We start from the raw sequence: 576716 nt of genomic DNA on the forward strand, positions 1-576716 counted from the left end.
GTAGCGAAATGCAGGAAGATCTGCAGCGGATAGGCACTTGGTGCAGGGAGTGGCAACTGACCCTTAACATAGACAAATGTAATGTATTGCGAATACATAGAAAGAAGGATCCTTTATTGTATGATCATATGATAGCGGAACAAACACTGGTAGCAGTTACTTCTGTAAAATATCTGGGAGTATGCGTGCGGAACGATTTGAAGTGGAATGATCAAATAAAATTAATTGTTGGCAAGGCGGGTACCAGGTTGAGATTCATTGGGAGAGTGCTTAGAAAATGTAGTCCATCAACAAAGGAGGTAGCTTACAAAACACTCGTTCGACCTATACTTGAGTATTGCTCATCAGTGTGGGATCCGTACCAGATCGGTCTGACGGAGGAGATAGAGAAGATCCAAAGAAGAGCGGCGCGTTTCGTCACAGGGTTATTTGGCAACCGTGATAGTGTTACGGAGATGTTTAATAAACTCAAGTGGCAGACTCTGCAAGAGAGGCGCTCTGCATCGCGGTGTAGCTTGCTCGCCAGGTTTCGAGAGGGTGCGTTTCTGGATGAGGTATCGAATATATTGCTTCCCCCTACTTATACCTCCCGAGGAGATCACGAATGTAAAATTAGAGAGATTAGAGCGCACACGGAGGCTTTCAGACAGTCGTTCTTCCCGCGAACCATACGCGACTGGAACAGGAAAGGGAGGTAATGACAGTGGCACGTAAAGTGGCTTGCGAAGTATAAATGTAGATGTAGATGTATGCCGTCGCGTTCTCTTGTGTGCATAAGAAGATGTCTACACTTACTTTAAACACAGCAGTGTCTATGGCACTTGATATACAAACATAGAGGTTACAACGGTTGCTGCCTCCTCGATTTTAGTAAAAAGACGCGTACGGATTTTTTTCGGCTGTAATACGCTTTTTATATCTTGTCGAAATGCTTCCCAGTATTCCCACAACTGTCACATAGTCTTTAGCGCAGACGAACTTGAATATCCAACCCACTAGCACTACACCCTAGAAGCTGCTGCGCCAACTATCACATCCCAATACTTTGCAGCGTCGCCACCCAAAATACACATATAAATCATGGTAAATAGGAGACTTTTTAGGATTTTGGCAGGGTAATGAATCAGAAACCAGCGTGCTCTGTGGAGTATTGGATACCAATTACTCTCAGCCATGGACAGAACGGGCAAATTGTTGGACGATTGCCAGACTGCCAAGTTTCAATTAGATGAGTAGAAATACTGATGACAATAAGCAAAACTCCCTTCAAAATGAAGAAGACGAAATTTACTGTATTTTGATGACAATAGTTTTTAAAAGGCAAGAATATACGGAACGCAGAATAATAGGTTTCCAGAGCAATGACGAAATAAGCCTTCCTGCTCATCTTTAATTACACTATGCTTAGTATAGTAACTGCATTATATCGGATTTCGACTAGAGTATGTATCAACCAAGACAGGCAGTGCACATGTGCGAACTCATCCCTCTTTAGTTGCCTGACAGTGCACTATGTGATCTACGTTATGTATACGCTACCTGATCAAAGGCATGTAGTGGATTGCAATACTGGGCAGGTAGAGGACAGTAATACTGGGTAGGTAGAGGACAGTAATACTGGGTGTCTCAATTAAATGGCAGACCATGTTTAAAAAATGAAATCGCTACTGGCACAGAATTTGCGATCGTTGATCTGTTTCATAGTTCAGCCTGATAGTTGTTCAGAGACACGCTTATGTAATTCCTGGATTGGCATATCATCTCAGCAGTGAACAGGTTGCATGGAAATACAGCAACATAGTTCTTGCGAAACTCGGCTGGGTAATTTTAGGGAATGCGAGTTCGAGGTAGGCTGCGTGATAATTCTACCACCAACATTTTATATCTCCCATAGAAGCCACAGAAATAAAAAGAGAGATTAGAGAGGCTGCATACACTCTCTACTCCACTGATCAATATGCGTACAGGGCACAAAAGCCTCTAAAATCTGTACTAACAACCATTCACCGTGTACCATGATCTGTGGAATGTGTGAGACAAAAACTGGATTTTGTAGTTCGAGGCCGTTTAACAGTATTACACACAGCGGTAAGTAAATATTTAGAGGTGTAATATAGACGTGCTACTCAAGAGTGAACTAGCTTTATCATATTTAGGGTATAGTAGCATGTCTCTCATCCCTCTGTTGCAAGAATCTAGATGTAATTTCTTAAGTAGGGACCTACTTAAATCTATTCAATACATTGCCTCATTTTCTTAAGATATAGGGTATAGCTGTATTTGTGGGAGCAGCAACATTTCATCGTGTTTGCTTTCTTAAGATTTATGGAATAAAACGCTGCACAACGTTCACCACGTAGTCTGTGGCATAATCAGATGGTAATCACACACCCAACGCTGCAATATTGTTATTTAAACAGCTGTGTGACAAACTGCACTTAAAGAAGCAATGTATTTAATAGGGAACGGTTTAAATACATTCAACACATTGGTTCTTATTCCTAACACCTGTGGAATAACATTGTTTGTGGGGAAACAATCCATTCAGTAATACCTATAGTTGATGGCATTGTGGAAAATAATATATTAAAGCGATATATACCGCAAAATCCCATTCTGTTAACGACGTTTGTAATGACTGTGATCTGTGATTAGATCTCTGTTACGATATGTTTGAATTATGACAATCAACCTAAGTATTTTGTATGCACACAATTACTCTACACCTCCAAAATACCTACGTAAAGTGGAAATTTAGTGACATATTGATTAAAGTATCAGTCCCGATGTCTTTTTAATGTGAGGTGTAACTCCTAAGTGAATATTACGCCCCACCTAGGTGAATTTGACAGCCTCAAACATCTTACTTTCTTTAATTGCGATGCTGAGAACGTGAATGGAGAGAACATACTAGGGCTGTTTCACCTAAAACTGCTTTTTCTTTTTCTGCACTTAAGAAGATAGTCAACCACCTGACCCAGCTTTCCATTTAGATCCACCTTACGCAGCATCTCCTTACAATCTTTAGGTGTGCTCGGAGACGTAGTTACTCGATGTTATGGGTGCAGGTGTGCCGTGCGGATTTTTGGGGTCACTGGGCTGTGTTCTGGACTATGTAGCACATATATAAAACGTGTACTGTAGAGTGTCTTTTACTTAGCAGAGTAATGCATTCCCCACTTCATTAATTACAGTACATTGCCACACTATCACTGATTCCTTTGCCTATGAAAGCAAAAACGACTCACTTTTTAAAAGAAACGACATGACGCTCATTTATTTTTTAAGAAAATCATTTTTTTTTTTCACTACAGTGTGCTCTCCATACAACGCACAGCCCATTTTGCAATGAGTGTTATTTTACAACATTTCCCCAAGCTTTTAGATCCGATTATTAACATGGAGAAGTTTGGAGTCAATCGCCGCTATTCTGTTTGTGAGACGCTCGCTAAACCCGCTGGGCAGAACAGGTGATAAGGATTGTGGAAAGGGCCAAGTAAGGTGTCGGTCAGTTTCACCCCAAAATTGTAATTTGTTGTAATTTAATAACACATTTACAACCAAAGCGGCACATAGCCGAACTTATGCAACTACGAGTTTCAAACTCCACATCTTTCATGGCTGAAGGCCTCCAAACAAGAAATCTTAAAAATCAACAAGGTAAATTTCAAGTGACTGAAGACACGCAGTTACAATTACAGTTAAAAATTATATATAACAGCAAGGCTGAAAGCCTCAAGGCAAAAGTGGATAGACGAACATAAACAAGATGCAATACAAATGGCTGAAGGCCCACAATAAAACTTTCAAGATTTTAAAATAAATTACCATAACCTTTCAAATGCAGAAGGCGGCAATGTTTTTGCTTAAGGGTAATTTTAAGAATAAGGCTTTAAGCGGCTGAAGGCCCACAATTGATTTTCCAAAATTCAAAAATACTATAAACCTTTAAGGGCAGAAAGCCGCCATGTTTCAGCTTGAAAGCTAATTTCAAGAATAAAGTTCCAAGCAGCTGAAGGCCCACAATTAGTGTTTCAAAATTTTAAAAAAATATAACCATAAGCCATAAGTTTTAAGTAGCTGAAACCGCACTAAAAGAAAAGACAACACAACGGCCATAATCTTTCAGCAAATATCCACTTTCTGGAATTCAAAACTTACTTATACACGGGTGAAGACCTTTAATTTACATAAAACACAATTAAACCAAGAATTTCTTAAGTTATTGGTTATGATAGATTATAAACAGACAATTAAACACTGGTGAGAAAGACAGTAAAGACAACGGCACTCAGAAGCCTCCAGGGGGCGGTCTGCCCTCGTTCACTTAGGTGAGACAGGCGGTGAGCCAAACTACATTTGATCCGTCGGAACCCAACCAAGGGACAGCCACAGACCGATCGACAAAACGACTTGCTTGCCACCAATCAGTATACGAGAACTCAAACACAAAATGTTACGAACGTAATTATCCAAAATCAAATAAGTACATGTATTAAGATGTCAAAACTACACTCCATGTTGGACAGCGACAACAGGTGAGGAAAGGACACTGCCTGAAATTACGTTAGTGGTCAGGGCAGGTAACCGGAACACTAACGGCCACAAGGCAGCTAAATTTCATCCAGTGTTGCTCACAGGAAAACCTCCCCAACAGCAATAACCGAAATGAACCACACAACATGAATGGACGTGGCTTGGGTAGTTACAACACCACTCAACTTTGACGTCCTGGGTCGGTGAGCCACGAAGTTCGTAGCGATTGGACAGCTCCACACAAGCTCCGACACTGCACAGGGACCGCCAGCAGACCCAGCCGACTGCACCACGCGGAGATATCCTCCCTGGTCCGCAGTAGCCGACCGACTGCCCACAGAATGCCGACAACATCTAAAATAGTCGTCAGTGGAAATAACGCCAACTACACACATAACCTGACAAACACTTACACGAAGACCTGAACGATACCCAACAGTAACTAAGAACGCACGAAGACAAACCGGGAGTCAATGCACAGACACACACAGCCAACTCATGAACGATCGGCGAGCCAAAACGCGTCGTCCGGTAGGGCGACCGACCGCCGATCCACCAAGACCATGGCCTGGCTCAAGTGATGCGTGGTGGCAATGGTCGGGCGAGCCATGTCGACACAGACCTCACAGCTCCAACCCGGCTGCACTAGTGCTGTATTGCAACTCCCCGACTAGCAGGTCCAGACTGCGCTCCAGACATGTTCCAACTGACTGGCAGCCCGAACTCACGACCCGAACTGGCTTACGACAGACATTGACCGGGAAGTAATAGCAGTCGAGCAAAGATACTATTAGAGGGGATATATTGATATGCGCTGTTAGCGCCGCTAACGGTCAGGCAAAGCAGCAACTCAGTGACACCAGTAATTTAAATTAACATAGTGAGGTGGAAGTACGTTAAAAACAGGGTGAAAAATATATGATGGCGGGAACATGAGCCTCGCACGGCTCAGTTTTCTTACCATTAATCGAGAACACAATCAGAAATGCTAAAAGAATTTATTATACATATAAATTTTGGCACAAATATGGAGGAAAGAAACGTTGTATATTTATTAAATCATTGATATGCATCTGGCGTGAGGTAAACTGTAAAAGTATCATTTATCAATACAAAAAATGCCTAGCAAAACCTTGGAGTTATAAATAACAGCTTAAAACCACATGCTTTACGGAGGAAGAGATAGATCGGGGCATTTAATAAGGTCGATAAGATGTGCATCATACATGTGTCTTTCACAGGCATAATATTACTCTGCACCCCAAAACATGTACTTAGGGACGAAATTTAGTGGCGTATATTTATTAAAATGTCTAATATTTATTAAAATATCTAATATGAGATCTCACGCCCAAGCGAATATCAAGTCTCACCCAAGCTTATGTATGCAACAACCTAAGTACAAAACAAGGTAATGCCAGCCAACTGCTAAAGATGGAAGTTACCCCTGCATGGAGACACCATAATGTATCAATGATATTGATATAAGTTTCATCAGGAGTAAGACGAGTTTTTCGACAAAATAATTCATAAAAATAGCTCCTTCACTGCTGAGCCCGCAGCTTGCATAAGGTCATAATACATCTCCTTCATAGGTTTACAAAATTAGCTGCAGATAGTATATTTCTTGTTGTTTTCACATAGGTTCATGACAAGCTTATTTCGACATTTGTGACTTGTAAACGTAATGCATCAGTGGAGTGATCTGTCGTTTGACGACTGTCAAAAAATTACACGCAATTTCTATAGAAGATAAATAAGTGACCTATACTAACAACGTAGTAAATAAAAAAATTAAGTTCCAATATGTTTTATGGACGTCACTCCATCTAGATGAACACTTGAAAATGGCACAAATGCCGAAACAAACTTGCTGGAACAATAAAACTATTTGCAGCTAATTTTGTAAGACTATAAAAAAGATGCCATATTATATCAGAAAAATGTTGGATTCAAGGTGTTTGCTACATTAGGGAACATCGAACGATTAAATCTGCTTTTTGTCCGATATACACCGCAGACCACTATACATCACAGAGGGTGGTTAGTATAGAGTTTAGAGGTTTTTCTGCCCTATTATGCATACTGAGCAGTGGAATAGTGACTGTATGCCGGTTCTCCAATTTCTCTTATTTTATTCCCATGGCTTCTATGTAAATTAGACAATGATGGCGGTAGAATTATGGGGGTAGAATTATCGCGTTGATCACGTAGGCCGATGTGAGGATCAATGAACTATACTTGACGGGATGTATCTGGAACATCTTAGGTGATTAGAAGGTTAGTAGACAGGAATACAATTAAATACTTAGCTTTAATTCAGCATCAGCGGTGAACGCCGATCTTGACTTTGTACAATGATATTTACAAGTGCAGTTATAAAATGAACTGCGAATACTTCTTTAGTGTCTCTGTTAATACATTTCGATCAAAAGAATGTTGAATTAGAATAATTTGGGAGCGTTCTATTCTACGACTAGTGTTGTATCTATGAATTCTACGATAGTGGAACTTAAACAAAGGGAAACCATTATACAGTGGAAGTACCTTGCCAGAATCCTAAAACGTCTCCCATTTACAATTATCTACATGTGGGGTTTTGATGGTGGCGTTCCAAACTAATTGAATGTGGATGGTTGGAATGTCAGCTCCTAGACTAATGTGCAAGTGGGTTGGGTGCCCAAATTCGTCTCTGTGAGACACGACATCAAGGTAAATATATCAGATTACATTAGAAGGGCCATCTGACGGCGATAGGAATACTGGGAATCATTTCGATGAAATATAAGAATCATATTACAGCCAAAAAATTCAGTGTGGTTCTGTGCATTAAAAACGAGGTGGCAGCGCTACTTGTTACATCCAAACTCGTATGTCAACCGATATAAACCCTACTGTATTTAAACCATGTGTGGATATCCTCTTTACGCACACAACAGAAAGCAGCAGTGTACACAGCTTTTTGTGTTAGGCTGATGGAATATGAATAGTGCCTCATTTCTGGAAGTATTACAGTTATAAAATTGTTAGCGTTGAAGACTGCTTACACATGATGTCCCCTGCACAGAGTGTTTGGCAGCGATTAGGCAAATAGTGTAAAGCGATATAATGGATTGTCTGTCTATATACCCAGTAATTGTCTGCCTATATGCCCAGTGCCAACATGTATGAAGGGGGGATTTTATTTCTGTTATTTCAGACATCTCAGATGCAAAGTGTCTGCTGTCATGACCACAGAAACATATATTCGAGTGCCCGGTACGACAGTGGCTGTGTCGGTGGTAGTGGCGTTGCCAATGGTGACTCTGCCACAACTACTGGGGAATGCAAGTATGTTACACAGGGTCTACTGCTAGAGTATTTGTTCATTTTAAATGAAGTGCTGCACTCTTCCATTCGAACACAGCAGTGATCTGTGTTTGAGGCTACACCAGTGAGTCACACAGTTCTCAAACTTGGGATAAGTGGATTTTTTTACACACCCACTGCTCTGCTGACGTCACAGTGTGTTGACAACTGTATTTAACATACTGATAATGTGAGAACGACTTCATTACAATTTTCTAAAAATTTGAATATGTCAGTAATTGTTAAATATCTTTTAGTACACCATCCTCAAGAATCTACTGCATAAATAATGCATTTTGATAATTATTAAATGTAGGATATTGTTATATTTGTTTAAATAATGTGCTGTGGTAATTTTTAAATATTAAGTCTTGTATGTGTGTGTCTTTGGATGAAGATTTAGGAAAACATTCCTAAAAAATGTAACAAATAGCTACAAAATTCTAACAAATTGTCCTAAAACTGTAACACATTGTCTCAAAACTGCAAAAAGCACTGTGCTGGCAGATGTATGGTGTATGACCATAGCATCAGAGTGTCTTATGTCATTTTTGCGTTATAAATCATACTAATTACGATGAGAATGACGTAAATATAGATACAGCCATAGGTTGGTAGTGCTCATAGATTTCATTCGGAATAACATACTGGATCATAAACTATAGAATAAAGTCCCATAATTTTTCACACATACACTGTACTATCAAAGTGTCTGACGTCTTTTTTGGGTCATAAATCAGAGCAATAAAGATAATTGAGCACAGTCCAATATTTACACATCACCCATTGACTTAGAGGAATATAAAATAAATGTTTGTGAAATCTTATGTGAGTTAACTGCTAAGGTCATCGGTCCCTTTTCTTACACACTACTTAACCTAAAATATCCTAAAGACAAACACACACACCCATGCCCGAGGGAGGACTCAAACCTCTGCCAGGACCAGCCACACAGGCCAGAGGAAAATAGGAAGAGGTTAGTTGAGTGGGCAGAGTTTAGGAAGCAAGTTGGAAGAAGGCCAACATATAAACATTTGGTACTTAAATAAATAATCGATAAGGTCATAATTTGCACTAGCATAAACATAACAGTGATGTGATTGTTTGCATTAGGAAGAGCATATGTGCACAGATTGCTTACATTTGGGTCAATGCCAAGTTTTGCCATTGTTTGCATAAGGAGAATGACGGACCCTCAGAATGCAGACATAGATGGGTGAAAAGTTGCTGAAATATATCTGGTTTCCCTACTGGCAGGGCTTATTTGAGAACATCTCCCCAATAAGGGACATATCATTTCGTCACATAAGGGACATATCTGTTGCCTTTCCTTAGGCTCTTGCTAAGAGTCATCAAAATAAATCAAATTATAGTGATCATAAAAATGAGTTGATTTGAAGGGAGTTACTGAGATCTTTAAGAGAATTAATCTGGAAGCAGAAATAACTAGATATATTGTATTGTTCTATCTTTAATGAAAATGTCATATTACTCAACTGAGCGGAAGAATGAAAATATAAAAGTTCTGATTTTTAGTTTAATAATTCTTTAATGTACAAGTTATTTCATTTTACACTGGGTAAAATGAGCTAGAAAGAAGTTTTACTTAATTATATTGACAAGTTAAATATATGACGTTGTTTATCTGAGTGAGTTGTATGTTACATGTCAAGAAAACTCACTAGTAAGTAGTAAAATTTAAGAACATTTTCCATGAAAGTAGTCGAAAATTCATAAACATGATCAAAATTTTACAACTGAAAAAGAAAACATAAATTTGTGTGCAATTAGAAACAAATGTCTCTGCTAATTAAATTGTGTGTTATTCTTACAGCTGTTGTTAAGTATATGTAGACCTACAACTATTGATGTAGTTGTAGAACCAGAAGAGGGAATTATACAGTTTTGTGAAAATTTATGAGATGATCTGGGGGTGTTTGAAATAATTCGGCACCTACTGCACAGACGAAAACAGTACTGCGTCAAATTGTGAGGATAACAGATAGAATCCTACTACCGACAGGTATGAGTTATAGTAAACAGGAATATGTAAGGCGCTGAAATAATATTTCTTATTGAGGTACCCCTTGGGTAAAATTTCAGCGCAATTAGATGTCAAACTTTGTTGAAAAGAAAATTTTAAATTTGAATTATATCTATCCTGATCATGACAATATTTAATACTGAAGTTAGTGGAACGTTTTTGGTTGTATTATCATACAGAAAGTGTGGAAAACAGGAGAACATGTGAACCAGACGGTATTAATATCGAACTTTTGTGATTTTAGATTATGACACTTATTTAATTAATGTTGACACTAGTATAAAATGTCAAACTCATGGTACAGATTTTTTAAAAAGGTCAGAGAAAAAAACAACAGAAATTATTGATGAATTAGCCTCTGAAACTCAGCCTATAAAGTATTTGCAAAAGTAACTAACAATGATATAAAACCATAACAGACACTTTCCTATTCATCGAATGAATTGGAATCTGGAGAGGCTATATTATCACAAAAGGAATTTTAGAGAAACGACGAGAATTCAGTTTAGAGACAAATACAGATTTTATTGACTTGAGAAAGCTTTCGGCAGTTTAAACAGAAAGAAATTTAAAGAAAAAGATGCCTTACTAAATCTATATTAATCTTATACAAAAACACAAAAGTAGTAATTAAAGTTGGCAGAAATAAAACTGAGGAAATCACTACCGATAAGGCACTTAAATGAGGGCTGTTGCGTGTCACCAACTTTATGTAATGTCTATATAAATGATATGATTAAGAACTGGAGACAGAAAGTAAATTCTGGTGTACAGACTAATAAAAAATGTTTAGATCCTTATGTGTGAAGGTGAGTTACGAAAAGCGGTATATAAACTACGTCAGTACGGAAAAAGGGAATATAATCTTCTTATATAAATAAAGAAAACTAAAATCGTGGCCCATGATGGGAAATAACCTACCCACTCAAAAATAATAATAGATAATACCCCACTTGAGCAGGTCTATAGCTTTAATTTTTCAGGTTACAGCGTAAGCTATGATATGGACAAGAATATAGAAGATAGCATTAACAAACATCAATCAACTGCCGGAAAGACAAATAAAACACTGCAAAATCAAATACAGAAGGAAACAAAACTATAATTTTATAAAACCGTGACTACACCTGTATTACTGTATGAAAGTAAGTTATGGACCCCTAAAAACGCGATAAAACTAAACTACATGCGGTAGAAATTAGATTACCCATGAAAGAGAGTGTTGTTACCAGGGAAGACCAAATAAGAAATTGAGGCCATTAAGATCCAACTAGGCATCTTTACTGTTAATGAAAAGATTGAAGAAAATAAAACATTATGGAAAAGTCACCTAAGAAGAATGAATGTAGAGAGAATTCCACATCACGCCATGCTTTACCAGCCATTCCGATACATCCTGTGCACAAATTCTGCTCTAGGCTGCAGGGCCATACGAAGGCCACGGCAAGATAGGCCCCCATCAAGGGCGCAGGCACAGAGGAGGTGCAAAAAGTGATTAGTTTACAAAATAAGCAGGAGAAGTATGTGAGTTTTCATATCTCTCGTGTTCCCATCTCCTGCCTGCGAGAAGATGCCTTAACCACGGTCCAAGACTGTGGATGCTCGATATTGTCACAGTACCATTTCGTCCCGGTGCCATAATAAAGAAATGACTGCTAGAGGTGTCCAATGGATTATGTGTCAACAGTGAGATTGATTGATACAGCTTCGTCTGCACAGATAGCTCATGCCAAGCAATGGAGTATTTGCTGCTATTTCGCTAGCTATTGTAGAATATCAAAGGTTGGGGAAAGAGAGATGAAGGAAAACGCTATTTGACAGATAGCACCCGATTTTTTCCGTTTTCTGCAGACTGGGGTCAGAAGTGAAATTGTTTAAACTAGAGTGGTTCAAAGTATTTGATAAAATAGTAAGAGAAATGGGAAACAGGTCTGGCGTGTAACACACTATTTCATCTCACTTTAATTTACTGTCAGGGACGCCTGAAATGAGACCTCCTGTAGCAGAACTTGGTGATAAATATACCAGAAACATCGGCATAGATGGGATAGGTAAAAAAAATAGTGGCTTTCAAATTCCAATGTAAACAGATACGACGCTCCATCTGGACATTCTGAAGTGCTTTTCCCCCTCGAAATTTGGGTTACAAGATGATTATCCAAACATAAAAATTATTTTGAGGCTATCCAAGATAATTCCAGTGGCTGTAGCATCTTGTCAACGCGGTTTCAAAAATTAACGAGTAAGGTCGAGTATAGGTTAAGTTGACGATCAAATTCAGTTATCTAGTCAATAGAAAACAGTACAGCTACTAAATTTGACTTCAGTGCCATAACCAAGTGTTTACTTTGTGCAAAGCAAGGAAATTAAAAGCAAAATTATATTAAAAACTCAGTTGTTGGAAAGAGATATGTTCTGAAAACTTAGTTATAGTCCGTTTTATTTTAACCAGCTTAGCGCCCACTGCTTTGCTCACATAGACTGCATTTTCTACACAGATTATGTTTTTGTTTTTCTTTAATCGAATTTTTATGTTGTTCACAAAGTGTAACGTCTTCTGAACTTTTCACGCCAATTAAGACCATACAAGCGTAGTCTTTTCAGAACGTATTTCTAATCAAAAAGCGATTCTAGAAGCTGGAGTCAGAGGTCTTTTTTAATTCTGCCTTTTGATTCCTTGTGGCAGTATTTCCATAGAAAGTTTCATCCCCAAATACATATTTCTTTAGTGGTCAAATACCAATTTATTATAACGAAATATTTTCATAAAAATATCCATCCTTTATTTCACCCCCTTAGACACTGAATTCCAAAAAACACTGAAACATGTATTTTTGTAACTTTCTGACATGTCAAATATAAATTCTCAGAGATTTAGTTACAAAAATGCTTTCCTAATGAAATATTTTCATAAAACATTTTCATCCCCTATTTCTCCCCCTTAGGAGTTTCCAAAAAAAACTTCGAAACGCATTTTTCTTTATATTTCGGACTGAGAAACCACACACCAGTTTTGTAGTCCTGTCTCCAAAATAGGATCAATGGTGACATATTTCCAAAAGAACTTTTCATCTCCTACTTCACCCCTTTAGGAGTGGAATGTCGAACAACCACTGTGAGTGTGTGGTTGCTATACTGTCATTCTGCGCAACAGATTAATCTGAGATGTCCCCTTTACCCTCTGGCTCCTGCAAGATGTAATTTTCACCCCCAAACTACTACAGATCAGACAGACGCTCCTAACGTTCTAAAGAGAAATGCCTGAAAAACTTTCAGCAATAAGTATCTTCTGGAGTCGTCCGCTGTAAGGAAATGACACAAAAATTCACAAAATTTCTTACGTAACTAGTGGGATACTTGGGTACTGGAGTAGTGCTAGTTAGTGTAAGAAAAACATGAAGCTAGCGAAAATTATTATTTATTTTGCAAAAATTCTGAGAAATCACAATGGCACTTTTAGTTATGAACTGAACAAGTTATTTCTGGGTTCTTTTTGGGTTGTGAAGTTACCTCTTAAGGATAGAATTCGCAAATGAAATTTCTATACACAGTTTAAGATTGTTATTGACTTGGTAGAATGGCTGAGAGCCGCGCCTACTCAACTTGAATAATTATCCGTTAGAATGTTGCAAGGTACGGTCGAGGCTGTCGCATGTGAAATGCAGTGAAGTGTACTGTTGTGGACGAAATACGAGGCTCGCAAGAGCTGTAGTGCACAATACCGTAAGCTGTGATGACTGCTGTCTGCGCCGCTCGCTGCTGACAAATAAGATAACTCTCGTTCTATCTGGATTGACCTTCACGAATCAAACTCTCTCTACGCCTTGATGAAGTCAAGGACTCCTATTCGCCCCTAGTCCATTGGCGTGGTACACCGGTCAGATAACCAGTCCACCGCAATGCCACTCAAAAATTCGCTCGCAGGCATTTAACTATAACTCTGTCCATTCACACCACACAATAAGTGTGGCGGCCAACACAGTGAACAACGCTTAATCGCAAGGACTCAGTATAGTGTCGCACTCCGATTCACTCTCAACAGAGGTGCTCTCCCAGTGAAGTACTGAGGAGAGACTTGTTCCTCGCTCTTTGAGTACACGTACGAGTGCACACGCTCTCGTTATGTGTTCTCGCTCCAAGAGCGACAAGGGAACGGCCCCTCTCCATGCCAGACGTGAAGGGGTGTATCTTTCGGTCTCTTCCATTACTACTTCAGCTCAAGGTGTGAGGAATATCGTCTGCCAATCAGCATTGCTCTTCTAAAACGGGAGAATGACGTTTCGTTTAAAGCGACCAATCCAAAAATCTGTAGCATCGGCATTTGGCGTTTGCTGTCTCCCTGTGAAAACCTCTGAAACTGCATGCTATGTTTGTAAAGAATGCATCGGCTGGGCGCTCCCACACAGTGTAGCAGAATTTGCTTTTAAGCCGAACACGGGGTCGTTCTCCCTTTCACACGGGCAAAGCTGTCAGCTCTACGGGCGGTCACCGGCTGATGTAGATAGCTTGACTCGTCCTCTGAAGGGACCGGCCCCCTGGCATGTGGATTGCCTCTCCTGAACTAAAAGCCCCTGTGACCGTCGTGTCTTGAATGTGTGTGTGTACGCCAGCATCGAGTATTTCAATCTCGGTGCGCACTTGCGATTTACTAGTTATTTGCATATCGTTTACATGAATTCATACAACATTGACCTTATATTATCATGTTTGGGTTCGAATGAAGCGTCTTGATGTGCAGAATATGATTGTGAGGGCGGAATATGTAAGCAATGAAGGTCAGGAGACCACGACATCTTACACCACTTACTAAACAACGCCTACAGTTGTAAGGTGGCTATAATTTCGCACCTTACAAGCACTCATCTACATACTTTGCCGTGATTTATAACCGGAATTACGTATCATTTGGTATGTTGTACATCGTATATATGAATATTTAAAGGAGACTGACATTTTCACGTACACCTTGTAAATAACTGTTAACGCTTATCGCATGAAGAGTGTCTTTATTATCAAAACGGCGTAAAGAATGATAGTAGAAGAGGGTGGAATGCCAATGGAAATCAAACGGAAGCCGTAACCCAAGCCCTGGCTGGAAAAGCCTGCACAGGTGTGCTGGTCCTGCTTCACACAGGAAGTGCTGGGCACCTGAGCGCGGAAGCACAATACAGCGGCGGCCAGCCGGTTTGTAGTGGGGCCAGAAGGATAACCGGATAATACTTCAGGAACTCTGAAAATCTTGGACGCAGCAGAGAGGAACGAGGAAGCGCTACCTCAGAAATCGCAGGTTGGGTTATTTCCGAGGATTTTTACTCTGAGAAGTGTACTATTGTTGAGAATAGGTATTTCCTTGCAAACTTTCCGCTCTGGACGACAAAAGACTAAAATATGGTTGGTCGGCGTTTGGAAGAATCTGTAGAGAGGGAGAATATTCCGTTGTTTCGAGAATATGATTCACCTTCTGAGTTACGAGGGAGGTGAGCCGAGCTTTGCTGGGAAGCCAGTGGTGGAGAGAAGAGGTCTTCCGTTTTGAGCGCCTGAGTTTGACGGTCGCTCAGTATCAGCTTTTGTTGGTACAGATGGACTTTCTGTCTTTGCTCTCAGGAGATTTTATAGATAGAACGGTTAGGCACTGTACTATTGCGATCTTATACGATCCTATACTTCGCCTCCGGGTAGGCAGTCGTCGTTGAGTACGCAGAGTTCAGTGATTGAGAGCACTTTTTCTGCCTACGTTGAGACGTTACCTGAACTCTGTCCTTGTGGCTGGGAGTTTGCGTTTCGCGTCTGTGGAACACAGAGAGGAGAAGACAGAGTATACTAATGTACAGACGGCGTGTAATGGGTATAACTGCAGATATATGTACCTTAATATGTAGACACATCAGTGTGTTGTTTTTTATTCCCTGCGTTGAACAGTCCTTGTATGAACATGCCATAAACTTTACGACTTGCTGTTTTATGCACAGTCGCACTGCACCAGTAAGTGCACTATGCCCCTCAGAATGGAATATCCGTTTTGCGGCCAAGTCTTCTCACATCAACAGCTGACCTACTGCGCAGGGGAAAACAAGCTTTAATGGCTTGCTCTTGCCACATTTAATTGGTGGTAGTAATCACCCTAAAACATACAATTTGTAATGGTTATAATTATTAGTCTACAAATGACATAAATACTGATGTAATGTTGTTCAGTATACCGTCCTCAAGTCACCAATAGCAATATCTGCCCTTTCTTGCGTTACACCCCGAATGTATACTTTCCATTATAGAGCGCATCAGCACATTTGTGAACACAACTCGAAACAAGTCAAAGTGTTTCAAATGTGAAGATGCTGCATTTCTACAATTACACAGGCGTTAGTATTTCAAAGAAGACACAAAGCTGTTATATTATTAATTACACGTAGATATCATTTTTAAACAAATTTGTCAAATATGGCCATATGGCATCAAAGGGTAGCGCTCATCATCATCATCATCATCATTTGCGTGGGCCTTTGTCCCACTTCAGCGCAGGCTCGACCTTGTTGCTATGGATTTGGCGATGTTAGTGTCAGAGAGTGGCAGGATGCCCTTCCCGTCGCCATCTCTGACCATCCGGAACGGAATTTGCGTACCTCAGCTGTCTGCATCTAGTGTAAGCCATGAAAGAGTGCGAACGTTTTCAAATGTTTGCGAGACGTGTAACGGAGGCGGGACGTGGGGACCGGCCCAGTGTTCACCTAGTGGGATGTGGAAAACTAATGGTTGGGCTATTAAATATTTGTTACGAAAAAAATGAAGCTTTCAAGAGGGAGGTGCGCAGCTTTGGCACTTCTACCAAGGGCGCAGGATCACCTCTGTAAGCCGGCCGCTGTGGTCGAGCGGTTCTAGGCGCTTCAATCCGGAACCACGCGGCTGTTATGGTCGCAGGTTCGAATCCTGCCTCGGTTATGGATGTGTCCTTAGGTTGGTTAGGTTCAAGTAGTTCTAAGTCTAGGGGACTGATAACCTCATATGTTGTCCCGTAGTGCTTAGAGCCATTTGACCATCACCTAGGTAAGCCTGTACTCTGGCACCCCTTTCAGTTTGGCCCCCCACGCGGCCACTTGTGTCGCTTGGGCCTTATACTGGCCCTGCATGCGTCGGAGTAAGGGTTTGTGACGTTTGCAGGCTTTCTCGCAGTACGCGAGATTTTATGAGGTGACGTAGTGGCGTAGCTACTGGTTTATTCGCGGAACGTCCGACCGGCCGCCTCGAAGGCCGAGACTACTGTTGTTCGGTCTCCCCGAGCTAGAGGGTGGGGGTGGACCAGGGCACCGCCGACGCGGAGTCTAGGCGGAGGCGGCAGTCGTCGCTGCAACAGCACCAGCGGCAGTCGGCACCCGGTAGCACGCACCAGCGTCCAGACAACACAGGTAGGAGCGCGGAGCGACGGCTTTCTAATGACGCCTGTCCGTACTGCTGCAGATAACTTCAGTGCAGCCAGTTCCGTAGGAAATATTACTTGACGACTCCTGGGCTATAAAAGCGCGTGCCGTTGACCGTTTAGAGTTCGACAGGTCTCATTTCTCGTGAGACTGCCAGCTACACTTATCGATTGAAAAGTCACTCTCTACTCCTCGCAGAAATGCATGCAGACTTCGGGTTGTAAGTTCTCTCGCTCTGCTTGAAATAGTAAACAATGCTTGTGGCTTCTCAGTCGCTTCGGGAGCACACACCTTACCAGAAATCTCTGATGCTCCCCGTAGTAGTTGAAAGATATTCGATTTGGTCTATAATGTTTCCAACAAATTTCTCGATGGGTTATTGAACATTTTAAAACTAGTCTCTAGTGGTCGTCACAAAATAATGCATGCGGCTGTTCGAGGTCCCAGGAGGATTGGTCAATATTCAGCGATATGATAGGAACGGTCATTTGAAGCAAAAAGCTTCATATGGACCTATGCTCTATTTCGGGTGATTTCCAAAATAGAACACATTTAATGCCACTTTTTCGCGGTTTTCTTGAATAAGTTGAAAACCGCTGCTTTTAGCGGAAACCTGTCGCAGTATAGTATTAAACTACATTAAATGCCCTACAAAACTGGCCCTTTTATTTTTTTCTTCAGAACTGTTTGCGCGATGCCAGCGACAGAATACTGAAAAACTTGCTCGACGTGGAAGCGCTGTACCTTAGGTAGTTTTTGTGGGCCAATTTGAGCTTGTTTCCCGACCATAAGTATCCAATATCAAACCTAGACGTACTCTCGGTATCCTCTACACTACTGTGGTGCCTTGTAAACAATGACAAGGTACCGCGCAATACAGAAAATAGATAATGATGTACATTAAATGTCTTCTAACTCGGAAACTATTCTTAACAGGGCGTATGTCCATATGATTTTTTTTATTTCAAATGATGTCCCCGTCATATCCTTGGACACCCCGTGAAAAGATCTCGCAGCGCTAGAGAAATGAAGTGAAATACGACAAGTCCTGAAGTAGTCGTGTTTTGGTACAGGGACTCGCAACTGAATCTAAAAATAAATGAACGTAAGGTAGTATGTATAAACAGGAGGAAATTTCCGAGATTACGTTATTACACGATTGCCGAACAATCATTGAAAGCAGTGATATTCATTAAACATCTAGGAGTATGAGTACGTAGCGATCTAAAGTGAAATAATCACATAAAATTAATCGTAGGAAAGGCAGATGTCACACTCACATTCGCTGGAATAATCCTCGGGAAGTGTAATCCATCTACGAAGGAGGCAGCTTACAGAACCCTCGTTCACCCGATACTTAAGCAACGCTCGTCAATCTAGGACCCTTAGCAGATAGAACTGCTGAAAGCATAGAGAAGATCCAAAGAAGAGCAGAGCGTACCGCAGTAGGTTCCTTTAGCAAGTGCGAGAGTATCTTAGATGTTTTCATCCAACTCCAGTGATAAATGCTCAAGAGAGGCTTTGTGCACACGCTGTGGTTTATTGTTAAATTCCGAGAGCGTACGTTTCTGGAAGAATCAAGCAATACATTGCTTCCTCCTATGTATGTTCCGCTATCACAAGACGAATGTAAAATTAGAGCTCACAATCATTCTTCTCACACGCAATTCCCGACTGGAACAGGTTCAAATGGTTCTGAGCACTATGGGACTTAACATCTATGGTCATCAGTCCCCTAGAACTTAGAACTACTTAAACCTAACTAACCTAAGGACATCACACAACACCCAGTCATCACGAGGCAGAGAAAATCCCTGACCCCGCCGGGAATCGAACCCGGGAACCCGGGCGTGGGAAGCGAGAACGCTACCGCACGACCACGAGCTGTGGACCGACTGGAACAGGAACAGGAAATCGGAGGAGTGTGGTGCACAAAGTACCCTCCGCCACACGCCACAAGATGGCTTCCAGAATATAGATATAAGTTAGATGTACATGTACAGCTTGTTAATGCAGTACTAAGAGAATACCTGAACACAAGTGTACGTGCGTGTGGTACAGAATATGTGTCCTGCTTCTGCAGAGTATGTTTTCTATCGTGCTACGGTACTTGCTACTGGTGCACCTCTTCGCTCTTAGAATTCGACTCCGACAACGGCAGAACACTGTCTTGTTTACGAAATATTATAAAAATTCTCCTGATACACAGCACTAACACAGAACTGGTGTTCAGAATGTTGACCGTCGTGAACAAATTCCGCTGTAGAGAGGCATAGCTGTGAATTTTTTAAATATATTTGAAAAAAAATGTTGAACTTCAAAAGCTCCAGGAGCTGATAAGATAATTATTTAGTTACTGCCTGTTTCGATCGTCTTCATGTATCACAAATAAAAATCATCCTAGATCACTGCTGCCCAGGATTGAGAAAAAACCTGGGTATTTAAAAAAATCAACCCAGTAGGTAAAATTAAGTTTTACGGGTTTTATCGTTTTTTGCGGATTTTTTTCGTACTAACGATTAAATACTTCAGTCAATTCTTATGATTAATTTATTCAAAACACTAGCCCATTCTTACAACTACTACATTAGTGCTGCTTTTCTTGACGTATGGGTACTACACTCATCGCGAGTATGTTCTCCCGCCGCGGGAGAATTAACAAATAATGTAGGAGAGAAACGTCTCGAGAAATTTCTGCATGCTTCCAAAAAAGAGTAAATTGTACTTTACAGTCACTCCACATCACGCTTAAGTTTCTTTTTTGGAACCGTAAATAATATTAAACTGTGTTTCTTATATTGCAAGAAAACTTAAAACACAATATTAATAAAATAAATTCTTAAGACAGCCTTCAATAAACATCGTGGGTTTTTTAATTTGTGCAACGCTAACTATGTAACGATTTGCACGTTAACTCAATTTTCATGATTAAATATAACTGATTTTTGGCTTTTTTAAAGCTTCTTTTTTCTTGTCAGGACAAATTACTACAACCCTACTGCTGCCAGTAGTAATATACAACACACAGTCAATCGTAACAGGTACTGACACAGTTAATCTGTCTTCATCTACTGTAATGACCAGGTTTAGCCTTTTCGTAAGTCCTGTTCTCTATGTTTTGGCGAAAGCTCAATTGATACAACTGATTTCTGTTTGGAAATAATAATAATAATAATTTGTATGTGTGAGAAATGCGGAGTTGCGTCATGGCTCGGAGTTCAGGATTAACTGTTGGTCCCTTGAAAGCGGCTGGACAAGTAAGAGCAAATGTCGAAGTCAGGTATCTTTAATTGAATGAATCGTTTATTGTCTTCTCCTAACATTGTACCTGGCTTTTTCCTTGCTATGGACAATGTCTGTTGGCGTTCTTGCTAAAAAAGGGTTTGTTGTCGTTGTTGTGGTCTTCAGTCCAGAGACTGCTGCAGCTCTCCATGCTACTCTATCCTGTGCAAGCTTCTTCATCTCTGAGTAACTACTGCAACCTACATCCTTCTGAATCTGCTTAGTGTATTCACCTTTTGGTCTTCTTCTACTATTTTTACCCTCCACGATACCCTCCAATACTAAATTAGTAATCCCTTGATGCTTCAGAACGTGTCCTACCAACCGGTCCCTTCTTTTAGTTAGGTTGTGCCAAAATTTCCTCTTCTCCCCAATTCTATTCAGTGCCTCCTCATTACTTACGTGATCTACCCATCTTCAGCATTCTTCTGTAGCACCCAATTTCGAAAGCTTCTATTCTATTCTTGTGTAAACTATTTATCGTCTATGTTTCACTTCCATACATGGCTACATTCCATACAAATACTCATAAAAGACTTCCTGACAAATCTATACTCGATGTTAACAAATTTCTCTTCTTCAGAAACGCTTTCCTTGCCATTGCCAGTCTACATTTTATATCCTCTCTACTTCGACCATCATCAGTTGTTTTGCTTCCCAAATAGCAAAACTCATCTACTACTTTAAGTGTCTCATTTCCTAATCTAATCCCCTGACTTCATTCGACTACATTCCATTATCCTCGTTTTGCTTTTGTTGATGTTCATCTTATATCCCCCTAATAAAGGGTTTATTAGACACTTATTCTTGTCTATTACTTTATGCTTAACACGAGGTTATTTGTTTCCGAACACGTTAATTCAGCGATTGTAAATGCGAGCGAATAAACGTCTTCAATTGTGTTTCTTAAAAAGTCTGGTGCAACATTTCGCCACCTTTAGGCCGAAACTATCTAAGAGTTCTACTATAGAGCTTCAGCATCTTTGGGAAATTTCTGCTGCTGGAGCAAAGGGAGTGAGAAGGCAGAATTTTAACCAGCGGTTTCTCGGGTGCTAGTTTCGTGGCGAGGTCATTACGCTTTCTCATTAAACAACCCGCTGTGAGTTCTAACAGCTGAGTGCTAAATGAACCGAAGAAAACTTGTTCACAACCGGGACTGTCGAACGTTATCAGTGCTTTCGTTAAACTACATACATGGAACAATGGCGCCTTTACTTTGCCTCGTCATTTCAAAGAGTCTGTCTTTCCTAAGTTCTGTTAATGTGTGTTCATACATGGAGCTAGCAAAAGTCATCGATCAGTGATGTGCACATATACAGATGGTGGTAGTATCGCATACACAAGGAATAAAAGGGCAATGCACTGGTGGAGCTGTCATTCAGTTTCAGCTAGAGGCGTGGGACATTCCATTTCGGAAATCGTTAGGGAATTCAGTACTCCGAGATCTACAGTGTCAGGAGTGTACCGAGAATACCAAACTTCAGGCATTACCTCTGACCACGGACAATGCCCGAGAGCAGTGGCATTTATGTAGAATTGTCAGTGCTAACAGACAAGCAATACTGCGTGAAATTTATGGCGGACGTACGACGAATGTATCCTTTGGGACAATGCTGCTAAATTTGGCGTTTATGGGCTATGGCAGCAGACGATCGCCGCGAGTGCTTTGCTAACAGCACGACGTCGCCTGCAGCGCGTCTCCTGGACTCGTGACCATACCGCTAGACGACTGGAAAACCGTGGCTTTGTCAGATGAGTCCGCATCTCAGCTGGTAAGAACTGATGGTAGCTCAGAATGTGGTACAGCACCACGAAGCCATGCACCCAAGTTGTCAGCAAGACAATGAAAGCTGGTGGTGGCTCCATAGTGGTGCGGCTGTGTTTACATGGAATGGACTGGGTGCTCTGCTCCAACTGAACCGATGGTTGACTGGAAATGTTTACGTACGGCTTCTTGGAGACCATTTGCAGTCATTCATAGACTTCATGTTATGGATAACAATGTGCCAAGTCACCGGGCCATAATTGTTGGCGATTAGTTTGAAGAACATTGTGGACAATTCGAGCGAATGATTTGGCTCCCAGATCTCCAGACATGAATCCCATCGAACATTTATGAAACATAATAGAGAGGTCAGTTCGTGCACAAAACCCTGCACCTTCAACACTTTCGCATTCATGGACGGCTATAGAGGTAGCATGGCTCAGTATTTCTCGGGGACTTCCGATTTGTTGAGCCCATGCGATGTCGAGTTGCCAATACGCCGGGCAAAAGATGGTCTGGCACGATATTACGCGGTTAAAAAAAATGTATCAAATGGTTCTGAGCACTATGGGACTTAACATCTGAAGTCATCAGTCCCCTGGAACTACCTAAACCTAACGAACCTAAGGACATCACACACATCCATGTGCGAGGCAGGATTAGAACCTGCGACCGTAGCAGTCGCGCTGTTCCGTACTGAAGCGCCTAGAACCGTTCAGCCACTACGGCCGGCTTATTACGAGGTATCTCATGAGTTTTATCACCTCAGTGAAGATTTTACCTTATTTGAATGTAAATGAAATCGACAGAAATCGTTAAGGCCTTGTGAACGTCGTTGTCTGTGTTATATCTTTTGTTGTTGACAAAAGTACTGGAATTACAATGAAATGATCGTATGGCACAGTTGGCCTGTAGGTCCCATTCGGACTCGGGCGCCAAGTGCAAGTCTTATTTTCGTCGACACCATGTTGGGCGACTTGCGGCCGATGATGACGATGAAATAATGATGAGAACAATACAACATCTAGTCCCCGAGCCGGGAATTGAACCCGGGCCCAGTACATGGGAGGCAAGCACGTTACCACCCAGCTAAGCAGGCGGACAGTTCCAAGAAAGAATTGGCAAAAGGAAACGGGTTAGTGTCTTAGGCTACAGCGAAGTCCACGGTTGGATTCTCGCTGAGCACCAGTAGTTTTTATGCTTTGAAAACGTCTGGAACGGCATCCTGTCAACGACGTGAGGCCAAATAATAAGCAACGAAACTGAGACGCATGTCACATATTTCAGGCCGTGAGACATTTGCGTTTAGGTAACGTAGGACAACAACAAAAGAGTCACAGGTATCTTGAAAGTGGGAGCGTTAGTAAATCACTGCTATACTTAACCGGAAGTTGGCACTTAGTATCGCTCATTTATTAAAGTCAACAAACATCGAATATAATGGAAAAAACTAAAGGAAATGCCTCAGTCATTTACGAGAAAAGCGTCAACCCTGTAAAATGTAAATCGCATGTTTTGTTTACAGTTGAATGATTGAGGAAAACAGACTTGGCATACGTCCGAGTTCTTGGTAATGTGTATAGCAGAGCAATGCCATCCCTACTGCAGCCGCCACAAACCACTGTCCACACTCTCTTCTTGTTGTTGTGGTAGTGTTGGTCGTCAGTTTGAAGACTAGATATAGCTCTCCATGCTACTCTGTCCTCTGTAAGCCTCTCCGAATAATTACTTCAACCTGCATCCTTTTGAAACTGCTTACTGTATTTATTACTTGGTCTCCCTTTGCAATTTTTAACCTCCACACTTCCCTCCAATAATAAATTGGTGATTCTTTAATGTCTCAGAACGCGTTCTTCTGTAGCACCAGATTTCAAAAGCTTCCATTCTCTTCATGTCTGAACAGTTTGTCGTCCACGTTTCACTTCACGTCATGGCTACACTGTAAATACATTCAGAAAAGTTCTTAAAGTTTTTCTAACACTTAAACCTTTAAGTAGGTTCGATGTTAACAAATGTCTCTTCTCCAGAAATGCTTTTCTTGCCATTGCCAGTCTACATTTTATATCCTCTCTAGTTCGTCTACCATCTGTTATTTTACTGTTCAAGCAGCAAAATTTATTCTCATTCTTCTATAAGCGTCCTGATTTCTTCTTTTGTCTTCATTGTGATCGTTTACGATTTGCGTTGCAAATGGGGTTACAGTTCTTTAATTCCTTCTCTAGGGAATATTCTCTGATTAAAATAAAATAACTAAAGCATGACGTTATTATCTATTAAATCAATCACGAATTTCTACAAAAGTTTTGCATTTGTGTGTGCGTGTGTGGGCTTAGGTATAAGTAGAACAGAAAATAAAAAATAATCCTTATGGAATTAAAAAAAGCATCGAATTAAATAAAAATAAACAGTGACCCAGCTGGGTATTACAGAGACTGCTCTGCGATATTCGCCCCATAGCTTCCACTTATTGCTTATTTCTCACCCAGTGCAAAGTCCCAAGCGACTGCAAGGAAACACAGGAGACTCCCGTATATAGAAAGGTCAAAAAAGAGACACGCAAAATTATATACCAATATCCTTAATATAGTTAATATCGTTTTGCTGCATAGTTCTTGAACGCATTCTGACTTCGGCTGTAATGAATTTGCTTGAGACGGAAAAGCTTCTATCCATAAATCAGCACTGATGTAGAAAAATCGCTTGTGAGAAACTTAGCTTGCCCTCTTCTCACATGAGCTCCTGCGATCCATGGAGGCAGGGCAACAGGCAGACTCATTATTCCTAGACTTCTGGACGGCGTCCGGCACGAAGTTCCACTGCAGACAGTTAACAAAAATCTCAGTATACGGACTAAATTCCCAGTTGTTTGATAAGCTCAAAGACTTCTTAAGTAATAAACCCGGTACACTGTTAGAGACGAGGATATCGTCAGGAGTGCCAAAGAGAAGTGTGATAGAACTGGTCTTGTTCTGAGTGTATATAGGAGGATGCAAAACGTCTTAAGAGAGAATTTCTAGTTGATGTGATGAATGTCACCTTGCTCTAAATGTACAAAAATGTAAGTTAAAGCAGATGAAAAGGGAAAGCAGTTCTGCAATGTTAGAATACAACATTAGTAGTGTGCCGCTTAACACAGTGGCGTCGATTAAATATCTAGGCGTAACGTCGCAGAGCGATATGAAATAGAACGAGCACGCAAGGTCGGTAGCAGGAAAGGCGAATGGTCGATTTCGGTTTCTTGGGAGAGTCTTAATAAAGTGTAGCTCATATAAAAAGGAGGCTGCGTATATGAATCCCTTCTTGAGCGTCGCTCTAATGTTTGGGATCCCCACCAGATCGCTTTAAAGGAAGAATCAAAGAAATTCAAAGGCTTGCTGTTAAGTTTGTTACCGGCTGATCCGATCAGTATGCAGGTATTACGGAGTTGCTTCGTGAACTCAAATGAAAATTCTTGACGGGAAAACGACATTCTTTTCCGGTAACACACTGTACAGAAAATTTAGAGAATCGGCATTTGAAGCTGACTGCTGAACGGTTCTACTGCTGCAAACGTACATTTCACGTAATGACCACGAGGATAAGGTAAGAGAAATTAGGGCTCGTACTGAGGCATATAGATAGTTTGTCCCTCGCTCTGTTTGCTAGTGGGACAGGAAAGGCCGGATAGTTTAGAGTCTCAGCAACCAATATGTACAGGAAACTGGTGTCTCTCAGTGATTGATTCTGAGCGTAACGCTGTTCGCTATCGGCACCAATGGTATCGTAAATGCAGTGGGCCCACAGTCTCTTTGTGGATAATCTTTGCCTGTACGCCGCTGAGAGCCAACTTTAGTGGGATGTTTGCAGAGTACATGACTGGGCCCTGAATCACGGCTATCAATTTCCTCCAGCAAAATCACGAGTTGTCCTTTTTTGCCAACTCCGGACTGTGCATCCAACCCAGATATTTATCTTGGTGACCAGTTACTTGAAGTCGCCGAAACTTTTCAATTGTTAGGTATTTTATTTGACAACAAGGTAACTTGTCTGTCATATGTCCGCCGTCTCAAGGCAACTTGCATGAAGAAGCTGAATGCTCTCCGTTTTCTTAGTAACCCCTCGTGGGGCGCTGACCGCATAGTTCTGAGATTTTACAAAGCGCTGATTTTATCCCTCTTGGACTATGGATGTATTGGTTATGGGTCGGTAGCACTGTCGCACTGAGCTTGCTGGACCTTGTTCACCACAGTGGCGTACGGTTGGCAATGGCCGCCTTCCGTACGAGGCCTCCTGGCGGAACCGTTGTCCCACGGCTGCATGTTAGACGACAGCAGCTTCTGTAAAATTACCCAGTCACAATCTGTCAGATGCCCACTCACCCGCGTCACTCAACTCCGTTGCACAACCAACAATTCAGACTGTCTGAGCGTCGCCCAAAACTGACTAGACAAGCTGGCATTCGACTCGATGCTCTACTGAAGGACCTTCAACAGTTCTTTAGTCTGTGGTCGTAAGTTCCCTCTCGACAACCCCGTGATCTGTACCCTGCCCTGTGACACGGATGGTCCGCTTTAGTGGCTCCAAAAAGGATGCTGATATTACCCTTCTCCGACATCTGTTTCGTTCGATCCTCCACGATTATTCCAATTCGGTACGCATCTGCACGGACGTATCGAAAGTCAACGACAGGGTTGGTTATGCTTTTGCTCACGCTAGGAGACACGAGAAGCACACTCTGCCGAATTCCTGCAGCATACACACTGCAGAACTGGTTGCCATATCTCAGGCTTTGCGGTATGTCAAATTCCTGGCCACGACGAATTTTCTGATCTGTATCGAATCCCTGAGATGCTTAAAGGCCTTATCCCTGTGCTATCCCAAAAATCTTTTGGTCACCAATATTCAGGATCTACTAGTTGTCCTCTAGAGCTCTGGAGAGACAGTGACCTCAATCTGGACACCAAGCGACATAGGCATTCCAGGAAATGATCTCGCTGACCGTCTAGCTAAAGACGCAACTACAAGAGATCAATCTGACGTCAGAATACCAGGCACACACTTACGATTACAAGTCTGACACAATATTTTGAGGCTCTGGGAACTGGAATGGCAGGCTACTACGACCCAAAAAAGTAGAGATCGATAAAAGGGTCCACTAAGGTGTGGCATACATCATTATAAGCCCCTCGGAAAGATACCACTGTGTTGCGTCGACTACGCGTCGGCCACAAAAGACTCACCCACGCATTCCTTCTACGTCGAGAGGATCCTCCTCGCCGCGGTAGTCTAATGACGATTGCGTACGTTCCTGTTGAGTGCGTCCTGCTGGCCGATCTGTGGCACGTCCTCAGCTTGTCTACCTGAGTACGTCAGATGATTCCGGATAGTGAGACGGCCACTACCAAAGCGTTCATTTCCAGAGAGAGACCGAATTTCAACGTAAACTATAATACTCCACCACTTTCTGTGTTAGGTAGGGTTGTGGCGGGTGGGAGGGGGGTGGGGAAATAAAGGAGTATGGCTATCAATTTTCTCCAGTAAAATCACGAGTTCTTTTTTTCCAACTCCGGACTGTGCATCCAACTTGGTGACCAGTTACTTGAAGTCGCTGAAACTTTCAGTTCTTAGGTATATTTGACAACAAGGTACCGCCCATACGAAGGCAGATTACTTTCTTCCCATCTCACCTTGTTGTGCCTTTAGTCCCTCTTGAGCTAGATGCTGCCTGGGTTATCGCTATTTCTTTTACCTATCGTGTTACAACTACTGTCACGCCCTTTTTCAAACTCTTTGACTTACCTATATAGCTGGAGCAGCCAAGTCCTGACTCTTTTCGCTTTTTACGTTGTCACGTGTTTCTCTCACGAAATGGAGGGACTGATGACCCAGTAGTTTAGTCCCTTAAAACATATAATCATCATCATCAACAACAGGAAAGGCAATGGTGTTAGAGGTACAACGTGGCCCCCGCCATCCACTGAATGGTGACTTGCGGATTATGTATATAGGTGCAGAGAGGCAGCTCGTTCGAGTGTGCACACCTTTCAAATCAAAATTTGCTCTTGAGTAACATTCAGCACCGTGTTGCTCTACCCATTTCACTGCAACGTGTTTGATTCCTCCTTTCCAGGTTAATCGTCTCCGCAGTCTTCTACGACGAACGTCAGGCGTGAGATAAACCGTGCCAGCGTCGGTGAAGAGAAACGAAAGCCACGGTCCAGGTTGCAATTTCGGTGTTCCATAGCCTACAGTTTTCGTGCACCATATTTGTGGTGAGGGAGTACAAAAGGGGGGGGGGCGGAGGAGGGATTGTACCGACGTTTGCAGTGCACGCCTAGAGGCCAAATTGATCGTGTGGAGACAGTTTGCTTACCACATCCCCTGCTGCCACCAAACAGGCAGCGTCATGTTCTGTTGCATTGCCTTCGGGGTACTTACGAGCCTTAATCTGTAGTCAAGAAGTTATCAGCTGCTGTTGCTGAACGCGAGGGACTACTGCGAAGCGGACCTGCAACGTCTTGTGTCTCACGATGGCGGGGGAGTGTTCGAAAAATATCCTTGTGGTGTAGGTTAATTCGGTGGGCAACATTCTGCGCTGACGAACTGTCTAAGCTTTAAATGGCATTTCGAGGCACTTTGGCAATCTGGACAATGTACGCCAACAGTACAGAACTGGACTGAGCATGCTGTTTTAGTTTTACCTCCGTTACGTGGTTATTTTCTACCGTCAAAATGGCATTGAGAAAAGGGTTCCGACCAAAAAACACAAACTAAGTCATGAGTAACCTGATAAACTTTTTTTGTGAAGCACAACGATCACGTAGATGGATACACAAGTAGATTTACAGGATGTTTAGCTATTGTGGGTACAAATGAAATGAGAGAATAGAGGATAATGAAACACGCAAATCCATAAAACTGCATGTATAGGATAATTATTGAACAATATGAAATAAAATCGTTATAACTTCTGAACGATTTGTGTTAGGACGTTCAATCTGCGCGGTTGGTTTCAGAGCATTATGGGAATTAGTATGCGCATGCGCATTGCTTTAGCGACGAAGCCGATTTTCATTTGGTTGGGTTCGTCGATAAGCAAAATTGGCGCATTTGGGGGACTGAGAATATACATTTCGGGTGACTGTGTGATATGCAATATCCAGTCACGGAATAATAGGTGCGACGTTCCTTGATGGCACGGTGACTATCGAACGGTGCGTGAAGGTTTTGGAAGTGGATTTCATCCGCCATTGTCCAAAGTGACCCTTATTTCGACAAGATGTGGTTCATATAAGACGGAACTCGACTCCAACGAAACAGTAGAGTGTTTGATGTCCTGGAGAAGCCCTTTTGGGGACTACATTCTGGCTATGGGGTACCTGGATTGGGCGTCATATTCTCCGGATCTGATCACATACGACTCCTTTTTGTGGGGCTATATTAGAGATATAAAGAAATAAATAATGGTGAGTGAGGACGGGGGAGGATGGGTCTAAGAATCAGAAACCTTCCCATGAGGTAGGATTGATAATGTGGAGAGAGGAGATAAAGTGATGGACAGGCAGAGAGGGGGTAGAAGGAGATGAACAAACAAATGCAGGAGAAGGATGAAGCGATGGGCAGAATGAGGAGGAGGGGGAAATGGACAGAGAAAGGGAAGAGGGAGAGATGGGCATAGAAAGGAAAGCTATGGACAGAGGGACGGGAATTCGTTGTGGTTGGTTGTCAACGCATTCGGAACACGCCAGGGATTTTTGAAGATCTACAATTGTACATGTGTTTTCCTCAAATTCATTTCTGACGTTCGGGTATTTTGGAACTCTGCTATAAAGTGTTCCTGTACTCACTCGTAATAAGTCGTATTGGGGAAACCATTGCTTTCCGAACCTATGATTATTAGGATTATTCGCTTGTTTCATTGTTCGTTAATTGCCGCTTTCGTTTTTACCTGTAATAATGAAACACCTTGTAAGGATAGACATACTCTTTGTTCCATAGATCCATAGTAAAGAGATCCTCAAGGCTGGACACCATGTAAAAATATCATAAGAAGTACATAATACATATCTGCAAATGAAGAAATGCACTAATGTTTTTCTACGGATAGCGAAATGGTCTTCAAGAGGTGGAATAAGTAAATACAAAAAGGAATATATTTTCGTTTAAAAATTAATACTAAATTTGTCACGTACATATAAAATTATATGAACTGCGATGCATAACACAATTTTACAACACTTAATACTGATCACGTTACTGGACTGAGTACATGCAGAGGTCAGATTTTACGTAACGAGCCCACATTATTTCATATTATTATGTGCGTAAAATCGTTTTTCTGACAAATTCATTAGTGGAGCGGAAGCTGTCCAGCAATAGATCCTTGCAGTTTCTATTGAACTGTACTTTACTTGGAGCTATATTTTTTATGGCTACTGGCGAGTTACTGAGAGTATTTCTTACTGAACAATGGATATTTTCCTTTGATTAGAATATTCTAATTTCTAAGTGATGCTATGACCAGAGCTATTGGATTGGAAAAGAGATACAATATTTATGATAAAAATAATTAAGGAATGCATTTACCGGAAGCAATAGTTAGCGCTTCCACTTTGTTGAGCAGGCCTCTGCAGGGTGTTATAGAATTCACACTACAAATAACTCGGATTACGCGTTATTTTGACACAAACTTCAGCTTGACTTATTGTTACCTCAAAATATGACGCTTATAGCACTATGGAATGAAAATAAACAAAGTATGCCAGATTTTTATATTTTTATATTGCTAATACTGAATCCAGCCCCATTGCATATAAAGATTTGTTCACGTGTTCAGAAGGTAACAAATTTTATACTGCATATAATGTGTCTTTTCCAATTTTAGTGACAAAGAACTAGCTAGAAACAACTTCTTGAAGTCCTTCAATATGTCATGAACAGTTCTTTCTAAAACTGCAATCGATTGGCTGTTATCTTAACGTTAGTCTCGTCTGTAAACAAAACAGACTTAGCGTGAGCTAATGTTATGAAAGGAAGATCATTACTACACATAAAAAGTCATAGCCTTAAGACAGAAACCTATAGCATGCTACATGTAATTGGTTCCAACTTAGATGATGATTTATAGCTTAATAAAGGGCTGTTTCCAGTTGGAATTCTTGGTTTCATGTTAAACAGACTGACTTGAAATATTTCCTGTGACAACATAATATTCTAATTTACTTAAAAAAATATCGGGATTTGAGCAATTAACGCCTTTAACAGATCACAGAATGTACTATTAATCTGTAGTTTACTGTCGAATGTGTTAACAACATTCCTGTTGTATGTGTAATAATCTTCTCAATATCAGAACCAGTAAGAAATTCAAACTATGACTATAACAATTATTATATAACATATATTATGTGTAGTCAGATAGTTAATAAGCTATTTGTGCGTTACCTTTCCTAAAGTTTTCAGGAATGCTGGCATAAGACAGACTAGAAAGAAGTTCAGTGGTATTCGTGTAGCTCCTTCCCTATTCAGAGGCTTAACTACAGCGTATTTAAGCCAATTGGGAAATTTTATAATGGTATCCGGCTCGTTATACAAATAACATGTTACTAAATTTCAGCAGAGTACTCCGTAATTAACTTATTGAATATTTTATCATAACCACCAGAACTTCCTTCTGACATAATGAGAGTGATATTCATAGTACATAAATTATTTTTAATGGTTGGTCTCAGGTATTCCATGACGGCGATTACTGAGCCTGTGACAAACGTAATATACAAGTTCAAATTTTTCGACGCTGCACGTGTCAGTTAGTACTATTGTATTTTCCCTTAGAGCCGTCTGCTCTCCAGCATCTATGGTTCTACGAGTTTACTCCTTCACTGTATTACAAGCTGTCTTTATTTCATAGCCCGATGTGGCTATCTTCTTCTCATAATGCGTTGATCTGCTACGTCTGGATTATTATCTTAAACATTTTGCTGCAAACCTTGTAATGAGCGATAGCAGCAAATAAGAGCTTGCTTTAACAGATGTTCCAGTTTACGTTTCTTTCAGAATTACGTATTTTCTCTTAAGTGGCAATAAATTAACAGTCCTTCATGGATGTGATGTAAATTCTGTCCGCGTGGAAAATTACTGAGCGAAACACTGCGAGAATCTTCCCGGAACTGAAGAAGCGCGTCGTCGTTCTAATCCACCGTTATGTCTAGGATCCTGTGCTGTTGTGAATGGAGTACATCGGACAACTGGCGGGCAGCAGGCTTCGCCTCCGGTGCGCTCGTCCTGAGTTCCAGTGCTTCAAGTCCTCCATCACGAGCATTTGCATTACAAAATCTTGTTCCGTTATTTTCGCCGAGGTTTTCTGTAGCCACTGCTTAGAAGACAGAACTTACAGATCTTTTGAGGGATCTTTTCGGTTGGGAATAGGTACACAGCCACCGTTATTGCTATAATAACGTATTTTGGAGGTATCAGATGCGATCGTTAGAATTGGTGGTCCGTTTCTTCCTTTAAAAAATCAGTATCATGTACTCACAACTAGCTTCATTATTTTCTCGTTTTACTGATAATCAAGCAGCATAGACATGCTTGCGATGTGTTCAACGCGACTCACTGGCAAGTTAGTGGCAACTATTGGAAGTAAGAACGGGAGCAGATGCATGAATAAACTTTGTTCTGCTCTCCTTATTTTTAAACGTGAGTAGTATTTTCACAACTGATGTAACTCTCTGCTGGAGACTGTTCATAAGGTCTTATTTAGCTTGAAACAAGGAAATGAACAGCTAGTACGTATGGACATAGTTGAATAATAATATTATGAACAGCTCTCGTTCACACGTTCCACATATAGCAACTTTTACAGAAATAATTAAGAAACTATGGGTTCTGCTTTCATTTTTCTCTTGTTCTTCCTGTCCTTTACCGATCTACTCATCTCTACACTCCTTCTCCACATCCTAGTGCCATGAAAACTAATAACTAATTCCTCAGAACATTCTTACATCTACATTTATATGGATACTCCAAATGCCACCATACGGTGGGTGGTGGAGGGTAACCTGTACCACTACTTGCCGTTTCCCTTCCTGTTCCACTAACAAATAGAGCGGAGGAAAAACGACTGTCTGTACGTCTCCGTATGAGCCATAATTTCCCGTATTTTATCTTCGTGGTCCTTACGCGCAATGCACGTTGGCGGCAGTAGAATCATTTGGGAGTCAGCTTCAAATGCCGATTCTCTAAACTTTCTCGATAGAGTTCCTCGAAAAGAAAGTCGCCTTCTCTCCAGAGAATCCCATTTGAGTTCCCGAACCTACCGGTAAGAAATATAGCAGCCCGCCTTTGAATTGCTTCGTTGTCCTATCTCAGTCCGACGTGGCACGTATCCCAAACACTCGAGCAGTACTTACGAATAGGTCTCACCAGCGTCCTACAAGCGGTGTCCTTTAGAGGTGAACAACTCTTTCCTAAAGTTTTCCCAATAAACCGAAGTCGACCATTCGCCTTCCGTACCACAGTTCTCACATGCTCCTTCCACCTCATATCGCTTTGCAGGGTTACTCCTAGACATTTAAACGGCTTGACTGTGCCAAGCAGGACACTAGTAATACTGTATCCGAACAGTACATGTTTGACCTTCCTACTCATCCGCATTAACTTACATTTTTCCACATTTAGGGCTAGCTCCCATTCATCACATCAACTGGAATTATGTCTAAGTCGTCTTGTATCTTCCTACAGTCACTCAACTTCGATGCCTCACCGTACACCACGGCATGATCAGCAAACAATCGGAGTTTGCTGCACACCCTGTCCGCCAAACCATTTATATATAGAGAGAGCAGCAGCGGTCCTATCACTCTTCCTTGGAGCACTCCTGAGGGAACCCTTGTCTCTGATCAACACTCGCCGTCGAGGACAGCATACTGGGTTCTATTATTTAATAAGTATTCGAGCCATATATCTGTGTTCCCTATACTCGTACCTCCGTTAACAGACTGCAAAGAGGCACCGTGTGAAATGCTTTCCGGAAAACACTCACATCAGCCAACACCTTTTGCTATAAAGACGACTTGGTAAGCTTCTTCCCCATCAGTGCTGGCGAAGCGAGGAAAGAAAAGCTGTTCTGCTGATGCAATTGACATAACGTCGAACACGATGAGGATTGTGTATGTGATTTCAGAAAAATAGTTAATAATCCCTTACACATATGGAACGACAGTAAACCTCATTTGCTTAATAGATATGCATTTTTCTAGTTTTTTATGTCTTACTTGAGATAACACCAGAGACTAACCGCATCACCAGGTGGAAGAGCAAGTTACCACTTGATATCCCTGTAAAGGAAGAGTTAGCTCCAGGAAATGACTTGCCCTACCCTATTTGGAGATCGCTCAATCGTTTTAGGGTGGGCGTTCCTCTTTGCAAGAACAACATGCGAAAATGAGTATTCTTCCAGCTGACGGAGATATACCCTGCGAGTGCGGAACAACACAAGACCCGGACCACCTGCTAATTTGCCCTCAACTTGAACAACCCTGCACAACACAGGACCTGATCGAGGCAAACAACAAGGCCATCGGAGTTGCTACATCCTGGAAATTTTGACCGGACACGGAAATGAATGAATGTCTTACTTTTCCGTACGTGACTTACTTTGGGTACTATGTGAGATGAATCATAACTACCTCTCTTCACAGTGATCCTTAAAGGAAAAACAACAAGAGAGGAACCAAAATCATGTAAAAAAAGTAACATTTTCTTTGGTACACGATGAAAGTGATCAAAATGCCAACTTCTCACTAATCACCACTGTGTGTGGTCTACACGGCGACTAACACCACGAGGAGAACCTGCATCGTATTGATGCGTGTGGTGTGTGTTAATGCGATAATGTTGTATGGACTGATATAAAACGAAGGAAAGGGGAAGAACGCCGGCACACGGTCTGTTTCTCTCGAGTATCACCAAAGGGCCTCAGACCTTAACGATCCTTACATTGTTCACACCGTGATCAACTGCATCACATGTTATCACTCCATAATACAGCCTGTTCAGGATGGAATTTGGAACAGGATATAAAATGTTCTAGTATCCTTGAGAATGACTGAGAGGTTGTCTGTCGAAATATAAGCTAGTGTTAATGATTCTATCAGGTCGCACTCTCGTACATTATTTGAACTCGATTATATTTGACGTATAACAATAGCACACTAACTATTCGCCGCCTCGTATTCTCTCGTTGCTTAAATTCAGCTTGTACACTATCCAGTCACATTAATGTGATCACCTGTCAGGAGCCCGAATGGCTGGCTACCTTTTGCAGCACGTCCTGCTGTAAGACGTGCAGGATGAGCGTTAGTGATGTTCTGGTAGGTACCAACAGGGATGTGGGCCCATGGAGATTCCAGTGCCGTGGCCAGATGCGCTAGGTTTGACGATTGGGGATCCGTAGTACGTACAGCCCGATCAGGATGGTCCTACAGATTCTCGATCTAAATCCTGAGAGCTTGGCGGCCAGAGGAGTCTGCAAACTCATCCTGGTTCTCTTCGAACCACGCACGTACACTCCAATCTGTGTGACACGTTGCATTGTCCTGCTAGAAGATTCCATTGTACCAAGGAAAAGTAAGCTGTATGTAGGGATGGACACGGTCCCCAAGGATAAATGGACTCTTCTATTGATACATTGTGCCTTCCAGATGGACAAGATCACCCAGGGAATGCTGAAGACCATAATGCTCCCTCCTATGGCCTGAACCCTTCCGACGATTGTTGCAGGATGTTTGCTTTCAGACGTTTCTTACTGTACACGTCAATGGCCATCTGTCAGATGAACATGTAATTTATCCGAAAAGGGCACCTGTCGCCACTCAGTGGACGTCCGTTTGCAGCACTGGTGTGCAAATTTCAGGCTTCGTCGCTGATGAACAGAACTCAGCATGGGTAAGTTAAACAAGTGCCTGCTGCAGAGGCCCATGTTCAGAAATGTTCACTGAACGGTCATTGAGGAGACACTATCGGTTTCATTTCGGCGCCAGTTGTCAAAAGTTGCACGTCTATTCGCCCGTATACATCTCCGCAGCCGTCGTTCATCCTTGTCGTATCTGACTCACATTCGCGTTCGAACCAGTTTTGGTAGCGCCGTTTTGCCATACACGGTATACTTTAACTCACACGCAGACAGTTTATAAACCTAGCCATTTCGGAAATGCTTCCAACCTTGGCCCGAAAGCCACTGATTATGCCCTTTTAAACGTCGGATAAATCACTCCGTTTCCACATTACGACAACTACTGCACTGTTTTCCGCTCCCGCTCGCCGACACGCTTCATATAACCTTCACTGCTAGTGTTGCCATTTGCTGTCTTTGAGTTGTGGCGTCGCACATGGGCGGTGGCCACATTAATGTGACTGGATACTGTAATTGCTTCTAGCACTAGGATTCGGCAATGCTAGCTCTAACAGCGAGCCGCCACTTCAGTGCTGTTACACGCCCGCGTTCACTGAAACTGCGATACACTGCGACACTGTTGTTCATGACCCCTCTCCACGTGACGCCAAGTTCTCTTTTGAAGCAGAGTTCATGCTTCATTTCAGTATCTGATTTTTCAGTCTTATGGATATTTTTTGTGAAGCGTCTTAAATAGTGCCTGTTTCGAATCAGTTTAGTCTCTTTCAAGAATTCATTTTTCCAGACTGTTTTATGTAAGGGATGGTCGTCCCCTAGGTGTTGACTCACCGCGTTGTACTTCGATGAACCAGAACATTACAACCATAACCAGCCTTGAGACTGGATGACATCGAGAGGCGCTACGAGCTTGTGACACGATACAGTAGGTATGTAAGTTCAACAGAAACACATGGGCATTAGTCTAGCGACGATACGGGCCGCTAATGTAGAAAAATCCATGATTGTCATGGTCCAGTGCCAGGGAACGGGCATCTCGGAAGCTGCGAAGCGGGTCAGCTGCTCACGTGCTGCTGTCGTCAGCGGAAAGTGTTTGAGGGCGGTGAAAGCACGACAAAGTGCTGGACGACCACGCCTCATCACAGAACATGGTCGGAGGCTTACCCACTCTGTAAATCAGGTCTGTGGCAGATCTGACGACAACATATATTACTGGTGCATACTCGAGTGTTTCAGTGCGCACCATTCAGCAAATATTGTTGAGCATGTGGCTACACAGCAGACGATCCCTACATGTTGCAGAACTGGCCCAACGAATTCGTCAGTTACGAGTACAGTGGTCACGGGATCATCGAGATTGTAGCGTGGGTCAATGAAGCGAAATCGTGTCGGTCGGATGAATCACATTTGTGTTACAACAAGCCGATTGTCGTATCGCAGTAGAAAAATCATCTGGGCTTTCATGTGACCTGAGGTGGTAATCAAAGACACCATGACAGCTGAGGATCACTCGAACATTATTACGCACCACTGCATCCTTTTATACTTGATGTCTTCCCCGACAACGAGCCGGCCGGAGTGGCCGAGCGGTTCTAGCGCTACAGTCTGGAACCGCGCGACCGCAACGGTCGCAGGTTCGAATCCTGCCTCGGGTATGGATGTGTGTGATGTCTTTAGGTTTAAGTAGTTCTAAGTTCTAGGGGATTGATGACCTCAGAAGTTGAGTCCCATAATGCTCAGAGCCATTTGAACCATTTTGAACCCGACGACGGTGGCATTCGCCAGCAGAATAACTGTTCTTGTCACAAGGTCAGAATCCTGCTACATTGGTTTCAGGAGCGTGAGAGTAAACTCATATTGAGGTCTGGGCCACCAGACTTTTTCTGAACAGAACACGCTGGAACACATTCGGGACCTCATCGAGCATCAGATCGGCGCCTGCACACCACCGGCCCATAATTTGCGCGACTTACACGCGCACATTTGGAGCCACGTACTTCCGGAAACTTCAGAAGATTTGTCCAATTCATGCCACGCAGAATCGGTGGCGTATTGCGACCGAAGGAGTACCATCACGCTATTAAACAGTTGGTCATAATGTTTTGTCTCATCAATGGATTGACCTCATTCGTATGATAATGGAACACACCCATATTTGGAAAATTTTCTGATTCTGTCTGGTGTCTTTGAGGTTATCATCCTTACCTTATCGATGTAGCCCCCTGACCATTCCATCTTGCTCGATCATAAGCGGATACCATCTGTGGTTGGTCCCAGAGGGGGTAAGAAAGGAAGGAAGATAAGGGACCGTCGCCAATCAGCGTCCTTCTCAGTGGAGATGGAGCACACGCACTGATTGGTAAGAATGGGAAAGGAAAACCATATCGGAAACCATCCCGGCAGTTTAAGATACCTTGAAAAACCTAAATCTGCATGTCAGGGCGGGAATTTGAATGGGAGCATTTTCGGATAGGACTGACGGAGAATATAGAACAAGTTCAAAGAAGGACAGCTCGTTTTTTACTGTCGCGAAATAGGGGAGAGAGACATTTTTGACGTTGAGGATGGTGATGAATGCTACGCCGAAGAAAAATCAAGATACGTCCATGGGATTTTTTGACCTAGAAAAAGCGTTCTACAGCGTAAAATGGTGCAAGACGTTCGAAATTATAAGAAAAATAGGGGTAAGTTAGGGTAAGACAGGTAATATATAATATGTACAAGAACCAAGAGAGAACAATAAGCCTGGAAGACCGAGAAAGAAGTGTTCGGATTAAAAAGGGTGTAAGACGGGGATGTAGTCTTTCACCCCTACTGTTCAATCCATTCATCGAAGAAGCAATGGCGGAAATAAACGAGAGGTTCAATACTGGTATAAAAATTAAGGTTGAATGATAAAATTCGCTGATGATATTTCTATCCTCAATGAAAGACAAGGGCAATTACAAGACCTGTTAAACGGAATGAACAGTCTACTGAATGCAGAATGTGGACTGAGAGCAAATCGAAGAAAAGCTAAAGTGATGAGAGATAGCAGAAATGATAACATCGAGAAACTTACCATTAAAATTAATGGTGACGAAGTGCATGAGGTTAAGTAATTCTGCTATCTAGGCAGCAAAATAACCCTTGACGGGCGGCGTAGACTGGCATTGGCAAAAAGGATATTCTTGGCCAGGAGAAGTCTGCTGGTCTCAAACATGCATAGTGAGTCATGGACTGTGGGAAAATTGGAAGAGAAGAGAATCAAGGCATTGGAGGTGTGATGCTACAGAAAACTGTTCAAATTAGGTGGACTGGTGAGGTAAGGAATGAGGAGTTTACCGCAGGACAGGCGAGGAAAGGAATATATGGGAAAAAAAACTGACAAGAAGGAGGTTGCGTTGGGTTGTTTGGGGGAGGGGACCAGATAGCGAGGTCATCGGTCTCATCGGATTTGGGAAGGACGGGTAAGGAAGTCGGCCGTGCCCTTTCAAAGGAACCATCCGGGAATTTGCCTGGAGCGATTTAGGGAAATCACGGAAAACCTAAATCAGAACGGCCGGACGCACGATTGAACCGTCGTCCTCCCGAATGCGAATCCAGTGTGCTAGCCACTCCGCCACCTCGCTATGTCAAGAAGAAGGGACGGGATGATAGGATATCTGTTACGACATCACGGAATACTTTCCACGGTACTAGAGGTTGCTATAGAGGGTAAAAGCTGAAGAGGAAGACAGAGACTGGAATACATCCAACAAATAATTTAAGAAATAGGTTTCTAGTGCTACTCTCCGTGGCGCAGTGGCAATCATTAAAACAAAGGCTTTTTTGTTGCGACGAGAACTTTTCAAGAAATTTCAAACTTCAGCTTTCTCCCTCGAATGCGAAAATATTTAGTTAACACACATCTACATCGGGAGAAATATCATCGTAGTAAAATAAGAGAAATCAGAGCTCGTTTTTCGCGCACCCTGATCTAGAGTGGAACGATAGGGAAATAGTGTGAATGTGGTTCGATGAACACTCTGCCAGACACTTGTGACTTTCAGAGTAATCATGTACATGTAGATGTAAGTGTACTGTTTTTCCGAATATGAGCCCAGTGTCTTACCTCTGCGCCTCTGTGTGGGTAGGGAACTATTGAGTTGCACTTCTCAACAGACTGTCTCGTATAACAAAATTTATAACGCGAATAAATTAGTGAGACCGGTTATGAAGGAGAACCGATGCCTTTTCATTGTCCAGGACCAACTTCTGAATTCCTTACCGATGCACAAAATTCGCTCTGCACAGCGATAATCTTCACATGTTTCTTCAGTGATTGTGGAATGTGATTATGAATCTATCTTATCAGCTTTCAGATTTTCCTTTTATGAGTCCGTAAGTCAGTTGCTCCTCACTTTACAAAACTTCACTTTAGTTTTGGACAGGTCGTGAGTCAACCTAGATAACAAATACGGTAAGCGTACCGCCCACGAAATGAAGTTTGAGTAGGTCGAGTTTATAGTGGGGTGTAATTCGCTACATTTTGATGAGTCTCAGTTCTTTGATTCCTGATACAACGATTCACCTTCCACGCTCTGAAAAATTGATCACTTAAACGGTAGAAGTACAAACAGGGATTTCACAAAAATATATAAAAACACAGCGAGAAATGCATGCCTGAACATAAATACATATTTTAAACCTTTGTTTGTTGGGGTTCCACAGCATCAACGTGTTTTAAGAATGAAAATCTGGTCCAAGTAGGCTATACTTTTTTTTATATACACAAAACTCCAACCAGTCACTATTTTGAATAGCTATTTATTATTCCATCAACCGGTTTTCGAACCTTTCAGGTTCATCTTCAGATGGTTTTCTGGAAGTTACATCACTATTTCTAGTATAATGCTGGGTGCTGGCTCTATGACAAGAAGATGGAACATGCTTAAATGTATCGCCATTAGTACTATCTGTCGATATGGATGTCAAATTTCAGTTTTGTACTTACTGTGACAGTATGGGCGGATTTTTTCTGCTAGAGTCTATCTGTCTGCTTGCATTTTGACGGCGAGTTGGTACATCACTTCACACACTCTTACATTACTGTATGCATTTACACTGTGATAGCGAAACTTTGCCAGTATGTGCTATACGACTGTTGCTTGTTACAAAGACCTTGACAAAAAGATGTGACATAGTCCTCCTTTGCTCAGAGATGTTACTCGTTTTTGTTTGCATGAATTAAAGTCGATATATGGGCAAATACTTTAATCAGATTGGCGTTAACGTGAGCTCAAAATAAAATAAATAAATCAATGAATTACTACAAGAACAAACTTCAAGTGATCTGATGTCTTATTTCTATTCGCATATTAACGTATAATACAGTCAATTTATGAGGAAATACTTTAACCAAGATTCCCAGGAATAAAATAATTCAGAATGATAGTATTTGCTGTCTGATGCAGCTGTTTGTGTGCCCATGAATTTTATATTTTAATTTAAAACAATAGTAAAACTTGAAATGATCTGCTGACTTATTCTGTTCTGACTTTAATACGATCTGGAATATTAGTAAGTGTAGATTTTGTTTATTTTAGCTAAATGTAATATGTATAAAGGTTATAGCACTTGTAATGAACTAAATGTATTTGTATGACCATATACATTGTTTTTAAAACAAAGAACAAAAATTCAAATGAACTGTTGACTTATTTCTGTTCTTATATTAACGTGACCTGGAATATTAGTTGAAACGGATTATGTTTATTTCAGTTAGAGACGATATGTACAGAAGTTATGCTATTTACATTGAACTGCAGCTGTTCATATGACCACGAGCTTTACATTTAAAACAAAATTTAAATTGCTGACTTATTTCTCTTCCTGCATTAAAGTGATCTGGATTATTAGTAAAGGCAGTTACTTTCAGTTAGGGGTAAGATGTATAAAAATACTGATTTATGTTAACTAGAGGGCTTCGACATTTAGAAATATAGTAAAGATTTTTTTCTGTGGTAGTATACTTACATTGACACCTATGTAGTTAGGATGTAAAAAGAGGGATAGGGCGGTTAGGGGAGCAGGAGGGCTTCGGGGAGAGAGGGTTTAGGGGAGGGGGGGTTGGAAGGAGGTGTAGGGTTGGTTCATTGATTAGTTATTTTGAATTAGGAAGTCTTCGCAGTTCTGAAGGAAAAATTTGTTTCTCAGTTCAGTTTGGTCATCGAGTGAGAGCTGCTGTATTTGTGAAACTTCCTGGCAGATTAAAACTGTGTGCCAGACCGAGATTCGAAATCGGTACGTTTGCCTTTCGTGGGCAAGTGCTCTAACTCAATTCCTAACGTTTCGTCCAATACTACGTTGGACATCCTCAGAGGTATGGCTGGTCCTGTTGAGTCCTGCCTTGAGTCGGCAGGACTCAACAGGACCAGCCATACCTCTGAGGATGTCCAACGTAGTATTGGACGAAACGTTAGGAATAGAAGTATTCCATGGACCACGACCATATAACCCGGAAGAATGATCAGCAGTACCATGCGGTCGTGAATGGTATGCTCTACCTCAGTCGGTAGAGCACTTGCCCGCAGTTGACCCTCTGAGGTAGAGCACTTGTCTGCGAAAGGCAAAGGTCCCGAGTTCGAGTCTAGGTCCGGACACAGTTTTAATCTGCCAGGAAGTTTCATATCAGTGCAAACTCCGCTGCAGAGTGAAAATCTAATTCTGCTGTATTTGTGTTGATAATGATTTCAATTTCTTCAAGAAGGTCAAGCATCATGCCTTTGTTGGCAAACTGGAGTAGTTGGAAGTTTTGGTCTATGTTGTTTGCAGAATGATTGTGTTCGGCAAGATGTGGGGTAAAGCAGGACTTGTTCAGGTTGTTAAGATGGAGTGCATCTCTGTGTTCTTTAAATCTTGTTGTGGACCTTCTACCAATTTGTCCAATGTAGAAGTTTCGGCATGAGTTGCAAATGAGCTTGTATACATCTGACTTTTAATATTGTCGTATTTGGTGCTGTGTATGATTTTATTGTTCTAGGCGCTCAGTCCGGATGTGACGTAGCATGTGAAAGTTGCTGAATTGGTCGGGTTACTCCTGTAACTTAAATATCAGATCTGAAGATGGTTCTGAATGAACCGAAACCGGTCATATGAATAATAAAAAAATTGCAATCAAGACGGATTTAAAGTAACAGCTCAGTCTGGAGCCGCGCGACTGCCACGGTCGCAGGTTCGAATCCTGCCTCGGGCATGGATGTGTGTGATGTCCTTAGGTTAGTTAGGTTTAAGTAGTTCTAAGTTCTAGGGGACTGATGACCATAGATGTTAAGTCCCATAGTGCTCAGAGCCATTTGAGCCATTTTATGATTTTATTTTGTATTTTGTTTTTGATGAAGAAGATTATTTTTATGTTGTGTGTCTCGAAGAGGTTGGCAGTTTGGTGAGAAATCTTCCCTAGGATGGATGGCTCTGAGCACTATGGGACTTAACTTCTAAGGTCATAAGTCCCCTAGAACTTAGAACTACTTAAACCTAACTAATCTAAGGACATCACACACATCCATGCCTGAGGCAGGATTCGAACCTGCGACCGTAGCAGCAGCGCGGTTCCAGACTGAAGCGCCTAGAACCGCTCGGTCACAACAGCCGGCTCTTCCCTTGGAAACCCAGGCTTATAAATGTAGTCTTGTTGTTTGTTGGTTCATTTAATACATTAAAGCATTTTCCATCCTCTTGTCACACAGCCAGCACCCAGCTTTATGCTAGAAATAGTGACGTAACTTCCGGAAAACCATCCGAAGATGAACTTACGGTTCATGGAATAATAAATAACTCTTCAAAGAAGTGACTGGTTGCAGTTTTATGTATTTACATTCAATTAAGCGTCACGGGTTCTAAAATATCCGTAATGAATAAGCTTAATCTGTATTCTTTTTATTATTCGTGCAACTGTCTAATTTCAACCGCGTTTCATTTTCAAGCTGGAAGCTTAAGATATGTCACTGAAATTGACCCGTGGTTGAAACTGTCCTATTGCACGGAAAATAAAAAGGAATACAGATTACTTGGACCATATTTTCATTCCCAAAATAAATGACGATTCTAGCGAAGCCTGTAGGTTGCGCTGTTGTATTTGATCACTAACGGCGCCTGTGCTATGTCCTACATTGCAAGTGTCTAACGTGGCTGGAGCAATGTTCTGTGTAAGCATGAGTGGCTTATGTCGGAGCTAAGAGAAGTCGAAAATGGGCAAACTGTTGGTGTTCGTATGGTAGGTGCCTCTGGGTAACCAAGCCAGCCGAAGTGTTTCGTGTTTCAAGAGCCCTCGTATCGAAGATTTATACCGCATACAGGGAAAGCGAAGAGATATCATCGGCGAAGTCACATCGCGGAAGGAAGTACGTGTTGGGTTATCACGACGGAGAATCATTGAGGGGGTTTGTGACTAAAAATAAGTGGACAAAATCTGCAAAACTCACTGCAGAAATGAATGTGGCACTCGCGGACTACGTCAGCACCAAAACAACACGAAGGGCGCTCCATAAGCAGGGAACTGCAGGCGGGCTAGAATTCCAAAACTACTCATCAGTGGTGGAAATGCCCGTAACATAAAAACCGGCGACGAACCATAGAACTTGGACTATCTAGCAATAGAAGAAAGTCAGTTGGTCGGATGAGTTTTATTTCACACTGTTTCCAACTTATGGACGAGTTTACGTCCGAAGAATGATGATTTAACCATTCATAGCTTACTCCACTTTTATCGTGTGAACTCTGCAAGGTCGCATTAATGCCAACTATAACGTGATTATATTGGCTGCTGAGGTCCATCCCATGGCAGGGTGTTTGTTACCTGATGTTGATTCTGCTTTCCAAGACGACGGGGCGCCTTACACAGTTTGCATCGTCCAGGACTGATTCCGTGAGCACGAGGATGAATTATCACATCTTCCGTGGCCGCCACAGTCACCAGATCCGAATGGTATTGAACCTTTGTCGCTTACTTTGGAGAGAACGGTGCGTCAGCTTCATCCACGTCCACCGTCATTATCTGAACTTGCCGTTATTTTGCATGAAGGATAGTATTACATCGCCTTGAAAGCCACACAGAGCCCGCATTTATTCATTCTTAGACAACTAGAAGCTGTGTTTAATTTCAACGGTTTTCCTACACGGTATTAGGCATGCCTCCGTGTTGTTTTTCTTGTGTTTATATATTTGTCCACCCCTGTACTTGCTCCACGCTGTAGAAAGTTGTTTCACAAGATCAGTTAACCACCAAATCAAAAATCTACTGTTTGCGGGTGTAATTTCCTAATTTGTTTCATCTCCGTTTTACTTAGCATAAGTCACGTTTCTCTGATAGAGGTCATTGCAAAATTATTTAGCAAGGTGTCTGTACGGCGCGAAAAGTGAGAACTGATTCTAAACAATAAAAAGTGAGAAGCCATCCGCATGAGCACTAAAATGAATCCGTTAAATTTCGATTACACTATAAAAAGCATAAATCTAAAGACTGTCAACTCAGCTGAACACCTAGGGATTACAGTCACAAACATCTTAGCTTGGAAGCATCACATAGAAAATGCTATGGGAAGGAAAACCGAAGACTGTATTTTGTTGACAGATGGAATAGATCTACTGATGAGACTGCCTACAATACGCTTATCCGTCGTCTTCTTAAATACTGCTGCGCCATAGGGGATCCTTGCCAGAAAGAATTCACAGCGGATGTCAAAATAGTTCAAAGAAAAACTGTTCGTTTAGTACTGTCGCAAAATAGGGGAAAGATTGACTGATATGATACGCGGGTGTGGTGTAGCAATAATTAAAACAATGGCGTTTTTTGTTGCGGCGAAATACTTTCACGAAATTTCAATCACCGCCTCTATCCCCCGAATGCGAAATTAAGTTGTTGGCCCCCACCTACAGGGGGAGAAATGACCACAGAAATAAGATAAGAGAACTCAGGGTGCGCAAGGATATATTTAAGTGATCATTTTTCACACGAGCTGTTCGAGAGTGGAACGGTAGAGGAAAAGTCTGAAACTGGTTTGATGAACCATCTCCCAAGCACTTACGTGTGACTTACAGAGCATTTATGTAGACGTAGTGACTTCTTTATATCTTAGATCCCCCGTGGTTTACTTTCGAAAGAAATTTCCCTCCAATACGTCTGTTAAAAACATATCGTCTTCGGATGAAAGTTCAAAAAGTTTTCTTTTCGTTATAGTTGCAACTAGGACCAATTTGGATAAATTATCTTCGGTTACAGAATTTTTGTAAATACGAGTTGCGGCCACAACGGTATGCTAAATATCTTTCCAATAATCTTTCCATTGTTCTGTACCGTATGTGCAGGAAATATACTAGTGCCTACCTTGTTAAATACAATGACATAGCTAAGAAAGGAACATGAACTATTTCCTTACATCGATTAATATCTACATTTAGAAATTTTGATCAAATCCAAGTTATTTAAAATCATGGCCCAGTTGATGTCAAACATATAGGTCTCTTGTAAACAAGATCCTAGATGTGGTGTCGCACTGACACATGTTCCCCTATCCCTTTTGTTATGCAGCTGTGTTTCATTCACTGTAGTACATAGCTCACTCTCTCTTTTCAAAGTCGTTGAGTTACATTTAAATAATTTGGGTCGAAAATGTCGCGAAATTACAAAAGAAGAGAGTAATCAGCATCGGGTTGTTTCAAAAAGGAAAGACATATCAAGAAATCGTCGTAACCATTGGCAGACCTACCAACACAGAGATGACAAATATATACGGGTTTAATCAAAACAAAACTTGCGAAGACCAGTCAGGAAGTGTCTCTGTTTCAAAGCCTCTAGTGCCTACAGTCTGGAAGGTACGTTATTGTTGGCAACATTGACGCTAGGCAGAAAAGTATGAGAAGAGCCACTTTGCTCGCAGCGGCGTCTTGTGGCTAATCGGTTGCGACACAGCGTTACGCGCCTCGGAGCGGTAATTCTGCGCAGCCGGCGGCTGCGCCCCTTTCCCTCTCGGCTCTGCTGACGAAAGTGACGCTGACTCAACGCGCCATCTCACCTTGTCGTTCCCTGTGCTACACCTGTTCAGAGCGGGTAGTGGAGCCCTGCATGGCCAATAGTCATAGTAAGGGGCGCTCGGCTATGTGCGAGCACCGACCTACGACGTACGATTATTGCAAAAAGTATTTGTATGATTTGTGAGTTTATGTGTAAAGGCGTGCAGATAGTGGAAAATTGTCAGAATGAAGTACAACGGGAACTTGGACGTGTTTATTAATCGGTGAAAAGCACAGAAAGAAACACACATTTCTATTTACATAAACATAGTTACACATTCGAAAGTAAATATACGAGGGTGAGTCAAATGAAAACCTTAAATATTTTTTAAATATTATTTATTGTGCAGAAGTGGTACAAAGCTGTATTACTTTTCAACATAATCCCCCCCACGCTCAATGCAAGTCCTCTAGCGCTTACAAAGTGCATAAATTCCTTTAGAAAAAAATTCTTGTGGTAGCCCGCGCAACCACTCATGCACTGCGTGGCGTACCTCATCATCAGAACGGAACTTCTTTCCTCCCATTGCGTCTTTGAGTGGTCCAGACATATGGAAATCACTTGGGGCAAGGTCTAGTCAGTGTGGTGGATGAGGAAGACACTCAAAATGCAGGTCTGTGATTGTTGCAACTGTTGTACGGGCAGTGTGGAGCCTTGCATTGTCATGTTCCAAAAGGACACCTGCTGACAACAATCCACGTCGCTTTGATTTTATTGCAGGTCGCAGATGATTTTTTTGGAGATCTGTGTATGATGCACTGGCAACAGTGGTCCCTCTAGGCATGTAATGCTCCAAAATGACACCTTTTTCGTCCCAAAAGAGAGTCAGAATAACCTTCCCTACTGATGGTTCTGTTCGAAACTTCTTTGGTTTTGGTGTCATTCGTTGACGGTTGGTGAAAGTGAACCCAGGTTTCGTCCCCAGTAACGATTCTTGCAAGGAAGCCATCACCGTCTCGTTCAATGCGCCGAAGAACTTTTTCACAAGCATCAACACGTCGTTCTCTCATTTCAGGAGTCAACTGCCGTGGCACCCATCTTGCGGACACTTTGTGAAACTGGAGGACATCATGCACAATGTGGTGTACTGACGCATGACTAATCTGTAAACATGCTGCAATGTCATTCAGTGTCACTCGGCGGTTTTCCTTCACTATGGCTTCAACTGCTGTAATGTTCTGTGGAGTCACAACTCGTTGTGCCTGACCCGGACGAGGAGCATCTTCCACTGAAGTCACACAATTTGCGAACTTCCTACTCCATTCGTAGACTTGCTGCTGTGACAAACATGCATCACCGTACTGAACCTTCATTCGTCGATGAATTTCAATAGGTTTCACACCTTCACTATACAAAAATCGAATAACAGAACGCTGTTCTTCCCTGGTGCAAGTCGCAAGTGGGGCGGCCATCTTTCTGCGGATATTGCGACAGTATGTGTGCATCTGCAGTATGCTGCCACCTACAAGCCATTCTGCACGCTGTTTGTAGCACGATTACCAACTTACAGGATAACGGCGCGAAATTTCGATTTGTTATTACAAATTTAAAGTTTTCATTTGACTCACCCTCGTAGTCAATTCAGGGTGCAAAATAAGTATTCGCCTGTAATAATGAAAATGACACTGTGAACATAGGATGTTACGGTTAGTACTTAGTAGGCCTTCCTTTCCACTTTATGATCTCTTGCGTTTTCCTTGGCACGGATTTCACCAGAGGTTCGGGTGTCTGCATTGTACTTTTACGCCATTTCTCTAGTAGAGCTTTTTTAGATCATTCCTTTTCGCTATCTGATGATCCCTCATATTTTTGACGGGTGTATTCCATAAATTCTCTATTGAATTAATGTTTGGGGATTGCGGTGGTGGCGGCTTCCAGCGGGAGTGTTATACAACAGCCACAGCCTTACATCTAGAGCTATATGTATTGGATCATTAACTGTGGTAAAAAATAGTATACCTGGAAAGGCGACGTCGATTTTGATATAATGACAGCGTATGCCACCTGGGGGATAGTAGATGTAGTGATAACAGTTTCAGTGTCGTCCGCCAAGATACAGCGTAGTGGCATAGCTACCAGAGCGCCGCCAGTGTCTACCTTTTACTAGTAAATGCTTACAGTCAGAAGACTGAGTGTGGTGCATCCGTGTGAAGCAAGCAGGCAGCCATCGCACAGAGACGCAGTCGTGCTTCCTACAGCCAATGGAGAGAGTTTGAAAGGAGTCCAGTTGTCGCCTTCCATGTAGCGGGGTGGTCCTGTTGGAGAATAGCCACACAAGATGGACGTGCTGCGTCAGTTGTGAAACGACGATGGTATCAGTGGACACGCGAACATTCTCACAGCCGTAGACGTGGTTCTGGACGTCTACGCAACACAGACGCACGCCATGATCGTCTTATTGTTAGTGCGGCAGTGGCAGATCGTACAGCAGCCACATCACATATAAGAGAGCTTGTGAGCCCAGACGTCATCAACACGAACTATTGTGCAGTGATTATTAGTAATGGGACTACGGGCACGCACATGTCTAGTCCGCCTTCCATTCACGCAACAGCATCGACGTGCACGATTCGACACCGTCAGAGGATCGTTTACAAGATGAAATGGCTCACCGTGGTCTTCAGCAATGAAAGCAGATTCTACCTGTAGGCAAGTGATATTTGTATGACGTAGACCTGGTGAGTGCTGTCTCTTAGAGGGCATTCACTCAAGACACACTATCCCCAGACCAGGTCTTACGGTTGGGGGAGCGATAAGCTCCGGCTCTCGTGCACCTTTGGTGTTTCTGGAGGGGACGATAACCAGTGCTCGGTAAGTGCAGAATGTTGTTAGACCCTGTTCTTGTAACAGGAATGCGACATGTTGTTTCAACACGCCGGCCGGGGTGTCCGAGCGGTTCTAGGCGCTGAAGCCTGGAACCGCGCGACCACTACCGTCGCAGGTTCGAATCCTGCTTCGGGCATGGATGTGTGTGATGCCCTTAGGTTAGTTAGGTTTAAGTAGTTCTAAGTTCTAGGGGACTGATGACCTCAGAAGTTAAGTCCCATAGTGCTCAGAGCCATTTGAACCATTTTTTGTTGTTCCAACAGGATAACACTCGCCCATACACTCTCCGTAATGCTCAACGTGCTCTGCAAGACATGAAGCACGATCTCCGAACATGTCTCTGTTCGAGCACATGTGGGATATAATGGGACGAGAAGTCACTTCTGCGACTTGTCAACCAACAACTCTCACAGAACTACATGAACAGGTCGAGCAGGCACAGCATAACGTATTCCAGGACAGTATTCTCTATCTGCACAATTGACTGGCTCCAGAGTCAGCGTTTATACAAACGCCCATAAAGGTTACATAATGTTCTAATACGGGTGTGTCAGTATGGGTCGATACCTGGTACTATAGAACCGCTTGTGCTATTGATCTGTAAATGTAATCATTTCATGTACTCCATACACCCTGTTGCAACAATAAATCTTGAGTGAACTGGAATCCTCTAAAAGGGTGTATTAACTTTTTTCTGGCAGTGTATGGTCCCCAGAAAGATTCATATTATTCACACTTCTGGATGTATGTGCTATTAGGATGTTTCTGTAAACTTTGTGGCCCATAACTCGATCAATAAAACACAAATTCTCCACGTCATTTGCACTCACGCAGCCACACATAACTATCAAATCTCCTCCATGTTTAACTGAGGCTGTTATATTTCTCTCTTCAAGTTCACAATTCCTTTTTCTCCTCGCTCTTATTCGATATTTGACTTAAACAGCTCAAATTGACTCTCGTCAGTAAATACAACCGTCCTCCAGAAATCAAACACATCAGATTTATGTTCTCTTGCAAATGCAACTCGCTCTTTTCTGTTGGTTTCACTGATGTATGGTTTTCTACGGGCTGTTCGGCCTCCAAATCCAGCTTCATAAAGTACGTTTCTTATAGTCTGTGCTAAACAGATTTCCCTGTATGCATTTCAATTCCAGTAACGAGTTTTGGAGCGCTTACGTTTGGATTTTTGTTGCCTTCTCTAAGCAGCTGTCGTTCTTACATCTCGAGTAGATCTGTAGGGCGACGACTTCTTGACCTGTTTTCGCACGTTTTGTTTTGATTCTAGCTGTCTATAACAATCTTCACTGTATTGGTAGGCCTGCCATTGGTTTCGGCGGCTTATTGACATGATTTTCCTTTTTTGAAATAACCTGATACTGATTCGTCTCATCTTTTTTAGTTTCGCGACGTTTTCGACCCACATTACTTAAATGTGACTCAGCGGCTTTGAAAACAGAGAGGGAACTATCTACTACAGTGAACGAAATACAGCTGCATAATAAGAGGGAGAGGGATGTGTGTGTGTCTGTCAGCGCGGCACCATACCTGGATTCTTGTTTACAAGGTGAAGAGACGTGCATGTTTGACATCAACTGGGCCATGATTCTAAATAACTCGCATTGGATCAAAAATTAAACAACATATGAGCCCAGTTTCATTTCTAAATGTAGATATTAACCGACGTAAGAAAATAGTCCTCCGAGTGGTTCTAGGCGCTTCAGTCTGGAACCGCGCGAGTTCGAATTCTGCCTTGGAATTGGATGTGTGTGATGTCTTTAGGTTAGTTAGGTTAAAGTAGTTCTAAGTTCTAGGGGACTGATGACCTCAGATGTTAAGTCCCATGGTGCTCAGAGCCATTTGAACCAAAATAGTCCTTGTTCGTTTCTGAGCTATGTTTTTATGAGTGTACTTATTATAATCTATGCGCTGTGGTCGAACGAGAGCCTTTTGGAATCACTGTATTTAATGTCGTAGGTACTAGTATCCGAGAAACGGGAGTATATTTCCTGAAAATGACGGTACAGAATAATGGAAAGATTAAAGACAAGACACTTACCACACAACCGTGTCCGCAACTCGCATTTAAGAAAGTTGTGTGACCGAAGATAACTCATACATGGCCGGTCCTAATTGAATTATCCAATACTGAAAACAAAACTTTTTGACCTTTCATTGCGAGACAATATGTTTTTAACAGACTTATTGGAGGAAATTTTTTTTCGAAAGTAAACCACGAGGATTCCAAGAAAAAGAGAAGGCAGCTACGTCTATATAAACACACTGTAAGATACGAGTAAGTCTTAGTAGATGGTTCATCAAACCAATTTCAGACTATTCCTCTTGTGTTCCACTCTCAAGCAACACTTGTGAAAAATGAACACTTAAATATTTCCATGTGAGTCCTAACTTCTCTTGTTTTATTTCTATGGCCGATTCTCTCCATGTAGGTCGGGGTCAACAAATTAATTTCGTATCCGGGGGAGAAAGATGGTGATTGAAATTTGGTGAAAGGATTTAGCCGCAACGAAAAACGCCTTTGTTTTAGTTACGGCTACACCATACCTGCGTATCATGTTAATCGATCCTTCCCCATTTTGCGACAATACTATGAACTTTTTTGATGTTCTCCGTGAATCCCCTACCGCACAGCAGTGTTTAGAAGATGACGAACAAGCATATTGCAGGCAGTAGGCAGTCTCTTTAGTAGATATATATTCCATCTTTTAAGTATTCTGATCAATAAAATACTGTTTTTGGTTCTCATTCCCCGTAAAATTTTCTGTGTGATACTTCGAAGCTAAGATGTTTGTGACTGTAGTCCCTAGGTGTTCAGTTGAGTTGACAGTCTTTAGATTTATGCTTTTCATCGTGTAACCGAAGTTTCACGGGTCATTTTAGTGCTCATGCGGATGGACTCACACTTTTTATTGTTTAGAGTCATTTGTCATTTTTCGCGCCGTACAGTCATCTTGCTAAATGATTTTACATATTGGTTTTGATCTTCTGATGATCTTACATCATCTATAAAGAATCTAAGAGGGCTGCTGACATTGTGTCCTAAATCCTTTATATACCGGTATATTAGGCAGAATGTCTATAACACTTCCCTTGGGAACGTCAGATACCACTTTTGTTTTACTCGACGACTTTCCGCCAATTACTACGAACTGTCACCTTTCTGGCAGGTTATCATGAATCCAGTCCCGCAACTGCGACGCTACATCATACAAGTAGGCAGGCAATTTAATCTCCGCATGTGGAGAAAGGTGTCAAAAGCCTTGCGATTACGTGTGTACCACGAGGAGATATTTTCTGAATCTGTGCTGACTAATAGACAATTTTCCTTGGATATTCACAATGTTCAAACACAGTACATGTACCAAAATCCTACTTTCTTTCAACAAGTCCTCTAAGTCATATTTAATCTCCATCGAATTTTTTGTTGATGAAATCCTGACTACGCGACACTTACTAATTCCTATGCACGAAGCTGTGCGTGATAGGGAATTTGAGAACTGAAAACTGTTCAAGAATGTGGGAGTTCGTATCTGGTCTTAGGTTGGGGCGTCACCATCTCTCGACGTCAGTGAAACGGGTGTGTAATTCAGTGGATTACTTCTTTTTTTTCTTTCTTGTTACTACCGAAAATTTATCGCAAGTAATTAAGTACCAAAATTAACTGTAATAAAGAGAACCACACAAAAAAGGAGAGTATGATTGCAGAGACAAGGCGTAGCTTCTAGAAGATGATGATGAATCAAAGATAGTCAGAAAAAAGTGAAAGAAAATTTTGGATGAAATTTCCTGAAGACAGCAAATAGAAAAATTATCGAAACTTTGCTTCATGACATTGTCATTTGCGTTATCGGAAAGGATTTCATCAACAAAAAATTCGATGGAGATTAAATATGACTTAGAGGACTTGTTGAAAGAAATGGACATCATTTAAAGGATATTGCGCAGTGATAAACAAAGCAAATACCAAAGAGATGAAAAGTAGAGGAAATGAGAATAATGTTTTGTTTAACACTAAACTGGCAACGACGACACAGTGAAAGAATTCTTATATCTTGAAAGGAAGATTACGCAGGATGACCAAGGGAAGGTCTCAGAAGTAGTCTACCACCTGGAGGAGAAAAAGGAACTGCAAACACTTGACCTTTCGTGGCAGTGAAAATTGTTAGTATTTTTCCTACTGCACGACACTTAACACAGATTGCGTCAACGCATGGTTTGTTGTATCCACGTCAAAAGGTGGCTTGTTCTTTACTGCGGCTAAAATCGGAAGGCATTGCTCTGCAGATAATTTCATTGTATGTCTTCTCATCATGGAGAGGAAACAGATGGATCTACGCTCTATTTTATGTCTTGTTTTTCTACTTTCATTGCATTGGCACTGTTTTGGACAATTGTCCTGCAGCGTGGACTTCATGTAAACTATTTTGGGGGGTTTCTTTGAATTACTATGGCCCCAGCTTCAACTATTTCTATTGATATACTATCAGCTACAGATGCGCTTCTCTTCTTCGTAGACCGAATGGGTTAATAAAGACCATATGACACAGTGTACTGAAACTTGTTTCCTTCATTAGAAACTACGTCATTGTAGATGCTGTGCTATGACGTAGTTTCTAATGAAGGAAACGACTTTCAGTACACTGTTGCGTAGTTTACATTTTCGCTGAATTGGTCCCAGATGAAGGAGTCGTAATGCAGAGAAAATTACAATTCAGTATTCCTTCATTTATTAATCCATTTTACGCGTTTCGGCATTAACCATCGTCAGAATCCTGGTTCAGATAAAAATCAGAGGATTATGTAGTTAAGTGGTTGACTTGCAACGAACATGAGCAGACTGGTTTTTATCTGAACCAGGCTTCTGATAATGGCTAACGCCAAAACGAGTAAAATGGATTAATAAATGAAGGAATACTGGATTGTTGTTTTCTCTGCATTACAATTTCTTCATCTGCGACCAATTCAGCGAACTGCAGACTAAGCAAATTACTCATCACGGTCGCCTTTGTCCTGGGTGCCTTTATGGCATCCATTTGTTACTCTAACATAGTTCAGGATACGAATCAGAAACACCAATTATTTTACTGTTTAGGTTTATTGTGGCTGCAATCTACAGAAGATACTGAAACATTTTTTGTTTCTCTGTATAACAGGCAATAGAAGAACTATTCGCTCACAACCTGACTACGCGACACTTACTAATTCCTATGCACGAAGCTGTGCGTGATAGGGAATTTGAGAACTGAAAACTGTTCAAGAATGTGGGAGTTCGTATCTGGTCTTAGGTTGGGGCGTCACCATCTCTCGAACGCGTCACAGTTCCGCGCTACGTGCCGCAAGATCTGCTGAATCACGGGGCAAGCAAGTCGGCCAGCGGCCCTTGTGAAGTCACCATTGCTGTTACGCATCCTTCAAGCGCTGTACTGAGCTAGCGTATTCTCGTGGCGGGAGAATAAGGCCTTTGAAGAGCAGTCGCTCAGGACCAAGCAGACTGGCACCGACGGTTTCGTTCCACTCCTCGGTACGAAGTACTTTGGTAAATATAGGATTGGTGCGCGGTCGACACTTATAATTCTGTACTCCGCAAGCCACAATGTATCGAAAGTGCACTACGAACACCGCTTTCTTTCGTCCAGTTTATGTTTGTATCGCTCGTGCTACCTGGGAAGATAGATTATCGGTAAGCCTCCTTAAGATCTCGAATTTCTGTAATTTTACATTCCCGGCGTTTTCGCGATACGTAAACCGTCCATCCAAGATCTTCCGAGACTGGGTTTACTCCTGTCGTATAAGCGATGTCAGCGCAATAACTACGGTGGCAAATTCAACGAACAACTAGAAAAAAACGACAGATGCGCATTCCACCTGCCGGATGTGAGCAGCCTGTGCTGAGTAATGAACGTGCTCTGCAGTGGGCCAACACTGTTGTGTCACAAATTGCAGTGGGGCAACATCTCTGAATCAAGTGTTCAAGGCACTCTCCAAACTTTTTTGAGAAAGAGGAAAGCGTATGCAGTTATCAACACGACCTACCACAAAACGACCAAGTGCAGAAATTCACATAAAGGGCCAGTGCTTTGACGACATAACCGATATTCAAGCGAGTGTGACGCGCGAGTTGAATAAAATCTCAAAGAAGGACTTTTCAGGTAGTTTCACATGTTTTTATGAAAGTTATTTACGTTGTACTCAAGTTTCAAGCTGGGGAGCGGGACGCAATGTAGAATACCTGAAGCATTAAAACCAATGTCTTAACTCTTCTCTATTTCTTGTTAACACAGTCTCAAAATATGTTTGGGCTGATGGGGAATCTAGGCTGAAGCAGGATGTTACAATTTTAACGGAGAACTTGTCTGTGATGCAGATCTCCTGTAATTGGAAGAATATGTCCGCGAGGTTTTTAGCCTTACTAATCGCGCTATTATCATTTTGATCCTCTGTGGTTTCTCTGTTAATCCTACCTGGCGAGGTTACAACACTGTGGAGCAATACTCGAGTATCTGTCGAACGTTTAAATCGCTCGTACGGATACTCACAGATATTAAATGGATGCGGCTGTTTTTAGTGACTCTTGACAAGCTTCTAATGAAACAATAAACAGTCTTCCGCCTGTTTATGGAAAATACGTCACATCTGTTTATGTTGAGGGTCAACTGCCAATCCCTAGACGAAGCGTCGTCCCTCGGTAGGTCTTCCTGCATTTCGATCTAGTTTTCTACAGTGGCAGCTTCTCTATTTACAATAGCACCAAGCGCTGATAGCATAATTTTATTCATTTATCCAAAACCTTCAAGAAATAGAGGAACACTGCATCAATATGAACGACAGTATGTAGCATTTTGGTTTGACTGCTGCAGCGGAATTTTCAGTTTCCCCCTTGGCAATCGTAATTTTTTTGCTCTTTCATTGTGAACTAAATCTCAAATTCTTTATGCATGGTATTGTAACACTGTATCATAGCAAATTAGCAGAACCTGTAGCTTATGTGGGTGCATAATAGAGAACGGAGAATTCTCATTCCTCTCTTCTGTCCATCTCATTCATTTTCAAAGGCTTGTGCTAATAGATCATTAGACTGGCTATTATTGTGCATACAGCCACTGAACCTGTCAACGTCCTTCATGCCTTCGGCGATGGGCAAACAGCGCTGACACCATGATTCTGCTGAACTGAAGAGAGATGTGCCGACCAAAAAATGCCACACCACAGTACTAAATGAATAGCCGTGCTGTACCGGGCACTTTCGAGAATGGTCGAGCAAAGTCGACGCAGGTCGCGCTTCGCTCCGCACGAGGCCTGCATACTCAGCCCGCGCGAAGTATGGCGCGCCGTGGCTGTGCCTGTTTTAGAATATTTCATGCCAACGAAATCAGGAAAGAAATAATAGCTATTAGTTTTTAATTTATTTATTTATTGTTCCGTGGGACCAAATTAAGGAGAAGTCTCCATGGTCATGGAACGAGTCAATACATGAAATTATAACACGATATTAGAAACAGATAAAATGAAATATAAAAAAAACATATTCAGGTGACAAGTCGTAAGTTTAAATAAAGAAAATCAACAATGTAACACTGGAATTTGCTTAATTTTTTTAGCTCTTCCAGGTGCTCCTCGACAGAATAGGAGTGAGCCATGAGGAAACTCTTCAGTTTGGACTTAAAAGAGTTTGGGCTACTGCTAAGACTTTTGAGTTCTTGTGATAGCTTATTGGGAATGGATGCAGCAGAATACTGCACTCCTTTCTGCACATGAGTCAAGGAAGTGCATTCCACATGCAGATTGGATTTCTGCCTAGTATTAACTGAGTGAAAGCTGCTAACTCTTGGGAATAGGCTAATATTGCTGAAAACAAACGACATTAAAGAAAATATATACTGTGAGGGCAATGTCAGAATTCCCAGACTATTGAATAGGGGTCGACAAGAGGTTCTCGAACTTACACCACATATAGCTCGAACAGCCCGTTTTTGAGCCAAAAATACCCTTTTTGAATCAGAAGAATTACCCCAAAAAATAATACCATACGACATAAGCGTATGAAAATATGCGAAGTAGACTACTTTTCGTGTTGAAGTGTCACTTTATCAGATACTGTTCTAATGGTAAATAAAGCAGCATTTAGTTTCTGAACAAGATCCTGGACATGGGCTTTCCACAACAGCTTACTATCTATCCGAACGCCTAGGAACTTGAACTGTTCCGTCTCGCTTATAATATGCCCATTCTGTCTGATCAAAATATCGGTTCTTGTTGAATTGTGAGTTAGAAACTGTAAAAACTGAGTCTTACTGTGATTTAGCATCAAATTATTTTCCACAAGCCACGAACTTATTTCAAGAACTACATTCTTTGATACTGTTTCAATATTACACACAAGATCCTTCACTATCAAGCTGGTGTCATCAGCTAACAGAAATATTTTTGAATCACCTGTAATACTAGAAGGCATATCATCTATATAAATAAGAAACAGCAGTGGCCCCAGCCCCGACCCTTGGGGAACGCCCCACTTAATATTCTACATGTCGCATATACTCATTACAATTTCCATTTCTAGGAGTAGCAAGGACATGTTACACCCACAGCATTGTTATACAAAACTGAGTCATGTGAAAACGAAATTTTCTTGAAATTCCTCCAGATGTTTTTGAGTTACGCTTTTATGTCACTCCTTTTCACCTTCACCCTCTGCCCTGGGTGCGCTAGGGGTATCTTACTGTGACAGCAATTTTATTCCGAACAACAAGCGATACGTTTGTCACGTTTCGTAGAAAATACTTCAGGTTTTATATAGACACACGCATATGACGCTGTCTTGCGCTCTCCTCGCTCCCCCCTCCCTCTCTGCAAAGTAGCAAAACTTCTTTGTGACTGTCACCATCAAACCTAACGACCACGAAAACTGTGGATTCAATACTTGAATCTATCGTTGCTGAATATTTTTACAAGGCTTATCTTCTCACAACCATCCTCACCCCTTGGGAGTAGTAGGGGGATATTACCTCAACAGCATTTTTATACAACTACAGAGTCATGTATGTACAAAATTTTGCTGAAATTGCTACGTACGTCTTGAGTTACGCTTCGATGTCATCCCATTTTCACCCTCATCCCAGTGGTTTTTATCCCTCACAGTGCATCTTTTCAGATAGTAAAAAATGTATGTATGAAGTTTGATTGAATTCATCCAGTGTTTTAGAAGGGGGCGTAGCATGACAGACATATATACATAAAATGGTTTTTATAAATGTATAGTCATAGTATTATTGATAGCCTAACGAAACAGTAAGATCAATGCTGTCTATTTTGCTATTTACTTACAGATATTAAGCAGCTTTTACGAATACAAGATAATTCAATAGGTTGCGCTTAACTGAAGAATATGATGGAAGAGTTGAAATACCACAACTTTGCAACGTGAACTTTGGTCTTAGAAGTAGGCCCTAACCCTGAGACAGCGGAAGCTTTGGATTGTCAAGAATAACAAGGATAATTAATGTGCACGTGACGTAAAATCGGCAAAGATAATGTTGTGTTCTGTGTACGTACATCTGCTTTTGTGGACCTGTCAAAACCCTCGTGTACTTGATACCAGTTCCCGACGAAGAAACACACCTCGCCAATATACTTGCAGCGTCTGCTGAGATTCGCGCAATGCCTGATGTACTTGTTAGAGTGCACCAGAGTCCTTATTCCTGACAGTCCAAAGATTTCACTGGGTCAAGATTACTTCCAAGACCATAAGTTTATATTCCAAAGTTGTATTTCGACTTCTCTGTCAGTGCCTTGTGTTTGTGTGCATCCTTTTGAATCAACCCGCAAAATACAAGAAAAGTGAAGTTATTAAGTGTCTTGAAGTTCCTTATAGGAACAGAGTGCAGATTTCGACAAAATGCGAAAAATGATGTATTTAAACAAAGCAGAGACTATAAGCCAAAGATAAGTATCGTACTGACAAAAGAAATTGCAACGGAAGATAAATTTGAATAGTTCAACGCAAATGCATTGATTCTGTCGACTTTTATTACATAAAAAAGCATTCGTATGAGAGAAATATTACAAATGGTACTTGAATCAAAATGGTGTGGAGCTGACAATTACATAGACACAATCAATCATATTCGTGCCAACTTAAAACATTGAAAAAGCATCAGTTCTGTAGATTTTTGCTACACCTGCAGCTCACTGCATTTCTAAAATTCTATGCAACAAACTACTTCTAGATTGCACTACTTATAGATTGATATTCAGTGTAAACGAACAATTGCAGAAGCTTCCGTTTTGCAAGATTTCTACGACTCTGTGTTAATTTGCCTCCACACCTCAAACATTTTGTAAATTATAAACATTATTCACTGCTGAGGGATAAAATCAGTTTTTAGTGAACGTTGAACTTTACGTTTCCCCTATAATTCCAACTGATTCTCAGTTTTTTCTTCTTGTTGTTTAATCTTGAATGTCACTGGCGCCAAGATTTTGTAGCGGTTCATGGCTTTCTGCGAAGAAAATGAACAAAATGTCATAGAAGTTTGGTACTAGACACAAAAGGAAAAGGAGAAGAAACATTTATCCCAAGGTCTCCACATATACGGACACACGTTCTTTTATTTTTCAAAACAATGTAGGACCCAATGACAGAATTACACGATGAACTGAAACACATTATTTAAATATATAGAAACTTAGTAGTTTATTTCTTCACACTAAAAATAACCATACAGCATGGAGCTAGTGCTCCTGCTTTGCTTCATGTTTTCCTTTGTATGCTATTACACGACAATTAGTTGTCCATTTTCATTACGTTATCTGGTCTGATCTTATGAAGGTCTGTACGATTGCTGCCTTTGGTCTGATGACTGTAAGGGTATGATGAAAGTAAGGGTAACTTCTGCTTGAAATAATAACTATTGTAAAGATTCTGCAAACCTTATTTAAATCAGTTCCAATTGTATACTGTCCTGCAGTACCTAAAGTTAAACGTGGCCAGTGTAATTGTACTAGCTGAAGCTAGTGTGGTTTTCGCAGCGGTGTTAAATTAGTTCCAGCTTTAATAGTCATTATTCGTATCTTTAGTTTAATAGAACCCGAACATAGTTTATTTGCTTACGAAGCCGATGTTTTATTAGGTTACGTGGTGTAGATCACTTTTAATAGTTATGTTTTGAACGCAGCCACTAAAGCCGAAACTACACAGTAACTTTGGTTTGAGCAGAAATAAGTCTGCTTTCTAAAGAGAGAATTTAATTAATAATAATCTGGGTGAGAAACAAATTATAGCGTGCAGTCTCTGCCTATAATTCAAGGAAGCGCGGATACATTGTTTAACGGTGGCTCACATTTCTCGCTGTTGCGGCGAGTTTACAGATAATGCTCATGAAATAATTAATACAACCCAGAGAAGAAAGGACAGATAATATCCTTGCTTTGAAATAAATTATATTTGAGGTCATTTATGTATGTTTATGGTGGCCCCTAAACAACACTTTTGGGCATAGCAGCTATTGAGAACTCGGGTCTGACGGAGACCGAAAATATTTTTGTTAAGGGGCAGACCGTAGCAGTTAGAAAGTCTCGATATCGTGGACGGCAGAAATGTTCAGGAATTGTCGCAGTTAAAGTGTATCAAGTGTTAGTCTATGGTTAGGGCGGAAACGTGTATCGCATGCACAGTAGTGAAGACAGCATGTAGCCTACTTATTTACGAATTTTGCAGCGGTTTCTGCAACTTGTGTGATGATAAAAATACAACGTCCCTATATAAAAGGGCTTCTTGCAGTGGTGACGAGTGAACCAACAAACGTGAGCAGCAACGCACTGACTCGCACCCATCTGTTTTGACCGCTGAGTCTCCGAGCTCAACGAAACTGTAACCTGTAAAACTCGCCTGCCTAGCATTTCCCTGTGAGAGATCCTCCGACTCTGTGCTCCTTCTGGCAAACACATTCGTATACTTTGAATTAGATTATAAGCCAGGGAAGAGGTTTGTTGCCCAGTAAATAAGTACCAGAGTCCTCTGGTAGGTTATGTTGTTGGTATACATAAATATTATTTTGTATCAAGCCGATGTGTGCGCAACAACAGAATTCAAGGAAGCTTCACGGGAGCCACTGATTCAGACTAATCGTCTTCTCAACGTGCTCTCCACGAACTCCCGAAACGTATGGGAAAAATAAACTCATTTAACATAATCTGTTAAAATATTCTACCGCGCAGGAATTTACTCATTAAATTCCAGGCTATTGAAGTACTGCTTGTCATCGTTCAACAAAAGCTTCTGTACTCTAATCATGTTTCCACAGTCATTCATGGCCATAAGGCTATGGGCGATTGTTTAAAAAGTACCGAAAAGTTGCGCAGCAAGATACCAAGCATAGGCCCACGTACCTGTGTAGTACCGAGCAGTGATGCAATGGCACGGCATACGTTTTGTTCATCATTATCTAATTACGTTTAACGCTGGAGCCGTTTCCATAAAAACCTAACATTTGTTCAACATTTAAAGTCTTCTCCTTCACGATTTTGCATACGTCACTTGGCAAAATTAATTACACTACAGCCGCGACGTGGTCTGTTCTCGTTCATCCTTCGTCACAATCTTCCCTAAACAAGGACATCTATCCCTACAATTAAACTCTTCCCTGTCTGTGACGTCAGACACGTAAGTTTTCTTAGGTAATGTAAGTTTTGACGAACAATTATTCTCACACGGATTAACTATTACGAGAATTTTACTAACAACATTTACCTTCCAAACAGTAAAGTTAATGACGCAGAATTTCGTGTCTCCCCACTTACTGCACATGGACGAGTCCGTTCTTCCGCACCCAAGGGATATTCCTTCACTGAAATTGCATCTTACTTTTCGTTTTACACATACGCTAACCTCCTAGAAGGTTTGATAAGTCACCCACACCAGCATTGCCACTGTTCCCCAAGTCGATTTTCCTCGCGCCCTCCGGAGCAATGCCAAACGTGGCTACGTAGTTCATCTTTGAACTATGAAGCTTAGCTATCTTTCAACCTGCACAGAAATCAAACCATACAGTTTACAGTGTGATTCAACAGCCACTACCTGTGAGTTTCATGCAATCGGTGACGCCTTGAAATACACTACTTGCCATTAAAACTGCTACACTACGAAGATGACGTGCTACAGACGCGAAATTTAACCGACAGGAAGAAGATGCAGTGATATGCAAATGATTAGCTTTTCAGAGCATTCACACAAGGTTGGCGCCGGTGGCGACACCTACAACGTGGAACGGTTCCAACCGATTTCTCATACACAAGCAGCAGTTGACCGGCGTTGCCTGGTGAAACGTTGTTGTGATGCCTCGTGTAAGGAGGAGAAATGAGTACCATCACGTTTCCGACTTTGATAAAGGTCGGATTGTAGCCTATCGCGATAGCGGTTTACAGTATCGCGGCACTGCTGCTCACGTTGGTCGAGATCCAACGACTGTTGGCAGAATATGGAATCGATGGGTTCAGGAGGGTAATACGGAACGCCGTGCTGGATCCCAACGGCCTCGTATCACTAGCAGTCGAGATGACAGTCATCTTATCCGCATGGCTGTAACGGATTGTCCAGCCACGACTCGATCCCTGCGTCAACAGATGTGGACGTTTGCAAGACAACAACAATCTGCACGAACAGTTCGACGACGTTTGCAGCAGCATGGACTATCAGCTCGGAGATCATGGCTGCACTTACCCTTGATGGTGCATCACAGACAGGAGCTCCTGTGATGGTGTACTCGACGACGAACCTGGGTGCACGAATGGCATAACGTCATTTTTTTCGGATGAATCCAGGTTCTGTTTACAGCATCATGATGGTCGCACCCGTGTTTGGCGACGTCGCGGTGAACGCACATTGGAAGCGTGTATTCGTCATCGCCATACTGGCGTGATGGTATGGGGTGCCATTGGTTACACGTCTCGGTCACCTCTTGTTCGCATTGACGACACTTTGATCAGTGCACATTACATTTCAGATGTGTTACGAACCGTCGATTTACCCTTCATTCGATCCATGCTAAACCCTATATTTCAGCAGGATAATGCACGGCCGCATGTTACAAGTCCTGTATCGGCCTTTCTGGATACTGTTCGATTGCTGCCCTGGCTAGCACATTCTCCAGAACTCTCTCCAATTGAAAACGTCTGGTCAATGGTGGCCGAGCAACTGGCTCGTCACAATACGCCAGTCACTACTCTTGATGAGCTGTGGTATCGTGTTGAAGCTACATGGGCAGATGTACCTGTACACGCCATCCAAGCTGTGTTTGACTCAATGCCCAGGCGTATCAAGGTCGTTATTACGGTCAGAGGTGGTTGTTCTGGGTACTGATTTCTCAGGATCTATGCACCCAATCTGCGTGAAAATGGTATCACATGTCAGTTCTAGTATAATATATTTGTCCAATGAATACCCGTTTATCATTTGCATTTCTTCTTGGTGTAGCAATTTTAATGGCCAGTAGTGTCCTTTGTACAAGATTTTTTCAGGACTTCTTTTGTAGAAAATTTGGTGTAGTTAAATTTTGTACTGGGATATGTTTTCGCTGGAAGCCACAGTTTTAAGTTATTCAAGAAACACATGCTTGAAGGTCACTTTTCTGCGTATTTCCTTAACAATTCTAATGCTACGGCCTCTAGCGAAAACTTATCCCAGTACAAAATTTAACTACATTAAATTTGTTGTAGGACTAATAGTTTGCGCGTAACAAGCTAGAGAGCACGTAACGGGTTGCATAAAACCCATAGGTAAGGGCGGCTGAACCACTCTGCATAATCGAAAGTATCCGGACACCCATATGTATCGCGGAATTGACTCACGAGAGGCGGACCCGCCACTATGAAAAGAGTTGGGGAGTGTTGTGTTATCAGTAGAGAAGCATTAACTTGAGAAAAGATCAGCCAGTAGAGACAGAGGAATATTCTGCACATTCATCAGACCCGTTGCAATAGTCAAGCAGCTCCTCATAAGCCGCACATTATATAGTCAATGTCAGGCGGCGCTTGAGTTGGTATAAAGATGGACGCAACTGGTCAATGGGACTGAAACGAGGAATTGCAGTACTGAACCACGCCACACTCTGTGGAAATACGATGGAGGGGTTTGGGTTTGACGAGTACCTGGAGAATTGTACCTGCCATCGCTTGTAGCATCACTTGTTAAGTATCGCTGGCCGGTGTGGCCGAGCGGTTCTAGGCGCGTCAGTCTGGAACCGCGCGACCGCTACGATCGCAGGTTCGCATCCTGCCTCGGGCATGGATGTGTGTGATGTCCTTAGGTTAGTTAGGCTTAAGTAGTTCTAAGTTCTAGGGGACTGATAACCTCAGATGTTAAGTCCCATAGTGCTCAGAGCCATTTGAACCATTTTTGTTAAGTATCGAGAAGGTGGTATTATGGTGTGGAAATGCTTCTCATGGTTGCATCTACATCTGCGTAGATATTCCGCAAGCCACGGTACGATGCGTGGTGGAGCGTACCCTGTACCACTACTAGCCACTTCCTTTCCTGTTCCACTCTCAAACAAAGCGAAGGAGAAACGGCTTTTTCTATGCCTCCATATGAACCCTAATTTCTCGCATATTATCTTCGCGGTCCTTATACGCAATGTACATTGGTGGCAGTAGAAACGTTTTCTCAATAGTATTTCTCGAAAATAACGACGCCTTCCTTCCAGTAATTTCCATTTGAGTTCGCGAAGCATCCCCGTAACACTTACGTCTTGTTCGAACCTACTGATAACAAGTCAGGGAGCCCCACTCTGAACTGCTTCGATGTGCTCCCTAAATCCAACCTGGTACGGATCCCAAACACTCGAGCAGTACTCAAGAATAGGTCGCACCAGCTTCCTACATGCAGTCTCCTGTATAGGTGAACTACTCTTTCCTGAAATTCTCCCAATAAACCGAAGTCGACCATTCAACTCCTCTCCTCATATGCTCGTTCCATCTCATATCGCTTTGCAACGTTACGCCTAGATATTTAAATGACTATGTCAAGCAGGACACTAGTAATACTGTATCCGAACATTACAGGTTTGATCTCCCTACTCATCAGCATTAACTTACAATTTTTCCACATTTAGGGCTAGCTGTCATTCATCATACAACTGGAAATTTTGTCTAAGTCGTCTTGTATCTTTCTGCCAACCCCGTCCGCCAAATCCTTTACGTATGCAGAGAACACCAGCGGTCCTGTCCCACTTACTTGGAACACTCCTGGCGATGGTCTTGTTTTCGCTCTTAAAAAAAAGTCAAATGCGAAAGGACATGAATACATTTTAGAGCATTGTGACTTCGTAAACTAGAGCAACAGTTTGGCGGCGATGGTTGTATCAAAATGACAGTATGTCCTGTCATAGAGCAACATCAATGAGGCAGGGCTTTGTTGTGAATAACATTCCTGAAATAGGCTCCCCTACTCAGCATACTCGGCCTGAAACGAATGCAACACCCTTAGGATGTATTAGAGGCCTTCGATTCAGACCTCAGTGTCCAACATCTCTATCTTGTACGGTTTTGTATTTTGAGGAAGAATGGACTACCATTCCTTCGCAGACAGACATTTCGTAGAAACTGTCCTCAGTAGAATTCAAGTCATCATAAAGGGAAAGGATGGAGACACCTCATACCAGTTTCCATTAACAGCTGCCCGGATACTTACGGTTCATAAATAATTACTGTTAATTTACAGCCTACACAGCCGTAACAACAGGGTGGAAACAGAACCAAAGAATACCGAATGCAAGCTTGATGGCGATGAATAAAGATGTTATTACTGCCATCAAAAACAACTACCGTGAGTGACAATAACGGGTTTGTTTCCAAACAAGACACACAGGGTACAAAATTAACATTACACTGCTGTGCCGGTATTTGTGGGGTGAGAAATCAAAGAAAATGGATTACTCTGCAACAAGCTACCGTCCAAGGTCCCCTTATACGCTCCTGGAAATGGAAAAAAGAACACATTGACACCGGTGTGTCAGACCCACCATACTTGCTCCGGACACTGCGAGAGGGCTGTACAAGCAATGATCACACGCACGGCACAGCAGACACACCAGGAACCGCGGTGTTGGCCGTCGAATGGCGCTAGCTGCGCAGCATTTGTGCACCGCCGCCGTCAGTGTCAGCCAGTTTGCCGTGGCATACGGAGCTCCATCGCAGTCTTTAACACTGCTAGCATGCCGCGACAGCGTGGACGTGAACCGTATGTGCAGTTGATGGACTTTGAGCGAGGGCGTATAGTGGGCATGCGGGAGGCCGGGTGGACGTACCGCCGAATTGCTCAACACGTGGGGCGTGAGGTCTCCACAGTACATCGATGTTGTCGCCAGTGGTCGGCGGAAGGTGCACGTGCCCGTCGACCTGGGACCGGACCGCAGCGACGCACGGATGCACGCCAAGACCGTAGGATCCTACGCAGTGCCGTAGGGGACCGCACCGCCACTTCCCAGCAAATTAGGGACACTGTTGCTCCTGGGGTATCGGCGAGGACCATTCGCAACCGTCTCCATGAAGCTGGGCTACGGTCCCGCACACCGTTAGGACGTCTTCCGCTCACGCCCCAACATCGTGCAGCCCGCCTCCAGTGGTGTCGCGACAGGCGTGAATGGAGGGACGAATGGAGACGTGTCGTCTTCAGCGATGAGAGTCGCTTCTGCCTTGGTGCCAATGATGGTCGTATGCGTGTTTGGCGCCGTGCAGGTGAGCGCCACAATCAAGACTGCATACGACCGAGGCACACAGGGCCAACACCCGGCATCATGGTGTGGGGAGCGATCTCCTACACTGGCCGTACACCACTGGTGATCGTCGAGGGGACACTGAATAGTGCACGGTACATCCAAACCGTCATCGAACCCATAGTTCTACCATTCCTAGACCGGCAAGGGAACTTGCTGTTCCAACAGGACAATGCACGTCCGCATGTATCCCGTGCCACCCAACGTGCTCTAGAAGGTGTACGTCAACTACCCTGGCCAGCAAGATCTACGGATCTGTCCCCCATTGAGCATGTTTGGGACTGGATGAAGCGTCGTCTCACGCGGTCTGCACGTCCAGCACGAACGCTGGTCCAACTGAGGCGCCAGGTGGAAATGGCATGGCAAGCCGTTCCACAGGACTACATCCAGCATCTCTACGATCGTCTCCATGGGAGAATAGCAGCCTGCATTGCTGCGAAAGGTGGATATACACTGTACTAGTGCCGACATTGTGCATGCTCTGTTGCCTGTGTCTATGTGCCTGTGGTTCTGTCAGTGTGATCATGTGATGTATCTGACCCCAGGAATGTGTCAATAAAGTTTCCCCTTCCTGGGACAATGAATTCACGGTGTTCTTATTTCAATTTCCAGGAGTGTACTAAAACACTCACGAAGTATCCCTGAACAACCTCCAAAATTTTATCGGTGGATTTCGGGTGCTCCTTCTGAAGCACGACTTCATTGTCGCAATGACCATTGGCGAAGATGGCAGTTAGTGTTATTCGGTTGGCGTATCGGCAGTCAAGTCGCTGGTGCCCCCCCTCCCCCCCCCCCCCATTTTTCTTTTTTGATGATACGAGCAAAGGTTTGTGGTAAAATTTCCCACTACAATGTTAGCTAAGTTTACATGGTACCTCTGGTGGCCATAGAAGAACGTGTGATTGTGGGTTGGTTGAAACTGGCTGTATTTAACTTTTCCACAAGCAATGATGTATTTTTTCCTCAATGATTATGGTACTATTAGTAGTACTTGGGGATCTCAACTGCAACCTTCTGCAACCTAATATACTGTCCAGTCACATTAACGTGCCCACCTGTCGCAGGCCTGTATAATCGCATTTTGCTGCGAGACGTGTAGTAAGAGTGTCGTGAGGTTCCGGAAGGTATTGACAGGGATGTGGAGTCATGCCGACTCCAGCGACGTGGCCAGCTGTGCTGGGGCGAACAGCCCGATCGAGATGGTCCCGCAGAGTTTCGATTGGGTTGAAATCTAGGGAGTTTGGTGGTCTGGCGAGCAAGGTAAACTCACCCTGGTGCTCTTCGAACCACGCATATACACTACAGACAAATGGTTCAAATAGCTCTGAGCACTATGGGACTTAAAATCTGAGTTCATCAGTCCCCTAGAACTTAGAACTACGTAAACCCAACTAACCTAAGGACAGCACACACATCCATGCCCTAGGCAGGATTTAAACCTGCGACCGTAGCGGTCGCGCGGTTCCAGACTGAAGCTCTTAGGACCGCTCGGCCACATCGGCCGGCCACTACAAACATTGCGACACGTTGCACTGTCCTGCTGGAAGATGCCACTATGCCAAGAGAAAGCAGACTGCATGTAGGACATGGGCACCAGGATACGTGCATACTTGTGTTGACCCATCGTGTCTTCCATAATGACGTGAACACCCAGGGAATGCCACGAAAATATTTCCCAGACCATAAAGTTACCTCCTCCCGGCCTGGACGCTTCTGGCGATGGAGCATAAAACATTATTCATCTGGAAAAGAAAAAGCCCTTCGTCTTCTATGAAAAGCAGTCAGCATGGGTGCATGAACCAACTCCTGCTGTGGAGGCCTGTACGCAGCAATATTTGCCCAACGGTCATTGAGGAGACGCTATTGGTAGCCTCTTGGTTCATCTGGGTTAGTTACTCAACAGCTTCGCGTCTATTGGCCAATACACATCTCCGCAGCCATCGTTCACCCCTGTCATCTATGGCCGTAGTGCACCACCTTTGCCTCGGTGCGTTTTGGATATCGCAATTTTGTCATGCACGGTATACTTCGATCACGACTAAACGCAAACAGTTTACAAAGCTAGCCGTTTCGGAAATGCTTCCACGCTTAGGTCGAAAGCCAGTGATCGCGCCTACGTCAGATAAATCGCTCAGTTTCCGATTTACGACAACGACTGCACTGTTCTCGCGTCCCCCTGATACGCTCTATATACTCTCCTATGCTAGTGCTGCCACCTGTCGTCTGTGAATGGTTATTGGACGTTGAGGTTGAGCATAGGTGGTGGCCGCATACATGTAACTGGACCGTGTGACTTCGAGGATGCCTGCGTGGCAGTGATTCTAACCGATCGACACGTTGAACGTCAATTTCAGGTTGACATTAAACGCCCCATCATACGCTGTGTAACTGAACATAAACACAAGCCTACTCTACCACTGGCACGTCGTTCAAGCTCTGCCGCGACGGATTGCTGCTATGTTAAAGGTGAAAGTGGGACATGAAGGTAGCTGGCTAATTAGGAAGGTGGTTATAATACGTGTAATACACACTGTAATGCGACTAAGCTAGGTATGCCCTGTGGCATTGCGACTTGCAAGCAGAACGTGCGATCGCTACACGTGTACTTTCTCTTCTCGCCTACGTACCGAGGCTAGTATGAAATTTTGGGAGCGAATGAGACCACTCACAGATGTAAAACGAGACGTTAGTTGGAAGGCCCGTTACGGGAAGAGAGGCGCGAACATCGGCTCCAGCCGGGCGGAACCGATTCGGGACGCGCGGAAGTAAATTGCAGGGCCGAACCAGAGGCTCTGCGTTCTCTGGTGAAAGCCAGCACGTGCACGCACCTTAACGGAATAGCTTAGCTCTTTTACTTACCTCCAAAATCAAGATTATGCATCCCTCGTCACAATTAAGCCTTATCGATCACGCAGAAAAGTAAGATAAAGACCAATGTGACGATTTACATGTCTTCCTTTGGGGTTCAGCTATTGAGCAGCTTTTTTACTAATCTATATGATTAGACATTTAATCTACATGTCCATCTACGATGGAACTTCTGTCTCATTACGGCTGAATGTTTTACGGTCGACGCCATTTGGAGCGAGGGGTGGGGGTGGGGGGGGTGGGGGGGGGGGAGCAAGGTATAAACGATGGAATATGTTGAATAATTACTAGGAAGAACACAAAAAGTCTTACTTGTGTTGTTACTGTTAGCAGCAACTTTTCTCGGTGAACTTTCTCCGTGACTCTTGTCGTGCGGACTTTCCCACAGACATTCTTGGTGATTGGAGGCGTCTCCGCATCTTGAAGACTAAGAGATAGATATCTGATTCTCGAACATGTCGTGCGATACACAGGGGATGGATAAAAATATGGAAACGCCGCAAGAAATCCATGCTTGTACATAATTACAAATACTAGCCAAGCCTGTACGTTGCACAGTTGTTGTATTTGACCAACAGCACGTGTGAAATATTCTCAATACGTAACAAGTGCCAGTCGTAGTCAGAACAATGCTCTATCTAGTTGTGAGTGCATTATGTCGGATCTCTGAGCATTCGAACGTGGGCAAGTTGGTTCTCGTATGCTGTGTGCTTCCGTAACCGAGGTGGCTGAAATGTTTGCTGTTTCAAGAGGTGCAGTATATTTGATTTATATCGCATACAGGGAAAACGGGAAAATATCATCCGGTAAGTCACAACCCGGACGAAAGTATGTGCTGAGTGATAGAAAATGGAAAAGCACTATGGGACTTACACTACTGGCCATTGAAATTGCTACACCACGAAGATCACGTGCTACAGACGCGAAATTTAACCGACAGGTAGAAGATGCTGTGATATGCAAATGATTAGCTTTTCAGAGCATTCACACGAGGTTGGCGCCGGTGGCGACACCTCAACGTGCTGACATGAGAAAATTTTCCAACCGATTTTTTATACACAACTAGCAGTTGACCAGCGTTGCCTGGTGAAACGTTGTGATGCCTCGTGTAAGGGTGAGAAATGCGTACCATCACGTTTCCGACTTTGGTAAAGGTCGGATTGTAGCCTGTCGCAATTGCGGTTTATCGCATCGCGACATTGCTGCTCGCGTTGGTCGAGATCCAATGACTGTTAGCAGAATATGGAATCGGTGGGTTCAGGAGGGTAATACGGAACGCCGTGCTGGATCCCAACGGCCTCGTATCACTAGCAGTCCAGATGACAGTCATCTTATCCGCATGGCTGTAACGGATCGTGCAGCCACGTTTCGACCCCTGAGTCAACAGATGGGGACGTTTGCAAGACAACAACCATCTGCACGAACAGTTCGACGATGTTTGCAGCAGCATGGACTATCAGCTCGGAGGCCATGGCTGCCGTTACCCTTGACGCTGCATCACAGACAGGAGCGCCTGCGATGGTGTACTCAACGACGAACCTGGGTGCACGAATGGCAAAACGTCATTTTTTCTGATGAATCCAGGTTCTTTTTATAGCATCATGATGGTCGCAGCCGTGTTTGGCGACATCGCGGTGAACGCACACTGGAAGCGTGTATTCGTCATCGCCGTACCGGCGTATCACCCGGCGTGATAGTATGGAGTACCATTGGTTACACGTCTCGGTCACCTCTTGTTCGCATTGACGGCACCTTGATAAGTGGACGTTACATTTCAGATGTATTACGACCCGTGGCTCTACCCTTCATTCGATTCCTGAGAAACCCTACATTTCAGCAAGATAATGCACGACCGCATGTTGCAAGTCCTGTACGGGCCTTTCTGAATACAGAAAATGTTCGACTGCTGCCCTGGCCAGGTCTCTCACCAACTGAAAACGTCTGATCAATGATGGCCGAGCAACTGGCTCGTCACAATACGCCAGTCACTACTCTTGATGAACTGTGGTATCGTGTTGAAGCTGAATGAGCAGCTGTACCTGTACACGCCATCCAAGCTCTGTTTGACTCAATGCCCAGGCGTATCAAGGCCGTTATTACGGCCAGAGGTAGTTGTTCTGGGTACTGATTTCTCAGGACCTATGCACCCAAATTGCGTGAAAATGTAATCACATGTCAATTCTAGTATAATATATTTGTCCAATGAATACCCGTTTATCATCTGCATTTCTTCTTGGTGTAGCAATTTTAATGGCCAGTAGTGTAACATCTGAGGGCATCAGTACGCTAGACTTAGAACTACTTAAACCTAACTAACCTAAAGACATCACACACATCCATGCCCGAGGCAGGATTCGAACCTGCGACCCTAGCAACAGTGCAGTTCCGGACTGAAGCGCCTAGAACCGTTCGACCATAGCGGCCGGCTGAGTGATAGAAACGGACGGTATATTGTGTCACATCCTGGTATTCCATGGGGCCCATGGCTACTCTGCAAGGTCTCGCTACTGTCAAGGTTTATGTGACCATATTGCTGATCAGGTCCACCCCACTGAGCAGTGTTTGTTCACCAGTGATGAAGCTGTGTTCCTAAATGACAGGGCCGCTGTTCACACGGTTCGCATAGTCCAGGACAGGTTTTGTGATCACGAAGATGAATCGTTGCCTTTCCCCAGGCCACAAAAGTCACCAGATCCCAATATTATTGAGCCTTTGTGATCTTCTTTGGCGAGAAGGACTCGTGATCGCTATTCATCTCCATCATCGTTACATAAACTTGCTAAAATTTTGCAGGAAGAAAAATTGCAGAACCTGTATTTATCCATCCCGAGACGACTGGAAGCCGTTATGGATGCCAAATGTTTTCCTACGCTGTATTAGACATCTACATCTACAACTACATGGTTACTCTGCAATTCACACTTAAGTGCCTTTCAAAGTGTTCATCGAACCATTTTCATACTACTTCCCTACCATTCAACTTTTGAATGGCGTGTGGGAAAAAGGAACACCTAAATCTTTCCGTTCGAGCTCTGATTTCTCTTATTTTATTATGATGATCATTTTTCCGTACGTAGGTGGGTGTCAACAAAACATTTTCGCATTCGGAAGAGAAAGTTGGTGATCGAAATTCCGTAAATAGATCTCGCCGCAAAGAAAACCGCCTTTGTTTCAGTGAATGCCACCCAAATTCGCGTATCATGTCAGCGACATTCTCACTCCTATTGCGCTATAACACGAAACGGGCTGCCCTTCTTTGCACATTTTCGATATCCTCCGTCAATCCTACCTGGTAAGGATCCCACACCGCGCAGCAATATTCCAGCAGAGGACGGACAAGTGTAATGTAGGCTGTCTCTTTAGTGGGTTTGTCGCATCTTCTAAGTGTTCTACCAACAAAGCGCAGTCTTTGTTTCGCCTTCCCCACAATATTATCTATGTGGACTTTCCAATTTAAATTGTTCGTAATTGAAATTCCTAGGTATTTAGTCGAATTGACAGCCCTTAGATTTGTGCGATTTATGGTATAGCCAAAATTTATCGGATTTCTTTTAGTACCCATGTGCATGACGTCGCACTTTTCTTTGTTTAGTGCCAATTGCCACTTTTCGCATCATACAGAAATTCTCTCTAGATCATTTTGTAATTGGGACTGATAGTCTGATGATTTTACTAGACGGTAAATTACGGCATCATCTGCAAACACTCTAAGGTGCCTACTCAGATTATCACCTAGACCATTTATATAAATCAGAAACAGCAGAGGACCTATGACACTATCTTGCGGAACACCAGATATCACTTATGTTCTACTCGATGATTTACCGCCTATCACTACGAATTGTGACCTCTCTGAGAGGAAATCACGAATCCAGTCACATAATTGAGACGATACTCCATATGCACGCAATTTGATTAATAGTCGCTTGTGAGGAACTGTATCAAAAGCCTTCTGGAAATCTAGGAATATGGAATCCATCTGAGATCCCTTGTCGACAGCACTCATTACTTCATGGGAATAAAGAGCTAGCTGTGTTGCACAAGAACGATATTTCCTGAATCCGTGTTGGTTATGTGTCAATAAGTCATTTTCTTCAAGGTGATTCATAGTGTTCGAGTACAGTATATGCTCAAAAATCCTATTGCAAATTGAGGTTAGTGATACGGGTCTGTTATTCAATGGGTTACTCCTATTTCCTTTCTTGAATATTTGTGTGACTTGTGCTACTTTCCAGTCTTTAGGAACAGACCATCCGTCAAGTGAGCGGTTGTATATGATTGCTAAGAAAGGCGCTATTGTGTCTACATACTCTGAAAGGAACCTGATTGGTGTACCATCTGGACCGGAGGACTTGCCTTTCTTAAGTGATTCGAGTTGTTTCGCAACACCTAAGACATCTACCTTTATGTCACTCACGCTAACAGCTGTAATGACATGGTAATGTTTTGTGGTTTTGGTGTTTCTATGTTTTTGTCGACCCCCAGCCGGCCGAAGTGGCCGTGCGGTTAAAGGCGCTGCAGTCTGGAACCGCGAGACCGCTACGGTCGCAGGTTCGAATCCTGCCTCGGGCATGGATGTTTGTGGTGTCCTTAGGGTAGTTAGGTTTAACTGGTTCTAAGTTCTAGGGGACTAATGACCTCGGCAGTTGAGTCCCATAGTGCTCAGAGCCATTTGAACCATTTTTTTGTCGACCCCCAGAATGTATACAAAATGAACTGAAACCTCACCAACAAAATTTCGTAGTTTGTTCAGGAATATTTTCAGAGTATTTTGACGTGGTCTCCAGTGTCTGGTTGCGGAATAATAGTGTAATTATGATTGATTCGTTGATTTTATCCATGATGGATACCAGGTCGCAGTCGTTAAAATCATTGTTAAAATGTAGGCTCAACCGTATTTCATAGAGCAAAAGCACTAAAACTGATGCGTTTGGAAGGAGCAAGCCTTCAACATCAAAATTATTATACAAGAATCTTGTAACAGTGGTGAAGATAAAGATATAAATACAGATATTTAAAATTCGTGGTTACTCCTCTATAATCGTGTATTCCTAAAATGTGACCGAGCGAGGTGACGCAGTGGTTAGAACACTGAACTCGCATTCGGGAGGACGACGGTTCAATCCCGCGTTTGGCCATCCTGATTTAGGTTTTCCGTGATTTCCCTAAATCGCTCCAGGCAAATGCAGGGATGGTTCCTTTGAAAGGGCACGGCCGACCTCCTTCCCCATCCTTCCCTAATCCGATGAGACCGATGACCTCGCAGTTTGGTCTCTTTCCCAAATCAACCCAACTAAAACGTGCTTCCACATCATTCGTCCAATCCACAAAATAAACTAAAATGCAGGCCGTATCAGCAGCCTCACAGCATGATGCACAGCCTGTATACCTCTAAGAAGAGACATCCGGAATGCAAGCACTTAAGTAGTGGGGCTGTTTACTTTGTGTGCGTAAACAAGAAATGAAGGAAAAACCGATAATCAAAGCTAAGGTACACCCTTATGAAGATGCTTGGGAGTTCGAATCTCGTCACGAACAAAATGTGAACAGTATTGCTATATTTAAAGTAGCTAATCAAAGACTGATATTATAACATAACCGTGAAGTTTTGGAAAACTAGTTTGCGTCTGCTGTAATCTTTCCATTTCGTGTATTTTCGTATCATAGTCTATAACTGTTCCAATGGATCCAGTTTTCTACCAATATCCCCTATATGCGAAATTGTGGGTCTCCTGTTCCCAACAAAATGTGGTTAGCTTAATAGATGTGCATGGCTACAGTTGAATTTTCGAAATTATTAAGTTGAAAGTTGTCCTTATGTTCTTTATACTTGAACGATCTACTAGTCTGACCTATGTCTTTTGTTAGCTACTTTATTTACAGTAATATCATATTTTATCAGTGGATGAATGACCTGCAGGCGCATTTTACGAAGACACTATTACAAATAACTTTTGCTTATGTGAAAATACCACAATATTCGTGAAAAGGCATGTAATACGCATTCATCGAACTTACAACACGTCTAGAGATGCAAAGGTACTGTGATGTGGTCGAGGGGACGGATTAGCATACATTCCTTGTGGTGCACTTCCACTGCATTTAGTGAACCCATAGACGAAATACATGTCGCTCAATTAATCAGTAAACCTTTCTATATTGTTTTGTATCACTCTTAACGTACAAATTAAACTGCCGTAAAAATAAACCGGAGTCAGAAACGAGCAGTAGGTACTGAACGCAAGCTCGAAAACGAAGAATGCAGAAGGTAATACTTTTAGTACCGTGAGTGAATAGGACAAGTTTGCTTCCAAAGAAAACATGCATCGCTTACCAAATGGATCAAATGGCTCTGAGCACTATGGGACTTAACTGCTGTGGTCATCAATCCCCTAGAACTTAGAGCTACTTAAACCTAACTAAGGACATCACACATATCCATGCCCGAGGCAGGATTCGAACATACGACCGTAGCGGTCGCGCGGATCCAGGCTGTAGAGCTTAGAACCGCTCGGCCACTCCGGCCGGCCATCGCTTACCGTCGACATTTGTTCCACTGTCTAATACTGATAAAAAGAGAAATAAGTGTAACAAATAAAACAAGGTGCAGTGCAATTACATTGTAACAAACTATCCGCGAGCACGGGTCCATTGTTAAAAAAAAAACTCAGAAAATATCCTTCAGTCGGCGTACAAGGTGTTTAACACTCGCGGTAATGATATGCTATGGTTCATGATTGCCTTATAAAAAATTGGTCTGTGGGGTGGAATTACGCGAGCTTGCGAGTTACAAGTGGTTGAAGTCTTCCATTTCGAGTGGGATTTTTAAATTTGAGGTAAAGTTGTGTGGGACCAAGCTGCTGAGGTCATCGGCCCCTAGGCTTACACACTAATTAAACTAGTTAAACTAACTTACGCCAAGGACAACACACACACCCATGCCCGAGGGAGCACTCGAACTTCCTACGGGGGGAGCCGCGCGAACCGTGACAAGGCGTCCAAGACGTCGCGGCTACCTCGCGCGGCCGAGTGAGATTGTTTTGCAACACGACGTGGGGAGGATGCATCCGTGGTCTTCTGTCGTCCTGCTTATTGATGTTATATGGCGACGGGCATGTTCGTGGTCAAAAAAAAAAAAAAAAAAAAAAATATATATATATATATATATATAATGGTTGCAATGGAGGCTTAAATTCTGTTTCTGTCTCTCATCTGTTTTGATCTCAGTTTCCAGGTAGTTCGTCGAAGTCAGTGAGCTGGAAACGGATGGGTAATTCACGAACGACCATTGACCCAGAGTAACTGGATCCCATTGTTTCTCAAGGCAGTCTTGTAACTTTGCATTTGTACTTCAAAGATGAATTGATTTGTTTTATTCTAATTTTGGTGGTGGAGTTTTCCCGTGGTGTCTTCAAAACCGTTATTATAGTAGCGCCTTTTTAATCATAAGTCTAGTATGGGCGGAATAGGATTCCACCAAAGTTGTATTGAGTTGTGACAGCTAAAGACACTCATAACCGTGTTCAGTATTTTTTAAAATTTAAATTATATAGATAGTGCCGTATACCGCTCTCTTACAGCATATCTCACGAAACAGGCGTCAAACGAAAAAACTGTAAAGAACGAAACTTGTCTAGCTTGAAGGGGGAAACCAGATGGCGCTATGGTTGGCCCGCTAGATGGCGCTGCCATAGGTCAAACGGGTATAACTGCGTTTTTATTACATATTCGTGTAGTACGTAAAGAAATATGAATGTTTTAGTTGGACCACTTTTTTCGCTTTGTGATAGATGGCGTTGCAATAGTCACAATCGTATAAGTAAGTGGTGTCACGTAACATTCCGCCAGTGCGGACGGCATTTGCTTCGTGATACATTACCCGTGTTAAAATGGACCGTTTACTAATTGCGGAAAAGGTCGATATCGTGTTGATGTATGGCCATTGTGATCAAAATGCCCAACGGGCGTGAGCTATGTATGCTGCTCGGTATCCTGGACGACATCATCCAAGTGTCCGCACTGTTCGCCGGATAGTTACGTTATTTAAGGAAACAGAAAGTGTTCAGCCACACGTGAAACGTCAACCACGACCTGCAACAAATGATGATGGCCAAGTAGGTGTTGTAGCTGCCGTCGCGGCTAATCCGCACATCAGTAGCAGGCAAATTGCGCGAGAATCGGGAATCTCAAACACGTCGGTGTTGAGAATGCTACATCAACATCGATTGCACCCGTACCATATTTCGATGCACCAGGAATTGCATGGCGACGACTTTGAACGTCGTGTAAAGTTCTGCCACTGGGCACAAGAGGAATTACGGGGCGATAACAGATTTTTTGTACGTGTTCTATTTAGCGACGAAGCGTCATTCACCAACAGCTGTAACGTAAACTGGCACAATATGCACTATTGGGCAACGGAAAACCCACGATGGCTACGACAAGTGGAACATCAGCGACCTTGGCGGGTTAATGTATGATGCGGCATTATGGGAGAAAGGATAATTGGCCCTCGTTTCATCGATGGCAACCTAAATGGTGCAATGTATGCTGATTTTCTACGTAATGTTCTACCGATGTTACTACAAGATATTTCACTGCATGACGGAATGGCGATGTACTTCCAACATGATGAATGTCCTGCACATAGCTCGCGTGCGGTTGAAGCGGTATTGAATAGCATATTTCATGACAGGTGGATTGGTTGCCGAAGCACCGTACTATGGCCCGCACGTTCACCGGATCTGACGTCCCCGGATTTCTTTCTGTGGGGAAAGTTGAAGGATATTTGCTATCGTGATCCACCGACAACACCTGACAACATGCATCGGCACATTGTCAATGCATGTGCGAACATTACGGAAGGCGAACTACTCGCTGTTGAGAGGAATGTCGTTGCACGTATAGCCAAATGCATTGAGGTTGACGGACATCATTTTGAGCATTTATTGCATTAATGTGGCGTTTACAGGTAATCACGCTGAAACAGCATGCGTTCTCAGAAATGATAAGTTCACATTGGAACAACCGAAATAAAATGTTCAAACGTGCCTACGTTCTGTATTTTAATTTAAAAAACCTACCTGTTACCAACTGTTCGTCTAAAATTGTGAGCCATATGTCTGTGACTATTACACCGCCATCTATCAAAAAGCGAAAAAAGTGGTCCAACTAAAACATTCATATTTCTTTACGTACTAGACGAATATGTAATAAAAATGGGGGTACCTATTTAAAAAAAAGCAGTTGATATCCGTTTGACGTATAGCAGCGCCATCTAGCGGGCCAACCATAGCGCCATCTGGTTTCCCCCTTCAAGCTAGACGAGTTTCGTTCTTTGTAGTTTTTTCGTTTGATGCTTATTTCGTTAGATATTTGGCCCGGTTACTATCAATGGACCACCCTGTATATATAGATAGTGTGGTCTGTCTGAAGTTTCGGATGAGATTATGTCGAAAACTATACGTCGGGTAAAAATAGTGGGTAAGATAAGTTCGTAAACTTAAAGGCGCTTCTTGACAACGGAGATGCCTTTGTCCAGTCATTAGGAGAGCTTCATTTCTCCGGCGTAAACGACACAATGTTGCTAGAAGAGGAGCAAATTCTTTCGCAAAGTCTATGTTGAAGAACCACGAGAACTTTACAGCACTTCATAGACGCTTACGTGTCTGTCATAGCTCCCAGCTTGAGAGACAGACCAATAATTGTGGCTCCAGACCGACCGAGCCGTCGGCAAGCAGACTCGTTAAGCTATCGGTTACGAACCCTACTGCAGATACCGCAGGGGCAATGGAAGCGGGGAGGCGGCCTCGTGACCAGCGCAGGGAAACAAAAAAGCTGTATTCTGCGTTTCACCGAGACGACCTCGCCGTTATCTGTAGCTTTCCTGCTGGAAGCACCTGCCACTGTTCGCAGTCCGCCTCTGCGTAAAGTTTCGTTACCACTACTGCGTAAGTTACAAGGGACAAATGTAGAATGAAAGCCGAGGTTATCTATATAGGTGGCAACCACTAGTTGTTACGCTCTGTGTGCACAAGCCGCAGATTTCCTTATCTCTATATGACTGGCGAAATGAAACTTTGCTGTGGAAATGTAATTACGCACTTACAGAAGCCTGTAAGCTTAATGATGTTCTCACCTATACATTTTAAATTCGTGTCTGATTAAATTTTGTTCCGACAAATATAGATATATTTTAATGTCTGAGAACAGTAAGCACAACATATTTATAGTTAGCTTCTATTTCGTTGGACACTGAACTTCGCTGTAGGCAGATCATATGCAGTTTCCTTTACAATTGCGGGTTCTCCTAACTTTCGAGCGCTCGAAGAGGAACTTGTGATTTTAGGTTCTCTTACACGTTAATCCTTCTATTTCTTACGTTTTCAACAAACACGATGGTTATTTCCTTTTCATTGCAACATGTTACATTTACGCACAGAACTTGCCATTACACATCTAACAAATCTGTCGCCAGAAATGAAATGTTTGGAGGTACATGTGCTCGGCAAACATGACGTAATAGTCAGAGACAAAGAAGAAATATACATTGAATGTTTTAACGTGTCATTTACATTTTAAATTTTTGGATGATCACCACTAAAATTCAAATTTGTGAAAAATGATTTTATAAATAAAAATAACCTTTTAGAACATTACAATTTTACAATATCAAGAAACAATAAACTTGTTACATGGCTGCTATGGATGTGACAGAGCCACACGCATCAGCGTCATTTTATCAGAAGTAACTTCATAGAGGAAAATACAAAGATAAATTGCATCGCAAGCTACAGAAATGAGAGAAAGAAATTACAGAATAAAATACCCAGTATCTTGTAGCGATAAGGATTGAATTGACCTGCATCCAACGGAGAAAAATCCTATACCCTTAATACCATTATACGCTGGCATGTTGCTGCTTTATCAGACATGTAGTGAAGAAAATTATGAAATCTACAGAAATATAGAAAGTGCATCGTTTGGATGGAATCGCATCGTACGCTGAACACTATGGTTCTTGTGCTAACGAATAGGGACACAGGTACACTCAGAAGACATTCCGAGCTGGGAATAGTTAAATTTATATATTTGGTTTTTACTGGCACTGATGCCCATATCATGAAGTCAGCACCATACTACACGGCTGATACGTGGAATGACAAAAATGAAATTCGTGTATGAACATAGTAGCTAATTAAAGATCGTTAGAAACAGCATGGTAACTGATAACAAATACCATTTATTACTGTAGAAAGTTTAAGAGAAAAAGCTAAAGAATACAACAAATATACTAGTAGCTGGTAAAAAATCATTAAATACATCATGGTAAGTGATAGAAAATACAATTATTGTAGATTATTGAAGAGGAGAAGGTAGAGAATTCAACAAATACACTAATTCATTGTGAAGTAATATTGCGACATAATCTTTTGTTTATACAAAGATATAAGGTAAAAATTAAACATTATGTAAATACTATCTTCTGACAGTCCAAGGGCTTTTGCAGAAGCTCTTCGTGGGAATACATTCGACTACATGCGCAGGTTACAATATCTTAAATGTACTTGATGATTCTTTACGTTGTCTTATTTTCGAAAGTGACAAAAGTGATTCTATTCGTGAAAAATTAATGTTTCAAGGCGATTATAGTATTGCACAAAGTAACTTGTCCATCGCAACGTCGTTTATACGAAAACAGGTGATTAGAATCACCTTGTGATGTGCAGTTTCATTATCAAATACAGGATTTTCTGACGGCTTTTCAATTGACGAAGAAGCATATACTTATGATGGGCATTAGGTGCCGTCTACGGCACGCCCAGCCCATAAACCACTGTCGTCTAGGGGAAACAGGTTGCAGCACGGGTGCCCTCTGGATCATCGCACTTTTCCCACTCGTCTTTCCTCGCATTATATACCATCGCTTTAAGTTCACGGACGTAGTCCGATGGGTTGAAATCGCTCTTAAGCAGATATCCACTGGGTGTTGCCTCCTTCGCGAAGAGATCCACATACTCTTTTTGATGGAATGGAATCCAGAGGAAGTTCGCTGAAGCTGCACACTGCTGTAACTCAACGATCTTTTGCAGAAGAATGGTTCCCAGACTGATGCCTTATTTCTTCACTAACGGAAGGCGTTCGACACCGTTCCACACTGTCGATTTATGAGCAAAATATGAACATACGCAATATCAGATCTGCGCTGTGGGTGGAGGGTTACCCGCAAAAGATATTGGTGTGCAAAGTTTAAGGAAGAAAGTAATATAGTCAGGATGTGTCACTCCCAAGTAACACAGCTTGATGATACTCGGCCCACACACAGAAAGAACTGCTACAGTATAGTACAGAGGTAACTAAAAGTAATACGCAATGACGCGAACAGAAATGACACTTTTATTCATAGATAATACGAGAGTAAGTCAATAATTATCCGCAATTTAGTTATATTTTTGTTTATTTCGGTAGTACTGTCGTTTCACGCCGAAAAAAATGGCTCTGAGCACTATGGGACTTAACATCTGAGGTCGTCAGTCCCCTAGAACTTAGAACTACTTAAACCTAACTAACCTAAGGACATCACACACATCCATACCCGAGGCAGGATTCGAACCTGCGGCTGTAGCGGTCGCGCGCTTCCAGACTGAAGCGCCTAGAACCGCTCGGCCACCCCGTCCGGCTTTTTACGTTGATGACGCATACTTTGTTTATTTGTTGTTTTCAGTTTTCAAGGTGCTAGGTAAATTTCGTTATAGTTGCCGTGCTGTTAATCATGGCTGCTCCCCTGTCTATTTGTACCATAAAAGAGCAACGTTCAGTGATCCGTTTTTTGTGGTCAGAAGGCGTAGCAGGAACCGAAATTGATATAAGACTTTCGGTACAGTACAGTGTTTGGTATAACGGAGTATCTACGAATGGACTGAAAAATTCCGAAATGGTCCCACAAGTGTTACGCACGATGATGGAGCCGGACGACCGTTTACCGGCACAGATGAAGATACCATTGAGCGTTCACGTCAAATGATTCTCTTAGACAGACGATTAACTATTGACGAAGTGGCACATCGTCTGCAAATTAATCACGGTTCTGCCTACGAAATCAGCCACAACAGACTTGGGTTTCAAAATGTTTGTGCAAGATGGGTCCCAAAACAACTCACACAGTTACATAAACAAACGCGCTTGGACATCTGCAAAAAAAAAAAAAAAAAATTGGATCTCTATGGTAACGAAGGATATAACTTCTTAGGCAGGATCATTACTGATGACGAAAAATGGATCCATCATTACGAATCGGAGAGTAAACGGCAGAGTATGGAATGGAAACATCCAAATTCGCCGTGCAAGAAAAAGTTAAAGACCCAACCGCCTGCAGGAAAACTGATACTTGCGGTTTTTTGGAACGCACAAGGTCCAGTACTGGAACGTTATGGGGAAAGGGGCACAACAATAAACAGTGTACGTTACAGTGAGATGCTTACTGCCCGGTTAAAGCTTGCAATTCGAAGCAAACGCCGAGGTCAAAAGGTGTTGTGTTGTTGCACGACAATGCCCGTCCGCTTACTGCTGCCCACACTGCTGAAACGCTCCAGGAAGTCAAATTTGAAGTACTGGATCATCCTCCATATAGTCTCGATCTTGCTCCTTCTGACTATCACTTGCTTGGACCACTCAAACAGGCATTAAGGGGCCGTCGATTTGCCTCGGAAAGAAGCGGTGCATTCCTGCTCGCAGTTCAACCGAGAACCTTCTTTTATGAGGGCGTCAGAAAGCTTGTAGAACACTGAGCCAAGTGCATTGAAGCGCAAGGAGACTATGTCGAAAAATGATATTTTTATAAGTTTCCTATTTAATTAAAATAAAATTTTATAACTACTTTGCGGATAATAATTGACTTACCCTCGTAATTATACTGAAGTCACCGCTATTCATGACATAACAAAAACGGCGCAATATGTTTGATGGCTATGTACAACAATGCATGCTATGGAACATGCTGCCAGACTGTCCACGAAGTTGGTAAGGACTTCTTACGTTATGCGTTCCATTCCTCCAGCAGAGCGGTCGGTGCATGTGGATGTGCCGCAGAACTTCTCCCCAGCGCATTCCACACTTTCTCTCTGGGACTTAAGTCGCGGGAACGGGCAGGTCAGTCCATTCACCGAATATGCGATTGTTCCAAGAGATCCCCCACCTGCGCTGTTCGACTGGATCTCAGACTGTCATCCATAAAAAATAAACTAAATGCCGAATGCGCGTCTGAGAAGACGTGCATGGGAAAGAACCATGCTGTCAAAATGACGTTGACTGGTGAATGAACCGTGTTCAAAGTTTTGAAGGTCAGTACGCTCATGCTAAATTGTGCTTCTCCGCACAATAGAAGCCACGAGAACATTCGAAAATGCTGGAAGTACCCGCATATGGCGAAAAGTAGGAACACACAGTGCACCAAGGAACGCCGTCAATCACGATCGTTTCGGTGGACCAGATGTTGTGGTGTGGGGAGGTATAATGGTGCATGGGTGTACTGACCACCAAATCTTAGAACATGGTGCATTCACTAGGCGACGTGACTGCGACACTGCATTCCTTCTCCATGAGCATCTTTTCAGAGGCGCATTCAGCCCTGACTTCATTTTTATGCATAACAAAAGAACGACCGCGTCGGAGAGCGCAGCTGGAGGAGCTCATGGGACGAGAGAATCTACATCCACATATATACTCCGCTAGCCACTAAGCGGTGTGTGGCGGAGGGCGCCATTCGCGCCAAAGTCATATTTCCTTCCCTCTGTTCCACTCGCGGATCGCGCGAGGGAGAAACGACTGTCTGAACGCCTCAGTACGAGCTCTTATTTCCCTTATCTTTGAATCGTGATCATTGCGCGATTTGAAAGTTGGTGGTAAATATATATGGACTACATCCTCGGTGAAGATCGGATTTCGGAATTTAGTGAGCAGCCCCTTCTGTTTAGTGCGCCGTCTATTTTCAAACTTTCTATGAGATTTGTAACGCTCTCGCGATGGCTAAATGTACCAGTCACGAATCTTGCCGCTCTTCTTTGGACCTTCTCAATCTCCTGAATCAGAACCAACTGGTAAGGGTCCCATACAGACGAACGATACTCCAAGACTGGACGAACTAACGTATTGTAAGCTATTTCCTTTGTTGAAGGACTGCATCGCTTCAGGATTCTACCAATAAACCGCAATCTAGAGTTCGCCTTACCCGTTACTTGTGTAATCTGATCATTCGATTTGAGATCACTTCGAATAGTCACACCCAGATACTTGACGGACGTTACCGCTTCCAAAGACGGGGCATTTCTTTTGTACTCGTACATTAATGGGAATTTTCGCCTTGTTATACGCAGTATGTTACATTTACTAATATTGAGAGGTAACTGCCAGTCATTACACCGCGCATTTATTTTCTGCAAATCCTCATTGATTTGTTCACAACTTTCGTGTGATACTACTTTCCTGTAGACTACAGCATCATTAGCAAACAGTCTATGGCCGCTGTCAATACCATCAACCACATCGTTAATGTAAATCGTAAAAAGCAGAGGACCTACTACGCTGCCCTGGGGCACACCTGAAGTTACGCTTGTTTCTGTTGAAGTCACCACGTTCAGGACGACATAATGCTCCCTGTCTGTCAGAAAATTTTCTGTTCAACCGCATATGTCATCGGATAGACCGTAACGCGCACTTTTTGTAGCAAGCGACAGTGCGGAACCGAGCCGAACGCCTTTCGAAAGTCGAGAAATATGGCATCAACCTGGGAGCCGGTATCTAGAGCCTGTTGTATGTCATGCACAAAGAGGGCCAGTTGTGTCTCGCATGACCGCTGTTTCCTGTAACCGTGCTGGTTTCTGCAGATGAGCTTCTCAGAGTCTAGAAAGGTCATTATGTCTGAACACAAAATATGTTTCATGATTCTACAACAAATCGATGTCAGTGAAATTGGCCGGTAATTATGTGCATCCGATTTTCTACCCTTTTTATAGATTGCTATGACCTGGACCTTCTTCCAGTCCCGTGGTACTTTCCGCCGTTCCAATGATCTCTGATAGATGACGTATAAGAATGGTGCTATATTTGTAGCATAGTCAACATAAAACTTACGGGGATACCGCCTGGGGCAGATGCCTTCCTGGCGCCTAAGGATCTTAACTGTTTTACAATCCCAGATACACTAAACACTGTGTCAGCCATCCATTCGTTAAAGCAAATGGACTTTCCAGCCAGTCCCGCGCCTTAAATTCCATCAAGCACATGCCTGACGCCTTGGAGAGACGTATTGTAGCACATGCCCCAACGAAAAACAAGCATTTGTCAACCGCGGTGGGGGGAAGTCAAACGTCCTACCATAAAAACTCCTTACCCACCTTGTGGACACAATGCAGAGCATGCATTCCAGTTCGTAGTGATCACACAACATATTAAGAACGATTTCCTGCCTTTTGTGGTCTCCAGTAGACCATAATAATTCACGGTGACTTGAGTGTCATTATTGTCTATGAATAAAAGTACCATTTCTGTTCTTCTAATTGCGTATTTATTTCAATTATCTTCCGTATTGCACTACAGCAGTTCTTTCTGTGTATGGTCCACGTTTCATCAAGCTACGTTGCTTGTGAGAGACACATGATGCGAAAGTTCATCCTTAAGTTTTGCACCAGTGTAGACCATGACATGTCGTTCTTAACGGAGAGAAACCTCGAGGCTTAATTGTAGCTTCGGGTGTACCACTTGTAGCTCTCACGCAAAAGTTGGTACCACACGACGGCACCTCAAGTAAAGAAAGTCGCTGGCAGAAGCAACAGTGAATCGGAGACGTCGACCTAAACACTTTCCCAAGTGTTTACTTACGCAGCCGCACTCTCAAAGTTATTAATGTCAGAGTGCAGTGTCGCTCAGTACAGTCCATGTTACCAGCCCCTTATCTACGTAATCAGCGTCCACTTTTAATAATCGATAACGACGACAGTAGCTTGTTAGCACAGATCCGGCTGGATGCGAATAGAATAGTTATCCAGAACTTTATATCCAGTTACTGACAACTGTACTCAGATGTGAAACAATATTTCAACAATGACGATGCGCTAAATGTTACTAGTATTATGTAATCGGCGTGGACACTGATTTCCTCCAAAGTCAAGTATTTATCATGCTCCAGTTTTAGTAAGTTACTGATAATGTGTCTGTGTTGTAGTATCTGCTTCACTTCCTGCTGACGTACTCATTAGTTGCTACAATACACAAAAAAAATGGTTCGAATGGCTCTGAGCACTATGGGACTTAACATCTATGTTCATCAGTCCCCTAGAACTTAGAACTACTTAAACCTAACTAACCTAAGGACATCACACAACACCCAGCCATCACGAGGCAGAGAAAATCCCTGACTCCGCCGGGAATCGAACTCGGGAACCCGGGCGGGGGAAGTGTACAATACACCACGTAACAAGTGTGTGTTATAGGGCCATTACTATCAAAAATATATAAGTAACCTAGAGGATAACTTTAGAATTCTTGTATAAGGCTTGTTGTGGTTGATTCTGTTTTTATTCATTGGCTTTTGGTTTCATAATCGTAACCATAATCTACACCTGTTAACAACTGTCTGTTTTGACTGTTAGCTATGTACAACATTTAAATGCATTGACAGCAAAAGAGGTACAACTTTTATAAAATTTATACGTATATAGTACGATTATCTACGAACAAAAATTAAATTAAATTCATTTACTACAAAAAAAGTATTATTTTTAAAAAAACTTTGTATTCGATTTGTCTTTTGATATATTGGGTAATCGCCATTTGTCCCCCAGGCAGAGTGATTCTTCACTTTGGCTCTGCTCCTTCGGAGTGGCTATTCTCGCATGAAGTTTCGTGTTGCCGGTCTCCCCTAACTCATAAAAATGGGACCTTGCCCTACTTGCAGGACCTAATTTTTTTCATAACTAATTATATGGACACTCTTAATTCCTTGATAGCTGAGAGTATGAATTTATACACCGTAATGTCTGTTATTCCCAACAGAGTGCCGGCCGGGGTGGCCGAGAAGTTCTAGGCGCTTCAGTCTGGAACCGCGCGACCGCTACGGTCGCAGGTTGGAATCCTGTCTCGGGCATGGATGTGTGTGCTGTCCTTAGGTTAGTTAGGTTTAAGTAGTTCTAAGTTCTAGGGGACTGATGACCTCAGAAGTTAAGTCCCAAAGTGCTTAGAGCCATTTGAACCATTTTGAACCCAACAGAGTGGTAACACAATGGTGGCGTCAGCTGACATAATGTCTCTTCGGGACAGTTTCACATATTTTGGTTCATATCTCATTGTTCTCCAGAAGTACAAACAGGGTTGTCGAGATGTCCGAGGAAATGCAATTTTTTTTCTTTTCTTTTAAACGACCGTGAGAGGATTTCATTCATGCAATAGTTGTATGAAATTCTTTTAACACTATTTGCTGCACATACGCGTACTTATGAGTTGTCGTGATCACAGGATGTACAGCTCTATGACGTTTCCCTTTGCCGTTGCTTCTTCCTCGGTTGATGGTACTGAATACAGAAAAATCTCATTGGTAGAAAACTGTGGCAAAATACGCAGGAAGACTTGCAGGGGAATGACGCTTAGCGTAGGCATTGGCAGTTAACCAACATATGAACTGTTGTAACGTACTGAGGATAAATAGTTGGGAAGAGCTGATTTTGTATGAATATAGTCACAGATTTAAAATTTATAAACATGAGTGCAGAACGATTTAAAGTGGAACGGCGGCATGGAAGTAATCGCAGGGAAGACAAGATTCCAAACAGATTCATTGGAAGAATCCTCATGAACGGAAGTACATCGACAAAGCTTCCAAAACTATCATTCCACCGATACTTGAATACTGCGCCTCATTTTCGTATCATTGTCTTCCACAAAACATTATCTATGTGATCGTTTCAACTTCAGTTGTACTGAGTTGAACTGATAGCCTTTAGAGTTGTCTGATTTACAATGTAAGCGAAATTTAACAGATTCTTTTAGTACTCATGATGATGACCATACACTTTTCATTATTTACGGTCAATTGCCTCTTTTCGCATCGTACAGGTTTCCTGTCTAAATCATTTTGTAAGTGTTTTTGATCTTCTGATTACTTTAGTAGACAGTAAATGAGAGCACTGTCTGCAAACAATCTAAGAAGTCTGCTCAGATTGTTTCTTAAATCGCTTATATAAATTAGGGAAAGCAGAAAGCCTATGACACTTCCTTGGTGAACGCCTAATATCACTTCTGTTTCAAATGATTACATTTCGTCAACGACATCGAGACGATGCGCCATAAGCACGCAATTTCATTAGAAGCCGCTTGAGCAATCAGGTATCGGACACAATCCGCTGTCACGGTGAAATGGTGCTGTTGTTGCTGCAGTTGGTGTGAGAGAGTTTAAAGAGTGACACCTCGCCGCCGCTGTGTGATCGTGCTGAGAGTAAGCAAGCACCCACTAGCGACAACACGGGCCTTTGCGTTTCTTCTCGCTTCCCGCAACTGTAACGCCGTGATAACAAATACGTACTACATTCAAGAGAGAAAGCCATCTGGCCCACTTCCAGAGCTACATTCCCGCCAACAGACAGCTCACACGGAGACATCGTTCTCCTTCTTATAACGATCCTGATTCGTTTTGTTACTCATCAACTAATTCCACTTAAAAAGCCCTTCCTTACCGCACATCTAAAAATGAATAGTGATAAACTATGTACTGATACGAGTCTAACTCCAAGACTTGAGTATTGCATTCTTAAATATGTATTTCTTCAAGCAAACAGTGTTCTTTACAGTTATGGTTCAAATGGCTCTGAGCGCTATGGGACCTAAGTGCTGAGGTCATCAGTCCCCTAGCACTTAGAACTACTTAAACCTAACCAACCTAAGGACATCACACACATCCATGCCCGAGGCAAAATTCGAACCTGCGACCGTGGCAGTCGCGCGGTTCCAGTCTTTAGCGCCTAGAACCGCTCGGCCACCTCGGCCGGCTTTACAGTTATAAAAAGACATACAGAGCTACATAAGGCGTTTAAAAAGAAGTACTCCATATACTGAGAGCTGGTAGTTTGGAGCAAGGCAAGAAAAAAATCGTTCAGTAAACATGGACTCTAAAACGCATACCTTAAGAGCAATGAATACTTGCTTATCTTCCCAACTGTGAAACACATGCCTTCTGCTGCAAGATATGCTGTTACGAACGACCTACGGAATGAAATAAACAAGTGAATAAGCATATGTGAGGACATTATTCTTTAACGTGAAACAGCACAGCTAATGTAATCTACTTGCTACTGCATACAACCTCTACTTCTGAGCCGTCGCTAAAGCAAGCCCTCAGTATGGTGTCGATTCATAGTAAGGCACTCTTCTGTCCAGTGTCTAGGGAACCATATACTCTCTGGAAAACTCCAGGTTGGTCACGAGTGCACTGGAAGTCGTTCATGACGCGTTCTTACAGTGTTTCTACACCATATTGGCCAATGCACTGAACCCCCTGTCCAATCTATTGTCCATTAAATGCCTGAGCGAGGTGTTCTCGGACATTTCGGAGACAGTGGGCTGGTGCTACATCATCCATCAACCACACCTCCAACAGCTGTTAGCATGGTACCTCCACTAGCAGGACAGGCGATTCATTTGTTTACTGCATTCTGTAGGTAATTCGGAAGGCAAACAACTTGCGGTAGAAGTGAAATGTTATACAGTACCGAAGATGAACAGGTGCACATACTGCATTTTAGAGCCCATATATTTTCGATATTTTAGTCTTTTTTGGTCCTTACCACCACCTTTCAAAATATGGAATGCATTTTTGATCACATTGTATATTTTTTATTCTCTCGTCCTTTTTATATATGTTTTCGTAAGTTGGCCAAATATTAGTCTCTAAATACTATCAGCATGATGTCGACATACTCCCGCGGCCAGCAAGATGCCTAGACCTTATCCATTGTGACATGTGTTCGACTGACTCGAACGTCATATCTGTCCCAGTGCCAGTGTCCAGGATATAAAGAACCAGCTACGTCAGTTGTGAGCCAGCTTGGTGCAGGAGAGGGTGCAACAGTTTCATGACCCCCTTACTGCATGCATCCATGTCACATGGAGTGCAACACCATACAAGAAAGTGGCCTCATACTGCCAAGTCCTTTGTAAATTTAACTGGGTTTTGTAATCACTGAAACAACATCACAAACGCTACATCTACATCTACATACATACACCGCAATCCACCATACGGTGCGTGGCGGAGGGTACCTCGTACCACAACTAGCATCTTCTCTCCCTGTTCCACTCCCAAACAGAACGAGGGAAAAATGACTGCCTATATGCCTCTGTACGAGCCCTAATCTCTCTTATCTTATCTTTGTTGTCTTTCCGCGAAATATAAGTTGGCGGCAGTAAAATTGTACTGCAGTCAGCCTCAAATGCTGGTTCTCTAAATTTCCTCAGTAGCGCTTCACGAAAAGAACGCATCCTTTCCTCCAGAGACTCTCACCCGATTTCCTGAAGCATTTCCGTAACACTCGCGTGATGATCAAACTTACCAGTAACAAATCTAGCAGCCCGCCTCTGAATTGCTCTCAAAGGACGCAGTTTATTTCGTTTCCTCTCCCCTCTTTTTTTTTTATCATGTAGTATATACAGAAGATAGTCCCGTCGTATGGTATCCTTCTGCCTGTTGACACAGCAGGTGTTGCGCAATGTGGCTGCAACTTCGGCTCACTCATCCTTCATCTTCATTCTCAAAGAATCACGAAAGCGTTCGAACGCACCTGTCTGCCCTCGGAATTTGTCCGTAACTAATGGCCGCGCTGTCGACGGGATTTTCTCACATGCACGAACCAAACGCCTCTGTAGCGTGTCACAGTGCCGGTGGACCCGGAACACAGAAACGCTTGGGAGTGTCCCCCATAGCCAGAAATCTGTGAGATTAATGTCAGCCGAATGGCCAGACGATGCTACTGGACCCGCTCTACCCAATAATTGTTCGTAAAACCTTCGTACTGGGTGCTCTCGTGGAAGGGTATAAAATAAGACGGTTCCCTGTCATACATAAATCACATCCCTAGTCTTTCTGCAAAGTCAGCATTTTCGAGTAGCGCAGGTAATTTGTCGCTCCTGTTAATTTATCCACCAAGGAGTACGGTATGGACAAAAAACTCAGCCACACACAATTGCTGTCCAACTTTCACATACGGTGTTTGTTGTCACTCTGAGTACATTTTTACTGCACGCATGGATTACTGGATGGCTTAGTGCGATCAACCAACAGTTTAAGTTGCCTTGCACAGAGATCATACATTTTTGCCTTAAAAATGACAAGAGTTTGATATGCCGATATATTGCCAGTTGTCGAAGACGTTACTCGGATGTATTCCCGTAAGTTATTTGAACTTCTTATAGTCTAAGAGCAACTCAAGTTTGAAATGTTTCAACTATTCGTGGATCAAAGGTACATGGCCGGGCGTTCAATTGTTTTATTGTGATGCTTAACTCTGTTGCCGGCCGGAGTGGCCGAGCGGTTCTAGGCGCTACAGTCTGGAACCGCGCTACTGCTACTGTCGCAGGTTCGAATCCTGCCTCGGGCATGGAGGTGTGTGATGTTCTTAGGTAAGTTAGGTTTAAGTAGTTCTAAGTTCTAGGAGACTGATAACCTCAGAAGTTAAGTCCCATAGTACTCAGAGCCATTTGAATCATTTTTTGCTTAACTCTGTTCATAATGGTCAAAAAAATTTCCTTAGCTGATTCACGGTGTTTTTTCCACTGTTCAAGTGCTTTGTCTAATCGTTTTTCCAGTGTATATTTTTGATGACAATAAATTTGGGTGATGATATACTTGGTTTTAAAGTGAACGTCTAGCGAAGAAGATCGGCCATGTCATTTTCAGCGGTCATGCGTTAAGCGAATACGAAAAAACAGGATATTAGGATGAGACATTACTTTGAACAACTTACAGGATGAAGCAGCTAAGACAGGCCACCCCAAATACATCTAGAACGAATAAATTATGTCGAGGTGCGATTTTCGCCAAGCTATAGCTGACAATGTGGAGAATTTTTTTACGATCGCAAGTAATGTTTATCGTTTATGGTCGCCAAATTTGGACGTCGAATATATTTAATGAGCCTACATACTTTTTTGTGACATTTGAAAGAAGTTCCTAAGAAAACTACAGCAAGATAACATGTTGAAACTTGATGAAATAGGTGATAGCGCCCTAACCACTGCCCCGCAGTCAGGAGAAGATGTTGCAGAAACATCTGCCCTATAATACCAAATGTAAGCAAACACTTAACTAGGTATGCTTCTTGTATTTATCCATGCTCTTGAAGCCCATCAATCCGTGTTCTGCTGATGTAGCAATCAAGTAACTTGCTCATAAGGCTAATTAAATATTCACAGTGTATATGACAACCGAAAAAATGAATATATGCTTTGTCGAATATCGCCAAACTGTAAAGCAGAGAAGCGGTTATTTGCTGAAGAGTATCCAGATCGTGCCAAGCACTTATGATCTGTCTTTGAAAATATTATTAAAAAAGAGTTCTAGAAACTGTAAGTGTGGAGAATAAAATACGCCAAGGAGAAAGAAGAGCGCCTGACGAAACAAATGAAGTTAACATTTTAGCAGCAGTAACACACAATGCAAATGAAACTAAGAGTCATCTTAGCAGCACGAGAAGGATCAATGAAATGAGTCTTCTATGAACACCACATTTAATCGCACTTCGTCCTCGTCACGTTTCTCTGCACCTACAACTTCGCAGTGATGACTTCCAAAATTGGTTACGTTTCTCAGAATTTTATCTACGAAAAATGCAGACTGATGCGCGAATCAATGCAAAATTTTGATAAGGAAGATGCATTATTTGCAAATCATGGGTAAGTCATTGATCCCTGTTGCATTGATGGACATCCAAATAACCTCAAGCATCTCGAGTTCCTAAGATAAGTTGCTGCCGCAATTATTGGAAAACGCCTCACTGGACGTAAGGCGATCAGTGTGGTACCAACATCACGGATATCCCTCCTATTCCACGTATGTAGTGACACCTACATCTACATCAATACCCCGCAAGCCAGCTGACTGTGTGTGACAGAGGGTACTTCTGGTGCCACTAGCTGAACCCCTTTCCTCTTCCACTCGCCAATGACAAGTAAGCCTCTGTATTAGCTCTAATTTCTGTAATTTTCTCAACGTGGTGATTTCGCGAGATGTATGTGGGAGTAAGTCAAGTGTTATCCTCCTCTTCCCGGAAAGTACTCTCTCGAAATTTCAATAGTAAATCTCTCCGTAATGCACAGCATATAATTTGTAACATCTGCCTCTGAAGTTTGTTGAGCATATCTGTAACTCTGTCTCACCGACTAAACGATCCCGTGACGAAACGCGGCGCTCTTCTCCATCTGTTCTATCGGTTCTACCTGTTAAGGTTCCCAGACTGATGAACAATACCCAAGAACTGGTCGAACGAGCCCCTTGTAATCTACTTCTTCCGTCGATGAGCAACATTTTCTTGAGATTATTTCTATGAATCTCAGTCTAGGATCTGCTTTTCCTACTATTTATTTTATGTGGTCATTTTACCTAAGATATATCTGTTTGGTTACTCTTAGACATTTTATTGTTGTATGCTGTTTCCAGCAATTTGACAACAACAGTGTTCTTGTACAGTAGTGGATTTCTTTCCTATGTATGAGCAATATGTTACGTTTGTTTAGGTTCAGCGTCAGCTGCCAGAACCTGCACTATGCATCGATCTCCCGTAGCTCATTTTGCAAATCGATGCTGTCTTCTGGCGTTGCTGTTTTCGTATGGACAACGGTGTAATCTACGAGTGATCATAAAGAACTTCCGACGTTTTATACTACGTCGTTTATATACACTGTAAACAGTAACGGTCCTATCACAGTTCCTCCGAGTGCTCTGGAAATTACCTTTACATGTGTGGATTTTGTTCCGTTAAGATCGACATGTTGAGTTATATCTCCAAGGAACTCTTGAACCAGTCCAAATCTGGGCAGATACTCGCTGGGTTCGTATTTTTTTCACTAAACGGTGACTTGGGATTGTAATAAATGTCTTCTTGAAGTCAAGGAATATGGCATCGCCAGCCGCTGTGGCCGAGCGGTTCTAGGCGCTTCAGTCCGGAACCGCGCTGCTGCTACGGTCACAGGTTCGAATCCTGCCTCGGGTATGGATGTGTGCGATGTCCTTAGGTTAGTCAGGTTTAAGTAATTCTAAGTCTAGGGGACTGATTACCTCAGATGTTGAGTCCCATAGTGTTTAGAGCCATTTCTTAAACATGGTATCAACCTGAGCGCCTTTGTGTACAGTGTTAAGAATCCCACGAAGGAAGAGAGCGAACTGACTTTCGCAAGATCTCTATTTACGGAATCTATGTAGATTTTTATAGTCGAGATTTTCGTTCTCCATAAACGACGTAATTCTTGAGAACAAAATATATTTCATAATTCTACAACAGATTGACGTCAACGACGTCGCAAAATCCTTCCTCAAAACAAAAATGACCTGCGCTTTCTTCCTATCGCTTGGTACCCTTCGTTGCTCCAGTGAACTGCGACACACTAGTGCTGGAAGAGAGGCAAATTCTTTCGCATAATCTTTGTAGAAACTTATAGGTATCTCATCTGGTCCCGATGCCTTGCCACTACTAAGCGATTGTAGTTGCTTTTCTATTCCGCGATCGGTCATATCAGAACATGCCAGTTCGTCGTTCGTTCGGTGACTGAAAGGAGGTACAGTGTTATCGTCTAGCGTGGTGAAAGATCGACTTCAATATTCCGCCCTTCTCCCTGTTATCTTCCGTTTTGGTACCACTATGGTCGCTGAGTGACTGGATAGACGATTACAGGTAGGAACGAAGCTTAAAAGTTCTGCGATTAACATGGAAACAAAAGAAGCAGAACGTATTAAATGATACACAAGGACAAATACACGTGAAGTTAAAGTTTTTGATCGCCCCCAGTTCGTCGTTGGGTTGCTGGTAGTAGTAATATTGACATCTTCATTACCACGTCTTTGGTAAGGTACATCACTCATCCATTACTGGCAGTTAACAAAATGAAAGCTAAGCCTGTGCCTGGACTTCCCCTACAACTGGCAAACGAAAACACCAAATAAAAGAGTAGCAAAGAAGTGAAATAGTCTGTCAGACAGCAAGAGACGGTAAATCGTGGAAGAGAAGCGCAGAATGAAGCGTGCCGACGCATTCGTTTCACAAGCGCCGCTATGCGATTATGAAAATGGCGCTAAGGCTTTTAGGTTTCAGGGCCGCCTGATTGACGCAATTTGACGAGAGCCGTCATTTAGCGGGCGCCCAGCACCCGTCGGCTACTCTCTCAGCACGCCGTTTCTCAAGAGCCAACAGCAGCCCGCTCGTACGCTAAGAGACGCGAATGTGTAACGCAGAGAGGAAAGTGTATCATTAGTCACTGCCAGTGTTGATGGTACATCACCAAGGAGAAAGCTCCTCTGCCGTTTCTACCGTCTGGCTAGTCAGCAGTCTCGTATGCCACCACCTACTTCAGGTTCCCCAATCCCCACGATATACAAGTTTTTCCGAACATTTATTGTCAAAATGAAACTAGCAGAAAAAAATGCAAGTCCACGAAGGAGTGTGTACAGTGGAACCTGGGTATAATAGGCGGTACAGTCACATTAACGTGACCGCCGCCTATGTTCGACGTCATCGTGCAATAACGGCTCACAGACGGCACGTGGAAATACTAGCAGTGGAGGGCAAATAAAGAGTGTAGGGGGGATGCGGCAAACAGTGCATTCGTTGTCAAAATGTGGAACGGGTCGACCTATCTGACCTCCAAACGGAAATGATCAATGGAAACGGCTAAGTTTGTTTACTGTTCGTGCTGCATGGCAAAATGGCTGTATCCAAAACCGGTGCCGAGGAATTGCGGTGTGTTATGGGCCATAGATGACAGGAATGAATGATGGCTGCGGAGATGTGTAAAGGCGAATACACGTGGAGCTGTTGAACAGCTGACCGCGCTGATGAACCAAGGGGCTACCAACAGTGTCTTTTCACCGACCATTCACTGAATCTACAAGCGTACAAACGTACCGTCATTTGACCATCGCACAGAGTCCCGTATGGATGACATAGTAATAAGCGTCCCTGGCGAGAAAAAACTGAAAGAGTTGAAAACAAATAAGTCGCCTGATCCGGATAGATTACCAGTTCAGTTTTACAAAGAGTACTCCACGTCATTCGCCCCTTACTTAGTTTGCATTTATCCCGAATTTTTCGACTAGCGAAAGGTTCCAAGCGACTGTAAAAAAGCGCAGGGGTAAAAGAACGAACCTGCAGGATTACAAACCAATATACTTAACATAGTATTGACGATATTCTCTGAATAGTAAATTCTGACTAGGGGCGATGCGTATGCCTATGATTTTTTAAAGTTGTTTACCTGATGATGCGGCTTAAAGCTGCGAAATAGGTCGTGTTTTAATAAACAATTTTACCAGCTGTAAGCGGAGTTCTTCCTAACATCATGCCTTAACATCGGTTTGCTGCCGAATTCTTCAGCATATTCTGAATTCGAATATAATAAATTTCCTAAGAGACCGAAATGCTCATGTCCATGAATCAGCACTGCATTAGAAAGCATCACTCGTGCGAAACCCAACTTACTCTTTTCTCACATGATATACTGCGAACTATGGATGAAGAGCGAAAGGCTGAGTCCATATTTCTAGATTTCCGAAAAGTATTCGACACGGTACACCACTGCAGACTGTTAACGATGGTACGTGCATACGGAATATGCTACCTCATACGTAACTGGCTCGAAGACGTCTTAAGTAATAGAATCCAGTATGTCGTCCTCAACAGTGAGAGTTCATAAGAGACAGGGGTAACATCAGGGTTGCTCCAGGGAAGTGTGATGGGATCGTTGCTGTTTCCTATACACATAAATGATCTGGCAGACAGTGTGTGCAGTAATCTGCTGTTGTTTGCTGGTGATACTGTGATGTACAGCGAGGTGTCGAAGATAAGTGACTGTAGATTGATACAAGGTGACCTAGAAAAAAATTTTAGTTGGTGTATTGATTGGCAGGTGGCTTTTAATATACAAAAATGTAAATTAATGCGGATGAGTAGGAAAACCAACTGGTCGTATACATTATTAGTGATCTGCTTGACACAGTCCCGTTGTTTAAATATCTGGAAGAGATATGAAATGGAACGAGGTTGTGAGGATTGTGGTAGGGTACGCGAATGGTCGACTTCAGTTGGGAGAGTTTGAGGAAAGTGTGGTGCATCTGTAAATGGGACCGCGTGTAGGACACTAGAGCGACCTGTTCTTGAGTATTGCTCGGGTGTTTGGGATGCGCACCAGGTCGGATTGAAAGAAGACATCGAAGCAATTCAGAGGCGGGCTGCCATATTTATTAAGACGCAAGTGTTACGGATGTGCTTCGGGAGTTCAAGTGGGAATCCCTGGAGAGAAGAAACATTCATTTCGAAGAACACTACCGAGAAAGTTTAGAGAACCGGCATTTGAAGAACGATCCTACTGCCACCGGCATACTTTTCGCGTAAGGACCACGAAGATAAGATACGAGAAATTAGGGCTCATACGGAGGCATATAGAGAGTTGTGCTTTCCTCGCTGTGTCTGAGAGCGGAACAGGAAAGGAAACGACAAGTTGTGGTACAGGGTACCCTCCTCTACGCTTGCGGAGTATGTATATATATCGCCTCCCGAGCAGGCGCCTGGTTCATACACCCATTCTGACTGCTGTTCATCGATGACGAAGGCTGGAGTTTGCACGCCAGTACCGAAACTGAACGTCCACTGAGTGGTGACAGGTGCCCATTTCAGATAGATGAGTCACGTTTTATGCAGTAACGTCTGAAAGCGGAAAGCCTGCAACTGTCGTTGGAGGGTTACTGGCTGAAGGAGGAGTGTTATGATCTGTGGAACTGGCATTTCCCGTGTGGTCTCGGCCTTCTGGAAGGCACAATCGATCAACACATGTATGCATCTATACTTGGAAACGATGTCCAGCGCCACATGCATTTTGTTTTTCTTCAGCTGATAGCATCCATCAGCGGGACACTGGAATGTGTCACGGAGCTCACAGTAGCACCTACATCAGTTTACCGTACTTCCTTGGTCAGCAAACTCCCTGGATTTAAACTCAATAGAGAACTGTGGGACCACATCGGTGGGACTGTTCGCGCCTTGGATCCTCAAACCAGAAACCCAGTGCAGCTGGGCACAGCACTGGAGTCGACATGCTCCACATGCCACTCGATACCTTCCCGAATATCAGTGATTCTCTACCTGCACATCTGCGCTGCAAATGGTGGTTATTCAGGCTTTTGACAAGTGGTCAAAAAAATGGCTCTGCTGAGGTCATCAGTCCCCTAGAACTTAGAACTATTTAAACCTAACTAACCTAAGGACATCACACACATCCATGCCCGTGGCAGGATTCGAACCTGCGACCGTAGCGGTCGCGCAGTTCCAGACTGTAGCGCCTAGAACCGCTGGGCCACCCTGGCCGGCTTGACAAGTGGTCACACTAACGTGACAGGACAGTTTATGTGCATATTAAAGGATGTATTATCAGTTATTCGTTTGTCCCTGTCTTCGGCCCACAGATGGCGTTGAAGAGGTCTGCCTGTGCGCCCTCTGTTTTGACTCTGCAAGCAGTAACTATGCAGAGTTTAGACATGATACAGTCATGTCCGAATGACGAGTACGTACTCCTGTTGAACAACTTTAACCATTTGAACAGGGTCGCATTGTGGGCCTGTTCGGAGCTGGATGAACGTATCGGCCGATTGCTGCACATTTTGAGCACTGTGTATCGGTGGTGCATCTGTGCTTTCAGCAGTGATCTGTGGACCATCCCGCAGCCGTAGATCTGGTTCTAAAAGTATGATTAGTAGGACGCACTTCACTATTGTCGCGTTGTGCAACCACCTGTGGACATCCGAACATCATCCAGGCAAAAAATATCAGGCACATATTGCACCTGCTGGGGCACCAATGAGCAGTGGAAACCGTCTGCTTGCAGCAGGACTAAGACCACGTGTGGATCTAGCCAGGCTACTACTGACACCACGACACCAACAATCATGGTTACTCTGGTGTGGGCCATCATGTACCAAAAGACCAGATTCGGAACGTCCGAGTAGTACAGACGCACATCTAGATTGACTCACTGTGTTGTCTTCAGTGACGAGAGTAGGCTCAGACTGTTAAGTGAGTGCTGGACGTACACGAATACAGTGTAGATCTGGTGAGTGGACTTTTCTACAGTGTATTTGCCCATGACACACAGGCCCAGATCCAGGCTTCATGGTATGAGGGACCATCAGTTCCAATTCTCCGTCACATTTGATGTTCCTGCAGGGTAAATTAACCAGTGCCCGCTACATTCCACTGGTTGTTATCCCCATGTTGCTGCCGGTTATCCGACAAGAACGCGCTGGGCTTTTTCAGCAGGACAATGAACACATACGGCTGCTGTGATGAAAGTCGAAGATCATCTGATCTGTCGCCAACTGAACACGTATGGAACTTATTTATTCTTTAGAGCTTGCAAGAATCATTGCCGAATTGCGACGAAATGTGCAAGATGCTTGGAATAATCTGTCACAGGAAGCTATAGGACACCTGCACGAACGTCTGCATGCGAGAATACACTCCTGCGTTGTAGACAGGGGGTTCGGGGGGGGGGGGGGGGGGTACACTGTTTGTTGGTGCTATTATTGGAGCCACCTGTTCTGTGACAAGTGTGTTCCTCGATCGTTATGTACAGTGAAAGGTGGCTACACTGAGTCACAGCGCCAGAGATTGCGCCAAAGATTATTATTCCGCCGCCTCTACTGGGCGCAGTACTAGTTCAGAGGATGTCGAGTGCAGTTATTGTTCTGTTGGGCGAGAGAGTAGATGCTGTTCGGTTGGTGTAATGTATAGATGGAAGACGTTGCAATAATCACAGTGTATTTGAGAAAGGAGATGGGCTTTTGATTTATGATGCTGGTGTAATGGACAATTTTCGTCAATATATAATGAGGTAAAAAGGTATTACAGTTTTCTTTAATGACAATGCCTCTTGCTCACAGGTACAGTCAACAAAGCATCTGGCTCGTGATCATTTATTAGACTTGTAATTCTGGTTTCTATGTGCAATTACAGTATTTCTGGTTTTTCAATTAGTTCATCGTAAATGGTGTTTAAAATATTTTGTCGTATTGAGAAAGAACCGAGCCAGATACATGTACGTTGAGTCACACTACCACATACAGAACAGTTACACTTATGCTTTGTTGTTTAGTAGCTTTTATAGTTACAGGGCACTTAATTAATCAATTGTGTTAATGGAAATTCCTTGACATTCTTTATTTTTACTTTATGCAGTCAGATTGCGTGCTAATAATAGTCAGGGCCAACCGGTTACGAGACTTCGTAACCGCTCACATAGCTACTAAAATTATTGCATTTATTCATTAATATTAGTCTTTTCCTTTTTAATTAAGCCCCCTTGTAACAGGCACGTGTCTGTAAACTTCTTATGTTTCATAACAACTGCCTGTCGCATCAACGTCGGCGGCGCTTGTGAGTCCCCTCTTTTGTTTTTACCCCGCCCGCCTGTGACGGAATACACACGCACATAAGTAATCTATTTTCTCGCTTTTCGCTCCTGTAAATCAACTTTGCCGTCCCATTCCTTTAGAAGGCGTGCTGTTCGCATGCTGGAGCCGCTCTTTCTGCGGGTCCCCGTTATCGGCTGGAATACTTCAAGGCGTTAGGTGGGTAGTGAGCTGTAGCGTCGTGCAAGCACAGGCCCCGTTAGATGTTACGATTTCCCCCTCCTTCCCATCTTGCAGTTTTCGTGTTTCATGTACGATTTACAGTGTGATTCCGTAAAGATGTCAGCCGGCTGGAGTGGCCGAGCGGATCTAGGCGCTGCAGCCTGGACCCACGGTCGCAGGTTCGAATCCTGCCTCGGGCATGGATGTGTGTGATGTCCTTAGGTTAGTTAGGTTTAAGTAGTTCTAAGTTCTAGGGGACTGATGACCTTAGACGTTAAGTCCCATAGTGCTCAGAGCCATTTTTTTTTTCGTAATGATGTTACAAACTTTCAGGGATGATGGAGAAGGGTGCATGTATCAGCCTTGAATAAGAGAGCGGTCCGGAAATGGCCGAGTCGGAAGTTATTAGCAAAAATCTTTCTAATACCTCTGACAGCGGAATACATGTACCGATACTATTGTTACTAAGATTTTAGGGTAGGCAACTTTCAGAGGCTGCAGTATGGATGAAAACAAGTAAACATGTATAGTAAACAAGGGCTCTAAAGTGCATACGCACTTTAGGAGCTACCAGTGCTTGTTCATTTTCGATACTGTGAAACACATCTCTTGTTGTGCAAAGTCTTTGGTTTCCGTTTTTTTGGAGGAGTCAGTATGGACTAAAATAAGAAAAAAAGTTCTGTAAATAAGGGATTTAAAATACAAAACTTAAGAAGCATGAACACTAGTTCATTTTCGCTAGTGTGAAACACATCTCTTCTCCTAAACAAGTGCCCATAGCCCTTACGGTATGCACTTTACAACCCAACTTTACTTTATAATTTTTGCTTGTTTTGATCTATACTACCATCTTTGAAGTTTGCCTACCCTGCACTCTTAGCAAGAACAGTACCGGTTTATGTATTCCACTGTCAGAGGTATCAGAACGATTTTTGCTTATAACTTTTGACTCGATTGTTTACGTACCATGGTTCCCTGCATCAAATTTGTACATTTATTCTTCTCCATCATTCCTGAAGCTTTGTGATATCATCATGAAATTATCCTCTATGTGCACAAGATGCATCAAAATACTCTTTATCAATGAAATACAAATGAATAAAAAACACTTCTCGATTATCTAATACATGTTTTTGAGTTTTTCTCCTTTTTTAATTTAATGACTGTCGGAACATGCCTATACAGCCATCTCAATACTGGAAATGTTGTACTGCAGTTTGCTGTATACATTAAGTTGTATCCTGTTACGAAGTTACGTAGGATTAATAAAGGACAGAGTCGGACATAAAACAAATTTTACGCCCACAGTATCCCGAAACGAATAGACAAGACGTAAATGTAACACAGGATATGTAGAGGTAGAATGCTATGAAAATGCTACTCGTAAAAGAAATGATAGAGCGTTGTTGGTAGACATTTGAGATATTCCCAATGGATTCATTTTAATGATTATGTATCTAAATTAAAAATAAAATGTTCTTTTGTATATCCTATAAGAACTTTTTCGAAATCTGGGGATAGAGAATTTAATATTTGTGCAGGTCTGTAAGTACCGTCTAGACAAAACATGAGAACAATATACAAGAACCGGATTTGGATATTACAGATGCACCAGTATTCACGCATACACGTAGGAGGTGCATAGTGACACACACTTATAGCATTTACAGGCTCAGCGTCCCATATCGTGTTGAGTAGCACGTGCGAATATAGTCCGTTAAGTGTGCTTTGGTCTTCCCCTGGATGTCTTATTATCAAGAGCATTAGATTAGCAGCGCAGGGAGCTACATTGGGATGTTGGCGTTGTTGACGAACTCGTACAGTATTTTATACTTCCCGTATCGCTGGATGCGAACAAGTTTTTGGGGCTACTTGGGAACAAATGATTTCCGAGGACATTGTAGAAATATATGGGTTGGATCTTCTTCCTCTGTGCGAGAGGGGCGCGTAAGTTGTTCCGATAGAGATGTTTATTGAACTTTCAGTTTCAGCCGTGCTATAGCTGTCGTGAAGCTCCTCGATGATTGTGTCTGGAATCGTGGACTGAATTAGTGTGTACTGACAGTCTTAAATTTTGGATGTTGCAGACCATTCCTCTTGACAATCCAATGACAGAGTTTTGAGTTTAGCTCCCAGTTTTAGGTTTTGTGATGAAAAATGCGTTAAATACGGGGAAGTGCGTTTAATTGTGGCGCGAGCGTGAACATTACGCCACGCTACAAGTCAACCTGTTACTACAACCTTTATTTGGCATTCACATTCGTTGGGCTCGCCAACTCTCAAAAAAATTATCACCTTTCAACCTAACCTAGAGGTCGGGCTCCGCTACCGTTTAGTCTGTCACCGCTGGGAGAGGGGGGTGGGGGGGGGCAAGGAGGGGGGGGTCTGACGTCACACTCCAGCTAACAGCCAAGGCCATCTGTGCATCAGGTACCTCTACCCCCTCTTTCATCGTTCCTATCCTCTGCCACGGTATCGTCGGGCAGTAGTCTCTTCAACGTGACGTAATGACGCACAAACATCGCTACTCTCGTGCATTCATTCCGTAAATCTTTTATGCCCCCCGTTCCTGCTGCCTGTCACTCTATGTTTCCAGAAGGTCGAACAGTATCTGCGAAAAATTTGAAAATCTTTCATATCCTCATCTCTGGAGCAGTAATTTTCCACCCTTATTTGAATCAACGGTTGTTGGGTTTTCCTTGTGATTTTCACATTCCTGCCAGAAATTGAACACGATTTCAGACTCTGCTTTTCAGTTCATTTTCCCTTCTAAATGATAATGGCTTACCTCTGTTCTGGTTTACGGCACTGCTTACGATTCGCAAAAGCACATGTGCGAGTTTACTATGATATTCTGTTTAGGCCTTCAGTGGATCACGAAGTTCTTAATTTTTGCGAGTTTCCTTCTTAGCCCAGTACTCTTTCAACCTGGCGCTATGGGCGCTGTTGAAATGTAACTTTAGTTCCCGGACGCAATTTCACTGCTGTTAGCGACTGGACAGAATCTGATGCTCTACTCAGTATTCGGTACTGATCACTGCCGTTAATGTCGTTGTCGTCGAGTTTTAGTCATTTAAGTCCTTTGTTAACTAGTCTTGTCCACTTGACGTAGGTGCCTCTAGAAACAGTGGTGCAAATGCTTGACGTGAGTGTCCAGTTGTCCATCGTGTCTCCAAAACAGCAGAAGATTTCATTGCTGTTATAATGCGCTTTACATGCAGGTGAGCTCCTAGTTTCTGAAGCTATATTCACCATTTTCTTTGATGGAGCTCACGATTTTTCTCAAATTCTTTCCATCTCGACTTGTCCTTTCTGACAATGTTCAGGTATTATGCGGCTTACAGTACTGAAGGTCACTCCACGGTGTTGTAGTGTCAGAATTTTAAATTTAGGGAAACGGATTTAGATTTGTTAATATTCTTACGTAGGTGTTAGGCTTTCTCCACTTTGGTGCAGCCATTGATCAAGGTCAGATCGAGGTTATCCATTGTCTGAGGTATTTGAAATACTTACCTCTTCTGTATTAATGTGTCACTGAAGGGGGATATTGTCAGGTGAATCAACACGCAAATAGTTTGATACTTAGCTCAGGTCCTCCTAGTGCCCAAAAAGATAGGAACGGCTATACAGCAAGCGATACACTGATCAGCAGAACATTATGACCACCTACCTAATAGCCGGTACGCCCACCTTTGGCACGGATAACAGCGGCGACGCGTCGTGGCGTGGAAGCAATGAGGCCTTGGTAGGTCGCTGGGGGCAGTTGGTACCACATCTACACAAACAGGTCACCTAATTCCCGCAAATTCCAGGGAGGGGGACAGTGAGATCTGACTCCATGTTCGATCACATTCCAGATGTGTTTGACTGGGTTCAGATCTGGCGAGTGAGGAGGCCAGCACATCAACTGGAACTCTCCACAATGTTCCGAGATCCACTCCATCACACTCCTGGCCTTGTGACATTGTGCATTGCCTTGCTGAAAAATGCCACTGCCGTCGGGAAACATGGTGGACACGAAGGGGTGTACATGGTCTGCAACCAGTGTAGGATACTCCTTGGCCGCATGGTGCCTTGTACGAGCTCCACCGGCCCCATGGATGCCAACATGCCAACGTGAACGTTCCCCAGAGCGTTATGGAACCGCCGCCAGCTTGTCTCCGTTCCGCAGTACAGGTATCAAGGAGGTGTTCTCCCTCCCACCCCCCCCCCCCACCCCCCAACCCACCTTCCCATCCCCTACTCCCCCCACTCCCACCAGCATGATGACGAAGGTATCGTGGTTAATGAGACCATGCAACGCTCTTCCACTGCACCAAAGTTCAGAGGCGATGCTCACGTGTCCATTTCAGTCGTAGTTGCCGACGTCGTGTTGTACATACATAGGTCGTTGGCTGCGGAGACCCATCTTTAGGAATGTTCGGTGCACTACGTGTCAGACATACTTGTTCTCTGCCCAGCATTAAAATCTGTTGATAGTTCCTTCACAGTTCGCCGCCTGTCCTGTTTTAGCAGTACGCCCAGCCTACGACTTCCGCCATCTGTAATGAGGTGTGGCCATCCAATCCCACGACGTCTTAACGTGGTTTCAACTTGTTTGGCCACGTATTGAAGACACTCACCACACCACCCCTCGAACATCCGCCAAGTAGTACAGTTTCCGAAATGCTGGTACCGAGCCTCTGGACCATCACAATCTGCCCTCGGTCAAACTGACAAGGGGAGGCAAAGGCGGAATCACGGATTTACTTCAAACTTTTTACACCTTTAGTAGGACATTAAAGCAACATAATGTGAAAGTAGTAAGGTGCACTACTCTGGAAATTCCGAGAAAATCACAAGAGAAGTTTCACGTGTCTGTAATATAACTGGTGCGTCTGTGCGTGGGTACTGGACGTTAGAGTTCATCGTGGTCAAGTGGTTAGCGTTTGGCCGTGACAAGACGAGCGTATATCAGGCGACTGTTTGAATCCCATTCAAACCTTCACTTTTGTAGTACAAGTGATATTCACCTACACTATTAGTTTTTGTTACATTCGCGACGTCTCACCGCCAAGCAGAGTAACTGCCAATGGAACCTGCCTCTGTGTCTGCAGCTCGAAGCGTCGAGGTGCAAAATGGTTACAGGTACCTTACCAGACAGCATGTATAGGGGATTTCGCAAATCACGATAGGTATACGTTTTCAGGAAAACTCAATACGTTTCTTCATGTACTTGTCGATAGTTACAAATGTGCTTATTCTAACAATTAAATTGAATTAAAAGTACTAAGCAGTCAAATAACGTGAAATTCATTAAAACTCCACGCAAATACACGTGATTTTTTTTACATTATATTATCCCTCGAATGTCATAGAAATGAAATTATATGACCAGTGATGAGAAAGATATACATTAAAAAGTATGTGTGAGCAGGAGTCGAAGCGTCGTCTCACACATGTTAGTTTTCCGTAGATCTAAGGCTAACCACTTGATCATCACAGACTCTAACATCCGGCATCTATGCGCAGATACATCAGTTACATAATAGACTCTTAAAATTTCTCTTGCTATTTTCTCGGAATTGTCAGATTAGTGCACATTATGTTGTTTTAATGGCCAACTAAAGGTATACAAAGTTTCAAGTAAATCTGTGATCCCAACGTAGTGCCTTGCACTTGTCGGATAGATCTCGCGGCTTCCCCGTTCTACGCATGGACAGCGCGCTCACTGATACTACAGGGTGATCAAAAAGTCAGTATAAATTTGAAAACTGAATAAATCACGGAATAATGTAGATAGATAGGTACAAATTGACACACATGCTTGGAATGACGTGGGGTTTTATTAGAATACAAAAGTTCAAAAATGTGCGACAGATAGCGCTTCATCTGATCAGAATAGCAATAATTAGCATAACAAAGTAAGACAAAGCAAAGACGATGTTCTTTACAGGAAATGCTCAATACGTCCACCTTCATTCCTCAACAATACCTGTAGTCGAGGAATAATATTGTGAACAGCACTGTAAAGCATGTCCGGAGTTATGGTGAGGCATTGGCGTCGGATGTTGTCTTTCAGCATCCCTAGAGATGTCGGTCGATCATGATACACTTGCGACTTCAGGTAACCCCAAAGTCAATAATCGCACGGACTGAGGTATGGGGACCTGGGAGCCCAAGCATGACGGAAGTGGCGGCTCAGCAGACGATCAGCACCAAACGACGCGAGCAAGAGACCTCTCACGCGTGTAGCAATATGGGGTCGAGCGCCATCCTGCATAAACATCGTACGTTCCAGCAGGTGTTTATCAGCCAGGCTGGGAATGATGCGATTCTGTAACATATCAGCGTACCTCTCACCCGTCACGGAAGCAGTTACTAACGTTTTGCTGTGCATCGCCATCTGTAGGACATTTTGTGAACTTTGTCTTTTTTTTTGGTTCTAATAAAACCCCATGTCATTCCAAGCATTTGTGTCAATTTTACCTCTCTATCTACATTATTCCGTGGTTTATTAAGTTTTCAAATTTCTACTGACTTTTTGATCACCCTGTACATGCACCGTGCAGGTGTCCGACTAGCAAGTGATGCTGCGATCGCCCGTGCGGGCTTATATCGATAGTAGATCGGTGGTCACAATGTCCTGGCTGATCAGAGTATACTGGTTTATATGGAGGAGTGAAGTTTTTAAGATTTCTCTGCAAACCTGTACCCTCATCTTGTGTGAGGGTGGACTGAGACTAATGGACTTGCACGCAAAATTTGCGTGCATACTCGTCAACAGAATTAGGCGTGTAATACAAAAGAGGCCACACCCACCAACTCCTCTACTGTTTCCTAAATATTGCACGACATCACAGCTAACGTCGGTAAATAATAAGAATACACTACACTCATTAAACTTCATCCGAAATTATTATCTCAACATAGGGTACGTACCAATGGACGTCGCGGGCCGGTGTGCCTGAGCGGTTCTAGGAACTTCAGTCCGGAACCGCTCTGGTGCTGCGGTCGCAGGTTCGAATCATGCTTCGGGAATGGATGTGTGTGATGTCCTTAGGTTAGTTTGGTTTAAGTAGTTCTAAGTCTAGGGGACTTATGACCTCAGGTATTAAGTCGGATAGTGCTTAGAGCCATTTGAACTATTTGAACCAATGGACGTCCTAAAAGAAGGAAAAGTTCCTAAAATGTGCACAGCTCTCAAAGGAATCCCAGCTTCTAATAAATGGGAACTAAGATTACCTCAGCACAACTGGAAAATCGTCTGGAAAATTTGGAGATGAAAATAATACCAGAAGGCGCCAGACTGACTTGGTACAAAGTGGTAAACCGGACAATAGTGCCCAACTCCAAATTTTACTCCATCCAGTTAAAACCGTCGGCCGAAATTATAATTTGAATGACATAATTGAACATTGTTTTCCGTGCCCAAAATTTGTGGTGATATGGGACACAACAAGGGACATGATTCGACTGATCAATAAAACGGATATAAGCAATATGCAGGCCCCTAGCAACATGGTATCCGAATGGAAACAGTTTCCCCACAGGAAAGTGACACGCAACAACATGGATCATGGGACGCATAATTCATACAATTTCTGGACTTAAATTAATGAACAACCTACAGTATCAGGCTTATTTGTGGGATGAACACGTGAAAGTAACTCGTAATCCAGAATATTATACATACCAGAATTTTTTCAAGATTCCAATATGTAAAGCTTATGATAATATTTTGATACAAAACCCTGCGTAAAAAATCCTGTAATGTGGATTTAATGTAAGTATCGCCTAACAAATAACTCAATGGACAATTTCTAGCAGATTTCCATATTGAAGACTGAAATGTGAATGTGCTGTAGAGTATATAATTATTGATAAAATAAGTATATTACTGTTATTCTCTGTTATGTGCTGTCGTTATGTAAAAATGTTAAATGATAAAGAAACATTTTGAAAAAAGGAAAAAAAGCGTTTCTGATGTTTATAACGAACTCTGTGTTGTTGATGGAGATCTACTACCTAACTTTACCTCCTAAGTTGTTGGTGGAGGAGAGTTGATACAGTATGTAGCTTCTCCTAGATTGCTAAATCTGTACGAGTTTGTATTTATCTGTTACTGTTTAAAGATAGAAAAATTGTTCCAACAGTCAGTGTTGGTAGCAATTTGAGTAATTATTTTACTGTTATCAGTGTTCACTTTGCATGCTCATAGTTTTCCGATGAGCATACATAAAATTACGTTCACACTGAGGCTGTATGATTCACTGCGTTCTTCCAACATTCCACAAGTGGTAAAACTGGGAAGGAGGATAATGTGAAAGTGAGAATTTCGATCCAAAAGTGAAAGGGATAGTACGGATATGCGGACAGGGTCATATTTTCTCGGCCTTGTACGCAGATGTAATTGATAATAAAGGATATTTTATTTTTATCGTGTTGGTACACGTTGCAAATATCGTATATCAACTGTCAACTTGATCGATGGCATAGTTTAGTTGACGAAGACCTTTCATTCAAATAGGTGGACTGGAAAATCGTTCTGTCATAAAATGTTTGCTTTTCCACTGTTTATCACCGACGAAAATATGCTCGAAGTACGTGAAACTTCATAAAGCGTCTTCCCCTCGCTTTCAATAGTTAAAAAATGTGTGGCTGGTCTCGAACGTGTACGACTTCTCTTCAAGATGATGCGTGTCAAGGACTCCCAAAAACTATAAATACACACCCATAGATAATAAGAACTGTGTGGTATTGGATGATTAAAGCTGTATGTAGCAGCCGACGGCAGGGACGTATGAGAAGAAACGACCGAACATTATTTCTTGAACAACAATGAAATCATCTTATTTCGTACAGTTTTAGACATGTACTGTTTTCAGTCACAATTGTACTTGGAATGATCTCTAATAAGAGACGAGGAATCTTAAAAACGATCAAGATAACTGCGACCCTACTAAAGTCGAACTTACTTTCATATACAACAAAAATTGGTTCATATGAACTTGGAATTTAGACCACGAAAAACAGTAAAATATCAGGAAAATCTTTTGGTGGCACTTTATGCCTAACTGGTTCCATAGTCGTTTGTTTCTGTCTCGTATCTTAGTGATCCTGCTCACACGCACTCTTTAGCGCCAGTGCCCTATCCCTGTGTGGAGGGCTGGCATACAGTACTACAAAGGCAATTCGCAGCTGTAAAGTACTTTCGCTAGTGCGTCCGCTACTTTCCCCAGAGGAACGCGTGTGCCGACCTCGCTACGAGGGCGAAAGCGCGGGATTCCGGCAGCATGCGCCACGTCTCAGAGATAAGAATTTGCATTCCGCCTCTCCACGCAAATACTGCTGAGCGAGTTGTTCAAATGTCGAAAGATTTCGAAACTTCCATCCGCTTCGAAAACGAATCTCTGCTGCCCGCAAAAAAAAAGAACCACCCAAAAGGGGGAGAGGAAACGGAATGAAACTTCACGGGCTGATGTTATTTCAGTGATTACAAACTCGAGTAAAATTCATAAAGAACTTGGCAGTATGAGCCAGCTCAGCACCATAACGTTACACCTCCTCTGCTTAGGATGAATGCAGTGATTGGATTGGAAAGCGGACCATAAACCCTCTGTATCTTCTCCCCAGGCAACGTAGTCCAAAATTGCTGAATGTAATCCTTGATATCCTTCTCACTGTGACGGAGTTGACGTCCAATCTGCTCGGACACATGTTTTATCGGGAACAGACAGAGAAATTGTGGTGTCACCGCCAGACACCACACTTGCTAGGTGGTAGCCTTTAAATCGGCCTCGGTCCGTTAGTATACGTCGGACCCGCGTGTCGCCACTGTCAGGGATTGCAGACCGAGCGCCGTCACACGGCAGGTCTAGTCTAGAGAGACACCCTAGCACTCGCCCCAGTTGTACAGCCGACTTTGCTAGCGTTGGTTCACTGCCTACATACGCTCTCATTTACAGAGACGACAGTTTAGGATAGCCTTCAGCTACGTCATTTGCTACGACCTAGCAAGGCGCCATAGTCAGTTACTATAATTCGAATAATGTACCGTCAAGAGCGCCGTTCATCATTAATGGATTAAAGTTCAGTATCAAACTAATTGCGTCCGCTTTCTGAATTCTCATTCATTGTCTTGTTCCAGACCTCACGTCAGTATAGTTCTTCCCCCCTCACGCCAGCCTGCGTGAGCTAAAACGCGTACATTTCGGCCTCCACTCGTAACACGGTGTTGGCTCTTCTGCTAACACAAAAGAAATCTTGTTGGTCAAAGAAGTCCTCAACATCACGCACAGCGTTCATAGATACACAAGTCATGTGTAAACGAGCATTTCTATTGCTAAATGGCACAACGATACTATTGAAGAAATCATGAGGCCGCAGGATGTCCGTGATGTATCGTTTTGCCGTCAACCGTTCCCTCTCAATCGTTATCAGCCGTAACCCGAAGTCTTACTCACTCTTCCCACTCCGTGAAGCCAGGAGCCTCTCCAAAACGTTGGAGGAATAGGAACTGTTCCGAAGTCAACACGCCGAAAAAGATCATTCGGAATCGTGCAGAATCATGATTCATCGCTGAACACAATGCGACTCATGCATCAGCAATCCATACTTCCTGATCATGGCACTTCTCCAGACGCAACCATTTGTTTTTTTTAGTGTTTTAGAGTAGATGTGAAGAAGGGCTACGTTGTGCTCGGTGATCCTCCCTTGTGGTATTCAGATGACCAACCGGAAGCTTAATGAAGAGTATGGCTGCCCTCGCATTGCGATGCAGTCCAACACTGGGCCACTATCATAGCCGAATGCCCCATAAATCTGGACATTGCACAATTTGACCAGCCGACCTAATGGAGACCTGCAGTGAGACCCCTTTAAAACTCTGGCAGTTCCTGATAACACTGTATCACACGTGTACACGGCGTCTCCGTGTCCTTGACAGTGACCACTCAGCTCTTCATTCTCTTTCTATACCCTATCAGTACTGGTAACAAAACTAAGCACGAAGAACACTAATGTACTCTAATGGCCGTTCTACTTGTCATAGAACGTTGCAACTCTAGTCATTAACATACTTGCCAATGGTGCGGATGAGGAGCAGATTAGTGTGCAACGTCCCTTCGACAACGAAGTCATTAGAGACGAAGCACAAGCTCGGATTAGCGCAGGATGGGGAAGGAAATCGGCCGTGTCCTTTCAAAGAAGCTATTTGGGCAAATCACGGAAAACCTAAATAAGATGACTGGACGCGGGTTTGAACCGTCGTCCTCCAGAATACGAGCCCAGTGTGCTAATCACAGCGCCATCTTGCTCTGTGTGTGCATAGTTTCATTAACATCTGACCATGCTTTCTGGGTGTTTTACTTTTTTTGTCATGAAGAGTACATATTTCCTTTCATTGCCATCTCTTAACTAGATTGTATGAAGCTGTGCTAGAAACTAATAATTCCGAATTTTTTATATGAAAAATCTGAAAGCTTTTTTTAAGTAATATCATCTCCCTCCCATCGAGGGACCAATTTGTTGATAACGTCACTGTAGAATATTCGTTGACGGAGCCGTAACGGCCCCTCTGCTTGCAAGTCTTCACCACTACTCAAATGGACTGCTCAAAGGTTTTCTTCGAGATCTGGAAACATATGGAAGTCGCATAGGGCCGTGTCGGGACTACACTATGTGATCAAAAGTATCCGGACAACCTCAAAGGCATTATTTTTCATATCAGGTGCATTTTGCTGCCACCTACTGCCAGGTACTCCATATGAACGACCTCAGTAGTCATTAGACATCATGAGAGAGCAGAATGCGGCGCTCCGCAGAACTCACGGACTTCAAACGTGGTCAGGTGATTGGGTGTCGCTTGTGTCAGACGTCTGTACGCCAGATTTCCACACTCCTAAACATCTCTAAGTCCACTGTTTCCAATGTGATAGTGAAGTGGAAACGTGAAGGGACACATACAGCACAAAAGCGTTCAGGCCGACCTCGTCTGTTGACTGACAGAGACTGCCGACAGTTGAAGAGGGTATAATGTGTAATAGGCAGGCATCTATCCAGACCATTACACAGGAATTCCAAACTGCATCAGGATCCACTGCAAGTACTATGACAGTTACGTGGGAGGTGAGAAAACTTGGATTTCATGGTCGAGAGGCTGTTCATAAGCCACACATGACGCCCGTAAATGCCAAACGACGCCTCGCTTGGTGTAAGGAGCGTAAACATTGGACGATTGAACAGTCGAAAAACGTTTGTGGAGTGAATCACGATACATAATGTGGCGATCCGATGGCAGGGTGTGGGTATGGCGAATGCGCCGTGAACATCATCTGCCAGCGTGTGTAGTGCCAACAGTAAAATTCGGAGGTGGTGGTGTTATGGTGTGGTCGTGTATTTTATGGAAGGGGCTTGCACTCCTTGTTATTTAGCGTGGAACTATCACAGCACAGGCCTAAATTGATGTTTTAGCACCTTCTTGCTTCCCACTGTTGAAGAGCAATTCGGGGACACAATCGAGCACCCGTTCATAATGCACGGCCTGTGGCGGAATGGTTGGACGACAATAACATCCCTGTAATGGACTGGCCTGCACCGTGACCTGACCTGAATCCTATAGAACACCTTTGGGATTTTTGGAAGACCGTGCCAGGCCTCACCGAAAGACATCGACACCTCAGTGCAGCACTCCGTAAAGAATGGGCTGCCATTCTCCAAGAAACCTTCCAGCACCTGATTTAACGTATGCATGTGAGAGTGGAAGCTGTCATCAAGGCTAAGGGTGGGCCAACATCATATTCCAGCATTACCGATGGAGGGCGCCACTAACTTGTAAGTCATTTTCAGTCAGGTGTTCGGATACTTTTGATCACATTGTGTATATGGAGGATGATCGATGACAGTGAACCCAAGGCGAGGGATTGTTACAGATGTGACAGTGCTCGTGTGTGGTCCGGCAAAGTCATGCTTAAGATGAGAGGGCTCGATGTATGGATGAACTAATTCGTGCTTTCCGTTTACAGAGGGTCTCTCATACACCGACATAGTAAAGTTACTCATCACCACGCTACACGCAACAATTCGGAGTCCTCTAGCGGCAGACGGGATCAGGAGATCCAGTACACTATTTCTAGCTTAATATATACGTGATTGCACTGGTATTCTTAAAAAAAAAAAAAAAAAACAACAGTGCCTACTTACATCTTTTAACAATTAATCCTATTAATAAGAACTTAATATGCGGAACAGTTACATTAATGTGACCACCGCCTATGTTCTACGTCAGCCTGCAACAATGACTCATAGACGATAGGTGGCAGCACTAGCAGTGGAGGTATGTGAAGCGTTTGGGGGAGACGCGGACAGCAGTGCAGTCGTTGTCGTTACGCGGAAATGGAGCGATTTACCTGACGTCATAAAGGGCATAATCGTTCGCTCTCGGGCCAAGGGTGGAAGTATTCCTGAAACGGCGAAGTCTGTAAGCTGTTCGTGTGCCGCCGTGGTTAAAATATTCCTTGCATGGCAAAACGGCGCTATCCAAAACTGGCGCCTAGGCAACACTGCTGCACTGCGGGTCGTAGATGACAGTGATGAACGATGGCTGCGGACGTGTTTACGGCCGAATAGACGTCCAACTGTTGAGCATATGACTTCACTGATGAACCCCAGATAGAATCTTCCAGACAAAAACGCCATACGACGATTTCATTTTCAAATCCTACGGATAGGGGAGAAATCCCCGTATCCTCTAGTATAGAATGCTAATTGAAATGATTGGTTTTAGTACAAGTACTTAGTTACGTATTAAGTGTCCATTATATCGGTATGTTCTTCGTCATGTTGCAAACATATTTCCATACGCCTCGATGTTCTTCTCGACATATTTTTGAGCATGTCCGGTTTATAGTGCGATATCCGTTCTCAAGAACATTGTGCACTTCTTTGTTTGTGTCATAACGCCGAGCACATACACGTCCATTATTGACTCCCCATAATAAGTCGTTAAGTGTGATGAGGTCAGAACCTCTCGGTGGCCATGTCAAGAGAGCTACTGTTGCTGATGGACCAAGACCTATCCTCGGTCCTGGAAAGTGTCCGTTTAGGAACTAGCGCACTGCAAGAGCATGGTGAAGAGCCGCTCCTTCTTGCTGCAGCCATGTGCATTCTGTGACGCTCCGGTTCTCAAGCAGAGGTATTAAACACGTATGTGATGATGATGATGAGGTTACATACTCCTTGACAGAGCGTAGGGGACGATGCGGGAGACGCGGACCGCCGTACTAGGCAAGGTCCTAACGGAGGTGGTTTGCCATTGCCTTCCTTCGACAATAACGGGGATGAATGATGATGATGAGGACGACACAACAACACCCAGTCATCTCGGGGCGGGTGAAAATCCCTGACTCCGCCGGGAATCGAACCCGGGACCCCGTGCTCGGAAAGCGAGAACGCTACCGCGAGACCATAAGCTGCGGACAAACACGTTTGTAACACGTTTAAATAATTTGCGCCATTCACATCTCTACAAGAAGTACGGTCAAAGCAAACGTTCTGATGTCATCGTTGCCCATATCATCACATGAGGAGGGTTCCTTTCTAATTTGATCGGAAAACGAGAATTCTCTTTGGACCAACCGCAAAAATGACTCTGAGCACTATGGGACTCAACATCTGAGGTCATCAGTCCCCTAGAACTTAGAACTACTTAAACCTAACTAACCTACGGACATCACACACATCCATGCCCGAGGCAGGATTCGAACCTGCGACCGTAGCGGTCGCGCGGTTCCAAACTGTAGCGCCTAGAACCCCTCGCCACACCGGCCGGCTGACCAATCGCAAGCTGCGATAAATGGCATATTCCTCTGAAAACATAACCTTGGCACGGTTCACTGTATTTGGAGATTGAGTTAACAAAGCATGGCATGCTAAAACGCGCCCATTCTGGTCTGTGTCCGATAACTCATTTACGAACGTCGGTCGAAAAGGTCTCATCCTAATATATTTTGTCATGTGATCTCGCGTTATTGTCCTCGGCATGTCGTTTTCCAAAACACGTTTATGTGACGATTTCGTAGGAAATTTTTGTGGTAAGTTCCTATGGGACCAAACTGCTAAGGTCATCGGTCCCTAGGCTTACACACTACTTAATATAACTTAAACTAAATTACGCTAACGACACCACACACACCCATGCCCGAGGGAGGACTCGAACCTCCGACGGGGGCAGCCGCGCGAGCCATGACAATGCGCCTTAGACGGCATGTCATTTCATAGGAGATTGTTCAATCGAAGCAGAGACTCCGGCACATGTTCCCTTCCTGTTGTGTCTTCTTTCTTCCATTCTGCGGCCTGTCTTTAGTACTGCCAAAAGCAAAAGCAGGTCTTTACCAATCCAGATGACTTTGGCTGTGGAGCCATACTAAATCTTTCGTGGAATGCTCCCACAATCAATCTCATTGTCCGTTCAAAAAAATGTTCAAATGTGTGTGAAATCTTATGAGACTTAACTGCTAAGGTCATCAGTCCCTAAGCTTACACACTACTTAACCTAAATTATCCTAAGGACAAACACACACACACCCCTGCCCGAGGGAGGACTCGAACCTCCGCCGGGACCAGCCGCACAGTCTATGACTGCAGCGCCTTAGACCGTTCGGCTAATCACGCGCGGCATTGTCCGTTCTGTTTGTCGTTCCTCGATAATGTAGCTATGACCGCTCGCATCTTCCAGCTCGACTACGGCTGTTACTGCAAAAACATGTAAGCATGAATTCCAACAATTGTTTCCAACAATCGATTAGAAGTAACACAGCTACCAACGCTGTATAATAACATTACATGCTACACTGGTGTTACGGTGGTAGGGTAATTCTTGCCCAGTACTTTTCACAAATTCTTACTGATCGCTTCCGCTGTTTACTTTAGGTGCAGTGGACCACGAGACAGTGAAGATATGTAAAAACAAGCAAACACTCTGGTATTTAGATTAACACAATGAGAGATCCTTTTAAGGACATATAATGCTGAACTAAGCTTCTTGTTTAATTCATCTACATTCGCATCTACGTTATAGTCACATGGTTGAGCTCTCGGGTGTTAATGAACTTGGACAAAATAAGTGCTTTTCAACAAAGCTTAGATTGATTATTAAGACGGGTGTCGTTCCAGCGATATGAAAAATCAGTCGAGTCAGCAGTACTTGATTTTCTTTCGTTGACAAACGTTTCAACAGAAAACTCCACAATGTGGCTTTCGTTTTGCTATTGGCGTAATCAATAAGCGTTCTGCAGCGTTAATAAATGATAATAAATCATCATATTTTGGTCAAGTCCTGCGAATGTAGCTTACTACGACGTAACTGAAGATTTTGCCCGTACTAGTGTGTTTTATGGGTAGTTCTTGGTATAACAGGGGGGAAGTCTAGCACAACTAACTATTTAAGGTCAGCTACGACGACGGAAACTGGTAGTGCAGTCTACTTTCATCTCTTTGCAGACAATACTGCCCGTGGGGTATCCGTGTTATCCTGAACTTCAGGTTATTCTTTGTCTTGTCACTTCGCACATGCCCGTGATTGTCAACAATATTACGCTCATACATGAGTCATACAAAACTGTATTAGTTATAAACATAAAACAATAACTTAAATTGTCCAAAGTAACGGGCAGAAAGATCAAGTAGCTAAATATGGATCGCCTTGCTACGTGCAGACATCTACATCAGAATCTACATGAATCCTCTGCAGCTCACACGTAAGCGTTTAGCAGAGTCTTCACAGATTACGTTCACATTATTTTTTTATCATTTCAACTACAGGACGTTAAACGCCCGTTCTTTCTTTTTTTTGACATTCCACCCTCGATTAGGACGTGGAATAAATGAAGACCTATCTTCCTACGCGTGGTCTCATTTCCTTCAGGATGGTCATTTCTCCTTATGTAGGCGGGGGCGACAAAGCATTTTGGCATTTGGAAGGGAAAATAGCTGGTTCTCATGTCGTGGAAAAATCTTACCGCAACGAAAAACGTCTTTGTTACAGTTTTTTCCACTTACATCCTTGAAACTCTCTTACCTATTTAGTGGTAATTGAAAACTAACTACCCTCCTTTGAACTTTTTCTATGTTCACCGTAAGTCCTGTCTGGTAAGGATCCCATAACGTGTAGCTATGCTCCAGATAAACACGGACAAGTGTACTGTATGCCGTCTCATAGGTTTCTTGCGTCTTCTAATTTATTTTTTTTCCGTCTCATAGGTTTCTTGCGTCTTCTAATTTTTTTTAATTTTTTTTATTTATTTATTTATTTTTTTTTTTTTTTTTTGCAAATAGCTCTGTGATTTGTCTGCTCGCCTTCTCCTCCTCACGCCTCCAATACTTCCCTATGATTGTTCCATTTCAATCTGTAATCTCCAGATATTTAATCGAATCGACAACGTTTAAATTTGTATGCTTCATCATGCAACCAAAATTTAAAAGAATATATTTGGCGGTCTTTTGAACGGCCTCAGACTTTTTATTGTGCAGGGTCAATTAGCACTTTTCTCACTACGCAGACATCTTGGCTAAATTGTTTCATAATGCCTTTGCATTTTCTGATGATCGTACTGGAATGTAAATGACAGCAACATTTCCAAACATTTTAAGACGGATTATCTCCTAAATCGTTTAAATAGACTAAGAACGAAAGAGGGACAACGAGCGATTCATGGAGAACCTCGCTTTTCGCTAAATCAGTTACTACGACCTGTGACATTTCAGACTGGAAAGAGCAAATCCAATAACTCAGCTGAGACAATATTTCATAGGCACACGATTTCATTAGATAAGGCTTGTGCCAAAACAAAAACGTAAAGAGGAAAACAACGGATAATACCATGAGTAGCGGAATAAAAGCTGCCTGCACTTTCAGTGGCACGTTTGGACAAACGATACGACAGTGGCAGGCAGCGACTCGTTTCTTGTGGACACCTGTCTATCGCTCTTAGTTTTTGTCGCCCTCGGGAGAGAATATGTCACATAATATTCACGTTTTCTTACTGAATGGCAGAAAAAGAAAGGAAACCAATCTCCCCAATACTGTGAACCTGCGTTTCTGCCTCTTATCACTGAGCTCTGTGGCTGACCTTCGGCTACACTGAGGACGGTAATGGTAACTTCAACAAGCTGACACGGAAGCGCCCACCTTGTTTACTACCCGTTCGCTCACTTCCTGATACTAATCGCTTTCGGATGGGTTCGCTCCGCATTCTCCTGATACGGACGTCAAAACCGGAGGGGCGCCGTATTCCGGGACTAATTTCTCCCACTTGCAGGTGTGGACCGTGCACTGTGCCGCGTGGACATCTCTTCACTCCGCGACCGCCCTGGATGCTGAGCGCCTCGAGCTCTGGCAGACCAACACTGTTTAGAAACGTGAGTACACACAGTTACTGTGATTCCACTACCTTTTCAGCAAACTCTGCTAAAATACGGACCATCACGCCGGTATTTGCACCCTTGACGATATTTGTTATATGGATTTTATATGGACTGTAGTGTAGGAAATGTTTCTGTGTCTTTTAAAGTTTCATCTCCTAATGCTGAAGACGTCATTAGTGGCTGTACGGTCAGGTAATAGTTTTAAACTTAAACAAGTTTATACCGTTTGCACACACGCACGCAATGATGTGGTCGTGAAATCGTGGTTCAAATGGTTCTGAGCACTATGGGACTTAACATCTGAGGTCATCAGTCCCCTAGAACTTAGAACTACTTAAACCTAACTAACCTAAGGACATCACACACATACATGCCCGAGGCAGGATACGAACCTGCGACCCTAGCGGTAGCGCAGTTCCAGACTGAAGCGCCTAGAACCGCTCGGCCACACCGGCCGCCGTGTAAGGACACCACACATCCATGCCCGAGGTAGGATTCGAACCTGCGACCGTAGCGGTCCCGTGGTTCCAGACTGTAGCGCCTACAACCGCTCGGCCACCTTGGCCGGCGGCAGTTTGTAATTATGTTAGCCACCATTGTAGGTAGGATGTTTAGGTTTTTTAATTGGTAACGCCACGTAGCGCTGTACATGAAAACCACTGGCTGTGCTGTGTGCAGTCTGGAGCATTGTTGTAATATTTGCTATTGTAGTGTTGGGCAGTTGGATGTTAGCAGTGCGTAGCGTTGCGCAGTTGGAGGTGAGCCGCCAGCAGTGGTGGATGTGGGGAGAGAGATGGCGGAGTTTTGAGAGCGGATGATCTGGACGTGTGTCCATCAGAGAGAGTAAATTTGTAATACTGGATATCATGAACTGATATATATATATAATGACTTTTGAACACTATTAAGGTAAATACATTGTTTGTTCTCTATCAAAATCTTTCATTTGCTAACTATGCCTATCAGTAGTTATTGCCTTCAGTAGTTAGAATCTTTTATTTAGCTGGCATGGCAGTGATGGCGCTCGCTGTATTGCAGTAGTTCCAGTAACGAAGATTTTTGTGATGTAAGTGATTCATGAAAGTTATAGGTTATTGTTAGTCAGGGCCATTCTTTTGTAGGGATTTTTGAAAGTCAGATTGCGTTGCGCTAAAAATCTTGTGTGTCAGTTTAAGCACAGTCATTTATAATTTTTCTAAGGGGACGTTTCAGCATGGTATTCCTACATCTAAAGCTACACTTTGCAAACCAATGTGAAGTGCACGGCAGAGGGTATGTATGTATGTATGTATTAAACCGGGGACCTATAAACGACGGAGAGGCTTCGCCCCGTCGTAGTCCTTAGTGGTTCACAACCCCACAAGCCACAGCATTCCACCCACCCCACCACTGCCCCACACCGAACCCAGGGTTATTGTTCGGTTCGCACCCAGTGGACCCCTCCGGGTAACGTCTCATACCAGACGAGTGTAATCCCAAATGTTTGCGTGGTAGAATAATTATGTTGTACGCGTAAGTGGATACGGTGTTTGCGCAGCAGTCGCCGACACAGTGTAACTGAGGCGGAATAAGGGGAACCAGCCCGCATTCGCCGAGACAGATGGAAAACCGCCTTAAAAACCATCCACAGGCTGGCCGGCACACCGGACCTCGACATTAATACGCCGGGCGGATACGTGCTGGGCACCGGCACGCCTTCCCGCTCGGGAAGCAGCACGTGAGATCGATTAGCCGGGCGGGCACGGCGGAGGGTAATTCTCAGTGTAGAAGTCCTTCTAGTTCCATTCGAGCATAGAGAGCTGGAAGAATGATAATTTAAATGCCTCTGCGTGCGCTGTAATTAAATATAATCTTGGCTTCGTTGTACCTACGGGAGCAATACATAGAATATTGTACTGCATTTCTGCCAGGGACATCCAATAATTAAAGAGACAAATTAAAGTAGAAAAAAAACTGTATTTTTACAAAAGGTGACTTTAGCTACTTCACAGCATAATCCCCACGAATATTAATACACCTCTCCCAACGATGCACTATTTTTTATGCCTTATGCAAAGAAGTCTTTGTCTCATTGTTTGAGCCACTTTGCTACAAATTCTTTGACTTCTTTGTTGTTGCTAAACTTTTCCCGACATAATGCCCTCGTGAGTGGATCAAACAAGTGAAAATCTGAGGGAGCGAAATCTGGTCTATAGGGATGAGGCCACATTTGTAAATGGTTTGCTGGGTCAGCTGGACAGTGTGGGGGCGAGCATAGTCGTGTAGCAATATCACGCCTTTTCCTTGACATCCTGGGACGTTTTCCTCTCATTACTGGCTTTACTTTGTTCATCAGCATGTCTGAGTAGTAGGAACTGTTTATTGTACGCTAATATTCCAAATAATCACAAATGACGACACCTTCGGCATCCCAAAAGACGCTAAACGTTGCTTTTCCCGCTTGCGTTCTAAATTTCTTTTGGACAGGTGAGCTACTGTGTTTCAAAAAATGGCTCAAATGGCTGTAAGCACTATGGGGGTTTAACATCTGAGGTCATCAGTCCCCTAGACTTAGAACTACTTAAACCTAACTAACCTGAGGACATCACACACATCCATGCCCGAGGCAGGTTTCGAACCTGCGACCGTAGCAGCAACGCGGTTCCGGACTGAAGCGCCTAGAGCTGCTATGCCAAAGCGGCCGGCTACTGTGTTTCCATTCTATGATTTCTCTCTTGGGCTCTGATTCAAAATGGTAACCCAGGTTCCATCACACGGTAAAATCTTGTTAAGAAAAGGGTCACCCTTCCTTCCAAAGCTTTCTTTCAAATCTGTACACACTCTGAGTCTTGTTCCTCTGTGTTGCTGTGTTAACTCTTCCGCGACCCACTTTTGTATTTGTTTGGCTCTTCTTGATCTTGTTACTGATGACGTTATGAACTGTGGAAACATATACTGCAACTGTTATTGACATATATTCCACTGCAGAACGTCGATCTTCACGAATAATGTCGTCAATTCGCGTTTCAAGCGAAGGAGTTGACACACTTCAACTGCTCGTCTGCATTGAGCTTCTTCTTTCTTCTTGTAGACAAATTAAAGGGCTTGTCTGGAACCAAAGCATCATAGGGAACCTTCGCTAGTAGTTGCTCGTCAGTCACTGAGGTTCAGCCGTTTTTGAACAGCTCTATCCAGTTAAAAAAATTACTCGGCAGAGTATAGATACTTGGCGACTATCCTCAAGCGTCTGCCAGTTAAGGATTTTGAGAACGTCCATGCCGATCTCCACTGAGTGAGAAAAACCTGTCACCATATCCATTGTTTTTCTTTGTATATGCTCATGCCCCGATTTTCCTCTTTGGAATCGTTTCCCACCTAGTTAAGCAATATTCGAGGATGAGATGCGCGACTTGTTTATAAGCAATCGGCTTTGCAGACATTGTAATTTTCCCAGTATCTTACCACCTACTTCACCTATATGATCACTATATTTTCTGTTCCTGTCATACCTAGACATTCGTATGAGATGAGTGATTCCAGCTAACTCATTGATATTATAATTATAGGATATTACCTTTTCTCGTTCTGTGAGCTGCACAGTCTGAATATTTGATGCAAGTTTCCAATTTTTGCACCACTTTGGAATATTCTCAACGTCTGACTGAATATTTGTGCAGCTTTTGCCAGGCAGAACTTCATTATAGAGAACGATCAGGTTATTAATATACATCAAGTACTATCGAGCGAGGCGGTGCAATGGTTAGCCCACTGAAATCGCATTCGGGAGGACAACGGTTCAAATCCGCGTCCGGCCATCCTGATTTAGGTTTTCTGTGATTTCCCTAAATCGCTTCAGGGAAATGCCGTGACGGTCCCTTAGAAAGAGCACGGCCAACTTCCTTCTCCATCCTTCCCTAATCCGATGGAACCAACGACCTCGTTCTTTGGTCCTCTATCCCGATTCAACCAACCACAACAAGAAGAGTTTTTGTCCAATTTTCAAACGTGTGCGACGTACAGTTCCTTGTTGACTGTTATCTTAAATAACAGAGTCCACACGTTTCATAGAAATGATGTTCGCACACACACACACACACACACACACACACACACACACACACACACACACACACGCACGCACGCACGCACGCACGCACACACACACAAACGCGCGCTCGCACGCGCGGTGTTCATATTTTTGTTTGAGACAACATCGCCCCATTGACAAACTAACGATAGCTCTAATCATTTTCGAGCAGTTTCTGGGAGATTTCCCTTGGAAATAGGTAAATGACAGAATTATAAATCTGCTCCCAAATATTGTGATATTGGAACCCTACTTCTCTGTCTCCAGCAGTGATGGTATTGTACCAAGAGAGAAATTAAAAAATAGTTCCAATCATCCGATTTCGACCAAAGTTTTCGAAAGGTTTCCCTTGGTTATAACACGAAGTCCAGAATTCGAAATGTCCCTCCAAACATTCCCAATTGGAACCTCTCTTCTCTACTCCCAGCTAAGGTAACACTGCCGCAGGAACAAGTTAGTAATAGTTTAAGACACCCGCTTTTCATACGTTTTCTCTTGGCTGCATGCCAAATGCTAGATTTCGAAATTTCACCCAAAAATTCCGGTCGAGAGCACCACTTCTCTACTTCCGGCACAGAACATTGTCACAGAAACATTTTAAAAATGCCCCCAGTCATCCTGTTCCAACCAAGGTTTTCAAGAGGTTTCCCCTGGCTGTATGGCACATAACTAGAGCTCTTCTCCCAAATAATCCCAGCTGGGAATTCCTGGAATGGCACTCTATATCGGGCAAATCGCAAATGGCCAGCGTCTGCCACTTAGACAATGAAAGGCTTAAGAAATTCGTAAAATTGTATGAAAATGAATACCGTCTAGTTAGAAAATATTTTAAGTAGAAGGAGCTGGCTTACAAGTCAAATACTATTCGAGTTGAGGGAAGTTCAGGTGGAATAATAATTCAAGAACAGTCTTAATCGCATTTATTATTGTTATAATACCGCCGTTATGTAGACAGGAGTGACACCACCAGCAGTGGTGCAAACGCCCAGAAGATGACCCCTACGTCGGGTTGAAACCGGTTGGCGGTATTATAACAATAATAAATGCGATTAAGACTGTTCTTGATTTACTGATTAATCATACTAATCGCTGCTTCTCTCCACAACCATGTTGTCCAAAAGTTCAGGTGAAATCAGCATTAGCACTCACGATCTTTTATCGCTGTGTTAGTAAATACAAACATATTCGTATCGACACTGTAGTTTTGGTACATTCTGGACTTTCGATTGAGGTGTCTTCCAACGGTAAAATTCATGGCAATTGGGTAGAAATCCATCACTTCCAAATTCGTGAGGCGATTGAGGTGCCAGATATGTCCTATAGAAGGATAAAGAATAAAGTTTGATTCTGCTCTGTTGAAATATTCACGTGGGAGAATATTTCAGAATTGGATTTAGAAAAAATAAAAAATAATTAGAAGGAAGTTTTGGTTTCGTTCTTTGACTGCAGGGAATCATAGGTACATCGTAGCACCTCGGATGCAAAGCTGCAGCAAAAGCACAAGAAGGAAAACTGCCCCGAATGTTCTCAGTAGATGAGAGTATGAACATTGTGTCAGTCTGTTCTTTTGTAGGTAGTTACGAAATCAATAAGCTAATCTATGCTCCCACAAACGTACAGTCTCAGCAGTGCAAGTCTACAGAGAGGCTAAATGTAGCAGGTGCTTCCTGAAAAGTACTGTATCCAAACTGTTGTCGTAGTGCGATTGTGGATGGAAACTGGAATCCGCTTTGTGACGCGGTACACAGTTTATTTCACTAGGACAGTACCAAGGGATCATATCTTCAATTTTCAAAATATGTATTCCTTTCAACATCACACACAATTTTTTGTTAATTTGTTGTTCCAAGACTATTCCTAAAATTCAAGCAAGTTCTCACGCTGATCCCAACGTTCACTGCCTAAAAGTGAAACTGGATTTAACTTTGTGATTTCCCCTTTCATATCTAGGATTCCCCCAACCTCAACATTATCGAACGTCCGTGATTAAATTTATATAAGAGATACATTGTTGGTGCTCCTCCATATCATTGCTAACGGAAATCAGTGCAACATGTGGCACTGTTGATCAGTTCCGACGCGTTTTATGTGCACGTAGACATACTTGAGGTAAGCACTACAAGTGCAGGAATACACATTTGCTCAATAGTTATAAATACGCAGGGACTTCAGGAAGCAATATAAAAGTTTTCTGGGCATGGTACCACATCATAATGCAAGAAAACTACACTCGAGATACCAACGTTTCGGCTACGGTAGCAGGACCTTCTTCTGAGCCTGGGTCTGGGTCACCGGTAGACCCACTGCTACCGTAGCCAAAACGTTGGTATCTCCATTGTAGTTTTCTTGCATTATGACGCATACCACACCCAGAAGACTTAATGTTAACTGACTCTGGCCACGGAAGCCTACGCTATTACGTTCAGAAAAAATGACAAACACGTCATCCCATTTTAAGATCATAGCTTTAACAGGGGTGGTGCACTGTCAAAAGAGAGTTCACGTTCCGAGTTTCCTGCAGAGACAGTTCTGCTGCGCTACCGTTAACGGTTGCGTCATAGTGTGTGTGCGAAATGGCGCCGCAATTGGAGACGTATTCCAAATGTGAAGTACGCAGGATAGTACGAATCCTGTGGACCAAGCGTCTAAAATTGTACACAGATTAATCACGAAAGTCTGGCGATATGTGGACTAAATGCAATGTCGATTCGAGCAGTAGTGAAATGGCGCCAACAAATGACATGGGATCCGGCTGTCCATATCCTGTGATTTTCGCAAGCTGATAGAATGTCTAGGGGGGGGGGGGGGGGAGAGATTTTCCAATAGTGGGGACGTTCACCCAGTGGTACTCGAATTACTCAGAGACCAAGGTGCAGGTTTGGGTCGTCGAGGATTGAACGATTGCTAGCGCGTTCCGATCGTTGTTTACTCAGACTTGGTGATTATGTTGAACAGTGTCATGTATCTGTGTCACTTTGACGTGTAGTGCAGCATCCGGTAAAAGTTACTTGGACTACCATAATAATGTTTACTTTCTTTTTGAAGTCTTGCTGTTTACCTTTATGCTGGACTGTGGAGTCTAATATAACAAGTCCAAGGGGTTACTGTTTGAAAATTACTGGTTTTGATCACAACTCATAAAATCAAACTACACTTGAAAACCTGGTTCGTAAGGGACCTCAGAACGAACTCGACTTCTGACTAAAGCTGTTCAATTATGTAATCTTATATGCAAGAGACATTCCAAGCAACATTGTTCTTGGTTGATGTTCAGATTTGAACGTGCATAAAAATATTACAGTTTTGAACGATACTCTCCAAAATTCAGTTATTGTGGGGGTTGTATCACTGTGTACAGTAATTTGATTGTACCGAATGTACGAGATGGGAAGAATACAAATGACACTTAAAAATAAAAAAAACACTAATTTTCAAATTTAAAATTGTCAAAAGTATTTGCTTTTCAGTGTTATTCCCTTGCAATATATGTATAAACGTTGCGTCTTGGATTAAAAAATGAATCCATTTTTTAATGTGGCTGTATGAATTAATTCACTATTAATTAAAATGTAGCCTCTTATATTTCAAATAGATGCCGTTAGCTACATAATTTATTGCCGAGATGTAGGCCTCTGCCGGCCGGAGTGGCCGAGCGGTTCTAGGCGCTTCAGTCCCGAACCGCGCGACCGCTACGGTCGCAGGTTCGAATCCTGCCTTGGGCATGGATGTTGGTCATGTCCTTAGGTTAGTTAGGTTTAAGTAGTTCTAAGTTCTAGGGGACTGATGACCTCAGCTGTTAAATCCCATAGTGCTCAGAGCCATTTGAACCATTTTTTTGTAGGCCTCTATTCCCTGGCAAATATTATTCTCTAAGCCAAACCAGTCGAAATGGTAAAGGGATTTCCATTATTTCCGTTTACGCGCACGCTACACGTCAGTTCAAGCCATATGACGCATTTTGACCAGAAAGACTGACCACTACAGTACTCTCTTCTCTCTCTCTGTCTTACGTGCGCTTGCACACGTGCGCGCGCGCCCACACACTGTCAAGGGCGCAATGCTGCCGACGTCCCAACTGGACTTCCACTTTCACTCCGCTCTCATAAACCACATACAGGACTGGTTCCACATCCGGAAAGCTACGCTGTTGCTGTTGTTCCCCTCTCCCGCACTCAATGAACCTACGTCACGGCACATAAGCCGTTGAAGAAGCATTCGCGATTGTGGCGACTTTCTGTCTGTATAATACTTTTTCTCTTTAGGGAACGTCAGTGGTACACTACTGTATATTACAGCTCTTCAGTCGAGAGCATTTATAATGATGAACAAGGATAGAATTAAACATTTAAAACAATACCAACATATTTTTTAATTTATTGAAAAGTCCGTTGGGCATCGACGATGTTAAAAAACTGTTTGCGATTTATTAAAAACAAATACTGATGATACTCCATACAATAAATCCAAGGCAATTCATTACACTGCACAGATACCTCGAACAGAACACCATCTCCACGCCAATTAACTTGGGTTCTGAAAACATGGGTCATGCTAAATCCGACTCGTGCTTTTTTCTTACGACATCCTGAAAGCCATGCATCAAGCCAGTACTTCTTGACTTCCACAAAGCATATGATCGTTTTCAGACCAATGTTTACTAAGAAAAGAACTATGATGTTGGTAATCGGACAGAACTTATGAGTGGATTCAAGAGGACGCAGGACATTATGCTGGATGGAGAATCATCAACAAAAGTGGCAGTAACTTCAGGCGTTCCCCAGGAATGGTTACTGTGACCTTGTTGTTAATATTGTATGTTAATGATATGGCATACAATATAAACAGTAACCTCAGATGATGCAATTACCTGCGATGAAGTACCATCTGAAACCAAAGCTACGCAAATGTCCAGTCACACTTTGATAAGATTTGAAAGTGGTGCGAAGACTGGTAGTTTGCCTCAAATGAACTGAAGTGTAAAACTGTGCCCTGTGAAAAATGCTGGATTGGCTACAATATCAGTGAGTCAGAACTGGAATCAGTCAACTCACATAAATGGCTGGATGCAATAATAATGAGACAGAATGATCATACACGCTCGGTTGTTGGTGAAGCAGGCGGCAAACTTCGGTTCATTGGTAGGATACCGAGAAAACGCAGTCAGTCTACATAGGAGACTGTTTACAAAACACGCGTGCATCCCATGCTAGGATACTGCTCGACTGTATGGTATCCTTACCAAGTAGGACTGTCGGAGGTATTGGTAGTGGGGTAGCACGAATGGTCATAGGTTTGTTTCGCTCGCGGGAAAGCGTCCCGGAAGTTGTGGAAAACCTGAATTGGAAAATACTTGAAGGTGGAAGCGAAACATCGTGCGAAAGCCTTGTTACATGGTTTTAAGAACCGATATAGAGTGCTGAATCTAGAAATATACTTAGCCCCTATGTATCGCTCGCATAGAAACAATTAGGATAAGACTGCATTAATTACAGAGCGCTTAGAGACAGTTACGAGGATGCAGTCTTTCTTTCCAAGATCCATACTGAAGTAAAAGTGGAACAGACCATACAGGCAGTATATGCACATGCAGTCGGCCATGCTCTTTGCAGTGGTTTATAAAGTAGGCCATGTCGATGTGGATGGCGTCAAAAGACATACTGACGAAACTTTACATTGCGTGTCAGAAGGCTGAGTGAGACTGGGAAAAAAATATGAAAACACCACAAGAAAAGCGTGCTTGAATATCAAAGCAAATGCTATCCACGCCTGCAGGTTGCGCTGCTGTATTTGGCCACGAACGACACCTTTGCAATTCCTCAATACGTTGCGCGTGTCAGTCGCGGTCAGAAAGGTATTCTGTGTAACTGTGTGTGCTCTGTCGGAGTTAAGTGAAGTCTAAGGTGGGCAAATTTTTGGTGCTCGTATGGTAGGTATTTCCGTGACCAAGGCATTGAAAGAGTTTGCTGTTTCAAGAGGCACGGTATCGAAGATTCATATGGCATAAAGGGAAAACGGAAAAACATCATCTGGTGCGTCACAATGTGTGTTCAGTGACTGTGGTTGTCGGTCATTAAAGAGAAGACAGCTGCGGAAGTCACAGCAGAACTGATTCTCGGACCCTGTCAGCACAAAAACAAGACGAAGGGAAGCTTATACGAGGCGTGTTTTTTTAAGTAACTGCCGTTTTGAAATGTAAAAAAATACGTGCTAAGATATCTCAATAATTTTATTTTTACATGAAAGCCTGTACCTTAATATACGCACTGACGCCATTACAGTCTGATTCTTCCTTGTTTACGTTGCGTACTGAGTGTTTAAGATACCTCCGATAATCGTGAGTCCCGCCGACTGTGAAGTACAGGCTGTTATAAGATTTCTTAGTGCTAAAGGCCTAAAAGAGATCGATATTCATCGTGAGATCTGTGCAGTTTACGAAGAAAACATTTTGAGTAATGGAATGGTAAGAAAGTGGGTGAAAGCATTTAAAGATGGCCGCACAAATGTGCATGATGAACAACGAAGTGGGCGTCCTTCGGTCGTTAATGAAAGTTTGGTGCAGGAAGTGGACAATAAAGTGAGAGAAAACAGACGCTTTACGATTTCGTCCTTGCGGGATGACTTTCCTAATGTTTCTCGTAGTGTTTTGTGTGGAATTGTGACCGAGCACTTGAATTACCGAAAATTGTGCGCACGTTGGGTAGCGAAAATATTGACGGATGTGCACAAAACCAAACGTTTAGACAGTGTATTGATTTTCCTTGAGCGGTACCACAACGACGGTGATGATTTCTTAAGCCAAATTGTTACGGCCGATGAAACATGGGTGGAATACGTCACACCGGAATCAAAGCAACAGTCCATGGAAGTTGAGCAAGGGCATCGTTATGCTGCAAGGCAATGCCCGCCCGCATGTGGCGAATCAGACCAAAGATCTCATCACATCTTTTCGATGGGAAACGCTAGATCATCCTCCGTACAGCCTAGATCTTGCGCCCAGTGACTACCATCTGTTCCTGCACTTGAAGAAACACCTGGGAGGGCAGCGTCTTCAAGACGATGACGAAGTCAAAACAGTGGTGATGCAGTGGTTAACAAGCCAGGCGGCAGACGTCTTTGAGGAGGGTATTCAAAAACTGGTACAACGTTATGACAGGTGCCTCAGTATTGACGGAAATTACGTAGAAAAGTAGATTAACGTACAAACTTTGATGTAAAAATAAAATTAGTGAGATATCTTAGCACGTCTTTTTTTAATTTCAAAACTGTATTTACTTAAAAACTCGCCTCGTAAACAGGGAATTGCAGGGTGAGCTGCAATTCCAAAGCCACTCGTGAGCGATGCAAATATGCCCACAACAGCAATACGTGGTGCGGAAGCCATAAGAACGGAAGAATGTCATTTGGCTGGATGTGTGTTGCTTCACACTGTTTCCAAATTCTGGCCGAGTTTACGTCCCAAGAATCATACATGGCGGGGGCTTCGGTGAGCATTTTGGGACAACATATCGTGATATTCCATTGGCTCCATGGTGACGGTGAAAGGTCGCATCACTACCAAGGATTATGTGACCATTTCGGCTGATCATGTCACAACGTTTGTTCCCCAATGGTGATGCTGCATTCCAAGACTACAGGGTCCCTGTCCACAAAGCTCTCATTGTCCAGGACTGGTTTTGTGAGCACGAGGATGAATTGTCGCATCTCCGATGGGCACCACAGTCACCGGATTCTGATATTATTGAGGTTCTGTGGTTTACTTTGGAGCGAAGGCTGAGTGATCGCTGTCCATCTCTATCATCGTTACCTCAACTGGTCACTGTGTTGCATGAAGGATGGTATAAGAATCCCTTTAAAACCATACAGAGCCCGTGTTTATCCATTCCGAGAGACTGGAAATTGATATCGATGTCAACTTCAGACATAAAATAAAGTTTTGCAACATCCCCGTTCACAGAACTCCTGAAGATAGACGTTGACTGTGGATAATGTATCAGACACAGTTCCTTTGACTGCTCAGAGACGTCACTAAACCCGCCCAAAGATGCAGACAACCGTGCTTGAGCACCGCCTAATAGACAGAGGGGGATCCGACAGCCGATCACTTCCAGTCATTTCACCAGGAAATATATAATACATATATAATATATATATATTACGTATATAATATATTATACATATAATATATATATAAATGACCTAGTGTCGGAAGTTCCATGCGGCTTTTCGTGGATGATGCTGTAGTATACAGAGCAGTTGCAGTATTAGAAAATTGTAGCGAAATGCAGGAAGATCTGCAGCGGATAGGCACTTGGTGCAGGGAGTTGCAACTGACCCTTGACATAGACAAATGTAATGTATTGCGAATACATAGAAAAAGGGATCCTTTATTGTATGATTATATGATAGCGGAACAAACACTGGTAGCAGTTACTTCTGTAAAATATCTGGGAGTATGCGTGCGGAACGATTTGAAGTGGAATGATCACATAAAATTAATTGTTGGTAAGGCGGGTACCAGGTTGAGATTCGTTGGGAGAGTCCTTAGAAAATGTAGTCTATCAACAAAGGAGGTGGCCTCCAAAACACTCGTTCGACCTATACTTGAGTATTGCTCATCAGTGTGGGATCCGTACCAGATCGGGTTGATGGAGGAGATAGAGAAGATCCAAAGAAGAGCGGCGCGTTTCGTCACAGGATTATATGGTAACCGTGATAGCGTTACGGAAATGTTTAGCAAATTCAAGTGGCAGACTCTGCAAGAGAGGCGCTCTGCATCGCGGTGTAGCTTGCTGTCCAGGTTTCGAGAGGGTGCGTTTCTGGATGAGGTATCCAATATAGTGCTTTCACGTTCGTATGCCTCCCGAGGAGATCACGAATGTAAAATTAGAGAGATTCGAGCGCGCACGGAGGCTTTCAGACAGTCGTTCTTCCCGCGAACCATACGCGACTGGAACAGGAAAGGGAGGTAATGACAGTGGCACGTAAACTGCCCTCCGCCACACACCGTTGGGTGGTTTGCGGAGTATAAATGTAGATGTAGATGTAGATGTAAGTACACGGCTCATGTTGTCTGTAGTTCAACCATGCCTACATGGTCAATACCGCGGTTCTATCACGTCCGCATTGTTACTTTGTGCCAGGAAGGGCTCTCAACACGGGAAGTATCGAGGCCCCTCGGAGTGAACCAAACAGATGTTGTTCAGACATGGAGGAGATACAGAGAGACAGGAACTGTCGATGACATGCCTCGCTCAGGCCGCCCAAGGGCTACTACTGTAATGGATGAACTCTGACAACAGCGCCACCATGTTAAGTAATGCTTTTCGTGCCGCCACAGGACGTCGTGTTAGGACTCAAACTGTGCGCAATACGCTGCATGATGCGCAACTTCACTCTCAACGTCAATGGCGATGTCCATCTTCGCAACCACGACACCATGCAGCGCGATACAGATGAGCCCAAAAGCATGCTTCGGATTGGCATCACGTTCTCTTCACCAATGTGTGTCGCATATACCTTCAATCAGACAATCGTCGGAGACGTGTTTGGAGGCAACCCGGTCACGCTGAACACCTTAGACACACCGTCCAGCGAGTGCAGCAAAATGGAGGTCCACTGCTGTTTTGCGGTGGCATTACGTGGGGCCGACGTACGCTGCTGGTGGTCATGGAAGGCGCCGTAACGGCTGTACGATACTTGAATGCCCTCCTCCGACCGATAGTGCAACCATATCGGCAGCATACTGGTGAAGCATTCGTATTTATGGACGACAATTCGCCCCCCCCCCCTCCTCCGCCGCCCACCCATCGTGAACACCTTGTGAATGACTTCCTTCATGATAACGACATCGCTCGGCTATAGTGGTCAGCATGTTCTCCAGACATGAACACTATCGAACATGCCTGGGATAGATTGAAAAGGGCGACGTGACCCACCAACCATTCTGAGGAGTGGGGCAATCTGGACCAACAATGCCTTGATGAAGTTGTGGATAGTTTGCCAAGACGAATACAGACATGCATCAGTGCAAGAGGATGTGCTACTGGGTATTAGGTACCGGTGTTCACTTCACTGCCATCTGGACCACCACCTCTGAAGATCTCGCTGTATGGTGGTACAAAATGCAATGTGTGGTTTTCATGAGCAATAAAAAGGGCGGAAATGATGTTCATGTTTGTTCCAATTTTCTGTACAGATTCCGGAACTCTCGGAACCGAGGTGATGAAGAACTTTTTTTGATTTGTGTAGTTTCCTACACCGTCTCTGGCATGGTAATGCATTGTGTTCTCACATTTTTGCCTGCCTTCTATAACTAGATTTATATCAATTTAGTTGCTGGGGCGGTATGTTGCGATAAGTTATGTGAGAAATTTTGTAGCAGGAGACATGAGAATTGGGACAGAAACAATTTGAATAGAGAACTGACCATGGTATACGAAATGGAAAGAAAAGGACGCAATGATAAAGAAGAAGGGAACTCTGGGGAGCATCTTGAGGGTGTGTAGATGAAGTGTGGTTGGGATGTTTTGGTATTGGCTGGGCAGCATGGGAGGACTGGTAGATAGTGAAGAAATGATAGGTGTATTGAAGTCATATTTGTCGAATGTTTGGGATTATGGTGAGATGTTTATTTGAGGTGGAAAAGGAGGCAAATTTCATAAGTTGTAGGTACCTGGTAAAGATATCTAGTAAACAAAACGGAGCGTGTAGCGTTAAAGGACCTGGAGGGACTGATAAAAGCTGGATGGAGCGGAAACCAGGCGACATAGGCACAGGAGAGGATGGCTTGTGTACACACTGTCAACTAAAATTTGCACCAGGGCGGAACTTTGTGGAAAACTGAGAGCAATTGTTAGACATGGGAGCTATAACAAAGGAACTGATAAACTGTTGTTAGTCGAGATTATGTAGTGTACATGTTGCAGAATAATTAGGATAATATTGATTCAAGAGGCAGACCTTCATTCGGTGGTAGATCTTTGTGTTTATTAGCCAGTTACCTCTCAGACATTAATTTGTCAACCTTCTGCAAAATTTTCCGATAAATATAGGAAGCAAGACTTTTCCGAGTGTTTTTTCAGTGTCTACTTATACTGAAAGACCGCTTTTTTTTACATCGACAAATTCCATTAACGTGTCTCTATTTTTATTGACTATTGCTACCATTATCGAGTGCAGCATCATAACTACTTCTCTAGTACCTTTACCTTTTCTAAAACCAAACTGATCTTCATCCGGTAAGTCCTAAATACGAAAGAAAATTTGGGTGTTGTTCTGAATTCGCGAAATCGGCGAATGGGTAGCGGATTCTTTTCGTGGGTAGAAGGCCTGTCCAGCAGGATATCAGCAGGTGATATCACCAGTTCAGAGTTTCATTGACGAACGTTTAGTAATCTTTAACAGACAGTAGCAGATCAGCAGTTGCGAGTTCTGAGTCCAGTATGAAGAGATTTGACACATGCTGACGTTATTACAGTGATGAATCAAATCATTGTGCCCATCTACATCTACATCTACATGGTTACTCTGCAATTCACACTTAAGTGCCTGGCAGAGGGTTCATCTAACCATTTTCATACTACTTCTCTGCCATTCCACTCTCGAATGGCGCGTGGGAAAAAGGAACACCTAAATCTTTCCGTTCGAGCTCTGATTTCTCTTATTTTATTATGATGATCATTTATCCCTAGGTAGGTGGGTGTTAACAAAACGTTTTCACATTCGGAAGATAAAGTTGGTGATTGAAATTTCGTAAATAGATCTCGCCGCAAAGAAAACCACCTTTGTTTCAGTGGCTGCCAGCCCAACTAGCGTATCATATCAGTGACAGTCTCATCCCTATTGCGAGATAACACGAAACGGGCTGCCCTCCTTTGCACTTTTTCGATGTCCTCCGTCAATCCTACCAGGTAAGGATCCCACACCGCGCAGCAATATTCCGGCAGAGGACGGACAAGAGCAATGTAGGCTTTCTCTTTAGTGGGTTTGTCGCATCTTCTAAGTGTTCTACAACAAAGCCCACCTGTTCAATAGTGCGTTCGTCCACCTCTGCAACGCTATTCATCACTGATTCTGAGCGACATGGATTCCTCGAGCCCCTTTTAAGTTTCGAGAAGTATATGGCGCCAGATGTTTACGCAGAGATCACGCAATTCCAGAAAGTTACAGACCGTAGATTGCTGGCGACCGACAGGGTCCCGGATGTGTTCCAACGTGATCACATCAGGCGAATTTTGTGGCCGAGACATCAGCAAAAATTCAGTATATGCTCCTCAAACCACGGTTCTGCCCTTGTGACAATGATACACATATCAAAAAAAAAAGTTTTGCATCACCCCGGTTCCCAGAACTCCTGAAGACAGACGTTGATTGTGGATATTGTACCACAGACACAGTCCCTTTAACTGTTCAGAGATGTCACTAAACCTCTCAAAGATGTAAACAACCATGCATGAGCAGCGCCTAATAGACAGAGTAGGTCCGACAGCCGATCAGTTCCAATCATTCCACCAGGAAGGAGGTACATGGCTCGTGTTGTCTGTAGTTCAACCTTGCCTAGACGGTCCGATGGCGTCCGCATTGTTACTTTGTGCCAGGAAGGGCTCACAACAAGGGAAGTGTCCAGGTGTCTCGGAATGAACCAAAGCGATGTTGTTCAAACATGGAGGAGGTACAGAGAGAAAGGACCCGTCGACAACATGCCTCACTCAGGCCGCCCAAGAGATACTACTGCAGTGGATGACCGCTACCTACGGATTATGGCTCGGAGGAACCCTGACAGCAATGCCACCATGTTGAATAATGCTTTTCGTGCAGCCACAGGACGTCGTGTTACGACTCAGACTGTGCGCAGCAGGCTGCATGATGAGCAACTTGATTCAAGACGTCCATGGCGAGGTCCATCTTTGCAACCATAACACCATGCAGCGCGGTACAGATGGGCCCAACAACATGCCGAATGGACCGCTCAGGATTGGCATCACGATCTCTTCACCCATGAGTGTCTCATATGCCTTCAACCAGACAATCTTCAGAGATGTGTTTGCAGGCAACCCGGTCGGGCTGAACGCCTTCGACACACTGTCCAGTGAGTGCAGCAAGGTGGAGGTTCACTGTTGTTTTGGGGCGGCATTACGTAGAGCCGTCGAAAACATGCCTCGCTCAGGCCGCCCAAGTGCTACTACTGCAGTGGATGACCGCTACCTACGGATTATGGCTCGGAGGAACCTGATAGTGCAACCATATCGGCAGTATAATGGAGAGGCGTTCGTCTTCATGGACGACAATTCACGCCTCAATCGTTGCACATTTTTTGAATGACTTCCTTCACGATAACGACATTGCTCGACTAGAGTGGCCAGCATGTTCTCAAGACAAGAAACTCTACCGAACATGCCTGGGGTAGGGACTGTGTCTGTGGTACAATATCCACAGTCAACGTCTGTCTAGACCCACCAACCACTCTGAGGGATCGACGTCGAATCGCCGTTGAGGAGTGGGACAATCTGGACCAACAGTGCCTTGATGAACTTGTGGATAGTATGCCACGACGAACACAGGCATGCATCAATGCAAGAGGACGTGCTATTGGTATTAGATGTACCTATGTGTGTAGCAATCTGGACCACTACCTGTGAAGGTGGTACAACATGCAATGTGTGGTTTTCATGAGCAAAAGAAAGGGCGGAAATGATGTTTATGTTGATCTGTATTCCAGTTTTCTGTACAGGTTACGGAACTCTCTATAGTGATGCGAAACTTTTTTTGATGTGTGTAGTTACTCTGCTGTAACACACCATCTTCGTGGGGAAGACACCAAGCTATTCGCCCTAATGTCGGAATTTCTATATGCGAACATGGACTGGCGTGGCGAGATACATGGTTTTTCTGACTTGGCGAGACATTTTAATTGGTCCATGGTCTAATCTCGATGACCCCGTGCCTAGATGTCGGTCTACCAATCTGACCTTTGTAGAGGCAGCTTTTTAAAAGTAGATTTCCTTACTTGCATCTCGTATTCTCGCTGGAACACTTCCCCATTCGTTTCTGCTCTGCTTACATACTTTCTTTGACTCGCCACCTGCACTCCGCACCGCCAGGCAGCATTCAATCACTTGGTGACCAGTCTGCCCAAGTTTGGCTGCAGTAACGAAAGTCGTTGGTTACAGCCTAATATCCTGTCGGACCTCCTTTTGCTCGGCGTAGAGCAGCAACGCAATGTGGCATGGACTCAACAAGTCGTTGGATGTCCTCTGCGTAAGTACTGAACCATGCCGCCTCCATAGCCATCAATAATTCCGAAAATGTTGTCCGTGTAGGATTTTGGGTACGAACTGACCTCTCTATTATGTATCATATATGTGCAATAGGATTCATGCCAAACGATCTGGGGGCCTAATCATTCATTCGAATTGTTCAGAATGTTCTTCAAACCAATCGCGAACAGTTGTGGTCCGGTGACATGGCGCATTGTCATACATAAAAACGGTATTGTTGTTTGGGAACATGAAATCTGTGAATGGCTGCAAGTGGTCTCCAAGTAGCGGAACATACGATACGACCCAGTTCATTCCATGTAAACACACTCACACCATTATGGAGCCACCGTCAAATTGCACAGCGCCTTGTTGACAATTTGAGTCCATGACTTCGTGGGGTATGTGCCTCTCGCGAACCCTACCATCAACTCTTACCAACTGAAATCGGCACTCATCTGACCAGGCCATATTTTTCTAGTCGTCTAGGATCCAACCTGTAACATTCTCGGGAGTACAAATGAGTGGGGTACTTTAAACTGACTTCTCGTTTCGTGACCGTGCGCCCTGTCCACACCACGTACCTGATAATCCCGCGGCGGTCGTATTGTCCTGCTCCACACTGCTGTTGGCTTGCCTGAAATTATCTATCGAAATATGCATGTGGTTTTAGGGGAGCCACTCAACGTTAAAACACAACACTGTCCTATGTCTGGTATGAACATCTATATTCTGAGACGATATGGAAACCACAGGTTGCACTATTTACACTCTAAATCGTAAATGTTTATCCCAATTAACAATCTTGACGATTAACACTCCAAAAAGATCATTCGGACGAGCGTACGCGTAACCGACACGACGCGGGTGATTGTTGATGATGCGGAAGCCGAATGATCGAACGAAACTTCTTACGCTCGTCACACATACAGATATCTGGTAATAGTCCTCCTTGTCATTAGTAATAATTTTTCAGTTTTCAGTTGTCACTTGTACGAGCGTGCGCGTAACTGCCGCAGCGTGGCCTATTGTTGATGATGCGGAACGCGAAGATCGAACGCACGTTCTCACGCTCGCTACAAATCACTGGCACTTGATTGCACCCTTTTGTGGTAAACAGTATTACTGATTCACATTTGTTCGTTCTTGGAGGCCGAACACGGCACGGATGATCGATGCTATGCGACACGCAACGAGAGGATACATAAATACGTTATTAACGCCACTGCTCATTTTCAATTACTTCTTGACGCACTTTCCTCTGAACCATTTCCATATGTCATCACTTTAATGTAATAGCACTTGTAGCAACACTTCAACCTAAATACTAACAATGCTTCTACATGCAGAGCTACACACTACACAATATAACAGTTTCGTGTCCCGTGCTCGACTCTCTACAGACGCGGCTGTCCGCAAAGATACTCCACAACTAAGCCAGCGATATTGACAATACGCTTACAAACCGCGGCGCTGCAAGAGATGTCCTGTTAGCAAAAGTGTCAGTCGTCTGCTGCCATAGCCCATCAACGGCGTATTTCGCCACACTGTCCTAATGGATACGCTCGTCGCACATCCCACATTGATTTATGCTCTTATTTCACGCAGTGTCACTTGTCTGTTAGCACTGACAGCTCCATACGAGCGCAGCTGCTCTCGGTCGTTAAGTGAAGGCCGTCGGTTACTGCGTTGTCCGAGACGAGGGGTAATGTCTAAAATTCTTGGCACAGTCATGACACTGTGGATCTCGGAATATTGAATCCCATAACGATCTCCGAAATTGAATGTGCCATACATCTACCTCCAACTAACATTTCACCATCAAAGTCTGTTAATTCTTGTCGTGCTGCGGTAATCACCTTGGAAGCCTTTTGCACATAAATCACCTGAGTACGAATGATAGCTGTGCCAATCCACTGCCCATTTATATCTTGCGTACGCCGTACTATCGCCAAATGTGCGTATCGCCATCCCATCACTTTTGTCGCTTCAGTGTAAAACGCTGCAAATTCAAGAAAACTTTACTTCTATTTGTTAGAATATTTTACTTTGCTGATATTGCTGAAGACATTGGAAAAGGGTCAGTTCGTCTTAAAGATTGTTGCCATGCTATGTTACCATTCCAGCTATTGTTTCTTGGGAATTATCTGTGAGTGCAATCGGATTGATGTGACAGAGATCTGACTTTCTAAACTAGTCTAGCTGGTTAAAGCGGAGCAGGCGGCACTGATCAAAAACTATTCAACTAATATATCACTGTTCGGATTTCAGATGGGTTCTTCAGTTCACAGTGCTTTCGTTGGCAGTGGTGCAGTTACTTTACACAGTGGGACTGCGTGTGTTGCAAAGACTTTCTACCCGTGGATCGCAGCACGAACGCACTTTCTTAACATCGAGCTGTTAAAAAAACGACAAGCGTATTGTTACGTAATAACCTTTTCACATTCATCAACTCACCAGGCGACTTTTCTTTTGGCCTTTACACTGAAAGGTTTATTTTCTGGTATTGCCCCGCACCTGCACGAGTGATGCAACACGTGAAACAATTTTAGCCCGTTTCATAAACACTGTTCGATGTTTTGAATTCAGTTTCAAAATTACGTTTAGAATTTTTTCCAGTTTTCTTTACGGATCCAGCACACGAATTCTAGTATTATTGAAACAATGCCATCGGAAACCTGTTGCGGTGTAACTGAGTGCTCTGTGATGTTTTACAAAGTAGGCTGTTTACGCTGTGTCTTAACCAGAGACAAAGTTCGTATAACATCTCTTACCGGAAAGAGACAAGTGTTCAGATCGCACATAACTTCTCGTAATAAAGTGTCGAGTGCTATTGACAAGGGATTTCAGATCGATTCCGTATTTCTGGATTTCCTGAAGGCTTTTGACACTGCACCACACAAGCGGCTCGTAGCGAAATTGCGTGCTTATGAAATATCGTCTCAGTTATATGACTGATTTGTGATTTCCTGTCAGAGAGACTACAGTTCGTAGTAATTGACGGAAAGTCATTGAGTAAAACAGAAGTGATTTGTGGCGTTCGCCAACGTAGTGTTAATAGGCCCTTTGCTGTTTCTTATCTATATAAATGATTTTGGAGACAATCTGAGCTGCCGCCTTCGGTTGTTTGCAGATGACGCTGTCGTTTATCGGCTAATAAAGTCATCAGAAGATCGAAACAAACTGCAAAACAATTTAGAAAAGATATTTGAATGGTGCGAAAAGTGGCAGTTGACCCTAAACAACGAAAAGTGTGATGTCACCCACATGAGTGCTAAAACGAACGCGTTAAACTTCGGTTATACGATAAATCAGTCTAATCTAAAAGCCGTAATTCAACTAAATACCTAGGTGTTACAATTACGAACAACTTATATTGGAAGGAACACATAGAAAATGTTGTGGGGAAGGCTAACCAAAGACTGCGTTTTATTGGCAGGACACTTAGAAAATGTAACAGACCTACTAAGGAGACCGCCTACACTACGCTTGTCCGTCCTCTTTCAGAATACTGCTGCGCGGTGTGGGATCCTTACCAGATAGGACTGACGGAGTACATCGAAAAAGTTAAAGGAAAGGCAGCACGTTTTGTATTATCGCGAAATATGGGAGAGAATGTCACAGAAGTGATACAGGATTTGGGCTGGACATCATTAAAAGAAAGGTATTTTTCGTTGCGACGGAATCTTCTTGCGAAATTCCAATCACCAACGTTTTCCTCCGAATGCGAAAATATTTTGTTGACACCGACCTACATAGGGAGGAACGATCACCACGATAAAATAAGGGATATTAGAGCTCGTACGGAAATATATAGGTATTCATTCTTTCCGCGCACTATACGAGATTGGAAAAATAGAGAATTGTGAAGGTGGTTCGATGAACCCTCTGCCAGGCACTTGGATGTGATTTGCAGAGTATCCATGTAGATGTAGATGTGGATGTAATCGTTTATTTCGTTTCAGTTTTTTGGAAACTGCCACTCATGTGTACATAATATTACAGTTTTTCTTTTCTTTGAAAGTGTCCAGAATATTGTTGGCAGCGAGTTCGAGCTCTTGAATGAGCTACTTTTGCTACTGTTGCTAGAACTCTGATCTTACACTGCATGAGGAAGGGACAGTCAAATAAAAACAAGACAGATGGAAAAAGGTAAGTAAACTGTTTATTACTTCAAAAGTAATCCCCATAACTCTTAACACATTTTTCGCACTGTGAGAGAAGAGGGTCAGTCCCTTGATGGAAAAAATTTTGCGGTTGCCTATGGAACTATGACTTTAGGCATGCCCCTCGTCATTCGAAGAAAAAGCCGACGGTCACGAATGTCTTTCTTCAGGGCCCCAAAGCTTTAGAGATCGACTGCAGAGAGATCGGAACTGTATGGAGATTGTGAGCGGGTTCACATGTTGCCAAGATTGTTCGAATACCCTGCAGAAGTTTCTCTGGGAAGCCCTTACACATACTCCATACAGTTCCACGCTCTGCCCATCTAATTTACATATTTTTGGAGTCATGTTGTTAGAACCTACCGGTAACAAATCTAGCAGCCCGCCTCTGAAATGCTTCGATGTCTTCCTTCAATCCGACGTGGAACAAATCCCAAACGCTCGAGCAATACTCAAGAACAGGTCGCACCAGCGTCCTATATACAGCCTCCTTTACGGGTGAACCACTCATTCCTAAAATTCTCCCAATAAGCCGAAGGTGACCACAGTTCTCACATTCTCTGTCCGTCTCATATCGCTTTGCAACGTTATGCCCAGATATTTAAACTACGTGACTGTGTCAAGCAGGACACTAGTAATACTGTCTCCGAACATTACAGGTTTTATCTTTCTACTCACCCGCGTCAACTTACGTTTCTCCATACTTAGGGATAGCTAGCATCCATTCATCACACCAACTGGAAATTTTGCCTAAGTCTACTTGTATCTTCCCTCAGTCGCTTAACTTCGACACATTACCGTACACCATTGTATCATCAAAAAACAGCCGCAGATTGCTCCCCATCCTGTCAGCTAAATCATTTACGTATGTGGAGAACAACAGCGATCCTGTCACACGCCCCTGGGGGCACTCCTGACGATATCCTTGTCTCTGATGAACACTCGCCGTCGAGGACAACAGATTGGGTTCTATTATTTAAGAAGTCTTTGAGCCAGTCACACATCTTTGATCTTATTCCATACGCTCGTACCTTCGTTAACAGCCTTCAGTGGGGCACTGTATCACGTGCTTACCGGAAATCTAGAAACATGGTATCTGCCTGTTGCTCTCCATCCATAGTTCTCAGTGAGAAAAGGGCAAGCTGAGTTTCGCACGAGCGTTGCTTTCTAAAACCATGCTGGGTCGTGGACGTAGCTTCTCAGTCTCAAAAAGGTTTATTATATTCGAACTGAGAATATGTTCAAGAATTCTGCAGCAAACAGAAGTTAAGGATATTGGTCTGTAATTATGCGGGTCGGGTCTTTTGCCCTTCTTATACAGGGTGAGTCACCTAACGTTACCGCTGGATATATTTCGTAAACCACATCAAATACTGACGAACCGATTCCACAGACCGAACGTGAGGAGAGGGGCTAGTGTAATTGTTTAATACAAACCATACAAAAATGCACGGAAGTATGTTTTTTAACACAAACCTACGTTTTTTGTAAATGGAAACACGTTAGTTTTGTTAGCACATCTGAACATATAAACAAATACGTAATCAGTGCCGTTTGTTGCATTGTAAAATGTTAATAACATCCGGAGATGTTGTAACCTAAAGTTGACGCTTGAAACCTCCGACGTTCAGTTGCGTGTTGTAACAAACACGGGCCACGGTCGGCTAGCAGCATCTGCAGGGATATGTTTACGATGACGACCGTGTTTACGAGTGTGGCTGCAGTGCACTGTTGTGGTTTGGTCTAGCTGTCGCAGTGTCCGCATGTAGCGCTTGCTGCTATTGTTATTCTGCATTCGTCTCCGCACGCAGACCAACTGTAGTACACCGTGTTACCAGACGTCTTTGATAGTGTAGTGTTGTAGGAACTGTGACCATGGTGTATTCAAACTCTGAAAAGGCGGAAATGATACTCATCTATGGCGAGTGTCGACGAAATGCAGCTGAAGCCTGCAGGGTGTATGCAGAACGGTACCCGGACAGAGAGCATCCAACGTGCCGCACATTGCAAAACATCTACCGCCAACTGTATGCAACAGGTATGGTCGTAGCACACAAACGGGTCCATAACAGGCCCGTCACAGGAGAAGCGGGTGCAGTTGGTGCGTTAGCTGCTGTTGCCATGAACCGACACATGAGTACACGGGACATTGCGAGAGCCGGTGGACTGAGTCAAAGTAGTGCCATGCGCATACTGCATCGTCACCGCTTTCACCCGTTTCATGTGTCGCTACATCAGCACTTACATGGCGATGCAATTCTGTCAATGGGCATTAACAGAGAATGCGTTGTAGTTCTACCTGTTTACCGATGAAGCGGGTTTCACAAACCACGGGGCAGTGAATCTACGGAACATGCATTACTGGTCCGTGGACAATCCTCGCTGGCTCAGACATGTAGAACGTCAGCGACCGTGGACTGTAAATGTATGGTGCGGAATCATTGGCAACCACCTCATTGGTCCTCACTTCATTGCAGTGGCCCAAACAGCTGCAACATACATCGCGTTTCTACAGAATGATCTGCCAACGTTGCTCGAAAATGTCCCACTGGAAACGCGTCGACATATGTGGTATGAGCATGATGGTGCACCTGCACATTCCGCAATTAACACTAGGCTGACCCTTGACAGGATGTTCGACGGGCGTTTCATAGGACGTGGAGGATGCATGAATTGGCCAGCCGTTCTCCTGATCTTACACCTCTGGACTTCCTTCTGTGGGGTACGTTAAAGGAGAATGTGTACCGTGATGTGCCTACAACCCCAGATGATATGAAACAACGTATTGTGGCAGCCTGCGGCGACATTACACCAGATGTACTGCGGCGTGTACGACATTCATTACGCCAGAGATTCGAATTGTGTGCATCAAATGATGGCCACCACATTGAACATCTATTGGCCCGACATGTCGGGACAAACTCTATTCCACTCCGTAACTGAAAACGGAAACCACGTGTGTACGTGTACCTCACCCCTCATGGTATTGTACATGTGCGTCAGTGAAAAAGACCAATAAAAAGGTGTTAGCATGTGGACGTAATGTGCTGTTCCAGTCTCTTCTGTACCTAAGATCCATCACCGTTCCCTTTGGATCCCTATGTAATTCGGTGGTCTCCGATACAAACGATCGAACAGCGGAGGAGTGGTACTCAAGCGTCAACTTAGGTTACAATATCTCCGGATGTAATTAACATTTTACAATGCAACAAACGGCACTGATTACGTATTTGTTTATATGTTCAGATGTGCTAACAAAACTAACGGGGTTCCATTTAAAAAAAACGTAGGTTTGTGTTAAAAACATACTTCCGTGCATTTTTTTATGGTTTGTATCAACCAATTACACTAGCCCCTCTCCTCACGTTCGGTCTGTGGAATCGATTCGTCAGTATTTGATGTGGTTTACGAAATATATCCAGCGGTAACGTTAGGTGACTCACGCTGTATATTGGAGTCACCTGCGCTGTTTTCCAGTCGCTTGGGACTTTATACTGGGCCAGAGTTTCATGATAAATGTAATCTAGGTAAGGGGCCAATGCCGTAGCGTACTCTTTGTAAAATCGAAGTGGGATTCCACCCGGATCTGGTGATTTATTTGCTTTCAAATCTCTCAGTTATTTGTCTACACCAAGGATGCATATTACTATGTCGTCCATTCGTGAGTCTGTCCGATGGTCAAATGACGGTATATTTGTACAATTCTCGTATGAGAACGATTTCTTGAACGTAAAATTTAAAACTTCAGCTTTCGTTTTGCTATCTTCAACTGCCACATCAGACTGGTCAACAAGGGACTGAATAGAAGCCATAGACCCACTCAGCGAACTTAAGTAGGACCAGAATTTTCTCGAGTTCTCTGCCAGACCTTTTGCTAAAATGTGTGCCGGTGGTAGTTGTACGCTTCTTTTCACAGACGCACGAATCTCTCCTAACCTTCGCTAGTCGTCATTTATGCGTTCTCTTCTGAACCTAGAGTGCAACAGCCTCTGCTTCCTCAGCATCCTCCGAAATGACGAAAGTCAAATGCTGGTCCCCTTTCGTACGCCTGAGAACTTTCAAACACGGATACGCCTATCGTGACGTTGTTTGCAGGATCGGGACTCATCTGAAAAGACGTTGAGGATGGCAATCTTGTGCCTAATATTGATGCTGGACTCACCCCGCTGGAGCGTCCCTCCCTGTCGCCGTGTCAAAGGAAGCTGTAGAAATCGTCGTGCTGAAAGTCCTTGTTGTTACATACGTGGTTAGACTGCTCATATGGATACTCGTATGGTTCAAATAAGCCTATTTCCTCACTGACCTTATTGACGTGTGCGTGTGATCCTACATAGCTGACCCCATAGATCCCATATGCTCCTGACACTTGTCCATTCCCAACCATCGCGGGCAACAATATCTTAGAACAACAAACCACAGTCTCGATAGGCCAAGATCTTGTCGCTCCCGACTTCCGATACGTGTAGTCGTTCCTCGTTTTTACACGAGACACACCACGATCTTTTAACAACAAATCAGCATTCAAATGAAATTTAGGATTGAGAAATTCTCTGTTTACAAAAAATGGTTCAAATGGCTCTGAGCACTATGGGACTTAATATCTTAGGTCATCAGTCCCCTAGAACTTAGAACTACTTAAACCTAACTAACCTAAGGACCTCACACAAATCCATGCCCGAGGCAGGATTCGAACCTGCGACCGTAGCAGTCCCGCGGTTCCGGACTGCAGCGCCTAGAACCGCACGGCCACCGCGGCCGGCCTCTGTTTACACCTAGGTGACGAAAGTCATGGGATACCTCCTAATACCGTATCGGTTCGCCTTTCGCCCAGCGTAGTGCAACAGTTCGACGTTGCATCGACTCAAGTGGAAGTCCCCTGCAGAAATACTGAGCCATGCTGCCTCCGTACTCGTCCATAATTGCGAAACTCTTGCCGCTGCACAATTTTGTGCTGAAAGCGACCTCTTGATTATATCCCATAAATGTTCAATAGGATTCGTATCGGGCAATCTGGGTCGCCAGATCATTCTCTCAAATTGTCCAGAATGTTCTCCAAATATGTTGCGAACAATTGTGACCCAGTGACGTGGTGCATTGACATCCATAAAAGTTCCATCGTTTGAGAACAGAAAGTGCATGAATGGCTCCAAATGATCTCTAGGCAGCCGAATACAACCATTTCCAACTTCATGATCGGTTCATTTGGACCAGAGCTGTTCATGCAAACACACCCCACACCATTATGGATCCCGCACAACGCCTTGTTGACAACTTGGATCCATGGCTTTGTGAGATCTGCGCCACATTCGAATCCTGTCATCAGCACTGACCAACTGTACTCATCTGAGCAGGCCACGGTTGTTCAGTCATCTAGGGTCCGATTTGGTCGCGAGCCCAGAAGAGGCGCCGCAGGCGATGTTGTGCTGTTAGCAAAGGCAATCGCGTCGGTCGGCTGCTGGCATAGCCCATTAACGTCAAATTTCGCCTGACTGTCTTAATGGATAAGTTCGTTGTAGATCCCACATTGGTTTGTGTGGTTATTTCGCACAGTGTTGCTTGTCTGTTAGCACTGGCAGTTTTATGCAGACGCCGCTGCTCTCGGGCGTGAAGTGAAGGCTATCGGTCCCTGATTTACGCTTGGAGAGAGGTTATGCTTGAAATGTGGTGTTCTCAGCACACTCTTGACACTGTGGCTCTCTCAATATTGAATTCGCTAATGATTTTAGAAATGGAAAGTCCCATGCGTCTTTCTCCAACTACCATTCGGCGTCGAAAGTCTGTCGTGCGGCTATAATCACTTCGGATACCTTTTCACATGAATCACCTAAGTACAAATCGCAGCTCTACCGATGCACTGCCCTTTTATACCTTGTGTATGCGATACTACCGCCATCTGTAAATGCGCATATCGCTATCCCATAGTTTTATGTCACCTTAGTATAATCCACGCTTTTATATAGAATTTAGGTCATGTACTCCTGCGGTTGTGTTGAAATACTAGTATTTTGCGTATCGTCATGTGAATATATTTTATACCAAATTTAGTTTTTAGCATTTAGTTTTTGTCTTGAAGGTGTTACGATTTGAATGGCCAATAGTGTAGTAGTTTCTGAGGAGTAAATGGGTACAATTTGCCTAAAACTCACTCCGTCAACATGTAACTCAAGCGTAACTAAGCAAACAATGGAAAATCGAGGATGGAATAATGACAATATTCTGGAAAGGATAGGTTGATACTCACTATATCGTGGTGATGTTGAGTCGCTGACAGATACAACAAAAAGACTGTGAGGTCATCTGTCCCCTAGACTTAGAACTACTTAAACCTAACTAACTTAAGAACATCACACACACCCATGCCCGAGGCAGGATTCGAACCTGCGACCGTAGCAGCAGCGCGGTTCCGGACTGAAGCGCCTGGAACCGCTTGGCCACAGAGCCGGCTAACTGTTAAACGCGTTTGGCCAAGAAGGCCTTTATCGGAATTAACCCATAGACACAAACACGCTCACGCAAACGTAACTAATACACCAGAGTCTCTGGCTGCCAAGGCCAGACTCAACATCTCCATTATACGGTGAGTAGCAATATATTCTTTTCATAATATTAACATGAGTAAGTTTTACACGTTGTGATGACTTTTGAAGAAGTCAAATTTCTTCTTCAGCACAGAGCTGCCTTGAACTTTTCTACATCGGAAAACTCTGAATCCCTCGCAACTGGTTCTCTCACAGCATAGTCGCTTTTCCATCACAGTCGTCCAACGTGCAGCAACATCTCTCCGTACATCCAGATTTATGTCGCTCAAGATGGCATTATTCGGATGCTTCTCGTGTCGTATGAGGAACACTTACGACACTGCGTTTCCTTATGATCGCAAATTTCAATTGCAGTATCTGGCAGCTCTCCTGCATACACTTATAATAATGTGGCATTTTATTGGATGTCACAGCTAGAGGAGAAGTCTATCTCATTTATGGATGTTACACTTACAAGAGGCTTTTCCCTGAGTCATTTCCCATTTCGTCTTCTGTTGAAAGTTAACAGTTTGGAATTAGGTCATTCCTAACAGTTCCCACTAATCTCCTTGAGAAGACAAGTGTGTGTTTAGAAATGAGGACGTGTTGTGGCTGTCACAATATATAGCTTTCGCTTAAGATTCATATACTTTGGAACACTTATTGTTTTAAATGTTTTGTCGCACACACATCTATTCATCTACTGACAGATTTTACTTAAGTGATATTGTAGAAAATTGATTCTTTGGTGGACGAATTTTTTGAAATTTATCACAATTTACATGCTTTAAGCGAAATTTTCTGACAGTTCTCACTGAAATTCAAAAGCTTCCTCAGTTTCACAAATTTATTTACTGACGCTAAAAACTGTTAGGTTTCAATACAACGTAGTGTTTCTTTCTATTATGACTGACGATATAAAACAAAGTTCTATGAATTTGAGATGATATTCTAGAGATAGTATTATAGGGCTCTGTTGGATGTCCTGTTGAACACTAGTACATTACTGGCTGTTCTGCTATGTTATTCGATAACTATTCTCTAACAATGTACCTGAAGAACTGTAACGGTGTTTCCCGACTATGTGCTACATGTGACAAAATGAGGTTTCCATTGAATATTTCATTACTGACTGGAATATAAACGCTGCGGAGCTACCAAATTACATGATACACATACAACTGTTTACTTGACGTCCAATATTGGGTGATTATGTATCAAATGGTCTAGCTTCTTCACACGATTGTCACAAATTTTATTCAAATTCTTGTGTGCTATAACAGTCGTGAGCGTTAGTCGCCTTTGAGATGTTAGTTAGGAGGCGACATAACCCCGTCATCAACACTCACTGAGTTTGAACGTGATCGTGTAATAACGTTACAAGAAGTTGTGTAAGTTGTATGTTCCTTCTGCGATACTGCAGGTGGACTTGGCAGGAATGTAGCCACTGTACATCATTGCTGTCAGTGGAGATCACGAGAATGTACGGTCGTAAGATGACCAGGCTTCAGATGTCCATGTGGCACTACCGAGAGGGAAGGCTATCGTGTTCAGCGTATGGCTCTTGCGCATCGTACTGCATCTGCAGCAGCAATTTGAGCACTGTTGGCACCACAGTGACACAAAAAAGTTTTTCGAATCGGTTATTGCAAAGACAGCTTCGAACCAGACGCCCTGCAGCATGCATTCTACTGCCACCAAACCGCCGCCATTTGCAACTTCAGCGGTGCCAAGCGAGAGCCCATTGGAGGGCGAGGTCCGATGAAAGAAGGTTCTGCCTCGGTGCCCGTATTGGGCGTCTTTTGTTTAGGATGCCAGTTGAGGGCCTGCAACCAACCTGTCTGGGTGCTAGACACACTGGACCTAGACTGCCCGGAGTATTGGTCTGGGCAGCGATTTAGAATGACAGCAAGATCACTTTCGTGGCTACCCCAACCACCCTGACTGAAAAATTGTGCGTCAGTCTGGTGATATGACATGTTGCACTGCCATTCATGAACAGCATTCCAGCAGATGTTTTCCAGCAGGATAACACTCGCCCACATACCGCTGTTGTAACTCAACATGCTCTATAGAATGTGATTATGTAGGCTTTCCCGGCGTAATAAGTCTTGAGTCTCTTTGGGTTTGCTGCCGGATCCTAAAATCAACTTGACTCGATATTTCGGCGATCCAACTGGTCGCCATCTTCAGGAAATGCTGCTTCTGCTGATGAGTCCCGCTGAGAACTGACGCCAGGTTGCAAATCGACGTCCTATATAGGCCGCCGTTCAGTACACGGCGCATGCGCCGCCCACCGCGGTTTCTGCCTTCCAAGACAGGGAGGTGGCGCCGCCCTTAGTGAAACACTGCTAGCAACGTTATATCACAATCAAGGCCACACCGAAGAACGTTCAGTTTTGATGTGAGATAATACAGGATTCCACGTCTTGCTAAGAGGAAACCCATTGTCTCTGTTGATTAAATTATCAGCCAACCTAATTTCAATCGCCCCTTTATAGGCACTGTTCCAAAAACCGGAAATGTTGGCAACTACCACAGTTTCATCAAATTTTATACTGTGTCCTCATTTAGGCAGTGTTATGCCTAAATGAGTGACACAGTATAAAATTTGTGGTAGTTGCCAACATTTCCGGTTTTTGGAGCAGTGTCTATAAAGGGGCGATTGAAATTAGGTTGGCTGATAATTTAATCAAGAGAGACAATGGGTTTCCTCTTAGCAAGACGTGGAATCCTGTATTATATCGCATCAAAACTGAACGTTCTTCGGTGCGGCCTTGATTGCGATATATCACTGCTAGCAGTGTTTCACTAAAGGGCGGCGCCACCTCCCTGTTTTGCCGGCCGCGGTGGTCTCGCGGTTCTAGGCGCGCAGTCCGGAACCGCGCTGCTGCTACGGTCGCAGGTTCGAATCCTGCCTCGGGCATGGATGTGTGTGATGTCCTTAGGTTAGTTAGGTTTAATTAGTTCTAAGTTCTAGGGGACTGATAACCTCAGAAGTTAAGTCCCATAGTGCTCAGAGCCATTTTTTGAACCTCCCTGTTTTGGAAGGCAGAAACCGTGATGGGCGGAGCATGCGTCTTGTACTGAACGGCGGCCTATATAGGACGTAGACTTGCAGCCTGGCGACAGTTCTCAGCTGGACTCATCAGCAGAAGCAGCATTTCCTGAAGATGGCGACCAGTTGGATCGCCGAAATATCGAGTCAAGTTGATTTTAGGATCCGGCAGCAAACCCGGAGAACTTTCAATGCTCTATAGAATGTTAACATGTTGCCTTGGCCTCCACGATCGCCAGATCTGTCTCCGACCTATCACATAAGGGACGTCATCGGATGACAACTCTAACGTCATCCACAAACAGCATTAAACGTCCCCGTACTGACCGACCAAATGCAACAGACATGCAAGTCCATCCCATATTTAAATACTATGAAAGGCAGATAAGGTAAAGTTCCACGTTTTGGACCTAGAGGGGCCAATCGGGTGCGACCGACAGCCGTGTCATCCTCCATCAGTGACGTCACTACTGCATGTGTATGAAGAGCCATATGGTCAGCAAACCGCTCTCCCGGTCGTCGTCAGGTTTCAAGGACCTGGAAACTGCTACCACTCGATTAAGTAGCTTCCCAGTTGTCCTCACGAGGCTGAGTGCGCCACATTTCAGTCCTCCCGCAAAAAAAAAAGTTGCTGTCAGTACCGGGAAGCGAACCCGTGTCCTCTGCATAGCAATCAGCAGCGCTGAACATTCAGCTTCGTCGTCGAACATCTAAATACTGTAGAAAAAAAGTGATATTATAATCTCTACAACGAAAAGTAAAGTGATGATCACAAAACGTTTTGCCGGCAGAAGTGGCCGTGCGGTTAAAGGCGCTGCAGTCTGGAACCGCAAGACCGCTACGGTCGCAGGTTCGAATCCTGCCTCGGGCATGGATGTTTGTGATGTCCTTAGGTTAGTTAGGTTTAACTAGTTCTAAGTTCTAGGGGACTAATGACCTCAGCAGTTGAGTCACATAATGCTCAGAGCCATTTGAACCATTTTGAACAAAAGGTTTTCAACAATTATGCAATCACGTTCTGTAATATTAACATGTCTGTCTATTGTAATTTAACTTTAACACCCTGGAATATTTAGCTTTTCTAGTAAGACACGTTTCGTCATGAAATTACAGATGAAATACTTAATTTCTGAATGGACAGGCTGGATATATACCATTGTGAAATAGGAACAACAATACGATAACTGCAACAGATTTCGTAGGCACATGAGTTTGCAACAGACAGGGCGACGTGAAGAGAATTTAAATGAGGGTGAAGGTTTGAGGCAGTGATGCGACTGGCACCGCTAGCCAACCTTGCCGGTGAGGCAACTGCAGCTCCTGCCAAATTATCTGCCGCTGGTCTGGAGAGTGAAAGTTTAGGCGGAAACTGCCGAGAAGCAGCTGGAGGACGGGCCACGAGAAACGCCTGCGGATCGTGTACTCCAGGCCATAGGTTAGCAGTCCGTGCACAGGTACAGTGTATGGTGCAAAAGGTTGACATTTATTTCACTGAAGGCTCCTCGGCCTGCAACAGGGTTACTCTTTATACTACTGTTCAAAAGCTGAGCATAACTGTGAAAAGATAAAAACTGGAACTTCCACCAGTCAGAACATTATGACCACCTACCTACTATCGACATAAAGTCGTCCAGGTGAGAGCAGAGTCACCTGGCGAAGAATGTCTGCTAATCAGATATACGCATGGTGCATGTAGTAATAGTGAGCGTGCTGTCCGTGTGTAGAATGGGAAAGGCGCGCGATCTGTCTATGTCTAACCGAGCATTTTGGAAACTGCACATTTGTAGGGTGTTCGAGGAGAGCTGTGGAGAGTGTCTTCATTATGTGGTGTAACCAAGTTGAAACCACGTCCAGACGTCGTGGGGTTGGGTGGCCACCACTCATTAACAGATGTGGGACGTCGTAGGCTGGGCAGACTGCTAAAACAGGACAGGCAGCGAACTATGGCGGAACTAACATCAGACTTTAATGCTGGGCAGAGAACAAGTGCGTCGGAACACACAGTTCACCGAACACTCCTAACGATGGGCCTCCGCAAACGACGACCCATACTCGCCAATGTTAACACCACGACATCGTCAAATACGACTGAAATGGGCACGCGACTGTCGGCACTGGACGTTGACACAGTTGCAGAGCGTCCCATGGTCTCATTAATCCGCCGATGGGAGGGTGCGAATCTGTCGTCTTCCATGGAAACAGCTCCTTGGCACCTGTGCTGTGGGGCGGAGACAAACTGGCGGCGGTTCCATTATGCTCTGGGAAACATTCACGTTGGCATGTTGCCATCCATGGGTCCAGTGGAGCTCGTGCAAGACACCTTGACTGCCAAGAAGTATCGTACACTAGATGCAGACCACGTGCATTCCTTCATGACGATCAGGTTTCCCGACGATTCTGGCATTTTTCAACATGTCACAAGGGTTGGAGTGTGGTGGAGTGGTTCGAAGAACACAGTGGACAGTTCCAGTTGAAGTGCTGACCTCCCAGACGGCCAGATATGAACCCAATCAAACGCATCTGGAATGTGATCGAACGTGAAGTGAGAGCTTATCGCCCCTCTTCCAGGAATTTACGGGAATTTGGTGACTTGTGTGTTCAGATGTGGTGTCATCTCCCTCCAGCGACCTACAAAGACGTCATTGTTACCACGCCACGATGCATCACCTCCGTGCCAAAGATGGACATACAGGTTATTAGGTAGGCGTATGATAATGTTCTGGCTTATGAGTGTAAAAGACCAGGCACACGATTCAAAGACAACGAAAAGTAGTGCGATAGATTCAAAAATTTTCAGTTGTGACTGTTCTGTGTTTGAGAGTATAGTGTCTCTGTGAAACTTATAACAGAGAGTGTTTCACTTAAATTGTAAACGCTGTGCAATGCAAGAGCACATGCCGTCAATGCGTGTACGACGATTTCGCGAAGTAAGATCTTATTTACAAAAACACATAGTAATACTGTAGTAGACGCACTGACCGTGTACTCTCCTTCAGTAAATAGCCGCAGTGCGTTTCTTTGGTTGTTAGGTCTCTGAAATACGATCGCAGTATGTTGTTCACATACCAAAGCTATAGTTTGGTAAAAAAGATTAGTCTAATATTTCATGTTACACTACGTTAGAGAAATATACACACACGAAAAGAAAGTTTTGCATCACCTCAGTTCAGAGAGTTTCGTATCCTGAACAGAAAATTGGAATACAGATCAATATGAACATCATTTCCACTCTTTGTATAGCTCATGAAAACCAGACATTGCATTTTGTACCACCATACAGCGAGACCTTCAGAGGTGGTGTTCCAGATTGCTGTGCACACCGGTACCTCTAATACCCAGTAGCACGTCCTCCTGCATTGGTGCTTACCTGTATTCCTCGTGGCATACTATGGTTCAAATGGCTCTGAGCACTATGCGACTTAACTTCTGAGGTCATCAGTCGCCTAGAACTAATTAAACCTAAATAACCTAAGGACATCACACACATCCATGCCCGAGCCAGGATTCGAACCTGCGACCATACGGCCGCTCGGTTCCAGACTGTAGCGCCTAGAACCGCACTGCCACTCCGGCCGGCGTGGCATACTATCCACAAGTTCATCAAGGCACTGTTGGTCCATATTGTCCCACTCCTCAATCTCGATTCGGCGTAGATCCCCCAGAATGGTGTTTGGTCACGTCGTCCATAAACAGCCCTTTTCAATCTCTCAGGCATGTTCGATAGAGTTAATGTCTGGAGAACATGCTGGCCACGCTAGTCGAGCGATGTCGGTATCCTGAAGGAAGTCATTCACAAGATGTGTACGATGGGGGGCGGGAGAAGGGGGGGGGGGGCGAAATGTCGTCCATGAAGACGAATGCCTCGCCAGTATGCTGCCGATATGATTGCACTGTCGGTCGGAGGATGGCATTCACGTATCGTACAGCCGTTACGGCACCTTCCATGACAACCAGCGGCGTAAACCGGCCCCACATAATGCCACCTCAAAACAGCAGCAAACCTCCAACTTGCTGCACTCGCTGGACAGTGTGTCGAAGGCGTTCAGCACGACCGGGTTGCCTGCAGACACGTCTCTGACGATTGTCTGGTTAAAGGCGCATGAGACACTCATTGGTGAAGAGAACGTGATGCCAATCCTGAGCGGTGCATTCAGCATTTTGTTGGGCACATCTGTACCGCGCTGCATGGTGTCGTGGCTGCAAAGATAGACCTCGCCATGCTCGTCAGGAGTGAAATTGCGCATCATGCAGCCTATTGCGGCACCTAGCCCCCTCTGTTCGTGCTAGAGACCCAGGAATCTGGCACTCAGGTAGACGCCATATTCCTTGACTTCAATAAGCCACGACGTCCTGTGGCTGCACGAAAAGCATTATTCAACATGGTGGCGTTGATGTTAGGCTTCCTCCAAGGCATAATCCGTAGTTAGCGGCCATCAACTGCAGTAGTATCCCTTTAGCGGCTTGAGCGAGGCATGTAATAGACAGTTCCTGTCCCTCTGTATCTCATCCATGTCCGAACAACAGCTCTTTGGTGCACTCCTGGACACGCCTGGACGCTTTCCCTGTTGAGATCCCTTCCTGGTACAAAGTAACAATGCGGACGCGAGCGAACCGCGGTATTGACCGTCTAGGCATGGTTAAACTACAGACACTAGCCGTGTACATCCTTCCTGGTGGAATGACTGGAAGTGATCGGCTGTCGGACCTACTCCGTCTAATAGGGGCTGTTCAAGCATGGTTGTTCGGGCGGGTTTAGTGACATCTCTGAACAGTGAAATGGACTGTGTCTGTGATACAATATCCTCAGTCAACGTCCATCTTCAGGAGTTCTGTGAACCGGGGAGCTGCAAAACTTTTTTGATGTGGGTACTTTTAACGTCTGAACATTTCTCTCCATTAGAATGAGACACCACGTTCAGTTTGCTTGAAACTCTACTACTAGTCCCACAGCTGGTCTATTATTCCATACGCTCGTGTGCTCTTCACTAGGCGACAGGGAAGTGCCTTGTTGAAGTCAAGGAATATGGCGTCAACCTGAGTGCCAGTATCTACTGCTTCCAGGGTCTCAAGCACAAACAGAGGGGGCTAGGTGCCCCAATCGATGTTTTCGGAACCCAGGTAGATTCCTACAGAGGAGCTTTTCGGTCTCCAGAAACTAATACTCGGGCATAAAACGTGTTCCTAAATTATACAACAGATCAGCGTCGGATACACTGGCCTATATTTTGTGAGTCTGTTCGACGACCCTTCTTATGAATGACCTGCACCTTTTTTCAGTCACTTTAAACGCTTTTCTCGTCTAGCGACTTACCGTACCCTGCTGCCAGAAGAGGACGTTTTCATCTGATCATTATATCCAGATATGGTAACGTGTCATGTTTTTTCACTTCCATCGGAAACCGAATATTCGGAGCGAGTTCAAATGCTGGAGAAACATAAATAGTGTTTCTATTCCATAGAGTCATACCTCAACATACCGCCAGAAGCAGGAAGGAATCTGAACCCCGACCCTTCCGAGAGCGGGTCACGCAGAGTGGGCTCGATGGTTACCGCAATGGACTCGTACATGGGAGAGTGGTGCTTCATCTGGTATAATGCCAGGAGGCCTTCTTTGATACCCATACGGTCGATATCCTACCCCATGTTTCCCAATACGAGCATGTGATGTGTCTGGAATGACCACGTAGTCGACGACACCTCATATCGAAATCTTTCTTCTTTTCTTTCTTCTAAATGTGAGTACAGTGTCTTAACCACGGCGCCTCCTCAATACTGGTAGCTAATGCGTGATAGTGACCCCACGTCGCATTGATATGCTGTTAGGAGAGTTGCACTTACTTCCAGAGACGCTGAACGGAACGCATATGTTGCAGCGAACACGGAGATGGAGCACATATGATGGAGGGTTAGTCTTATCGTTGATTCCAGTAACTGGACTACAGGACTGGTGTTAAGTGAATTTGGAAGCCACCGGAATCGATGTGCCCTCGGAGGCATTTCTCCACTGGCATCACACGCCTTTGGTTAGATGTTTACTCGTATTTAAATATTACCTCATGGATTGACTGATTCTAAGTGCTTATGGCCTGTGGTAGCAGTAGCGTCCGTGCTTCGTGCATTTTTGCAGGAGACATATCACCCATTACACTGAATATTCATAGGCATCACTTGGTAAATCGCTTACAACTTAATGTCGACACATAAAAGTCTGTACTAGTGACCCCATATCGCACAAATGAAACTCAGATAGATGTTGAAACGTAATTGAGAGAAACTACAGGAAAATCATACTGACGGTTTCTTTTAACTAGGGCGATTTTCTATTTTATATGTTTTTATGACGAATGCATTTCATATCTAGTTACTTTTGCCTGCTTTTTCGATTTTGTATGTCTTTATGATAGATGGGTTACATATCTAACTACTTTTGCGTAAATTTCTGTTACTTTTATTTCATTTTACCTGCGTGCAAGATAAGACTACATTGCTTCCTCTATTGATTTCTAATAGATTGGTTTCTTGTTTTTATAGACAATCTGATGATGCGCCAAAAGGATGAAACGCGTTATTGATATTAAATAACTTTGCAGCCAAGGCTGGTTTTATTCCGAAATGATATTCAGACTTGAATTTTCTTCCTGAATAAGATTCAGCGTTTTCACCATTGCGGCGTTCCTCTCGGTAGGAATCTCATAAAGCTGATTCCAGCCATTGTCACGCTCACGGAGCAGTGTAAAAAGCATGACTCGCTGAGAAAACGATTTTCCAGCCGTCAGCCTTCCAACTACTATTTTCGTTGAGCCAAGTAATTCGTGTTCTGTAAAGCACGTGTCTTTCGCTATGAAAACAAAGTGTTGAGTCCAGGATGTGATCACAGCCACAGCCTACTTTTTGAATAAACATCATCGGAAATATCAGCAGAAGACTTCTGGCATAAGGACTCACCCTTCTCTGCCGACATCCTTTTCAAGGAGGATAGAAGAGCGGACAGATGTACAGAGCACCCTCTTGTCTTGGGATAGGAAGTTGCCTCTAGCGGAAGTATCAACAACGATCAACAGTATGAAGATGCAAAAGGTAATGCAAACCATTGTACAGAAGGAAATTCAGCTTGTAACTCTCTAAGTTTCATGAAGTTCCTCCATTAGCAAAAAGATTCTGGATTAGCTCCCCATTCGTATTTCGTGAAGAGAACTGTCCATGTAGAGAAAGGAATTGAAAAATCAACAAAAGGGTAACTAACATCCTACAGGTAAGACTGTGGAATGCCAGAAGGTTGAATGATGCAGGGCCGATAGAAAATCTGAAATGGGAACCGCAATGACTGAATTTAGATATACACTGAAGAGCCAAAGAAACTGGTACACCTGCCTAATATCGTGCAGAGCCCCCACCAGCACGCTGAAGTGCCGCAACACGACGTGCCATGGACTCGACTAATGTCTGAAGTAGTGCTGGAAGGAAATGACACCGTGAATCCTGCAGGGATGTTCACAAATTAGTAAGAGTACGAGGGGGTGCAGATCTCTTTTGAACAACACGTTGCAAGGCATATGCTCAATAACGTTCATGTCTGGGGAGTTTGGTGGTCAGCGGAAGTGTTTAAACTCAGAAGAGTTTTCCTGGAGCCACTTTGTAGCAATTTTGGACGTGTGGGGTGTCGCATTGTCCCGCTGGAATTGCTCAAGTCCGTCGTAACGCACAATGGACATAAATGGATGCAGGTAATCAGACAGGATGCTTACGTACGTCTCACCTGTCAGAGTCGTGTCTAGACGTATCTGGGGTCCCATATCACTCTATCAGCTTGAACAGTCCCCTGCTGATATGCAGGGTCCATGGATTCATGAGGTTGTCTCCAAACCCGTCCGCTCGATACAATTTGAAACGAGACTCGTCAGACTAGGCAACATGTTTAGTCATCAGCAGTCCAATGTCGGTGTTGACAGGTCCAGGCGAAGCGTAAAGCTTTGTGTCGTGCAGTCATCAAGGGCGTACACGAGTGGGTCTTCGGCTAAGAAAGCCTATATTGATGATGTTTCAAATGGTTCAAATGGCTCTGAGCACTTTGGGACTTAACATCTGAGGTCATCAGTCCCCTAGAACTTAGAACTACTCAAATCTAACTAACCTAAGGACATAACACACATCCCTGTCCGAGGCAGGATTCGAACCTGCGACCGTAGCAGTCACGCGGTTCCGGACTGAAGATGATGTTTCGTTGAATGGTTCGCACGCTGACACTTGTTGATGGACCAGTATTGAAATCTGCAGCAATTTGCGGAAGGGTTGCACTTCTGTCACGTTGAACGATTCTCTTCAGTCATCGTTGGCCCCTTTCTTGCAGGATCTCTCTCCGGTCACAGCGGTGTCGAAGGTTTGATGTTTTACCGGATTCTTGATATCCACGGTAGACCCGTGACATTGTTGTACGGGAAAAGCCCCCCTTCATCACTACCTCGGACATGCTGTGTCCCAACGCTTGTGCGTCCACTATAACACCACGTTCAAACTCACTTAAATATTGATAACCTGCCGTTGCAGCAGCAGTAACCGATTTAACTACTGCGCCAAAAGCGTGTTGTCTTATATAGGCGTTGCGGACCTCAGCGCCGTATTCTGCCTGTTTACACTGTATTTGAATACGCATGCCTATACCAGTTTCTTCGGTGCTTCAGTGTAGTAGGGATCAGTAAGTGAAACGGAAAGAAGACAATGATTTCTTGTTAAACGAATATCAGGTAACTGCAACAGCATCGTAAATTGGTACAATGGGAGTAGGTTTCATTATGAGAAGGAAGAATGGACAAGACTATGGCACTGTGAACAGTTCAGCGATAGAGCTACTCTCAACAGAATTGAAACCAAAGCAACATCAAGAATAGTTCTGGTATACCTGACAATATTATAAGATGACGATGTAGAGGCAGAATAAGACAGAACTGAACAGGTGGTTCAGTATGTAAATCTAATACTTATAGAAGGGGGGGGGGGAGGTTGGGGATACGGAAAGGAAGACCGATTTACTGGATGATACGTGCTACATAATAACATATGAAGAGGAGACACATTTCTTGAATCCTGCAATAAATTTTACTTAGTAATAGCAAACACATTATTCAAAGAGGTTGTTGAAGAAGAGCAGACATCTTTAAAATGCACAATCACAGGTGTTCGACTGACAAATATAGGGAAAAGGACGTTAACTGATAGGAAATAATGGGTAACAGAAGAATTTCGTGAATTTATCTACGAAAGAAAGAGATAGAAAAATATTTAAAAAATAAAGTAATACAGCAACAAAAGCGGTAAAAGAAATTAACGCTATTAGTGTGAGATCTGATTTCTCTTCTTTATCACCCCGGTAATTTCTCCTTATGTGGATGGGACTCAACAAAATATTTTCACATTCGGAGGAGAAAGTTGGTGAAGTTCGTGAAAAGCTCTCGCCGCAATGAAAAGGGCGTTTGTTTTAAGGTTTGCACCCCAACTTGTTTGTCATGTCGGTGACACTCTCTTCACTATTTCACGACAACACAAAACGAGCTTCCGTTAGTTGAACTTTTTCAACGTCTTCCGTCAATCCTACCTCGAACGGATCCCCTCTATGGTGAGCAGTAGTCCAGACGAGGGTGGGCAAGCGTAGCGTAAGGAGTCACTTTAATAACAAATCTGTTGCATCTTCTAAGTGTTCTACCAATAAAACACAGTCTTTGGTTCACCGTCCCCACAACATTTTCTGTGTGATGATTTCAGCTAAAGTTGTAATTGTAATGCCTAGATATTTAATCAAATCTATAACCTATAAGTTTGTGTGATTTATCGTGTACCCGAAATTTATCTGAATTTGTTTAGTACTTGTATGGAGGACTCACATTTTTTGTTATTTAGGGTAAAGTGCCACTTTCCACACCATGAAGCTATCTTGTGTAAAGCGTTTTGTAATTTGTACTGATCTTCTGACGACCTAATTAGATGGTAGACGGCAGCATCATCTGCAAACAGTTGTTCAGATCGTCTCCAAAAACGTATATGTGGTTTAAATGGCTCTGAGCACTATGGGACTCAACATCTGAGGTCATCAGTCCCCCCACCAACCTAAGGACATCACACACATCCATGCCCGAGGCAGGATTCGAATCCGCGACGATAGCGGTCGCGCGGTTCCAGACTGTAGCCCCTAGAACGGCTCGGCCACACCGGCCGGCAAAAACGTTTATAGGTACAGAGGAAGAACAGCAAAAAACGTAAACCACTTTTTTGGGGAACTCCAGATATCATTTCTGTTCCACTCGATGGCTTCGCATCAGTTACTATGAATCGTGACCCTTCTGGCAGGAAATCACGAATACAGTCGCAGAACTGAGACGATACTCCACAGGCACGCAATTTGATTAGAAGAAGCTTATGAGGAACGGTGTGAAAAGGCTTCTAGAAATTCATAAATATGGAATCAACCTGAGTTCCCCTGTCGATAGCATTCATTACTACGTGTGAAAGAAGAGCCAGTTGCATTTCACAAGAACTATATTTTCGAATCCGTGTTGCCTGTATGTCAATAAACGGTTTTCTTTCGGGGAATTTCATGATGTTCGAATCTAGTAAATATTCCACATTCCTACTGCAAATCGATACCTGTGATATCCATACATATTACAAAAATGGATGTATGTACTTACGTGTGTGTGTACGTTCCATGTCTCCAAAACCACTGGACCGATTTCAACCAAACTTGGTACACATATCCCTTCTTATCAGCCAACAATAGCTGTTCGGGTAATAACCCCCTACCTAAGTGAGGAGATGCGACGTCATAAACAATGAGATGCGCGAAAAACTGCCGCATCATGCATGAAATTTTTATACATTTGTCCTTTACTGTTGAAAAGTAAAACTGCCCCAGCGGTACACTTCGATTTTGATTAGGTTTGTAGTAACGCGTAGAGCAGAATAAAAGACAGATACTGTTTATATGTCCCAGTACGCCCGTTAAGGGGGTGAAACACGTCCTTGAAAAAAAAATATGAGTTTAATATTTCTGAATGAATACATCGAACCGTTAACAGATATAAAAAGAAACTTCAGATAAAAGTTGTATTGTTTTTAATGTACGCTACAACAGTGCACCCAGATTTGTCGGAAAAGTATTTTTTTTTCGAAATGCCCTCCTCTCCACACTATTTTGTTTTTAGTTTCGACATTTGACTAATAACAAAACGTGTAGCATCGTTAATACCAAGCCAACCGCTGTGGCCGAGCGGTTCTAGGCGCTTCAGTCCGGAACTGCGTTGCTGCTGCCGTCGCAGGTTCGAATCCTGCCTCGAGCATGGATGTCTGTGATATCCTTAGGTTAGTTACGTTTAACTAGTTCTAAGTCTATGGGACTGATGACCTTAGATGTTGAGTCCCATAGTGCTTAGAGCCATTTGAACCATTTCCTTAATACCAAATTCAATCGCATATGATGATGTGGTATTCCAGACGCATTTGTCGTAAATAAGCTAGAAATATCTCTGTATCGCTGTATGCTCGCACGCTGTGTGTCTGTTTCGATGGCAATTGTCATGTTGGGTTGTTTGATAAGTCTTTCCTAAATAAATATATTACAAATGTATATTCTGCACATATTCTTCTATATACATGCATTTTTTTTTAATTTTATGAAATATAAAATATCTTGCGTCATATTTGTGTTTTCTTTTTACGTTTGGTGCATTTTTTTATTGCAAGTTGCGACCTACCCAGACTTAATTATGTTATATTTGGAACTGTTTGTACATTACTGTTGTCACATTATTCTAAATCTGTACAACAATGATAAGGGAGTAGAACTGTTCAGTTAAAGGAAAAACCGCTGAATGCTCTCTGATATAATGATATTTCTAGTTTATTTCTGACAAATGCGTCTATGGAACACCACTTGATATATACTATTGAACTGGGTATTAAATATACACAATGTTTTGCTGTTAGCCAACTGCCGAAGTGAAAAACAAAATAGTGTGGGAGAGGGGATTAAAAAAAAATGACTTGTTCGACAAACCTGGATGTACTATTATAACGTACATTAAAAACCATAGAACTTTTATTTGAAGATTTTTTTTCCAGTTTCATTGAGAAATATTAAACGCACTTTCTTTAATGGGGTCTTTGACCCCTAAGCAGCCATATGGGGACGTATAAAAAAATTGTGTCTTATTTTGCTCTACACTACAACATATATAAAGCTCATCAACATCGAAGAATGTCCCTTGGGCGGATTTACTTGTAAGGCACTCCTACAATCGTGTCAACTTAAGGAAAGGCAGAGATTTTGACAGCTTTCAACTGCGAAGCGCAAGCGGTTGTTGGCGAAAACAGTAGAGTCGTTTCCAAAAGCGCGTTGCAGACACGCAAAGCGTCCGCGTCCAGTCTACAGAAACTATCAAAAAATGGCTCTGAGCGCTATGAGACGTAACATCTATGGTCATCAGTCCCCTAGAACTTAGAACTACTTAAACCTAACTAACCTAAGGACATCACACAACACCCAGTCTTCACACAGAAACTATCCGGGACAGTCTCACACCGAGTCTACTGCACGAGTACATATAACGTTTCGTTTGTAATAGAAAATTGGCAAAATGAATACCCTGGCAGTGTCTGGTTTGTCAGCTAGTGAGTCTATAAGTCGACAGATTACTTTTATTTCTCTTCTTGTGTATTAGTGTGACCCCTACAACTTTCCAGTCTTTAGGAAAGGATATAGAGAAAGCTTTTGACAACGTTGACTGGAATACTCTCTTTCAAATTCTAAAGATGGCAGGGGTAAAATACAGGGAGCGAAAGGCTATTTACAATTTGTACAGAAACCAGATGGCAGTTATAAGAGTCGAGGGACATGAAAGGGAAGCAGTGGTTGGGAAGGGAGTAAGACAGGGTTGTAGCCTCTCCCCGATGTTGTTCAATCTGTATATTGAGCAAGCAGTAAAGGAAACAAAAGAAAAATTCGGAGTAGGTATTAAAATTCATGGAGAAGAAATAAAAACTTTGAGGTTCGCCGATGACATTGTAATTCTGTCAGAGACAGCAAAGGACTTGGAAGAGCAGTTGAATGGAATGGACAGTGTCTTGAAAGGAGGATATAAGATGAACATCAACAAAAGCAAAACAAGGATAATGGAATGTAGTCTAATTAAGTCGGGTGATGCTGAGGGAATTAGATTAGGAAATGAGGCACTTAAAGTAGTAAAGGAGTTTTGCTATTTGGGGAGCAAAATAACTGATGATGGTCGAAATAGAGAGGATATAAAATGTAGGCTGGCAATGGCAAGGAAAGCGTTTCTGAAGAAGAGAAATTTGTTAACATCCAGTATTGATTTAAGTGTCAGGAAGTCATTTCTGAAAGTATTCGTATGGAGTGTAGCCATGTATGGAAGTGAAACATGGACGATAAATAGTTTGGACAAGAAGAGAATACAAGCTTTCGAAATGTGGTGCTACAGAAGAATGCTGAAGATTAGATGGGTAGATCACATAACTAATGAGGAAGTATTGAATAGGGTTGGGGAGAAGTTTGTGGCACAACTTGACCAGAAGAAGGTATCGGTTGGTAGAACATGTTCTGAGGCATCAAGGGATCACCAATTTAGTATTGGAGGGCAGCGTGGAGGGTAAAAATCGTAGGGGGAGACCAAGAGATGAATACACTAAGCAGATTCAGAAGGATGTAGGTTACAGTAGGTACTGGGAGATGAAAAAACTTGCACAGGATAGAGTAGCATGGAGAGCTGCATCAAACCAGTCTCAGGACTGAAGACCACAACAACAACATACACTGATGAGCCAAAACGTCATGACCACCTGTTTAATAGCTTTTTCGTCCGTCTTTGGAACGAAATACATCACTGATTCTGCGTATCAGGGATCCGACAGTTTATTGGTAGGTTTGTGGGGGTATGCGGCAATATATGTTTACCCACAGTTAATGTAATTCGTGTACATAACGGGCCGCTGATTTGCGTACGCGGTGAATGCGCCCGATAGTAACCCAGATGGGTTTCAAAGGATTTACGTCAGATGAATTTGGTCGCCGAGAGTTCACTATATTGCTCCTCAAACCACTGTAGTCGGAAATTTGTGGTAAGACCTTATGGGACCAAACTGCTGAAGTCACCGATCCCTAAGCTTACACACTACTTAACCTAGCTTAAAATTACTTACGCTTAGGACAACACACACACACACACACACACACACACACACACACACACACACACACACACACACACACCCATGCCCGAGGGAGGACTCGAACCTCTGGCGGGAGTAGCAGTGCGAACCGCGCAGGACGGACTAGACCACGCGGCTACCCAGCGCCGCACACTGTAACACGCTTCTGGCTTGGAGTCAAGTAAATTATACTGCTTATGTGTTGCATCCCTGACGGGGAAGACATCAAGCATGAAAGGATGCAGGTGGCTCACAGCTATCAGTGTGTCTTCGATTACTATCTCAGGTTCCATGCAAGCGCAGGAGAACGTCTCCCATAGCATAATATTGCTCCTGTCATCCTACGTTCGTGGCATGCTGGACGTTTCGAGCCGCCGTTCACCTCGATAACGACGTTTATGGAGACGACCAGCGATCTAGTGTAGGAAAAATGTCATTCACTCGGAGAGTCGACGCGTTACCACAGATCGACGGTCGAATCCCGATGGTCCCGTGCCCAATGCAATCGCAACTGTCGATGTCGTTGGGTCAACAGGTGAACATGTCAGGGATGGTCTGCTGCGGAACTCCATGTTCAACAATGTACGCTGAAGGGTGTGTTCTCCGAAACACTTGTGCATGCACCAGCATTGTGCTCTTTCGGCAGAGATGCCACACATTACAATCTACCCTACTTTCCAGAGCAGACGAGCCTCCGAACCCCACGTTCTGTGAAAAGTTGTGGACGTCCAACCATTTAACTCCTAGTTGTAGCTTCTCTGTCCTTCTACCTCTCTCCGTAGATGCTCACGACAGTAGCACGTGAACATTCGACCAGCTTCATCGTTTTCGAGATACTCGTTCACAGACTCTGAGTAATAATAATCTGCCTTTTGTCAACGTCGCTTATCTCATTGCATACCTCGACTTAAATTCCATATCTTCACAAGGGTGATACCCCGTCCGTGTCTGATCCGCTTACATATTTTTGTCACTGCGTCACGTGCCCAAAGCTCCACCAGGGAACATCCAACGTCGCGGTGCGCAGTGATCATAATTTTCTGGCTTATCAGTGTTAATCACTCTTCAGTTGAAGCTTCCAGGCTAAGAGGCCGTGGTCGATGTGTAAAATTTCCACCTAATGTTTTGTCTCCATCTGCGGGAGACATCTTCTGAGGTCGTCCGGCTACTGCAGTAGCTGGACGACCCCAGAAGATGTCTCCCGCAGATGGAGATGAAACGTTAGGCGGAAATTTTATACATCGACCACGGACTCTCAGCCCAGAAGTTTCACCTGAAGACAACACTGGCCGTGAAAGCCAACATTGTATGATTAGTGTTAATCACTGATGCGTGATGACTGGGTGTTGTGTGATGTCCTTAGGTTAGTTAGGTTTAAGTAGTTCTAAGTTCTAGGGGACTGATGACCATAGATGTTAAGTCCCATAGTGCTCAGAGCCATTTGAACCATTTGAATCACTGATGGCGAATACCAGAGTGGTTCCTTAAACATGCTCTCAATGCCTCACTACTCCGTTCCGAAATGAGGCTGTGCTCCGCGCCTAATGACGGGGGCCAGCCTCGTCAGAGCTCACCGCTGCCCTGAGTAGTGCAGTGTGGGACGCGTGGCTTGGTGCACGCAGCCACGCGTCGACGCTCACTTCTGCCGTAACCGTTCGCTCTCTTTGCAGAGGCGCTCCCGGAATCGCAGCTAGCAGCAAACCTCTCGTCTCGCCAGTGCCTAGTCGTCCTAGCGGTGCTGCTCCAGCATCACAGCGGACCGTTTCTTGTAAGTACACCACACACCACTACTCATGGTCTTCACATGTTCGTCTGCGAAACGGTATTCAAATGGCTCTGAGCACTATGGGACTCAACTGCTGAGGTCATTAGTCCCCTAGAACTTGGAACTAGTTAAACCTAACTAACCTAAGGACATCACAAACATCCATGCCCGAGGCAGGATTCGAACCTGCGACCGTTGCAGTCGCGCGGTTCCGGACTGAGCGCCTTAACCGCGAGACCACCGCGACCGGCGGGCGTGAGTCGTGCTTGGGTAGTTCAGTTGGTAGAGCACTTGCCCGCAAAAGGCAAAGGTCCCGACTTCGAGTCTCGGTCCGGCACACAATTTTAATCTGCCAGGAAGTTTCATATCAGCGTACACTCCGCTGCAGAGTGAAAATCTCATTCTTGATGATTTTTGTTGCTTTCCAAAACTATTCGGTACGTGGTGTGTCTCTGGTCCTTACATATCACCCGAAAGTAAATTATTCATTGTAAATTATCACCCATTATCAGTTCTTCACTTTCATTTGGTTTGCGAATACCCTGATTTAACAAGTGTTTGAACTGCGTCTTCATTTGCACTTTGTGAGACGCACAGATTGCATGCACCAGGAGCGGGGTTAAATTCCCAGATAGGTCTTAGAGATAGAGAGGTTTGTCGTGCTTTTCGTAAACGGGTTGCCGAAAATGCTGTGTTCCGCTTGTATAGCTTACAGATTAGAGCGTTAGCTTTCGAGACAAGCTGGTGAACGAGGTCTGGTTCTAGTCCGAGCGGCAGACTGAGGGCCTTTGTTTATAGACAGTTTTGAAAAAAATTTGGAAAGTTGTGGTAAGGTCTTATGGGGCCAAACTGCTGAGGTCATCGGTCCCAAAGCTTACGCACTACTTAGTCTAACTTAAACTAACTTGCGCTATGGACAACACACACACCCATGCCCGAGGGAGGACTCGAACCTCCGACGGTGGCAGCCGCGCGGACCGTGACAAGGTGCCTCAGACCGCACGGCTACCCTGCGTGGCGGAACAGTTTTCCAAGGTCCTTTACATAAAGCCTTTGCTGGAGCCCAGTTAAAACACGATAACCCACAGACCAAAGTTTATACGATTCACAAACAGATTGCACACAAGGCTTTCGTCCGTATGAGTGTGAGTCTAAGTGACATGTACATATGCAGACTGAAGCGACGAATGAAAATTCGAACCGTGTCTCCCGCTCACTATGCAGACGTGCTAACCACTACGTCACCCTGACACAGTGCCACTCGGGATTAGCCGAGCGGTCTAGGGCGCTGCGGTCATAGACGGTGCAGGTCGTCCGGGTGGAGGTTCTACATCTACATCTACATCTACATCTACATTTATACTCCACAAGCCACCCAACGGTGTGTGGCGGAGGGCACTTTACGTGCCACTGTCATTACCTCCCTTTCTTGTTCCAGTCGCGTATGGTTCGCGGGAAGAACGACTGTCTGAAAGCCTCCGTGCGCGCTCTAATCTCTCTAATTTTACATTCGTGATCTCCTCGGGAGGTATGAGTAGGGGGAAGCAATATATTCGATACCTCATCCAGAAATGCACCCTCTCGAAACCTGGCGAGCAAGCTACACTGCGATGCAGAGCGCCTCTCTTGCAGAGTCTGCCACTTGAGTTTGTTAAACATCTCCGTAACGCTATCACGGTTACCAAATAACCCTGTGACGAAACGCGCCGCTCTTCTTTGGATCTTCTCTATCTCCTCCGCCAACCCGATCTGGTACAGATCCCACACTGATGAGCAATACTCAAGTATAGGTCGAACGAGTGTTTTGTAAGCCACCTCCTTTGTTGATGGACTACATTTTCTAAGGACTCTCCCAATGAATCTCAACCTGGTACCCGCCCTACCAACAATTAATTTTATATGATCATTCCACTTCAAATCGTTCCGCACGCATACTCCCATATATTTTACAGAAGTAATTGCTACCAGTGTTTGTTCCGCTATCATATAATCATACAATAAAGGATCCTTCTTTCTATGTATTCGCAATACATTACATTTGTCTATGTTAAGGGTCAGTTGCCACTCCCTGCACCAAGTGCCTATCCGCTGCAGATCTTCCTGCATTTCGCTACAATTTTCTAATGCTGCAACTTCTCTGTATACTACAGCATCATCCGCGAAAAGCCGCATGGAACTTCCGACACTATCTACTAGGTCATTTATATATATTGTGAAAAGCAATGGTCCCATAACACTCCCCTGTGTTACTTTAACGTCTGTAGACGTCTCTCCATTGATAACAACATGCTGTGTTCTGTTTGCTACAAACTCTTCAATCCAGCCTCACAGCTGGTCTGATATTCCGTAGGCTCTTACTTTGTTTATCAGGCGACAGTGCGGAACTGTATCGAACGCCTTCCGGAAGTCAAGAAAAATAGCATCTCCCTGGGAGCCTGTATCTAATAATTTCTGTGTCTCATGAACAAATAAAGCGAGTTGGGTCTCACACGATCGCTGTTTCCGGAATCCATGTTGATTCCTACGTAGTAGATTCTGGGTTTCCAAAAACAACATGATACTCGAGCAAAAAACATGTTCTAAAATTCTAAAACAGATCGACGTAAGAGATATAGGTCTATAGTTTTGCGCATCTGCTCGACGACCCTTCTTGAAGACTGGGACTACCTGTGCTCTTTTCCAATCATTTGGAACCTTCCGTTCCTCTAGAGACTTGCGGTACACGGCTGTTAGAAGGGGGGCAAGTTCTACACAGAGTACGCGCTGTGTAGAATCGAATTGGTATCCCGGCAGGTCCAGTGGACTTTCCTCTGTTGAGTGATTCTAGTTGCTTTTCTATTCCTTGGACACTTATTTCGATGTCAGCCATTTCATCGTTTGTGCGAGGATTTAGAGAAGGAACTGCAGTGCGGTCTTCCTCTGTGAAACAGCTTTGGAAAAAGGTGTTTAGTATTTCAGCTTTACGCGTGTCATCCTCTGTTTCAATGCCATCATCATCCCGGAGTGTCTGGATATGCTGTTTCGAGCCACTTACTGATTTAACGTAAGACCAGAACTTCCTAGGATTTTCTGTCTTTGCTTTCGCAGTAGTTTCCTAACTTTGTTGTTGTACCACGGTGGGTTTTTCCCGTCTCTCACAGTTTTACTCGGCACGTACCTGTCTAAAACGCATTTTACGATTGCCTTGAACTTTTCCATAAGCACTCAACATTGTCAGTGCCGGAACAGAAATTTTCGTTTTGATCTGTTAGGTAGTCTGAAATCTGCCTTCTATTACTCTTGCTAAACAGATAAACCTTCCTCCCTTTTTTATATTCCTATTAACTTCCATATTCAGGGATGCTGCAACGGCCTTATGATCACTGATTCCCTGTTCTGCACTTACAGAGTCGAAAAGTTCAGGTCTGTTTGTTATCAGTAGGTCCAAGATGTTATCTCCACGAATCGGTTCTCTGTTTAATTGCTCGAGGTGATTTTCGGATAGTGCACTCAGTATAATGTCACTCGATGCTCTGTCCCTACCACCCGTCCTAAACATCTGAGTGTCCCAGTCTATATCTGGTAAATTGAAATCTCCACCTAAGACTATAACATGCTGAGAAAATTTATGTGAAATGTATTCCAAATTTTCTCTCAGTTGTTCTGCCACTAATGCTGCTGAGTCGGGAGGTCGGTAAAAGGAGCCAATAATTAACCTAGCTCGGTTGTTGAGTGTAACCTCCACCCATAATAATTCACAGGAACTATCCACTTCTACTTCACTACAGGATAAACTACTACTAACAGCGACGAACACTCCACCACCGGTTGCATGCAATCTATCCTTTCTAAACACCGTCTGTACCTTTGTAAAAATTTCGGCAGAATTTATCTCTGGCTTCAGCCAGTTTCCTGTACCTATAACGATTTCAGCTTCGGTGCTTTCTATCAGCGCTTGAAGTTCCGGTACTTTACCAACGCAGCTTCGACAGTTTACAATTACAATACCGATTGCTGCTTGGTCCCAGCATGTCCTGACTTTGCCCCGCACCCGTTGAGGCTGTTGAACTTTCTGTACTTGCCCAAGGCCATCTAACCTAAAAAACCGCCCAGCCCACGCCACACAACCCCTGCTAACCGTGCAGACGCTTGTTGCGTGTAGTGGACTCCTGACCTATCCAGCGGAACCCGAAACCCCACCACCCTATGGCGCAAGTCAAGGAATCTGCAGCCCACACGCTCGCAGAACCGTCTCAGCCTCTGATTCAGACCCTCCACTCGGCTCTGTACCAAAGGTCCGCAGTCAGTCCTGTCGACGATGCTGCAGATGGTGAGCTCTGCTTTCATCCCGCTAGCGAGACTGGCAGTCTTCACCACATCAGAAAGCCGCCGGAAACCAGACAGGATTTCCTCCGATCCATAGCGACACACATCATTGGTGCCGACATGAGCGACCACCTGCAGATGGGTGCACCCTGTACCCTTCATGGCATACGGAAGGACCCTTTCCACATCTGGGATGACTCCCCCCGGTATGCACACGGAGTGCACATTGGTATTCTTCCCCTCTCTTGCTGCCATATCCCTATGGGGACCCATTACGTGCCTGACGTTGGAGCTCCCAACTACCAGTAAGCCCACCCTCTGCGACCCCCCGGATCTTGCAAACTGAGGGGCAACCTCTGGAACAGGACAAGCAGCCATGTCAGGCCGAAGATCAGTATCAGCCTGAGACAGAGCCTGAAACCGGTTCGTCAGACAAACTGGAGAGGCCTTCCGTTCAGCCCTCCGGAATGTCTTTCGCCCCCTGACACACCTTGAGACGACCTCCCACTCTACCACAGGTGAGGGATCAGCCTCAATGCGGGCAGTATCCCGGGCAACCACAGTCGTAGTTCGATCGGGGGATGCGTGGGACGAGCTGGCCGTCCCCGACAAACCCCCATCCGGACCCCCACAGTGATGCCCATTTGCAACAGCCTCAAGCTGTGTGACCGAAGCCAACACTGCCTGAAGCTGGGAACGAAGGGATGCCAACTCAGCCTGCATCCGAACACAGCAGTTGCGGTCCCCATCCATGCTAAAAACTGTTGTGCAAAGAACGTCTGAACTAATCTACAGAGAGCGCAAAAATCGACACAAAATTTAACGGTTATTAAAATACAAGATTGCCTAGTAAATGCAGTAATGCTGCTACTTGCGCACTGCTGATACACTGCTCGGCGGCGGAAGGAGACTACGCGATTTTACACTATTCAGGTACTAAAACGCGATGCTACAACTCTCAAATACTATAATACGCCCTAAATTTATGAATTAAACAATGCAAGTACCAAAAACACGCAAAGAAATTAAGAATTAAACTATGTAACAAATGAGTGAGCTAGGAGTGTACGACTTGCTGCTCCAGCTGCTTATCCAACGGCGGCAGGGAGTCCTCCCTCGGGTATGGGTGTGAGTGTTTTTCCTTAGGATAATTTAGGCTAAGTAGCGTGTAAGCTTAGGGACTGATGACCTTAGCAGTTAAGTCCCATAAGACTTCATACACATTTGAACATTTTTTCACCCTGGCACAGTGACTTTGTACAACAGCACAGACTACCCTAGCACACCTCTCTCCTCAATCCAAATTTCAACGCACGCCTCAGCCCACTTTGTATTCCCCATAAACTTGAACTGCGTTGCAGAGGCTCTCCCTGTATTGGAATAGCATCTCAGCATCGAACGAGACGCGGACTCCCGCTTAAGACACAGACATAGATGCCTTAATCAAACGAAACGATGTGGTTCCATAGAGAGCTGGAGAGCCCGGTTCGAATCCTGGCCTTGGTGAAAATTTTCATTCGCCGCTTCAGTCAGATTTTTGAAACTTGATAGATTTCTGGAACCACACAGTGTCATTTGATTAAAGCGTTTGTTCCTGGGACTCAGGCAGGGTCCCCGTTTCGTTCCTAGTTAAGGTGCTATTCCAACACAGTTGGAGAGTCTCTGCAATGCTATTCGAGTTTGGGGGAATACCAAGTGGGGTGCTAATTGGAATTTGGATTGAGGGAGGCAGGCGTGCTAGGGTAATCCGTTCAGTTATGCAAAGCCACTATGCCATTGTAGCATGTGCCTAGTGAACAGGAGACTCAGGTTCGAATCCCAGCCTTAGTACAAATTTTCATTTGTGACTTCAGTCTGCATTTATACGTCTTAGATGCTTGAAACTTGAAAAGGCCTGTGGAACCACATGATGTCATTTGACCCAAAACGTGGCGTTTAGGCAGTTTTCCTCCTCGTTAAGGCAAAATCTGGGCTGTTCCCCAATTTCCGACTCAGAAAACGTGATACAGAAACACCTCGGATACTATAAGACGCAAAACAAAGTTTACGTAATTCTCAGACAGATGGCGCTCTCAATTTCTTTCTCTTAGCTTATTCCTCTACTGTGGCGACAGGAATAGCATACGGCAACCAAGTTTGAAAGTCTTGTTGTTTCAAAAGTATTCGTGATTGAAGGTAGTAACTTGAGGTGAATTTTAACTTAAGCAACGAAAGTAAAACTCCATCTTGGCGCCAGTTGTAAGCCGCCAGTTCATTTGGTTGCTAGCAGATTTATCCGTGCTGCAGCTAGCCGGCTCGTTCGTCCATTGCTCAGAGATATGATGGTAACACAATATCAGGTGTTTTTCGTTCTCAGTTTCAACAGGTAAAATTGTGAATTGTGGTTTAATAGAGGACACTCCATTGCACCTCGTGCAGGGCAAGGAGCGTAACGCCATTGGCCAACAATTTTGCCTGATCTTATGCTATCTGATTTTGTTTTGTGTTTGTGAAAAAACTTCGTTTATGTAGCTATCCTTGTAACAACTTTGGCTGTAGTGTATCTCCGCACACCAAGATCAGTAACTGCAGTAACTCCAGATACGTGGGACGAGTTTGGCTACCACGCACATGTTTTTCGGTTGTACGGTGGAGCCCTCATTCAACATTTGTGAAAGTTTAATGAGAAGTTTGATTCCAGCGGCAACTGAAAAAGTACTCCAAGGCTGAATGTGCATGCATTTAAAAGTTATTATCTTGTACTATCGGATGGTTCTTTAGATAATAAAAACTTTATAGTCCTATGTCTAACTTATAATTTACTTCAAGTTTCTATCTTCATTCGAGTAGAAGACATAATCTTGTGAAACTAGATGATGAATCTTTCAGAAAGACACAGTAAAATAATTTTTTCAGCTGAGGAAAACGGTAGCGGCGTACATCAGATTCCACGCTAGGAAAGAGATTATTGCAAATGCGAGGTTGATTCATTTGAAAACGATGCTCTGGTAGTCCTTTCTCATCCTTGTCCTACGCGCGATTGTGTTTCGATTCTAATTACCCCTAAGTCGAAGGGATGTTAAGTTATAATTTACCCTGCTCACAGTTTCGATTGGGTAGGCCGTAAATGCATCATTTACTGTTGGCATATGACTCATTCAAACATTAGATATGCTTGCTATTTGCCCATCTTCTTGTCTCGCACATTCAAGCAATATTTACAAGCTCCTCGTTCTAAAGCACTGTGTGGAAACTTCGACATCCACAGAATTTTCGCAGTTAAATATGCACTCCGTAAGATACCTCTGTGTTGTCAGAGGAGATCTTAATAATTTTAATGCCAATGACAAAGTACGGAAAAGCGAAAGGAGCATGTAATCGGGATGGGAAATAGCAGAATAATGAAAAGAGTTGACGACTGTAAGCCAGTGAGCGGAAAGTTATTAGAAGATCGAGAAAACATATAGAAACCTAGGAGGCTGAAATGACTCATATGGGCACAAATTACTTGAAAGAGAAGAAGAAGAGAAGGAAGCAGCTAAACACATGACTAGCTTTTGAGAAAATGTTCGTCCATAATTATCACTAATTGCCACATGTTTCATCTCCACGGTTACGCTGGCATGTTTCACATCCGTCAGTGAATCGCCAGAAGTCTGTTCCGCTATTTTCACTGCAGGGAAATGAGTTCCCTTTGTTTATGCATATCGTATTTATTTTCGTCACGTGATCTCCGTTTGGGTCCGTTTCTGTTTAGTGAATAACACATGGACATTATTCATAGAGATATTAGAGTACTCGTAACACGAGACTGTACAGCTTTTTGATGCAAAGAACGTGCTGTTGTCACGAGAAACGGCGGCCTTGCTGACGCCTGGAGAACACTTGTGCATTCTGCAGCTTCTCAAGGTCCCTGATGCGGTGAAAAGGCACTTCCTTGCTGCCGACGCTCGCAGCCAAGGCATGACTAACAGGTGTAAGCAGGCCACGCAACAATACAAAACACAAACAACACAGGCTGTAGTAGTAGTTTAGCTTTAAATGAAACATTTTCACGTGTACATTGTTTCGCTGTAGACTCCGCTAATTCAATTTCTGTTCCGTTCAATTTATTGCTGTCAACCCCTTGCACACGTCATCTATATACAGGGTGTTACAAAAAGGTGCGGCCAAACTTTCAGGAAACATTCCTCACACACAAATAAAGAAAAGATGTTATGTGGACATGTGTCCGGAAACGCTTAATTTCCATGATAGAGCTCATTTTAGTTTCGTCAGTATGTACTGTACTTCCTCGTTTCACCTCCAGTTGGCCCAATTGAAGGAAGGCAATGTTGACTTCGGTGCTTGTGTTGACATGCGACTCATTGCTCTACAGTACTAGCATCAAGCACATCAGTACGTAGCATCAACAGGTTAGTGTTCATCACGAACGTGGTTCTGCATTCAGTGCAATGTTTACAAATGCGGAGTTGGCAGCTGCCCATTTGATGTATGGATTAGCACAGGGCAATAGCCGTGGCGCGGTACGTTTGTATCGAGACATTTCCGGAACGATGGTGTCCCGACAGGAAGACGTTCGAAGCAATTGATCGGCGTCTTAGGGAGAGTACGTAGCATCAACAGGTTAGAGTTCATCACGAACGTGGTTTTGCAGTCAGTGCAATCTTTAGAAATGCGGAGTTGGCAGATGCTCATTTGATGTATGGATTAGCACGGGGCAATAACCGTGGCGCGGTACGTTTGTATCGAGACATATTTCCAGAACGAAGGTGTCCCGACAGGAAGACGTTCGAAGCAATTGATCGGTGTCTTAGGGAGCACGGAACATTCCAGCCTATGACTCGCGACTGGGGAGACCTAGAACGACGAGGACACCTGCAATGGACGAGGCAATTCTTCGTGCAGTTGACGATAACCCTAATGTCAGTGTCAGAGAAGTTGCTGCTGTACAAGGTAACGTTGACCACGTCACTGTATGGAGAGTGCTACGGGAGAACCAGTTCTTTCCGTACCATGTACAGCGTGTGCAGGCACTATCAGCAGCTGATTGGCATCCACGGGTAGACTTCTGCGAATGGTTCATCCAGCAATGTGTCAATCCTCATTTCAGTGCAAATGTTCTCTTTACGGATGAGGCTTCATTCCAACGTGATCAAATTGTAAATTTTCACGATCAACATGTGTGGGCTGACGAGAATCCGCACGCAATTGTGCAATCACGTCATCAACACACAGATTTTCTGTGAACATTTGGGCAGGCATTGTTGGTGATGTCTTGATTGGGCCCCATGTTCTTCCACCTACACTGAATGGAGCACGTTATCATGATTTCATACGGGATACTCTACCTGTGCTGCTAGAACATCTGCCTTTACAAGTACGACACAACATGGGGTTCATGCACGATGGAGCTCCTGCACATTTCAGTCGAAGTGTTCGTACGCTTCTCAACAACAGATTCGGTGACCGATGGATTGGTAGAGGCGGACCAATTCCATGGCCTCCACGCTCTCCTGACCTCAACCCTCTTGACTTTCATTTATGGGGTCATTTGAAAGCTCTTGTCTACCCAACCCCGGTACCAAATGTGGAGGCTCTTCGTGCTCGTATTGTGGACGGCTGGGATACAATACGCCATTCTCCAGGGCTGCACCAGCGCATCAGGGATTCCATGCGACGGAGGGTTGATGCATGTATCCTCGCTAACGGAGGACATTTTGAACATTTCCTGTAACAAAGTGTTTGGAGTCACGCTGGTACGTTCTGTCGCTGTGTGTTTCCATTACATGATTAATGTGATTTGAAGATAGGTAATAAAATGAGCTCTAACATGGAAAGTAAGTGTTTCCGGACACATGTCCACATAACATATTTTCTTCCTTTGTGTGTGAGGAATGTTTCCTGAAAGTTTGGCCGTACCTTTTTGTAACACCCTGTATAGAATGTCTAACACATGCCACACGTTGAGCCATCTTCATAGTACAGTCCGTTCCTTCACCTAAGACACTGTGCGACACAAAATAAAGCTACAAGATGCAGTACTAGTCAAAACCACAAGAAATGTTTCTGTAATTATGTGTTCCAGACACCAATACCGCTTGAGATATGGGCCCATCCGTCCTCTCGTTCCCAACTGTTTTTCTACCTAAGTTCGTCCTCCTGTGGGAACCTCTGAGTAGCGAACGGAGTATAATGGACAGGGACTGAGGGTAGGTGGCCCTCGATGGGAGAATGGATTGGCCGTGACGCGTGCCGAGGTAGTCCGTGCAATTACAATAACACTGTGTCCCGGATGGTGCAGTGGTTACCGCACCTACCTAATAAGCAGGAGATCTCGGGTTCGAATCTTGGTCCGGTACACATTTTCGCTCGTCGCCGCTGATTCCACTTAATTTCCCGCTGCAGTTTACAGCAATGATCCTCCTTTAATTTTGACGTATAATGTTACGGAGAAGTAGACACTATAGGCAGAGCCGCAAGTGGTTAACACTCATCCTGACACATCCTTCAGTTCTTCGCAGTGAATCATTGATTCTTTCAAATATATGTGACTCCAGTCAGACTGCACATAGTCGATGGATTGGGGATACGCTTGCGCCTACAAATGTCCCCATAGCCACAAATCCAACGGATTCAGATTGAACGGGAAGGCCTTTCTACCGCACCTCCTCGACCAATTCATTGCTCATGAAGCATTGAGGTGAGGTATTGTCGCACGGGACGGTGCCCCTCCGTGCAGATACCTCAAATCCGTCACCGAAAATACCTACCCATACACTTGTAACGTCCCCTTAGAAAAATTAATGAATTACTGTGCTGATAAACATCTTATGTTATTCGATTTTCAAACATCTGAGCAAAACTGAACGTACTTAGACATTCACTAAAGCGACACACAATATTTTTAGCGAAACGCAATCTGACTTTCAGTAATCAAAAAAATGGTTCAAATGGCTCTGAGCACTATGGGACTCAACATCTGAGGTCATCAGTCCCCTAGAACTTAGAACTACTTAAACCTAACTAACCTAAGGACATCACACACATCCATGCCCGAGGCAGAATTCGAACCTGCGACCGTAGCGGTCCCGCGGTTCCAGACTGAAGGCGCGGTCTATTGCCCGACGAATTTGTAGCAGTTCTGAAGCGAATGCCGTGAAGTGTTTCCTTCACTTTAGAAATCGGGTTGAACTCACGAGGGATTAAGTCAGGGGAGTGCAGTAGGTGGTATAGCACTTAGCAGCCCTGTCAGTAACAGCTTGCACTGTACGTGCTTGAGCATTGTCCTGCAAAATGATGGTCATGTCCTACAGGAAGTGTCATCACTTCGGTCTCTATGCTGTTTATTTTTGGAACACAACCTACGACCAGCTTAAAAGTGATGACACTTTCTGCAGGACCTGACCATCATTTTGCAGGACAATTCCCAAGCACGTCCAATGCAAGCTGTTACTGATTTGTTTGTTGGCAACTTCTTTATTCTGGATAGGGCACCTACAGTGTTGAGCTGTCTGATTACTCGGATCACCTCACTGGAAGCTTCATCAATTGTATCAAAACGTTTTCCACGGAGTTGTTCCTTTAATTCTGGAAACAAATCAGATTCAGTTGGGCTCATATCAGGAAGATTATTCCATACATATATATGGATCATTTCTATCACTAGTAGGGCAATATGCGGTCGTGCATTGTCGTGCAAAACGAGGACACCAGTTTCAGGCAAGTCGGGCCTTCTTTTTTCGGATGCAAAATATTTTGCCCGGGGGAACGTCTGTAACAGGCGCGTACTACAAACGGTCCTGTACCGTACTATACCCTATTTGCAAGGAAAATCTGCGCACTCCATTGAGATTCTTTCACTAGTCTTCGTTATTGAGCATTGTACAGTGCAGCTATAGCTTCATACAACTGACATGAAGTTCGTACTGGGTTCTAGACGGAATGCAAAATGACTTATCATGCGTAAACTACTTCTTATGGCAGTCGAATTCGACTGCAGGTGGAAGCTAAGGACGGCGCACCAACAAACCATCCGGACATGGATGCTAACGACCAGACCACCGGTGAAGTGATGAACTTAGTTTAAATACATAAAGACAGCTCGCGCAGTAGCTCATAACACCAAGATATTTCCAGACATCGCACCTGCCATGGACCCAATAACGAATGGCGTTGCCATAACTCACCACACGGTTGTCAGGAACTAAAACCAAACAACGACACGCTCGCACACGGACCTTGTTGGATAACGCAGTGCTTGTAGATTAATCTTCCTGATCGTTCATATGGCTGTCATCCTCTCTCCGTTTTTCCCAACAGTTTACCTTCTCACTGAACTGTTTCCTGTCTATTACTTCCACTGGCCCTTTCTGAGCTCTATCGAGGTCGTTTGTACTCCTTAGCTCCATGGTATATTCTTTAATTTTCGTATATGCATCGTAATTTTGTGTGTAAGTCTCACTGTTGGGAGTATTTCAACATGTCCATAAAATTTTAGTCTTCGTTCTCTAATGTCTGCTGCCACGTTTGATAACTTCTCTGTTACTTTGCGGGATTTCAATCTTTATCCCTCCTCCGTTCTTTCTTTTTTTCTGGGCCAGGAATTTTCCTCATAATCCTCAAGGATGTTTTCCAGAATGTCTTTTATGTTGAGAATTAAAGTTTCGCACCGGGTTTGATCGCCGTGTTGTAGTTTCTAATCCAAGGCATGTGTGTATGGAGATGGACTTCGTGTTGCCGATGTTATGCGTTCTCTATAGAGTTTCTGTAATCGAATTGTCTGAGTCTCTTTTCTAGCTCCGTTGGTTATAAAACCTAACGGAAATACCTGAAGTGACTGACACTCTTGATTTGTCCGTATTTTGCATTCGATTTATGAAAGTTAATATTAGTGCAAATAATTCAATTTTTACAAAAAAGATTTGTACGCCAGCTTTTTCATCTCATTTTTTGAGGACTCCTGTCTCTTTGATTGTTGAGATTTCACTGTCCGCAAATATCGCTCATTCGTCTGCGAAAGGTAATCAACTGACTTTAATGGTCATTTTTAGTCAGTTTAAGTCGAGTAGGCTTTCAGTGGTTTTGGTTTTCTTATTCTTTTTCCTATTCTCTAATGACTTACCTAAGGTGAGATTGAAGGGCAGTGGTGACAGTCCACCACCCTGTAGGACACTGGTCTTAATTGGAAAGGGCTCTGTTATTTTTCTCACGTTCTTACTTTTGACTTCGAGTCAGTGAGTGTTAGCTTGATGAGGTTATATATATATATATATATATATATATATATATATATATATATATATATATATATATATAGAGAGAGAGAGAGAGAGAGAGAGAGAGAGTAATTAACTCTCTTTTGCTGCAAGTATATATAATAATGAAGCTATTGTGTCTCCCACCTCTGCTGTTCATTCAAATAACCTGAATCAACAGTTCCCTAAGTATATGTGTGTAAGTATATAAACTCATATTCTAATCACTAGTTAGCTAACCTTTATTGATCATTCTCTTTTTTATGAGTCCTGTCACAATATTAATTTTTTTCTCTTTAATCTACGCAATATGCTGCGCATGATTTATTAATTACTAAATTGTGTTACATTTCACTCAGTTAATAAGTTAAGCTTTAAGTTATTCACCGATCTAACTCTAGTAGAAATACAGTGGTTACCATGCATTTTAATACAAAAAACATTGAAATATTCAAACAAAAATGAGTAAAATGTAAATCTTATGCCTGAAAAGGACTAAGGCACTCCGCCAGACAATCGACTCATCCCCTTCTAGGGAGGACTAGCTGGAGAAGCGTGGGGTTGGGGAGCGATCTTGAATCATGCCTGGATAGCTCAGTCGGTAAGAACATAACCCGCAGGGTTTCTGGTTGGAGTTCCGGTTGAGCACAGGGTTATAACGTGCCAAGACGTTTTATGGCATCATACATCCTGCTGCAGAATGGAAGATTCATTCTGAGTTCCAAATTAGCGGACACCAGCGAAATTTTAAGTTCATAACGGTACTGGGAGTTACCAATGTTTTCAGTGCAAATTTACGCGCTACAACGTGATCTGAATGTTCTAAGTAATACCTGCAACTCCCATGATCTGACACTTACGGCGTAACACCACGACATGTGTGTGACTGCATAAGTCAGCTTCCAGAATTTCGTCACCTACGGTCGTGAAGCAGTCATCAGCCTTTGCTAGAGGTCGTTGATAGAGGCGCCATTAGCGCCGTGTCCACCTCCCGGCTCGTGCCACTCAGCACGGAGCAGCCGCAGCCGTCCCTGTAAGCTGCCGTCGCGCAATACCCGCGGGCCACTTTAGCGACGATACCGACAGGCGGGTGACGACACCTGTCCCCTATCAGCCAGCTTTCCCCTGTCTGCGCGCCGGCCAGAGATAATGCGACGAGAGAAACTCTCGCGACCTTAGGCACTCGCCGCAGTCAGTTCAGGGAATTGGATGGAGCTGGTTAAGAGATTCCCATTGTTTCCCAAAACAGTCGGCTTCTGTTGTATACCGAATAAATGTTTTAACCGTAATGTACTGTAGACGCACCGAACAAACAACCGTGCCCAGGACTTTGAAGAAATCACTGGTCACACCTGTTTACAAGAGGTTGAGGTTGTTGTGGAGGAGGAGGCCAGACTGCGAGGTCATCGGTCTCATCGGATTAGGGAAGGACGGGGAAGAAAGTCGGCCGTGCCCTTTCAAAGGAACCATCCCGGCATTTGCCTGGAGCGATTTAGCGAAATAACAGAAAACCTAAATCAAGATGGCCGGACGCGGGATTGAACCGTCGTCCTCCCGAATGCGAGTCCGTTTACAAGAAGGACACCAGAAGTGATCCCCAAAACTACCGTCGAACATCCTTGACATACATGCGTTGCAAAAGCTTAGAAATTCTGAGCACAAACGTAATGAGGTATATCGAACAAAATGATCCCTTCACACCAACCAGCATGGATGTCCAAAACATCCATCTTGTGAAAACCAATTCACACTTCTTTCACATGGCATTCTGACAGCCACGTATCAAGGCTGTCAGATAGGTGCAGGTTTTCTCTATTTCTCTAGAGCATTTGACTCAGTGCCAGACCTACGCTGGTCATTAAAAGAATACTCGTGTGCTCTATAAAGTGAAATTTGTCACTGCATTTAGCGTTTATTGGTAGGGAGCACGCAGCATGTCATCTTGGATGGAGAGTCGTGGACAGATGTAGAAGTAACTTTGGATGTGGCCGAGGGAGGTCTGTTGAGACCCTTACTGATCATATATTAATGACCATGTGTCTCACACAGTAGACGTCCAATTGCGATGCTGGCGTCCAAATTCCATCCTTCGTCACTGATGAACAATAGGCAACATGGGTGCATGAACCAAGCTGCTTGCTGCGGAACCCTATACATAGCAACGTTCGCTAAAAGGTCATTGACGAGACACTGTTGTTAGCCTCTTGGTTCATCTAGGCGGTCAGTTGCTCAACACTTGCACTTCTTTTCGCCCATATACATCTCCACAGCCATCGTTCAACCCTGTTACCATGGTCCGTTGTGCACCAGCGTTGTTTTGGCGCCGGTTTTTGATAGCACTATTTTGCCAAGCACGATAGACACTACCCTCAATAAGTTTGGAAACACCTAGTAATTATAGACAACGGAAACGAAATACAGTATAAAAATGCATTTTGTTGTTTTCCAAATGTTTATTAAACTCAAATAATACACAGGAAGTTGTAACAACTAAATTTTCGATTCCTCAAAATAGACACACTTTGCTTTCATCACTGTCTTGCACACTCTCGTCATGCGCTGCGTCAGTTTTCCCAAGGTTTCAGTTGGAATTAATCTCCATTCTTGCTGCAGGACCTCCCACAATTGTGAGACAGTCATAATTTCCCGTTTTCGAATCCTGTTGTCCAATTCATCCCATAGCAGCTCGATTGGCTTACAATCAGGGGATTGGGGCGGCCATTCCACGTTTTTCAATATTTTACGAACCTCTATAGAGACTTCTCATAGTTCTGAAACTAGCGAGGCGTATGTTTCGGGTCGTTGTCTTGCTGCAAGACAAACCCTTTCCCAATCAGACGCAAACCAGATACATTAGCATGTCGCTGGAGAATGGCATGATAATCCTGTTGGTTAATTTTTCCATCTAATCTCCGACTTTATTCCCTACAAAGGATCCCCATATAATCACAGAACCCCCTCCATGCTTTACAGTTGTAATTACGCACTGAGGATTCAAGCGTTCATGGGGTAAATGGCGTACAAGTTGACGGTGTTTACTTCCAAATATTTCGAACTTGGATTCATCAGTGAATAGGACTCTTTCGCAATTCCCCGCTGTCCAATGTTGGTGTGTCTTAGCCCACTGAAGCCTTATCTTCTTGTTAACAGGTCGCAAACCCGCATCTCGTGGTCGTGCGGTAGCGTTCTCGCTTCCCACGCCCGGGTTCCCGGGTTCGATTCCCGGCGGGGTTAGGGATTTTCTCTGCCTCGTGATGGCTGGGTGCTGTGTGATGTCCTTAGGTTAGTTAGGTTTAAGTAGTTCTAAGTTCTAGGGGACTGATGACCATAGATGTTAAGTCCCATAGTGCTCAGAGCCATTTGAACCATTTTTGAACAGGTCGCAACAGTGGTTTCCTTGTTGCTACATAACCTCGGAGGTTGCCAGGCGTCTTCTCACTGTTGTCTCACTCACCGGTGTATCCCTCCTTGAATTTAGTTCAGCAGTCAATTCACGGCCAGTTTTTAATCTGGTACGTTTATTGGTCACTACTAAATACTTTTCCTGGCGTTCTGATATTTTCTTGGGTGCTCCTGAGCGAGGACGATCTCCACAGGAGCCTGTTCCTCGACGCAGGTGTATGGTTTTGACAACTCCGCTGATGGAAATCATCAGTTTCTTTGCTATTTGTCGGACACTATTGCCTTTTTGGTGTAAAGTGATTATCATTACCCATGATTCATAAGGAATCTGGCACTTTGGGGCCATTTTCACTTACTTTCGCGGCGTGATATACCTTTATGCAAACGCAACTACAAGTGAAGATAAATGTAAACAACATACCTCTCCATAGCAATGCGGTCTACTCGCGCCACCTGGCGTGTTTAGTAGAGCTGCTTGGACAGGTAACGTCGGTTTACATAAAACGGAGCAATGGTACACTACTGGACACTAAAATAGCTACACCAAGAAGAAATGCAGATGATAAACGGGTATTCGTTGGACAAATATATTATACTAGAACTGACATGTGATTACATTTTCACGCAATTTGGGTGCATAGATCCTGAGAAATCAGTACCCAGAACAACCACCTCTGGCCGAAATAACGGCCTTGATACGCCTGGGCATTGAGTCAAACAGAGCTTGGATGGCGTGTACAGGTACAGCTGCCCATGCAACTTCAACGCGATACCACAGTTCATGAAGAGTAGTGTATTGAGCCAGTTGCTCGTCCACCATTAACCAGATGTTTTCAATTGGTGAGAGATCTGGAGAATATGCTGGCCAGGGCAGCAGTCGAAGCTTTTCCGCATCCAGAAAGGCCCGTACCGGACCTGCAGCATGCGGTCGTGCATTATCCTGCTGAAATGTAGGGTTTCGCAGGGATCGAATGAAGGGTAGAGCCACGGGTCGTAACACATCTGAAATGTAACGTCCAATGTTCAAAGTGCCGCCAATGCGAACAAGGGGTGACCGAGACGTGTAACCAATGGCACCCCATACTATCACACCGGGTGATACGCCAGTATGGCGATGACGAATACACGCTTCCAATGTGCGTTCACCGCGATGTCGCCAAACACGCATGCGACCATCATGATGCTGAAAATAGAACCTGGATTAATCCGAAAAAATGACGTTTTGCCATTCGTGCACCAAGGTTCGTCGTTGAGTACACCATCACAGGCGCTCCTGTCTGTGATGCAGCGTCAAGGGTAAGCGCAGCCATGGTCTCCGAGCTGATAGTCCATGCTGCTGCAAACGTCGTCGAACTGTTCGTGCAGATGGTTGTTGTCTTGGAAACGTCCCCATCTGTTGACTGAGGGATTGAGATGTGGCTGCACGATCCGTTACAACCATGCGGATAAGATGCCTGTCATCTCGACTGCTAGTGATACGAGGCCGTTGGGATCCAGCACGGCGTTCCGTATTACCCTCCTGAACCCACTGATTCCATATTCTGCTAACAGTCATTGGATCTCGACCAGCACGAACCGCAATGTCGCGATACGATAAACCACAGTCGCGATGGGCTACAATCCTACCTTCATCAAAGTCGGAAACGTGATGGTACGCATTTCTCCTCCTTACACGAGGCATCACAACAACGTTTCACCAGGCAACGCCGGTCAACTGCTGTTTGTGTATGAGAAATCGGTTGGAAACTTTCCTCATGTCAGCACGTTGTAGGTGTCGCCACCGGCGCCAACCTTGTGCGAATGCTCTGAAAAGCTAATCATTTTCATATCACAGCATCTTCTTCCTGTCGGTTAAATTTCGCGTCTGTAGCACGTCATCTTCGTGGAGTAGCAATTTTAATGGCCAGTAGTGTAGTATGTTCCAATATGTATGTACATGTACAAAATTAAGTGTACAATACTGGACGTGTCATTATTAACCGTTATTTGAGCTTGCTACTCCAAGAACTCACATGGACCATTTCCATCTTGCTCTGTTGTAATACGGAGCATGGTGTTTCCAAACCTATGGAGGGCAGTGTACATCAATTACAGCACCACGCCAACAGTTTACAAACTTAGCTATATCGGAAATGCTTTCACTCTTGGTCCGAAAAAATTGATCATGCCCTTTTGGACGTCAGACGTCTCGCACCGTTTACGCATTAAACAATGCTAGTGCTACCATCTGCCACCTGTGACTGGTTATTGCACATTGACGTCGAACATGGGCGGCAGTAACATTAATGCGACTGAGCCGTATATGACGATAGATTATTAGCGTACATTTCCACCAACTCAGCGCGGATTGTCGTAGCGATGATCCGCTTCAGAAGACGGAAACGAGTTGCGGCATGACGCTGCAGTTTATCAGAGGGCTACGCCATTTTGTTTTTGGGTCTTCTAACGGCGTGCTGCGGAACTGTGGAGCCGTAATTTCACTGTTTACGAGGACTGCAAACATTTACCGGTAAACAAACAAAAAATTATTACGTAAATTTATACCCTCGAGGTGGTGGTTAAAACTTTATGTCCACCTCTCGTACACGATCCGTGAGCTGCATGGCTATAATTTTCGAGGTTGGAGCCGCCCTGCTACTAGGTCGGTGCCCTTACGCCAGCCGAATGACGTCCGCAGAAACTGTGCAGACCCGAGCAGTACGTCGGTTTTTCCCCGAGTTTCGACACGCGCTGCGTTAATGAGTCGAACTCCACGGGACGCTGTGCTCAGGTCCGCCCATCTGCTTCGTAATAACGGTGCGGAGGCCGGCGCCAGAACCTCGGCCCGCCCAGCATCGCAATGGCGAAGGCCGGATAAGCGCTGACGCTCCGCGGCCCTTGCCACGGGGTCTGGGACAGATCAAAGCGTTCACCACAGAGAAACAGGTTACACTACTGGCCATTAAAATTGCTACTCCACGAAGATGACGTGCTACAGACGCGATATTTAACCGACAGGAAGAAGATGCTGTGATATGCAAATGATTAGCTTTTCAGAGCATTCACACAAGGTTGGCGCCGGTGGCGACACCTACAACGTGCTGACATGAGGAAAGTTTCCAACCGATTTCTCATACACAAACAGCAGTTGCCTGGTGAAACGTTGTTGTGATGCCTCGTGTAAGGAGGAGAAATGCGTACCGTCACGTTTCCGACTTTGATAAAGGTCGGATTGTAGCCTATCGCGATTCCGGTTTATCGTATAACAACATCGCGTTGGTCGAGATCCAATGACTGTTAGCAGAATATGGAATCGGTGGGTTCAGGAGGGTAATACGGGACGCCCTGCTGGATCCCAACGGCCTCGTATCACTAGCAGTCGAGATGACAGGCATCTTATCCGCATGGCTGTAACGGATCGTGCAGCCACGTCTCGATGCCTGAGACGACAGATGGGGACGTTTGCAAGACAACAAGCATCTGCACGAACAGTTCGGCGACGTTTGCAGCAGCATTGGAGTATCATCTCAGAGACCATGGCTGCAGTTACCGTTGATGCTGAATCACAGACAGGAACGCCTGCGATGGTGTACTCAACGACGAACCTGGGTGCACGAATGCAAAAACGTCATTTTTTCGGATGAATCCAGTTTCTGTTTACAGCATCATGATGGTCCCATCCGTGTTTGACGACAACGCGGTGAACGCATATTGGAAGCGTGTATTCGTCGTCGCCATACTAGCGTACCACCCGGCGTGATGGTATGGGGTGCCATTGGTTACACGTCTCGGTCACCTCTTGTTCGCATTGACGGCACTTTGAACAGTGGACGTTACATTTCAGATGTGTTGCGACCCGTGGCTGTACCCTTCATTCGATCCCTGGGAAACCTTACATTTCAGGAGGATAATGCACGACCGCATGTTACAGGTCCTGTACGGGCCTTTCTGTATACAGAAATTTTCGACTGCTGCCCTGGCCGCACATTCTCCAGATCTCTCACCAATTGAAAACGCCCTGTCAATGGCGGCCGAGCCACTGGCTCGTCACAATACGCCAGTCACTACTCTTGATGAACTGTGGTATCGTGTTGAAGCTGCATGGGCAGCTGTACCTGTACACGTCATCGAAGCTCTGTTTGACTCAATGCCCAGACGTATCAAGGCCGTTATTACGGCCAGAGGTGGTTGTTCTGGGTACTGATTTCTCAGGATCTGTGCACTGCATTGCGTGAAAATGTAATCACATGTCAGTTCTAGTATAATATATTTGTCCAATGAATACACGTTTATCATCTGCATTTCTTCTTGGTGTAGCAATTTTAATGGCCAGTAGTGTATGAGCGTGGGTTGCTGCTTAGGTGCGCATTCGTAAGTGTTAAAAAATGTGCTAGAGATCTGATATCGACTTCGTGGCATTTCAGTTTTCCGTGACACTTTTGACATTTTCTATTGTTCCTGTTAGATCTCTGGACACGAAATGGAAACTAAATTGCCTAAGACACGCGAAAGGTTGTCCATTTTGGAGATGTGCCGTGTATGGCGCCTGACTATTGCGTCCATATATAGCGTGTTGTGGGAATGTAAACACGACATCTGAACCGTCTCTTAGGTGTGTAGTGAAGTGGCAGCAGGTCGACAGTTAACTGACCTCGAACCTGGCATGATAATCGGTGGAGGAGGCATGAGTCGAAGAATATCGAAAATTACACACAGAATTTGAGGTAAACGCTGGTATAGCTAACCAAAACTCCGTCAACAACAGCAACGGGTATGCGCCGCCTCCTCCTCTCCCTTGTGCACCACCTGTCTTTTCAAATATCTTTATCATATTCTTCAGCTCATTTATTGACAGGCGGCCTTTCGCAGCTGTTTCTATCGGCGATATTCCCGCACCACTGTAAACACTAGCTACATCACAAACCAAACATGATAGAATTGTGTGTGTGTGTGTGTGTGTGTGTGTGTGTGTGTGTGTGTGTGTGTGTGTGTGTGTGTGTTATCTTTCCGCAGTTTCTCTGCAAACTGAGGTCTTAAATTCCTTTGCACAGCGCTTACTTGCTGCAATTATGCCTTCAAAACGGCAGTATTTGCTTCTGCTGAAATATTAGCAGTTGTCGACGACGTCACTGGGTTGCATTCTCGTAAGTTATTTGAACACTGTATACGCCAGGTGAAACTCAGGTCTCATACCTACTACTATGCTTCAGCATCAAGCGATGTGTACAGCCCACACCGCAGCACCCGGAACGCTGTCAGTTTAATTATAACCACCCCTTACACCTACAGCCGTTGTGTTATATTTTCAAGTTGGGGGTGGAGGAGTATAACATTTTATCTAGTTGTGACAGCAATTGTTCAGTCATCCAATCCTATGCAGGTTAGCACATTTGCTGACATGCACCAATATGTAGCTCAGCTGATACGTGACAGACAACTCGTTAATGCCTGTGCATGTGCACATACATCTACTAAATCTCTCTAGAATATTTATATCTAAAATGATCTCTCGCCACCTGTTCCCAAGCTCCAATGTGTGTTGTTCGATATATGAAATACTCACAAAATTTTGTCTTTCGAATTTATGAATCGCTTCTTTTGTGGGTGTCTTTCAAGTGATGAAATGTTTTTCCATTTGTGGAAATGATTATGCAACTATCTCAAGCTTCAAACAATCACAGCTGAAGAAATGAATTAAAATTTGTACTGCACTCAGGACTCGAACCCGGGTTTTCTTGTTGAGTAGGCAGATATGCTGACCATTACACCACCACAGCACTATGGTCAACAAAGCTGCACGAACTACCCAAGTCAAATACCCTCCCCAACACAAACTCCAATTCACACCTCATATTGTCAATATTACCAGGGCTCTCAGACATTGGAATAGCCCTCAGCATTGGACGTAATGGGAAAGTGCTGTACTACATGTGATCGTATAGATCTTAAATTAAAAATTTCCGTGAGTAAGAAGACCCAGGTTCGAGTCCCACCCGCAGCACAAATTTTAATTCAATTCTGCAGATTCCAATTCATCGTAGATGAATTAGAGACTTAAATGTCTCAGAGAAAATTTAATTTAAGATCTATACGACCACATGTAGTACAGCACTTCCCCATTATGTCCAATGATAGGGTGCTATCCCAATGTCGGAGAGCCCTGGTAATAGTGACAATATAAGGGGAGATGTGAATTGGAGTTTGTGTTGGGGAGGGTATTTGACTTGGGTAGTTCGTGCAGGTCTGTTGACATGCATACCTGCCTAGTAAGCAATAAGACCCAGGTTTGAGCCCCAGCTGCAGCACAAATTTTAATTCACTTCTTCAGCTTCCAATGTTATCGTAGATAAATTAGAGACTTAAATGTCTCAGGGAAAATTTAATTTAAGAATAATCAAAGTTTCTCGCGTTTGTCCTCCAGTGACTATTATTTAAAAAAAAATGGCTCTGAGCACTATGGGACTTAACATCTGTGTTCATCAGTCCCCTAGAACTTAGAACTACTTAAACATAACTAACCTAAGGACATCACAAACATCCATGCCCGAGGCAGGATTCGAACCTGCGACCGTAGCAGTCGCGCGGTTCCGGACTGAGCGCCTAGAACCGCTAGACCACCGCGGCCGGCCGCTATTATTTCATTATCACGTGAAGTACTGCCCATCACTCCCATGCCAGTGAGAAAAATAATTGCTCTACCAATTTATTCAGATTATTCCAACAGACGTAGCTGATATGTGCTGACGATTTGTTGGAGACATCTTCCAACATTTAACATCAAGTTCATTTTCGTCTCTCCATGCCTGTACATTCCCATGCTGATATGCAATTCATCATCTCTCAGTGTTGATCCAACAAGTTTACTTATTGCAGGCTTAACGATATTGGTATAGTCGTAGCCCCTGTTGGAATTTATTGGCCTGCAGGAGATGTAGTGTCGTCCATAAACGTAGGTAGCCCTGAGAATTTTATCGTCGTTTTGAAGATCGCGTGTTATGTAACTCTCTTTATTGGGCTTAATTTTAAACAATAGCTTATGCACTCTCTCATTCCTGGGTGTCTTACATTGTGAATTATTAAACCATCTCTATAGACATCTACCGGTGAAACACCAATCATCCACACTCTTGTTATGAACCAGTCTCTGTAACAGTTGAGAATCGGGTTTACATGCTTTTCCTATATAGACTCAGCTTCGGAACCGTTTTTCTAGCATCGACAGCTTCTTGTGGATATTGATTTAGTGGTAAGTGCAAAACATATGGATGTTGACCTCAAGGGCATCACCAACAGATAGCGGATTTAATTTCGTATTTTAACATTTTGCTAGGAAAAAACTTAAATTACAACCATCTCCATAGATAAATCGATAATCTATATTTGAGTGGGAAAAAATGTAAAATGGCTCGATTCTTAGTATGTACTACAGTTTTTCGCTGTTCCGACTAAAACACACAGAATTTTGATGTAATAGTGTTGTCTGCGATTTTCGAAGCGGGTAGCGGGTGGGATATTAACATATGGTACTTCAAATAATGTTCAAGAAACGATAGGTACAACAATTGGCAACATTTTTTAGAATTTTCTCAGTAATGGTTCACTTAATGAACCAGCAACTGTAGCTATTATCAAGTTCTGACTAACGTAGGTTACTTCCACTTTCACAAACACAGAGTGTGTGTTATGTATGTGACAAAATCTGATGGCGTCATAACAAGTGCATGAAATTGTTTACCATGTTTTCATTGAAACTCAGAAGTATGTTGTAATCTAATCTGTGTTGTATTTTAGTCAACATAATGCACTAAAAATAGTTTATCAGTAACAACAACAGGTGTTAATTTGCATAATTAATTCTCTATATTGTTAATACATTATTTACAAATATTCACGCCAGTGCTCACTGCTCTGTTGGAAAATCCACTCAATGCGATCAAATGTCTCATAACTGCCTCCATTTTTAATGAGACATATTTCTGTTAAAGAAAAAATCTATTTGAAAACGAGAGTTAGTTAGAATGCTAATGGCAACAAAACTGTGAACTCTTGAAACTTCAACTCATCACTCAGTATGCGAATTGTGTGTATGCATAACCTCTTCGTTCTCCCTCTATCACTCAGTTTGCAAGAACATACAGTACGTGCTCCAGACTAGCAGATGGACTGCAGTCAGAACGAAATATGGAAGCAGCATGTTTACGTGGTGCTGTTCATATCACAGCTTATCCCCACCCACCCACAACAACGAATCCACCTTGGAGTAATAAGAAATGATGACAAGGAAATTTGAAAACCTATCACGTGCAGATGTAATCCTCTCCTTAGCTGCTTAGCTGACTGGAAAATTCCATTGTGCAGTACGCACACTCTGCATCTCGTTACTAACTGGAAGGCGTTTCTTGCTGTGTCTGCATGAAATGTGAATTGATTCAATGAAATCTGTCTGCACACTTCTTCACATCCCAACTGAATCGTCTCGAATGAGACAGCATTTCTGAAGACCTTGTCGGCCCAGTGTTAGATAGCGCTCACGCCTCTAAAGACCATGCTTGCTCAGCATTACATAGTGCTCCAAGTAGAACTAGCCTTAAGGGAATAATGCTGCAGTTAATTTTACGATACAAACGTCTTAGAAAACTTCCACACGTTCACACTCTCACATCATGATGTTTGCCACAGCTCCCACTGGTAATTCTCAAAACCAGTAGTCATTGTCACAAAGCTAGTTAATGTTTCTCGATTTTCACTTGTTATTGCTATAAACTATATTTGAAAGTATAGAAAAATATCAAAACCTATCGAAAAGAAACGGAAACATCGAAAGAGCAGGAATTTTGTTACAAGTTTCTAAACATAATTGATGCGTGAAGTTATACAGCTCACAGGTGATGAGGCAAATGCTTCTCGCCTGTACCTTTAGTCAACTTAGTGAAACGCAACACAGTTGTGGATTGTGTCAACTATTCACTTACATGTACAATTGCAAATTTCAACAAGTCTCAGCTTTTAAGAAAAGTTGCTGAGGAAGCAGGAAGACAGATAGTGGGAGAAAGGCAATCACTAGCGGTAGTTAAGTTACTGATGTTGTTGCTGGCAGAGTTACACTACTGGCCATTAAAATTGCTTCACCAAGAAGAAATGCAGATGATAAACGGGTATTCATTGGACAAATATATTACACTAAAACTGACATGTGATTACATTTTCACGCAATTTGGGTGCATAGATCCTGAGATATCAGCACCCAGAACAACCACCTCTGGCCGTAATAACGGCCTTGGTACGCCTAGGCATTGAGTCGAACAGAGCTTGGATGGCGTGTACAGGTACAGCTGCACATGCAATTTCACCACGATACCACAGTTCATCAAGAGTAGTGACTGGCGTATTGCGACGAGCCAGTTGGTCGGCCACCATTGACCAGACGTTTCGAATTGGTGAGAGATCTGGAGAATATGCTGGCCAGGGCAGCAGTCGAACATTTTCTGTATCCAGAATGGCCCGTACAGGACCTGCAACATGCGGTCGTCAAATGTAGGATTTCTCACGGATCGAATGAAGGGTAGAATGGTTCTGAGCACTATGGGACTCAACATCTGAGGTCATCAGTAATGAAGGGTAGAGCCACGGGTCGTAACACATCTGAAATGTAACGTCCACTCTTCAAAGTGCCATCAATGCGAACAAGAGGTGACCGAGACGTGTAACTAATGGCACCCCATAGCATCACGACGGGTGATACGCCAGTATGGCGATGACGAATAGACGCTTCCAATGTGCGTTCACCGCGATGTCGCCAAACAAGGATGCAAACACAGAAACTGGATTCATCCGAAAAAATGACGTTTTGCCATTCGTGCACCCAGGTTCGTCGATGAGTACACCATCGCAGGCGCTCCTGTCTGTGATGCAGTGTCAAGGGTAACCGCAGCCATGGTCTCCGAGCTGATAGTCCATGCTGTTGCAAACATCGTCGAACTGTTTTTGCAAACGTCCCTATCTGTTGACTGAGGGATCGAGACGTGGCTGCACGATCCGTTACAGCCATGCGGATAAGATGCCTGTCATCTCGACTGCTAGTGATACGAGGCCGCTTGGACCCAGCACGGCGTTCGGTATTAGCTTCCTGAACCCACCGAGTCCATATTCTGATAACACTCATTGGATCTCGACCAACGCGAGCAGCAATGTCGCGATACGATAAACCGCAATCGCGATAGGCTACAATCCGACCTTTATCAAAGTCGGAAACGTGATGGTACGCATTTCTCCTCCTTATACGAGGCATCACAACAACGTTTCACCAGGCAACGCCGGTCAACTACTGTTTGTGTATGAGAAATCGGTTGGAAACTTTCCTCATGTCAGCACGATGTAGGTGTCGCCACCTGCACCAACCTTGTGTGAATGCTCTGAAAAGCATATTTTTCCTGTCGGTTAAATTTCGCGTCTGTAGCTCGTTATCTTCGTGGTGTAGCAATTTTAATGGCCAGTAGTGTATTTTTGCTGTGTGTGTGTGTGTGTGTGTGTGTGTGTGCATGTGTGTGTGTGTGTGTGTGTGTGTGTGTGTGTGTGTGTGTGTGTCATCGAGAGTTCATGAGTGTATACGAGGGGCGTTCAATAAATAATGCAACGCATTTTCTTTTCGCGGCCAGTTTCGGTTGAAGAAATGTTGGATTTGTTGTGGAACATAGTGAAATATTCCCGTTCAGCCCCGACAGTTTCATGAAGTTCCGATGGATAGTTGTGCTATACGTAGCCTTCAAAGTGGTGTCTTTAACGGAGCTGCTTTCCAGGCAGAGAGCTTTCGCTGAGTTTCTTTTGGCTGAAAAGCAGAGCATCGCAGACATTCATAGGTGCTTTCAGAATGTCTACAGAGACCAGGCAGTGAACAAAAGCACGATGTGTCATTGGACAAGATGTCTGTCAACAAGGCAACAAGGTTGCACAATCCTATCCGATCACCCGCGTGCAGGCCGGCCGCACATAGCTATGACTCCTGTAGTGTTGGAACGTGCGGACACTCTCACTCGAAGGTCATCGACGGATAACAGTCGAACAGATAACAATGGAACACCTCGCTGCCAAACTAGACGTCTCTGCTGGTACTGCTGACACACTCGTCCACGAGTTGGGGTACTCAGAGCTGTGTGCCCGCTGGATTGCTCGCCGCCCAACAAAAGACCACAAAGAACAACGAAGGGCCATCTGTGCGGAAATTACTTGCGCGTTACAAGGCTGATCATGACAATTTTCTTATCGAACATCATCACAAGCGATGAAACATGGGTTCATCGATTCGAACAGGAAACAAAACGCAATTCACCGGAGTGGTGCCACACCGCGTCTCCTCCGAAGAAAAAGTTCGAAACCCGAAGCCGCACCCTCAGATGGTAGGGCCACTTCAACGTGTTCATTGCCACAAAAATGCAAACGAACTTTTCCTTCTTCATGACAACGGAAGGCATCTCACAAATCTGCGCACCTGACACAAGCTCTCAAAACTTCATTGGACTGTTCTTCCTCATCCGCACTGCAGCCCGGATCTCACACTTTCCGACTTCTATCTGTTTGCCCCAATGAACGACGCAAATCCGCGCGAAGCAGTACGCGGATGGTGGGGAGATAATTGACGCAACAAGGCGGTGGCTCCTACGTGGACGAGTAGGACATATAGACCGTTCTAGTAATGTGACTTAAGGCCGTCGCTGTGAAGGAAAATTATATTGAAAAATACGATTTTGTAGTGAAAAGAGGGAGAATAATATGGTGTAATGGAATCCTGAATAAAACCACCCTGCTTTCAGAAAAAATATCTGTTGCATTACATATTGAACGCTGCTCGAGTATACACAACTCATTTCAGCTTCAGAACGTAAGCGTAAAGAATGTTTACTGCCAATAATCTCAGTTCTTAAATCTTCTGTACTAGAATGTTACTATAGCTTAAGAGAATCTTTTTCTTCTTGTAGCTACGGAACATGATCACGAAATTCTGGAATACTGTGACATCTTCATTTGCAAGCTGTTGATCAACAAAAGCTCTCTACAGATCGTTCAGTAGTATATAATTATAAATAACGAGTAAAGCATTTGGAGAAGGGCATTAAAATCAGAGATGGTACTTTTGAAAGGATTTTCTTGGATTCTGTTTTCAAACGAATAATATGAACTCGCGTAACAGTCAGTAATGCTTGTTTTAATGATCCTAAACATTTTCTTGATGCACATCTTTCAGTTTTCGCCACTAGAACACGCGAGTTCATTTGGCAGCTTAAGATAAATGTTTCAATTTGTAAATTTCTAGCTCTCAAGTCAGGTGAGCTTAGGAGATATAATGAACAGCAACAATGCATCTCTATCGTTGATTTATTATATCAGCGAAAGGTATTCAAGCCATGTTAAAGAAGGGCTAGTAACAACACTGGAAACTTTCCAGGTTTGCTATTCCGGCTGGGCATTAAAATAAATTTTGAAATTTTCTGTTAACATGAATATGAATAAAGTATTTTACCCAGGAACACAAAGAATATTGCCAAAAGTAATTGCGAAAAAACATGCCATGATAAATGTTGATTCAAAGAACGATAATTATTGCTGCAAATGGTCAATTATAATTGGTCTGTCCCCAGCAAACAACACTGCAAGCTTCGTCTTCAGTTATCGCCTATATTGAGATGATTAAACCTTCCAAATATTTCACTTCCCAGCGATCTGAATCAGGTGGAATTAGTTGAGGGAAACGTCGGAAATGTATCCGTTAATGTGTTTTGTGTTCGGGTACTCTGAGCACGAGTGTTTGGTTGTAGGAGAGAGTTGGGTTGTTTTGGGGGAAGAGACCAAACTGCAAGGTCATCGGTCTCATCGGATTAGGGAAGGACGTGGAAGGAAGTCAGCCGTGCCCTTTCAAAGGAACCATCCCGGGATTTGCCTGAAGCGATTTATGGAAATCACGGAAAACCTAAATCAGGATGGCCGGACGTGTGATTGAACCGTCGTCCTCCCGAATGCGAGTCCAGTGTGCTAGCCACCGCTCCATCTCGCTCGGTGTAGGAGCGAAAAAAGAATAAGAAAGAAATGAGTTTTAAAGTGTGTATCGCAGCATATTCACGAGAAACGTCTGGATTTCTTCGCTGGCAGTCAAAAATAGCGAATTGGCTGCGTATTTAGCTATTCTGAGCAATTCAGACGAGTCATCAGCGTCATGCCCAAAGCAAAGAAAACAGTACATAAAATCTGACAATTGTAGCAAACAATTAAAGCTACTATTAGTCAGTCATAAAGTATACGCGGTTATTGAATGTTCGTTAGAACTGAGTGCTACTGACATAGTTCATGTTCATAATCCATGTTATATTTATTTCTGCGTACTGTGATCACTGTGATGAATATTCAGGTTGGTTCAAATGGCTCTGAGCACTATGGGACTTAACAGCTGTGGTCATCAGTCCCCTAGAACTTAGAACTACTTAAACCTAACTAACCTAAGGACATCACACACATCCATGCCCGAGGCAGGATTCGAACCTGCGACCGTAGCAGTCGCGCGGTTCCGGACTGCGCGCCTAGAACCGCGAGACCACCGCGGCCGACTGAATATTCAGAGTTTCAGCTGTATCGAGGTGCTGACTCTATGGAATAGTTCAACAAACAGCTGTATCTGATTGCTGTCCGCATAAAAAATTACTTGTTGGAAAGCAAGCAGATTATTATTAGCGTCAGGAAGGAAAAAACTTTTCGAACAGCAGGGACTTCCAAATTTTCCACATCTGCAAGGAATACGTAAAGCAAACTGATTTAAAGCGCAGAGACCATTGTTGTTTAACTGATATATTTCGAGGAGCTCCAGACGCTAGAAATTTAAAGTAATATCTGAAGTCATTTTATTCTAAACAAAATTCAACGAATATTATCCCTTCCGTTGAGCTACCTGAATGAAACCGAATATCGATATTAATGCTGAGAAATATATGAATGCGCAAAAAGAATTTGGAACGAATTTCCTTAAACTTAAGAATATCAGTGTTTTTACCAAAACTATGCATAACGTGCAAAAAATGAGTGGTGTGAAGCTAGCAACTAGTTGGGAAGATAGGCATGGAGCTGCTGCTCTGATTGCAAGATCGAATTTCAGGTGCAGTGTTGTATTTAAGGATAATTTGGTTGCTATTGTGTTAACTAAACTTAACATTATATTCAACAACCCCATAGCTGTCAGACTGGCTGTTTTAGATATTTCTTTAATGCTTGTTGCAGATTTCCGTTCTGGGTATATGTTGAAGAAATGTGAGGCAAAAAATTATAAAATGTGTTACACAGATATGAATAGCTTAATGTGGCATGTAACTACAGTATCTCAAATATTTATGATGATTTTACAAGTTATGTTGATATGTGGCTGGACTCCTGGGGTTGTCCTGATAGTAACGTATACGAAATAACTTGCGCCAATAAAGGGAACATAGTTTAATGAATTATTAGGGGACAATACTGCAGAATTCATGGGAGTGAGAGGAAGAAGGTAGTCTGTTGTAATAGAAACACAACGCGTAAAACGTAGAGCGTAAGGTGAGAAACACTCATCAGATGATGAGTTAAGCAGTGATGATTGCCCAGAATGTCATAAACTATTGTTGTCGGTGTTGGTTTGATGTCGATTCTGATACGAATAACCCTGTCAGTGAACTGTCCACAGTAACTAACTCTCTGCCATACTTTTCTATTCATAACACTCCCGTCATACTATGCTGCTGTTGATATTACACTACTACACTCGTCTGACCAGAAATCCTTGTTTTCTTTCCATTTCGCTTCATTGACTCCCACTATATCTAGACTGATCCTTATCATTTCCCTTTTCAGATTTTCTTCCTTTCCTACCACGTTCAAGCTTCCGACATTACACGCCCCTACTCGTGGAACGTTATTAGATTATTCCATCTTTTTCTCATGGTCACCTCCCCCTTGGCAGTCCCCTCCCGGAGATCTGAATGGGGGACTAGTCCGGAATCTTTTGTCAATGGAGAGAGCATCATGACACTTTTTCAATTACGGGCCACATGTCTTGTGGATACATGTAATGTGTTTTTAATGCAGTGGTTTCCATTGCCTTCTGCATTCTCACGCCGTTAAACATTGGTGATTACTCCTTCTTTTAGCGTCAGTTTCCCACCCCACATCTGTCCTATTCTCTGCCCTCTTTGACAATTCCGTTGGAAGAACGAAGGTGACTTCTTACATTGGAAATCTTCTGCCACCATTGCTGACGATTTTCATTCAAAACTGAAGCTGTGGTGAGGTTCGAATGCGGAAACCAGAACGTTTTGATTAGTAGCCAAAGACACTACCCCTACATCATAGATACGAACCACAGTTAGACATGTATGTTAACCAAATCCATAAAAGTGACATGCAAGTTTCATCCATTAAACTAATTAACTGTGCGCGAAATTATGAAAGTACTAGGATTATCAGATGTCAAGTCAGAATGGTTACGTGATTACCATGAATGATGTTTATTAAAAATCTCAGTATTGTGTTGACCGTTAGGAAAAGCTTTTTCTGTTCAGATTTTGCCCGTGTTCCACGCTGTTGAGGAGGGAGACATATGCCTCCGTGTCCTAGCGTTGGCGCCGAGTGGGGAGGAACGACCTTCATGCTGTAAAACTCCGTGGCCCTGAGTAAAGACGTAAAAGAGATAAGTCAGAGTAGCCTCGCCGTAAGGTTGGCATTGCGGTCTATGTTTTTAGCCATAGAAGCACACTGCCTAGGTTAAAAGAAAAGGAGCCACAGACACCGCGTTCCGTTTCATTAGTTTGCAGGTGCTCGTTCGTTCTTTGGTAGCGTGGACAATGGCGCAGCAGTCGGCGTCATAATAAATAAGGCACTGACCTCCATTACTCTGGAGTCAACAGACAGAGTCTGACCTGATTCACGCGGCAAGAATATGGTACCGACAAAGACTAGAGTTGGGACCTCGCTTGCACACCGTCCACGCCAGCTACGTGCTGAAGCTAAAGCCGTCGGCACACGGACCGTGCTGTCGAACGTCAACGTTGAGCGTGCCGAGTTCAACGTGCTGCAGAACGCTCAGAAATGATGCGATTTGTGCATACGGTACGTGGGTCCCAGTGTGGTATAGGCGATCGCAACGCACTCCAGCGGCAGTTGTGAGATATTCCTAGTTCGTAAATCACACTATTTACTAAACGGGCGCTCGTAAAATTCCGAAGTTAGCTCTATTAAAACGCACATTTCCTCCATTGTCCATATGGTAGTCACGTTGTTTGATATGTAATATACAGAAATAATATCCATGTACATATTTTAAGACAAAAAGGAAAGTACATGTCCAATCAATAAGCACACAGGCTTATAAAAGTTCCATTACAAACAGTTCGATACAAATTTGCAATAGTTCTACACACAAGAAAAAACATTATTTCATCATTCCCACATTTCAGTAAAATCCTAAGGTCATTCTTACCTGATCACTGTTGCTACCCAGTAACAGAATCTTTACAACATGTGAATTAATGAAACTTAAAGAAAAAGGAGCAAAATATCTTTATACAAGTAGCGCAAGCTGTCCTGTAGATTAAGCCAATCGAACAAACTCACTCCTAAAACAAAGGTGAACTTGTATTTACATAACAACAAATATTATGGTTCAAATGGCTCTGAGTACTATGGGAGTTAACATTTGAGGTTATCAGTCCCCTAGAACTTAGAACTACTTAAACCTAACTAACCTAAGGACATCACACATATCCATGCCCGATGCAGGATTCGAACCTGCGACCGTAGCGCACGCGAGGTTCCAGACTGAGCAAATATTATGGTATAGACATATATTGAACTAATAATAAAGCATTAGAAACTATTACAAACGCGACCGCGCGGTCTAGGGCGTTTTGTCATGGTCCGCGCGGCTCCCCCCGTCGGTGGTTCGAATCCTCCCTCGGGCATGGGTTTATGTGTGTTGTCTTTAGCATCACTTAGTTTAAGTTAGATTAAGTAGTGTGTAAGCTTAGGGACCGATGACCTAAGCAGTTTGGTCCCACAAGATCTTACCAGAAATTTAATTTTCTTTTTATTGAAAACGCGAATGTTATGAAAGAAGATTAAGATTGGCGAGACGCGAACCACCACCACCACAGCACACGTCACATTGAGAACCGGTCACGCTATCCACCATGCTACACCTACGAAATATTGATGACTGCTAATACTACAATGTTCCCACTTGCCAGAAGGATTAATAGTAGCTATGTTAATAATTGAAGTTTATTATAACAAATTGAATCAAGAACAATGCGTTTTTGGTGGATTCTCAGTGTCGTAGCCTTCAGATGGCATACTTTCATAATACGCAAGTTACAGTAATTATTTTGCCACGAATGTGATGTTTCTCATTATTTTATTGCAACGAATCACACAGTTAACAACGGGTTCTCGAGTGATTCTCAATTTGCTGGTGCTCAGAAACGACATATATATACACACATAGGCTTGAACTGAATGACAATATGGCGGCTCCCGACTTAGGTGGCGTTGTGCCATCTCATTGGTCAATGCTCAGACGCAAGCTCAAAATATCTGACATGCTAGATATTGCTCTGCACTTTCGGAAAGACACCCGAATGTGCTATTCCATGCTCTGACGTCAGAAACTCGGCTCGCTCAACGCTCAACGTTCTGATTCACGGTCTGTGTGGCAACGACGTAAGTTGGTAAGCGCTACTGCCTCTACTGCCCCGTGCAACGAATAAGACGTCCATGGTTAATTACCGACTTACATTCTGGCTCCGTATAGTTTTTCCCAGAGTGCATTTGAAATTTGAATCATTTTCTTTATTTCCTACGCAATCATGGCAGTTACTTTGTCTACTGCTATACTGTCGTCCCGTTCTAACAGGCTAAGCTGGCGTAAGCGAACTTGTTTTTTCAATACTTTTCGGATTAAATCTATTCCCCTATGTAACAGTCCTATCTGAGCTCATAGTCCCACATTGTAGACGTGTGGTTGCTATGACGGAATGGTCAACTCAAATATTGTTTTTACTTGAAGAAGATACCTGCATTTCGTAAAAATTCACCCTACTGTTTCGTGCCTGTAATCATCAGGCAAAATGCGGAAGAAACATTTGCACTACGACCAGAAGTCCGATGCTGCGAAGGTCATAATGACAGGATGTAAGGGAAACCTTATCTGTTAATAGGGAAGGAAGCGACTGTTATTATACATGTCACATTATACATGTTTATTATTCCACCAGTAGGATTTCGTCAATTCTTTTATCAGATTACCATAAAATTGAAAAAAAGACCAAGCCCTATGTGTTACAATACCTGCGTGTTTTACGTCGCTTACCAGGCTGCTTAGAGTGACGTGGAAGTGTGAATTTTCGCCACTTCACGGATCTGACCACGCCAAAAATCATGGTAATATTACGCCTAGCGTACAAATATAATGATTTTTCTTGAGCTAGGTCATGCACAGTCGTAAACGAGTCCACTGACACGCTTCGACTCAGTCTCATGATTATGTGGAACTGCGAACATGGCAATGGTCTTCCATCCTTGCAGAATGCCGCTTTTTTTCATCTTATTACCGTTGATGCAGTTCCTGTGCAAGTCAGTTGACCGCCTCTAGTTCCGAGGGAGCCATTTCAGTAACAGCAACAGAACAGGTATAGAAGCAGATGCCCGTTTAATAGCAGCAGAAGGAACATTTCTTAGCCCGCATCTCGTGGTCGTGCGGTAGCGTTCTCGCTTCCCACGCCCGGGTTCCCGGGTTCGATTCCCGGCGGGGTCAGGGATTTTCTCTGCCTCGTGATGGCTGGGTGTTGTGTGCTGTCCTTAGGTTAGTTAGGTTTAAGTAGTTCTAAGTTCTAGGGGACTGATGACCATAGATGTTAAGTCCCATAGTGCTCAGAGCCTTTTGAACATTTCTTAGTTGTATCAGTATCTTAAAGAAAACATCTATTAATACTAATTTCAAAATTCACCTTTATGAATCAACTGTTGTACCGGCAACATTATATGGGTGTGAAGCATTAATAGTTGAAAAGAATGATAAAGAGAAAATTTAATATTCGAGAGGAAAATACTAAGGAAAAATTTTGGACCTGCAATTGATGGAAATAACATGGGATGAAGGATAAGTAAAAATAAAGAACTGATAGTTGTTCAGACATCGAAACATCGTCGAAACATTAAACAAGAGACGGCTGTTCCGGGCTGGTCATATATGAAGACTGTCAAAGAACAGACTACCTGTAATTCTGCAAATGACCCCCCAGGCTGCGACTAACAAAGCCATGTCTCCGCAATATCCTTTCTTATAGGAGTGCTAATCCTGAAAGTTTCGCAGGAGTACTTCTGTGAGGTTTGGAAGGTAGGAGATGAGGTACAGGCGGAAGTAAAACTATGAGCACAGTCGTGATTCGTACTCGGGTAACTCGGCTCCCAGAGCACTTGGCCGCAAAAGCCCAATCTGCCATACAGTTTTAATCTGCCAGGAATTTTTACCTACAATAGCATTCTGCAGGACAGCAGGTAGAACGAGAGAAAGACGTAGACCCAGAATTAGGTGGTGAGATAACATCTAGATGTCCATTGATCAATGGACAAAAAGTCCACTAGATAGAGAGTGAAAGTGAGCGTATTGTCAGTAAGGCCCTTTCCACTTGCAAAGAAACAGTAAAATTTCATTTAATACCACTGCACGATCGTAACAGAAGTGCTGTTTTCACGTGATGACTTTCGTTTCTGAGCCCAGTGTTAGTGGATGGAATTGCACTGGCCTTTCCAATACAGCATTTCGAAATGAATGGATTATCGTCCGCCAACTCATACGGTGTCGGCAATTTCTCTCAGTGACTCATCAGCGCCTGTCCTTCTGACGACTGCACACACTGAAAGTTCCAGCAAATCACGCTGATGAGTCAGTCCAGAAGGCAGTGGGGTGGCGAGTGCCGTTCTGCGATCAAGGTGAAGCGCTCGGCTCTGGCAAGGTAAAAGGGCGCAGCATCTGCTGAAAACCTGGCAACCCAGCGGGTTGCTGGAGCATAGTGGCACCATATTGTAAAAGAGATGTTGGCAGGTAGGGCCTACTCTATTCGTTCCACTGAGTCATCGAATATTGCCTTCAGAAAGATTTTTGGGTGAGATGAAAAGTGACTAGATAGTCCTATGGAAAGGAGGAAGTTGTGCAGAGTACCATAGAAGATACTGTGCAGGCCATGGTGATGCTCTTTGCTAGAGTCATGAATGCCTCCAGCCAGGGTCTGCTATCCGTCACTAGCTAGTAATAGCTGAAAGCAGCAGTTGGCTCTTTAGTTGTAGGATCGACATGCAAAGGCTAGCTATAGAGTTCTAACCACCAATTCGAAAGAATGAAGTTAAGGGTATTAATTTCATTCCTTTACTTGTAGGCACATGTTTGCAGCTCATTTCGGCATTATCATTGTGCTGTACCATTTCGTTTTGGCACCTCTAGCCTCGTGTTACGGTACTGTGGCAGGGGGATTTCAGTGTGTACGGTGGCTGCAGACACCTGCAAATAAAGAAATAATGAATTACGAAACTTTATTTTTTCGAGTTGACGATTAAAACTTTGTGACTACACATAGTTACCTATGACCCCTTTTCTCAATCTGGGGACTGGATAAGGCATTGCCTGAGGTATGTCACACGTCGCTAGGTCACGACAAAATGCAATACAGCATGATGCGACTCCTCACTACAAGTGCTAAGGAAATTCTGCTCGTTTCTTGAATTTCCTGACTCTTCAAAGAAGCTATTTAAATCCCTCTTGGATAGGCCCAGTACCTACACAGTATTCCCCTTACCAGCTTTGCAGAGGATAGTCAACAGCGTGTTTGTCTGGAGCTTAAAATTAAGAGAGCGTCTTAGTCGCTTTCAGTGTGTGTTCAGCAGATGTCATTATACTCTGACTTCTCTGGATGGGCACCAAGCAATAGATATTTTCTGTGTCCTTAAGAAAGCTCTATGATATAGTCTGAGACATAATATTCTTCGGCAGTTCCACCAATGGCTTTCGAGGATGCCTGCAAGTTCTTTTTTCTGATTTTTCCTCACAGTACGTAATTTTGGATATAAAGTCTTTCATTTATCCGGTCTTCCCTCTACCCATGTTGTTTTAGACAGAAAGTCGGTTACTTCACACGAATTCTTAAGCAAATTTAAGTACAGACCGGTTCTCTACGCTAGCTGACAACGAGACAAATGTTGTTTAATCTTGTAAACTATCAGGACTGTAGCCTAAGTTCGTCCCTTATTTCTTTGACACAAGCGCTAAATACGAGATGTCGAGCGCCTAAACAGCTTTCATCGTCAACAAAAAGACGTGAATGTCACCATTTATTGAGGACTTCCACATCCTTTTACTTCCTAATCCAGATTACATCCCAAATATTGTACCATAGGATATCTTCATTTACCCTAAAAAGAAAGATACCATATGTGGGCATCATTCGAGTGCCTGGAAGCCGCTACGTCTGCCTACGAAATGTTCAACACCTTCCAGACGAAATACACAACAGTTAGGCTGTTGCAACAAAGCATGTCATTTATAGGAAGCCCTTGGGCTCAGTTGTTTCCTCAAAACTTTGAGAACAGAGCGTCTTTCAGTATTTCGCCATGTAACAAAGTACAGTACATTTGCAGACCATACCATAAATTGCATAAAAACTTAGTTTTTTTAAAAAACTGCAATAAACCTATCTACACCCCATTGCATCAAGAACGTTAACAAAACGGATATGCTTTATTAAATCGGAAAATCAGTTTAAGCCGGTTAGGCTCATCGAACCACAATAAATGTAAAACTACTTGGGCTGCACTAGAATTTATACCGTTGCCTTAAAACATAAGATATCTTCCATCGACGATCGTCAAGCGAAAGCAGTGCAAACTGGATACTGTTGGACACTAGGGGAGGCGCCACGAGATGGATATAAATGTCCACATGGTAACAACCTTTGGAAGACACAGAACTATGCAGGTGGTAGTCTACTTTTATATTTTGGCCTCAATAGCTGAGTGGTTAGCGTGGCAGAATGCCATGCAAGGGGCCCAGATTCAAATCCCAGCTGCGTCGGAGATTTTATTCGTTCGTGGACTGGGTGTTGTGTTGTCTTCATCATCATATCAGTCTCATCGACAGGCAGGTCGCCGAAGTGGTGTCAACTAAAATCACCCGCACGAGGCGACCGGTCTACCCGACAGGAGGCCCTAGCCACACGACATTTCATTTCACCAGTGAAATATAGGGTGTTTCAAAAAGAATATCTGTATTCCGAACACATGTATTTATTAATCGGTAAGACAAACAACTTTGAAATTTGGGACACATATTTACGAATCTTTCAAGATTAGATTACAGATATCCAAAACGTCCTCAAGCACCGACACGAACCGTAACACATCGATACTCGAATTCCTCTCATACTCAGGTAAGCATGTCCATCATCATCGCTGATATTATGGCAGCACAGATCCGGTTCTTAAACTCTTCTTGGTTCTGTGGTAGTGCCATAAACGTTGTCCTCCATGAAACCCCACAGGAAGAAGTCACAAAGTGTCATATCCAGTGACCGTGGACGACGAGTCCAACGACTCAATAGAGTTTCATTCAGACATTAACGTACTTGGCGACTCCAGTGAAGGGAGTTGAAAAATGTTGAAAAATTAAGTTGTCCTCGTTCAGCCCCTGAAACAACCAGTTTTCCAAATTAGTAGGATACTGCTGACCGTTGTCCATATAATCATGAAAAAAGAATGGACAGTAAACAGATGAGTGGCATATTGCAGAAAAGACACTGGGTTTGGATGAATCTCGCACATGTTCAGTGTGTGCATGTGGATTCTGTAAGCCCCAAATTCGAACATTGTGTTTGTTTACTTTTCTATTAAACTGGAAAGACGCTTCTTCATTGAACATGTTATGTTGTGCGAAAGTGTTATCATTGTTAATAACATTCTGAAGCTCGCCAGAGAATGTCACAGGTTTGTGTTTGTCGTCATGACGTAGAGCCTCTAACAGCTGCAACTTGTACAGCTTCATAACAAACCGATGTCTCAAAACACTCCAGACTGTTGCCGTTGACAGTTGTAACTTCCAACTGACATGACAATTGATTTTGCATGAAAACGGTTTAAATTCGTGCAACGTTTTTGTCAGAAACAAGAGGGCGACTTTTCAAAAATGGTTCAAATGGCTCTGAGCACTATGGGACTTAACAGCTGTGGTCATCAGTCCCCTAGAACTTAGAACTACTTAAACCTAACTAACCTAAGGACATCACACACATCCATGCCCGAGGCAGGATTCGAACCTGCGACCGTAGCAGTCGCGCGGTTCCGGACTGCGCGCCTAGAACCGCGAGACCACCGCGGCCGGCAGGGCGACTTTTTCCTTTAAACACACGTCCTGTGTCTACAAACTGTCGATACCCTCTGCCAATCTTCCATCCATTCGGAGGATGGTTTGGTACCTCAATATGACACATCTTTGCACTGTAATCACGGAATTACACTTCGCAAACTCGAGAACACAAAATGATTTCTTCTGCGGAGTAGCCATTTTGCAACATTTGAAAGTAACCAAGCAAACAGAAGACGACAAAGACCCAGCGGCAACGAATATAAACTAGACAGTGTACTCGTTCCTCCAAAAACCGAGCACCGGCGCAGCGATCGATAGTTCTGGCAACATAATACTTTGCAATACGTATACTCTTTTTGAAACACCCTATGTTTGCAACATACGGTATAAGTCGCAGTGTACCTAGAAACCACAGGTGTGAAGCGTTTCATCTTCTTCTGACGTATGTCGTCATGTTTGCGAGTGTCTTTGGAAGGTGTGCGCTTTGTTTGGAGCTGACTGCGTCTTTACGCATCCATCAAACACCGAACGCGGAAAAGGAGTGCCACGAGACAACTGACGTCTGACTGTGTAATCACCTCCGGTTTGCCAAGTACGTCCTCGTTTCCAACTCAGTGCGAAGAGGTAGACAAAAAAACTTATTTTTAAAGAGTTAAAACAGGACAGATTGAATGGCGGCATGCAACATTGCAGTAAAAGGAAAACTGCTTTGTTTATTATTTGGGAACGGTAAAGTACTCGTAGATCGTCTACCCAACTAGTGTGGCACTGAAACATTCATTGACCAGTGAGGTCGGATAGACCGTCAGAGACAGGCACCTCGTGTTCCTGCTGCTAATAAGGCGAGTACACCGTTCGGTTGTTATATATTTTTACGAGCTTCCAACAGGAGCGACTTATTTACGGCTACCTGTGTAGTTACTATATTATTTTTGTAATTTCTTGCGTGTTTGAGTGCATAATAGGCTCAATATTTTATTTTAATAACAGCGTAGCGTACAGTACTGCCGCTGTTATCGACCCTCATGTCATATAGGCTTTTGTTTGTTTTGGTTCGTGCAGCTCAGTGTCATTTAGACAGTGGGTGAAAAAGCACTTCCAATTCCTGCTGTTAATAAGCCGACTACACCGTTAGTTTGTTACATATTTTTACGAGATTCAAATAGGAGCGACTGCAGCAATGGATAGGAACTGTGGTTGCTGTGTACAGATGTGAGCTGAGTTGGCGACCCTTCACTCACGGCTCCAGGCTGTGTTGGCTTCCGTCACACAGCTTAAGGCTGCTACCAAGGTGCATCACTGTGGGGGGTTGGATGTGGGGATACAAGAAATGTCAGGCACGTCCTACATGTCCCCCAATCGGTCCACTGCTGTGGCTGCCCCGGGTACTGCCTGCACTGAGGTTGACCCCCCACTTGTGGTCGAGTGGGAGATCATTCCGAAGTCTGGCAGGCAGCAAAAATTTTTCCAAGGGGCCGATAGTAGGACCTCCCCAGTTCGTTTGATGAATAGGTTTCGGGCATTACTTGTGGCTGACGACGTCTCTTATTCAGATGCAGTCGTCCACCCTGTTCCAGGGGAAGCTCCTCGGCCCACAAGGTCTGGGCATTCACAGAGGGTGGGTTTTCTGGTAGTTGGATGCTCCAGCATTAGGCGCATAATGGGGCCCCTTAGGAACATGGCTGCCGAGCTGCCGAGGAGGGGAAGGAAGCCAGTGTGCACTCCGTGTGCATACTGGGGGGGGAGTCATACTGGATATGGAAAGGGTGCTTCCGGATGCCATGAAGAGTACAGGGTGGAGCCAACTGCAGTGGTGGCTCATTTCGGTACCAGTGACGTGTGTCGCTTTGGTTCGGAGGAGATTCTCTCTGGTTTCGGGCGATTAGCGGAAATAGTAAAGACTGTCAGTCATACTTGCGAGACTGAAGTAGAACTGACCATCTGCAGCATCGTCGATAGAACCGACTATGGTCCTTTGGTGCAGAGCCGAGTGGAGAGTCTGAATCAGAGGCTCAGACGGTTCTGTGACCATGTACGCTGCATATTCCATGACTTGCGCTATTGGGTGGTGTGTTTCAAATGGTTCAAATGGCTCTGAGCACTATGGGACTTAACATCTGAGGTCATCAGTCCCCTAGAACTTAGAACTACTTAAACCTAACTAACCTAAGGACATCACACACATCCATGCCCGAGGCAGGATTCGAACCTGCGACCGTAACGGTCGCGCGGTTCCAGACTGAAGTGCCTAGAACCTCTCGGCCACACCGGCCGGCAGGTTATGTGTTTCCCGGTTCCACTTAAAAGGCCAGATGTCCACTACACACAAGCGGCTATACGGATAGTGGGGGCTGTGTGGAAGGGACTGGTCGGTTTTTTAGGTTAGAGAGTCTCAGGGAACCACAGAAAGGGCGTCCGTCTAAAAGGGGGCAGGTAAAACACAGTAAGTCAGTTGTAGAAACGATCAGTATTGTAGTTGTAAATTATCATAGCTGTGTTGGGAAAGAACCAGAGCTCCAAGCCGTAATAGAAGGCACTGAAGCTCGAATAGTTATAGGTACAGAAAGCTGGATAAAGCTGGAAATAAGTTCAACCGAATTTTTTTCAAACGATCTAACAGTGTTCAGAAAGGGTAGATTAAATACAGTTGGTGGTGACGTATTTATTTCTGCCAGAAGTAGTTTGCCTTGTGGTGACATTGAAGTATATAGTTCCTGTGAAATAGTATGGGTAGAGGTTATACTTGACAATCGGACTAAACTATTAATTGGATCGTTTTACCGACCACCAACTCAGAAGATATAATTGCTGAACAGTTCAAAGAAAGCTTGAGTCTGGTTTCAAATAGGTACCCCACTCGTACAGTTATAGTCGGTGGTGACTTCAATCTACCCTCGATATGCTGGAAAAATTATGCGTTTAAAGCCGACGGCAGGCATAAAACGTCATCCGAAACTGTACTGAATGCTTCCTCAGAAAATTATTTTGTACAATTAGTTCATGAGCCCACTCGAAGCGTAAATGGTTGCAAACCATACTTGACCTCTTAGCAACAAATAATTCTGGACAAATAGTGAGTATCGCGACGAATACAGGGATTAGCGACCACGAGGCAGTTGCTGCTAGACTGAATACTGTAACACTTACAACCAAAAGAAACGCAAAGTATATCTACTTAATAAAGCTGATAAAAATGCTCTTAGAGCCGTTTTAAGAGACAGTCTTCACTCCTTCCGATCTGGCCATGTAAGCGTAGAAAAGTTGTGGAATGATTTCAAAGGGATAGTATCAACAGAAATTGAGAGGTATATACCACATAAATTACTAAGTGATGGTATTGATCCCTCATGATACACAAAACAGATCAGATCGCTGTTGCAGAAGGAGCGAAAAAAGCATGCCAAATTTAAAAGAATGCAAAATCCCCAACACTGGCAAAGTTTTACAGAAGTTCGAAATATAGCGCGTACTTCAATGCGAAATGCTTTTAATAATTTCCATAACGAAACTCTGTCTCGAAATCTGGCAGAAAACCCAGAGAGATTCTGGTCATACATAAAGCACACCAATGGCAAGACGCAATCAACACCTTCAAAATTGGAAATTTGTGGTAAGTTACTATGGGACCAAACTGCTGAGGTCATCGCTTCCTAGGCTTGCACACTACTTAATCTAACTTAAGCTAAGGACAACACACACACACCCATGCCCGAGGGAGGACTCGAACCTCGGACGGGGGGAGCCGCGCGAACCGTGGCAAGGCGCCATAGACCGCACGGCTACCCCGCGCGACCAATACCTTCACTGTGCGATAACAACGGTGAAGTCCTCACTCGGGCATGGGTATGTGTGTTGTTCTTTGCGTAAGCTAGTTTAAGTTAGATTAAGTAGTGTGTAAGCCTAGGGACCGATGACCTCAGCAGTTTGGTCCCACGAATTTCTAATTTTTTTCATTCGATGTCGATAACAGTTACCGTAAAGCCTAACATAAAATGTTCACATTGCCCTCATCTCTTAAATGTTTATTAGTTTATTAGTTTACTAAAGCAGAGTTATTAAACACGGTTTTCCGGAACTCCTTCATCACAGAAGACGAAGTAAATATTCCTGAATTCCAATCAGAAACAACTGCTAAGATGAGAAACACAGGAGTAAATGGCTCTGAGCACTATGGGACTTAACATCTATGGTCATCAGTCCCCTAGAACTTAGAACTACTTAAACCTAACTAACCTAAGGACATCACACAACACCCAGCCATCACGAGGCACATAGGAGTAGATATCCTCAGTGTCGCAAAGCAGCTTAAATCACTAAAGAAAGGCAAGGCGTCGGGTCCAGATTGTATACCAGTCAGGTTCCTCTCAGAGTACGCTGATACAACAGCTCCATATTTAGCAGCGTAAATCACTTAAGAAAGGCAAGGCGTCGGGTCCAGATTGTATACCAGTCAGGTTCCTCTCAGAGTACGCTGATACAACAGCTCGCTTACAGAAAGATCCGTACCTACCATCAGCTCTTACCAACTGAAATGTCCGCCCCCGGTAGCTGAGTGGTCAGCGCGACGGAATGTCAATCCTAAGGGCCCGGGTTCGTTTCCCGGCTGGGTCGGAGATTTTCTCCGCTCAGGGACTGGGTGTTGTGTTGTTCTAATCATCATCATTTCATCCCCATCGACTCGCAAATCGCCGAAATGGCGTCCAATCGAAAGACTTGTACCCGGCGAACGGTCTACCCGACGGGAGGCCCTAGTCACACGACAAATAATACCAACTGAAATCGAAACTCATGTAACCGGGCGACTATTGTCCAGTCGTGTAGGGTCCAACCGACATGTTGACGACCCCATAGAGCCACTGCAAGCCATTTCGTGCTATCAGCACAACCACTCGCGTCAGTCTTCTGCTCCCATAGGCCATTAACGCCACGTTTCGCCGGACTGTCCGTTCGTCACACGTTCCACACTGATATCTGCGGTTACTTCAGGCAGAATTACTTGTCTGTTAGCACTGACAACTCTACGCAAACTCCGCTGCTCTCGGTCGTTAAATGACGGCCGTTGCCCATCGCGATATCCGTGTTGCGAGGTAATGCCTAAAATTTCCCATCCTCGGCACACTCTTGTGACTGTAGATCTCGGAATGTTGAATTCCCCAACGATTTTCGAAATGGAATGTCCTGAGTCTCTAGCTCCAACTACCATTCCGTTTTCAAAGCCTGGTAATGCCTGTCGTGTGGCTATATTCGCGTCGGACACCTTTTCACGTGAATCACCTAAGTACAAATAACAGCTTTGCTAATGCAATGCCCTTTCATACCTTGAGTAGACGATACTATCGCCATCTGTATAACTGCATATCGCTAGCCCATGAACTTTGTCACCTCAGTGTAAAGTTTTAGAGTTACACAGCAAACAAATTGTTGCGCTTAGATCCGGCCGCGGTGGTCTAGCGGTTCTAGGCGCTCAGTTCGGAACCGCGCGACTGCTACGGTCGCAGGTTCGAATCCTGCCTCGGGCATGGATGTGTGTGATGTCCTTAGGTTAGTTAGGTTTAAGTAGTTCTAAGTTCTAGGGGACTTATGACCACAGATGTTAAGTCCCATAGCGCTCAGAGCCATTTGAACCATTTTGTTGCGCTTAGAAAATGACTCAGACTTTACTGAATTTTAAATCGAAAACTAATAAACATTTAAGATATAACTTTATGGTAGTTGTTTCTTTTACAGTAATTGACACATCTAAAAATCATTAACGATTTTAAAAAGTAAACTATTTTTCTCTTTCTAGGCCAACGTGAAAATTTTATGTTAGGCTTTACCGTGACTGTTATCGACATCGAATTAAAAAAAATGGGAAATTTGTGAGACCAAACTGCTGTGGTCATCGGTCCCTAATTGCAGAGCTTCATTGTAGCGTAGTTAGTAGATGCAATACATTCTGGAACAGAATGTAAACTGACGAACTGCCTATTGGCTTCTGTCTCGGGTTCTTCGGCCGACGTTCATCTAATGATTTTTCTGACGTTTCGCCAGCACGAGTGGCTGGCATTGTCAAAGCTTCACCCTCCATTGCCGGTGGTGAACTGGAGCCGAGCTCGCGGCCGCAGACTATATGTACCTGGCGCGCTAACGTCCGAGGGCTTCTCCGCGGTCATTTCCGGTGCGGTTCTCCTCTTGCTACCTGCGACGGTCGTTCGCTGCAGTACGGGAAGCCAGGATGCGTTTACCTTAAGGCCTTCCTCTTTCTTGTTGAAACTGTTCGCGTGTTTTTGTATTTCTACAGCTTCTCTAAACAAGCGCGTGTGATAGTGCCTTTCTGCCATACATTCCCAGAGTGACGGACAGAATCGGCCGTATATTGCGCAAACATGGCGTAAAGACAATTTTCAAACCGACAAGGAAGATCAAAGAGTGTCTTAGATCGGCGAAGGAGAAAAGAGACCCACTTGCAATGTCGGGAATATACCGTATACCATGCAATTGCGGAAAATTTTATGTCGGAATGACTGGACGATCCATTAACACCAGGATCAAAGAGCATAAGCGACACTGCAGGTTGGGGCAGGTGGAGAAATCGGCCGTGGCAGAGCACGCACTGAATGTGACCGACCACGTAATAAAATTCGCCGACACGGAAGTTCTTGGCTCAAATGGCTCTGAGCACTATGGGACTCAACATCTTAGGTCATAAGTCCCCTAGAACTTAGAACTACTTAAACCTAACTAACCTAAGGACATCACACACACCCATGCCCGAGGCAGGATTCGAACCTGCGACCGTAGCAGTCCCGCGGTTCCGGACTGCACGGAAGTTCTGGCTGTAGAGAAGCACTATCACACGCGCTTGTTTAGAGAAGCTGTAGAAATACAAAAACACGTGAACAGTTTCAACAAGAAAGAGGAAAGCCTTAAGGTAAACGGATCCTGGCTTCCCGTACTGCAGCGAACGACCGTCGCCGGTAGCAAGAGGAGAACCGCACCGGAAATGACCGCGGAGAAGCCCTCGGACGTTGGCGCGCCAGGTACATATAGTCTGCGGCCGCGAGCTCGGCTCCAGTTCACCACCGGCAATGGAGGGTGAAGCTTTGACAATGCCAGCCACTCGTGCTGGCGAAACGTCAGAAAAATCATTAGATGAACGTCGGCCGAAGAACCCGAGACAGAAGCCAATAGGCAGTTTGTCAACAAGTGGCCACCAAAGCCTTAACAATTTTGTAGAATATAAACTGGCAGAGGGCTCGCGTTTTTTCCGTATTCGCATTTTCTAAATGATTGTGGGAGTTTCGTATGAAAGTTATAGGTATAATTTCTGTAATATTTACTGTTATGTAAATTTAAGCCAGGAGTGAGTGTTAGTGAGTTTGTTCGATTTGGTGAAGTTTTACAAGCTGATGTCACTACTGACAGGACATATATCTTTCCTTTTTGTCTTATTATATGTCCACGGATATTGAAGTTTTTGTTTATACATACCACAGACAGAACAACATAGCTAGCATATGAACAAGAGGTTAAATGTGCATTTTAATAGAGCTAACACAGAAATTTCACGATTGTCCGTTTTCGTGAACAAACTGGATGGTTTGCAAGCCAAGTATAGCCGACAACTGCCACTGGAGAGTGCTGAGAGCTTACAATCACGTTAACCTACTCGTCCATGTATCGCCGGCGCTGCGTCTCGTGACGTCGGATATCCCATCCACGTGCACAATGGCTGCCTCGTCACATGTAACGACAGCTTAAACAGAGACATTTGCGGCCTTCCACTGATATCTTTGTAAATCCATACCTCTGTCACTTTTTGTTCAATCTCACTGACGTTTTGCACACTTATATAGAGATCCAATATGCTTTAAATAATTTTTACAGAAATGTTAATAAAAATTTAACGCTGTGAGAGAATTTTGAATTTTTTGTTACATTGTTATTTTAAGGTACAGTTTTTCATTATTTCGAGGCAAATTTGGCAATTTTTTCCTATGGTAAAGTAATCTACACTAATAAATGTACAATTACATGCAGTAACATTTTGGTAAATTATTTCTATTGTTTTTTGTAATATTTTGGATTTGAAAATTTTTATGGACAAATTTTCCCTATATTATCAACCATGAAACTGTTTATAATGGATAGATTTGTTCTATTTAAATATTGCTTCCACGTACAAGAATAGGTGTACCAAATTTCATCGAAATCCTTCCAATAGTTTCTCATATATGTGTTCCTGAAAGAGGGAACCTTAAGTTGCAGAAAAGTCGTTTTAAAGTTTGGATGAAACGTTTTAAAAATTTTTAACTAATACCTTAGCTAAAACTGGTCATATCCGTATTCCAGTTCTTCCTCATCATCCTCTGCAGCACTTTTAGCTCCTCTGTTCCTTTTCCTAGAAATTTTACATACATTCTGTACTTAAGTCTCCGTCTTCGCAATTCGTTGCTCATCGATGATCCGCAGTATCTGCTCAGTAAAGACTCCAGGTGTAAAGCCCAACTTGCTGAGGATGTGAAGTCTTGCATCATTAGAAATGCTGCAGCTTCCTAAGCAAATTTGAAACAAACACAGGCTTTGGACATCTCTACCAAATAAGAGCATTGTAATATTCATTTGGATTCTGTGTTTTGTCATGCTGGCATTTTTCTAGCAGTTGCTGTGAAACCAGTGCTCAAAAAGTTGTTTTAATGGTCATCGCAACGTCATAAGGAAGGTTATTTTTACGGCTGTGAGATTCCCCAATTTCCTTGCTTTTCAGAAATTTTCGCCATTCATTAGAACATAGGCCATGTTGAGGTGTAGTGTCTGTCGACAAAGTAATGTAACCAAGTATCACTTACTGCCTTCCTCGTATTATCCAAACTTTGTTAGTCTGTTTTTACCTCCCAGTGTCTCCCCATCCTCTAATAGCTTGCCTTTATTATCTGCAACAAGTCTTCTAAGTCATCCACTCATCCGCTTCTGAATATGGCCTAGTCTTTTCTATAGGGCTGGCTTTCAACTACATTTTTGAAAGCGCTAGAGTCTCCATCTCCTAGATAATGTGTGTATCTTACTCCATACTTTCGCAAATACCTACGGAAAATGAGTTTCCTACCAGCACCTTCTATCCCACACTGGAGGCTACATAATTCTTGTTACAAACAGCTTTGTGATGTTCTTGCCATTCTGTTTTTTTACCTGTATCATTATATTTCTTGTGCAAGGAAGGTGCAGAACAATATTAAGACATCACCTATTAAGTCTACCATTTTTCCAGTGTTGACACTAATGACTGTTGAAACTCCATGCAGTGTAGTATGACCGCTCTTCATGCAGGAACTGTCGCAGTAAAGTGCTATATCTTTGATATCAATATCATTACAATTTCCTTGAATTGTCTCATGGACTGCCAGTTTCGTACTGTCTCCACTTACTTCTACAACTGCACTGAGGAGAGTAGTGTTCATTGCAATAAATTTTGTGGGAGGACCAAGCATGTTGATAATACCACATAAACGGTTTCCACCGTCTCTTCCAATCCCTATACTCTTAGTCCATAAGCGACTCTCATATTGGCTTCATACATTCTGTTAATGGCCTTCGATGTCCCAGCATCACAGTTTTGACATAAAATATGCAACGTGCAAACCAAACGTTTTCTCATCATACACCAAATTCACATTTCCTCCACAAAAATATCACTTTAAGGCTTTTCTAAATGCCTCAGCCACCAACTACAGATCCAGAATAGTGAAAGCCATATTTCTGTCGTGATTTGTTTCTTCTGACACCATAGCCTTCCCAAGTTTTAGTTTAGATGGACTTGGAGGCAAGCTAATGTTTGCATCTGCAGGTCCAACTCTAACCTCAATGTTAGGTTTTCGCTTTATTGGAAATATGGGACTAATTATATTTTTTAAATACCTTACTACAACTAGGCATTCTAAGAAACGATCAATATATTCAACTTTGCAGAAAGAATGACACAATAAATTCAACTTCACTCAAATTTCACTAAACACCAAAAAATTTGTTTACAAAGCTCCACAGCCTTTCGTGAACAAACTGGATGGTTTGCAAGCCAAGTACAGTCGACAACTGCCACTGGAGAGTGCTGAGAGCTTACAATCACGTTAGATACTTTCAAATAAGCAATTAAAAATTTTGTGATTTTTTCGTGATTTCTGGCACCGTTAAGGATCCCAGACTGATGAGCATTACTCAGGAACCGGTCGAACATGCCTTTTGTAGGCCACTTCTTTCGGGGATGAACTAAGACTCTAGCAGCGGCGCCGTGTGTGGGTTGCAGGCAGCTGAGGGGCCGATGTGCGTCGCGGGAGAGGACCGTCGGACGCCGGCGGGGCGCGTGGCCGACTGGTACGCGGGCCGCGGCGTGCTCGTGACCGGCGCCACCGGCTTCCTGGGCAAGGCCATCGTCGAGAAGCTGCTGCGCTCGTGCCCGGACGTCGGCACCGTCTACCTGCTGGTGCGCCACAAGCGCGGCCTCGACCCGCGCAAGAGGGCCGACGCCTACGCCTCCAGCGTGGTGAGTTAGCCCCGGCGAGCTCAAACTACTGCCGTTAGAAAACGTGTATGCCCAAAAAGGGTCTAGTGTCATCCGCTGAATTGTTCTTGTTGTGTTAGCAGAAGAACCAACACCGTGTTACGAGAGGAGGCCGAAATGCACGCGTTTTAGCTCATGCAGGCTGGCGTGAGGAGGGAAGAACTATACTGACGTGAGGTCTGGAACATGACAAGGAATTAGAATTCAGAAAGCGGACGTAATTAGTTTGATACTTAACTTTAATCCATTAATGATGAACGTCGCTCTTGACGGTACATGAGTCACAATATTATCTGTTCAGAAGACATAGTAACTGAATATGGCGCCTTGCTCGGTCGTAGCAAATGACGCAGCTGAAGGCTATGCTAAACTGTCGTCTCTGCAAATGAGAGCGTTTGTAGTCAGTGAACCATCGCTAGCAAAGTCGGCTGCACAACTGGGGCGAGTGCTAGGGAGTCTCTCTAGACTAGACCTGCCGTGTGGCGGCGTTCGGTCTGCAATCACTGATAGTGGCGAGACGCGGGTTCGACGTATAATAACGGACTGCGGCCGATTTAAAGGCTACCACCTAGCAAGTGTGGTGTCTGGCGGTGACACCACACTTCTCTCAAAGGCACATGTGTTTTGTTTCTCTGCGCTAACAAGACACCATCGTCAAAATGGTCCAAATGGCTCTAAGCAGTATGGGACTTAACATCTGAGGTCATCAGCCCCTAGACTTAGAACTACTTAAACCTAACTAATCTAAGGACATCACACACATCCATGCCTGAGGCAGGATTCGAACCTGCAGCCGTAGCAGCAGCGCGGTTTTTGACTGAAGAGCCTGGAACCGCTCGGCCACAGCGGCCGGCAGACCATCGTCAACTTGACCTTATATTCTAAGGGAAAAATGGCACACTTCCGAGAAACCAACCCCAGAAATTGATCCCGCCAGAAAATTTGTGCCATAATTCTGACCAGATTGAAAAACGCTTCTTTCGTAACACGGAAAAGGCGAGTAGGTTAGGGGTGTAAAAGAAAGGAACTAAACTTTCGACTCATCTGGATGCTTCAAAGACATTTAAATCAAAACATTTTGACATATTCTCGCCTTTTTACTTGTTAGTATCAGCAGTGGCGACTGCTGTGTAAGAGCACGTGAACACCCTAACTTTCGACACCTTGTGGATTTGCAGGTTATTTTTCTTTGAATGCCATTAAATGTAATATAGATGCTGCAATTGTAAGTAGGCTGTTTAGGTTTTTATATTGGTAACGCCACGTAGCGCTCTGTATGAAAATCACTGGCTGTGTTGTGTGCAGTCTGTGGCTGGTTAGCATTGTCGGAATTCGCTATTGTAGTGTAGGGCAGTTGGATGTGAACAGCGCGTAGCGTTGCGCAGTTGGAGTTGAGCCGCCAGCAGTGGTGGATGTGGGGAGAGAGATGACGGAGTTTTGAGAGCGGATGATCTGAACGTGTGTCCATCAGAGACAGTAAATTTGTAAGACTGGATGTCATGAACTGATATATATATATATATATATATATATATATATATATATATATATATATATGATGACGTTTGAATATTATTAAGGTAAATACATTGTTTGTTCTCTATCAAAATCTTTCATTTGCTAACTATGCCTATCAGCAGTTAGTGCCTTCAGTAGTTAGAATCTTTAATGTAGTTGGCAGTATTGGTGCTTGCTGTATTGCAATAGTTCGAGTAACGAAGATTTTTGAGGTAAGTGATTCATGACAGGTATAGGTTATTGTTAGTCAGGGCCATTCTTTTGTAGGGAATATTGAAAGTCAGATTGCGTTGCGCTAAAAATATTGTTTGTCAGTTTAGTGATGATCAGAATAAGTAAAGAGAGAAATGTCTGAGTGCAGCACAATCTTTCATAAATTTTTCTAGGGGGATGTTTCACAATCTGAAAGATACGGCACATCTACCTCGCTGCTGAACATCTAGACTCCGTGAAATTCGGCATCAGGGTCGGGAGCACACCTTCAGTCGTGCACGCTTTAAGGAGCTTTTGCGCATGCGCAACTCACGTGACGTAATTGCCTTATTGGCCAAATACATGCGGATTTGATAATCAACGTGCACGGTTCGTGATGTGCACAACTAACCCTTGTCACTCAGAAGTTTACATCAGTGCCACCAGGAGGCAGCACACTGCGGCAGACTTTTCTCCCTGTTCACTCGGCATAAATCCTGCTAGACGATAGCATACACATCAGGTATGCTAATTCACTGTATTGTTGTAAAGTTAGATCGGGAATTACTATATGCTAAAGTTCTAGTGACAGTAAACCTATTTCGTGGGTTTCTGAATGAGTTACAGTATATTAAGTAATCCATTTGAGGCGCTCAGAATCATAAGCACATCACCGTCGATTAAGAGACTGTATCATTTATTCACGCTTCTGAAATCTGTTGATCTTATGGTGAGTCAGGTTTGTCTGTGCTGTAGACCCACACAGTATATACCAAAATTGACGAAAAGCTCTACCAATGTCTTCTCTGGTATTCACTTAAATGTCGGATCGACGGCGGCGTACTTTAGGGCCTTATGAATCTCAGCGCCTCATTTGTATTCTAATCAAGTGACCATGTTAATAGACATTACTACTTGATTTTAATCATTTCTACAAACGGCACTTTGTGTTTGGAGTTGGTTATTTATTGTGCAGGAATCGGATTTAGTGTACAGCTTAAACATGAACTATGTTGAATCTGTTTTAAATGCTAACAGAAAAGTCAAGGTGTGAGGGCGGGCTGTGAAAATAGTTCAAATGGCTCTGAGCACTATGGGACTTAACATCTGTGGTCATCAGTCCCTTAGAACTTAGAACTAGTTAAAACTAACTAAGCTAAGGACATCACAGACATCCATGCCCGAGACAGGATTCGAACCTGCGGCAGCAGCGGTCGCGCGGTTCCAGACTGAAGCGCCTAGAACCGCTCGGCCACTGCGGCCGGCACGGGTCGTGCTTCGGTATATCAATCAGTAGAGCACTTACCCGCGAAAGGCAAAAGTCCCGAGTTCGAGTGTCGGTCCGGCACACGGCTTTACTCTGCCACGAAGTTTCATATCAGCGCACACTCCACTGCAGAGTGAAAATCTCATCCTGTGAATAGAAAAGTAAATTACCAGGAAAGTTAACCGCAAAGGAACTAGGCCTCGGAGAACAGATCCTGTGACTGAAACAGTGACGAAATCACATAAGCGTGGCTACTCGCGAACATTTAAGAAGGAAGCATACAGTTAGCAGAAGTTGTATTAATGCAGCGTAAAAATATCTGATTTTCAGCCCTGAAATAAATTCGTGACCTAGTACATCTGTTAGGGGTATTGTACATTTGTCCGAAAAAAATGGAAAAGCCCAAAATTCCCACTTACACAAAAGTGCGAAATGGAGAGTTGCAAAACTTAGGCGTTATTTCGTTATTGTCCTAAACTATACTTAATTATGTACAAAACAACAGAATTCCACAAAAACAATTCTTGCTTTTGTCGGATAAGCTATTTTTCTGTTGTGATTATTACTGGCAGCGGCTGTAGTTGCATACACTTCTTGATATGCATGACTACTATACAGCAGATGCTTTTACTTTCATACTCTCAAATTTTTTTTAATCTAAAAATTTGTGAACGCCCAGAATGTATGCTCACGAGCCGCCACTGAGTATTAGTACTTATGTAATGTAATTTAATGCAACGTGTCAAGTGAAGTAACGGCAGTGATGTCGTATAACATGACATATGCGATCATGTCAGGCAAAATGGCATTTGTGAAGTGCAATATGACACAACTTGTCATTAAAGTGTAAGATGCATTACCCACACTCCGGGATAATTCCTATTATCTCTGATACTTCCTACTGCAGATCCATGCCACTCTCGACACACAAAATTTTGTCTATGTTTCCTTACACCCCTCACCATACGTGAAACAAGCGGTGGGTTTGTAGGAGAAACGGTCCTCTCGGGGAAAGAATCAATCCCCCTCCCACCGTCGGCCGGTGTGGCCGAGCGGTTCTAGACGCTTTAGTCTGGAACCGCGCGACCGCTGCGGTCGCAGGTTTGAATCCTGCCTCGGGCATGGATGTGTGTGATGTCCTTAGGTTAGTTAGGTTTAAGCAGTTCTAAGTTCTAGGGGACTGATGACCTGAGATGTTAAGTCCCATAGTGCTCAGAGCCATTTGAACCCCTCCCACCCGCCACCCTCACATAGAAATCAAAAAATGTTTTGGCATCCTGCAAGCAACAAATCCATCCCAAAAATTTTATCCCCTCGTAAAAACTTTTCGGCTATAACACGTATGATCTTTACACATTATATATCGTTTACTATGGCTGGCGAAACTTCTGGATTTTGGTACGAGATCAGGGACTTTAGCCTATAAATTGCAAGATGAAGGCGTGCCCACACCTTGCAGCTAAGAGAGTTCACTGCGCTGGGGGAGTAGGGTTAACTCGTAAAAAAGCGCAAATATGTCAAGATGTTTTGATTTAAATGTCTTTGAAGCTGCCAGGTAAGTCAAAAAGGTAGTTTCCTTCTTTTGCATCCCTAACTCTACCGAGGACATACTCGCATTTTTTGTGCTATGAGAGGATACATTTTTAATCTGATCCCAACTTTTGCTCTTCCTAAGGAGTCAAACTGCTGAGGTCATCGGTCTCTCGACTTACACACTACTTGAACTATCTTATGCTTAGAACAACACACACACTCATGCCCGAGGGAGGATTCGAACCTCCGGCGGAAGAGGCCGCGCAAGCCGTGACATGGCGCCTCTAACCCCGCTGTTATAGTTTTTTTTCTTTTCTTATTGACTTTCGAAGCATGTTGCTTATATTGTGGCAACGGATGCGTCTTTCACAAAACAACAGGACGACCATTAATTACATGTATTTATCTACCTTCTTACAAAATTTGAACTGATTCGCACAAGTTTGTATAATAGAAGTGGCGCGCGGAAAAAAAACTCACAAAGAACACGTTTTTTGCACGTAAATTCCAAGTGAAGCTAGATTTTTGAAAGCGAGTTTTCAATTTTGGCGTAAGAAGGCTTTTTTATTTATTTGGTTAACTATAAATCGTTACAGCGTATTCGGTTCACGTGGAATCAAATTTCACGTGTTAAATTTAGATCGGCTTTAAACTATCGCATCTCTATAACGGATAAAATTGTTGGATAAGAAAAATTTCGCTCTGATTTTATCAATTTATCTGCATTTGTGCAAAATTTGAACCGGTGTGTGACGGAGGGCACTTTACGTGCCACTATCATTACCTCCCTTTCCTGTTCCTGTTGCGTATGGTTCGCGGGAAGAACGACTGCCGGAAAGCCTCCGAATGCGCGCTCGAATCTCTCTAATTTTACGTTCGTGACCTCCTCGGGAGGTATAAGTAAGGGGAAGCAATATATTCGATACCTCATTCAGAAACGCACCCTCTCGAAATCTGGACAGCAAGCTACACCGCGATGCAGAGCGCCTCTCTTTCAGAGTCTGCCACTTGAGTTTGCTAAACAGCTCCGTAACGCTATCATGCTTCTCAAATAACCCTGTGACGAAACGCGCCGTTCTTCTTTGGATCTTCTCTATCCCCTCTGTCAACCCGACCTGGTACGGATCCCACACTGATGCGCAATACTCAAGTATAGGTCGAACGAGTGTTTTGTAAGCCACCTCCTTTGTTGATGGACTACATTTTCTAAGGACTCTCCCAATGAATCTCAACCTGGCAACCGCTTACCAACAATTAATTTTATATGATCATTCCACTTCAAATCGTTCCGCACGCATACTCCCAGATATTTTACAGAAGTAACTGCTACCAGTGTTTGTTCCGCTATCATATAATCATACAATAAAGGATCCTTCTTTCTATGTATTCGCAATACATTACATTTGTCTATGTTAAGGGTCAGTTGCCACTCCCAGCACCAAGTGCCTATCAGCTGCAGATCTTTCTGCATTTCGCTGCAATTTTCTAATGCTGCAACTTCTCTGTATACTACAGAGCATCATCCGCGAAAAGCCGCATAGAACTTCCGACACTATCTACTAGGTCATTTATATATATTGTGAAAAACAATGGTCCCGCAACACTCCCCTGTCGCACGCCAGAGGTTACTTTAACGTCTGTAGACGTCTCTCCATTCTACAATCTATGTATGTTACACGGGAATCGTAAATAAACCATCCAGTAATGTAACGTTTCGTGTCTCCCAGGGTCCTTAGGAAGCTAAATAATCACAACGTGGAGTAATTTTTTAGTGCCGTCGATTTTTATGGCACTACATACACCCCCTATTGTAAAAACTATGTTACAGATCAATATAACCGTTAGTATTCGCAGTCATCCGATATCGGATTCAAAAATGTCGCTTGCTGGCCGCTTGGGACGCTGCCATCGCTGGGAGTACAAAAATGAGATTGAGTGTCGTGATTGTTATGTTAAGACTTATCGAAAGTGACCTGGTGGTCTCTCTGATTGTGCAGGTGTTCTCACAGCTACGCGCGCAGCGGCCGGACTTCGCACGCCACCTATCCGTGGTGGCCGGCGACCTGAGTGCGCCGGACTTCCAGCTGGCGGAAGAGGACCTGGCAGCCCTTCGTCGTGACGTCAGCGTCGTTTTCCACTGCGCCGCCAGCGTCCGCTTCGACGACAGCCTGCGAGTCGCCGTCGTCACCAATGTTGTGGGCACCAAGCGCGCCCTGCAGCTGGCCGAGCAGCTGCCGCACTTGCAGGTCAGAGACCAACCGGACGGAAGTGCTGTCGCTAACCAGAAGCTATGCTGTACACACACTCCAACTCTGTGGGTTCCCAAATCCAGTTTTCCGTAGACGGATTTCCCAGTAGCCCATCTGGTTCATCACATAAACATTGTACCAGACTTAATTAACCCTCTTGAAATAAGACAGTCTCGGTTGCAAAATCTTTTTTATTTACAGGTAATGACGCGTTTCACTCTTTTGGGGCATCATCATATGGCCTAGCGGTGAAAAATAACAATGTTGAGACATATTCAGATTAAAAAGGGAAAATGGAGTAAATAAAAAAAACACAAGCGTTTAAAGTTCCAGGCTGTGCAGCCGCCTCTGCGATTAACCATAACTATGACCTTACGTTGAAATTAATGTGGAAAACCAACACTGGTTCATTAATGTCCACACATGCCATTAAGGAGAGGTTTACTATCTTTGACCCGAAAAAGCATGTTTTCTGAGAATTTTTTTCTCGAGATGTGTTACAGATATCAATGTCAAAATTGGTCAAAATGTTTATTGATATTTCCTCTACAACGAATTTTTTCGAGCAGGAATATCGAAGAGCAAAGGCGGAAGTGCCGTCTGAACGAAAAAAAATTTCGATGTAGACCTCCACACGCGGTATGTCACAGGTCAGCTGGTTCGTCTGAAATCAAAACTGAGTTGACGTTAGCAAAGTATATAAGTTTCTTTAGGAGTTGTACCTCGCTTAAGAAATTTGGACCATAGGAAACAAAATGGCGGCCATTTGAAAAAAAGGGGTTTTTTTCATCGATTTTTCAACTTCGTCGGCCAAGTAAAAATATTTATAGTTGATGGATCGGAATAAAAGTAGTACAACTTCTAGACAATTTAGTTAGCTTCTTCAGAAACAAAGAATCATGCCAACCGGTTCAGTAGATTTGAAGTTACCATATCGCGCGATAAAAAAAAGTCATTTCGAGAAAAACGAGTTTGAAATTTTGACTACATACAAATGCAGTATTATGCAACTTACATTCAATCTGCTATTCCGGGTCCATAAACTAGTCCTTCCTCTTTCTCATAGAGGGCGTTCTGCTGGATCTGAGCCATACTGCGCTGCTCCAGAGCCGCTCGTACGACCGGTGACAAGCGATTTTCGGCCGCTTGAATCCGGTGGTCGTTCGAATGCTCGGCGAACTGCGTCGAATAGAGTCCCAGGGTGACGTCCATCGTTGTCATGGTCTTGAGAATTGCTGAATACCCTTCACTGAAGCTGCTCACTGCCAGGAAAGTCGCAATCTCCACTGTCTTCGCAGCGGAATGCAAATGCTTGAGGGCTCTTCCAAACACACGCGTTCAAACTTTCATTTGAATTTTGTGTGTTTCCTCCCAAGCACCGGCACAATAACTCGTCCTCCGAAAGAATAAAACTGGTGAGTGAAAAAGGCCGATTTCAGGCAGGTACATTTTTTTAGTTCAACTGCAAATAACGAACATTTCCGTTCCGGATTCGGAAAAACCGTTTCAGGGGTGGATTCTAAACACAATTTTAAAAAAAAATCGATTTTTTGAACCAAAACATAGTAAACCTCCCCTTAAGATAAGATCTTATAAAGAACAATCGCCTTTCGTCATGGGATGAATAAAAGCATTACGGAACCTGGAACCGTGATTACATCGCCAGGTACAGCTACAGTGTCTGCTGGACAGGAAAACTATGGCAAACCAAGAAAATTTAAGAAATCATACGCAGCACGTAGTCAACTGTGTTCCGACGTGTACAGCATGGAGTGTTGCGTACAGCTGACAAATAGCAGATAATGCGGTCGAGAATAGGATGTCAGCCCTCAAAGCCGGCCACACAAAGACGTAGATGCAAGATTATACGACCATAGTAGCAGATATTAAAGGTAGATAGCGTTGGCCAACCAACGTACTTCCAAAAAACAATTGCATAACTAAAGTACAAGTTCGGAAGACAAATTAGATAAAGCAATGAATTATCAGCTTTGAATTTCATGCAAGAATATTAATAAAATAGGAGCAAAAACACGAAATTAGTATGGGTGAAAAGGTATCTATAAAGTGTAAAATTTTTAAAACCTTTCAAGCAGTAATACTTGAAATGACTCTAAAACATTAGTCATCGACCGATAAAATCAGTTAAAAGATAAGGAATAAAAAAGGTATCGTCACTTTCGCAATAAAAGCTATTGGTAGGTTGAAATAGTGGGTACTATATCACAATAACACTGGTTTCTGCTAACCAATTCATCGTTCATTTTCATCGAATGGAACTAAAAACTCTAAACGACTGACTAAACAGGATGAATTCGGGAAGCATTCTGGTTGCTGCCATCTGGAGAAATGCTTCAAGGCTAAGTACCTTGTTTTGGCGTAGCCAAAGTTTCTAAAGGCTGCGCATGAATGCACTTTGAAAAGGCGACATTCATTTTGACCTTTTGTAATATCTTCTAAACAAAAGGAATGTGTAATTTAAAAAAAAGATTGCTTTTTATCTTTAAAATGTCCAAAATAGGAAGTGGAAGACAAAGATTTGCTCCTGACTTCAACAATGAAAACACATCAATCTTCAAAGTAGATTCATTATCCTACAAAATTACTGTTTCTTTGCTTAAGCGCCAGTGAACCTCCCCAGACTCAGGTACATTGTTTTGATATAATTCGCCCATACCATGTACCAAAAGGAGTAAAAAGTTGTTCAGTTTTCCTTTAAACCATAGAGGTTTTGGATTATATTTCTATTTGAAAGTTTAAGTTGACCTACTTGCCTTTAATGGTCTAGTAAATTTGAGGGCCAAATTAAAATTGTTTTTAACAGTTTTCCGAAAAACAAATGTTACTGTATTCAAAAGCTTCGACGATTGGTTGTTAAGAGAATACTGTTGGCGTAGGTCTGATGCAACATAAATGTGTTTTATGTTCTTGTTCTAATTTTACTGATCAAAATTTTGCCGGCTTCGGTAGCCGTGCGGTTCTAGGCGCTTCAGTCCGGAACCGCGTGACTACTACGGTCGCAGGTTCGAATCCTGCCTCGGGCATGGATGTGTGTGATGTGCTTAGGTTAGTTAGGTTTAAGTAGTTCCAAGTTCTAGGGGACTGATGACCTCAGATGTTAAGTCCCATAGTGCTCAGAGTCATTTGATAAAAATTTTGGTTGTTTCCAGGTGTTCTTACATATATCAACGTCTTTCTGCCACTGTGACAACTCTATTCTTGAGGAGAAACTGTATCCAGCGAGAGCAGACCCAGAAAAGATAATAGATATTGTCTCATGGATGGACGATGACCAGTTAGCAGCGATAACGCCCAAGTATGTAACAACAAAAGCTCTGATTGCAGGAAAGTTTTGCTTGAGCAAAGCCTTTCAGAAAAATGTGCAGGACCCATACAAATTAAAATTGTAAATCACGTTGCTCTCTAACTGTTTGATTCAATCAACTTCATTCTTCCCTGCTTTATACCTTGAAACTGTCTGTATCTCTAATCTCTTAAGCAGGTGTTATAAATAAATTATTTCTCATTTTGGTTATTAATCGATAGATCGCCAATTTCAAATGTTTCATTGTTGTGGTAGATGAATAAAAATAATCCAAATCACCTGCAAAAAGATTTCACCAGGTAAACAAAAGATAGGAAGAAAAAGTGACACGTTATTGTGATAAGTCACAATGGTTACAAAGAAGCAGAAATCAAAAGACATTACATTAAAAGCAATGAACTGCATACACATAATGATAAGAGTCATTGCAATAACGAGTTACAAATAAAAATTTAAAATCATCTGACGGGATTCGAATGCACAACCGTCTGTATGTTGCCAACGCCCCTTCACCACTTTGCTATCTCACTACCCTTTCCAGTGCTATTATTTTTAAGACACTAGTGTATCATGTGGAATTTCGGAATACGGTGCTGTTTCGTCGATTACTTGCAAACGAGAGCCCAACGAGGTGAACGGCAGGTTCGATCCTCAGTGTAACCCAGTGATTTCCGTGTTTTCTTTTCCGGCAATTCAAACGAAGAGCTCGTTTGGCTTCACTGCCTCTGGCAAGTTGCTTGAATTTGAGCATGCGACAACCTGATTGGCGAACTTCAATGTTAAGTAACTCGGAACTAGTGCAACACATCGATTTTTTTCTTAACCATTATTTCTATGCACAATTTCCTCTATAACATCCTTACAAGCTGTTCAGACAGTTTCTGACGATCCTGTAAGGCCCCCTCCAGTTCACTTAGTCATCAGTGCCATGCCGCTGTTCACATGTATGTTTTATTTGCCCGGTTGTAGGTCGCAACATGTCAGTGTTGGTATTTCATGAGACACTGCACTTGAAGTGGTAGCTGAGATAGACGATGTAGTACATTATAGAAAGGTTCAGCTCACTCACATTCAATGAATTTATCACTGGTTCGGTAGGCAATTATGTTTGATGGGAAACAACAGACCAAAACAGTGTCAGTGTTTTCGCCACCAGCAGCAATCACAACACCAGTAACAATCCTCTTAACGCCTAAATAGTAAGAGGTTTTTGTGGCAGTACTCTTAAACTAATGGGTTGGGTGACAACATACAGTGTATTGTCAAAACAACTGTCACAAACATGCGGGTGTTGCTGATGTGATGTGTTTTGATGGCGACCAGTAACTGAATCTGTGACTGGGAAAGGTTACATGTGTGCCAAATTTAGTGTGTATAAACAATTATTTGGCAAATATTGCTGTACGGTAAATGGCTTTGATGGACAAAAGATCAGCAAAGTCTGTACACTTTAAAAAAGTAATAAATGATTTAATATAGTTTTAAAATTTACAGCATGTGTAATTTTCCTATCACAAATATTATTATACTTTTTCCTTTGTGAACAGATGTATTCCAATCATATGAATTTGCTAGACAGTTGCTAGACTTAACACACTCCAGAGATCTTCAACTGCAGTGTGATAGGAGATATCTACTTCAATGCTCCAGTTGTAGGGGAAAAAAATTTCGAGGATTTTTTTTCTGTTTTCAACTTGCATGTTAAAAACCTTAATTAACTGATAGAGCCTCTCTCTCTCTCTCTAACATAGTGTATGTCTGAGGTTCATCTGTAATGAGTCAAAAGTTATGCTTTAAACTGCTGTCTGTACAGAATGGAAATATGTCTGCAGTCTTCTCTTGAATCAGAGCTGTGTATTTTTCCAAGTCTTTGTGTTTCTTGCTATATGCAGTAGTTTCATAGATGATAGTTGTCATGATACAGATGCAATAGTTACTGCAGGGGATTTAAGTAACATCGAAATTTCTTCATGCATTCTGAAAACAGTATTACAGGACAACCTCTTTCATTCACCAACAGAGATATACACATTATCTGTACAGCACACATACATGGGCTGCATAGCCCGACCCATAAAATAAGTGTGATTATTGAAAAGTACCACTAAGTCTCATGCACCTAAATATTTAGTACCTTAGAAATAAGCTTAATATATTACAGGTTTTTGTAAATGAACACGCACCTCACGCATTACTGTTAACTGAGCGTGGGTTAAAATCTGATGAAATTATTTATTGTAAACTAGAAGGTTACTTCTTTGCAAACATATATTGTAGACAGCAACATAATGGTGATGGTGAGGCAGATTATGTTAATGAAAATCTCTACCCCTCCCTCCTACACATCACTCACAGTTGTATCATGAGGATAAGATCAGAATAATTACTGCACGAACAGAGGCATTCAAACAATCATTCTTCCCGCACTCCATACATGAATGGAACAGGAAGAAACCCTAGTAACTGGTACAATGCTACGTATTCTCTGCCATGCACATCACAGTGGCTTGCAGAGTATAGATGCAGATGAAAGATGTAGATGTCTAAGGAAATAAACTATTTAGATCAAGAAGAAAAGTTATAGGCACTGAACCCTACACCAAAGGGTGCAGAAAGAGTATGATAAAATATACAGCTATTGGGATTTATTATCTGCTCACATCAACAAAAGTTTTGCATTACCTCGTTTCTGAGAGTTTGGAAACCTGTGCAGGAAACTGGAATAGAGATCAACATAAACATCATTTCTGCCCTTTTTATTGCTCATGAGAACCACACCTTGCATGTTGTACCACCATACAGTGAGACCTTCAGAGGTGGTGGTCCAGATTGCTGCACACACCGGTACCTCTAATATCCAGTAGCACTTCCTCTTGCATTGATGCATGCCTGTATTCGTCGTGTCATACTATCCACAAATTCATCAAGGCACTGTTGGTCCAGATTGTTCCACTCCTTAACAGCAATGCAATGTAGAGCCCTCAGAGTGGTTAGTGGGTCACATTGTCCATAAACAGCACTTTTCAATTTATCCCAGGCATGTTCAATAAGGTTCATGTCTGGAAAACATGTTGGCCACTCTAGTTGAGTGATGTTGTTATCCTGAAGGAAGTCATTCACAAGATGTGCATGATGGGGGCATGAATTGCCATTCATGAAGATGAGTGCCTTGCCAATATGCTGCCGATATGGTTTGCACTGTTGGTCGTAGGATAGCATTCACGTATTGTACAGCCATTATGGTGTCTTCCATGACCACCAGCAGCGTACATCAGCCCCAAATAATGCCACCCCAAAACATCAGGGAACCTCCACCTTGCCTCACTTGCTGGACAGTGTGTCCAAGGAGTTCAGCCTGATCGGGTTGCCTCCAAACAAGTCTCCGATGATTGTCTGGTTGAAGGCATATGTAACACTTATCAGTGATCAGTGAGGAGAAGATGATGCCAATCCTGAGGGGTCCATTTGGCATGTTGTTGGGCCCATCTGTACCATGCTGCATGGTGTTGTGTTTGCAAAGATGGACCTCACCACAGATGTTGGAAGAGGATTTGCATATCATGCAGCCTATTGCACACAGTTTGATTCATAGCACAAGTCCTGTGGCTGCACGAAAAGCGTTATTCACATGGTGGCATTGCTGTCAGTGTTCCATAGGTAGCGGTCATCCACTGCAGTAGTAGCCCTTGGGTGGCCGGAGCGAGGTATATCATCGACAGTTCCTGTCTCACTGTATCTCCTCCATGTCTGAACAACATTGCCTTGGTTTACTCTGAGACACCTGAACACTTCCCTTGTTGAGAGCCCTTCCTGGCACGGATTTGTTGGTAAGGCCATTAGGAGGGATTCCACGAACCAAGCAACAACACCTTACCATGAAATTACCCATCTCTGGTTGCCACCCCTCCTTCCACAATAACCTCCACCTGTTCAGATTCTGCCAATCCTTGGCCCTCACCAACATAGTCCTGCAAAACCATACCAACCAAGCCCAATCCTCCTTGCAGTATCTTCTCTCCATCTGCAAAATTCTCCTGCTATGTAATCCCAAATTCCTGGAACCCATAATACACATTGAAACTCTTGCCCTGCAGGAACTTGAGCAACATGCACTCACTGCCTCGAAAAGCTCTCCATCCCGCTCACTTCCTATTCCCGTCTTGGAGTACCACTGTCCACCATTTCTACAACAACCTCCAAACCTCCTCCATGCCCCCTCATAGCTGAGAACCCCTGTCTCACTGACCTAGTACACTTACCCCACCCTCCAAAACTCCCTCCCACCACCACACAGAACCCAGAACCTACACAGACTCACAACACAGTTACGAACCTTTCCTCCAGAAGCCTTAGTCCTACAGAAATATCAGTCCTTTCCAAAGGCATCACCTTTTGCCCCACTCCCAAATTTAACCATGCAGGACTAGTTAAAGACCTTCTCTCCTTCTCCTGGTCCCTATAGTGGAAACACTTTCTTGTCACCAACCCAACCAATCAGACTCATCCAAAGACCAATATTGAACCTTGCCTAACTCAGTTCACTCCTCTATCCAACCGTGATCCACCCCCACTGCCTCCAAACCATCGCCTATTAACTTTCCAGAATTTCTTAACCTCGAACCTTGCCTCACCATCATTCCCCAAACCCCTCAACATGCAAACTAACCTTACATCTGCAGAAAGAACTGCAGGCCACCATCTAAAAACTGATCCTGACCTAATAAACCTACCTGCACACAAAGGGTCCACCACCTTTGTTTTGAGCCACAAGGATTATGTGGCAGAAGGATTCCATCTGCTGTCAGATACTTCCATCTTCAAGCCATGCCACAGTGAGCCCATTCCAGTAATCCAGCAGGATCTCCAGTCACTACTAAAATAGTTAGACCCATCCCAGAACCTCTCCCCAGAGCCTTACTTACCCCTACCACTCCCCGCACTCCCACCTTCTACATGCTTCTTGAAGTCTGTAAACCCAACCACCCAGGACGCCCCATTGTGACCGATTACTGTGCCCCCACTGAGAGAATCTCTGCTGTCATTGACCAACACCTTCAACTTATTACCCGGAACCTATCCTCATATATAAAAGATACCAACCATTTCCTTGACCGACTCTCCACAGTTCCTGTCCCTTTACCACTCGGTGCCCTGCTTGTCACTATTGATGCCACCTCCCTGTACACTAATATTCATAATGCCCATGGACTTACTGCTATTGAACACTAACTTTCCAGATGCCCTATGGATTCCAAACCAACAACCTCCTTCCTAGTCTCCATGACCAACTATATCCTCACCCACAAATTACTCCTCCTTTGAAGGTATTACCGACAAACAAATCCACAGTACGGCTATGGGCACCTGCATGGCACCATCCTATGCTAACCTATTCATGGGCCATCTAGAGGAATACTTCCTAAAATCCCAGAATCCTATACCCCTCACCTGATTCAGATTCATTGATGACATCATTGCTATCTGGATTGAAGGTGAGGACACCTTATTCACACTCCTCCAGAACCTCAACTTCTCCCCCATTTGCTTCAGCTGATCCTACTCAACCCAACAAGCCACCTTCCTAGATGTTGACCTCCACCCCAAAGATGGCTACATCAGTAGCTCCGTCAATATCAAACCCACTAACCACCAGCAATACCTCCAGTTCGACAGCTGCCACCCATTCCATACCAAGAAGTCCCTTCCGTACAGCCTAGCCACCTGTGGTCATCACATCTGCAGTGATGAGCAATTCCTCTCAGAATATACCAAGGGTCTCACTGAAGCCTTCACTGACTGTAATTATCCTCCCGTCCTTGTACAAAAACAAATCCCCTGTTCCTTATCTTTCCAGTCTACCACCACCTCCCAAAGTCCCACAGTCTGCTCACAGAGGAGCATTCTCCTCATAACTCAGTACCATCTGGGACTGGAGCAATTGAATTACATTCTCTGCCAGGGTTTCAATTACCTCTCGTCATGCTCTGAAATGAGAAATGTCATGCCCACTATCCTTCCCAAGCCTCCTACCGTGGTATTCTGCTGTCCACTGAACCTACACATTATACTTGTCCACCCTTACACAACCCCCTGTACCTCATGGCTCATATCCCTGTAATAGACCTAGATGCAAGACCTGACCCATACACCCTCCTTCCACCACCTACTCCAGTTCGGTCACTAACATCACCTATCCCATCAAAGGTGGGGCTATCTGTGAAACCAGTCATGTGATTTACAAGCTAAGCTGCAACCTCTGTGCTGCATTCTATGTAGGCATGACAACCAACAAGCTGTCTGTCTGCATGAATGGCCACCAACAAACTGTGGCCAAAAAACAAGTGGACCACCCTGTTGCTGAACACACTGCCAAACATGATATCCTTCATCTCAGTGACTGCTTCACAGCCTGTGCCATATGGATCCTTTTGACCAACACCAGCTTTTCTGAATTGTGCAGGTGGGAACTTTCCCTGCAATACATCCTACATTCCCGTAACCCTTCTGGCCTCAACCTTCTTTAGTCACTGTTCACGCCCATCCAGCCCCCTCCCTGTTACCATTCCAGCACTACACAGCCATCATTTCACCGCCACACCGTCTTTTAATTTCTTTTCATTTCTCTGCTTTCCGCTACTTACACCCCCCCCCCCCCCTCCCCACCTTCTCTCCTGCCCTCCATCTAAACTGCAACACTTCACTGTCTGCCACTCCCACCATACTATCTCTCCCCTTCCCCACCCCAGCTTCCTCCTTACCCCCACCCAGTCGCCACTCCCATCATGCACTGGTGCTGCTGCTTGCAGTGTGGTTTTAGTTCTCTGAGACTGCTGACATGTGTGCAAGTTGCATTTGCGAGTGTGTGTGTGTGCTTGTGTGTATGTGTCTCTACAGCTGACAAAGGCCTTAATGGCCGAAAGCTATAATTGTGTGAATATTTTTGTTTTGCCTATTGCGACTCAGCATCTCCGCTATATGGTGAGTAGCAGCTTTCCTTCTCTGGAATTGTTACATTGCATCCTGGATTTTCCATTATTTGATTTATACATATGTGCACACATTAAAGGGTTAAGCAGTATACCCTTATACGTATACCTGTGCTACAAAATTGTTATTATTTATGCTTTCTTATATCTGATATGAACTTCAACTTTAGGTATCTTTTGTTGCTTTCTGGATGACAAAGTTGGTAGGAGAATGTGCCAAAACTGCATGGTTTCATCAAACTCCAGGCACCTGTGTGTGTGCTCCAAGTGCATCCCATTAAAAGCCAAACTACCTTCTACATGCTGCTTTGTGTAGCATTTCTTCCTCTGTTTAGGTGGCTGTTCTTGCCACTCTTACTCCCACTGTCTCCTTTCTTCTTCCTCATAATGTCCTTTTGATGAATGTTCATTATGTTGCACTTATGAAATGTTAATGACATTTGGACACAATTCAAACTTTCCATGATATGAACTTATTATGTTTTGAAACACATTTTTTGCACTATAAGATGTGTGCAATTCTGACTCAAGATTGTTACTTGCAAGCCACACATTTCAGTCACTTTTAATTCACAATTCACTTCCTACACAGTACTTGGTGAGTAACTGCATCTTCTTTACTACCCATTACACAGGTTTTTCAATAGCATTCGCTCCACACAAGGCATGGAATGTGCAAGAATACCACATGATACAAATCCCCATAAAACTTTCTTACTTTAGCCATGAGCCCATAGAAAGCAGTGTAGGAGAAACAGTAAAAATGGTCATACCTTCCTTCTCATGACTATTTATGTAAAGTTAACCCTTTCTTGGATTACGTTAATGAATTGGCAAATAAGGCTTCTTCCTATCTGGCCCCATAACCCCCTCATTGACGTAATCCATCAAAGCAGTTCTGGAAGCATCATGGATTTGTTTGGAGATGCAAGCATGCAACCTGTGTGTCTATTGTAGCTTATCTATTTGAACTTTACTATGCCAAAAGCAGATATTAACACTTAATACTTAGTAAATGAAAGCGCTGGCAGGTCGATAGACACACAAACACACACACAAAATTCAAGCTTTCGCAACAAACTGTTGCCTCATCAGGAAAGAGGGAAGGAGAGGGAAAGACGAAAGGATGTGGGTTTTAAGGGAGAGGGTAAGGAGTCATTCCAATCCCGGGAGCGGAAAGACTTACCTTTTGGGGAAAAAAGGACAGGTATACACTCGCACACACACCCACACATGTACAGACACAAGCAGTCTGCTTGTGTCTGTATATGTGTGGATGGATATGTGTGTGTGTGCGAGTGTATACCTGTCCTTTTTTCCCCCTAAGGTAAGTCTTTCCGCTCCCGGGATTGGAATGACTCCTTACCCTCTCCCTTAAAACCCACATCCTTTCGTCTTTCCCTCTCCTTCCCTCTTTCCTGATGAGGCAACAGTTTGTTGCGAAAGCTTGAATTTTGTGTGTGTGTTTGTGTTCGTTTGTGTGTCTATCGACCTGCCAGCACTTTCGTTCGGTAAGTCACATCATCTTTGTTTTTAGATACATTTTCCCCACATGGAATGTTTCCCTCTATTATATTAATACTTAGTAATATATACATGATTCCCCTGCATATGGACTATCAAGCAAGATTGTTTCTCATGGCTCACAAACGTCTCCTCACTGCAATGATTCACAACAGTGCTATATGGTCCATCCATTACCAGTACGTTCATGGGAAATAGCTTATTTGGTGTTGTTGTATACTGCAGCATTGTTTAAGGCAATATTACTTCTATGAGCTCCAGCATCCCAATAAAATGTAATTATAGAAACTAAAATGTTGTCAAAATAATAATCCTCATACCTATCACCACAGCTAAGATCACTCAGGCATGTGTCTGTGGTGATGCTTGATTAGCATGTTGCTAATTTGAATACTGATAGTGGAATAACTTTTCACCATGGGTATTTTACCAGCAAGGGGAGGACAGGAGGTGTTGTAAAGTTTTGAGCTCCAGATATTTCACCAATGTTGTGGATAAAATTCCAAACTTCTACATGATGTCTCATGAAGTGAGAGTATGACACTCTTGATGGTAATACATCAGTTAAATGGGGTCATTTAAGCTCAGTGGCCCATTGGAGCTATTGGAGAGGAGAAGGCTACATGCCAGCATTAGATTCCATCCTTTCTATTCTCTCTCATTATCATATAACATTCACACCACACTTTGTACACACCCATTACAATCACACTCAACAGATGTACTTGAGATTCACCTCTCACACATCACATAAAGAGGGACATTACATGCAGAGGAAGAAAACGAGTTTACAGTTAAGTGGCTGAATAATCCTTCAAGAGTCTCCTACTCAACAATGCCACGTGACTCTAACAGGCCTCTGTAGTAGCACATCTACATCTACATTTATACTCCGCAAGCCACCCAACGGTGTGTTTCATGATTGTCAGTATGTATTAATTAATATGTTAGGTCTACCAGAATGGAGATCACATTTAGTGATTCCCTAGCACTATAATATGGATAACACCAAAACTGTACATGTGTAAGTCCAGTACAATCTCTGCAACAAAATGGCAGAATTTGTAGACACTTACAATAGCAATCCATTCTAACCCTTTTAGTTATCTGAATCAGTGAATTGAAATAGAAAACAAGCTGTTGTGTCACCACACCAAGTCAACACTTATAAGCTACCAAATGCATTACCTGAAATCGTACAAAATTTGTATAATGTTCTGTTTGGAGACTTCAGGTCATACAATATGTATGGATCAGAAACTGATTGCCTTTATCACTTTATATCATTTTAACAATAGTGCCATTGTTGTTGAGTACATAATTCTCATCTCTGCCACCAGACAATGTTTTGTAAAACATACAGGATATGTATCTCTTAAACTGTTGATTGTCACTATGTGATTCCCTCTTACCAATTGATTTGCCCTCATTTCTTCCAGCATGGAACAGCCAGTTTTAAATACTATTGATTATTACTAGCATGTAATGTGCAGTTTTCAGTTGTGCTCATTTATTATTTTATTCCTGCAGGTTAGTGGGTGATCTTCCAAATACTTATGCCTTATCCAAGAATCTTGCTGAACAGTTGGTTGCAAATTATGCACAGAAGCTGCCTATTGTAATCGCCAGGCCATCCATAGGTAAGCACAAGCCATTATTTTATGAAGTGCTAGTTCTAAAATCACTTTCTTTAACAGAACTGTCTGTAAGGAAAAATACAATATAAAAGAGAACTGTGAGAATTCAGTATAAATTATATGCAAGTTTAGTGTGTAATTAGCCTTCTGCAATAAAGGGCACTGGACTGTAACATGTAAGATGGTGGTGTGTAACGTAACTACATTGGTGCATGAAAAACAGCATGCTGTAATCAAATTACAGATTCAAAGAGTTCATCCACACATGGAACACTCACTCTTCCAGCATGGCAGTTCCAGATCGCATAAGACCGCTATGCCCTGTTCATTGTCATCAGTTGTCCCCCATACAGTCCTTATTTGCTCCCTCTAATTTTCATCTGTTTCCAAAACTTGAAGAAAACCTTTTAGGGCTACACTTTGATTGTGATGAAGTGATGCAAGCAGAGGTGAGGTTGTGTGGCTTGTCAACAAAGTCAAATGTTCTGCAGTGATGGTCTCAAGAAACTGGTCTTTCGTTGGGAGAAATGTGTTCATTGCCAGAGTGACTGTTGAGAAAAATATATCTATATACATTAAGAATAAAAATATAAATGTTAATAACCTTTGTTTTATTTAAAAACTTCAAGAGTTTTCACATGAAAAATTTGATGCATTACTTTATAGCATGGCGTAGTATATCTGAGTTGCCATGTATGTTTGGGAACAGCTAGTTCTTTGAAACTGAAAATAGTATTTTCGAAAGAGAGGGAAAACTAGGCGCAGACATACTCAGGTATATTTGACAGAACAGTAAAAGACGTTAATCAAAGCAAGTCACCTGGAGTAGACGACACTCCCTCAGATTTATTGAGACTATTGGGGGAACATACCATGACAAAAATATTCCACCTGGTAAATGGGAAATGGAGGCGATATATTTGATCCAGTAGACAAAAAACTCAAATCCACTGAAATAGAAATCAAAGCTGCATTTGAGATTGTTTGGGCAATATTCAGTATCGGGGGTGAGCATAAAATGATAATTGGATCCATCTGTCACCCATCAGACTCATCTTCTGATGTAACCAAAAACTTCAGAGAAATCCTCAGTTCACTTGTATGTGAGTTCCCCAATCACATTGTAATCATCAGTGGAGACTTTAATCCACCAACAATTAATTGGGAAAATTAAGTTTTGTTTGTGATGGGTATTATAAGACATCCTGTGAAAATTTACTAAATGCCTTCTCTGAAAATTACCTAGAACAGATAGTTAGGAGCCCTACTTGTAAGGGAAATATATTGGATCTAATGGCAACAAATAGAGCTGACTTCTTTGAGGTCCTTGGGGATGTCTACATTGAAACTGGTATCAATGACCATGACATGGTTGTGGTGACAATGAGTACCAAAATACAAAGGACTACTGAAACAATCAGAAAGATTTATATATATCCAGTAAACTAGATGAAAAATCAGTAGTGTCATATCTCAATGAGGAACTTGAAACTTTCAGCACAGTGCAGGAGCATGTAGAGGAACTTTGGCTCAAGTTTAAAAGAATAGTTGACCATGCACTGGATAGATATGTACCCAATAGAATAGTTAATAATGGGAGGGAACCTCTATGATATACAGTCACTGTAAAGAAACTTCTAAAGAAACAGAGACTACTGCATAATAGGTGTAAATCAAAGCATAGGGCTAAAGATAAGGCGCGCTGAATGAAACACATTTGTCTGTCAAGAAAGCCATGTGTGGTGCCTTCAATAACTACGATAGCAGAATATTGTCAAATGACATTTCACAAAGTCAAAGGAAATTCTTGTCATATGTAAAGGCTGTTAGTAGTACCAAAGGTAGTGTTCATCCCTAGCAAATAAGACAAGAACTGAAACTGAGGGTAGCACTGCAAAATATGAAATGCTTAACATCATTTTAAAATGTTCCTTGAAAACGGAAAACTTAGGAGAATTACCACTGAAAAGATGCATGTAATAAATGTTAGCATCAGTGGTGTTCAGCAACAGCTGAAATCATTAAAACTGAACAAAGCTCCAGGCCCTGATGGAATCTCTGTCAGATCATGTACTGAATTTGTGGCTGAGTTAGCCCATCTTCTCACTGCAATCTATCCTAGACCCCTTGAAGAAAAGGCTGTGCCCAATTCTTGGAAAAAAGCACAGGTCACACCCGTCTACAAAAAGGATAGAAGAAATGATCCAGAAAATTACCATCCAAGATCCTTGACATTGATTTGTTGTAGACTCTTAGAACATATTCCTAGCTCAAACATAATGAAATATCTTGAACGGAATGACCTCCTCAATACCAACCAGCATGATTTTTGAAAACATCAGTCATGTGAAACAAAACTTGCACTTTTAACATGACATACTGAAAGCTCTGCATCTAGGCAACCAGGTAGATGCAATGTTTCTTGATTTCTGAAAAGCATTTGACTCAGTACCACAACTTTTCTTACTGTCAAAAATATGGTCATAGGGGGTGTCAAGTGAAATTTGTTACTGGACTGAGGACTTTTGGCAGGGAGGAAACTACATGTTATGTTGGACACAGAGTCATTATCAGATAAAGAAATAACTTTGGGTATGCCCCAAAGAAGTGTTTTGGAACCCTTGTTGTTCATGTTGTATGTTAATGACCTTGCAGACAATATTATGAGCAAAATCAGGCCTTTTCAGATGATTCAGTTATCTATAATGAAGTACTATCTAATAGAAACTGTATAAGTATTCAATCAGATCTTGATAAGATATCAACACGATGCAGAGATTGGCAACTTGCTCTAAATGTTGAGAAATGTAGAATTTTGCATTTCACAAAATGAAAAAAATGTAGTATCCTGTGATTATAATATCAATGAGTCACTGTTGGAATCTGCCAACTCATACAAATACATGTGTGTAACACTTTTTATGGATATGAAATGGAATGGTCACATTGGTTCAGTCATGGGAAAAGCAGGTGGTAGTCTTTGGTTTATTGGTAGATTACTGGGGAAGTGCAATCAGTATAAAAAGGAGATGGCTTACAGATCACTCATGCGACGTGTTCTAGAATATTGGTCAAGTGTCCACAACCCGTACCACATAGAACTAACAGGGGGTACTGAATGTGTACAGGGAAGGGCAGAATGAGTGATCACAGGTTTGTTTAATCCATGGGAGAGTGCCACAGATATACTGAAGGAACTGATATGGTAGACTCTTGAAGACAGACGTAAACTATCTCGAGAAAGTCTATTAACAAAGTTTCAAGAAGCAGTTTTAAATGATTACTCTAAGGACATACTACAGCCTCCTATGTATCACTCGCACATGGATCATGAGGATAAGATTAGGATAATTATGCATTCACAGTGGCATTCAATCATTCTTTTCATGCTCCATTTGTGACTAGAACAGGAATAAACCCTAATAATCATTCTTCTCATGCTCCATATGTGAATAGAATATGAATAAACCCTAATAACTGGTACAGTGGGATGTGCCCTTTGACATGCACCTCATGGTAGTTTACAGAGTATAAATGTAGATGTACATGTATGCAACATACTGGCTGGTTATAACTCACAGAGGTTCAGTGTAGGCTGTAATTAATGTATGGCAGCAAAACTTGATAGATTTGCTAGAACGTTAATGCAAAAATTGATTTACACTGGAAAAAGTTAGTCCAATATTGGCCCTGAGTGCAAATCTGGCCTGAACAAAATCTCAACAATGCCTCCAGTGCTTATATTGAACAAACTGTGTAAGTGGTAGTTAATAATAAAATCAATATTATGCCTTTCTCACTTGCTTGATCTTTTCTGCCCATATTCCATTCCTAATCCATTACATAACGGAAGCATTTCTATGTGTGTTTCCTGCATTCATAGCACCAGATTTGCACCTGATGGCCAACATTGGAACAATTTTTTTCCAGCATAAATTGGTTCCACATTAACACATTATCATATCTACAAAGTTTTACTGCCATATATTAATTACAGCCCACATTGGACTGCCATGAGTAGCTGCACTCTAATTGTAACCACCTAGTACATGAGGCAGGCAAAGCCCCTCAAACTTAAAGAAAAATGAAGTAATACCATTTCCAAACAAGGCTGGCGCCTTTTAGTGCAGTTTGGTAAGGTCATGTTGCAAAATATTAATATGAAATATCAAAGCAGTAATCCAAAACAGGTAAAGTTGGCTACCAGTAAGGTCAGTTTGCACTTCAGAGAAATATGTGAACTTGTGACTCAATATTCATCCTAAGATTTATCTTAAAAGATAGATTGAGCAAAGGCAAACCTGCATTTATAGAATTTGTAAATTCAGAGAAAATGTTTAACAGTGTTGACTGGAATATACTCTTTGAAGTTCTGAAGGCAACAGTTATAAAATACAGGTCAACTGTAAGTTGTATTGAAATCAGACTACAGTTATAAAAGCAAAAGGGTATGAAAGTCAAGCATTGGTTGAGAAGGGGGTGAGATAAGAGTTGATACCATTGGTATGCTGTTGTTCAGTACAGTACCATACATTAAACTATTTCAGATAGCTGTATCTATTTTCTTAATTATGTATTTAGTGACAGAGGTAGTGAGGTATTGTAGTTAGTAATTTTACCAATATGTCATCAACTACACTACTGGCCATTAAAATTGCTACACCATGAAGATGACATGCTACAGACATAAGATTTAACTGACAGGAAGAAGATGCTGTGATGTGCAAATGATCAGATTTTTACAGCATTCAGACAAAGTTGGCGCCGGTGGCGACACCTACAATGTGCTGACATGAGGAACGTTTCCAACCGATTTCTCATACACAAACAGCAGCTGACAGGCGTTGCCTGGCGAAAAGTTGTTGTGATACCTCATGTAAGGAGGAGAAATGCCTACCATCATGTTTCCGACTTTGATAAAGGTCGGATTGCGGTTTATCGTATCGCGACATTGCTGTTTGCGTTGGTCGAGATTCAATGACTGGAGACTCGGAGACCATGGCTGCGCTTACCCCTGATGCTGCATCACAGACAGGAGCACATGCGATGGTGTACGCAATGACGAACCTGGGTGCACTAATGACAAAAAGTCCTTTTTTCGGATGAATCCAGGTTCTGTTTGCAGCATCACGATGGTCGCATCCATGTTTGGCGACATCGCGGTGAATGCACATTGGAAGCGTGTATTCGTCATCACCATACTGGTGTATCGCCCGGTGTGATGGTATGGGGTGCCATTGGTTACACATCTCGGTCAAATGGTTCGAATGGCTCTGAGCACTATGGGACTCAACTGCTGTGGTCACAAATCCCCTATAACTTAGAACTACTTAAACCTAACTAACCTAAGGACATCACACACATCCATGCCCGAGGCAGGATTCGAACCTGCGACCGTAGCGGTCGTGCGGTTCCAGACTGTAGCGCCTTTAACCGACACGTCTCGGTCACCTCTTGTTCGCATTGACAGCACTTTGAACAGTGGACGTTATATTTCAGATGTGTTACGACCCGTGGCACTACCCTTCATTCGATCCCTGTGAAACCCTACATTTCAACAGGATAATGCACAACCGCATGTTGCAGGTCCGGTACGGGCCTTTCTGGATACAGATGTTCAACTGCAGGCCTGGCCAGCACATTCTCCAGATCTCTCACCAATTGAAAACGTCTGGTGAATTGTGGCCTAGCAACTGGCTCGTCACATTACGCCAGTCCTAATTCTTTATGAACTGTGGTATCATGTTAAAGATTCATGGGCAGCTGTACCTGTACATGCCATCCAAGCTCTGTTTGTCTCAAAGCCCAGGCGTATCAAGGCTGTTATTACGGCAATTACGACAAGAGGTGGTTGTTCTGGGTACCGATTTCTCAGGATCTATGCACCCAAATTGCGTGAAAATGTAATCACATGTCAGTTCTAGTATAATATATTTGTCCAATGAATACCCGTTTATCATCTGCATTTCTTCTTGGTGCAGCAATTTTAATGGCCAGTAGTGTATTATCTTCCAAGAGCAGTAAATACCCTTTAGCTGAAACTTTATCTGAAACTCTTTGTCACATCTTGTTATAGTTTAAGAAGAATACAATTTAGCTTTCTGGCTAATTATGTAGTTCACATCTAAGCATGTGATAGGTCCAAAGAGTTAAGGTTAATAATTTTTTGATAAAAGAAAGATAATGAGCAGCTCATGCAAAACTACTATCAGTACTGTCTACTTTTTTTTCCCCTCAAGATTGAAATGCCCATCATTCAGCAACTCTGTTTTTTTTCTGACAGTTTCCTCCTGAGCAGTGTGTACTTGGAGCATGATGTAGTTGGCTCTTTTGCTTTGAGAATTTTCTCATAAACATACTTTTTGCACCATTAACCATTTCCATACCTTGAACGGGTATTTTTTTATCTTCAGTATCACTTTTCTGTTCAAATGGAGAGGAATATTAGTAATTTCTTGTTTACCAGTTATTGGCAAATTGAGACCGAATTGATTCTTGTTTTTACAGAAGTCACTACATCATCTGCACTGCACATTTGACAATGCTTACATTGGCTGAATGTAATACTGACACTTGTTCAGAGCAGGTCTCTTCTGTGTACCTTATTCTAGCACCATTAGTGTAACTGATTTATTATTACTGTTATTATTATTACTATTATTAATATTAGTAGTAGTAGTAGTAGTAGTAGTAGAAGGAGGAGGAGGAGGAAAAGAAGTTATAGCAAAAGTTGTGCTGATGATTATACTACTGAATACTACATCCTTGAAATTGGCATTAAGCAAATCCACAATATTTTGACCATGTTAACTTCTGAAATTTTCAGTTACCAATGCATTTAGTCATAAAAATATTTAAATGCTGTATTACTTGGGTTCTTTACTGAATTTTTTTAGAATCAAGTATGTAGACAATGGTTTTCTTTTCAACAGTAATATCATCCTGGAAGGAACCTATGCCAGGATGGGCAGATAATACAAATGGACCAGTTGGTCTGTTAATAGCAGCAGGTAAAGGTGTTCTGAGGACAGTGCTTGGACATCCTGGAATTTATGCAGATGTAGTACCTGTAGACTGCACAGCAAATGCCATAATTGCCCTGGCATGGCATCTTGGAGAAAACAGGTTGGTGCAATAATAACTATTAAATTCAGTTATTTATTTCATTAGTTTTACTTTTTTCATTTTCATTTTATATTGCATAAAATCAAGAATCATCATTTCACTTTCAGTGATGAATTCTGTTGAAATAAAGTGAGTTTTGTTGTTTCTGTTTCTTTACTTTTATTTAAACTTGACCTCTGTGCCAATTACACATGATTATAGACTAGGCCACTATATATCCAGACATTCTAAAATTAAAATGATGATAACAGTAGTAGTACTAGTAGTAGCATATATTTCAAAAAATTGATAACATATTCAGAGCCTATGAATATGAAATGTTTCTAAATCGTATGATAACATACCTACAGCAGTAAAGACAGTTGTTCATAAAACTACCCTTCAAGGCCTATTACGAGCAAGCTGCAGCAGATAAAAAGTATAGTATTGCTATAAAACAGATAGAAGAAAAGTGTGACTCTTAACAAATGTGATAAGAGTGATAAAGTAACAAATGCAATGTGGTAAACAGATTTGCAATTTGAGACCAGTGATGTGGTGGGTGAAAACTGAAGTTATCTTTTTCGTAATACATGTCCTTAGCTAAAAAAGACCATAGAATTGAATCTTAGAGATGGAGTACAAATAAAAAAAATATGGCATGCTATTCTTTAGAACTGCACACATGGTCTAAAAATACTGTGAAGGCACTAATATCACTGGTGCTACAAAGAATGAAACTTACAACATAACACATTTACTTCATATTACAAAGGTATAAGGACAAGGAATATAAAAAGTATTGGCAACAGCCTATCCATAGGCATACAATGTAACATTTGAGACAATCCTGTCTAGTGCATACATATAGCAAAAGGATGTATATTTTCTTAAATATCTTGTTGTAATAATTACGGTAATGCAAAGTTAGATAACACGACTTATTATTGTTGATTAAATATAGAATATTAACAATTATTAATCGATATATTCTTGATAGTGTTAACTACACACTTACTGAACTACCAAATCAAAGGCATGACAACAATACAAGAATCTGTACAGGGCTATTACAAAATATTGAAGCGATTTCATAAATTCACTGTAGCTCCATTCATTGACATATGGTCACGACACACTACAGATACGTAGAAAAACTCATAAAGTTTTGTTCGGCTGAAGCCGCACTTCAGGTTTCTGCCGCCAGAGCGCTCGAGAGCGCAGTGAGACAAAATGGCGACAGGAGCCGAGAAAGCGTATGTCGTGCTTGAAATGCACTCACATCAGTCAGTCATAACAGTGCAACGACACTTCAGGACGAAGTTCAACAAAGATCCACCAACTGCTAACTCCATTCGGTAATGGTATGTGCAGATTAAAGCTTCTGGATGCCTCTGTAAGGGGAAATCAATGGGTTGGCCTTCAGTGAGCGAAAAAACGGTTGAACACGTGTGGGCAAGTTTCACGCGTAGCCCGTGGAAGTCGACGAATAAAGCAAGCAGGGAGCTAAACGTACCACAGGATGGTGCTCCACCGCACTTCCATCATGATGTTCGGCATTTCTTAAACAGGTGATTGGAAAACTGATGGATCGGTCGTGGTGGAGATCATGATCAGCAATTCATGTCATGGCCTCCACGCTCTCCCGACTTGACCCCATGCAATTTCCTTCTGTGGGGTAATGTGAAAGATTCAGTGTTTAAACCTCCTCTACCAAGAAACGTGCCAGAACTGCGAGCTCACATCAACGATGCTTTCGAACTCATTGATGTGGACATGCTGCGCGGAGTGTGGGAGGAACTTGATTATCGGGTTGATGTCTGCCGACTCACTAAAGGGGCACATAGCGAACATTTGTGAATGGCTAAAAAAACTTTTTGAGTTTTTGTATGTGTGTGCAAAGCATTGTGAAAATATCTCAAATAATAAAGTTATTGTAGAGCTGTGAAATCGTTTCAATCATTTGTAATAACCCTGTACTTCTGTGCTCTTGCCACAAAATAGATGAGCAGAAACTAACAAAGCATAAGTATATGACAATTAAAATATGTAACAAATTATCTAAGCATGCCTCAAGCATGCCAATCAAAGTACATAAGGAAAAGTTAAGCTACTTCTTGTGAACTAGCCCATTCTATTCATTAGTAGAATTTTTAGAAATGTCTAATATGAACTTAAATATGTAAAAATGTATTTTATAAAATTAATAGGTTAAGTGAACTGATGAGGTCTGTTGCATGTAATAATGCTGAATGATGAATAAAGAATCTGAATCAGAAATGCGTGACTATTTATGCCAATGAACAGGATAATCACATCAATTTAAGTTGACATCAATAAGACCTCAGGTTGCAAGTTCCACTCTTAAGTATGAGTGGCAGTGTGACAGGAATATTGCCACATTTAGTAGTAACAGAAATGTATTCTACAAATACAGACATACTGCCTAGAGAACTGTGGTCACAGGTACTGAAATCAATTCTATTAGGATAACCATTATTGTTGATATGATTATCAGTTTCAATCTGGCAGGCATCTTCAACCCAAAACAAGCAATTGAACAAATCAGTTAGGTGATCCATACATAGTTTATATACAGTATCGCCCACTTAAATGTTTGAGTGCAGGTATCTCTGGAACAACAACAGATATTGAAAAGTTAATTTTGTTAGTATCAATGAAGGCAGAGGGTCATGAAATTAAATATCATGAGACATCCTAAAATGTAAGCAAATATTATTTTTCACCTAAACTTATGTTTTTTTAAATGGATAAATTTGTTATGCTATGAATTATACGAAAAATCACAAAAAGAATGATGTTAGTTGCATTGCAATACTTCAGTTACATCCTGAGAAAATTCAAAGTGAAGTTGACACTTGAAATAAAAGAAATGTGCTGCTGCTGCACATTCCCGCGACAATTGCTGTACTTATTGCTATTTACTGGAAACAATACAAATGTCCATTTACACACAATGAAAAATAAGGAAAGGGTTTACTCTATTGTGCTTTATTAATCTTGACCACAGTATTAGAATGGATATAACACTAACACAATTCCAAATATCAGTGACAAGAGCTAACATAAGTAATGGATAGCCAAAGATCTAAGAGAAGGATAAATGCTAGTTGTACATAGTTCTACATCAATTACATAATGGAACATGACACATACAGAATATGCCACAGGACATTTTTAATGATTACACTACAATTAAACCTTTGCACATGGTGAACTGATAAAATAAATGTACAACAGTACCTGTGAAACACAGAATGTATGTTGGTATGCAATTGTATTTCTCACAGCAGAAACACTACAACATATGTTTGAAGAGACCACTATTTACTCGGCAACTCCGCTGAGCATGCACCAAGACTGGTCGGCTCACTGCTGTCAGTGTTGCAGGTGTTACTGCAGCATACACAGTGCCAATACTGGCTTTCATGTTATTCGTTGTTGCTGAAACTTCTGATACATCAAATTTTTCGCCTGTCCTCAGACAAAAAGGCTCATGGGATGAGGTTTGGTGCCCACACTGGAAGTCTTTGGACAGGGCTGCCCCATCCTACCCATTGATTTGGGTATTGCTGGTTTAGTAGACTGACCAGTACCATTCTGTAGTGTGTACACAGGTAAACAGCATGTGCAAGACTGAAGTCATTAAGCATATATCCATGTTTGTGGCAGGAAATCCTATTAATACTTTTGGCCTTCATGATAATAGTAAAAGAAAAATTACATCCATCTATAATGGCAATTATGAGCAACGTGGGATTCATGCTTGCATCTCAGGATCTGGAATAGAGGCATGTTTCTTTTACTTCATGTGTTTTGTAGTTTCCCGGAATGTAATTGACATTTTACTATGCAACCAATGCCAATATTTTTGTGATTTTTCACTTTACTAAATGAGTAAGAAATAATATGGGCTGTCCATTAAAAAAAGAAAAAAAAGACATAAGTTTGTATTGTAAGTAATATTTGATTACTTTTTAGAATGTTTCATAGTATTTACTTTCAAGAGCCCCTGCCGTACATTCATACCCACAAAAGTTGTTTTTCAGTATCTATTGTTGTCCCAGAGATATTTCTGCTGAAACGTTTAAGAGAACCACTCTGTATATTATGAAAATTCTCAATGGGCTATTTGTCTATTTTGAAAGAACATGGTATGTTAAGCAACAGAATAAATCAAGAATTTGGATAAAGCCTGAAGATAAAATTTGTGACAGAATGGACTATACAAGAAAATGGAAAACATTCATGGTTCTGTTAGAGATAATTTCAATAGCAATGTAATCTATTTCTGGGCTACAGAACAGACAGTATACTGATCTGTGATCAAAAGTTACTGAAATGTAAAATAGCTTATACTAAGGTGTTTTATGGCTTTCTACGTAAAAAAATATGGCTCAGAAAGTAATGTGGCAGTGGTATCTTTTACTGAGTACAAACATTTCATCTTGGAAATTTTGTTTTTTGTCTCATATAGGAGCTAATTTGGTGATATCAAGTACCAAAATGTGGAACAACTAGAGCTACTTGATGTTTTGAAGACATCAAGAATCCAGTCAAGAATATTTGTTGTATAAACAATGAAATGGATTTATTAACCTTTGCATAATCACAAGCACATAGAATGGACCTTGAATTTGAAAATATCATGTTAACATTACACTGGGTGATTCAAAAAGAAACAGCAGTTTTCAGTTGTTTATTACAGACAAACTACATAAAAGATCTATTGGGTAAAGTAAACTGCAATAATGCAAGAATTTGGGGGTCACAAAATCATGGTGTAATCACTGAAAATGAAACAGACACAAAAACCGAGTGTTGTTTGTACTGTTCGTATTCACAAAGGTTTAAGGACCTTTTTTGTGGAGAGAACTGATGGGAATGTTATACCTGGACATGCTGCAAAATCGGTTGTTTCCTCAACTTCATGAAGATTCCACTGATTTCATTTCTATACATGATGGCACTCCACCTCACATTCACCTTGAGCTGCAGTTTTATCTTAACAATACCATCTCACAATGATGGATTGGAAGAGATGAACAACAAAATATTGTTCACTGCTTCTGGCCTTCCAGGTCAACAGACATCACACCATGTGATTTTTTCTATGGGTGTACATAAAAGACAGACTTTTTGTCTTACCTATGGCAACCACTCTTCAAAAGCTGAGAAATTGAATTGCTGAAGCTGTCAGTTCAATAAACAAGGACTTGTTGATTCAAGTGTGGAATGGAATGGACTACCTTCCTAGCCTCCCAAAACCTCAAACCTCTTGTCTGGTTCATGTTCACTGACGATATCTTCATGATCAAAACCTAAGGTCAAGACACCCTGTCCTCATTCCTGCACAGCCTGAACACCTTCTCTTACATGCACTTCACTTGGTACTTCTCAGCCTGATATGTCACCTTATAGAGTTCGACTTTGACTTCCACCCCCTTGATGGTTCCACCAATACTTCTGTCCTTATCAAGCCCACTAACCATCAACAGTAGTGGCATTTTAACAGCTGGTCCTCCGTTCCACACCACAAAATTGCTCCCATTTAGGAATGGCTGGTGTATCTGCAGTGACAAGAATTGCCTTACTAGTTCACAAACAGTTTTTCCATCCCATATACTCATACATACCTGCTCCTCTCACCATCCCAAGAACTCACTGCAAAGGAGCATCCCCCCATCACCAAGTATCTGCCAGTGGTAAATGGAACCATGCCCTTTGCCAGAGCTTTGAATATTTATCATTATGCTCAGAAATGAGGGAAATCCTACCCATGATCATTCTCACCCCTCCTAAAGTGGTATTCCAACACCAATTCAACTCACACAATATCCTGGTCCGTCAATATGCTGTTCTGACTCACATGGGTCGTTTCCCTGTGGGACATTTAGATGCAAGACCCGTCTGATTCACCAATTCATCACATCCTACTCTAGTTCTATAACAGGCTTACCCTACTGCATCAGAGGCAGTGCCGCCTGTGAAAGCAGCTAGGTCATATACCAGCTATGCTGCAATTTCTGCACTGCATTGTGAGTGGGCAAGACGACTGACCAGCTGTCCATCAGAATGAAGTGCCAGAAGTAGCCATGAGCAGACAAAACACACTGCTGAACATTGAAAATGGCATATTCAAGTTCAGTGGCTACTTCACAACCCATGCCAGTGGGTCCTTCCTCCCAGTACCGGCTTTTCTCAACTACACAGATGGTAGTTATGCTTGGAACACATCCCCAAAACCCTCCTAACCTCTGTCTCCATTAACCTATAGCACCCATGCCCTCTACCTAAAAGTGTTCTTCCGCTGTTCTGTAATCTCTTCCAAATTGATGCCTCCACATCATCATCGTCCTGCACCCATGCTCACTTATTCTGCTACCCCCGTGTCGCATTCCTATCCTGTGCAGTTGCTGTCTCTCTCCTCTGTTCCTATCCCACACACCTGCCGCTTCCCTTCAATCTATCAGCTACACTTTCCAAACTCATCATCCCATTTCCCACTCCTTTCTCCCTCTACCCATTCTACCCAACACTAACCCTATCCCCAGTTTACTTGGTGAACTGCAGTCTAAGCATTGTGGGTTTAGCTGGCACAATGTAGCTGTGCATGTGTGTGTTGGGGGGGGGGGGGGAGGGGCATGTATATGTGTACTCTAGCTTGTTAAAGGATTCCTACAAAACCTAGCAAAGTTTACATTCTTTTGTGTGTATTCATCGGCAAATCAATGGCTCTATTATTCGATGAGCTGTCTCCTTCACTTGTACATTATTTACATTCTGCCAGGAATTTCCATGATTCATTGGATGTTCTACAAATACAGAGAACAGCAAAATTAACAGTTTCAAAACTAATGCAAAAAACTGTGACGGTACTATTATATTATTTCAAAATTCTAGTGTGACCCGGATGGTGACAGATTGTTCAGAAAATCATTTCTGCTTTATTGAACTTATATTATAGTCATACATTCTGTTATCAGGTAAAACAATGCCATTAAATGCAGTATAAATGAATAAATTTGATACTATATTGCCTACACCTTTAACTAAATGTAATTTGTAAGTTAAAGTATTTTAATCCTTGAGCAGGCACACCATTTTTCATAACATGAGCGGCCACACAGCATACTTTCTACACATATAAAGAATAGCTCTCTATGTTACCAGGGTATGAGCAAAATCACAGTTTAATCTTAGTTTAATTAAACAATGACAAAATAAATTTACATAGTATGAATTAAAGTGCTGTTTCATTAAACAATACTGAAATAAATTTCATTATATAAGTCTGTGGCCACGGACAGGTGTTACACCACACTAATGACCCTCTTAAAACATCAAACAGCACAGTTGCATCAGATCCCACCCAACCACTTATTTGATTACTAATTACCTCATAGATAGCTGCCTCATTACAGGATTGTGCTGCTAGCTTGTAATATGTGTCATTTTGCACATACTATAAAATTTTTTCTCATCTAGTTAACTGTTTGTTTTATTACTGCTGCTCACTTGGACACATGACAACACAATTTATCACTGTGTTAACTGAAGCAATAATAAAGGAATAGTTTTGGGCTCAAAAGGGAAACAACAATGGTACAGTGCAAAACAATTTTATTGGGTTGCACACTTTATACATAGGTGCTTGAACATCTGATGCCCATTCATCAAAGTTGAGATCACTTGCTCAGACATGCCAGTACTGATGATAAGAAGTACAAAATAGATGTTAAAATGTCAAGTGTGTCCACTTCTAAACCTAAAGAGAAATGTATTTTTACATAAATGGTAGCTGAAGGGATGCACTGTATACAGATTTTACATTATCACTCAGTATTAGAAGAGTCAGCACAGAAAATATGACAGTACATTTCTTTGAATAGAAAATTAGATATAGAGTTTTCAGAAAGATTATTTACATTTCTGGGATTGATTATTCCAATCTCACACGCTTTTAAGCATTCTTTCTTCCCATGCTCCAGACATGAATATAATAGGTAGAAACTTTAATTAAAACATGAACCAATGGGAAGTACCTTTTACTGCCCAAGTCACAGTGGTTTGCAGAGTACCTGTGTAGATGTAGATAAGTGATCACTTCATCAACAAAGATATGCTACATGTATAAGGTTACAGATAATGGATTTATGGAATATTGATGAAAATGTTTGTAAGTTTCATGCAGGATGTACACAGTTTAGATACACCACTAAATTTTCTGCAGTTATTTGAAGGAACAAAATTGCAATAGAATTTTTAAAATTCATAGTCTCTGAGAAAAAGGGTATTTTTCTGATTATGTAGACATAATTTTAATGAAATATTGCAATCTTTTTGTGATCTGTTAGTTCTTGGTTTGACACTATTACTGTCAATACAAATGGGTTATAATAAAAAAACATAAATGATCATTAACAATAGGCAGATTCAAAAATAAACAAAGTAAGTAATCCTCAATTATGTACAGATTGAGCAGAACATTTTGCATAAGTAAAATATGCCACACGATGCTGAAAACAGGAATCTGTTGGACCATAACAGTTCTGTGCTCCAATACCAGTGTTTTCTATCCAAGTATTATAGCAACCCTACTTGTAAAGAGGTGCTTCCCTTTCCAGCTGGCCCTGGTGATCACTGATTCATGCCACATGACCCCATATGGTGCCAGGGGATGCATTTGCTGCATAAAATGCTGTTCTCTATGCAAGTATGTTGGACTACCATGCCATTGGTGATATAATGTTATAAATATGTCTCATTATAACCACTGTTGAAATAAAAGCACTCTTATCAACGTCAGTGACCTATAATTTATCATTTCTTGGTATTAGACAATATTTATTTAATAGTAGTTTTATTTATGTGTAATTCGAGGTTTGAAGAAATTAGTAGATTGTTACACACCTATTATAAGCCTGTTCAGTTATTATCATGACTTCAAAAAATTGTCAAACTACTAAATGTCTACCACAAATTCTTCTCTTTCTTGCTGTATGGTTAATGAACATCTATCTAGCTATAATGATGCACTGAAATTATTTTCTGTTACAGGCCAAAAAGCCCTTATGTTTGCAATATTACAAATGGACGAGATAACCCTGTAACATGGGGTGGTGTTTTGGAAATCCTGAGATCAATTATACTAAAAGAAATTCCTCTTGAAGGAGGCATTTGGTATCCAGTTGGGGATATGACATCATCACCATTCCTGCACAAGCTTCGCCATATCTTCTTCCACATGATACCAGCTTACATCATTGACTTTTTTGTGTTTCTAGCTGGCAAGAAACCTTTGTACGTATACCAGATAACACACACTCATTTATAACAAAGAGACTATTTTTTATTTCCTACAACATTCAGAGTAAAAATAGCAATTCATCATATTAATTTTCTATAACATTTGATAAGTTTTATTCTTGACACACTACAGTTAGTCATAAACATTTATGGCAGTCACTGCTTTTATTCTTCAGTATTTTGATTGTGTTATTTTAAAATATGATGTTACTAAAAAATAACTCTATTTCACACAGAAAAACGATTATCTGATTAATAGATATTGGTATACTAGAATAAGATGAATAAAGGGATCACCAAAGCAATATTTTTCACATTAATAATGGTTTAGTCACACACTATAAATTTTGTATACTGCATATGATGAAACTTTCCGATCATATACCTATGAACAGATTATCTTGTGCAGAAGTTGTAACATTTTGTATAGCGTTTTGTATGTAAAATGTAATTCTGAAAACATTCAAAGACATGTGGTTAGTCAACTTGAAAGATAATGTTCACTTGTTCTCAAAAGTTATCAAAGTGTGTTGGCTATAATGGAGATCAAAGCAGACAGAATCCATTCATGTCTCATACTTCCTCGGGTCATAGCAGTCAGAAGATCCAATAAACATACTGGACAATGCATTGGATAATGTGAGTTGTACATATATGTAAAATGTCCTTCTAGAAGAGCATACTGCCCTGACATTGTATGAATGGACTGCCCTGACATTGTACAAATGGTAACAGAAAGGGGTGGATGATGACTTGGATGTAGCTCTCACTGTTCGGTATTCTCCCAGAAAACATCACAGGTGTATGATCATTGTAAGCTGTACCTCCAGTACTTGAGCAGTTTGCCCTCTTATAATTCTGGTATTTGCCACTATCTTGTCAATGCTGCATCCATTAATGATCATTACTGTATATAATGCAGGAGTTGACCCAGACACAAATTTGTGCCATTCATCTCTTGAGTAGTGTCTGTTGCTGCACCATAGGAGGTGACTTCCACAGTGATGAGGTGAGAGCGAAAGTTGAATATATGGTAACCTTTTTCAGTGCCAAACTGTCAATAAATGGTTTCTGATTTTTCTAGCTGAAGCCCCAGGTGGAATATTGACCCTCATTTCTAAGTCAGTGACTATTCAGTGAGCAATGGCTGATTGGCAGTCCAGGCATGATTCATGTCACTTGTAATATGCAATCAGAATGGCAACTCTATATATCTTTCTAGGACTACTAGGAGCAATACAGATACTTCGTTGACATATCATATTCAATATTTGCACAGTTCTTCAGATTAGATTAGTTTTTCGTTCCATAGATCTGAGCTGAGGAGATCCTTGTGGATGTGGAACATGTAATTTTTTTTTTTTTTTTAAGCTGAAATAACAATACTAATAGTATGAATATATACAATGCATCATTTGTTTCTATTAAAAAATTTGTCAATTGAGTAGAAGGAGTTGGCCACTAGTAAGTCTTTCAGGCCCCTTTTAAACTGATCTTTATTTGTAACTCAATTTTTTATGTTTACTGGCAGATTATTGAAGATGTGTGTTCCTGAGTAGTGGACCCCTTTTTGAACTAAAGTAAGTGCTTTTAAGTCCTTGTGCAGATCATTTTTGTTCCTGGTATTGTATGTATGAACTGAGCTGTTTGTTGGAAAAAGAGATATATTATTTAGGACAAATTTCATTAATGAGTAAATATACTGAGAGGTAGTAGTTAGTATACCCAGTTCTTTGAAGAGGTTTCTACAGGATGTCCGTGAATTTACTCCACAAATAATACGTATTACATGCTTTTGGACTCTGAAAACTTTTGTTTGACTTGAAGAGTTACCCCAAAATATTATACCATATGACATTATGGAATGAAAGTAGGCAAAGTATGGAAGCTTTTTCATTTTTATGTCACCTATGTCTGCTAACACTCGAATTGCAAATACAGATTTGTTAAGGTGTTTCTGCAGTTCTGTGGTGTGCTCTTCCCAACTGAATTTATTATCAAGTTGTAATCCCAGGAATTTAAGACCGTCAACCTCTTCTATCTGTTCTTCTTCATACTTTATGCACATGCTGGGTGGAAACCTCTTACAGGTTCTGAATTGCGTATAGTGAGTCTTTTCGAAGTTTAATGTCAGTGAGTTGGCTTTAAACCATTTATTAATATCCATGAAAATATCATTAGCAGATCTTTCTAGAACTACACTTGACATACTATTTATTGCAATACTTGTGCCATCTGCAAACAAAACGAACTCTGCTTCTGGCAGTGTAACTCATGAGAGATCATTAATGTACACAAGAAAAAGCAATTCCCCTAAGATGGATCCTTGTGGGACACCACATGTAATTTCTTCCCATTCTGATGATGACTGATGACTTAATTCACTAGTCCCTTGCACTGACACCCTTTGTTTCCTGTTAGTGAGGTATGACTTGAACCATTTTGCAGCACTGCCTGTGACACCATAGAATTCTAATTTACTTAAAAGGATGTTGTGGTTCAGACAATCAAATGCCTTTGACAAATCACAGAAAATACCTGCTGCTTGTAATTTGTTATTTAATGAATTAAGTACATTTTCACTGTAGGTGTAAATAGCCTTCTCGATATCAGAACCCTTCAGAAATCCAAACTGTGTTCTTGATAATATGTTATTTGTGGTCAAATGGTTGAGCAGCTGCCTGTACATAACTTTTTCTAAAATTTTTGAGAATGCTGGCAAAAGTGAAATCGGTTTGTAGTTTGATGGTATCTCTTTATCCCCTTTCTTGAATAGAGGCTTAACATCTGCATATTTTAGCCAGTCAGGAAATGTCCCAGTTATAATTGACTGGTTACGCAAGTAACTTAGAATTGTACTAAACTCACAAGAACATGCCTTAATTAACTTTGTTGATATTTCATCGTACCCACTAGAATGCTTTGTTTTTAAAGATTTTATTGTGGAAGTTATTTCTTTTGGTGAAGTGTGTGATATATTCATGTACTTGAAGCCATTTGTGAAGGCTAGTTTCAGATATTCAAGGGCATTATTTACTGATCCTGAAAGTCCCATTCTATCAGTAATGGATATAAAGTACTTGTTAAATAGATTTGCCACACTATGCCCATCAGTTACTAATGTGTCATCTACCCTAGTGCTATTTGCTCCTGTTCCTTTCTGGTTCTACCAGTCTGCTCTTTCACTATATCCCATATTGTTTTTATTTTGTTCCCTGACATTACTATCTTCTTCTCGTAGTGCATTTGTTTAGACGTCTGAATTACTTTTTTTTAATGTTTTACAGTATTCCTTGTATTTAGCTAAATCATCAGCATTGGAGCTATTCTTTGTCGACAGATACATTTTCCTTTTTGTCTTACAGGAAATCTTTATTCCTTGTGTAATCCATGGTTTTATTATAGACTTCTGTTTAATTTGAGTAACTTTTAGAGGAAAACAGTTTTCAAACATGGTACTGACATTGTTCATGAATGTGTTATATTTTTCAATCATGTCATGAGCACTATAAACATCTTTCCAGTTCATATCTTTGAGCAGTTTTCTGAAACTCTCAATTTTTGGTTGATTGACTACTCTCCTGTACTCAGATTTAGCAGTCTTGATAATCTGCTTAGAATTTACATCTAAAACAAGGAGCTGCATGTCATGATCGGATAGTCCATTTATAACAGGTTTTATGATATGATTTTGTTCCTTTGATATGTCTATAAAAATGTTATCAATGGCTGTCCTTGAAGATTTAGTGATCCTAGTTGGAAAGTTTACAGTGTGAGTTAGATTGAAAGACAACATTACTAACTGCAGTGAATGTTTACTGGAAGATTGCATTAGAAAATCTGTATTAAAGTCACCAGCCATCAAAATTTCTTTGTTTCTTCCTGTTAAATAACCCAAAAGAGTTTCTAGATGATCTAAGAATAGATTATAATTTCCTGCAGGTGCTCGGTAAATAGTTATTATTATATAGGATCTGTTATGGAACTCTACTTCTGTTGCACATGCTTCTAGATGCTGCTCTAAACAGAATTTATTAATGTCAATGTTCTTGAATTTATGGCAGTTTTTGATAAATGTGGCAAGTCCTCCTCCATCCATATCTACTCTGCAGAAGTAGGAAGCTAGCTTAAATCCTGAAATGTCTAAGATATCTATATCAGTGGTCACTTGATGTTCAGAGAGGCAGATTATGTCAATTTGGTTAGATGAATTCAGTTCATCGATACAAATGAGTAGTTCATCAACTTAATTTCTAAGTCCCGGAATGTTCTGGTGTAATAAACATAACTGATACTGCATACTAATGGGATTGTAACTGCTTTGGCGAAGATGAACTGGCAGTGTCTGATTACTTTCTGTTAAACACTGTTTAAATGGAGGCTGTATGATAAAATCTGACTCCTGTTCATTTGTTTTCTCAAACTGAGTGTATCTGCCAATCTCTCTTAAAACTTGCTTTCTTTCCCCCTTCCCTATCCTAAAAAAGGCATCCCTCTGACACCTGTGACCACTGGTATTTTACCACTTGTGCCAGTGTCCCCCCTTAAGTTTTCTGCAATCAACCTAGACAGTTTTCCCTTCTCTTTCCTATTCAGGTGAAGGCCATGCCTAGTGTAGTCCCACCTATCGATAGCATCCACAGGAATCAAACCAATATGGGACCCTATATCCGTCCTAAGCAGCCCCTCCAACTCCAAGTTCACCCTCCCTACGGAAGAGTTCAAATGAGGCCGATCATGGCGTCTCAACACAGACACAAATCCCACACTCATATGCTTCGTTGCTGATGCTATCTTCAACAGGTCACTCTCTATGGAATATTCAGAGTCTCTGTCAATGCTATTTCCCGGACCACCCACTATAACCACGGCATCCTCCTTTGTGAAATCCTTGCATAAAGCACCTACATCCTCTGGTACCTGACCCAGATCTGCACTAGGCTTGAAAAATTTTGTGACCTGGTACTCTGGACCTAGATTTTCCTGCAGTAGTTGGCCAACACCTCTACCATGGGAACTACCTAACAACAGAACTTTCTTTCTCTTTACAAATTTCCCTACCTTTTTCAAGTCCTTGAAAGCTTGTTGTGCCCTTTCTACAGCTTCAGCTACATGAGGCTCATCCTATTCTGACTGAGGCAACAGGTCAAATCTATTTTCAACATTTATGACAAAGCTGTCTGATGCTCTCCTTTGCCTGTTCCCCCTATTACCTGTTGCCACTTCCCACCTCTGTTCACCCTTCTCCCTCTTTAACCTGTCCAGATCCTCCCTTGCCTTGTCTAGGTCAGCTTGAAGAGCTGCAATTTTCCCTTCCTGTTCCAGTATTTTCCTATCTCTACTGCAGATCCTACAATACCACTGGTGAGCCTCATTTATGTCCCCATTTCCCACGCCACTACATTCGCCCCAATGAAAGAAACTACAGCACCCATCACACCATACCCCGGAACTAACGATCCTACGGCATGTCACACACTTCTCACTCATGTTAGAAACAGAAATCGTATAAGCTGATTTAAGTAGTGACTAAAACGTAAACAAAGGACCCTAGAAACTATTCAGGCAGATATAAATAAATTGAAAGAGTACTGAATAAAAACACTGGTGATTACATATAACTCACTGTTTACTTACGATACGCGCGCGTGAAATTAAGCCTAAAATCCGTGCTATAGGCGCGAGAAAGAAAATAAACTTCTTACCCCGTTTAATCTTCTTCAACACTTCACTAACACTTCCACTAATGTAACAACACTTATATTATATTTATACCAACTGGAAGCGTTTATCTATAAGTTTAATTCACTGCTTACTTATGATTCGTGCGCGTGAAATTAGGCCTAGGATTCGTGCTACAGGCGCGTGAAGAAAAATACGCTTCTTACCCTGTTTAATCTTATTTTATACTTCACTAACACTTCCACTAATTCAACAACACTTATATTTATAACACCTGTACACGTTTAAAAATAGCTTAATAACAACGCTTTTTATAATTATTTAGTGCAGCAAATACTCGAAGATTGGTCACTGCTGAGTTGTTATTACAATATACAGAAATACCATGTATCGTCCCTGAGAACCACATCACAGATTCACAGAAATTCATTTAATTGATACAATGGTGACTGTCAGTGCTGTTTTAGCATGTCTATAATATCTACTAACCAAGTAAAAAGCTGAAAGCAAGGGTTCATAATTTAGAAAATCAAGTAGTTGTTATGGTCTCAGTGTTATCATCTCAGAACGTTTCCCAGTTGGCTCACAGCATGGGACTTGAATCATTGCCTTTACTGTGCTGTATCAGTGCCTCATTTTGTATGAATTTTCATGGCTACAGAGGTCTTACTTTAATTTTGTACTAATATACATATTTAAATTACATCCCACAGTAACAACATAAAGGGAAAGGCAAGGTTTTTTAAATGGAAAGAACTGAGTTTTTGTTAGTAGTTGCAAGAGAATGAAGATACAGTTGAAATGACATAGATCCTAAATAAAAATAAGCTGGAAGCCATAAGATTTTTAAGTCTTTACTGATTAGTGACACCTGTAACAACATGCAGAGCAAAGTTGCAAGATAAGACATATTAAAAATCATTACAACATATGATTGTTTGATAATGAAAATTCCAGGACAGAAGTAGTTAATAAAAATTCAGGAAGGCAGTCACTCATCTGCCAATGAATGATTTGCCACATAGCAAACTAGCTTTCAATGTCCGGTTTTGTTTCCTCTATTGCTGTAGACTCTACAGGGTGAAAAGTATGAGAATTATTTAAACTGGTGGCGGCCGTATTGTTAGAGGCCGTATTATGATCTTCAATTGTTAGAGGGTGTATTACGTTCTTCAGTTGTAGGCAACTGCTGTCCACCACTGTAGTAGTGCATTGTCTCTGTTTACTAATGGAGCGGTACACCTGGAGTGAGTACACTGATATGGTTGGTGTGTACTACGTAGCGCATCACAACGGATGAGCTGCACAGCGGGTTTATCAACAACAATATCCTAATCGCCGTATCCCGCATCATATGACCTTTGCTGCTGTGTACCAATGTCTGCGTGAGACCGGGTCACTTAGCAGATTACCGGGACAGGGACGTCGTCGTTCTTTAAGAACTCTGCAATTTGAGGAAGCTGTCTTGCAGCATGTGGAGCGGGATCCTTCAATCAGCACTCGTGCAATTGCACGTAACATGGGGACGAATCAGACGAATGTAAGAACAGTCCTTTGAGAGCAATTGTTACGTCCATTTCACTTACAGCATGTCCACAACCTGGAACCAGTTGATTATCCACCCAGAACACAGTTTTCGCAGTGGTACCTAGAAAAGTGTGAAATGCATTCTACATTTCCATCCTCTGTGTTGTTTACTGATGAAGCAACGTTCGAGTATGATGGAGTCTTCAACATGGACAATTCACATGTTTGTAGTGAGGATAACCCATATGCCACAGTTACTAGCACTCATCAAGTGCGGTTCTTCATTAATGTGTGGTTCGGTGTAGTTGGGGACTGTTTAATTGGGCCGTATCCGCTACCTAGGCCATTAAATGGCAGGCACTATTACAATTTTCTCGCCAGAGCATTGCCAGAATTGCTGGAAGAAGTCCTGCTCCCTAAAAGACAACGCATGTGGTTCCAATATAACGGGGCACTGGCACACTTCAGTCGTCTTGTGCGTTGATTCCTGGACCGACAGTTCCCAGAAACGTGGATTGGCAGAGGTGGCCCTGTACCATGGCCTGCTCGATCCCCAGATATGTCCCCTCTGGACTTTTTGTGTGGAGAGAGATGCGCAACCTTGTTTACGCAACTCTTCTTGCATCAGAAGAGGATCTGGTTGCCCGGCTAGTAGCAGCAGCAGGAAGAATTCAGGATACTTCTGGGGTTTTTCCCTGTGTCAGACAGAACATGATATGACAGTGTAACCTTTGTTTACGTGTCAATGAAGGCATTTTTGAAAATCTACTGTAATTAAAATTGGGTTGTGGTGTTGATGTGTTGTCTCTTGGTGATAAAAAAATGGAAAAGTGTTTTTTGGTTTAATTAATTTGCCGCCAGAGAAATTTTCCTCTGCCGGTTTAAATACTCATAAGAAAAAATGGCATTAGAGAAAAATATTTGTTTTGATGTCCCCTACAACCTCCCAGAGTTTGTCGGTTTAAATACTTTTCACCCTGTATGTGTGATTTAGTAACTTGGGTATGATGATAGAATTTTATAGATCTCTGATAATGAGGAACTTGGCTTAACAGCTCAAATTACCAAGACTAGAGAAACCTCTAAAAATAACCTCATACTCAAGGACAATTGCACTCTGACTGAATGAATGGCTGTTGACACAGACTGTCAGGATTTGGCCCCTCATTACTAAATAATACTGACAATGAAGAATATACAATTGCAATTGTCCCTTCTCCATGTAGGAGCTGATTGGACAATTGTCTGTGGTTAATGACACACCATTAGGCCATGTTGTGGTATGCTACAGGGTAACTAGAAAAATCTTCTGTGCACTATTCAGCCTAATCTGGAACGTTTGACATTTTTCCAACCCATGGAGGAGTGTAATCCCACTGCCCCTCCTGAAACCAGAAAAGAACCATTTAGACCCAATTGTTACTGTAGTGTTGCCCTCACTAACTGTGGAGAAAAGACTTTGGCTTGAATGGTGAGTCACCATCTTGCCTGGCTTCTCAAACCCAAAATCCTATTTAGTCACTGTCAGTGTGGGTTCAGGATATATCATTCCACCTGTGATGCCTGACACTCCTGGAAATGGCTTTCCTACATTGACATTGTGTGTAGATTTAAGTGTCAGGAAGTCCTTTCTGAAAATATTTGTGTGGAGTGTAGCCAAGCATGTAAGTGAAACATGGGTGATAAACAGAAGAGAATAGAAGCTTTTGAAATACCGTGCTACAGAAGAATGCTGAAGATTAGATGGGTAGATCATGTAACTAATGAGAAAGTACTGAATAAAATTGAAGAGAGAAAAATTTGTGGTACAACCTGACTAGAAGAAGGGATTGGTTGGTAGGACAGATTCTGAGGCATCAAGGGATCACCAATTTAACACAGGAGGAAAGCATAGGGGGCAAAAATCATGGAGGGAAGCCAAGAGATGAATGCAGTAAGCAGATTCAGAAGGATTTAGGTTGCAGTAGTTACTCAGAGATGAAGAGGCTTGCACAGGATAGAGTAGTGTGGAGAGCTACATCAAACCAGTCTTTGGACTAAAGACCACAACAACATCAAACACTGGCATCAACTATTAGGTGCATTTTTTGTAACAGAAGGTCTGTGATATAACTGTGAGAAATAATGTCCTCAGACACAACTGTCAACTGGGCTTCATTTCACTATCACTAACAAAAACATTTAAAGCTCTGCTATATCAAAAAATAGTCACACCATTCACCACTAATAGTGTGTTCACCGCAAAGGCCACCATAAAATACTGAAATCCATGATTGCCCCTAGTCAAACTGTATACCTCAAATAAATCCATCAGCGAATTGCTTAGCATGCTCTAAGACATGACTCAAAAGGCTTGGGTATATGCTTCCAGTTTAGAACATAGTAACTGAATGCTACTATTAATTCATCCAAGCATTTGTTTTAGCAGAAATGTATTTCCTTGCTATTGTTCCTTGAAACTGGCTGATTGCACACTTGCTAAGTAAACATTTGTGGCAAAAAATAGGGAATAAAGCAACAACATTTGTTAAGCACATGTTATAAAATAGTACCTAGTGGTACACTCTGAGGTGTGGCACTTGATGTCCTAAACATAACGCAATGGTATCTCTAATACATTTGCTGTCACTCTATGATATTGTTACTATAACTGATAATAGTGATTAAGACACACTATACAGGACAATTATTCCAAAAATAGCTGCTAATAAGTCAGAAGGTAGTCTTAAAACTCTGGGCAGAGTGGGCTGCAGGGACTGAACGGAACTGTCTAACAGCTGGTTCAGGATTCTCTAAGTGTTTGTGTCACATGGATGTACACAACACACTTAAGGAAGTTGCATAGAGGCAGGAAGAGGTTTGTGTTTGTGTGCGCCATCTGGAAGCTGATGTATGAAATTGCGAACTGCCAAGCATGTACTTATGCCACTGTGGTGGTGGCCCCTGACAGTATCTGTTGTATACATCTTACTTGCTACACAACAATATATCACACTCTACATTTGGATCCTCTTGTACAGCACTATTTTCTCTTGAAAAATGGAATTTGCTTTCCATTATATCTTCTTATTCTGCAAATATCCTGTTTTCAACACAAATCAGCCACTCCTTTGAGAAATTTTATTTTTATGTACTTATTTTCCTCCTCCCACTTTCGTTTGACCCATTTGCTATGCTTTATTGGTATTATTATTTTAATTCCTGATTTTGTTTGTTTCTCACAAAGATTCTCCATTCTGTTCTTTATCATTTTCAAACTGAAGCTGGAAATGTGCTTACTAATGTACCATCTTTTACATTCCTGTTTTCTAACAACTTATGTTTCATTCTCGAGATTCTCTTCAGTCTCGTGTCTTCCAGAAGCTTATTTGATGTGTAATACAAAAAATCCTGTCAGTTTCTTTTTATTTTTATCTGAGTCAAGACGTTTAATATTGGAAAACATATGAGTGAGGATTGGATAGTAACACACAATAATTTTAGGGTAACAAAATAAAACAAATCACAAATGAATCTATATTATATCTTGTACCTATTTTTCTTCATTGTCACCAACATTCCCAACACACTTCTTCCATCATGGTACCTGTTTCTATATGCCCTGTTTGTAGAAGACCATTTGGTTGGAGTATAGCTATCTGCAGACTGCTGATTTCACTTTTGTATCTGTCACAAACCATTGGATAACCAGGAATTCCTTCATGGGACCAAACAGATGAAAGTCTGATGATGCAAGGTCTTGACAGTATGCTGGATGCTGGAGCACTCTCACCCAAATTTGGCAATTTTTTCATGAACAGAAACAGCAATATGAAAGAGACTACTTCCATGAAGAAATTTGACACCATCAGCATTAATGTTGTGATATTTGTCACGAAGGACACGACACAATTTAACCAAAGTTTAAATGTAAGCTGCAGCATTCACAGTGGTTCCAAGTTCAGAAAAGTCCACCAGTAACAAACTATGCATGTCACAGAACACTGCCACAAACACTTTCCTAGCAGATTGAGTCACTTCAAACATTTTTCGTACTGGGAAATCAGCATATTTACACTCCATAGATACTTGCTTGGTTTCAGCCATGACTCATTACTAGTGATGATTCCTTTCATAAAGGTATGTTCTTCTTTGGCATTATATATTAAGTGAGCCAAGCTTGTCATCATTTGCTGGCCCTTGTAGTTGTCTGTCAGTTTCTTAGGTACCCACCAAGCGCTACCATTACAAAATTTCAATGCATTACAAACAATAATATACACTACACCAAAGGAAATGTTGAATTACTGTGATAAGGTCCACAGTTGCCCATGCCAATCGTTCAAAATTGCCTCCTCAATGGCTCAGACATTCTGTCACATTGCAGCTGTTACTCACTGCCTGAATGTGGCAAATAACTAAGGTTCACACAGCACTCTTGGTGGAATGTACACTACCTGGAGACACTGCTATGGCCCATAGAGTCATCTCCATACATGCCACACATGCCCCCATGAATTTCACTAGGTTTATGCCCTTTGGCCCACTTTTTAATGCTCTTCACAAGTTCATGACAGTAGGATGTGCGCCACCATTTTGTAATTCAGGCTTCTCTCACTAGAGTTGGACATGAAAGCTAAATATCCTCTGTAACATAAACTTCAAACTGTATCATCATGAAATTTCAACATTCCAGCTGCAATACCAGGGGTGAAAAAGATTATTGTGTATTACTTTCTGATCCCCCCTCATATCTTTCTTTTAAACCTCGAAAAAAGTTTGATGTGGTCACATAATATAAGCTTTAAGATTTTTATCAACATTACGAATGTTCAATATTTTTCTCTTGATATTAGCAAAGTGATGTTACTAAACATGCTCACTATTTTTTAAAGTGACACCTCCATCTTCATCATATGTTGCAGAAACAAGAAACTTTCATTTTTCTAGGTGGGCCTACAAAATATTAATTTTTAAGTGTTCTAGTCACTCTATTATTAAAGGAATGATCAAAATGGACTTATCAGTACATGCCATCACAACATTAGACTCCAGTTCAGTAAGCCATGGAATCCACTAATATTAGTGTTAAAATGTATTTGCTTTAAGCTCATCTGTATTATATGCTACCCAGTGAGATACTGTTTGACTTTTCTACCTGAATAGGGTTGCATGTTTAATATCAGAAAAAGTTAACTTGACAATACAAAGTTAGGGAGTTCATAACTGTTTCCATAATTTTTGATGAATGCAGAGCAGTTATTTAGCTAAGCATTAAAACATCATCTCGATCTCTTCATGTATATATGCTTACATATGTTACTTAAAGCTTTATATCTAAAAACAAAGATGATGTGACTTACCAAACAAAAGCGCTGGCAGGTCAATAGACACACAAACAAACACAAACATACACACAAAATTCAAGCTTTCGCAACCAATGGTTGCTTCATCAGGAAAGAGGGAAGGAGAGGGAGAGACGAAAGGATGTGGGTTTTAAGGGAGTCATTCCAATCCCGGGAGCGGAAAGACTTACCTTAGGGGGAAAAAGGACAGTATATACAGACAAATGTTTGCCTGTGCCTGCACACGTGCGGACGGATACGTGTGCGTGCACGCAAGTGTATACCTGTCCCTCCCTTAAAACCCACATCCTTTCGTCTCTCCCTCTCCTTCCCTCTTTCCTGATGAAGCAACCGTTGGTTGCGAAAGCTTGAATTTTGTGTGTATGTTTGTGTTTGTTTGTGTTTCTATCGACCTGCCAGTGCTTTTGTTTGGTAAGTCACATCATCTTTGTTTTTAGATATATTTTTCCCACGTGGAATGTTTCCCTATATTATATTCATATCATTACTTAAAGCTTTATTTGACAAATTTCAAAAGTTTAATACAGGATGATAATTTTGGTAATTAAAAGTGACATTCCATGTCTTTCTTCTGTTAGTGAAGGTTAACACTATGAAACTTCAAAACTGTATGCTTTTTGTCTAACAGTCTTCACAAATTCTGTCACTGTTTTATTTGTCTCACAATATTTGATTTGAATATTTACTAATGACTGAAACATTTTTGCAGCTTGGTTAATGTACAGAATCGTTTGCAAGTGGGTCAAGGAATGCTGAGTTACTACATGGTGCATGAATGGTTATTTTACAATGATAGGCTTCATGCACTAGCTGACTCTATGGTTCCTGAAGATCGTGAAACATTTTACACTGATATAAAACCAATTGATTGGTTTGATTTTTGCAGAAAAGCAATTACTGGCGCAAAATTATATATCCTGAAGGAAGACATAGAAAATTTGCCCAATGCTCAACGGCACATGAGAAAGTAGGTATTTATATTACAGCCTGGCAATGGAAAATCTGGAATGAAATAATGATATAACTATTTGGATAAATTGATACTCATCACATAAAAGAGACACTGATCAGCAGACAGGTGCAATTAATAGTGGACTATTAGACATTAGTGATCATGAAGCCCTTCATCAGACAGTAAAACACACTCACAAATACCTACATGCACAGCTCACACAAACTTGACCACTATCATCTCCTGACAGTATGACCCAAATCAAATTAGAGCCAGAGCTAGCTACAAGAACATCTAGGAGGATGATAAATATTCCTCTAATTATGCACTACATACCTAGTGTTGAACAGTATCTTAACATAACTCATTGAACTTTAATTAACTTAAAATATATTTGATGAAGTATTTTAATTTTACTATATGCCATTATGTATCATGAACATCAGTATGAAAAAGAGCCTTCAGGGTTGCAGAATGAGCCAGTGATACAGCAGCAAAAGAAATAATAACAGATTGTTTCTATAATGAGCTTTTGATAATTATTATATACTGTATGTTTTAAATCATTAACGTTGCATTCACACATTCTTATACACTGCCTATAGAAAAAAGGTGAAGCAACTACAAGGCAAGGAGGAAATGAAATGAAATTTCACAAGTTGAGAGGCTACATGATGTTTTTCAATCATTAAAAAATAAATCCAAATACACAAAGAATTTGGCACCATGAACCCACTTATCAATATGACATTGTACCTCCTCTGGCCAGGATTCATGCACTGATTATTTTTGGGAAAAGTGTCAAAAAGCAACTGTACAATCTCCTTAGGCAAGATGGTCCACAACTGTTGTAACTTGTCCTTAATATCCCAGATACTGGCACTGGGATGGATGTCCAAGCTAGTCCCACACATGTTCTGTTGTGGAGAGATCTGAGTTTTTTACTGGCCACAGGTATACTTCAACATCATGCAGATAGTTCATAGAGATACGTTGTCACACATGAGAATGTAGGGTGTCTGTGATGTACCCTTTTGCCACTGAAGTTCCCCCAATCACTAGCAGCTATAATCTGAAGCCATCCCTAATGGCTCTCCACACCATTATGCCAAAGGTAACACCACTGTGTCTCTCAAAAACAGTAGAAGGACTGGATCTCTTCCCAAGTCACTGCCATACTCACCAAAAATCATCATCCAAGATAGTGCAGAACCATGCTTCGTTGCTAAACACAATGTGATACCATTCATGGGCAGTCCATGCCCCTTAGTCACTGCACTAATCCAAATGCAGTCATTTGTGTTGTGGTGTTAACCTATACATGGGACAGTAACTTTAAAGTCTGGCTGCTGTGTGGTCAATTGTGCAGAATGACACAGGATATTGTGGGTTGATCATTATTTGTTCTAGGAGACAGTTGTTGGTGTGAAGGGGTTACAAAGTTTTTGGTGCACATTGTGGCAATCCTCTCTTGTGGCAGTCAGACATGGTTAACCATAAGCTTTTTTATTAATATGCCTGCCCTCATGTTTCCATGCTGCCCAGCATTAAGCCACAATCACATCTGAATGCCCCACAAATGTGGAATCTGCATGATTCAAACAGCTGGCCAAATGGCCCCTTCAGACTCTGTCAGGTGCTGATAAAGCAGTTGCATGTGAGTACACAGCATCTCTGTGTCTTGCACAGCCTAACCTCCCTCATTGCTCTATTGGCTACAACACTTAAAGCATTAAAACGTTATAAACTTTGCAAAAATATACTTTGCTTATAAGATTCATATTAGAATGAGAAGTGCAGGTAAAGCTACAAAATTAATGGTTTTTACGTAACTTGAAGTGCTCATTTGCAGTAAGATGAATTAGTTACTGGATTTCTGTCTGGTGGAGTAATTCTTCATCTTCTGAGAGGAAATCAGGTTTATTTTGAGATGTGTGCAATGAAATATTATAAAATTTGCAGGCAACTTTCTTTCCACTTCAACTTTTAGTAAATGTTATAAATTCTTCTTCTTCCAGCCGTAAAAATTTAGCATGTTTTAACTAATGCAAACTGATAAGTTCTGCACACTACAAGACAATTCTTTCAACTCAAATCTTCATAACAACAACTTACAACAACTTACACAATCACTAAAAGTGGCTACAATTACATGTCAGTTTCTTTTTTTACATTCAGAGGAGCTTACATTTGATTAAGTGTTCATGTAAAAAAAGTCTTTTAAGATTGTTTTCAAAACAATTACTCAAACATTAAATACAATCATAATAACTGTAAATACCAGTAACTAAATGAAATTACTATTTTGAAATAACATTGAAAATATAAAAATAATTATGTTTCCTGATAGCTGATAATTTTTTTTGTTAAATTGATATTTTCTGTTCATAAATATGTAAGACAACTGTGTTAATGTTTCTAAAATGAAACTAAAAGCAAAATTACAATTTATATTCTCTTGGATCATATTGAATATTTAACAGTGTATTTTATTCTACAATACATGATGAAATAAGGTGCACTGAGCAGTTTCATTATGTAGTCCAGCAAGAATTTTGTAAGCATGAAAATGTGAGCAAAAGATTGACAGCAAAATAATGGAACCGCCCAAAGCTTAATTTTGAAAAAAAAAGAAAATGTAGAAATAATTAAATTTTTAAAAAACAATTTTCTGAAAGCTCAAATATGCAAGCTATATGTAAGTGACATGTCAACAATAATATTTACTTAACAAAAATTACGTTATTGAACTGAAACATTGTCCATTATTTTTTTGTGCATAAGTTAACATAATTAAGGTCTTTCCTACAAAGAACATAGCAATGTTTATATTTGTAAACTTCACAGTTATCAGTTGAACCTATGTGAAAGAAAAAAAAGAAAAGAAAAAAATAGTCACACATTTGCTACACTAGTTTTGTGCAAGAAAATCAAATCACTCTAATTATGTGGCATTTCATAACAGTGCAATGCAAAACTAACAAAATGATTATTAATCAGTTGCAGAAGTAAAATTCTAATAGTGTACAAAATAGTATTATAACATTCCATAACAATATTTTTAGCATCATTAGTAGATTGAATAGTGTCTCAGTGCACAATACTTCAATTGTCTTTCATGTGTGTATGAGTTTAATAACAAGTAAAATTAAGTTCATGATCATTTTTGGTAATTATTTATGCTTTGCTGTCTTTGTTTTATGCTCATAGTGATTGTTTACTGTCATTTTCAAACCTGACATCACTTTAGTTTTATTTCATCCCTTCTGTGTCCTAAGTAACATATCATTAGATTCTCTGCAGTGTATTAGTCCCTTTTTTCACCTTTTCTTGTTAAAACATTTCTTTGCATGAACGTTGGTGACTTCAGCAGACATGCATAAGTAAATAGAATACAGGTTTAAACACTTAGGTTTGACTCATTATTTGGGAAAAATAGACCAATAAAACTTTCTCTTATTGAGTTATTTAGGCAAAAAAGAAGAGATCAAAGACAAAGATGCAATTATCACAAATGTTTGTATAAAATTATTGAACAATCAACATACGAGTCAAAAAGTGCAAGAATTAAACTAGTATCTAGACACATACAAAGCATATACAAAGACATATTATTAAAATTTGAGGTTGAAAATTTTTGTGTTATCATCATAAACAAATTATAAAATGAAAAACTTCCTGGCAGATTAATTTCATATCAGTGCACACTCCGCTGCAGAGTGAAAATCTCATTCTATAAAATGAAAGCTAAACTGACAATTCTTGAAAGAGCACATAACCCCCATCACTTCTTCTCAAAAATATGGTACAAATTACAGTAAAACATAAAAAAATTGGGGAATTGCCATTGGCAATATACTTGCATGTCCATTTTGTTACATGATAGATATTCTATTATTCATGAAATATTAGCTTTGCTTGGAAAGAAGAGTCCATTCAAATCTGTGTAACTTTGTGATTCTATAACTAATTATATACAAAAGAAATACCATAGCCAGCACCATAAACACAAGAGTAAAGTATACTAATTTGGACACTGCTTCAAGGGAAGTGATATGTCTCATAGCATGTGGATAGATAGATGGAGAGAAAATCTGGTACCTTTGGAGGAATTCAGCAAAAATTATACCTCAAGAGAATAATAAAGAAAACAGTGATAGGGAAAGAGGGTAATAACACGAAAGGAGAGGACTCAAAACGTATAACTGAGTAGCATCCAATGGCAACCGCCCACTAATGTAATTTTACAATGCAGGTTGGCAGAATGGATGATTGTGGTCATGCACCTACAGTAGCATAAGGGAACCTTATCACTGAGAAACTTGCCAAAACCTCAGTTCTGCATGCCAAGGAAAATGTAAAAATTGAACATATGAATGGGCATATACATATGGAAAAAGAATACGAACGTGGAACTTGGTACATGTGTACAAATGATAAAAGATCAGCAAATCATTTAGTGATGGTACTAAAAGCTGACTTAAAATACAACAGGCCAGCTGCTATGGCCGAGCAGTTCTAGGTGCTTCAGTCTGGAGCCGCGCGACCACTGTGGCTGGAGGTTTGAAGCCTGCCTCGGGCATGCATGTGTGTGATGTGCATAGGTTAGATAGGTTTAAGTAGTTCTAAGTTCTAGGGGACTGATGACCTCAGATGTTAAGTCCCATAGTGCTCAGAGCCGTTTGAACCATCAAAATACAACATATTGCAAAAATGTTTCAATTACTGACAAAGACTAACAAACAATAGATGAAGCCACATACGAAAAATGCATACATTGGTATCATTGTTCTTTCAAATAGAAGAGTATACTCATTATCCTTTCAAATAGAAGAGTGTACAGATAGAAAAGGGATCACATTAATAGATTTAAACATAGAGAAGTAGAATGTAACACAGAAAATGAAGAAGGACACTGTGGTACAATAGTTCAAGATGATGTGCACTTCAACACATGACATAGTAAGAGTGTCTGTTCCTCTCTGAGAATTCCATATACATTGTTAAATGAAGTTCACATAATGGAGTGTGTGTGTGTGTGTGTGTGTGTGTGTGTGTGTTTGAGAGAGAGAGAGAGAGAGAGAGAGAGAGTTCGAGTTCCTAAATTTAGTAGCAGACAGAAAAATTATTTATTATCTGTCACTCTTCCTTAGAGTAAGACAGAAAGCAGTAAGGTATTACAAATAAATACAAATACAAATGTTTTATTCCACCATTGAACACATTTACATGCAATTGCTTTCATCAATGTAAACATAATAATAATAACAATAATAATAATAATAATATAAACTTCAACATGACAAATGATATTAACTATAACATTATAATACAAGATGGATACAATACATATTTGTGTAAATGTCAATAACAACGAGAAGTTTCCTAATAGATCAATTACAAGATAAATGAACTACATAGTTCAGTGAATGACAAATAAATAATCAAACTGATTTCTGCTAGTGATGTGAAGATTCTTATAGATAATGAAATTAACCTCAAACTGAAATCAAATTTCTTTGTGATATTTTTCATTGAGAGAGTATTTTGCATTTGCAAACTGAGAGCTATTGAGGTTACAATTATGGTCCATACAACACACAAAAAACCTGCTAATCTAAAGGCTTTGTGATATGATTTGCATAACATGATGAAAACAGAAAAAAAGAAGAAAAATATGTCTGCTTAACTGATAAGTCATAAAGGATAGTCCAGTCCAGTAACAGTTTTTCCTAATCCTCTTCCAACAAATTTTACGGCATGTATTAAATACCCAGCATGCCAGTGACATAAATGTAATCTAATTTTGCTTGTTGTTTTCCATTTATATTTCATTCCTCACTTGAGAAGTCTACAGTATTCTGCCACGTAGAATGAATGTTGTGCAGTGAGTAGGAAGAAATCACTTATTCTGTGATTAAATATAAATTTTTTGGACTGTTTATAGAAGGTGGTGAACAGACTGAAGAAATTATACAGTCCTGATTAGCTATGTCATAACATAGGAATGACCATAAGGTTTGAAGTAAAAACAAGGTGGATTTTCTAATCCATCCTTGAGTACACCTGTTCTCCCAGAACACAATGCTGTGCAAGCTATGCAAGAGAGCCTTTATAGGACACAGCATGTAAGAAAGAAAACCGGGTTTTTAAAATTTTCAAGCAGGACCTAGCATGTACAATGAAAACTGATTTTCAATGAATCTGCAAAAGGCAGGGAAGGTATGTAAGTCATAATCTGGCAGACAGAATGAAAGATTCATTGTCACTGATAGAACTGAAAAAGAATGATGAGAGAGTGAATAATGAATTTATGGCTGAACAACATAATGTCATAAGTCAGTATAAGAATCTTTGTATGGGTAGATGGGTAAACATCATAAATGACAACTGTATAATTCAAAATAAAATGGATCAAAATGATAATTAAGGCTGTAATATGATGATACTGACCTCTGTTAGAGAATAAATACAATGAAAACACTAACTAGAGAATATGTATTGTCCATTGATAACTGACATCATTTGGTGTATTAATCAGTTAATTTCCAGTCATTTTTGCTTATGTTATTTGGAGGAAGACCAATTTTAGGCATTACAACAGATCCGTTCCATTAAGAGAAAGATGCTTCTTGATCATAACTATGATCACGCTTCATTACGATCCTGCTTTCCACCCCCGGTAGCTGAGGGGTCAGTGCGACAGAATGTCAATCGTAAGGGCCCGCGTTCGATTCCCCGCTGGGTTGGAGATTTTCTCCGCTCAGGGACTGGGTGTTGTGTTGTCCTAATCATCATCATTTCATCCATATCGATGCACAAGTCACTGAAGTGGTGTCAAATTGAAAGACTTGCACCCGGCGAACAGTCGACCAGACGGGAGGCCCTTGTCACATGACATTTTTTATTTTAATTATGATCCTGCTATTATGGATCACATTGGGATCACTATATATATGAAGGTGGTCATACAGTCTGGAACTACCCACCTTGCAAATGATGTCTGCAATTGTGACTTCAAATCAATTAAGATTAATAACTGGAGCATATTTGGTATTTATAGATGTATCTAACTTCAATAAAATATATCAATAAGTTTCTGTAATAGGAATCTGCAGATTTGTTATTTTCATTTTAGTTTTTTTATCCATTAGAAAAACAAAAAAATATTACAATAATCATATAATTTAGGGGAAGGTGTTGTACCTTGAGGATTGTGTACCTATGAACACATGTTTCATGGTCAGTGATTCAATCTAATGGCTACTTTTAGAATTATATTTTTTAGCATTGTTTCACAATATTTTTTCCTGTATTCTTTTTGGGTTACTGGCCCATTTGCTAGTGCACAATGCTGTCATTCACCAATATTAAACTTTGCCAAACAAGTCTAAAGAAGTGTTTCATTCAGTTAATACAATACACAATGTTTCACCAAGCACCCTCAGTAGAATCACTTAAAATGACTGGAATTTTTTCACATTTTTAAAACCTTACTTTTCATGAGTAAATTTTATAATTTCTAGAAAAAAAGTGAGTGGTATCATTTGAAAATGGAATAAAAAAATTTATTTAATTTCTGTTCTGAGGTGGACAAGGGGCAAATGTTTAAAAAGTGTTCCAACATACAACATCCTCATATAGTACATTATTGTATTTCACTTCTTTTGAGCTGTTTCAGTTTGTGTTATTTGAGGTTGCATAAGATTAAACTAAATTATTCACTCTTAAGTATATTCATGATAAACACTGTTTTAGTTGTATTTGGAAATGCTGTATTTTACAGATAATATATTTCTCTTTCTAGGTTATACTGGTTACATCATATAGTGTTGGCAATATTCTATGGCCTCCTCATCTGGTCCTTGTACACATGGTCAGAACCTATACTGGCGACGCTGGAATTTGTGATGGGACACATTGTAACACTTTTCAACAATGTTCCTGTTGTTAGGGTACTTGCAGATGACATTTCTGTGTCTCCAGATGATTTAATTTATGACACATCTCATATGGTCCAAGATTGAAAAAACCTCTGTTAGCAATGTTATAGGTTATTGTTCTATAATACAACTATGAATGGAAGAACAAATGAAGAAATGTTCTGTTTAAGATTTTTTATAAGCTATAGCTTTACATGAAGAGTGTATGGTTCCCATGAACTTAACTCATTGAATTTTCTTATTTATACAAATAATTTGAACTTTTAAAACTCTATGTGAAGAGGGATTATAAGAAACTGTTTTAACCATTCTCATGAAACTGTATTTCATTGTGCTGTAACTGTTGCTTCAAAGGAGGAAGCAGACACATTAGGAACAAGATACTTTTGTGATTCAAATACATGTTGTCTCATGAGAATGAGGAATCTCAGGAACGAGACTGTCATTGTGAAGCCATGATGAAGTTCAAGTTAGTGTGAAACAGTGTATTAATGAGAAGCTCAGGAAACATCAGAAGGCACACATTAATCATCAAGAAAGATGTGTAGTTTTCTGACTACAGAAGTTTTTATGTTATTCCATGTGGCTAAAATATTTTAAATGCCATGTTGAAAGGAAATAACAGATTTGCTGAAGAATATTAAAAATAACTTCTTTTAAAATATAAATGGAAAGTATAGAGTGGAATAAGATTGATGATTGATTGATGTGGCAGACCTATATTCATATTAAAATGAAAATGATAAACTTGTTAACAGGCATAAAAGAGTGAATATGAAAACTCTTCTTCTACGTAGAACATATAAAAGGATTGTGTGTACAGAAAATCTCACACTTACGATGACTGTTCATTGATCATCAGTTCATTCTTAATGTGGGTCATGGTCTGTTCCATCCATCAATATTTTCCAAAGGGAAATTTTCTAATTTTAATCTTCTTTAATTCATATCAGTTTGTGGCAAATAAGTATTAAAAGGAACATGTGATACTCATTACATTCCATTTTTTGACATATGAGCTACTAACAAAAAGGGGTAGTAATTTTATTTTTATTTTTGCATTAAAATGTTTATGTTTACGAATTTGTTAGTAGCCATTCTGTTTCGCATCTATTAAGAAACAGTGCTGTATCTAGTGTTCTATCAAATGAATGTTCAAATTTTGTAAGTTTTCAAAAAGTCTGTTCATCTCTGGTTTTATAAGTACCTGTAAAAACACTGGAATATAAGAGAAAATTTCTAAAAATTATCACTTTTTAGTTTATATGTTTTGTATTTCATACCAAGCTCAGCTTCAGAGTTCTACTAGTTTATTATATAAACTTTTGTTATCAACAATAGGAAACATCAGAATAGGAACTGATCTGTAGTCATACAATAGAAACAAGTTCCCATAATTTATATGTTTATAATGTTTACTTTCTTTCTTGAAAAAATGTTCATAATATTTATAAAATGTTTTTGTATTAATACATGGAAGTACAACTTTCAACTTTATTGTTTGCTTAATTGTTTTTCCCATAGTACAACCAATCTGTGATGACCATCACCCACCAGTAATTGCTACTTGCCAAGTGCAGAGTAAATTGTCTTTGGACTCGGTGTTCTTTGGATAGGGTGTGCTTTTGTCTCTGGTGGAGATGTTTGAACTATTATTATCTGTAATGTTTCTCCTATGTCTGGTGTAATTATACGGCCATAATGAAAGTGCCTGATCGTAATCAGTTTTAATTTTCTGTACACAGTGAGACCCTATAGCTAGAAAACTCAGAAGTTTAAATCTCAAACCAAAATTTCAAATAATTAAATGTATCTGAGTAAGTACTGACAGTCAAATGATTACTCAATTTTCTCATATTGTTGGAGACATTTATAACACTAAACCATATGTGAGACTAATAAGATCTGAAACTTCCTGGCAGATTAAAACTGTGTGCCCGACCGAGACTCGAACTCGGGGCCTTTGCCTTTCACGGGCAAGTGCTCTACCATCTGAGCTACCGAAGCACGACTCACGCCCGGTACTCACAGCTTTACTTCTGCCAGTAGCTCGCCTCCTACCTTCCAAACTTTACAGAAGCTCTCCTGCAAAACTTGCAGAACTAGCACTCCTGAAAGAAAGGATTTTTGAGGATGTGATGAATTGAAGAGGTTAGCTAGGCAATGTCTGGTCACTATGAGGTGTTGAAAAGGTGGTTCACAGTGTGGATAGGTAATGATGGGTAATGGTATCCCAAGGTGAGAGTAGGATGTCAACAGATTGGAGAATTTGTGGAGGTGGTGTCTGGAACATTTCTCTAGGTGTCGGACTGCAAGGATATCTAGTTCAGAGATGCATGTGGTAAGGATTACACATATCTTGTGGAGGGAGTAGAGGTGATTCTAGGATGCCTGTGGCAAGAAAAGGCTTTTCTGCAGTGCCAGATATGTGAGAGTAGAGACTGGTGGAATCCGAAAAGATAAAGGCCATTGTGAAAGGTAGAGTGGGATCCAGAGAAGGGGATTTTTATGGCTAGGCCACTGGTAGGGGGGAGGATTCCATGATTTAGACAGCATTTAAGGACTGAAATTTGGCCTGTTTTAGCTGGGAAAAGGGATACGTTTGTGAGCTGGTGCAGAAGGATGGAGCAGGAATCCATTAGAGTAGGGATGAAATGACACAGGAAATGATATTGGAAATGAGCAAGTTATCCTGATTTACAAACACTTTTCCTTTGGAGGGAAGGTATAGACACAAATTTGGCCACCTGCATGGCACCTACATATACCAACATGTTTATGGGCCAACTGGGGGAAACCTTCCTACCCTCCCAGAATTTCCAATATCTTTGTTGATGATATCTTCATGATCTAGTTTCAGGGCCAAGACACCCTATCCATATTCCTTCACAGCCTCAACACCTTTTCTCATATCCACTTCACCTTGTCTTCTTCTACTCAACATGGGTGGATGTTGACCTTCACCTCTCTGATGGCTCTGTCCACACCTCCTTCTGCATTAAAGCCACTAATCACCAAGAGTACCTGCATTTAGGCAGCTGGCACACTTTTCACACCAAAAAAAATCCCTCACATACAGCCTAGCCACTGAGGATGATGTATTCCCTTGCCCATTACAATGAAGATCTTCACAGATGGGAAATACACAGCAAACCTAGTCCACAAACATACTTACACTGCCATATAATCACACTCTCCCAATCCTCCCACCACCCACAAGAATCACTTACAAAGGAGTACCCATCTCATCACCTAATACCATCATGGACTGGAACAACTGAAACACATCATTCACCAGGGCTTTGATTATATCTCATTCTGTACTGAAGTGAGGGACATCCTACCAAAATCCTTCCCACCCCTCCCACAGAGGTGTTTTGTCACCCAATCAACCTACACAGCATCCTGGCCCACCCCTATGCCATTCCCATTACCAGTCCTTTGCCACTAGTATCATACCACTGTACTAGCTCGTGGTCTAGGGGCAGCGTCTTTGATTCATAATCAAAAACGTCTTCGGTCCCGGGTTCGATCCCTGCCACTGCCTAAATTTTGATAAATAATCAGCATTGGCGGCCGAAGACTTCCGGCATAAGAAGTCAGCCTCATTCTGCCAACAGCCTTGTCAAAGAGGGCGGAGGAGCGGATAGAGGTTCAGGGCACTCTCTTGTCCTAGGGGTGGGAAATTGCCCCTAAAGGTGAAAGAATCAGCAATGATCAATGACATGAGGATGCAGAAGGCAATGGAAACCACTGCATTAAAGACACATATAATGTGTATCCACAGGACATGTGGCCTGTAATTGAAGAAGTGTCATGATGATCTCTCCATTGGCAAAAGATTCCGGAATAGTCCCCCATTCGGATCTCCGGGAGGGGACTGCCAAAGGGGAGGTCACCATGAGAAAAAGATTGAATGATCAACGACAGGATAACGTTCTGTGAGTCGGGGCATGGAATGTCAGAAGCTTGAACGTGGTAGGGAAACTAGAAAATCTGAAAAGGGAAATGTAAAGGCTCAATCTAGATATAGTAGGGGTCAGTGAAGTGAAGTGGAAGGAAGACAAGGATTTCTGGTCAGATGAGTATCGGGTAATATCAATAGCAGCAGAAAATGGTGTAACAGGTGTAGGATTCGTTATGAATAGGAAGGTAGGGCAGAGGGTGTGTTACTGTGAACAGTTCAGTGACCGGGTTGTTCTAATCAGAATCGACAGCAGACCAACACCGACAATGATAGTTCAGGTATACATGCTGACATCGCAAGCTGAAGATGAACAGATAGAGAAAGTGTATGAGGATATTGAAAGGGTAATGCAGTATGTTAAGGGGGACAAAAATCTAATAGTCATGGGCGACTGCAATGCAGATGTAGGGGAAGGAGTAGAAGAAAAGGTTACGGGAGAATATGGGCTTGGGACAAGGAATGAAAGAGGAGAAAGTCTAATTGAGTTCTGTATCAAGTTTCAGCTAGTAATAGTGAATACCCTGTTCAAGAATCACAAGAGGAGGAGGTATACTTGGAAAAGGCCGGGAGATACGCAAAGATTTCAATTAGATTACATCATGATCAGATAGAGATTCCGAAATCAGATACTGGATTTTAAGGCGTTCCCAGGAGCAGATATAGACTCAGATCACAATATAGTAGTGATGAAGAGTAGGCTGAAGTTCAAGACATTAGTCAGGAAGAATTAATATGCAAAGAAGTGGGATACGGAAGTACTAAGGAATGATGAGATACGTTTGAAGTTCTCTAACGCTATAGATACAGCAATAAGGAATAGCGCAGTAGGCAGTACAGTTGAAGAGGAATGGACATCTGTAAAAAGGGCCATCACAGAAGCTGGGAAGGAAAACATAGGTACAAAGAAGGTAGCTGCGAAGAAACCATGGGTAACAGAATAAATACTTCAGTTGATTGATGAAAGGAGGAAGTACAAACATGTTCCGGGAAAATCAGGAATACAGAAATACAAGTCACTGAGGAATGAAATAAATAGGAAGTGCAGGGAAGCTAAGACGAAATGGCTGCAGGAAAAATGTGAAGACATCGAAAAAGATATGATTGTCAGAAGGACAGACTCAGCATACAGGAAAGTTAAAACAACCTTTGGTGACATTAAAAGCAACGGTGGTAACATTAAGAGTGCAACGGGAATTCCACTGTTAAATGCAGAGGAGAGAGCAGATAGGTGGAAAGAATACATTGAAAGCCTCTATGAGGGTGAAGATTTGTCTGATGTGATAGAAGAAGAAACAGGAGTCGATTTAGAAGAGATAAGGGATCCAGTGTTAGAATCGGAATTTAAAAGAGCTTTGGAGGACTTATGGTCAAATAAGGCAGAAGGGATAGATAACATTCCATCAGAATTCCTAAAATCATTGGGGGAAGTGGCAACAAAATGACTATTCACGTTGGTGTGTAGAATATATGAGTCTGGCGACATACCACCTGACTTTCAGAAAAGCATCATCCACACAATTCCGAAGACGGCAAGAGCTGACAAGTGCGAGAATTATCGCACAATCAGCTTAACAGCTCATGCATCGAAGCTGCTTACAAGAATAATATACAGAAGAATGGAAAAGAAAATTGAGAATGCGCTAGGTGATGATCAGTTTGGCTTTAGGAAAAGTAAAGGGACGAGAGAGGCAATTCTGACGTTACGGCTAATAATGGAAGCAAGGCTAAAGAAAAATCATGACACTTCCATAGGATTTGTCGACCTGGAAAAAGCGTTCGACAATATAAAATGGTGCAAGCTGTTCGAGATTCTGAAAAAAGTAGGGGTAAGCTATAGGGAGAGACGAGTCATATACAGTATGTACAACAACCAAGAGGGAATAATAAGAGTGGACGGTCAAGAACGAAGTGCTCATGTTAAGAAAGGTGTAAGACAAGGCTGTAGCCTTTCACCCCTACTCTTCAATCTGTACATTGAGGAAGCAATGATGGAAATAAAAGAAAGGTTTAGGAGTGGAATTAAAATACAAGGTGAAAGGATATCAATGATACGATTCGCTGATGACATTGCTATCCTGAATGAAAGTGAAGAAGAATTAAATGATCTGCTGAATGGAATGAACAGTCTAATGAGTACACAGTATGGTTTGAGAGTAAATCGGAGAAAGATGAAGGTAATGAGAAGTAGTAGAAATGAGAACAGCGAGAAACTTAACATCAGGATTGATGGTCATGAAGTTAATGAAGTTAAGGAATTCTGTTACCTAGACAGTAAAATAACCAATGACGGACGGAGCAAGGAGGACATCAAAAGCAGACTCACTATGGCAAAAAAGGCATTTCTGGCCAAGAGAAGTCTACTAATATCAAATACCAGCCTTAATTTGAGGAAGAAATTTCTGAGGTTGTACGTCTGGAGTACAGCATTGTATGGTAGTGAAACATGTACTGTGGGAAAACCGGAACAGAAGAGAATCGAAGCATTTGAGATGTGGTGCTATAGACGAATGTTGAAAATTAGGTGGACTGATAAGGTAAGGAATGAGGAGGTTCTACGCAGAATCGGAGAGAAAAGGAATATGTGGAAAACACTGATAAGGAGAAGGGACAGGATGATAGGACATCTGCTAAGACATGAGGGAATGACTTCCATGGTACTAGAGGGAGCTGTAGAGGGCAAAAACTGTAGAGGAAGACAGAGATTGGAATACGTCAAGCAAATAATTGAGGACGTAGGTTGCAAGTGCTACGCTGAGATGAAGAGGTTAACACAGGAAAGGAATTCATGGTGGGCCGCATCAAACCAGTCAGTAGACTGATGAAAAAAAAAAAATAATCATACCACTGTTTCAGTTATAGGTGCAAGACCTGCCTAACCTATCTACCCCGTGTCTCCCAGTCCAGTCCTGCCACAGGCTTATCTTACCCAATCAGATGCAAGACCACCTATGAAAGCAGTTATGTTGTGTAGCAAATCCACTGTAAACACTGCACAGTTTTTTATGTCAGTATGACTATCCACTAGCTGTCCACTAGAATGATTGGTCACCACAAAACAGTAGCCAGGAACAGAATTGAACACACAGTTTCACAACATTCAGCTGAGCATGGCATGCTCAACTTCAGCAGCTGCTTCACAACCTGGGCCATCTGTATCCTTCCCTCCACCACCAGCTTCTGTCAACTGTACAGATGAGAGCTATACTTAACAATGCATCCTTTGCACCCTTAATCATCCTGGCCTTAATCTCGGGTCTCCCACTGTCCCTGTAACCCCTTCCTCCATGTTGTCACCTAATCCCTGTTCATATCACCCTATTGCCTTTACCACGTGCCACTCCCCACCTGCCCCTACAACCAAGCATTACATGTCTAGCCCATACACCGGCCAACACTCCCTTACACATTCCTAGCCAGCAAACAGAACATCTTCCTCCAAGCCACTACTCCAGTCTCTCTCCTTCCCTCCTGCCTTTCTCTCCCTCTAACCACCCCACCTGACACTAACCACACAACAACTAGTTCCCTGCTGAAATACAGCATTGGCACTGTGTGTGTGTGTGTGTGTGTGTGTGTGTGTGTGTGCGCGCGCGCGCGCGTTTCTCTGTGTATATTTTACTCTCTCCCATCAAAGAATAACTCCGTAAGCTAGCATGCTTTCTTTCGTATGTGTGTGGATGTTGACAGCTTGACACTTCTCTTTCTCAATGAGTAGTCTCCTTTAATCCAAAAGTATTTCCTTTTCTGTGGTAGAATAGTTCTGCTCTGCTTTATATAACTGTCTTGATGCATATGCCACCAGATTCTCTTTGCCATTTTCATTTTAGCACAGAATATATCCAATTGCCAGATTTCTCATATCATACAATGAAATAAATTTCTTTCTGAAATCTTGAAACATTTATACTAGTCTTATCATTAATGACTGTTCCAAGGCCCAAAATGCAGTTTCACAATTAGCTTACCACTAAAATTTCACTCCTTTTTTTAAATAACTGTTTCAATAGTTCACCAATTGCACAAAATCCATTAACAATTTTCTTATTACAATTACAAAGTCAGAAAAGCAACTGAATCTGTTTTGTTATCCTTTGTGGCACAAAATCATGGACTGCTTAAATCAGGTATGGAACAGTTGTAACACCCTCCTGACCAATTACATCACCCAGATAATTACACCTATGTTCCTGTGAAGTGACACTTATTCACAATGAGTGACAACCTCATGCTACATGTAGTAGAAGTAGTAGCAGTAGTAGTTTTACTCATCCATAGATCTCTTTTTACAAGGATATAGGACATGTCAAAGTATTTATAAGTTTAGATCAATTTACAATAAGCTAATTTGTATACACATATATTATTTACAGACTTCTAGTTACAGACAATCATTAGATTTACTCCTGGTATACAATACTTTTTTTTTACAAATAACTTATTAAATAATGTACTGCCACACTTTTCACTCATATCTCACTATCAGTCACTGCACACACTATACACACATTGTTTCATAACACTTCACTCACTACACACACACACACACACACACACACACACACACACACACACACATGTTAGTATATTGTGCTACGCATAGCTTGAGGGTAAGTATTTCTAGAAAGGAAAAAAGAAGGAAAAACATAAAGTGAAGGTGTTATGAGGAATGTTGGATGTTTTGTAATCATTAATATTATTTATTTGTATAACATTTTTTTATCAAACCCCTACTCTGTTTTATGTGAGTAATCCTTCATGTATAAAATGTATTGCATAACAGGTACTTTTTAGCTGCCTGTGTTTTTGAAATCTCTTTAATCTCTTTTAGTAATTTATTGTACAGTTTTATTCCTTTGTAGAAAATGCTGTTTTGAGTTTTATGTTTATTTTTTCTTGGTAAATGTAAGTTGAGTCTATCTCTTGTTACATGGTCATGGACAGAGCTGTTTGTGCAGCAATTACCAACATTGTTTTTGATGTGTACAACTGACTGGTAAATGTATTCACGTGGATCAGTTAAAATCCCCAGTGTTTTGAACAGGTCTTTACAATGAGCTCGACTAGTATTTTTGGTTATTATTCTTATTGCTCTTTTCTGGAGTTTGAGAATTGTGTCCATATTTATTGCATTTGTTCCTCAAAAAAGAATGCCATAGCTAAGTATTGAGTGTACATATGAATAATATGTAACTAAAAGATACTGCATGTTACACACTGATGACAGAATTCTAAGGGCATAACATGCAGATGACATTCTGTTTACGAGTACCTTTGTGTGTTCACACCACTTCAACTGAGAATAAATATTCATTTCTAGAAATTTTACATTTGTTACATAGTCTATAGAGGTGCCATCTACATTTAATTCAACATTGTCATTTTTCCTCTTCAAGCTGAAATTCATGGCATAAGTTTACTTTATGTTCAATGTCACTTTATTGCTTATTGGCCAATCATAGACTTCCTTGAGAGTTTCATTTGCTTTCTCAGCAAGGAGTTCTCTTGTTTTCTCAGTGACTATAATATCGCTGTCACAAGTGAAGAGAATTTTTTCATTGTGAGTAACACTACTGGGAAAGTCATTGATGTATATCAGGAACAGCATTGCTCCTAATATGCTACCTTGTGGAACCCCTATATTAATGTATTTTGATTCTGATAAGTGTTTTACTAAATGTTTAGATCTATTTGAAGTATGTATTATCTCTACTCTTTGTACTCTATCTGTTAGGTATGATTCATTCATTCATTCATTCATTCATTCATTCATTCATTCATTGAGCATCCATTTTATCATATACAATGATATAGGAGTAGTCATATTACGTTATATGAATTTGTAATTATACAATAAATTAATAACATAGGCCTACATTGGTAAAACATATATAAATATATATCTCATGTGGCATATAGTAGATAATAACAAAACAAACAATAATTAATTATTTATAGTGCATATATTTGTTTTTCAGATATGACTTATCATTATCATTGACCACTCTAGTAGAGAATAACAGAACAAACAATAATTAATTAATAATAGTGTGTACAGGCAGACTATTTTCATACATTTGTTTAAATATGAATTATAATTATCATTGACCACTATGTCACTATATTCTGAAAATCAACATCTGGCAACACTTCCATGTACTCCTGAAAGTTCCCTGCTGTAATGCTGAAACCAAGTGATCTTGATCCCAACAATGCCACATCATTTCCATCCACTCCATATAACTTATATCATGCAGTCCTCAATCTGCTCCTATCTAGAAGGTCAGGACTGACTACTGACACATGAGCCCCTGTTCAAATGGCTCTGAGCACTATGCGAATTCTGAGGTCATCAGTCACCTAGAACTTAGAACTAATTAAACCTAACTAACCTAAGGACATCACACACATCCATGCCCAAGGCAGGATTCGAACCTGTGACCGTAGCGGTCGCTCGGTTCCAGACTGTAGCGCCTAGAACCGCACGGACACTCCGGCCGGCTGAGCCCCTGTGTCCACCAAAAATCTATATACAGTTCCGCTTACTATGGCAACCAAACAAGTCTCCATCATTGCAAAGGCTTTTGCAGTATTCCATTTTACTGGGCACACCGTCCAATGATGAGCAATTTCCAATGGAAATTAGAAATGCTTGTTCTGATGCTGTCCATTATGCTTTTTTTTTTTGTGACAACCACAGACATGATGACTTATTACCCCACATTCAGAATACAGGGGTTCCCAGTGTTGCTTCTTAATGTGGCCTGTGCATTCACATCTATAACTCTGTATCACGGAGGAAAAAATATTGTCCCCATGACACAATGTCAACTTCTTCAAGTTATGTAGCCACTATATAATAGCAGAAATTAAGACTTTTGGGTTTTCCACTTACAGCTTTCTTGACATATCACCTTTAATACTTACCCAACTACATGTTCTAAGCTTCCTGCAAAATGATTTTATCTGCTTCCACATTTTGCATTAATTCATGGATATCTATGCTGGCCTTCTGAATTCTTCCTGCAGATGCTTCTACAATTTATTGTGTTTTGCTGTAGACCATTAAGTCACTCTGTGAAAAACATTGCACTGCTATTGTGGCATCGCTGATAGAGAAACACCATTTCAAATTCTTCAAAAAGTCTGACTTGCTCATTCCCATATGGTACATAACATATGGTTTAGCTTCACTAACCAATCATAGCTTGGTCATATTCAAAGATCTTTCATCTAACTAATTTCCTAACTTTACAGCAGCCTTCAGATCACTAACCCTCTGTTGCTTTATCGACAAACAGAGTCATCAGGTTAGCCATAACAGAATCAGTCAAAGTAATGGGTATGGGAAATAATGCTTTAGTTTCTCTTTTTTTTTTTTGGCATCTTGTCTATGCCCATTTATGGTTTGCTGATCATCTACTTCTCTATGCAACAGGTTGTTACAGTTTTGTAATTCAGTTATTTGATTCTGTTGGACTTCATTCACATCCCTTGTAGTCACTGCTCAGGTTTCTCCCATTTATGTAACCACCATCCAACAATAAAATAGCAAAAATTGCACACCAACATAAGCAGCTATGGCACATAGTATACCACTCCTTGCACTGTGCAATGGCTCAAAGAGGTTCAGAGTACCAATGCACTTCATGGCCATCACTTCTATTTCGCTACATACAGCTGACACTGCCTGCATACATAACAACTCATGTCCAGCCAAGCTACTATACGAGCACCTCGGTGGTTACAATTAAACCTCTCTACAATTATCTCTAAACTGAGACAGATTTGAAGGCTCCTTTGACTTAACAAATTGTGCTTTCAAGTTTCTGTGACAGTGAGGATGCCCTAGCAAGGCTGCAAACAAAATAATCAAAAAGGCCAACACAAAAAAGTGCCCTTCACTAGCATATAATCATATATTGCTGACGTGCAAGCTGCTTAAGTCATGCTGCCAAACCAGGCTGAACTCCTGGTACAGGAACAATGCCAGTGCAAGACGACTTTTCATACTGGATACTATGAGGTCAGACTTGACAATTTCTGACAGCATGTCTAATACCTGTGGTACTGGATGCTATATGGGTGATGATGGTAGGTTGTCATGGCCAGAACTTAGATTGTCCACCAACCCTGGGCACATGTAGTAGTGGCTCGGTATGAGATGGCCTGTCTAGTACCTGAAGGTCCTGATGAATTATCTTTCATGAAGTAAACATTTATCACTCAATGATACACAACTGTCTTGATTCATGGGATGTTTGCAGTGGTGGTGTGGTAGTGATGGTATATGCCATGCCGAAATGCACTGATGTTATGGTGTGATGTGCTATTTCAGCCATCATGGCAGAGGGAGCACCAGAATCAGTGCCCAACAACATAATGGAGTTGCTGGCTATGCCATATTGGCATTGTTGTATACATTTCACTTGGTTGATGGCAGCTCAGCAAAGTGTGTAACCAGGGAACTCTTGATCACACCATAGACAGCACCCCAGAAGGCACCCAACAACTCTGCACCAAATGCATGTAGTCATGCTGAGCTACACTATAGCCTCCAAACAGGAAAAAGTCTGGCAGCATTGAAGCCTGCCTATAGGAACAGAGGTGGGCAGCAGCAGCACAATGATGGATGATGGTCTGCCTCTGGACCCACTGTTTAGGCCATGAGAAGGCCTGCTGGATGTTCCCCAGCAGTCTTGACTCAAATGGTGGTGCTGCAGGTCACGGTGGCTATGTTCCCTATGTGGGACTTGCTGTTTCATCAGAAACTGTAGAGGGCTAGCTGAGCAGGAGATAGACTGTCATACATCCAATCTCCAGGCTGGATGGCTACGGACTGAATAAGTACTCCATCAGAGCAAATATAACCCTTAACACAATATTACATTAATGTGTGCGTATTACATAGCAAACCTGTACACATGATTATAATTATTGTTTTAGCATAACAGAAGTGACAATTACATAAGCAAAATCTACACACAACATTTTATATTCATTACTATTAAAACTTTTACTGTGTAATACAACAATAATATAAATGTTATGCAAAATAAAAATCCTATTGCTTTGATAGTGGTTCAAGCTCAAATCTTTCTATACACTAATCTTACAAATTGAAAACATATAAATTATTTGAGTGAGGCTGGGAAGAATAACATACATAGTACAACACTTGACAAATTTGAAGGCTAATGGTTAGCAATTGTGGTACTTTTAATTTAATGGAATTCACCACAAGCAGGGCTACTAAGTGCAGGTTCTGTATTGCCTCACCATGAAGCAACAAATTTTATGAACCATCAGTGGCATAATGTGAGGGGAGACTTTGAGACTTAGTCTCCCCTGTATTTGTGCTTAAAAAAGATGCAATAGTAATTCATAAAAAATATAAACAACTTTCTACTTAGAGCACTAAATGTGCGAAGTCATCAGTTTTGTAACCAGCGCTGCCGCACCCTCAGTATTGGTGCTATTGCCTGCTTGAGACTCGACTACTCTCAGTCTCTGCCTCCCTTCCCTTACCTGGCTGTGTGCACCTGCACTTTAATAGAATTCTCGGCTCTCCTCTACTTCCCTTCTTCTACGATGGCCAGTGCACTGTACTTGTTAGCAGGTATTGAGATTAGTCTCTGCCGCTTTTATGTTGGCTTTTAACGCGGAAGTGAACAGTCATGTGGTTTGTGTTCATAGTGATTCTTGTGTGATTTTAGTGCATATTTTCAGTGTGTCGCCAACATGAGTGAGCCAGCAACTAAACACATTATAGAATTTTTATTAAAAACACCTGTTTCTACATTAATGTATGAAAAAAGGTGCGGATTGAAGGACAAACGACCTACTCCTATACTCAGTGTAGTTTTAAGTGAAGCCAAACAAAAACGCCCCCCTCAGGAGACACCGCCTCAACAAAACACTGTCCCTGTGGGGGAGGGGGTTTGTGTGAACCAATGAAGTGGAGGGCTATGCTGGCAGTGGTGTAACTACCAGCAGGGCCTCCCAAGCCGGACAGGTCTCCATAGAGGATCCAGACAAAGTGTGTCTCACAATGTCCTGTCTAGTGTCCTGTCCTGTCCTTTACTGTCATATCCTATTCTGTTCTATCACATCCTATACACTCCCTTCCTTTCCTTTTTCTCCCTGTGACTGTGTGGCAACAGACACAGTCCCCTAATGTGGACGACGGAAGATCCTTGGAAACCAGGACAATGTTGATGCACATAGGCCTCATTGCGAAGGGATGGATAGAGTTCTGTAGTTGGGGTGAAGACAAGCTATCTAAGGGGTAATGCCCTGATATAAAACCTTGGCAGGTGTCCAGTCCATGAGGTGGCAGCCCCACCGGGACACTCTTGGGCTGTGGGCTGATAACCCGCACCACCAAAAAACACATATCACAGAAACTAAAAGGACAAACAGCCAGATGGATCTTAAGGATATGACCCTTGGCCTGAAAAGGAAAACCTGTATTCTTTTTTGGAATGTAAGGACGTTGAGAGAGGCAGGGAGGCTAAGACAGGTCTAAAAAGAGAAGACCAAGGGGTACATGGAAGAGGACAGTGTAAAGGGAAGCAAAAAGAGTTGGCAAGACCTGGGCAGAATTGAGCCAAATGGCCAGAGACAGAGACAGATAGCGAGTTCTCCTGGATGTCCTACGCGCCCATAGGGGCCAAAGGAATTAAGTCAAGTAAGTCACGTCAAACAAAAATGCACTTTTCAGACAGCCTGGTACGAAAAGTATGCTTGACTGCAAATGCAGTTAATAACAGATTATATTGTTATATATGTCTTCTGTTTGGTAGTGAAAAGGAATGATGCAATGAGGGCATTTGTACAATAAAGAACTTTGACAGGAAAGCACAAAAGCATCAGATATCAAAACGTCATCTGCAGAACAAAGAATCATTTCAGTTATTGAGCAAAAGTAGAATTGAGTACGCCCTTTCTGAAGCCGCTCGTCTGACAGCAATGAAATACAACGAACAAGGTGCATCCAGCAGGAGATTATTGGTTTGTCTTATTCAGGCAGCTGTATTTCTTTGTAAACAAGAACTAGCCTTTCACGGCCATCGAGAAGACGAATCCTCCAGCAACAATCTGGAATTGTTGGATTTACTAGCTCAAGGAGAGCAGTTAATCCGAGACCATCTGTCATCGTCTTCAACCTTTAAAGGAACTTTTCCAGATATACAGAATGATGTAATAGAAATGATAACTCTGGCAGTTAATGAGAAAATAAAATCTGAAATTCAGAAATGTAATTTCATTTCGATTCAGGCTGATGAAACATTAGACGTGTCATGCAAGAGCCAAATGAGTATAATATACGGGTATTGTACTGCAGACAGAATTGAGGAAAGATTCGTTGTGTTTTACGATGTTTCTGGAGATGAAACTGCTAAAGGTTTGTCAAACATTATTCATGCAGTATTGAAAGAATGGAATGTGGAAGGAAAAGTGGTTACTCAAACATATGATGGAGTTTCAGTAATGGCGGGCAGAGAAAGAGGACTACAACAATTGGTGAAGCAGTTCTGTCCCTATGCGCTGTTTATTCATTGTTACGCACACCAACTGAATTTGGTAGGGGAAGGTGGGGGAATTACACGCATGTGGGTAATCCCACGCAGGCTGATTTACGCAGTTGAATGGCGCAAGCTGTTCCCAGTTAGTGCTACACCCCGCCGGCAGGAGTAATAAATACTATGCAGCTTACGCCAGCCATTTTCCAGTGTAATTGTTGGAGCAGTGAAGTATTGTTTATCTTTGGCGTGTCTCATGTAATTTTGGTCAGCTGTATTTTGCAAGGTAAGTGCTTCTATAAGTTGCTTTAATGTAATTCTTGCGTATCAACTTCTAACCCTAGATGAAACCTTTAATTTAATTGCAGATTTGTCCCGCTGTTTGTATTAGGTATCGAGTTATGCTTAGGTGAGTCATCGAACTTTCAGTGGGGTAACGCCACGCAACTGTTGAAGTGCGTGGTATTCCCCTTGCAGGTTATATTTTCAATACTAACGAAGTTTTTTTTAAATTTCAGATGGGTAGATATTATAAAAGAAAAACCCAGAAAGCAAAATGGACGCAAGAGGAACTTTGTAAGGCTCTTGATGCCATCAAATCTGGAAGAAAAATAAAAGAAGTATCAAGAGCTTTTGGGATTCATGAAGCTATTCTGCGAACGAGAATGAACGTTAAAAATATGAAGGGTCCAAAATTTATTTTCGACAGAACAGCAAAATGAGATTAGGGATCATGTTTTTACAATGACGAAGCTGTTCTATGACATTACATGCATCCAGATGTGAAAGATCGCATTTGAGTATGCAGAGGCTAATAACATTGCAAACAATTTTGATAAGTCATCTAGGTTAGCTGGAAAGGATTGGCTGGATCTATTTTTAAAAAGAAACCAAGTATCAGCATGAGAAAACCTGAAGCAACTAGCATTAACAGAAAACAGGCATTTAATGAAGAAGAGGTTAATGCATATTTTAAAAACTTAGAACATTTCTTTGAAAAATATAAATTTAAAGAGGGGCGAGTGTTCAACGTCGATGAAATGGGCATAAATACTGTACAAAAGCCCGAGAGAATTTTGGCTCCTAAAGGTGTTAAACAAATAGGTGAGGCCACGTCTTGGGAAAGGGGGAAAACGTGACTGTGATATGTTGTTTCAGTGCTGCTGGTACCTACATCCCCTCTACGTTTATCTTCCCTAGGAAGAGGATGTCAAATCTCTTAAGTAAAGGTGGACCAGTTGGAGCAATACATGGTTGTTCCGTCAATGGCTGGTCCAATGAGTCATTATTTTTCGAATGGATCCAACATTTTCAGAACAATGTAAAGTCAACTATTGATGACCCTGTGCTGCTGATTTTAGATAATCACAGCAGCCACATTTCACTTGATATTTTTGAATTATGTAAGAAAACATTCTATTGTCATGGTAACCATACCTCCACACACTTCTCACAAGCTTCAACCACTAGATGTTACATTCTTTTCTTCTTTGAAATCAGCCTTCGATCGTGAATGTGGCATGTATATGAAGTAACAGGTGTATCAAAAAATTACACCGTATGAGTTAGCAGAACTTTTTAATGAGGCATATATTAAGGTCGCTACCATGGACAAAGGGCAGTCAGGGTTTAAGGCATGTGGGATTTGTCCTTTGAATCCAAACAAATTTCAGCATGACGACTTACAACAATGGGAGGTCTTCAGAGATGTTGTCCTTGAAGATGAAGAGGTTTCGAATGCAACAAATGAAAATGAAGTGGTTGTATCTACAAATGAGCCACATATCCCCAAAAGGAGTCACGAACAGATTCCTGGATCTTCAGCAGAAGATGTTCCACTCCTAGTAGGCCTAGCAGAGGTCACAACAGCATCAACTAAAAGTGCATATGTCAAGCACGTTAGTGTATTTGACATATCTCCTGTTCTAAAACAAAAAGAAGTTCTTCCTAAGACGAAACAAGCTGAGGGAAAGCCTAAGAGAATGTCAGTGATCCTTACAGAAACTCCAGAGAAGAATAAACTGCTAACGGAGTTATTAATAAAGAAACAAAAAGAAGCCATGAAAAAGAAAGCTGAAGGAAACAAGGAAAGAAATCTTAAGGATGAAGCAGATAAGCGCAGAAATCTGCAACTTAAAAAAGTCTCGAAGAAGAAACAGACATTATATAAGAAGAAACACCACCAAGAAGGTGAAAGTGGTAGCAAGGATGAGCTAAATCTGGACTTGCAGAACATTTGTGATGACGATGAAATGGATGATATTGATCCATTAGCGATTTCAGAAGATGTCTGTTTGGTTTGTGAAGAATTTGGGAAAGATGGAGAACTATGATGCCAATGTATTTCTTATAGTAGATGGAGTCATGAAGAATGTAGTGGATGGAACACTCCAAAAGGTTACTAGTGCGATCTTTGCTGTATGAGAAAATGAACTCTTTTCACATCAATAAAAATGTAAAAATCGAAAATTATTAGAGATGTTTGTAGAATTACATTATTTCGTTCTTAAATATACCGTTTACTATTTGTAGTAACTAATAAGCAAATAAAAATAGCAAGTATTGTACATTTTTATGGTTTGTTTGTTTTACGTCTTATTACCCAGTACTTTGCGTGTCATTACCCTCAGGGGTGGGGAATACCACGCATTTGCAATTTTTTTTATTTTAATTTTCAAAATTAAAGTACTGTTTATAACTATTTACAGACAATTGGAATATGTGGAGAAATGCCCATTGTATGGTATGTACTTATTTTCGTAGGTTTTAATGACGTAAAGAATGGTTCACATCGATTTTTCCTTAGGTGCGTGTATTTGCCCCACTCTCCCCTACTCTTACATGCCTCCAAAATCATACGACAAGTAGGCCTACGCATGTTTGTAAGTGAGCTTACTGTATTCCATTTGTTTTTCAGCAAATAATCAAAACGAACTGTTTTGCTAACTGAGAAAGGATTTAAACTGCCATATGCAAGCAACACTCGCTGGAACTTTCGTTCCAGGGCAGTTTCAACAACATCTAGTCATTTCTCAGGGCTATATAGTGTTTTTAATTATATATTTGACGATACAGACTCTCAGTGGGACCCAGAATATTTGAGCTGTGGTGTGGGAATGAAACAACGGATGGATGATCCTACGTTTGTCTACTTGCTTTGCTTCTACCGAGGGTGCTTTGTTTATGTTGATCATCTCTTTAATGTTCTTCACTCAAAATCTGTCAGTATAACTGCTTGCCTCGACGAAATAAGAACTGTTTAGAGAAATTAAGAACGGAAACATTCATTGATGAATGCATTAAATGCAGCTTGTGTTTGAATGGCAACTTATCATTCTGTGACAGTCAAAAGATACCTCTCAGGGCACTAACTTACGACATACTGGATTTGCAAATTGTTCAGATGGAAAGAAGGTTTCAAGACTTTCCCCAAATTCAGTTTGTTGAACTTTTGAATGATAAGTGTTTCCTGAACTATCAAAAAGAATTCCCAAAGTTGAAACTGCTTCATTTATCAGAACAGTACCCTTTTTTCAAACAAGAACAACTTGAAAATGAACTGTGTATCATATATGATGATGAGAAAAAACACTTAGTTCCAAGAATGCTCTTAATGTACCTTGTCAACAATGATTTAGAGTCCGTTTATGAAGAAACAAGGAAGTTCCCGAGTTTGGTTTTGACCCTACCCACAACTGCAGCAAGCAGTGAACAAAGCATGAGTACTTTTAAACGAGTGAAGAATTATTTAAGGAATTCAGTGTCCAACATCCAGCTGTCGTGTTTGTTGAGCACGTTAGCAATAGAAGAGACACTACTTGGAGAGCTATCCAGTGATCAGATCTTTGAAGACGGAGTTATAGGCTTATTTGTGGAAAGAAAAGACAGGCACATTGCACTTGTGTGCAAGAAAATATAAGTGCTTCTTCTCTTGCTGCTGGAGTTCTACAAATCTGTCATCATTTCTTGAACAAGTTAGTTATTATTATTATTATTATTAGTGGCTGTGGTAGTGGTAGTAGTAGTAGTAGTTGTTGTTTTATTTGATTCATTTTGTTTCATTTGTTTAAATTATTGTTTATTGTACTATTATGTCTCCCTATAATAACTGCAGAGTCTCCCCTACCTTTACAACTGCACTACGCCACTGTGAACCATGTGCTAAGTTTAGTTTCATATAGATTTAAATAACCTGGGAAAGTTCCTTTTCCATTAACCTCTCACCAGGGATTTTGCTGTAGAATAAATACTACAGTGACTTCCCTTGCACTTTACTGCCTCAGTGCAGACGAAAGCATACCATTTCACAATAATCCTGATAATTAAACAAGAGATAATTGAATAATTGAATCATATACAACGATTTAGTTGAATCGAGGAAGAGAGTTTTTAACGTCAATTAGATCTCTCACAAATCTCACAACAGAAGCATCTTCCTTTCCTTCCTCCCTAAAGTCACAGAACAAAGAATTAACTCACATCACAGATAACCCTGAGCGCAATATGCTCCTAAATACGCTTTGCAACTGACATTATCTCTAGTGCATAGTGAATATGAAAAATACCAACAGGAGCAGAAATCTTAAAACATCTCTATAGCTCTGCTGTCTTTCTTCATGCAAGACTTTTAGTTTTTATGAAAATAATTTTTAGAAAAAAAGAAAGAAAATGGTTCTTGTATGTATTACATAAATTACTAAGAATGTCATATCTCGTGTTTCACTTTCACTGAATAAGTGAATACTTCATAATGTTAAATAATACATATTAAATCATTTTGGTTAAAATGAATAATTGGTTATCCTTGTAGAATATTTCATAAATGTTTAGTTTTTATAGACAATGTAATTTAAAATCAAATTTGGTGATGAAATCACTTTTACAATCTAACTACAGAATTCAAAATTAATGATGCATAAAAATTTTGAGTTTGCAGCTTTTTAGAATGTCATACACTAGGATTGGTAGCTTACAGTGGCTTTTTACTTCTACTGGCCCAAGATTGGCTGATAGAATTAATTTACACAAAGGTTACGAGCTATGTGGGGGAAAAAAACAATTCAAGATAACAGATAGTGAAAGGCTTGTGCATGAAGCAATAGACAGCATCCCCATTCAGCGCATGCAAGCTGAAAAGTTTCAGAAATAAAACTTTTCCAGGGAGGTGAAGATAGATAAAAGCCTTGAACGTATAATCCAAGATTTACAATCAGATAGTTCAGACATGAACTCAGATAGCAGACTGTATTACGATGTAGACTTTGAAACAAAGTTATTATGCGATTATGACGCTACCCGGTCGGATACTCGAGAACTGTTCAAATTCAAAAGTTATTATCTTCCTTGGTTTTAAAGACTCGTGGTTTAAAAACGTTTTAGTCAACATATCAACTGAGTACACTGTACATGAGCATTTTCTAGCTTTTATTGATGAGGAATATGTAGCCTGTGAAGCATTCAGACTATAATGTTCAACACATTGCCCAAGGAGAAGTTAAGCTTTTCCCAGCCTGTTGTATTACTTGCGAGAATGTGGCTAGATAAATTCGTAAAAAAATCCAGTATTTCGACACGTAAACCCATGTTATTTTCATGGCAGGAATTGGAAAATGCCTTAAAATGAAAGGAAGGGTTAGCTGTCGAGATATCGGTGGTTTTCGACGTTATCGGTCAGCTTTCCGTCGACTCATTCACAGAAGGTGGATAATTGTGTTTGTCCAGTGTAATGTTGAACTAGTTAGTTTAAACTCATAATGCCTGTTGACACTGAAAAATATGAGAATATACTGACAGTTTTTGCGATACCATATTCCACTAGCGTTTGGTACCAGTAGCTCTTTTTTACACATACTGATTTACACTGAACTGCAGCGAAACACACCCCTGTATGTGCATTACAGACATTAAAAAAATTATATGGAGTAGAACCAGTTGTCAAACAAATATAATGATTTAGGTTTGAATTTGAAGTTCATTTTGTTATGTGTTACATTCTTAGTTATAATATAGTACAAATCGCAATAAATGGCAATTGTTGCAATTATTTTCGAAGATTTTATTGTTAGACAATCGTCGTTTCGAGAAAAATTGTATTTGACGTCTTCACAAAGCTGTATCAACTGTTCTCGCCTTCCAACGTCAAGACAGACAATTGCTGTGGAGCAGTGGATACAACCTCAAGACTCACAAGTAAGATTTCTCTCATGTAGAAGACTGATCGAAATCGGTTTTAAAAGGTGTTATTCCCTCATAGATCTGAACGTATAATACGATGTACCAAAGACAAATGAACCTGATTGTTGTCCGCAGCAACACTGTTCAGCAACAGGGGCTTTGTTTCCCTGTTCTGTGCCACCACGCATGCGCAAACCTCATCCCCTCCACGCTTCCCTATTGGTCCGCCCCTATGCGCATAAGCGCCGTCTTGCATGAAGTGGGCTACAGCGCCACTTTTATGTGACTGACGCGAAACTGGAATGGACGTTATCCTCGAGATGTAGAAACACGCCTACCAACTTTCGTTCATGTCGCTCAGCTCCTTCTTGGTGTTCCTACATTTTTTCCGTCAGTGTACTTAAAGACAGATATTGTGCACACTGAGTTGGCAGCAGTCGCGTAGTAGTTCAGTGATCAATTCCTTTTGCTATGCATGTGCAATATCTTACATTTATTTCTGTTCGGGGTCAACAGCCACAGCCTGCACCATTCATTAATCCTCTGCAGGTCATTCCACAAATCGAGTCTGTCATCTGGCGTTGCTGCTTTCTTATAGACATCTGCATCATCGGCAAGCAGTCTTAAAGAGATTCCAACGCTTTATACTTGATCCTTTATATACATTGTAAACAGTAACACTCCTTGGGGTACCTACTCTGGAAATTACCTTTACTTGTCGATACTGCTCCGTTAAAAGCGACGTGTTGAGTTCTGTGTGCAAGGAGTTCTTGACTCCTGTCATAAATCTGGTCCAGTACTCGGTAAGCTTGTATTTTTTTCACTAAACAGCAGTGCGGGACAGTGTCAAAGGCCTTCCTGAAGTCAAGGAACATGATAGGAACCTGAGCGCCGTTGTCTACAGCACTATGAATCTCATGGAGGGACAGAGCGAGCTGAGTTTCGCAAGATCTCTTGTCTGCGGTCTTTCCACAAACACCCTCAGCCACACTGAAGTTTCAGTCCTATTCAAAGGGCTCACCTTCAGTCCTACACCTAAATTTAACCATGCTGGACTTGTCAAAGACATACTCTCTTTCACCCGATCCATTCAATGGAAACACTTTCTTGCTGCCAATCCCTCCAACGAAAACCAACCTAATTCCAACTCTGAACTCTGCCTCTCCCAGTTCATATCGTCATCCAACTGTGATCCTGCCCCCCTCCCACTTAACCACCCACAGTCACCTTCCAGGAATTCCTTACCTCCAACTTAGCCTCACTGTCCTTCCTCAGGCCCCTTCCTCAGAACACTAGCCTTTCAGCAGAAGAAAGAATAGCCATGCACAATCTCAAAACAAATCCTGACCTAATTGCCATACGTGCAGGCAAAAATTCCACCACTGTTGTTATGAATTGCAGTGACTACCTGGTGGAAGGCCTACGCCAATTACCTGACTCCTCTGCCCATAAACTCTACCAGAGTGATCCCATACCAGAAGTCCAGCACAACCCCCAATCCCTGCTTAAAGCCTTAGGTTTTTCCAAGAATCTCTCCCATGAATCCATTTCCCTTCTCACCCTCATGACACCCAGCACACCCACCTTTTACATGTGCCCCAAAATACAAATATGCAGCAATGCTGGGCACCCCATTGTGGCTGGTTATTTTGCCCACACTGATAGATTTTGGCGCTCGTTACTAACAACTGATTGCTCATAACCTAGCCTCCCACATCGAAGACAGCAACCAAATCCTTTCAGCAATTCTCCACCATCCCCAGACCTTTACCTCCTGGATCTCTACTCGTCACTAGTGACGCCATCTCCCTACACACCAACATCCCTCATGCCCATGGTCTTACTGCTATTGAACACTAAACATCCTTCAGACTCCAAACCCACTGCTATGTAGCACTGCTATGGTCACCTGCATGGCATCCTCCTATGCCAACCTACCTATATGCCGTCTAGAGGAGAGAATTACAATATCTGCTGGAGGTAATGAGCAGTCTAATAAGTGCAGAATATGGACTGAGAGAAAATCGAAGAAAGACGAAAATAATGAGAAGTAGGAGAAATTAGAACAGCGAGAAACTTAACATCATGAAATTACCTGTGACGGACAGAGCAAGGAGGACATCAAAAACAGACTAGCACTGACGAAAAGGCCTTAGGTCTGCAGCTCGTCGTCGTGCGGTAGCGTTCTCGCTTCCCGCGCCCTGGTTCCCGGGTTCGATTCCCGGCGGGGTCAGGGATTTTCTCTGCCTCGTGATGACTGGGTGTTGTGTGCTGTCCTTAGGTTAGTTAGGTTTAAGTAGTTCTAAGTTCTAGGGGACTGATGACCATAGATGTTAAGTCCCATAGTGCTCAGAGCCATTTGAACCATTTGAAAAGGCCTTAATTTGAGGAAGAAATTTCTAAGAATATACGTTTGGAGCACAGCATTGTGTGGTACCTGTAGTGAAACACGGACTGTGGGAAAACCGAAACAGAAGAGAATCAACGCATTTGAGATGTGGTGCTACAGGCGAATCCTGAAAATTAGGTGGACTGATAAAGTAAGGAATGAGGAGGTTCTGCGCAGAATTGGAGAGAGGAATATGTGGAAAACACTTACAAGAAGAGGGGACAGGATGATTGGACATCTGTTAAGACATCAGGCACTGACTTCCATGGTACTAGAGGGAGCTGTAGAGGGCAAAAACTGTAGAGGAAGACAAAGATTGAAATGCATCCAAAAAGTAATTGAGGATGTAGGTTGCAAGTACCTCTGTGATGAAAAAGTTGGCACAGGAGAGGAATTCGTAGTGCTTTGTATCAAACTAGTCGGAAGACTGATGACTCATATAAAAAAAGAGGAGACCTTCCTAGCCTCCCGAAGTGTCAAACCACTAGTCTGATTCATGTTCATTCACGATACCTTCATGTTCTGGACTCAGGGCCAAGACACCCTATCTTCATTCCTTCACAATCTCAACACCTTCTCTCCCATGCACATCACCTGGTCCTTCTCACCTTTCTGGAAGCCGACCTAATCCTCTCTAATGGCTCTATCTGCAGTCTGTCCACATTAAACCCACCAACCACCAACAGTACCTGCATTTCAACAGCTGCCATCCCTTTCAAACCAAAAAATTCATCCCATGCAACCTGGTCACTTGGGCGTAATGTCTGGAGAGCAGGGTGGCCAGGGTGTTGGACCGTTCCTTCCAATCCACCCACCTGGACATTACTCCCCTCTCCAGACATTACGCCCCTTGGCTTTTTTTTCTGGGGCTATATCAGGAACAGAGTCTTCGTCACACCAGTTGCTGACGTCGACGAACTGAAGGCTAGGATACAAGCTGCTGTGGGTACTGTGACAGAACACATGTTACGAAACACCTGAAGGGAACTGGAATACCGCCTCGACCTTCTCCGAGATACCAAGGGAGCACACGTTGAGGTTTACTAACCTATGTAATGGCATCAAATGTAAATTATTATGTCAACGTTTATTCTGTAATAAATTGTTATAATCAAGAAAAGACTTTGTGCTCACCGTGTACGATACCTGTAGTGCTCACCCTGTACCTATGAAAGTTCTCATTATGATATTTTTTCTCTATTGCACTATGTTCCAGTATTAATATTGTAATGATCACGCATGTTCAGTCGTGGGTGAAGCAAGTGGTAGACTTCGGTTTATTGATAAAATACTGGGGAAGTGCAGTCAATCTACAAAGGAGATTGCTTACAAATCACTCGTGCGACCTGTTCTTGAATAATGCTCAAGTGTGTGGGACCCGTACCAGATAGGCCTAGCAGGACATATTGAACATGTACCGAGAAGGGCAGCACGAATAGTTATTTGTTTAATCTTTAGGAGAGTGTCACAGAGACACTGAAGGAACTGAAACGGAAGACTCTTTAAGATAGACGTAAACTACCTCGAGAAAGTTTATTAATAAAGCTCCAAGAACCTGCTTTAAACGATTACTCTAGGAATATATTACAGCCTCCAATGTGTCGCTCACATAGGGGTCGAAAAGATAAGATTGGAATAACTACTGCACGCACAGAGACATTCAAACAACCATTTTTCCCACGTTCAATGCGTGAATGGAACAGAAAGAAGCCCTAATAACACAATCGGACGTATCCTCTGACATGCACCTCACATGGTTTTCAGAGTATAGATGTAGATGTAGATGTAGATGCAATTTATGCTTAAGGTTAGACAATGATAAGTATTGTAAGTGTTCGTATCGTGAACCCCTTTAGTACTGGCAATATGAGACTCCAAAAAAACTTGGAAATCTGTGGTAAGCTCTGTGGGACCAAGCTGCTGAAGTCATCGGTCCCTAGGCTCACACACTACTTAATCTAACTTAAACTAACTTACGCTAAGGACAACAGACACAACCATGCCCGAGGGCGGACTCGGGCGTAGGAGGAAACGTAAAAGAAAAAAAAATGGTTCAAATGGCTCTGAGCACTATGGGACTTAACTTCTAAGGTCATCAGTCACGTAGAACTTAGAACTACTTAAACCTAACTAACCTAAGGACATCACACACATCCATGCCCGAGGCAGGATTCGAACCTGCGACCGAGACTGTAGCGCCTTTAACCGCTTGGCCATCCCGGCCGGCCGTAAAAGAAAAACTTGGGATAAACGAGACGTTGTAAGAGCTTTACAGGCACTATCAGAGAAAAGAATGAGTCTAAAAAAGTGAGAAAAATCATTTCTTGTGCCTAGAGCAACTCTACAAAGGCTGTTTAGTCTTAACTTGTCTGTGGAAGAAGCAGTTAGTTGAAAAAACGGAAGGAAGCCAATTTTTGTATGCTAATCTGGAAGACGAAATTGTTAAATATTTAATTATAATGGAATAAATTTTGTGGCCTCATAAGAGACGATGTGCGGCTTTTGGCTTTCCAGTTATGCAAGAAAAATGGAGTCTCACATCCATTCAGTCATGAAGTTGCAGGACGGGCTTGGTTAGACCATCTCATGAACCACCACAGAAGTGTTCTGTCTATCCTAAAACCTTCAGAAATTTAACATTTTCGTGCTAATGGTTTCACTAAGGGAACTGTAAAAGCATTCTGGAGGCTAAGTCTGATAAACGTAAGTATCCAACCGATCATATTTTGAATGTGGATTGAACAGGCATATCCATCGTGCATAGCAAGGTTCCTCGAGTGTTTGGTATCAGAGGCGGACGGCAGGTTGGCGCTTTTAGTGCTGCTGGCAGAGGGAATCTCATTACTGTTGTATGAGTACCGGAGTATCATTTATCCCACCACTTATAATTTTCCCTAAGAAAAGCATGGCAGAGATTTTAATGAAAGGGGCCCCACCTGGTGCCATTGGAAGACGCTATCCGTCTGGATGAATCCAAGGAAATCTGTTTACAGACTGGTTCAAACACTTTATTAAGAAGACCAAACTCACAGCAGAAGATCTTGTCCTCCTAATTATTGACGGACATAACATACACACAGAAAATGTTACTGTTGTTGATAATCACATTACCATCATAAGCCTTCCCTCTCATTCAACCCAGAAAATACATCTACATCTACATCTACATCTACATTTATACTCCGCAAGCCACCCAACGATGTGGGGCGGAGGGCACTTTATGTGCCACTGTCGTTACCTCCCTTTCCTGTTCCAACTCTTGGACAAGATATTTATGGGCCCATTGAAACTCTACTGTAGTGAAACTATTCGATATTGGATGTGCCGTAATGACAGACCACTTGGGTCACACGACGTTGCAGAACTATTTGGCAAGGCGTACCTAAAGAGTAAAACTGGAATAATTGCTGCTAGTGGTCTCAGAGTGACAGGAATTTGCCCCTGCGACAGACTATTTTTTGGTGAAGCCGATTTTGCTTTCTCTGGGCGCAACATGACACAGTTATATCTACAAAGTCTTCAACACAACAGCGGAATGTTTTCTCCAAATGATGTAACTGCCACTGATTTTTTGAAGAGGTGAAATCTACGAATTCTACCGTTGGCACCACAAATAATTCCAATCAGAATATTTTGCCATATGCTAGGAATATGGCTGGTCCCTCCGGACTTTCTACATCAGTGGAACCTAAAAAAGCTGTTGCAACTGGAAACATTTGGTTCATTCGGAAACCCAAGCAAAAACTGACAAACAAAGGTCCTAAGTCTGTAGAAGCGCCTTAATAACATCATCTCCATATAAACTGGCGTTAGTTAATGCAGAATAGAAGAGAGCAGAGAAAGAATGTAAGAAGAAATTCAAAGAAGAAAGACAGAAAAGGAAACAAACTTATGTGAGAAAGTGTAGGTAGGAGTGTGCAAGAGGAAGGATGTCACACGCAACAAGTGAAGAACAAGAAATGAAAAAAAAGGCTCCCATGAAGCCCTGCAAGGAAAAATTTCTTCTGTCCTCCAAAGATTCTGATGATGAGTCATGCCATTGAAACACACATTCGGGTGAGTCCGATTCTGAAATTTCATTTGGTGTTAGCAAGCCTATCAGTGACGTCACTGCTTGTCTCTTTTGTGATGCGATGCATACGGCGAACTGTGTGTGCAATGTGTGTATGTTCTGTGAAATGTGGGCCCGCAAAGAGTGTGCTGGTTGTGAGACTGATATTTATATGTGTGTTTTTTGTAAATAGATCAAATATTATTCGAAATATTGGAGCCATATGAATCTTGATAAACATGATTTCTTAAATAAATTTAAATATGGAGCGATCTCCCAGCAGAATTCCATATTGTACACTCTTATATTTCATTTAATAAAACTGTCTTTCTTTTTAATTCTTGTTTAATATTTTAAATTTATTCCATGGACCTCAAATTATTGGTACAAATTTTTTTCGCAGATTGTGGAAGTTTTCATAAAACAAATTATATTTTTTGTCCCATGCATCATCCCTGAAAGCAAGTAAGTCAAAGACATGTGCTAGTATGTGCACAGGAACTGTTAAGTAGATAGTAAATAAATTGTGGCAGCAGGTATGAAAAATCGAAGTGGAGGCCCATTATACGACTTCCACCGTTAAAGTGAATTTTTCTCCTGAACTCTAGTGGAACAGAGGTTAAATAGTAGTTAGGCAGCCAGCCGGAGTAGCCGAGCGGTTCTAGGCGCTACAGTCTGGAACCGCGCGACCGCTACGGTCGCAGGCTCGAATCCTGCCTCGGGCATGGATGTGTGTGATGTTCTTAGGTTAGTTAGGTTTAAGTAGTTCTAAGTTCTAGAGGACTGATGACCTCAGAAGTTAACTCCCATAGTGCTCAGAGTCATTTGAACCATTTTTGAGCAGTTAGGCTTCTACCATTCTGTAGAAGAGCCCACAAGTTGTCTGCTTCGCTTTTTACTTTTCAGTTCGTCATTACACGTTTTGACAATAGAAAAAGTTTTTACATTGTGCTACATTTTTCGTTATATCTCGTAGATATTGACGGGTATGCCTTTGAGGTACTCTTATATCAGTTATGTAATAGTAAGGGTTCAAATGGCTCTGGGCACTATGGGACTTAACATCTGAGGTCATCAGTCCCCTAGAGCTTAGAACTACTTAAACCTAACTAACCTAAGGACACCACACACATCCAAGCCCGAGGCAGGATTCGAACCTGCGACCGTAGCGGTCTCGCGGTTCCAGACTGAAGCGCCTAGAACCGCTCGGCCACACTGGCCGGCTGTAATAGTAAGGTTTAAGATTAACGTTTATGACTAAACGGTTTCATTTATCTTGTTAGCAAAATTAGGCTGTAGTTGTGTAAAGTGGAGCATCTCCAGTCGATTAAGCCGGACCCCTTTCTTTTGATGTATAATGTGTGCCTGTAATAGTACGCACTCTTGTTCTATTAGAATTCTGTTGCAGATTTGAAGAGGATAATGGGGAAGGTTGATCAAAGCAAGTGGAGTCTTCCTAAAATGGTGAAAGCCGTTCAGAGAAATATGGGTTTGAAGATGACCAGTGAACAGTTTCATACTCCAAAAAACAACACTTATGAGGCTGTCTAAGATGTTGCATGGTACACCACTGGAAGCAGCAAAAATAAAATAGGCAGCTTGAAGTAAAGATCTTGAAGAAGAGCTGGTTTACTATAGGCTTCTTACGGAAACTTTGATTCTCGGGGCCTACTCATAATGCCTTGCGAAAACTGATCGTTTAATTAGCAGAGAGAGAGATAACATTCAACACACTTTCAAAGACGAAATTGCTAGTGAAAAGTGGGTTAGTCTTTTAGTTGAAAGTCACAAAACCAAACTGTCAGAAAGAAAGTCTTTATGAACATTCTATAGCAGGGATCTTGGGTTCAGCAAAGAACCCACAGAGTAATTCTCCAGCATTCTAGAAGATATTATATTATACCTACTTTGAAACTATATTATATTTTCTCTAATTCAATGTCATTTTTAAAAATTTTGTTTAGTACTATTTTGCTTGTTTTTAGAAGGGGTCCAATTTTGGTAACAGTTTTTCAAACTCGCTAAGTGCAAGGTTTTGGAAAATAATTTTTTTGATAATAACTTTGAATGATATTTTCTAAGAGCACAATCTAAATGGTGCACAACGTTATAAAGTAAATATTTCACATTTTTAAAACATAATTTTTTGCTATTTTCTGTTTTAAAAAAATCAAAAACAACATGAGGTTTCAGTTTTGGGCAGTTCCTTTGTTTTATTGTGTATTAAGATACCTAGAATGTATAGAGAAACCAAAGTTTCAAGTGCTGGGGCTCAAATTTAAAATCATTATGAAAGAAGAAACCCTTTTTCCGGTTGATATTGACCCGGAATAAAACGGGTTAAGGACGATGTTTGACATCAGTAGACTTGGTTTGGGCAGGAATGCCCTCTTTGCCATAGCTACTCTGACTTTATGTCCTTGCTTCAATCGTCATGTATTACGTTGCTTGCAACGTAGCAGAAACCCTGTACTTCATCTACTTTATGGCCCCAGTGTGGACCAGTTGCTTATCTCATATCTGATGCTCCTCACTGCTTACGTCTTTATTTGGCTCAGTCCAAACCCATGATGTGTGCTCATTAGACCATTCCATTTAACATGTCCCGCAATTCTTCACCACTGTCATTAAACAGTACCGTCATTGATATTCTTTCACCCTGAATTTGAATCCTATTCCTAAAAACTTACTTTTATTCCTATATTTACTGCTTCGACGTAAAGATTGAACAATAGTGGTGAAAGATTGCATCCCTGCTCCACATCGTTTCTAAGCCGAGCACTTCCATCTTGGCCTCCCATTCCCCCTTGGTTCATTCGTCTTTCTCTGGTCACTAATCTTTCCCTATAACTCATACCTACCTGTCTGAGAATTTCCAATATCTTACTCCGTTTTACACAGTCGAACGCTTTCCCTGCCTCGACACACCCTATGAACGTGTCCTGATTTTTCTTAAATCTTGCGTTAGTTTTTAAGGTGGGTGTAACACATCATAAACCATGCTGGGCAACATGCACGGGTCTAGCTGAAGAGCGTTTTGCACAAAGTCTATTGGGGCCCTTGTTCAACAATCTACGTCCAATGGCTGCTGCTGCTGATAACGCTGATGACAGGGGAAATAAGGGCAATGTAAATACTTACAGGGAGCGTCATTTACTGCATTAAATAAGGTTTGATAATTTTTTTACAGCAATTTTTTGGTTACAAACATACGGGACAATTGCTCTACTGAAAGCTCTGATTATTAAACGCACCTACGGTAGCTATGAAAGCACCTGTGACAGCCTTCACGCAAACAGTGACGTGGCAGGCGAGTAGAGGACGACTGCTGCGTCAGGTACAATGTAAACACTTCGCAGAAACTGTTCTTTTATGCCACAGCTTTCTGTGTAACTCCAGGTTGTGCTTCGGACAGGGTCTGCAAACAAGCTGTCAGTTGTATGACAGCCTGCTTGTCCTCTTCGAAGTGACCTTAAGGAGGCGGCTGTGCTAGGCTTCAGCGCTCAGCGGACATCGAGGCCATTGCAAAGGAAGAAACAATAGAGTCCAACGTCCCGTCGGTGACAAGGACATTAGATAAGGAGCACAAGCTCAGATTAGGGAAGGATTCGGCGGTTTATTTTCGAAGGAACCATCTCAGAATCCAGCTTTAAGTGGGGACGTTGATGAAAAACACTCACTGTTTCAAAAATGCACCAAATCCACAGTTTTGGAGATATGACAATGAAATTTTGTACCACGCTTTACATGAAAGTAACACCTTTACATATAAAATCCTTTGATTATATATATTCAACTTTTTTGAATGAAATTTGTTTTTATTATTTTCAAAAAATAATGCATGTTTCTTTTTCTCAGAAAGTAATCAAGAGATTTCTACAAAAATTTCTCTGTTTCCTCTCTTTATATGTTGTAAGCTTCTCTAATGAGGTTTCTGGAATAGGTCAAAAAGGAGAATTTTCATAATTTTTTAATTATAATTCCCCAAGTACAATTTTAAATTCATGCAAAATTCCAAACACTTTGCCCCATATCTCAGCTTGCAATCAGAATTTCAAAATTTGCTTTTGAGACAATGTTTATTAGGTTTACAGAAACACGTGTACAAAATTTCATAATTCTAGCATTCATAGAATCTGAGGAAAAGGAACATAAACTTCAAAAAACAAACTTTTCAGGAAACACAATTTAATGTTCAACCTAACTTTTTCCCTTATGTCACTTCTTCAGAAGGCACCACATTTGTACTCTGGGTCGTCTTTCCCCTCAAGGCTTCTCTTCTGGTTTCTTGTTGTCTGTCTTCTTTCCTTTACCAGTCTTCAACTGACTTGTCAGCTGCAGAGACGCGCTGTAAATTTCTTTTTCTCAGGATGTCTTGAGTAAAATTTCCTATCTTGAAGCCCATTCTTTCTAATACCTTCATCCTCCCGACGTTCCCATCATTAAATACAATAACTGCGTCATAAGTTGCAATTCTGACAACTTTATCAGATGCAAATGTGTTTTTAGGGCATCGTTTCCATATGAGTGAATTCTTAGAGACTCATTTGGATTTTGGGTTTTGACATGAACATACTTTTTGAGAAATGCAGAATCGGCCAGAAACCTGTAAGTGAGCTTTCTAGATGCATCCCGCACACGTTTGGTTGAAAGTAATACACAGAATCGTTGTTAACTAAGTTGGTATTGAAGTGTTTCTTCAAAACGTGAGCGTGGCAGGGAGGCCACGTCACACTTTTAATTAATTTTCAGGCACTTCGGATGCGATTTCAACATTGAAACTTTGAGAACTTATTGTCCATGGGTTATACTAAGAAAATAAAAAGTAAATCGAAAATTGACATTTTTGGTCAATTTCATCAACGGCCCCCCTTAAGCGGATTTAGGGAAATCTTAATCCATATGGTTGGGCGAGCATTCGAATCACAACCCACCAGTATAAGAGTCCCGTGGCTGTCCCCTGGAAGAGCAGACAAACCGAAGGGGACATTGTCCTTGGAACAATGACGCAATTCGACTAATGGCATTTAACGGAACCACCCACAAAATGCAGCAGAATGACTTTATGGTATTTCCTGGTATGTAATGAGAGAACATTGATTAAGGAAGACATACAAATCGTATTCAGAGTGAGGCGGCTACAACCGACCACTCCAAATATAGAGGGTGGTCAGAGGCAGTCTGAAAAGTTTGTAAGGGTGTTGCAAGGGAGATTATGCTGAGAAATAATTGTAAAAATAATTCGATATGTTGCATCGTTTCCGAGTTATTTTCGTCTACATCTACATACATACTTGCGAAGTGAGCAAGAGAAAAATGACTGTCTAAAAGCCACCGTACGAGCCCTAATTTATCGCACGTTATCGTTACGCGAAATGTACGTCGGCGATAGTAGAATCATCTTGCAGTCGGCATGAAGTGACGGTTCTCTATATTTGCGCTATAGTGCCTTGTGGAAAGAGCATCGTCTTCCCTCTAGGGCTTCCGTTTTGAGTTCACGTAGTATTTCCGTAATAGTTACGTGCGGATCGAACCTACCGGTAACAAATCTAACAGCCCGCCTCTGAATTGCTTCGAAGTCTTCCTGTAATCTGACCTGGTGGGGACCACAAAAAATGGTTCAAATGTCTCTAAGCACTAAGCACTAAGTCCCCTAGACTTAGAACTACTTAAATCCAACTAACCTAAGGACATCACATACATCCATGCCTGAGGCAGGATTCGAAACTGCGACTGTGGCAGCATAACGGTTCTGGACTGAAGCGCCTAGAACCGCTCGGACACAGCGACGCCGTCTCTTTCATGGATGTGCTACGCTTTCCGAAAATTTCCCCAATAAAACAATGTCGAACACTCGCCTGACCTACAACCAACCTGACGTGCTTATTCCATTTCATATCGCTTTACAACGTTACTCCTAGATATTTAATCGAAGTGACTGTGTCAAGCTGCATCCTACTAATGCTGTATTTGAACATTACAGGACCATTATTACTGCACAGCCGCATTACCTTACATCTTAATACATTTGCAGCAAGCTCACATTCATCAGGTAAACCAGAAATTTTGTGCAAATCATCTTGTGTACTCTTACAGACATTCAAAGACGACACCTTCCCGCGCACCACAGCATCACCAGCAAACAGCCGTAAATTGCAAGTCACCCTGTCAGCCATATCACTTACGTACACAGAAAATAAAAGCGGTCCTATCACGCTTGCCTGGAGAACTCCTGACCATACCCTTGTCTCTGATGAAGAATCGCCGCCAAGGACTATATACTGAGTTCTGTTACTTAAAAAGTCTTTGACCCACTTACATATCTGGCAACCTGAACCTTATGTTCGGACCTTCGTCAAGGAACAGCAGTGGGGCACTATGCTAAATGCTTTTCAGAAATATACAAATATGGAATCTGCCTGTTGCCCTCCATCCATGGTTTGTAGGATATCGTGTGAGAAAAGGGCAAGCTGAGTTTCCCACGAGCGATGCTTTCTAAATCCGTGCTGGTTTGTAGACAGAACCTTTCTTTATTTCAGGGTAATTTATTATGGTTCAAAAGTGGTTCAAATGGCTCTGAGCACTATGGGACTTAACTTCTGAGGTCACCAGTCTCCTAGAACTAAGAACTACTTAAACCTAACTAACCTAAGGACATCACATATATCCATGCCCGAGGCAGGATTCGAACCTGCGACCGTAGCGGTCGTGCGGTTCCAGACTGTAGCGCCTAGAACCGCTCGGCCACGCCGAAATTTATTATGTTCCATCTCAGAATGTGTTCAAGAATTCTGCAGGAAAACAATGTTAAGGATGTTGGTACGTAATTATGTGGATCTGTTCTTTTATCTTTCTTATGTACAGGAGTCACCTGTCCTCTTTTCCATTTGCTTGGGACTTTGAGCTGGCGAGAGATTCGTGATAATTGCGAGCCAAGTAAGGGGCCAATACCACAGAGAACTGCCTGTAAAACCAATCTGGAATCCCATCTGGACCTGAGGTCTTATTGGTTTTCAAATCTTTCAGTTGCTTCTCTACGCCACAGATGCCAGTTTCTATGTCCTCGATGCAGGAGTCCGTATGGCAGTCTACCGAAAGTGTGTTTGTACGATCCTCTTGTGTGAATGTTTCTTTAAACGTGAAATTTAAACTTCAGTTTTCCTTTTGCTTTGTTCTGTTGCCACCACAGACTGGTCGACGAATCACTGGACAGAAGCCTTCGACCCGCTTAGTGATTTTGTGACCAGAATTCTCACGGGTTCTTGACAAGATCTTTTGGGTGGGAGTTGTATACTTCGAGCATTGCTCTTCTTACGGACGCACGGATTTCTACTACTTTTGTCTGTCAACATGTATGTGTTCCCTGAACCCAGAGTGCAACTATCTTTTTCTTCGACAGTTTCTGAATTTGATTAATAATGCACGTAGGGTCCTTTCCATCCTTAATCCATTTACTTGGCACACAAGCCTCCAGAGCGCGATTTACAATCAATTTAAAATTTGTCCGTAATCTGTATACGTCCATCGTACTGGTGCTAAATGCCTCGGTGGGATGCTAGCAACTGCTTACCTGCTTTCTCTAGCATAAACACTCTTCTGGCTTTCTTGAGTGATTGTTTGACTTTGCTGACCATCGTCGCTATGATGACATGAAGATCACTTATCTCTGTTACTATACTGACTCTTGCAATCAGGCCAGACCAGTTTTGTCGCTACAAGATCTAAAATATTTCCAGTACGTGTAGCTTGTATAACTAGTTGTGCAAGGCAGTTTTTAGAAAATGTATTCAGAAGTACTTCACAAGACTGCCTGTCCGTACTACCAGCAGTGAATCCACAGACGTTCCAGTTTGTACTCAGTAGGTTAAAGTCACCTCAAACTAACATTACATGATATGGGTATTTCCGCAATACCGACCGTAGACTTTCCTTGAATGACTCTACAATTGTCACAGTGGAATTGAGTAGCTGGTAAAAAATCCAACAATGGACTTCATTTCACCTGTACCTGTTATATACATCTAGATAACTTCACTGTCACACTTAAATTCAAACTCAAAATAGAGACAATATTTTTGTCAACTGCAGTGAACACTCTCCCTCCTATGGCGTCTCATCTGTCTTTCAGATTCATGTTTCACGAATCGCTAAATATCTCAGAGCTTCCTACTTTGGGTTTCAGCCAGCTCTCGGTCCCGATAATAGTTTGAGCCCGAGAAATTTCCTGAAGGGCAGAGGGCGGAGTACACACTGTTCAGTGCGCAGCCAAGGGTACCCAGTACCACTACTAGTCATTTCCTTTCCTGTTCCACTCGCAAATAGAGTGTGGAAAAAAACGATTATCTATAAGCATCTGTACGACCTGTAATTCCTCTTACCTACCTCTGTGATGCTTAAACGAGCCGGCATGGGTGGACGAGCGGTTCTAGGCGTCACAGTCTGGAACCGCGCGACTACTACGGTCGCAGGTTCGAATCCTGCCTCGGGCATGGATGTGTGTGATGTCCTTAGGTTAGTTAGGTCTAAGTAGTTCTAAGTTCTATGGGACTGATGACCTCAGAAGTTAAGTCCCATAGTGCTCAGAGCCATTTGAACCATTTTTTTGAGCTTAAACAAAATGTATGTTGGTGGCTGGAATTGTTATGCATTGAGCTTCACAAACCAGTTCTGTAAACTTTCTCAACAGTGCTCATCGAAAAGAATGTCAACGTCACCTTCCCTACGTGGGTTCCCGTTTGAGTTCCCAAAACATCTCCATAATACTTGTCTTTTGTTTGAACCTATTAGTAACAAATCTCGTTGCCAGACTGTGAATTGTTTCGATGCCTTTCTTCAATTCGGGCTGGTGGGGATCCGAAACACTCTAGGCATACTCAAGAATGTGTCACACTTGTGTTCTGTATGTGACCTCCTTTAGAGATGAACCAAAATAGAGTTCGGCTTCTCTACCACAATCCTCACACGCTCGTTCCATTTCATACCGTTTTGAAGTGTTACGCCTAGATATTTAATCGCTGTGACTGTACCAAGGTGCACACTACTAATGCTGTATTCGTACACTGCGGAGCTTGTTTTTTCCCAATCATCTGCATTAACTCACATTTTCCACTTTTAGAGCTAGCTGTCGTTGATCATACTATTTATAAATTATGCACGGACTTTCATTTTTCCACATTTAGAGCTAGCTGCCTTTCATTACACCAACTAGAAATTTAGTATCCAAGTTAGCTAATCAAGTTCTTGTGTACAAAAGTTCAAGCAACCCGCCAGAGACGCTATCGCCAAACGCGTTCTTCATTCGGTTTTTCCAGACTGAACAACTGCGGCTTTTACTCACCTGCTTTAAACTGACCACTTCCAAAAAAGGCACTTTTTAAATGGTAACGAGCTTTTAGGCAACAGTAGCTTTTGTTCACCTAGTTTAATTTGATCATTACCGAAAAACGCACGTTTTAACTGGCAACGAGCATTTCGATAGCTATAGCTTTTGCTAGTGGTAACTCACAAAACCATAAATGTCAGTGCATTGCTACATTTTATTGCGTGGAAGTGCTTGAATTGGCACGTGCGACAACCTGATTCGCTGTTAAATAACTTGGAAATAGCGCAATATATAGAATTTTTTTCTTAACAATCAGCTCTCAGGACAACTTCCACTGCAACACACTTAACGTTTATCAGACTGTTTGTAATGGCTCTGTATTCGTTAACTACTAAATACGAGAGGACTACAGAATGCAAATTACACAGTGCCATGGCAGGCCAAGTAGCTTTTATTGAATGCTGCATTCGCTACAAAATGACCCAGATACATGACACAATTTTTCAACATATGAAGTGATTCACGTTATAATACGTCCAACTTTTTTCTCATTAACTAATCAGACGAAAACTATGAAGCTTGTGTCACTTCTCGACATAATTTCCCTGCAGCCGTACACATTTTTCACACCTTCGATGCCACGCTTCCATGGCAGCTGTGACGGTTCGTTTATAATTCTGGTCAGAGCACTTCGAAATCGCTGATGCGACCACAGAGACTGTCTCTCATCGCTGGAAACATCAAAAAGTCGCTAGAAATCAGGCCAGGTGAGTAGGGAGGATGAGAAATCATTTCGGGAGCTGTCATGAAAAAACTGCAACATCATCTCCACGCGATGAGCTGGTGCTTCGTCTTGGTAAAAGAGCACACAGCCTTTTCCAGCCGTTTTTCACTCAATGCTGAAAGGAGTTTGTTCTTCCAAACATCCTTGTAGGATTCACCCTATCACCATAGTGTCCTTTGCAACGCAGTGAGTAAGGTCACACAACATGGCCACCATCAGTTTTTCGGCACAGGAGTTTACCGGAATTCTTTTTGGTAACGATGAGTGTGTGTCCTTCCATTTAGCTGACTTTTCAAGATTGAAAAGTGGCATCCATTGTCACAATCGATGAAAAGAAACTCTCTTTCATGTCGCCTTTGCGAATCAGTATTGGCTGGCAATATGCCACACACGCAGCCTTGTGGTCGTCCCACAGCATTCGTGGCACCCACCTGGAGAACACTTTTCGCATTTTGAGGGTCCCAAGCAGGATGGCGTGCACAGATACCATCGAAATGTCAACTTTAGAAGTGGCGTGTTCCACAATTGTTCGATGATCTTTCGAAACAACTTTATTGGCTCTCTCAATCATGTCGTTAGACTGCCTGATGTGAGGTCGAAGCTGTGTTGGCTTGTTGTCACACAACGTTCTGCATTCTTTCAACTGTCGCACCCACGAACGCACATTACGCACACCCGTGACACCATCACCACGTACACACATCAAAAAAAGTTTTGCATCAACCCGGTTCCCAGAACTCCTGAAGACAGACGTTGACTGTGGATGTTGTATCACAGACACAGTCCCTTTGACTGTTCAGAGATGTCACTAAACCCGCCAAAAAGATGTAAAAAACCATGCTGAGCAGCACCTATTAGACGGAGGGGGTCCGACAGCCGATCAGTTCCAGTCATTCCAACAAGAAGGAGATACACGGCTCGTGTTATCTGTAGTTCCTGCCTAGACGGTCAATACAGCGGTTTGATCGCGACCACATTGCTACTTTGTGCCAGGAAGGACTGTCGACAAGGGAAGTGTCCAGGCGTTTCGGAGTGAACCAAAGCGACGTTGTTCGGATATGGAGGAGATACAGAGAGACAGGAACTGTCGATGGCATGTCTCGCTCAGGCCGCCCAAGGGCTACTACTGCAGTGGATGACCGCTACCCACGGATTATGGCTCGGAGGAACCGTGACAGCAACGCCATCATGTTGAGTAACGCTTTTCGTGCAGCCACAGGACGTCTTGTTACGACTCAAACTGTGCGCAATAGGCTGCATGATGCGCAACTTCACTCCAGACGTCCATGGCGAGGTCCATCATTGCAACCAAGACACCATGCAGCACGGTACAAATTTGCCCAACAATGTGTGGAATGGACCGCTCAGGATTGGTAGTACGTTCTCTTCACCGATGAGTGACGCATATGCCTTCAACCAGACAATCATCGGAGACGTGTTTGGAGGCGATCCGGTCAGGCTTAGACACACTGTCCAGCGACTGCAGCAAGGTGCAGGTTCCCTGCTGTTTTGGGGTGGCATTATACGCAGCTGGTGGTCATGGAAGGCGCCGTAATGGCTGTGCGATACGTGAATGCCATCCTCCGACCGATAGTGCAACCATATCGCCAGCATATTGGCGGGGCATTCGTCTTCATGGACGACAATTCGCATCCCCATCGTGCACATCTTGTGAATGACTTCCTTCAGGATAACGGCATCGCTCTCCTAGAGTGGCCAGCATGTTCTCCAGACATGAACCCTATCGAATATGCCCGGGATGGATTGAAAAGGGCCGTTTATGGAGGGCGTGACCCACCAACCACTCTGAGAGATCTACGCCGAATCGCCGTCCAGGTGTGGGACAACCTGGACCAACAGTGCCTTGATAAACTTGTGGATAGTATACCTCGACGAATACAGGCATGCACCAATGCAAGGGGCTGTGCTACTGGGTATTAGAGGTACCCTTGTGTACAGCAATGTGGATCACCACCTCTGAGGATCTCGGTGTATGGTAGTACAACATGCAATGTGTGGTTTTCATGAGCAATAAAAATGGCTGAAATTATGTTTATGTTGATCTCTATTCCAGTTTTCTATACAGGTTCCGGAACTCTCGGAACCGAGACGATAAAAACTTTTTATGATGTGTGTATGTCACTCAACTGGCGATCAGTTACAGTCACATCACACAAATGGAGATAAAGAATGATTACACTTTATTCTTATAATGAATACGCCACCATTTTAACTATCAAAAACAGTCCTCACTCTCACCGCTGCCACTAGGGCTGTGTGTGCCGTACATTGCTGCTATCTGCGTCATGCATGCACAACAAGTGAACTCGTATTTTCAAACAAACCGCATGTTTCTCTGTGTTTCCAGTCCTGCGACAGAAGTCGGAGGTGTTATAACTTGAATGTACTTCGTAATTAGCAAGTATCTGTGCAACTCATGACGTAATTGCGTGGAAGACTTATAATATAATTGAACAGGCTAACAAGGATTACGGTGGTACGTATCTATCCGGTTGATACGTGATTCCTTAATCGTAGCACACTTACACACCATATCTTAAATACCATAAAAGAGGAAGCGGGATTGAATTATGGTTGGTAGTCACAATTTATAATTAAGACAGTTTATTGACATTACCCCTTTAAAAAAATGACAATTACAAATTGTGGGCCACACACTAAATGAAACTTTGGAAATACAGTTAGAAACCCAACGCACTCAGTACTCTAACAAACAATTCCAAATTAAGAAAACAGGGTTACTGACAAATTTTAGAACTTCAGACTCCCATATAGGACTTCTCTCAAAATAGATATAATGAAAAAATTACAGGTAAAGGGTGACTTAATAACACTTGAACACTAGTGCCAAGCTAGGATGTAATTACATAACATGATAGAATCATTTACATAAAAAAACTGCAAGAGAGACACCGATCTTAAAAAAATAAATGTTTAGGTGCTCAGACGTGTTAACAAAAAATTACTAGAAAAAGCTGCTCAAGGAACTCAGCAGATGCTAAGCAGTTTAGGGTTTAGCCAGTTGCCAGTCCCTAATATTTAAGAAAACAAGTTCATATACAAAAGGTTACGTACAATATGTATATCTACCAGCTTAACTCGTCTTGACGGAAGGAAGATAAATACTAAACATTGGAAGGGGATATGTGAAGAACTCCGGTACTGACCAGGTTCTTAAACACTGCCAGGCCTAGACCTCGGATGACTATCTGACACTGATTTCTTGATATTCTTTTCCAACCTCGTCAGAACCTCTTAAAGAGAAGTGGTTACTGATACTGGGCGCAGTGACCATTTCTTGTGAAACGTCCCCTTAGAAAAATTAATGAATTACTATGCTGATAGACCTCTTACATTCTTTGATTTTCAAACAGCTGAGCAGAACTGAACGTACTCAGACATTACTCTCTTTACTTATTCTGATCAACACTAAACTGACACAATATTTTTAGCCCAACGCAATCTGACTTTTAATAATCCCTACAAAAGAATGGCCCTGACTAACATTAACCTATCTTTCATGAATCACTTACCACACAATAATCTTCGTTTCTCGAACTACTGCAATACAGCGAGTGCCACTACTGACAGCTAAATAAAAGATTCAAACTACTGAAGGCACTAACTACTGATAGGCATAGTTAGCAAATGAAAGATTTTGACAGAGAACAAACAATGTATTTACCTTAATAGTGTTCAACAGTCATAATATATATAGCAGTTCATGGTATCCAGTCTTACAAATTTACTGTCTCTGATGGACACACGTCATCCGCTCTCAAAACTCCGTCATCTCACCCCACATCCACCACTGCTGGCGGCTCACCTCCAACTGCGCAACGCTACGCGCTGTTAACAGCCAACTGCCCAACACTCCAATAGCAAATTCCAACAATGCAAACTATTCACAGACTGCACACAACACAGTCAGTGATTTTCATATAGAGCGCTACATGGCGTTACCAATATAAAAACCTAAACACCCTACTTACACTCGATATGGATACACATAGCCGATCAAAATGACTGCCCGGAAAGGCCAGCTATACACTGCACAGGCAACTGGGTTTGTTTTAATATAGAGAAAGCGTCCAGGATCTGGTGGGGCGCACTTTGACTGTGAGCCACTAACTCGCTGATGCATATATTCTAAGACCATTAGACTTTCTGTGCGCTAATAAAGTGAGGAGAGCCAGTTATTAATCAGAAGCAGACTGTTGGCTATGTGGAGGTCCTATTGCCAATGAACACCTATTGTTAATGCACACTTTTGAGTAGCTATGACCAAATTTCACCAAATTATTGAGGAAATCGAGAAGAGACAGTGGGTTTATTTAGTACCCGGACACCATAAAAAATTCTGTAAAGTCCAGAATAGTATGACGGATCACTAGGAGAATTTCTGGGTGATATGACATGGCAGGTGACTGGTGATATGAAGAGTGGCTGGATGCAGATCAACGTGAGAAATATGACGTACATGATGATGGAACACACCACTAAGAGGGAACAACAGGGAGTTTCACAATTGTCGCTTCACATGTGTGAGAATGATTTGACATTGCATATGGGTTATTATGCGGCAGGTGGTAACGAGAAAATGTGCTATACTAAACTTGTCGGCCAAGTTCAACAAACCGCGAGAGTTCCTCAAACCAGGGATGAATTGTGTCGCTACGAGAGTATTGCCACCACAAGCTCATAGGAAAAACTTTGGAGCGCCAAGGGAATGGCTGGTTTCACTGGGTTCTCGAATTCAAAAACATTACTAGTATCTTTCAGTGTTCATTCAACCATTCTGGCTCTGCTAGAAACAATGATACAATACACCGCCCTAACCAAGCCACGTATATTTTGAGTGTATTTTTCGATCTTAAAAAAATCTGTAACACTATTTGGAGACATAATATTCCTGGCGAGTCCATCAATGATGCTTCTGAGATTATATGGCCCATCCCATCACACAGGTATTTTTTATATTGAGTGGGAAACGACTGTGTCTCTTAAGGAAGCATCTTCAGCGTTGCCACATCAATCATCACAGACAATAGCGTAACTACTGCGGTGGGGACTTTTCTGTATTTTATGCTTCCGACAAACCTGCTAACTCTGCCCGTCAGTACCAACCTAAAATGCAGGTGTTGGAGGAATCAGTGGTGTGAACAGTCAATTCTGCATTAAGAAGCTTGTTTGCGGCAAGCTCCACTTCAGAGTCCATTTTCAGACATCTGCATGGCAAAAGAGGGACATCGTGCTCGGTATGAAAGATTTACTGATGACCTTGAGCCTTAATTGGGTAGAATGCTTTACCACTACGACTGAGGAACGTAAAATTGGCGACACTCAATATGAGAAATGGCTCTAAGCACTGTGGAACTTAACATCTGAGGTCATCATTCCCCTAGACTTAGAACTACTTAAACCTAACTAACCTAAGGACATAACACACATCTATGCCCGAGGCAGGATTCGAACCTGCGACCGTAGCAGCAGCGCGGTTCCAGGCTGAAGTGCCTAGAACCGCTGGGCCACAGCGGCCGGCCAATATGAGAACAATGTTGCTTTGTTTCTTCGGCGCGTAGACGATACATATATTTTTGTTCCTCAAGGTGCGAGAGTTAACATGATAAAGCTATTACAGGAGGTGCTGCAGAAGAAAAAAATGTGGTCAGTGTTAAACAATACTGCACTTATTTACGTGAAAATGTCAACTATATATTGTTTATTTACATCGAACAGAAAATTTAACAGTATTTGTCGGTCTCGAAATAAAACCAATTTTTTCTCCTACCATCATACTGGGTACGCCAAGTGGAACAAATGCATAAGGTCAAATGGGCCTGGACCCATATTCCTTGCAGTCGAAATGTCATCAAAAATGAAGTCCACATCCATACTTCACTCACGCTTGTCACAAGCCGCCGCAGTGGTAGTTTGCACCCGGTGTCGGCGTTCATGTTATCATTGTATTTGAAATGTTGTACTCTGTGCGTTGTTGCCAGATTTTTTATGATTTTTACACTCGTGTATCACGACATAGTCAGAAAAATGTTTTTATGTAGAATATCGCTTCAGCCGTGATGATAAAACAGTCTACCAATCAAGGCTCAGTGTCATGAATTGGCGTACATCTTTCGTGCTCAGAACGATGTCACTTTCTCAACACTTTATTTCCAAACTTTGAGACACGCACTTGGAATCTAATGTAAGTGTTATCACATACACTTGGAACGTGACATTATTATAAGATCGTTCGGATAACTATTACATGAAATGTAGACCACAGGAGCCAGGCTGCAACATTTACACACTTACATAAATTTTATAATGTTCTTATTTAATTTATCTGGTCATTTTAAAACTCAGTTTATTACACTGCTCCATATTTTGTCATTAATTTCATTTCAGTTTTATAGAGAGCAAATACATCTCTGTTCTGGGTGAACTGCTACTAATCGACACTTAAATATAAATACCAAACAATTCTCATTTTGTAGTTTTAGAATATTCTTCAGAAGAATTCTTTTGCATTTATGTAAAGAACTTATGTACATGTTAAGAGAATTTTGCAGCCAATTATTTTTATGATATAAGTGCTTTTGTAAAAAAAAAAAAAAAACAAAAAACAAAAAACAAAAAAAAACATTGTTTGCGAACATATTTTGTAAATTTCGGTACTAAAAATCGAAGAACCAAACAATATTTATTATTCCAGCATAAATAGAACAAATTATTGTTTAATACTCTGCTACCAGTTTATGAATGCCAGCTGATTTTGACTGCATTCCTTAAATTTGTTCTGCGCAATAATGGATGACATGATGACATCATCTGCAATTACTGGAACGATGTATAAGCAGTGGTGAATCAGTTTCTGCTTGAAACCTGTACGAGTTGAAGCAATGAATATGTAATTGTAAAAGTGAAACTTGGTGTCAACCTGATTACTTAAAATGCATCTTGGCATTCACAGTCGTTAGCTACGCAGTGAAGAGCTCAGGAAGTTGCAGCAAACGTGGTGCAGCAGATACTCTCATATCTTTCATAGCTAATGCAGAGTCGGCGTTCCCCAAAAAACGAAGATGAGTGTTCTCTACTAACTTCTACACTCACAAAAATAGTGCATCAACTCGAGAGGAATCGGGATTGCACCTCGTTGGGCCGGTTTTTTTCGCACACCTCTTCAAAAAAAGACTGAATCACTTGTGCGAGGTACTTCGTCTCTTTTATGGAAACGTGGGTAACCTACTGAGTAGCCCTTTAGTTCGAATACACTGACGGAAAAAAATCGTAACACTAAAAAATGAAATGAAATGAGCGTTTGGCGTCATTGGCCAGGAGGCCCCTTACGGGGCAGGTCCGGCCGCCTTGGTGCAGGTCTTATTACATTCGATGCCACATAAGGCGACCTGCACGCCGGATAGGGATGAAATGATGATGAATACAACACAACACTCGCTCCCTGACCGGAGAAAATCCGCGACCCAGCTGAGAATCGAACCCAGACCCCTTGGGGCGGCAGTCCGTCACGCTGACCATTCAGCTATTTGTATTTTATTTATTTATTTATATTTTTTTGAGCTTTGAGAGATGAAATAGTGAAGGGAGCAGAGGATCAAGTAGGTAAAAACACAAGGGCTAGTAGAAATCCTTGGGTAACAGAAGAAATATTGAATTTAATTGATGAATGGAGAAAATATAAAAATGCAGTAAATGAAGCAGGCAAAAAGGAATACAAACGTCTCAAAAATGAGATCGACAGGAAGTGCAAAATGGCTAAGCAGGGGTGGCTAGAGGGCAAATGTAAGGATGTAGAGGCTTATCTCACTAGGGGCAAGATAGATACTGCCTACAGGAAAATTAGAGAGACCTTTGGAGAAAAGAGAACCACTTGTATGAATATCAAGAGCTCAGATGGAAACCCAGTTCTAAGCAAAGAAGGGAAAGCAGAAAGGTGGAAGGAGTATATAGAGGGTCTATACAAGGGCGATGTACTTGAAGACAATATTATGGAAATGGAAGAGGATGTAGATGAAGATGAAATGGGAGATATGATACTCCGTGAAGAGATTGACAGAGCACTGAAAGACCTGAGTCGAAACAATGCCCCGGGAGTAGACAACATTCCATTAGAACTACTGACAGCCTTGGGAGAGCCAGTCCTGACAAAATTGTACAATCTGGTGAGCAAGATGTATGAGACAGGCGAAATACCTTCAGACTTCAAGAAGAATATAATAATTCCAATTCCAAATTACCGAACAATCAGTTTAATAAGTCACGGATACAAAATACTAACGCGTATTCTTTACAGACGAATGGAAAAACTGGTAGAAGCCGACCTCGGGGAAGATCAGTTTGGATTCCGTAGAAATGTTGGAACACGTGAGGCAATACTGACCCTACGACTTATCTTAGAAAGTAGATTAAGGAAAGGCAAACCTACGTTTCTAGCATTCGAAGACTTAGAAAAAGCTTTTGACAATGTTGACTGGAATACTCTTTCTCAAATTCTGAAGGTGGCAGGGGTAAAATACAGGGAGCAAAAGGCTATTTACAATTTGTACAGAAACCAGATGGCAGTTATAAGAGTCGAGGGACACGATAGGGAAGCAGTGATTGGGAAGGGAGTGAGACAGGGTTGTAGCCTCTACCCGATGTTATTCAATCTATATATTGAGCAAGCAGTGAAGGAAACAAAAGAAAAATTCGGAGTAGGTATTAAAATCCATGAAGAAGAAATAAAAACTTTGAGGTTCGCCGATGACATTGTAATTCTGTCAGAGACAGCAAAAGGACTTGGAAGAGCAATTGATCGGAATGGACAGTGTCTTGAAAGGAGGATATAAGATGAACATCAACAAAAGAAGCTTGCACAGGATACAGTAGCATGCAGAGCTGCATCAAACCAGTCTCAGGACTGAAGACCACAACAACAACAACAACATTTTTTTTTGCATTTTTGTTCGTTGTTGATCGTTGTGTTTGATCGTTGCGGACGTCACCTGACAACCGTTCTAGCTTGTTTGTTGATCCTTCCACTCAGTTTTTTTTTTTTTTATTACAGAGGCCAACCAGCTCTCTGACCGAACACGCTGAGCTACCGTGCCGGCAGCTATCAGGGCGGACCACTAAAAAATAATTAATGTAGAGTTCTCAAATTTTGGGAATACGTTTGTCTAGGTAACATAGTTAAGTGATTAACATTGCAAGATCACAGGTTAATGCAAGCACGAGATAAGCCATTGCAAGTGCGAAATGTTAGAACACTAATAAGCGGGACAACCGTCACAATGTTGAGTGCAAGCCTGCAAACTTGCTCTCATTGTGTTGTACAGGTGCCAGATGTTAGTTTGTGGGATGGAGTTACATGGCTGTTGTAATTGGTAGATCAATACAGTGACGGTAAATGCTGTTTGTTGATGACGCTAGAGCTGTCTTCCGACGATGTCCCATATGTGCTCGACTGGAGACAGATCTGGTGATCGAGTAGGCCAAGGAAAAATGTCGACACTGTGTAGAGCATTTTGGATTAAAACAGCAAAATTTGGCCGAACGTTATCTTGCTGGAAAACACCTCCTGGAACGCTGCTCATGAATGGCAGTACAACAGTTCGAATCACCAGATTGATGTACGAATCTGTAGTCATGGTGCTGGGATAACTACGAGAGGGCTGCTGCTGTCGTGCGAAATCGCATCTGGACAATAGTTCCAGGTATAGGTCCAGTATATCTAGCACACAGATAGGTTGAGTGCAGGTTCTCAGCTGGACTCTTTCTAACCAACACTTGGCCATTACTGGTCCAAAGGCAGCACCAGCTTTCATCAGAAAACACAACAGATTTCCATCTTGCGTTCTAATACGCTCTCGCTTGACACCACTGAAGTCACAAATTGTGGTGGTTTTGGGTCAGTCTAATGGTTGTTACAGGCCTTCTGGCTCGTAGAAGTCATCGAAGCAACCTATTTGTTACAGTACGTTGTGTGACAATGGTGCCAACTCCTGCTCAAATTGCTGTTGCAGGTACAGTACGATGAGAGCCGTACTCCGAATACGGTGGTTTTCAGTCTCGGTAGTACCATGTGGCCATCGAGAGCCCGGTCTTTTTGCAACCGTATATTCTCATGACCACCGTTGCCAGAAATCATGTATAGTGGCTATATTCCTGCCAAGTCTTTCTGCAGTATCCCGGAAGGAAGATCCAGCTCTTCATAGCTAGACTTGTTCACACTCGGTGAGGTGTTGATAATGGCATCTTCGTCACCTTAAAGGCATTTTGGACTAACATCAGCTCACCACGTCCAACCTCAAAGGTAACTAAAGCTCATGACCGTTACAGCGAGTATTTAAAGCAACCCTGATTTGTACCCTTATAGTGGCGCTACTAGCACCACTCTTATGCGAGTGGCGCGAAATTTGAACAATCATTTTTCAGATGTAGGAACTTATGTTTATGTCGCAGAACTCGTTCTTGGTGTTATGACTTTTTTTTCGCTTACATACGGGATCTCTATGAGAGCCACCTGTAGGCCCTCGAACGAAAATGGCGTGTACACTTGTGCCGCAATGGTCGCTCTAATGTAGCTGTAGACTGTAGTCGTGGGAAAACAGACGTTTCCTTAACGAATTTCATGATAATTGGTTGTAATAAAATATCTCTGGGAACGCTGTTCTCACCCAACTAAAGCACTGCTGTTAAGTCGAAAACACAGAGTTCCAATCGCGAGTGCAGAGTTCGCAATATTCAGTCATCACTTAAGAAACTTCATCCCTCCTCCTCAAAACGAGGCATGAGAAGTGGCGCTATGTCTATTCTTGCTTCTTGCTAATATTAAAACTATTTACGGCTGTCACGTTCATCGGTAAAGAAACATAGTAGTCACACATTCATCAATTAAATGTTGAAAATGTTCAAATGTGTGTGAATTACTAAGAGACCAAACTGCATAGGTCATCGGTCCGTAGACTTACACACTATTTAAACTAACTTATGCTAAGAACAACACATACACCCATGCCAGAGGGAGGACTCGAACCTCCGGCGGGAGGGGGCGCGCAATCCGTGACATGACGCCTCAAGCCGCGCGGCCACTCCGCGCGGCATTCATCAGTTATGAAGTATCAATGAGATTCATTAAAAGTTTAACGTCCATTCTCAAGCCCAGTACAGAAAGAATATAATAAAGTGCGTTTTAATGATAAGCGCAAGTTGGAAATGTTAGTTTGTCTCAAATCGAGGATACTACGATTTCAGAGGCAACCACCCTACATTCCACGTCTTGCTACCAGACGAATTAATTGTCATTAGCGATGTGTGGAGCAAAAATTTGTGAATCTATGATTAGGATTTAAACCAGAATTACTCCATTACACATCTTTCTCTGAGATGATTTAATCGTTAGTGATGTACGTTGTCAAATTTTATGTCAGAGTGATTGGAATTCAAACTAAATAATCAGGAAGGAAGAAGTACACCTACACCAAAGACCCGATACCAAGGTCACGTTTTGCGCAAGTTGAGGAATTCTCTGTGTGGAGTAACCACCGAACTGAAGGAGGAAGAAGGCTTAGCTGGAAACGACACTTCACAAGGCAGAGCCGGGTGGGGATGTCCGCTCGTCTCACATCAAATATTTGAGCTCTTAACTGGCCTCTCTCGGATCCTTTTTGCTCTCAACACATGTCCCACCGGTCTCTTCATGTCCGTCAGTCTGTAAAGGTCTCCCAAAATTCCTTCACAGCCGTCAAATTATTGCTATCAGACTACACCGTCACTCGATCTTCATCATCTAGTTACTACAGAGTGGCTCAAATTGATGTTGGAAAGTATTTGTCTACTGTGATTTAATCACATGGCACATATAATTCTCCCTGTAATATTGTCATGGCTCTGAAAATTCTATAGCTCGCTGACCAATATCGAGGTTCATATTGTACGAGTAGAATGGATGCAAGCAATATTTGTTTATCTTTATTTATCGTAAAGATGTTTTACGCAAATTCTGGACGTAACGTTATGGTGACACATACATTTGACAACAACTCATTTGGTTCGACACCAAATCAGCCTGAATGACATTTTCACTCTGCAGCGGTGTGTGCGCTGATATGAAACTTCCTGGCAGATTAAAACTGTGTGCCGGACCGAGAAGTTTCATAACAGCGCACACGCCGCTGTAGAGTGAAAATCTCATTCTGGAAACATCCCCCAGGCTGTGGCTAAGCCATGTCTCCGCAATATCATTTCTTTCAGGAGTGCTAGTTCTGCAGGGTTCGCAGGAGAGCTTCTGTAAAGTTTGGAAGGTAGGAGACGAGATAAAGCTGTGAGGACGGGGCGTTAGTCGTGCTTGGGTAGCTCGGTTGGTAGAGCACTTGCTCGCGAAAGGCAAAGGTCCCGAGTTCGAGTCTCGGTCCGGCACACAGTTTTAATCTGCCAGGAAGTTTCACCAAATCAGCCCGGCAGCTGCTCTAGCATGTGGTGGTAGGCAACCCTTTCCACAACCCTTGGGTGGGGTTCGCCTACCTTCAGGCGCTAGAGCAGCCACCAGGCCGAATTGCTATCGAAGTTTCTGATAAGTGCATTTGTAACATGCTCAAAAAAAGTTGCGTGGGTGGCGCCAAGGGTGTGGCCGAACTTGTGGGTCTTACAGGGACACTTTGCCGTTTTATTCGTGCACGGTAGTATTGTGTGATCAAGCCACAGCAGGACAGAAACAAGGAGGGCTGTAAAAACATAAGGACCCTTTGCTGCTTCGGATCACGTTCAGGTTTCGTTGAATGGTTTTGAACGGTCCCTAGTGGTTCCATGTTGTATACGAGAGCAAAAGCTGGGGTCGCGTTGCTCTGGTAAGTTGCTCGATCACGTTCAATGTGGATGCAGACCCACAATATCTTTAGAGAATGCTTGAAATGTCAAAGGGTGTCAGCCGTGTACAAGGTTGTCAAGACCATCTTCCTGTTGTTCATCGCAGTGCAAACTGCCATTTTCAACTACAAAATGTGTAGGGATTAACGCCCCAGGGTAAGGGGGTGGTTTCAGTGACTCCGTTAACGCCACTCCCCGAAGCACTTTCGTGTCGTTTCTGAGTAGCGATATGTCTGAAACGTTTTCCTCGGCCACACATAAGAAAAACTCGTGATTTAAAGGTTAGGCGTCGCGGTTCTGACCCCAATTGCAGAGATATCGAAGGAAGGGGTAAAACGTTGGTAGGAATGGTTGTGACAACCTTCTCATAGTGTGACACCTCGACGGTGGCGTTTGCCAGGATTTCAGTGAAATTTTATGCCACTGTGACACCATTAACCGACCTTACAGTTCACATGCACTTCTGAGATGTGGCCTTTTTTTCTCATGTGTCGATACCTTGTTGTTTGCAGCGTCGCCGAATCCGAGGATGACGTCGAAGGTCGGTATGGTTTGCGCCATTACAGAGGATGGTTGAGGCATCTTTGAGCAAAATTTCAAACTTATGTGTCCCAGTGGGAGACATTTACGGGTTTAATAAAAAGTTATCCCTTAATTTTGTTGCTCGATGTAGTAACGACCGCTAGGCAGTTTCAGGCTTCAAGAGGTAAAACCACTTACGACTGTATTAGAGTGAAAGAGGACTTACACATGCAACGTCTTGTAGCTGACGCTACTCAGAAAAAGGAAGGCCATGATACTGTCAACAGACTCCACATAAAAGTCGAATAGACGAACCCAGGGAACGAGTAAGTAGCCCGATAGCTGAGCCTGGCTCCGTAACGGAACTGTGAAGGAAGTGCAGGAGTAATGCGTTCTGGTTTGTCGCTAAGGAGTCTGATGGCAGCAGAGACCTGACAGCATGACTGATCTGCTACAGAACATATAGAAAAACCAGAAAAAATAGATAAAATCCAATAACAATAAAGTGCGAGTGTCCTTCTCAGTGTCCTATGTAGAAAAATGAGTGTAGTGATAGAAGATAATATGACGCATAATTATGCTCAGACGATTAACGATCAAAAGTTATCAATAGTAGTCGTAGTAGTGGTATTAAGTTTCAGTACCAGAAAATTTAGAGCTCTATTTCTGTGACCCAAATGAGCAAGCGATTGAGAGTGGAGAAAGATGCCACTGGAAATGCTGAAAGAATAAGTATTAGCACTAAACAGATATGAAAAAAGTTAATGAACATTGTAAACATAGTTTAAGACTCAGTAAAGATGAAAACACACTACTAAGACTCTCATAATGATATAATTAATGTAATTTGTTATGTAACTATCCGTAGTTGTTATTAAGAATTTATTTTAGAATGAATAAATAACGAAATGTATGTTATTCATCTCCAGAATGAAAACAGCAAAATTGTTTGGCGCTAAGTCGTGAGAAATATGTTATGAGTTCTGTTAACGAGAGCCGAATATTGAATCAAATACACACGTTTGTTTAAGGCTCTCAATTGTTACAGCCATATACTTTGAAACAGGCTGAAATATTCATTTCTTCTGGTCGAAGAAAGCATCAACAGAATAAATAATATACAGTATGTTTGTTTACACCGCTAGTTAATATATGCTCTGGTCGTGCGGTAGCGTTCTCGCTTCCCACGCCCGGGTTCCCGGGTTCGATTCCCGGCGGGGTCAGGGATTTTCTCTGCCTCGTGATGGCTGGGTGTTGTGTGCTGTCCTTAGGTTAGTTAGGTTTAAGTAGTTCTAAGTTCTAGGGGACTTATGACCACAGCAGTTGAGTCCCATAGTGCTCAGAGCCATGTGAACCATTTTTGAATATATGCTCTGCCGAAAGCTACTCAGCATCATGCCACCCAGAGTATAAGCATCAAGTACTACTTTATTCTTCCATGAAAGTGTCTTTCTTAAGGTTCTTCAGATGTATAATTACTACACTCAAGGAAATATATACTGCTCTGTTTTCATTTGAATGCTAAAGTTGTAAATGGACACATTCTGAGAGAGGTGTGCAAAATTTATCCAAACTGTTTCTCTTCTCACGACAACTGTTTCCGTATCTATGATTCTTACAACGTACGCGATCATATTGCCGAAGTTTTGCACTGTACCACTCACTGCTCTTGGCTACAAGATATTCTGGAAAATAACGAAACGTAAATAAGTAAAATTTATTAGCATGTAACGTAAGATAAACAAAACAATCAGAATGAAATATTCGAATTTGTATTAACTCTATTTCCTTTTGTGTTCTCTGGTCTTCATTTATTCACGAAACTGCTGTAGAATGGAATGATAATCTCTGTCTGTACTCACTTGCGGCACTTGGCATCCATTGTGCTGAATGCGTACGTTCTCTGAATACTTTCGGTTATGTGACAACATTTATGACCACAGCAATCTTTGAGTATACTCATAGTTACTAGTTCTATTTAATTATCTTTACGAACTTTTTTTGCCGTCCGGAGCTCAATGCTTCTTTTCACAAAACTTCGCAAGAGCAACACCAAAGAATGTTTAATTATCACATCACAGACTCTACATAAAACACCAAAATTTTCACACTGCTACTCAATAAACAAAGTTGCAGATCTCGACTCTAATACCCAGTGGTAAAAATATATGATAGTCTATTCACAGATATAAAATATCTAGTAAACAGTACACTGTTTTTAATGAGTTCTCGAACAGAAATAAGTATTTAGCTATGTACCATCTAACAATTTCGATATAATGGGTATGAATGGGTATGCATATATCTTCTACGAATACCAAGTTACACCTATTACAAATCCTTAGAGACCACAGCGTTTACGAGAGATTAGCCCTAATTTTCATCACTTTCTTCAGTAATTACGTTCAGAAAGTAACTTCAAACATTCTATTCACTCAGTTCTTAATGTTCCCGTTGAAAAAATATCTCTTGAACATTCAAAGCAGAACCACCATCGTGTATAATATCATGTTTCAGGAATGAAGTCACGAGGGCGGGTTATATGCCGTGCTTTTATACACTCATGCTCATAAATTACGGATAATTGCAGAATATGGTGCCACACAATGTGGCACTACACAAAACTGGCGCTAATAGCATAGGCTCATAGGGAACACACACGACACAGATCTGTAAGTCCATGGTATTGGTGAGAAGTTGAGAAAACTGTCCCGAAACACATGTGCTACAAAGCGCCACTGTTTCCTGCGCATGTACCCCGACATCAATATGGGATATGATCACCATGCACACGCACACAGACCGCACAACGGGTTGGCGTACTCTGGATCAGGTGGTCGAACAGCTGCTGGGGTACAGCCTCCCATTCTTGCACCAGTGCCTGTCGGAGCTCCTGAAGTGTCGTAGGAGTTTGAAGACGTGCAGCAGCGATACGTCGACCGAGAGTATCACAGACCTGCTCGATGGGGTTTGGTCTGGAGAACAGGCAGACCACTCCATTCACCTGATATCTTCTGTTTCAAGGTACTCCTCCACGATGGCAGCTCGGTGGGGTTGTGCATTATCATCCATCAGGAGGAAGGTGGGACCCACTGCACCCCTCAAAAGGCGGACATACTGGTGCAAAATGACGTCCCGATACAACTGACCTGTTACAGTTCCTCTGTCAAAGACATGCAGGGGTGTGCGTGCAGCAATCATAATCCCACTCCACACCTTCAAACCACGACCCTCCCTTTCAAGGACATTAGGGGATTAGTTTCTGGTTTCTGGTTCACGCCAGATGAAAACCGGGCGAGAATCACTGTTCAGACTATACTTGGACTCGTCCGTGAACTTAACCTGGGACCACTGTTCCAATGACCATGTACTGTGTTCTTGACACCAGGCTTTATGGGCTCTCCTGTGACCAGGGGTCAGGGGAATGCACCTTGAAGGTCTCCGGGCGAATAAACCACGTCTGTTCAGTCGTCTGTAGACTGTGTGTCTGGAGACGACTGTTCCAGTGGCTGCGGTAAGGTCCCGAGCAAGGCTACCTGCAGTACTCCGTGGCCGTCTGCGGGCACTGATGGTAAGATATCGGTCTTCTTGTGGTTTTATACACTATGGACGTCCCTTACTGTAGCGCCTGGACACCTTTCCTGTCTACTGGAATCGTTGCCATAATCTTGATATTACACTTTGTGGCATACGGAGGGCCCGTGCTACGACCTGCTGTGTTTGACCAGCCTCCAGTCGCCCTAGTATTCTATCCCTCATGACGTCATCAACATGTATTCTTTGAACCGTTTTTAACACACAGTCACCATTAACACATCTGAAAACGTCTGCACACTTACTTGTTGCACCGTACTCTGACGTGCACCAACACACCTCCGCGTATGTGGACTGCTGCCTGCGCCACCGTGCGAGGTGATTTAAACCCGCAAACAGCCCACCAGAGCGTTGTTTCGCCATGTATCAGCATTATCCTTAATTTATGTGCATGAGTGTAGTTCAGTCGGTAGACCATTTACCCGCGAAAGACAAAGGTCTCAAGTTGCGGTTCAGCAGACAGTTTTAATATGCCAGGAAGTTTCAGTATTATTGTTTACAAAAGACTGAATGTCGAAAGCGTGCTGTAACTGCTACTGCCAGTTAGCATTTAATTTGACTCATCCCACATCCCTGTAAGTTCTTTCTCATGATGGAAAGTAAGAAAGAGAATGTGTGAATATGTGAATGAAAATGAATGGAAACTTCCATTAACTCTTTCTAAATTGGAATAACCAGGTAAAATAAACTGTAGGAAAAGCAGAAGCAAGGTTGAGAAGCATTGGAAGTATATTAAGAAAATGCAATTCATCCACGAAAGAAGTGGTTAACAAGTATTATTGAGTATTGCTCAACAGTTTGGGACCTTTCCTACTTTGAGTTAATAGGACAGATAGACAGAATCCAACTAAGAGCGGCGCATTTCATCACAAGTTCATTTGGTCAGCGCGAGAACTTAACGGAGATGCCCAAAAAACTCCAGTGGGAGACGCTACAAGAAAGGCGCTCTGCGCCAAGGAGACGTTTCTATTGAAATTCCGAAAGGGTACGTTCCAGGACAAGTCGGAAACATATTGCTTCCTCCCTCATATGTCTAGCGAAATTGAGTACTTCACGAAAAGCAGAGTAAACAGAACTCTTACTGAGGTTTACCGACAATCGTCCTTCCCGTGGAAAGTCGGCAAAACGGCCGGGAGAAAGGTGTGCTGACCACATGATTCTCCATACTGCACCAAGTGACGCCGAATGACAGAGGATGACAGTGAGGTTGGTCGACGTCCCTTGGGTCTTCAGGGCCTGGATGGGGAGCTAAGAAAAAAGCCTTCCCACTTGCCCTTTACGAAGGGAGCAGGGAAGAGAGGAAATTATAGGGTCACACACTGTAAGATAGTTATAGTACCAGGAAAAATGCAACGCATTTTTTTTTTCAACAGTTCTTTTTTGAGTATAATGAGAATTACACACACGAAAGAATGGTGTTTCATCTACACCCTGTTTTTCCACGTAATCTCTGTCCTGTTCTATGGCCTTCCTCTAGCGCGAAACAAGGACGTGTACGCCCTGTCAGTACCAATCCTTGTCCTGGTGGTGGAGCCAGTGTTCCACTGTGTGAATCACCTCCTTATCGTCCTCAAAATGTCTTCCACAAATGGCATCCTTTAATGACCCAAACAAGTGGAAGTCCGAGGGAGCTAGGTCAGGGCTGTACGGTGGATGGGTAACACTGTGCAAACCTGGTTTTCGATGTGTTCAACAGTGTTCAGACTTGTATGGGGGCCGAGTGTTATCGTGTTGCAGCAAAACATCTCGTTGCTTGCTGTGGCACCGAAGTCTTCGGAGGTGCGTCTTGAGTTTTGTTAATGTGTTGACGTATGCTTCTGGATTAAGGAACCACCTCTTGGCATCACATCAATGAGAATCACACCTTCACAGTCCCAGAAAACGGTGATCATGACCTTACCGGCGGATGCAGTTGCTTTGATTTTTTTCTTCTATGGGGAGTGGGAATGGCGTCTTTCCATCGACTGTCTTTTTGTTTCGGGCTCAAAATGGTGAACCCAGGTTTCATCACCTGTCGCAATCCGGTACAAGAAGGCCTGCCCATCAGCCTCAAAACCTTGCAACAAATCAAGCACTCCGTCTTCGGGCCACGAGTGGCCTACCGGGACGATCCGACCACCGTGTCATCCACATAGAGGATGTGGATAGGAGGGGCGTGGGGTCAGCACACCGCTCTCCCGGTCGTTATGATGGTATTCTTGACCGAAGCCGCTACTATTCGGTCGAGTAGCTCCTCAATTGGCATCACGAGGCTGAGTGCACCCCGAAAAATCGCAACAGCGCATGGCGGCCTGGATGGTCACCCATCCAAGTGCCGACCACGCCCGACAGCGCTTAACTTCGGTGATCTCACGGGAATCGGTGTAGCCACTGCGGCAAGGCCGTTGCCCGCAACAACTCAAGACAAATGTTTTTTCTGTGCGACTTTTGATGCCCCGTTAGACACCACGGGACCCATCATGCACACAGTTTTGATTACCGAAGAGTGCGGATACCTGCATCTCGCTCTCCGCTGCAAATCATGGAGCTCCGCCCAACCGCCTTCTGATGACCTCACCCTTCGTGCCTAGCGACTAACTCTACTTCTGTCGACTGCAGATGCTTCATAAACTTCGCACAATAGCTTGTGAATATTCCCCACAGTTTCTTTCTCTGTAGTGAGAAATTCAACGACAGCACGTTGTTTGAAACATACATCACTTACAGGAGCCATTTTCAAACTATCCATCGGCAACTTGGAGCGCTTACTCACGAGACTTCAAATAACACCTGCGTAACATTGATTTCGGCTGAGAAAAAAAAAAAGTGGTGCAATTCTTTCTGGGCAACCCTCGTAGTATAGGTGTGTATGTAGTAACAACAAGTAATTGTGATTCTTGAATTTATCTCGAGGTAAAGAGTATTCCACGGAGTTTCGGGCTCGCAGCCAGATGACGTCGACTGCTTTCCACGATATTTAGGATGACAACCATTCAGACAACTTCAGCTGTATGTTTTGCACTGAAGACTGCTAGTTCGTAATGCTAAATTTATATAAAAAATAGGTGCCGGAACGTATGCCCAGAGGAAGCCGTTACGTCAACGACCTCTGTCGTGTTCAGCTCCCTTTTCAAATATTGCTCCTTCTATGGCGTGAAGGCGCTTGTGTAATGGTAACACTTTGCAATCGCGCTCTCTGTCGGAAAGCTTGCTTGCGAAGTAAAAATTCGAATGTCAAATTAATAAAATTAACTGTCACTAGACTTGTCATCTGTGATAAAATGTTTTCTTTCTGAAGATCTTGAATAAATTACAGGGTACCACGCCTAATCCAGTGGAAGCTTAATAACTGAATCTTAGTAGGAACTTGCCGAGGCCAAGATCTTCGTGGCAGAGTGACCCTAGAATGTCCTGTGGATTCCTGGAATTCAGTTATAAGGAATCGGTGCAAATAGATTTGGCAGAAGATATTATTAATCGTGATGGCGGCTTTCAACTGAATAAAGCATGGGACCCTGTCATTTCTTTAACATCTTCAGAAAGAAAACATTTTATGACAAACGACACATCTAGCGACAGTTAAGTTCATTAATTCGCCATATGAATTTTAATTCCACTAGTCCGCTTTCCAACAGGGAGAACACATTTTACTCGTAGCATTACCACGGCGCATGCGCCTGTGTGCCATTTATGAAGCAATATTCGAAAAGTGCGCTAAACTCGACAGAGATGGCTTATGTAGTAGCTGTTTTTAGTCGTGCATCTCCGCGAAAATTATTGATATATAGAGTTAGCATTGTGAACTGGCAGTGCAAAGCACACACCTGGAGACGGCTGAACGGTTGTCGACAAAATATCGTGGCAAGAAGTCAACGTCATCCGGAAGAGACCCCCAAAACTTCATGGAACAAGTAACATGATTGTATCGATGCACGAGTAAGTAATGAACTGTTGAAAAGCGAAGTATCTCCTAAAACTGTCGTTTCAGATTCAGTTTAACTTTTCTTGTTTTACCTCTTGATCACAGTTTCGATATTACAAATACTTCGGTTCACCATCTGTTTTGGTTTAAACAGTGCCAGTTCCAAGCTGCTCAGGCCCTGTAGCAGCGGTGAACTGCGGGGCCCGAGTTCTGAACCTACTTACATACTCTGAAAACTGCAGTGAAGTGCATGGCAGAGGGTACTTAGCATGGTATCACACGTTATGGGGACCGAGCGAGGTGGCGCAGTGGTTAGACACTGGACTCGCATTCGGGAGGCCGACGGTCCAATCCCGCGTCCGGCCATCCTGATTTAGGTTTTCCGTGATTTCCCTAAATCGCTCCAGGCAAATGCCGGGATGGTTCCTTTCAAAGGGCACGGCCGACTTCCTTCCCCGTCCTTCCCTAATCCGATGAGACCGATGACCCCGCTGTCTGGTCTCCTTCCCCAAACAACCAACCAACCAACACGTTATGGTTTCTTCCCGGTCCAAACGCGTATGGAGCGCGGGATTAATGACTTTTCAGATACCTCTGTGCTCGCTGTAATTAATATAATTTTGTCTACGCAGTCTCTACGCGTGTGATGCACAAGAGACTGAAGAATCTACATCTGTACTGATACTTCGCAAGCCAACGCTTTGGTGCGTGGCGTAGGGTTTCCCGTACCATTACTAGTCATTTCCTTTCCTGTTGCGCTCGCAAACAGAGGAAGAGAAAAACTATACGTCTCCGTATGAGCCCTGATTTCTCATACCTTATCTTGTGGTCCTTACGCTAAATGTATGTTGGCGGTAGTAAAATCGTTCTGCAGTCAGCGTCAAACGCTGGTTATCCAAATTTCCTCAATAGTGATCCTCGGAAAGATCGTCGCCTTCCATCGAGGGACACCCATTTGAGTTCCCGAAGCATCTCCGTAACATATGCATGTTGTTCGAACCTAGCGATAACAAACATAGCAGCCCATTCTGAATTGCTTCGATGACCTCTTTCAATCCGATTTGCTACGGATCCTAAACACTCGAGCAGTACTCAAGAATGGGTCGCACTAGAGCCCTAAATGGTCTCCTTTACGGGTAAACCACACTTTCACAAAATTTTCTCAATAAATCGAAGTTGACCATTCGCCTTCCCTACAACAATCTTGATAAGGTCGTTCCATTTCATATCGCTTTGCAACGTTACGCCCAGATATTTAAACGACGTGACTGTGCCAAGCAGGACACTACTAAAGCCGTACCCAAACATTATTGGTTTGTTTCTCCTAGTCTTCCGCATTAACATACGTTTTTCAACATTTGGAGCTAGCTTCCATTCATCACACCGATTTCCGTCAGATCACCGTGGTTAAGAGCTGTCGGGCTGGGTTAGCACTTGGATGGGTGACCATCCGGTCTGCCGAGCCCTGTTGACAAACGGGGTGCACTCAGCCCTTGTGAGACAAAGTGAGGAACTCTACTTGACTGAGATGTAGCGGTTCCTGTCTCGGAAACTGACATACGGCCGGGAGAGTGGTGTGCTGACCACATGCCCCTCCATATCCGCTTCCAGTGACGCCTGTGGCCTGAGGATGACACGGCGGTCGGTCGATCCCGGTGAGCCTTCATTGCCTGTTCTGGAGGAATTTAGTTTTAATTTAGTTTCCATTCATCACACAAACTAGAAATTTTGTCTAATTATCTTGCATACTCTTTCAGTTACTCAAATTCGACACTCCCCGCACACCACAGCATCATTAAAAAACAGCTGCAGATTACTGCCCACCCTGTCAGACAAATCATTTATGTATACAGAAAATAATAGCGACCCTGTCACACTTCCCTGGGGCACTCGTAACGGTACCCCTATCTCTAATGAAGACTCCATGTCGAGAACAACAAAATGGGTTGTGTTAGTTAAGATATCTTCGAGCCACGAGTCACTCACATATCTGGGAACCTATTGTGTATGCTGGTACCCTCGTTAACAGTCTGCAATGGGGCATCGGGTCAAATGATTTTCGGCAATCTGGGACTATGGAATTTTCCTGTAGCCCATCACCCACAGTTCGTAGAATATCGTGTGAGGAAAGTGCAAGATGAGTTTTGCACGGGAGGTTATTTTTAAAACCATGCTGATTCGTAGACATAAGCTTCTCGGTCTCAAGGAAATTATTATATTCGAACTTAGAATATGTTCAAGGATTGTGACGCAAACCGATTTTAAGGATACTGGTCTGTAACTTCGCAGGTCCGTTATTTTACCACTGTTATATACAGGAGCCACATGCATGTTTTTCGAGTCAATTGGGACATTGCGCTGAGCGAGAGATTCACGATAAATGTAATCTAAGCAAGGGGCCAGTGCCGTAGAGTACTCTTTGTGAAACCGAATTTGGATTCCATCCTGATCTGGCGACTCATTTGTTTTCAACTTTTTCAGTTGTTTCCCTAAGCTAGGGATAGTTATTACTACGTCATCCATACGGAAGTCTGTTCGTACATCAAACGAAAGAATGTCTCCAGGTTCTTCACTTAATTTTGGTTTCTGAAATATTGTAAGCAGACTTTCGTGGGATATTTTGCGTCTATATTTAAGTGTCTGCCAATTCAGGCTTTTCAACATTTGCGTAACGCCATCTCGTGGATCAGGCAAACCTGTGACTACGGATGCTACGCTTCTTTATATACACTGATCAGCTATGATACGATGTCTGGTTGATGCCATATTTCACAACTTTAGAAAGGCGTTCGACTCAGTTCCGCACTGTCGCTTGCTCCAAAAAGTGCGCGCTTACGGTTTATCCGATGACATATGCGGATGAATAGAAAGTTTTCTAACAAACAGGGAGCATTATGTCGTCCTGAACGGGGTGACTTCAACAGAAACAAGCGTAACTTCAGGTGTGCCCCAGGGCAGCGTAATAGGTCCTCTGCTTTTTACTATCTACATAAACGATGTGGTTGATGGTATTGACAGCGGCCTTAGACTGTTTGCCGATGATGATGTAGTCTACAGGAAAGTAGTATCACACGAAAGTCGTTAACAAATCAATGAGGATTTGCAGAAAATAAATGCGTGGCGGTCCGCAGCTCGTGGTCGTGCCGTAGCGTTCTCGCTTCCTACGCCCGGGTTCGATTCCCGGCGGCGTCAGTGATTTTCTCTGCCTCGTGATGACTGGATGTTGTGTGATTTCCTTAGGTTAGTTAGGTTTAAGTAGTTCTAAGTTCTAGGGGACTGATGACCATAGATGTTAAGTCCCATAGTGCTCAGAGCCATTTGAACCATCTGAAATGCGTGGTGTAATGATTGGCAGTTATCTCTCAATATTAATAAGTGTAACCTACTGCGTATAACAAGGCGAAAATCTCCATTAATGTACGGGTACAAAATAAATGTCCAGTCTTTGCAAGCGGTAACGTCCGTCAAGTATCTAGGTGTGACTATTCGAAATGATCTCAAATGGAATGATCAGATTACACAAGTAACGGGTAAGGCGAACTCTAGATTGCGGCTTATTGGTAGAATCCTGAAGCGATACAGTCCTTCAACAAAGGAAATTAATTACAATACGTTAGTTCGTCCAGTCTTAGAATATTGTTCGTCTGCATGGGACCCTTACCAACCAGTTTGGTCTGATTCAAGAGATAGAGAAGGTCCAAAGAAGAGCGGCAAGATTAGTTACTGGTACATTTAGCCATCGCGAGAGAGTTACAAATCTCATAGAAAGTTTGAAGTGGGACACACTTGCAGATAGACGGCGCGCTAAACGGAAGGGGTTGCTCACTGAATTTCGAAATCCGATCTTCACCGAGGATGTAGAGCATATATTATTACCACCAACTTTCAAATCGCGCAATGATCACCATGCAAAGATAATGGAAATTAGAGCTCGTACTGAGGCATTCAGACAGTCGTTTTTCGCTCGCGCCATCCGCGAGTGGAACAAATAGGGGGAAATATGACTTTGGCGCGAATTGTGCCCTCCGCCACACACTGCTTGGTGGGTAGCGGAGTATATATGTAGATGTAGAATATTATAACCAAAGGCCTACTATCGATATAAACCAATCCAGGCGATAGCAGCGTCATCTGGCGAGGAATGACTGCTGCCGCGTGGGATTAGCCGAGCGGTCCGGGGCGCTTCAATCATGGATTGTGCGGATAGTCCCGGCGAAGGTTCGAGTCCTCCCTCGGGCATGGGTGTCTGTGGATGGGAGACCAGCTGGCAGCAGCTCCACTATGATCTGGGGAACATTCACATGGGCATCCACGCGTACAGCGGAGTTCGTGCAAGTGACCATGACGGTTGAGGAGTATCATACACTGGTAGCAGATGACGTACATCGCTTCATGATGACCATGTTCCCCAACGGCAGTGGCGATTTTCAACAAGGCCAGGAGTGTGATGGAATGGTTGGAGGAACTCAGTGGCGAGTGGCTATTGATACGCTGCCCCCCAACTTGCCTGATATGAACCCGACCGAACACATTTGGAATGTGATTGAACGTGGCGTCACAGCTCATCGCCTTCCTCCTCGGAATTTGCGGGAACTGAGTGACTTATGTGTGCTTGCCGGCCGCGGTGGCCGAGCGGTTCTAGGCACTTCAGTCACGAACCGTGCGACTGCTACGGTCGCAGGTTCGAATCCTGCCTCTGGCATGGATGTGTGTGATGCCCTTAGGTTAGTTCGGTTTAAGTCGTTCTAAGTTCTAGGGGACTGATGACCTCAGATGTTAAGCCCCATAGTGCTCAGAGCCATTTGAACCATTTGGACTTGTGTGTGCAGATGTGGTGACAACTCCATCCAGCGACCTACCAAGGCCTCATTGCGTCCATGCCACGTCGCCTCGCCGCTGTTATTCGTGCCAGAGATGGACATACCGGCTATTAGATAAGTGGTCATAATGTTCTGGCTGATCAGTGTATGTTCAGTATTCTCTGTTAGTCCTGTCTGGTATGGAGCCCACACTCTTGAGCACTATTGAAAGGTGGTAACTACAAGTGATTTTTAAGCAATCTCTTTTGTACACTGGTCGTATTTTCCCAGTAACCTATGAAGTGTTTCGACGTTCGAAGCTGTTCCACTACAGGTTAAGCCCCATCGTGGTATATGGTGATGTAAATTGTGTCATTTATTTCAGTCAAAATAAATAATTTTATTACATTAAGAGTGTTTCGCAAAATACTACAAAATGTTTATTGTGTTTGATTCATGTTCAACATGGAGCCTTGGCATCAGCGAATGGGTCTTCTGGTGCAGACGTTGGCGTGCCGGACAAAGTTATTGCCGTCCTGACACCATTCCTCGCAAGAAGATGCTGTCAGCTTTTCTTACATACCGTTGAGAATTGTTAAAAAATGAAAAAAAAGATGAATATGATCTATCTTGTAATAATCTCATATGAATTCATGATCTGACAAGCTTGCTGGCAGCCCTTTGTGAAATAACGTAACAATTTTATTACGTGGCAGTAGTATGAATACTGTGAAAGTGCAGTAAATCTTTGTGAAGCGTTGAACATCAATGTGTTATTGCAAGATGAATTATTATTGAAGACCTTTTCATCATAAATCTTGGCAAGTTATGTACTGAAGAAACAATTCTTGGAACATTGGTAAATCAGAAGCAAAAATATATATGTTGCTATTACGACGAAAAATTTACAAAGACAGAGGATCAAGTAGGTAAAAACACGAGGGCTACTAGAAATCCTTGGGTAACAGAAGAAATATTGAATTTAATTGATGAAAGGAGAAAATATAAAAATGCAGTAAATGAAGCAGGCAAAAAGGAATACAAACGTCTCAAAATGAGATCGACAGGAAGTGCAAAATGGCTAAGCAAGGATGGCTAGAGGACAAATGTAAGGATGTAAAGGCTTATCTCACTAGGGGTAGGATAGATACTGCCTACAGGAAAATTAAAGAGACCTTTGGAGAAAGGAGAAACACTTGTATGAATATCAAGAGCTCAGATGAAAACCCAGTTCTCAGCAAAGGAACAAAGCAGAAAAGTGGAAGGAGTATATAGAGGGTCTATACAAGGGCGATGTACTTGAGGACAATATTACGGAAATGGAAGAGGATGTAGATGAAGATGAAATGGGAGATATGATACTGCGTGAAGAGTTTGACAGAGCACTGAAAGAGCTAAGTCGAAACAAGGCCCCGGGAGTAGACAACATTCCATTGGAACTACTGACGGCCTTGGGAGAGCCAGTCCTGACAAAACTCTATCATCTGGTGAGCAAGACATATGAGACAGGCGAAATACCCTCAGACTTAAAGAAGAATGTAATAATTCCAATCCCAAAGAAAGAAGGTGTTGACAGATGTGAAAATTAGCGAACCATCAGTTTAATAAGTCACGGCTGCAAAATACTAACGCGAATTCTTTACAGACGAATGGAAAAACTAGTAGAAGCCGACCTCAGGGAAGATCAGTTTGGATTCCGTAGAAATATCGGAACACGTGAGGCAATACTGACCCTACGACTTGGTTTAGAAAATAGATTAAGGGAAGGCAAACCTACGTTTCTAGCATTTGTAGACTTAGAGAAAGCTTTTGACCATGTTGACAGGAACACTTTTTTTCAAATTCTGAAGGTGGCAGGGGTAAAATACGGGGAGTGAAAGGCTATTTACAATTTGTACATAAACCAGATGGCAGTTATAAGAGTCGGGGGGCATTAAAGGGAAGCAGTGGTTGGGAAGGGAGTGAGACAGAGTTGTAACCTCTCCCCGATGTTATTCAATCTGTATATTGAGCAAGCAGTGAAGGAAACAAAAGAAAAATTCGGAGTAGGTATTAAAATCCATGGAGAAGAAATAAAAACTTTGAGGTTCGCCGATGACATTGTAATTCTGTCAGAGACAGCAAAGGACTTGGAAGGGCAGTTGAACGGAATGGACAGTATATTGAAAGGAGGATATAAGATGAACAGCAACAAAAGCAAAACGAGGATAATGGAATGTAGTCGACTTAAGTCGGGTGATGCTGAGGGAATTAGATTAGGAAATGAGACACTTAAATTAGTAAAGGAGTTTTGCTATTTGGGGAGCAAACTTACTGATGATGGTCGAAGTAGAGTGGATATAAGATGTAGACTGGCAATGGCAAGGAAAGCGTTTCTGAAGAAGAGAAATTTGTTAACATCGAGTATAGATTTAAGTGTCAGGAAGTCGTTTCTGAAAGTATTGATATGGAGTGTAGCCATGTATGGAAGTGAAACTTGGGCGATAAATAGTTTGGACGAGAAGAGAATAGAAGCTTTCGAAATGTGGTGCTACAGAAGAATGCTGAAGATGGGCAGATCACATAACTAATGAGGAGGTATTGACTAGGATTGCGGAGAAGAGAAGTTTATAGCACAACTTGACTAGAAGAAGGGATCGGTTGGTAGAATATGTTTTGAGGCATCAAGGGATCACCAATTTAGTATTGGAGGGCAGCGTGGAGGGTAAAAATCGTAGAGAGAGACCAAGAGATGAATACACTAAGCAGATTCAGAAGGATGTAGGTTGCAGAAAGTACTGGGAGATGAAGAAGCTTGCACAGGATAGAGTAGCATGGAGAGCAGCATCAAACCAGTCTCAGGACTGAAGACCACAACAACAACAACAGTGATCTCTGCTCTTAGTAACTGAATACAGCAGATTTGATGCTTTTGGAGATAAGAAGATCTAGGAGCTATCTGTTATTCAAAATATTTGAATAATTACCAGAAAGTGATATGTGATGAAAATTATTTAAAGCTGAATCGCTGTTAGCTTTTCATTTAAATAACCAATTGAAATTCAGAGATAACTTCGAGTAGCAGCGTTCCACTCATTTTGTATTTCTGGATTCATAGCAATGCAGTTTTACGTGAGCTTGACTGAAAATTTTTAATTACAAAAATAAGCGGATATAGCGAGCCTTATTCTTTATAATACTAACCTTCAGCCTACATATTTCTTTGCATAAAAGGTGATATGCTGGCCCATTGAAGAGGTAAGAAAATTATGAAGATAATTTACGCGCAAGATGAAACGTAATATGTCCTCTCAGATAAGAGCAGTGGAGTATTATACCTGCCAATGAACTGAAGTCTGCCACCCGTCTTACGTTCGGCTGCGCCTGTATGATCATTCTATTTCATATCCTTACTGTTTGTTACACCCATGTATTTTGGTGAGAAGTGTTCAAAAGCAAGTTCTGGTCGGTCGTGAAACGGAAACCACAGATATGTTGGGCAGTGTCTCCAGTATGCCCGTCGATTGTGCCACGTTGCACTTTGCAATTCTGAGCGCACAGTGAGCACGTGAAGATGCATAGAAAATAGTGTCTTCCGCTAAGTATGGGCGTCCGCCGACAGATTTCGCCTGTTTTCACGTAATCCCATATAATGTAACTGTAATTTGTTTCCTTCTTCATCACAATTCGCCGCCGTAGACTGCAGAGGCAATGAAGACGCTCCTGCAGCTTTTTCGATGGAAAGTGTTTGATCATCCACAATACAGCCCGAAAGTGACTCCCTCTGATTTTTACCTCTGTTCACTGGAACTGCTGGCTACGATGACAACATTTTGGCTCACAGAACGAGCTGCAGACTGAAATATAACAACCAGTTCTTCATATGATGCCAAGAAGTAATTTAGCTTGTCTTTCACACAACACTAAAGCTAATTCATTTTGCTTAATTAACTTTTATATCATAAGGTAGGAAAACTGTAGTTAATTTCATTTTCTGAACACCGAAATATGATTTTCAATAAGATCATGTCAAAGTATTGGTCAATATTACATCTGTCCATTGCTAGGAACATGAATAATCAACCATCTGATTACAACCAGAACAATTAAGTTACAAACAATCAAATAGTGAAAGATGCATCAAAAATACTGTTTTTGTAATGTTTGAAACGTTTAACAACTATGAATAACATAATATCAAATTACTATGCAATTGCTAATCATAACAAAGCCTAATTACTCAGCAATTACTGAAACTCTTGAAACGAAAGCTTATTGACTATGAAACGAAATCTTATTATCAATGCGGTTATCTGGACTAGTGTAGTATTTATTCAAAAACTTTTCACACCAAAAAATAATGTACGTATATATTAAATCATAAACATGTTAGAACGGTTTGGGATGGAATAGTTTCTGTGTAATTAACAAAAATGTGATCAGTGGTGTTTATTCAAAGCATTTCGACGATATTTCTTTAAAAGCTGAAGGATTGTGCTTGATTTTTTAGAACATTCTAGGCATTTTATTTGTAACTACCGAATGATGTTATTTTTAGTAACTGCTGCTAACTTTTGTAACGGTAATCACCCAGTTTACTGTATGTAAAAATGTACTGATTGTTATAAAAGGTGTATAAAGAGTGTGAGATTGGGGGGGGGGGGGGGGGGGGACGAGGGACTGCCAGTAGGATGTAAGATCTTGACGAGGACTCTGTGACGTAATAAATAAACTTCCAGTTACTTTCTTTTTGGAACGTCATTATTTTATCTCCAGTGTTACAGTTACTCCACAAGATTAGCGTAGAGAACTGACTCAGAGAACAGGCGGCTGCCTTCTATTATGAAGGTACTGGAAAGGTGGTATAACACCACGGAAAGTGTCAAGTCGGAGCGGAAACTACGTAAAGAAGTAGCTGGAAAGGGTAGCAAACTGTTGCAAATAAAACATTTCTTATTTTCACTGGCGTTCGATTTCGCGACCGATCGCAACTCACTTTCTGGACAACCCTCGTATGAGTTGCTGAGTCTAATAGCGAATCATTGATAATATACTCGTAGGCTACTACCCATGTTTTCTAAATCTATTATTTTACTGCTATGTGCTATGTGAAAAGAACGTAGAATAAAGTTTTATTTAACTAAATATAAAACTAACAGATGTTACGCACTCCGATTTTTGAACCGTTATCTCATAAAGTAATAAGTATTAGTCAGGAAATGAAACGAATTGTCACACTTAACTTTTATTGGTTTTGAGCCGTGGCGAGCTGGCGCCAGAGTTATTTTGTTCATGTATCGTTGAGATCGATTGTGGTTGAGAAAAGCTATCTTTGCCTTACGCGTGTCTTATCTTGCGGCTTCGCAGGCGAAGTGAGTTGGTTGTGTCTCGATGGGTAATCCTGGAGATCTCGTGACATTCGCGGGGAGACGAGTGTCAACGGCTGCCGAATAAGCGTGATGACCGTTACGCGTTGTGGTGTGAAATTGGTTGGCGTTTTTCCGACATGGGCAGCTTCGAGATACAAGTTCAGTGATTGAAGGGAAGCTGTGAAGCTGTGGAACCCGCTCCCTCGTATTGTGCACCTGATATGGAGTAAGTCGTAACTGTTTGTTCACCGACTCACTCAGAGATTTTAAACTTTATTATTATGGTGATACTTCCATAGTCGAACCTCAAGACGGTGTGGAAGGGTTCAGTTGGCCTAGTTAAATGGTGGCCGTTATTTGGAAATTTTCTCAGTTTTACTAGTGATTTGTGTCTCTTGCAATCAAATGATTTTATGTTGCCTGCACTCTATTAATACAGTTGTTCATGTGTAAGTGAGTGAAAGGTTCTACCGAGTGTTTCTGTGTTTCAGAGTTTTTGGAATGTCTTCGTGATTTGGGCAGAAACTTTTGGTTGTGCCAGCGTCTTGGCGGGGAGTGAAATGTCATCCGAGGTCTAGGCCCGGCAGTGCTTCACAACCTGGCCACTACCGGAGTTGTTCACATATCGCCTTCCAAAGTTTAGTATTTATCTTCCTTTCTGTCAGGGTGGGTTAAGCTGGTAGATATATATATTGTATGTAATCTTTGTATATGAACTTGTTTTCTTAAATATTAGGGACTGGCAACTGGCTAAACCTTAACTGCATAGTGGGTGCTGAGTTCCTTGAGCAGCTTTTTCTAGTAATTTTTTTATTAACACGTCTGAGCACGTGAACATTTATTTTTTAAATATCAGTGTTTCTGTTGTAGTTTTTTTATGTAAGTGGTTCTCTCATGTTATGTACCGGCAAACGGCATTTTAGTTTGGCACTAGTGTTCAAGTGTTATTAAGTCACCCTTTACCTGTAATTGTTTTCATTATATCTATTTTGAGGGAAGTCCTACGTGGGTGTTTGAAGTCCTCAAGTTGTTAGTAACCCTGTTTTCTTGATTTGGAATTGTTTGTTAGAGTACTGAGTACGTTGGATTTCTAACTGTATTTGCAAAACTTTATGTAGTGGCTCCTCCACAATTTGTAATTGTCAATTTTTTTAAAAAGGGCTAATGTCAATAAACTGTCTTAATTATAAATTGTGACTACCAACCATGATTCCATCCTGCTTCCTCTTTTATGGTATTTAAGATATGGTGTGTAAGTGTGGCACGATTAAGGAGTCATGTATCAAGTTTAATTTGTACAGCATTGGAAAAACCACCGTTTAAAAAGAATAAATAAGTAAATGTCTCTACGTTTTTTGTGGCTCTTCCAAATAAGGAAATGGCTAAAGCATATTAAGTCTGTCATATCGCAGAATCAAGTATTGTCTCGATTCGAGCCCAGGTCTTTCCTGACCAGTTCTGCTAACGAGCCTCAATGTGGCATTCGTGCAGTTCAGCCCCCCCCCCTCCCCCCCCCCCTACCGCCTCCCATCCCACACACACACACACACACACACACACACACACACACACACGCACACACACACACACACACACACACTCACCCCTCACTTCCCTTTCTCTAGGCTCTGGTGTGGTAGATAAGCAGCCGGCCGCTGTGGTCGAACGGTTCTAGGCGCTTCAGTCCGGAACCGCGCTGTTGCTACGGCCGCAGGTTCGAATACAGCCTCGGGAATGTATGTGTGTGATGTCCTTAGGCTAGGTTTAAGTAGTTCTAAGTCTAGGGGACTGATGACCTCAGATGTTAAGTCCCATAGTGCTTAGAGCCGTTTGAACCATTTTGGTAGATAAGCGTACGCCTCAGTTACACTTTTCACAACCAGGAAGAACACGAAAAAATTAGAACACGAATATATAGTTCACAGATACACTGATAAGCCAAAACATTGTGGCCACTGCCCACACTGAATGCTGCCTGGTGGCGTTGTAGGTGCGTGACATGGTAAGGAAAGTATTCTCCATTATTCATAAATATTTTCAGGTTTCAGAAGACGAATGCTTTCCAGGGTTTCAGAAGACGACTGCTCGACACGAAAAGGCCTCAGGGGGTGATATATATGGCATAAATGAAACGACATCTTTCCTTGGTACATCGATTCCCTTACATTTTACGGTCGAAAACGATGGTCTGCTGTGCGTCGAACAACAGGAAGACGTTCTTGGCTATCTTTCATGTTGCTGACGTCTCAACCCTTCTCTAAGGACTTTGTGGGTACCTAACCCCACTGAGCATGATTTCACCTCTGTGGAGTGCGGTGCGATCGCAATTTTTGCTCTGATGTACAGGGTGAAACCACTGTCGACCGTTCAAAACCATTCAACTATATTTGAACGTGATCCGAAGCAGCAAAATGTGCTTACGCTTTTTCGGGGTTTCTGTTTCATTCCCTCCCGAGACGTGATCATGGAGGGATGCGATATTGAGATATGTGTGAATACAGTGGCCAAGGTTCCCTTTAAGACACCCCAGTTGGGCAATACCCTCGGTTTTACGTTTCCCTTTACAGGGAAAACATGGAAAGTGGCTCTAAGCGTCTGCAGGTAGGCAACCACTTAACATGCCTCCAATGCCAGATGCCTGCTTGCAGATGCATAGGACTACTTTGCAGATTTTCTCTATAAAGGAACTTTCCTAAAGTTCTTTGTAGTCTGCTCCCTTCAACCCCCACAAACCAACCAACCTAAAGTGCTCAATAAATGTGGCCAGTTGCTGAACTGCGGGGCCTTTTAGGGATCCTTTCGACGGAGTTGCGGTGAAATTTGTTGCTAATGTAACATTATTAACCCAAGTTCTTCTGAGCTGTGGCCTTACCTTCACGTGTGTCGACACCTTGCTCTTCGAAACGTCGTCGAGCCCGAGGATGACGTCGCAGGGCGCCACGGTTTTCCACCATCCTTTCTCATATCAATTTCGTATCCCTCTGTGATCATGCCACAGAAGGGCGTGAAACAGTAGGGCTGAAAAAGCATCAGCACCATTTGCTGCTTTAGTTCTCGTTCCAGCTTGGTTGAATGGTTTTGACGGGCCCTAGTGTTTCCACCCTGTGCACCGGAGCAAAAATTGAGGTCGTGCTGCATTCCAAAGGGGTGAGTTTTCGTTCAGTGGGATTGCAGCCCCGTGATGTCCTTCGATAAGAATTCAATTAGCGTTTAGGTGTCAACAATCAAAGGTTGTCAATAACGTCCTTCTGTTGCTCATCCCACTGCGAAATGCCGTCTTCGGCTGGGAAATGTGTGGGAATCTACGTCGAAAAGAATGGGGTGGTACTGTATCATTGACGCTCTTTATGCTACCTCCTAATGCCTTTTCGTGTCGATTCTGAGGGCGGTGTGCCTGAAATGTTTTCCTCGGCCACCAATAAGAAATCAGCGTTGTTTCAATGCTCGTCGTCGCGTTTCTGATCTACATTGGGGAGGAGGCAAAAAATGGGGGGGAAATGTGGAAAAGAGGGGCTGTGACGACCTTTCCATCATGTGACAGGTCATTGGTGGCTTAGGGCTGAACAGGGATGAAATTTGGTGTCATTGTGGCATCATTAACCCACTTCAGACGTCACATCAACTCTTCAGCACTGGCCTTTTCTTCGCGTGTCTCAACACCTTACAGTCTGAGTTCATCAAGCCCGAGGACGACGTTGCAGCGTGCAACTCTTTTCCACCATTACAGGGGAAGGTGTAGGCACCTCTGAGCCAAATTTCAAACCAATGGGATACAATTACCGGGTTTCAAATAAGTGCAATTTAAGTCCGTTGTACAATTTATTCGGAACCATCCTAGAATTTTCAACAAAAAAAAGTTCAAATGTGTGTGAAATCTTACTGGATTTAACTGCTAAGGTCATCAGTCCTTAAGCTTACACGCTACTTAACCTAAATTATCCTAAGGAGAAACACACACACCCATGCCAGAGGGAGGACTCGAACCTCCGCCGGGACCACCCGCACAGTCCATGACTGCAGCGCCTTAGACCGCTCGACTTATCCCGCGCGGCCTGGAATTTTCCAGAATTAGTTTAGGGAAACCACGGAAATCCTGAATCGAGATGGCTGAATGAACATTTGAGCTCCCACTCTCCCAAATGCAAGACCACTCTGTTTAAAATAGTGCTACCTCATTCACTTTATTCCTAGTGTAAAATACTGTTGAACAAGTAAGTTATTTAAAAATGATAAAGTTTAAAGCGAGACTGTACATTCATTTCGCTCTTTCCGCACTGCACACACTACACACACTATACACACATTGTTTCATAATGCTATACATAAACCACATACAATGTCAGCTGATGTCGGGGTTATTTTGGTCACAGCAACTTTACCTTTGTTAGCACGAAACTCTATAACGAGTGACATGTCGAGAAAGAGAATAATGTGCTAGAATTATACATTGCAGAGCTTTGGGAGTAAGATTTTCTAGAAAAAAAAAGGAAGAACAAACAGAGTGCGGAGGTATTACGAGGGATATTAGACGTTTTATTATTGTTATTATTATTTCTGTTACTTTTTACCAAATCGTTACTCTGTATTATCTAAGTAATCCTTAAGTGTATAGAATGTTTGGGTAGAAAGGTATTTTTAATGCCTTTTTAAATAAGTTTGTTTTAGCAATTTCTTTAATCTCCTTTTGTAATTCATTCAAAAGTTCTATTCCTTGATAAAAATACTGTTTTGAGTTTTATGTTCATTCTTTCTAGTAGATGTAAGTTCAGACTAGATCTTGTTCGATGGCCATGGACAGAGCTTTGGTGCAGTAATTATCAATGTTATTTTTGATGTGTACAAGTGATTGGTAAATGTATTTAAACAGACCACTTAAAATACCCAGTGTTTTGAATAGGTCCTTACAATGAGTTTGACAATTGCTTTTGGTTGTTATTCCTGTAGCCCTCTTCGGAAGTTTGAAAATTATGTTCAAACTTTGTGCATTTTGTTCCCCACGAAAGAATGCCATAATTAAGAACTGAATGTACTTAAGAATAGTATGTAACTGAAAGACACTGTTTGTTACACACAGATGACAGAACCATCAAGGCATAACATGCTGATGACATTTTGTTTGTAAGTACTTTTGTGGGTTCACACCACTTCACCTAAGAATAAATATTCATTCCTAGAAATATTACATTTGTTACATAGCCTGTAGCGGTGCCATGTACGGTTTGACAGTGTCATTTTCCCTCTTCTGACTGAAATTCATGGCATTTGTTTTCTTTATGTTCAATGTCACTTTATTCTCTATTGACCAGTAGTAAACTTTCTTGAGGGTTTCATTAACTTCCTTTGCATCGAGACCTCTCGTTCCCTCAGTGAATACACTATCGCTGTCATCAGCAATAAGAATATTTCTCCCATGACTAATGCTACTGGGAAAGTCATTTATGTTTATCAGGAACTGTATTGGTCCAAAAATGCTAATTTCAGGAACTCTGATATTAATGTATTTTGGTTCTGACAAGTTTTTTACTAAAACTTTCTATCCTATCTGCTAGGTATGATCTGAACTAGTCTTTAGCTACACCCCCCCCCCCTCCTTATTCCTAATGCTTCTAGCCAATTTGATAGAATCTTATGGTCAACAGTGTCAAAAGCCTTAAAAAGATCTGAAAATTACACCTGTCACACTGTCATGTTTGCCAAGAGCATTGGGTACCACTTTTATGAATTCTGCTATGACCGATTCTGTAGTTGTACCACTTCGAAAACCAAATTGTGGTTCACTTAGAAGGTTGTATTTGTTCAAGTAACTCATTAATCTGTCTTTCATAATTGATGCTTTTATTTTTGAGAATGGTGACAGCACAGAAATGGGCTAGTAATTTTTTGTATCTTCTGCTTTACTTTTCTTCAGCAGTACAATTTTGGTTGTTTTAAGTTATCTGCAAATATGCCTGATTTGAAGTTTCTGTTTGTGATGTGCGCAAATGAACAAAACATCTGATCAGTCTTCTCAAGCCCAGGGTGTTAAACAGACATTCTATATAAATATGAACCTGGCCCTGTAAGGCAGCTAATATTAGGTGCAGATCATAACAAAAATAATTAGAAATGCTGCTGTCACATAACTAGAATGCATGAATTAATAAAAATGACAGTTTGGGATCTATTCTAGAAAGACAAAACAGCTATTCCCTTTTTCATTCTACACATAATTTGTCACTGTGCTTTCAGGGTCATGTGATACACAACAATCATGTTCAATTACTTCCAACACTCAATAACAAAATATTTAACTCTTGGACATATTTAATTGGCAATTACTAAATTCGTTATCTCTACATATGAAAAATTTTATCACAGGAAAGAATGACTAAAAATCTTCATCATCTAACTTATGTCTATGATGGCGTAGCTGGTCAATGCACTGAGTTGGTGGAGAATAATTTTGCTTTTTAAACCAATGAAAAACTCTCATGTACTCAATGTGAGGGTAGGCTAGTATCTTAGCTTTTGATATTCAGTGGTCAAAGTGTACAAAAGTTGGAGTGAGCAAAATCTCGTCTCAGCATTTACTGTGCCCTAATGTGTGAAGGTACTTTACCACGCGGGATCTGCACGGCGTTGTTACCGTGCTGGATCTGAAATTCTAATTCCCTACTCTGGTCCTGAATAAATTCACTCACTCTCCTCGATATTTTCCACACACTTATGTGGTTTGCCACGAGACGAGAGAGATTTCTTCTGAAAATTTAGTTCTCAAAATCCTTTTATGTAGTGGGGATCTCCCCACTGTGTCGCGTTTGCATCGCCCAGTAAGGCTTTAGCCAATTGCCGTCTCATTAGAGGTGAATTTTATTTTTCTTGCCGGGTTACCACCTAGCCCTGTTAAAGCCATCCTGCCACTTACCCTCGGTCCTGGCCGTATTTAAATTAATAGGAGAAATGTATTCTTCTGGCCTTATTCCTTTCTCCGCTGAAGCTCGCCGTTCTCTTGTTAAGTGGGGTTTTCCCATGCCAACCACCTGCTCAGTTCGTCTCCAAATTGCGTTTCACTTTAACTTAGTTATGCATGCCCCTGTCCTTATATTGGCAGATATTGTTTTGTTAGTTTTCTGAACATGAGATTAATGCAGTTGCTTTTTGTTTATATAATATACTTATTATTTTCTGAGGATCTCAAACTTTATCGTACTGTCGTTATGGATCATGCTCATGTGGGGTCCGTAATATCTGGATGCCTTACACGTTTATTATTTTTGTTAAGATACTCATTGTAGACACCACTTATCTACATCTATATCTATACTCAGCAAACCACTGTGGTGTGCATGCCAGAGGGTATGTCCCATTGTAGCAGTTATTAGGGTTTCTCCTCATTCCATTCACATCCGGGTTGCAGGAAGAATATTTCTTTAAATACCTCTGTGCATGCTACAATTAATATAATTTTGCTTTCATGATCTCTATGGCAGCTATAGGTAATGGGTTGTGTACTCCTGGGGTTGTTATTTAAAGCCTACTGTTGAGACTTTATAAGCAGTCTTTCTCGGGATAGTTCACGTCTGTCTTAAGGAGTCTGCCAGTTCAGTTCTTCAGCATCTCTGTGACTGTCTCCAGGAAGTGAAACAAACTTGTGATCATTTGTGCTGCCTTTCTCTGTATATGTTCAATATACCCTATTATTCCTACTTGGTGCGGGTCCCTCAGAATATTCTAGGATGGGTCGCATGAGTGTTTTGTAAGTAATCACATTTGTAGACTTATTTTATTTCCCCAGTATTCTATAAACTATCAATAAACTGAAGTCTACCACCAACTTTACCTCCACTTAGCCTACGTCATCATTACACCTTGTATCTGTACAAAGTGTTACACCCAGCTATTTGTATGAGTTGACCGATTCCAATTGTGACTCGCTGATATTGTAGATATAGGACGATACATTTTTTTCGTTTTGTGAAGTGCCCAGTTTTACGTTTCTGAATATTCAAAGCAGTTTGCCAGTCTTTGCACCACTTTAAAATCTTGTTAAGAACTGATTGAAAATATATGCAGCTCCTTTCAGACACTACTTCATTAAAGATAACTGCATCATCTGCAAAAAGTCCTAGGTTACTATTAATATAGCCCGCAAGGCCGTTAATATACAACAGGAGCAACGAGGGTCCCAACACATTTCCCTGGAGCACACACGAAATTATTTCTAGATTTGACGATAACTGTACATCCAAGATAACATGCTACCAAAAAATTTTCAATCCAGGCACAAATTTCGCTTAGTACCACATATAATCGCACTTCCGACAGTGAGCGTATGTGTGGTACCGAGTCAAATGATTTCCGGAAATCAAGACATACTGGCAAATGCAGGAGATTGATTTTATTATTAACTGTCACTTAGATAGTTTGTTTAATATGAACAATGGGGACATCGACGAGATGCTGCATCCGTAAAAAGACGTGATCAGCAATTTCTCCCAGCAGTTCCAGAGAAATCTGAGCAACGTGTTCTTGTATACTGGCCACCACATCAGGCCGAGATGGAACATGTCCCTGGTAAACGCGTTCTTTGAGACATCCCCAGAGCCAAAAGTCACATACATTCAGATCAGATGATCTTGCAGACCACGAATCTAGAAACCTCTGGAGATAGTCTCAATGATGTGCGGACGTCAGGGTACATCTGGCAGGTCATATGGGTGTATTATCTTCAAAGAAGAATTGACAGAGAATAAAAGCGCTTGTGAATCCACACCACACAGCCACGACTAGTGCCAACGCCTCTTCGTGCACAAAACACGATTTAACAGTAAGCAAAATTCTGCAGTTCTTTGTATTGAATGCATCCTGCAGTGTAAAATGTTATATTCGACTGAATATAACCGTGCCATCTGTTTTCAATTTCGATACGTGCCAGAAACCGAAGGGCAAATTCAGAACGTTTCTTTGGATGAAGAGGTTTCAGTTGCTGCACTGTCTGGATCAGGCGCGGCTCGTGGTTTCTATACGGGGGAAGGCTGTGGCATTTATTGATCAGAGCCAACATAGACCTCGGGTTACGCTACAGATTAGTCTGACGTAAACAACTAAGAATTCAGGGGGAGGTGGTGAGCAGATCACGCTCTACCCATAATTTTACGTACTGTATCTTCTATAATCAGGTATTAAATATCATTAGAAGCTAACTTCGTGTTAAAATCTGTGGTTAGTGTTTTTATACGTCATTATTGCATTTTCTGACACTTTGCAGCAAATCATAGGAAAAGACGCGTTTCGGAGAGATCTTTAATGCGGGTCTGGAAGCACCCAGTTCTTTCACTTTCATCCTATGGCCGTGTTCCAAGTTTTTACCTATTAATTTGCACACTGGATTCATATTGCGCTTGTTTCACACTCGCGGTATGTTGCAGGTATTCACCAGCAAGTAAAACTCACTAAAATCCTGCAAAATATACTCCGAAAAAGAAACTTGCTAATATCACACGGTATCAACAAAAGCAGTCAGCATCAGCAAGCAAGGAAGGTAAAGTAATGGGACAAATTTCGCGCGTTTTGTCCTCTAACCACTTTTGAAACTCTCGCTAGATGGCAGTACTGGTATGTTACTGTAGTGTAGTGCACTCTGGCGGGATATTTGCAAACTTATTCTAAATGTGGATAAAATAGCCAATAGCAGAAACAAAACAACTATGTAAAACATTATCAAAACAATAATACTAAATGTCGATTAATGACGCATCGAAGCGTAATAGAGATATGCAGAGACAGAGATTGGATAGCGAAGTTTCGGCCACTCTACATTCCTTTATTACATAGATAGTGGAACCTGAAAAGTGTGTGGTGGTTGGTATGACACCCTTAGGCTGCAAGCTCTGAGCCTTCGGGTCGCCCATAAAGAGCAGTACTTTGTAGAAGCCACGCCCCCAAACCGCTACTACATGCAGCTTACGGACGTTTCAAGGCGCAGCCTAAACACTACTAACCATTCGGAAAACATCTATCGATACAAACAGTTCCAAAAACGTTGACCGTCGTTATTTTAATCGGAACGGGAAATATGCGAAATTCGTCCTGATAATTTAAATTATGTAATACGTTCTTGCGAAATTTACTTTAACATATATTTTGGGGCGGCTCTGCCTCAGAGCCTTTAATTACGAGCCGCGCCTGGTCTGGATGTTGTACGGGTACCAGTGTAATATAGACTGCAAAACTTTCCGTACCGCTAACCATGGGATGGACAATCCTCGTGACACTGCACAAGTCCTGGCGCTACACGGGGCACGTGCTGCATTGTCAGTTACAGCAACAGCAATCTCGTCAATAACTTCCACCGGGACAGGACGCCTTACTCTCCAGGTGCCACACCAAGCTCACCCGCGTTTTCGAATTTCATTATCACCTTCTCTAAACAATTAAATAACATCAGACATGTCAGTCGGCGACACTGTATCAATGCTGCACTGTAATCGATGCCGCTGCAAAAAACAGTTTCACTATCAGGGTACGGTCTCTCTTCTCGTCCGACTTACTGTTCACTCACTTTATGGCTTGTCAAACGAAAGTTTGGATGTCATACCGTCATACACCCCCCCATGAACCATGGACCTTGCCGTTGGTGGGGAGGCTTGCGTGCCTCATCGATACAGATAGCCGTACCGTAGGTGCAACCACAACGGAGGGGTATCTGTTGAGAGGCCAGACAAACGTGTGGTTCCTGAAGAGGGGCAGCAGCCTTTTCAGTAGTTGCAAGGGCAACAGTCTGGATGATTGACTGATCTGGCCTTGTAACAATAACCAAAACGGCCTTGCTGTGCTGGTACTGCGAACGGCTGAAAGCAAGGGGAAACTACAGCCGTAATTTTTCCCGAGGGCATGCAGCTTTACTGTATGATTACATGATGATGGCGTCCTCTTGGGTAAAATATTCCGGAGGTAAAATAGTCCCCCATTCGGATCTCCGGGCGGGGACTACTCAGGAGGATGTCGTTATCAGGAGAAAGAAAACTGGCGTTCTACGGATCGGAGCGTGGAATGTCAGATCCCTTAATCGGGCAGGTAGGTTAGAAAATTTAAAAAGGGAAATGGATAGGTTGAAGTTAGATATAGTGGGAATTAGTGAAGTTCGGTGGCAGGAGGAACAAGACTTCTGGTCAGGTGACTACAGGGTTATAAACACAAAATCAAATAGGGGTAATGCAGGAGTAGGTTTAATAATGAATAGGAAAATAGGAATGCGGGTAAGCTACTACAAACAGCATAGTGAACGCATTATTGTGGCCAAGATAGACACGAAGCCCACACCTACTACAGTAGTACAAATTTATATGCCAACTAGCTCTGCAGATGACGAAGAAATTGAAGAAATGTATGATGAAATAAAAGAAATTATTCAGATTGTGAAGGGAGACGAAAATTTAATAGTCATGGGTGACTGGAATTCGAGTGTAGGAAAAGGGAGAGAAGGAAACATAGTAGGTGAATATGGATTGGGGGACAGAAATGAAAGAGGAAGCCGCCCGGTAGAATTTTGCACAGAGCACAACATAATCATAACTAACACTTGGTTTAAGAATCATGAAAGAAGGTTGTATACATGGAAGAACCCTGGAGATACTAAAAGGTATCAGATAGATTATATAATGGTAAGACAGAGATTTAGGAACCAGGTTTTAAATTGTAAGACATTTCCAGGGGCAGATGTGGACTCTGACCACAATCTATTGGTTATGACCTGTAGATTAAAACTGAAGAAACTGCAAAAAGGTGGGAATTTAAGGAGATGGGACCTGGATAAACTAAAAGAACCAGAGGTTGTACAGAGATTCAGGGAGAGCATAAGGGAGCAATTGACAGGAATGGGGGAAATAAATACAGTAGAAGAAGAATGGGTAGCTTTGAGGGATGAAGTAGTGAAGGCAGCAGAGGATCAAGTAGGTAAAAAGACGAGGGCTAGTAGAAATCCTTGGGTAACACAAGAAATATTGAATTTAATTGATGAAAGGAGAAAATATAAAAATGCAGTAAGTGAAACAGGCAAAAAGGAATACAAACGTCTCAAAAATGAGATCGACAGGAAGTGCAAAATGGCTAAGCAGGGATGGCTAGAGGACAAATGTAAGGATGTAGAGGCCTATCTCACTAGGGGTAAGATAGACACCGCCTACAGGAAAATTAAAGAGACCTTTGGAGGTAAGAGAACCACTTGTATGAATATCAAGAGCTCAGATGGAAACCCAGTTCTAAGCAAAGAAGGGAAAGCAGAAAGGTGGAAGGAGTATATAGAGGGTCTATACAAGGGCGATGTACTTGAGGACAATATTATGGAAATGGAGGAGGATGTAGATGAAGATGAAATGGGAGATACGATACTGCGTGAAGAGTTTGACAGAGCACTGAAAGACCTGAGTCGAAACAAGGCCCCTGGAGTAGACAATATTCCATTGGAACTACTGACGGCCGTGGGAGAGCCAGTCCTGACAAAACTCTACCATCTGGTGAGCAAGATGTATGAAACAGGCGAAATACCCTCAGACTTCAAGAAGAATATAATAATTCCAATCCCAAAGAAAGCAGGTGTTGACAGATGTGAAAATTACCGAACTATCAGCTTAATAAGTCACAGCTGCAAAATACTAACACGAATTCTTTACAGACGAATGGAAAAACTAGTAGAAGCCAACCTCGGGGAAGATCAGTTTGGATTCCGTAGAAACACTGGAACACGTGAGGCAATACTGACCTTACGACTTATCTTAGAAGAAAGATTAAGGAAAGGCAAACCTACGTTTCTAGCATTTGTAGACTTAGAGAAAGCTTTTGACAATGTTGACTGGAATACTCTCTTTCAAATTCTAAAGGTGGCAGGGGTAAAATACAGGGAGCGAAAGGCTATTTACAATTTGTACAGAAACCAGACGGCAGTTATAAGAGTCGAGGGACATGAAAGGGAAGCAGTGGTTGGGAAGGGAGTAAGACAGGGTTGTAGCCTCTCCCCGATGTTGTTCAATCTGTATATTGAGCAAGCAGTAAAGGAAACAAAAGAAAAATTCGGGGTAGGTATTAAAATTCATGGAGAAGAAATAAAAACTTTGAGGTTCGCCGATGATATTGTAATTCTGTCAGAGACAGCAAAGGACTTGGAAGAGCAGTTGAATGGAATGGACAGTGTCTTGAAAGGAGGATATAAGATGAACATCAACAAAAGCAAAACAAGGATAATGGAATGTAGTCTAATTAAGTCCGGTGATGCTGAGGGAATTAGATTAGGAAATGAGGCACTTAAAGTAGTAAAGGAGTTTTGCTATTTGGGGAGCAAAATAACTGATGATGGTCGAAGTAGAGAGGATATAAAATGTAGGCTGGCAATGGCCAGGAAAGCGTTTCTGAAGAAGAGAAATTTGTTAACATCGAGTATTGATTTAAGTGTCAGGAAGTCATTTCTGAAAGTATTCGTATGGAGTGTAGCCATGTATGGAAGTGAAACATGGACGATAAATAGTTTGGACAAGAAGAGAATAGAAGCTTTCGAAATGTGGTGCTACAGAAGAATGCTGAAGATTAGATGGGTAGATCACATAACTAATGAGGAGGTATTGAATAGGATTGGGGAGGAGAGAAGTTTGTGGCACAACTTGACCAGAAGAAGGGATCGGTTGGTAGGACATGTTCTGAGGCATCAAGGGATCACCAATTTAGTATTGGAGGGCAGCGTGGAGGCTAAAAATCGTAGAGGGAGACCAAGAGATGAATACACTAAGCAGATTCAGAAGGATGTAGGTTGCAGTAGGTACTGGGAGATGAAAAAGCTTGCACAGGATAGAGTAGCATGGAGAGCTGCATCAAACCAGTCTCAGGACTGAAGACCACAACAACAAACACCGTCATACAAACAAGGCATAGCGCCAGATTTGAACCTCATGGCCACAGTTGTAACAACTTTTTTTTTTTCCAGCGTACAATGGTTCCACTGAGAAGCATTAGCATATCCACCAAGTTTTCCTGTCGTATGAGAAGATGACATGTTGAAAACATTAATCACCAAACTAAGAAGAGCCTAAAGGAAACTGATAACGATTTGCAAGAGATACTCAAATGGGAAGATGATATTAATATTTTGTCAGATACAAATAAATTTCTCATAAGTAATGCAAGTTTATTCTTGGATGAGGCTTCCAGGAGAGCATCGGTGGGTACATGTTATATAACTAATCATTATAATCCCTTTTTTTTAGGTATCTCATGAGAGATGTTATCACATAGATCAATCATTTTTTAACTGCTTCATTGCCTTCATCATGTTCTTTTTTCTTCTTCTTTTTCACATTACTGGCATTATTATTATTATTATTATAATTATTATTATCATTTCTTTCTTTTCTCATACGTTATGTCTGGTCAAAAATGGAAAGTGACGCGGACCTTGATCAAGCGTGACTTCCTTTTAACTGTACGGTATACGTTATATTGCATTTAGGAACTTTCTGGTAATTGAATATGTATCAATAATTACGGATTTCTTTAGTTGTATATATAAGTTTGGATGTAGCTGTATTGCATTGATGTACTGGTGGATATTGTGTGGTATGACTCCTGTAGTTGATAGTATAATTGGTATAATGTCAACTTTATCCTGATGCCACATGTCCTTGACTTCCTCAGCCAGTTGGATGTATTTTTCAATTTTTTCTCCTGTTTTCTTTTGTATATTTGTTGTATTGGGTATGGATATTTCGATTAGTTGTGTTAATTTCTTCTTTTTATTTGTGAGTATGATGTCAGGTTTGTTATGTGGTGTTGTTTTATCTGTTGTAATGGTTCTGTTCCAGTATAATTGGTGTTCATCATTCTCCAGTATATTTTGTGGTGCATACTTGTATGTGGGAACGTGTTGTTTTATAAGTTTATGTTGTAAGGCAAGCTGTTGATGTGTTATGTTTGCTACATTGTCATGTCTTCTGGGCTATTCTGTATTTGCTAGTATTGTACACCCGCTTGTGATGTGATCTATTGTTTCTATTTGTTGTGTGCAAAGTCTGCATTTATCTGTTGTGGTATTGGGATCTTTAATAATATGCTTACTGTAATATCTGGTGTTTATTGTTTGATCCTGTATTGCAATCATGAATCCTTCCGTCTCACTGTATATATTGCCTTTTCTTAGCCATGTGTTGGATGCGTCTTGATCGATGTGTGGCTATGTTAGATGATACGGGTGCTTGCCATGTAGTGTTTTCTTTTTCCAATTTACTTTCTTCGTATCTGTTGATGTTATGAGATCTAAAGGGTTGTAGCCGATGTATTTATATGAGTGATTGCTTTGTGTATTTTGCTAGTTTCTGCTCGTTCTAGAAAGAATTTTCTTAAATTGTCTACCTGTCCACAATGTAGGTTTTTTATGTCGATAAATCCCCTTCCTCCTTCCTTTCTGCTTAATGTGAATCTTTCAGTTGCTGAATGTATGTGATGTATTCTATATTTGTGGCATTGTGATCGTGTAAGTGTATTGAGTGCTTCTAGGTCTGTGTTACTCCATTTCACTACTCCAAATGAGTAGGTCAGTATTGGTACAGCATAAGTATTTATAGCTTTTGTCTTGTTTATTGCTGTCAATTCTGTTTTCAGTATGTTTGTTAGTCTTTGTCTATATATTTCTTTTAGTTCTTCTTTAATATTTGTATTATCTATTCCTATTTTTTGTCTGTATCCTAGATATTTATAGGCATCTGTTTTTTCCATCGCTTCTATGCAGTCGCTGTGGTTATCCAATATGTAATCTTCTTGTTTAGTGTGTTTTCCCTTATTATTATAATAATTATTATTATTATTATCAATGTATATAAAAGGGCGACAAACAGTGCAGTCACACTTCATGTAAAGAAAAGAAGCACTATGAACGACTACCACAAAAAAGAAAAACCCAGATTATAATAAACTTAAAATTAATAATGAATCCATACATTGTGGGAAAATCACAGAATTTGTTGGAATGCGTGTTGACTGTCAAAGCGGGAAGAGGATGTAGAAATACTTAGTAACAGAATCTCTACATCATACTACACTCTCCGAATTCTTACATCAGTGAATGTGATATTACATGTATCAGATCAGTACATTTTGCTTATAATCATTCTGTCATTAGTTATGTAATAGTTTTTTGGGGAATGAATAGGAAAAATATCTAACAAGCTGTATTCAGACTGCAGAAAAGTGCACTACATATAATAACCAAGAGTGGCAGCAAGTCTCACTGTCTTGAACTTTTTGAAATGCTGTATATCTTCACTGTGACTTGGGAATATATTTTTATCAGAATATTATGTATGTAAAAAATATTGACTGCTATGTTAAAAATTGTTTAATACTTGACTATGAAACAAGAAACAGCTACAATTTGAACCTGGACAGAAAAAAATAAAGCTAAAACTCAGCAGAGTTGATTATACAATGCCATCAAATTATATAATGAATTACCACAACATATAAAAGGCATAGATACAATCTGCTCTTTTGAAACAAAACTAAAAAATTTGTAAAAAATTATGTGGTAATGTTGTACCTGAATTAAGAAAAGTTACAATATTTAAGAAGTTCTGTAGGGAACAAAATGGTAAGTGCCAAAACAGGAGTTTGAAGATACAGAGGAGTAAAGGTCCTCAGCTCTGGTCTCGCAGTAGCATTCTTGCCTCCCGAGCACGGGGTCCTCAGTTCGATTCCCGGCGGGGTCTGAGATTTTCACCTGCCTCGAGATGACTGGGTGTTGTGTCGTCTTCATAATCATCATTCATCCCCATTACGGTCGGAGGAATGCAATGGCAAACCACCTCCACTAAGACCTTGCCTAGTACGGCGGTGCGGGTCTCCCGCATCGTTCCCCTATGCTCTGTCAAGGAGCATGGGACTTCATCATCATCGTCATGAGAATTACAGCTCACAGTGGACTTTCGTGAGTAGTTGTAGTTTAATTACAACCACCTGGTATGTGTCATTTTTCTGTACGTCTTATAGTTTTTACGCAGTCGTCTTCTGAAATCTTGTAGATGCTTATGAATAATCTTGTGGAAGTGGAGCAGAGAAGAATGTGGACGCTTAATAGTGACGACGAAGCCTGCAAATGGGGAAGTCCAGTGATATAAACTTCAACAAAGCGCAGGCTGTTACTGCCAGGCGGAGGTGAATTAGCACCTCGGAAACGACGAAGCTGGTCGGCTGCTCGCATGATATGGAAAGTGGTTGAGGTGCGGTGAAACCACGAGTAGGTGGCAAGGTTTTGCACACTCCTCGCCTCATCGTAGAACGTGGAGGTCGGAGGCTTGTCCGCTCTGTAAACCAGAATAGACTGATGTCTGTGGCAGATTTGACGAAAGACAACACTGCTGGTGCACACCATAACGCGCATGTCGTTGAACATGGGACTCCGCAACAGGCCACCCCTATGTGCTCCCATGATGAGCTAACTACACTGTCAATTACGGCTGCGGTAGGAACGTGTTCATCGAGACTGGACCGTAGTTATCGTCTGGTTGTTACACCATTCTCTTAATGTTGACAGCGATATACAACATGAACAGCAAGGATTCCATAATACTTCCCTGGGACGGGCCTGAAGTTAGTTCTACATCTCTCCGTGATTCTCTATTCAAATTAGCAGGCTCCGCCCTCCCTACCAAGAAATCATCAGTCCAGTTACAGATTTTGTTTTATGTCGCAGATGATCGTAACTCGGTCAATAAGCGTTGGCGTGGTACTGGAGCAAATGTTCTCTCGAAGTCAGTACGTAGTAAATCCACCAGATCGCCCTGATTCATGGCTTTCAGGATGCTATGTGAGAGAAATGTGAGCTAGGTTTCGCATGGTAAATGTTTTCGGACAGTCTACTGTTTCTCATCTCGTCGAGTCGGGTGTACTGCCGGTAGTCTGCGTCTTCCAGACACAACTCGGCGTCTTCATTAGTCGTAGGAAACACCTGATGAAGATGCCGAATTACAACATCGAAATATTGTGTTGGGAAGACGTAGACCACCGGTAGTACCCCCGATTCGTCGGGATGACACCGAATCGCCGGGAAAGTCTAAGAAATTAGTTTACTGTTTGATACAGAGGAGATATGCTATTCTGATATCTCGTTATGATTGAGCTCAAAATAAGTTGTAAGATTTTATAATAGATGGATCTTAATGATAACGGAATATAGTGATGTGGATCACTTCTGCTAGCCTTCTTGTAGTCTGTTGTGACATGTGCTTTCTTGAACCGACTGCACAATGTTACTTGTTCACGCGTTCTATATGTGTTAACGTTAAGAGAGAGGCAAATTTAGCTGCAAATTCCATATAGAATCTAACTGGGATTCGACAGAGGCTTGAGAATTGTTCTGTTTTCACGATTTCAGCTGTTTCTCAGACCACTGACACTTAAATCTACGAAGGAGCTTATTATGGCAGGTCAAGCACCTTTCATTGACTGACATATTAGTCTTCAAAGTGACATCGGTATACGCCACTACTTTTAGTTTCCAGACAACGATCGGAAGTTTGTACCTGCCGTTCAATCTGCTCCATGGTCACTGAGGCATATGAGACCCGCTGTGTGGACTTCAGATATGGTTCAAATGGCTCTAAGCACTATGGGACTTAACTTCTGAGGTCATCGGTCCCCTAGAACTTAGAACTATTTAAACCTAACCCAGGGACATCACACACATCCATGCCCGAGGCAGGATTCGAACCTGCGGCCGCAGCGGTCGCGCGGTTCCAGACTGTAGCGCCTAGAACCGCTCGGCCAGTTGCGGCCGGCTGTGTGCACTTCCTCAGCGTTGGAAAATCATTTTCTCCACAGATACCGAAAATATGCGAATTGTGTGCTGCAAGATTTTCCTTCGTTCCCCATCAGCATCACACACGCATGTGCGGCCTTGGTCAAATTGTTGGCACCATTCCACTACGGCTGGACGTGACATCACATTTGGTTCATACACAGCCGTAACTTCACAGAGAATCTGTTTGTAGTTTTATCGTGTACCTTACAAAAATCGTACTGTGACGTGAGCTTCAACTTTGGTAGTCGCGCCATTTGACTCCCTCACTGTGATGCACCTGTTATCCACACCGCAGCAGAACTGTGTCCGCAGGGGAGCTGGATCATTCACTCTCTTCTGACAACAAGTCACTCTTAGCGTGGGTCGAGACGTGTAACTTAATTTCTGAAGTTGCTACTTATATCACTTACCTCTGCACTGGTGCGATATTTAAACTAGATCTGTCTTGGTGGATAGGATTCTGTAGAGGCTTCAGGCCTTGTTTAGTTTTAACGATTTCAGCTGCTTCTCGGCACCACTGACACTAACATCTTCGAGGAGACTTAGTATGGCATGTTAAGAAAGTTTCATTGACTGATGGACTAGTCTTCAAAGTGTCTTCGATACATGCCACTATTTTTAACATAGTTACCAAGCCTCTGTAAAGAACGATCGAAAAATGGACTTCGACCTTTCTGATTTTGCTTTGGAACCCTCTGTTTGACGTCCATGGCACCCATGAGTGTCTGGGTATCAACTTTCGTGCTACTGATAGCCTTCTCATACTAGAAGAACTTACTTGGGTCTTTTGAGGGATCTTTCCGTAAAGATTTGCTTGTAATCGTTTAAAGCTCCAAGCAATGTACGTTTGACAGCCAAACGTGTTTCATTCCGCATCTCTCGGTCCATAGCCCTCTGCTTTTACAAAGAATATGTAGTAATCAATCGCTGTTTCTTTAGAAGACTCTCCACTGGTGTCTGATAAGGTGAAAGCGGAACCGGCTAAATTTACACATCGAAACTAAAGCTTACATTGGTGCCAGTTGTAAGCTACCTGTTCAAGTGGTTGCTTGTAGGGGCCTTCCCACTCAGTCTTTCATTACCTAGAGAACGTCGACGCGAGGGGAAGATAACACAGCCACAGTCTCGGTTTCAACAGCTGCAGTTTAGTCATAAATAATACTCGTGATTTTAAAGTGAACTATCTCACTAAAACATCAGCCATATGGGGCATTATGTCACTTGCATTGCACCATTAGCCTTCAAGATCCCATACTCTTGGAGTAAACGTTACTTTGTGGGTGTTTTTTGATGATTTCGTTTGTGTCTACCCTTCCAAAGGTTTTTCGCAGACAACGGCGCTGCACAGCAAGAGCAATGGACGCAGTAACTCCAGAGATGCTAGCAAAAGTAAACGACTGACGGTTACAATGTCTATGTTTACACAGAGTATGAAAGGTGTAAGTGCAGATATTTCTATTGCTCACTTAGAATGGTGTGCTGAACAACATACATCAGTATTTACTTCATTTACAGACAAATATGTATAGCTATTAGGAGTAGTATGTTTTTAGGTTGGTTAGTATCTCCTTCTAAATGTGGCAAGAGCAAGGCGTTAACGCTTATTTTCTCCTGGGCAGCATGTCAGGTGTTGAATTGTGGACACGTGGACGCAAGACGGTTAGTCTATGCTGACAGGTGTAGTCCACGTAGTGGTGCAGTTATGACCATACAGAAAACATCAAGCTATAAAGTTTGTTACGTCTTTGTGGGTAGAATATTCAACACAGAGAAGAAAAAACCAACAAACTGATGTGTGTATATAGTAAGGTACCACATATAAAAATATTTGCGCTTATAAGCCATACCCAGCGCAGTGACTGTATCTTCAGATTACAATGTCCTTCGGACATGGATGCATGTCTGAAGGAACAGACACTGTTCTGATGATTACAGCTGTGGGAAATATTACGAAATTTATTTGAATTTTTCGAATGCGGATTGAGGTCAGCTGCTTGTGACAAATTAAAATTTTTGAGGGACCGAGACTCGAACCCGAATTTCATGCTTATGGCGAGCAGTCGCCTTAGCATGCATGCATGCTTCCGGAGAACACTGTAATCCGAAGATACTGACACTTTATAAACACAGACTTTGTAATCATTAATGATGTATCGATTCCTTCATGGGCTAAAATAACTTTATAATTAATGTAACGGTATTCCCTCTAAAACTCACAAAATAATTGTCTCTCTGTACTAGTGTAAAAGGCGTTTCAGTTGCATAAGTGAATATATGATCTTTTTCCAAACATGGGACATCTTCATAATGTTACGATGTATCATACCATCTTTGACATATGTTTGTAAGCACTTTGTACGTATCGAAACACGTGTTGCGTGTTAGAAATCTATTCTGTGACAAATCTGAAGTGTTCAGTGAGAAGAATTTATGTGTGCAACGATAAGAATGTAGTGGGAATTTATTCACATCTGTTGGACGAAGCCGGCCAGTGTGGCCGTGCGGTTCTAGGCGCTTCAGTCTGGAACCGCGTGACCGCTACGATCGCAGGTTCGAATCCTACCTCGGGCATGGATATGTGTGATGTCCTTAGGTTAGTTAGATTTAAGTAGTTCTAAGTTCTAGGGGACTGATGACCTGGGATGTTAAGTCCCATAGTGCTCAGATCCATTTGAACCATTTTGTTGGACGAATTTTATGAAAACAAACATTCCAAACCGACATTTCACGTAAGTCACATTCAATGAAAATCTGCAACGCAACCACCTGTGTAGCGTGCTTATAATTATGTATTATTTATATTTTAGGACAACTGAGCTGTAAAAAAACGCACCGCATGTTGTAATGAAAACATGAAACCGTCTGAAGAAGAATCGTAACGATTCGTAACCGGTAACGGTACCCTTTGACTAAAGGAACTGAAAATAAATTTGTGGCTGGTTGCTGTCTCAACACCATCAACATTTGTCTTCAAATAATAGCCACGGTCTCCAACCATGTCATCATATGACAAAATTGCAACGATAAAGTATTTGTCTCTCCCATTCCGGGAATCACGTAATGTGCAATAGTAATGCTGTGGACTCCTTCACATATGGAAGTTCGGGTCGGTACTGGGGGCGTGCTCAGATAACGGAAGACTTTAAGGCGAAAGTTCGTGATAAGCGGGAAATACCGGTTCTAGTCCGGAATCCAGGAAAAATTTTCATCTGTCGCAAACAGTTGACTTCAATTCGGATTCGCAAAGTACGAATCAGTTTCGTCGCCAAAGTAGGGGATGAGTATGGGTATCGTGTGGCCGTTTGTCATTTGTCCGGTTGAGCGCCCATTCGAGATTTGTACATGAAAACTTTGATCCTAAACGTTGTCGTAAAAGCTTCCCAAAGGTTGTATGCGTATGCATGTAAGAGGTAATTTCCTATGAAATCGGATGGATCTTTCGAAAACAGAAACTTTGTAGTCCTATACCTCAGTTAAAATTTACCCCACTTTTCTATCTTCGTTCATATGGAAGATACTGTCTTGTGATATCGCATGAATCTTTGTGAAACATCCTCTAATTCATGATCAGTAGTCAATTAGGAGGTGAGAATACGTTAAGATGGACTTTTAATTGACACTGACATCTGAAAAACGTCATGTTACCGCCTTGAGCTGCTGGTAAAGTATTGCAGTTTCAATCATCTAACCACCATTAGGTTCATAAAAGTATTCATATCATCATATCAAGCGAAATATAAAATCGTTAGCGTCAGGTGATAAAACCATAATACATTGTTATGATATCGTAATATGATATTCATGATTTTATCACCTGACGATAACGGTTTTATATTTCACGTAAGATGATTCTGTAAATATTTTTATGAACCTGATAGTCAGACAACTGAAACTGGATGTATAAATAAAATATTTTACCAGCAGCTCATGGCGGTAATACGTTTTCAAATGTATGAGGGATGTGACCTCCAGAAAATACATTGAGGCCGACATCATCACAGGCGGATGCAACTTAAAGTCATGATTACCAGCCAGTCTCTTCGAGTCATCTTCACATATTACCATTTTCTTCTTCCTATCTCCTGAAGTCGCACACACAACTTCTGTTACGTTATTGTCTAGGTGGTTTCTTATCACTGAGTTCAATCGGGTACATTCCTTAGATAACATCAGCCTGATAATATCCCGGGCAATCTCGCAACAATCACTACGACAGTTACGTAAAAATTTGTAGATCTGTCAATGAAATATTGTGTTTCATAAGTAAAATAAGACTTATTTTTCGATGAGGTCTACTTTTAAATCTTTGTACTTCGTAAAATTTAAATTTAATACACTCCATCCCAGAACTGCGATTTTCTTAACGGCAATATAACACCTACCTGCACCTACGGCTGACATAACTTTTTCATTGTGCTGAAAATATTTTACAGTCACAAATTTCTTTGCACACTGTGTGACAGAAAGGGTTAAGCACCCAGAGGACATAGTCGGACTTCAGTGCAACTTCGTACAGTTACACATCATCGGCGAGTATGTAAATGATTAGAACTGTAATTCCCTGTGACAGGTAAAACGGCCACCAAAGTGCATTAGTGTTGTCTGTGTTTAGTATTGTTACCAGAATTGGTACGATATGTAACGTAAACGACCCCCCTCAGATGCTGGGTGATCACTGTAAGACAGCGTCATCATCTCCTGACGGAGTTTGAAAAGGGCCACATTGTGGCTCGTAATTCAGCTAGCTGGTTGAATCGTGCAATATTGAATTATGGAGCATTCGGATGTGACAGTGGCTCGATGTTGGACTGCATGGTAGCTTGAGGGCAGGTATACTCTTTTTCAAGATTCCAGTCGACGACGTATGACTACCACAAGGGACGATCGCCGCATTTGCACCAAGGACATCGTAACTCCTTTGCATCTATGCCTGTCAACCGAGAACAAGTAATGGAGCCCCTCCGACATTCTGTGTCATCCCGAAACGTTGGTCCTGGACTAGCAGCAACCGGACGAGGAAATTACGGTACCAAAAACTCTGGCGTTAACACCATTACACAAACGGCTGCGGTTGGCGTGGTGTCATGATCGGGAAGCATGGACTGCTGATGAAAGGCATCACGTTGTATTCGGCGATGATTCGCGCTTCTGCATTGCCCCGGATGACCGTCGCTGATCGAGCATTGCAGCAACCTGGGGCGAGGCCCCATTCTTCTATTGTTGTGAAGAGAGACAGCGGGGTTACTGCTGGAGTCAAGATGTGGGGAGCCACTGAGTATAACTTCGGGTCAAGGATGGTAGTGACTGAGGGAACTCCGACAACACAACAGTAAGTAACGACATCTTGCGTGTTCATGTGTTACCTCTCATGGACAGTATAGTGGTACAATTTTTCAAGACGACAATGCTTGTCCACAAATAACAGGTGTCTCAATGGACTGTCTGCATAAGGTTGAGGTAACGCCATGACTAGCAAGGTCTTCAGATCTGTCCCCGATAGGACATCTCTGGGAGCAGCGAGGATGTCAACTCCATTCCAGTGCTAGCATCAGGGATGTTAAGAACTAGTGACGAGAGTTGTAGGCCAGCTTTGCTCAGATGAGGGTACAATGTCTTTATGACACCTTTAACAAAACCAGCGTATGCATCCAATCCAGAGGGAGTGATAAGTGAGCTCACACTGCCAAATCTTTTGTATATTTGATTCGATTTTGTAAACCATGGAATAACTTCAGGTACCCTCTCAACCCGTGATTTCGTTTCCTGCTCCTCTTTGGGTGGGTTACTTCTTTTTGGCAGGTTGTGTATATTCTCCCACGAAGCATTAAATCGATGCACAAAGTCAACTCAGTTCTTTTTAAACAGGCTCAAACAATGTTGGGAAGTACGTTTTAGCCTTTGCTTTTGGTCAAAATTCAACAAAATCAATACCTATCCTACGCAAAGCCTTTCGGTATTAGCACCTATTTCATACGCCTTTGAACATCGGTCGTCCACTGACACGTTGTCGATTGTACCAGAACACCCTTTACAGTGATCATCTTCATGAGAGGTCCGATACGTATGAGTTCAACCAGCTCTTCCTTAATTGTTAAAAAAGACGGGACTATTGCAAAAACCGAGTCTAATGCTGTAGGACATACCATTTAACTCCATTTATCGAAACACGCACAAAACTGTTATCTTGAGAACTGTATACGTCAGCCCCTCCCGCCGGAGGTTCGAGTCCTCCCTTGGGCATGGATGTGTGTATTGTTCTTAGCATAAGTTACTGTAAGTTAGTTTAAGTAGTGTGTAAGTCCACGGACCGATGACCAAAGCAGTTTGGTCCCTCAGGAATTCGCACACATTTGAACATTTTTGTACTTTATATGCGGAACAACTGCTGATATCGAGTTTACAATTTTTAAATGAACACACCGCCACTTGACTGTAGTGTTGTTTATTGAATTACGACCCAGGTTTCGGCCATTTATGCCATTTTCAAGTAACTGAGTTTATGTCATTAACAGATATTTCTGAACATCAAGCAATATATGTTAATGACGTAGACTCAATCACTTGAAAATGACACAAAAGACCGAAACCTGGGTGGTAATTAAATAAACAATAATACAGGCAAATGGCAGTGTATTCATTTAAAAATTGCTGTATGACTGTTGCTCAGCGACATAAGAAAATTTAAAGTTTATTTGTACCAATGCGAGGCATATACTATCACAATGAAAGCAAAATGTCGTTGATATCAATAACCGAAGAAGCTCACGCAGTGTTTAAGACAATGAACTTGCATTCGCGACGACGACGGTTCATAACCCCAGATTTGGAATTTCTGTAGTGTCTCTAAATCGCTTAAGGAAAATGCAATGATGGCTCCTTTGAAAAAGACACGATTTAGCATGCCATTTTTCTTACCTCTCCTCCGCAATTCGACTTTTGTCCATTTTAATGGCCTAATCCTCAAAAGGTAGTTAATTCTTAATCTACATTTTCTTTCTTACGATATCGTCAAATTCTCTCGTTTCTCTTATGTATTCACAGTATTTTCTTCCATATCGCTTCTTATTATTACTTTCCGTGACCATCCACTCTTCTTTCTCATTTACCCTACATGTCAACTAGTTATTGTAGTACTATTAATCATCAGCGTTTTTCACTTGCTATGTTTATATTATTTCTTTCAGATGCCGTCCACTCGTCGCTTTCATTTACCTCAAGTACCTGAATTGCTCAGCTAATATCACAGTTAATCTTCATGGTCTTTTATTCTCTATTTTCGTATAATAAAAGGAAGTGGTCTGTTTTTGGACTGCCTTTTACTTTTTAAGATGTCACTCACATTCTGTTAAAACTAAATTAAAGAATGTTGCAGTAAACAATACTGTAAAGTGTCGTACTGTAAATTATCATGGTGCAATGGAATATATCCTCACTGCTTTTTCTTATTCTGGTTTTATAAACATATTGACAAGTTGACAGAATTTAGAGGTGTGGTTGATTCGAGCTAGTCCTAAAAATATTGAGTTATCATTGAAGAAACTTTGCAAATTAATGGAAAATAATTTATTCATGAAATGCAGCAAGTGGCTGAAAAATAATATGCTTATTTTTCTTTTTAAGTCACTATGATTTGTCAAAAAATGTGGTCACATAATGTAAAACATTGTCCTCTCTTAATAAAAGTCACAAATATAAATGTTTTTATCAGGCACTGCATATCCATTGTCTGCCCACTTACTGAACATGATGCACGTAAAACAGAACTCTCTGCGCACTTAAGAAAAGAATAATTACCGTAACATAAAATGCAATCTGCGTCTTCAGTGCATGGATTTGTTTCCAGTAGGGAAGTCTAAATATCTCAAGTCGTCATCCACGAATCGAGTGACGGTTTATCTCTCATTTGAACTATCTTCTCGTTTTCTCATCCATTTATATTTATATTTTTGCTTTATCTTATATTTTTGTTAACATTCACTTTTTTGGATGAGATTTCATCTCTTTTTCATACTTCAGCTTGTTTTTCACAGCGTTTTGTTCATTGTTTTGTAAGAAGTGCTAGTTATAAGGACAGATCATACTGCTTTACGCCTTTTGCTGCCTTTTACCTTGTCCGTCGTAGGAATAAGAGCAATGTCGTATCTCATAAGAACTAACTGTTGACGAGGTGGATTTGTTTGGATTAAAGAGGCTGACACGTCAAACATTTCCAGAATAGGTCTATCCGAAGTGGATTGGAGCTCTTGAGAAGTTTGTCCCCGTGGTTTTATCTCTGATTGCACGAATTCGCCTTGGTTATATCTTTTCTTTTTTTCCTTCTCTTTTTCTGTGGGATACATTTTGGCTGTGTTCTCGGTATTCTAATACGAAACCGGCACGGGATGGTCAGGTTGACAAAATGGTCCAAAATCTGGTTATAGCCCAAATTTAGACCACTTGTAACAGCCCGAAATAGATCACTACTAGAATGGAATTTTTACCTGAATTGCAATACAAAAATAGCAAACAACAAAAATAGTAGCTACTAAAAGTAATGGTATTCTAAAACCTAAGATTACTCTCAACAGGACATACTAGAGAGAAGACTATTCGTAATCACGGAAACTGCATGACAGAATAATTAATGCATGCCTGAAAAAGTTTTAAGATGGTGGTGGTACCAAATACCTAGCTATTTCAATTATAAACACTAGATGGAAATTGGACCATCCATTCGACTCAGTCATTTACTTGCTCAACTTGTTGATTACATTACTATTAATATTCATTGTTTTTCATTCACTATGTTTATTAAGTCTCAGTTTACCCTTACCTCGTTAATATGCAACCCTTCTCCGACACTTGGCATATTTTCATCCTATACCGAATCTTTTCTGGAATAGCATCAATTATTACAGTGCATCCACAAATTGATATGTTTCGTGTATGATGTGTTGATAGACATTTCTTCTTTACTCCAGTTCGCTTGTCTCATAGTCTCGACCAGATCTTCAGGATACGGATTCCGTGAAATTATGTGATCTTGTATAACTTAATTTTCATTTCATAATTTTCAATCTTTTCGCTGTTGCGTAGTTCAAACTTTGGCCTCAAATACATGATACACTGATATAGGTAATCTTGATTCCTTATTTGCCAAATGCAGTCAGCACAAATTTTTATCGAGACGACTTGAAAAGATTTATCGACGCTACGATCCACGGACCACGAGGCAATTCCAATTTATTGCTCCTTTCAGTAACTTAGTTAACATCCTGACGAGGCCGGCCGCGGTGGCCGAGCGGTTCTAGGCGCTTCAGTCCGGAACCGCGCGACTGCTACGGTCGCAGGTTCGAATCCTGCCTCGGGCATGGATGTGTGTGATGTCCTTAGGTTAGTTAGGTTTAAGTAGTTCTAAGTTCTAGGGGACTGATGACCTCCGATGTTAAGTCCCATAGTGCTCAGAGCCATTTGAACCATTTTGAACCATCCTGACGAGGTCCATGACATCATTCCCACTCCTAATGCAATTTGGCATTTGCCCTGCGTCGTCGTTCAACGTAGCGGAAAGAACTTGAACTCAATATTGTTTTAGATACCGGTACATAACACTTTATTTTTACGGGAAAAGCGAAAACTTGCATGCGAAATCTATTCTTCCTTTTGAAGACGTGCTTAGGCTTGAAACTAGTTACGGAAAAATAATTATAAAAGGAAATTCTGACTGACTGCAGTTTTTCTTCTCATTGACTAATTCTAGCTAGTGGTTATCGATTTCCTTTGGTACGGAGTTTCAACCAGCATTACTCCTTTCTTTTCAGACTTATACGTAGAATATGTAGATTCTAGAGGTTTCTCTTTGTGTTCTCTAGGGCTGCCAGGGTGATAATAAAAACAGAACAGGCTAGTGTTGTTTGTTGTCCGATTGCAGAAAAGGCGTACACGTTGCGTAAACACGTTCACACTTCGTGAGAGACGCTGATGACTTCCGCCGAAGTTGCCTCACGCTGCAATGTAGATTAAGGCATGCAGAGTTGCTATCAAACAACTGCGCACAACACTGGCAGTTAATTGTCGGTTGTGTTTTCCCACGCTACGAACAAACCGGCAGCACTAAAACTAGCCAGCACATCCAGCACTGTAGCCATCACAGACAAAAGCGGTCTTTGTCAAGATAATAAATGCTACGTCACTGTCCACTTTTCCATTAGAGTTTGGACATTTTTTAAACAGCTATGAAAGCACGAATTTCGCAAAGGTATGTTTTGTCAAAAATGGAAGACACGCATCAAAGTGTATATGTCAAGTGTCATAAAATTAATACGAGGCTCATTCTGAAATTGATGCCTCCGTCTTATGTGGTGATTTCGAGTGTCCGAACCAGATTGTTTTGGTGCGGTACTAATTTTTAAAGCTTCCCATCTACATCCGGTTCCTCTGCTGCCTGGTGATAGCAGCAGCAGGGAGAATTCCAAAATGACGTCTGACATCGAGGTGCGCATAGAACAGAGACGTATAACTGGATTCTTCGACTGAAATCAATTCCCGGTTTCTAAAGGAGTCTGCAGACGAGATCGATATGAGCATGTCAGCAGCTGATCACCCACCTGGACTTTTACTTTCCCGTCGCAGATAAGGTTTGTTATGAACTGCATAATTTCGCACGGGCGCAAGACAAAAGCCTCCCACAATCAGAGAAGGAACCCACTTCACCCGTTCTAAGCAGGTTCTAGTCAAAGCTGTAAAATTTTTTTTGTCGTAGTAATAAGGAAAAGCGACACTGATTATCCCACACTAGGTGAAAAGAAAATGAACCTCTATTGTTTAAATGAGAGATGTAGATTTTTGTACCAGCTCGGTTAGCGTTATCTATGATGCACGACGAGGAGATGAATTGTCTCACATCCCAAAAATATTTACAAATTTACATTTTTTAAATCATTGAATATGCTTGCAAATTTACTGTCATACTAGCCAACAACGTACGGCCATCATTAAAATTGCCACTAGTTTCCATTTTGTTTTGCGCTTTCAGGTTTTGCTATATAGGAAACTAATTTCTCATATGGAATTCTTGTAATTTTACGATCCTTGATGTTTTATACCTGTTATTCATGTATTTTAAATCCGGTTAAGCTGTCTTCTTTTTTTTTTCGTTTTGAGAAATTGTGATTTTGGTGTCGTTATTTTCATCATGGCAGCGACAACAGCAACCGTTACGAAATTGTCTCGAATGAAAAACAGCCCACAGTTGCACTAAATTATGTTTATTTTTAAACCTTACCATGGTTTCTGCTATACTAATATAGCCTCCTTCAGAAGTCCTAAAGCATGATCAAAATAACATCTAGACCAGTGATACAATCTACATATAAACTTCAAAATTAGGTAAGTAATAACATATTACTTACATACATACTAACAAATGAAAAATGTCTTAGCCCAGCGTCTGCATCAAGACCAATAAAATAACTTCAAAAAGAAGTGTGTACCCTAAAAGAGATTGCCTGTAATAATGGTTATAGCCCCAACATAGTCGATAATATAATTGAGCGAAGAACGAAGAAGACAGTTTCCACTTTGATGAGGTTCGTGAACAACAGGGATGAACGTAAGAGATTTATAGATATTCCGCTTCTAGGAAACATATTTTATAAAATGCAACGTGTGCTCCATGAACACGACTGTAATGTAGCATTTCCCACCAACAATACCTTAAAACGGAATTTTGTTTATTTCAGCAATAACAGTTATAATTAGCTATTGCAATCAGGAGTTAATAAATTGAAATGTAGTGATTGCCCGGCGTATTACATCGGGCAAACAGGTAGGTCTATAGCCATAAAATATAAAGAACATATGCTGTCGAGGACCGGGATGAATAAGAATGGGTCAATGTTTGCTGAACACATCATCGAAGAAACACACATGCCCAATGCTGTTAACGACACCGAACTATTGTGTAAAGAAGCAAAGGGTATGAAGTTAGATTTATTGGAGGAGGAGCAGATATACAAGCACAAAAGGTTTGACAGTAGGAATTTACTGAATGATCAGTGTTATTTGAAAAGTTCCAGCTTCCTTGAAGGTTTTCTGCCCGTTTTGGGCGTAGCGGATAGGCACTAGTCGTTACTCGATTGTGCCATAGGATCGTATGATTATCTTTTGAGATAAACTAATGTTTTAGGACAATGCTCCAATAGGAATTTGTCATAAAGAGTCATGAGCTGCTTTTATATTAACAGTCGTTTATATTGAGACAGATACGTTAATGTGCCCTTTGTCATCATGTACCATGTTACTGCACTCATGCTCTAGGGTGCTAGTCGTAGAAATAATGTCAACCATTGGTAGTGTGGCTATGCACAACGACTACGGTCGGCTGGTAGAATTAGCCCTATAAGCTATTAGAGCGTATAATGTAAGCTGAAGCTATATTTGCATATGAGAGTCTCACTTCTGAATCATGCATCAAATAGTGATACAACAAACTTTGTTATATGAAATTGTTAATGTCCTATCACACTATGATCAGATGCAACAGTATTTCATCTGTTAGACATTCGTATTAATGGTATATGGTCCTTCAGTTGGACATGTAGGCTTGTTATTGATTTATTGTCGTATATATTGACTAGTTTCCTGATAAACGGTGCTATGTAGCTCACTGTGGTGAGCGCCACCTATGATGCGCGGGGTGCAGCACATTTTGACGACCGTGCGCCCAGTATAACAGCGGCAGTGGCGAAGGACATACGGTGCCATATGTAATTTTACTTATGTTCGAAACAGGCTTATGTCTGTTGAAGTTATTTTACTGGTCTTGACCCAGCCGCTGGGCTAAGACATTTTTCATTTATTACTGTGTATGTGATAATATGTTATCACTTATCTAATTTTGAAGTTTACGTGTAGATTGCATCACTGGTCTAGATGTTGTTTTGATCATTTTTAGGACTTCTGAAGAAGGCTATGTTATTATAGCAGAAACCATGGTCATGGTTTAAAATAAACGTAATTTAGTGCAACTGTGGGCTGCTTTTCATTCGAGACAATTTTGGTGTCGAGTTGAATTTGCCTCAGCGTCTCGAAAATCTGTGTGTATCTAGGCTGCAGGAGTAGAACTAACTGTTACACTTGATGTGGAAAGTTTCGCAAGCATTGGTGTTCTCTGTCTATTGCAGCTTAGTTCTGCCCACATACTTGCAGGAAAGAGTGTGTTTCCGTCTATATAAGCATTCACTGAGTAGTCGCAGAACGTTTTTAGTTTTTCACACACAGGCATCGCTGACATTAAGCCCTCAACAGAACACTCAACGACCATATCATAATTCAGCACTGGCAAACAAAATATAAAAGACACAAACTTTCCGTTTCCATTTGTGGAATAGTGACTATGTGCAAGTGCCAGTGGTTTTATCTTACACTACAATCTCTGTTAGATGAAATTTACAACCCTGGATTCTTACATCAGTTCACATTTCAGTTCCAACTTTCATAATGCTGTCACAAGGTCTGAAAACATTGTTGACTGAGATAATTTCAGACATATATTATCATATTTATTAACAACTGTTGACAAGACATGTTGATAAGATAAAATTTCCTTACTTCAACAAAGTAAAAATCGGTTTGAATATATTGTTCATTAACATGACCATGGGTCGTAAACAATTGACAAACAACTATGTGCAATACTTGAAAGTTCCATCAACATGTATTGTCTCACAATGACTAAATATTTTTAGCATTGAGCTTCAAGGATAATTGTAACGTTATTGTCAACATCATTATGCAACAACAAATCCGCCCCTTCTCTAGTTTTCACGCATAATATATTCAGATCGGCCAGAACCTACTGAATACTTGTAGGTAACGTAGGTGGAATTTTCCGCCTAGCTCTGTAAATGGAATTACGAAGGGTGTCGACTTCTTTAATGGTTATCTCTTCCGTGCGTTGTCCTTTCAGTTGTTTATATGCGGTGAAACGCCAAAGAAACTGGTATCGGCATGCATATTCAAGTACAGAAATTGGGAATTTGTGGTAAGTTCCCATGGGACCAAACTAATGAGGACATCGGTCCCTAGGCATACATAACATTTAATCAAACTTAATCTAACTTACGCCAAGGACAATACATATACCCAAGCCAGAGGGAGAACTCGAACCTCCGTCGAGGGGATCAGGTACAGAGATATGTAAACAGCCAGAATACGGTGCTGCGATCGGCAACGCCTATAGAAGAGAAGAAGTGTCTGGCGCAGTTGTTACATCGGCTACTGCTATTAAAATGGCAAGTTATCAAGATTTAAGTGAGTCTGAACGTGGTGTTATAGTCGGCGCACGAGCAATGGGAGACAATATCTCCGTGGTAGCGATGATGTCGGGATTTTCCAGTACGACCATTTCACGAGTGTACCGTGAATATCAGAAATCCGGTAAAACATCAAATCTCTGGCATCGCTGTTACCAGAAAAAGATCCTGTACAAACAGGACCAACGACGACCGAAGAGAATCGTTCAACGGGACAGAGATGCAACTCCTCACTGAATTGCTGCAAATTTCAGTGCGGGCGATCAACAAGTGTCAGCGTGCGAACAATTCAACATAACATCATCCCTATGGGCTTTCTGAGCCGAAGGCCCACTTGCGTACCCTTGATGACTGCACGACACAAAGCTTTACGCCTCGCCTCGTCCCGTGAACTCCGACATTGGACAGTTGATGACTGGAAAATGTTGCCTGGTCGGACGAGTCTCGTTTCAAACTGTATCGAGCTGATGGTCGTGTACGGGTATGGAGATAACCTCATGAATCCATGGACCCTGCACATCAGCAGGGGACTGTTCAAGTTGGTGGAGGCTCTGGAATGGTGTGGGCAGTGTGCAGTTAGAGTGATGTGGGACACTTGATAAGGATAGATACGACTCTGACATGTGACACGTATGTAAGCATCCTGTCTGATCATCTGCATCCATTCATATCCATTGTGCATTCCGCCGGACTTGGGCAATTCGAGCAGAACAGTGCGACACCCCACACATTCAGAATTGCCACAGAGGGGCTCCAGAAAAAGAGGAGTTCAAACACTTTCGCTGGCCGCCAAACACCCCAGACATAAATATTATTGAGCATATCTGGGATGCCTTGCAACGTGCTGTTCGGAAGAAATCTCCATCCCTTCGTACCCTTGCGGATTTATGGACAGCCGTGCAGAACTTATGGTCTCAATTCCCTCCAGCACTACGTCAGACATTTGTCGAGCCCACGACACATTATGTTGCGGCACTTCTGCGGGTTCGCTAGGGCCCTACGCGATATTAGGCAGGTGTATAAGTTTGGTTCAAATGGCTCTGAGCGCTATGGAACTTAATATCGGAGGTCATCAGTCCCCTAGAACTTAGAACTACTTAAACCTAACTAACCTAAGGACATCGCACACATCCATGACCGAGGCAGGATTCGAACTTGCGACCGTAGCGGTCGTGTGGTTCCAGACTGAAGCGCCTAGAACCACTCGGCCACACCGGCCGGCTGTACAAGTTTCTTTGGTTCTTCAGCGTATAAGTTTTGATGGTCTCTCACATGTATCGTCTTGACTCTCTAGCTCATCTGTGTCTTCAGTGGAGTTAGCTTTAATAAAATTTTCGCAATTCTTAATTTCGCACGTTATCACGTTACACCACCTTTAAAAAGTTTATGAATCGAAAAGCATAACCTTTCTGAAATTGCATTTTCGCTTCCGTTCTACTCACAGTAACAGCAGAAGCGTTGGAGGACAAGTTCACTATGCAGCGATCTGTCTTAGACTCAGGGCGAAACCTGAGCTCAAAGATAAGCTTTCACGGGATGGACGAAAGGGTCTGGGTTACTACATGCTGGTACTTAGAAGGGGCGGCGCGACATTGGGATCACGGATTTACTTCAAACTTTGTACACTTTCAGCAGGCCGTTAAAACAACATAATATGCAAGATATAAGGTATGCTACTCTGGAAATACCGAGAAGAGTGCAAGAGAAGTTTTACGCGTCTACTGGTATATTTATAAGAAGGTATTCGTACTCGATCTAAGAAGTTATTGTGGTCAAGCGGTTAGCGTTACAGCTTTGCAAGACGGTCGTGGACGAGAGGACAGTTCTAATACCGCTGACACACAGTTTTAATTAACGTTTTATTCTACAATGGTCACATTAATTAATTTACACTGAAAAGCCGAAGAAACTGGTACCACTGCCTAATTTCGTGTAGCGCCCCCGCGAGAAGTCAGAATTGCCGCAACACGACGTGGCATGGACTCGACTAATGTCTGATGTAATGCTGGAGGGAACTGACACCATGAATCCTGCAGAGCTGTCCATAAATCCTTAAGAATACGAAGGGGTGGAGATCTCTTCTGAACAGCACGTTTCAAGTCATCCCAGATAAGCTCAATAATGTTCATGTCTGGGGCGTTCGGTGGCCAGCGGAAGTGTTTAATCTCAGAAGAGTGTTTCGGGATCCACTCTGTGGCAATTCTGGAAGTGCTGGGTATCGCATTGTCCTGCTCGAATTGCCCGAGTACGTCGGAATACAAAATGGACGTAAATGGACGCAGGTGATCAGACAGGATGCCTAGGTACGTGTCACCTGTCAGAGTCGTATCTTGACGTATCAGGGGTCCCGTATCACTCCAATTGCACACGCCCCACACCACTACAGAGCCTCCACCAGCTTGAAGAGTAACCTGCTGACATGCAGGGTCGATGGATTCATGAGGTTGTCTCCATACCATTACATTTCCATCCTCTCGATACATATGAAAGAAGATTCGTCCGACCAGGCAATAAGTCTCCAGTTATCAAAAGTCCAACGTCAGTGTTCACGGGCCGAGGCGAGGTGTTAAGCTCTGTGTCGTGCAGTCATCAAGGGTACACAAATGGGCCTTCGGCTCCGAAAGCCCATACCGATGGTGTTTCGTTGAATGGTTCGCACCCTGACACTTGTTGATGGCCCAGCATTGAAATCTGCAGCAGTTTGCGGAAGGGTTGCACCTCTGCCATGCAGAACGATCCTCTTCAGTCATCGTTGGTCCCGATCTCGCAGGATCTTTTTCCAGCCGCAGCGACGTCGGAGATTTGATGTTTTACTGTATTCCTGATATTTACGGTACTCTCATGAAATGATTGTACGGGAAAATCGCCACTTCATCGCTACCTCGAAGATATATCTTCCATCGCTCGTTCGCTGACTATAACAGCACATTCATGCTCTTTTAAATCTTGATAACCTGCCATTGTAGGAGCAGTAACTGATCTAACTAATATGCCAGACACTTGTCTTACATAGGCGTTGCCGACCGCAGCGCTGAATTCGGCCAATTTACGTATATCTTTATTTGAATATACAGGGTGTTTCAAAAATGACCGGTATATTTGAAACGGCAATACAAACTAAACGAGCAGCGATAGAAATACACCGTTTGTTGCAATATGCTTGGGACAACAGTACATTTTCAGGCAGACAAACTTTCGAAATTACAGTAGTTACAATTGTCAACAACAGATGGCGCTGCGGTCTGGGAAACTCTATAGTACGATATTTTCCACATATCCACCATGCGTAGCAATAATATGGCGTAGTCTCTGAATGAAATTACCCGAAACCTTTGACAACGTGTCTGGCGGAATGGCTTCACATGCAGATGATATGTACTGCTTCAGCTGTTCAACTGTTTCTGGATTCTGGCGGTACACCTGGTCTTTCAAGTGTCCCCACAGAAAGAAGTCACAGGGGTTCATGTCTGGCGAATAGGGCGGCCAATCCACGCCGCCTCTTGTATGTTTCGGATAGCCCAAAGCAATCACACGATCATCGAAATATTCATTCAGGAAATTAAAGACGTCGGCCGTGCGATGTGGCCGGGCACCATCTTGCATAAACCACGAGGTGTTCGCAGTGTCGTCTAAGGCAGTTTGTACCGCCACAAATTCACGAAGAATGTCCAGATAGCGTGATGCAGTAATCGTTTCGGATCTGAAAAATGGGCCAATGATTCCTTTGGAAGAAATGGCGGCCCAGACCAGTACTTTTTGAGGATGCAGGGACGATGGGACTGCAACATGGGGCTTTTCGGTTCCCCATATGCGCCAGTTCTGTTTATTGACGAAGCCGTCCAGGTAAAAATAAGCTTCGTCAGTAAACCAAATGCTGCCCACATGCATATCGCCGGTAAAAATAAGCTTCGTCAGTAAACCAAATGCTGCCCACATGCATATCGCCGTCATCAATCCTGTGCACTATATCGTTAGCGAATGTCTCTCGTGCAGCAATGGTAGCGGCGCTGAGGGGTTGCCGCGTTTGAATTTTGTATGGATAGAGGTGTAAACTCTGGCGCATGAGACGATACGTGGACGTTGGCGTCATTTGGACCGCAGCTGCAACACGGCGAACGGAAACCCGAGGCCGCTGTTGGATCACCTGCTGCACTATAGTTGAATTCTTTTACCTTGGCGGCTCGCGCATGCCCGCCCAGACGCGGGAGAGTGCTGCGTTGCCAGTTGCACACGACGCACGCGCCAATAGAAGCAGCGCCATAGTATAGCTAGTTTGCAAGCTTACGTTAGGGGGGAGCGCGCAGTTCATGAAGTAAAGCCACCACGGCCGCATTAACCCTTTCGCTGTTACAAAGACGTGCTCCCTGCATTCCGCGTTGTGCGCGATTTTGTCACTGCACTGCTCGCCTGTGCAGACACATGGTGTTCCCACTGCTTTGAAACACTTATCATTCGATTCGACAAAAACTATTCGGCCCAAAAATTAGATTTTTTACATGTCTTCTTGACTGATATCTTCCCCCCATAAATGACTTAATTTTGTTTCGATGTTCAAAGCAGTTATTATGCAGCATTAAATGTAGTAAACCATTGCACGAAATTTTGAAGAGTTTGCAGAGGTAGAAGTCCATAGCGTATACTTCCGTATGGTCGATTTTAGTTGCCACAATGTTGAGAATGAAATGTGGGCAAGATACCTAAATTACATATAAAATTTACTGTATAACAATATCTCATTTAAGTACCACATAGATGTCGTACGTAATATTGAGAAATATTCCGTCTTTTGCGACTGTAACAAAAATTTTATTTACGCTGAGCACGTTTGGCTTTATTTTAAAGCACTTCAATGAATCAAAAGGAAGTAGACAAAATACATTAAACAAAACTGTGGACTTACAAAAACATTAGGACTTGAATATACCGTCTATCAGTGAAGTGCTCTGAGCAATGTCAAATATAATTTTTGTGTGTGGCACACACAAACATCATTTATTCGCTAAAACACTGATCTGCCAACAAAAACGTTGAATATTGTGTTACCGCAGCGCAAAACTACGAAAGGTGACTTGGCAATGGAGGAGACAAAATACTGTCCTCTGAAGATGCTTCAAAAGAGAGAAACGCGTCTGGTCTAAATAAGTCGCTTATTACAGTTGCAGAAGAGGAATATATTTCAGTACCATAGGTGAAACTGCGACTGTGGAACAAAAACAAGAAAGAGAACATGAGTACCATTGTGTATGTGCCATACCTTTCATTGATTGAAGTGCTTTAAAACAAAGCCAAACGCGTCCGGTGTAAATAAAACTTTTATTACAGTCGCGAAAGACGGAATATTTCTCAATATTACATACGACACCTATGTGGTACTTAAATTAAATGAGATATTGTTATACAGTAAATTTTATATGAAATTTAGGTAGCTTGTCCACATTTCATTCTCAACATTGTGGCAACTAAAATCGACCATACGGAAAGTATAAGCTATGGACTTCTACCTCTGCAAACTCTTCAAAATTTCGTGCAATGGTTTACTACATTTAATGCTGCATAATAACTACGTTGAACATCGAAACAAAATTAAGTCATTTACGGGGGGAAGGTATCAGTCAAGAAGACGCGTAAAAATCAAATTTTTGGGCCAAACAGTTTTTGTGAAATCGAATGATAAGTGTGTCAAAGCAGTGGGAACACCATGTGTCTGCACAGGCGTGCAGTGCAGTGATGACAAAATTGCGCACAGCGCGGAATGCGGGGAGCACGTGTCTGCAGCAGCGAAAGGGTTAATGAAGAGACAAAGCACTAGAAATTTCAAAAAATTGCATTCAAACGAATATAATTCATGAAGTAAGGCACTTCGATATTGTTTCTAAATAATTAAAATATTAAGTTCTGCAAAACGTTTGAACTCATAACCTTTCACATAGAAGTCCAAGACCTTAACCATTACGCTAACACAGATTGTCCGCCTAGAGAGCACAGTGAGGAGTCTAACACGTTACGCAAAATGCTGACAAACACTTTTGGTATGACTATGAATTACTCACGCTTCGTCGAAGTACAATAGGAAATAAACAATTACCGCTCTTCTTTAGAGCAAAAAAGCGGTTCGTGAGATTGATACAAACACCTTTCCTTCCTATCGCCTGAATTACGAGTCTTATTGCTTGTTTGGTTTAATTAATTAATAGAATATGAAGCAATTGGTATAAAGAACGGTTTTTCCAAACTTTCTATAAAAGAAAGTCTGCTATCAAGACATTGCTTTTGTTCTATTACTTTATTTATGACTGAACGTTTCTAATACTGAAGACACTCGTCCATGCTATGCACTGCAGTCGAGATCTGGCAACGTCGTTCTCTGTTCATTGGCTGACTGTGTTTTGTGACGTCAGATGCGCGGAACGAACCTAAACTCGGCCGCCAACATAAATGACACGCACTTTAGCTGCGCGTTGCCCTCTGTGGTTGCCGTACGCGGTCGCCCTACCTTTCCAGCACGTTCATCCGTCACGTTCCCAGTCCATTGAAATTTTTCAAACAGATCCTTTATTGTATCGCTTTTCGGTCCTTTGGTTACATTAAACCTCCGTTGAAAACTTCATCTTGTTGCAACAACACTGTGTTCTAGGCGGTGGAATTCCAACACCAGAAAAATCCTCTTTTCTAAGGAATGAACCATGTTGTCCACAGCACACTTGCACGTTGTGAACAGCACACGCTTACAGCAGAAAGACGACGTACAGAATGGCGCACCCACAGACTGCGTTGTCGTCTATATCTTTCACATCACTTGCAGCGCCATCTGTTGTTGAAAATTGTAACTACCGTAATTTCGAAAGTTTGTCCGCCTGAAAATGTACTGTTGTCCCAAACATATTGCAACAAACGGTGTATTTCTATCGCTGCTCGTTTAGTTTTTATTGCCGTTTCAAATATACCGGTCATTTTTGAAACACCCTGTATATGCCTATACCAGTTTCTTTGGCGCTTCAGTGTATATGGCATTTGAGACGTAATAAAAAAGACCACGTGCATTTTCATGAAGTTGTAATTAATTACATATGTTTTATTTATTTACTGTTTGTAATTAAATTCTCAAGGCCGATGGACTGGTTTGGAAAGCCCAAGCCAAACCTGGATAAATAGTAGGTCAGAATGTGTCAGACCACAAGAGCAATGTACAAGTACTCTTCGGATGGGCAGCACACGTAGCAGGATAGAATTTCTCATACACACATGGAGAATATGAATTGAATCTTCATGTAAATACACGTAGTTTTTTCATTATATTACCTTTCAAGTATCATATAAATTCAATAATATGACCAGTGATAGAAAAATGGGTTATTAATCATGTTCGAGCGGGAGTCGAACCGTCGCGCCATACTCGCTGATCTTCCGAAGCTGGAACGCTAATCACTTGACCACCGCGAACTCTAACGTGCAGTACCTACCCACAGATACTTAAGCAATATAATAGACTCGTAATACTTCTCTTGCGATTTTCTCGGAATTGCCAGAGCAGTGCAGCCTTACTACTAGCACTTCATGTTGCTTTGATGGCCTACTAAAGATGTACAAAGTTTGAATTAAATCTGTTATCGCAACGTAGCGGCGTCAACTTGTTTCACATGTTCGGGAAGCATGGGTCCCGCTGCCTTTTAAGTCTAACTGCTTACCGGAGGCTTAAGCTCTGCACCCTTTCAAACAGGGGTACCATAGGAAGCTATCACATCTCCGCAGCTGACTTCTCTAATGCTCGATGAGGGAATGAAGTAACAGCGTTATACGCAGATGATACTGATACTGGTGTCACACCTCAACACGCGACAGACTTTTATAATCTGCCCAACGCCTGTATGAATAAGATGGCATCTTCACAAATAAGGTAAACGCGTTGGTCCACCTCGGCTTCTATGCAAACAGTTATGCGACTTACCACTGACTGATAGGGTAGGCCGTTCTCCTGAGGGATAACGCGTGCTGGCCGTTGTGACCGAGCGGTTCTAGGCGCTTCAGTCCGGGACCGCACTGCTGTTACGGTCGCAGGTTCGAATCCTGCCTCGGGCATGGATGTGTGTGATGTCCTTAGGCTAGTTAGGTTTAAGTAGTTCTAAGTCTAGGGGACTGATGACCTCAGATGTTAAGTCCCATAGTGCTTAGAGCTATTTGAACCATTTTGGATAACGCATCAAAGTCTGTCCTATTGGCCCATTAAATCGTCAAAATCCCGAGCTAGTTGGAGGGCGCTGTCCACAATGCTCGAAATTTCTTAGTTGGGGAGGGACCCGGTGACCATGCTGACCAAGGTAGTGTTTGGCAAGCACGAAGACCAGCAGTAGAAACTCTCGCTGTGTGAGGGCGGGCATTATCTTGTTGGAATGTGAGTCCAGGGTGGTTTGCCTTGAAAGGCAACAAAGCGGGGCGTATAATATCGTCGACGTACCGCTGTGTTGTAAGAGTGCCCCGGACGACAGTCAAAGGTTTCTTCTATGAAAAGAAATGGCTGTTCACACCATAACTCATCTACATCTACATCTGCATGGTTATTCTGCAAATCACATTTAAGTGCCTGGCAGAGGGTTCATCGAACCACCTTCACAATTATTTATTGTCCCATTCTCCTGGCCGTTGGGCCGTAGGTAGGCTATATTCAGGTTGATATCCCATCGCTGTTAGGGGCGTCTCCAGACACGTTTTCGTTTGTCATCGGGAACCAGTTCGAAGCAGGACTCGTCACTGAAGACTATTTTACTCCAGTCAATGAGATTCCAGGCCTAATCATCCTGACTAGATTTTTGGAAGAAGCGAATATCCATCTCTAGACCAGTTATACGGCGAAGAAGGCTGCTGAAGAATCAATCTTGTGACACTTACGGAGTTTGAGTCACATGTGACAGATATTTCATAAATCCTCGTTTTTAACTCGAAGTCAGCCACAGAAAAAGTGGCTAAAAGACTTTTTCATAACGAAATTGTTTTACGCAAAGACTAAATACTCAAACCAATAAACTTTCCTAGCGTTGGTGGTCACCTCGTAGAATTTTTGACTCACAGTACCCAATCACGATTAGCCTCTTTCGGAAGTGTACATAGAGGGTGATTCATTTGCCCCTACCAATATATTTTATGCAACCCGCAATTCTTTATGTGTCACTAAAAACCACGCTCGAGATTTTCATTTTCACTCGCTCTGTACCAGCAAACTGCTAGTCCACAGAAAAAATAAACAGGGCATCTTTGTAAGATATTTAATGTAGTTTAACTGTGTACTGGAATACATTTGCGCTAAAGGCCGAATTATTCAAGAAAAACGTACAGCAGTCAGCTTCAAACGCACCCCACACTTCCACACGCAGTCCCCAACAGTCAGGATTTGTAGAATGTTGCTCGTATCACTACCTCCTGCAACTCTACCAAAATTTGTGACTCCACCAATTACTTCCCGTGTTCGACCTTTTTTGGTCTTCATTGATTGGTTTTATTTCGCCACCGGCTTAATCGAGCACTTACTAATTCTAAAATTGTCGTTTCTGTAAATTTTACGTAACAGTTTTGTGAATTTTAACAGCGTAAAATAAACAATCGCATGGTTGTATTCGTCACGACTTCTGAATACGAAACTACTGTGCTTCTAATGGTTAAGGATCGAATTGTCAACGTAATTAGTTGCAGCGTAACGTTTAAAAATGTCTTTTTCCTTTAATTTTCCTCACGGACACATTTAAACTAATAATGGCAAAGAAATAGCCGATTACGCTGGTGGAATAATAGCCCAATTAATAGAGACCAAATAAGGTCGAATATCGGGAACAGTTCTTGTAGCAGGGGATTTTTGAACAGTGATAGGAGGGAGTGTTACGAACAACATACTAGAAATCTAGATTGGTGAGGGATGAGTATTGGAGTGGGGGTACATCTGAAGGTCACTTTTGTACGTTTTTATTTAATAATTCGAAAACCGTGTCCTATAGCGGAGACTTATCCAAGTGTAAAATTTAGCTACATTAAATTTCCTACAGAGAAGTCCTGTTCGCGTAACGAGCGAGACAATGTGAAAAACTTGCGTGTGGTTTTTGAAAGTGGATATTGAATTGCAGGTTGCATAAGAAGACATCGGTAGGGGCAGGTGAATCACTTTATATCCACTGATGAGCCAAAACATTACGATCATCTGCTTAATATCGTATTGGTCCATCTCTGGAACGCAGTGCAGTAATGATACTGCGTGGGGTGGATTCGACAAGTTCTTGGTAGATTTATGGATACATGTAATACCTAATGCCCTCCCATAGGTCCCGAAATTCCCGTAAATTAGAGGACGGCAATTTGTGAGTGCAGAACTGACACATGGTAGCGTCCCAGATCTGTTCTATCGGGTTGCGATCAGTGATATTTGTTGGCCAAGACACCAACATACATATTATTTATTTTGTTTTTTGCTATATATATATATATATATATATATATATATATATATATATATATATATATATATATAATTTTTTTGTACGGCCAAACTGAGGAGCAACTCTGCATAGTCACTGAACGTGTCAGTAAGTGGAATTATATGAGAAGGATAACAACAGATAAAATGAAACATATATGAATTCCACGCAGACGATAAGCAATAAGTTTAAAGAAACGTAATCAGCAACGTAACACAGGAATTAACTTAATTTTGTAAGTTTCCCAGGAATTCATTGACACTACAGGAGGAGTGAGCCGCGAGGAAATTCTTCCGCTTGGGCTTGAAAGTGCGTGGATTACTACTAAACTTTTGAATTTTTATGGCAGCTTATTGAAAATGGATGCAGCAGAATAACATAGGCATTTTTGCACAAGAGTCAAGAAGGTGCGTACAAATGCGGTCTAGTATTAACCGAATGAATGCTGCCAACTCTTGGGGAAAAGCTGATATTGTTACCAAAAAACAACATCAAAGAAAATGTTTGCTGAGAGGTCAATGTATAATTCCAAGACTGCTGTAGAGGGGTCAACAAGAGGTTCGCGAACTAACACCACATAATGCTCGAACAGCTCGTTTCTGAGCCAAAAATACCCCTTTTGAATCAAAAGAGTTACCCCAAAAAATAATATCATTCGCCAGAAGCGAATGAAAATAAGCGAATTCGTGTTGAACTATCACTTATTTCTGATTCTATTCTATTGGTAAATAAAGCAGCATTTATTTTTTGCACAAGATCCTACATGCACTTTCCACGACCACTTACTATCTATCTAAACGCCTAGGAATTTGAACTGTTCAGTCTCACTAATCATATGCCCATTCTATGTATTCATGTCAGTCTTTGTTGAATTGTGTGTTAGAAACTGTAAGAGATGAGTTTTACCGTGATTTAGCACCAATTTATTTTCTACAGGCCATGAACTTATGTTTTGAAATGCGTTATTTGGTACTGTGTCAACGCTGCACACAACATCCTTCATTAACCAAGCAGGTGTCATTAGCCAAAAAAAAAAAAAAATTTAGAATCACCTGTAATACCAGAGGGCATATCATTTACACAAATAAGAATATGTAAAGAAGTACAGGAGTAGCCTCATCACCAACACCTGTGGCACAACCCCACTTAACTGTGCCACATTGTGACTGCACGTTGTAGCCATTCTCAGTACTGCGGATAATGAGCTTCTACTGTCTCTGCTTAAAATAAGATATGAACCAACTGTGATCTCCTCCCTTTATTTCATAATGATCCAACTTCTGCAGTAATATTTTGTGATCAGTACAATCAAACGCCTTAGTTAAATCAAAGAAGACGCCTAGCGTTCAAGAACTTTTATTTAATCCGTCCAGAGCCTCACAGACAAAAGAGAATACAGCATTTTCAATTGTTAAACCACTTCTAAAACCAAACTGTGCATTTGACAGCAAATTATGTGAATTGAAATGATCAATCGTCCTTGTAAATACAGCCTTTTCAATAACTTTACAAACATCGATGGCATAGAAATAGATTTGAAATTGTCTATACAATTCCTTTCTCCTTTTTTTATAAAGTATCTTCAGAAGTGAGTACTTTAATTGGTCCGGAAACTGATCAAGTTACAGTTATGGCTAGGTACGGGGCTAATATATGCAGAACAGTACTTCAGTATTCTACTAGACACCCCGTCATATCCATGAGGGTCCTCAATCTTTAGTGATTTAATCACTGACTCATTCTCTTCCTTTACAGTATTATGGAGGATTATTTCACATAATAATCTCCGAAAATTATTTTCTAAGGGAGTTATATGATTCCCTATAGGAATTAAGCTTCTGTTCAGAAAGTGATTGTTAAATACTGTACATGTATCCAACTTCTCAGTAACTGAAACATTTTTTCTATGCATTGACTTTTTTAGCCACAACCTGGTTCTGGTGGCCAGACACTTCCTTTATGACTGGCAATTGGTTTCAATTTTATGCTGAGAAAGAGCCACGCTATTTGTGTGTCACATACTTTTTGTCTTCCTAATAACATTTTTAATCACCTTCTAATACTGGCTGTAGTGGGCTGCTACAGTTCGATTGTGACTGCTTGCCGGTCAGTGTGGCCGTGCGGTTCTAGGCGCTTCAGTCTGGAATCGCGTGACCGCTACGGTCGCAGGTTCGAATCCTGCCTCGGGCATGGATGTGTGTGATGTCCTTAGGTTAGTTAGGTTTGAGTAGTTCTAAGTTCTAGGGGACTGATGACCACAGATGTTAAGTCCCATAGTGCTCAGAGCCATATAAACCATTTTTGTGATTGCTTCTAACGTTTTGACATAATTCCCATTTTGTTCGACAAGATACTCTTGTCGCCTAGTAAGCCATCCAACCTACCTGTTAGTGCTACTACCCTGTTTCGAACGTTGTAATGAAAGCAACTTTCAAAGAGTTTGAGGGATGTGTTGAGGAAAGCATTACGTTTATCGGTATGTTATCAGCACTATATGCATCCTGCCACTCTTGTTCCTTAATGAGGTTTAAGAAGGTCTCTACTGCAACTGGATTAGCTTTTCTAAATAGTTTATAACTATATTTAACACGTGATTAAACATAAAAAGCTTTTAGCGTTAAAAGTTCTACATCATGGTCTGAAAGGCCACTCCCTTTTTTGCTGACAGCATGCCCCTCAATTAATGAAAAATGAACAAAATCGTTGTCTGTAGCTGTTCTGCTGTTCTTCTGCACTCTTGTTGGAAAAATATAATTAGCATGAGATGGTATGAATTGAGGAGATTTTCCAGCATCCTCTTTCTTGCACACTCACTTACACAATTAATAATGGAGTCACCACATACATTTAATTTATGGAGCCTATAAATAACAACAATTAGAAGTTTAGTTCCACCAAATTCAACCACACCTGCACAACATTCAAATACCTGTTCCGTGCAGTGCTTTGAAACATCAATCGACTCAAACGGAATACCATTTTTCAAATACATGGCCGTTCTCCCGCACCACAAAGAACTTCTCGAAAAACAGCCAGCTAACCTACAGCCTGGTAAAGGAAGCCTCTGAATTATCACAGTACTTAAGCAGTGCTCTGAAACACCAATAATGTCAGAGACTACATCTGTAAACATTCACTAACTTTGTCTGTAATACCTTGTGCATTCTGATGAAATGTGATTATTCCCTCATTAGTTGGATATGTAACATTTGTCAAAAATGGTTCCTTTGTTAGAGAGACTTCCGTTAAAAGGGAATACCTGTAAGCTGACTTCACTCTAAAAAAGGTACTGCTCTAACACCAGCAACAATTTTCCCATGAGTAATCCCACTGCTCCCCACTACGTGACACCTACAAGCTTTGCCAACCTCTCATTCCCATACCTACAGAGGTGCAGTCCATGCCTGGTGAAAACCGCCCTGTTGAAAGAGTCAGCCGACACAACTGCAAGTTGAGCCATGCCCTCCGCCATCAGTGCCTTCTCAAGACTCATGTTAATACGACTGAGAGCTGTATTAATGTCAGACCGATCGTGACTCTGAAACATTTAAAGGAAGTGCAAATTTGTGCCACCAGTTCGCGTATCTAAGATCTATGTTTTCCAGGTCATCACCTATGTTATACTCCGCGTCCCTATAAAGAATATTCCCAGATTCACTCACAATCACTACCTGATCCTCTTTTGCAAAATTCCTACATAACTCCGCTATGTTAACAGTCAAATCAGCCAACCATGCGGTAGAGTTCACAATGCTGGTGATATGGTACTCATTCTCCAACGCTTCCTGCACTAATAGTCTACACCTCTGCCATGAAAACTACGTAACAGCAGAACATTCTTCTTCCTATTACTGTTCGCAACTGCTGAGGTCTTCTGCGTGCTTCCTACACCTATACCTGCAAGAGGTTCCTCTCCATTAGACTCTGACAGTTGGTCAAATCTATTTTTTAACACGCAAAGTGCATCTATCTGAATATCTCCTTCTCCTAATAGTCTTCTTGCCAACTGCCAATTCCCATTCTCTAGCCCCCTTATCAATGCTCATCTATCTAGTCCCTCCTCTGCCTTTTGTAACTGCACCTGAAGGACACAGACCTTAAGCTACTGCCCCTATATTAACTTATTCTGGCTAATTATACTGCAATTCCAGGAGAGGATTTCACTAGAATGCCCACTGGCTTCCTCACTGGATTTCTCCCAATGAAAATAGGTTGAACAAATCTCACATCGTAATCCACTACTCGCGAAACTGCGTCAAAGCCCACATTTCGCACTCATGATTAAAATTTCCATTTACTGAAGAAAACTAAACTTCCATGCTTTGTAAGTTCTGTTACTACAGTAGAACGATTTTAAGAACAAACTACAGTGATCTCAAATTTCTCTTTTACTTTCTCCAGAGCACTAAAGCACGATACCTCGCTGAAAGGTGCCATCACCGTTGTGCATGACATCAAATATGAAGAGACTCAGGTAAGCCACAACTATATTCAGGTAGTGCACACCAGTCATAATGTTTTGGATTGCCATCTGGCATTTGTCTGCGCCTCGGTGCACGTTTCGAAAAGCCGTTCGCGTGGATAACGAAGTATATACACTCGACCATCAACCTGACGTAACAAGAAACGTGATTAATAAGACCAGGTGACACGTTAGCATCGATGCACAGTCTAATCTCGATGATCGCTTTGCCACACCCAACCGTTACTGGCTATGGGGCAACAGGGCAACATGTAGGGGTCGTCTCCTGCTGAGTCCTGTAGCCAAAAATGTGCGCTGAACTGTGAGGTCCGAAACACCTGTGTCTGCACCAGCATTGTATTCTCTCATCAGATCTACCACAGACTGTCGTCTACCTTCTTTTACAGAGGGGACTAGCCTCCAATTTCCAAGTTCTATAATGAGGTAAAGACGTTCAACCCCTTTTCACCTACTCATGTCTTTTCGACTTTCTAGTGATGCTAACCACAGAAGAACTCGAGCAGTCGATCAAGCTTCACCGTTCCTGATTTGATCGTTATTAGGAGCCGAGTCATAACAATCTCCCCTTTGTCAAAGCCGGTTATGGTAGCGGACTAAAACCACTTGCGTCTCGTATGATTCCCATTCTTGCCTCTCCCCCTTATATACTCGTTCTTTCCTTTCATGTCATCAACCTGCAACGCCCCATGCGATATTCCATCTTGGTGGACCGTGGTCATACTGTTTCGGCTTATCACTGTATGTTTCTAACCACAATGTCGATCAACAATGAACGAATGATGTTGGGGTTCACAGAACACTACACTCTCATTTAGGAGGTCCTCTTTAGAAGATTAATTTGATTAAAATCTGAGAACAGATCGTTGCACAACCCTCAAAGTAAAGAATTTAATGGACTAGGAATTCATTGTGATCAGAAATAGTGTGGAAATGTTCCACTGGTGTTGCAGGATAGGTTGTGCTGAGAAGTAACTGTCATGTTGTGACGTTTCCGAACTAATTAGAAGCTAGACAATCAGACCTTTACGCGCCCAAACTCAATCGGCGCACCAGTTGTTCTCACAATACAGATGATAGCGCACGAAACTGCTCGGGATTTGGCTCGAGTTCGATCCTTACTACCGTCCCATGACCAATTTTTATATCGCTCTCTTTTTCGGTCTTTGGAAACCAAAAGAAGAACACGTTTGGCCGCTTTAATTTACGGGCACAATGTTGTGATTGGCTAACTTCAATGCGGATTAACTTGGAAACGGCGCAACGTCTTTTTTCTTAACAATTACTGCTCAGCAGAACCTACTATGCAACACCCTCACAAGGTTTTCAGACTTTCTGATCACCCTTTATAACAGAATTTGTAACAAAATCTTTCACGTGGGAACGCGTTACAGGGACAATGATATTCATTGTTCGTTTATGTGAAGAGAGTTGTCCTAGAGATGTTTGAATTTCTAATATTACTTTACAATCACCAATAACATAAACGATTTTTTTCTATTATTTTTATATGTCTGGAAGTGCTCTGAGAAACGTAATAAAATGAAACAATAATGTGACTTAAATCAATTTGCTTCTGATGCCTGAAGACCAAATTGCAATGTTCCATGTGTACTATCTGCAGGCAGTGTACATAAAGTTTCTCTCTCCGTAGCTTTAGAAAATCTCTTTAAAGTTCCATCTCCTTCAAAAATAAATCAAAATCTGAAATTTGTGTATGGTATAGATCTCCGCAAGTCTCTAAACATACCAAAAATCTTATTCTCATTTTATTAGAGACGAAGTTACGTTTATTCCTTAAACAGTGGGAGGCGGGCTCGTATTGATGTATTGATGGCCTGAGTAGTCCAGTGTAATGTTTATGGTAGTAAGCCATCCATTTTATTGTTGATCAACTAGGATCACATAAAAACTTCAGTTCCTCTTCTTCCCTTGTTTTCTATTTTTCCAGTACTCTTTCATGTTCTTCTCATGTTGTCTTTTCCTTTCTTCTGTCTATTTTGTTCCCGATGTCGTAGTTCTTCTGCATTGAAAGCCTTCTAACCTTAATATTTTATTCTTGAAAAGATTGCTGTCTGTTACTGTCGATTGTTTGATGTTGTTTCCTGCTAGGTCTTCCCTTATTTCTGTGATCAATGCTATTTCCGATTTCTTCTTCTCGAAATACAGCAATATTTGTTTCGTGAGCCTGTTTTCATTCTTTCACTAGAAGCGTCCAAAACAGATTCATCCTCTTTTAGCAATTACTTCTGATATTTACTCTATATTGCTGTAGATCTCCTCATTATTTCTCATTTCCCAGCCATTTGTTGTTTATGCTACACCCGTTGTTTTACTAACTATCCGTCTTTCAAGTACTTCTATTGTTAGGCATTTACATGCATATAAGCGTTCTAGTCGTACCACTGTGGTACCGGTATAGTGTTTTATTTTGGTTTTTCTAAACATGCATTTCTTGTTGCAAATATTCTTCGTCAAACCATGTGCTCTCTCTCCATTTTGTTAGCTCTTACATCTACTGCAAACTGTTCTAGTCCATTCTCTTATATACGTTTATGCTGAGAAAGAGCCACGCTATTTGTGTGCCACATACTTTTTGTCTTCCTAATAACATTTTTAATCACCTTCTAATACTGGCTGTAGTGGGCTGCTACAGTTCGATTGTGACTGCTTGCCGGTCAGTGTGGCCGTGCGGTTCTAGGCGCTTCAGTCTGGAATCGCGTGACCGCTACGGTCGCAGGTTCGAATCCTGCCTCGGGCATGGATGTGTGTGATGTCCTTAGGTTAGTTAGGTTTGAGTAGTTCTAAGTTCTAGGGGACTGATGACCACAGATGTTAAGTCCCATAGTGCTCAGAGCCATATAAACCATTTTTGTGATTGCTTCTAACGTTTTGACATAATTCCCATTTTGTTCGACAAGATACTCTTGTCGCCTAGTAAGCCATCCAACCTACCTGTTAGTGCTACTACCCTGTTTCGAACGTTGTAATGGAAAGCAACTTTCAAAGAGTTTGAGGGATGTGTTGAGGAAAGCATTACGTTTATCGGTATGTTATCAGCACTAGATGCATCCTGCCACTCTTGTTCCTTAATGAGGTTTAAGAAGGTCTCTACTGCAACTGGATTAGCTTTTCTAAATAGTTTATAACTATATTTAACACGTGATTAAACATAAAAAGCTTTTAGTGTTAAAAGTTCTACATCATGGTCTGAAAGGCCACTCGCTTTTTTGCTGACAGCATGCCCCTCAATTAATGAAAAATGAACAAAATCGTTGTCTGTAGCTGTTCTGCTGTTTTTCTGCACTCTTGTTGGAAAAATATAATTAGCATGAGATGGTATGAATTGAGGAGATTTTCCAGCATCCTCTTTCTTGCACACTCACTTACACAATTAATAATGGAGTCACCACATACATTTAATTTATGGAGCCTATAAATAACAACAATTAGAAGTTTAGTTCCACCAAATTCAACCACACCTGCACAACATTCAAATACCTGTTCCGTGCAGTGCTTTGAAACATCAATCGACTCAAACGGAATACCATTTTTCAAAGTGCTCTGAGAAACGTAATAAAATGAAACAATAATGTGACTTAAATCAATTTGCTTCTGATGCCTGAAGACCAAATTGCAATGTTAGGCATTTACATGCATATAAGCGTTCTAGTCGTACCACTGTGGTACCGGTATAGTGTTTTATTTTGGTTTTTCTAAACATGCATTTCTTGTTGCAAATATTCTTCGTCAAACCATGTGCTCTCTCTCCATTTTGTTAGCTCTTACATCTACTGCAAACTGTTGTAGTCCATTCTCTTATATACGTTCCACAAGATATTTAAATTTACTTACTCGCTTCATTTTATCTCTTTATGTTTCTATTAATTTATTGCATTTTTTGTTTTTTCGTGAATTTTGTTCTTTCAGCTGTAATTTTAGACCGGTTCTATTTGCTATTTCTTCCAAAAGATGTATTTGGGTAGCTGAGTCTCTCAGATTTTCTGAAAGTATTGCAAAATCGTCTGCAATAGCCAGGCATTTATCTTAATTCCATTTGCTACAAATAACCTTATAGGTCGGGCGACCACAGTCGAAGTATTTGTACACAATGTGTAGGATAATAAACAAATTTAAAATCATAGGTGGTAAAATAGACTACATTAAGCTGATCGTAAGTACTAATCCGCAATTGCTGTTTATTGTGTTTTTCTCTGTATGACGACCGATTTCATATCCTGGAGGACATATCTGCATATAGAATGAATCTACGTCAGTAAAAGCGCTAATAATCAACAAAACCTATCGAACAAAGTAGACAGTAAAACGATGAACTCACAAAAACTAATACTTCATGTGCCACGACTTCCAAGGTGCAAGTGCGCATAAAAACATGCTACTCCTCGGTAAAACTATGGATGAACCTGCAGATGGGCATCCGGTCCGAACCGTGCATGATCAGTAAAACATCTCCAAAACTCTGTCAAAAGACGAGCAGGCCGTCATACAGGAAAAACCTTAATAAAAGCTATTGCGGGTTTAGGACTTTCACTCACATTAATATAGCCTATTTTACCAAATTTGATTTTAAATAAGTAGATTGTCCTTCACATAATGTTAATTCCATTTGTTTTCCTTCCTAGTATTAGCGGTTCAGTTTTGTGATTATTTAGTTCCAAATTTCAGATCCTTACAATTTTTTCTAGAATGAAATTAAACAGTAAGGGTTATAAACCATCCGCTTGTTTAACATCAGTTTTTATGTTAAATGGCTGTGATAGTTCTCCCATAAATTTCACTTTAGATACCATCGGTACACTTTCATGAACTATATTCGCTAATTTTGCTTTAACACCAAATTCTATAATGGTTTTATCTATTGGATCTCTATCTACCGTCTCAAACGCTTTTTTTAAATCAACGAACGATACTATTATACGTTGCCTGGTTAACATTCTGTGACGAATTATTGATTTTAGGTTAAGATCTGTTAGTCGGCCGCTGTGGCCGAGTGGTCCTAGGCGCTTCACTCTGGAACCGCGCGACCGCTACGGTCGCAGGTTCGAATCCTGCCTCGGGCATGGGTGTGTGTGATGTCCTTAGATTAGTTAGGTTTAAGTAGTTCTAAGTTCTAGGGGACTGATGACCTCAAATGTTAAGTCCCATAGTGCTCAGAGCTATTTGAACCATTTGAAGAATCTGTTCTGTGCAGGTTCTCCTCTTTAGAAAACCACCATGATATTCTCCCAGTTGGTCATCTAAAGTTTCTACCTCCCTGTCGAGGAGAATTTTTGATAACATATTGTCTCACTTTTTGTGTAGCGGGTAGATTAATGATATTTTCCACTCTTCCCGCAATCTTTTCAGTTTTCTAAACGCTCTCAAAAAGTAGTTGTAGATCATTTATAGTCGTTAGTTCTGCCATTTCAATAATTCGGCTGTAATGTAGTTTTCACGACTTGCTTTGTTGTTTCTGAACGGTTTTATGGCTTCAAGAATTTGTTGCTTTGTTGGAGGGAGATCTACCTCCAGATTTTGCGGGATTGCTAGAAATTCCATTCATGTATTTTATATGCCGTTCAGTAAGTAATGCAACACATTTTTTTCTCGCGGATTTCGGTTGAATAAATGTGGAATTCTTCTTGGGACATCCTGGGAAGTTTCCACATCAGCTCCTATGGTTCCATGAAGTTCCGATAGGTGGCGGCGCTCTACGTAGCGTTCAAAATGCCGCCTGTAACGGAGGTGCGTTCCAAGCAGAGAGCTGTGACTGAGTTTCTTTTGGCGGAAAACTGGAGTGTCGCAGACGTTTGTGGGTGCTTGTAGAATGTATACGAAGACCTAGAGTGGAACAAAAGCACGGTAAATCGTGGGGCGAGGCGTCTGTCATCATCGCAACAATGTCGTACGGCCTGTCCTATTTCCCGCGTGCCGGCCGGTCGCACGCAGCTGTCGCTTCCGCGATGTTAGAACGTGCGGACACTCATTTGAGGTGCTCGACGGATCAGAATTAAAAACCTCGCTGCTCAACTGAACGTCTCTGCTGGTAGTGCTGACACACTCATCCAGCAGTTGGCGTACTCAAATGTGTGTATCCGCTGGGCTCTTCGCCGCCTAAGAAAAGACCATAAGGAGCAAAGAGGAACCATTTGTGCGGAATTGCTTGCACGTTACGAGGCTGATCGTGCCAATTTTTGGCGAACTTCGTCGCAAGCGATGAAACATGGGTTCAAAACCTCGAACTGGAAACAAAACGGCAGTCAGTTGAGTGGCGTCACACAACGTCTCCTGTGAAGAAAAAGTTCAAAGCTGCCCCCTCAGCCGCTAAAGTAGTGGCGACGGTCTTCTAGGACTCGTTGTTCTGTTTGATGTCCTCCATCAAGGTGCACCGGTCAACTGTTAAATGTATTGTGGTACCCTCAAGAAACTGAAAAACACCTTCAGAGTGATCGTTGCCACAAAAAATGCAAAGGAACTTATCCTTCTCCGTGACAACGCTAGGCTTCACACGAATCTGCCTACCCGAGAGGAGCTCACGAAACTTCATTGGACTCTGCTTCCTCATCCACCCTACAGCCTGGGTTTCGCACTTTCCGACTTCCGTCTGTCTGGTCCAACGAAGGATGCACTCCACAGAAAGCAGCACTGGATGATGGGCAACTTGTTGATACAGCAAGACGTTGGCTCCGACGTCGACCAATAGAGTGGTACCATGCGGGCATAAATGCCCAGTAAGGTAGCGGAAGGTCGTCACATTGGACGGAGATTATATTGAAAAATATGGTTTGGTAATCAAAAGAGCCGGGAATAACGTGGTGAACTGGAATTCTAAATAAAACCATACTGCTCTCAGAGAAAAAAAAACGTGTTGCATTATTTACTGCACGACCCTCGTAATTATTCTAAAGTTCAGTAACTCAGTTAAATATTTTATTGCACGATATCATCCTGTTAATGTATATGATCCCACTTCTGGTCACCATTGTTAATGCATACGGGCAAGGAAAAGGGGAGGGATTGTTATATGTGCCTCTCGACGCCAGTGTGTAGGAGGTGGAGTGGTCAGGATTTGAGAGTGGGCATCTAGGGCTGCCGTTAAATGACGAAACAGGAAATTAGGTACAATAAACAGGATGTGTTTCAATATACGGTGTACAGGGGGCGCTCCTAGGGTCGGAAGTAACCAGGTTTAGGACAGTCTAGGAGGTCGAACAATTTATTGAAATGAGCAACGGAAGGAGAAGCGGTTCGTGTTAACTTACGTTGGTGGTCGTAAAAAGCGGAGCTAGAGGCTCTGCCTTCCAAAACGACGTCCTTTCCGTTCGAGGTCTGGATTACAAGAGAGAGAGGCAACTGTGTTCCGCACCGCAGAACACACCAGAGTCCACACACGTGACCTGTATTCCAAGCACGCTATTGGCTAAAACCAATGGCGTGATTTCGCTAGCAGTTTCAGCAGGGGTCTCAGGGCGTCTTAAGTCAGCAGCTTTAACTGGACAGAACTGCCTCGGTTTTGAAAGGCAAGCAACTTGTGTCACGTAGGCACAGCGTAGGTTACTCTGGGAGAAAACTTGTAAAGATTCCACTGGGCCTTTAAATAAATTCTTTTAACTAATTCCCTAAAATATTCCTTGTCTGGCTGCCACCTTGTACACTCCCCTTCCGAATACTTACTACGAGGAGTGTTCAAACGAAACGGAACAAAACAACACTGTGGGTATAACTGAAGTCTTTATTCAGAAGTAATCACCAGAGGCCTATGCACAACTACGACACTGTTTCACGAGCCGAAGGATTCCCTGTTCTCAGAATTCCTGTGGCTGTGACAGGAGCCAGTCCTCCACTAAGTCCTTCATTCGTCGTCCAAATTGAAGCGCTTCCCTTTGAGACGGTTTTTTAGCGGACCAAATGCGTGGAAGTCGCCAGGCGACTGACCTTGCAGACGTGTAGACGCGCATTATCGTGCAGCAGAATCAATACCTCTGTGAGCAGCCCAGGCCGTTTGCTCTTGCTGGACTTGCGTAGGCTACGGAATGTCTCACGGTACGCGTCTGTGTTAATGGTTTTTCCGTGCTCGAGGAATTGGATCAATATCGGACCTCGGACGTAGAAAAAGACGGTGAGAAACACAGCTTTGAACATTTTAGGGCGAGGTGACGACGTTACATCCGCGTCCCTAGATGTATCACTACGTTATCCCAAAGAGGCATATGCAGAGTTCAACCATTTGGTTGTTACAACATTTTGTACCTCTTCATTTGAACACTCCTTACATATTTAACTTTACTTAATACGTGTTTACCTTTATTGTACGTCATGCTACTCGCGCTCTACTTCTGAACTTGTATGGCGTAGACAAATACGCTGACTCTTTCCAAGTATATGCAGTCAACGGGTTAAGTCGTCTAAACAACCAATTGTTGGTTTAAGCTTTGTATTTTAATAATGTTATATCTAAAATGCATTACAGTATAATGGTTTAACGCTAGCAATAAAAGTCAGTGCGGCAAGATGATACCTTTTACTTCCGTTGCGGTGCGTGCAGTTCATGCCGACACAGGAGATGTCTCCTTTACTGCTCCACTTCCTCTCTTTCCTCGTTCGCGACAATTTCCCTTCGAATTCTTTCTAGATAGTCATTTGACTGGATAGGATTTCAACCACCCTCTTATAATAATTAAGAACTACATCCGTCTGGTGTTCGTTGAGACATACTAAACAAGTTAGGCGTACTCTGCTGCAATATAGTATAATACCAAGTTCGGATTGTTTCAGGCTGGCTACTCCATTGTAATCCGGTCAGTTTCTCAACAGATCGTTCCTGGTGCAGTCTTTCAGCATGCAATTCTTGCAATGTTTCTTTGACGTAAGAGACCAGTCGGCAGCAATTCCCAGATATTTTGGAGTGCTATAGTGCTCCACCTCGATTCCTAACAATGTTCTCTTTAAACTGTGAGCGGCTTTCCTGTTCCTCAAATTAAAACCACAAACTTGTGCCTTTGAGGCATTTAGTTTAACCTGGATTGTGCTGTAGTATGCTAGCAAACCATCATGGCCATTCCTGAAGGCATTGTTTACTGAGTCAAAAGTCGTGCTCTTGGCGAATAGAGCGAGACCATCAGCACACAGATTGCGCGTACAACGGAAATAGCAAAATTCACAGCTTCGTGTTTCTGATGAAGAAGCTGTGCTTCAATATGCACACTGAAAAAGTAAACTATGCCAATGAAAAGAAAGTATACGGTTTTATTCTTGATTTTTTTCGATTACTGCCATGCTTAACAATTACATAAAGCATGCTGCCCCGTCCCACATCAAAATATAGGAAATACCGATAGTGCGATTTCAGATCTTGAGATGATCGTGTATGTCTTCCACCGTCTCGCAGAGATGTACCAAGTGCCCGCGTTATTCGCATTATGGTTCTGACGTCCGCGTAGTGTTGCGTTTTGTGCGACCTGCTTGGGAATGGGTGATGTGTGTGACTGCAGGAGGTAGCACGCTACTTGGGTTCTGCCCTTTCCCATATATTTTCTTTTAAGAGCTCCCTCTGCCTCTTCTTCCAGGAATTCTACGAGCTCTTAACATGAATCATCCAACGTCGTCATATGTCGACGAGGAAAGTGGGCAGTGCTAGGACCCTGCCACAGCCATATGACTCTGATTTCCACATAATGCATCAAGGATTCTCTTTTTATGTCATAATTCGTGACAGCCACCTTCACAGAAGCATGTCCTTATTGACAGTGAATTCTGACACTTTGCTGCCAATAGGACTCTCGGAGTATGTTATAAAACGAGCCAGCAGTCAGCTTCCTCAGGAAAGCTTCGATTTTTTAGGAAGAAATTTAACAGCAGACGTCAAAAAAAGAACTGCGTAGAGCATCGATAACAAACAAAGATTATAGTAATAGTGACGTGATCCCAGCTGCTAAAATCAGCGACCAACAGATTTTCCTTCAGCGATTTAAAGAAATTACGGGCATGTTCTGTGCTATCTCGCTGTACTTCTTTACGAGAACTGAAGCCTCGCTTCGCAACATGTAGTTGCGCATTACACCTTTAAATATAATACAGCAGCTACTCAGGTGTCCTTTATGACAACAAGGTGTATCGGGTCTGATGGTCTAGTGGTATAGCCGTGACGGGAAATTGAGAAGTCGCGAGATCGAATTCCGGTCAGACCACGGAAATTTTCAGTCTGACTATAACCTAGCCTTTACCTCTCAATGATGTGAAGAGTCTCCAGAAGCGACACGTGGTTCGGATTCTACGTTATACGGTTTGTCCCAAAATAATGTGTACACTCTTTGAAACAGAATATCTCTTTAATTAAAGGAGACAGAAATACAATTTTTATGGGTAATAATTTAGAAGGCGGTGAAAAACATAACAATGCTTTCTTTTGTTTCAGGATTGTCAGCAAACATGGCGTTATCGTTTGAACAACGGAAATGGCTGCTAAAGTCTTACTGGAAAACAGAGAAAGCGAGTACAGTATGTCGACGTTGGAGAGTTGAATTTGGAACACCATCACAGACAAGTTTGAAGTCGAAGGAACGGTACACGATACGAAGAAGGGACATAGCGGACGAAAGAGAAGTACAACAGACAATGAGGGTGTTGATCCAGTAATCCAGGTACGCACACGATCCCCGAAGAAATCTGTGAGGCAATGCTCCCGTAAGACTGGGATCTGCAGAAGCAGTGTGAATAGAATTTTGCGGTCTTAGAACTTTAAGCCTTACATTCCAAGACTTCTCCACGTTCTTAATGAGAACGATCTTGATAGGCGAAGCGAATTTTGTGAGTGGTTCATCAACAGATGTGAGGAAGAGCGACGTTACCAAGATCGAATTCTTTGGTCAGATGAAGCGACGTCTAATGTTGATGGAACAATTAACCACCATAACTGAGTGTACTGAGCCAAGGAGAATCCATATGTAGCCAAGCAAAGGCATGTTAATCTACTAGGAGTAAGTCTGGTGTGGTCTGTCTTCTAGAGGGTTAATCGGCCGTACTTCTTTGACAACACTATCACGGGCGACTCGTACTTGGATATGTTGGAAACGATAACTCCTGGTCTTAGTGTGGTGTTTGGAAATGAAGATTATTACTTGCAACAGGATGGAGCGCCACCTTACTTTCACCTCGATGTGAGAGCATTTCTCAATCGTACATTCCTTGCCAGATAGATAGGATGAAGAAGGAGTATGGAATACCCCATTCTGTCTCCAGATTTACCTCCTCTAGACTTCTTTCTGTGGGGTACTCTCAAGAGCACTGTTTACGCTGCGATACCACACACACTGGACGATCTTAGAGAGCAAATTGAGCAAGCCTGTGATGCTATTCCGTTGGAAACAACAAAGTTGGCGTGTCGCTCAGTCGTAAGTCGTTGTCGACGGTGTATTGCGATGGACGGACACCAGTTTGAACATTTACCACCTTAAGTCAGACCATGAGGCACCTAACACCACTAAAATTGTATTTCTAACCCTTTTAATTAAAGAGATGTTCAGTTTCAAAGAGTGTATATGTTATTTTGGGACACCCTGTTTTTTTTGTCCCCGTACCCCAAATTGATAACTGACGTAGCCTAGGGATACGCAAGTCACCGGCATCCTATTGAAGGACTTGCACTCGTCACTGCGTCATACAAAATCATTATTTTATTTATTTATTTATTTAATCTCATCTGATTAGTGCCTTGTCTTCCTGACCAGCGTTTCATATTTACTGTATGTAGTACCAGTACCTCGTTCTTACCTAAGTAAACAACAATTTTAGTATGACAACTAATATTAAAATCATTTGAGTGTGTCCAGTGGCGGTGTGAGTAAATTATACGGACTACGTACTAACGAAGTTAATATTGGTGGTAATTGTATTAATGCTGCTGCAGCCACTAATAGTGATAATAATAGCAATAATAATAATAAACTGATAATAATAATATTAATCATGATAGTAATTGTGACATTAATAATAATAATTATAGCGGCATATAAAAGAAAAATTTATAGATCTACAAAATAGATGTTTTCTGATATGGCGAGTTCTGGGGAAAGAACATTTAAGGAAGTACATTCGGTAAGATTATTTGGAAATGCGATGAAGTGATTTTCCCGTACGGCCATTTTACGAGTGTACCGTGAATATCAGGAATTCAGTAAAACATCAAATCTCCGACATCTCTGCGGCCGGAAAAAGATCCTGCAAGAACGCTGCCAACGATAATTGAAAAAAATCGTTCAGTGACAGATGTGCAACCCTACCGCAAACTGCTGCAGATTTGAATGCTGGGACATCAAAAAGTGTCAGAGTGTGAACCATTCAACGAAACATCATCGTTATGGGCTTTCGGAGCCGAAGGCCCACACGTGTACCCTTGATGACTGCACGGCACGAACCTTTACGCTTCGCCTGGGCCCGTCAACAATGACATTGGATTGTTGATGTCCGGAAACATGTTGTCTGGTCGGACGAGTCTCGTTTCAAATTGTATAGAGCGGATGGACCTGTACGGGTATGGACACAACCTCAAGAGTCCATGGAGCCTGTATATCAGTAGAGGACTGTTCAGGCTGGTGGAGGCTCTGTAATGATGTGGTCCTATGCAGTTGGAGTAATACTGGACCCGGTCGGTGTGGCCGAGCGGTTCAAGGCGCTTAAGTCTGGAACCGCGTGACCGCTACGGTCGCAGGTTCGAATCCTGCCTCGGGCATGGATTTGTGTGATGTCCTGAGGTTAGATAGGTTTAAGTAGTTCTAAGTTCTAGGGGACTGATGACCTCAGATGTTAAGTCCCATAGTGCTCAGAGCCATTTGAACCATTTCACTCCGAACTTAATGGATCGTAACACTGACCTGCGCAATAAATCACGAATATGAATCCGCAGTACAGGAGAGAACTGGTCTTAAAACAACTTGAGGGTAAACACAAAAGCAGATACAGAGGTCAGAAAACATGGTCATATAAAACGACGTAAGCACAGAAAAATCATCTTAACACACCTAAGAGTCTCCATCTGACAGCATAGATTTTCAAACTGGACTCGCATTCTGGAGGACGACGGTTCAAACTCACGTCCGGCCATCCTGATATACGTCTTCCGTAATTTCCCTAAATCGCTTCAGGCAAATGTTGGGATGGTTCCTTTGAAAGGGTACGGCTGACTTCGTTCCCTAGCTTTCCCTGACCCAATGGGACCGATGACCTCGATGTTTGGTGTCCTCCCCCAAATCAATTAACCAACCAACCAATTGGCAGATAAGCGAGCCAGGTCCACATAGCTACAGTCTTCGACGGTTCACAAGCGCTTAGGCTCCCTGGGTAGTCAAAAAACAACGCAAGTACTGACGACGCTGACCAAATTGATTACCACTTCGGAGACAATAGCCTGATATCTCTCTGATATCTCTCCAGCGAACCCTTGTCTCGCCGACAGAGCGCACCACCTCGGCCGCAACTGACGACCAGAGATGAAAACAGAGAGCAAGGATCGACATCCAGAGAGCTTCCACGGCTCAACCACCAGATTCGCCTGACCTGAACGCAATGGAACAAGTCTGGAACGCTATCGGACGGCTAATCCGAATCTGTAAACCGCCGTCCCATAAATCAAGCGAATTGCGTGATCTGTGGGTAGACATCTAGTGCCACATACTTTCAGAATCCTAGTAATGACTCGTCAAATATAAGCCAATCAGAATTACTGTTACATTGCATTCAAAATGTGGACCTTATACATACCTCTGGAAACAAAAATTAGTACACCTGTAAATGCGACGTCGATTTTGATCCGATGATGGCATACGCCACCTTCGGAGACCGATTTACTGATAGTGGTTTCAACGCTGGTCGCCAACAGATACTGTATTGGCATACCTACCAGAGCACCATCTTTGTCTACTCTTTAATAGCGAATACTCACAGCTAAAAGGCTCAGTGTGGTGCAGACATGTGAAAGAAGAAGGTAACCATGCCATGGAGACGCACTGGTGCTTCCTACAGCCAAGTGAGCGAGTCCGAAAGGAATCAGATTGTGGCCTTCCGAATGGCAGGATGAACCTTTCAGAGAATTGCATCACAAGTTGGACGTGCTGCGTCAGTTGTACAACGACGCTCGTATCAATGGTCATCGCTGTATTGTCGGAGAAGCAGTGACACATCATACAGCTACCACGGCACAGATAAGAGCGCTTGTCAACCCAGGCGTGTCAACATGAACTCTTGCGAACTCGCATTAGCAGTAGCACCATGGGAATATACATCTCTAGCCTGTCTTCCACTCACGCTACAGCACCTATGAGCACGGCTGGAATGGTCCCGTCAGAGGTTCACTTGGAAGGTGGAATGGCGCATCATAGTCTTCAGCGATGAAAGCAATTCTGCCCACACGCAAGTGGCCCACACGCAAGTGACGGTCGTTTGCGCTTATGACTTACACATAGTAAGTGCTGCCTCCCAGAGCGCATTTGTCCAAGACACACTGAGGTGCAATAAGCAAAAACTTTTGTTTACCCTTGGTGTTTCTGGAGGGGACACTAACCAGTGTTCGGTATGTGCACAATGTAGTCAGCCCTGGTTTCTTACCATTCTTGCAACAGGGAGGTGATGAGTTGTTCCAACAAGATAATATTCGCCCACATACTGCTGGTGAAACTCAACATACTCTCCAAGATGTGCAGCAACCTGACTGATCAACTCGATCACTGAACTTTTCGTCAATGGCAAACGTGTGCGGTATGATTGGATGAGTAATCACCTGTGTGACTCGTCAACCAACAACTCTTACAGAACTATGTGAACAGGTGGAACAGGTATGGTACATCATATCCGAAGAGAATATTCGCCATCTGTACGATCGACTGGATGTTAGTCACTCCTGCTTTGACGTACACGAAGGGACACCATGTACTAATATTGATATATGTTATCACTTTATGTCCTCCAGACACAACAAAAACAAATCTTGAGTGAACTGGAAACCTCTAGAAGTGTCTACTAATTCTTTTAGCTCAAGAGATACAGTGTTATAAACAACAAGGTGTGTGAAAAACTCCTGCATCATTCATGACCTTTAAATGTATTACTTCTGTGCTACTAACTGTATTCAAACAAATTCTGCAGGTAGTATCTATATACACTTGCAAAAATATGTCATGCTATCACACATAGTTTGGGGAATGAACAATGGGACTCATTAAAAAAAAAATGGTTCAAATGGCTCTGAGCACTATGCGACTTAACTTCTGAGGTCATCAGTCGCCTAGAACTTAGAACTAATTAAACCTAACTAACCTAAGGACATCACACACATCCATACCTGAGGCAGGATTCGAACCTGCGACCGTAGCTGTCCCGCGGTTCCGGACTGAGCACCTAGAACCGCTAGACCACCGCGGCCGGCGATTCATTAAAAGCTGCCACATTATACATGGCGTTAGTATTAGGGCAAAGTGGGTTCTGACCCACTTTTGATATCAAATTGATATCAATTTAATTATGCCAATGAATTAATTGATCAATTAATTACCCACACACTCTGATGATGTCATGGGTTTTCCCCATCCGGCATATGGGTCCCTTCGCCCACCACCGCTCGCCCATCCCAACCCCCTCTCCCCTCACCCTCCCCTCTCGTCACCATCCCCATCCCTAGAAATGGCGGGAAACTCAGTCTGTGTTGAGCTGCCATACGTGGAGGGTCAATATAGTATTTATTTAAACAATTTCACACTGTTTATTTATTTATTTGAACATTTCGGAATGCCACCACCAGAGGATGTCCCACACAACTCTCGCTCCCTCTTTCCCCTCCTAGGAAAAATGGCGGGAAAAGTCGCTCAGTCAGTCCGCAGCTCGTGGCCGTGCGGTAGCGTTCTCGCTTCCCACGCCTGGGTTCCCGGGTTCGATTCCCGGCGGGGTCAGGGATTTCCTCTGTCTCGTGATGACTGGGTGTTGTGTGATGTCCTTAGGTTAGTTAGGTTTAAGTAGTTCTAAGTTCTTGGGGACTGATGACCATAGACGTTAAGTCCCTCCCATAGGGCTCAGATCCATTTGAACCATTTTGAAGTCGCTCAGTCTGTGAAGATCTGACGACAGTAGGATAATATATCGTCAATCACACTGCAGTAAACAATTTAAGACATTGGAATATTGTTTAAATAATTTTCAGGCGACAAGGTAGTGCAGAATATTGTTTATTTAACCAGTTTTCAGCGATGGATTTCACACAGTTAATTTTCTTTATTTCTAAACACCACAATACAGCTCCCTTCACCTACAACTCGAAATAAATAAATAAATATATCTATAACTTTAAGCAGGGTGCTCATCCCTTTTCAAGTTGTATCTGCCAGAGCAAAAAAGATAGAAAGAAAGAGAAAGAAAAATTTGAATTCTACAGTTCTTATGGTGTTCATCACATTTCACAAACGCTGAATGGGCGTAGTTTACATTTGCTGCTGAAGTCAGGGATGTTAAGGCACTTATTTTTTAATTTCCTGGTGTCTAAGTACATATGGGAAAATCAGAACAATTACATATCTAAAAGTTCATGATATACGTCAAAACTCTCAACAGATTGCGAAAAAAGTAAAGAAAGACACAGATACACAGCAGATCGGATGTCTAAAAGATTCTCCTAGAATTCTAAGCACTGTCCGATAGACGAGAAAAATGGCTGGAATTTTCGGTGAATTTACGATGTCCTACAACTGCTGGTATGGAGATGCTCTAAAGCCACAATGGCAGGTGGAGGACAGCATCCCACCGGTCTGAACCAGAGGAGTCTGGTATTCCTGGACTTGCCTATCAACACTCGAACAAAGAAGACATCACGTGACTCTCTGATGTCAAGGAACTTTCCACAGATACGTTGTTCTGGCCCTGTCATGTTCAGAGCAGTCAGTAGAGATTCCAGTGCCCCCACAAAGCATGTGTTGTGACTCTCTGACGTCACGGATCTTCCCGGGAATGGAGCATTCTGAGTGGATGTTACTGAATTTAGCCGTCAAATTGCTACTCCTAGAATGGGAGCACTGCCCCGAAAAACATACAACAGTCACATATCACTGACAGTCAGACCCTGCAAAATATGGAAACTTTCGCAAATGACACACTTTGTCAATTAAATTGCTCTGCTTCAGTCGAGAGAAGTTTGAATTTTTTGGTGTGAAACCGATCTTCAATGAGGCTATATAACCACAAACGGTTGTGCCACCATATCATATCTTTGTAGTACACACAATACTGGCCACTAAAATTGCTACACCACGAATATGACGTGCTACAGACGCGAAATTTAACCGACAGGAAGAAGATGTGATATGCAAATGATTAGCTTTTCAGAGCATTCACACAAGGTCGGTGCCGGTGGCGACACCTACAACGTGCTGACATGAGGAAAGTTTCCAACCGATTTCTCATACACAAACAGCAGTTGACCGGCGTTGCCTGGTGAAATGTTGTTGTGGTGCCTCGTGTAAGGAGGAGAAATACGTACCATCACGTTTCCGACTTTGATAAAGGTAGGATTGTAGCCTATCGCGATTGCGGTTTATCGTATCGCGACATCGCTGCCCACATTGGTCGAGATCCAATGACTGTTAGCAGAATGTGGAATCGGTGGGTTCAGGAGGGTACTACGGAACGCCATGCTGGATCCCAGCGGCCTCGTATCACTAGCAGTAGAGTTGACAGGCATCTTATCCGCATGGCTGTAACGGATGGTGCAGTCACGCCTCGATCCCTGAGTCAACAGATGGGGACGTTTGCAAGACAACAACTGTTATATCCTAGCCAGTAATGCCACCCGAGCCCGCTGCCAAAAGGTTGGCAGCATCAAAGTCCGGACGCCGTCCGCATAAGCAGCGCCAGCGAGACAGGAAATCGCCGCAAGTCTGCGCGCGCCACCGCTGGCTTCTGGTTTCTTAAGCGCTGGAGTCGCGAGCGCTAGGACAGTTCTGTATTCGCCGCTCAGTTGTATACTCGCCACCGAATTGTGTACTTGCTAGTCAGTTGTGTGTTCATCGCAGCAGAGTTGTTGTTTGTCGTCAGCCGACGCTGACCTAGCCGCTCCGACTCGAACTAGACAGATTTCTGTAGACACGGAGTTCACTACTGTGTTTCTGTATCTTCGTTAATAAAGATAAGTACCGACTTTTATTTAATCAGAGTGTTTGGGTTTTCATCTTTCTGTTCACTGTTCCAGCGGACCGGTCGGCCCGCTATTAAAAGTGTGGCGGTGACTTCGTAAGCCGTTTCTACAGCGAATTGCTTGTCGCTACGAACGCCGCCACAAAAACAACCAACTGCACGAACAGTTCGACGACGTTTACAGTAGCATGGACTATCAGCTCGGAGGCCATGGCTGCGGTTACCCTTGAGGCTGCATCACAGACAGGAGCGCCTGCGATGGTTTTACTCAACGACTAACCTGGGTGCACGAATGGCAAAACGTCATTTTCTCGGATGAATCCAGGTTCTGTTTACAGCATCATGATGGCCGCATCCGTGTTTGTCGACATCGCGGTGAACGCACATTGGAAGCGTGTATTCGTCATCGCCATACTGGCATATCACCCGGAGTGACGGTATGGGGTACCAACGGTTACACGTCTCGGTCACCTCTTGTTCCCATTGACGGCACTTTGAACAGTGGACGTTACATTTCAGATGTGTTACGACCCGTGGCTCTACCCTCTACCCTACAGAACCCTACATTTCAGCAGGATAATGAACAACCGCATGTTGCAGGTCCTGTATGGGCCTTTCTGGATACAGAAAATGTTCGACTGCTGCCCTGGCCAGCACATTCTCCAGATCTCTCACCAATTGAAAACTTCTCGTCAATGGTGGCCATGCAACTGGCTCGTCACAACTGTGGTATCGTGTTGAAGCTATATGGGCAACTGTACCTGTACACGCCATCCAAGCTCTGTTTGACTACCGTTATTACGGCCAGAGGTGGTTGTTCTGAGTACTGATTTCTCAGGATCTATGCACGCAAATTGCGTAAAAATGTAATCACATGTCAGTTCTAGTATAATTTATTTGTCCAATGAATACCCGTTTATCATCTGCATTTCTTCTTGGCGTAGCAATTTTAATGGCCAGTAGTTTAGCTATCAACCACCGGACAGTCATACATATACAGCAAAGACACACTGACCCGAAAAACGTAAGCACATGTACCATACACAGTCACAGTACTAGATATTCCTTGTGAGGTTCGTCGGCCATCCACAGTGGCCACTGGGCAAGAGGCAGCTGCCCCCACACAGGCTGGCAAGTGTGCGATGAGAGTGCCCTCCATGGACAGTGATCACTCATTGAAGTGGTGTACAAAGGCCGGGCTGGTCCCCTTGGTGCAAAGACATCTGCCAATGGTAGTCTTTCCGGTCTGGCTTGCTGGCTGCCATGGTTTCTGCAAAGAGTTGTGACCATCTCCGGACTCTTTGATTGCAAGAACATTTACTTTCTGAGCTCTGTCGATGAGAAGTGACTCATCAGTCATGAATTAATTTAACTATTTCGAAAATGATATCAGCTGGAATATCCGATTTTACACGCCAAAAAACCACGTATTTGGATAATTTTATGCTGAAATCACCGAGTAGCATATGAAGATCTCCAGAATTTCACGTGTTTACACATGTTTTGCTAGAATATTATACCATTTATGCGTCTGTTCTTGTTATCAATCACACACCAGTATGCCTCCGACCGCTTGCACACTGTAGTTCTGACGATAAAGAGTGATATCTAGGAAGCCGAATCTTTAGCAAGTGCATTGTGTGAAACATGCTGAAAACCACTGAGTAACTAGAAACCCATCTCATCTGCGAAGATTTTTGCGTGAGAACTTGCGGGCTTTCAAATAACTACGCACCGTCCGACTCAAAGTTGAAATATTAAAAGGTTTGGCTGGTTTCGCTGTCTAAGGGCTGGGATACGTAGCTGCCGCATTACAGGCCAAATACCGCTGAGTCTACAGTATACGATAAGGATACACACATGAATCGAATGGTCGAAGTTCCTATCACTTGGAAATTGCGAATTTTGAACGTAATATAGACATTTAGAAATGAAAGATTCCAATTAAATAAAATCTGCAGGTTCTATCTCAACGACTTTAAATGATGAGTACAATAGTAGAAGTACTTTTTAGAATGCGGTATATTTCTGCCAAACACTTATTGGTGTCGATGATGCAGCAATTAAATAAAATATAAGTTGAATAACAGGGAAACAATATTCCTACTTCACGTAATTAGTTATGAACAACAACATAGCTCGCGAGATATTCACTTTCAAACGCGTACTTCGTCTTCACTGCAGAAACCACCGAAATCTCACAAGCACACAAGTCGGCACTCCGAAGTATATCTCTCGCGATCACGCGCAACTTCTCCACTCCAAGCCTTTCCCGCGACTGTCAATCGTGCCGTACTCTCTCGCGCCGCCGACTATGCCGTACTGTCCAGAACTGCCGCACTGCCCGAACTACCCTGTCCTCTCTCAAACGATGCTCCCATCCAGTCTCCCCATTCACGAGCACTGTGATTGGCTAGAGCGCTCGCGCCATGTCTTCAACGTACACTCACAAACATATTTAAACACATACGAAATACTGGAGTTACATTTACATAACTTTAAATTAAATAAATATTCCTACGGCTGGACCATAAACACGCTCTAACGCACATTATTAAATAAATAAACAATTAAATTAACATATATCAAAAGAAAAGAACAAAAGGCGGACCATAGCCTAATGTCTCTGTGCTTTCTAAAACACAGTAAATATTTCACCAATTTCTTCATGAATAGCATATATCGGATATAAACAAAGACATAGATGAATAAATATATTTATAAGCATGCTGCTACCGTTTTTTCGTGTAACTGTGGAGTACTTATAGCCTGACGTGATCGATAGTAATCGGCCACTTTGACCTCCAACAACTCGTGTACTGTTCACGTTACATGCCGGTAATTCATACCAATTTAGGTTTACACTAATAGCTTTCTATATACACGTAGATCGACGAAATCGGATGAACCGTTTCGATTTTGGAAATTCGTTGCTGGGTGTTACTTGTACAATTTACCGTCAGATACTAAACTTTAAACTAATAAAGATATTGAAAATCTGTTTACACCATCAGAATCGTCGTGCAAATAACAGTAATGTACATGTTTCTTTTCGAGGTATCATGATTCATCTGGCTACTATTAATTTCTATACCAACTGTGAAATGTCTGCCATAATGGTTTCACAAAGTCCGCCATCTTTGGCACTATCGGCATACAAGTCACTTTTTCATTGACACAGCGTCACCCTGGAATTCCCAGCCACGCGGCTAGACCATGCGCTGGGGCTACCCCTCTTGTCCGGCTAACGTCCGCCATCACGTGTTTGCTGCCGGGCCGCGAATGGCCGAGCGGCCCGTGCGGTCACGCCAACTTAGAATATTTTCAGGGTGCCACGTCCGTTACCTCACAAACTCTAAAATAGTATTTTTAAAGAATATCGTTGTCAATGATTTAACATTCCAGATCATCCTTGTACTTTAAAAAGTCAACTAAGCCTTTAATACTCGTAATCATATGTGCTTCTCATGTCCACAGCACAAGCAAATGTCTCTTCCACCTGTATGTCACCATCTCGATACACACAACACGTCGTAGTCTCTGTTCTCTCAACCAAAATACAGATGGGAAATGTGTAGAATGGCAGTACAAGCAGTCAACCAGTCAGTTTACATGATTGGGAAATAATTTTCCAGCGAAAACATTCACCTTATTTAATCTTCTCTTATTTTCCACATCGATTATGAGGGCTGCTCAACACATACTGAATATTAGTTCGCTATTCTTCCACATAGAGGGCCGTTATGAGATATGACGACTGTTTATAACCACATGGTTTGAAAGCCGCTAGGATGTGAAAGGGCGCCTCGCGTGCAACCGTCCCTCGGATGTAAAACCAATAACTTCTAGAACGAAATGAGGTAGCCTTCTGCTCTCAAATTTAAATAAAATTCGGTATTTTATATACATTTCGTTAACTGCAATGTATGAACTAAAATCGCATAGTTTACACAATGCGTTTTTACCTGTGCAAAATATTTAAAATTTCGTGCAGTGTTTTACTTTATAGTAACTATGACATGTACGGAAAAGAAATTCAGTCCCTTATGAATCGAAGATATCAGACTGTAAGACGTGCAAAAATCAGATTTTTTCACCTAATAGTTTTCGAAAAATCGAATGATAAGTACTTCGGTCATCCCGAACGCCGTTTCTTAGCACAGGTACCAGCATTTGGCGAGCAGTACAGTCACAACAAAAGCCTCCTCAGCAAGGAATGCAAGGAGTTCGTTTGTAGCAGTAGTTTTTAGACCAGTCGGAACTCGCTTGGCGTTTTAATACCGGTCCATGCGCCGAAAGGAGATTAAATATAATGAAGAGGCGAGGGAGGAGAGTTAGAAGTTGATTATGTGTCACCACCCGTAAAACCTGGTGGCAGCAACAATAAGAAAATACCTCTGACTTGACACAATCGTGGTGGTCGTTTGTTAGCGACATAATTTACTGCGTACCTAATGTTCCAGTCGAAGCTTGCACTAATGGTGCCACAGAGAGAAGGGGTATATCTGCAATTACGTAACTCCTGTGACATTATATTCCCTGTGTTTACCTCCAGAGTCCGGTGTGTAAATGGTGCTTGAGCCTAGGTCGCTGCGCAGCCTTCGTGCAGCCACACTTCCACGTAAACAATATCATTACGCCGGGGGCCGCTGGTTATTGCGGGTGTCGCTCGCAGCGGCAATTGCAGACGGCCATTCAGGTTGGCGCACGGCGGTTGAACGAGCCGTGTCGCAAAGAACGTAAGCGCTCCGCCGCTTTTTTTTCTGTCCCCTTGTAGTTCTCCGTTCCCGGAACGTTTCAATTGGCCTCCGAAGTTCATTCGGGAAACGTCTGCCTCCTGAAAGAGTTTCCCACGGGTGCGTGAGCCGCCAGCGGAAAATGACATCCTGTGGCGGACACGTTAGGTAACGCCGCAGGCCCAACCATCAGAACGGGCCGGCCCGCCCGCCTATTGTGTGATATGCACGGTGAGCGGCCGAATGACAGCCTCAGCGTGCGACTCGCCATACGGCGCCAGGTTGCGCGTCATCGTAGCGTACAGGCCAGCTCAGCCACCGGACACCTCGTCTGCTGACCTCGCGCCGTTCCGCTAGGTGGCACCCACCAGTTGCAGCGGTTACAGCTCAGTATAAGGAGAGTATGGCTCTCCTTTCCCTCTACCTTCCCTCCGCCCCCCACTCTCTACCCGCTCAGGTGCATATTAAGGGTAAGGCTCTCGGGGTGGGAGGAGGGGGAGGTCCCAGTTTGCTGCTGTCTCACTGCTCCCACCCTGGTCACCAAAACTTGCCACAGATGCCACAGTTGCTCCTAATGCGTTGATAACAATGAAGTACACTACTGGCCACAAAAATTGCGACACCAAGAAGAAATGCAGATGATAAACGGGTATTCATTGGACAAATATATTATACTAGAACTGACGTGTGATTACATTTTCACGCAATTTGGGTGCATAGATCCTGAGAAATCAGTACCGAGAGCAACTACCTCTGGCCGTAATAACGGCCTTGATACGCCCCGGCATTGAGTCAAACAGAGCTTGGATGACGTGCACAGGTACAGCTGCCCATGCAGCTTCAACACGATACCACAGTTCATCAAGAGTAGTGGCTGAGTATTGTGACGAGCCAGTTGCTCAGCCACCATTGACCGACGTTTTCAACTGGTGAGAGATCTGGAGGACGTGCTGGCCAGGGCAGCAGTCGAACATTTTCTGTATCCAGAAAGGTCCGTACAGGACCTGCAACATGCGGTCGTGCATTATCCTGCTGAAATGTAGGGTTTTGCAGAGATCGAATGAAGGGTAGAGCCACGGGTCGTAACACATCTGAAATGTAACGTCCACTGCTCAAAGTGCCGTCAATGTGAACAAGAGGTGACCGAGACGTGTAACCAATGGCACCCCTTACCATTACGCCGGGTGATATGCCAGTATGGCGATGACGAATACACGCTTCCAATGTGCGTTCACCCCGATGTCGCCAAACACGGATGCGACCATCATGATGCTGTAAACAGAACCTGGATTCATCCGAAAAAATGACGTTTTGCCATTCGTGCACGCAGCTTCGTCGTTGAGTACACCATCGCAGGCGCTCCCGTCAGTGATGCAGCGTCAAGGGTAACAGCAGCCATGGTCTCCGAGCTAATAGTCCATGTTGCTGCAAACATTGCACCCTGGGTTCGGTGTGGGGCGGCGGTGGGGTAAGTGCCTGTTGTAGGGTTGTGAACCACTGAGGATTATGGTGGGATGAAGCCTCTCCGTCATTTCTAGGTCCCCAGTACAATACAGTACAACAGAAATGTATAAAACTTATTAAGGTGTGTAATCATATGCGAAATATTTACCGTAGGCTATTTGTGGCAAATAATACAACGCAGGAAACCTCATTCTGAAGAGAACCGCGAACTATTTAAGTAGTTAGTTATCATTACAAGCCGTATAATCTTGTCAACCACTGAACTGTTACCGAAACATGTTTCAGGATTACGTTGTCCCATTATCAAGTGCTATAAAAGAGAAACACAAGTCAATACATCGCAATACCATATATTGGCAAGCATGTAGAAATATTTATTCTGTTCTCTAGTATAACATACCTCAAAGCTTCTATGCCATTAGGCAATTTTGACGAAGCCTAATGGCATAGAAGGTTTAGGATATGATATTTGTGTGAGAGTAGCGAATGTATATTGAAACTTGCGGCCCCTGCCGCATGTACTTGTACTCTGAACATCTCCATTTACTTCTGTTAAAGGAGAATAATGACTGCATGGTATTAGTGTATTCAAGAAACCTATGTAGTCCAGATACCCCATACATTCAGGAACTAATTATCCCCAAATATGTCAACTGGATTCAGCTAGAGAACCACGAATTCAGCAAGAAAGAAGGAGAAGAGGATTGTATTAATGTTTGTTACATGTTCAAGATATTCTTCTTGAAGTCTGAGGGTATTTCGCTTGTCTCATACATCTTGCTCACCAGATGGTAGAGTTTTGTCACGACTGGCTCTCCCAAGGCCGTCAGTAGTTCTAATGGCAAGGAAAGCGTTTCTGAAGAAGAGAAATTTGTTAACATCGAGTATAGATTTAAGTGTCAGGAAGTCGTTTCTGAAAGTTTTTGTATGGAGTGTAGCCATGTATGGAAGTGAAACATGGAGGATAAATAGTGTGGACAAGAAGAGAATAGAAGCTTTCGAAATGAGGTGTTACAGAAAAATGCTGAAGATTAGATGGGTAGATCACATAACTAATGAAGAGGTATTGAATAGGATTGGGGAGACGTTTGTGGCACAACTTGACTAGAAGAAGGGCTCGGTTGGTAGGACATGTTATGAGGCATCAAGGGATCACAAATTTAGCACTGGAGGGCAGCGTGGATGATAAAAATCGTAGTGGGAGACCAAGAGATGAATACACTGAGCAGATTCAGAATGATGTAGGTTGCTGTAAGTACTGGGAGATGAAGAAGCTTGCACAGATAGAGTAGCATGGGGAGCTGCATCAAACCCGTCTCAGGACTGAAGACCACAACAACAACATGTTCAAGTAGCTGAAATCTACAAACAGTGGTAAAATGCTTTGAAATATTAAAAAAAAATGTTCAACCGTGTGTGAAATCTTATGGGACTTAACTGCTAAGGTCATCAGTCCCTAAGCTTACACACTACTTAACCTAAATTATCCTAAAGACAAACACACAAACCCATTGCCGAGGGAGGACTCGAACCTCCACCGGGATGAGCCGCACAGTCCATGGCTGCAGCGCCATAGACAGCTCAGCGAATCCCGCGCGGCTTTCAAATATTCGATACTTACTGAAAGACGTCGTAGTTTGACTCATGTTCCTTACACAACTTATACCTTTGTTATGTGATATCTCACACAGATACAACTTGCTGCCTCAAGCGTTTAAGAGCGATGTGCTTACATCAAGTATGAGTCCTGGTATAAACATTATGATGTGAATGCACGATGTCAAATTGATGGTCTTCCTCCAATTGAACTGCACCGTGACGGCTGTAAGACATGAAAGAAATAAATAAGTGCTTTTCCCCTTAATGTATTATTTTTTTCTTCTTAAAAATGATAAAATTTGTCGTCACCACAGCTTAGTAGGATATATACTTATATGGATATGGTGTCTGTTCTTTTGTACATGTCCGAAAGAACAGACACCGTATCCATATAAGTATATAGTTCTGGCAATACTGGCCATGACCTTCTTCTACTGTGCAGATGCACACATATTTCCCGAACTCTTACGGGACATGGTAAGACTGTCTTCCATGAGTAATAAGTGTGTTGGGGTGGGTCACTACGAATGTAGTGTGTAGACATACAAGGTGAGAATGTGGGTCTCGCGGGAGGCGTACGCGAGATAGTCCCTGCAGTCGCACAATCCACTGTGCCCTCGGTGGCTCAGATAGCTAGAGCATCTGCCATGCAAACAGGAGTTCCTGGGTTCGAGTCCCGGTCGGGGCACACATTTTCGTCTGTCCCCGTTGATATATATCAACACCCGTTAGCAGGCCGGCTGGAGTGGCCGAGCGGTTCTAGGCGCTACAGTCCGGAACCGCGCGGCCGCTACGGTCGCAGGTTCGAATCCTGCCTCGGGCATGGATGTGTGTGATGTCCTTAGGTTAGTTAGGTTTAAGTAGTTCTAAATCTAAGGGACTGATGACCTCAGAAATTAAGTCCCATAGTGCTCAGAGCCATTTAAACCAGCTGATGGTACTAATATAATTCTAATTTCGCTGAGTAGGATGATTAGGAGAGCTATTTCTGTTTAATAATCTAAGACCATACCCACTAAGCCATGATGAATACATATTTTACTTTACTCTTTATTGAGATTTGAATACTGAAAATGGGAATGAGGGAAATAAGAACAATTTGGCAGGAATTATTTTCTTTTATTTACATATATACATCGTCATAATTCTTTTACAGTTACATTTAGGTAACAGTTGCCTTCTACACTCCTTAAATTCGCCCTGTATAGCATTCAGACCTATTGGGTTAACAACATACATGGTATACCGTCTGTGAATTCAGCTTCTATGGACTCTATGCTTATCAGATCTGCACTTGTACACTTTGGCACTGGTTTAATGTAAGCATTTATACAGTGTTCTAATTGCTTCATTTTTACACTATACACAGTATGCACCTCTGACATACGGATGCCAGCAATTCAGTCTGTGGATCACCATCACTAATACACAGTATAGAACACTCAAATTCACAACATTCGAATGTTTCATGTAAGTGTGAGTGTCCTTGAAGCTAACTGAAGCACAGACTCTCCGTCCATGTCGACTTTTAAAACCTAACTCCCAAACACATGGATTTTAATGGGCATATGGGATGGATCGTATCAGAGTACTTCACTATGTACCTTGCAAGTTGTCACTGACAAACAAATTCGTACCTCGAATACTGCACTTCAGCCCCAACACGTTGAACACTTTCTGCTGCAGTTACTACATCAAAGTCACTGTCAAGTGCTAGGCCAACATTTATGTATATAGACCTATTAACAGTCAAATTATATACATTGGTGAATAGCAGTATCCTGCTGGCACTTAATTGAGGCTCGACAAGTTAAGAACGTTCCGGCTCTAGCTGCTGTTATCAGACCCAATAAAACAGAAAGACCACCTGCGAACTGTTGCTGCTGCAGAGGTGCAGACTGTTGTATGTCTAATATCTGCATGTCCTGGTCCTGCAGATCTATTAGTACCAGATCAGGGGAGTGTTTTACTGACAGAAAAAATCAATAACGTAAATATAAGCGAATATATTAATAAATGAATAACAACAATATTAATATTAATATTATCAATAATTGAAGGACAAATGCTTACTTTCAGATCTAACAGTGTACGTCTGCTTTTTATTCTGACTGCTGGCAGTGGCTGGTCGCTGCTGATAGAACATCATAACGATTCTTTCACGGTACCATGCAGTCCTTGAATGAGAGGCAGTGGGGTTTTTATAATAAGAAGGGGAGGGGGAATTTGATCCCAATCGGCTGAAAGCAAATTGGACAAGAACAGTGGGACCCCACACGCACTGCCCAAGAGTCAATCAGCATGAACCATCAGCAACTTCAGTAGGTAATCCGTTGTCAACCTACCGCAGTGCCATGATGGATACCCTATCTAAATGAACATTAGCGTCAACCGAGAGCAAAACAGGGAAAGGGGAGGAACGGGAGGAGAGGGGATGGGAGGTCAGTGGCCCTCCATGTGACAAGAATAAGTGCCTCAACTGTAACCTAGCATAGGAAGAGCAGTTTGTAGAAACGCTGATAGCGGAAAGTGCTGACATCAGCGATTTTCTGAGCAGAGTTTGTCCCGCTGTCCTACTATGGTCCACATAGAAGACCAAATTAGATCCAGCAATCACAATAAACAAGTTTACACTTCAGAGACTGAGGTGTCTCCATCGACAATTCTGCCAGTTATTCTGTTCCAGAGACACCACTTCTAGTCCCAAAGCTGGAACAATTACATAGCATCAGCAACTTCTGTGGGAGATCTGTCGTCAACACTACTTCGGTGGCACGGCAGATGTCCTATCCTAATGAACGTTGATGTTGAGTGACCCAGGACATTAACACCAGCGGACACAACCACCACACCAGGGCTACGGGACCTCGAGATGGAGCTATCTTATCTCACCTAGGCGTGTGTGTGTGTGTGTGTGTGTGTGTGTGTGTGTGTGTGTGTGTGTGTGTGTGTGTGTGTGGTGAGGTGGGGGGGGGGGAGGGGATGTGTACCCTGTACTCCCGTCTACCTACTACATGGATGCGACAAATGGGTTGCTGTACCTCAGGACTCTCGCCGGATTCTCTACCCTGGTGGGAATCTATGCCAACAACGCTGCAGATCAAAACAGACAAGTCTGTTTTCAAGATAGTCTCCAGCATCCACATGGGATGTGGAGCGCCAGCTTTATCACCCAAGGAGCTTCCATCGCCGCAGGGGGTGACGCATTGTGCGATACTACTTGCCTTCACCAATTACGTGGCACCAAGAATCCCGAGCAAATAGTAACCCACAAAACCTGTACATAAGTGTTTGTCCGGCCACAGAGAGACAGTTCCAACCGGAGCAAAACAACCACAGAACTGCCAGAGCAGCACCTCAACGAATAGCCGGCGCCTTCACCCTCATCTGTCCGCAGCTCGTGGTCTCGCGGTCGCGTTTTCGCTTCCCGAGCACGTGTTCCCGGGTGCGATTCCCGATGGGGTCAAGGATTTTCACCTACCTCGAGGTGACTGGGTGTTTGTGTTGTCCTTATCATTTCATCATCATTCATGAAACTGGCGAGACTGGACTGAGCACAGGTTGGGAATTTGTAAGGGCGCTGATAACCACGCAGTTGAGCGCCCAACAAACCAAACATCATCATCATCATCATCATCATCATCGTCAACCCTACCGCCCTTGGCCTCACACAGACTTAATGCTCCTGGGACAGTACTCAACAGTTCAACTTCGATTTTGTGATCATGCCACTTAACTGACATCAGAGGTTGTTGTCCAATTAGACTTAGAACAATCTCACTGTTGTCGATTTCTGCCAACGAACTAGTAAACTTGGAGACTCATGATTTTTATTTTCAAATCAAAATCTGGAAGATTAACATTTTTGTGCTATCAAACTTATTGAATTTGTGTTGTCGAGGACAGAGTTTTTGTTAAAATACTTTTGCAGAGAGTATTTACCGCCTGGAAATCTTGTATTCATTACTGGACTCACTCAGATCACCACACTCACAGTATGTGAAATTCATTATTTCCTACCCTCCCTGGGGCAAAGCCTGCACATCAGCTCCAATTTTTCTGATTTTCTCAAGATTCTCATTTCCCAAGACAGCACCCCTTGCCCGAATTCGTGAAAAGTTGGGGTGACTAGTAGAATGGAAAAGATACTGAATACAGAACATGGATTAAGAATTATGATGGCAAAGCCTCCGCATCAGCTCTAATTTTTCTGATTTTCTCAAGATACTCATTTCCCAAGACACCTCTACGTACACAACGCTGCTCTCGGTCGGTAAGTGAAGGCCGTCGGCTACTGCGTTGTTCGTGGTGAGAGGTAATGTCTGAAAATAAGTATTCTCGGTACACTTTTCACAATGTGGATCTCGGAATATTGAATTCCCTATCGAATTCTGAAATTAAATGTCGTAGGCGTCTAGCTCTAACTACTATACAATTTCCGTCGCACGGCCATAATGACGTAGGAAACCTTTTCACGTGAATCACCTGAGTACACATGACAGCTCCTCCAATGCGCTGCTATTTTGTAACTTGCGCACGTGATACTAAAGACATCTGTATATGTGCATATCGCTATTCCATGACTTTTGTCACCTCACTGTATTTTACATTTTGAGAAAGTTGGTTGACATGAGAGACATCCAAGCATCACATCGATCGCTCAGACAACTTGCCGTTGTGTAATGGCTGTACAATGAGTGGTGGCAAGTTGGACTCCAGACAACAGTGCGACAAGAAGAGTAGATACAATCCTTTCCAGAAGATCTATGGATTGATCGACTGGCTCTCACGAATAGATGTACGACAACGACTAAAATCCAGAGAGAGGATACAGGCAGAGAGTTACCACTATCCGTCGATAACAAAATTCTGGTAGTTGAGCTGAAACTTCAGGCTACCCTGCGCCGTTTAGGAAGACACCATACCGTGGACAACGGATTTCAACTGGGACATTGAGTGGCATTTTCTGATCTTCAGCGGTGAATGTAGCTTTTGTCTGTGGCGATCAGCTCGACGGTAGCGTATCCGCCGACAACCTGATGAAAGGTCGCCGGGAAAGCATTTATCAAGACTCGCACCTCTGGAACTCCTGCAATCAGGGTATGGGGAGCAATTGGATATTAGAGCAGGAATGAATGGTTGCGATTATGTGGCATGAATAGTAAACCCTGTTGGATGCCATCCATGATCAAGATACCACATGGGATATCCAGCACGATAAAGCGAGACCATACACCGCAGTTCACACAGCAAAAAGTTGAGGAATGTACGTATCCTTGATTAACCAGCCTGGCTCCCTATTTTGTCGTCCACAGACACGTCTGAAATGTGATGGAAGACACATACTGTCATATCAGGCTTTAGCAAGAATTTTCATTAACTGACACAGCGTTTGTTTCAGGTATTGCAGCAACTTGCAGTATCAGATTATTTCTCTACTGTTACACTCTCTAACAGCACATGGGAAAAAAGAACACTTAAATATTTCCGTGCGAGCTGGGATTTTTCTTACTTTATTACTAAGATCATTCCTCTATGTGTAGGTGGCAGAAAACGAGATATTTTCGTTTCAGGAAGCTGATAATACTTAGCTCTGTTACAGCAGTTTATTTAGTTACTACCGGTTTCGGCCAACGAGCATCGTTTGGTATCTGAATCAACTTTAAAAAGACAAAAATGACAACCAAACCTCAATGTACAAAAAGTCATGCAGAACTAAAATACAAAAACTTTATTTGCGAAGAACTGGCCAGTAGTAGTTACATCTCAATCGTGTTGAACCATAAAAGCACATTAGATGCCAATCACATTAATAACAACATAGAAGACAATAATTTTTCCAAATGAGCAATCGTCGTCATGTACACACAAAAGGAAACCGGACATATATAGTCTGGACATAGTATGAGCAGCAAAGTACTCTTAATCTCGAAGATAGCATCACAAAGCTGTCTAACTGATATGACTCACGACGTACAAAGATAATTTTAAAATAAAATGGAACCATAATTTCAACGAATACAGTATAATCATAAGTAATATTTGTACAAGAAAGGGTAACGGTATGACCACTTAATCACAAGTATCAGCAATAAAAAATATTTTCCTTTTTTATGTATAATTAATGTTGTATAAAAATCACAATGTTTTTGTCACAGATTACATTACTTACATTATTGTCATTTAATACACATTGAACACATAGCACATGGTGATGTGTATATCACATTAATTGTGCATAAAAAATGAAATTATTTTCGATAGTGAATACTTCTGATTACATGGTCATACCATTATGCTCTTTCGTCCAAATATTACTAATGACTATGGTGTAATCGTTGTAGTTATGGTTCCCCTCTATCTTGTTTGTGTACCATGATTCATATCGACTGGGCAGCTTTGTGGTGTTATCTTTTAAATTAAGAGTACTTTGGCTGTTCATGCTGTGTCCAGATTAAATATGTTCAGCATCCTGTTCTGTGTGCACGACGAAGGATGCTGGTGTGAGAGATACAGCTTAATTAGAAGGAACAGTGTCAAAAGCTCTCTGGACATATAAAAGCATGGGCTCAATTTGCGATCGTGCTAAATAATTCGTTTGAATAAAGAGCCAATTATGTTTAAGAACTACGATATTTTTTGAAATCGTGATGACTAGGTGTCAACATACTGTTTTGTTCGAGGTAGTTCTTAATGTTCGAACACAGTATGTGTTCTACAATACTACAGCAAGCTGATGTTCGTGATATGGGTTGCTGCATTGTAAATATGAGAACGGCGCTTTATGGCGTAAGACTTTCTAGGCGAGATCGTAGTCTACTGTCTTTGTAACGGCATTTGGGTCTGTCACGTGACCATAGGCATCAACATTTAGTTCCGAGAGCATACAGTCATTGAATTCCTTGTTAGAGAGGGAAAATGTGTTGCTGAAATTCACCTCTTCACCTCAGACTTCAACATGCCATTGGGGATACTTACATGGGCTCCAGCAGTGTTAAGAAGATGAAACACGAGTATTTCTGGTAAGCTTTTTAGACGTAGCCCTCGAACTGCCTCTACGGAATGCAACAGGGAAATAATGTGATAGATTTTATTGAACCTGCACAAACCATAAATCCTACCCACTACATCCACATACCTTCGAGGCTCAGTCATGCATTTGGCGATAAACGCCATACGAAGAAGAGAACCCTGCATGAGGATAAGGATTGTCCTCACACTACTCACTTCATTGAGGACAAGATCGGTATATTTGGATGAAAAACTCATACATATCTTACACAGGGTGAGGCAAATAAAAGTGCCCCAGAGAACAGAGTTCCAGGGTACAAAGAAACACTGCAGAGGAAAGAAAATACAGTACTAACCTGTCTATAGCAGATGTTGAAAGTGATTACCATTCATATCTTGGTACTTTTGGGCCGTGGTCAGCAAGTTAATGAAGCCAGATCGAAGCTGGACTGCTGGAATTGCTGCAGTCTCATCCGAAATGTTCTGCTGCAGTTCTTCAAGACTATGAGGAATGTTGCCATATACCTTAGACTTGAGAGCTTCCCATGCAAAGTGATCCTACATTGACAGGTCAGGTGACCTGGGTGGCCAGCTAGAGCCGCGACCAGACTGACCCCTGCCAACAACCAACCCTTTAAGGCGTGAGGATTGTGTAGATGTGCTCCAAGTTTCGGCCGGCTATATGGGCAGTTGCTCCATCATGTTGGAAGTAACTGTAGGTCTTTTCCCGCCCCGTTAACGCTGCTACAAATAGTTTGTCTAAAAAATAAAGATTAAAATTTTATAAAAATTGTGGTTCGTTACTTGCAAAGTGGCCCTCGTATTTCCGTCACTGTACTTCTCTGGTGACTAAATTTCCTGGACCTTGACCGTTATATACGAAGGCGTGCTGAAAAGTAAAGCCACCGAATTTTTTATTCTGTTCTCAATATTCGTCCAGGTATTACATTTCATGCATATTAGTCAGTCGACTTTTCCGCTTCGCTGACACAATTTGCAACACACTGCTACTAGAGGGCTCCGAACTGTACCGTGTAACTTAGCAGTGTACAATGTAACTACGTCGGTGGATAAGACGCTCTCAGAAAAGCGAAAGCACAAATTCGAAGAATTCTTGCACGCATGAAGCACCCTCTTCTTCAGAATGACAAACCCATAACACAAGAGCGCTGCGACATCTGCAACCGTCCGACGCCTTGGGTTCACTGTCATCGATCATCCTCCATACAGTCCTGACTTGGCCCCATCCGATTTTCATCTGCTTTGAAAACTTAAAGAACATTTTCGAGGACGTCACTGTGATAGGGATAAAGCGGTGCAAGCAGAGTGGGGTTGCGGTTCCAACAAGAAAGTCAAACATTCTACAGTGCCGTCTCAACGAACTGGTCTCTTTTGGGAGAAATTTGTTCGTCGTCAGGGTGACTCTGTTAATAAATAAATACATTATCAGAAAAAATGGCAACATCAAGAATAATTAACGTAGAGTAATGAAATTTTGGGAATACATTCGTCTAGGTAGCATATTTACGTTATTAGTATTGCAAGATGACAAGTTAATTGTAAGCGCGAAATAAGCCATTGCAAATGTGAAATGCTGGTACATTAATAACCGGTGTAGCCGCCAGAATGTTGAATGCAAGCATGCGAAAGTACTGAGGTGCCCTGCTAAACCCACAGGACAGGACATGCGATATAAATTGTGGGAAGAGGTCAAAATAAGGGGCTGTCAGTTTCACCCGAACGTACACTTTATTATTTGATCAAACATTACAAGAGCCCAAAAAAAATTTTTTTTTAAACAAGCAGCTTTAATCTTTAGGACTTAATTACCGGCTGAAAGCCACTTTAAAAACGGCCGGAGGTCGATAACTTAAAACGATAGCATAATCAGAAATTTAAAAGGCACATTAATTCAAAAATGGCTGAAGGTCAATATCTTAAAACGCAAGCATAATCAGAAATTTAGAAGGCAAGCCATATCTTACAACAGTTCATTATTTAGGCTGAAGGCCCAAAGAATCTAAGATTTTCAGAGCAAACAATTTGAATTCAAAATCGGCTGAAGGCCCAAGACTTAAGGATAAACAACATCAAAAAAACTTTTTTTTATAAAAAAAACGAGGCCTTACGTAAAACGGTTCTTAATTAGTCAAAACTCAAGCAAAACAGAAATTTAAAAGGCAGAACGTTGTCTTAAAACAGTTCCTTAGTTAGGCTGAAGGCCCAAAGAACCAAATTTAAATCGGCTGAAGGCCTAACACTTAAAACTCCATAACATTAATTTTTTTAAATACCAAAGGCCTTACGTGAAACAGTTCCTTGAAATAGGCTGAGGGCCTTAAAAGCAAAACAACTCAAACTCAACATCGGGTGAAGGCCCAACACTTGAAATTCAACAACATTAAAACTTTTAAAATGCCACAGTTCTTTAACTAAGGCTGAAGGCCTAAAGAATCTTACGCCTTAAGGGCAAAACAACCTTAATTTAAAAAAATCGGCTAGAAGATATACAAGTACAAACAACAAGAACAAATTTTTAAAAAAGGCAGTACACCCAAGGGCGCTCACATGTTCGTGGGTCGGCCTGGAATTCAAACGCTAACGCTCGGTTAGGCGAGACAGGCAGTCGGGCCAAACATTCTCAATCCGACGGCAACCCAACCGCCAAAAACTCAACAGAGGAATGATCAAGATCAGTTCCGCTCCACACTTGCACCAAAACTCAACGATTCTAACAGCGGAGACTGGAACAGCAACAAGAACGGATCACAAAAATAGTTCAAATAGCTCTGAGCACTATGGGACTTAACATCTGTGGTCACCAGTCCCCTAGAACGTAGAACTACGTAAACGTAACTAACCAAAGGACATCACACACATCCATGCCCGAGGCAGGATTCGAACCTGCGACCGAAGCAGTCGCGCGAGAACGGATCACAGACAAACCATAAGCGGTGGACGACCCAAATACACGTCGTCTAATCAGACGATCGACCAAGCTGCCAAGCAAGGTCGTTGCCACTCAAATGTGAGTACCGGCAATCGTCGGGCGAGTGATGGCTATCCTGTCCTTCCTCGCTACTCCATGCCAACCAACCAGTTCAGAGCCAGTACGCCGAAAACATTTAAATTAACGTGTCAGTCAGAACCACATGAACTACACACAGTTTCACGAACACTTGCACGAAGAACTAGACGATGCTAACGGCAGTGACTGTGCAATCACAAGGACGAATCACGGGTTGAGACACACACCGCCGACTCGTAAGCGATCGGCGAGCAAATACACGTCGTCCGGTAGGACGACTAACCGACGATCAACCAAGACCGTCCCCACTGAAGCCATGTGTGACGGCAACGGTCGGGCGAGTCATGGCTATCCGAGCCTCACTGCCGCTCCAACCCGGCCGAACTTCTGCCGCGTCCCAATTGTCCGACTGCCAGGTCCGAACTCCACTGCTGGCGCGTACCAACCCGTTGGACGACACACGTCGACCAGGAAGTAATAGCAGTCCAGCAAAGATAATACGCAGGGCCTATATCGATAAGCGCTGCTGCTGCCGCCCACAGGCAGGCAAGGCAGCAACTGACACCAGTAATTGAAAATTAACATAACGAGGCTGCAGTAGGGTAAAAACAGGGTGTTAAATAAGAGATAGTACGAATTCGAGCCACACACGGCTCAAGTAGATTCATTGTGTTATACAGGAACCGGATGTCAGTTTGTGGAATAGAGATCCCTGCTTGTTGCTCTTCGTCGTTCAATTCATGGGCTGTTAATGCTGTTTGTGGATAACGCTGGAGTTTTCGTTTGATGATGTCCCATATGTGCTCGATTAGACAGAGATCTGATGATCGAGCAGGCCAAGGTAACATGTCGACACTCTGTAGAGCATGTTGTGTTACCTCAAATGTATGTGGGCGAGCGTTATCCTGTTGGAAAACACCTCTTGGAATGCTGTTTATTAATGGCAGCACAAAAGGTCGAACTGCCAGACTGATGTACAAATCTGCAGTCACGATGCGTGGGATAGCAACAAGAGTGCTCCTGCTGCCATACGAAATCGCACCCCAAACCATAACTCCATTAGGGGTCCAGTGTGTCTAGCACACAGACAGGATGGTTGCAGGCCCTCAACTGGCCTCTTTCTAACCAACACAAGTTCATTGATAGTTCCGATGCAGAACCAGCTTTACATCAGAAAAAACAACAATTCTCCACCCTGTCCTCCAATAAGGTCTCACCTGACACCATTGAAGTCACCAATGGCTTTGTTTGGCGTCAGTGGAATACGTGCTGCAGGTTGTCTGACTGGGAGCGACCCTTGTTGAAGTAACTGATTTGTAACAGTCTGCGTCTGCTGCTCAGATCGCTGCTGCAGATGATTCAGTACGATACCCCAGAAACATTCACCGAACACGATGGTCTTCTCTCTTTTTGGGGCCACGTGGCCGTCCGAAGCCTGGTCTTCTTGCGACCATACATTCTCGTGCCCCCCCCCCCCCCCCCCCACTTTTAGCAATCATGTACAGTGGCTACATTCCTACCAAGTCTTTCTGCAGTATCGCAGAAGGATCATCCGGCTTCTTGTGTTAAATCCTGCCTAGTCGTCGAATATGGGGTATCTAGGAAACCTTCTTTCTCGGATCGCTAGACAAAATTTTTTTTTTAATTGTGATTTCATTCCCCTGCTCCACATGGGCAGGGGAGGGCTGTTTGCGGCACAATCCTCCGCTCTTCAGCCGAGTGACATGACAACTTAAACAAGAATAAAATGTTACATATAGGGTGATAAAAAAGGGGGACATAAAACAGAGTAAGGGGAGATAATGGAGGTAAAAATACACTGACGTGGAGACAGTCTTGGGGGGACAATGAAAACAGTCGACATATAGTTAAGAAACACAGTTGGCGATTCATAGAACACAAAAAAAGACACTGAAGGCACACACACAGGTTAAAAGTTGGCCACAGTATTAAAAACACTCCAGAACAACACACTTTAAACCCACTTGGAGCACACTCGATGAAGGATAAAACTGCCAGGTGGGACCTGCCGAGGGAGAGGCCTGAGAGGATGGAAAAGGAGGGAAGAGCTAGGTACAGGGGGGGGGGGGGTAGAGGGGGGCTAGATAACATTCAAACAAATCATATTAATTAGTTTTATCACAAAAAAGTAAATGAGAATATTAAACAGACGTGTCGCAGGCAAAGGGCGACAGACAAAATAAACAAGCTCCTTCAGGATATAAAATTCCTAATACAAGCGAAGTAATACAGTTGACGCTTCTATTCAGGTCGCTAGCCTCGAAACTTCTCTTCGACTGGGTCTCGACCAGTCGGGTGCGCCGCTTATGTCCTTTTCGCATACAGGCCGCTGCCATCGCGTTGTTGTCCTGGAGAGGAGTCGGTCAGGGGGCAATTTGCTGACGGCTCGTCACAACCCTCTCTGCTCTGTGGTTTCTGACGGGCGTGCCGGCGCCTGAATTTACGCCGTAACAACTCGTAATTCTATTACGCTCCCTCGTTGAAACTCAGAGAGGTGTTGATAAGGGCGTCTTTGACGCCTTAAAGGCCTTCTTCACTAACACCAACTCACCATGTCCAGTCTCAAAGGTAATGGACACTCGCGACCGCTACAGCGTGTATTTAAAGCCAAATTGATTTGCATCCTCATAGTGGCACTCTAGAGCCTATCTTATGTGACTGCCACGAAATTGGAATAGACATAACATTTCAAGTGCAGAAACATGCCTAACAACTTTCGTTTATGTCTTTGGTGTTGCGAGGCTTTTTTCAGTCAGTGTATGTGTACGTTAAGACTAAAGGTGTAGAATGGTAATAAATTTTGTTTTATTTACAAACTTTTAAGAATTTTCGCATAATAAATCAGAAGGCATTACTTTTCAGATCACTCTCTTATATCTATCGCGTTCGTCACTCCTCTTTCAAGAACGGTGGGAAGTGGTAGAGCACTTGCCCGCGAAACGCAAAGGTCCCGAGTTCGAGTCTCGGTCGGGCACACAGTTTTAATCTGCCAGGAAGTTTCAACGGTGGGAAGTGATAGAGACGGTTGTGACCAGGGGCACCTGACTGTGTCTCGTGTGTGCTGCAAAGTGAGGTTACCCTGGGTTACACGTAGCAGGCGGCCGCAAGGACGTGACTCGACGGTGTACAGCAGCGGGAGATGATGACGCAGTTTGCTTGTGCAGCGGTGTACAAAAGGCTGCGTGCTCCAGACACAGGCCGCGGGCGATCCGCCTTAATGGAGACACGGCGGATCGCGCCTTGAGGTCGACCGGTCGCCGGCTACTTTCCAGCGACTGCAACGGAATTTCCATTATAACCGCCGCTCATTCCTCTCGCTGACAGAGGAGCGAGTTTTACGGGCGAAAGCGGCGCGGCGGCGAACCGATGGAGGAGCCGTTGCGCAACCGCGGAGCCGCATCCTCTTCCGATGAGAATGGGTGTCGGCGTGCCGGCCGTACTGGTGAACGAGTTAGCCCCCGCGCCAGTCTCACCTACAGCGGAACCCGAATAAAAGGCAGCCGCTTCACATGTTTCACTGAGCAGCTCCCAATCTGCATCGTACTATGCTACACACGTTTCTCTCCGGCAGTTGGTGATGGTACAGGAAGTAAACAATAATTATTTTGTTTGTTGTGAGGTCGGCAGCACCCAAACATATTTCGGCACCACTGCCCATCATCAGTGGGTTTTCGTTTTTATTTATTCTGTGATGTGAACATTTTTGTTACATGATTACAAAATTATGTGCATCTTTAGTTCAAACAATAGATCGTTTCCTTTTGTAAATACCTTTACATTTGGTGTTCATGAATTTTCTGGACCACTTGTGTGTTAATTATTACAGGTAGCTTGTCATCCGCAACCAAACGATGTTGACGATAAAGTTTATTGCTTTATTTATGAAGAAGTTTTTTGCTGGGAGTTAAATCTTCTATAGGTTAGCTCCCAGCAAAAAACTTTCCTATCAACATCGTTTGGTTGCACATGACAAGCTACCTGCATAATTAACAAACTGCAAAACGATTTAGAAAAAATATCTGAATGGTGCGAAAAGTGGCAGTTGACCGTAAATAACGAAAAGTGTGAGGTCATCCACATGAGTTCTAAAAGGGACTCGTTAAACTTCGGTTATATGACAAATCAGTCTAATCTAAAAGTCGTAAATTCAACTAAATACCTAGGTATTACAATTACGAACAACTTAAATTGGAAGGAACAAATAGGAAATGTTGTGGGGAAGGCTACCCAAAGGCCGCGTTTTATTGGCAGGACACTTAGAAAATGTAACAGACCTACTAAGGAGACCGCCTACACTACGCTTGTCCGTCCTCTTTTAGAATACTGCTGCGCGGTGTGGGATCCTTACCAGATAGAAGTGACGGAGTACATCGAAAAAGTTCAAAGAAAAGCAGCACGTTTTGTACTATCGCGAAATATGGGAGAGGGTGTCACAGAAATGATACAGGATTTGGGCTGGAAATCATTAAAAGAAAGGTGTTTTTCGTTGCGACGGAGTCTTCTCACGAAATTGCAATCACGAACTTTCTTCTCCGAATGCGAAAATATTTTATTGACACCGACCTACATAGGGAGGAACGGACACCACGATAAAATAAGGGAAATCAGAGGTCGTACGGAAAGAGATAGGTGTTCATTCTTTCCGCGCGCTATATGAGATTGGAATAATAGAGAAATGTGAAGGTGGTTCGATGAACCTTTTGCCAGGCACTTAAATGTGATTTGCAGTGTATCCATGTACATGTAGATGTAGGTACAAGAACCAGTTTATTTACCAGAAGATGCAAGCTCAGACGACGATGCGCTGGCTTTGGCAACCTTTTTGCATGTGTTACGAAAAAAAAGAAAGAGTAAACGTCATCTGTGTAGTAAAGAGTGCTTAAAGAAATGAAAATCGTATTTCCACATTGACTTACCAAGTGAAATGAGGATAAAAAAAGAAATACCACGAAGGAATTATAGGAATGAGACTGAACTAGTTAGATGTGACGTACATGTACAGCCAAACAAATCATGATAATTTAAGAAAATAATGGATTATTTCTTCAAGAGTAAGAGCTTCACGAACTGAGCAAGTCAGTAACGCGCTGGTCCACCTCTGGCCCTTATGCAAGCAGTAGATGCTCTCGCTGTCTCCGGGTGGGCATTATGTTGATGAAATATAAGCTCAGGACGGCCTGCCTTGAAAGGCAACAAAGCTGGGCGTAGAATATGTCGACGCACCGTTGTGCCACGGATGGCAACCAAAGGGGCCCTGCAACGAAATAAAATGGCATCCTAGACCATCACTCCTGGTTGTCGAGCTGTATGGCTGGTGACAGTCAGGTTGACATCCAACCGCCATCATGAACATCCCCAGACACGTCTTCGCTTGTCATCGGGGCTGAATTCAAAGCGGGACTTATCGGTGAAGACAATACTATTCCAGTCAATCCGATGTCACTATCCGATGAGCAGTGAAGTCGTGTCTGCAGACCCCCCAATCATTCGCGGGGTACCAACCTGTTTGCAGCCCGTCATACAGCCAGACAACCGGGAGTTACAGTCAAACGTGTCATTTCATAGTGGACCCCCTTGGGTGTTATCCGTGGCTCCCTTGCTGCACAGCGGTACGTCGGCGTATTCTATACACACTCCGCTTTGTTGCCCAGCATGGGAAGCCATTTTGGGTTTACAATCTAGCAAGATAGTGCCCGCCCACACACGGGAGAGTTTCCACTGCTTGATTTCGTGCTTGCCAAACCCTACCTTGACCAGCAAGGTAGCCGGATCTTTCCCCAATTTAGAACGTTTGGACCGTTATGGGCAGGGCGCTACAACCATCTCGTGATTTGGAAGATTTAGCGCAACTGGACAGAATTTGGAACGATATATAATTGGGGAGAAGAGGAGTTTGTGGCCCAACTTGACTAGAAGAAGGGATCGGTTGGTAGGACATGTTCTGAGGCATCAAGGGATCACCAATTTAGTATTGGAGGGCAGCGTGGAGGGTAAAAATCGTAGAAGGAGACCAAGAGATGAATACACTAACAGATTCAGAAGGATGTAGGCTGCAGTACGTACCGGGAGATGAAGAAGCTTGCACAGGATAGAATAGCATGGAGAGCTGCATCAAACCAGTCTCAGGACTGAAGACCACAACAACAACAACAACAACATCCCTCAGTGGGACATCCAACAACTCTATCAAGCAATGCCAACCCAAATAACTACTTGATTAGGGACCAAAGGTGGACCAATGCGTTATTGACTTGCTCAGTTTGTGAAACTCTTTCTCTTGAATAAATTATATAATTTTTCTGAAATTTTAATCAGTTTTTTGTCTGTACATTTATGTCACATCTACCTATTCCGATTCCTTTGGGATAATTCCTTCATGGTGCGTCGCTTTCTTCTTTCATAGATTGTATATCCTCCCTTTGGCATACTTATCTCAGGATGAACCATGAAAAACATTTGAATCTCTAAATGGCCAGTCTTTATCGTGACTGTTATTGATTTCGAATGAAACAACAACTTTACTGTTACTAGGCACTGTTTTTTGTATTTAAAACGTGTTTCAAAGGTTTAAACCTCTACCATCACGTGGATTTATATTTGTTAACTCAAGATTAGTAAGCTCTCGTAAAATTTAAGATTGCAGTAGCACATAAACATGATATGTATCATATTATTGGAGATCTAATAATCGTAGTCCACTTCGGCATAACCTATAGACAACTTGCTTTGAATAAAAGTTAGAGAATTAAACTTTACGACTATTTAGTAGCAGAGCAACATTTCCCTCAATTTAATGTTCTAGGTTTAATATGACATTTACGTGTTGTGTTACTACTTTTGGGCCACTAGACAGTGCCACAGGCTACCCAAGCTGTAACACAAGTACACATGTCATACAAACACATACAGATCCAATTAATGATGGAGGTTCAAATATTTAAAACGCGTTGTGGACATATACAGTTAATTTTAACAGCAAACTTGTTGTTTTATTCAATATCTGAACCTTCTGCTACTCGCAGGATACAGTAATGATGGAGACTATAAAACCATATGAAAGACTAACAGCAGCTTCGCTATTTCTCTAAATAGGGAGGAGTTGTGAAGATCTCAATTTCACATCTACAGTTAAGTCTTAGAGAATTGCTCACTATCAACATTTTTCTGATTGCTGAAGGCCGTAATGCTTTCTACTTCGAAAGAAGTGCTTCGTATGCGGTGTCACTCTTTCCTTTGCTTTTTACATCACACAAGCGTGAATGCCTTTCACAGGTATGAATAAACTCCTCCGACAGTTCGCGACTAATATTTCTGGGAAGAGACGTGGTGGCTACGAAAACACGCTTCGGTATCCACACTGCCATAATTACAATAGGGACTGAAGACGGAGCCCTCAGCTTGTATGCGTACCGTGAAGTGGGAGACTAGAAAGCGGTCAGATCTTAAAACTGATTTTACATCCAAAGAGTGTGTTTCCGGTCTGGGTTCCTTACCTCAAATTCATCTGCTATGACCCTTCAACAACCCCTAGAAGCTTGTAATAGAAATTTTGAATCATCCTGAAAGAAAAGCATCGTATTTTAAATTCCACAATAGAGAGAACACTTTTTGTTTAACCGAAACCTATCAATAGTTTCTGTTTCTTTTCTTTTTTCGATGAAGCCTTGAATAATTTATTTCCTTTTTCTCGGAGAATTCTGAAATCTATATGTGTATGTATGGTACCTTTTGCTACAAATATAATTAGCTGTGTCTCTTCTTTTTAACGTTTGTACCGTCGTACATGTCCGCTGTTTTCATAATTCGGTAAATTTATTTTACTTAATTTTGAGGCAAGTTGCCCTTCCCGTCACTGCCCTGTGCCTGTGAGTCGCATAAACTTTCTCCCGTGTTTTGTTGTATATTAACTGTTTGTGGATCGTCTTTTCTGAGACGGAGATAGGAGAATACCCTGGCAATGTTTATCTAAGCGAGCGTGGAAAACTCATAACAATACGCGCTAAGGCTTAACAGTGAATCTGACCAACAGTCTTTCTCATCTCCCAGTCTCGCAGCCCAGCGCGCTTTGCGTTAAGCTATTCGAGTAGGTCTCATTGTAAACTACATTAAGAACAACAGGTTTACAGTCCACATGATGACTATGGAGAAATTTATAGATTCTAACAAGTGGTGGAAGAATTTCTACAATAAGTCGACGAAGAGATGTGGATAGTCAATCAAAGAAAGCATTCATTTCTGCTAGCTATCCAGAATTCAGATACCACGCAACTGATGAAAATGTAGGGATCAGATTTTATTTTATTGATGGACTTGTTAATAACACTTTTTACTTAAGTTTCCTAACAACGAACGAAATATGTGACTGTTCTTCGGGATTTGAAGGCATTCAGCGGATTACGCATTGAAACTATGACATCAAGAAGACTGTGAAATACATCGCATGCAATTATTACAATGTTACAGAGATATACTGACAGCACCTGTAGAACAGGACACGTTTCATAGGCTAAAACATTACTAGGTGCATAGTACATCCCAGCTGCTGTAACATAGGGTGTCGCAGAAGCAATATTCAATATTCAGCAGTAGGACAGCAACGATCATTCGTATCAAAAAATTCTAGTTAACATAAGCTGTAACATGTGTACCTTAAGAGATATGAGCACTTCTTCATCTTCTACTGCAAGGTATATGTTCCCTTCTTTCAGAAGGTACCATCTTGTCGTAGCACTATTCGTGTGGGCAAGAGAGTGTGTGCTCCGAGGAAGCTATAGCGTAGCTACTGCCAGGTCTAACTTAGCCGGACAGGTCTGAGCAGAGGTGTCAGACATAGTTTGCACCTCAATCACCCATCTTATATCCTACATATCCTGTTTCCTACCTTTTCCTCAATTACCATTCCTTTTTGCTCCTCTAACTACCTTACTCAAGACTGCCTTGTGGTTAGTCTCAGGAGGGATCTACATCTACATGGATACCGTGCAACTCAAACTTAATTGCCTGACAGAGGGTTCATCGAACTACCTTCACAAAAATTCTCTATTATTCCAATCTCGACCAGCGCACGGGAAAAACCAACACCTGTAGCTTTCCCTGCGAGCTCTGATTTCCCTTATTTTATTATAATGATCGTTTCTCCCTATGTAGGTCGGCATTAACAAAATATTTCCGCTTTCGGAAGAGAACGTTGGTGATTGAAATTTCGTAAGTGCATCTCGCCGCAAAGAAATCCGCCTTTGTTTCAATGACTGCCACCCCAACTCGCGTATCATATCAGTGACACTCTCACCCCTATTGCGTAATAACACGAAAGGAGCTGCCCTTCTTCGCACTTTTTCGATGTCCTCCGTCAATCCTACCTGGTAAGGATCCCATACCGCGCAGCAATATTCCAGCAGAGGACAGACAAGTGTTGTGTAGGCTGTCTCTTTAGTGGGTTTGTCTTATCTTCTAAGTGTTCTGCCAACAAAGCGCAGTCTTTGCTTCGCCTTCCCCACAATATTATCTATGTAGTCTTCTCAATTTAAGTTGCTCGTAGTTGTAATTCCTAGGCACTTAGTCGAATTGATAGCCCTTAGATTTTCGCGATTTATCATATACCAAAAACTTATCGGACTTCTTTTAGTACCCATGGCGATGACATCGCACTTTTCTTTGTTAATGTCAATTGCCACTTTTCGCACCGTACAGAAATTCTCTCTAGATCATTTTTTGATTGGAATTGATCGTCTGATGATTTTACTACACGGTAAATTACAGCATCATCTGCAAGCAATCTAAGGGTGCTGCTCAGATTATCACCTAGACCATTTATGTAAATCAGGAACAGCAGAGGGCCTATGACACTACCTTGCGGAACGCGAGATATCACTTCTGTTCTACTCGATGATTTACCGTCTGTCACTACGAACTGTGACCTCTCTGAGAGGAAATCACGAATCCAGTCGCACAACTGAGACGATACTCCATATGCACTCGATTTGATTAATAGTCACTTGTGAGGAACGGTATCAAAGGCCTTCTGGAAATCTAGGAATATGGAATCGATATGAGATCCCTTGTCGACAACACTCATTACTTCATGGGAATAAAGAGCTAGCTGTGTTGCCCAAGAACGATATTTTCTGAATCCGTGTTGGTTATGTATCGATAAGTCATTTTCTTCAAGGTGATCCATAATGTTCGAGTAGTGTATGTGCTCCAAAATCCTATTGCAAATTGGGGTCAGTGATATGGGTCTGTAATTCTGTGGGTTACTCCTGTTTCCTTTCTTGAATTTTAGTGTGACCTGTGCTACTTTCCAGTCTTTAGGAACAGACCTTTCGTCAAGTGTCAAGTGAGCTGATGCAAATGATTGCTAAGAAAGGCGCAATTGTTTCTGCATACTCTGAAAGGGATCTGATTGGGTTACCATCTGGACCGGAAGATTTACCTTTCTTAAATGATTTGTTTCGCAACACCTAAGATATCTACTTTTATGTCACTCATGCTAACTTTTGAAGGCTTTCGCGTGGTTTAAACACCTTGGGGCAATACAATGAACCGATATGAAGGACTGGTACGCAACGTTGGGAGTACAGAAGGCTAATTTGGCACTTAGATTTGTCAGGAGGTTTCCAAGAAACTGTGGGGCATTTGTAAAATGAATCGAACACAAAACACAGTTGCGACATAATCAAGTTTAGTATGCCAGTGCATGACGTTCTAACCAAGTACACCTGACACCAAATATCGGACGGCATCAGAGACTAACTGCTAGTATCGTGATTGATCAGTGCAGCCCTTATTCAAATGTGACAAAATGCTTGGAGAACTTAAAAGGGTACCGTTGGAAGTAGGTCGACGTTGTACTCACAGAAATCCTGTTAAGCACCTTTAGAGAATCGTTATTCGAGGTAGACTATGCAACCATCTACGTGGGGACTTCAAAAGACAAGTTACACGGGGCGTCCCACGCGGAGACCGTTGCGCAACAAGAATGGCGCATTGTCAGAAGACAACACTTATTATGTGTTTCCCGCAGCCATAGTTCTGCTGCAGTTGGATGACAGGTCAATCACAAAGTGGAGGGGAAGTGGAAACGTACTCCAAAGTGAAGTGAGCGAGGCAGTGAGGTTTTCTGTGGGCAAAGTTGAACACTGATTCACCGTGAAATTCTGGCGGTCTATGGACCAAATGCAACGTCTCGTCCGACCGCAGTAAAATGATGCCAACAATTTGACCAAGGCCGCACATATGTGGGCGACGCAGATGACCACAGAAGGCAATGTCCATACAATCGAAGAACTGATTCGCAGCAATTGCAGATTTTTCCGACTGCGGGGATGTTCGCAGGGCGGTTCTCGACTGGCTCCGTGACCAAGGAGAGGATTTTGTAGTCGAGGAACTGAAATATCGTCAGAACTAGTGGCGGCTCGTGAATATACATTCTGGGTGTCCACAAATTATTGAATTCAGGTTAATTTGAGAGTATGAAATAAATAGCATCTTCTGTGTAACAGTTACGCTTGAAACTTGTTTACTTAAATGAGTATGTCTGTACTTAAATTGCAGAATGACTGAGAAGATGAAACTTCTACGTTATTTGATTCTGAAACAGCTGAGTAAAACTGAACGTACTGAGCCTACCTTCTCTTTACTTTTTCTTATCACGTCAACACTGAACCACAATATTCTAGCGCAACGCAATGTGACTGCTCAAAAAAATTACAACCTGACTTCAAATAATTAATTCAAAGAATGTCCCTGACTAAAAAGAAATCTTAACAATAAATTATACATTTCATTAAGCACTCACCTCACAAAAATCTTCATTACGCGAGGTACTGCTATACAGCGAGCGCCAATACTGGCAGCTAAATAAAAGAGCCTTACTACTAAAGCTACTAACTACTAATAGGCATGTGGTTAGCGAAGGAAAGATTTTGTTGCAAACCAAATAATGTATTTTTTACCTTAATAATGTGACATCCAGTAGAAACACGAATATAAATCGTCAATGACATCTAGTACAAAGGTATACAATCATGAATAATATTCTGTCTCCAAGTTGAACATGTACAAATGGTTAGCCTACGCTAACCCTTCAGACCTCTACTCTCCATTAATGCTAACTTCTCACATCTAACATCCATCACTGCTGACTGTTCACCTCCAACTGCCCAACAGTACTTAAACACTATTACCGCCTAACTTCCAACAACGAGTCCAACCAGCCACAGAGTCTCTTACAAAGAAAGTGCAGTCAGAGATCCAACGCAAAGCGCTACGCAGCGCTGCCAACACAGAAGCAGCCCACTTACACGCTTATCAACAAGTTTATACAACTACAGCTACTGCCAATAACAATAACAACAGTAATAAAAGAAATAATATGTATAACTTAGCTGACAAAAGAAAGAATTGATTTTGTGAAATTTTGTTGTTTGGTACATAATTAAGTACACTTTAGGGCAATAACGAAATAATGTGCAAGCTTTCGCAACTCTCCGTTTCGCATTTTTTTGTAAGTGGGAATTTTCGTGCTTTTCCATTTTTTCGGACAGATGTACAAGATTGTAGACGTATTAGTTCACGAATTTACTTCCGGGCTGACAATCAGATATTCATACGCTGCACCAACAAAGAAACTTGTGCTAAATGGACACTTCATTGGTAAAATGTTCGCTTATAATCACGCTTACTTGATTTCGACGCTCTCTCAATCAGAGGACCTGTTCTCTGAGCCCCATTTCCTTAGCGGCTAACTTTTCCTGATAAAACAGTTTTCTGTTCCTAAAATGAGATTTTCACTCTGCGGCGGATTAAGTGCTGAAATTAAACTTCCTGACAGATTAAAGATCTGTACCGGACCGAGACTCGAATTCGGGACCTTTACCCTTCACAGGCAAGTGCTCTACCGACTGAGCTATCCAAGCACAACTCTCGACCACTCCTCACAGCTTTACTTTTCAGTTAGCATTTAAAATAGATTCAACATAGTTCATTTTTAGACCGCACACGAAAGCCGATTCCTTCAGTAAACAACCAACTCCAAACGCAGACTGCCGTTCGTGGAATTGATTAAACTCGAGTAGTAATCTCTACCAACATGGTCGCTTGACTAGAGTACAAATGAAGCGCTGAAATCTATATGGGCCTAAAGCACACCGACGTCTGTCCCACATTTAAGTGAATGTCAGAGAAACCAGTGATACAGCTTTTCGTGAATTTATCATATACACAGTGTAGGCTTACAGCAACCCTCCTACTACGACATAGTATCAGAATAAATCGACTGAGAACGATTTTATATACTAATTAGATTCCCGGTAACAGGAGGACATGGACACTTTATACTGAGGTGACGAAAGTCATGGGATGGCGATATATGCAGGTGGCGGTAGTTTCATGTACACAAGGTAGTAAAGAAGATATGAAAGGGCAGTGTGTTAGCAGAGCTGTCATTTGTACTCAGGTGATTCATGTGAAAAGGTTTCCGAAGGACATTCCGTTTCTGAAATCGTTAGGGAATTCAGTGTTCCGAGACTCACACTGTCAAGCGTGTGCCGAGAATCTCAAGTTTCAGACATTACCTCTCAACACGGACAACGCGGTTGCTGATGGCCTTCACTTAACGACCGAGAGCAGCGGCGTTTGCTTAGAGTTGTCAGTGCCAACAGACAAGCAACACTGAGCGAAATAACCGTTGAAATCAATATGGGACGTACGATGAACTTATCCGTTAGAACAGTGGGACGAAATTAGACGTTAATGAGCTACAGCAGCAGACGCCCAACCCTGGTGCCTTTGCTAACAGCAGGACATCGCCTGCAGCGCCTCTGCTGCCCTCGTGACCATATCAGTTGGACCCTAGACGACGGGAAAATCATTGTGTGTTCAGATGAGTCCAGATTACAGTTGCCAAGAGCTGATGCTAGGATTCGAGTGTAGAGCAGACCCCACGAACCTATGAACACATGTTGTCAACAATGCACTGTGCAGGTTGGTCGTGGGTATGCACTGGGTTCTCTGGTCCAACAGAACTGATCGTTGACTGGAAATGGTTATTTTCGACTACTTGGAGACCATTTGCAGCCCATCATAGACTTCATATTACGAAACAACGATGGAATTTTTTTGGATGATAATCTGCCATGTCACCGGCCCACTGTTGTTCGCGGTTGATTTGAAAAGCATTCTGAATATTTCGAGTGAATGATTTGGGCATCCAGATGGCCCGATATGACTTCCATCGAACATTTGTGAGATGTTATCCTCCATCGGTGACAGTTTCGCAATTATGGAGGCTGTAGAGACATCATGGTTCAATATTTCTGCAGCGGACTTCCAGCGACTTGTTGAGTCCAAGCCACGTCGTGTTGGTGCACTAGACCGGGCAAAAGGAGGTCCGAAGCGATGTTTGGAGGTATCTCATGACATTTGTCACCTCAGTGGATGTGTTACACGCACCCAGTGAAGTGGAAAGTTTTTAGAAAACTGGTGTAGGGGAAGATGCATAGGATATTATTAATTTCGGGAGATGATAGCAGGCATGAAATAATGACGGAGGAGAAGTTGCAAAATTGCCGAAGGTGAAAGGTCACGATGTGTTTGATAGGAGAATGCAAACCAGCAAGAGCTATGCGTGGTACAATTGTTCTTAGACAGAAACAATGAGTAGATTGTTCGAGGGATATTGTGGAACCCAGACTGAATCCTCAGCAAGCAGATTTTCATTAGATTTACTCCGCTTATAATGAGATGGCAATAGTGGCGATATGTTACGAACAGGGGAAGCTCACAGAGACCATACAGATTGTGATTAAGGGAAGTGGATTATTAATCTTTGGGACAACATGCAACGTGACAGGGAGAACTTTCCATCTACCAGCCACCATTATGGGAATCACGCAGGTGAACATCCCACAGCTGCAGTTATATTGGTCAGATGTACCTTCCGAATTATTGCCAGCATCGAATATAATATTCATAAATCAAGCTCTAGAACCTGACTTAACTCATCTCCTGGATTTGTTTAAAGGCACATTTGAGCCACATAGTTGATGCAGCACGTAGAGCAGTTCAGGGGACAACAACACGTGACGATAATTTGAATGCCACAGTAACAAGTGCCACAGTACCTCTAGCCCTGCTGTGGGCAGCTTCCATAATTCTGAGTCGGAGAGCCAACCGTTAACATAAACCACCAAAAGTTCAGATTCCAGCAGACTGGACCCCTAGAGTATGGGAGAGAGTGAATGCGGAAAAGATGTAAATGACGTAAATTTTGTGTTAAGAGGAAACGAAGTTACGGGACAACGGTAAAGTTTAAATTACCACAAGAGCAAAACAGAAGTAATAACATTGGTTGTTGTTGTTGTTGTGGTCTTCAGTCCTGAGACTGGTTTGATGCAGCTCTCCATGCTACTCTATCCTGTGCAAGCTTCTTCATCTCTCAGTACCTACTGCAACCTACACCCTTCTGAATCCGCTTAGTGTATTGATCTCTTGGTCTCCCTCTACGATTTTTACCCTCCACGCTGCCCTCCAATGCTAAATTTGTGATCCCTTGATGCCTCAAAACATGTCCTACCAACCGATCCCTTCTTCTAGTCAAGTTGTGCCACAAACTTCTCTTCTCCCCAATCCTATTCAATACCTCCTCATTAGTTACGTGATCTACCCACCTTATCTTCAGCATTCTTCTGTAGCACCACATTTCGAAAGCTTCTATTCTCTTCTTGTCCAAACTGGTTATCGTCCATGTTTCACTTCCATACATGGCTACACTCCATACAAATACTTTCAGAAACGACTTCCTGACACTTAAATCTATACTCGATGTTAACAAATTTCTCTTCTTCAGAAACGATTTCCTTGCCATTGCCAGTCTACATTTTATATCCTCTCTACTTCGACCATCATCAGTTATTTTACTCCCTAAATAGCAAAACTCCTTTACTACTTTAAGTGTCTCATTTCCTAATCTAATCCCCTCAGTATCACCCGATTTAATTTGACTACATTCCATTATCCTCGTTTTGCTTTTGTTGACGTTCATCTTATATCCTCCTTTCAAGACACTGTCCATTCCGTTCAACTGCTCTTCCAAGTCCTTTGCTGTCTCTGACAGAATTACAATGTCATCGGCGAACCTCAAACTTTTTACTTCTTCTCCATGAATTTTAATACCTACTCCGAATTTTTTTTTTTTCCTTTACTGCTTGCTCAATATACAGATTGAATAACATCGGGGAGAGGCTACAAGCCTGTCTCACTCCTTTCCCAACCACTGCTTCCCTTTCATGCCCCTCGACTCTTATAACTGCCATCTGGTTTCTGTACAAATTGTAAATAGCCTTTCGCTCCCTGTATTTTACCCCTGCCACCTTCAGAATTTGAAAGAGAGTATTCCAGTTAACGTTGTCAAAAGCTTTCTCTAAGTCTACAAATGCTAGAAACGTAGGTTTGCCTTTTCTTAATCTTTCTTCTAAGATAAGTCGTAAGGTTAGTATTGCCTCACGTGTTCCAACATTGGTAAGCAAGTAAAAACAAGCAGAATAGTAAGTAATACCGGATCTAGTACCCAACCTATGTGAGAAATCCGCGAGTTGTTTTGGTTATCAAATTTTCTCTGCATTTTTTCAGTTATCTAGTATAATATGAAACTGGTTTTAAGGTCGATACGAGGGTCCTGATCTTATTCATAGAGAGGGGGGGGGGTAATGTAGCGTACGAACCGTGTATAGGCATATTAGTGTGAGCCTGCGATGTGCATTGCGCTGAATGTTGATCTGCAATCTCCTCCATTATGGTTCAAATGGCTATGAGCACTATGGTACTTAACATATAAGGTCATCAGTCCCCTAGAACTTAGAACTACTTAAACCTAACTGACCTAAGAACATCACACACATCCATGCCCGAGGCAGGGTTCGACCCTGCGACCGTAGCGGTCGTGTGGTTGCAGACTGTAGTGCCTAGAACCGCTCGGCCACATCGGTCGGCCCTCCATTATGGGTTGAACATGCTTCGCTATGCAGTACAGCTTTCTGAGAACTGGGCCATTATTACCTATAGGTATATGGTTCTGGGTAGCCAGTGTTGCTAGTAAATGACCCTTCGTGTTAAATAAATCCATAAACCGTAGTAGCAAACCTGCCATTGCTAGCTGATCACTGCCTCACAAGTGACAGACATTTCCACCTAAGGCTGCAGCATAGACAATTTTCTTGTGGCTCTGGTCACCAACTGAACTATCAATATTTTATTCATCTAACACCATCACTGTGGCAATCATGAACCCCTCTGACAGACTAACCATGTCCACGCCGAAGTTGTCCAATATTACAGGAATCATAAATTCACCATTACTATTACTTATTCACGCTATGCTTCTGTGCACAAAACAAAGCATTTTGTCTGATTCTTCATTTCCCCTTCGTGGTTCCACCACGTATAAAGCTTCACCTGTTAAATCGGTATTAACAGAAACTTCCTCATACTTGCTGGTATTTTAGTATGAGAACCAATCATTAGTGTTCATGCTTGCAGTTTTTTTAGCACCACTTTCATGAAGGCTGTGCCTCGCGACACTGCCTCGCTCGCAACCGTATCCCCTAGTGGAAACAATGTCCTACTGGGTTTTACAGTGTTTGCCGAGAAATTCCAGTCCAAGAATTGCTGAATACCCTTCATCCACGTATGGTAACACTTCCAGATGCTCATGAAAATCTGTAACTCCAATACTGAAACTGAGCAATGCCATAATGAATGACTCTAGATTATTATCGCCAACTCCATGCAGTTTATATCGTGGGGCTCCCAGTCTCATCCTGCATACGAGGTCCACACTGATGACTGACACGTGCGTACCTGTGTCCACCAGAAATTTATGTTCCTCGTCTCTCATAAAGCCTGTCAAGCAGCATTCCGCCTCTGCATCTGTAGGTGCAGTGTTAGTCCTATCGGGAACGCCTTCCGACAATTTTAGCACTCCCGTTTCCGTTTAACGGATGCTTCTCTTGGTGTTGTTTTCCCTGCCTACGCTTCCCACAATCTTGTGCCCAGCGTCCAACTTGGCCACACTTGCAGCGTTTAGGCTGCCATCACTGCTTCAGTATGGGACCTTTATATGATTATCTACAACACTTTACTACTACAGAAAGAAACAGAGTGGTCTGTACGCGTTCTTGTAACACTAGTAACACTATCGATCTCCTCTAATTGCGTCGCAACCCTAAGAGCGTGACAGCTCAGCGGGGATATCACGTAGAAAAGCACCCAAGGCCCTATTCTCGAAGTCTCGCAGCGAGACTATCCATTTCTGAATCTTTCGTCAGCTGATACGTCCGTGCATTAATCCTCCTGATTCTGTCTGAAAATTCCTTCCTTGCGTTTCTGTGTTAACGTACTAATTTTTCCGGGAAAAACCTTTTGCTGTTTTGCTTCCGATAACATCGCCGTAAACCGTCAGCTAACTGCTGCAATGTTTATACCTTACTGTGAACCTTGTGGTACAACACATACTTGTCTTTCCTTCGCCGCACAGGGACTAATCTTGTCTGAGCAGCCTCTCATTGCGGCAGTGGCCTTAACATCATCAATGAAAACAGTTTCGTCCTACGTTGACTTACCAGAAAAATGTGTTATCAACTTAACTGTCAATGGATCAAAAGAAAGAGGGGAGGGTACACACACTACTGCCTTTTCTTCCTGAGAGCCCTATTGCAATTGCCGAACAACAGCTTGTAAGACTTCTACCTGCCTACAAAGCCAGTATTTTTCCTAATGTCGCTGAGAATTAATCACTGAAAATTCTTGTACCTGATCCATCAAAGTAACAACAGTCTCACCCGTGGTGACAGACTGTGTGTCTGGCATTTTGCGTACTTTATCACTACCGTTTACAACAAATAAAAATAGCGAAACTGCACCTCCAACGCAACTGATAGTTCTGACGTATATTTGCCTGACGGGACTCAGAACAATCTTGTTCCACATGCCTAAATTGTCTGTAAGTATTACACACGAATTTCCGTAATATTTCCTATAAACAGTTAACAAATTCACAGGCTCTTACGCTTTAACAAATGACATCTTAAGGGTGCTCCTAATGTCCCTGCGATTTGACAAGGCCCAAAACAGGTACACATATACACTCAAAAGGCCTTCAAAAATGAAAAAAAGTCAATTAACACGCCACAGTATGCTGATAGTGCTAGACAACGGTTGATACTGCAGCCGAAACCTTGAGGTGACAGTCAGTTTTGACACCAACCTTGCATCTCAGGGAGCTGTGGTCGCGTTGTGAGTAGGTCGTACATGGAGTGGTCTAGTTCACGAGCTGAAGAGCCAGTGACGCAGCGATATCTGCAGTAACACTTTTTTACCATGCAAAGTGTACAGAGTTGTACTTGTCTTTAGAGCAGTGGCCGGGCATAAACGCGAGTGTCACGAAGACGTGTTGCTGTTTTGTGGGCGAGTCTTGACGTAGCTCCGCAGGCCAACGTTATGGTAACGGGCTGTCCTGGTAACTGTGAAGGGACGACGGGTGTACTGCAATACAGTGCGGTTCCCATCTCGTACCCAGCTCGTCGCGCTCTCAGATGGAGACTGCCGACTGTGGTCCGGCATGCCGGTTGTCTTGAAGACATCCAACATGGATCAGCCGAGACTGCAGCAGATGCTCACGAGTCGGTCAGGACGCGCCTCGCCTTCTCGGTGTGGAGATGACTGGTCGCGTATCATCCGTGATGACCCGTAACGTAGGGGGGCTGGCCGCACACCGGTCTTCTCCCGACAAGTACTGATTAGGCGACAAAACATTGGCACCCAATTGTCCATGCAACATGTGCTTTATGGGTTCTAGCAAGTTTTACACCACCCCTAGTGCGTCCCGTATGCTATTCACTAGTGCTTGTAACAAACTTGTCACTACAATTCCCTTATCCAATGTTTCTGTCCAGCACTCTCAAATTCCGATCCATCGCAACCTCCGACGCCCTAGCATAATCTACTAGGTAATTTCTATAACAACGGTGTGCTGCTAAGCATTTCACTTTCCAAATTCACTTTCTGTGAAGATTTTCATTCCTCTGCTGATTAACTTCTTTCTCTCAATCTGTTTACTGCTTCCATAGTTTCGTTTATTTCTCTAATATCACTCTCACCTTAAATCCAAACACTGTTTTCAACATTTTACCCCCAGCATCCACCCATCCTCTCTTCCGCCGTGTTATGACACAATTTCCACTACTTCCTCATTTGTTCTCATTGTTGTTCCTAGGATCATGCAGTTTATCACACTTCCCCAACAGTTCATTGAGTACCTCCATGCTATCAGCACTTTGCCGAAGGCTGTCGAATATTTCTTTCAACCTCCTCACCTCATCTCACATTTCCCATGCGTTAAAAACCATCTTCAGCGCCCACTGATGGCTGAAAATTATCACATCCTCTTGCTTCCAGAACACCATTCCTCCTTGCAGATTGATTCTTCAACGCCTCTGCCCATTTGTGCGACGAAATGCAATACTCCTACGACTCGTATTACTCCCATTCTTCTCATCAATGTATCACATCCTGAGGACGGGGACAATTATCACCCTCCCTCCCTCTTCGAAGGCTGCTGTCACTAGAAAGCCCATTCACAAACAACAAAATAGCAGAAAAATCTTTGCATTAACTAATTCAATACAATCCTATACATATGCAAACATATAAACAAAAGAAGCCCGGCCAAAACCCCTATCTTCTTGATTTTAACGACTGCAGTACTTGGTGCACAGGCTCATCCGCATATTCTTGTCTATTCCTCCGACTCCTTCTTCTCACTTTCTGCTCCGACTCGATACTTGGAACTCCTAGAATCGACTCTGGACTATCTCCAGAAGATCGCAGACGTCCCACATGAGCTATGTTGGTTTCTGGCAACTGAAGCTTCACGTTGACTGACAACGTAGTTTCCACCACCTGATTAAATACTTGATATCTTGTAATAAAATTCTTCTCCTCTTTCGGCTTGTTGGATAATATCACCCTTTGTCCTACTTTATGCTGGGTAAACTTGCCATAAGTTTTATTGATTCTTCCTGATCCTCTAACGTCTTCATATTCGCTTTCTGTACTCGTTTCCATACTGCCCATGCTGTTCTTGCAAGCTTGTATACCGACTCTCCAGATTCACCTTTCTTTGTCTTTATTAAGTAGAATGGTGAAGGCATTTTTCGACCATATACGGCCTGATAAGGGGACAACCCAGTATTCATGTGTACTTTTGGCCGACACTATGAATTGAGGCAAACCTTCGAGGCAAAAAATAGAGCACAAGACCTGAATTGTGCTACGTGTCGTTGTCCAGTTAGTTGGCACAGTAAAAGGATACTTGCTGTAAGAGTCCACCACAATCAACCAACGAGTGTTCCAAAAATGTCTCGCAAAGTCTATGTGCACACGTTGCCGTGGTGATTCCGACTTAGGCCAAGTAGAGAATTTTTCTGGCGGAGCGGACTGATTTTCCGCACAGGCGTGACACTGTGACGTCACCAGTTCTATTTGGGTGTCCATACCCTGCCAAGTACAGTGTCGACGCGCTAACTCTGTGTTGTGGAGTGGCCAGACAGCCAATCCACTATGACCGGTAGCCGAAAGGCACGCGTTAGGCTCACGCAGGCTGGCGTGAGGTCTAGAACAGGACAATGTCTTGAGACTAGCAAAAAAGGTACGTAGCTTCTGGAATACTTAACTTTAATCCATAATTGGTGAACATCGCTCTTGACGGTACATGCATCACAAGATAAATAGCAAATGATAAAGGCGCCTTGCTAGGTCGTAGCAAATGACGTAGCTGAAGGATATGCTAACTATCGTCTCGGCAAATGAGAGCGTAATTTGTCAGTGAACCATCGATAGCAAAGTCGGCTGTACAACTGGGGCGAGTGCTAGGAAGTCTGTCTAGATCTTCCGTGTGGCGGCGCTCGGTCTGCAATCACTGACAGTGGCGACACGCGAGTCCGACGTATACTAACGGACCGCGGCCGATTTAAAGGCTACCACCTAGCAAGTGTGGTGTCTGGCGGTGACACCACACTCTGTCGTACGAATTATATCCCAGTGTGTTTGGTGAAGTAACTGCAACCCTTCTTTTTGCAAAGCTTTGGGGATCAACGCACGTGACTGTTCACTGTAATTTTGAAGAAGAATCACACCCTGCTGTATAGCGAGGCTATGCCGACGTACAAAGTATCGACGCACAACAGAGTTCTTTATGCTAAGCAGTGAGCGAGGCCAAAATGTGCGAATGTATTCTAGCAAATTGTTCAAATCTGAGTCAGCTTCCGTGGCCTGTGCTATTTTCCTATAGTTCAGAGGAAAGGATTAAAGCAATTCAGAATCCTGAGCATCAGGATGCGGCAGAAGCGTCAAGTCTGTATCAGGGCCAATCGAAAAACGCGAAAGTGCCTCCGCGTTACCACGGTGAACTGTCTGACGATACACAATCTAGTATTGGTATTGAGACAACAACAAAGTCCATCTTTGACGAGAGGATGGAAGAGCACTGAGGAGTATCCGCTTTTTAAACTTTTACCAGACAATGTCTCGACGTCAGATAACCCAGACCACGCAGATATGAGACGACGTTTTAATGATTCCTACGTGACACAAGTACAAAGAGCAATTTTCATAATGAAAAGCCGGAAAGCACCGGGCCCGGACTGTATACATCCGGAGACGTTACACCAAGTAGCCGCACAGATAACACCTTTCTTGAAAAATTTTCTAAATGACGTACTGTCAGAAGGGAAAGTACTAGCCGCATGGAAAACAGCAAACAGTGATGATAAAAGCAGCAGATAATGATCCTACAAATCCGAGGTCATACAGGCCGATATGTCTATTAAACATGTTGGCGAAAGTTCAAGAAAGGCTATTATGTGACAGTCTGCAAGCCCACAGAGAGCTATGCAGTAGTAGTACTAATAGATATACAGGGTGGTCCATTGATCGTGACCGGGCCAAATATCTCACGAAATAAGCGTCAAACGAAAAAACTACAAAGAACGAAGCTTGTCTAGCTTGAAGGGGGAAGCCAGATGGCGCTATGGTTGGCCCACCAGATGGGGCTGCCATAGGCCAACTGCGTTTTTTTAAATAGGAACCCTCATTTTTTATTACATATTCGTGTAGTACGTAAAGAAGTATGAATGTTTTAGTTGAACCACTTTTTTCGCTTTGTGATAGATGGCGCTGTAATAGTCACAAACAAATGGCTCACAGTTTTAGACGAACAGTTGGTAACAGGGAGGTTTTTTAAATTAAAATACAGCACGTAGGTACACTTGAGCATATTATTTCGGTAGTTCCAATGTGATACATGTACCTTTGTGAAATTATCATTTCTGAGAACGCATGCTGTTACAGCGTGATTACCTGTAAATACCACATTAATGCAATAAATGTCCAAAATGATGTCCGTCAACCTCAATGTATTTGGAAATACATGTAACGACATTCCTCTCAACAGCGAGTAGTTCGCCTTCCGTAATGTTCGCACATGCATTAACAATGCGCCGATGCATGTTGTCAGGTGTTGTCGGTGGATCACGATAGCAAATATCTTTCAACTTTCCCCACAGAAAGAAATCCGGGGACGACCAATCCACCTGCCATGAAATATACTATTTAATACCACTTCACCGCAAGCGAGCTATGTGCCGGACATTCATCATGTTGGAAGTACATCGCCATTCTGTCATGGAGTGAAACATCTTGTAGTTACATCGGTAAAACATTACGTAGGAAATCAGCATACATTGCACCATTTAGATTGCCATCGATAAAATTGGGGCCAATTATCCTTCCTCCCAAATGCCGCACCATACAATAACCCGCCAAGGTCGCTGATGTTCCACTTGTCGCAGCCAGCTTTCCGTTGCCCAATAGTGCATATTATGCCAGTTTACGTCACCGCTGTTGGTGAATGACGCTTCGTCGCTACATAGAACGCGTGCAAAATACCTGTCATCGTCCCGTAATTTCTCTTGTGCCCAGTGGCAGAACTGTACATGACGTTCAAAGTCGTCGCCATGCAATTCCTGGTGCATAGAAATATGGTATGGGTGCAATCGATGTTGGTGTAGCATTCACAACACCGACGTTTTCGAGATTCCCGATTCTCGCGCAATTTGTCTGCTACTGTTGTGCAGATTAGCCGCGACAGCAGCTAAAATACCTACTTACGCATCATCATTTGTTGCAGGTCGTGGCTGACGTTTCACATGTGGCTGAACACTTCCTGTTTCCTTAAATAACGTAACTATCCGGCGAACGTTCCGGACTCTTGGATGATGTCGTCTAGGATACCGAGCAGCATACATAGCACACGCCCGTTGGGTATTTTGATCACAATAGCCATATATCAACACGATATCGACCTTTTCCGCAATTGGTAAACAGTCCATTTTAACACGGGTAATGTATCACGAAGTAAATACCGTCCGCACTGGCGGAATGTTACGTGATACCACGTACTTATACGTCTGTAACTATTACAGCGCCATCTATCACAAAGCGAAAAAAGTGGTCCAGCGAAACATTCGTATTTCTTTACGTACAACGCGAATATGTAATAAAAAAACGTAGTTGATATCCGTTTGACCTATGGCAGCGCCATCTAGCGGGGCAACCATAGCGGCATGTGGTTTCCCCCTTCAAGCTAGACGAGTTTCGTCCTTTGTAGTTTTTTCGTTTGATGCTTATTTCGTGAGATATTTCGCCCGGTCACTACGAATGGACCACCCTGTACAAGGAGCATTTGACAACATGTGGTGGTCTGCATTATTCTTACAGCTAAGATAGCTGCAGGTCCCGGGCTCCCTATATCACAGCTTGAAAGACTACTGCCGAGATAGGGTCGCCCAATGGAAAGAAGACAACAGAAAGGTGGTGAAGAAAATAACAAAAGGATGTCCACAAGGTTCGAACCTAGGGCCCCTATTCTGGGATATTACAATTGAGCCACTCTTCAGCCTTATTGAAGAAAGCGTTAACACACAGAAGGCATCGTGGGTTGTGCTGACGATCTATCAGTTACAGTGACAGCGAACTCAAGAGCCGAACTGGAACGAAAGGCAAATGACACCCTGCTTGAAATGAACAACTGGTGCCAGAAGCTGACAATACCCCAGCGAAGACGTATATGCTGATGAAGGGTTACCTGCAGTGGAATCGAATGATATGATTAGGTACCAATAATATTGCCAGGAAGAAGGTAACCAGACACCTTGGAGTCCAGCTGTCCGAAAAACTATCATTTATCCAGCATATTAAGCTAACAACAGACAAGGCAGTAGCTATTTTACACAAACTCGCCAGAATAAATACGGCATAGTACAAGATCCCACTACAAATGATCAAGATATAATACTACGCAATATACGAGTCGATAGCGACTTTTGCCTCTAGTACATGGACACACAGATTACGTCTATCGACATATGTGACAGCCGCCAGAAGTGGTCAGAGGAACGTACTACTGCGGCTAACTGGCTCCTTGGGAACGACGTCTACTGATACCCTACGAGTAATGCTCAGCACACGTCCTATTTATATAACAATCAGATATAGACCGGAAGCGTAGTCCGCAGCTCGTGGTCGTGCGGTAACGTTCTCGCTTCCCGCGGCCGGGTTCGATTCCCGGCGGGGTCAGGGATTTTCTCTGCCTCGTGATGACTGGGTGTTGTGTGATATCCTTAGGTTAGTTAGGTTTAAGTAGTTCTAAGTTCTAGGGGACTGATGACCATAGAAGTTAAGTCCCATAGTGCTCAGAGCCATTTGAACCATTTGAACCGGAAGCGTATTGGCTGAGACGGGCCAAAATCACAAAGTTCAGGAGATAACTCACGAAGATATCTCGACCAGACACGATTTAAAAAGATGGAGATTGACGGAATGGCAAAGGCAGTGGGACACCAGTGAAAAGGACAGGCGCGTACATGAGTTCTTTCCTAGTATTGAAGAGAGCCTAAAAATGAGACATGCTGACCGAGGTATAGGCGTGATGCATTTTCGTACGTGTCATGGACCATACCCAGTATATTTCAACCGTATAAATCAGGACAGAGCCGCCAATGGCACATATGGAAACCTGGGCACACCAGAGCATATTTTTCTCCAGTGCAACAGATACGACCCAAGTGAGGAATTTCAGGTGCTGCAAAAGGTCCTGAAGCGAGCGCTGCGGGACCCTGATAAATGGAAGTTAATCAACGACACAGCGAACAGAGTCTTAAGTGCCCTCAAGGAGGAGTACAGAACAGAGAGGCAACGCCAGGCTGCGTAGTTAGGGCCGCAGTAACGACAGCCCTGCCAGGATGACAGTCTCTATGCTGTTCATTTTTGCAACACAACCTACGACCAGCTTAGAGACAGAAGTGATGTCACTTTGCGCAGGACCCTACCATCATTTTGCAGGACATTGCTCAAGCACATACAGTGCAAGCTGTTACTGATTTGTTTGACTTATTGGGCTGCTAAGTGCTATATCACCTACTGCACTTCCCTGACTTAAGCCGTCGTGAGTTCAACTCGATTTCTAAACTGAAGGCAACACTTCACGGCATTCGCTTTAGAACTGCTACAAATTCGTCGGGAAATAGACCGCGCCGCTCGAACTGTCAACACAACTGGCGCTGCTAATAGTATCCTATGACTTCCACATCGCTATCAACGGGTTATACACAATGCTGGTGACTACTCTGAAAATCAGTAAAACTTTGAAACACGTATCTATTTTGTACGAGTTGTAAATAAATAGTGGCCACTATTAAGGTTCAAACATAGATCTGGCTTCACATTCATGCAAAGCGACTGCCCAATGCCACCAGGCACACAATCATTCGGGTCAAGCCTTGGTGCAGCTCAACTGATTTGTCCAATATGCTAGACGCCCACTGTGACAGTTTAAAACTGGCAACAGCTTCCCCTAGATGGAATATCATTTCACTAAGTTCTACTGTACGTTGCTGAACGTCAGTTTCAGTAAAATATTGATACAAAAAGTCTACACCAAGATCGTGATGCAGCCCTCGCTTACATGTAATACCACCTCATCACTCCGCTTAAACCAAACAATCCCACATCATTATCTTGAACCACACAAAACCCGTAGCGCGCCGGGCTCTGTTACCTTTGATCTACTGAGTCCTACCGGTAGCTGACATATGATTCCTGTGTCCAACAAAAACTTGCACTCTTTACCTAGGCAGCACCTATTACTGCAACCTCCACCTCTGTGTACATGTTTGTTACACTTAATTTAATGGGAATGACTTTAGTCGGACTTTAGGTTCCCACTTGCTTTTAACGGCCGCTTACCGTCTCCTTTTCCACCCCTACGTCCATTATCAAAATCGTGCCATTACTACCTCTCAGTTCGTCTATTTCCTTGTAATTGGCGACACTGCCTCACAAATGTCCTTTCTATCCACACCTGGAACACTTAATATTTGCAGAAAATACTCTTGATCTACGTTCTGCCTCTGCTGATGCGTCAATGTCCTCATACTCCATCGCTAACCTAATAGCACACTGCAGATACTTTACCTGTAGGCACATGTCTTGACATGTACGACAGTAATCCACTCAGAAAAGCATCGCGCGCCCTCTGCCCAGCTTCTCGCAACAAAATGGCGTTTGCTGCAGCATTATGCCTCAACTCGTTCGTATTTTCATTACATTTCGTTACCCTGTCTGTGAAATCCTCCACAGTTTCTCCACGCATTTTCACAATAGCGCTCAACTTTTTCCAAAAATACCGTCCACTATTCTGTATATGTATCTTCGCAAAAGCCCCTTCTCCAACTGCTCAAAGCTTGCTGTATTCTTTAATACTCCCGAACACCTCAAGTACACCTTCGCTTCTCCCATTAGTAGCAATTTTTTTATGCAAAACAATTGAATTTCAGCACAACCAGCTATCTCTGCTGACGTCTTACGGTCCTCTAAAATTGACCTTACATCCTCAGATACTTTCCAGAAAAGAGAACAAGTAGCTCTTCATCAGCTGGATCCACTCCATGCTGCGATAAGTAAAGCAATGATAACTGTTTGTCCCCATCCGTGAACTGCCCATGTAACTGAATTATACGCTGTCAGATGCATTCCCTTCCAGTACCAGAAAACGTGTCGTTTCTGAGTCTGCCATTGCGATACTCTTACTCTCCGTTACACACAATAACATTAAAAAAATTGCAGCTCCAAAAGATCATCACAGGTTAGTCCTTCAGTCGTTTCATGAGCCACCCAGACACACTGTGCTGCCTTGGAGTATGACAATAACGACGACATGTATAACAGGTTAGAGACTCTGCCTCTGGGCGTAGCGCAGTGTGCCCAACTAAGTTACATTGCACACACCTTACAGATACCAAATACTGCTCTCTACAATCACACTTAAACTCAGATAAGTCAATCGGCTCCTCCAGCCTAAGCAAGTTACAATAAAAGTGACGCTTCACATTCATGTCTGTTACACCCCACAAAACATAACGAAATCCTTCGTCACTCAACGCACTGTGTTGATACCGTAGGTTGTGATCCACGTCATGCTGTGCGAAGATGATTTTGCAAAATCTACCACAAAACTATAGTGCCGTGTTTTCGACGACAACTTCTTGACAGATCAGGTACCTGTTGCGTTGTTAACTAACGTAATCCGAGAAATGTAGACTAAGAAAACAGCAAAATTAGTATAACTTGTAAAACCTGAAATAAGGATAATGTAGCATAACGGTAAAAAATGTTTCAGCTAACTGAAATTTGAGATTAATCATATAGAATTGGGAAACAAAGAGACAGTTCATGTAAGTGCTCCCATGAACAAACAAGTTGGTAGAATGGACATAATGTGCGATTATGTAAGTAGATCTACGAGATTAGTGCAGAGGATAATCAAAGGTAAAGTTTGAAGAATTTTTTGAAATTGGTGATGAGTGTTGTGCAGCAGAATAATTTTATTGTACATGTTTAAATTTTTTAAGAGTTCTAACAGGTGAGCTCAGAATGGAGAAGGTCAACTCCGGGGTAATGCGCCATTCGGAGTATCGACAAGATGTACCGCCAGTGCAACAGACTACCGAGTGAGACGTGAGACAGACAGAAATGCAGCCTTTGCCATGCTACATAACAAGGCATTGTGAAACAATGCTACGTGATTTCACCGCCCGAGTGCAATTGCAAAATCAAACGTAGGAAGAAAGAACTGAGCTCAGCTAACCACAATAATTACTGAATTACCATAGCAAGGAGCACTAATGGATCTCATAAACGAGGGCAAATGTGCTCATACACCCAGAGCCACAGTATCATAGGCTCAGGTTCCGTCCATAAATACACATACAAACATATTGCTATTCTGTCCGTGTGGCTAGAACCAGAGGGAATGTCGTTCTACTGAAGTTGAGGAAAAGCACAACAAATTGATTGATTATGACTAGCCTGCTTCCACTTTACTGACTTCAACAACGATATGCAGTCAACCTGACGCACATCACAGCCACGGTCTGAAGTTGCTGCCCAGTAGGTGATTGCAGATGAAAAGACTGGTGTGCAGCCAGCTCCCCTACGCTAGTGGTCATCACGGATAATCTGCAATCAGTCATCTCCACATTGAGCAGTCGAGGTGCGTCCATGCGGCCTCCTGGCCGACTCGTGAGTATCGGCTGCAGTCTTGGTTGATCCGTGTTGGATGTCTTCACGACAGCCTGAATCCTGGACCACAGTTGGCACTGACCATCCAAGAGCGCGAGGAGCTGGCTACGAGAATGCTGAAACGGGAGCCGCACTATATTGCAGGAAATTTGGCAGCGGTAGACCCATCGTCTCTTCACTGTCACCAGCGCAGTACGTGGCCAGGGCAATGACCTTCGGGGCTACGTCACGACTCGCCAGAGAGGCATCAGCACTTCTTCGCGGTATGCTCCGCCGACCACTGATCCGAAGACACAACTCTGTACACTTCGCACGATAAATAAACGCTATTGTAGATATCGCTGTGTCTGATGAAGTATTAGCCGAAATGCCTCTCATCTACGTGCTCACTGAATGCAATGGGAGAGTGGTCCAGTTCATTTTCGGAAGTGTCATGACACAGCGATACCTACAATAGCGTTTATTTATCGTGAGAAGTGTACAGAGTTGTGTTTTCGGATCAGTGGTCGGCGGAGCATACCGCGAAGAAGTGCTGATGCCTCTCCGGCGAGTCGTGACGTAGCCCCAAAGATCAATGCCCTGGCCACGTACTGCGCTGGTGACAGTTGTAGGTGTCGCCACCGGCGCCAACCTTGTGTGAATGCTCTGAAAAGCATCACAGCATCTTCTTCCTGTCGGCTACATTTCGCGTTTGTAGCACGTCATTTTCGTGGTGTAGCAAATTCACTGACGGTACCTGCTGTTGACAACAGTTCAAAATGGTTCAAATGGCTCTGAGCACTATGGGACTTAACATCTGAGATCATCAGTCCCCTAGAATTTAGAAATACTTAAACCTAACTAACCTAAGGATATCACACACATCCATTCCCGAGGCAGGATTCGAACGTGCGACCGCAGCGGTAGCGCGGTTCCGGACTGAAGCGCCTAGAACCGCTCGGCCACATCCGCCGGCTGACAACAGTTAAGATCTAAGTTCCTACCGATCTTTAACTACACATGCCGTACTGAGTGGTCCTGTCTTGTATTTTCTTTTCTGGTAGTGTTAGTTGTACATTAAAAGTGAAACATATGGTTGAGCCTACATTTTAACAATGATTTTAACAACTGCGACCTCGTATCCACCATGGATAAAATCAATGAATCAATCATAATTACACTATTATTTCGCAATCAGACACGGGAGACCACGTCAAAATTCTATGAAAACATACGTGAACAAACTACAAAATTTTGTTGGTGAGGTTTCAGTTCACTTTGTATACATTCGGGGGGTCGAAAAAACGTAGAAACACCAAAACCACAAAACATTACCATGTCATTACAGCTGTTAGCATGAGTGACATAAAACTTGCGAAACCCACTCAAATCACTTAAGAAAGGCAAGTCCTCCGGTCCAGATGGTATACTATTCAGGTTCTTTTCAGAGTATGCAGACACAATATCGCCTTTCTTAGCAATCATATACAACCGTTAATTTGACGAAAGGTCTGTTCCTAAAGACTGGAAAGTAGCACAGGTCACACCAATATTCATGAAAAGAAATAGGAGTAACCCACTGAATTACAGACCCATATCACTGACCCCAATTTGCAGTAGGATTTTGGAGCATATACTGTACTCGAACATTATGAAACACCTTGAAGAAAGTTACTTATTGATACATAACCAACACGGATTCAGAAAATATCGTTCTTGTGCAACACAGCTAGCTCTTTATTCCCATTAAGTAATGAGTGCTGTCGACAAGGGATCTCAGATCGATTCCATATTCCTAGATTTCCAGAAGGCTTTCCGTTCCTCACAAGCGTCTATTAATCAAATTGCGTACATATGGAGAATCGTCTCAGTTGTGTGACTGGATTCGTGATTTCCTCTCAGAGAGGTCACAGTTCGTAGTGATAGACGGTAAATCTTCGAGTAGAACAGAAGTGATATCTCGCGTTCCGCAACGTAGTGTCATAGGCCCTCTGCTGTTCCTGATTTATATAAATGATTTAGGTGACAATCTGAGAAGCCCCCTTAGATTGTTTGCAGATGATGCTGTAATTTACCGTCTCGTAAAATCATCAGACGATCAAATCCAATTACAAAATGATCTAGAGAGAATTTCTGTATGGTGCGAAAAGTAGCAACTGGCACTAAACAAAGAAAAGTGCGAGGTCATCGACATGGGTACTAAAAGCAATCCGATAAATTTTGGGTATACGATAAATCGCACAAATCTAAGGGCTGTCAATACGACTAAATACCTAGAAATTATAATTACGAGCAACTTAAATTGGTAAGACCACACAGATAATATTGTGGGGAAGGCGAAACAAAAACTGCGCTTTGTTGGCAGAACACTTAGAAGATGCGACAAATCCACTGAAGAGACAGCCTACATTACACTTGTCCGTCCTCTGCTGGAATACTGCTGCGCAGTATGGGATCCTTACCAGGTAGGATTGACGGAGGACATCGAAAAAGTGCAAAGAAGGGCAGTCCGTTTCGTGTTATTGCGCAATAGGGGTGAGATATGCGAGTTGGGTTCAAATGGTTCAAATGGCTCTGAGCACTATGGGACTTAACATCTCAGGTCATCAGTCCCCTAGAACTTAGAACTACTTTAACCTAACTAACCTAAGGACATCACACACGTCCATGCCCGTGTCAGGATTCGAACCAGCGACCGTAGCGGTCACGCGGTTCCAGACTGAAGCGCCTAGAACCGCTCGGCCACCAGCGGCCGGCATGCGAGTTGGGGTGGTAGTCACTGAAACAAAGGCGGTTTTCCTCGCGGCGAGATCTATTTAAGAAATTTCAATCACCAACTTTCTCTTCTGAAGGCGAAAATATTTTATTGAAACCCACCTACTTAGGGAGAAATGATCATCATAATAAAATAAGAGAAATCAGAGCTCGAACGGAAAGATTTAGGTGTTCCTTTTAACCACGCGACATTCGAGAGTGGAATGGTAGAGAAGTAGTATGAAAATGGTTCGGTGAACCCTCTGCCAGGGACTTAAATGTGAATTGCAGAGTAACCATGTAGATGTAGATCTAGACACATTAATTAATGATAGAAAACTTTTGGCAAATGGTGCACTTTTTTAAATAAGAAACGTGAGTGTGATATGAAGCCTTTATTTACAAAGACATCTGACTATTTCTATGGGTTTTCTTACATTTGACGAGTATCAAATACCATGGAGCATCTTCGCTTGGCTATTTTTTCCTACAACTCTGAAACTCTGTTTCACTTTCCAGAAACCAAAACCAAATGGTGATAATGTGCATCGCTGCGTCGCAGTTTCATAACCTCGTTATGTGATGAACCAACCGATTTTCGTTGATATCAAGACAGCTTTGATCAGATGTAATATACCCATTATTTTATAAATTGTCCCAGGAAGATAAAACGCGGTATTTCCTGAAGTGCTAAGTTTCAAAATTTACCATTTCTGTAGTTTTCCAAATAACTGTTTCTTAATGGTGTCATACCGCCAATGATAACGCAGTGAAGAATTCATTTCAGAATAGTTTTTCGAGGTGTTCCCTCACAGTTGACACAATGGGGAGAAAGGCGGGATAAAAAGCAAATGTGGAAGCCAGCAAGTTATCAATATCAGCTGCGGTGATCGTACAGTAGTTAAATGACACAAATTCCAATAAATCAGTAAACCCATCTGCGGGTTGCTGCTTCGGCATTGCAGTGGGTGTCCTCGTCAAGTTGTTTGCTACCACAGGAAAAAGGACGCTTTGTGATGCTGGAATAATAATAGACCAAAAGAATAATTCAGTCTATAAATTTGTTAATAACAATATTAATAATATTATTATTGGTTGATACTTTCAGTCTTATTTCTCCTAGGCCTTGGGACACTGGCTGTTCCATATTGTCGTTTGATCATTATCATCTCACTATGAAGATGAAATCTCGAAGGAAGAGAATTGACCTGTATATAAAAGACGATGAGATGTCTTGGATTTCCCTCATTTTATTCCATGCTGCCATTGGCTGAGAGAAATAGGAAGATGGAAGGTGTTTCCCGCCACCTTTACATCAGGTGACCAGTATCGAGGTACATCATGACCTAGTCCACTTGCCTAAGGTGTGCGGGAAGTTCCCCTGGGTGACCTTGATAATTCCTGATAATTCCTCAGATGGAGTGGTGAGTTGGGGGGGGGGGGGGTGGAGGGAGGAGGAGAAGAGCGGGGTGAACTTGCGTATATGTCGCTCAAGTGTGCCAACTTGAATGTGTAACATGATACCCACCTTATCTTGTCACTAATAAGAATGGAACATGCCAAAACCCGCAGTGACAAACTACTTGTACATTATTTGTCTCCCAGGTGATATCACATACTACATTTTCGAGCTCTCTCTGAAATATGAAGCACTCAAGCTCGATCTAATGTAAAAAAATACAGATTTTATTTCTCCCGATACAGAAAAACAAACATTCAGGAGAAAAAAACTAGTAAAGAAACGACACTCTAGTACACAGGAATCTGTATTTACTTTGAACATGTCAGTTACTTCCGTCTACTGTTTTTTACAAGGTTGCTCGTTCCTGATTTTATAATAATTATTGGTGAAAATATTTTTCAGAAGAGATATGAATTTCAAGTGATTACTTTCACAGTTTTGCGAAAAATACATGTCTAAGTAAAGTGAGTTTAGCCAACTGTCTTTTCCAGAACTGTTTAAACACTTCTTTATGATTAGTGCTGTTTAGGTACGAAGTTTTAAAGTAATCCGATATAAATGCTTCAAACAACTGGTCTCTTCTAACAACGCTTGAAATATTAAATCATATGTATACTTTGAGGCTCCCAGGCACACGTTCGGAAAGTACAACATAATGTCAAAGCTTTTACCGATAACAATGGCAACAAGTTTTACATTTATGGGACTCATTTATAAATTTTCACAAACAATGCGATACATAACCTCCAACCTGAAACAATACACTTAAGACATTTTCAGAAGTCCGTGAAAGTGCTCTAAAAGCCTAATAGATAAATGCTCAGTGCATAAATATTCAGTACAGCTCAATACAGGTCTTTTTCACAGAAGTCCCCAGACAATATGTATCTAATTTTAATGCAGTCATTGTTTCTTTTTTTCTTTCAGAGTCTGAGACCAGCGAAAGTTGGACATAGTAATATGCACCACGTATTTTTCTGTTGCGGCCAAACCTACTCTGTTGATGAGCTGTATGAAACCTAAGCAACGCCAGTGTTTGCAATCCCCAAAGGTTTGAAAACATATCGAGTAATTAGATGAGTAATTAGTTTGTTCTATGTAATACTGGAAAAATATATTAAGTACGTTATGAAATGGATCCGCATGTTCCGAATCTGTATTGACGTCATTTGTTTCAGATAAATGAAAATTAATGTGGGACTGGCACTCGAACCAGGATTTTCCGCTTATCACGAGTGGTCGCCTTAATCACTTCGATGATATAAGCATGTCTCCAGAACCGAGCCAGACTTCCATATGTCATGGAGTCCACAACCCTCACGGCCCCACATTTCGCGGGAGCGAGAAATGTTCCATTGTGATTTCAGCCCATCGAGGAACGGATATGTAATATGGTTACAGTGTGTGTTTATACAGTGTCCGTATTTTCAAATTACAATGTCCTTTAAATAAGCATGTCTGAAGGAAGTTGTAATGTGAAGATAGAGACGCAGTATAAATACAGACATTACAACTGTCATTCACACCATGTTTGGAGGAACGTGTAAGTAGTGGTAAACTTTTCTAGAGCCTTAAGAACTTCACAAAATTTCTCAAATGATGAATACTAGCATCATCAACACAGGGTATGGTTCTTGCTACAGTTCTCAGAGGCGGAAGCATGTCTTAAAATTAGAATTTCACGTAGAGCTCTGCCCTGGGGAGGCACATGCTACATGACGTCATTAGAGCTGTCTGTTAGCTGTCGTAGACGCTACAGGATGTACGGAAATTCCCGTTACAAACGTCTAGGAACTGTTGTGGGGAGTGAGCACATAATATTCTGAGTAGGAATATATGGCCAGAAATGTACCGTTTCCACAATTAATGAAATATTCCGGGCTATTACGTCGTGGCCGAAGGGATTTTACTTTAAAACCCGACGTTTCATCCCCATCTGCGGAGGGCACTATCAAGGGCGATCGTAGAGAGTCAGGCTGTGAATCGGACATTCAAGAAAGCTACGATTCTCCTTGAAAATATCCTCCGCAGATGGGGATGAAATGTCGGGTCTTAAAGTGAAATCTCTTCGACCAAAACATAATAGCCCGGAATATTTTATTACACTACTGGCCATTAAAATTGCTAACCACGAAGATGACGTGCCAAAGACGCGAAATTTAACCGACAGGAAGAAGATGCTGTCATGTGCAAATGATTAGCTTTTCAGAGCATTCACACAAGGCTGACGCCGGTGGCGACACCTACAACGTGATGACATGATGAAAGTCTCCAACAGATTTCTCATACACAAACAGCAGTTGACCGGCGTTGACTGGTGAAACGTTGTTGTGATGCCTCGTGTGAGGAGGAGAAATGCGTACCATCACGTTTCCGACTTTGATAAAGGTCGGATTGTAGCCTATCGCGATTGCAGTTTATCGTATCGCGACATTGCTGCTCGCGTTGGTCGAGATCCAAAGACTGTTAGCAGAATATGGAATCGGTGGGTTCAGGAGGGTAATACGAAACGCCGTGCTGAATCCCATCGGCCTAATATCACTAGCAGTCGAGATGACAGGCATCTTGTCAGCATGGCTGTAACGGATCGTGCAGCCACGTCTCGATCCCTGAGTCAACAGATGGGGACGTTTGCAAGACAACAACAGTTCGACGACTTTTGCAGCAGCATGGACTATCAGCTCGGAGACCATGGCTGCGGTTACCCCTGACGCTGCATCACAGACAGGAGCGCCTGCGATGGTGTACTCAACGACGAACCTGGGTGCACGAATGGCAAAACGTCATTTTTTCGGATGAATCCAGGTTCTGTTTATACCATCATGCTGGTCGCATCCGTGTTTGGCGGCATCGCGGTGAACACACATTGAAAGCGTGTATTCGTCATCGCCATACTGGCGTATCACGCAGCGTGAGGGTATGGGGTGCCATTGGTTACACGTCTGGGTCACCTCTTGTTCGCATTGACGGCACTTTGAATAGTGGACGTTACATTTCAGATATGTTACGACCCGTGGCTTTACCCTTCATTCGATTCCTGCGAAACCCAACATTTCAGCAGGATAATGCACGACCGCATGTTGCAGGTCCTGTACGAGTCTTTCTGGATACAGAAAATGTTCGACTGCTGCCCTGGCCAGCACATTCTCCAGTTCTCTCACCAATTAAAAACGTGTGGTCAATGGTGGCCGAGCAACAGGCTCGTCACAATACGCCAGTCACTACTCTTGATGAACTGTGGTATCGTGTTGAAGCTGCATGGGCAGCTGTACCTGTACACACCATCCAAGCTCTGTTTGACTCAATGCCCAGGCTTATCAAGGCCGTTGGTACTGCCAGATGTGGTTGTTCTGGGTACTTATTTCTCAGGATCTAAGCACCCAAATTGCGTGAAAATGTAATCACATGTCAGTTCTAGTATAATACATTTGTCCAATGAATACCCGTTTATCATCTGCATTTCTTGTTGGTGTAGCAATTTTAATGGCCAGTAGTGTAATTGTGACAATTCCGGCAGTGAATGTTTACATGGTACCGTTTGCGTTCTACGACGATTTCAGTTCAGACGTTTAATTCATTCACTTACGTTTGAGAAATTGAATTAGGCGTGACGTAGCACAATTATTAGGTAACAATTCAAACGGAAACATAACGAAACATACATTTATCACTTAAGCACGTTTTTGTATTAACGCTTAAACATTGAGGAATTACTGTACACAATGTGGCGATTCGATGGCAGGGTGTGGGTATGGCGAATGCCCGGTGAACGTCATCTGCCAGCGTGTGTAGTGCCAACAGTAAAATTTCGAGGCGGTGTTATTATGATGTGGTCGTGATTTTCATGGAGGAGGCTTGCCCTCCTTGTTGTTTTGCGTGTCACTATCACAGCACAGGCGTACATTGATGTTTGAAGCACCTTCTTGCGTCTCACTGTTGAAGAGCAATTCGAGGATGGCGATTGCATCTTTCAACACGATCGAGCACCTGCTGAAAATGCACGGCCTGTGGCGGAGTGGTTGCACGACAGTAACATCCCCGTAATGGACTGGCCTGCACCGAGTCATGACGTGAATCCTACAGAACACCTTTGGGATATTTTGGAAAGCCGACTTCGTGCGAAACGTCTCCGACCGACATCGATAACTCTCCTCAGTGCAGCACTCCCCGAAGAATGGGCTGCCATTCGCCAAGAAACCTTCCAGCACCTGATTGAACGTATGCCTCCGAGAGTGGAAGCTATCATCAAGGCTAAGGGTGGACCAACACCATATTGAATTCCAGCATTACCGGTGGAGGGCACCATGAACTTGTAAGTCATTTTCAGCCAGGTGTCCGGATACTTTTGATCACATAGTGTAAGTATCGACGCAGTGGTGCAGGAACCATGTGCACATTGTGGAAAATCTGCTGTATCCGTAGCGTATACCCTATGTAAATGGTACAGATGTAATTGTTGCTTAGTAAGAATGCTCCAGACGATACTGTGACTAACACCAACTGCACGCGCAATTGTTCGAGTACTTTTTGACGGCTTCTCTTAAACGCGATGCTGTACACCTTTTTCAAATCCAGACGTGCGGCGTTGCCGTGGGGTACCAATGTCCTGCCTTCTCACTGTCCTGCCTTCTCACTGTGAAGCTGTATGGCCTGGACAAAAAGTCTGTGCGATCGCGTGCTACGTTGCGGATAACGTTCCTGATACAGCAGACTAGCAGGTCTTCCCTTACCTCGAGCTTCGGCATACACAAGGTGCATAACTGTGTATTCCGAAAACGTGTAACGTACCATGTTTACTATATCGGAGACGCACAGGCATTCAATGGGTCTCCAAGGAAGGTAGACGTTCGGTGACATCAGGCCACCATCTGACGTCATCCTGTCTACCCTACTGCATACCAGGACACCAATCTCATACTTTTTTCTGTCTCTCAGCAGACGTGGACACGTTACAAATCTGAAATGAAACCTCCGTAGAACGAAAACCGTTCGTTTCAAGACACGGGTTCCTATTCAAAATATTACGTACTCACTCCCCCCGTACAAGTTCTGGAAGTTTGTAACTGGAATTTTCCGAACATCTTGTATATTCCGTGGGCTGCACTTTAACACTTACATTTATGACACTCACTGCTATAAAATTACTCGAAAATCTAAAACTGAACTGGAGTGTAACTCTTTGTCTATTTATGCGCATTGATTTACATTCTTGACCGACCATCTATTTCTGCACCAATATCGCGACGGTCCTCTGCCGTTAGGCCTTTCTATTGGCGACAGCATTCTCTACGAACAGTCTCATGAAGCTTCCAACATTATTCCGTAGATCATTTATCTATATTCAGGACAGATATTCGTAGATCTGATGATTTAGTCCCGCTATGACGGCGTGTTGAGTTCCGTCCGCTGGCAAGCCATGAATCCAGGGGCAAATTAGGTATTGTGATCGGTAAGTTCGTATTTAGTCCGCTAAGATGCAGAACAGAACGACATCAATTGTTTCTCGAAAGTCAAGGAGCACGGCACCAACTGCTGATCCTTGCCTGGGACGTTCTGGATATCCTGGTCGAACAGAGTTCTGCGAAATCCTTATTTGCGGAATCCATGATGATTCTTAAAGAGAGATTTTCATACTCCAGCAAGGTCACAATGCGTAATAATTAAGCGTTTTCTAAAATTCTACAGCATATTGGTACCAACGGTATAGTACTACAATTATTTGCATCTGTCTGACGACAATGACATACTTTTTTTTTGCGATACCTTTGTGCCCTTGATGATAACCTCTGTTTCTTCTATCTTTCAGAGACCCATTCCAATACAGTTTTTAAACAGCATATCATTTTAATTTACCTCAAGAGTATTTTGTCTCTATCTTCTCTGTAATAGAACTGTGATACGAAATCACAATTTTTTTGCTTGGTACTTCAGATCCCAGAATCTGTTCGCAGGTAACTGAATTCCGTTTTCGTAAGAAATGTCTTCTCATAAGTCCAGTCCGAAAGTCAGTTGTAAAGATTTACAACTGACATTCAGGCTGAACGTCAATCGCTTTACTGAGAATACCTTTGTCGCCACTGCATGCGCCTTTCTGCTCAACATTCTCGCTAGTCGTTCTACTTTCAAAGGAAAGCGCGATTGTGTTTCGAATAAAGCCGCAACCGCCTTTCATTTCCAAGTGTTAAGCGTTCCATACTGCCGTGAAGCTAGTATCGCAGCACAATTTGGCAACAACGCCAGTCACCACAGTGTGAAAGTAACTGCGTGCGGTGACCACTTTGACCTAACAGAGCACTATAGTCTCCCTTTTTACGTAATTATGAACCATACAGACACGTTAGGCACTACATGTTTCTTACAGCACAGGGAAGTTCAGTGTACAGCGTAAGTCTAGCCATAACTGATATGGCAAACGTAATTAATACAAAATAAACAGCCAAAGTTTTTCACCAACCATATTTGTTCCAGTCGAACACTATTATCACTATGCAAAAGTAGCAGGGGAAGTTGTCAACTGAATTGGTGCACATCTTTCATGTGATTCAAAAAGTTAAGAGCTACCTTAGACATAAAATATTAAACGTGTTCGTCGTTGTGGTTTCTGGCTGTCAACAGTACGAGCTAAGGACCAGTAACTAGGAATTATTGCATATAGGTATTATGAGGAGAACTTAACAGCGGTGCGCACTGTCTATCTGTAGGCAACTGGGAGTGCTGTGTCGACACAGTACACCATCAGTTTGGTGTTTAGGCAACTATTACAAACAGCCGTACAAACTCACCAGCTCTGTAGTCCCTGAAGGCATAATAGATGTAAAAAAAGCATAAGGCTACAGCCAGACAAATGGTGAATGAAACGCTTTTGGCTCACAAGAGAGAAACACGTAAAACCTTCAGTGACTACTGTATCAGAATACTGTCAAATGATCTTTCACTATTATCAAATCATCTTTCACAAAACCCTAAGAAAATCTAGTCGCATGTAAAGGCTGTTAGTGGCAAAAAAGGTTAGTGTTCAGTCCCTAGCGAACGAGACAGGACCAGGAGTAGAGGATAACAAAGCAGAACTTGAAATGCTTAACTCCGATTTCAAAGGTTTCTTTGCAAAGTAAAATCTAGGAGAATTTCCCCAATTAAATCTTCGTACCACTGAAAAGATTGGTGAAATAAGTGTTAGCGCCAATGGAGCTGCAAAAGAGCTGAAATCGTTAAAATTTAACAAAGCTCCAGGGCCCTATGGAATCCCTATCAGATTCTATACTGAATTTGCGGCAGAGTTAGCCCCTCTTGTAGCTAATATCCACCATAGATCCCTCGAACAAAAAACCGTGCCCAGTTCTTGGAAAAAACCACCGCTCTCACCGGTATAGAAGTGAGCCACAAAACTACCGTTCTGTTCCGGTGTGCGCGTCCCGTCACGTCGGAGGTTCGAGTCCTCCCTCGGGCATGGGTGTGTAGTTTAAGTTAGTTTAAGTAATGTGTTAGTATAGGGCCCGATGACCTCTGCAGTTTCGTCCCTTAAGAACTCACACACATTTCAATATTTTTGTTCCGGCGTAACCACAAACGTCGAAACGAAGAGGCGCCACGCAAGAGCAGAGAAGACTGCGAATAAAGGACGGCCAATGTTGCGCGGGATCGGACCGCGCTGCACCACGCGCACCCCCTGCACCAAGTGGATATATACGCAGCTCTTATTAGCCTCGGCCGCTTAAATCGGCCCGAGTCTGAAACGTATTTAGTGCTTCGCTATCTGACCGTATTGTTTTCATGTCGCCTTTCGACATTTGCAATAGTCAAGTTACGTATTGTCAATTTGCTTTCTGGGAATAAAGCTACTAATGTTATTCGATTGAATTGTTGTATAGCGTTCCGAGAACGCTGCATCCAGTAGGCACCCTAGCAACGAATGGGGCAACATACCACACGTTCAGTATCCCGTTCAGTATCCTTGACATCAGTTTCTTGTAAAATCTTAGAACAAATTCTGAACTCAAGGAGGCATCTCTAACAGAACAACCTTCTCAATGCCAACCAGCATGGATTCCGGAAACATCGATCGTGTCGAACGCAACCCGCACTTTTCGCAAATGACATACTGAGTTCTACTCAGTACAACACCTACGCTTACCATCAAACGTATGATCCTATGGCGCATCAAGTGAAATTTCTGACTGGATTGAGGAATTTTTAGGTAGGGAGGACGCAGAGCGATATCTTGGATGGAAGCCATTGTCAGATGTATATTTTTCGATTTTTGGAGGGGATTTGCGGGATACAATATTCAATCTCGCTTCAAGAACCCTGTGTTCACTAATCCCTGTATTTGTTTTGGTGGTCGCTATTAACTCAGGATTATTTGTTGTTCGAGAGTGCCGCAGGAAGTGTGTTGAGACCCTTGTTGTTCACGTTGTATATTAATTGTGCTAAACGCATTCTCTGAGAAATATTTCAAGCAGTTGGTTTATGAGCCCATGCGAATAGTAAACGGTTGCGAAAACACGCTTGACCTCTTAACAACAAATAATCCTGAGTAAATAACGACCATCAAAACGAATACAGGGATTAGTGAACACAGGGTTGTCGTAGCGAGATTGAATATTGTAACCCCCAAATCCCCTCCAAAAATCGAAAAATATACATTTTCTAAAAGGCTGATGAATATTCACTTGGCACCTTGCTGAGAGACAATCTCCACTACATCCACATTAACAATTTAAGTGTAGACCAGATGTGGCTTGAATTTAGAGAAATAGTATCGGCAGTAATTGAAAGATTTTTACCAAATAAATTAACAAACGACGGATCTGGTCCTCATCCGCGCACAAAACGGGTCAAAACACTGTTGCAGAAACAATGAAAAAATATGCCAAATCTAAACGGAAGCAAAATCTCAAAGGTTGGCAACTTTTATAGAAGCTCTAAATTTAGCGCAGATTTCAATGCGAGACCCTTACAATAGTCTCCACAATGAAACTTTGCCTCGAAACCTGGCAGAAAATCTGAAGAGACTCTGGTCGTATGTGAAGTATGCTAGCGGCAAGACACAATCAATACCATCTCTGCGCGATAGCAATGGAAATACTATCGACGACAGTCCTGCCAAAGGAGAGCTACTAAAACACAGCCTTCCGAAATTCCTTCACCAAAGAAGACAAAGTAAATGTTCCAGAATTCGAATCAACAACAGCTGCCAACATGAGTAACTTAGTAGATATCTTCGGTGTGGTGAAGAAACTTAAATCACTTAACAAAAGCAAGTCTTCCGGTCCAGACGGTATACCAGTTAGGTTCCTTTCAGAGTATGCTGACACAATAACTCCTTACTTAACAATCATATACAACCGTTCGCTCTACAAAAGATCCATCCCCTTAAGACTGGAAAGTTGCACAGGTCACACCAATATTCAAGAAAGGTAGTAGGAGTAATCCACTAAATTACAAGCCCATATCATTAATGTCGATATACAGCAGGATTTTGAAACATATATTGCGTTCGAACATTATGAATTACCCCTAAGAAAACGGTCTATTGATACACAGTCAACACGGATTTAAAAAAAACATCGTTCTTGTGAAACACAACTAGCTCTTTACTCACAGGAAGTATTGAGTGGTGTTGACAAGGAATTTCAGTTTGATCCCGGATTTCTTGTTTTTCAGAACGTTTTTCACACTTTACCACACAAGCGGCTTGTAGTGAAATTGCCTGCTTATGGAATATCGTCTCAGTTATGTGACTGGATTCGTGATTTCTGTCAGAGAGGTCTCAGTTCGTAGTAATTGACGGAAAGTCATCGAGTAAAACAAGAAGTGGCGTTATAGCCCCTTCGCTGTTCCTTATCTATATAAACGATTTAGGAGACAATCTGAGCAGCCGTCTTAGGTTTTTTGCATACAATGCTGTCGTTTATCGATTAGTAAAGTGGTTATAAGATCAAAACAGATTCCAAAACAATTTAGAAAAGATATATATATGGTGAAAAAATTAGCAATTGACCCTAAATAACGAAAAGTGTGCGGTCATCCACATGAGCGCTAAAAGGAATCAGCTAAATTTTGTTTACACGATAAATCAATCAAATCTAGAGGTCGTAAAATCAGCTAAATACCTAGGAATTACAATTACGAACAACGTAAATTGGAAGGAATGCACAGAAAATGTGAGGAAGGCTAACCAGAGACTGCGTTTTATTGGAATGTAACAGACCCACTAAAGAGACTGTCAACATTACGCTTGTCCGTCCTCGTTTAGAATACTGCTGCGTGGGGTGGATTCCTTACCAGAGAGGACTGACGGAATATATCGAGAAAGTTCAAAGAAGAACGGTTTGTATTATCGCGAAATAGGTGAGAGAGTGCCACTGAAATGATACAAGATTTGGGGTGGACATCATTAAAACAAATGTATTTTTCGTTGCGGCGGAATCTTCTCATGATATTTCAATCACAACTTTCTCCTCCGAATGCGAAAATATTTTGTTGACGCCCACCTGCATCGGGAGAAACGATCAATACAATAAAATGAGGGAAATCAGAACTCGCACGGAAAGATATAGGTGTTCGTTTTCTCCGCGCTCTACGAGATTGGAATAATAGAGAATTATTGTGAATGTGGGTCGATGAACCCTCTGCCAGACATTTAAATGTAATTTGCAGAGTATCCATGTAGATGTAGATTGACCTTGTAGACAATCTTAATAGTAACGTCAGGCTTTTTACAGATGACACAGTTATCTATAACGAAGTATTGTCTGAAAGAAACGCTATCAATATTCAATCAGTTCTTGATAAGGTTTCAAAGTGCTACAAAGACTGGCAGCTTGCTTTAAATGTTCAAAAATATAAAATTGTTCATTTCACAAAACGAGAAAACAGTATCCTATAACTATAATATCAATGAGTCACTGTTTGAATCGGCCAGCTCATACACATACCTGGATATAACATTCTGTAGTGATATGAAATGGCATGATCACATAGGATCAGTCGTGGACCCACACCAAATCGGACTAACAACGTATATTGAATATACACTCCTGGAAATGGAAAAAAGAACACATTGACACCGGTGTGTCAGACCCACCATACTCGCTCCGGACACTGCGAGAGGGCTGTACAAGCAATGATCACACGCACGGCACAGCGGACACACCAGGAACCGCGGTGTTGGCCGTCGAATGGCGCTAGCTGCGCAGCATTTGTGCACCGCCGCCGTCAGTGTCAGCCAGTTTGCCGTGGCATACGGAGCTCCATCGCAGTCTTTAACACTGGTAGCATGCCGCGATAGCGTGGACGTGAACCGTATGTGCAGTTGACGGACTTTGAGCGAAGGCGTATAGTGGGCATGCGGGAGGCCGGGTGGACGTACCGCCGAATTGCTCAACACGTGGGGCGTGAGGTCTCCACAGTACATCGATGTTGTCGCCAGTGGTCGGCGGAAGGTGCACGTGCCCGTCGACCTGGGACCGGACCGCAGCGACGCACGGATGCACGCCAAGACCGTAGGATCCTACGCAGTGCCGTAGGGGACCGCACCGCCACTTCCCAGCAAATTAGGGACACTGTTGCTCCTGGGGTATCGGCGAGGACCATTCGCAACCGTCTCCATGAAGCTGGGCTACGGTCCCGCACACCGTTAGGCCGTCTTCCGCTCACGCCCCAACATCGTGCAGCCCGCCTCCAGTGGTGTCGCGACAGGTGTGAATGGAGGGACGAATGGAGACGTGTCGTCTTCAGCGATGAGAGTCGCTTCTGCCTTGGTGCCAATGATGGTCGTATGCGTGTTTGGCGCCGTGCAGGTGAGCGCCACAATCAGGACTGCATACGACCGAGGCACACAGGGCCAACACCCGGCATCATGGTGTGGGGAGCGATCTCCTACACTGGCCGTACACCACTGGTGATCGTCGAGGGGACACTGAATAGTGCACGGTACATCCAAACCGTCATCGAACCCATCGTTCTACCATTCCTAGACTGGCAAGGGAACTTGCTGTTCCAACAGGACAATGCACGTCCGCATGTATCCCGTGCCACCCAACGTGCTCTAGAAGGTGTAAGTCAACCACCCTGGCCAGTAAGATCTCCGGATCTGTCCCCCATTGAACATGTTTGGGACTGGATGAAGCGTCGTCTCACGCGGTCTGCACGTCCAGCACGAACGCTGGTCCAACTGAAGCGCCAGGTGGAAATGGCATGGCAAGCCGTTCCACAGGACTACATCCAGCATCTCTACGATCGTCTCCATGGGAGAATAGCAGCCTGCATTGCTGCGAAAGGTGGATATACACTGTACTAGTGCCGACATTGTGCATGCTCTGTTGCCTGTGTCTATGTGCCTGTGGTTCTGTCAGTGTGATCATGTGATGTATCTGACCCCAGGAATGTGTCAATAAAGTTTCCCCTTCCTGGGACAATGAATTCACGGTGTTCTTATTTCAATTTCCAGGAGTGTATATAGAGCTGGGTAGCACGAATGGTTACAGGTTTGTTTGATCCGTGTGTGTGTGGGGGGGGGGGGGGAGGGGGGGGGGGGAGGGTCACAGAGATACTGAAGAAACTGAACTGGCAGACTCTTGAAGATAATCGTACGCTATCTCGAGAATGTCCACTAACAAAATTTTACAAATCGGCCTTAACTGATGACTAGGAATATACTACAACCTCCTACTTATCGCTCACGCAGGGATCGTGAGGATAAGATCAGAAAAATTAGTGCGCGCACATAGACATTCAAGCAATCATACTTCCCGCACTCCATACGTGAATGCAACGGGAAGAAACCCTAAGAACTGGTACAATGGAACGTACCCATTGCCATGCACTTCACGGTGGTTTACAGAGTATATATCTAGATGTAGACGGTCGCGGGCAGGGGAACACCTGAAGTGGAAGCTGGACCAATGGCATCGAGTACTCAACGATGATTTTAGGATTTTTTTCTGCAGATGATGATCGTAGAAGAGCTGGAGGCCACAAAGTACCAATGTCCGGTGAAACACGTCGGCATTCTCGCAAATGTCTTTCAAGTCGCGTTCTCGTACTCATGCGTAAGTCAGTTGATCTCGATGACGGTCCGGCAGTGCATCTTCTAAAGGGAATCGGCAGACAACTCTTACGGGCGCGTGAAAGCTTTGATCGGCACCTGCCACTCAGAGCGCAGAGCACGTATATTTCGATTTGGACATATCGCGGAGCTACGCATAAAGCACTCTTGTTCATGACACTACTTCGAATGGACGTGATTTAGACAATTAACCTGTGATTTCGAGATGGGCGCATTCGACCGACAACCGTCACGATACGGTGATGTCGTAGCAAGCTACGTGTGTTATGGATGCAATTACATTGTTGGTATTTATGTGTGCTTTATGGTTTTACAGAATTGTGTCCCTTTCATGTTGCATCTTGCACTCGAACTTGCCCTGGGAAAAATTATGATTTTGTTCTCGCTTTTAACCTCATCACAATAAATGGTGATATATACTTGTTTCTAATGTAACCATCCATGAATTCAAGCACATACAACTGTTTGTCTCACTCATAAAGGGTGTTTCGGAGGCTTGTGACATTATTTTGAATTTTTTTTTTTTTTCGTGGTGAGATGTCCGATGGGCATGTCAAGCGGTTTGATCTCATACTTTTGCATTTATCCATGACTGATACCCCTTTGCATGTTCTTTTCTAAACGTTCCTATAAATGATTCATTCTTTTTCAGAGTTCTGTATATTCGCAACTGTTACATATACAAGTGTGACTGATGCGTGAATATAACCGTAGCTCAGCAGATAGCATTATGAGTTCAATGTCCTCACAAAATGGCGACAAATCGAGCAAAGAGTTTTGTATGTTGGAATATACCAGATGATTGTCGCTTAGAACAGGCAGCGTGCATTCAGAAGAAAACGACTTGTCAACAGAGCATTGTGCGTTGGCATGAACAATTTAGGGACACGCGGTCTCTGTAATCAGAAAAGTACAGGTCGAAAAATTGTCAGATGCACCCGAGGAGAGGGTTACGGAAAGTTCTGCACAGGGTCAAAAAAATCAGCTGTCCGTGTAAGCCACGAATTTGGAATACCGCAGCAAACGGTGTGGAAGATTTTGTGATAGCGGTTACATTTCTAACCTTACTGTCTTCAGCTTGCGCAACAATTAAGACCATATGATTATCGCCGGCGGCTTCAATTTTGTCTCACAATACAGGGACCACTTGAGAATGAATTCTTCGCCTTTAAGCTGATGCACCTTAAAACAATAAAACGAAAGACGCACCAAGAAGGAATTATCTGAATGGTACGCAAATCGGCGGTAGACGTGATGTAGATGTACAGACAAACAAATGATCACAATTGCAGAAAAATTGGATGATTTATTCAAGAGAATGAGCTTCACAAGCTGTCCTCTTCTGGCTCCTATGTAAGTAGTTAATCGGCTTGCTACTGATTGATAGAGTAATTGGATATCCTCCGGAGGTATATCGTGTCCATTTATGTCCAATTAGTACGTTAGATCGTCAGAATCCTGAACTGGTGGGAGGATTCAGCACACAGTGCTCCAAATACTCTCAACTGGGGAGAGATCTCACCACCTTGCTGGCCTAGGTGGGGTTTGGCAAATAGTAGAAACTGTCACCGTGTGTGAGAGGGCATTCTCTTGCTGATTTGTAAGCCCAGGATGACGAGGCGTAGAATATTGTCGACGTACCGCTGTACTGTAAAGAGGCCGCGAATGACAACAAGAGGGGTCAACTTCTGCATTGCTGGATTGGGCGTAGTGGTAAAGATGACGTGGCTCAGTCCTGTTGGCCCCTCCAGGACGCGTGACATATCGCCTTGTGGCTTTTTTATTTTGAGATATACTAGGGAACGTACTTACGTGCCCCCACCACCACGAACACTGGAAAAGCTCAGAGAATGCATGAATGCTGCTGTCATGACCATTTACAGGATGTTACTACACAAGATATGGAACGAGCTTGGCTGTCTCTTGGACGTGTGTCATGTGACCAGAGGGACGTTCATAGAACATTTGTAGAGTGCAAATTACAAACTGGGTGAGTTTACGGTTCTGTTCATGCATTAACCATATTTCTAAATGTAATACTGTTCTTTGGAAAATATAGAGCTTTGAAAACAAATGCATCATTTATGTTTGCCCTGTACTAAATTTTTCAAGTATCAGCTCTTCGCGAATTTATTATCTTGCATCTCATCCTTTGTTCACGATTTCCGCCGCTTTTTCCAAAACCTCTTCATGTTCACTCTTTCTTTACAGTTAATTCAGAGGTGACGGAGCAGAGGTACACTGCTCTTGCAATTGCCTTCCGTTATTATTCTGCAGCATCAAAGTCAAGACTACATTATGCAGTACTTCGAGACAAGCGGCTTCAGAGACGGAATCGTCGGAACGTATTTCTTCCACGACTACACCAGATTCACATATTTTTAACCAGTATAGGTCAGAAACGACAAAGATTTTGTCCTGCGTAAGTTGAGTCTACAAGGTACAACTTACACATTTTGAATCAGTATAATACGATGTCTACACTTAATACTCTCTTTTCATTTTAAGCTGCCTTGCTTCTCAGTAACCGCCTCCCTGCCCTTTTTTTTTCGTTGTGATTTGCGAAAGATTTGCCATTTCCGAAACCTCACCATAACAGATAGCTTATTAATTGGTCACATTCACCGCCTGGGGGTATACTTGAGGGCAGAAACCAGATTCACAATCTCACATGAACTCAGTTTCAAAAGTAGTGGCAGGCTTTCAACTTGTCAGGCATGGAGTTCCACGGTCTGTCGTACTTTGCACTGATCATTTGCATGACAGTAGTACGCGGCCAGTAATGCCAACACTTTAGACTCTATGTTTTTCATTTGTCGTCATTCCACTGACGTACCGTGTGTGTCTTAATTTGGGAAATGCAGCCGCGCTTAAGTCGTCTGCTATCGGCAAAAACTTATTGATGACAGAAGTCGCCTCGAATATATAGAAACATAACCTATGAAGGGGTTAAAGTGAATCAAGACACTCGTTAATTCATGCTGGGGAAAGCAACCAGTAACTATCTACTCCATAAAGATCTTCCCCCACAATATAGATACGTCCGTACACTTGTACGTCTGCTCACAGCACGTCAACCAAATACTGAACCTAGCAGGAGCACCGCCCTCAACGTCTCGAAGCATAGATTTTCCCCTGAACTTGTAACCTCTAACTAGGTCCTCCTCTGCCCTTCTCTGGCCATCTCCTATTCGTGTCTATTTCGTCCTCCCCCTCTGTCTACTCCCACCCTCTCTTAATCCATATCCTCCTCCGTCTACCTCCATCCATTTTCTCCTCCCCCCACCGCCAGTCATCTGCTCCTCTCCCTCTCTCTGTCCATCTCGACCTCTCACCTCTCTGCCCACCCCCTCATCATCCCTCTCTATAACGGTATCCTTGTTCTCGCAGCACTCAGTCCACCTCATCCTCCCGCTTCTATACATCCCCATCTTCCACCTATCTCACCTCACCCCAACGCACCCTCTCATATAGCTCATATAGCTCCTTAAACGCATTCCACTACAACCCATCTAGAAACTTCCTGACAGATTAAAACTGTGTGCCGGACCGACACTCGAACTCGGGACCTTCGCCTTTCGCGGGCAAGTGCTCTACCAACTAAGCTACCCAAGCACGACTCACGCCCCGTCCTCACAGCTTTACTTCTGTCAGTACCTCGTCTCCTACCTTCCAAACTTTACAGAAGCTCTCCTGCGAACCCTGCAGAACTAGCACTCCTGAACTTCCTCCTCCCAGTCGGTAGAGCACTTGCCCGCGAAAAGCAAAGGTCCCGAGTTCGAGTCTCGGTCCGGCACACAGTTTTAATCTGCCAGTAAGTTTCATATCAGTGCCCACTGCGCTGCAGAGTGAAAATCTCATTCTGGAAACATCCCCCAGGCTGTGGCTAAGCCATGTCTCCGCAATATCCTTTATTTCAGGAGTGCTAGTTCTGCAGGGTTTGCAGGAGATCTTCTGTAAAGTTTGGAAGGTAGGAGACGAGGTACTGGCAGAAGTAAAGCTGTGAGGACGGGGCGTGAGTCGTGCTTTGGTAGCTCAGTTGGTAGAGCACTTGCCCGCGAAAGGCAAAGGTCCCGAGTTCGAGTCTCGGTCCGGCACACGGTTTTAATCTGCCAGAAAGTTTCATATCAGCGCCCACTGCGCTGCACAGTGAAAATCTCATTCTGGAACCCATCTAGAGGTCAGAGATTAACAACCTTTCTCATACATACAAACACACACACACACATACACTGAAGCAACAAAGAAACCGCTATAGGGATACGCATTCAGATACAGAGATACGTAAACAGACAGACTAGAGCGCTGCGGTCGGCAACGTCTACATAAGACAAGTTTCTGGCGCAGTTATTAGATCGGTTACCGCTGCTACAATGACAGGTTATCAAGATTTAAATGAGTTTGAACAAGGTGTTATAGTCGGCGCGCTAGCAGTGGGACGCAGCATCTCCGAGGTGGTGATTTTCCCATACGACTATTTCACGAGAGTACCATGAATATCAGGAATCCGGTGAAACATCAACTCTCCGATATTACTGTGGCCGAAAGAAGATCCTGCAAGAACAGGACCAACGACGACTGAAGAGAATGGTTCAATGTGACAGAAGTGCAACCCTTCCGCAAATTGCTGCAGATTTCAGTGCTGGGCCATCAACAAGTGTCAGCTTGCGAACCATTCAACGAAACATCGATATGGGCTTTTGGAGCCGAAGGCGTACTCGTGTAACCTATGTGACTGCACGACACAAAGCTTTATGCCTCGGCTGCACCCGTCAACACCGACTTAGACTGCTGATGACTTGAAACATGTTGCCTGGTCGGACGAGACTCATTTCAAATTGTATCGTGCGGATGGACGTGTACGGGTACGGGTACAACCTCATGAATCCATGGACCCTGTATGTCAGCAGGGGACTGTTCAAGCTGGTGGAGGCCCTGTAATGGTGTGGGCCATGTGCGGTTGGAGTGATATGAGAGCCCTGATGCGCCTAGATAGGATTCTGACAGGTGACACGTACATAAGCATCCTGTCTGATCACCTGCATTCATTCATGCCCATTGTGCATTCCGACGGACTTGGGCCATTCCAGCAGGACAAATCTGTACCCCATACCAGAATTGCCACAGAGCGGCTCCAGGAACGCTCTTCTGAGTTTAAACTTTTCCACTGGCCACTAAACTCCCCTCACATGAATATTACTAAGCATATATGGGATGCCTAAACTTGCTTTTCAGAAGAGATGTTCATTCTCTCATACTCTTTCGGGCTTATGGACAGCCCTGCAGGATTCATGGTGTCAGTTTCCTCCAGTACTACTTAAGACATTAATCGAGTCCTTGCCACGCCTTTTTGCGGCACTTCTGTGTGCTCACGGGACCCCTACGCGATATTAGGCAGTTGTACCAGTTTCTTTGGCTCTTTAATACATAAATCTATATGCATTAGCCTCTCAGAAGACCATTTCCTTTTTCAAATCGGGGCCGGGGTGGGCGGGAGAGGGGTGAGAGGTGGGCAACGCCACAAAGTTGGGAATGGTCTACAGGGGGGTGAAGTACAGTGGAGACTTCAAGTGCCGCCACGCGGGATTAGCCGAGCGGTCAAAGGCGCTGCGGTCATGGATGGTGCGGCTGGTCCCGGCAGAGGTTCGAATCCTCCCTCAGGCATGGGGGTGTGTGTATGTCCTTAGGATAATTTAGGTTAAGGAGTGTGTGAGCTTAGGGACTGATGACCTTAGCAGTTAAGTCTCATAAGATTTCACACACATTTGAACATTTGTACTTCAAGTGCCCTGTTCCAGTATGGTATCTGTTAAGGCCATGTACGAACTCCGAAAAGTGGCGGCTAAGGGGGCTCTGGTGAAGCTGCGATAGCCCTAGCTAGCCGAAAGTGGGTCAACAACCAGCTTTCAACAAGGGAACTAGCCTCAGAAATCATGGATACAAAAGACAACGACCCAGAAAGACAGATGGACTACAGATTGGAACTTTGGATATTGGAACATTGGCAGGAGAGGCAGTGGAAATAGTGGATCTAATGGAAACAAGAAAGCTAGATTTTTTAGGCATAACCTATTTTTAAGAAAGGGTGTTGAAAATATTGCAGATACTACAGGTGAGTCACACTGATACCACACTGTGCCAAGACGTGTGAAAAGATCTTGGAGAGCAGAATCTGAAAAATGGTCGAGAACAAATTGAGAGAGGAACAGCATAAATTCAGACCTGCAAGGGCAACTGCTGACCTCATATTTGCAGTGATGCAGTTCCAAGAGCACCTCTATGAAGTTGGAGAAGCCACATGATGGCCTTTCTCAATATAGAAAAGACATATGATAGTGTTTATAGAAGAAATGTCTGAGAAGCACTAGAAAATAAGGGAGTGAAAAAAGGGGCAACAAGTAGACTGGAGGAGATCTGCTGTGGAATTTTAACTTGCGGGAAAGTGGGAAATGAAAACGAATGGTATGAAACAGGGCAGTGCATTGTAATCCCTCATCTTCATTGTTGTCTTGGATGAGATAATGTATATGGTGGCAGGAAAAACTGGAGAAAACCAGATGAAAGCCGTGGTGTTCACAGAGAACTTGATGATCTAGGGATACAGGCAGGAGGATATTCAGGGACAGCTGGACTCTTGGGAAGAAACTGTAAGTCAGTATGGAATGAAATTTTAATGCAAACAAATACGAGGCCCTTGTTACAACTACAAATAAAGCTAGACCAAATACTGAAATAAGGACTAGAGGTGAAAAATTGAAGAAGGTGAAAAGTGTCACAGATGTAGGAAGTTTTAAGAAATGAGAAAGAGATCAGTGAGTGGGGCAGAGAGGCAGGAGCATTCGTGCAATGTGGTAGGAGCCTGGTTCAGAAGGAAGACATCCACAAAAAAGTAATGTATAGAATTCGCTATATCCCAGTACTAACCCATGCATCTGAAAGATGGGTAATGAAAACAAGAGATGTAAGCAGATTATAGGCATATGAAATGACGTTCATCAGAAGTATGAAAGCAACAAAAAAGAGACACAGGATGAGGAATGAAAATTATACAGGGTGGTCAGAAAATGTGTGAAATGCTTGTAGGGATGTTACAGGGCAGGTTGTACCGAGACATAAATATTATGAAAAAAATTCGATACGTTGCTCCGTTTCCGAGTTATTTACACTAGAATTTAGCGAATCGGGGTGTCGTGCGCTCGCACTCAAGCGGCCTGCGAGGGGCGGTGTTGCCCAACGAGTGCTTTGACTCGTTAGCTGAAACTTGAATTTACGCGCGCGACGATCTGATCGGCTAACTTCAATGCTAAATAACCCGGAAACGGCGCAACGTATCGAATTTTTTTTCTTATCATTTATGTCTCAGTACAACTTTCCCTCCAATATCACTACAAGTGTTTCAGACATTTTCTGACCACCCTGTATTGAGAAAGAGGCAACCTTGCAGGTCAGGATGGAAACATGAAGGCTAACATGGTATGAGCACTTAAAGAGAATGAAAAACAAGAGGATTCCCAAGAAGATACATGAAATGAAGGTGCAAAGGAAATGACCAAGAGGAAAACTAAGAGACATATGGCTGGAAGGTATGTAGCAGTGGGCAGTGCACTGCGAGAATAAAGAGGAAAGGGCTGGACCAGAGTGAACACAGAAAGAAGGTGGGAAAACAGGACTAGATGGCGATGCTCATGTTCCAAACAGATCCAGCATGGGGCTGGAAACTTTCAAGATGACGATGATGACTAGCCTTTTCCCCATGGTTTCATTCGCACACGAGTTCGACACATATTGATTATTTCGTCCTCCCCGCTGTCTCTCTCTTTTCATACCCTCCTTATACCCTCCTCTCCTCTTTCTACCCACATCCTCCTTCCACTCGCTCTTTTCCATCTCTCCATCCTCCTCTTCCATCTACCCACCAACCCTCCACATCTTCCACCTGCCTCATGTATCTCCCTCTCCTCCCCTCTCTCTGTCCATTTCCTCCTCCCCCTCACTCTATCCATCTCCTCCTCTATCCATCTCAACCTGTACCCTGCCATGTTCATGAGCAACTGTAGACCCTGCAATACAGTTCAATAAAGCAGAGCGATACTACTCCCACAACTTGCCCATCATGCACAGCAGGCTACACATCAGGAACTTGAAAATAGTTTATTCGCCCCTGACGTCCAGGCCGCCATGCAAAGCAGGTCGATAAAGCAGACCGATACTATTCCAAAACAGCATACCTGTCATGAAGGGCATCCTACAAGTCATCCCGCAGAAAATCTCCTTACCACTGACATGTAGGCTGCCCTGCAAAGCAAGCTGATTTGGTAGGCTGATACTGTTTCCACACAACGCTCCTGTCTCACAGGGTAGCCCATGCACCATGGGCCAGAAGAAAACACGTTTTTACTCGTATCTCCGCTTCTATTGGAGCTGGGAGGTTATATGCCCCACAATGCTGATCCACCTCTTTCTTTGACCTAAAACAAATATGGTTACATAAAGGATGTAATTTGTAATATTTCATAGTACTTTAAGGGTTGTTCGAAAGCATCTGAACACTGTTTTTTTTGCGCCATCTGTATCAAAATCATTACATAAATCATCAAAGTTTAAAGAAGCCTAAATTAATTACTTTTCACATTTAAATTGCTGACACAAGTCACAAGGCAGGCAGGCATGTGTAATCCAGACTCAATTCGCTGACTGGTTGTTTTGCTTGTTCTGACAAGTCTCACTTCCAGTCAGTATAATATGTCACTCATGCCACATTCCAAAACACACATGCAAACTGCATCTTAAAGTGCACTTGTCGATGAGAGTATACAATGTTGTTAAAATGTCAAAGAAGCATCTGATATCAAAGTCAGTCAAACATAACAGTGACGCCATCAAGTAGATTTTTTTCCATCTACGCTTGTCAAGAATCACAGTTTCTTTGCATGTCTATTAATTCTGCAAAAATACGCCTGCAACGCAGATAGTGCAATGTTTAGGTCAAATTGCTTCGAAAACATGATTGCAAATCGTGAAGTAAGAACCCAATGCTATTTTCATGCCTAAACACATGTGGCCTGCTAAACAGGCATGTTTACTTCCTATGGAATATGTGAACACTAGTTAAAACCAGTGTTTGCTTGTGCTCTGTAATTAACGAATTAGTAATTTGTAGTTGTCAAATACGAGTTTTACTTGAAATGTAATTCCGCAATACACTAAAAAAGAAATACAATCTACTGCTGTTTTCGTGCCCTGTTGCTTGTCATCACCAACAGACTTTGAAACCAGATTTTAAACTAGAAGAGTATTCCAGGGCAGTTGCGGACTGAGATCATAATTTATCATAATCTGCATTAATGAAATGCATATTAAAACTGAAGAAATTGTAAAAAGCCATGAATACAAGGAGATAGGACCAGGATCAATTTGAAGAACCAGACGCTGTTGAGAGTTTCAAAAATAACATAGGCAACGATAACTGACTCAGGGGAAAGGGATGCAACAGAAGATAAATGAGATGCCTTGAGAGCTAAAATAGTGAAGGCAGCAGATCACAAAGGTTTAAAGCCAAGGACTAGAACAAGTCCTTGAATAACACTGGTGATTATGAATTTAATTTACGAAAGAAGAAATATAAAAATGCAGCAGAAGCAGGAGGCGAAAGTGAATACAAACATCCACAAAATTAAATTGGTAGCATGGCTAAGCCAGAATGGCTAGAGCACAAATGCAAGAATCTTGAAGTGCGTATAATTATGGGAAACATAGAAACCGCCTACAGGGATTAACAGACAGCTTCGGAAAAAAAAGATAAGCAAATGTATTAATATCAGTAGGTCAGATGGCAAGTCAGTACTAAGAAAAGAAGGGGAAGTTGAAGGTAGAAGAAATATACAGAGGGGTTGTACAAGGGAAATGAACTTGAAGACAATGTTATAGAAAGGTAAGAGGAAGTAGATGAAGATGAGATAAGAGATATGATACTGCGAGAAGAATTTGACAGCATTGAAAGACCTAAGACAAAACAAAATCTCTTGGGTATGTGACATTCCCACAGAATTATTCATATCCTTGGGAGAGGCAGCCATGCAAAAACTCTTCAACTTGGTGTGCGAGATATGTGAGACAGGCGTTATACTCTCGGGCTTCTAGAAGAATACAGTAATTCAAATTCCAAAGAAAGAAGGTACTGACATGTGTGAATACTACCGAACCATCAGTTTAATACGTCATCGTTGCAAAATACTAACGTGAATTCTCCACAGAAGAACGGAAATCTGGTGGAACCTGACCTCGGGGAAGATCAGATTTTCTACCAGAGAAATGTATGAATACGGGAGGAAATACCTCACAGCTTATCTTAGAAGATGGTTAAAGTAAGGTAAAACTTCATTTATAGCATTTGCATATGTAGAGAAAGCTTTTAACAATGTTCAGTGGATTACACTGTTTGGGATTCTGAATGTAGCCAGGAAAAAATAAGAGAGCATAAGGTTATTTACGGCTTGTACAGAAACCAAACTGCAGTTATAAGACTAGAAGAACGTGGAAGGGAAGTAGTAGTGCAGCAGGGAGAAGACAGGATTGAAACCTATCTCGGATATTTCTCAGTCTGTATATTGAGCATGCAGTAAAGTAAACCAAAGAACGTTTGACAAGAATGTAAAGTTCAGGCAGAAGAAATAGAAACTTTAAGGTTTGCCGATGGTGATGTAATTTCTCAGAGAGGGCAAAGGACTTGGAAGAGTAATTGATGAGAGAGGATAATGTCTTGAAAACAGATTATGATGAGCATCAGAAGTGAAAAGTGGTAATGGAATGTAGTCGAATTAAATTTGGTGATATTGAGAGAATTAGATTAGGAAACAAGACATTTAAAGTAGCAAATAAGTTTAACTACTTGGGTAGCGAAATAACTGATGGTGGCCGAATTAAAGAAGTTATTACATGCAGACTGGCTACAGGAAGAAAATCGTTCTGAAAAGGGAAGTTTCTTTTACATCTAATACAAATTTAAGTGTGTATGAAGATAGTAACTATTCTCGAAAGAATAGATACCATTGATGACAGTGCAGCTTCTCTAGAATAAATGATAATTTATTGAAACCCTCAGCTGCCGACAGGTGTTGTCGATATACCTCGATGGGGACAGATGAAAATGTGTGCCTCAACGGGGACTCGAACCCGGGGTCTCCTGCTTACATGGCAGACGCTCCATCCATCTGAGCCACCGAGGACACACATGAATAGCGCGACTGCAGAGACTTATCCCTTGCTCGCTTCCCGTGAGACCCACATTCCCAACTGTCCACAATGTACATACGTAATGTTCTTAACAGATATTTGCCAATCCACTCATTATTTGCGCCAATTAAGGTGACGATTCCCGTAATAGTTCGGGCAACCTTTGTGCATACACACAGACGATGGTCAATGGCCAGGTAGCTCAAATGGTTTAAATGGCTCTGAGCACTATGGGACTTAACGTCTGAGATCATCAGTCCCCTGGCCGGGTAGCCTTTAACTATATATGATGAGAGTAACTGTTCTCGAAAGAATAGATACCCGGGTTCGAGTCCCTGTCGGGGCACACATTTTCAGCTGTCCTCATCAAGGTATATCAACAACACCAGTCGGCAGCTGAGGGTTTCAATTAATTATCATTTACAAATTTAAGTGTTAGGAACTATTTTCTAAACGCATTTGTGTGAAATGTAGGCTTTCATGGAAGTGAAACCTGGGCAATAAGCAGTTCAGACAAAAAGAGAGTAGACACCCTTGAAATATTGAGCTAAAGAAGAATGCTCAAGATTAGGTGGGTAGAACGTATGTCTAATGAGGATATTCTAATTCGAACTAACGGTAAATAAAATGCATGGCATAAGTTGATCAAAAGAAGGCTTCGGTTGATAGGACACTCATCAGGCTTCAAGGAATGGTCAATTTCGCACTGGAGAGAAGTGCGGAGGGTACAAATTGTAGGGACAGAGAAAGAGATGAATGAAGTAAGCAGGTTCAGACGAATTTAAAAGGCAGTAGTCATAGAGGAAGAGGCTTACACAGGATAGATTAGGCATGTAGGATTACATGAAACACGTGTTCGGACTGAAGTGCACAACAACAATAACTACAATAGCAACAGCGCACATCTCCAGGGTCGTAGGGGTCTTTTAATAGATGAATGGGTTTCTGTGACCTACAGTACTCAGTCATATTGTTCCCGGTCCAACCTGGCGTCCAGCTGCTGTCGTCGGGATGCGAGCCGGTGGATTCCAAGCAGCGCAGCGCGGCTCCGGTCCGTGGCATTTGGAAGGTGCCCCGTCACGCTGCTGCTGACCTTGCCACGACATCCAACAGCTACACCCGCACCCACCACCGCCCCACTGGGTGACCCACTGACAATACTCAGCATCAGCCGCTTAGACGCTGTTGTCACTGACAGGAGGACTACACTGTTTTTCGAATAAGCCCGATCAACATGTGCCCCTGCTTAAAAAAACATGTCTTCATTAGCGTAGAAACTTCTCGGTGAGCTTACGAAAGTGAGATTCAATCACAGTTAAAAGCTTGCTTATTAGGAATCGGTATCAGAATCCGCAAGGGTAATCAACACTGGAATTCATACAAATCTAACAATCGTTCATCAAAATATTCAGTTCTTAAAACGTAAAATACAGCTATTTGAAATTGAACTTCAGACTTTGAACTGAACTATGATTTGTACTGCTGAACACTGGTGTTGAGAGATAGAAACTAAACATAGGAGTGTCTTTTCAAAAGTTCTATACAATGCGCATGCGCACTGTTACAGTGGCGTGATCAAGTTGAAACTCATGTCAGCTGTGAGCGAGACTTTAGGCGTGACGGTCGTAAAGGTCCAAATCTCAAACATGGCTGCGAAACAGCAATTGTGTATATCTTAAGAAGTTGAAAAAAGCAGCCAACCAGTTGCAACAGCCCTTGAGCAAGTATATGGACGTTAATTTTAAAATTTTAAAAACAGGGCCCACTCCTTTTGAAGAAGATATTTTTATAAATACCTAAACCTACTTGAAGGGCTAATAAACCTTTGTTTTGCACCTGGTTGGCTGATTTTTTTCAACCTCTTCAAGTCATATAAGTGTTTGCTGGTTCGCGTGGCTGTATCGTGAGTAATTCAGTTTTAAAATGGAAGCTGAAGCCGTGGCAGGTCAAATTACACGTTTCCGTGAAGGTCGAGTAAGTGCTGAGGACAACCCAAGAAGTGGAAGTCGTCAACTGCAACCGACTACACCTCTCAACTTATTGTTAGTAATATTTTGACTGAAGATCGACGAGAAACCTATGAGAAAATTGCATACGAGGCCAGAATGTCGCTTTAGTTAACAGAACCATAAATGAAAAGTGAAAGATGAGAAGAGTTGTTGCCAAATGGATTCCGCATGATCTGTGTGAAAAGCAGCAAGCAGGTCGCCAAAGAATCGCAGAAGAATTGCTGCAACGTTATCGAACAGAAGGAGAGTTTCTAAAAAGGACTGCTGTATTTGATGGAAGCTGGACACATGATTTTGAGCTTGAACCGAAGTCTCGGTTGTCACTAAAGAAAAGTTCCTGTTCTCCATACCCGAAAAAACTGCGCCGCCAACAATCAAAAGTGAAACTGATGATGATCTTTGCGTATAACATGAATGGAGTCATAGCTATAAATAGAGTGCCCCAGGAGACGTTTGCAACAGGGGCGTACTACAAGCTATTTCTGCAAAATGTTTTACACCCGAAAATTCGTCGAAGAAGACCTGATAGCTTGCCTCTGATTTCCTCATTTTATACTTCAATGCAACACCGCATATTGCCCGACCAATGAGAGAAATCCTCTACAAATATTGACGGGAAATTCTTCTTCAAACACCATACAGTCCTGATATGAGTTCACCAGAGCGATTTGTTTTCCAAATTGAAGGATCAACTGCGTGAAAAACGTTTTCGTACAACTGATGGAGCTTCCAGTGAGGTGACCCCGAATAATCAAACAGCTCAGCAATGAAGGTGCCCTATACGGTATATAGATGTCGCCGAAACGTTGGGAAGCTGTCATAAAGAAGAACTGAGATTATGTTGAAGATGTTTTGTAAAATTAATTAATTGCTTTGATTCTATCTTTTGCATAACTTTTGAAATGAACCTCGACAACACTAGCCGCTCGTGAGACGGCTAGCTGTTGTTGTAGGAATTTCAGAAAGCGTCGTATGATCGTGAATATGTAGGGTGACTCAGGAGGAAAGGTATATACTTTGAGCGGTGATAGTATTAGTCATTCTGAACAAAAAAACCTCATATTAAAATAAGTCCTCTACTTAACAATTTCCTATGTAGCTAATCAAAACAGTGGGGAACAAGAAAAATTCAGGTGATAGTAATTACAAAACTTTATGGTCTAATCTTTAGTATAATTGTGTACATTTCCTCGCGAAAGACGTTCAGAAAGTCTGATTGCATTTTTCAGCTCTTATAGACAGTTGTTGTATTTTTGAACTGAGCTCATTCGTACGGTTGGTCATTTACTTGAGCGCACACATGCAAAACTCGTCGCCCCACCATGCACAAGTGAAGTGCGCGTTGAAATAGTCAGTAAAGACAACACTGGGTAGCCTAATGCCACTTTGGTTGTATTCTCTTGCGAGTGCTGATGAAAAAGGACATGCCACTGACACCTAACATTTTCAAACAGCTCTCTGTCGATTACGGCTAAGAAAATAGCTTATGATCATTTGAAGTTTTTTTCTTCAGAATCACCAAATCTATCACCCTCAAAGCACGTACCTTTCTTCGTGATTCACTCTGTATCTCGAAAAGAGAAGACAGTTTAAAATCAGACGTGACCTTACCACAGTCAGTAATGAGACACATTTTGAGATGTCGTGTTATAAAATAACTGGTATTGCCATTTACAAAAACGTATAATATTTCTTTGACTATACTAATCACTTGGTAGATACAAAGACGCCTTTTTAGTAAATTGACTGAAGTGCATTGGAGAAAGTTTCATTGTACAAGAACAAGATAATCTTATGTGGAGACATAAATAAAAACACAGATATAATGGATGAAATTACTAGTATTTTTTGCAAATGGTTCAGATGGGTCTGAGCACTATGGGACTTAACATCTGAGGTCATCAGTCCCCTAGACTTAGAACTACTTAAACCTAACTAACCTAAGGACATCACACACATCCATGCCCGAGGCAGGATTCGAACCTGCGCGGTTCCGGACTGAAAAACCTAGAACCGTTCGGCCACAACGGCCGGCAGTTTTTTGCATGTCACAGTTGGTCAGCAGGGCAACATGGATGACAAAAACCTAAATATAGGGTATTGATCATGTTATTACATAGACAGGGAACACTGTATTGCACATGTACAAAAGTGTTTACTCTCTGATCATTTTTTTCCATTTAACAAAGGAAACGTTGCATTGGATAAGCCTACCAGGCTGCAGGTCTACGAAATACTTCTTTCAAAATCAAAAATTAATGATTTTTCAAGGATATTGTTAAATCAGGGGTGAGATGATGTGTATACAGAAAACGATGTTGCTGCAGAATTCTCTACTTTTTGTACAATTCTAAATTAAACTTTGAGCTGTCTTTTCCAAAGGTACCCACATCAGTAGCAATACCCATCAGAAACAAGTTGATAACAGCAGCTACAAGAAAATCAACACAGACCACGAAATATCTCAGTTCTATAATAAACACCGATTGTGAACCAGTGTTGCTAAACTGTTATCAGATATATCACAAGATTTTCAGAAAAGTGTTACTTGCCGTAATAAAGCCAGCAAATGTAAAAACAACATTTAATACTAAAAATTAAACCAGCACTGTCTGGATGGTTGTAAAACAAGAAGCAGGAGAACAGAACAAAGTCTTGACAGCTTACAGATGAAAGACAGGAGTAGGTCGATAAATGAGATACAGAAACTAGAAAATTTTATGAATGTATATATGTGGCATAGAAACTTCAACAGATATGCCCAAGATCAAATGTTGTTCCAGTAACAAATTGTGTGGCAAGTGCAATGACGTTGTCACCCACCATTGGGTGTGAATTCAAACAAACAGCACAAAAATTCATAAAAAAATAAGTCAACTGGCATAGAAGAAGTGCCAATCTGTGAACTGAAAGAATGTATAGGTAGTGTACAAGCCCCATTATCTGATATAATACATCAGTCTTTCATCTCAGGTAACTTTCCGGAATATCCCAAACGGACAAGAGTTGTTCATTTACTAAAGAAACCTAATAAGAAGCAGAGCGTGACCTGACTGGGGCAGAAAGGGCATTGCCCCGGGATCTCCAAGGATGAGAAACCACTGCCGCCCGAAAGGGAGAAGCGAGGAAACCACGGAAAATTTAAAGTGGAAAAACTACTAAAATCGGTCAATCAAGAGAAGTCTTCGACTTATTTAAAATTATGAAGGTTGGTTTTGGAAATCATCTTGACGTAAAAATGCGAATCATTCCATCACCTTTACGGATGACGGTGTGCTCAATGCGTAACCGTACTCGTAAACGACAGCGGACGTCACACGCGAAGTTACAGGTCACAGAAATGTTATATGCAATTTAATTACAAATGGTTTAAATCTGTTGATTCGTTCAATGAAGATACTCTACATGCAACACTGAAAGCTAATATTGGTAGCGACCGGATACAAGTAAATATCCGTCCGTAGTCATACGGCGCTGCAGATGAATGTTGAGGACAGCGTGGACTGATAAGGTAAAGAATAAGTAGGTTCTCCGCAGAATCAGCGAGGAAAAAAGTATATGGGAAACACTGACAAGAAAAACGGACAGGATGGTAGGACATCTGTTAAAACATCAGGGAATAACTTCCATGGTACTAGAGGAAGTTGTAGAGGTTTAAATCTGTAGAGGAAGACATAACTGGAGTTCATCCAGCAAATAATTATTGAGGAGTTAGGTTGCAAGTGCTACTTTTGAGATGAAGAGTTTCGCACGAGGTGAGGAATTCGTGGCGGGCCGCATCAAACCAGTCATAAGACTGATGACTCAGAAACAAATAAATAAAAAAATGAAATAAAAAAGCCATACATGATCTTTCGACTTCCATTGAAACATCTACTCTACTCGCGTCAGCCATCGCTCTGAAAGTAATTTCAGAATGAACGATTAACACTTGTGTCAATTCAAGGACTAAACAATAACGTAAGAGGTCATGTACAAATACTGATGCTTTCTGTTGTAAATTCTCTTATCACGGAGATCAAACACAGAATGAAACAATGACGACTGTAGTGCAAGGTCTACTGTGCACGGTATCATTTGATCACCAAAGGTGCAGCTAAAGGAGTCAATACATTGGAAGCCTGTATTCCAAGACCCTCTCCCGATTCAGTTCTGCGGAGACAAGCCAAAAAAAAAAGTGCGACCACTTTATTGGGTCTGTGGGTACGACCTGCACTGACACAAACATGATAAAGCTAATTTCCCGTATTTAATTACACGTTTGCAGAAACAACAATATCAAATCGCAGCTCAACAAGATATATCAATTTTCTGATAACAACAACGTTTAATATTTGAAACTCACCTATAATGCGTTAGAAATTCTTACAAAAATGTATTATTTCTTATGATAATGCACGGAAAACATGTGTTTGATGAAACCATGTTGATATACTAGAGTCGTGAAACACTGTCTGTATGAGCGAATACTAGCAGTAATTGGCACGGAAACTTTGTAAAAGAATGAATAATTTGTAGCATTCCGACTTATCAGTAATTATAAGATTCAAAAAATTCATTGTTCTCCAACACAAACAGCCTCATGCAAACCTTGATAAATAGTCTGGAAGACTGGTTTGAAGTTCAAACTACTGTAAATATAAGTAGAATGTCAAAGATTTCTATATCCGTTAACCGTACATGCCTGTGACAATTTGTGATGTGCGTCCGCAGAAAGTACAATCAGGTTGAAAGCAGTATTGTGGGTAACGTGGATTGGCAGATCTTGGATGTTTATTGCTAGCTTACCTTTTGAGTGCTATCGTTTCGCCGCACTGTTTCTGCCTTTTTCAGATTTCTTAAGATTTTGCTGAATGGGCACGGAAACACGTTGATCGTCCATCGTTTCGTCTAAGACTGATGCCTAGCAACGGCGTAGGCTGCTGCTGAGACTGATGCATTGTTGAGAGATGCAGTACGTCGCGATGTGTTGTTTAGTCTAGGAGGATCAGCGGAAAACATCTCCGCAGAATAAGGGAACTAGCCATCGATAAGACGTGAAGCATAACTAGGTTGTAACAACCGACGCAATACTGCCGAAGATAAGGTACCCACGGAAACGCAAAAAAGGTAAATAGCGAGGAAAAATTAAAATGGGGACAAAAAAATGGAAAAAATTAGTAAAATCGATCACTCAAGAGAAGTCTTTCGGTATATTAAAATAATGAAAGATCGTTTTGGAAATAATTCTGACATAAAAATATCAAGTAAATTTTGAGTATGCATTAAGATAGGAACATTAGTTAATTGAATGTGTAAAGCGAAAGGGGCTGGATGTCATCAAGAGTTCCAGCCAGGGCTATGACGGAACATTCGTCTTGAGTGACGTATGAAATGGTAAGTAAAATGGAATTAAGGCAACCGTAAAATTTACGATTGCAGTAGAGAATAAAACAGGACATTTTGTATGTGAATGCAGACTTTTTCGGTGAGAATGACACTCATCGAAACGTCCCCGATTTTCGACGCAGCTACCCGGATGGAAGCCCGAGAAAATTTCATGAGGACATTTTGTACCTAATATAATATGTAACGTACCATTAAAGATAGAATAATTGTAATCAACTAATGTGCAAACTGTAAATTATGACTTCGTTTGAATTAAATGTAGAGTTGTAAAATTTACGATGGTTTAGTAGAAATGTAACGTCCCCCCCTCCCGCTCGCCCCCCCCCCCCCACTTTAGTGTTCTAGAATTAAAGGCCCTTTAGAGCCTAACACGCTAATCAAGAACCGTCCATACATTTCGAAACAATTGAGAACAGCTACAATTTTTTTGGGTCAAAGTATGCTACAAGGGCAGGATTTAAATTCTTGTTCTGTGGTTACTTCCAGGGTAAAAGATCCGAACGCGTTGGGATGGCAAGGGGATAGACGTTGCAGCTCCATAGGACTTCTTGGGACGGCTCTGTTATAAGTCAACAAGGCGCTCTTTAGAGGCGGACTGTGAACTCTGGAAGGATGGCCAAGGAAATCGGTCACAACATTTTCAAAGAAACCATCTCGGTATTCGGTTCAAGTGATTTGAGGAGAAATTAAGGGAAACGTCAATCTAGATAGGCTGATGGGAATTGGATTCGCTCGGACATATCGCTCCGTTACTATCACAAACAGCTCACATCAGAGGAACATGCGGCAAATTACTTAACGATACTTTTAACATCTGCGAAGATAGGTCACTGAGTATAAATTGCCAAGTAGAGAACTTCGACTAACTCTTTAAGGACGAAAGACTGACCGAATGTATAACTGGGCTTAAAGTAACTGGAGGAGGAAAGGAATGACTTGTTCATTTATTGAATGGTACACATCCTTTCCAATCCTTACATTAACCTACTGTGCTTCTCAGTGTATGAAAATGACTATTACAAGTTTGAATACTTATGTGGTGTAACTGAAAATGCATGAATAGTGCAGAAACATACCCAACCTAATTTCACACGCAGCTTCAGCAAAGGACACAGACTGGAGGATGAGTGAAAGATAAAAGATGAGTTCGAATTTTTTAGTTATAGCTGATCAAAGCAATCAGATACCTTCCCCAAGCACTTGTTTGAATGTGGATCCATTTTCTCGGCGTCGCCATGATAGGCATATGGTCTCAGATGTGGAAGTGAGCAGACACTCCCTTAGAGCAACTTTCTCATTCTGTAAATTCAGCTATCACAATGTGGTATTCAGTTTTAGAATCATCTAATAACTTTACTTTCAAAGTTAATCACGTTAGGAAAGAGGTCCAAGGTGCTCTAATTTTGATTATTTTTGTAAATTATGTGGGAAGAATGTAACCCAATGATGATCTCTCTGTGCGAGTTTGAGCCACAAATTCATGATCAAGAATTACATTCCCAAAGCATTACTGCCTAATACTTAGCCAACAGTTGCTCACAGGAACTTCACGTAGGATTCCAAGTGTACTTTTCTTTGTCGTTAGTATGACCACCTTCGTCCAGGGCCACTCCAAGCGTTTGTAGTTCACAACTAATGAGCTACGATATTTTATGTGGTAGAATATTAAATTCTTTGTAATTTTTTTTGAGTGGAGCGAAGTGGACCTTATTTTAGAGATGGTGTCTTAACAATTAGTGTGTCCGCCTTTGCCCGCTATCCCCCTCACGTTCATGGTTTGACAATTAGTAAGTTTCCAAGGGGGAGCTGACTACGAGAAAAAGATTGAATAATCAAAGAAAGGCTAACATTCTAAGAGACGGGGCGTGGAATGGCAGAGCTTGAATGTGGCAGGGAAACTAGAAAATCTGAAAAGGGAAATGCAAAGGCTCAGTCTAGATATGGGTAGGATCAGTGAGGTAAAATGGAAAGAAGACGAAGATCCCTGGCCAGATGACTATAGGATAATATCAACAACAGCATAAAATAATATAACGGGAGGAAGATTCGTTAAGAATAGGAAGGTAGGGCAAAGAGTGTGTTACTGTCAACAGTTCAGTGATAGGCTTATTTTTATCGGCATCGACACGAACCAATATCGACCACGATTTTTCAGGTATACATGCTGCCGTTGCAAGCTGAAGATGAAGAGATAGAGAAAGTATATGAGAATATAGAAAATATAATAGGGCTACAATACATAAAGGGAGATGAAAGTCTAATAGTCATGTGGGACTGGAACACAGTTGTAGGAGAAGGAGTAGAAGAAAAAGTTACAGGAGAACATGACCTTGGGATAAGGAATGAGTGAGGAGAAAGACTAATTGACTTCTGTCAGCTAGTAATAGCGAATACTGTGTTCAAGGATTACAAGAGGAGAAGATATACTTGGAAAAGGCTGGGTGATACAGTAAGATTTCAGTCAGATTACACCATGGTAAGACAGATATTTCGAAATCAGATACTGGATTATAAGGTGTACCCAGGAGCAGATACAGACTCAGATCACAATGTAGTAGTGATGAAGAGTAGGCTGAAGTTTAAGAGATTAGTCAGGAAGAATCAACACGCAAAGAAGTGGGATACGGAAGTACTACGGAAATTCAGGAATACAGAAATACAAGACACTGAGAAATGAAATAAATAGGAAGTGCCTGGAAGCTGAGTTGGAATGGCTGCATGAAAAAGTGAAGAAATCGAAAAAGAAATGATTGTGGGAAGGACGGACTCAACATACAGGAAAGTCAAAACAACCTTCAGTGACATTAAAAGCAAGGAGGTAACATTATGAGTGCTACAGGAATTCCACTGTTAAATGCAGATGATAGGTGGAAAGAGCACACTGAAGTCCTGTATGAGGGAGAAGATTTGTTTGATTTGATAGAAGAAGGAACAGGAGTTGATTTAGAAGAGATAAGGGATCCGGCATTAGAACCAGAGTTTACGAGAGCTTCAGAAGATTTAAGATCAAGTAAGGCAGAAGGGATAGATAATATTCCATCAGAATCTCTAAAATCCTGTCCTTTCTCCTTGTCAATGTTTTCCAAATATTCCTCTCCTCTCCGATTCTGCGCAGAACATCCTCATTCCTTAAACTATCAGTCCACATAATTTTCAACATTCGTCTGTAACACCACATCTCAAATGCTTCGATTCTCTTCTGTTCCAGTTTTCCCACAGTCCATGTTTCACTGCCATACAATGCTGTGTTCCAAAGGAACATTCTCCAAAGTTTCTTCCTCAAATTAAGGCTTACGTTTGATACTAATAGACTTTTTGCCAATGCTAGTTTGCTTTTAATATCCTCCTTGCGCTGTCCGTCGCTGGTTATTTGCTACCTAGGTAGCAGAATTCCTTAACTTCATCTACTTCGTGACTATCAATCCTGATTTTACGTTTCTCGCTGTTACCGTATCTGCTACTTCTAGTTACTTTCGTCTTTCATCGATTTGCTCTCAATCCATATTCTGTAGTCTTTAGATTGTTCATACCATTCGTGATATCATGTAATTCTTTTTCACTTTCACTCATGATAGCAATGTCATTAGCGAATCGTATGTTTGATATCCTTTTTCCTTGAGTTTAATTCCTCTCCTGAACCTTTCTTTTATTTCCATCATTGCTTCTCCGACGTACAGACTGAATAGTAGGGGCGAAAGACTACATCTCTAACACCTTTTTTAATCCGAGAGTTTAGTTCTTGGTCGTCCACTTTCATTAGTCTCTCCTGGCTCTTGTACATATTGTATATTACCCGCCTCTCCCTATAGTTTACCCCTATTTTTCTCAGAATTTCGAATATCTTGCATTATTTTACATCGTCTAACGTTTTTCCAGGTCGACAGGTCCTATGAAAGTGTCTTGATTTTACTTTAGTACTGCTTCCATTATCAAATGGAACGTCAGAATTGCCTCTCTTGTGCCCTCACTTCTTCTAAAATCAAACTGATCGTCATCTAACACATCCTCAGTTTTATTTCCCATTCTTCTGTACATTATTCTCGTCAGCAACTTGGATGCATGAGCTGTTAAGCTGATTGTACGATTTCTCGCACCTGTCAGCTCTTGCAGTCTTCAGCATTGTCTGGATGGTATTTTTCCGAAAGTCAGATAGTATGTAGCCAGACTCATAAATTCTACACACCAACGTGAAAAGTCGTTTTGTTGTCACTTCCGACAATGAAATTCTGATGGAATATTATCTATCCCTTCTGCCTTACTTGATCTTAAGTCTTCCAAAGTTCTCTTAAACTCTGATTCTAATACTGGATCCTCTATCTCTTCTAAATCAATTCCTTTTTCTTTATCTATCAAATCAAACAAATTTTCCCTCTCATAGAGGCCTTCAATGCACTCTTTCCACCTATCCTCTGCATTTAACAGTGGAATTCCCGAGGCACACTTAATGTTACCATCCGTGCTTTTAATGTCACGGAAGGTTGTTTTGACTTTCCTGTTTCTTTTTCGATTTCTTCACTTTTCCTGTATTCATTTTTGTGATTCCTTCTTTCATCGATCAACTGAAGTTTTTCTTCTGTTATCCATGGTTTCTTCGCAGTTACCTTCTTTGTACCTAAGCTTTTCTTTCCAATTTATGTGATTGCACATTTAGAGATGTCCATTCCTCTTCAACTGTAGTGCCTACTGAGTTATTCCTTGTTGCTGTATCTACAGCCTTAGAAACTTCAAGCCTGTCTCGTCAATCCATAGTACTTCCGTATCCCACTTCTTTGCGTGTTCATTCTTCCTGACTAATCTCTTAATGTAAGACGTGTATATTTCTATTGTCTATTGTCAAACCACAATTTATGAAAGATGTATATATTTTATTAATAGAATTAGGTAGGAATAATTAATATTTGTCATTTTGGAAATAATTCTGGTAGCAGGGAATGTCTGCACCAAAGTATTGTTGGCGGGAGAGATCGCACATTGATATAATTTTAAAAAGGGCGGGAGAGACCGCGTATGGATACATTTTAAGAATGGTAGCTGGGATTGTCTGCACCAGAAATCATTGTTGGCGGGAGAGACCGCACGTTAGCATTCGTAGGAAGTCAGTAGGAAGTCAGTAGTAAGCGAGATGTGAAAGAGTCGGTAGCAGGTCTGAAGCGAGAGGTTGAGAGGAACGGTGTACCTGCGAGTCACCAGCTATGATTTACAAGAGATTATAAACGGATGCACAGAGACATCAGCTAACTATTATCATAAGAAGAACTAATATTATTGAATTTTTTTTTGAGAAACTCATGACTACTTAAGGTATGTTTGCACAATGCTAGTTGTAAGATTATTGTAAAAGTAAGTCCCATTTGAACGTTTGTAAAATCATTTCATTACCACCCGTGAATATTTGAAGAAACGTTTTCAGAATATAATTAATTTTTGCCAGCAATGTTGCATTACTGATTATAATCTATCCCAAAAACTATCACCGTAAAACTTTGCAAAATTTTATTGTTGTCAAGAAAAAGTTTGTAACTCTTCAGGCTTTCCCGGCGATCTAATGACATCTTGGGTTGTCGGGTGTTCTGCCGGATATCAGCGTCGTACTTGCACGGTATTTCGGTCACGTAGCTCGTAACCTTCATCAGGTGCTACCTGAGACTGCTCCTCGAGTGGACCTGGTCCAGTATTTATGCCTATGGCCTTCCCCCTCCACCAACGGCTGCGGCAACGCTCCAACAAGTCGTGGTGAGCGGGCGCGGACCGCAGGGGGAACGCTTGGTACCCCAGACCGTAGATGAAACCTCCAGGAGCGGGTTTGGTGGGCGCGGACCGCAGAGGGAACACCTAGAACCGCAGCGGACGGAAAACGGAGCAGCAACGCTCCAGCAGGTCGCAGGGAATGGGTGCGGACCACAGAGGAAGCGCCTGCAGCCGTTGGTGGAGGGGGAAGGCCATAGGCGTAAATACTGGACCAGGTCCAATCGAGGAGCAGTCTCAGGTCGCACCTGATGAAGGTCACGAGCTACGTGACCGAAATATCGTACAAGTATGACGCTGATATCCGGCAGAACACCCGACAACCCAAGATGTCAAGAAAAAGTTTAGCTATGAATTACGTAGCTTCGGTCAAATTATTTAAAGAATAACGTCAGATTTGGTAATAAATACAGCCACTTATTTGGACAGCTCACCAGCAGCTAATATAGTAAAACAGAGTATGTCGCAGTTCGATGTACCAGTCAGATGGCGATCCAGTAACAGTAAAAAAGGTAAGGAACAGTTTTGAGTTACTGCAGGTAACGATTGAGGCCCACGACGACGACATATTCTATGTTTCGTCGAAATAATCAGAAAATCACTTTTAATAAGCAGCGTTTAAATTTGTACGCGAAGATTGAGCAAGAGAATTAATTTCAAAGGGAAGATTTCATTTGTTATTATTAAGCAAGAGATAGAAATCCCAAGGGAAGGTTTCATAGGTTATTGTAGAAGGGAAGGTTGCATAACAAAGGGATATGGAGGAGACGGGAAGGTTTCATTAAACCTCAGCCTACTCTTCGTCCCTACTGTAGTGGTTTGAGTCTATATCTGCTCCTGGGTACGTCTTATAATCCAGTATCTGTTTTCGGTATCTTTGTCTTAACTGAAATCTTCCCATATCACCCGGTCTTTTCCAACTATACATTCACCACTTGTGGTTCGTGAACAGAATATTCACTATTACCAGCTGAAATTTATTACAGAAGTCAATTAGTCTTTCTCCTCTCTCATTCCTTGTCCCAAGCCATATTCTCCTGTAACCTTTTCTTCGATTCCTTCTGTGCAACTGCATTCCAGTCCCCCATGACTATTAGATTTTTTAGATTTTCATCTTCCTTCACGCATTGTATTATCCTTTTGATATCGTCATATACTTTATCTCTTTATCGCGCATCTTGCGACGTCGGCATATATACCTGAACTATCGTTGGTGGTGTTGGTTTGCTGACAAGAACAAACCCTGTTATTGAACTGCACACTGTAACACACTCTTTGCCCTACCCTTCTATTAATAACGAATTGTACTCCCATTACACCATATTCTGCTGCTGTTGATATTACTCTGCACTAATCTGACAAGATATCCTTGTCTGCTTTCCATTTCACTTCACTGACCCCTACTATATCTAGACTGAGCCTTTGCATTTCGCTTTTTAGATTTTATAGCTTCCCTACAACATACAAGCTTCTGACATTCCACGTCCCATTGATTATTCAATTTTTTTCTCATGGTCACTTCCCCATTGGCAGTCCCCTCCCAGAGATCTGAATTGGGACTATTCCGGAATCTTTTGCCAATGGAGAGATCATCAGAACACTTTCTCAATTTCAGGCCACGTGTCCTGTGGATACACGTTATGTGGCTTTAATGCAATGGTTTCCATTGCGTTCTGCAACCTCTTGCCGTTGATCATTTTTGATTCTTCCTCCACTACGGGCAGTTTCCCACCCCAAGAATAAGTGAGTGCCTTGAACCTCTGTCCGCTTCTCCGCGCTCTTTAACAAGGCCGTTGGCAGAATGTGGGTGACTTCTTATGCCGGAAGTCTTCGGGCGCCAATGGTGACTATTAATCAAAATTTAAGCGTTTGCCACAATCGAACCCAGGGCCGAAGACGTTTTGATTATTAATCTAAGACTTTATCTGTAGATCACCACTGTCATTCGTGTTGGAGCCTATGTGAGTAAAACCTATCAATACTGTGCAGACTGATCCAAACTTGTCATAAACAAAAATCTTTAAATTTTTACATTATTTTATCAATTTTTTCTAGTCATCATTTTGTTATTTAAGTGTGATGTTTAATTTTTTGCATGAGTCACTATTCCCACTCCTCTGTCTTTCTTCCCAACCACAATAAGAGTACTATTTCTAATAATAGTTCATACAATAGTACCAACTATTATTAGAAATAATAACTGTTAATCCTATTCCTCCACACTCCATCATATTCTCAATTTCTATGCCTACTACTTCCATCTAGAAAAAGAGTATATGATATGATTTCATAGTGTTATTCCATAATACTTCATTCAGTGGGACATGAAATTTTTCGATAATCCCATTTACTTCTGTGTCTTAAGTCAATATTTCTCTCTTATCGTTCCATTATTAATGGAAATATAATCCCCTTTCTAAATTTTATGTAGTTAGTTTCTTTATATAGCACATCTGTGTGAAACGGTCCGCTAATCATTCCTCTCGAAAATCATTTCATGAATTTTCATATATATATATATATATACGTTAAGTTCCCATGTTTTATTATTGCAGAATATTTCTCACAATTATTTTCTGTTTTAATCATACAATTCATATCCAAAATTATATCTACGTTTAAGTCAGGAAAAACCTGAAACTTCTGATTGCATGTTTGCTTGTTTTTTGATAAATCAATTCACTTATCCAGTGATCCCCAACAGTCTTTATGTCAAAAACACACATTTAAACTTAGTTTAACATTCTTTCATTTGTCATGATGAAAGTTTCAAGAGTAAGTGAAACTTCATGATCTGTACTACAAAAAGTTTTAGTTTTATGACATAAGCATTAATCCACACCAATGCTTGTCCTATGTGATTCCTGCTGACATCATTTACTAACCACAAATCTCTTATAGGACTTCATGTTTCAAACCGTCTTTCCCACCCACTTCTGCTGAAGATTCTCCATTTTCTTTTCTTTTTTTCATATGCAACTGTACTAAATTAATCTCATAACTTCACTTCATTATTCTTTCTTACACTACTACCCTAAGATTAATTTATTTTTCATTACCTTTATCCTCAATATTATCTTTGGTAGCTTCTAAGGGGTTAGTATCGTTTGCAAGAGTGTGAGATAAAGTACATGATTTTTGGTATCAATAACTTCCAGCTGTTTGCATCACAGTATGCTTGTATGACAATTGACTTCTTTATGCACTCAGAGAGATTATAGTACTCAGTGTAATCGTGTTATGGAAGAGTAAGTTATTCTTATTCAGCATTTCTGTGCTTTCCCTAGTTCACTTTTAAAGCCTATGCGCCACGATGATTCCAATAAAGAAGCCACAACTGACTGTCTCTTCCATGCTTTCTGCCTGAGCTTCAGCTTCAGTTAATTATTTCTGTATTCCACTGATAACATCTAACTTTAGCTTCCGTTAAATATCTAAGTGATTCACCGATCCCATTTACGACAAATAGCTATTATGTAGAATGCTTTAGTAAACGTACAATTTACATTTCCTCTGTGAAACATAGCCATATGTTGTCCATTTTCACAACCGGATTTTTACTGTAGTCTTAACCTACGATACACCATGGAGAGATCTGGAATCAACCCAGGACATTGTTGGGAAATCTGGCGACCCGGAGCTATACGTCACCAACTGCCCCCCCCTCCCCCCCCCCCCCCCCCGTCCTCTGGAGGTCAAACTCCAGTGATAGGAATTTCTTTCATCACGAGGATTCGTACCAATTACGTTGTTGAAGTCGAGAGCCACAGCCCAAACATTCGTTAGCTACCACGACTACAATTTATTTCACTGGTTGCTCGAAAAATAATTAGAACTCTTCATTAGGTATTTTAGTTACGAAATAATAGAATTAATTTCTTTGCAAATATGTTTACAGCAGGTTGTCCATTTGATTAACATTAGCACCAGTATGCCTTGCTACACTTGTTTCAGACTCTGTAGAAATCACTGAATTTTTTTTTGTGTCGTTCAGCATATCATCTGAAGAAGGATTGTTGTGTTGTGCAACCTTTGATCTTTGCTTGCGCTGATCATCTGACAGCTATTAGTTTATTACAGCACATACGTTCTTTTTGTTCTTCTGTAAATGTCTTCATTGGGAACGTTGTCTGTCATTATGGTGAAGACTACAAAGCTTCCATAGTTGCAGTATGAGCCGGAGAAAGTAATTTCAAAATTACTGCTCGCCAATAAGAGTATCAAGTGCTTCAGTTCGATCCGCAGTCATCACATATGCTAGAAACTCGAAGATATAGGGAATTTCAGGCATGCGATTTGGTTTTCCTGGCATCTTATTTGGAGTAGGTTTTCTTCTGTGTACAAATCGATATGATCAGTAAAACTGCTAAATTAGTGTGTGGGGTTCTAAGTCATAACTCTCTGATCGAGAACCAATAAAGGCGCAAGTGAAAACCGAAAACATTACGTCATGGAGTATCAGTTCCAATATTTTCCAAACTTTGTGGTGATGTTCATCACATAACGGGGATTGAAAGATTAAACTTTCATTTCGCTATCAAAATCAGTGTAATGAGTAATGCCCATGGGGAAGACCACAGTCGTGTATTTGTTTTGGCATGGAAGGAAACAACATTCGAATGATATTTTGTTGTATTTATTGCCACTCTTGAGACACATACTGTGGCAGTTCATGAAGACTGCTGGCTGGAGGGTGGAGTGAAAGTGTATGTGTTCCCATCGAATCACAGTCAGGCTCTGTAGGAGATAAATAGCACGAATGAGTAGACCAGTCATGGATCTCGGCAAGGTGTTTGTGATGAGAACTTTTCTGTGGGAAAATGCCCTTTGGTACCATGATCATGAAGGGTATGACAGGTAATTGTACAGTCCTTATCAAATAGGAGGAAGCATTTAGTCTTTCTCCACCAATTACCAAATCAGTCTTGTTGTCATATGCAACATCTCCTCACACTGTGATTCCAATCCGAGAGGTATGGGTCTAGAAAGTATTTTAATCAATGCCCCAAGTTCAGTTGTTGTCATCAGATTATTAGACAAGGGTAGATGAACAATCCTACGACCTTCCTGTGGTGTAGTCGTTGTGGAAGAACCCGTGCCTATTCTCATCGCCACACCATTGTCCTGTGTCCATATCGTCACGACTCATTGTGTGTTCACACTACAGACAAACGCCTGTAAGGTCTGTCGGTATTCTCCCATGTTCCTCATGCCATTGAATCAAGTTCCATAATGTGTGGAAGAAGCTGCGCTGGTCAGTCCTTTGAGGTGTGCTGATTTGCGATCGCTTCCAGAATGACTCTAGTCAGATTATACACGCCCAGTAAGCATCCTGCAGTCACGTCATTCTTCGGCTGCAGGGTGGCTTTCTTTCTGTTCTGAAAATACGCCCAAAAATGGGCGCCATTTTAATCAACATATTTCATGTACATAGCAATACTGGCGTACCAGTTTGGATGAGTTAGGTCAAGGCGATCGTAGTGTAACACTTTCCATTTCTGTCAGTGTATTTCTCACGAATATCTCCTTTATGGGTGCTTCTGGCAACGACGATTTTGGCAAGACATTCGTATCTTACCTTGCGCTTGGTACAGCGTGCGCTGCATAACGATCAGCGGCGCCTGGACTCCAGTGAGGTGGCTTTGAGGTTCCTCGTCGTGACATAACAAAGAACGCCGGCGTTTTCACGAGCATCATCGCGGTCGGGCTTTCGAGGCGTTGCGTCATGGCGCAGAAAAGAAAGCCAAAGCCCTGCTCTCTGCTCTCGTGACTGTGAGGCGTCACGTGAGCACAACCCATCACGGCGACCTAGGGAGGAAGGCAGGCCGCCGGCTGCCACTCGGCGGCTCACAGCCCAGTAGACCGCTCACTTACCCACAGAGGCGGTTAATCCATGCAGCACGTGTAGCACAAGGTTGGTAAGGAGTTCGAGGGGTAGAGAGTTCCATTCCTCCATCATCGCAGTTGACAGCAGCTGGATGTCTTTTGATGCATGTGGACGTGCTGAAATATGTCCTCCCCAAAGCGTCTCTTACGTGCTCGATGGGATTTAAGACGGGAGAATAGGCAGGCCCGTCCGTTCGCCGAATATCCTCTTGTTCCAAGAGCTCCTACACCTGAACAGCTCCATGCAGTCGCTCATTGCCATGCGTAAAAACGAAGTCAGAGCCAAATGCACTACTGAAAGGATGCACACATGGAAGGATTAAAATGCCACAATAACGTTGATCGCTGAGTGTACCATATTCAAAGAGTTGAAAGTCAACACGTTCCCACATCATAACAATTGGACTGCCAAAACGAATATATTCGACAATGTTAGACGTATTACAAAGTCGCGAGAGGTGGAAACACAATATACCCAGGAACATTGTCAAACCTGATCGTTTTGTTGATCCAGGTGTCATGGCGTCAGATGCATAATGTAGCATTGCTGTACTGATGCGCCGGCCGCGGTGGCCGTGCAGTTCTAGGCGCTTCAGTCTGGAACCGCGAGACTGCTACGGTTGCAGGTTCGAATCCTGCCTCGCGCGTGGATGTGTGTGATGTCCTTAGGATAGTTAGGTTTAAGTAGTTCTAAGTTATAGGGGATGGCTGGACTGGCCTGCCCATTTCTTCGACGTAAATCGCCTCGAGCACTTAGATCTCCGTACCAAACCATGCATTGCCATCCGTGGTGATCAGACGCACTATTAAGAATCACGTCTCGCGTTTCGTAATGTCCACAGGACCACGCATTGCCATCCGTGGTGATCAGACGCACTATTAAGAATCATATCTCGCATTTCGTAATGTCCACAGGACCACGCATTGCCATCCGTGGTGATCAGACACACTATTAAGAATCATGTCTCGCGTTTCGTAATGTCCACATGACCACGCATTGCCATCCGTGGTGATCAGACGCACTATTAAGAATCATGTCTCGCGTTTCGTAACGTCCACAGGACCACGCATTGCCATCCATGGTGATCAGACACACTATTAAGAATCATGTCTCGCGTTTCGTAATGTCCACAGGACCACGCATTGCCATCCGTGGTGATCAGACACACTATTAAGAATCATGTCTCGCGTTTCGTAATGTCCACAGGACCACGCATTGCCATCCGTGGTGATCAGACACACTATTAAGAATCATGTCTCGCGGTTTCGTAATGTCCACAGGACCACGCATTGCCATCCGTGGTGATCAGACGCACTATTAAGAAACATGTCTCGCATTTCATAATGTCCACAGGACCAAGTATTGCCATGTGTGGTGATCAGACGCACTATTAAGAATCATGCCTCGCCTTTCGTAATGTCCACAGAACCATGCATTGCCATCCGTGGTGATCAGTCGCACTATTAAGAATCATGTCTCGCGTCTCGTAATGTCCACAGGACCACGCATTGCCATCCGTGGTGATCAGACACACTATTAAGAATCATGTCTCGCGTTTCGCAATGTCCAGAGGACCACCATAAATCGCAGTGACTTCAGTGTAGTTGTAGTCCTTGAAACTGGTGTCACTTCTGTACGTCTCACTGGAAATTTCTTTCAGCTACAGTCGGTTGTATGTATGGTCCAAGTTTCATCGGGCTGTGTTACTTGTCAATGACACATCATGCGGAAGTTCGTCCTTAATATTTGTACACTTGTATATATCTTTGACATAAAATTGTTGTATTTATGAACGTTTGAGGACTCAGTTAGCTGTAAGACAGAAATACTACTTTATTAAATCACATTTTGGTAATGACATCCTGAGAAAAGAGTTCTTTACATCAACTGCTTCAGTACGGTCTGCAGTGTATCATTGTGAACTTGCGCCTCAGTACTGTAGACGTTGTTAACGGAGGTCTCTTAGTATCTTCACTGTAATTGGAATATACCATTTTAGTCCATAAAGTGTGGAGACTACATAAATAAAAAAATGGATAAATGTTAAAATGATAATTTCCATGCTTTATGCGTCCTGCGTAGCCTCCTACCACCTGAATAGAACGCACAGAACGTTCATACAAGCAAATGAAACCGTCAGAAAAGTTTTTCTTTTTTATATTGTTCAGCTCACACCTCACAATTTCTTGAATGTCATTTATGTCGTCAAAGTGTTGACTGTTGTCCCTGCATGTGAATTTCTGCACTATGTCATTTTGTGGTAGGTTAGTACCCATAACGAGTTTTTCCAGAAAATAATTGTAATCATTTTGCATTTTAACCTAGTCGTGGCAGGTGTCCATGTGTTCTTGTTTAAACCAGCTGTTCAAGGCATTCGCCAGAATGAGTAGAGTGTGCGCAAATTTTGTCCCGCACGGATTCACTGCGATTTGTGACACGACATCTGTGATGACAAATCCACCACTTAACATAGTCTGCACACAACTGGCTGGTCAAAAGCACATCCCTTGCACACATTTGTTAGTTCAAGCTGACCCCAGTGGTTGCTGCGTTGACGTCTCTTATGTGCCTGGAGCTAAATTAGTTTTGGAAGACTGTGCTGCCTTCAAGTTTCATTGTTATGCCTCTGCTCAACTCCGTTACATATTGTCGCATCAAATTAGTTCGCGTATGCAAACAGGTAGCCCAGTGAATAGATCTGAAAAGACGTCGTGTCTTCCCGGACAATAATTCTTGTGAGTGAATCGTAAGCATGTGTTGATGGTATCCATATGGAGTTACAGACTTGTAGAGATGCTCTGTCCACTGGTGTGTGTCTATTTTCTGCAACACTGGTAGATTTCGCGCAATCATCTTCTGAAATCCTGGGGGTACTTATAAATAACACTGTATGTACCTCTTCTCCAAGCGTTAGAAAACGAAAGGCGGGAAATGTTTTTTTTTCTCCAAAGTGTTTCTACATCTACCAGCACACCCACTTTACAGGTGTTGCGCAGGTAGAGCAGAGTTTGACGAGATGTCCACCAAAAATTCTTACTGTCAGATGGTTGGCTGTAATCTACGGGAAGGTGTAGTGTACAGATGTCCACGCTCCTGCACAGCAAGCGTTCAGCTATCCTATGCTGACATGAACAGGCTAATATGAGAGGGCATCTGATGTTCTAGCACGTACTTACTAACGACCACCCATCATAACAAAACAATTGATATACCAGCGCAGCCGTAGGTAACAGTTCGATATGTTGTTGTTGTTGTTGTTGTTGTGGTCTTCAGTCCTGAGACTGGTTTGATGCAGCTCTCCATGCTGCTCTATCCTGTGCATGCTTCTTCATCTCCCAGTACCTACTGCAACCTACATCCTTCTGAATCTGCTTAGTGTATTCATCTCTTGGTCTCCCTCTACGTTTTTTACCCTCCACGCTGCCCTCCAATACTAAACTGGTGATCCCTTGATGCCTCAGAACATGTCCTACCAACCGATCCCTTCTTCTGGTCAAGTTGTGCCACAAACTTCTCTTCTCCCCAATCCTATTCAATACTTCCTCATTAGTTACGTGATCTACCCATCTAATCTTCAGCATTCTTCTGTAGCACCACATTTCGAAAGCTTCTATTCTCTTCTTGTCCAAACTATTTACCGTCCATGTTTCGCTTCCATACATGGCTACACTCCATACAAATACTTTCAGAAATGACTTCCTGACACTTAAATCTATACTCGATGTTAACAAATTTCTCTTCTTCAGAAACGCTTTCCTTGCCATTGCCAGTCTACATTTATTATCCTCTCTACTTCGACCATCATAAGTTATTTTGCTCCCCAAATAGCAAAACTCCTTTACTACTAAAGTGTCTCATTTCCTAATCTAATACCCTCAACATCACCCGACTTAATTCGACTACATTCCATTATCCTCGTTTTGCTTTTGTTGATGTTCATCTTATATCCTCCTTTCAAGACACAAGTTCGATATAACGCATACATAACTTTGTATGTTATAGCCTCTCTGCAGTCTTTCTCTCTGTTCCACAACTACTGGTTATCATTATTCTCTGTTTTAGTAGCACTAGCACCGAACGAGATTCGTAGTTTCACTAGCTTCGTGCTACGTTCGTAATATCCCCACTGTACCGTCGTCCGGACACTCGATGTGAACGGAGGGAAGTCTGATGATGATCTGAAGATAATCTGAGGAAAATCTGAGATAATATAAGTGCGACCAGTTCGAAGGACGTGTGAGCCAATCGCAATTGCAGGCAGTGAGACGGTGTGAATTCGGCGTCCTCTGGTGGTGTGGTTTAGGGCCACCTGGCGGCGGCTGGCAAGCCCTCTCCATCGACGGGCTATTGAAAGGTTTCTTCTGCGTGGACGAGAACGGCGCGCGACGCCGCCGCGTGTGATCGACGAAGGCTTACCCTTATAGGGAGCGCACCTGCAGAACATCAATGTTTGGGACTACTTCCCCCGACAGTATTTCTAAGGTCTGAGACAGACAGTCTAAGCATCAAAACCGTTAAAGCTGTGCTTTTGCACCGAAAGGCTCGTAGAAGAATTTACGAAGAGTAGTCATCAAGTTTTAATCATTGCTCCAAAGAAAAAAAGTTACGTAATTAATATTTTGTTTGTTTTCAGGGACATTCCTGCTGTCCTGATACACATTAAAATCCCCGTGCCACAGTACCGCAGAACGCCGCTAGAGGAACCAGAACAAAATGGCGTAACCCATAGAAATTACAATTCTGTGGTATAAATGGAAGAGCATATGAGTGGTTTAAGTCATACCTACAGAACAGGAAGCAAAAAGTTTCCTTATATGGGTCAAGTGATTTAAATAAGTTTGCCACTTCATCTAACTGGGATGAAATTACTTACGTGTTCCACAGGGTTCAATCATGGGTCCTTTCTGTTCTTGATATATGTGAACGACCTCCCTTCCTATCTGAAACAGGAAGCTGAACTGACACTGTTTGCTGATGATACAAGCATCATTATTAATCCAGTGAAAGAAAGTCCAATTGAAAATGATACAAATAAGGACTTTGGAAAATGGGCTTGCGCAAAACTTTGAAAAAACACAGTACATCCAATTTACTGCTGGAACAAGTACAGTTCCTTCAATAAATATAACACATCAACAGAAGTCAGTAGACAGGGTAGAGCATACTAAGTTTTTGGGTGTACATATAGATGAGAATCTTAATTAGAAAATTCATATTTTCAATCTCTTAAAGCGACTAGGTTCAACAACTTTTGCGATCAGAATAATTGCCAATTTTGAGGATATAGAAATTAGTAAGCTATCATACTTTACATACTTTCACTCTCTGATGTCATATGGAATAATATTTTGGGGTAACTCAACATTTAGACAAAAAGTATTCTCTGCTCAAAAGCAAGTGGTTAGAATAATATGTGGGGTTCATAGTCGCACATCTTGTAGGCATCTTTTTAAAAGATTGGGAATTCTTACAACAGCCTCACAATACATCAACTCACTATTGAAATTTCTTCTCAACTACATGGACCAGTTTAAAAACAACAGTGACATTCATGATTATAATACCAGAAAAAAGAAAGACTTACACTATACTTTAGGGCCGAAACCCAGTGATCATGCCCTTTTGGATATCAGATAAATCGCTTCATTGGCGTGTTACAGCAACGACTTCACCGTCCCCCCCCCCCCTCCCCCGCCCCAACACTATTTATGCACCCTCTATTGCTAGAGCAGCCACCTGTCGTCTGTGAGTCGTTCACGTCGAAAGTAGGCGGTGGTCACGTTAATGTGACTGGATCCTGAATAACACAATGGTTAGTTGGTGCAGGCACTTCGAAAGCAATCAAATAATGAATGAAGAAGAAAGGAATCCCAAACCATCTCGCTATGTAGAACTGGAAACTACAAGAGAAACTGAGGTTCTGGTGCTTTAAGCCAGGCTTATCAGAATTTAGCTGATAGTGGTAAGAGTGAAAATGAGGCATTGGTGACTTTTCATCATCTTGTGCAACAATGAACGCACGACAAAGGTCACCCCACCGCTGCTGGGTTCCACGACTGCTCACACTCATTCAAAAGTCCCACCCGGCCGAGAAAGCACCAGAACTGCCAAGCTGTTTAAGGACAATCTAGACGACTTTTTCAGTCACCGTGGATGAAGAAGAAAAATTTGTTAACATCGAGTATAGATTTGTCAGGAAGTCGTTTCTAAAAGTATTTGTATGGAGTGTAGCCATGTATGGAAGTGAAACGTGGACGATAAATAGTTTAGACAAGAAGAGAATAGAAGCTTTCGAAATGTGGTGCTACAGAAGAATGCTGAAGATTAGATGGGTAGATCACATAACTAATGAAGAGGTATTGAATAGAATTGGGGGGAAGAAGAGCTTGTGGCACAACGTGACTAGAAGAAGGGATCGGTTGGTAGGACATGTTCTGAGGCATCGAGGGATCACCAATTTAGTATTGGAGGGCAGCGTGGAGGGTAAAACTCGAAGAGGGAGACCAAGAGATGAATACACTAAGCAGATTCAGAAGGATGTAGGCTATATTAGGCACTGGGAGATGAAGAAGCTTGCACAGGATAGAGTAGCATAGAGAGCTGCATCAAACCAGTCTCAGGACTGAAGACAACAACAACAACAACACGAATGAGTGCTGAGTGTATCAATATCACACCGAAACAAAGGAGCAAAGCAAGCAGTGGAAACATGTGGATTCACCGTCTCCGAAAAAGAAATGACCCAAACGGTATAGGAGAACACGACACTCAATAATTTTTGAGACAGCCATGGTGTTGTTCTAATAGATTACGCTGGTAAGGGGTAAATTGAAACAGGAATACTGTAGAGATATCTTCTGACGTGCTTTCGGAAGCAAGGAAAACCCATGCGAAATTTCAAAGAACGCAATATTCACAAGATTGGCGAAGTTTCATAGCAGCTCGGAATTGAAAGTCATCAGATGATCAAAACATATTGCAAAATGACTGAGACGAAATATATGTACGGCGTGAAAAGTGACAATTGACTCTTAATATTGTCAAGCGTGAAGTCATCCTCATGGGTACAAAAAAAAAAAAAAAAAAATCTGCTAAATTTCGGATACACGATAAATCACACAGATGTAAGGGCTGTGGATTCCAAAAAGTTCTTAGGTATTACAATTGCGAATAATTTAAATTGGAACGATCACATAGATAATATTGGGACAAGAGAAACAAAGACTACGATTTATTTGTAGAACACTTGAAAATGCAACAGGTTTAATAAAGTGACTGCCTACACTGGGGTTATCCATCCTCTTCTGGAGCATTGCCACGGCGTGTGGGATTAGCATGAAATGTGTTGACAGAGGACATCGAAAAAGTTCAAAGAAGGGCAGCTCGTTTTGTATTATCGCGAAGCTAAGGAAATAGTGCCAAGGATATCATAGGTGGAATGGGGTGGCAATTATTAAACCAAAAGGATTTTCCGTTGTGGCAGGACCTTCTCAAGAAATTTCAGTCATCTACTTTGTCCTCTGAATGCGAAAAAGATTTGTTGGTCCCCATCTACACACTGAAGAAATGATTATTTTAATAAAATATAATGAATCAGAGCTCCCCGGAAAGATTTAACTGTTTGTCTTTCTCGTGCACTGTTCTAGAGTGGAACGGTAGAGAAATAGCTTGAAGGTGATTCAGTGTCCCTCTACCAAGCACTTAATTGTGAGTAGTCATGGAGCTGTAGATGTACTGAAGGCTATCGAGGCCAAGTGTCATTTTAAGCTGTCCAAGGGGCTAATTTCGATACATAACGCCCCAGCTCGTTCTCCTCGGAACACAGACACAAATGCTACTTCTTTGGGGTATTAAATCCCCCCTTTTCTACTGACATGGCAACCAGTGACTTTGCTTCCTTCCTCAGATAAATCAAGCACTACGTGGCAGTCATTTTCAGAAAGACCAGAAGGTGCTTTTCGAGGAGCAACATTTCCTAAACATCGAAAATGCAGATTTCCATAACTAATGTTTCCACCACTGCTGCGAAAAATCCGTCGCACTGAAGAGTGAACACATGGGAAAGGGCTAACATCGTCAACAGGTTTCACGAGGGCACATTGATTTTTTGGAATTTATAGTTAACGTTTTATGACTTCTAGGCGCACATGCTGCCAGTGAAAATATTAGAGTCTGCAGCGACAGCTGATCCATCATCAGCCCGAAACAAAAATTGCTCAACTATTCCTGATGGCGTCCTTGACAGCGGAGCGGCGAAGACCTTGAAGCTTCTGGAAGTGCGGTCCATTCTCCGGTTCCGTCGCGTTATCGTAATGTATGATGAGACAAGACGTGACGCAGTCTTCCTGCCGTTTCTCTTGACTCCACGACATGAACGCCTTTGAGACTTTAGCAACAAATCTGAGTGGCGCTTCTCGGAAACGAGCACGCAATAGACGTCGCCTTCGTCGTTCCACCGGACGCGTCGCATTAGCTTCTGTGGAGTGGTACTTGCGTTAGCGCAGAGAGCTGTTCAACGCACGACGTTGCTGCGACCTTCTGTTCTTGGTATTCTGAAGGAGGCTCACTGAGCCATTGTCAATGAATTCGCTGCGTTTGCATCACACACTTCGCTTGCCAGAGTGCTGTTCATGACAGAGGGTAGTCAATGTGGAACGCTGGCCACTACATTTGTAACATCGGCTTTTGACAATGTTGACTGGAATACTGTCTTTCAAATTCTGTAGGTGGCAAGGGTCAAAATACAGGGAGTGAAAGGCTATTTACAATTTGTACAGAAACCATATGGCAGTTATAAGAGTCGAGGGGCATGAAAGGGAAGCAGTGGTTGGGAAGGGAGTGAGACAGGGTTGTAGCCTACAACAGATGTTATTCAATCTACATATTCAGCAAGCAGAAAAGGAAACAAAAGAAACATTTGGAGTAGGAATTAAAATCCATGGAGAAGAAATAAAAACTTTGAGGTTTAGCGATGAATAATGTAAAGGACCTGAAAGAGCAGTTGAACGGAATAGACAGTGTCTTGAAAGGAGGATAAAAGATGAACATCAACAAAAGCGAAAAGGGGATAATGGACTAAAAGTCGAATAAAATAAGGCGATGCTGAGGGAATTAGGTTAGTAAATGAGACACTTAAAGTAGTAGATGAGTTTTGTTATTTGGAGAGCAAAATAACTGATAATGGTCGAAGTAGAGAGGATATGAAATGTAGACCTGCAATGGCAAGGAAAGCGTTTCTGAAGAAGAGAAGTTTGTTAACATCGAGTATAGATTTAAGTGTCAGGAAGTCTTTACTGAAAATATTTGTATGGAGTGTAGCGATGTATGGAAGTGAAACATGGACGATAACTAGTTTAGACAAGAAGAGAATAGAACTTTTGAAATGTGGTGCTACAGAAGAATGCTGAAGATTAGATGGGTAGATGACGTAACTAATGAGGAGGTACTGAATAGAATTAGGGAGAAGATGAATTTGTGGCACAACGAGACTAGAAGAAGGGATCGGTTTGAAGGACATGTTATAAGGTATCAAGGGATCACCAATTTATTATTGTAGGGCAGCGTGGAGGGTAAAAATCGTAGAGGGAGACCAAGAGATGAATCATGTCCATTATAATTATCCAGGCTGTTACGCCGTGGTCGGTTGACGAATTCTGTGTCGATTCCCAACGTTTCGTCTCCGACTGCGGGAGACATCTTCAAGGGGGTCCGTAGCTCAATGGAAGGTCCAACACACCCACTGACTCGCTACTGACTGCCGCTAAATTCCGTGTCCGCGCGCTCCCACGCCGCGGCGTGACGTCACGTGTTTTGAAAACGTCAGTGGAATTGGCCGCTGTCCGTCGCCGTCGATCGCCGTTGCCATCACCCAGTAGTGGGCGGGTGGTACACATCTTCTTTAACACCGGCATCCATATGCCGTTTAATTTCACACCCTCCTCCTTACGGTTGAAATTATTAGGGTGTTTAGCGATTTGGATTGCCTCCCTGTAGAGCCTTTCGTAACATCCGCTTGTGGCCGCCAGTACTTGCGTCTCCTCGAAACGAATATTGTGGTTCCCTGGCTGGAAAGCATGCTCCGCAACAGCTGATCGTTCCGTTTCTCCTCTTCTGCAATTTCCCTTATGCTCTTCCAAAGAGATGAATACACTAGGCAAATTCAGAAGGATGTAGGTTGCAGTAGGTACTGGGAGATGAAGAAGCTTGCACAGGATAGAATAGCATGGAGAACTGCATCAAACCATTCTCTGGACTGATCACCACAACATCAACAACAATGATGACGATGCATTGTATTATAAATTTGGTGGCCATCAGTGTACACTGATTACCCTCTGCCATGTACAGCACTACAACATGACGACGACAAGAATGTAACAACTCCAATTGCAAAGAAAGCAGGTACCACCACTTGTGAATATTACCGAACCATCAGTTAGTAAATCATTGTAGCGAAATACTAACACAACTTCTTTACAGAAGAATTGGAAAACTGGTAGAATCCGACCTCGGGGAAGATCAGTTTGGGGAGAAATATTGGAAAACGCGAGGGAATACTGACCGTACTACTTGACTTAGTAGACAGATTAAGCAAAGGAAAACCTACGTTTATTGCGCTTGTAGACTTAGAGAAAGCTTTTGACAATGTTGACTTGAATACTCTCTCTGAAATTCTGAAGGTAGCAGAGATAAAATACGATAGCGAGCGAAAGGCTGTTTACAACTGTTATATATTATATTAGACGGCAGTTATAAGAGTCGAGGGGCATTAAAGGGAAACTGTGGTTAAGAAGAGAGTAAGATATGTTTATAGCCTATCCACGATGTTATTCAGTCTGTTCACTGAGCGACCAGCAAAGGAAACAAAAGAAAAATTTGGAATAGGAATTAAAGTTCAGAGAGAAGAAATAAAAACTTTGATTTTTGCTGATGACACTCTCATTCTGTCAGAGACAACAAGGGACTTGGAGGAGCAGTTGAGCAGAATTGACAGTGGCTGGAAAGGTGGATATGAGTATTAACAGAGTCGAAACATGAATAGTGGAGTGTAGTACAATTAAGTCAGGTAATCTTAAGCAAATTAGATTAGGAAACGTGATACTTAAAGTAGCAGATGAGTTCTGTTATTTGAACAGCAAAATAACTGATGATAGCCGAAGTAGAGAGGATTTAAAATAGACAAGCAACGGCAAGAAAAGCGCTTCTGCAGAAGAGAAATTTGTTGACCTCGAATATATATATATCTATATAATTAATAATAAAAATTTTAAGCGAGCAAATAATGCGTAATTTCAAATGTTTCTAAAAAAAACAAAAAATTTAACTGCACATTCAGAACTAGTACTTATCGATTATAGCATCGAAAGTAAAATATTAAATTTAACACATTGTGTAAAATGATATGAAAGTTATCAGAAAAGCAACTGAGATACTAGTGGCCTGTCCAAAATTCGAAAAATAATACTGGTATCGACAACTACTGTTGAGGAAAAGTAATGCTAGAGGAGGATGTTCTGTTACAAGTACAACAGACGAAGAAGAGTGGTGCTAATAACATTCCATACACAATGAAAAATTACGTGGCAGGTTATTCGCATTTGAATTTTGACTGTTTCTAAGAAGATCGTGTTACGCATATTGGAAGAATTAGAACGTCCTGCAGCACGTATTAGTTCGACGGCGACAAGAAGGTGGCCTGTCGAGTTGTTGGGTTTCCGATAACGCGAGATTACAGCTCACATTTGTTTCACGACTACCGCGTGAATATGGAGTCGATGATTTCAGGAGGACCATACTCACTCACCATTGTGCAGGATCAAGACTGTCCCGCGATACTAGCGGTCGAGAGGACACATATATTGTTCGCTCGGCCGGGTAGGTTCGTACAGCCACGAATCAGGAAACTGACATGGTTGCAGTAAGGCAGTCCGTCTGTAATGAACTCATTGTCGATGGGACGTTGAACTCTAATCTTCCTTCCTTTGCAGAAGACAGGCATCCAGATGGGCGCTGCTACGACGCCTTGATCACCACGAACTGCCAGCACGGCGGCCGTTGTTGCGTGTTTCCTTGACGTGGCAACAAAAGCTGTGAGAGTCATCAGTATTGTGCCTAACGACAACACTGGGAATATGAGTGCACCTCATTGTGTTTCCAGACGTGTTTTCGTTCTGCCTACAGTACCTCAAGGATCGTATCTTAGTGTGGAGGCTTGGAGGAGAACGAATGTTGAAGATTATTTTCGTCAGTGTCTTACTCGCCCTCTCAGGCCATATTTAAGCGTAGCCAGACTAGGAAGCAGCCTAAGGCGGCGGATTTTAACCCTTCATTTCCCAACTCATTTTTTGGTCACACACTGTCCCAGGTGAGGTCTGAGTGACCGCTATATTTGAATAGCCATAAAAATTTCATTCAGCTATTTCAGTAGAACAGTTCAGATTTTATGTAAAAAGTTACAATAATACTACACAAAAATATATATTCAAATAAACTTTAAAGTTTATTTTTACGAAAGAAATGCATTTAAACAGAAAACTACGCAAAAAGAACATAGGCCTAATGTTACATGATAATGTTAACACTATGAAAATTCAAATATCCTGCAATCAAAATTTTGATTTTTGCTATGTTTTGATTGTTTTTTACACATGTAATAATAAAAACATAAAAAAATCACAGAAAACATTCAAGCAAATGGAAATTACTACAGCACTTTTTAGATGTTTAGGCTCCTTCTCCGAGGTTATCTTTGCATTCGCTGGAAATTTTCGTAGAGACTTCAGGTCAGATTGGCTTCTTACAACAATGGCAAATATAAGGTGTCTTTCTCTTCATTTTTTGGTCACATGTGACGCTTGATTTGCGTTTTAGTAATCGTTCAATAATAACGTCTGCTCTGAGTTCTGCTGTATCCAAAACACGGTGAAGCATACACGAAGTTCACGGGGTACATGATACTTGTTGTCTCGCCCTTTAACTATGGTGTCAACAAGGAGTTGAAGAATGTCGTGTGACTAGGGCCTCCCGTCGGGTACACCGTTCGCCAGGTGCAAGTCTTTCGATTTCACGTCACTTTGGCGACTTGCGCGTCGATGGGGATGAAATGATGATGATTAGGACAACACAACACCCAGTCCCTAAGCGGAGAAAATCTCCGACCCAGCCGGGAATCGAACCCGGACCCTTAGGATTGACATTCTGTCGAGCTGACCACTCAGCTACTGGGGGCGGACAACAAGGAGTTTACAAGCTTTTTCAAAAATTAAAAAGGTTCACCTGAGTATTGTCTTTGTAGTAGCTGTGATGGACAAACGCATTCACCCCACTTACGTCCAACATATAATAATGCCATTGGCCAACGTTGGAAGAGGCTCCGACGAGCAGCGATATTTGTTTCGACCAAATGTATTTCTAGCAGAATGTCTAGCTAAAGATTCAGTCTCCACACCTCTGTCTTCATCACTTTGCCCACTTGCTTCATTCACAGAATTCACAGGTGGCCAAAATAAATTCGCCTTCACTTTCGCACTGTTCATGTACTCTATTACGTTCATTTTCAATCCCGTTGTCAATATCTGATCCAACATCGCTTCCGAAGCTGTCCTCAAACCATTTTAAAACAGTATCCCCAAAGTCAGGGACCGTTAAACATGAACAGTAGACGTTGATCTGGCTACTGAATTCATAACGCAGAATCCCAGGTTCGGGCTCAGAGAACACTAGTACGAAAAAAGCAGTAATAGTATAGGTCCACGTCATATTCAAACGACTACTGACAAAAGAAACCACGGCAGCTTCTGGAAACAGCAACTATACAATGCTGTAATCTCCTACCCCCATCCCCCCACCCCCACTACGCATTAGCAATAGAGCAACAATGAACGCTAACGGTCTGTGAGACTGCACCAGGGACCTTAAGGTCTAATGGGCGGCGGATTTTAATGGGCGGCTTATAAGCTGTTACTGTTTTTTAAAATTCTTGAAAAGAGGATGTGAACTTAACTAACAATGAAATGGATATGACTAACATTGGCAACAATGAGTTTATATTTCATGAATGTTTTGTCAAGCACCGGAAAAAGGAAAGGTTTTGTTTTAGTAATGACGTTACTTAGTGTCAATGTAAGCGTTATTCACTTTATACTGTGTAGTGCCTTGTCTTGTGCTATATATACATTAGGAGGACGAATCTCGTTACTCGCAATTAAGCTTTGTGATGTTGTAAGAGTATCCAGTGTCGACACGCAGCAACGTCTACTCAACCTTCAAATTCAAAGAATATACTGCCAGTCACGTTCAGTTTAATTTGAAACCATAGAGAGCGCAGTTGTTTAGTATCAATTAAAATGAATGACAGTTTGAGAAGAATAAGTGATTCTCCGTACCGGAAACTAACGAAAGATAAGGCAATAGACACACAGGAAACCGTGAGAAAGAATGGAAAAATCGATGTCCATTTAAAAGTCAAACGCAGTCAGCTAGTTCCAGCTCGAGCACGAATCTAGAAACATCCGAGTGTAGCAACGTGGAGCTTAATAATGTGGTGAACAGTATCTAATATAGTACAGCGTATAGTTTACTTGAGTCAGGCATTTCCGGTATTAGAAACAATAACAACGGCACAGAAATAATCATTTCAGTTGACTCGAATGACCGATATAAAGCGAATAATGATAGTGATTCAGTTTATGACGATCCCGTGAACTGAGTAATAAATTAATTCCTTCGCGATCACATCGCTAAACAAGAGCACTGAAATCTGCAGCAACTGGCAGAAGAGTTGCACTTCTGTCACGCTGAAAGATTCTCTTCAGTCGTCGTTGGTACCGTTCTTGTTGTTGTTGTTGTTGTGGTCTTCAGTCCTGAGACTGGTTTGATGCAGCTCTCCATGCTACTCTATCCTGTGCAAGCTTTTTCATCTCCCAGTACCTACTGCACCCTACATCCTTCTGAATCTGCTTAGTGTATTCATCTCTTGGTCTCCCTCTACGATTTTTACCCTCCACGCTGCCCTCCAATACTAAATTGGTGATCCCTTGATGCCTCAGAACATGTCCTACCAACCGATCCCTTCTTCTGGTCAAGTTGTGCCACAAACTTCTCTTCTCCCCAATCCTATTCAATACTTCCTCATTAGTTATGTGATCTACCCATCTAATCTTCAGCATTCTTCTGTAGCACCACATTTCGAAAGCTTCTATTCTCTTCTTGTCCAAACTATTTATCGTCCATGTTTCACTTCCATACATGGCTACACTCCATACGAATACTTTCAGAAATGACTTCCTGACACTTAAATCAATACTGGATGTTAACAAATTTCTCTTCTTCAAAAACGCTTTCCTTGCCATTGCCAGCCTACATTTTATATCCTCTCTACTTCGACCATCATCAGTTATTTTGCTCCCCAAATAGCAAAACTCCTTTACTACTTTAAGTGCCTCATTTCCTAATCTAATTCCTTCAGCATCACCCGACTTAATTAGACTACATTCCATTATCCTTGTTTTGCTTTTGTTGATGTTCATCTTATATCCTCCTTTCAAGACACTGTCCATTCCATTCAACTGCTCTTCCAAGTCCTTTGCTGTCTCTGACAGAATTACAATGTCATCGGCGAACCTCAAAGTTTTTATTTCTTCTCCATGAATTTTAATACCTACTCCGAATTTTTCTTTTGTTTCCTTTACTGCTTGCTCAATATACAGATTGAACAACATCGGGGAGAGGCTACAACCCTGTCTTACTCCCTTCCCAACAACTGCTTCCCTTTCATGTCCCTCGACTCTTATAACTGCCATCTGGTTTCTGTACAAATTGTAAATAGCCTTTCGCTCCCTGTATTTTACCCCTGCCACCTTTAGAATTTGAAAGAGAGTATTCCAGTCAACATTGTCAAAAGCTTTCTCTAAGTCTACAAATGCTAGAAACGTAGGTTTGCCTTTCCTTAATCTTTCTTCTAAGATAAGTCGTAAGGTCAGTATTGCCTCACGTGTTCCAGTGTTTCTACGGAATCCAAACTGATCTTCCCCGAGGTTGGCTTCTACTAGTTTTTCCATTCGTCTGTAAAGAATTCGTGTTAGTATTTTGCAGCTGTGACTTATTAAGCTGATAGTTCGGTAATTTTCACATCTGTCAACACCTGCTTTCTTTGGGATTGGAATTACCGTTCTTACAAGATCTTTTTCCGCCCGCAACGATGTCGGAGATTTGATGTGTTACCGGATTCCTGATATTCACGGTATACTCGTGAAATGGTCGTACGTGAATATCCCTACTTCAGCATTACCTCGGAGATGCTGCGTGCCACAGTTCGTGCGCCGACTATAATACAACGTTCAGACTCACTTAAATCTTGATAACCTGCCATAGTAGCAGCAGTAACCGATCTCTCAAGTAAGTCAGACACTTCTCTTATATAGGCATTGCCTACCGCAGCGCCGTATTCTGCCTGTTTACGTATCTCTATATCTGAATACGCATGCATGCCTATATTAGTTTCTTTGGCGCTTCAGTGTAATTACGAACTTGGCGTCAGTTGTCTCTGGTCTGATTAGGCAAACGCCGAAATTACTGGAGGAAATCAATCTGAGCCGATTTTTAATAACCTGCCATTGTAGCAGCAGTAACCGACCTCGCAAGTAAGTCAGTCACTTGTCTTATATAGGCGTTGCCTACCACAGCGCCGTATTCTGCCTGTTTACGTATCTCTATATCTGAATACGCATGCATGCCTATATTAGTTTCTTTGGCGCTTCAGTGTAATTACGAACTTGGCGTCAGTTGTCTCTGGTCTGATTAGGCAAACGCCGAAATTACTGGAGGAAATCAATCTGAGCCGATTTTTAATAACCTGCCATTGTAGCAGCAGTAACCGATCTCGCAAGTAAGTCAGACACTTGTCTTATATAGGCGTTGCCTACCGCAGCGCCGTATTCTGCCTGTTTACGTATCTCTGTATCTGAATACGCATGCATGCCTATATTAGTTTCTTTGGCGCTTCAGTGTAATTACGAACTTGGCTTCAGTTGTCTCTGGTCTGATTAGGCAAACGCCGAAATTACTGGAGGAAATCAATCTGAGCCGATTTTTAATCACAGCAGGTGGATATCTATGTCGATGTGCAAGCAGTGAGACACATGCCAGCATGTTTCTTAATCGACCTCATAGTAGTCTGTTGTAGATTGGATTTTAATATTAGTTGGATTAGGAAAGGAGTCAGGAGTACGGACCCAGATTATCATTTATCAAACATGCAAAACTAAAGAACAGAATGGCACACTTTTGTTCCGAGAGGTTGTTATATTCGCAAACATGCAGCAAGTGACAAAAGTCAGTGAACAGCTAAGAAAAGTAAAAAAGATATGATAAGGATCTTAATAGCTCTCTCTCAACATTACGATGCCTAAGAGGTGTAGAAAACTCTTTATCAGATAAAACAACGTCCAGTCGTCTCGGAATAGATAAATACCGGTCCTGGATACTTTTTACGGGAATATTGGCCATTTCTCTTAACGATGGCGGAAGTGGATAGCGATCGTGTACCCTCCTCTTCAATGTAAACAACAAAGGTTCAATAATATTGAGATTTTCCGATTGTGGTGCCCAGGGAAGGTGCAATAATTCATCCTCGTGCCCACAAAACCAGTCCTGGGCGTCATGGAATACCACGACATGACTGCCAAAATCATCACCGAATCCGCGCCATCTAACAGTAAAGTCGGCCAAAAGTTGGAAACAGTGCGAAAAAGACTCGTCTAATCAAATGACATTTTACCTTTGCTCCATAGTCCAGGTTTTATAGCTTTAGCACCGTGTTTCCCAGTAATGGGCATTTGCATCATTGTTAAATGGTTTTGGAATTATTTTCTATTTGCGATTCCGTCCTTATGGTGCTCCCTTCGTGTTGTTCGGTTCGTGAATGCTACATTCAGTTGTGTGGTGACCTTCGCAGTTGTCGTCCTCTTATTTTTCGTCACAATTCGCTTCAATGAATGTCTATCACGATCACTTAATACACAATTACGTCCGCGTTGTGACACAGCTGATGACGTTTTTCCACTTTATCTGTATGCGGAATAAATCTTCAATACGTGCCTCTTGGAACACCAAACACTTCGGCTGTCTTGGTTACGGTAGTATCCATCATATGGGCACCCATGTTCGAGTTCACTTAGCTCCGGCATACTGCACACGCAATTACACAGAACATTGTTTAGATTAGAGTCGATTAGATTAATACTTGTTCGATAGATCTTCTTAATATGCTACAATTCAAGTGCTTTTCCACTTTCTTTTTCCTTTTCTTGTACGATTACTTACTTGTATCTAACATTGATCCATTGGGTAGAAGGAATTGTCATTCAGAAATTCTTTCAGTTTGTTTTTGCGTGTTTGGTGGCTATCTGTCAGACTTTTGATGCTATTTTGCAAGTGACCAAAGCTTTTTGAGGCAGCATAATTCGTTCTTTTCTGTGCCAAAATTAGATTTAAGCCAAAATAATGAAGATCAGCCTTTTTCCTACTGTTGAAGCTATCCACATTGCTGTTGCTTTTGAACTGGGATGGTTTATTAATAACAAATTTCGTAAGTACAAAGCTACTGTGAATAGTTCCTTAAGTAAATGTTTGCAAGATGATCTTGCCTTGAATTCAGCTACTATCCTGATAACACGCTTTAGTTCAATGAATATTTTCTTCCTTTACGATGAATTACCCCAAAATACTATGCATTGCGAAGGCAGTGTATGAAAATAGGCGTAGTAAGCTAATTTACTTATATGTTTATCGCAAAAATTTGCAGTAACCTAATAGCAAAAAAGATTAATTCAGTCGTTTCGGCAGATCATCAGTGTATTTCTTCCAACCCAATCTCCCATTAATGCAAACATCCAAAAATTAGCATAGTAAGCTAATTTACTGAGATTCTTATCACCAAAATTTGCAATAAACCTCATAGAATACGTAGCTGAACTCAGACGTTTCAGCAGACCATCAATATGTTGCTTTCAGTTTAGCCTCTCATCAATGGACACACCTAAAAATTTTGAAAATTCTACCTTAGCTACAGACTTCTGTTCAAAGTTTATATTTGTTACTGGAGTTGTGCCATTTACTGCACGGAACTGTATATACTGTGTTTTATCAAAATTTAAAGAGAGTCCGTTTGCTGAGAACCACTTAATAATTTTGTGAAAGACATCATTTACAATTATATCACTTAGTTCTTGGTTTTTGGATGTTATTACTATACTTGTATCATCAGCAAAAAGAATTAACTTTGCATCTTCAATCTCTTTTCAAGACACTGTCTATTCCGTTCAACTGCTCTTCCAGGTCCTCTGCTGTCTCTGACATTGTTGTCATCGGTAAACCTCAAAGTTTTTATTTCTTCTCCATGGATTTTAATTCCTACTCCAAATTTTTCTTTTGTTTCCTTCTCTGTTTGCTCAATATACAGACTGAATATCATCTGGGATAAGCTATAACCCTGTCTCACTCCCTTCCCAACCACTGCTTCCCTTTCATGTCCCTCGACTCTTATAACTTCCATCTGGTTTCTGTACAGATTGTAAATAGCCTTTCGCTCCCTGTATTTGACCCCTGCCGCCTTCAGAATTTGAAAGAGAGTAGTCCAGTCAACAGTGTCAAAAGCTTTCTCTAAGCCTGCAAATGCCAGAAACGTAGGTTTGCCTTGATCTATCTTCTAAGATAAGTCGTAGGGTCAGTATAGTCTCACGTGTTCCAACATTTCTACGGAATCAAACTGATCTCCCACGAGGTCGGCTTATACCAGTTTTTCCATTCGTCTGTAAAGAAGTCGTGTTGGTATTTTGCAGCCGTGACTTATTAAACTGATAGTCCGGTAACCCGCTTTCTTTGGAATTGGAATTATTATATTCTTCCTAAAGTCTGAGGGTATTTCGCCTCTCTCATAGATCTTGCTCACAAGAGAGTTTTGTCATGGCTGGCTCTCCTAAGGATGTCAGTAGTTCTAATAGAATGTTGTCTGCTCCTGGGGCATTGTTTCGACTTAGGTCTTTCAGTGCTCTGTCAAACTCAATGTCTCCCATTTCATCTTCATCTACATCCTCATCCGTTTCCATAATATTGTCCAATATTGATTCTGGTGAGACCCCATTCGTGATACCTCCCCAGTCCAAGGAATCTGCTGGTTTTTGTGTCTCATGTGAACTGTTTATTTCAACCTTCTATACTCTTCCAGTTAAATATGAATTAATCCATTTGTGCACTGTCTCACTCATATCACAATACTTAAGCTTATCTAGAAAAATTCCATCACTCACAATCAAAAGCCTTTGAGAGATCACAGAAAATGCCAGCTGACGATGTTTGGTTATTCAGAACAGTTAATATTTGATCAGTGAAAGCATATATAGCATTTTCCGTTGAAAAGACTTTCTGAAAGCCTACTTGACTATTTGTTAGCACTTAATTTTTAGAAATATGTGAAGCAACTCTTGAATACATTACTTTTTCAAGAATTCTGGACAAAGTTGTCAGCTGTTGGCATCAGACATATCCCTCTTTTTATGCGATGCTTTAACAGAATATCTTCCAACTTATCAGAAAAATGCTCTGTTTCAGTGAGCTGTTAATATGTGGCTGAGAATCTATGCGTACCTCTCTGTTGGAAACAAGCTCTTAGTACTTTGCTAGGGATGGCATCAGTTCCATGCAAGTTTTTACTTCTGAGTGAGTTTATTATTTCTTTAAATTCAAAAGAAGACATGGATAGAATTTCAATTTTATGAAATTGCAGAGGTACTGCGTATTCCATACACACCTTTGCCTTTTCTAATGAACATCTGGATCCTATTTTCTCCACTACTTTTAAAAAATGATTATTAAAAACATTTTCAGCCTCTGACTTTTTGTTAACAAACTTGCCATTCAGTTTGATGGTAGCATAGTCTCCCTGTCCTTTTGGTTGCCTTGTTTCCCATTCATCAATATTCCAAATTATTTTAATTGTATTATTAGAGCTGAGAATCTCAGACGTAATAGACACACTTCTGGAATTTTAATAAGTTTCCCTAATATAGTACAGTAGTTTTTGTAATATTTGACTGTACTGGATCATTACTCTTTCTTGCTATTAGATACATGTTCTTTTTTCGGTTAGGTATTTCCATCCCTTTAGCAAGCCATGATTTTTACATGGTTTATATAATTTTTTTCGTAGGGAAACTACTTTAGAAAATACTCATAAACGTATCACGAAGTAAGTTATATTGTAAATTATCATCAGGTTACTGGTATACCTCATCCCATTCTAACTGCTGCAATCATTATCTTCAATTCGTACTCGTTAAATTGTTAATTGAACGCACCATTTTGGAGAACTGTTCTCTGTTACTGTGTGGAGCTATGTCATATACTGTCACTAGCTGTGCATCACGATCAGAAAGACCATTCTTAACAGAATAAATGTTTATTTGATTAAATGTATCTTGGTCTATGAAAATTCATCCATTCACTGCGTTGCTTTCCTGTACCACCCGAGTAGGAAAATAAATGACTGATGTCAGAGTGAAAGAACAGAGTAATATTTCAAGAACATTCATCCTATCAGATGTTTCAAAAAATCTACACTGAAATCCCAATAAATAATAATTTGCATCCCTCTGTCTAACAAGTAGCTCAGCCAGAAATCCAGGTTTTTCAGAAATAGTTGAAAATTTCCCAGTGGGGACAGATACATGGTTACAGCTATAAAATTACCATTGTTTACTTTAAGCTCACAGTCACATGGCTCTGTATGTTGCTCTTCACAAAAATTTTTAGTTTCTAATTTTTTCACTCTGTGACATCTTGTAACATTTATGACAACTCCTCATTTTTGCATATTGTCTCTACTTACATTTGCTGGAAACCAACATCCACTTACATTTATCTTTTCCATATCGATGACTTTGTGATGTTCAGACAGGCATTCTCTGTTTCTAAATCTTCCGACCAGTCAAGAAGTTGATTTAATTTGCTTGTCTTTGCTCTGATCACGATTGTCACTTGCAACATATTGAGGACACAGCACAGATGGCATTTGTGGTCAAATACTACAGCGTAACCTGCAGTCTTAGCTAGCATCTGTGTTTATATTCAAGCATACTTTTCTCGCCCTGATTCCATGTTTTTGTTCCACCCCTGCACCTGGTCTGCAGAAGACGCCAGCTGCTCGAAACGATTCACCTTCCTAGAGTCGTACTTGCTTCGTCTACACTGAATCCTTTTGACACTTTCTGTCCATCTAAATTCTCAGTCACACATTTAACAAATTATGACGCTGAATCAATTAATATAACTGATTTATTGCTTTTTTACAGTGTAGAATAAGTATCAGTCATTCGTTATCATTTTCATGTCCAAACAGCTACATTTATTACTTCCATTTTAATTCAGGCACCAGGATATCAGTTACATATACCCAAAAATATAGCTATTAGTAAGTAAAGTATTTACAAGCATCGTACACATATATTTGCCGTATAGTCGTACCATACGTCTAAGGCTAAATATTTCATCTTGTCAAATTATAAAGGGAGAGGACTATTAGAAATTTTTTAACGTTGAAACGTACAGGGTGTCCGAAAAAACACCGACAGACTTTAGAGACTGCTTCCTTATACCAAAACAATATAAAAATTTCTAGTAAACAAGGACTCTAAAGCGCATATCTTAAGAGACATGAGCATTCTTTCAGCTTCGATACTATGAAACGCACCTCTTCTGCTGTAAGCTCTTTGCTTTTCATATTTTGGGGGGGGGGAGGTAGGATGGACTAAAACAACAACAAAAAGTCAGCAAACAAGGTCTCTAAAATGGATACCTTCAAAGCTATGAGCATTTGTACAAGAGGAGAGATCTGTTTCACACTGGCGAAGATGAAGAAGTGCTCACAGGTCTTAAAGTACGCATTTTATGCCCCATGTTAACAAGACATTTTTTTCTTGTTATGGTCAATAGCTCGTCCTCCCAAAACATGGAAAGCAAAGACCTTGCAGTGGAATATATCTGTTTCATATATCGAAGATGAAAAAGTGCTCCTACCTCTTAAAATATGCCCATGTTTACTAGAATTTTTCATTTATTTCTGTATAAATTTTGGCGGTTGTTTTTGGACAGCCCTTATTATGTGCTTGGGATCCAAATTAGTGGAAACTGGGAAGAGTCTCAAAAGGAAGACACGGGGAGGCGGAATCGACTGACATCTAAAATCTAGTTCCCGCATCAGTCAATTTTTACTAAAGGAAGGACACAGTCTGAACACGTACAACGCCTCTCACACAGATGGCGATGGATAATTGAAACTCTCTATTAATTTCGTGTGTTAATTACATAAACTCTCGTCTTCTCCAGACTTTTGCTCTGCTGTACGGGGCACACAATGCTTTAAAATGTGTTCACACCCTTCCACATTTAGCATTTTCTTAAGCCCAATAAGGGTACCACATCCTAAACACGTAAAACTCCAGCCTACCGCAACATCACCTCTTCTTCACTTCACTGGCAAACCTACAAATGATGATAGGTAACGTTCTCCAGGCACTGGCCAAACCCAAACCTTCGCAACGGATTGTCACAGGATGTAGAGTGAGTCATCATTCCAGATAACTCATTTCCATTCATCTACTGTCCAGTGGCCTTTCTCTTTACACTACCTCAAGCGTCACTTAGCACTGACCCCAGAATTGTGTGATTAATTAGAAACTACTCTACCATTGCGCCTCATACCTTTTAACTAACTTCCTACACTCATTGTGCTAGCTACTCATATTGGGACTGCTTCCGCTGATTTCACGCGATTTTTTTGCAACTACCGTTTGCAATGCTCGGCGTACCAGATCTGCATTGTGTTTGTTTAGCTGTGGATGTTCCTCCGCATTACCTCTTCACAATCAACCCATCAATAGACTAATAAGGCAGCTTTAGAAGGCTTGGAATGTCCCTAATGGATTGGTTACTCAGGTGACATCCAATAACTAGCCCACGTTCGAAGTCACTGAACTCTCCCGACTGACCCATTCTGCTGTTACTGCTGCTATACTGACAACGCAGTCCTCCCCGTCTCCCTTCATAGTAGCGGTTTCGCCTCGTATGACGTCTAGCGGTCAGTTCTGCGTCACGTAGGGGTGTTCGGGTGCTTTGAATCAGACAGCGTAAGCAGTTACCGCTGTAGTCGCAGACGTTAACAGTTCGAACTGTTATAAGGCTGACCAAAGTCTGTACGAACGTAAATATATGCAGAAGTAATCAAGTATTCTTAGTCTGAAAAGTAATTGTTAATTCGGTCTGTGACTTAGGAAGTCAGGATTAGAATGGAAGGTCAAGGCCCCTATAATGTCACTCCAAAACACAACAACTAGTAGATCAATAATTTATTCAAGACCACATTTATAAAAACAACTAACATACAACCAACATGTGGCCATCATTAAGACAATATCGAAAAACGACAGCTTCTTTCTTAAGCAAGCAGGAAATTACAATTACTTAACGAACAGTAAATTACATCAGAAGCGATTCAAAGAAATGTGGAATGTGGCACCAAATGTGTATATATATATTTTTGAGCAATAACACAAGTAAGACGTTACAATTAATATAATTCATTGGCAAGCAAATTTAAAAAAAAATTTTTTTTTATTATACATGCGAGTTTATCAAACGGGCTGTGACGCCAGGCTGACATGCGCAAAAGGTGACTTAACTTAAAATGCCGGAAGCAGTAGACCAGCCGTCCAAAACAACACCTAAACGCCGCTGCCCAACCGGGAGTCACTTCCCATTAGACGACACGCCACAGCTTCTGTGCACCGAAGCGGGACGTGGCGCCGCTCCCATGCATCCCAACTCGCAGAAAAACTGGAACACAAACAGACCGCGGAAAGCACGGCAAACAAGTTAACGATACAAGTTAAGAACCAATAAATAATAATTTTAAGAAAACCAATAAGTACTTCAATAAATTGTCTAAAATATCAGATTTTTACACTCTCATAGGCAAAGAATATTTGCACATATCGTTAAGGCCGACAGTGTGTACAAAGATGAAATGGAAATAATTTCAAGATAATATTACGTTATTCAAATGCACAACTGCAGCACAAACTAGGTTTTGTGCACTTTAATTTCCTTGCATAGGTCTGCAATTTACTGCCAATTGCGTAAGCTTGGTATGCATAAAATTACAACTAGATTATGACCCAATATCTTCAGTAGATTACAGTTACTATATCTTTTGGGGACGCTGATTTCCTTAAAGGAAGTAGGAACTGCTGGTCTCCTTGCTCTCACACACCTTGCCGGCTCCTCTTACTTCAGCAACACACATTAGAGCAACCAACAAACCAAGAAGTGGCAGTCGCTACATCGCAAATGGTTCCACGAAACGAATGCACCAAAACCACTAATACCTCCGATGGAGAGCGTTGTTCGAGATGGTCTCGAGGAAATGGTCTTGTCCGAGAAAACAGATAGGAAAGCAAAGAGACGAGCAGCGCCCGGAGTTGACATCAGGCAGGTGTACCTCAAACTCGCGACCGTCCTGCAAGGTAGGCTGCTGGCCGAGCCCGCGTGTTTTGCTCCTTGCTCCCCTCAAGCGCCTCGTAGCGAGTCCGATGACCAAATCCCCAACCGCAAATACCAGCAGCCAGATCACAACAGGGGCAAAGATCGTAGTACAGCCCGGTAATTGATAGTCGTTCAAAGAGCAGATGTGACAGAAAAGGCGCACCACGGCTCACGGTCTCAAAAGCACAGGTCGGCTGCGAGGTAGTATGGTACTTGTTCATCATGAACGACGCGTTGTGCTCACACCGGTCATCAACCGTTCTGTAACTTAGAATGGACAGAAGTTGTGACGGAGCTTCAGAGTACTCATTGGTCTGCGGAAAGAGTCCAGTCAGATGGAGAGCGAGTTGCGAATGAGTGGAGGCACGTTCTCAGTCGCGCAGCTGACTGCGTTCACTGCAACTACACTGTGCAACAGAATTAAGGGATCACTTTTTTGAAACGCCGTTAATGCACTCCAATTGCGACGCGTAAGACTGAAATTTTTCTCACAGTGCCTAAAATCTTCCTCTGTGAAAGAGCAAAAGCGTGGTGCCCTCCGACTTCATTCTCGGGCTCGGCGACGCTTCCAACTGGCAGGTGTCACAAGTGAAAAAAAGAGCCAAAGCTCAGAACTACATAGAGCTGTAAGGTGGGTTAATGACGCCACAATGGCATCACATTTCACCACAAGTCTGTCCAACGCCACGTGGACCGGTTACAAGACGTGAAGATCGCCCCCTCTTTCCCACACATTTCACTCCTTCTTAACGACATCTCAGCGACGGAGATCAGAATGGCGACATCCAGCGCTGAAGTCACGCGGTGTTCTTACAGGTGCTTACAGAAGCGTTTCAGTCACATCGACACTCAGAATGGCCGCGGAAAGGTCTCAGAGTGTGAGACAAAGGTCATCAATGAAACCACTCCTTCCCCTGGGGCGTTGGTTCCCACACATCTCACGGTTGACAATGACAGCTCTTAGTGTGATGAGCGAAAGGGAGGTGTTCTTGACAACCTTTACTAGTACTGACAACCTCGAACTTTTCTGTCTTTCTCTAACGAGATTGTGGGGCTACATCCCCATCGAACGTTATCATGCCCCTTTGGAAAGCAGTGCGACCGCAGTTTTTGCTCTCGTGTACAGGTTGTGACCACCACTGTCCGTTCAAGACCATTCGACGAAATTTTAATGGGATACGAAGTGACGGAGGATAAGCTAGTTAACCCCTCTATTTCTGCTCTTTTGTGGCGTGTTCACCTGGGAGTGCATTACTGAAATATTAACAAGCACCTGAATAAAACGGGAAAGGTGCCAGTAAGACTCCTCCAGTTTGGCAACATCCCCGGTGCCGCTCACGCAGCTTTATTGAGCGCGCTGCAAATGTACCGTTATGTTGGCGGCTGCTCTAGCGCCTAAAAGTAGGCATATCGCACAAAAGGGCTGTCGAATGCGCTGCCTAAACCTTAGACCTAGAGCAGCCGTTGGGCCGAATTAGTATCGAAGTTTCTGACAGGTGCATTTGTAACGACTCAAACAAGTTAAGTGGATGGCATCGAGGGTTTTACCGAATTTGGGGGGGGGGGGGGGAGGAGGGAGGCTTTTCAAGTGAATCTTTGCCGTTTTATTCACTCATATGTTAATGCTGTACTCCTGTGCTATCACGCCACAGGATGGCGGAAAACAGAAGAGCTACAAACCGTAAGTACACTTTGATGCTTCAGATCACTAAAATTTCGTCGAATGGTTTTGAAATGTTCCTAGTGGTTTCAACCTCTACAAGAGAACAAAAACTGCGGTCGTGCTGCACTCTAAAGGGGTTTGATCACGTTCAGTGGGGTTACAGCACCACAGTGTCCGTAGAGAAGGATTGAAAAGTCCGATGGTGTCAGCAGTGTCAAAGGTTGTCAATACTATCCTCCTGTTGCTCATACGCTGCTAAATTCTTTTCCAACCGCGAACTGTTTGTGAATCAATGTGGGTAAGAGGTGCTAGGAGGACTTTCTCGTCATGTGACACATCCACCGAGGCTGTGTGGAGAGGAATACTCGGTTTTTTAGGTTATAGGGCCTCAGGGAACCACAGAAAGGGCGACCGTCTAAAAGGGGGCAGGTAAAACACAGTAAGGTAGTAGGAAGCTATCATACATAATATTTAGACTCATGTTATTATCTACATTCTTTAATAATTGTCCTGAATTCAGCTCGTGCCAGCAATGCACAACGAGCGAAGTATTATAGGCTGACGACTGGAGTCGGGTTTTAGAGTCGAGAGAGCGCGCCAGAGTACAAACCGGTGGACAGCTTCCTAGTTGTGCCCAGTACATCTAATCAAATATCTTAATGAACCATACGTGTGGAATCAATGCACAGCAGTACGTCAATAGAAGGTTGATTTTGTTATGTGATACGTTATGTACTTTCTGTCACTTATTTGAACTGTCTTCTTCATGGCTGTAGGCACCACGTTATTAGATCATTTTGTTAGCAGATTTTATGTGCTACGTGATTCATTAATAATAAAAGCCACTAGCAACCCTTACTGAAGTTTCACTGTTTGTTTCGTAGCTTCAGGAATCTTAGCCCATTCACTAGATACATTCTTACAGCCTCACATCAAGAAACACGAACGAACTACATGAACGCTATTTCTGCTCAAGGAAATCTATAAAACACGCCAGTGAGTGAACAAGTTTAGTAGAAACAGCTGAGTTCTATTGTGATGTGGTAGAGTACATCCAGGCCCCTCGCACGTTTTGAATCCACAGCAGAAATGTTTACTGGCGCGTGGAATCTGTAGTAATACAGAGGAGAGAATACACAGGACGCTTGTTGCATTGAACATTGCCTCTTGTTTCCATTCGGTTGCAAAAGTTGGTTTCAAAACAGCACTCCCTATCCTATTGTTCCGCCATAAGCAGAACCGCTAAAAGACTCAGAGAAAAAACACATCTGTTTCGGCGTTCTCTTTCCACAGTTTTGTTCCGTTCTTGATACCAAGAATAACGGCATTAGGCCAACTACTGCTTCCTTATTTCTTTTTAGCACGGGACGTGATATTTACTGGCTCAGTTTTCTTTGCTCTTTTCCGTCAACCACACAGAAAACGTGGTTCTTTCTTTTAAGACACTGTAGCGAGTTCTTGCACGCGTTCACTGGGAGTTGCCAGACTTTTACGTCGAACAACGTGCAGTTTCCAAGCTGGATGGTGCAGGCACGCGGACCTACATACTAGAAAGTCCTATACAACGGCAGAGTATTGTACACGTACAAGCCAACATTCCAGACAAATACATTCAGATAAGACTTCCTAACACTTGAATTTATATTAAACGTAAACAGATTGCTCTACTCAGACGTACTTTTCATGCTTTAAATGTTTGCATCTTATATCCAGTCTACTTCGACCATCATCTCTTATTTTTCTGCCCAGATAGCAAACCTAGTCTACTACGTTTTAGTGTCTCATTTCCTAATACAATCCCTTCAGCATCGCCTGATTTACTTCGACTACATTTCATTACCAATGTTTTAGTTTTGTTGACGTACATCATATAATCTCTTTTCGCGATGCTAGCCAATCTATTTACCTGCTGTTCATCATTTCTATTTCTTTCCCCTGAACGTTAATACCCTTCCCAAATTTCCCCTTGGTTTCCTTAACTGCTCGCTCAATCTGCGAGTTGAATAACATTGGAGACAGGCTACAACCCTGTCACACTCTCTCCTGAACCACTGCTTCCCTTTCAGGTCCGTCCATTTTTACAACTGCAGTCTGGTTTCTGTACAAGTTGTGGATTCCTTTCACCCCTGTGTTATTTTTGGCTGCCTTCAAAATTTCAAAGGGAGCAGTCCAATCCACAAAGTCAAACTTTCTCTAAATCTACAAAAGGTGTAAACGTAAATTACTTTTCTTCAACCTCTCTTTTAGAGTACGGTAAGTCTTAGTACAATATTACCTAATGTGTTTCTACATTTCTCCGTAACACAAACGCGTCTTCCCTGGGATCGGCTTCTACCACGTTTCCCATTCTTCTGCAAATAATTAGTCAGTATTTTAGAAACATTAATTATTAAACTGATGGCACAATGATATTCACAACTGTTAGCTTTTGCCTTCTTTGGAAATGGAATTATTACATCTTCATGCCGTTGAAGGTAACTCTTCCGTCTTATATATCTTGCACACCAGATAGAATAGTTTTGTAACTGCTGGTTCTCCCAAGGATCTCAGTAATTCTGAGAGAATTACGTTTACTCCAGGGGCCTTGTTTCGACTCAAGTTCAGTGCTCTGTCAAATTCTTCTAACAGTGTCATATCACCCAATTCATCATCTTCTTCCCCTTCCCTTTCTATAACATTTCATTCGAATTTTTTTCCCTTTAACAGCCGTTCCGTGTATTGCTCCACACCTGAGCTCTCCCTTCTTTCTTTAGTAATGATTTGCCATCTGAGCCTCTTATATTCGTACAGTGCTTACCACTCTGCCAATGTCTCTTTAATTTCCATATAGACAGTATCTATTTTTTCCATAGTTATGCATGCTTCTGTAGCCTTGCATTTGTCCTCTAGCCACTAGCCCTTAACCATTTTGCATTTTCTTTCAGACACATTTTAGAGGACTGTATTCCCCATTGTTTATTTCATTCTCTGCATTTTTATGTTTTCGCCTTTTAACAACTAGATTCAATACTTCGTATATCACCCAAAGACATCCAGTGTTATAAGACCCCACTTCTCCTCAACAACATTTAATTAGGATACCAGCGAAGGCTTTGATTAGAGAAAAGCTAAAACTCTGTCCGAACAGGACTTGAAGATCCAACAGTACTGTTCGACCGCCACGTCATCCTCACCCCACAGGCGTCAGTGGATGCGGATACAGATGGGCATGTGGCCAGCACACCACACTCCCAGCAGTTGCCAGAGTATAAGACCACAGCCGTTATTTCTCAAGCAAATAGCTCCTCATATTGCCTCACAAGGCTTGAGTGAATCCCACTTGCCAACAGGGCACCGGCAGATCCAGACGATGACCCATCGAAATGCTACCCAAGTCCCACAGTGCTCAACTTCGATGTTCCGATGAGAACCAGTGTTAGCAGTGTGGCAAAGCCAGTGGTTTCGATTAGGGAGAAGGTCTTATAAACTCCGTAACTGGGAATTTTTTTACATGGTTTTAGTATTAGATAAATATCGATAGCGAACTGTTACATTTTAACTTTGTTTATTCTTCTCATTTATTTGTCTCATGCAAACATACATACGAATATAAGACATCAGCTACCAGTGGGCATTGATTTATTTTAATGGGGAAAGTTGAAAAATTTTTCCATGTGGGTATTCCAACGGAAGTCTCCAGTCAAACAGGTAGGTGCACTGACCACTACGCCATCTGAACAAAATGTAAACCGCACGGACTACCCTTTGTGTCTTGATTCATGGAGGATGCAGCTTCAAAATTGTGTCTGTCCTTTCAGACATGTCGAAAAGAACAGACTCCATATATATAATTAAGGTCATCACAGTCAATGATCCCTTCAGTGTAGGCGCACACCAAGCTCCAACCATTAGGGCGTGAGGAGGGAGGCGTGCTAGAGTAGTCCGTGCTGTTCTGCAAATACACTGTGCGTGGGTAGTGTAGTGGTCAGTGCATCTGCCTAGTAGGCAGGGGACGCAGGTTCGAATCCTGGTCCAGCACAAATTTTCAACTTGCACCATTCATGTGAATCAGTCCTCATTGGCAGTTAATGTATTTTAATTACTTTGTGTCTTGATTCATAGTGGCTGCAGGATTAAAATGGTGTCCGTTCTTTTTGGCATTTCTGAAAGAACAGACACCACATATACAAGACATATACACTTATGTTCAATTATGTGGCGTTTAAAAACTTCTCACCTTATCATATCCATTAGAAACGCTCCTTAAGTAAATCATTACAGTAGCATGTGACGTTCATTTAGGTTGACCTTTGCTAATGGCGGAACGTAACTCTTGTTATCATTCACTGTCTCCAGACTGTTAATCAAGACAGGCAAGGCAAAGAAAGGTCTTTATTTCCCTCTACGAAAAGGAGAAGATATAAAAAGGTAGGCAGTGACACGTACACTATCTTATTGTGGCTAACACTATCTCAGAGCTAGATTAATCGCTGTATTATTATCGGATATTTTATTAAAAACGTTGCAGATATTAATCTTATCCACAATGGAAGCCGAAAAGCACTTGAGACGTTACATTCCCCCCAACGAATGGAGGAATTAATCAGTCTCGAATCATTCCTGCCTACATTCTTACTTCTGTTATTTTATTATTCTTTCATTATGCGGGCAGAGAAAACTATGCTCGTAAGCAAAGTGAGTTAAAATTGCAAATATAATCTTTGCGTATATTTTAAATCGTAATGCTAAGGAAACTTAAATTACATTCCCTACCTCCGAATATTTTTACATTAATATATTTTTCCTCTCAAAGAAAGAGGTAAACTAGCATCAACTTTAACAAGAACAATCAAAATAAAAAAGGACTGATATATAAATAGGAAAGAGAGACACAATAGGAAATGGATATAAATAAATACATGATCTTGAGTGCACCTTCAGGTTAAAAATTACAGCAGGTTGTGAAGAACAGTAAGTCGGTCACAGCAATGAGTTGTCGACAACTTGGAGATAACGGAGTGTGGGACTTGTGGCGTTCGCTGTGTTATTCGGTGGTTTGGTATTTTATTAATTTGTAAATGAAAATGATAATCTTATTTTATTACATTGAGTAATTACTAAATAATTTTTCTCCCGACTCAAGATTTGGTCAAGTTGCTAAAGAACTCCAAGTTAACGTCGTGTTAAAGTGTTGTCTGTAAGTTGTGTAAGTGTCACTAAATCACCGTTCATACAACAGATTCTATACAACTATTGATTATGATGGAAACAGTTATCTTCAGCAAAATGATCATTAAACCCAACGAATATCAGCCGCGCACAACACTGACGTATGTTACCTGAAACAATATTCTTCGCAACTCGTACGTAATTAATTTCGGCTCCATACATCAGCTACAAAAGTTTGTTATAAGGATCGTGGTATGAGCACTGTTTTTAAAGAACCAATCCGATTCGAATTATTTTCATTAAAATGAGTTGGGACCACCGGTGCACATTTATTTTTGCACATTTTTATTACCTTCGGCATTTATGTCTGCAGAGTTGCGTAATTTGAATTTGCCGCTGAGAAAATTGTTAAGATGGCGGCAGACAATTGATAGAGACTTTCTATTGCTAGAGCAAATAGGATAAGTATATGAAATGCTTATTAAACTTTACTTTCGTATTGTGTACTATTTAGACTGCATCAAGCAAACATTTGATTTTTTTCTAAGGAAAACACAGACAAAAAACGCGATACAAATCGCTATCATCAATGGCTGAGCTCCTTGCAGCGGAAAGAAATAATTAACACAGATAATGCTTACTGGGAGAGGAATTAAAGTTACAAATAATTATTCAGTCATATTTATAATAATAATGAACTCTGTTCTCAAGTAATAATTAAGAAATAATTACAATTTCTTAAAAGATCTCAGTTTGATATGCGTCTTGCGTCCTGAACCTACAAAAGCCAACCAACAAAAGGTGAAAACAAAGGAAGACAAACGCAGATCACAAAAGGAATTTATAATAATCATTGTCTTTGTATGATACACACCGATATGTCCAATTACGTCATAAAATATTACATAAATAATTAATATTTATCATCGTTTTCACTGTTTTTTCATATGTCGAATAGATAATGTTTATGACTGTTAGAGGCATAATTTCCTCTCGTCGCACTGTAGCTAAAATTTATCTCGTGGGTGTTACAGACTGCATACTCCTCGGAATCTCATTATGGTGATAATGTCGTACATGCAACAGAGTGTGCAACACACATTAGTTTCTTAAGAAAATTTCAAATTGTCTTGGTCACAGTGCTTTCGACGAACTCCACTTGACCCATATATGTCCACGTGAAAGTTTCCCAGAGCATAATGGAGCCGCCACTAGCTCGTCTACGTCCCGTAGTACAGGTGTCAACGAGCTGTTCCGGTGCAACACGCCGGACTCGCGCCCTTCCAATTGTATGATGGAGAAGGTAACGGGATTCATCAGATCAGGCAAAGCTCTGCTACTGTACCAACGTCCAGTGCCGATAGTCATGCGCCCATTTCAGTCTTAGCTGCCAGTATTGTTGTGTTAACATTAGCATATACATCGGTTGTCAGCTGTGGAGGCCCATCGATACAAGTGTTCGGTGCCCTGTGTGTTCAGACACATTTGTACTCCGCCCAGCAATAAAGTCTGATGTTAGTTCCGCCACAATTCTCCACCTGTCCTGTTTTATCAGTCTTCCCGGCTTATGACGTCCGACATCTGTTACGAGGGGTGGCTGCCTAACCCCTGACGTTTTCAAGTGGTTGCACTTTAGTTTCGCCCTACTCGAACACCCGAAAAGTCGTGCAGTTTTCGAAATGCTCGTGCCGACCCTCCGAGCCATCACAATCTGCCCTCGGTCTCAGACAGATCGCACACCTACCCCATTCTACATCCGGACAGCACGCTCACTGATACTACCTGCACGGGTACTACCTCCGCCGTGCGCGTCATCCCGCGCTAGGTGACGCTGCTGTCGCCTGGACGGGTTTATATAGATAGTAGGTGTAATACAGTGCCATGCCCGTGACGTAATAACACACACTTTTCCTTTCCTATCGAAGAACCAAGAGTTAAAGATATAATTTAACCACTGACAACGAGTCAATGAACTGCGCTGCAAGTCAGCGAATATGTACACCCAGGAAAATGAGAGCGGCGTAGCATTATCGTCTGTATTATGTTCTATATAAGAATGCGCGCTCGACTTTTCTTTCTCTTCTTTGGTCTCGGGCCCTACCGACAGCATCTTACGCTATCAGACCCTTATTTTCTTCCATTTTGTTCAAATGATCTGAAATTGTATTCCTGTCAGGAATTTGTTTAATTGTGCCATTATTATAGCCAATTCCGATCACTGGTATGACTTTACTATGAATACTTTTTTTCTTTAGATCCATAGTCGGGCTAAGGTTATTGTAATTTCTACGTATTTCGCCGGAATACGGCAAAAATTCTTTGTTATGTTCAAAACTGTGAGATTAATGCACGACATGTCAGATGTCTGTATAAAAAGCTTCTTTCGTTAAATAATAATTGTTTAATTTGGCATTTCTGCTTTGATTTCATAGTAACGATCATCAATTCCCAATTTATAAATGTTACAGATTTTGTTTTATTGCATTTTTTCTTGCGTTGCCAGCGCGATGCCCACGAAATTAAATTAAACTATTCTGAATCTGCTCTCGAGGCGAGAAGACAGTAATTTCCCTGAGATTATAGAAACCCAAATTAAACGTTTTATTCAGCATGCCACGAGTCTACCGACCTTCAGTTCAAACAATAAAAAAGGTAAAAAAGAGTAGAATTAACTAAGGAGTGAAGTGACTTTTTTTACGTAGTTGATAATATCGTGTGCATTTTATGACAAAAAATAATTTTCATTACGGAGACTAAGAAAGTGGAGTGTATGTGCACGTGAAATATTTAGGTTCATTTTACTTTCCATTTATTAGATTTCCTTTTAATTAATTACTTATTTAATTATTATCGATTATTATTATTATTATTATATATGACGGTGGTCACAATGTTTTACCTGATCAGTGTGCAAGGTTAAATGCAAATGTCCTTTATGTTAAGTAATAATAAGCATTATTTTAACAAATTACTGGAACTGCTGCTCGAATTTGTGTAAAGATGGTCTTAATGAAATTGAATTTTGCCCCACTGCTTGTCATGAAATGAATTTAACGTACCAAAGTTTGTATTGCTTATTGGTGTGCTGAGTATTATTTATGGAGAAAGAACTGTAGATTTTATCATGGATTATAATGTCCAACGTTTTTGTCAATAAAGTTATTAAAAAAAAGGTTGCTAATACGCACCTGTGCGGAGTTGCTCGACTTGAAGGCAAGCTTTTTCGAATCCTGGCAATGTATAAAATTTTTACTGCCTGTCTTTGGGCGGCAAGGAGAGCAGAGATGTTGGCTTATATTTCGTGATAGCCAGTCTTTGAGTCAATGTCCTGGATTAAATTTCGATCATCTTCGCCGTGTCTCAAGTGACATTGTTGATGGAGATCCGCCCAATGGATGGTGCTATCCGAGAAGAGTTGGCTATATGCTGGCTCATGCATCACTCTCTCCAGTCTATGATCATCATCAAGATCATCATTATCATCGTACAAGAAAAACATAAAACTACACTGTATCCACATCGATTAGACTCATTACTCTCTCCAAATACACAAAGGGCACACTCCCATATACCAGCAAGGAAAGATTCCAATGTGCGCGTAGGAAGAACATCCTTTCCGACATGCGGCTGAATTCACCACGTTGGGTATCCCAGACAACAATGCCACACGACATTTAATTTTTTTTAATTTGAAAAGAGACAAAAATCAAGACTCGATGGACCACATTACGCGCCCTTACTCAGCTACTACCCAGTTTCTACGTTGTTTGGCCTATTGAAGATGCGCAGCCTTATGAAGAGCTGCGATCAACTGCCTTTAGCAATGTACCTGACCAACATGTTTATTGCGTCGCTCATAAACTGACCTGGACATGCATTCACTAATCCCTTCTCTGTGTGAATCCAACTTTTATTGACAAGGCGTGACGCTCACCTTTTACCCATGCAGCTTAGGATCCCTTTACAATCACTGTTCTTTCGCCATGCTGCGTGCTATACACCGTTGCCTGCAGATATGTTGCGTGGCCTGTGTTGATACACCAGCAAACTGGATAACTTTATTCAGGATATGGTAATGGGTATGTCTAAATCCGATAGCTCCTTTGAGCCAGTCCGCCACGTTCTCATGTTGACCCTTTTTACCGCACTGTTCCACACACACCTCTTCACTACTATTGCTTCCATCAGCAGTGGAGGGTCACACGAGCGCCATGCACCAATTCCAGAATATCTACAGCGCTCCAAAGCGACCATTGTGCTTTGTTAAAGGGGTGACTAATTTGTTGTCCAGTAAGCTAACCCAGAATTGTTTTAAAGAGTGACATGCCCTGCTGTAGCAGCGAAAAGAAGAGAATCAAAGGAAAAATACTCCTATCGCACCACAAAAATGCTATTATGCTCCTGTTTAAAAGACACTGACTAAAAAGTGGCCTGCCTCATTCTACCTTCCTCAGCATATTTAAAAAATTTATCATGAAATCACATTCGTGGCTTTTTATTTTGAGAAAGGAGACAGTGGCACTGGGAAACAGACGGAAAAGCAATAGATAATGGAAGACAGTATAGAGGAATTGTGGTATTGAACGTGCGAAGGAGACAATGGCAGTGTCAGAGAAAGAGAGGGACACAGTAGCAGGGGAACATAGTTGACACTGAGAGCACAGTGCTAGGAAAAGAGTGATGGAGATAGTGCCAGCGGAAGGAGAATAAAGAAGGTGGAAGTGGATGAGAGCCAATGATAATGAGAGACAGAGCCTGTGACAACGGTAAAGAGGAAGAGAGATATGGTGACAGCGAGAAGTGACAGCAGCAGTAAGAAGGAATGAGTGGGACGGTAGCGGTAAGAGAGAGCAAGAGGGAGACAATGCCAGTGACAGAAGAGAGTAGTAGTAGAACAGAACAAGGAAATTGTGGCTGTGAGACTGGGACAGAGACTGAGTGACACAAAAAGATGATGGCAATGAATTGGGCTGAATGAGTGACTGGGAATCGTGAAGTGGAAGTCGGAGGGTGTGAGAGACTTAACAGCGATGGGGTAGTGGGTGTGAGCGAGTTACAGTTAGAGGAGCTTACAGGATTAAGACGTGACTTGCATGTAAAAAAAGAAAAAAAAAGCGTGAGTATGTTCGCATGCCAAAAATTTTAGAAAATTTTTTGAAGCTAATGAGGAAGATAGACAGAAGCAGCAGGTACCCTATATTTCATTTAGAGTCTTTTAAACAGGAGCATATTCGCTTTTTTCTGCTGCGACAGGAGCATTTTTCCGCTGCTCGGATTCTGGTTGACACATACATAACAGTGAACTAGCGGTCAATGCAAGTAAGAGTAGGAGAAGCGGGTCTGTGCAAAATATTGAGACAGTTGGAGCTGAAAAAAATTTTGCGCCAGGTAGGTTTCGAGAACGTTGAAGTATACCCACAAATAAACAGGGAAGACAGTGGGCAACAAACTTTAGTAACAATACGATAATTCTGGAGTGACTTCCTTTCAATAATTGTGACGAGAGATGAAAATTGTTTGCATCATCTTTGAATCGGAGCGAAAAGGCAATCGATGTCATGGCATCATACAAACTCGCCCAACTGCGACTTCAGCAGGAAAACTGATGGCAACTATTTTTTTTTTCTTCGGAAAGACACATCGTACCATACGGAACCACCACCGTTTCTGACACGTATCTAGTAACTCTTAAAAATCTTCTTGAATGTGTCACTTCGACAGCATCGGCAAAAACACTATTCTTTTGCATGATAATGCCCGGACACATGTCAGTGAGAAAACCACCACCGAGATCGCAAGTCTTGGGTGGAGAACATTGAAACACTCACCGCACAGCCTTGACCGACACAATGTGATGTCTGCCTCTTCGATAAACCAAAGGAATCCCTTCGCGGCACGAGGTGACTCCCTCGTGAAGGCCGCTGAACAGTGACTTAAACATACAGGTCCTCACTTCTACCGATGCAGCTGTACAGGCCTCAGTCCTACGGTGGCGTAAGGCATACGAAAGGGGCGGAGATTATGGGAGAAATTGCATTTTCTCTCTGAAGAATGTATACGCATGCCATAAAAATTATAAAGGCATGAAAAATAAATTGGATGTTTAAAGAGCCGGCCGCGGTGGCCGAGCGGTTCTAGGTGCTTCAGTCCGGAACCGTGCTGCTGCTACGGTCGCAGGTTCGAATCCTGCCTTGGGCATGGATGTGTGTGATGTCCTTAGGTTAGTTAGGTTTAAGTAGTTCAAAGTTCTAGGGGACTGATGACCTCAGATGTTAAGTCCCATAGTGCTCAGAGCCATTTGAACCATTTGATGTTTAAAGAAAAATAGTGCATTCCTACGGGAGTGACCCTCGTATTATTATAATGAAAATGTAACACATTGGTTGTAAATGTATTACAAAAATGTAATTGCAACATACTCGTTACAGATGAAGAGATATAACTGCAGCGATATGAAAATGTATCCAAAAATTTCCATAATATTTTATGAACTATTTATATTAGTTTTTTTCTTTTTTTGTGAGCAATGCTTATAACATCTGCTGCATTTATGTGAGAGACAGAATATGCCATTTGTTTTAAGTTTCACACAGTTGCTAGGTTACACTAGCTTCCTGAGATTATACGTGTAGTAATTTCGTTACGCGCAGACAAGAGAAATACATACAAGTTCCAACACGCAAGGCGGATAATGACCCGCACATCCTCACCGTAGGAAGCACTCTCATTGACTGTTTGCTTTTTAAGGCGGTAAAATACTGAGCTGTCATTGTGAGATATAAGTATGTGTACACAGCTGCCTTAGAACCTCTCTGACTAACCTGCTTCCAAGAAAGGAGTACAGCATAAGAAAGAGTTGAAAATGTGGCTGGACAAGTTGATGTTGTTGTTGTCTTCAGCCGAGAGACTGGTTTGTTGCAGCTCTCCATGCTACCCTATCCTGTCCAAGCTTCTTCATCTCCAAGTATCTACTGCAGCGTACATCCTTCTGAATCAGTGTGTTCATCTCTTGATCTCCCTCTACGATTTTTACCCTCCACGCTGCCCTCCACTACTAAATAGGTGATCCCCTGAAGCCTCAGAACATGTCCTACCAACCGATCCCTCCTTCTAATCAAGTTGTGTCACAAATTCCTGTTCTCCTCAATTCTATTCAGTATCTCCTCATTAGTTACGTCATCTATCCATCTAATCTTCACAATTTTTCTGTAGCACCGCATTCCGAAAGCCTCTATTCTCTTCTTGTCTAAACTATTTATCTTCCATGTTCCTCTTCCAATACACGGCTACCTTCATACAAATACCTTCAGGAAATACTTCCTGTCACTTAAGTCTATACTCGATGTTAACAAATTTCTCTTCTTCAGAAACGCTTTCCTTGCCATTGCAAGCCTACATTTTATATCCTCTCTACTTCGACCATAATCAGTTATTTTTCTCCCTAAATAGCAAATCTCATCAACTACTTTAAGTGTCTCATTTCCTAATCTAATTCCCTCAGCATCATCTGATTTAATTCGACTACCTTCCACTAATCTCGTTTTGATTTTGTTGATGTCCATCTTATATCCCCCTTCCAAGACACTGTCCATTCAACTGCTCTTGCATGTCTTTTGGTGTCTCTGATAGAATGACAACGTCATCGGCAAACCTCAAAGTTTTTATTTCTTCTCCATGAGTTTTAATTCCTGCTCCAAATTTTTCTTTTGTTCCTCTTACCGCTTGCTTAATGTACAGATTGACTAACATCGGAGATAGGCTACAACCCCTGCCTTACTCCCTTCTCAACCACTGCTTCCCTTTCATGTCCCTCGACTCGTATAACTGCGGTCTATTTTATGTACAAATTGTAAATAGCCTATCGCTCCCTGTTTTTGACCCGTGCCACCTTCAGAATTTGAAAGACGGTAGTCCAGTCAACATTGTCAAAAGCTTTCTCTAAGTCTACAAATGCTAGAAACGTAGGTTTGTCTTTGATTAATTTATCATCTGAGATAAGTCGTAGGGTCAGTATTGCCTCACGTGTTCCAGAGTTTCGAAGCAATCCAAACTGATCTTCCCCGAGGTCAGCTTCTACCAGTTTTTCCATTCGTCTGTAAAGAATTCGTGTTATTATTTTGCATCCGTGGCTCATTAAACTGATAGTTCGTTAATTTTCACATCTGTCAACACCTGTTTTCTTTGGGATTGTAACTGTTACATTCTTCTTGACGTTTGAGTGTATTTCGCCTGTCTCATACATCTTGCTCACCAGATGGTAGAGCTTTGTCAGGGCTGTCTCCCACAAGGCTATGAGTAGTTCCAATGGAATGTTGTCTACTCCCGGGGCCTTGTTTCAACTCAGGTCTTCCAGTGCTCTGTCTAACTCTTTACTCAGTATCATACCTCTCATTTCATCTTCATCTACGTCCTCTTCCTTTCCATAAAAATACCTTTGTCTAGGTAACATCTTTAAGCGATAAACACGGCAAGATCACAGGTTAATGTAAGCACGAGATGAGTCACTGCAAATGTAAACTGTTGGTTCATCAACCACCGCCGTAACTACCAGAATGTTGAATGCGTGCGTGCATTGTGTTCTACAGGTGCTGGACGTCAGTGGACTGGAGTTCCATGGCTGTTGCCGTTGGTCAGGCAATTACAGGGACGGTTATACTGTTTGGGGATAGCGCTGGAGTTGTTGTCCGATGATGTCACATATCTGCTCGATTGGAGGGAGATGCGCTGATCGAGCAGGCCGAGGCAATATGTCGACACTCTGTATAGCATGTTGGGTTACAAAAGCTGTAAGTGGGCGAGAGTTATCCTGTTGGAAAACATAGAATGAAATGCTCTTCATGAATGGCAATACAACAGGTCAAATCACCAGACTGACGTACAAATTTGCAGTCAGTGTGCCCTGGATAACCACGAGAGTGCTCCTGCTGTCATACTAAATCGCACCTCAGATCATAACTCCAGGTGTGGGTTCAGTGTATGTAGTACGCAGACAGTTTGGTAGCAGATCTTCGATTGACCTCCTTCTAACTAACACACGGCCATCACTGGCACCGCGGTAGAACCATTTTTCAGCAGAAAACGCAACAGACCTCCACCCCGCCCTCCACTGATCTCTCGCTTAACATCACAGGAGTCGCAAACGGCATTGATTTGGGGTCAGTGAAATTCACGATTGAGAGCGTCTGGTTCGGAGCTGTCCTTGAAGAAACCGATTTATAACTATTCGTTGTGCCGCTGTGGTGCCAACTGCTGCTCAAAATGCTGCTGCGGGCGCAGTACGATGCGACAGATCACACGCCGAACAAGACGGTTTTCCCTCCGGGTAGTACCCCGCCACGTGACCGTTGTCCCTGTGACCGTACCCTCTCGTGAAGACAGTTGCCAGCAGGCATGTACAGAGGCTACAGGCTGCCAACTCGTTCCGCAACATTGCAGAAGAAACATCAAACTCCTCGTAGCTCTATTACACGATCTCTTTCAAAATCAGCCGGCCGCGGTGGTCTAGCGGTTCTAGGCGCTCAGTCCAGAACCGCGCGGCTGCTACGGTCGCAGGTTCGAATCCTGCCTCGGGCATGGATGTGTGTGATGTCCTTAGGTTATTTAGGTTTAAGTAGTTCTAAGTCTAGGGGACTGATGACCACAGATGTTAAGTCCCATAGTGCTCAGAGCCATTTGAACCATTTTTCAAACTCAGTGAGATTCTGGTAATGGCTTCTTTGCCGCCTTCAAGACGTCTTTGACTAATATCAATTCACGACGTCCAATCTCAAAGGCAACTAACGCTCACGTCCTTTACAACATGTATTTCAAGCAAACCTGATTTGCATCCTCATAGTGGTGCTACTAGCGTTTGGCGCGAAATGTGAATGGATGCATCTTTCAGTTGTAGAAACACACCTGCTAACCTTCGTTTATGTCGCACAACCCCTTCTTGGTGTTTCGATTTTTTTCCATCAGTGTATTATGAGGGAAGCGAAACAGGAGGGAAAAGGGGAGGGGAGGGGAGGGGAAGGTAGGAGGGAGACCAATATCACGTGCAAAGGTCAAAGATTAAATTTAGACCTAGTCACTGTTGCATTCCTACTAATATGGATATAGCCTCACAACTCTATGTTCGTTGTGAAGCATTCTCCATTTTTCGTTCGTTCCAGATTAAACCGTCTCGTTTTTATGAACAGATAAGTATCTCCACTTAACATGGAACTTCCATTCTCAAGAATTTCACTGTAGAAACAATGCAGCATTCACTTGCACAAAACCAATAGCTAAGTTTCAACTTTCTTCAATGAAGCTGCTGATTTCATATGCCTGATGAAGTGTCTGCCAAATTGAGAAAACAATGCCACTAGGACCAAAGTATCGTCTGAACAAACATTCAAATAAATAGTAAATCAATAACATTCTGTTTCGAACTAGGTTGACAACATACATCCGAAATAATGTGTAGTAGTAGTAGTAGTAGTAGTAATTGTAGTAGTAGTTTCAATCCTCTGTGGGTCACATTTACAACGATACTGAACGTCGAATCGTATTACAATTTCAGAATAAAGACAAACATAATGTATATATGCAGGTACTTACAATACCCACAGACCTAGTCTGACAAAGATGGGACACATAGTCGGCCGTGATCTTACGGTAGGAATCATCCCGGAATTTGCCTGTAGTAATTCTGGGAAACCACGGTAAATCTAAATCAGGATCACCGGATGAAGATTGGAACATCCAACATTCCGAGTACAAGGCCACTATGTTTCAAACTGCGGTACCTCATTTCGTTTATGCAGTATGTACAATATTGTTTTCCAAAGAAGTTATGTAATAATGTAAAAGGATAGTGCTACACTATTCATTTCTCACTTACAATCACTGCACACGCCACACGCTACACACATTATACACACATTACTTCGTTACTTCATAATGTAGCATTCCACACACTATCAGCTCACATCAGAATCACAGCGACGATGTTTGATCTTGATTTTGTGTATCGCAACTGCACATTTGCTTGCACAAAAAACTGAGTCAGCGCTCCTGCATGATGAGTGATGTGTTGAGCTCTGAAAGCTCCTTAATCTAATAGACTGCAGAGATTCAGGAATAACATTTCTCAGAACAGAAAAAAAAGAAAAGAAAAAGCGTAGCTAGCGTGAGTGTTATGTGAAATTATAGAATTTTTTACCATTGTTACAGTTATTGTTATTATTTACTTGCGTTACATTTTTTACCAAGCCCCCACTCTATGTTACCTAAGCAATTTTTCACTCTATACAATATTTTGCTAATAAGGCACTTTTAATTGCCCTTTTTAAATCAGTTCCATCTAGCAATCTTTTTAATTTTCTTGGGCACTGTATTGCACAATTTTATTCCTTGGAAGAAAAGGCTGTTTTCAGTTTTATATTTATTCTTCCTTGGCAAATGTAAGTTCTGCCTAGTTTTTGCTCCTCGGTCGTGGACTCAGCTGTTTGTATAATAATTATCAATGTTATGTGCAAAACTGACTGGTACATGTACTCGCTTGGCGTCGATTTGATTGTTATTCTTATGAACCTTTTCTGTGTTCAAATTTGTGCTTTTGTTCTCCAGAAAAGAATTCGTTAACTAAAACTCTTTTCATATTTTGTCGATTTGTTCACCAAGGAAGAATTTAGTCGCTAAGCTCTGAATGTATCTATCTGAGAGACATTGCCTGTTACACTCGTAACACGCACATGACATTCCGTTTGCAAGTATCTTTGTGTGACACACTACTGCAGCTCAAAATCAGTATTCGTTCCTAGAAACTGTATACGTTATGCAATCTACAGAGCTACCATCTAGATTTAATTTAACAGTATCTTTTCCATCTTCAAACTGAAATCCATGATATTTCTTTTATTTACATTCATTGTCACTTAACTGCACATATTTTTATGAGTTACGGGCACTAAAAGAAGGACAAAGCGCGCTATCTATTTACAGGAGGACGAGGTTGCAAGAGGTAAGAAAGCTGCCTAGATGTGCTCCTTTATTTTTTTGCTTTAATTGCACATTCGTTGAGAAAATTTCATGCTGCAAGAGCCGGCACAGCGGAAATTTTTTGCATGCATATGCGAACCGATGCTTATGTGTGCGTTCCCTATGTTTTCGCTGTGGTACTATGACAGGGAGTTGCAGTCCCTGCGATGTAATTGCTGGACGTGGAGCATCGCAAGGTCGCAACGTGATGCAGCGCTGGCGAAAACTTTTCCATTCCCGTGCCATTGGCAGGCTTCGTGTATTTAGACCCGTGGGGACTAATATGACAGACAAACACGAGTGAATAATATCCCAAATCATTTTTTACAATCTTTCCATACTGAAATACAACTATAGGCGCATAGAATTTCGGTTAGAAAAAAATTATGTGACAAACATGCCTAATAAGTCGACACATTCCACTTCATTCGCAAAACATGAAAACAGAGTTTAACACGAAGATACAATTTTACTATTTCGAAATAGTTGGAAAAATAACAAAATGAGTACGACGATTCTGTTCAACACACGCAAACTCGATACGGAAAATGATAGTCTGTAACAGCAATACGGTAATGGAGCGTTGACTGATGATGCCTGTTCTCTCAAAACGAAATGATTATGGCGCCTTAGAAAATAACTGAAACACAAAGAAGGCTAGCCGTATGTCAGTGTAACTGTATGCAAATGATTAGAGTAACTAACTATTCTCTGTGACAGGTAGAAGGGCCATCAAATGGTTCAAATGACTTAAACATAACTAACCTAAGGACATCACACACATCCATGCCCGAGGCAGGATTCGAACCTGCGACCGTAGCAGTAGCGCGGCTCCGGACAGAAGCGCCTAGAACCGCTCGGTCACAACGGCCGGCAGAACGGCCATCAGGGTGCTTCAGTGACGTTCGTGGCTAATATGGCCTGGTGTGACAATAAGAGGCATGAAAGGCATCAGATGTTGAGTCGTCACTAAGAAGGACACCGATATGCCGTATACTCGTGTGAGACAGCGTTATCGTCACTTGACAAGAGTTAGAAAGGGACTTCATTCTGTGTCGTCCGGTGCAGGAAATTACCGTCCCATGCGTAGGTTGCTGTTAACACCACAATACAGACAGCTTTCTTTGGAGTGGTGTTGTGAGCGGGAAGCATGGACTGGTGATCACTGCAATCGCACTGTGTTTAGCGTTGAGTCGCTGTTCCACACTACCCCCGATGCCCATCATCGGCGAGATCGTAGCGACCTGCGTAGAGTCCCCATTCTTTCAATGTTTTGGAGAGGCACATCAGTGTTATTCCTGGCGCCATCACATATGATTCCAGATCATGTCTGTCAGTGACTGACAACTGTGACTACGTGACGGTACATCCTACGTCCTCGTGTGTTACCTCTCGTGCGACAGTATCGTGGTATCACTTTTCAGCAGGACAATACTCGTCGACACATGGTACGTGTCTCTATGACCCGTCTGTGTGATGTTGAGGCACTCCCATGGATAGCAAGATCCCCAGATGTATCCCCAATCGAATACGTGTGGGACCATCTCGGACGTCAACTCCATCCCACTGCCATTATCCAGTATATTAAGGATCAGTTACAATAGTTCTGAGTCAGTTTGCCTCAGGAGGGGCAACAAGGCTCTATGACACTCTTCCAAACCGATTCAGCGCATGCACCAGCCCAGAGAGGATGCAATATCATTCTGACTAGTAGCCTCATACTGTCTAGCTCATTGCAAATTTGACTCCACTTTGCAATCACTGCAATAAGATCACATACCCTCTCAACAAGTAAAGTTCCAATACGTTTCCTCCTCCCCTTCAGGGCACTTCACTTTTTTTTTATAATGAAATGAATACCCCTAGCTGCATACAGGCGTTGATATAAGTCAACGGCGACAGTTGAAAGTGTGTGCCCCGACCGGGACTCGAACCCGGGATTTCCTGCTTACATGACAGACGCTTTATCCATCTCAGCCACCGAGAACACAGAGGATAGTGTGACTGCAGGGACTTATCTCCAGCAGGCCTCCCGTAATATCCACATCCCTAACTTATTGTTCCTCATAGTGCCCTGCCCATTATACTCATTACTCGCGGCTTGTTGCCGATTCCCGTAAGAATTCGAGCACTGTTTGTGAATCCGCACAGAAGAAGATGGTGTAATGGCCGGTGAGCCTTATATATATATATATATATATATATATATATATATATATATATTTCGGACATGTCCGAAATGCAACTCTTGAGGTCTACCGCCGGCCGAAGTGGCCGTGCGATTCTAGGCGCTGCAGTCTAGAACCGCGAGACCGCTACGGTCGCAGGTTCGAATCCTGCCTCGGGCATGGATGTGTGTGATGTCCTTAGGTTAGTTTAACTAGTTCTAAGTTCTAGGGGACTAATGATCTGAGAAGTTGAGTCCCATAGTGCTCAGAGCCATTTGAACCATTTTCTTGAGGTCTACCCAAACATGAAAGATTGTTTCTACTCTTGGTATACATAATGCACCACGCTCATGACTTCAATCTAGATTTTGAAGTAAGAGAGGAATTTCGGGCCTCCACTTTACTTTCTTGTTTACTGCCACCTGGTTAACAGTAAGTATAAGATGTGGCTTTTCATTTGTTTGTGAAACATGAGACAAACTGCGTTAGCGCTTGTATACTCTTGTCGTGACCTGATACAAACCAGACAGGTCACCTATGTGAACTACTTAGTCAGGGACGGGCACGGCGTGCCAAACTGCACTCGTCCCACGTGCATTGTGGTGCCGTATTTTTCGGTCGGCATAACTCTATTCATTTCGGCGGTATCGAAGTGTCAGACCTGTTTTCCTTTCGCTAGTTTTTCGTTGTACGAAGGACGTTCTCAGGTTCTCACTGTTTGCATAAAAAGAGGCAGTCTAGCAATCTATCACCACAAGCCTTTGAAACTGAATGCAAATGAATAGGAGAGGAATGAGAGTTTTCACTATCTATTATACAGCCTCATAGTCTACAGGTACTGTTACTTTGCTATGAAACCACATTACAATGGCATACAAAAAGAATTGAAGATTTAGTTCACAATGAGAGAGCAAAAAATTCAGACGATCGACTGGCAGGATTCACTGTTCTCTACATCAAAAATCACTTCTTGCTATATTTGCAGGGATGGAGCAAGTGAAGAAATTAATGGTGTGAATAGTAAAATTTCTGAAGGCCACTGTCAGTTGCAAAAGTTTTCGATGGATCTGAACTAAAAAATGGAGAATTTACATATTACTGCAAAGCACGGTGGTTAAGTCAAGGGGCATACCTGAAACGATATTTGGATTTAAATGTTGATCTTATGAAGGGAAAAGGAGAGCTGAAACGAGAATTAGAGTATCCAAAATGGACTGCTGGCCTTCCATTTTCAGTGGACTTGAGTGCACACTGCACACAGTAAGACATTGCAAGGTGAGAAATAACTTATTTCTGACCTGGTAGGGATGCATTTAAAAAGAAGATCGCATTGTAGAAAGGACGAATTCTGACAAACACCGTCAGCACCCTAAGTTAACTGGCATTAAAGAAGATACAAGGTTTGAAGAATCAATTGTGGCCTTGAAAGAATTACAAGGATAGTTTTCTTTGAAAGAATTACAAGGATAGTTTTCTAAACATTTTGAGGACACTACCGATCTTAAATCTGTTTTCGAGCTGTATTCGAGACCATTTGCGATTTCAGTTGAGAGCATCCCTGTTGAAGTCAAATGTACCTGACTGATCTGCGGCCCAATTTCCGTTTTAGAGACGGACGCTTTTACTTTAAAATCGACCAGGACGTCAACATTAGTCAGAGTTTCCACGTCTCCATAATGAGGTTGTAACAGTGCTACAACATTTCGGTCAACACATATGTATGAAAGATCTTTTTCGGTTACGAAACTAAATAACCTAACTGCGAAAATCTATGATAATCTGTTATATTGGCTGCATCTGTCCATTTTTTTGTACCATATAAAAATTATGTTATCTCTTAAGTATGCCAGAAATAAATAATATTGAAAATTTGTTTTGTTTTTGATCTATGTAGTTGCGAAATGTGAAACAAAAAACCAAGATGTATGCAGTGTGACTGCATTACATTTAAATATGGCACGTTCCCAGTCCCCCCCCCCCCCCACCCTGCTCACTTTCTGACAGTGCTGTGGTAGTGGGGGCAGTACTCAGGCAGCCTGGGCACTATGGCACTTGTGCCAGGACATGGCTCACAAGCCTAATTCTTGGCCGTCCATGCCTTAACGTGTGGAAACGAATATGGACGCTAAGTCGATGTCTGAAAACACTGTAGAGAGCAAAGATTACGGCTAAATATGACCTGAGCTCGCATCAGTAGCGTTTAGAAAAGCTAGAATCGTCAAAACAAAATAACAATACCGCCATTAAAATCTGAGTCCAGGTCCAGAAATTGAAGTAACAGTGGTATTTTCGAACCGGCGTACGGAGGCTTCAAAAACGAGATGTGAACTTCCGATCCAGCCACCACACAAGGTATTTATATCCAATAACGAGCAATAACGATCCGCAGGTCAGGTGTTTGCAGCGGTCTCTGGAGTCCCGACTGCCGCTGGCGGAACTATGAAGGGATTTCAGAAACTCTAGAGGTTAGGCAAAAATATGGAAACCCCGGGAGAAACTGATGCTTGAACATAAATGCATATATTAGCCACGCCTGAAAGTTGTGATGCTGTATTTGACCACGAACGGTATGTGTGGAATGTCCTCAATACGCTAAAAGTGCAAGACGTAGTTACAACAGTGTTCTCCGTTGTGTGTCTCAAAAAATTATACCGTATACAGGGAAAGCGGGAGAACATAATCCGCTAAGTCACAACGCGAAGGGAACTGTGTGTTGAGTGATCGTGATGGACGACCATTGAAGAGGATTGTGATGAAAAATAAGGGTACGGCAGCTGAGCAAGTTACTGCAGAACTGAATGTCACACTCGGGAACCCTGTTAGCACCAAAACAAAACAAAGGGAGCTCCTTAAGCAGGGAATTCTAGGACCACGCTACCACTACGGTCGCAGGTTCGAATCCTGCCTCGGGCATAGATGTGTGTGATGTCCTTAGGTTAGTTAGGTTTAAGTAGTTCTATGTTCTAGAGGACTGATGACCTCAGATGTTAGGTCCCATAGTGCTCAGAACCATTTGAACCATTTTGAATTCTAGGACGAGCTGGAATTCCAAAATACTCTTCATTGATGGAAATGCTCGTAACAGGAAAACATGCTGCCGAAGCTATAAAACCTCGACTACGGAGCAATGGAAGAAAGTCATTTGGTCAGATAAGTCTGGTTTCAAAAAGCAGGGATTCGGCAATGATAGGGGCATCCAAATCGTGGTATTCCATGGGCCTCATGATTACTCTGCGAGGCTGAATCCCTGCAAGGATTATGTGACAGTTCTGACTGACCAGGTCCATTCCATGGTACAATGTTTGTTCCCTAATAGTAATGTTGGTTTCCAAGATGACAAGGCACCTGTTCACGCATCTCACACGTCCAGCACTGGTTTGTCAGACTAGGATGAATTGAAGCATCTCCCCCGGCCATCACGGTCACAAGATTTCAATATTATTGAGCTTTTGTGGTCTACTTTGGAGAAAAGGTTGAGTGTTCGGTATCCACCTCCATCATCATTACGTAAATTTGCCACTATTTTGCGGGAAGAATAGTATAAGATTTCCTTGAATGCCATACAGAACCTTTATTCCAAGGATGGAAGCTATTTTGAATGTTAACAGTTTTCCTCTACTGTATGAGGCAAAGTAATGTGTTTTTTTTTTCGTGTTGGCATATTTTTGTCCAACCTCTTAGACGTGCCGTCCCACGCTAAGAACAGTGCGCAATAGGAGTGGCGCATTGTCAGAAGGAAGTATACGTTCCCAGACTTCTGCAGACACAGTACTGCTGTGGTACGGACAACAGGTCATATCAATGTGGGAGTGAAATGGCGTGGCAACCTGAAACCTATTCCATAGTTGAAGTATGAGGGACAGTACGATTCTTGTGAGCAAAATGTCTAAATTGCAGACGGATCCACCGACAAATATTGGCGGTAAATGGTCCAAATAGGACGTCGCGTCCATCTGTATTGAAATGGTGCCAACAATTTGAGCAAGGCCACAGAGGCGTGGATGATGCTGATTCGCCCTATACAGTCCGGGTCTTGCGCCACGCGATTTCCATCTTTTCGGCAAGTTGAAAGAACATTTCTGGCAAAGAGCTGGTAGAACTTCTCGTCCGTTGTTTACAGCGATTTGGTGATTATTCTGAAAAACAGTGGCATATATATGTGTCGCTTTGAATATACTGAAGCATTCAAGAAAGGTCACTTGGCCTGCCATAATTATGCGTTACTTACACTACTGGCCATTAAAGTTGCTACACCAAGAAGAAATACAGATGATAAACGGATATTCATTGGACAAATATATTATACTAGAACTGACATGTGATTACATTTTCACGCAATTTGGGTGCATAGATCCTGAGAAATCAGTACCCAGATCAACCACCTCTGGCCGTAATAACGCCCTTGATACACCTGGGCATTGAGTCAAACAGAGCTTGGATAGCATGTACAGCAGCCCATGCAGCTTCAACACAATATCTCAGTTCATCAAGAGTAGTGACTGGCGTATTGTGACGAGCCAGTTCCTCGGCCACCATTGACCAGACGTGTTCAATTGGTGAGAGATCTGGAGAATGTGCTGCCCAGGGCAGCAGTCGAACATTTTCTGTATCCAGAAAGACCCGTACAGGACCTGTAACATGCGGTAGTGCATTATCCTGGTGAAATGTGGGGTTTCACAGGGATTGAATGAAGGGTAGAGCCACAGGTCGTAACGCATCTGAAATGTAACGTCCAATGTTCAAAGTGCCGTCAATGCAAACAATAGGTGACCGAGACGTGTAACCAACGGCACCCCATACCATCACGCCGGGTGATACGACAGTAAGGCGATGGCGAATACACGCTTCCAATGTGCGTTCACTGCGATGTCGCCAAACACGGATGCGACCATCATGATGCTGTAAACAGAACGTGGATTCATCCGAGAAAATGACGTTTTGCCATTCGTGCACCCAGGTTCGTCGTTGGGTACACCATCGGGGGCGCTCCTGTCTGTGATGCAGCGGCAAGGGTAACCGCAGCCGTGGTCTCCGAGCTGATAGTCCATGCTGCTTCAAACGTCGTCGAACTGTCCGTGCAGATCGTTGTTGTCTTGCAAACGTCCCCATCTGTTGACTCAGGGATCGAGACGTAGCTGCACAATCCGTTACAGCCATGCGGATAAGATGCCTGTCATCTCGACTGCTAGTGATACGAGGCCGTTGGGATCCAGCACGGCGTTCCGTATTACCCTCCTGAACCCACCGATTCCATATTCTGCTAACAGTCATTGGATCTCAACCAACGCGAGCAGCAATGTCGCGATACGATAAACCGCAATCGCGATAGGCTACAATTCGACCTTTTTCAAACTCGGAAACGTGATGGTACGCATTTCTGCTCCTTACACGAGGCATCACAACAACGTTTCCCCAGGCAACGCCGGTCAACTGCTGTTTGTGTATGAGAAATCGGTTGGAAACTTTCCTCATGTCAACACGTTTTAGGTGTCACCACCGGCACTAACCTTACTCTGAAAAGCCAATCATTTGCATATCACAGCATCTTCTCCCTGTCGGTTAAATTTCGCGACTGTAGCATGTCAGTTTCGTGGTGTAGCAATTTTACTGGCCAGTAGTGTACTTTTTCAAGTACCTCCCCCCCTCCCCAATCTGGTTAACAGATGCCATGCCTGAATCAGTATCCATATCGCTGGAGTGTCGTGGTAATAGATCTCTGCCCCCTTTAGCCAGACCAATGAAGTAGTGGCACCCACTATGACATCACGGCTAGCAATACAATGGGCAGGACAGGAAGACACCCCTGCCAACAGATCGGTGACAACTGGTGGCGGGTGCTGGGCCGCAGGAACTTGTTCTTCCGTCCAGTACGAGACTTCCATAGTGGTTGTCTGTGGTTCGACCTCCATAGACACCCTACGGAAAGGACACAGGCTTTACCCATGTCTCGCTAGGAGTTGAAGGGTGGTATGGAGGCCACGTACACGGTGGTCAGTACCTGCGCTGGCTGGGAGGCTTAGCCGGCACTGTCTGCATGTCTACATCTATACTCGGAACTCTCCCAACAATATGTGGCGGAGGGTACTTCTATTACTACTATATGTTCCCCCCCAACGCCGTTCCGTTCACAAATGGTGCATGGAAAGAATAACTGACGGTACAGCTCAACATGCGCTCTAATTTCTCTGAATTTCTCGTCGTAATTTTTTCGCTAGACGTAAGTGGGAGGAGTTAATATGTTGCCCGACTCTTCTTGGAACGTACACATTCTAAACTTCAACAGTAAATCTCTCAGTTATGCACAAAGCCTCTCTTATAGTGTTAACCACGGGAGTTTGTTCAGCATCTCCGTTACGTTCTGGCACTGACAAAACAATTCCGTGACACAACGCACTGCTCTTCTTGGATCTTTTCCATCTCTTTCATTAATACTACTTGGTAAGGATAACGGTCTCAGTGGATTTAGAAAACATCGTTCCTGTGAAACACAACTAGCTCTTTATTTTCATGAAGTGTTGAGTGCTATTGACAAGGGATTTCAGATCGATTCCGTATTTCTGGATTTCCCGAAGGCTTTTGATACTATACCACACAAGCGGCTTGTAGTAAAATTGCGTGCTTATGGAATATCATCTCAGTTATGTGACTGGATTTGTGATTTCCTGTCAGAGATGTCACAATTCGTAGGTTCTTACCTATATAAATGATTTTGGAGACAATCTGAGCAGCCGTCTTGGGTTGTTTGCAGATGACGCTGTCGTTTATCGACTTATTAGTCATCAGAAGACAAAAACAAACTGCAAAACGATTTAGGAAAGATATCTGAATGGTGCGAAAAGTGGCAGTTGACCCTAAATAACGAAAATTGTGAGCTCATCCACATGAGTGCGAAAATGAACTCGTTAAACTTCGGTTACACGATAAATCAGTCTAATCTAAAAGCCGTAAATTCAACTAAATACCTAGGTATTACAATTACGAACAACTTAAATTGGAAGGAACACTTAGAAAATGTTGTGGGGAAGGCTAACCAAAGACTGCGTTTTATTGGCAGGACACTTAGAAAATGTAACAGACCTACTAAGGAGACTGCCTACACTGCGCTTGTCCGTCTTCTTTTAGAATACTGCTGCGCGGTGTGGGATCCTTACCAGATAGGACTGACGGAGTACATCGAAAAATTTCAAAGAAAGGCAGCACGTTTTGTATTATAGCGAAATATCGAAGAGAGTGTTACAGAAATGATACAGGACATCATTAAAAGAAAGGCGTTTTTCGTTGCGACGGAATCTTCTCACGAAATTCCAATCACCAACTTTCTCCTCCGAATGCGACAATATTTTGTTTACACCGACCTACATAGGGAGAAATGATCACCACGATAAAATAAGGGAAATCAGAGCTCGTACGGAAAGATATAGGTGTTCGTTCTTTACGCGCGCTGTACGAGATTGGAAAAATAGAGAATTGTGAAGGTAATTCGATGAACACTCTGCCAGGCACTTAAATGTGATTTGCAGAGTATCCATGTAGATGCAGATGTAGGTGAATGTCCCAGACTGATGAACAGTGCTTAAGAACCACTCGAACATGCGTTACATAATCGTCAGTTTTCGATTTTTATTCTTTCATTTAGCGAAATATTCTTGGTGTGTTGGTGCCCTACGGTAGAAAACAGTGTTAGAAGCGCCCTATGTGAACATAACTAACCCTTCAAACGATGAAGTATAGAGTAAACAAATATGTGAGGTTATGTGGTTTTAGTACTCACATCGAAAATTCCGCGCAATTTTGTTGCGAAATTCCAGGATTGTATTTTTGAAATAATGCATAATATATTCAGCACATATATGATTTGTATATCACCATATTGTTCAAAGCACCTCACACACACACACACCAAAAACTATTCGCCACCTGTGAAGTTGACACAAAGATTGCAGTTTTACAAATACAACAGTGCCAGGGATGTTCTCTCTCAGAGATATTACAATATACAGATTGCTTTGGTTTCACAGTATGATTATTTTTAAAGAATAGACATAACATAATGAAAATTAAAACACAAAGATACACCTTACACTAGGAGCATATGTAAATTACAGATGAAGTTGGAGGATGTAGTGACCAGCTTGTGTGAATGCTACTTACATGGTATTGTTTAAATACTGTGCTGTATACAGGGAGAAACATACACGTGAGATAAAATGAATATTATGACAGTAACAATTATATTATTTCAAAAATACAATCCTGCAACTTCGCAACAAAATTTCGAGGAATTTTCGATGTAAGTACTATAACCACTTAACCTCACATAGTTGTTTACTCTGTATTTCATCGTTTGGAGGTTAGTTATGTTCACATAGGGCGCTTATAACACTGTTTTCTACCGTAGGACACCAACACACCAAGAATATTTCGGCACAGTGGAAGAATAAAAATCGAAAACTGACTATTATGTAAAGTCTATCTTGCAAATCTTGTGAACTGCCGTCTGATGATGAACTTGTCAGTTCGAAGCCGGTTACGGCGCTATTTACTTAAATACACTCCTGGAAATTGAAATAAGAACACCGTGAATTCATTGTCCCAGGAAGGGGAAACTTTATTGACACATTCCTGGGGTCAGATACATCACATGATCACACTGACAGAACCACAGGCACATAGACACAGGCAACAGAGCATGCACAATGTCGGCACTAGTACAGTGTATATCGCTCCTTTCGCAGCAATGCAGGCTGCTGTTCTGCCATGGAGACGATCGTAGAGATGCTGGATGTAGTCCTGTGGAACGGCTTGCCATGCCATTTCCACCTGGCGCCTCAGTTGGACCAGCGTTCGTGCTGGACGTGCAGACCGCGTGAGACGACGCTTCATCCAGTCCCAAACATGCTCAATGGGGGACAGATCCGGAGATCTTGCTGGCCAGGGTAGTTGACTTACACCTTCTAGAACACGTTGGGTGGCACGGGATACATGCGGACGTGCATTGTCCTGTTGGAACAGCAAGTTCCCTTGCCGGTCTAGGAATGGTAGAACGATGGGTTCGATGACGGTTTGGATGTACCGTGCACTATTCAGTGTCCCCTCGACGATCACCAGTGGTGTACGGCCAGTGTAGGAGATCGCTCCCCACACCATGATGCCGGGTGTTGGCCCTGTGTGCCTCGGTCGTATGCAGTCCTGATTGTGGCGCTCACCTGCACGGCGCCAAATACGCATACGACCATCATTGGCACCAAGGCAGAAGCGACTCTCATCGCTGAAGACGACACGTCTCCATTCGTCCCTCCATTCACGCCTGTCGCGACACCACTGGAGGCGGGCTGCACGATGTTGGGGCGTCAGCGGAAGACGGCTTAACGGTGTGCGGGACCGTAGCCCAGCTTCATGGAGACGGTTGCGAATGGTCCTCGCCGATACCCCAGGAGCAACAGTGTCCCTAATTTGCTGGGAAGTGGCGGTGTGGTCCCCTACGGCACTGCGTAGGATCCTACGGTCTTGGCGTGCATCCGTGCGTCGCTGCGGTCCGGTCCCATGTCGATGGGCACGTGCACCTTCCGCCGACCACTGGCGACAACATCGATGTACTGTGGAGACCTCACGCCCCACGTGTTGAGCAATTCGGCGGTAGGTCCACCCGGCCTCCCGCATGCCCACTATACGCCCTCGCTCAAAGTCCGTCAACTGCACATACGGTTCACGTCCACGCTGTCGCGGCATGCTACCAGTGTTAAAGACTGCGATGGAGCTCCGTATGCCACGGCAAACTGGCTGACACTGACGGCGGCGGTGCACAAATGCTGCGCAGCTAGCACCATTCGACGGCCAACACCGCGGTTCCTGGTGTGTCCGCTGTGCCGTGCGTGTGATCATTGCTTGTACAGCCCTCTCGCAGTGTCCGGAGCAAGTATGGTGGGTCTGACACACCGGTGTCAATGTGTTCTTTTTTCCATTTCCAGGAGTGTAGATGGCACTATTAATAGTGGCTGGTTGCTGTTTTCTTTGTAAGAATCAACCTACATTAATTAGTGGTTACAGTAATGCGACTGGACCGTGTATTTCTGAAGCTGGAGGTAACTCTGGAGGCTTCGTGAGACTATTTACTGACGCTACTGTTGTCTATACGAGAGATGAAACGCCAGGAGACTGTAGCGGAATGTAAGAAGATCTTAAGAGAATTGACGCTTGGTACAGGAACTGACTGTTGACTGTGCGTAAATGAGTATATACTGTATCGTGCATAAATAGGCGAAGAGGTCCAGTCTATCTATCTATATCCGAATCCCGCTCGCCGGCCGCGGTGGTCTCGCGGTTCTAGGCGCTCAGTCCGGAACCGCGTGACTGCTACGGTCGCAGGTTCGAATCCTGCCTCGGGCATGGATGCGTGTGATGTCCTTAGGTTAGTTAGGTTTAAGTAGTTCTAAGTTCTAGGGGACTGATGACCACAGATGTTAAGTCCCATAGTGCTCAGAGCCATTTGAACCATTTGAACCATTAAAGCAAAGACGTTTTTCGTCACGGCGAGATCTATTTACGAAATTTCAGTCACCAACTTTCTCTTCCGAATGCGAAAATATTTTGTTGAGTCCAACCTACATAGGTAGGAATGATCATCAAAATAAAATAAGAGAAATCAGAGCTCAAACACAAAGGTTTAGGTGTTCGTTTTTCCCGCGCGCTGTTCGGGGGTGGAATGGTAAGAGAGATAGTATGATTGTGGTTCGATGAACCCTCTGCCCAGCACTTAAATGTGAATTGCAGAGTAATCATGTAGATGTAGATGTAGAAACTGTTTGTGTGCCGCCGGAGTTAAGTACACTGTGCATTGCAAAATGGCACTATCTGAAACTGGCTCCAAGGCGACTGTCATGTACCACCGGCCGTCGATAACAGAGATGAACGACGGACGTGCAGATGCGTATGGGCGAATAGACTTGCAACTGTTGAGCAACTGGCCGCCCAGACGAAGCAAGGAGCTACCGAAAGACTCTTCTCAACGACCGTGCAGCGAATGTGGCTGCATACGGGCCTCTGCAACCATGCACACTACTGTTCATCGACGACGAAGGAGGGGACTGATGAGCTCCGATGTTAAGTCCCATAGTGCTCAGAGCCATTTGAGCCATTTTTGACGACAAAGGCTGTAATTTGCACGCTAGCACCGCACCTGGACGTCCACTCAGTGGAAAAAGGTGGCCATTTCAGGTCAATGACGTTTTATGCCCCATCGGACAGATGGCTGTTGGCGTGTACGGCGTGAAACATTTGAAAGAAGCTAAGGAGGGACTATTGGGAAATGTTTTAGCTGCATTCCCTTGGTGATCTCGTCATTATGGTAGGAACAAAGGATGTACACAAGTACGTATCCTTTGGGACCATGTCCACTCCTACATCCTGTTCGTCTTTTCCAGCGCAATGGCATCTACCACACATCTCGCAGTGTTCGTGCGTTGTTCGAGGAGCACCAGGATGAATTTACCATATTCCCATGGCCACCAAATTACCTGGATTTAAATCCCGTAGAGAATCTCTGGGACCTCCTCAGTCAGGCTGTTCGCGCCATTGGTCTTCAACTGAGAAACCTAGCGCAGCTGGCCATGATACTGGAGTTCTCATGGCTCCACATCCTTGTGGTAGTAGGGCACTGGAGCTCCTGGTGGAGTTTTGATATCAGACTGATGTTGTCGTGGTCTTCAGTCCATAACCTGGTTGATGCAGCTCTCCATGCTACCCTACCCCGTGCAAGTTTCTTCATCTCCAAATAACTACTACAACCTACCTCCTTCTGAATCTGCTTATTGTATTCATCCCTTGGTCTCCCTCTACGATTTTTACCCTCCACGCTGCCCTCCAATACTGAATTGGTGATCCCTTGATGCCTCAGAAGATGTCCTACCAACGTATTCCGTCTTCTAGTCAAGCTGTGCTACAAATTCCTCCTCTACCCAATTCGGTTCAGTACCTCCTCATTAGTTACGTGATCTACCTATCTAATCTTCAGCATTCTTCTGTAGCACCACATTTCGAAAGCTTCTATTCTCTTCTTGTCTAAACTATTTATCGTCCATGTTTCACTTCCATACATGGCTACACTCCATACATTCAGAAAGGACTTCCTGACACTAAAATCTATTCTCGACGTTAGGAAATTTCTCTTCTTCAGAAACGTTTTTCTGCCTTTGTCAGTCTACATTTTATATCCTCTCTACTTCGACCATCATCAATTAGTTTGCTTCTCAAATAGCAAAACTCATTTACTATCTTAAGTGTCTCATTTCCTAATCTAATTCCCTCAGCATCACCTGATTTCATTGACTACATTCCATTATCTTCGTTTCGCTTTTGTTGGTGTTCATTTTACGTACGTTGGAACTTAAACGGTGGCAACACTGCTGTGGAGATACTACGCAATGGAATCTACCATTGTCGCTGGTAGCACACGTTGTTGACATACCTACCTTACCTCCGAGCAAATGGACTCGCCCGTCCCACGTCACCGGCGTGCGCACAATCTAGGGAAACACTATCACTTGTCAGCGAGCGGTCTAACGTAACGGTGTCACTATGTTTTCGAAACAGGAACAACGGAGTTGGATCAATATTGATCGTTTTTGGAGCATCACCTGCGACCAGCTTTGCGAAAGAAGCGGCGACGCTTTCTGCGCATCCCACACTTCATTTAGCATGACAATGCGTGGGCGCATACAGCGCACGTTGTGGCTGCTCTGTTCGACCGATGGGACTGGAAAGTATTGTACCATCCACCATACTACCCGGACTTTAGTCCTTGTGACAATGATTTGATTCCGAAGATGAAGGAACCACTTCGTGGCATTCGCTTCAGAACTGTTCCAGAGATTCGACAGGCAGTAGACCGCTCCATTCGCACCATCAACAGAACTGGCTGTGCTACAGGTATACTACCAATCCCATATCGCTGGCAACGGGCTCTACACAACGCTGGTGACCACTTTGAAGGACAGTATCAGGTGCAAACACGTAACTCTTTTGTATCGGTTGTGAATAAATAGTTGGCACTATTTAAGTTCCAGCCCCCGTATATCCTCCTATCAAGCGGATCTAATGCACCATCGAATGTAATGCGCACGCAAATTTTAAAAATTAAACTAATAAAAAATGAATTTTGGTACATTGCTGGTAGGGTATTTTGGTATTGTTGAAATTATTTTACAATGCTAACTTTATTTCAAACAATAGTGAATGTATACACAAACTATAAAAAACAACAATAATTTATTTTTAAGTTACTCATTACATTAATAAGTGAGATTTTCATTATTAAAAAAAGAAAACGCCTAACTTGATTACCTGCTTGACATACAAAGAAACATTCTGTGAATTACAGGCGTTATTGATCATTAGTCGCTAATGTCACCATTGATGGAATCCTCGGAAGAGTCTACATCAGAAACAGATTCATTTTCTCCTTCTCCGCCATCCTCGGTGTCGCTCCAGAGCAGTTCATCTTCCCTGCCATCCAGAGTATTTGAAATACAGCATTTCTTGAATGATTTTATGATCATTAGTGCTTCGATGCGTTTCCAGGCAGCCTTAACTCAGTTTGCAATAATGTAGGGTGCAGCATATTTAATTTTTCCTGTCGGAGTCAGTTCACGATCTGGTTCGCAAAACCATTTTTCGTACTGTTCCTGAACGTAACTTTTGAAAGGTTTTCTATACTAAAGCCCAGCGATTGTAATACAGACGTCATTCCTCCCGGAAAAACAACAAGATCACTGAGTAAGCTGTGGATCTTCATTTTTTACATTGTCAGTGAGGTGACCACCAAATGCATCAAGACAAATCATTGATGCTTGCTTGGAAAGCACACCAAGACGGAGTTCCCGCACGTTTCGGAACCAATCAAGCATCAAAGTTTCAGTCATCCATCCCTTCTCTTAATTCCGAACAATGACGTCATTAGGGAACAGCTTTGCATTTTTTGTAGTCTTGGGGCTTGTTTTTCGCTTGAAGATGAAAAAAGGGGAAAGCTTGTTCCCATCTGCTGTGATTGCCAGCGTTACTGTTACGCGCTGTTTTTCACACCCAGATGTTTTGATGGCAGCTGCTTTTGTACCCTTCTCGTCAATCGTGTAATTACGTGGCATATCAGACAAAGTTGGAGTCTCATCAGCGCTGCCTATTTGGTCCATCGAGAAATTCTTCTCGTTCCGAAGTCTGATAACACCGTTGAAATTCTAGAAGTTTCTTCTCAAAATCACGTGGAAGCTTTTGGAATGTTATTGCACGGCGTCGCAGAGATAAGCCCGCGATCAGCCCACCCTCGGCTAGCCTTAAACTCTTGATTCGATGTATTAAGAGCTGTTTCGTCTTTTTTTATTATGGTGTCACTGGTCACAGGTTGCCCATTCTTCCTCCTTTCTCGGACGAATTCAAAACATTTGCTTCAACGACATGAGGTCCAGTGAATTTCTTTCTAGTAATAGTAGTTGCAAATTATCCCAATTTCTGTGTCTTCCAGAAACGAACTTTACTCTTAGCTACATTGAACTATCTTCCTGCCCCTCTGTTACCATATTTTTTAGCATAAAGAAGTACTTTACACTTGAAAGTAGCTTCATACGATATTCTTCTCTGCGTGCCTTCAATTTCGTGACTACCTAATGCAAACACAATGCGAAGTAGATTAGTAGGCCAACAATAATGAAACGAGGTTGCGAAGTACAACAATGCGTTGTAATGTATGGGACAGTACCTAAATTTCAACGAGCAAATAAAAAACAAACAAAAAACTACACGTTCTATTTGAACCGACGACTAAAGAAAATTTTCTCTCGTGACAGTAATGAATTTTGTTCTGATGCCTGCGAACAGACTTCAGAACTGGAAATATATACCAGCTGCTTTAACTCGATAACCTCTTACCCGATTTACGTCTTCCTTTTTTTAATTCACAGATACCGTACCTATATTTTCTTGCTAAAGTTTAATAAATGTTTTGCTACTTCAGATATATCGGTGAACGATTCAAGTTTGTATGCGAATCTAATGCGCCATTGAATCTTATGCGCACCCCAATTTTGAGTACTTCGTATGATAAAAAAAAGTGCGCCCAATATTCGCGTAAATACGGTGTTCACTGAGCCAACATTGTTGACGCACAAGAACAACATTGAGGTTATATCATGTTGTTCTGTCAGTCTACGGAGAAAATTATTGACTTGCCCTCATAGATAGTGTTTACAATAATCGATTCAAGAGCTATCACGACGGATCACTTTAGAAGTATGTATGCTCAAAACGACAGATAACGTTGTCGAATTATGACAGATGCTGAAAAAATTGGCATTTCTGAAATTAATATGTGAAGAATTGTGGATTATAGAAGATAGGAATGGCTCCATCATTACGAAATATTTGGGTAAGTTGAAGATCTTTTCCCGATTTATGGTGCAGAAATTGAGTAAGGAGTAGAAGGCAATGTGGAGTGACATGTGACCTAAGATCCATCTTTTCTACAATACATATTCGCAGGAAACAAGACCATTTTTTACCGTAGTAAGTTAGAGGCAACCATGATGATCGTGGCTCACAGCTATCTGCATCAGAGGCTTACGGACATCAAACTACACTGGTGTGCATGTCCGCCCCTGGTAGCTGAGTAGTTAGCGCGACGGAATGTCATACCTAACAGCCCGGGTTCGATTCCCGGCTGGGTCGGAGATTTTCTCCGCACAGAGACTGGGTGTTGTGTTGTCCTTATCATCATCATTTCGTCCCCATCGACGCGCAAGTCGCCGAAGTGGCGTCAACTCGAAAGACTTGCACCAGGCCACCGGTCTACTCGACGGGAGGCCCTAGCCACACGGCGTTTACATTTACTGGTGTGCATAACTTAATGAAAAAAGTAACTGTCTCATGAAGTGTCACTTCCCTACACCTACGTGGAAAGAGGTGCGAACACGTAGTGCAACCAGGAAAATGGTAGTCTTGAGGTCTAGGCGTCATGTTGTTGGGAGACATAACGTTGCAAGGCGTACTGACCACCAGATGTTTGAATACGTTACACTCGCCGGTGAACGTTATTTTGATATTGTAACCTTTGCCCATGTGCGCCTTTCCGTGGGTGCATTCAACCTTGACTTCATTATTATGGACGGCAGTGCGCAACCGCATCGGAGTGCGCAGATGGACAAGTCCTTTCAACGGAAGGACATTCTGCGAATGGACTGGCCTGCCCATTCTCGCAACTTAAATCCCATCGTGCACGTGTGGGAGGCGTAGGGAGATGTATTGCAGCGTATCCGCATCTACTATCGACCATCCAGCAGCTGTAAAAAGCGCTGGCGGAGGAATGGTAAGCCCTACCGCAAGAACTCCTTACCAACCCTGTGCCCAGCATGGAAGCACTTTGCAGGGTATGTAGTGCCATTCGTGGTAATCGCAAACCCTGTTAGGAACTGTGGTGTGCGTACTGTAAGACCTTCGGTACACACACCATCAGATTATTTGACTTGTCGCTCTAATGAAGTAGGCGAGTGTCAGCAATATGTCGCGTGGTCTTATTGTGGCGTGTTTATCTTCTGCCGTTAGGTCAGACGATAGAAATGCCACTTGCACGCTTAGAGTAGCAGATTGACGGTGACCAACTTTAAACAGAACTTGATTAATTTTCAAACACATTTATTAAAATAACAACAAGCATAAAAATAACTTAACTTGAATCTGGATGCTATTTACAATTGACAATCTGAAGTTCCTTTGGTCTTGGTACGTTAATCTTATTCTCACATATATCTGATACTTGACAAAGTGTCTATACGTTTCTATTCATGGCTATGTACAGGAATATGATAATCTTATGAGGCGCAGACGGAAACTTGACTATAGACTGGTACAGACAAATGCAGACTGACTAATCGGAGGTCTGCACACTCGTTATAATACCTCGCGCGTTCAGGTATCACTGCGCGAGAGTGATCCGCGAGGAGAAAAGGTTCTACGTTAGCAGCAATCTCATTGGCTGCGTTACATATTAATACGCGTATCGGCGGAAGCAGAATTTGGTCTGTCTCTAAGACAGCGTCATCTCGTAGTGCGGAGACGGACGAGCGCTGCGCCTGCGCTGTTGTGCTTAGCGGGGCGCGCTCTATTGGGAAAGTTCTGTACGCGCTGACTACGCGGAACTATGTACACAACAGGAACCATTTCCCGCTTTCTGTAATGTTCAGAAGACCATCATCAGTCTCGGCGACTACAGTGTATTTATTGTCTTTGAATAAAAGGGTCATTTTATTCGGGTAGTAGCGGATTTGTTTGAGTATTATAGCAGCTATGTATTATACAAGGTGGTCCATTGACAGTGACCGGGCCAAATATCTCATGAAATAAGCATCAAACGAAAAAACTATAAAGAACGAAACTCGTCTAGCTTCAAGGGGGAAACCAGATGGCGCTATAGATGGCGCTACCATAGGTCAAACGGATATCAACTGCGTTTTTATAAATAGGAAACCCCATTTTTTATAACATATTCGTGTAGTAAGTAAAGAAATATGAATGTTTTAGTTGAATCACTTTTTCCGCTTTCTGATAGGTGGCGTTGTAATAGTCACAAACGCATAAGTACGTGGTATCACGTAACATTCCGCCAGTGCGGACGGTATTTGCTTCGTGATACATTACCCGTGTTATAATGGACCGTTTACCAATTGCAGAAAAGGTCGATATCGTCTTGATGTACGGATATTGCGATCAATATGCCCAACTGGCGTCTGCTATGAATGCTGCTCGGTATTCTGGACGACATCATCCAAGTGTCCGGACCGTTCGCCGGATAGTTACGTTACTAAAGAAAACAGGAGTGTTCAGCCACATGTGAAATGTCAACCACGCCCTGCAACAAATGATGATGACCAAGTAGGTATTCTACCTGTTGTCGCGGCTAATCCGCACATCAGTAGCAGACAAATTGCGCGAGAATCGGGAATCTCGAAAACGTCGGTGTGGAGAATGCTACATCAATATCGATTCGACCCGTACCATATTTCTACGCACTAGGAATTGCATGGCAACGACATTGAACGTCGTGTACAGTTTTGCCACTGGACACAAGAGAAATTACGGGACGATGACAGATTTTTTGCACGCGTAAACCGCCATAATATGCACTATTGGGCAACGTAAAATCCACGATGGCTGCGACAAGTGGAACATCAGCGACCTTGACGGGTTAATGTATAGCGTGGCATTATGGGAGGAAGTCTAATTGGCCTCCATTTTATCGATGGAAATCTAAATGGTGCAATGTATGCTGATTTCCTACGTAATGTTCTACCGATCTTACTACAAGATGCTTCACTTCATGACAGAATGGCGATGTACTTCCAACATGATGGTTGTCCGGCACATAGCTCGCGTGCGGTTGAAGCGATATTGAGTAGCAAATTTGATGACAGGTGGATTGGTCGTCGAAGCACCACCGGATCTGACGTCCCCGAATTTCTTTCTGTGGGGAAAGTTGAAGGATATTTGCCATCGTGATCCACCGACAACGCCTGACAACATGCGTCAGCGCATTGTCAATGCATGTGCGAACATTACGGAAGGCGAACTACTCGCTGTTGAGAGGAATGTCGTTACACTTATTGTCAAATGCATTGAGGTTGACGGATATCATTTTGAGTATTTATTGCATTAACGTGGTATTTGCAGGTAATCACGCTGTAACAGCGTTCTCAGAAATGATAAGTTCACAAAGGTGCATGTATCACATTGGAACAACCGAAATAAAATGTTCAAACGTACCTACTACGTTCTGTGTTTTAATTTAAAAAACCTACCTATTACCAACAGTTCGTCTAAAATTGTGAGCCATGTGTTTGTGACTATTACAGTGCCATCTATCAGAAAGCGAAAAAAGTGGTCCAACTAAAACATTCATATTTCTTTACGTACTACACAAATATTTAATACAAATGGGGGTTCCTATTTAAAAAAAACGCAGTTGATACCCGTTTGACCTATGGCAGCGCTATCTAGCGGGCCAACCATAGCGCCATCTGGTTTCCCCCTTCAAGCTAGACAAGCTTCGTTCTTTGCTGTTTTTTCGTTTGACGCTTATTTCGTGAGATATTTGGCCCGGTCACGATCAATAGACCACCCTGTACATTTTCCAAGTTCCATCGAGCTATGATACTTGGCAGTGACACGTCATGTGCAAATTACTTTCGTCGTTAAGTTTTGCACACTGATGTATTGGTGACTCCAATGCTACTGTCGAATCGAGAAGAAACATTCGCACATAGTTTCCAGCAGTTTCGTAAACGGTGCCAAGAGAGCACTGGGATCTACTGACATTATTTCAAAGGCGAAATACATTTGTCGGTTTTATTTTCTGACACCACTTCTGGAAATCTGATAATATCAAATGGGCTAAAAGAGAAATTTTTTGCTACTTGGCTGTGTGACACATGGAATTGATGAAACACCAATCGCCTCTTATTTTCTTATTTGTTGATGGAAAATATCAAATGGGCTAGAAGAGAATTTTTTTGCTACATGGCTGTGTGATACATGGAACTGATGAAACACCAATCGCCTCTTATTTACTAATTTGTTGTTGGTGGAATGGACTTTGAAATATAATGTCTCAATTCCTCTTTTTTCTAATTTTTAAGTGGACCTTGAACACCGCGTGCCTGATGAAGACGGACATACAATAACGGACAGCAGTACTCAAACTTTCGCGTGTTCATGCTGACTTCGTGAATTAATACGACAGAGCCGGATTCATGATTATACTGCTAGAATCACCGTCGGGGATGACTATGTTTTTTCTCCTTTGTTTGCAGTGTTGCTGTCATGTTCATACTATCAAAGCTCGAGTAATGCTAAGCGAAACGTGATAGCAATGATCCTCCTCACAGACAGGGATAAATTTACCATTGTTCTCAGTCTTGCCAACAATTACACCAATATGTTCAAAGAGAGTGTTGCTGTCACCAACACCCGTAGTTAAGGAAGTAATAATTGCAGTGTCACAAACAAAGTGAAACCTGTATTGCGAGACATTTGTGATAACGTTATATTTTTGATGCCCCACACCCACGGCTAAGGCACTAAGCGAACCTGCGACTGACGAGGCAGTAACACTACCCAGAGGCAATGGATGCTAGCAGGCATTGGGAAATTCGGAACGGCACGGCGAGAGAAAGATACATTTTAATTAAAACTCTCTTTTATGTACTTGTTTTCCGTTTGTAGCAAAAAATGGTCAAATGGCTCTAAGCACTGTGGGACTTAACATTTGAGGTCATCAGTCCCCTAGACTTAGAACTACTTAAACCTAACTAACCTAAGGACATCACATACATCCATGCCCGAGGCAGGATTCGAACCTGAGACCGTAGCAGTTGCGCGGTTCCGGACTGAAACGCCTAGAACCGCTCGGCCACAGCAGCCGGCTTCGTTTGTGTGACTCATGGTTAATTACAACATTTCTGGAGAATACATAACATTTATAATCTATAGACTTACGGCGCATCGCCCTTGTCAGTTAAACAACATCAATACTTCTATTCTGGTTATCATGGTCTTATAGATCATTATATTATGTTGTCGGCAAATATCTTTAGCGTGTTTTAATAAACTGTGTACATAAGATGGCTCTGAAGACGGACATCTGCCCGATACTAGTCCGGGAATAAAATAATAAAAAATAAAAGATATACTCTACTGGGCCATTTACGCCACTACACATAAAACAACAACACATTTTTTTCAGTGTTTGCAAGCTACAGAACAGCATAAGGGAAATCACCCAGGGGCAAATTACCATCATGTCACACGTTCTCATTCTATCAAATAATGTGGGCAGATCTGGAATTTAGGCACAGGACATTGAAAAAATTCTGAAGTTCAGGAACTGTTTCATCCCCTCTCTTCCCGATGAGACCCGAATACTTCTGATGAAAATTTCTTCGACCACTATTTTTCAAACTGATTATCTTTAAGTCTAGAGCTACCATTCTAGCACTCGTGAAAGATCGAGGCTACCGAGGTAGGTAAGAATTAAATAAACGAAACTGGGTCGATGGAAAACAGCTGAAATCCGTATTCGAGACAAATGTTCTACGTCAAATTTATAGAAATTACCATCAACAACTTGCAGATCGCCACATACCGTACGTAAGTTGTTCGTTTAGTACAACTAAGCGTTGATACAGTGTCTGAACATTATTACGGAGAAAAGAAAATATTTATTTTACTATCATTATTTTTTATTTCCAACCAGCAGCATGTATTGCTTTTCACTAATTTGCAATCGATTTCGAAACACAAAATGTTTCGTCCTCAGGCTCATAGCGTGGTAATCGCTGAAGAAGCGGAGATTGTTATACCTTGGTACACTATTTCCAATTTTCGCCTCTGGCCAGACCTGTAATATACTTTGATTTATTTTATTGCCCCATTCTGAAATGATGGCATTCACATTTTATGTGCTGTTTTTCCAAATACG

General features: G+C 42.3%; 1 protein-coding gene across 3 annotated transcripts; it reads left to right on the forward strand.

Moving 5' to 3' along the window:
* Positions 1-17270: 17270 nt before the first annotated feature.
* On the forward strand, positions 17271-279436 carry LOC124711788 (fatty acyl-CoA reductase 1-like). Of its 3 annotated transcripts, XM_047242006.1 has the most exons (11): positions 17308-17328; positions 120957-121056; positions 169007-169104; positions 219719-219955; positions 226481-226729; positions 229903-230048; positions 240098-240207; positions 247137-247329; positions 256390-256632; positions 269902-270159; positions 277952-279436. In XM_047242006.1, exons 4-11 carry the CDS (start codon positions 219734-219736, stop codon positions 278169-278171), a joined length of 1641 nt encoding a protein of 546 aa, XP_047097962.1. In that variant the 5' UTR covers positions 17308-17328; positions 120957-121056; positions 169007-169104; positions 219719-219733; the 3' UTR covers positions 278172-279436. The 3 variants fall into 3 exon arrangements, with proteins under 3 accessions (XP_047097960.1, XP_047097963.1, XP_047097962.1); XM_047242004.1 differs by lacking the exon at positions 169007-169104 and having other exon boundaries at positions 17271-17328; XM_047242007.1 differs by lacking the exon at positions 120957-121056 and having other exon boundaries at positions 17282-17328.
* The last annotated feature ends 297280 nt before the right edge of the window (positions 279437-576716 follow it).

This window comes from Schistocerca piceifrons, chromosome 8 (genome assembly GCF_021461385.2).
Source record: "Schistocerca piceifrons isolate TAMUIC-IGC-003096 chromosome 8, iqSchPice1.1, whole genome shotgun sequence".
Taxonomy (NCBI): Eukaryota; Metazoa; Arthropoda; class Insecta; order Orthoptera; family Acrididae; genus Schistocerca; species Schistocerca piceifrons.

Excerpts from the sequence above, each read along its gene's own strand:
- LOC124711788 (XM_047242004.1), top strand. The coding sequence starts at position 121,012 with ATGCTGAGCGCCTCGAGCTCTGGCAGACCAACACTGTTTAGAAAC. Across the intron at positions 226,730-229,902 it reads AGCAGCTGCCGCACTTGCAG|GTGTTCTTACATATATCAAC; the intron begins GTCAGAGACCAA and ends GGTTGTTTCCAG. Across the intron at positions 240,208-247,136 it reads AATCGCCAGGCCATCCATAG|TAATATCATCCTGGAAGGAA; the intron begins GTAAGCACAAGC and ends TCTTTTCAACAG.